At 38.1% G+C, this 509,813-nt stretch overlaps 7 protein-coding genes and 1 long non-coding RNA gene across 12 annotated transcripts; 4 read left to right on the forward strand and 4 right to left on the reverse strand.

The window, feature by feature from the left end:
* Positions 1-835: 835 nt before the first annotated feature.
* fosl2 (FOS like 2, AP-1 transcription factor subunit) lies at positions 836-14,986 on the reverse strand. 2 transcript variants are annotated; one of them, XM_007248447.4, is made up of 5 exons: positions 14,794-14,985; positions 14,157-14,243; positions 8,759-9,013; positions 7,612-7,719; positions 836-4,675 (listed from the first exon to the last, which is right to left on the reverse strand). In XM_007248447.4, the coding sequence occupies exons 3-5, from the start codon at positions 8,996-8,998 to the stop codon at positions 4,142-4,144; spliced, it is 882 nt and encodes a 293-aa protein (XP_007248509.2). In that variant the 5' UTR covers positions 8,999-9,013; positions 14,157-14,243; positions 14,794-14,985; the 3' UTR covers positions 836-4,141. The 2 variants fall into 2 exon arrangements, with proteins under 2 accessions (XP_007248509.2, XP_007248508.2); XM_007248446.4 differs by having other exon boundaries at positions 14,157-14,986.
* Positions 14,987-41,508: 26,522 nt separating this feature from the next.
* Positions 41,509-226,698, reverse strand: babam2 (BRISC and BRCA1 A complex member 2). 2 transcript variants are annotated; one of them, XM_022673194.2, is made up of 12 exons: positions 226,594-226,698; positions 224,351-224,490; positions 223,040-223,116; positions 213,129-213,223; positions 169,656-169,850; positions 163,347-163,421; positions 87,009-87,118; positions 60,502-60,601; positions 49,746-49,816; positions 46,296-46,378; positions 45,870-46,023; positions 41,509-41,992 (listed from the first exon to the last, which is right to left on the reverse strand). In XM_022673194.2, exons 2-12 carry the CDS (start codon positions 224,485-224,487, stop codon positions 41,929-41,931), a joined length of 1,161 nt encoding a protein of 386 aa, XP_022528915.1. In that variant the 5' UTR covers positions 224,488-224,490; positions 226,594-226,698; the 3' UTR covers positions 41,509-41,928. The 2 variants fall into 2 exon arrangements, with proteins under 2 accessions (XP_022528915.1, XP_022528914.1); XM_022673193.2 differs by having other exon boundaries at positions 224,351-224,493; positions 226,594-226,694.
* A 199-nt stretch (positions 226,699-226,897) lies between these two features.
* On the forward strand, positions 226,898-280,984 carry rbks (ribokinase). Of its 3 annotated transcripts, XM_049463502.1 has the most exons (10): positions 226,898-227,055; positions 229,593-229,657; positions 234,069-234,127; positions 244,872-245,004; positions 249,225-249,288; positions 250,672-250,734; positions 252,550-252,714; positions 258,607-258,698; positions 261,406-261,594; positions 280,703-280,984. In XM_049463502.1, the coding sequence occupies exons 3-10, from the start codon at positions 234,072-234,074 to the stop codon at positions 280,874-280,876; spliced, it is 936 nt and encodes a 311-aa protein (XP_049319459.1). In that variant the 5' UTR covers positions 226,898-227,055; positions 229,593-229,657; positions 234,069-234,071; the 3' UTR covers positions 280,877-280,984. The 3 variants fall into 3 exon arrangements, with proteins under 3 accessions (XP_049319459.1, XP_022528916.2, XP_022528917.2); XM_022673195.2 differs by lacking the exon at positions 229,593-229,657; XM_022673196.2 differs by lacking the exons at positions 226,898-227,055; positions 229,593-229,657 and adding an exon at positions 228,305-228,327.
* Positions 280,985-282,797: 1,813 nt separating this feature from the next.
* mrpl33 (mitochondrial ribosomal protein L33) lies at positions 282,798-290,795 on the reverse strand. Its single transcript, XM_049463504.1, has 4 exons — positions 290,664-290,795; positions 288,748-288,766; positions 288,548-288,654; positions 282,798-283,255 (listed from the first exon to the last, which is right to left on the reverse strand). The coding sequence occupies exons 1-4, from the start codon at positions 290,683-290,685 to the stop codon at positions 283,206-283,208; spliced, it is 198 nt and encodes a 65-aa protein (XP_049319461.1). The 5' UTR covers positions 290,686-290,795; the 3' UTR covers positions 282,798-283,205.
* LOC125780981 (uncharacterized) lies at positions 283,556-283,858 on the forward strand. The gene is made up of 2 exons (XR_007424023.1): positions 283,556-283,742; positions 283,804-283,858. It is a non-coding gene; the product is annotated as an uncharacterized LOC125780981 (long non-coding RNA).
* A 22,372-nt stretch (positions 290,796-313,167) lies between the features above and the next one.
* Positions 313,168-364,114, forward strand: si:dkey-16j16.4 (uncharacterized). The gene is made up of 6 exons (XM_049463503.1): positions 313,168-313,959; positions 341,886-341,967; positions 343,332-343,565; positions 343,832-344,070; positions 349,603-349,656; positions 361,668-364,114. The coding sequence occupies exons 1-6, from the start codon at positions 313,891-313,893 to the stop codon at positions 361,791-361,793; spliced, it is 804 nt and encodes a 267-aa protein (XP_049319460.1). The 5' UTR covers positions 313,168-313,890; the 3' UTR covers positions 361,794-364,114.
* Positions 364,115-370,270: 6,156 nt separating this feature from the next.
* LOC103040940 (solute carrier family 4 member 1 adaptor protein) lies at positions 370,271-390,562 on the reverse strand. Its single transcript, XM_007247681.4, has 14 exons — positions 389,657-390,562; positions 387,533-387,758; positions 386,515-386,643; positions 386,374-386,434; positions 385,208-385,347; positions 384,415-384,575; positions 382,330-382,399; positions 382,014-382,203; positions 380,342-380,441; positions 379,969-380,245; positions 379,116-379,214; positions 378,950-379,005; positions 378,107-378,176; positions 370,271-372,706 (listed from the first exon to the last, which is right to left on the reverse strand). Exons 1-14 carry the CDS (start codon positions 390,524-390,526, stop codon positions 372,657-372,659), a joined length of 2,499 nt encoding a protein of 832 aa, XP_007247743.3. The 5' UTR covers positions 390,527-390,562; the 3' UTR covers positions 370,271-372,656.
* Positions 390,563-392,078: 1,516 nt separating this feature from the next.
* On the forward strand, positions 392,079-402,568 carry supt7l (SPT7 like, STAGA complex subunit gamma). The gene is made up of 5 exons (XM_022673191.2): positions 392,079-392,169; positions 393,907-394,363; positions 395,683-396,007; positions 398,654-398,891; positions 400,199-402,568. Exons 2-5 carry the CDS (start codon positions 393,933-393,935, stop codon positions 400,459-400,461), a joined length of 1,257 nt encoding a protein of 418 aa, XP_022528912.2. The 5' UTR covers positions 392,079-392,169; positions 393,907-393,932; the 3' UTR covers positions 400,462-402,568.
* The last annotated feature ends 107,245 nt before the right edge of the window (positions 402,569-509,813 follow it).

The raw sequence follows: 509,813 nt of genomic DNA on the forward strand, positions 1-509,813 counted from the left end.
GCCTGCACTTTTGGGCTGCGTCCAAATTCTGAGAGCTCATTTCTCAGTAACTCTTGCGACAGCGTGAGTTGCAAAATCAATATTCGTCCTATTCGGAGGAAAAATGCAGCAATACCCAGTACGAATTCCCAGCATAGGCCGGAATGCTTAAGTACAGATTTGCACAATAGGTCCAAATGTTTATAGACACCCCTTCTTAAGAATACATTCAGCTGATTAGAGTTTTAAACCCCACTGCTGCTGATACAGATGTGCAAATACTGAAACATACAAACAGCTGGTCTAATCCTAATAAAGAAAAATATAGTCAATAGAATAGGACTTTCTGGAGCAGATAAACAAGAATGAACCTATTGACACCTATTGTCTAAAGCCATCAGTAAAACTTTCATTTCATTTGTAAATTAAGGGAGCAGAGTCTGGAGGAAGAGCGGAGAGACACACAGTTCAAGCTGCTTGAGGTCTAGTGTGAAGTTTCCACCAATCAGTGATGGTTTGGAGAGACATGTTATCTGCTGGTGTTGGTCAACTGTGTTATATTTTAAGTCAAAAGTCAGTTAAATGTTTTCTTGAGATGCGGATTTCCCACACTGCCAAAAGTACCATTTGGTCTTATATAATATTCTAATTTAGAATATAAGCCATAATCATCAACAATAAAAGAAATAAACACTTAAAATTGATCACTCTTTGTGTAATATATCTATATAATATATGAGTTTCACATTTTTCGACTGAGGTCCTGAAATAAAGTAACTTTTCAATGATATTCCAATTTTTTGAGAGCACTAGTATATCAGGACTGAGAAAGTAAAAAGCACAACTGAGTCCAAACTCTTTTTTCTTTTATATTTATTTGAAAGTAAGACATTTGATCACAACAGACACACACACAGCTCCAAACACAACTGTAAAAGCTTTTGAATGATTCTGAAATATATCATTTCACTCCTAACACCAAGAGATGTCAACGAAAAGTAAAGAATCATGGTTTATTATCATTTGATCATGTGAAATACTGCGTTATCCAGTCATGTTCAGAAAAGAGACATGATATCGGGTACCAAATGCACCGTGCCCACCGCCTAGTTCTGCTTCAGGAAACTTTTTTAAATCTCTACGTATTGAGAATGAGCCAGAAGTTTAGAACCATGTGCTTTAAGTCTGTGTGTTCGTGCATCATTTTATCAAATTGATTTTTTCTTAAATTAAATGAATGTTTAAATATATCCACAATGCTTTTGGTCATTGATGGCTCTTATTGTGTCTTTGGCCAAAACCATATGGCTAAATCATGTAGATAGTTTGATATAATAAGCCCTGTAGACTGTTTATGGCTGTGAATAAAGCATTTCTGGACAAAAAATGGCAATGTTGCTTATTACCAGTGACACACTATCTATTGCCAATTTCTCTGGAGAGTAAGTAGTGCAGGTTTGCATACAACTATATGTCAAAATCACTGACAATAGAGGCACTATGGATGATGGCGCAGTGTTATTGCCTACAGGAAACTGCGAGTAGCGAGTAGTCGAGTGGCTCACCGATGGATGAGAGAGGTGCATTCAGCCAAGTATAGACTGACTTAAGAAAAACAAAGAAGTAAGTAGCGAACTCTAACAATCATGAGATACCCACCAACATAATCAAACTCAGTGGACAAGCAAAAGTACAACTATCAAGAATACCATTGCATTTTTTTATTATTATTAGAATAATCCATTTAAATAACCAAAGGAACAAACACTGACATACATATTGCTGTTTTTGTTGTGGTTTTCTGTCTTTAAAACAGTTAAAGCAGTTAAAAAAGAGGAAAAAAGATTGCTCGGAAAGCAGGACATGTACAGAGGGTTTACAGATGGCTTGTAGCTCATAGAGATCTATAGGGTCCCAAAGACTGACTGACTGATTGACTGACAGACAGACTGGTTGGTTAAAACTCAAAACAACTCAGAAAGTTGTCAAACACTTTCTTTTTTGGTATTAAATTGAATTGATTGATTGATTTTTCTCCACAACTTAATTCACTCTTCCATTGATTAAAGTAAAAGAAATCCTTAGTGGCCTTTCCCAAAAAAAATCCCAACATAAATAAAAATGAGAAAAAATTCAAATAATATTTCTTCAAATCTATGCCAGAAGACACAGCTGGTTAACTGATCAGCTGATCCCTTCAGCTTGGCAGAGATGACGAGATGACGAAATGACAGAATGACAAAATGAAAAATGAGTCCTCCACACCGTCCCGTCTGCTTCCCAAAGGAATGTTTTTGAAGTAAACATTTTTTTTTTCTGAAATATTGCAAGTATTATATATATATATATATATATATATATATATATATATATATATATATATATATTCGTCACAACTTCACACCCGGTGTCGGGATAAGAAATTAGCAGTGTCTCAGTGTTGGTGCTTGACTGTATGCTCAACTGTATGCTCGACTTTTAAACCAGATATCAAAAAATATCACTCTGACCACCACATTCTGAGAATCTGACCAAATGCTCAGCTCACATCCGGCCTGGCTGATGTGCCGACACTCCGGCTGCTGAGTGTAATACGCCAATCGGCCCAACCCACATATGCCAATGCTCTGGCTGTCAAGTATAAGCTCGAGTTAAATGTGCCATCACCCGACTGGCAAGTATAATATAAGAATCAATGGGAGCTGCATCTGGTCGATGTTGAGTCTCAGCCTACGCTGCCATACATCAGTTGAGCTCAGGTCAATTCTTTATGCTTTCTGGAAAGTGATTGTTTTTTAAGGATTTCAGTAACAAAGTGCATCTGGTCCCATGGTCTGGGCTGGTCTGGCATTCAAGACTCGTCCTGCGTCGTTTGAGGGAGACGTGCCCATTGATTTGGCTTAGTCCTAATAACTCGCTTTCATGTACGTTTTCACTTTCAAACTCTATTTCAAAAACATGGCAGCTATTGAGCTATCAAACGGAGCCGTAAGTTAGAAAAGTATAAGAAAAGTAACACATAGTCATTGATTTTTTTTCCTCATTATTTGAATACCACAGTGTCTGCCCAATAAAAAGCAGTATTGCCTTGTAAAGGGTTGGAGGCCTGGACCTAATATGGCTAGGTATGGCTAGTTCGTCCTCAGGTAGATACCCCTGTGTTCTGACATGTTTTGTACGCTGTGTGCAATTGCTTTGTGTTTTTTTTTTTCTTTAGTAATGCTTGTGTGGCTCACTCACACAGACACAAAAATCCCTGACAAAAAAATTCAGTGAAGTGTTATTTTTTTCTTCTTTGTTTTTTTCTTTTTAATATACAATAGCAAAAATAATGTAAAAGTCTGCAACATTACCATGGATCTTCTGCCAGGTATAGTCAGGTAAGAGGTCAGCCATTAATAATACATGTTCATTTCTTTCTCTCTCCGTCTTTGAGACGCTGAGGAATTTCAGGCTCATCCAGTGAACCCTTGATTGACACGCACGGTTTCGTAAAACAGCAGGACACAATATACAACTGGACAATATTCACACAGGTCATAAATACAAAGGGCAGTCAATGTAATGTACTTAAATGTACGTCAAGCTGGTTTCGAGGAGGACGTCCGACTAACTCTGTAGTGTCCGATCCCACACTGTACCGAACTGGGACGCATGCCCCGCCTTCTATCACGGGATGCATCCCTTGCCAATCCCTTTTAAAGTCCTGATCTTCTCTCAAGCAATGAAAAAATGAAAAAACACTTTCCCAACCACCGTCAAATGGTCAGATGGTTTCATAGAGCGCTTGTGACAGATCAGCAGCAAGCATGAGTGAAAATCAGACGATTCTCAGAGGAAAATCAAAAGTTTCCCCTTTCGTTCTTCTGTTAAGTCTCAATTGTGTTTTTCTTAGTCCAGCCAAGATGCCGTTGTTCTTTGTCGTTGAAATGACGAGTGGGTGAAAACTTCTGATTTTCACAAACACATAAAAACAAAACAAGAACATAAGAACATCAAAAAAGACTCCCTTCTGAGACGTTTTAAATAAAAACGAGCAAATTAGCCCTTGAGGGTTCTCGGCTTTGTAGAGATGAGGTCCTGGGATGGTCCTAGGAGGGTCCTGGGACTTCCCGGCTGGAGATTGAACGAGAGTGCTTGGTGCTGAGGAGCTCCGAGGGTCTCAGAGAGCCAGGAGAGTGGGCGAGTTGAGCGAGTCTGACGATTGGTCTCCGCTGCTGCTGCTGCGCCGGTGGGCTTTGGAGCACGACTCCGACGAGGGCGACGGGCTCTCAGGCTCCAGTATGCTGGGGTAGGTGAAGATGAGGCTGGGGTTGCCGGGGGTGGATACTGGGGTGGATGCTCCCACTACTGGGGTGTTGAGGCTGTCGCCGTCGGAGCAGTAAATGCCACCGCCCAGGCAGATGGGCTTGATTACGGAGTGCTGGCTCTTGCCCTCGTCTTCATCGTCGTCGTCCTCCATGGGCTCCAGCTTTACCACCACCGGGTTGAGGGAGCGGTGGGTGAGGCCAGAGCGCATGGTCAGCGGGAGAGGGGCGCATTGCTGGGGAAGCGAGCTGTGGTGGCGTTCGTCCGGAGGCAGCTTGCACACCGGGTTGTGGGCCACCAGCATGAACTCCAGCTTGTCCTTCTCCTTCTGCAGCGTCTCGATCTCTTTCTGCAAATCAGCCTTTTCCTCCTCCAGCTTCTCAGTTTCCTTCATTATAAAGATACACAAAATAAAACATATGAAAAATGGGCACAAAGTACACAAAATAGTGATACAGTATATATGTGTTTATTATATGATAGAACTGAACTTTGAAATATTATGGTTGATAAATGTTTTTTTTTTGGATTAGATGCAAAGTTTATGTGCATCTATTATGTGGAAGGAGATTCATTTGCAAAGATGGTGTGCTTTAAGCTTTAGAACTGTTTTAAAATATAGTTAGGGTTTACAGGGCTGAAGAACCATCATTTAGAAGGTTCATTACAAAACAAAATAAAAACAAAATATCCAAATATAGAACATGGAAAAAATGCTTTTCACATAAAAATTCTGTTTCTGAGTTAATTTGAAGTATTGATTTTAAATTTACATGTTATGAGTTATGCTTTACAGGGGTGAAGAACCTTATATTTTCTATTTTAATATAAAAATATATGTATTAAAAAAATAAAAATAGAAAAAAAGGCTTTTAGACAAATCTTGACAGTGATTGACAGGGCTTAAGAACAATCCATTAAAAGGTTTATTTGAAACATATTTTTTTATTAATGCTTTTTAGGTAAAATTTCAAAAGACACTTTGTTTATTTTTTTATTTATTTTAAACACTTAAAATAATTTTTAAAAAGATAGAATTTTTTAAAAAATATATAGAGTATATTTTTTAAATTACAGTTACATGTATTAGACTTCACTGGGCTAAAGAACCATTAATTAGAACTGTCTTTACTGTCTGTCACTGTACAACAGCTTAGATACACGGCACAGCGCCTGCTCAGAGTGCAAATCCCTGTTTGAACTCGATGACCTTTCTGAACCGTAAACGCCACACCCTCACACCAAATAACCTCGCAGTGCCGATCCCTGGCCGGCCACACCTGCGGCTGCTCGCACGCAACCCTATTGAAGGAGCTGATTGATTGTTAACACTATCATTATCGGCTCGTTATTGCTCATTAGTCAGTTGCTGATCTTATTAGATGTATTATTCAGACTTCTATAAGCCAGCATGTTAGTTAAGCAGTTGTGAGGAGCTTGAGGAGTGGATCTGTGGTCTCACATCTGTTTCAAGGCTCATACTGGTGTTGTGCTGTGCTGTGCTGGGTTTACTGCATAACTATTTTGCCACACCCTCCGGCATTTGGCGAGGGAGGGGGTCAGGCAGACCCAGACAGCATGACTAGACGACCAGAGATAATTTGCTGGCCGTCGTGAGGGAGCTGCTGGTATGAGGAAGAAGGAAACTAAAAGCTGTGCCTCCACCATTACTCAGAGAGAAAGAGAAAGAAGAGGATGATGGTGCAGAGATGGTGAAGACGCTTTACGATAGCTCCTTATTTGGTGAAGACTGAAGTGGAAAAGGGGGCGGGAAGGCAGATAGCAGTTTGTGGGGTTTTAATGGCTTGTGTGGTTTCTTCCTCTCACAATATCAGACATTCGGTCTGGTCCACCCCCTGCAGCACATTCCTCCCTCATGGTTTGGGACTGACAGCTTGAGAGATGGCATTGTGGAGCTAATTAGTTCAATTACAGCTCGTATCGTCTGGACGAGGGGGCATTCCCACGTGCTGCCAGACAACATTGGGCTTTTATAGCTGTCCGTACAGCCGAACAAGCTTTACTGCCGTCTCCAGCTTCTGACTGCAGGCCAGAGAGACAATAGTGCAGGCCTGGCCTGCTGACATAACTCAAGCCACTTCTCTTAATTTTGTATATGTATAATTACGTATATGCATAATAAAACTCTGGGAAAAAATAAGAGACCACTTAAAAATGATACGATTCTTTGGTTTTATCAAATTGAAAACTTTTGGAATATAATCAAGCCATCAAAGCAAGCTGAACTGCTTGAATTTTTGCACCAGGAGCAGCATAAAGTTATCCAAAAGCAGTGTATAAGACTGGTGGAGGAGAACATGCCAAGACACATGAAAACTGTGATTAAAACCAGGGTTATTCCACCAAATATTGATGAACTCTTAATACTTTCTGAATATAAACTTGTTTTCTTTGCATAATTTCTCATTTTCTGCAAATAAATGCTCTAAATGACAATATTTTTATTTGCAGTTTGGCAGAAATGTTGTTAGTAGTTTATAGAATAAAACAACAATGTTAATTTTACTCAAACATATACCTATATAATTGCAAAATCCGAGAAACTGATTTAGAAACTGAAGTGGTCTCTTAATTTTGTCCATAGCTGTATCTACATACCATATGGACAAAAGTGTTGGGACACCTGCTCATTCATAGTTTCTTCTGAAAACTACTGTCTCTACTACAGGGAAGGCTTTCTACTAGATTTTTGGAGCATTGCTATAAGGATCTGATTGCATTCTGCAACAAGAGCTCAGGATGTTGAAAGATCATCAGTGCAACTCAACCCCAAATTAAAAAAATCCCAAAAGTATCAACTTTTTTAGAGAGCAAAGTCCAACCGCCCCACAGCTCAATATAGGGGGGCTTTAAAACTCTTATAGATTCTTATTGTATTGGCAATATGATTCTACAGGGACTAGACAAGTGTTAGTAGCAATGGGTGGATAATTAGAACATATGTAAATCTGAGCATAAGCATTTCTGCGTATGCTGGCAATTCAAAATGAAAAATGATTTATTTATTTTTTTTTACAGGTTTTAATAAATTTTACCATTTTTAACCATTGTTCCACAATCTAAATAGCAGACGTGTCTTTTTGCCTTGATTTCTAAAGAAATGTCATTGTTTCGTACACATTTTTTGTCCTTGTTTTCGTTCCCTGAACACTTCAAGTGCTACTTCCTTCAGTCTAACCTCTTCTATAGAGAGCATTTATACAATATGCCCTGATCCCACTACTGTAGAGATGCCACACGTTTCCTGATGTGTGATGTTGTGTGTGCTGGACATGTCCAGGTCTCTCATGTGTGTAAACTCACCCCCTGCAGCATCTCGGTCAGCTCTCTCCTGCGATTTCGGCACTTAGCAGCTGCCAGCTTGTTCCTCTCTCGTCTCACCCTCCTCTTCTCCTCTTCCTCTGGCGTCAGCTGCAACACACAGCACAGCAGGAGCCATGAGCTCTCGTACACACACACACACACACTAAATGATCTGTCGCCTCCCCACACCGCAGATACCTCTAACTATTTTATATCACACGCAGGGATGTTTAAAGTTTAAAAGTGTGGGATGTATTGTTGCTGTTACACAAATAGAAAATAATAAAAATGCTTTGAATTTAGCTGAAATAAAGTCTATTTTTCATAAAGTGGGTTTACATGTATATACTAGCAATTTGTTCTAAAAAGACTTTACAAAAAGTTAAGTAATGTAGTAATAATACACATGTTTAATCTTTAAAAATACAAGAAAAATATATTTAATCATTTTTAGAGCACAAAATCTTAATCTTAGATTAGATTTCATTAATGTATTGAACATCTAAATGAAAAAGAAGAGTAATTCATTGCCTATAATATGCATGTTCATAATAGAAGGGTTAACTTATTTAACTATTGTGAACATGCATATTATAGACATCAAGATATCAAGTCATTCTCCATTTAGATGTTCAGTTCAGATGTTAAGATTTGAAGATTTTATACTCCAAAAATGATTAAATATATATATTTTTTATATATATATATTCCAAACTTTTATTTCCAGTGTATGAGGAGCTACTGTTCTGTGAGTGTCCACAGTTATTACTAAATAATAAATAAAGTTTTTAGATGTTAGATTTTTCAGATTTTTTTAATCCACAAATAAAAACATATGAAAATGCTTTTTTCTATTACTATTTCTATTACTATATTTCTTTACTTTTTTTACTTTTTTTTTTTTTTACTGATTTTTAACTTAAAAAAAAAACTAAAATATATATTTTTTTATATAAATAAGAGACATTTTTTTTAATATATAGATTTTTAATCATTGTTACAGTTATTGTGTTAAAATAAGAAATCTACATTATAATACTGCAATATTCACATTATTCCAAACTGTTTTTTTCCAGTGTATGAGGAACTACTGTTCTGTGAGTGTCCACAGTTATTACAGCATAATAAATAAAGCCGAATCACACACCTGCTCATCTCTCTTGCGTCGTCCCCGCGCGTCCCCGATAGACCGGATGACCCCGGGTCTGGCGAGAGCCGAGTGGCTGAGCAGGCCGGGGCCGCTGGACACGGGCAGGCCGTACGGGTGTGAGCGTGTGTACGGGTTGGACATGGAGGTGATGACTGTGGGCTGGACCATCCACTGCAGGTCCTGGCTGGTGGTTATGGCGTTGATGGTGGGAATAAAGGCACTGCTTGAGCCAGGCATGTCGACTCTGTACTTCTGCATTGGGAAGAGAAGAAAAGAACAGAAGAACAGTGAGTTAGAGGAGTGAGGGGAGTGGAGATGTGAGATATGAGATAGACAGCAGTTCAGTGAAACTAAAGGTGTGCTTGGAATTAAAAGAGTGAGTCTGGCTCGGTTCTTTGACTCGCGCTGCTCTGTCCAGCATTTATCTGCTTTACGCTCCGCCGTCATCACAGAGCCATGAATCACTTCATGCAGCGGCTCTGACTGCAGTCCCTCGTCTGCATGACCCTCATAGCGACACGGTGACACACTCAGTGAATCATGGGAAAGCCCGTAGTCCTCCCTGACAGCAGCCCATTAGGGTTAAGATAATAGCCTCTGTGATGCAATGGGAAACAGAGTCACCAGTGTGTGGAAACTGAGCAGAAAGGATGGTTTCTTTCCTCACTTACGAGCTGTGACCCTCACACTCAGCGGAATCACAAGAAAGCCTGGGTGTGAAGGAAATTTGAGCACTCTGTAGGGGAGAGTGGGGTAACATGACCCATATCTTACATATACAGTCGAATTACAGACAATAGAATGCATAAGACTAAATCTGTGAAATAAGTATACAGCACAGGTTCAGGAAGTGTGACTTCAGTGGAATGACACCTTCACATCAGGCCTACGGTAACTCAAACAGGTCTCTAAAAAAATAGTGGCCTTGTGGCTTAACCTATATATTAACCATACAATATATAATAAATTGATATATTTACCAAATATATGTTATTTTTGACATTCTAAGCACTAACTTGCACTTATTTAGGTAAAAACACTGTGATTAGGAGACATCCTTATTCTAACTTTTTTTTTTTTTTACGAACATTTACATTTCCAGCCATGACTTATTCAGTGAAAAAGAACATGTAGTCTACTTTTGATTTAATAGAATACATAAAACATAAATTACACTAATGGATGTTCTTGCATAGTAAAAACAATAGACAAAAAATTACAAAAAAACTAATGGTAAGTGAACGATTTTATCCCTATATTGGACAATAAGCTAATAATATAATTACACACTAAGAAAAGTAAGTACAGATTTGTACTTAAAAGTATAAAGCTTGTCGCTGGGGCTGTACCTTATATTGAGGTACAAAAAAAAGTACCTTTCAGTGAAAGTCCTTTTTTGTACCCATGGTTTTTGTGCCAGTAAAGATTATAAAGATTATTATCAACTAAATATGGCTCAAAAACTTGATAATCCAAAATTGTCTGGCTTTCAAATAAATAATGTGCAATTAAAATATATATATTGTTTATTAGTACAGTGGTACAGAATACTGAATGTACCTTTTGGCTGGTTAAATGGTACAATTTGTACTTGTTGCTGTTAGAAATGACTTTGTACTTCAGAGGGAACAAATCTGACCCTGTAAAGACCAATATTGTACCTTTGAGTGTACAATTATGAAGAGTGTACCTCTGAGTACAAAAAAGTACTCATATCGTACCTCTGTTTTTCAGAGTGTATTATGATATATGACAGACCTATTTTTAAGTATTTTAAGCTCCATTCCCGTATGAATGAAAATGTAGTCTACCTTTACTTTACTTTATTGGAACAGTATAGTGTGAAGCACCTCTTTTGTCTAGAAAATACTTAAAAGTTATGTATATCTGACTGAACATTCTCTGTCTAAAATTTTAAGTTTGCTTCAAGAAGTGGAAAATATAAAATAAAGTAAAGAATAAAAACTTTTTAAATATTTTTAAAAGATCTGTGTTTTAAATTGCGTATTTTTGCCAATTAATACTTTTTACCTTTGCTCACTACATTCATAAGAAAAAAAAATACTAAGTAAAATAAGGAAATCTGCTTAAAAAAGTCAGAAATAAAATATTTTGTGTTAATGACGTCTTCAGACTATGAGACCATTTTACCATCTGTGAACTAACAATAAAAAGAGCAGTTAATTCACACATCTAGTTTTATTATTACACTAAACCACACCTATGTGGTCATATACTTCTTGACATTTACTTGAATAAACAAGTGTAAATTATGTTTTAACTTTTGCCAGTGTATTTTTTAACCAGAGTACTTGTACTTTTCATTAAGTACAGGACTGTACTGAGCTTGTTTCGAGGCTGGTTGTGTTTTCTACAGATACAGGCTACTCATTAACCAGGCCAGTTATCAAAAGCATGATTAATATGTAACACTGCAGAGTAAAGTTGGTGGGGCTGCTTATCTGAGTCATGCTGGAGCATTAAATCACACGGGTCGTTCCAGTAAGCCAGGAAGTGTGTTATATTTAGGTGGGATGGCAGGAGTGAGAATTCCTGCACATTCCCACATCCCAGATGGAATTCTGATGGGAAGGTGGCTCCATTTAGAGCAAGTCAGCTGCGTTCTGCTGGATCACGTCATTTCTGGAAACAGAAATGCCAGGAGTCTATGCCAAGTCCGGTGTCTGGGTTTAGAAGGAGCTGTTCTGCTCATAAACAGCATTCACATGAGACTCGTTTTCTCTCTCTCTGAGGAATTCAACATGTCTGGACATGCCTGGGTCATTGGTTTATTGATTGATTTAGAATTATTTATAATTTAGCTTAATTATTGTTGTTCTTTTTTTTTTAATCTATATTTTCAGTGCATTCAAACACACATGAAAACCTTATTGTATTACAATATACTTAGACATTATATACATATTATATATCCTCTTAAGGATTGGTTGTTAATTACTAAAATTAATTAAGTGTGACTGAAACAATAGGTGTGGACTGATTTTGCTTAATTCGAGTTCCACTCTGCTCCCACGGTTGCTATGTGACTCTCTCAGCTGTCCAATCAGTGCACTTCTTAACAGAACGAACCAATAGCCAATCCGAGCGCAGGAAGCAGGACGCTGTTACAAATCCCAGAGCAGTAGGTGGACCGCGGTTAGCCAATGAGAGCATAGTGGGCGTGACTTGTCTAAAATTAGGTGTGAAACGAAACGGGTGCGTTTTTAACTCTCGTGTTTGGAGCGTTTCTAAACTTTTTAATAGATTTTCAGTAGTTTTGACTTGGAGCATTTGTTTTAGGACATTTTTAATGAGCCTTTTTTTCTATCGCTGCACAGCCTTTTAATATGAAATATTAATATTTATTTAATGTAATTTTATAATTAGTCTTTTGTTGTGACGTTAATATATGAACACAGTTTTAGCAGGTTTTTGGGTTGCCTATATGGCCAAATCAAGAGTGTCAGTGGAAGCTTTTGAATTAATGGTATTGGAAAACAGATTGATATTGCAATATTTTGTTGGACTGTGATATACAAATGTTTAATTTATTAAAAATGCAGTTTATGTATGGAAGATTGGAGTAAATATCTATTAGGACAGTAAATATACCTTATAATCTCTAGGACTGGAGTATCTTTTGTATGTAAGCACCAAAACAAAGGTGTTTGAGTGTGATACTGAAGCAATAAAGTGTGTAGCACTTTATATATCTATAAATATCTATATATCGACATGTATACCCTTATTTATACAATAAGGACATTCTTGTGAGTTAATTTCTCAACATATTCCCACACAACTGTTTTTATTTTACACTGGAAAACAAGTGTAACATCTTCCCAGAAATAATGACGCAATACAACCAAGCCTGTGGTGTTGTAATCTTCATAATACTCATACCGCACAAATAAAAAAACTAATTCTGACTTTTTACATGGGTAATTAATGTAAGTATACACTATTCCAGCTATACATTTAAATACACAAACTCACAAACCTAAGAATCTTCTATTTTACACTATTACACTATTCTAAATCACTTTAACACTTAAATTTTAACGCTAAACTCTGGTTCATCATTCAGCAGATGTCACCTCAGTGCTGCAAATCATCTGGTATGAGCTGAAAGCAGAATTGAGTGTATTGTGTCAGTGGAAGTGGAGAGCATCCTGCGGTCAGTGTGTGCGCAGTCTCGGTGGGCTGCTCGCACATTTACGCCCACCACCCACACACACACACACACAGAATTATCAGCTCGCAAATTCATTTAACACCATGCTCAATTGCTCAATTCCTGTCTGTGTGCATATATATATATATATATATATATATATATATATATATATATATATATATATATATATTACATATGTAGGCTTATTATATCTATTAAAAGACCACTATGTTGTACACAGCAGAGCCCCCACTGTTAACACCTACAGTGGCGAATTAACACCCAACAGTGTTAATCTGAGTCCATATGGAGACCAATAAACACTGTAATAATGAGATAAACACGGGGGATTGTTTATTAATGAATAAAATGAAAAATCATAATGAACAAAAGTCATTATAACGTCATCTGAAACTTTGGTGTTGAGATTTATTTATTATCATTGGGATTTCACTTTTATTTGCAGAGCTGATCCCTGTTGATTATACATGTTATATATATATTATGTATAATATTTCTTCATATCCATCTATAAATATATATATATATATATATATATATATATATATATATATATATATATATATATATATATATAAATGAGTCAGCTGAGTCAATCATAAGTCAATAAATAATACACATTATAATCTATGTTCAGCACACTCGTAGACTATTAAAGAGACTGTGAGCATCCATATCTATATGGCTTATAAAGTCTTATAAAATTGCAAAATAATAAGATAAGAGATTTTATTACTTTTATTGAATCAAAACTTTTACTTATAACTTTTTTTTGCAAAGCCAGCTTACTGGAAATTGACTGGAAATGTGTGTTTTTCGAGGTTCTACAGTACAGTTACTATTTTTATAGAGTCACTTTTCACCATAATTAGTGAATATTAGTGGATATAAATTAATATGTGCTAGATCTTACAATATGTTTTTTTATTATTTTGGTTTATACAATATAATTTGATTTAAAATGCACAGAAAACTAAACTAGCCAAAAATGTGATGATAATAATGATTTATTGTGTATATTGGTATCTTGTGTATAATGGTATATCTATATACTGTATATCTTTAAAGTGACTGCGAGAAGCAGCCCAATGGGCTATAGGACTATATAGCAGCAGCCCGGTGTCTACAGGTGTGCTGAGGCCCGGTGATTATACCGGTGAATATGGTGGTGAAGGAGCTGAAGGTGGGGGACCGTACCTGGTAGCTGGAGGCTGAGAGGGGGCTCCCGTTGGGGTAGGAGTCCTGCTGGCCCGGGGAGGCGCTGCTGCTGCTCCCGGAGTACTCCTGGTACATGATCCAGCAAAAGAAAAAATACAGAAAGAAAAAAATTCACAGGTTTGTAGAGTTCTCCCACACGTTTTCAGTCAGAAGAGTGTCTTCTTTGCACTTCCAAAGCCGAAAAGGAGAAAAAAAATGTTGTTTTTTTTGGTTCTTAAAGACAACCCACAGCTGGGGTTTCCTTGGAGTGAGCTAATATACTATATAATTATATATTTCTCTCTCTATATATATATATGTGTGTGTTGTGAGAAATAATAGCCTAATATGAACAAAATCAGAAGAAAAATCAGGCTTAGAGAGGGTTAAATGTCCGGATGTACAGTTTTCTTTCTGTATTATTATTATTTTTTGTTATACTGTTATAATAGAGAGAAAAATAAAATAAAAATAAAAGAGAGCAGCAGGCGTGCAAGAAAGAGTTCATATAGTCCAGTAAACAGGTTTTTGTAGAAAAAATAAAAATGAAATAAAAAAAAAGTAAAGATGTTTCCAGCGCTGTAAGCCAAGCTAGAGTGACTAACACAAGTTGTAAGAAGTCTCTTATTTCACCTACTTTCAGTAAATGAAACTCAGCGCAGTTCTCCTCCTGTTTTTCTCCAGTTTTTTTTGTAGATGTGACTCACAGGAGCGGCAGTGCTGCCTCCTTCCACTCAGTAGATGCGCGCTCCCTCGCTCCGGTCCTCCTGCTCGCTCCCGCGACCACCCTTTCCGCGCGATGACTCACTCCAATGGCACTACCGCGCGCTCGCATCTGCTTATCAACGCCAACCTGCGCACACCGGCCGCACCACAGAGCGCAGGGGGAGGAGCCACAGAGGAACAACTCAGGGTTAGTCTGTGGGAAGTTTTCTGTGTAAAACAATGCGGTAGAAGGTGTAATTCAAGCCTCTGGGCGGTCCTAAAGTGAGATGCGGGTGGTCCCGGTGAGTTTTAGGCTAGTTTAGCTGACCCCGCTCCCCCCCAGCCCTAAGCCTCAGTTGGTATCGCCCGCCACTGACGTTCGTTTCCTAAAATGGGCAGTTGCGTCAGCGCGCGCACGCGCGTGGGTTTCCTACAGGTCCCGGTGGAGGGAATCCCTCACACATACACACACACACACACACACACACACTCACAAGCACGCACACACACAGACCGAGAGCAAGAACACACGGAACACACACTCTCAGACACTTTCTCTCACTATCCTCCTATCTCTCATTCATTAGCTCTATCTTTTTCCGCGCGCGCCCTCTCTTTCTCTCACAAACTCACACGCATTCACTATTATGCTCCGTCTCTCGCTCATGCATCCACTCCGTATCTCTCTCTCTCTCTCTCTCTCTCTCTCTCTCTATCTCTTTCTCTCTCATACACACAGATACATTCATTACACCTTTCTGTCTTTAATATATCTCTCACTCTCACATGCATTCACTATTATGCTCCGTCTCTCGCTCATGCATTCACTCACTATCTCTCTATCGCTCTTCCTCTCTCAATCACACACTCATTGAATACACCTCCATATCTCTCACTCTCACATGCATTCACTATATTGCTATTTCTCTCGTTCATGCATTCACGCACTATCTCTCTATCGCTCTTCCCCTATCTCTCATACACACACACACATTCACTACACCTATTTCTTTACTACATGCATTCACACACTCACTATCTCACTCTTTCCCCTCACCGAATCCCCCTTCTCACATGCGGTATTTTTCTGCTTCTCTCTCTCTCTCTCTCTCTCTCTCTCTCTCTCTCTCTCTCTCTCTCACATGCATACACTTTTACTCGGACTCTTCTCTCTTTACATCTCTATCAAACACACTCATTCTCACGTGCATTCACTATATTGCTCCGTCTCTTGCACATGCATTCGCTAGATAGATAGATCTATCTCATTCTGCCTCTTCTCTCAATCTTTATATCTTTATCACACCCACACACTCTCACATGCATTCACTCTATCGATCTAACCCTCTCTCTGTCTCTCATACACACATTCACTATCTTGTCTTTCCCCTATCGCTTTTTAGTATTCACTATCTTGCTCTGCATCTCTCTCTCTCTCTTACACATATACACGTGCATTCACTATCTCGCTCTGCCCCTCTTTCTCTATTTCTCTCTCACCCTTTCACCTGAATTCACTATTTTTCTCTGCTTCTTCCTCTTTCTCTCTCTCTCTCACACACACATTCACTGTATTGCTGTTGCTCTTCCTTTCTTTCTCTCTCATGCATTCACTCTCTCACTCTGCCTCTTCTATCCCTATTTATATCTCTATCAAACACACACACACACACACTCTCACATACATTTGCTATCTCGATTTACCTTTCCTTCAGTCTCATACACACTTATGCACACAAATTCACTATCTTGCACTATATTGTCATGTATTCATTATCTTTATCTCACTCTTTGTCACGTAAACATGCATTTACTATCTCGCTCTACCCCCCTTTCTCTACCTCTTTCTTAGTCCCCTCACCTGCATTCGATGTCTTTCGCGGCTATTTTTTACTTACTCACTCTCTCTTTCTCTCTCTTGCACGCATTTACAGTATTGCTGTTGCTCTTCCTGTCTTTCTCTCTCTCATGCATCCACTCTCACTCTGCCTCTTCTATCTATCAAACACACACACTCTCATATACATTCACTATCTCAATCTACCTCTCTCTCAGCCTCTTATACACACACAAATTCACTATCATGCACTATCTTGTCTCTCTCCCTCTCACTTTCTCTCTCTGTCTCATGCATTAACTTTCACTCTCACGGTTAGTTGCTCTGCCTCTTCCTCTCTCTTAAACATGCATTCACTATCTCAATCTGCCTCCTCTCTCTAGCAATATCACCTTCTCAAAAACACACTCAACCTCACATGCATTTACTGTCTTGCTGTGCTTCTCTATTTCCCATGCATTCACTATCTTTCTCTCACATTTCACTTGAATTCAGTGTTTTGCTCTGTTCCTCTTTGTCACACATTTATGATCTCAGAATCATTCACGATCTCACTCTCTCTTTCTATCTCACTATCTCTCACTCATGCATGAGTTTACTGGCATGTATGTGTGTGGTTATGTGAGAGAAAATGTATGACATTCAGAAGTTTATTTTTTTGCAAGCCGTTCTTCGGCTGGATGTAATGTGCTGTAATCACACTTCAGCTTCTCAGTGCAGTGAGATTGGAAACAGGAGGCTCTGGACAGTGGGAAGCAGAAACACACTCACCACAGGACCGCTCACTCGGCAGATAGATGTCGCCGGTGGAACAAGCAAATTGTATTAGAGGGAGGAGGGTCTGTGGTGTTTGGCATGGAGAGCCCAGATTGGCCAAAACAGTCAGGTTGGCCAAAACAGTCGCTTAATCCTGTTTAAGCTATATAAATAGTATATATGCACGTGAGATAAGAGGGAAATTATGATGCTTATAATGATTGTGATGGCAATATATAGTAAAACTGTACATTATTAGGGCTGCACCATGTTGTAATAAAACAAAAAGTACATATTAAAAAACAGCATTTTTCTAATTTCAGTAAATTTCACCATTTATGACATACAGGGGTAGGACAATGAAACTGAAACACCTGTCATTTTAGTGTAGGAGTGTTCATGGCTAAATTGAAGCAGCCTGGTGGAAAATCTTCATTAATTGCACATTGCACCAGTAAGAGCAGAGTGTAAAGGGTCAATTAGCAGAGTAAGAGCACAGTTCTGCTCTAAATATTGTAATGCACACAACATTATGGGTGACATACCAGAGTTCAAAAGAGGACAAATTGTTGGTGCACGTCTTGCTGAGGCATCTGTGACCAAGACAGCAAGTCTTTGTGATGTTTCAAGAGCCACGGTATCCAGGGTAATGTCAGCACACCACCAAGAAGGATGAACCACATCCAACAGGATTAACTGTGGACCCTGTAAGAGGAAGCTGTCTGAAAGGGGTGCTAACCTGGATTGTATCCAAAAAGCATAAAACCACGGCTGAACAAAACACAGCAGAATTTAATGTGCACCTCAACTCTCCTGTTTCCACCAGAACTGTTCGTCAGGATAATAAATGATTGTGGTCTAAAACCAGGTGTTTCAGTTTCATTGTCCAACCCCTGTATATTGACATGCCAAATGTCGTGGGACAGAGCTAGTGTTATGTTCCATCACTTTTGCCATGCCCCATTAAAGCTAAAGAGCTCGCACTGACCTGAGGGGTATATGTATGGGGTCTACTACATTGAATCTGGATGGAATTTCTGCTTGCACAGACAATTCTAGCGAGATTACACCGGTCACGATCATTACCACACACTGTGCTGTCCACTGTGGATGGTAATGGCTTCTGTGATGTGTTCCAAACTGGTTTATCAACATGGCCAGCAAGACCAAGCATGATCAAAATCAAGCGCAAAAAACTTTACACTGGAAAAGAGCTGGTTAAGCAGCTAGTTTACCAACATAAGGCATGTTTTTAGCTGGATGATCTACATTTCCACCAGTTTATAATACCAGAAACCAGCTATTATCTTTTCTATGGAACCCTCTGTAATACATTATTTTTTAGGACTGTAAAAATACCATTTTTCCTCCCAAAGTTAAATTCTGACAGCTATTATTTAGTATATAGAAACTCATAGTAAACAATACATGACAGTGAAAAGCTGTCAGACAGACTGAGCCTGACAGAGCTCTCAAATTAATAATCCATTAATTCCTCTGTCATTAGTGCCTTCGATTACAAAAGCATGAGCTTGCAGGTGGCGTCACACCCTCCCGAACATCGGTCATCAGCCACTGCACCGTCGTCACGCTGACCGTAACCCTTCTAAATCTCAGAGCGTGCTGGTGCATCAGGGTCAGCTGGATCAGCCTGCAATCCACAGCGCTCACCCACTAGCACACTTCATTCAGCTCAGCACTCTCACTTCAGTGCAACCTGCTCACTTCATGCAACCTGAGAATCTGGATTATATCTGGATAAGAGCAAGTCACAAGTGTAAACACACCCAAAATGCATTTAAACACATTCAAATCCACTTTATGGGTGATTTGAGATGTAGTTGAGACACATTACAGCAGTGTAAACACTTCCGTCATTACAAGATGAATTTAACAATTTAAAAACCCCACTACAACTAAAGCACCAGGACATTTACTGCACCCCACATAGTTTTAAGTGGAGATGCATGTGATTATTAGATATTAGCTCCATGAATTGAGCAGGTATAAAAGGGGTCAAAAAGCTTTAACAAGCTGTAATTATTATCAAAATCCAAGCCAAAATCAGATCCACATTCAATGCAGGAGACCCAACACATATATCTCATACCCCACAGGTCAGTGCAGTGTTCTTAGGTTCTATAGGACAAGATAACAGTTTTATGTCCCGTGACATTTGGCATGTCATTGCACTCCTCATTAGTACTTAGGCGCAGTGTTGGGCACATTACTTTGAAAAAGTAATTAGTTATAGTTACTTGTTACTTCTCCAAAAAAGTAACTGAGTTACTAACGGAGTTACTCCACTATAAAAGTAACTAGTTACCAGTAAAAGTAACTATTGCGTTACTTTTATTATTCGCCCTCAAAAAAGGAAATCAATTATGTATTTACTATTATTACTAGAAAAATAACAAACGAAAATAAACCCAAAATGTTGACAAAAATATAATCTAACGAATTTAAAAAAAAAAAAACGAAATTCTCCACACAACCAAAGAAAATTACTAAAACTTGTAATACTGAAAAAAAAAAGTTTTCGCTATTTCGTTCGCTTTAGTGAACAATAATAATTGGTTACTTAGTAACATTGTGATTATCACACCAGAGCTTTATATAAAATAAAAATAGGAGCCCGATTTCGGGTCGGTCCTCGGGTCAGGTCGGGTTTTGGCAGAGAATTTAAACTCTAAAAGAGAAAGCAGCAGCACCACAAAAACCGGAGCAGCTAAAAAGAGCTTAACGTCCTTAATTCGGGATTTGGGCTGTCCACGGCAATCACTGAATTGATTAGAGCAGCAAATCGTCACAATTGTGCCTCGCTTCACCACGCAAACCCACAAGCACAGCGGCCAGAAGCTCAAGTTCACCGGAAAAAGGAGGGGTTAACCAGGGCAAAGCGAAGTTAAAACAAAAAAAAGCAGCTAAAGTAATGTGCAGTAACGGGGTGTCGGAAATGGTAACGGCGTTATAGTTACAGTCAGAGTAATTAGTTAGATTACTCGTTACTGAAAAAAAGTCCAACACTGCTTAGGCGTGATTAAGTGTTATTGTGGATAATACCACTACCTGCCAGTAAGCACATTGTGTGGTAGACTGCGGTTCAATTCCCGGCCTGGGTGACTGAATGCTGCGCTACACCAATAAGAGTCTTTGGACAAGACTCCTAACACTTAATTGGCCCACCACTGTAATACGAATAGCAGCAAATATTGCTGATACTCCAAAAAACTATAACCTTGTAAGTCGCTCTGGAAAATAGCACCAGTTAAATGCCATAAATGTGGTAATGATCAAGACCTAGTTAGTACAGGTTATCAGGTTGTGAATTAGACACTGTTGTATATACAGCTCTGGAAAAAATAAGAGACTATTTCAAAATGATGAGTTTCTTTGATTTTACCTAATTGAAAACCTCTGGAATATAATCAAGAGGAAGATGGATGATCACAAGCCATCCAACCAAACCGAACTGAACTGCTTGAATTTGTGCACCAGGAGTAAAGGCATAAAGTTATCCAAAAGCAGTGTGTAAGACTGGTGGAGGAGGAGAACATGCCAAGATGCATAAAACTGTGATTAAAAACTAGGGTTATTTAATTAATATTGATTTCTGAACTCTTAAAGCTTTATAAATATGAACTTGTTTTCTTTGCATTATATGAGGTCTGAAATCTCTGCATCTTTTTTTGTTATTCCAGACATTTTTCATATTATGCAAATAAATGCTGTAAATGACAATAGTTTTATTTGGAATTTGGGAGAAATGTTGTTTGTAGTTTATAGAACAAATATACAAAATAACAATGTTCATTTTCTTAAACATATACCTATAAATAGCAAAATCAGATAAACTGATTCAGGAACTAAAGTGGTCTCTGATTTATTTTTTTCCAGAGCTTTATAGTGCGTATGTTCGTATACATGATTGCATGTATATTGCAAATCTTGCATTATTAGAAATAATGTACCATGCTAAAGTGCTTGCTTTAGTCCCATTCTTTAAACTATGGATTAAAAATAGCATTCGAATATTGAATTTTGCATTGGTTCACATAATGCAGGTGCATTTTCTAACCAGCCCAGATTAGAATGCATGTACTAATTGTTAAAAATTCTAAATCATGTACAGTAGCAATAGTGTTTTTTACACTTCTCTTTGGATTATGATTACCAGTACTGTGAGGAATATCACAATATACCTTGGCCTTGGTCTGATCCTGTTGATAAGTTGAGGAGGTTGTTAAGGCAGCAGTTCAGCAGTGACTCGTGTGCCAGCCCCTGCTGGACGTCACGCTCTGTCCGGTACAGTTGTGATCTATCTCTCTGTACGCAGGGAAAGAGGGCTTAGTGACAAATCCCTATATAGATCAGACAGGTGGACATGTTCACAGTAATCATGCGCATGTTAATACGGGCGGACTGTGCTGCGGCTGCTGCAGGTGGCTGCTCAGGTGCATGGAGGAGGTGGGAGTGCTCAGGACTGAAGTGCACTAATGCAAAACTGGAGCTTACAACCTTCCTATTTCACCGTGATCTGCCCATTAAAACTGCAACTGCATGCATCTGCAATAAAAAAATAAATATTAAAAGGTTAATAGAGAATACAGAAAGAGGTAAAGCTCATAATAGACACATCATGTGAGGATTTGAAAGACGTATTGATAAACATTTATTTCGTCAGCTGGCTGATTTAAAGCTCAACCCCTCACTAAGGCAGGAGGACAATGTTATGATTAAAGGATTAACACGCTAACCCAGATTATATGATCAGACATATTCCTGGAACTTAGTCTGATAATACCTGGTGCCTCTGCGCACACGTGGCAGCGTGCTGACATTGATAGCATTATGTACAGTAGGTGCAAAAAAGAAAAAGAAAAAAAAAGGTAAACACGATTATAGCACACGCACAAAGATCATAATGAGACACATATTATCATCATTATGTTATACGTGAATAATAGCATTTGTGTCACGTTGGACTGTTTACATTGCCACGTGCATGTACAGTACAGTATGTTTTTACATGTTAGAAAACACAGGACTAGTAGTAGATAAGCAGGTAACATTTTACAATAAGGGTAAATTAATTAACAGTATTTATTAAAGACATTATTAAACATTACAATAATTTGCATGTCTCAATTCATTATTATTTACAACATTTTCAAGAACTATTATTGAGTAATGTTTAATAATGTATTTACTAGGGTCAATTAATAATTAGTATAGATATTACTTTTACTACCATTTAGCATATCATAAGTAATGTTAATTATGACACTTATTGTAAAGTGTTACTGATAAGCAGTTGGTTGTTAACCCACATTCACCAAGCTGCCACTGGTACCCCTAAGTAAGGCCATATAAACCTCTATGATCTGTGGGCGCTGTAGCATGGCTAACCCTGTGCTCTGACCCTTTCACTGTAATGTTTAAGCTTATTCTAATAAATATACTTTTATCATATAAAATCTAATTACTTCAGGCTCACTGTCACATCACAATAGCACAGGTGTACATGTGAGTGAATCATTAAGGTCTTACACTCTCTTAGTAGTAAAAACATATAAAAAAACACAATATACACAAAATAAAATGAGAATATATACCCTTAACTTACATTATAAAAACACATTACTGCACTCTTTACTTGTACAGGGTATAAATGTATAAACTATGAAATTAAGTGGATACATAAAAAGATATAAGATATATAGTAAATTTATGGCATTTCTATTAGTTTATGTATTATGGAATTTTGACACAATATAATGAACAAAAAATCACATTAGGAGTTAAAAAAAGTGGAAAAATTAAAGAATAACACATTACAATTATATAGGATATCTATAAATTTTTGTACACTAGTTGAAAAAAATTACAAAGATTCGAGATACAAGATTTTTTAGGTGACATTAACTATATGTAGATTTTTTTCAGTTTCTGTAATAATTGTCAGATAATTGACAGATCATAACAGAAAAGGAACAAGGGTCTAATTGATGTATTAAACCTTTAATTGATAGTTTTAATGAATCAATTGGATGTTTGTTTCATAACAGTCATAACAGAATAACCTATTTTTCCCATGTATGTAAGCTCATATATTTTAGAGCTTGAAGAGCCCCATTACACAAACTGTAAAATCCCATTTGTGGCTGGTGGGAGTCAGAAAAATTTAATATGATTACAAGTGTCATGTGATTAGTCACTTGGGGCCCTATTTTAGTGATCTGTAGAGCACTGGTCAGTTGTGTATCACGCAGCAGCTGGATTTAGGTGTATCCTTGGTATCACGAGAGCGCAAAAAATGTGTGTAGTAATTTTCGCACAGCGCTCCTGCATGGCTAAGATAGAACTGGGCAGCTAGCTGTTGACTGTTGTCAGGGTTTTAAACGGTTTCTATCTTGGCGGCGGAAAACCGCCAAGATAGAAACCGTTTGAAACACGTCAGAAATTTACCTCACTATCGTTGATCATTGTCATGCAGTCAAAGACATCTCTCAGGCAAATCACTGGACTAAGAAAAGCAGGTGGTTGTTTTGATGAATTCCTAGCCATCTGTGAGCCAGACACTGCTGCCTCCGTTTGCAGTGGAGCCCAGTCGCAAATGTGCTGCATGATTCCATACAGAACCTTAATTCATAGCAGTCACTGAAAAACAGCTGATTTCTTAAGAGTAACCAGTTTAATTCAGTTTTCCCAGCAACTGTATGTGTATCTGTATGTGCAATTTTACACCTCAAACACACAACAGTTTGCAAAGTGTAAAGGTCTTGGAGAAGTGAAAAACACTTTTGTGGCATGACGGGGAAACTCCTGGGTCAACATTTGCATCAGTTGGATCAATAAGACCCAATTACATGAGAAGTTCACTGACATGCCAAAGGTCATGGGATATGGGACTAGTATTATTTCCCATGACTTTTTGCCATGTTCCATGAAAGTTTGAGAACACATATTTTTGGTACACATGAGAACTCTGAATGGCCAAAGAGTTAGCGCTTAGTGTGGTTAGTGGCTAATACTAATGCTGCTCCAGCATTGTTAGCCGGGGTTAGCAGCAGGCTACAGGCTATTAATACTCACCTTTGATTGGCCAAAGCGTTGGCGCTTAGCATGGTTAACAGCTAATGCTAATGCTGCTCCAGTATTGTTAGCCGGGGTTTGCAGCAGGCTACAGGCTAATAATACTCACCTTTGATTGGCCAAAGCATTACGCGCTTAGCGTGGTTAGCAGCTAATGCTAATGCTGCTCCATCAATGCTAGCCTGGGTTAGCAGCAGGCTAAAGGTCAATTATACTCACCATCGATTGGTCAAAGAGCTAGGGCTTGGTGTGGTTAGGGGCTAATGCTAATGCTGCTCCAGCAGTGCTTGCTGGGGTTAGCAGCAGGCTACAGGTCAATAATACTCACCTTTAAACAGTCGTCAAGCTACGCTTAGTCGGTTAGTATTGTTAGTGGCTAATGCTAATATTAATGAAACTGCTGTATAACCTTGTACTTCAGTGGAATGGCTTTACTTCTCTTTAATACCTGTAAAAGTCATACATAAGGCGCACTGTCAATTTTATTTTTGGGAAAATTTAAGGATTTTAAGTGCACCTTATAGTGCGAAAAATACAGTATTTACATCAACTTGCTTTGAGGATGCTGGCCAGCATTTAACCTCACTCAACATTAAACAGAAGCACACAAACGTTCCACATAAATTATAAACTATATATTCTGTCCAAAAATATAGCATCGATTAACCCCCAGTGCCCACAGTCCACTGCACCACACCTTTTCCTTCAGTTTCCCAACCCCTGGCTCTAACCCAGCAGATGCTGCTATGCTAATAGCCAGCTGATTTCAGTTCTCAGCACTTAAGCTCAGCACAGCCACCTGAGACTCGCTGTGCTCCGGTGGGATCCGGCAGCTCCGGAGCGAATGAGCCGAGTGTCTGTGACTGAGGCCACTAAGCAGATGCCTGCTGGATTACAGAGTGGTGCGGACAGCTGATACAGATTAGCGACGAGACTATCTCTTCAAATTTTATTTGCAGGTTTCCCTGGCAACTAATGCTGAGCGGTGCAAAACAGCAGACAACCACAATGCGAACATTCCAGGCCCGGGGGGAATATGAGACTCCAGGGGGAGTAAATGAATTCATGCTGGAACATTTCCACTGATTAGGCCAATCGCATTACTGGAACGACAGAGACACAGCACTGGTTTGTCTATTGTCTGCCATTTACCTATCCATCCATCAATCGATCCATTTATCGCTTAGGTAATGCGTAATGCAGTCAATATGAGAGATGATTAAAATTAAGGTACTATTTGTATACCAGTCTATGAAAGGGACAGCATAATATGCATTTTTACACAATAAAACCAGTAGCATTGCTGTATGGCCCAGACAATCTGCTTTTTTTATTTTGTCATCTTAGCAATGACTAAAACTGAGACTCAGTCTAACGTTAGGCTGAGCTAGAGATGTTGTTGCCATGTGGGTCAGCTATACTTAAAGCCGTCATCCTGTACCAGTTTTCTCCAGTTTCTAAGAGTCTTTTGAAGATAGGAAACAGGACTCACTGCTCTCTCGCTTTATTTGAAATTTCAGTAAATGAAGGAGTTCTACTTTTAATAAATAAAAAGTGATCTGTGTTTCTGTGTCTTTTTCAGGTATTTCTGATGGAAATCTGAATGTGCTGTGTTGAGCCTAACACACTTGGCAGTGTGCCAAGTCCTGCTGGAAAATGAAATCCGCATCTCCATAAAAGTCGTCAGCAGAGGGAAGCATGAAGTGCTGTAAGATCTTCCCGGGAAAACACTGGACTGACTTTAGACTAGATAAAACACAGTGGATCAACACCAGCAGATGACATGTCTCTCCAAACCATCACTGAAAACTTGTGGAAACTTCACACTAGACCTCAAGCAGCTTGGACTGTGTGTCTCTCCACTCTTTCTCCAGACTCTGCTCCCTTGATTTACAAATGAAATGTAAAATTTGCTGATGATCAGTGATGGTTTGGAGAGCCATGTCATCTGCTGGTGTTGATCCACTGTGTTTTATTATCAAGTCTAAAGTCAGTGCAGTTTTGTTTTCCAGCATAATCTTACAGCACTTCATGCTTCCCTCTGCTGACAACTTTTATGGATAGGCAGATTTCATTTTCCAGCAGGATTTGGCACACTGCCCACACTGCCAAAAGTATCAATTGGTCTTATATAATATTCGAACATTGAGTCTTATTGAATAAGATTTTAGTTTTTGAACTGAATTACAGAAATAAAGTAACTTTCAATGAAATTCTATTTTATAAGGTTGGGTTTCAAAGCTGCTCTACCTGATTGATTCCTCTGTATCTTGGAAAGAGCTTTTTTTTGCATATGCTGACATAAGTAATAAGTAAACAGCGCATCTACACTTAAAACTCCACTGAAAACCCCCAAGACCACAAGCTTGGCTACAGGATAAGTGTGTTTGTTTATTTGTTTGTGAATGAAGGGGAAACCTGGTGACCTCTCTCCTCTCTCTTTCTCTCTCCAGTGACTCAGTGTTGTCATGGAAGCTGGCATTCAACATTTCGTCTCTTCTCTTAATGTGTCCACCAAATGCTCTTTCTATCCATCTATCTATCTCTCTCTCTTTCTGTCTTTCGCTGATCCGAAAGAGTGCATTATTGTTTCCTTCATGACATCATTCCTTCCTGTCCCTAAAACAGCCACGGTGCTGTCTCTTCACCATCGGCAGCCTCAAATCACTGAGAGGAAACGCTGATTTTTTAACCCAGAAAAATGCTGTCGGTACTAATGCGTGGCCTGTATACGCAGAACACTGCTGCGGTTTTTAGAGAGTACAGTTACTACAAAGGCTGCGAGTTCCTGCTAGAGTGGAAGGAAGTGCGTCACAGTCGCATGGCTGACTTGAAACAAAGAGCGACGGAACGGTGCGGTGGCTACTTTAAAAAACAAGCAGGGGGGAAAAGAGGAGTGTGATGGAAGAACTGATCGAATAGGGGAGAAAGAGGAGAGGTGGGGGGACTTACAAAGCAGGCAGGGGAGAAGGTGTCAACCCCACTCTGGAGGGGTCTTCCCGTAATCGAGCATGCATAGAGCCTGTTTGGTCAAGGGAACTATGACCCATCATGAGCATGAGAACGAGAACCCTGTTCTGAGAGCGTAGCGAAGGAAAGAAACGGGGTACGACTCTCCTCAAGTGTTTATTTTCCCATTCACGCCAATAAATGTCTTTCATCGTTCGGAACCAGAAGGGGAAGTTTCATTCTGCTTTTGTGACTTTGTTCCAGAAGATTTACAAGAAGTAGGCTAAGAATGGGATGGGGGGTAAAGCAAGGGGGGTGGTAGGTATGAGTGTGTGTGTGTGTACATATGTGTATGTATCGGGGGAAGCGTGCTGGTTACGGTGTGGAGTGGAATGCTAATGGAAGTGCTCAAAGCACAAGTGCACCTCTGTTGTTTGACTTTCTGATCTGATAAGGTTCCTGTAACGCCGTCTGCATCCCGCCTCAGTGCGAAGGGTACATGCCTGGAATTCACAAGCTCAATGAATAGGAAAGAGACAAAAAAAAAAAAATGTTGGCAAAATCAGCGTCAGCAAAGCAGGTGCAGCTCACCACCACCACTACTACAACAACAACAACAAGAACATGTGCTGGTGAGAAAGAGAGTAAAGCGTGGAGGGAGAGGATGTGGTGAAATGAGGGATTTTTCTTCTTTTCTTTCTTTTAAGAGAAATTCCCAATTTGCTAGACAGTAGAAGTGTTAGACGGGGAAACTTAAGTGGCGTTTTATGAAAATGAATACATTTCAAGAGGAGAAACATGTCTAAAATCCTGCTGCTAAATCAATAAAACATCCTATAAATACTTATATAAATCCCTACCTTGCTTATGCTCATGATAAGTCTTCGCAACACTCCTCCCTTTAAGTCTGTTGTCTCCCCTCTGTTCAGTCTCCTCCTGATAATAGTTATAAGTGAATGTTAGAAACTGGCAAAATCAATGCATTAAAAGGTGTCAAAAAGTATTCACATTCATTACTCTGTTTATACGTCTCATCCAATCAGAAACAGATTTACTCTATCTGGATGGAGAGATTTATCTGGATGTTTTTTTTTTATTGAACAATGAGAATCCAGAATAAAATCAAGCTGAAATGAAATAGAAGTAATGAGGCTATTTTTTTTAATGTAAGGAGTAGAAAGTTCAGATAATTGGGTGAAAATGTAAGAAGTAGAAGTAAAAAGTCATTTGATAATAAAACAATTTCAACAGTAATTTATAAATGAAGGCAAAGCCAATCAGTTTATATTGTAGATTTTTACACAGTGATTTTTTTTTTATCAAACCAATATGTCACATGTTTTCAAGTGAACAGCAGTTACATGGACTACTTAAGGTGCCTTAAAAATATATAAGGACATATTGAAACAAAAAATCTCAAGTGTAGATCTAATAAAGAAATGTGTTTTCTTAAACCATCACTGATCATCAGTAAATTTTGCATTTCATTTAAAAAATTAAGGAACCAGAGTCTGGAGGAAGAGTGGAGAGACACACAGTCCAAACTGCTTGAGGTCTAGTGTGAAGTTTCCACCAATCAGTGATGGTTTGTAAAGAGATGTCATCTGCTGGTGTTGATCCACTGTGTTATATCAATTCCAACATCAGTGCAGTGTTTTGTGGATTTCATTTTCCAGCAGGACTTGGCACACTGTCCACACTGCCAAAAGTACCAATTGGCCTTACATAACAAAACATAGATCACTCTGTGTGTAATACATCTATATGAGTTTCATTGAAAAGTCTTCAAACTTTTCAATGATATTCTAATTGTATGAGATGCACTAGTATGTGTGCCATATTTAGGACTGACTGTATCTATTTTTGACCCTGTAATGTAAACGACTGTAAAACTATGACACTATGACAAAGCTGACCCTGAGTAGCACTTTGTCAAAATGCACTAAATTCACTGCCTGTCACAGCGGGAGCGCCAATATCTGACACACAATCTGCGTCTCCAGCATCCACTCTTCACAGTGTCTCCACTGCCTTATCAGATTTCATCTGTTTCTTAGATCTTAATCCTCGATGCAGATTTGCAATAAAAAGGCTTTGTTTCCTAGAGTACACAACCTCCTTTGTTCCGCAATGTGTCTGACTTGCTCTTACAGGTATAAAACATCACTTATCTCCACCTGCATACATAAAAAAACACCTGATCTCTACAGGAGAGAGGAGGGTGGAGGAGAAATTAAAGCACTGTACTATTCTAATTTAAGAAACATACAAATTGACATATACTGAAACCTTAGCCTAAAATAAAACCAGTGATACAAAAAGACAGAGTCGAAACTCTGTCTTTATCAATCAGTCAATTAATTAATCAACCTTTATTTCCACTCTGTAATATATTGAAGGTATTGTGGTCTAAAACTAGGTGTTTCAGTTTCATTGTCCAACCCCTGTATGATGACCTGAATATCCACCAAGTTTAATTTGTGGTGTTTTTGATTCCTTCTGGATGCAAGTATTTTTTGATGATAAGTGTACATTACAGATATCTGTATTTCTATTTTTTTAATAGGTAAAAAAAACCCCATTTCTATAACTAGAGAATTTTTGTGCATTCAATTTGCAGATTTACAGAACTAGTCAAAGCACTGGAGATTGAGAAAGCCAGCTAGCTTTTAGCCTAGCCCCAACTGACTCCCCCAGGTTTGGCTTTCTTTAGTCTTACCCGATAAGTCAGTGCTATTGCTTTTGATATGTGATTTATTTTAATATTATACAACAGTCCTCTTTATTTTCAAGGAAACTAAAGAACAGATGATAAAGAGATGTTAACAGTTGAACTTAAACTTTAAGTGGGTTATAAGAATAGTTATCATCACATTTTTTGGAAGTCACTGCAGTGCATAAATTGAGTAGCCACTCCCATCCCAGTCATTTATGAAGAGATTTTTTTATCCCATGCAAATCTGTCATAGATTTTACAGAGGAAAAAAAAAAGATCTATAATTCTAGTTTTTACTAAGGAAAAAAAAACATTTCTATACCTAGAGAATTTTTGTGCATTCAATTTGCACATTTACAGAACTAGTCAAAGCACTGGAGAATGAGAAAGCCAGTTAGCTTTTAGCCTAGCCCCAACTGACTCCCCCAGGTTTGGCTTTCTTTAGTCTTACCAGTAAAAGATAAGTCAGTGCTATTGCTTTTGTTACGTGATTTATTCAATATTATACAACAGTCCTCTTTATTTTCAAGAAAACAGATGATAAACTTAAACTTTAACTTTAAGTGAGTTATATATATAGTTATCATCACGTTTTTTGGAAGTCACTGCAGTGCTTAAATTGAGTAGCCACTCCCATTCCAGTCATTTATGCAGAGATTTTTTTTTATCCCATGCAAATCAGTTATAGATTTCACAGATGAAAAGAAAAAAAAAACACTAATGCCATCCAAAAAGACTAAGGAAAAAAAACATTTTTATGACAGGAGAATTTTTGTGCATTCAGTTTACAAATTTACAGAACTAGTCAAAGCACTGGAGAGTCTGCGGGCCCCTCGCTGGAGTCTACTCCTCTGGCGCGTCCATTTCTTCTGGTTGAACTGAGGCTTAATGTGAGTGTGAAATGTGGAAAATTTAATTAGACTGCCAAAGGGGGTTTGTGTCACTTGGCATGAGTGGAGCAAGACCACCTCCCACCCACCCATCCACTTCTTTAGCTCAGCTGCTTTCTTTCTTTCTCTTTTTTCTCTTTCTCTGCTGGTCCACCCTTCCACAGCGACCTCATGGGCATGACCTCCAGGCCAGGGGGGGCGAGGAGAGGGCAGCAGCTTACAGCTGTGCTCTGGCCACGTGGGCAAAGCAATCCAAACCATTTAACAAACGCCCCTGGATATCTCACTACTGATTACGAGTGCTGGTTCCTACCACATCCTACCCCGAGTGCAGGGTCAGAAACACTGTAAATTAATGTGATTTTTTATGTTAAATATGCCACACATATTTATTAGGTTGTTTGATATATAAATAGTATGGAACTTTAAATGCAGTGAAAAATGCCAAGACCCAAAATACAAGCACATTTACAACCCTGTTATTTTGCCTCAGAATGAAACACTCATGTCATTTATCTTTATGGGAGGATTGGCTGGTTTACAGTATGTCAACAGCAATATATATATTGAAAAGATGGATGATCACAAACCATCAAAGCAAGCTGAACTACTTGAATTTTTGCATTAGGAGTGCAGGCATAATGTTAACCAAAAGCAGTGTGTAAGACTGGTGGAGGAGAACATGCCAAGATGCTTGAAAACTGTGATTAAAAGCCAACCAGGGTTATTCCACCAAATATTGATTTCTGAACTCTTAAAACTTCATGAATATGAACTCGTTTTCTTTGCATTACTTGAGGACTGAAAGCTCTGCATCTTTTTTGTTATTTCAGCAATTTTTGATTTTCTGCAAATAAATGCTAAAAATGACAATATTTTTGTTTGGAATTTGGGAGAAATGTTGTCTGTAGTTTAAGAATGAAACAACAATGTTGATTTTACTCAAACATAAACCTATAAATAGCAAAATCAGAGAAACTGATTAAAAAACTGAAGTGGTCTCTTAATTTTTTCCAGAGCTGTAAGAGTATAGTTTTAACATTGTAACAAAAATACACAAAGTCTTAACAGACAGCGTTGCTTTTTATTTATTGTCTCATCTGTGCTGTTAGCAAGGTAAAGAGATTGTAGACAGTTAGCTTTTAGCCTAGCTCCAACTGGCTCCCCCAGGTTTGGCTTTCTTTATTCTTAGCAGTAAAAGATAAGTAAGTGCTATCGCTTTTTATACGTGATCTAACATTATACAAAAGTCCAGTTTATTTTCAAGGCAACAGATGAGAAATGGATGTTAAAAGCTGATCTCATACTTTAAATGGGTTATAAGAATGGTTATCGCATAAATGCAAAACAGGTTAAACTAAAGTCATCTTAAAAGACCTTTGGGCACGTTTAAATACAAGATACTTGGAGCCATGTATACCATTTTGGTAAGATTTCCTAAGGAACTGCAACTTTCTATTGCTCTTTCTATTAAACTGGCTGTAGTTTAAAGTTAATTTACTAATACAAATTACTACAAATGGTTCTATTGCATTCTTAGAACTGTTCAGCACTATTTCCATAACTATACAGAGTTACAGAGTCCATCTGCTGGTGGCTTTTTTTTTTGTTTTTTTGTACTTAAATATAACGTACAATCTTGCAAAACACTAATGGTGTACCTCAGGGCTCAATGCTCGGTCCCATTTAATTCATTTATAGTATATATTATATTACTACTATCGGTTAAATGTAGACTCCACCAGATAACATAACACCAGATATTTTTGCCTCCATCGTGCACCAGACAATGCAGCCACACAATCTTCACAATCACTAAACTGGTTTTTGTAGCTGTAGATCTTAACTAAACTAAGCTGACTTGTCCTTATATGGCCTCTCAGACATGTCTGGAACTCTGGAGTTGATCTGTTCTTCACCCTCCACCCCAACAGACAAAGGGAATTTTCTTCATGTTTAAATTATGAGTCAGTTTCCTAGACAAGGATTAGGCCTAGACTAGAACTTAATTTTTTTCCCAGCTTATATTGTTGAGAGGTGATTCACTATTGGTTTAAGCCTCTTGGTCCAGGCTTGAGCTTCATTTGCGTCTGGGAAACCAGCTTAATATTATTAGATCTTGTTTTAATCAGTTCAAGATATTGAAACAATTGAGTGCAGCTGGACTTCACTGAAAGATTTCAGTGTTTTCCGCAGTTGTAAACATTTTTGGATGGGTAAACAGGGGGCCCCCGGCCTCCTGATCCACTCCATGTAGCTGTCTGAGAGACTCTGACTGTGTGTCACTCCACCTGACAGGTCTATCAGCGAGACAGGCCATCAGAACATGTCCCTCACCTTGACAGCTCCACCGTGGCCAGCACTCAATCTGCCCTGACAGCCGGCAAGGTAGCGCTGCGAGCAGACCACCGGAACGCTCACAAACTGAGGAACAGGGGGCTGAGATTGGGGGAGACGGTAAGTAGAACAGAAAAGTGGAGGAGAGGAGGGATTAAAAAAGACAGGGAATGAACTAACAGAGCTAAGTAAGAGAGAGAAAAAGAACTACAGATCTAAATGTACATCAGGGGCCGGCAACAGGAGGCCTTAAACAGCATTAAACATCTGGCATGTGAGTTTGTTTGAACTATAATGAACGATAATGAAAAAGTAAATAAATAAAAAGCTTCTCTGGCGAGATTTTGTTTACATTCCTCCCCTGTCTCTCTCTTAAGTTTTCGCCCGTTCTCGTTTTTACGCCTGTTCTTGGGCTTCCTATCTCTTTATAAGGGTGTTTTATCCCGGCCGTGTCCCAACTCACTAGCCGGGGCAGCGATAGTGTATTAGACCGTGACCCTGGTGACACCGTTTTTTCTTGGGTTTACCTGCTTTGAGATCAACTGTTCAACTGCAACTGGAATTGGGTTCAACAACCCTCTGGGCTGGAGAGCTACTAGTCTGTACCACTCCATCCCATTACACTTCATTTTCCAAAACAGAACTGTTTTTTTTTTGTGGCCCGCCACATAATGGCTTGGAAAATATCTGGCTCCCGGCCAAACTTAATTGCCGACCACTGGTGTCTAGTATAGTTAGTCTGTTTAAAACACAGAATTATTAATCAGCATAGTGGTCAACAACATCCAGATCATTAATCTTATCTTCAGTGACTGAAGATTGAGAACATTGGCTTTACAGTGCAAATTGAAGACGGTCTATCTGAAATAGAATGTCAATCTGGCTTAATTCTTGCTAAATATTGGGGAAACCAAATGATTGAAGCACCTGCTTGTGCAAATCCATACACGCTTCTGCTAAATTAAACCCTTCTGATCACAGCCCAGAAGACGACCCAGGTTTGACTCTGCCTTTTTATAGATATGCTGTGTTTGAATGAGCATTATCCTGCTGAAATATATCAATGAGAAGCAGCGCTTATATACAGGATGTCTTGCACATATTGCTTAGCTGTTAACTATACATAGGAATATCTTAGACCTTATCTTTAGTGACTGAAGCTGGGAACATTGGCTTTACAGTGCAATTGGAGATGGTCCATCTGAAATAGAGTGTCAATCTGGCTTAATTCCCCGTTAAAAAGCAGGGAAGCCAAAAGCCATCGTGCCAGGCCTGAAGCACCTGAGGGGTTGTGCTGGTGTAAATCCGTGCACGCTTCTGCTAAACCGAACGCTCCTGATCGCAGCCCAGAGGAAGAAAGAGGCAAATCTGAATTCATCTTGTCCACCCCCCATCAAAAACGAACTACGCAAAAACAACCACACGCCCAAGCAAAATGAGGGGGAGACAAAAACAGAAACCTGGTAGTGCCAGAGCCAGGCTGCTGTTTGATCCGCTTAGCATGGCTTTCTCCTGCCTTTTGATGCATGGCTAGGAGGAGAGTAATTAGCAATTAACAATCAGGGGGTTTAGAGAGTGGAAGTTATTATCGACCAGGAGGGAAAAAATATTCCGAAACGTTGAGTGGTAGAACATCCGTGTGTCGTTAAATAAGGCGGAGGGGGGGAGAGGGGCAATACGGCAATAATTCTCTCATTTCCACGACATCTCGGAGGCCATTTTTTCCCTGCTCACAGATCAAACGAGCTGCAACAAAAGGCCCCAAATCCCCCCACACTCTCTCTCTCTACCGCTCTCTCTCTCTCCCTCCCAAATTAGCTAAGCCTCTCAGCTCCATCATCCCAAACACGGTTCACGTCAACAAGCCCAGCCATGTAGCCGAGTGCTGCTGCTGCCGCCGCCGCTGTTGCTGCCGCCCGCCGCCTGCCGCCACCACCACCACTACTGAAATCCCTCATCCCCAATCCCTCCGATCCCTGCCTTCCTTCTCCTGCCCCCCCACACAAACCCACTTCAGCAAGCTGATGATAAAGAGCAAGGCAAGAAGAAAAAGACAGACTTTTTCTCTCTCTCTTCCTCTCGTTCTTTTTCTTTTTCTCTCTCTCTCTCTAATGTCACTTTGAATTTACAGGACACAAAGTACTCCAACAGTTCCCAGAACAGGAAAGTTTTGTCAGGCTTTCTTCTCTCTAAGCGACCTTCCCTCCCCCAACCCGACCCCCCCCCCGCTGCACTGTTTGTCTTCAGTAACTTTTGTCCTTGTGCACGTCTTTATTTTCAGCTGGAGATGACAAATAAAAGAGGTTTGTGAGGGAAGAAAATTGCCGGGCCTGACAGCTCGGGGAAGTCTTCGGCGGTAAACAAGCGAAGGCAGGCAAGGCGGCGGCGGCTCCCCCAGCCCTCGCAGCCTCGCTGACATATTCAGGCCTGCGCAATGTTCCCCATTTCGCTCCGATTAGCTCCCGCACGCAGCGCTGCCCTGTCTGCTTAGCGTCTCCAGGGACGAGCGGCTGATTCAAGACGGCACTGAGGATTCTCAATCATTTTGCTTTTCTTCTCGCTCTGCTTTCTCTCCACATCAAGACCCCGCTTCTTTCTCGTTTTAAAGGGCTGGAGTTCAAACCCGGGTTTGAACTCTACAGCTCACTGATGAAGGCGGCGAAGCTCTCGGTTGGGGGTAAGGAAGTTGTCTGCCTTTTTTTTTTAAGGCTCTTGCGCTCCCCTAGGAAGTTCCTGTGGGTTTCTGAGGTAAGGAGAGGCTGGGAGCAAGAGCGACTGTGGCTTGGAACAAGCCTGGTCTCCAGGTGAAGGCCCCAGGAACCAGCCTGTGGCTCTGAAGGAACTCACAGATGTTTGGATTCCATTTGGTACACAGTTACAGAGATACAGAGCTGAGCAAATATGGTCCAAAAAAAGACTAAGAGGGGATACTTCCTTTATTAAGCTCTCCAGGAGGCCAAGATAAAAAAGCCTGCAATATCCTTACTATACTCTTGTTTTTTCCTGCGGTTTCCTTTTGAGAATTGAGACCTGATATCATCCTGAAGCAACTGTGTTGCAATGCTAAAAACATAAAACCAAGAAACAAAAAAGGTTTCTTGTCTTTATGAAGTTTACAACCTCTATTTTTAATGGGCATACCTTCTATGACCTTTGAGAAAAATCCTCTGGGATAAATTGTTGATCTTGTTGCTAAATGCAATCAAACGATATTGAATGTTTATCACATATTGTAATGTTAAAAAAATGTTTAAAAAAATTTTCTACCAACCAAAAATTGCTAGTTGGGAAGGACTGATTCTGCAGTTAGACAGCTGCGCCACCCTAGAGACCACAATGGACTGTTTTTGGGTGTGTATAGACTTAGGAAGTCAGTTTTCATAATATGTGCCTATTACAATGTAAGTCTTTATACAACCCTTGCCAAAAGTCATAGGATAGGACCTGGTATTGTGGCACATGACTTTTGCCATGTCCCATGGTAGTTAAAGAACGCTGCACTGACCTGAGGGATGTGTGTGTGTGTGTGTGGGGTCTTCTAAACTGAATGTGGATGTGATTTCTGTTAAAGCCATGTATTTGTTCACATGGACAGTTTGTGCCAGATGCTGCTGGCCACAATCATTACCACCCACTGTGCTGTGCAACCACTATGGGGCCTTCTACGATGTATTTCTCACCGCTTTGAAAATGGGCCAGTTTCATTCTTTACTCAGAAGATAAGACCTCAACACAATACAGGTCAAGCCATTTTCTGAGGTAACACTTCCTGTTCAGTTTACATACTGCTGTCCTATGATGTCCTATGTCAGTGTCACATAAAAATGAGTGTATCATAATCATAATTCCGCCACCGCTTCAGTGTTCGACTTGTTGCAGGTTCTTCCACAAACTAGTTTAAAATAAGTTGCACCTTTGCTGAAAACTTCAAGCAGCTCAATTACTCCACCGTGATCCTCCATAGGCTAAATCACTGGCTCCAAATGATAATGCCACGGCAATTAATGAATCTAAGCATCGTTTAAATTGCCAAGCTCCTTATTTTCTTCGGCCTGCTGCCATCGAGATGGTTTAAATAAGGCAGGATTAGTGGATTTAGCGTATTAACAGCCAAGTTGGCAGGCAAGACCTCTGTACTAAAAGTAGAGAGCATGAGGGGAAAAAAAAAAGACATGAAGAAATGCATCCTCCTAAAACAAGCTTGAACTACACCTCATTTCAGGGCCCGTAGGCTGTTCCCCCAGCGGCTCAGGTAGATTACAGACTGTGGTATATTCACTGGTAAAAAAGCTGCACTCAGAAGGAATCAACCAACAGGAATGAAACTTGGTGGGTAGTAATGTGCTATTCCAACAGGACAAGCTTCCTAGAAGTTCCAGGTAACTATTTTATTTATTTTGAATAGCATTGCAATCAGACGCTTCCATCTGTGTGCAAATATTTATGACAATGACTGTATAAATGAGTGTATAAAAGTATTTAAAGCAAATCATCAGCATGTAATCATGCTATTTTGCCTCTTTTTAAATGAAGGCTGATGTTTCTAAAGCTGCAAAAGCCAGTTGAGAAGAGAGTCAAAAAGGGCTACAGTCCAAAAGCCAGGATGGCATCGAAAAAACAACATTCCATTGATGAGGTTCTCCAAACACTGGCCCATTTTTTTCTAAAGGCACTCTCCAGTGCCTTGTCCTTGACTGTTCTCACCGTTCTTCTTCTCTGCCTTTCTGATATTTTTCTTGGCCTGACAGTGCTCATCCACATACTGTTGCTGCCTCAAGAGCCTGCCTTAAAAAAATAAAGATACTATGCTACAATCTAAAAGAATGAATGGAAGTGAAAATCGACTACAAAATTTATTTTAGTTAAATTTAACAATGCTAGATGACTTTTGGTCTTAATTACAGGCACTTTAGCAACCAAAAGTTACATTACTGAGCCCTACCTTTTCTGAAGGTTCATTCCAGTGCGCTATTCCAGCAGGACAATGCTCATCCACATACTGCTGCTGCCATCTCCAGAGCCTGCCTTGAAAATACAGATGCTATGCTATGCTGTGTCCAGCTGCATTGCCAAACCTATTCCTGATTTGGAAGTGGGTCGAAAAAGCACTACAATCCAAAAGCCTGGATGGAAGCAAAAACAGACTAAAAGAATATTTATTTAAATTAAATTTAACAACGCTAGATGACTTTTGGTCTTCATTACAGTCACTTTGACAAATAAATGTTACATTATTGAGCCCTACCTTTTCTGAAGGCCCACTCCTGTGCACTATTCCAGCAGGACAATGCTCGTCCACATACTGCTGCTGCCATCTCAAGAGCCTGCCTTAAAATACAGATGCTATGCTATGCTGTGTCCAGCTGAATCGCCAAACCTATTCTTGTTTTGGAAGTGGGTCAAAAAAAGGCTACAATCCAAAAGTCTGGATGGAAGCAAAAACAGACTAAAAGAAAATTGCTTATAATCAAATTTGACAATGCTAGATCACCTTTGGTCTTTATTACAGGCATTTTAGCAAATAAAGCAAGCATATGCAAAAGCACACCTCAGGCGACTCTGTTTGTGGCGTGCTTGCAGAAATGGCTTCTTTCGCATCACTCTCCCATACAGCTTCTCCTTTAGCAAAGTGCGCTGTATTGTTGACCGATGCACAGTGACTCCATCTGCAGCAAGATGATGCTGCAGCTCTTTGGAGGTGGTTTGTGGATTGTCCTTGACTGTTCTCACCGTTCTTCTTCTCTGCCTTTCTGATATTTTTCTTGGCCTGCCACTTCTGGGCTTAACAAGAACTGTCCCTGTGCTCTTCCATTTCCTTACTATGTTCCTCACAGGAACTCTGAGACAACTTTTTGTCTCCTTCCCCTGAACAACTATGTTGAACAATCTTTGTTTTTAGATCATTTGAGAGTTGTTTTGATGAGCCCATGATGCCACTCTTCAGAGGAGATTCAAATAGGAGAACAACCTGCAATTGGCCACCTTAAATACCTTTTCTCATGATTGGATACACCTGGCTATGAAGTTCAAAGCTCAATGAGGTTACCAAACCAATTTTGTGCTTCAGTAAGTCAGTAAAAAGTAGTTAGGAGTATTCAAATCAATAAAATGATAAGGGTGCCCATACTTTTGCACAATTTTCTGTTCAATAAACCTCATTTCAATCCTGAAATATTACTGTGTCCATCAGTTATTAGATATATCAAACTGAAATGGCTGTTGCAAACACCCAAATATTTAGAACTAAAAATGATTAAGATTAATAGGGGTGCCCAAACTTTTTCATATGACTGTATGTCCAGCTGCAACGCCAAACCTATTCCTGATGTAGAAGTGGGTCAAAAAAGGCTACGATCCAAAAGCCTGGATGGAAGTGAAAACAGACTAAAAGAATCTTGCTTTTAATTCTTTTATTAAGAGACTTGATTCTATTAAATGCCCCAGATACATTCATGCCACAGTTCTCAATTAGACATGACAGTTGCTACATTACCAACAATAAATATAGCAGTAGGCCGGCCCCCGGGCCAGCAAAGACCCTTGACAATGACCCCCGTGCTTAATGATGAAAAACAAGCAAGCACACGCTGCTTCTCTCTCTCCCTCTCTCTCTATCTTTCTCTCTCTCTCTTTTCACTCGCTTTCTCACACACTCACTTGCTCTCGCCGTCTGCCTGGGTGTGCTTTTCGCTCACACGGTCCCTCAGCACAAGAGTTTTCATCTCTTCTGCTGTTCACACATCTTCACACCTCATAACAGCATGATCAGCACTGAGACTTGCAAAAAAAAGAGAAGAAAAAAAAAAGCACTCAGATTTAACCACATTTCCAATTAAAGGCAGAACACACACTCACACACACACACTTTCAAATGGGCTCAAAATCTGATAAGAAAAAACACAAACACCCACCCACTTTTACATGCACACACACAGATGCACAGAGCTTCATGACATGATCAAAAAGCTGTGCCTCTCTGAGCACCACCAGTCTTTCTCTTTCACTGCAAAGAAAATAATATTCCCCTTTAATTTTCTAAACATCTGTTTTCTGCTGCAGTGCCCACATACCCGGCCCGCCCCCGAATACCAGGATTACTAAAGCTACTCTAATGAAAAAGCACTGTTTTAACTAGGGCTGTCATTCTAACATGTTCATTTTGATTGATTAATCACAGAAAAAAATTATGTGTTACAAATTTACACTTAGCAATCGCCTTTCTTGGTGCCCTTTGGCTCATATATTATAATCTGGTCATTATACCATATAACATAATACTATGAAGATCAGAGTAACATATACTAGTAACATCTCTAACATATACTAGTGCATCTCAAAAAAATTTAATATCATTAAAAAAAGTTAATTTATTTCAGTAATTCAGTTCAAAAAGGAAACTCATATATTATATAAATGTATTACACACAGAGTGATCATTCAGATTGATGATTATGTCTTACAAAAATCATTGTCTCAGAAAATTAGAATATTATATAAGACCAACTGGTACTTTTGGCAGAGTGGGCAGTGTGCCAAATCCTGCTGGAAAATTAAATCTGCATCTCCACAAAAAGTTGACAGCAGAGGGAAGCATAAAGTGCTGTAAGATTTTCTGGGAAAACACTGCACTGACTTTGTACTTAACATGAGACTATTTCCTGTCCCATGACTTTTGACATGTCATTCAAGTACTTACCGGAGCCCAAGAGAGCACTATTGGCCCTGCTTGGATAATTTATGCAGTTGCAACGTTTAAACATAATTGTACCACACATAACTGGCTTCATCTTGCTAATCAACTATAATAATTTTGGCAGCTATTCATAATTTTGTTCCCTTAAAAACATGCTACTATTTATGTAGTCATGTGACCCAACACTGTCCAGTGTCTGACATGGAAACATCATGGAGAATAACTCGAACACAGAGCCATTTGAGCAACTCAAGCAGCTGTAAGAAAGAAAAATGACGTAGCCCATTGATCATTAACCACGATACTGATTTGAAGTCATATCGTCCAACACTACAATAAACCATTACCTAAAAAAAAAGTAATGAGAAACGAGGTAAGAGAGGGAAATGTATTTATTCTATCTCTCTCAAACGAGGAGAACAGACATGGTGCAAAAACATTGAGAGATGCTAATAAAAAAAAAATTACATTTAAACACTTTTTTTTTTTACACACACTTGAACATAAAAGAAAAACAGAAGCTTCTACCACCGAGTTGTTGGAGTAATAAGGAACAGTACATTAGTGACACCGCAGTTTCCCAATAGTTCACCTGAGTCTGTTTAGTAAACAGAGCTCCGTTTAGACTCTGCAGTGCTGAACAGTAAATAGAGCGGCCGTGGTGGTAACTCGAACATGAAGGACAGTAAATTACATTCTCTTCATTGTGTGTCCTCGTTCACGGTCATCTCTTCAGCACTGGTTTGAGCAGCTATTTGTTTTCGTTGCAGTCATTTCCGCTGTTTTGTTCAATTTCATAGTTTTCCATTGGCAAAGGCTCCCTCCTGAAACTGAGGGATAAAACTCTTGAAGTAGGCTCTAAGAATAGAGAGAGAAACAGAGAGAGGGAAAGAGAGGTTAGAGAGAGAGGTGAGCATTGTGCACATTTCTAAAGGACACATTGGTATTTGATGTGTGTAAGTGTAAGAGCATGTTAACCATTCCCAAATTTCTTATTGCAAGCATTTCCTTTCACTTCATAATCTGAACACTGCAGAACGTCTGTCAGTTTGACTCAACAAACTCAACATAATTTGACTAAACACAGAATACAACATGACATAACATCATGTAAAAGAAATAAGCTCTGGAAAAACAGCTCTGGAAAAGAAATAAGAGACCACCTAAAAATGATGAGTTTCTTTGATTTTACCAAATTGAAAACCTCTGGAATATAATCAAGAGGAAGATGGATGATCACAAGCCATCAAACCAAAATGAACTGCTTGAATTTTTGCACCAGGAGTGGCTTAAAGTTATCCAAAAGCAGTGTGTAAGACTGGTGGAGGAGAACATGCCAAGATGCATGAAAACTGTGATTAAAAAACAGGGTTATTGCACCAAATATTGATTTCTGAAGTCCAAGAAGTTGAAGATTATTTAAATCCTTTAGTTTCAGCTATATATCACGGGTGTTGTGCTCACTTACTTCCGCTACCACGGCCTGTTTTCACATGTTCACACTGAGAAATCTGACAGTGTTCCAGTTAGGAGTTTATATGCACTGCAAAAAAATACTCTTACTGAGTTGAAATCCAGCTCTCTATTTTAGATTTGTTAATCAGATTTTTAGATTCTTACTCCAATCTAAAAAAATATAGTATGCTGTTTAAATGACCATGTGAATAATAAGTGTAAAACACTATGTATCTTAATCTACAGTGGCTTGTGTAAAGAAGGGTTATCTACAGGGGTTGAACAATAAAATTAAAACACCTGACTTTAGACCGCTATCATTTATTGTGGTTCTGGTGGAAACAGGAGAGTTGAGGTGCACATTAAATTCTGCCGTGATTTGGGTTCAGCCGTGGTTTTATGTTTTTTGGATACAATCCGGGTTAGCACACGAACATCCCTTTCAGACAGCTTCCTCTTACAGTGTCCACAGTTAATCCTGTTGGATGTGGTTGGTCCTTCTTGGTGGTATGCTGACATTACCCTGGATACCGCAGCTCTTGATACATCACAAAGACTTGCTGTCTTGGTCACAGATGCTCCAGCAAGGCGTGCACCAACAATATGTCCTCTTTTGAACTCTAGTGTGTCACCCATAATGTTGTGTGCATTGCAATAGTTTGAGCAGAACTGTGCTCTTACCCTGCTAATTAAACCTTCACACTCTGCTCTTACTGGTGCAATGTGCAATTAATGAAGATTGGCCACAAGGCTGCTCCAATTTAGCCCTGAAACCTCCCACACTAAAATGACAGGCGTTTCAGTTTCATTGTCCAACCCCTGTACATATTAGGCAGTGAGTGAACAGTCAGTTTTTGAAGGTGATGTGGTAAAACCAGGAAAAAAAAAATAATAATAAAGGTCAGAGTTCAGAGGTATTGTGGAATCTATGCCTGGATTGGTCAGATCTGTTATGTCAGAACAAGAGATCCTACTCAATATTTAGCAGGTGGTCCTAATGTTATGGCTGATGAGTGTAATCAGTCCTAGTAAATCACTCTCACACACACACACACACACACACTCACACACACACAGACCAATGCTGGCCTATACGTCTGAAAGCAATTAAGTGCATAGGTCATCCGGACTCTACAAAATCTATTTTGGTAAAGTATGATAAGATATGGACCCGCTATTATGGAAACCACAGTCCAAACATTGGGAATTCATTATCTGCAGTATTTATCACCCTCTCCAGCAGCGAGGTGTGGCTGCTCGTACAGGCCAAAGGTAAGAGAAAACATTTCACTGTACATGGTGGGTGAACTCCAGCTTTACACACACACAGCAGGCCAGGATGACGACAGGAAGAACTGGAACATGTGAAGGTAAGGTGAGGACTGAGGCCATCAAACAAGAGTACACGGAACAAGGTGTGCATGTGGCAAAAAAAATAAAATAAATAAAGTTCAGGAAATTATGGGGTGAGGAATTGTCTGTACCACTGTCTGAAATATCCACACATCCAGGAGAATAATGGAGATCTAATCCTAAATAAGGGGAGGTATCTGTACCAATATTAAATAAATTTAGCAGGATCGTGTATCAGACCGTTCTATGGTCAATCTATTGAATTATAAGCCATTCACATAACTCAATGCCCGCACTGTGGGCAGCTATATGCAAGTATTCTAGTTTTTATAACTCAGGATCAGAGAAACAGAGAAAGACAATACCTACACACGTTATACCAAACAGTAAACATTTGTGCAAAACTGTAATATCGACCTGTTATCAACTATCAGTGAGTAATCCAGCTCAGAAAATCTGTAAGCATTGCAGCTCCAAGCCAGCAAAGCCTGGCTGTTAGCATTGCAGTTAAACCTCTTGAAACCCACTGAGGTCAGGCCATAATGCTGTGTCTGTTAACACTGTGGATTATCTGGGCTGAGGCCAGCTGTTAGCATTGTTGCCAACCCACTTCTTGCCCTGGTCAATTGCGGATCACTCTGCTTAATTTAGAGCGTGTCGGTGTGTCTTTGTTATCATGACGGCGCAAAAACAACACCCTGCACAGCTTGAAACTCATAAAAAGCATGTACTAATTCTCTTAATTAATCATGGGTATGTTTTGGGCGTAACATGAAATAAACCAATCAGTGTGTCACTTGGCATTTTCTTTAACAGCGAAATGAACATTGATGTTTTTGAGTAAAATAAATATTGATGTTCTATTCTATAAACTACTGACAGCACTTTTAAAAAAGTGAAAAAGATGCAGTGCTTTCAGACTTCAAAAAATGCAAAGAAAACAAGTTCATATTCATTTAGAAACAAAAATACTAATGTTTTAACTCAAGAAGAGTTCAGAAATCAATATATGGTGGAATGACCCGGATTGCATCTTGGCATGCTCTCCACCAGTCTTACACACTGCTTTTGGGGGACATTCTGTTGTCCCTCCTGGTGTAAAAAAGTCAAGCTTGAGTGCTGCCTCTAGGAACCTCTTTCCAACTGTTCAGTGCATGCATTTTACTCCTGCTGACATTTGCCATTCTTTTTGTAGGTCACTTGATGTCATCCTGTGGTTGCTGACTTACATTTCGAATAAGTTAACAGACCTGAATCCCACTATAAAAAACAGGAGGAAAATGAATGATCACAAGTCAGAAGTGGTCACAAGTGCTTGATTTGTTTTGCACAGAAGTGGCATAAGGTCAAAAGCAGTGTGAAGTGGTGGAGGTTTTCAGTTTTATGTTTACTTTTTATTTGGAATTTAGGAGAAATGTTGTCAGTTATTTATAGAATAAAACAACCATGATAACTAATAATTTAATAAACTAAAAAGTGGTCTCTTTTTTCTTCCAGAGCTGTATGTTTTAATGTGTGTGTATTTTGTTTCACAGACTCATAGTAACATAATGTTTAATTCAATTCTAATGACTCCATAAAATGTATTAATTCAACAATGGTATTGGATCAGTATAGGGTATTGACCACTATTTGCAGTTTATGTATCAGTATTGGTGCCAGTATTGGTAGTCTGCGCTGAGAAAAGATTGCTGTGGAACCCAGAGAGCAGTGAGGGTTAAGAGCCTTGCTCAAGGACCCAACAGTGGAGGTCTGTCCACCAAACCGAGGATTTCAAACTCCCACAACCTTGATGTTGAGGGGCTGGTGCTCTAACCGCTGTGCCACCACTTCCCACCAATGGATTTGTAAGTGGGTCAACAATGATCTCTTTAAGTACAGTTTTAGTGAAACTTTAGCAGCACTAGAGGGTTAACGTCATGCTTACTTGGCTCTCTTGGCCATCTCATTGCCGTCCCAGCGTGGGCTGTAGGGGTAGGACTTCTGAACCTGGGAGTAAAGCTGTCCACTGCTGGTAAAATGGTAGATGGACTGGAAGGTCAGTGTGGGCTGGTCTCGGGGAAAGTACAGAGGCAGGTCCACTGCAGGAGTGACAGAGAAAGAAACAGAAAGAATCACATTCCCTGCTCCCACACGGATGATGTATAGATATAACTGAACCAGAACTGCCGCAGCAGAAAGTGAAAGCAGCACTTGGAATTAAGCCTGGAAAATGATACAGGAGAGAAGCACTGACTGGGAGTAGTAGTGAGAATGATGCATCATGACCAGTACTGTGTTTAGAGATGAGGCCACATTCTGGTTGTGTGTGTGTGTGTATGTGTTTGTGTGTGTTTGGTCATCAAACACTCACCATGAACCAGGAAACAGAAGTCTTTCCACATGAGCAGAAGAGTGAGCTTAGTAAAGCCTACAGCATCATATTCAACAACCCCCCTGGAGGAAAAAAAAACCCCAGAAAAATACAAATATTAAATATTTTAGGTTTAGAAAGGTGAGAAAATCTACAGAACAAACAGCAACATTATATGAGAACACACACACACACACATATATATATATATATATATATATATATATATATATATATATATATATATATATATATATATATATATATAAAACAATATTTATTTTTTTTATTATTAATTTTTTCCCATTTTCTTACCAATTTATACAGCCAATTACGCAACCCACTTATTAGGACTCCACCTATCACTAGTGATGCTCCAACACCAGGAGGGTGAAGACTAGCACATGCCTCCTCCGATACATGTGAAGTCAGCCACCACCTCTTTTCAAACTGCTGCTAAAGCAGCATTGCAGAGTAGCATCACAGCGCACTTGGAGAAAAGCACAGCGACACAGTTCCGATACATCAGCTCACAGACGCAGCCTTGTGCTGATCAACATCACCCTTTGGAGTAATGTGGGGAGAAAGAGGACCATCTACTGTACCCATCCAGAGAGAGCAAGGCCAATTGTGCTCTCTCAGGGCTCTGGCAGCTGATGGCAAGCTACATAAACGGGATTCGAACCCATATTTCCTGATCATATGGGAGCGTTAGCCCGCTGGACCACTTGGAGCCCCGGTAGCTTGTATGTTTGCATGGACAATTCCAGCCAGACACTGCCGGTCACAATCAATTCAATCCACTGCCCTGTCCACTTTGGGTGGTAATGCCTTCTATGATGCATTCCCAGTATTTATGTGACACTGTGTATCTGGGAATGCTAAATAAAACCTAATTTGGAAAACTTTTGAAATTTCTATATTCATTTGACACCCACTGTTAGATCTTGCTCAAACTCTTAACTTGATTAATCACAATGACTTGCAGTTAGCATCACTAACAAGATAACACCTCACAACATACATTTGGCATTCCACATCATGATCAATTTACAAAGCACTATCCCTTGCCTTTTTAAAAATGCTCAGATGTTTGAGGAATCTGGTTTAAAATCACAACAAATTATTTGCCAACTAGTTTTTAATGTATTGTGTTGTACTGTTGTACTGTTAAAATGCCACATCATTCAATACGTAGCTGAGGGAGTGGGTTGAGAACACTAAGGAAGTTCAAGAGATGTTTTGGCAACACAATCACCCGATTTAAACACCATCGAGAACTTGTGGGAGTGTGGGCAGAAGCAGTGTGTGGACAGCAGTGAAGAATGTGTGGGAAGCACTTCATTTAGATCACCGTTTGATTTCCCATTGAACTTTTTGGTTTTTGGTATATATTCAGATATCATTGCAAAAAAAAAAAAAAAACATCAAATGAGCTAGGGTTGGGCAGTATCCACTTTTTCCATACACGTCATACAGTCTCAAAATATTACTGCAGTGCACAGAATTAACAGGGGCAGGGAGTATTGTGAGCTCTAGGAGTAGAGCAGATAATCCATAGTCGTTTATGTGTTTATGTTTTCTTTAAAATATTATCCTGCATTATTATAAACATAAAAAGCATCACATACCTCAAGTACAAAATCCAGTTGTCTTACATAATCACAGACTAATTGAACATTGTACATAATTGGTTAATAATTCAATACACATTAAAGTTTTTGGATATAATACATGTTTAGGTCCTGCAAATCAGTAGGGAATATCTTGCTAGCATTAGGTTTGTTAGCAGGACAACATTCTGCTTACCAAAGAACATACTCAGATCCCCTCAGTTACAGTATAAGCATTTAGGTGAGTTTGATTAAGATGTTATACAGAGAGAAAGCTGTATTTGTTCTGCAGCCCTGCTGGTAAGCTAGCATTTGCTCAGCTAGCTTAGCTACAGCTAGCTTAGTATCAAACATCCCAGTGCTGCTACTACTGACTAACTGACTCAAGAACTGATGATAAAAACTTGTGTTTGAAAGAGTGAGGTCAAGTGACTGATAGATGGAAGGTGATAGAGTAACAGAAAGGCTAATTGTGACAGGATGTGTTGTGTTTGGTCTCATTAGCCTGACAGCTAGGCTTAAATAAGTTAGCTAACAGGCTACACACCACAGCACAGACATTGTTGCAGCTGACTGAGGCTCAAATCACACATATTTAGAAAATAAAAAAACTCATTTGTGAGAGCAGACAACTGGGTTAATGTTCTTAGAAGTGTTTTCAACTGTTTTCTGACGTTTAGTAGATAGTCATTCAGGATATGCATGTTTTCCTTTTAATTTATCACTAAACTCACTGAACTGTGGTGGGACTGCTATCTGGCTCTGTGTTGAACAGACTCAGAACAGAATCTTACACATCAGACATCATTCATTTTTAAATATTGTTCTCATTTGGAGATTGAAGATTATTTTAAATACTTTAATATTTAAATGTTTTACAATATTTACGTTTTACTGCCCAACTCTGATAACAGCAATTATTTTTGACTGCCAGGGCACGCATGTTTCATGATTGTATCTTTTCTTCTTTGTATATACTTATATACTTACATACAGCTCTGGAAAATATAAGAGTTTTTCTAATTTTGCTATTTATAATTACATGTTTGAGTAAAATGAACATTGTTGTTTTAATCTATAAACTACGGACAACATTTCTCCCAAATTCTAAATAAAAATACTGTAATTTAGAGCATTTTTTTTATCAGAAAATGAAAAATGGCTGAAATAACAAAAAAGATGCCGAGCTTTCTGACCTCAAATAATGCAAAGAAAGCAAGAAAATAAGTTCATATTCATAAAGGTTTAAGTTCAGAAATCAATATTTAGTGGTATCAATACCCCTGGTTTTAATCACAATTTTCATGCATATTGGCATGCTCTTCTCCACCAGTCTTACACACTGATTTTGGATAACTTTATGCCTTTACTCCTGGTGCAAAAATTCGGTTCAGCTCGGTTTGATGGCTTGTTATCATCCATCTTCCTCTTGATTATATTCCAGAGGTTTTCAATTTGGTAAACTTAAAGGAACTCATCATTTTTAGTAGTCTCTTTTTTTTCAAAGCTGTATATACTTATATTTTATTTTTCACTTACGGCACTCTACAGTCTGTCAGTCAAGACACGTCTGAAGTTTTCTTCCATAGGTTTGCCTTTACATTACACGGCTTAAGTTGCAACTAATGACAGCTTACGCTTCATCAATTAGCATTGTGCAAACTGCAGCCCTAAATCATCACCAGTCCATGTTGAGCTTTTAAGTGTTTCAGACTTGTTTATGTGGTTCTTCTCACTGTGTGACACATTATTATCTACACAAGTGGACAGAAGAACTTGTGTAGCACAGCTAAAAACAGTAGCATAGAAACTGAAGCCTCAGGGAAGATCAACTTACATTCCAAAATGGCTGAGAAAGGCAGCAATGTATTCTCTCCTCTTGTGGTAGCCTTGAATAACATACTGCACCTGGATCAGAGACAGAAAAAGCAGGGAATTATATGAATGTTTAAATGAATAAAGAAGCTTATTCATCTATATTTAGTGCTTGAAAAACCTGAATGAACTGAAACTGGATCCTCGCAGCTTCTGCAAGGCAGCAAAACTGAATCACAACAAGGATAAACCAGTGAATCGCCTCACTGAATCACCTTCACACCCTGTGCCAATGTGTGAAGGTCCAAATAGCAAATGAAGCAGGGATGGATGACAAATACACACTCAGCGTGTGCTGTGTTTGTGTTTAGGGTTCAACAGGAGAGTTCAACAGTCCTGCTAATGAACACACTCATGGCTCATGCTGGTGACAAACAGGTGACGCAATGCCAGTGTTTTGCTGAGGGAGCCGGAATCCTAATGAGGCAGGGACGGGAACCTGCACATTATGATCAATAAAAAACATTTCCTCTCCTTTATAAAATGTTCTGGCAGAATGATATGGATGAAGTTTGAGTTGTTTTCTTCAGACTTTTTCCTTTTTTAGCACCAGAGGAAAACAAATTAAAAATATAATTTTGATGGATTTAGCCCAACATCCTTCCCTGAACAATATGAATTGAAAAGTATCATCATTAATACCAATTAATATCAATATTAATTAGTTTAGATTAGGGATGATGCACAATACGTGTTCAAAAGTATTGAGATACCAACACCAAGTGGAGATTTTTATTTATTTTTTGCCATGTTCCACAGAAGCTAAAGATCGTTGCACTGCCCTGGTTGATATTTGTGTGTGTGCAGGGATATGATTATTTATAGTCACATTTATAGCAAGACACTGGCCTGGCCACAATCATTACCACCCACTGCTGCACTGTCTACTGTGGTGGTAATGCCTTCTATGATATATTTCCTATTTTAAATGCCCGTATTACATACAAAACTATATGTCCCATCCATCTGGCACCAACAATCAGGCCTTGCTTAAACTCTAACCCTAATCCATACCCATACCCATTTATGTTCTGCCAATGTTCAGCCTCATTCACCAGATAACACCTCACAACTTATACTGGTGTGGGCATTACGAAGCCGTCCCCTGAGTTAACAGGGTAATGAAGGTTGTAATGGTCAGGACCAGCGGCTTGTGGGTAGTATTGTAGTATGGGCCATTCCACTGAATCAATGCCTTTTGCTTGTTGAAACTCTTTCAAATTTAACTTACTTTTTTATATATTTTTAACTCTGAATCTAAATACACATATATTTAACTATTCAAAACTTTAAGGACATTTAAAAAGCATGTTCATGAGCAAGTCCACTAATTAATTAAAATTTCCCTCAAGGGAGTCTTTATTTTAAAGAAATGGCTGACTGCATGTTCGAATAATTGATATTTACGACAAGAAAAAAAATTCACTCCTCTGACAGGAATGAGTGTTGAGATTGACCTCCTCAGTCATTGTTACAATAAGATCAAATATAGTATACAGAAAAACAAATGAGGGAACTTAATTTTGTTGGAAGAATCAACTGATGTCACTTCCTGCTGTAGATGTGACTTGTTGTAGAATGTTCCAGATGGGGTAATGTGTTATGGCAACAGGACTGAGTGAAAACTCAGGGACAGAACTAAAATGTCTATTTTAACTTAAATAATATAGATTTATTATGAATAAAATATTTTTAAAGCATAGATGGAATTTGGAGTCACATAACAATGCATTTCTAAACAAAAATGACATCTCTGAAGGATTTTAATAATTATATTTCATGGTAAAGTTTATAGTTAGAGAGTGGGGACAGGTAAAGAATGCTATTTTTTGTGTTCTAAGTAGTTTTTATATACTTTTAAAAAATACATATCATACTTTTGCAGTTAGGTCAATGAACAAGACACTACGTTTAATAATAAAATTACTAATACATATTTTGTGTGCACATTGATACATATTGTTGCTGTCCAATGAAAAACACTTATCTCCAGGAGAGATAAGATATCTTACAGGAGAGAGAAAAAACCTTGTAAACTTTCAATGGAAGTCAATGTAAAAAATAATTTATTTCAGGTCATTTTGAAGAGTTTCTATTGGTCCGTTCATCAAGAAATTTTGGCACAGTTTAAGGGACACTTTGTCTGTTCAAATTATGTAGTAAACTAAAAACTTACAAAAGTGGAGATAAGTGTTTTTCATTGGACTGTGACGATATTCAATTTCCTGGGGACAGAAATGGCACCCATTCGGTGGAATGACCCATAAATATGATCTTTGCAGAACTCTTCCCTAGCCAATCGATATATCAGTCCAGTCCTAATACATATCTATATTCCTGTACACCTAAAGCTGCCTGATTGCAGTTTGTGTGGCAGAGCAGGGGTGGTGCTGGCATAATGGTTCCCAATGAACACCTTGAAACCCTGCACTGGCAGCAGACAAGCACAGGCAAGCATAACAGCCCAACACACTGTCTTTCTGCACTCCCACCAGTACACACCTGAACAGCAGCCCCTCCCTCTGTGGCTCCGACTGCAACGACTAAAGTACTACTTTGTACCTGGGAGGTTGTAAACAGGGGCTAATCTAATTTAACCCTTAAATTCATGTCTGTTTGCAGTTCATTCAAATATATCTAACAGAAATGTATATATGACCAGCTAGGATAACCCAGTATGAAGCTAAAATTTAAAAATTCCAAAAATCATGGGACAGAAGCTAGTATCCTACCACTTGAATTTTGCCGTACCCTATAAAAGCTAAGAAACCCTATACTGGCCTTCAGATCTCCTGCAATAAATGAGATTTTGTGATTACTGTCAGAGTTGCTTGTCTGTTAGCATGGACAATTCTAACCAGACACCGCTGATAACACTGGTCATTACCACCCACAGTGGACAGTGCAGTGGAGTGGTGGTAATGCCTTCTATGATGTCTTCCCAAAACACACGCAACACTGCTTGACAGTTTTCAAACTCATTCAACTTAAGACAACACCCTGCAATTTGTACTTGTGAAAATGAGGATATACAACTGTAAGGCTGCTACCAACTTGAAGTACCGTATTTTTCTGGCTATAAGGCGCACTTAAAATACTTATTTTTTCCCAAAAATCGTCATTGCGCCTTATAATGCAGTGCGCCTTGTGTATGGATTTTGCTTGTGTTTACTGACCTCGATTTTTATGTGGTACACGGCGCTCTGTTGTGCAGAATCCCTCACCCACGCCAGAAAAAGATCCCCCTCTTGGGCTAGCGCGCGGTTACCTTTGACTGCCGTACTGCCTCTCGGCTGTGGCTCAAGGTAGCTAGTTTCCACTGTAGCTCCGTGGCCAGAACAAGGTGCCGGTAAACTTTCCTTTCCACCCGTTCTGGGGTAATAGCACAAACTGTTTCTTTTTAGCGCCCACTTCTAAGTAAAGTTAACCTCTTAACACGCGCTGGCCCACCGGCGGGCCAGAAATATTTAATATTTCATAACTGGCTGTGTTTCTGAATAGTTATGAACAGTTACAGGTTCAATATAGACATCAATATACCATTTTAAAGCTTAGAATCTCTGCTTTTGAGCTATTTAGCCTATTTAGCGGAATATCCTTTCAGAAAATAAACATTTAGGGCGAAATATGCCTTGGTTATGATTTTTATAATTCATAACTCTCATATTTGCGTTTATCGTTCGTCCATATTTCATCGAATGCGGTCATGTCATACACCATTCGAACCGTCTGGCTCTCCGGATTCCAGAACTGTGCTTTTACTGTAGGATGTATGTTTCATGAATTAGAGCTGCGTCAGAGCGCATGTTTCCAGTAATAAAAGGCTCTCCTTTTGTCCTGGGGTAACCTCCGGTCACTGCCGCCACCCCCCGAACACACACCCGCGCTCAGCCACAGGTCCTACCTTCAAAACGCGTCCAGACTAAAGAGAATCCATCAATCCAGTCTCCTGTAATCCACAGTTATATCCAAACAGCGCTGGAAATCACTTCATCCAGAAATGAAACTTATCCAATCTTTATCTCTGTTTTAAAAACGTTTTATTCACCGAATTCGGCACAACACGCTATTATAGTCAGAAGCCTCGCGGAGTAATGCGGTACTTGCTGTGCTTCAACATAATATTATGGTCTGTCGGAGCGTTGCGGCTACCGTTGTCAGGAGCGTCGCGGAGTAATACGTATTTGCTGTGCTTCAACATAATATTATGGTCTGTCGGAGCGTTGCGGCTACCGTTGTCAGGAGCCTCGCGGAGTAATACGTACTTGCTGTGCTTCAACATAATATTATGGTCTGTCGGAGCGTTGCGGCTACCGTTGTCAGGAGCGTCGCGGAGTAATACGTACTTGCTGTGCTTGTTGATTTCTTGCTCAGAGATGTTGTTATTTTTCACAGATATTGTGAAGGATTTATTGCTCAGAGTTATTGTTACTGATATAAATAAAGTTTCATTTAGTGCGCCTTATAATCCAGTGCGCCTTGTGTATGGACTAACACTAAAAATAGACTGTTCACTCATCGTGCGCCTTATAATACGGTGCGCCTTATAGTCCGAAAAATACGGTATGTATTTAACAAATACTGAATAACAAATAACTAAATAATACGAATTGACGCCTGTAGCAAACAGTGCTTTCTAGCAGAGGGAGGTGTGCAGTTAAAATCAATTAGCAGGAACATGAGAAGGGTGCAAGGCTTTCTAATGCACTGTGAAGGTAACTAAAGTAGAACCAGACAGAGGCTGAGCTGTACCTGCTATAAGAAAAAAAAAGTATTAATATGTGTTTAACTTTCCCAATATTTTGGACTGAAATTCATGTGAATGAAAACTTTGGCTAATATGTTCTAGTTTTTAAAAATCAGAGTTAAACAGTAAAACATTGCGTTTGTGTGTATAGCATTAATTTCAGAGCAATAGCATGGAAGACAGGAGAACTTATGCACCTACCTGGAACATGTTTTCTCTCACAAACATACACAAACACACACACGCACACACTGCTGACAAACATGAGCACACACAGCTTGTCTAGTCTCTGTAGAGAAGCATTGCAAATAGTATAGGACTATTTACAGTAAGGCTGCACAATCTTTTTTCGATGATGTATATCGCAAATTAAACAATGCAGGTCCCACAACGTCACCAGCCCCGCCCCCACTCGCGTGCTGTCTTGCGTCTGGACCGATCAAGAGCTGAGTCAGCTCTGTGTACTCAAAACCCGAGGAAAACAGCAAGAAGACAACAGTAATCGGCCCTTTAATCAGGCATTTAAATGAAGTTTTTTAAAAGTTAAATAAAAGCGTTTTTTTCTGGAATTTAAAGCGGGAATTCAGCTGTAACTGGAAATATCTGCGCTGCAAAACTGTGCTGGACTGAGGTGCACAGCTTTCCATACGTGCGTTTACAAGCACGTGCCCAACCATGTGGATGGAGGCCATGCGGTTACCTCGTGTTTACTCCTGATCATTCAGCACGCTGAACTCATTATTATTGATGTTACAAAATCTGAATTCAATCAACTCTAAAACCCTTTTTTTGTAAAGAAAAAGTAAAACAATGATAAATATACAGTATACACTCACACACCTTTAAAAATCATAAATGCTTTGTACACAGTAAGGACAATATCATTTAAATGCTGCTAATTTAATGGATTTTAGTGTTGAAGTGAAGCTGATATTAAGTACTAAGCCCTGTAATATTACATCACCAGCTCACGTATCTAACACACCTCACTCAACTTATCAAGTGCTTCTGAACTCAGCAATTAGATGTATTAGGTGGGGTTCATGAAGGGTGTGGCTGAAGTCCTGATGTGTATGGTGGCAGATCTCCAAGAACAGGGCTGGTGACATAATCCAAAACTTCACCAGCAATAAATCAAAAAGTGCACCTTTAATTTTTTATTGTAAATTTAATGTTCAATAAAACAGTTTGAACAGATTGTCCTGGAAATGTACATCGTAAACACACCTACACACTGTACATATATCTCACACACACACATACACATGGCCCAGCCCTTTCCCCAGGCTGTATTTGTTTAGTTCCTGAGGAAAGCAGAGCAGGAACCTTGCATCTCTGCACTCCACGCCCTTACTTGGGGCAAAGCGCCATGACACACAGCCCGGACCAAGCCCTCCTACTGGCAGGTGAGCGGGGATGGGCGTGGGTGACATGCAGGTGAGTCACTGCAAAGACATGCAGTCGACCGACATGCTCCACTGCAATACTTCAGGACCTGACTTCCTGTGTGTGCCCGTGTGTGTTTGTGTATGGGGGCGTGTGTGCCAATGTACATAATACTCTAATATGTGTGGGGGTGGGTGTGGGGGTGTAGGTGGGATTGGCTGGGAATGTGGGTAGGAATGTCTTTCACTTTCAACCTTACGCTGATAGAATTCTCATATGATGCAATCTGTAATTCTTCCTTACAGATGAGACGTCACAAACATTGTAAAACTATGAATCATCTATTGTAAATCATGCAAATTTGATTGCAGGTGATCCAACTAAAGACAAAACTGAAACGGTTCCTTTTACATCACTTTTATATCAACTCAACCATCCATATTTTTAATCAAAAACACTTTATTAGAGTTCGAATTGTATGACATTTTCAGGGTATGATAACTAAAAAGCATCAGGAGAACAATAATACATTATATTATAATTTTCAAAATATGACTAATCACCCACTAGTACACATGTACAGGATGGCCGCTATGGGATAAACATATAAATAAGTATATAAATCAGTATAAGTATATTTGAACAAGTTTGAACTACTCACTAAAATTTAATGACAGGCTGAGAGCACCATGCTGGTTAGATAGAATAAGTATCGCTGTTTGCTATGATATGTATTTCGTGTCTGAAGGTTTTTTTTTTATTTCTAAACCTGCAATATAAAGCCAAGAATAGCAGTTCAGACACAACCCTAGCATCTATGTTTAAAGCTGCAATGCTAACAAACACAGCAGCTGGCCTCGACAGCATTAGAATTAGTTAGCAGCAATGCTAAAAGCATTGGAGCAGGTTATCCTTGATGATAACTGTTTTTCTGAGCTGGATTACTCACTGATAGTTAATGACAGGCCAAAATTAATAGAGTAACTCTTGCTGCTTGCTATGATTTGTATATGGGGTCTGTAGGATATTCTTTTAAGTCTGTGTTATGAAGCAGTTTTGCCAGAATGCTAGCACAGTGAGGTTTAAAACTGCAATGCTAACAAACACAGCAGCTGGCCTCGACAGCATTAGAATTAGTTAGCAGCAATGCTTAAAGCATTGGAGCAGGTTATCCTTGATGATAACTGTTTTTCTGAGCTGGATTACTCACTGATAGTTAACGACAGGTCAAAATTAATAGAGTAACTCTTGCTGCTTGCTATGATTTGTATATGGGGTCTATAGGTTATTCTGTTAAGTCTGTGTTATGAAGCAGTTTTGCAACAATGCTAGCACAGTGATGTTTAAAGCTGAAATGCTAACAAACACAGCAGCTGACTTCAGCAGTGTTGAAGCTGTTTCACCATAGTTCTAAAGGCCAGCCTTAACAGGCTTGGAGCATGTTAGCCACACTGCTAACTGTTTTCTAAGCTGAATTTCTCTCTGATAGTTAAAGAGCCACTAAACCCTAAACCATATTTTTCCATCAATAGCTGAAACGCGTTCTTCTGAATTCAAGAAACATAGCAGTCCTGCTTAAAAAAAAAAAAAAACGTTTTTATTGTGATAATTTCCGCCTATGTGGCACCCACTTAGATTCATATGGGTGCTAAAGGCATGGATGATGTTTCTGTGTACTTTGGTAGACCAGTCAATCAATAATACTGCCCCACTGCTGACGTCCACAGCTCAGCTAATCAGCTCTCCCTCCTGCCCTGTCTCTAAACCCATACATCACCCAGTGACCCTCCACCACTACCCCTTCCTATTTATTTGTTTATTTATTTTTTACTTTTTCAAAGTTAAGCTGAGGGTGGATTCAGCAAAAATAAAAAATGGATTTAATGAAAGTTATTTTAAACCTGTGTTATGAGGCCTAGAACATCAGTTTAGCCACAATGCTAACAGTCAGGCCCAGCTGGGTTAGAGCTGCAGTGCCAATAGACACATCCACCAGCCTTGACAGGGTTGGCATGGGTTAGCCACAATGCTAAAAGCTGGCCACAAAGCTGGTTAGCAGCAATGCTAACTGTTTTTCTGATTGTGTTTCACCAGTACCAGTAATAAGCAGACATTTATGATAAGATAAACATATATTTTCATACTATATTATTATCCACCCCAAAGTGAACTAGCCTACCACACACACACGCACACTTCCCTGCTCCATGACCCAGGTTAAGGTGAGCATGGCCAAGGGCCCTAACCGTCACCCGCTCTGGAACATGGGCAGGGCCTGATTATGCATGCTGTCTCCCTGCGAGTGTGTGCTGCTCTTCAGGTGAGGATAGGAGTCCAGGAAGATGAGAGCAGGGTGGGCTGACAGGGATTGGGGGGGTGAGGTGGTGGCGGGGGCAGAGGCCATCCCTACGGCCACTGACAGAACACAGCTTCTCCAGTCCGTCTCCACCTGTCAGCCCTCCTGCCCTTCCAGGCCTGAAACGAGCCATGGAGTCTGGCCAATACACACACTCACACTCACGCACATGCCACATGCGTGCAGCCAGGCATTCACCTTTGCTTACATGCACTCATGCAAAGAGAATTTAAATTACATCTGATTTAATAACTGTTTTCATATTTCACTGTGGTGTGTAGGTTGCAAGTGTACAAACATTACAAACTGGGGTGGGTTAGTGAACATAATTGTACTACATTGCATGGCAGTTATTGTTTTAAACAATGTACCTAGTCTTAAAGGAGAACTGCGGCGTAAAATTGACTTTTGATGTAGTAAAATATGATAAAGAGTACTAACCTTTGTTAAATAGTCCACAACCGCTCTCACACAGCTTTCTGAGATCCAGTAATTTTGTGCCTTTTACTCAGCACTCTTTACAACTCGCTATAATCGCTTTTAACACCGTTATCCAGACTCAAAGTAGCATTAATAACTTTAAAAGTCCGAGTTACTGACTGCCCACCTGTCTGACCCGATACCGATGTTGGACCCTCAGGCTCTCGCGTCTCCTGTCCGGCCAGACTGATGGAAGTTTCTGAAGTCAGCTCTTCTCCACCACCACCACAGATCAGCTGCTCATCGACCATCTTACTCTCCACTACAGATTACATCCAAGCCATTAGTGGCGCTATTACACTCCTGAGTACATAAAACCTATATGGATGTATAAAAGACTTTTTAAATTTTAATTTAAAAGCCGTTTGACCAGTGGTAGGATGGTCCCCCCTTTAATGTGAGTCTTGGTCCTCCCAAGGTTTCTTCCTCCTCCTGCAGCTCTGAGGGAGTTTTTCCTTGCCTCCGCGCTCACTGGGGGTTCTGTATTATGTATATTCTATGTTTAATGTTTTGCCTGATTCTTTGTCCTGTAATCATGTTTCTGTAAAGCTGCTTTGTGCCAACACCTGTTGTAAAAAGCGCTATACAAATAAATTTGATTTGATTTGATTTGACAAGAAGCTTATTAAAAAACACTGTTTACAACCCGCAGCGTTAGCGACATCTCAGGGCGCCGCCATCACTGTACTGATCATGAGCATAGACATATATACATAGACGCTGCATAAACACTGAAAATATATTATACACCTTCCTCAGTACAAATAAATGCACTGGGGGCGCATGATTGACTCCCTTCAATATAAAGGGCCAGCTGCTACGCCAGGAGGTAGGCTATGTGGCGTCAATGTATATATGTCTATGGTCATGATCAGAACAGTGATGGCGGTGACCTGAGATGACAACAGTGTTTTTTTAATAAGCTTCTTGTGCACTTCTAAAGTTATTAATGCCTCGTTTTAAATGTCAGGGCTCCCCAGATTCTAACAATGAGGTTTGGAGCTACTTTGAGCCTGGATAACGGTGTAAAACACAATTTATCTGGGGCAAAATATGCCTCGAAGCGGCTGTTGTAAAGAGTGCTGGGCAAAAAGCACAAAATGACTGGATCTCAGAAAGCTGTGTGAGAGCAGAGGTGGGCTATTCAATAAAGGTTAGTACCCTTCATCATGTTTTACTACAGTAAAAGTCCATTATACACAGGGGTTCTCCTTTAGCTCAGCTTTTTGGTTCATTTTAACAATGTTGAACCAGTTGTAGTCAACTTTAAGGTCTTTAGCTAACAGATTTTTAAGAAAATGCATATCAACTAAGGAGTTTACAACCTGTCACAGAGAGCAAAATCAGCTCAATGGGTCACTCTGCTCTATTAATGAGGTGCTTTTACATCAGCTAGCTAAATATTGGTACCTGTCAGGTCATTAGTCACTACTTTCCTGCAAATACATTCAGCTGACCTATGCATCTCACAAAAAAGGTGAGTTGATTGGCTACAGGTCATAGACTTATTAAAGCACACCTTATTCCTCACCCTATCCAGCTGAAGGTGTAAAATAAGGCAGACGTAGACACTGATTGAGGACTGGAACCCAACATTGGAAGAGCATTGGGTAAAAATAAAAAGCACCACACACACACCGTCACACTTCAGTGCACTAATGCAGGGTACGCCACGCCATTATATAATCCCCGTAATGAATGTGTGGGCACACAGACACATGCGAGCAGAAAAAGACGGCTGCTTTTTACCTTATTTGTGAGTAACTGGCACACTTGCGGCACGTAGTCAATGAGGCAGCCTCCACTCGGAAAGGCTGGAATATGCAAGGCTGAGGGCCCTCCAAGGGCGCTGTGTGAGAGAGCAAGAGACACAGAGAGGCACTTATTTGAAAGGCTCAGAAATAAAGAAGAGGAAAAAGGCAAAACAGTTAGTTTTTTAGTAAATACAACCTCAAGTCTGAATATGTTTAAACAAATTCAAAAAACAGTGTGGAGATTTTGAGTTTTTATTTTGCATTTTGTTGCATTTTCCACTGTGTTCATTCTAGAGGCCTCTGATCACAGAAAAGTGGAAGCCACTTCTGGACATTGTTAACATATGGCTTTAGGTCTGCACTGTACAGTAAAGTTTTATGGTATTTGTGAATTTTAATATGTATTACAGTGCTTGACAGGGGCTTGCCAAATAATCTCTTGCTAAAATGGTTCTATCAGCTATTGATGAAAGTCGGTTATTGATGCAGTGCTGTCTGAGGGATTTTAGGTCGCGGATGTTCTTTACACCAGTGTTAATTTTGTGTAAAATGACAATAAATCTTCATTGACAACCTATTTTTATGACGAAAACGAGACCCGAACTAAATAAAAATTAAAGCTTGAAAACTAAAAACTATAACAAATTTAATTACACTTTCCATCAACTAAAAACAAGTAAATGAATACATCAAAGACTGATGAATAGAGAAATTATTTGTAATGCAATTATATTATCTGATTACTGATCAACCAGTCAGCACACAGAGAAGCAGCACTTTCCGTCTTCTTCCTGTTTCTGTTAGAAAACCCTGAAGGCAGAATTCTCCTCTGTCTCTGTTTATACAGCAATTATTTTGTGTTTACAGGTTTGTTGTGCTGGATATTTTACTATTTTAATGTTAGCATATTTTAAATGCAACAAAACCTAACGTCTATTTTAATAAACAAATAATCTTAAAATAACACAAATCTAAAATATTAAAACAATAAAAATATTTAATACATACTTTTTATTCGACTAAAATTCTTTACACTAAACCTACACTAAAATGTTTGTTTTTGTTATAATATAATATTAATATTAATATATTTATAATATTATATAATATAATATTAACCAAAAGACAAAAACGTGACTAAAACTATTACACATTTTACTCAAAAGACAGAAACTAAAATTAAATCAAAAATAACACTGCTTTACAAACCAAAATTTCTCTCACTTCCTTGAAACATTTAAAGGTATTAAGCACTGTAGAGGGAGTCAATCCCGTCAAATATTTCTTCAATGAACACGGTTTTGGAAAATGTATACAGGTGTTGGTCAACGAATTAGAATAATTTGAAATAGTGCAATCAAGAAATTCTTTGAATGCATTTTTTGTGCAGAAAGCAAATCAGGTGTTCACCGCACCTGTCCTACTCGTTAGACTAATCACAGAACTCGTTACCTGGAAAAAATTTGCTCAGCTGAGCTTTCCAAAAGGCCCATTTAGGCCATTTAACTGTGACACTGTTGTTTTATTGAATTAGAATAATGGAGAAACCGTTTCATTGAATTAGAATAATTTTTATTATAATTACAATCATCACTTTCTCAGTATTTTGTGGCTGCCCCCTTGGCTTGTATGACTGCCTGAAGTCTCCGCGGCATCGATTTGACCAGCTTGTCGCAAGTTTCCGCACTCACAGCTTCCCAGGCAGTGGCGATGTTCTGCTTCAGTTGGTCCAGCGTAGTAGGCTTTCTGTCGCGAATTTTCCGCTTGACGATGGCCCAAAGGTTTTCAATGACATTGAGGTCAGGCGAGTTGGCCGGCCATGCCAAAACTTCAAGCTGTTTTTTAGTGAACCAATCTTTGGTCGACTTTGCCGCATGAGCCGGTGCAAGATCCTGTTGAAATATGAAGTCTTCTTCGCCGAACTGTTCCTCAACAGTCGGAATCAGGAACGTTTCCAGAACATCTTGATATACGGCAGCATTGACAGTCTTCTTGAGGAAGCAGAGTTTCCCTACACCTCGAGCGGACATGCATCCCCAGACCATAACGCTCTGGGGAAACTTGACGGATCTTTTCACGCACTCGTGGTTGTAGGTTTCGCCACCACGACGCCAGACACGAGGACCTTGGTCACCGAAGGAGATGCAGAAGCGTGATTCGTCACTGAAGACCACTTTCTGCCAGTCTTCAGCAGTCCACTCGCCGTGTTCTTTGAACCACTTCAGCCGTTTCTCCATTTGTTTCTTGTTCAGCATCGGTTTTACTGCTGGAACGCGAGATTTTAAGCCGAGTTCGCGCAGACGACGGTAAGTGGTTGATCTGGAGACGTCAGCGCCGGTCTGCTTGTTCCACAAGTCGGTGAGCTCGGAAGTGGACTTGAACCGGTTGCTGACTGCGATCTTTCTCAGCTGCTTGTTGTCGCGAGCAGAAGTTTTTCGGATGCCGGAACAGTTGGTGCGCTTGCTGCAGTTTTTCTTGAGAGCTTTGCAGACGGAAGACTGGCTGATGCCGAGCTGCTCAGCAATTTTAGTTTGGGTCAAGCCTTGTTGGCGAAGGGCTTGAATTTGAGCCACTATTCCGGTTGAGAGGTCGCGCCGCTTACCCATGATTGATTTTACAACTTAGAAATTCTACTCAACCCTGACTTTATACTGCACAGTGAACACTCTTCACAGAAAACAAAAATTCGAGCATTTATTCTAATTCAATAAAACAACAGTGTCACAGTTAAATGGCCTAAATGGGCCTTTTGGAAAGCTCAGCTGAGCAAATTTTTTTCCAGGTAACGAGTTCTGTGATTAGTCTAACGAGTAGGACAGGTGCGGTGAACACCTGATTTGCTTTCTGCACAAAAAATGCATTCAAAGAATTTCTTGATTGCACTATTTCAAATTATTCTAATTCGTTGACCAGCACCTGTATATTGTTTTTGTGTCTGTTCTCTTTATGTGAGTATTGGCATTTTTTATTGTCTAATGCCTTCAGACGAGAACTTCTCTATTATTACTCTACTGCAGTAAATACAAATTATGCATGGTAACAGCTGTACACATGCATTTTTGGATAAGATGAGAAATACAGAACTGTATCTGAATTAAAAGAAATATCTGGACTGCTAATATTACAAGGTTTTACACAAATCCAACCCTTTTGCAGCTCCACCAAAGTTCTATAGTGCAGTAGCAGCATTCTGGTCTGGTGTGGTGTTAATGTAATGAAGGAGAATCTATACTTTGTATAACAGTAATTTTGGCATCAATAGGTTTGTGAAGCTTCAGTTTTATGGTAAAAATGATGCGTAATGTAGCTTTAGTGTCACTTTAATGTATTGTTAATTCAATAAAGCATTATAAATCCAATATTTGTTATTATTGTTATTATTATTATTATTATTATTATTATTATTATTATTATTATTATTTATTAGTTGTTATCATTGACTGCTGCTGGCCTGATACTCAGTGCTGGATGAGCAGCCTGGAGAGGTAAAGATAGACATATAAAAGAGAAAGAGAAGGAGAGAGAGAGAAAGAGAGAGGAAAATCTGCACTGAGAAAAGGTCAGCGACCCACAGAAGTCGTCTGCTCCCCCAGCAGAACGCCACAAACCATGCAGCGCGGCCAGTCTTCTAGAAAGCCGTACAAAAGGGTGATTCATCCTCCCTATCCCTCGTTCCCTCCGTCCGCTCCTCTGCTCGCTCCAGCGCTCGGACGCAGCAGTCCGCTGATTAGCGAGGAGCCGCTGAGCGAGAGGCGGCCGGCTCGGCCCGTGTGCTGGGATGACTAAAGCTGCCGGACCGTCCCTGTAGGCCTGCAGGCCCGCTCGCACAAAGTTCACCCGCGTGGCAGATGCTTTAACGTGATATGTCAGAAGACACTTGCTGTCGCTTTGTCTCCCTCATGCCTAAGCAAGGCTGGACATGACTAACGACCATATAAGGTGCTATTGCTCCGTCCGGACTCAAGGACGATGTATGTTTAGAATTAGTTCAAGCACTGCTGATTTGCCCTGAGTTATATTAAACAGAGTTTCATAGATCATAGTTTACTTTTTAAGAGGCATCTACAGTACAGGTCAAAAGTTTGGACACACCTTCTCATTCAATGCGTTTTCTTTATATTCATGACTATTTACATTGTAGATTCTCACTGAAGGCATCAAAACTATGAATGAACACATGTGGAGTTTTATGTTCTTAACAAAAAATGAGCTGAACCTCCACAGTCACCGGACCTGAACCCAATCCAGATGGTTTGGGGTGAGCTGGAGCACAGAGTGAAGAAGGCAAAGAGGCAACAAGTGCTAATAAACACCTCTGGGAACTCCTTCCTTCAAGACTGTTTGAAAAACCACCATTTCAGGTGACCACCTCTTGAAGCTCATTGAGAGAATGATGTCAAGAGTGTGCAAAGCAGCAATCAGAGCAAAGGGTGGCTGTTTTTAAGAAACTTGAATCTAGAAGATCTTCAAGACTCTCTTAATAATTGAAATATATTATTTTTATTAGATGCCATGTGCATTAGATTAGGTTTATAACAGGGTATATATATACATACATACACATATATATATATATTGTGGCGATCGCCACGTAGTGTTAGGTTCGTCAGCCTATAGTGCGCCTGTAGGGGTGGGGTTATGCAAATTCAGGGCCAGCAGGGCATTGTGGGGGTATGTTTTTGGGGGTCGAGGGGAATCTACCTTCTCTGTGTATGTTAGCCAGTTTAGCCACTTTGGGAGTTTTTGGCTGTGTTTTTCAAGCTGGGTTTTACTCTCCAAGCACTTGTCAGAGCTGTAAGTGAGGTACCCTGTTAATAAAGAGCATTTTTCGCTGACATAATGTTGCCGGCTTCTTCATCATCTTCGCGCCCGTTACAATGGTGTCAGAAGTGGGATGTGAGGGCGGAGATCAGCAAGCTAGAGCAGCAGATCCAGAGGCTGAGCAGTGAGGAGGCTCAGCCGAGGAGCAGCTCGCAGGAGGAGGGTACCGAGCGTTCTGCCTACCCTACCCTACCTGACGGGGCTAGCCAGCCACGAGCTCGGCTGGTTAGCGAGGGCAGGCGGCCCGCAGCAGAGCAAGACGGCCGCGGGAGCACCGACAGCCGGCGACCCGCCGCGGAGCGAGGCGGCCGCGGGAGCGCCGACAGCCGGCGGCCCGCCGCGGAGCGAGACGGCCGCGGGAGCGCCGACAGCCGGCGGCCCGCCGCAGAGCGGAGCGGGCACCAACATCCTGCCTGCCCCGCGGTCGAGTTGACAGCGCCAGTAGCAAGTATTAGCCTTCCGCGCTACAGTGGTGAGGGACCCTGGGAGCCGTATGAAGCACAGCTGGGTGTTGTCGCAAGGTACTATGGATGGACGCCGGCGATGATAGCAACGCGGCTGTGCCTTGCCCTTGAAGGCAGAGCACTTCAAGCGCTGGTAGACTTGCCGGCGGAAGAACACGGAGACTTAGACGCATTAAAGTCCATCTTGCGACAGCGCTTTGGCAGGGTCCCCGACGTGCAGTTGGTGCGCCAGCAGCTACGGGACCGAAGGCGGGGCAAGAGCGAGCGGCTAAGCGTGCTCGCTGTGGAGCTGAAGACGCTGGTGAGGCAGGCGTATCCAGGGTTTCCAGCCGGGGTGAGGGACGAGCTCGCGCTTGACGCGTTTTTAAACGCGCTGGCGCCAGGGAGCCTACAACGTCATGTGAGGCTCTCTGGAGCTACGTCCCTCAGTGCAGCCGTGGAAGAGGCAGAGAAAGCGGAGCTCATCTTGAAAGACCAAAGATCAGCCACTTGCCTCCAAGTCGAAGCAGAAGAGGAGTCAGAAGCACGAGTGTGCCAGACACGGCCGGCGGAAACAACACCAGGCGCCGGTCGGAGCCCTGTACGATGCTGGCGGTGCAGAAGATGGGGGCACAAGGCTAACCAGTGCCGTGCACCAGCGCCGGCGGAAAACGAGTTCGGGACTTCCCAGTGAGGGGTGGGAGGATCCCGGCAGCAAGCACCCTCATACACGAACCAGTTGTGGGCCGGCTGGGCACGGCGAACGGACTGTGGCTACGGTGCAGCATCGAGGGACAGCCGGTCAGTGCGCTGGTGGATACTGGCGCTACAGTGTCCATTGTGCGGTCGGAGCTGCTAGCAATGCTCGAGTCCGGAGCACTGGAGGAGTGGGACGCCCCCGACATCGTGCTGAGGTCAGTCACGGGAGACAAAGTGCGGCTGGAAGGGAGAAGGAGTGTGCGGGTGGCCCTGGCCACACGATCCATCCGACACAAGTTTTATCTTGCGCCCATCCGCGATGCCTGTATACTGGGGCTGGACTTCCTGCACGCACTGGGGGCGGTCCTAGATATCCCAGCTGCAACGCTCATACTGGGGAAAACCCATATTCCCCTGTCAAGACAGCGAGCGACGACACAAGAGCAAGCGGCAGCCAGTACTAGTGGGCCAGAAGAGGGCACAGCTGCGCCTGAACCGGCGGCCGCTGGTAGCACACGCGAGGCGGTGAAGGAGCTGTGGCAGCGGAGCAGCGAGGGCCTCACTGCGGAACAAGGTCAGAGACTGTGGGCGTTACTCGAGGTGAACCTGGATGCGTTTGCAGCCCGGGAAGAGGACTGCACTCGCACTAACCTCGTCCAGCACCAGATTGACACCGGCGCCACTCCACCTATCCGGCTCCGAGCACACCGACTCCCCGTCATGAAACAACAAGCGGCGGAGCGGAAACTAAAAGAGATGGTAGCGAGCGGAGTCATCGAGCCGTCCAGCAGCCCATGGGCAGCACCCGTGGTGCTGGTGAAAAAGAAAGACAACAGCTGGCGATTCTGCGTTGACTACCGGCGTTTGAATGCAGTCACCAAGGCAGACTCGTACCCGCTGCCACGTATCGATGACGCTCTGGATAAAGTGGCCGGGTCGTCATGGTTTAGTTCCCTGGACCTACGGAGCGGATATTGGCAGGTGGAGCTGGCGCCGGAGGCAAAAGAAAGGACGGCGTTCACTCTGGGGTCTGGCCTTTGGCAGTTCCGGGTTATGCCGTTCGGGTTGCGGAACGCTCCAGCCACATTCGAACGGTTAATGGAGAGGGTGCTGGTGGGTATCCCCCGCGAACGTTGCATCCTATACTTGGATGATCTCCTCGCGCACGCACCAACCTTTGACGAGGCCCTCGTCTGCTTGGAGAAGGTGATCGCGGCTATCAAGGGGGCAAACCTCCGGTTGCACCCGAAGAAGTGTCTCCTCCTCCAAAAGAAGGTGCAGTTCCTGGGGCATGTGGTCAGCGCGGACGGGGTGGCCACCGACCCGGGAAAAGTGCAGTCGGTGCAACATTGGCCGACACCGAAAGACGTGAGTGAGCTTCGGAGCTTCCTGGGACTCGCCTCCTATTATAGGAGGTTCGTGCAGGGGTTCGCTGACATCGCAGCCCCCCTGCACCGGCTGACAGAAAAGGGAGCGGCATTCGAGTGGACAGACGGGGCGGACAAGGCCTTTCGGCGGCTGCGCCGAGCATTATGTGCGGCTCCTATCTTAGCACTTCCACAAGCGGAGGGACAGTTTGTGGTGGATACAGACGCTAGCAACTTTGGGCTCGGGGCAGTGCTGTCTCAGATCCAGGAGGGGCAAGAAAGGGTCATCGCGTACTTTAGTCGCGCCCTCAGCAAACCCGAGCGCAACTATTGTGTAACGCGGCGCGAACTGCTAGCAGTGGTGTCGGGACTTAAACACTTTCGACACTATCTGTACGGCCACCCCTTTGTCCTGAGGACTGATCATGCTTCGCTGACCTGGCTCATGCAATTCCGGGAACCAGAGGGTCAAGTAGCGCGGTGGATTGCTGCGTTGCAGGAGTTCCAGTTCTCCATTCAGCACAGAGCCGGTCGACTCCACAACAACGCGGATGCCTTGTCCCGCCGCCCCTGTCTGGAAGCTGAATGCCGCTACTGTGCACGGCTAGAACAGCGGGAGGAGGAGGCAGAAGGGAGGATCACGGCAGTGGACGAGGACGGTAGCGAACCACTGGAACCCTGCGGGACAGTGGAGTTTCAACGGGCCCAAGCTGAGGACGTCGTTCTCAAGCAGGTGTTCCAGTGGAAGCGGGCAAGCTACCGGCCCGAATGGAAGGACGTGACGCCCCATGGACCGGACTGCAAGGCATACCGCTCCTCCTGGGACAACATCTGTGAGCGCGGAGGGCTGTTATATCGGCGCTGGGAAGACGTTGCGCCCGGGAAGTACGTGTGGCAGTTGCTGGTCCCACACCAGCTCCGACACCGCGTCTTGCAGTCAGTGCACGGTCCGGCAGGGGTAGGACACTTTGGGGTAAACAAGACCCTGAAACAGCTTCGACAGCGGTTCTACTGGCCGGGGTGTAGGACCGATGTTGAGCTGTTCGTACACTGTTGCGATGCCTGTACAGCCAAGAAAGGGCCCGTGGGGAGGTCGCGCGCCCCATTACAGTCACTCCGCTCAGGGATGCCCATGGAGCGGGTAGCGGTGGATGTACTGGGACCGTTCCCGTGCACGGAGCTGGGGAACCGTTATGTGCTTGTGGCAATGGACTTTTTCACAAAGTGGCCAGAGGCATACGCGGTCCCCGACCAGGGCGCGGTTACCACAGCAGGACGACTCGTCGACGAGTTCTTCTGCCGGTTTGGGCTGCCCGAGGAACTCCACAGCGACCAGGGGCGGAACTTTGAATCGCAGGTCATGGCTGAAGTTTGTCAACGCTTAGGAGTACGGAAGACCCGCACCACGCCCCTGCATCCGCAGAGTGACGGGCTGGTCGAGCGTTTTAATCGGACACTCGCAACACAGCTAGCTATCGTCACCAGCAGCCGTCAGCGAGATTGGGACCGCCACTTGCCTCTGGTCCTGCTGTCCTGCCGCGCAGCACTCCAGGAGTCTACTGGCTTCACCCCAGCACAACTCATGCTGGGCCGGGAACTACGCACGCCCACCGACCTGGCTTTCGGGCTGCCAGCGGGTTTGGACGAACCTGCGAGCGTGACTGAGTATGCCCGTGATTTAAAAGAGCGCCTGGCGGCTGTACACCTCGCCGCCCGAAAAAACCAGGGAGGGGCGGGGGGAAGAGCCTCTACTAGGGCTCGGCGGACCCCCCCGCGCCTCAGAGACTTTGTTCTGGACTAGAAAAAAAAAAAAAAAAAAAAAAAAAAGATTGTTATCATTGTTGGTATTGGCTAGTGTAGTGCCACCGGGACGGTTGGCAGTAAGGGGGGGGGCTATGTGGCGATCGCCACGTAGTGTTAGGTTCGTCAGCCTATAGTGCGCCTGTAGGGGTGGGGTTATGCAAATTCAGGGCCAGCAGGGCATTGTGGGGGTATGTTTTTGGGGGTCGAGGGGAATCTACCTTCTCTGTGTATGTTAGCCAGTTTAGCCACTTTGGGAGTTTTTGGCTGTGTTTTTCAAGCTGGGTTTTACTCTCCAAGCACTTGTCAGAGCTGTAAGTGAGGTACCCTGTTAATAAAGAGCATTTTTCGCTGACATAATGTTGCCGGCTTCTTCATCATCTTCGCGCCCGTTACAATATATATATATATATATATATATATATATATATATATATATATATGTATATATATATATACATATACATAACACATATATATGTATTATATATTAGGTTAATAGCAGGGTAGGGACATATACTTGAGCATGTAACTATTCTTCATTCAGAAGTGCAAGAACACAAATTTTGAAATCTAATGGTGATCAGACAATTGCTCTGAGATGCACCAAATAAACATTTTTTATTTATTTTTTTGTGAAAAGACTCATTTACACCCATTTCGTTTAAAAATGAAAAAAGAGCAGAAGATCATAGTTTACTATTTAAGGGGTATCTAAGTACTTAAAGTATCTTAAATATTAATGCATTCAAAAATATAGTATAAAGTATTTAAAAACTTCATGGAATAATTGAAAAATATTTGCTACAAGACCTTGAGGCTAAAATGTTGCTATTGTGATCATTTGCCACAACCTGACCTCTCTAAAGCAAAGTTCTGTTAGTTATTGTGATGAAAACTTAGTTATTAATAGCTATTTATAACCAGAAACAACATGATTTTTTCATTTTTCCCACAATTTACACGGCCAATTACTAAACCCACTCATTATGACTCCCTCTACCACTAGTGATGCCACAACACCAGAAGAGTGAAGACTAGCACATGCCTCCTCCGACACATTTGAAGTCAGACTCTGCCTCTTTTCAAACTGCTGATGATGAGTATCCAGCACGCTCGGAAAAAAGCGCAGCAACTTGGTTGTGATACATCAGCTCACAGACACTGTTTAAAGTAAGGAGAGATTGCCATCTACTCACCCAGAGAAAGCAAGGCCAACTGTCCAACTGTGCTCTCTCAGGGCTTCGGCAGCTGATGGCAAGCTGCATGACCGGGATTTAAACCAACAATCTCCTGATCATAGTGGCAGCGCTTAGCCCACTGGACCACTCAGAGACCCTGAATAATGAGCAAATTCTGTTGTGTCTATACTGCTGTGTGACTCATGCATGCACACAAAAAGAAGCCAGATTTTGGCAAGGAGTCTAAATTTGGCACAGCACTGGTGCTGACTGATGTCGACAACTCTACAGGTGTGCAAACAGGTGAAAAGACTCATCTGATCTGACCATTCACATTAATTGGTATAATGTGAAAACAGCTTAAATAGCTTTAAACATCTCTTAATCCAGCCCAACCCAGCTCTTTAGTTCCCACCCTAATCGAACACACCCATTCTAGCAGATCAAAGTCTTTAGGAGTATTTGTGCATTCATGCCAGGCGCATTAGATGCCATGTGCATTAGATGCCAGGTGATTAGACGCCAGGCGCATTAGATTAGGTTCAGAACTTGACTTAATAGCAGAGTAGGAACATATACTGTATTTAAGCATGAATATTCTTTATTCAGCAGTGCAATTTCTCTCAGATTTATCAAACATTACACAAACAAAATTATTTAATATTTTATTTTTTGGTAAAAAAAAATCATTTACACTCATTTGTGAAATTTGAGAATCTTTTACACATAAAAGAAGCAGTCTGTTTTAATCAAATTTGCTTATTTTCTCAGTAACAACTTTTGGATTAACTCTTACCACTAATTAACTAAACCAGAACTGGTCAATTCTTAATTTAATGTTATAATGTCCCTCATTCAAAGGGTCTATACTTACAAATAGGGCTACACGATATATCGTTTAAGCCTCGTCATCGCGATGTGTGCATGCGCAATAGTCACATCGCAGGACGTGCGGTGTCACTTAAGGCAATTAAATCAAACACGTTACGTTGAAATGTTTAGATTTTTGACACAAGAAATAGATACACAGCACTGTCTCTGTGTCTGTGTAAGTGACAGGCTCCTGCTGCCTAAGAAGCGTGAGGGGAGGGGGGCAGGAGTAAACACGAGATAACCACATGGCCTTCATCCACATGGTTGGGCACGTGCTTGTAACCGTGAGCACGTGTGGAAAGCTGTGCACCTCAGTCCAGCACAGTTTTGCAGCGCAGATATTTCCAGTTACAGCTGATTTGATGCTTTTAATCGCAGAAAAAACGCTCTTATAAACAGCAATTTAAATGCCTGATTAAAGGGCCGATTACTGTTGCTTTGCTGTTTTCCTCGGGTTTTGAGTGCTCAACGCTGACTCAGCTCTTGATAGGTCCTGACGTGAGACAGTGTGCAGGTGGGGGCGGGGCTGGTGACGTCATGGGTCCTGCATTGTTTTTTTTTTTTTATTTCTAATTTTTCCCATTTTCTCCCCAATTTACACGGCCAATTACCCAACCCATTCATTAGGACTCCCCCTATTACTAGTGATATCTCAACACACCAGGAGGGTGAAGACTAACACATGCTTCCTCCGATACATGTGAAGTCAGCCACCGCTTCTTTTCGAGCTGCTGCCGATGCAGCATTGCCGAGCAGCCAGCGCGCTTGGAGGAAAGCACAGCGGCTCGGCTCTGGTACATCAGCTCACAGACGCCCTGTGCTGCAGACATCACCATAGGAGACATTGCCATCTACCCACCCAGAGGGAGCAGGGCCAATTTTGCTCCCTCTAACGCCGGCAGCTTGATGGCAAAGCTGCATGAGCTGGGGTTCGAACCCCTGCATTGTTTAATACTGTGATGCATATAATCGAAAAAAGAACAGTTGCAATGTAATTTTTTTCTAATATCGTGTAGCCCTATTTACAAAATAATTTTTAAAAAGCTGAGTTTTGGAGGAATTGTCGATGTAAGCAACACAGTCAGTTAATATTGTGTCACAGAACAATCTGGTATGCTGTTGATAAGTTAATTTGCATAAAGTTCATCCAGAGAGCACAGAGTGAGCATTGCGTTTATCAGTAGTTTGATCAGTGTTAGTGACACATATGTACAGTCATCTCATCATTACAGCACCGTATGAGACATTTTACTGGATGTACAGTCCTTATTATAATTATTTAAAAGGAAAAAAGGACATATGATGAATGATGTCACAGTGCATGTTTGTTCCAAACATACAGCATTTCGGTTCCACTGCTGACATACACTGTATGAATAAAAGCATGTGGAAACCCATTGCTGACACAGATGTACAAATGCACACAATCAGCAGCTTGTCTATTTCCAGTAATGTTTCTGAAGTGTTGCCAGTAGAACAGGCCTTTTTAAATTAAAAACAAATCTATTGGCACCAAGCTTAAAGCAAGACGTTGTCTAGAAAGGTGGAGAAGTTGGAGATGAGGTGGGGTAGGGTGGTGATCATCCAACTCCCTGAATTCACCAATGCTCTCAAATCAAATCCTCACATGTCTTCCAAAATCTGGTGGAAAGCTTCTTTGGACAGTAGAGACAGTTACTCTAACAAAAGCAAGAAAAAAGTCATTTGAAAAGAACCAATAATGAGCTTTAAGGGAAGGAAAACCTTTGCCCGAAGGTCACATACTGAACACAGCTTTTCACAGGATTTTATTCATTTTTATGTCACTTTTGTCACTATTAGAAAGTAAAAATCTATTTTTGTCTTGTTTTTTTTTATATATATATGTTTTGATTCTTGACACAAGAAGTAGATACACAGCGCTGTCTCTGTGTGAGTGACAGGCTGCTACTGCACTGCAAAAAATCCATTGGCAAAAACTAGACAAAATATATGCAAATTAAGACAAATATATGTATATTAAGCAAACAAATCTGCCAATGGGGTAAGCAAAATTTTCTTAGTAAGATTTCTTACAAAAAGCAATGGCAAAGTCTCAAAATGAGTGAAGCAACACCTAAATCAAGCAAAAAAGTCACTGTTTTTGGACACAATAATTAAAATAACTTTGTTGCTGATTGATTGTGCTTATTTTGAGAATAAATTACTTATTACTTATTCCCAAAATAAGCAAAATAATTAAACACTTACAATGCTTAGTAAGACAAAGTCTTATCAGAGAAGAAAATAAGATTTATTGCCTTAAATTTAGAAAAATTCACTTGCTAAGATTTAGTTTTTTGCAGTGTGCCTGAGAAGCACGAGGAGGAGGGAGAGAGTGAGGAGGGGGGGCAGGAGTAAACACGAGGTAAACGCATGCCCTCCATTCACATGGTTGGGCACTTGCTTGTAAACGCACATGCTGAAAGCTGTGCACCTCAGTCCAGCACAGTTTTGTGCAGATATTTCCAGTTACAGCTGAATTCACGCTTTTAATCCCATTTAAATGCCTCATTAAAGGGCCGTTTACCATTGTTTTGCTGTTTTCCTTGGGATTTGAGCGTGAGTGGAGGCGAGGCTGGTGACGTCATGGATCATGCATTGTTTAATATCGCTATATATATCGTCGCACAAAGAACATTTGCTAGGTAAAAAATTTCCAACATCGTGCAGCCCTATTACGTACATAGTATCGGTTTGAAACATTGGCCAAACTGGCGGAAACCATTGGAGTGTACAGTGTGTAGGTGAACTACATGACTGGACATGAGAAAGAGTGATAAAACTGAGCTTGTGAATAAGCCTAAGATTCTGTTGAGCCCCAGAGCGGATGAGGCAGACAGAAAGAATCTGGGATCAGACGTGATCTGAGCAACTCCCCCTGCTCCCACACCTACAGTGAATGATGACACAAGGGGTCATTCAAAGTGTCTGTGGGTGTGACTAATTAGGAAGGTCAAGAGGAAGTAGGAAATGTTTCCATTAACAGCTAATACATAGAGCAACTGTTAAAACCCTCTTTGGATGGAACGCAGTCTTTTGTTAACATACGTCAAACCAAGGGAGTCTAAATGTAGAGGAAAAAACGCACAAGGCAAGATTAACACACGCAAAATGAAAATGCATCATCCTCCCATACGAAAAAAAAGAACGCACTTCACCTTCCAGATATGGAGAGGAGCCACTAATAACTCTGCATAACTTAGAAAGCGCCGTCATTAGAGCTTAGATCAAGAATGCATTTCACTGATAAAACGGCCAGCCATCAGTGAAACAATCTAAAGCAAATGTAGAGCAATTACAGACATGGAAATGTCACTCATGTCTATCAACCTTATAAAGTATAAAGTGCTTACTGCACAGACATGTTATTCATACAATAAAAGCGGAAATGGGAAATTATCAGGAACGTCAGTCAGCCGAGAACGTTATTCAGCTGTCAGTGTCCCAGCTTTCTGAATGCTTGTCTATCATAACTTCTGTGCCCTCAATAATCATGTCAGAAGGAGCTGAATTAAAGAGCTGGGAGAAGAGATTGTACCGGACGAAGATGCCCCAATAGATCCTGCATATCCATGGAGACGTATTACGATGCTGTACTGATTTCTAACGTCCTCATAATGAGTGCATAACTGCTCAAACCAACCTCATCCACCGGTTCTTAGAGAGCGATCTTTCTGATCTCTGATGCAGCTCAATATATCATTTCAATATCCACATGATCCATAAATCCAATTTATCTTATGCACTCTGTGAAAGAAGAAATTACCTTGTAAGAAGTGACGGACACTGTAAACAAAAGGAATATTGAAATATAGATATTTTTCTAATAAATGAAATGTAATAATGAAACAAAAAAATTATTCTGCAATATATGTACATATGTATATGATTTTGGATAACTTTATGCCACTCCTCTGAAAAAGAAAAATAATAAAGACCACTTAAAAATGATAAGTTTCTTTGATTTTACAAATTGCCATAAATATTTAGATGACTTTGATTTTTAATTTATGATGAGTTTCTTGGATTTGACCAAATTGAAAACCTCTGGAATATAATCAAGAGGAAGACGGATGATCACAAGCCATCAAACCAAACTGAACTGCTTGAATTTTTGCACCAGGAGTAAAGCAGCATAAAGTTATCCAAAAGCAGTGTGTAATTACACCAAATATTGATTTCTGACCTTTTTAAACTTTATTAATATGAACTTATTTTCTTTGCAGTATTTGAGGTCTGAAAGTTCTGCATCTTTTTTTTATTTCAGCCATTTCTCATTTTCTGCAAATAAATTATTTAAATGACAATATTTTTATTTGGAATTTGAAAGAAATGTTGTCTGCAGTTTATAGAATAAAACAACAACGTTAATTTTACTCAAACATATACCTATAAATAGTAAAATCAGAGAAACTGATTCAGAAACTCTACATTTTTTTCCAGAGCTGTAAATTGTTTATCTGTAGCTGAATATGGATATGGACAAAGTCTTCATTCTGTATTTTATTAGTGTATTTTGTCAGTATTTTTGCAGACACATACTGAGCCTTCCCTCCATATTCTCTTTCGATTAGTTCATACTTGTGCATGGCACATTTTCTGACGATTTAAAGACACAGATGAAGCCTTCTGTCCACACTCTGCCTTCACTATGTCTGTATATATGCACATTTTCTGGAAGCTTTCAGATACAGATGGAGCCTTCTGTCCATATACTGTGTTCATTTTGTACATATTTGAGCACTGCATGTTCTCTGAAAGCTTAAGGATATACTCAGAGTGTCCTGTTCCTATACTGTATTCATTTTTGGCACACAAATTTTGGGGTATTTGGGCACACTCTCTAAAAACGAACAGATTCTAACAGAGACTAGTGTTTATTTTATCTATATTTATGCACAGCACATTCTTTTTTATTTTAATCAAGAGTGTTAATCATTTTTATTTAGATCAAGGGTTTTAATCAAGGGTTGTCCGTCTTTTTTTTTCCTCTTTTCTAATTTTATCCCATTTTCTCCCCAATTTAGAAGATGAATTTCCCAACTCAATCACTACAACTCCATGTATTACTACTAAAGCCCTCAAAACTAAAAGGGTGAACTCTAATAAATGTCTCCTCTGATACAAGTCAGTCGCTGCCAGTTTTCAAATTGCTACTGATTACTGGGTAGCCAGCACACTCAGAGGAAAGCTCTGATACATCTGATAGCCGGCTCTGATACATCAGCTCACAGATGCCTTCTGCTGACTGACATCACCTTGTGTGTGATGTGAGAAGAGAGAGACATCTCTCCACCCAGAAGGAGCAAAGCCAATTGTGCTCTCTCGGACTCCGGCTGCTGAAGGCAAGCTGCATGACCCAGGATTCTGTCAATTCACTGCATTCATTTCATCTACATTTGTGGACATACGTTGAATACTCACAAGTACGAATGCCAGCGATCACTCTTAAGTTCACTTAATGTCTAAATAAAAAAAAAATAAAAAAAACATTGAATGCAAATTTAATATAAACTTAAACAGACTCATAAACAACTAAACATAATTTTGGATATTTCAGTGTACAGTGCATCCACTTTTATTCTAACAGAACCTAGTGTTATTTTATCCATATTTATGCACAGCATATTATTATTATTTTTTTTAATCAAGAGTATTAATCATTTTTATTTTAATCAACTGTATTAATCAAGGGTTGTCTTTTTTTTCCTATATTCTAATTTTATCCCATTTTCTCCCCATTTTGGAAGGTGAATACTCCCTATCCCACTCACTAGAACTCCCCATATCATTAGTAATGCCCTCAACACTAGGAGGGCGAGGACTAACAATGCCTCCTTTGATACATGTGAAGCCAATTCACTGCATTCATTTAATTCATATTTATGGACAATTTTTAAAATCTCACAAGTACGAAAGCCAGAAACCACTTTTAAGTTCACTTTATTTCTAGAAAAAAAGACATTAAATTCATATTTAATATTAACTTAAATAGATGCACACAAATAGATGTTCACAATAGAACAACTAAACCTAATATCGGATATGTCAGTGTTCAGTGCATCCACCTTTATCTTTATTGCTGTTTGTAATTCCTACAGAGATTTTTCCACACGTCCAATGTTCAGTCACAGAAGTCTGAGCCCTCCCAAACACATTCACTATAATGTAGGTAGGTAGGTAGCTCTGAGAACGTCAGCCTAATATAATTCAATAAACTGTTTTTCTTATGTTTGTTTGTCTGCTTTTTTCTTAGTCACATATTTTCTTTATTCTCCATTGTGTGGTAGGTGTGGTGTAGTGGATAACACCACTGCCAGTGAGCTACCATGTGGGAGACTGGGGTTCAATTCCAGGTCTGGGTGACTGGATGCTGGCCTACACCAATAAGAGTCCTAACACTACATTGGCCCACATCTGTATTAGGAAGATCCCGTCACTTTTTTGGATAAGAGCATCAGCTAAATGCTGTAAATGTAAATGTTTATTAGCACCACATTTTTTTTTTAGCCCCGTCATAGTAAATCTTCTTTAAACACAAACATGTCTGGGTCTTTAAGATCTGAAGTGAGAATAGAGCTCAATTTTTCTGATCTACCAGGTCTTGATTCTTCACTTATTTGCCTTTTTCTTGACAGTATTCTGCTTAGAATTACACACTGGGTTAATTTTCCAGACAGGGATTAAGCCCAATCCTAGATCACATTTTTCTAGAATTTTAATTTAGAATCCCTATTCAGAATGACGTATAGTCCAGAACTGGAATTAATATGTGTTCCTTTAAGGTTATTTATCAATTCATAGGTTATCCACATACAAACGTCTCTATTATAAACATGAAGTTGTTTTTCTATCGCATCACTTTTAAAGAACCATTTGAAGCACATCTTTATTGATAAGATTCAAGATCAATTTAGATGTAGCTGCTTTATAAATATTCTCTATCAGGGGGAACTGACCACTATAGGCAACTTAATTTACGCATACAATGACGTACACACACACACACACACACACCTTAGAGGAAGCACAGGCTGAATATTTTAGTTCTCTTTCCAGCTCTTTCTAGGCTGGAGGCAGAAGCAGTGCCCACACTCTTCTTTTATATAATCCAGTAGGTCTGGTGCCCCTGTGAGGAGCCAGGCTGGTACACACCACAACATGTGCACACACACACACACACACACACACACACGCACACACACACACACACACACACACACACCAGGCACAATGACAAAAAAAAGAGAAAGATGCTCAGAGATAATAACCTCAAAACACAATGCATCAGACTGACGATCTTCTGAATAAAGACAAAGAGAGAAAAACAGACAGAACCGAAAATATCTGCAGCTCTGCATCAACCCAGAGACGTGTGTAGGAGTCAATCTCTCAATCTCTCAGCAGAGCGGTATGAGCAGGGGGATGCAGTGAAGTCCACTACGGAACGCAGCGAACGCTTCACTCTAATAATAACGGAGCCGAGTGTGTGGGCGAGCATAACGGCCAACGCTGCCGCACTGGATATGTTTAAAGTGTGAGGGGTTCGGTGGGTAAACATGGATGTGTGTGTGTGTGTGTGTGTGTGTGTCTGGAGATGGAAGGGGTCTAAGATATAGTGAGATATATAAGATGGGGAAAGTAATGGGAAAAGAGAGAAAGAAAGTGTGAGAGTTAAAAGAAGGTGAGGAGAGGTCATAATAGGGTGAGATTGAGAAGGAAATAGAAGGGGAGAAAGACAAGAAGATTTAATTGAAGCGAGAGCACAAAATATGGGGAAACAGAGACATGGAGAGAATGGGGATGGAGAGAGATGGAGACAGAAAGAGATGTGGAGAGTGAGACGGAGAAAGAGGTAAGGAGGCTGAGATGAAAAAAGGGAGATGGATAAATATATATATACAGTTGTGGTCAAAAGTTTACATACACTTGTAAAAAAACATAATGTTATGGCTGTCTTGAGTTTTCAATAAGTTCTACAACTCTTATTTTTCTGTGATAGAGTGATCGGAACACATACATGTTTGTCACAAAAAACAGTCATAAAATTTGGTTCTTTCATAAATTTATTATGGGTCTGCTGAAAATGTCACCAAATCTGCTGGGTCAAAAATATACATACAGCAACATTAGTATTTGGTTACATGTCCCTTGGCCATTTTCACGGCAACTAGGCGCTTTTGGTAGCCATCCACAAGCTCCTGGCAAGCTTCAGGTCGAATGTTTGACCACTCTTCTTGACAGAATTGGTGCAGTTCAGCTAAATGTGATGGTTTTCTTGCATGAACCCGTTTCTTTAGCACTGTCCACATGTTCTCAATGGGGTTTAAGTCAGGACTTTGGGAAGGCCATTCTAAAACCTTAATTCTAGCCTGGTTTAGCCATTCCTTTACCACTTTTGATGTGTGTTTTGGGTCATTGTCTTGTTGGAACACCCAACTGCGCCCAAGACCCAACCTTCGGGCTGATGGTTTTAAGTTTTCCTGCAGAATTTGGAGGTAATCCTCCTTCTTCATTATCCCATTTACTTTCTGCAAAGAACCAGTTCCACTGGCAGCAAAACATCCCCAGAGCATAATACTACCACCACCATGCTTGACAGTAGGCATGGTGTTCCTGGGATTAAAGGCCTCACCTTTTCTCCTCCAAACATATTGCTGGGTGTTGTGGCCAAACAGCTCAATTTTTGTTTCGTCTGACCAGAGAACTTTCCTCCAGAAGGTTTTATCTTTGTCCATGTGATCAGCAGCAAACTTCAGCCGAGTCTTAAGGTGCCTTTTCTGGAGCAAGGGCTTCTTTCTTGCACGGCAGCCTCTCAGTCCATGGCGATGTAAAACACGCTTGACTGTGGAGACTGACACCTGTGTTCCATCAGCTTCCAAATCCTTGCAGACCTGCTTCTTGGTGATTCTTGGTTGACTCTTGACCATCCTGACCAATCTCCTCTCGGCAGCATGTGATAGCTTGCGTTTTCTTCCTGATCGTGGCAGTGACACAACTGTTCCATGCACTTTATACTTGCGTATAATTGTCTGCACAGTTGCTCTTGGGACCTGTAGCTGCTTTGAAATGGCTCCAAGTGACTTCCCTGACTTGTTCAAGTCAATAATTCGCTTTTTCAGATCCACACTGAGTTCCTTTGACTTTCCCATTGTAGCTTTTGTAGCTGAGTCTAATCACTGGGTCAAATGAGCCCTATTTAAATGGGCTCATGAGAAGTCAACAGCTGTAGTCAATCAGAATCACTTACAAGAAGTGAAGAGGCCATGACATGAAGCTAATTTGATTGACACAACTCGCTACATCACCAAAATTGACAAATTTTGTTGCTGTATGTATATTTTTGACCCAGCAGATTTGGTGACATTTTCAGCAGACCCATAATAAATTTATGAAAGAACCAAATTTTATGACTGTTTTTTTGTGACAAACATGTATGTGTTCCGATCACTCTATCACAGAAAAATAAGAGTTGTAGAACTTATTGAAAACTCAAGACAGCCATAACATTATGTTTTTTTACAAGTGTATGTAAACTTTTGACCACAACTGTACGTATATAAAGGGAATAAATAGGGATAGAGCGATATATATAGAGAGGAAGATATATAAAGAGAGAGCCAGGGAGAGAAAGATTGAATGATGGATGGGAAAAGAGATATAAAAAAAATATATAAGCAAGGATATGGAGAGAGAGAAAATTATGAATTTTAAAGATTTTTAAAAAATTTTTAAATTTTAAATTTTAAAGATTGGGAAAGTAGTACAGAAAATCATGGGAAGAGAAAAATGGAGAACGGGGAGATGGGGAGAGAAAGATGGAGAACAAAAATTGGGTAAGAGAGAAACAATGTGATGTAGGCAGGGGGAGAGAGATGGAGAACAAGACAAATTCGTGAAAATAAGAGGAGAAGAAATGAAGAGATGGGAAAGAGATGAAGAAAGGGGAAGTATGGGAGAGTACCATATAAGAGAATGGAAATAAAGGGAGGGAGAACAAAAATTTGGCAGCAAGGGAAATAAAGAGATGTGGGCTGAAGAAAAGATTGGGAGAGAGATGGAGAATAAGGAAAGACTTGGAGAGAGAAAGCAGAGAGATAAAACAAAGATTAGGAGGTAATGGGGAAAATAATGGGGGAGAATAAGATGGATAAAAAACAAAATATTGGGTGCAATGGAAATAAAGAGATGTGGGCAGAGGGAGAGATGAGGAGAGAGATGGAGAAAGAGTGAGTGAGAGAGGTAGTTAGAGTGAGAGAATGAGATTTAGAGAGAGAGAGAGCGATAGAGAGCGAAAGAGAGAGAGAGAGAGAGAGAGAGAGAGAGAGAGGGGGATTCCTCTGTGGTTTTGTATTGCGCTCTGTTGGAGGTGACTGAGAGAGACCTTTCTCTGGCTTTTCTCTTTCAAGTCCCACTCACCCACTCTCTCTCCGCTTTGTGCCGGAGCCAGAGGGTTCGGCTGGCTCTTTCTGCGGGCGCTGTGTTGGATGCCAGCCTTCAGGAGAGCTGAGAGACGGAGCATGGTGGAGCTCTTCAGATGTTCTGTTTTTTTTAAGCTTAAATACAAGGACAGCTCGCTTAGGCTGGAGCTACAGAACCTGCACGTCAACTAGAGACACAATAGAGCAGAGCCAGCGGCAATCCCTCCATCCCCCAGCCCTCTCTCTCTCTATCTCTCTCAATCTCTCTCTTTCTCTTGCATGCACAACAGGCCCTATACAATTGCTAAGTCAAAACAATGGGCGCGATAAACATATCCCAGCAGAAAAGATGGAAAAAACACTATTTACATGCTCATGTATACGGCAAAACGTGTAGGTGTTTGTGTCAGAATAATAAAAAAAATCAGAAAACCAAAAAGAACAAAGTTGAAGGAAAGAAACCTAGTTTAAATGTTTTTCTTAAAGTCTTGCTCAGGCTCAGACTCTGATTCGTCCTTGAAGATCCATTTCCAGTATTTCACAAGTATTACAAGCAAGGTTTGTATGTTGCTCCTGATAGTATTATGCTGCTTTATAATGGTATTCTAGGTTTACAACCAGTACAATGTTTTTTGGCCATCATCAACAATCAGTAAATAATCAAGCTCAGAAAAACAGTTAGCATCATGACTAACATGCTCAAATCTTGCTAAGGCCAGCTACACTGTCTGTTAGCATTGCAGCTCTAACCCTGTCGAGCCTGGCTGTTAGCATCACAACTAACCCAGTACTCTTGGTTTAATAACTCAATAAATAAATAAAACAGCATTAAAAACACACAAAGATTATTAGTCTCAGTCAGTGGTTCATTGAGTGATAATAGCATTTGCAAATTTACTACATTTCTTTATACAGTAAATGTGTGTTAATTTGTTATATTTTGTTTTACAAACTCAGTAAAGTTGTAAAAAGGTTGCTAATCATAATGCTTTCAGTCACATGGTGAGATTTATTAACAGTTTATTAATTTAACATTGCAAGAGATAAAAAGAGAAGAAAAGAACAGAGCTCAGTGAGAGATAGGGAGCAACATTTGAATAGATAGAGAGAGATATGGAAAGAGCAATGAAGAGAAATAAACTGAGAAAAAGTCAAGAACAGATTAAAGAGATTTATAGAATGAAAGAGTGAGAGAAAAAGATTAGAGAGAGAAATACACAGTGAAAAAGAAAAATTTAAGTAAAGAGGGAGAATAAAGAGATTGCCTCAAAGATAGCCTCAGCTCTCACTCAGAGAGAGAACAGACCCTTAAAAGACTGAAAGTCACGTGTCAAGTTAAGTGACTAGAGCTCCACTGGGCCAAAGAGTTATGTTTTGTGTTGTTTTTGGGTGTTGGCGGAGGGCATTTTAACCTAAATAAAGGTAGGTTTTGAGTTCACACAGTCCCTGTGTGTATCTGTGTGCCTCCTGACTGCTGGGTCACGGTTGCCACGCCCATATCCCCAGGGGTGTCGTCACAATACAGACATTTTATCTTTTTTAAACTAAAATATCCGAAAACGCTACTCATTTCTGAAGTGTTTATCCATCTTACCTTGGTTACCGGCGCCTCCCACAGACCATGATTAATGGTCCGTGATTAATTGCGGAAAACAATAATAATCTGTCCTTCAAAGTGTCTTCTGTGACTCGTTTAGGGCGTTATTTCTCTATTTTCCGTCACAAACTTGCGTTCTGAGGTATAATCCAGTGTCCTTCAGTGTGTGACACGAGGTCAGCGAGTGATATGAACGCATGGGCTTTAAAACAATGCTTTGAATCATTGAATCCTGAATTGACTTAACCTAGAGCGTCTAAACACCAAATAGATCTCTTTTTTTTAACAGGTAAACCTAGTTTTGAACCAATTCTTTGTCATTTGTAGTTTGATTTTTAGTAGGGTGGGAAAAAAATCGATTAAAATCAAAAATCTGATTTTTTGTGAAAAAAAAAAACTAAAAATGTAAGGCCATAATCGCCCAGCACTAATGGATGGGCATGATGGGATGGGAAAGACACTGAGAGAGAAAATGGAAAAAGAGTCTCTCGAACTCTCGAAACCAACAATGGTTTGGGATTGATATCGGGTATCGGCTGATATGCAAAATTCATGTATCCAGTATTGGAACTGAAAAAGATCAGTGTATCCATTATAACCCTCTTATAAGCCTAACATATTCACTACAGTTCCTGCACATCTACAATCAAACAAACAAACAAACAATTCTCCACTCCTGCCTGTCCTTTCCCCCTAACTCAGCCCAGTCTGGGCCGCTAATGTGGAAGCACAAGGGCAAGGTCAGGCCTAAGCATGGAAGCGCATTATTAAACCCCCCACAATGCACCAGGAGAGAGAGAGAGTAGAGTCGCCCTTGACGAATTGAAGCTGACATGGCCGTAGAGCGAGCAAACGGGCGCCTTTCCCCCTCTCACTCTCTCACTCTGCACGATTGAGTGGATTGAGGGTGGCGTGGAGGGGAAGGAAGAAAGGGGGTGGGGAACTCGCTCGCCCACAGGCGGGCATTACCAGACCTTGCCCATCCAGATCTGTTGTTAAGACATGATGAAGTTCTGATGCTCCTTCTGAAGGGTGACCTTGCTGTGTGTTCCCTCAGCAGATAACAGAACCCGTTATAGATTTACACCAAGCATGAAGACATCTGAATCTTCTTCACAGAAGACAGATTTATTACACATACACTACTGTCTAATCATATTTCAAAATATTTATATTTATAGCAGAAGCTCTTATCTAGATTTAGGTTTAAATGCTTAGAAAACATCCAAAATGTTCAAAGATGCCTTTTAACCAACTTCTAACCAACAAATAAGTCGTACAGCTACATTATATCATATTTCCTACATATGCACTGCCAACTCAGCTATAACCTGCTGAGTTGTGAACTCAACTAGACCTCTAATGGTGCCCTGGTGTATACAGCATCAAAAGGTCAGCAGCAGATTATAGCAGCAATTTCTCTAAATTGTGAGAAGAATGTGGGTTTTACCATATTTTTGACTTTCTCTCTCTCTCTCTCTAGTAATTCTGATCAGCAACATTTAACAATATACATAAAGATCCAATGCCTAAATTTATAGAACTCTCATACAACATCTATAACACCTGCCAGGAGATTCTTCTCTTCTCTACAATCTACCATGTCACCCACTGCCCCCGTTTCTCTTGCAAGGTTGCAGTTGCACATCATATCCCCTCTTCCTGCTCTCAAATAAAATTAATAACCATTTAATAAAAACAGATTTTGTCTTGAATCAGATTGAATCAGATCAAAGAGAGACTTTTTGTGAAATCCATTTTTTGGGAATAATGTAAAGATATGATTTTTTTCTGAATCTGAGATGTTTTTTTTTTTTCAGGGCTGTGTGGGTGTGTTTTATTTTCTCTCTGTGGCCCTAGAACAGATATGTATCCAATTTAAAAAATGCAATAAATTATATTTTTACAATTTTACATTCTAATTATTTTAGCTTTATCTGTAAGTTCAGTATCATTATTCTGTATCATTATGTCTGTGTATTTTTTGTTCATTTTTATGGTGTCATGCTTTTCTAGTATTATTTTATTTCTTTGGACTTTATTTTAATGTCTTTTAGGCTTTCGGAAGCATTGTAAATGGGGGTGCGCCCTCAGTGTAAACCCGAAGATGTTGAAGGTTTTTCTTGGCTTGCCATAGAAACGTCTTTACATTTTCTTTACATGTCTTTCTAACAAGAAGTACATATGTAAATGCATTTATTTTTCCAAACCAACTGTCATTAATTATGTAATTACTATTCAATAATTGCAGGACACAAATCAAAAGTATGGGAACACTCAGGCATTTCAAATGTTAATACCCTAATTAGTTCTGAATCCTAATGTAACTACAGGCTGATGCACAGCGCTCTGTTTATTTACTGATCTTCTGCCTAACAGGTGCGGCATAACCAGATGATCTTAGATCTCGGAGGAAAAAAGAAAAACCTACAGTAGCTTTAAACAGTCACGGCTGACTGACTGTAAATGATCACACAGGAAGAATAATTCCCAGCACATCTCTTATAGGCTAACACAACAAACCGCTGAGATTTAACAGATGGAAAGAACACTCTCCGTTTGTTTTATCATAATCATGCTTAATTCCACTTCATAATCTCTCGCATGCACACAGGCATAACGACTTAATACAAGCACCACTACTCGTATGTGCGCACACACACACACACACACTCACTCAGCTAGTTCCCAATTCCCCATTATTTAGAGAAGTAAATAGCAGAAGAAGTTGTTCTCCTGTCGTTCGGTGTTTTCTGAATTTGGCAGTTGGATAAGGTGTGTCATGGGCTGTGTGAGTGTGTGTGTGTGTGCGCCCCTCTTGAACAACACTGCCGCTAGACAGTCTTGTGGAAGCTTCTATTGTATGATTAACCCTCAAGGAAAAACAGCACATTTTCAGAAATGCTTTTAATCACCTAGGTATTTGAATGCAAATGGAAAAAGCCAGAACAGACACTGGAAACAGGACCTTATAGTAAAGCACATGAAACCACAGAGAGCTGGAACTCTGAGTTCAGGAGGACAATTATAGAGCAATGCCAGAAGTCATGGGATAGCAGTATATAAACTGATCATCACTGGCTTGGCTTGGTTTGAGAATGCCCACACCTGTATAATATCTGTGAGTGAGGCTGAACACTGGTCGGCAGGTTAATGGCTAAAAAACGTGAATTATCTGAGTTTAAGCAAGGTTTGATAGTGGTTGACTGATGGGTGGATGCAAAAATCTGTTGCAAAATTTAGTTGTAAAAGAATAGAGTGTTTTAGGGGGGTACTCACTGTTCTATACTTGGCGATAAGAAGAGTTTGGGGAAGACCTGAGTTGCTTCAGCATCCTCAAAGCTAACGGACAGCAGAGCCACATCTTCTCCAGGGTCCAGAGCTGTATCCTGAGAGAGAAGCACAGGAAAAAAATAACAAAAATATGTTGAATTCCACGTTTGTACACTACCTCAAACTACTACAATCAAGATTTTATTTACATGTATGCATGCTGTGTTTACAAAGGGTGTCCCATTTTACAGGCACAAAGTAGTCAGGAAATTAACTGTTTATATAAGCTTTTTAATAGCCAGGTCTAATCTATATCCTATTATAGGTCTAAACTATTATTTCTTGATGTCTTGAGCTCATTTTGAGTGCTGAACTTTTTTTTTCGTAGATGTTTATGGCAATTCTCAATATGTAGTCCAAATAGGTATTATTTAAAGTGAAGAACATCTGACTAAAGAAAAAAACAAACAAAATATTGAAAACATTTAGAAAAAAAGGAATGAACTAGGACGCTAAGCAAAAGCACATCTCCATAAAAGTTCCATCATTGACCATTGAAAATTTAGCATTTTTTGGAGGAAAAGTGGAGAGACACACAGTCCAAGCTGCTTGAGGTCTAGTGTGAAGTTTCCACCAATCAGTGATGGTTTGGAGAGACATGTCATCTGCTGGTGTTGATCCACCGTGTTTTAGCAAGTTCCATCAAGGCAAATCTTACAGCACTTCATGCTTCCCTCCACTGAAAACTTTTATAGAGATGCGGATTTCATTTTCCAGCAGTCATTACACTTTGTGTGTAATAATAAATACATCTATATAATATATGAGCTTCACATTTTAAACTGAATTACTGAAAAGAAGTTTAAATAAACTTTTCAATGATTTTCAATTGTTTTTAGATGCACTACTATACAGTGTATACATTGGCGTAAGTGATGGAGCACAAGCGCTTGTGTTGAGCAGGCTGTTGGCCGCTTGGAGTTGGTGTGTATTGGGATTCAGGCTGGAAAAGACCACCTCCGTTCACACTGCATTAACTTACACCACAGCCTCGGCCATGTCTGCCAGTCTCCATCTAATCGCATGAGAAGCTTCCAAAGAGCTGCAGGACGATCCCGGGCCGTGCTGCGGTTCTGCGTGCTGCGCTCCTTCCTAGTTTTCCTAGAGCTAGGCCCGGCTGGAACATGATTAGCACCGAGACGGAGACGCAGGGCTCTAATCAAATGTCTTTCAGTCGGTTTGAACCTATCCATTTGTGATAATTGCTGCCCGCCGTGCAATTTCTGCCCCCATTAAGCCGGGCTGTGTGTGGTGGATGTGTGACGTTACCAGTTAACGGGGACACACACAAGATGACTGCTAACACATAACCCAAAGAGGCATATTGGGGTCTTGCAGGGAAGAATCAGAGCGGCTCTAGAGACGCAGGCTTGACACAGGCTCAACAGGCACCCTGCTGTACAATACATATCGAAATAGTGGCATGGTTTATTATTATTACACAGAAATGCTTGTATTTAGCTGCTGCTAATCAGATTATCACCGCTGGAGAATCTCATTTAAGACCTTTGCTCTAGAACATAACGATATGAAGATGATCCAGTTAGCAAGAGACCGCCTACAGGCATTTTTAGGCTGCATCAAAAACAAAATGCTAATAATAATGATCTGCTAATATGGGCAGTTTCACCCCTGCACCCAGGAATAGAACGAAGAGAAGAATTTTAAAATAGTTAAAAATGATCTGAAAGGGCTGAAAAGTCTATATTCGTTAGCTGTGATTTTTGTACACATATACACTGTACACAGTGTGGGGACTTATACCAAAATTGATCATACATTTATTCATACAAACTCTCTTTATTACTTGGAGTTAAAGCATAAAAATGTTATATGGGAATTGGTATTGGTAAAAAAAAGTGCACCGGTGATCCAGTATAACACTGCTTTAGTCCGGTGGAGGAGTGGGCGGAGAGAAACGATAGGATTTCAGCTTTTACAGTAAAAAAAACAGTACGAATCATTTAAAAATAAAGACATTTTTACACTAATAACAGTGTGTGCAATGCCATATGTTACTTTATAATATTTGTAATGCCCTGCTAAGTGCAGTTCAGCCACTATCCTATTCTTAGAGTCTCTGTTAAATCCACCGGAGATCCTATGCTAACCAAGTTTAGAACCTTTAAACATTCTAACATTCTTTCATTTGCTTTTTTTATGATTGAGTACTTTTTTTTTTTTTTAACCAAAAAAGCTTCTTCAATGGCATTCAAAAACAATTTAAAGCACCTTTATTTTTAAGAGCAGAACAGAAGAGTAGAAGCACACGGCTAGGACATGCTATATACTCTCACAGCACAAAAAACGATTCTACAAATGCCACTTATATCAAGCAGAAAAGCGTCAAACTGAGAAGAATTAGGTCATAGCAGGACCCTTTTGTGCACCCCCAGCTGAAGAAGACCAAGATCTGCCACTTTGGATAAAGGGTGCTTACACTGTGTCTAAATGGTCAGGGGTAAACTTAACAGTTACTCCAGGTTTGGAGAGCAGATAAAAATAAAAAAGGTTACTTATGAGAAACTCACAGAGACAATGGTGACTGTAAACCGTCTATTTCTGTGCACCTTTGTAAATATAATGTAGTGAGTGAAAGGAAAACAGTAGTGGAATTGAGTGAGTGCACGTTGTGAACGGCAGGTAACGAAATGAGTCAGACTTTCAGGAGAAATGAATTCACATTTCCTAGAAAATTCACACAATAAAAGAACATTTCCAAAAAAAATGTTCTGTTTGACATTTAACATAGTATTGCAGAGGCAAGTGCATCATAAAACACAGTGAATCCATGTTTTAACCCTTTTAAACACAGTTAGTTTAAAGCTTCTGAAACTCACTATTGGTTAAACAGGAGCTTGCTGACTAAGCTTCTGACTGCTTTCCATAGCTGCTCTCAACATAACTGAACATTATATATGGCTTCATAGTGGGTGGGTTGATCGTTTACTTCCTTTGTGGTAGGACTTCCTTTCCACGCACTTTGCTTTTCATGTATTCAAATGTGCAACATTTAGATTTGTGCGAAATGAACAGAAATTAAACATCTGATACAAACTTAAAATTTAAAAATTTCAAAGCAAATTGATAAACGGAGACACCCCACACATACAGGTCCCTATCTAACACACTGTGCAAGGCTCATTGCTATCTTATACCACTCCAACAGCCTATTTTCACACCTTGTGTCTGCCTCGTTTAGTTTGCAACAGGGCTTGTGAATATGTATGGCCTATTGCTATCTTGGCAACAGAAAACACAGGTGCGCCGCTGACTGAAAACAACTTAGACAGATATAAACAGTCAGACGTTTATTGCTATCTTGGCAGTGAATTGCATGTGTAACAAGTGTACACCCCTGCTTGTTGCACACACATGAACATGCAGCAATGCACAGACCCATACCGTGTAACAGAATACAAAATAAAATAAAATAATTATTATTCTACATCAATTTACTTTTGTAAGTGTTAAATGATCTGCTCGCACACCTTTACCGTGTCAGTTACCTCTGCCTAGAAGTGCTGGACAAACCAAGATAACTGTGCCGTTAAAATAGCAATCTGCCAAAGTTAAAGCACACCTGGTTCTCAAAAGTAAATGGCAAGTGAAACAGTGATTGGTTTATTTCATGTTACGCCCAAAACACACTCATCATTAATCAAGAGAATTAGAAACAAACCTTTTGCACATTTCAAGCTGTGCAAGGTGTACTTTTCCTGATGTTACGATAGCAAAGACACACTGACACATCCTAAATCAAGCTAGGCAGTGCATGGTTGACGGCTCGACCATAGATTGCTAAAATAGGACATTTTCACAGATTTTGCTGTCTTTAATTGTTGTTAGTTATAACCCACCCCACACTACACTACCGAATAAAACAGCACAGATTGTTTATAAGATTATACACACCTAGTTTATGCCCCATCCTCTAAGTTGATCAATGAATGACAGTGAAACTATTGATACGCTAGTTGTGAGATTTCTGGTCAAAAGAAGCCAAGAAAAAAAAGAGAGGTCTGGATAAAAGCATGGCTGAAAATAACAAATCAAAAGGGGATAAACTTACTGTTTTGTGAGCTAGAGGTGAATACACACATAGTACACAGATATACACACTGTACATATGCCATATGTTTAAGATATAGCTATAGGTAGCTACATGTGTATATAGTGGTCACTTAAAAAAACACTGTTTTTTAATAACATGTTTGAAGTTAAAACAAATTAAATTCACCCAATATACACCATATATAGCAGTTCAACTCTGCTCAGCTTTCATTGGCTGAGAGTCTTTCAGTCATGAGGTGAAAGAGACGTTTCCCATCAGAGAATCGGCTCCACTCCACACTACAGGATACTGTATGGTAAATGTTGAACCCTCATTTCATTTACGATTCATGTTTCACGATTCTGAGAGAAGATAGACGCTGGATTATAAACTCCTTAAATGGGTCTACATAAACTGTGTATGTGTGCATCAGCAATGGGTTCCACTTAAAGCAATTCGACGCCTCTATAGCGCAGGATCAATTTGACGATGACGAGGGTCGGAGGCTGAAAGTGTAAACACGTATGAAAGTAACATGAACGAAATGTCAAAGCACAAGCCTGATCATCTGTCTCATCCTGCTCCTCATCCTTGAGTCCAAAAGGCAGACGGCTGCGCTAGGAGAGGGGGCGTCTGCGGCCCAAGGTGTTGCTTGATTGAATTAGTTCGCCTCAGTGCAGCAGTGTGCCGCGTCTCCAGTTTAAGAGCTGAAACATCCGCGGAATGAGGAAAACGAGTTTGGCCTACAAAACCTTTGCTTGTCACTGTTCAGCAGTGGGAGTTAACATCTGGGAGGCATCTGTAAATTACAAGACAACCCACAGAAGTCTTGTTTTTGTTGCAGATAGCAAATAAAGCAAGTAATTTTTAAGACAATTTTTTATTTTTATTTATTGAAGAAGATGAATGTTGTCTTATAGAAATAAAACCAAAAATGCATGCCAATTAGGGCTGCACGATATATCGTTCAAGCATCGTCATAAAGATGTGTGCATATGCAATAGTCGCATCGCAGGATGTGTGATGTCACTTAGGGCAATTAAATCAAACATGTCATGTTGCAATAGTTTGATTTTTGACACAAGAAGTAGATACACAGCGCTGTCTCTGCGACTGTGTGAGGGACAGGCTGCTGCTGCCTGAGAAGCATGAGGGGGAGGGGGAGAGTAAGGGGGGGAAGAAGTGGTAAACATGTGAACATCGAAAGCTGTGCACCTCAGTCCAGCACAGTTTTGCGCAGATATTTCCAGTTACAGCTGAATTCATGCTTTTAATCACAGAAAAACGCTCTTATTTACCTATTAAAAAGCCATTTAAATGCCTGATTAAAGGGCAGATTACTGTTGTTTTGCTGTTTTCCTCAGGTTTTGACTCAGCTCTTGATGGGTCCGGATGCGAGACAGCGCACGGGTGGGGGCGGGGCTGGTGCCATCAAGGCCCTGCATTGCTTAATATCGCAAAATATATATTGCCAAAAAAGAACATTTGCAATGTAATTTTTTCCAATATTGTGCAGCCCTAACGCTCATCAATCGTACAACCATTCAAATAATTTAGTAGCACACCACTTCTACAACACCAAGCATCTCAGACTGCCTTCATTAAGTTTATCATGCAGCCTAAAAGAACAGAACTGAAGCAGGTATTTCAATGTTTCTACAGTAAAATTGCAGTTCATGCAGTTTATTACCAATCAATCTCCTTTCCATCAAATTACCATGACAGCACAGTGCTCAGATCTGTTTACTCCATTTCCTACTGAGATGAACCACATCTACTGCCATCAAGGTTAACTCACAAGCTGCTGCTCTGAGAGTCAACACACACCGGTGACAATTCAAAATGGAAAAAATATGTTTTTAAACATTTCTTGGACTCGAGCAAAAAAAAATATATATAAATAGAGTCCGTATACTACTAAGTTCAGCACATCTAACTACACTATTATTAGCTGGCTGGCCAACGAATAATCAGATCACAATGCCCATTTTATCCTTAACTTTAAACTTTCCTCAAAAACGGAAAAAAGAGAAATGGCTGAAATAACAAAAAAGATGCAGAGCTTTCAGACCTCAAATAATGCAAAGAAAACAAGCTCATATTTATAACAATTTAAGAGTTCAGAAATCAATATTTGGTGGAATAACCCTGGTTTTTAATTCCTGTTTTCATGCATTTGGGCAGGTTCTCCTCCACTAGTCTTACACAATGCTTTTGGATAACTTTAAAATTGCAAAAATTCAAGAAGTTCAGCTTGGTTTGATGGCTTGTGATCATCCATCTTCCTCTTGATTATATTCCAGAGGTTTTCAATCTGGTAAAATATTTTTTTTTTCCAGAGCTGCATGTTTCATTCTGTTCAGTTCCTGCCAAAAATGTTTATTTTAATATGTTGGTGCATCTCTAATATTAAAAGTGTATATCACACTGCTTTGGCAAGTCGTGCTTTAACTGGGTTGGTACAGCAGGAACTGCATGTGCCCTCAAAACACTAATCCCCCTTCAGGAGTCGGCAGTGTGGCAGTATGTGAAAGGGAGAGGTGGATTAAGGCAGTTTGGCCTGGAGACTGCTGCACAGTGGAAGTTAAGGTCAAAGCATAAGAGCATAAAGAGCCTTTTATTTGGTGAAATATGTCATCAGTCATTCTAAATGGTTTAAAAGACAGGACTTTTTGGAAAGAAATAAACAGAACATTTTTAACTTCCTCTCCCACACACACACACACACACACACATCAGCTCACTCCACTCAAATTCATCAAAAACAGAGCATAGCCTGAACATAAACGTATTAAACGATAAAAACACATATGCCTTCTTTGGACACACTTCAGGCTAAACGCTTCGTTTTAAGTAAGCATGGAAAGCGGAACATCATTAAAATGCACCTCTCCCAGGTCCACAGGCATTGTGAGGAACTGTGGAAGGGACTAATGAAGTGGCCAGTGGTGAGTAATGAGTGTTTGAATGACCCTTGCTCCAGGACTTTAAGGGGAAGGGGGGCTCGTAGAGGGAAGTGCACACTACACTACCTCTTCTTTCAAGCCAATGAGTCAGTGTCAGGGCGCTGAGATGGGGAAGAGGACTCTGGATGCCCCAAGTCAATCCCTCACGTGGGCAGAAACCGCCCTGACTTCCGTGCCCCTATTAGGGGCAGGCGACGTGACATCGTGGAGATGTGACAGCTGTCTCCAAGCCAAGAGTTGTCTGGTCAAAGTCACACGAGCACGCAACTGAGGACACCAGCGTACACAACAGCCAGCCAGCGTTAAGCCAGACTGCTGGATTTTATACGCACAGTAAATTGATATTGACTTTTGACATATATAGAGGGTGTATAAACAAAAAAAAAAAAACATTTATTATGCATTTTTGCCTTCTGTTTGTCTGCATGCTTTATTATTACTATCTTCCTTTCACACTGTTCTTTAATAGTCATTAGCCCAAAGGATAGATCATCATATTGCAGGGATTATTATTTGGGTGGTGGGTAAACCTGTTCATCTGGTATACTGGAAGGGAAATTAAAACCGGTATGCTTTTTTCACATATTGCCATACCGCTAGAGGAGCACTGTACAGAACAGCACCACTGAAGAAGCACACTGACACAAGTCGCTAGTCATCGCTAGCCAGTTAGTATAAGAAGCTTACACACTCGAGTTACAGTCCATAGAGTAGCTCAACTCTGTGGACTCAACTCTCCATCTCGCTCTGTCCTGCCTGGGGAGAAATGAGATAAGCCCTTTATCTCAGGAGCTCCTGTTGCTGTTTCTTGCAATACTGAGAAAAGTGTTTTTATACGAATAAAGCAGAAGGGTGATTATTTTTTCGATTAGTCGATTAGTCAACGATTATTTCTGCCATGTCCTCCATCGCTATGACAGAATGATAAAACGATAAAAACAGCTGAACATGAGATTTAAAAGGCATATATATGTATAGATGTTGTTTAAAAGTGGAAAGTACTGATATTTAAAGATTACAAATGTAATCTGTTGAGTCTGGGCACTATTGGAGTGAGCCATTTACCCATCTCCCATTGCACTTCTGTGCCCATTACTTTATGTAATGTGGTACTGTTACAAATTAACGATTAGTCGACAATGAAATTTGTAGTCGACAAATTTAAATAATCGACATTGTCCATTATATCGACTAGTCATTGCAGCCCTACCACCAAGTGTAGTACATTAAAGTACCCAGATGTGGGCCAGCAGCTTCAGGTAATATGCACTTAATATTATGCCACAAAATGTAATTGCTATTTAACTGGTTTCAAGAGCATTGCAGTAAGCTCAGTGTAGTATTTCCAGATCTACATAGATCCAATAGAACATGTTTGTAACATGGTTAAAAGGGAGTGTCACAAAAAGAAGATCCTCCTGAATAATCTTCAATATATTGTATAATCCCATGGCATAAAGAACTGAGACTATTCTGAGACCAAAAAGAGACCATAGCGTGCTCTTCTTTCTTTTACGCTGTCATTATTAGTAATTAGTATTAACTATATAAAAATAGCAGACAAAAAGGCAGCCGATACCAATGTGTTTCAACAATATGACTCAGGATTCAGTGTGAACTTGCCTTTAGCTGGTCTTTGAAAAGGACAAACATGATACAAAGCAGCAAAACCAAAAGGTGTCCATGAGCTCTTCCTGTTTCTATTACACCAGCTGAAAACATTGTAATGGACAGTCACAGGAGCCACGAAAGTTAATAATTAACCCAGAATCAGCATGCCGTCAGAGCGTGGGCAGCACAAATGGGCTTTTGTTGTTAGGCCACACAAAGGGGTATAATAAAGAGCACATTTAGGCCAGGGTAGGCCAATTAGCGAAGGCAGAGAGCACCCAGGGACAAAGCTGCTGGAGCACGAGGCTCATATCCAAGGTGAATATATATATACATATATATATATATATATATATATATATATATATATATATATATATATATATATATATATATATATATATGTATATATATATATATATATATATATATATATATATATATATATATATATGTGTGTATGAGGGTGAAAGAGTGAGTGAGAGAGAGAGCTGACAGAGTTTAGGAATGTGTGGGTGTGAAGTACAAAGTAAGTTGCTTTGCTGTCCAGATGGAGCACAAAGGTCTTCCACTGGGGTGTAAAAGACGACATGCTAAAAAATGGACGCCAACATTTGAGTAGTTTTCTTGTTTTGGTTTGGAGAAACATGGCCTCTGATGGAACAGCTCGGACTGAAAGAAATGAACTGTGCATGTTTCAGCTCAACAATACTCTGTTTGATAATCATTAAAGGAAAAAGAGCTATTATTTGCAAAGGTACTGGTAGGCCAAGGAAGTCCTCCAGACGAATTCTCGCTATGGTAAAAAAATAAATAAATAAATAAATAAATAATAATAATAAAGTATTTTTTTTGTACGACTGATCAGACATAGCCTTCTGTAGGTGGGCTTGAATTTGTCAGCGACTACAACTTAAAAGAGCCTGCTGAATTCTGGAAAAAAACGTCCTATGGGACAGATAAGATTAAACATTTCAACTTATCTGTGAAACATGGTGGTGGGTGTGTCATGGCTTGGGACACCTTGGCACAACGAAACTTCGGAAATTGAATGCCTGATTTATCTTGGCTCATACAGTACATTCACTATAAAGTAAGGTGACCAAACGTCAGTATTTCCCGGGACATGTCCATATTTGAATTATGCTGCCTGAGCACACTCACCAGTATTCAAACTAACCTGTTTGTAGAAACAACTCAGATTGAAAGAAATTACTTGAGCATGTTTGAGCCCAATCAAACTCTGTTTAAGACTCATTCAAAGAAAAAGAGCTGTGTGAGTCTTATTGTTCGCAAAGGTACTGGTAGTCCAAGAAAGTCCTCCATTGCTTATGGCAGACGAATTCTCGCGATGGTAAAAAAATAAATAAATAAATCGTTACATTTTCTGTACGACTGATCAGACACAGCCGTCTGTAGGTGGGATTTATCAGCAACTACTACTTTAAAGAGCCTGCATAATTCTGGAAAATGTATATGAGACAAATAAGATCAAGATTAACTCTTCCACCTTATCTGTGAAACATGGTGGTGGGGGTGTCATGGCTTGTGAGTTTCTTTTTGATATTGTGCTGGGGGCAGTAGCATAATAAAACATATGAAAATTGAATGTCTGATTCATCTTGACTTATCCAGTACATCCATGCAGTACAGCCTTGCCATGAGCACCCTGACCTGTGTTCAATCTAATATATGCTCTGACTAAAAAACTAGGGCTGAAATAAATGTCTCAGCTCAACTATACTAAAGAAAAAAAGCTGTGGTGGGTCCATTATTCACAAAGGTACTGGTAGGCCAAGGAAGTCCTCTATTGCTGATGGTAATGGTAAAAAAAAAAAAAAAAGAAAAAGTAAACAATAAAATAAAAATTGTTTAATTTTCTGTATGACTGATCAGACACAGTCTTCAGTAGGTGAGTTTGGATTTGTCTGCAACTACTACTGAAAAGAGCCTGCTGAATTCTGGAAAAAATCTTGTGGGACAGCTCATCAAGCTCATCAATATCAAGCTTAACCATTCTACCTTATCTGAAAAACATGGTGGTGGGGGTGTCATGGCTCGGGACTTTTTCTTTTTGATATTGTGCTAACGGCAATAAAGAGAGAGAGAGAGAGAGAGAGAGAGAGAGAGAGATTAAATTGTTTCAGTATATATTTTTTTACTTTAATCCTGAATATATAGAGATATATGGACCGCATTATTAGTTTCACGACATTCTGGACCATTGACTTCTGTTACAAATCGGATAAAAATCTAGTATTTTCTAGTATCTCAGTTAGGGGTGTGCCATATAATTTCATATGCAGTAATAAAATTAAATTTTCATTTTGTTGCAGTAGTCTATTCTCGTCATCGCAAAAATATAATTTATCGTGATGATATTTAAGGATCTTATCGCCGAACCCTAGTGGAGCCATTGTCAAGCCATCTCCCAACTAGTCTATGTCACAAGCAGATAAAAGCAGGGTTCAGCTTAGTAAATGAATGGGTCAAAATCTTCATAAAGCATCTTTCTCAGTATTTTTGTTCCAAGAATTGAACTATTTTTGATTCTGAAGTGAAGAAAAGGAATAAATATGCAGTGGCAGCAACCTCTTGTTGCACCCATCATGCTTAATTATTCTCACACTGCATAAATGAACATACACACTGGGTTTAAGCACTTTTAGATTGAATATATTAGATTGGAAAAATCATTAGTGCCCATTAACTGCTTACGTAAGCTCCCCAATTATAATTTTTTATCTTACGTTTGAACAAAGAGCTTTTTTGTGGGCAATGTAAGAACAAATGAATCACTGCAGATGAGAAATATGTGAGGAGAAAGAGAATAAAAGGATGGTAATAAAATCAGAGAAATCGTACACTGGAATGTCCTCTGTGACATGAGTCACACAATAACACAGCGAGCTGAATGAAGGACACACATCAGCTACACACTTCCACACAGACAGCTAACTGTACTATACACACATTTTTGGGTGAACATAAAACTGGGTCATAAACCACAACACAAGCAGACGCACGCACAAACACCAGCATCACTGCCTGGAAATGGCTGATGAAACACCTGTTAGTGTTGTGAGTCACTGAGGACAATCGACAGTGCTTGGATAGTCAATGGTGAGTCGCAAAGAAAATAAGTGAACACACACACACACACACATTTAGTACACAGACTGCCCCAGGAATTACTGGGAATCTTAAAACACTCGCAGCCAGATCTGGGACCAGGCTCTGAAACTACAACTGAAAGTATGATTCAGTGAAAGGACTGCATTGGGTACAATAACATGGATGGAGAGAGAAGATAAACAAGGCCATCTACGTCACTCAAAAATCAGTTTGTAGGAAATACTCAGCACACACAGAGCCACCAGACCATATTGAGCAATTCTAAAAACTCCACTGATGACAAACAAAAGTTAAAATGTACCCAATTCCAAAACTTAGCTTCTAAACTAATAGGGCTTCAATATGTCCTGCATTTTAATCATTGTTATTCTAGGTATGTAAAAAGAAATTAGAACATGCCATTAAACAAAAAATAACAAAAGACTCATTCAGGCAATATTTATTGATCTACACATACAGAAGTATTGTGTAAAAGGGGTGTAATTCATGCATGTGGCAATTAATGCAACATGGCAGATGTCTCGGCATGTCTTGGTGTAGTTGTAGAGGTTCTTAATGGTGTCCGGCAATAATCCAGCCCATGCAGCTCAAATATTACTGCAGGTTTTGCAGCAGCCAAGCTCTGGTGAGCATTGTCTTGTTGAAACAGCACAACAGAGTGTGCATTCAGAAAAGGTAGGGCTAAGCCTGTCACGATAATCACAAAATTCACTTATCGTACAATAATGGACTTGACAAATAATATTTGGGTTTATTTGTATGTTATGCAATGATTAATACTTCAATAACGGTGACTCCATAACACACAGTGTGTGAGACTGCAGTAGGTGAAGAAAAAACAATAGATTTCACAATATTTGATTAATTTAATATTTGTTTAACTTTAAAAGGGTATATTTGCTTTGTTATTCTATTCTATTATAATTTTGTCAGTGATATTTAATGGTCAAACCACTAAATATCCAAAATATTAAACCACTGCACAAAAATATCAAACCACTCCAATGTAGCTCTGTTCTGCAGATCATAAAAGCATGCAAAACTGTCCTCTTAGTTTTGGAATAGAAAAACTGTGCTCACTACACTTCTACTTTATCAGGAATTTCTCTAGAGGATATACCCCCCTTTTGAGAGTTGCTTCAAGCCTTATCTGTGTGTTCTTGGTCAAGTGGCTTTTTCTAATCATTCACACAGCAGGTAAAAGTGGCCAAATCTGATTTTCTCACCAAATCCAATGTTTATTTTAGGCTGTTCACGCTACATTTTTAATGAGACCATAATTTGGCATTTTTTGTGCACACCTAAAAGGAAGTAAAAGCTGCAAAACAGCAATGCTGCACATGAAGTTTCAGTTTCATCTTCTCCAGCACTATGGGAGCTTGCAAGGAGTTTCAGTGGGTGCATCACTGGGTTTCTTTCAGCTTTTTTTTTCATGCTTATGCTTTAATTTCTTTTGATATGACGGACACATCCCTCTGTGGCAATGTTTGGCCATTACATTGGGAACACTGAGTGGTTGCAATACAAGCCTTTTCAGTTTGTTGAAAGGGACATGACCACAAATATTTATAAGATGTGATACCTAACTATCCAGTCACTGAAAACTTTGTTCATTTACCTTTGTCCTCACTGTCTTTGTTCCCCTTATCCTTGATGCTAAATGACAAGAATCAAATATGCATTTCATTTCAATACCGCGTCATATTCAATGTGTTTTTTGCTGTTTAAACATCTGTCCCACAAGATAAAAAAATAAAAGATTGGATTTGGCCCACTACATCTGCTGTGAGACCATAACCTATATCAATTGTGATGTGTACATTGTATCGTGCCATAACCCTAATAACCCCTAATTATCACACCGGGTACTACTTTTTTGCTGTTTGTAGCAAATGAAAAATTCACACTGTTCTCATTTCTCGTTATATATCTACTAGAGACAGATTGTATCTGTCCAATATCATTTATTTTACTTTAATCCTGAATAAACAGAGATATACAGAGTGCATTATTAGTATCATGACAGTCTGAATCAATGACTTCTGTTACAAATCTGGTAAAATTCTTTTTTTTTTTTAGATCTCAGTGGGAAGGGAAGGGCCATATCATATTGTATGCAATAACAACATTTAATTTTTGCATCATTTTGTTGCAGTAGTGTATTCTTAAAATATATATAATTTTAAATTCAGTGTTGTCATATCGCCAAGAGTACTGTTATTGTGAAAATACCTTGAAATATTGTATTATTATTTTAGGGCCTTATCGCCCACCCCTAGTGGTAATCAATAAAGTGTAGTTAAGTGTACCACTTGTACCACTTTAGGTTATTTACTTGATATGAACTGTTTAAATGTCGATAAAAAATATGGAAAAAAATATTAAGAAGTGAATACAAACAAAATTAAACGATTACAAATCAACTAAAATCCCATTTAGACTGCCTGTGCAATATATACCTGCTCTAAGACACTTTATCATGTTACTGCTCTTTATTCACACTTATCCACGCTGCTATAGCAAATTTACTCTCTGGACTTTGCTATTTTCCTTTATTTATATTTTTGTGTCTTGATATCTATTTTATTTTATCTTTATATTCATCTTATTTTAACTAAATAAATTGCTCTTTTAGGTCTATCTGGACCGTGAGAATACAACTTTATTCCACCTCATGTACCACCATCTCATTTTATGACAATTAAGTCTCCTTGAATCCTTGAATTTAAGCTTAACTGAATCATAAAATCAGTAAATAAAATCATATTTCCCCACACCTAAAAACACCGTAACACTTCACCACTACAGTCTGGCTTTTCAACACCAGATCACATCCTTAACACTCTCTCTTTCTCTCACACACACGCACACACCCACAAAAACCATGAAGAGCTGGAGGAGATCCAAACTCAACAGACAAGCAAGAAACATTTGATAGTTCATAGATTTTGATCTGAGCTCAGTCTGCTCTCCCTGATCACTGGCTCTTCACTGCAGGCTGCAGGATCTTAGTCACCAGTGCAGACTTCTACGTGATGTTAAGAAGATAGTAGTTTGGACATAAAGGTCATAAATACTGTTTTAATTAAAGTCAGTCTAGAGCAACGTGCTTACTTCTTGCACAATTATCTCAACATAAGTGATATTTAATATATTTTGCTAAGCATTTCACAGCAAAACATTTGGATTGTTTCACAGTGCAGAACTCGTAATGTCAGTAATTGCCTGTTATTTTTTCTTTCTGTATGTATGTATCACAGTATAATAATGTATACTGACTCATAATTTACATTTTCTCTTTATATAGGACCACAGTGCAAATAAGCCTTAGTGCAGGGGTCGGCAAATAAGTTTGGTCGTGGTCCAGATATTTTCCAAGCCATTACTTGGCAGGCCACAAAAAAAAAAAGGAAAATGAAGTGTAAAGGGATGAAGTGCTACAGACTAGTAGCTCTCCAGCCCAGAGGGTTGTTGAACCCAATTGCAGAACAGTTGATCTCAAAGCAGGTAAACCCAAGAAAAAAGGAAAAAATAAATAAACACACCGCTCTTTACATGGGATCGAACCTGTGCCACCAGGTTCACGGTCCAATACACTATTGCTGCCCCGGCTAGTGAATTAGGACACAGCCAGACACAGCCAGGAAAAAACGTCCTTATAAGAAGATAGAGAGCCCAAAAACAGGCGGGAAAACAAGAACAGGTGGAAACTAAAGTCATGCCAAGCAACAGAGAGACAGAGGAGGTATGTAAACTAAAGCTCTCCGGAAAAGCATTTTAGCAGAAGCCTTAGTGCTTAATTGTGTTTTAATCATGAACTATTTTAAGTGCATAATGCCTGTTTAGTATATGTTATTTTAAATCCTTAAACAAATGACATTCATTTCAATATATACATATATTATGTCTAAACATATTGAGTAAAATTAATAATTTGGCACAAACTCAATTAACAATTAACAATTACCAATACCTAATAGTTATTAGTTCGCCAGTAGAAGCTGAGGCTTTTTTTTTATTTTTTTTTTAAGAATAAAGAAAATATGAAAGTAATGAACACTGCTACACAATTATTACAATTATTACAATTATCTCCCTCCTAAAATACAGGGAAGTACCAGCATTAACATTGTGATTAATGACAGAATATTTATGTGATTAGTACATTATATTTATACAATACAAGTGACCAATTGATATTGACATTAATGTACAATAAATATATTTCCACTTTGCAAATCTAACACTGTTTATTTTATTTATATTTAAATAGCCACTATTAAAAGTTTATTAAAAATCTTAATAAAAGATGAAAAATGTGTGATTAATCATGATTATTCACAGAATATTCTTGAGATTAACAATAACACCACTATATATACAGTATCACTATATAGTCTATAAAGTGTTAGTGTGTTGTACACAATTGCAACCACAATGCACCCTCAGATTTTTTTTAACAAAGGATCTCATTCACCTGCTCTTAAGAAATGTATGCATATGTATTGTTCTGTTTATAAACACAAAGGGGATCCAACATTATAAGAGCTTTAAAAAAACATCATTAATATGATGCAGACTTTTTTTGGTGTTCATGGACTGTCCTAATGTTTTCACATGACTGGATCTGAAGAAAGCAATATATATATTTCAGCTATTCTGACAGCCCTAAAAATCATCACTATATATGAAATTCCATGTTCAATCCAAATATTATGGCCTTAGAATCAGATTAATATCACACATCTGCTCTAATAAAGGACACTTTGAGGGAAAAGTGAAATGCAATGTGAACAAAACGCAGAACTCCAGCTGTATGAGGAAACAGAGATGAGGGAAATGGAGTGTGGGGAAAGAGCAGAGATTCTGCAGCTTCTCTGGAAGAGACAGTGAACAGGGAGGGGTTGTGGTGTTATACACAAAAGCAAACATAGCTGTGTGGGGGAGGGATGAGTTGTGACATTTCCTAGAGGTTACACACGGGTCATTACTACACTGGAGAACATCACGCATGAGAAGGTGCATGTACGCTGTGTGGGTACATCTAAAAGATACATATTTCTGTTTTCAAATCACTGGAATTGTGCCTATTCTAATCAAAATGTTCAGCAGTAGTGGCATTCCAAAAACACAGGCTCGGCTCATATATAGGGGTCTAAATAAAACACACAATGATGCTGCTAAGCGGCAGTGACCCTGAAACATGTTCCTGTTCTTAGAAAAGTAGAACTGGCTTAAAGGTGTGAATACACAGAATACGTGTGTACAAATTGTTTATGCAATTCTTGGAGCGGGTATCAATACAGCACAATGACACAAACACAAAACATATATACCCACACTTTCCTGGAGCAGTAGTAGCTAACCTTGTTTGTTTGGTCACTGTGGACGGTTACAACAATCTTGTAGGACTAGATCTTCCTAGATCAGGGGTGTCCAAACTTTTTTTGTTGGGGGCCAGAAGGAGAAATATATTTGAAGTCACGGGCCACAGACTCTGTAATAAAACAAATAATGAAATACACCACTTTAAATAATACATTTACCTGATTACTTTCATTTACACACCATTTTACTTGACTTACTATCTTTATCTTTGACAGTGTTGTGTAAACTAAGATTTTTCAAATTGATGTTTCATTTCATGATGTCTCTTAATATTAAACTCCTTAATTACGGCAACTTTTAGACTCTTTTGCCCGTTTTTCTGCGCTACAACTGAACACTCTCGCCGCTTTTAGACTCTTTGGCCCGTTTTCTGCGCTATAAATGCACACCCTCTCCGCTTTAAGACTCGTTGGCCCGTTTTCTGCGCTATAAATGCACACCCTCTCCGCTTTTAGACTCTTTGGCCCGTTTTTCTGCACTAGAAATGTGCACTCTCTCTGCTTTTAGACTCTTTGGCCCCGTTTTTATGCACTAGAAATGCACACTCTCTCCGCTTTTAGACTCTTTGGCCCTTTTCTGCGCTAGAAATGCACACTCTCTCTGCTTTTAGACTCTTTGGCCCCGTTTTTCTGCGCTAGAAATGTGCACTCTCTCCGCTTTTAGACTCTTTGGCCAGTTTTTCTGCGCTAGAAATGCACACTCTCTCCGCTTTTAGACTCTTTGGCCAGTTTTTCTGCGCTAGAAATGTGCACTCTCTCCGCTTTTAGACTCTTTGGCCGTTCTTTTGTGCTAGAAATGCGCACTCTCTCCGCAATTAGCAATGGAGAGCAATGGAGAGAATGGTGGTGGTGAATGAGGTGTTAGTGTGTGTTGTGCTGGTACAGTGAGTGGATCAGACACTGCGGCATTGCTGCTGGAGTTTTTAAACACTGTGTTTAATAATGGCTCACTTTCCTCCACTCTATTACACACACATTCTCCAGGGTGTAGATAAAGTAAAATCAGAGACAGAAGCTCTGAATCTGTTGAGGCACAGTTTACAGTGTTGGTCATCATCTAGTTTCTTTTTTTAATTAGGGGTCGCAGGATGCTGCTCACAGTACGCTGTGACACTGGGGTGTTCAAAAACTCCAGCAGCACTGCTGTGTCCGATCATCTCGTACCAACACTGCATTGGTCATGAAAATTACCATATGACAATAAAATAAATACAAATAAACTAAAATCTGTACATTTGGTCAGGAGTCAAAATGTAATATTGGCCAAAAAGATTGGTCAATAGAGAACAATAGGTTTAATCGCTGATTAATTTGTAAACTTCCACCAGCAAGTCAACTGATTTACTTTAATTAGAGAGTGATTCAATTAAATTAAACTGTTTAAACTGGGAATACTGATTTTTCCCGTGAAGAACATCTATCTATCTATCTATCTATCTATCTATCTATCTATCTATCTATCTATCTATCTATCTATCTATCTATCTATCTATCTATCTATCTATCTATCTATCTATCTATCTATCTATCTATCTATCTATCTATCTATCTATCTATGCTAACACATATCATATACCATATCATATATCACTCAAATTAATTCATCAGCTTATACTTTACTGTTCCTGTTTTCATACTCTCAGATGACTATCAAAAACAGGTAGTCAGAATATTATATATCTGAATATCACATATATTCAATGCCTTACCCCATTGAGAAGTACTGGCAAAACAATAGTTGCATAGAACAGAATTAGGCTGTGGATCAGTGGAGCTGAGTTTGAATGAGTTTGGGAAGTTGGAGATAAAGGTGAGGTGGTGAGCGTCACACAGTCTGAACTCACTAATTTAATTCAAGTTGTATTTTTGAATGCAATCAAATCCACACAGCAATGCTTTAAAATCTACCAAAAGCCCTTTTTCTGTACAGCAGTGACAGTTACTCAAAACCAAAAGCAGTGTGTAAGACTAGTGGAGAAAACTGTGATTAAAAACAGGGTTATTTCACCAAATATTGATTTCTGAACTCTTCTAAAATTTTAATTTAAACTTGTTTATAAACTTATGAACTTTTGTTTCTGTAGTTTATAGAATAAAACAACAATGTTCATTTTACTGAAACATGTAACTATAAATAGCAAAATCAGAGAAACTGATTCAGAAATTGAAGTGGTCTCTTAATTTTTTCCCAGAGCTGTATATGGTATGTGCACATACTCTATATACTGTTTCATCCTGATTTTATTGTAAATTTTTTGTCAAAATGTAAATCTGATTTTTTTTTATTGCTCTTTATGCTGTGTCTAAATGTCATGATGAACAGACCAATAGAAATGTTCCAAAATGAGTGGGAATCAAAGATTTGTACACTGACTTCCATTGAAATTTCAGAAGATTTTTATTCTTCCTCCTGTGAAGGTGCCATTTTGTAGAAGCTTTGTAAAAGCTTACTGTATACAGTGTGTCTTGTTGCTGTAATGCATAAAGTATGTACATTGTGTTTATATATATATATATATATATATATATATATATATATATATATATATATATATATATATATATATATATATATATATATGTGTGTGTGTGTGTGTAGAAACAGAGGGGCGGTCAGGGTGATAATCAGCCATCATACGCTCTCGCTGGTGACACTCGTCATGTGTCACAACACAGCGGCATCGGGCCGGACGCTCGCAGGCCTGACCTTTCTGACAGCACGTCCATCACTGTCACGGCTCCGCTCTTCAGACTCCGCCTGGCACCGTGCCAGCACCCTGTGGCAAAGGTGAGGAGACCCCTGCTCCCACCCGCCCGTCCGTGGCAGAGTATCAGTCAAAACCCGTCGCCGTGATTCGCCGGCGAGAGAGAAGTGAAGCAGAAAGCACAGAGGAGAGCACTGAGGAGGTGGATTAAATTAGATTACATTAAATCAAACCACCAACAAAGAAGGCAAATGGCAGAGGAAAAACAATGGAAAGTGGAGGAGAAGAGAGAGGGCTTTCTACTGCGTCCAACTTTAATTTTCATTCCTAACTCCAATTAAAATCAAAGAGGGTAAAGTCAGCCACTTAAAGACCAAAAACAGACAAAGAGCAGATGGAGAAAGAGCATGGCAGACCTGGTATATTAACCCTTTAACGTCTGCTCAAGTCTCAGCTTGTTTGATGGAGCATATTTGAGTCACTATATCTTATTTAAGAAGGTTTTGACTAAATTCAACCAGATTGTGCCATCTCTACCAATCGGCAGATGGTAGAATTTCCTATACGTCATTGTATCTTTCAGTAATATGGCTTTTAAGACAAGACAAGACAAGACACGACAAGACAAGACAAGCATACAGTATATATACAACACTTGTGCTGGAAATTGCAATGTCCCCCTGCTCTAATGCCTTAGCTACCACTGCCCCTATTGTCAGCATATTACAGGCTGCGTCTCAAATGCATGAAATACTGATTAATGTCTTGCTGCCAACAGCTGGAAACTCAGAAGGAGGTCTAATCATAAAAATCTCTATATTCAAAACAAAAAGAATAAAAATCAAATCATAATCTTGCAAAGACATCAATATTTCACTGATAGAAATATACATGTAGCTATATTGCCATTAGCCATTAGCATTTGCGCCTAAAAAAAAACCAGAAGGCTAGATCACTAAAGCTCGATTCAGATATGATTGGGTGCCTTACTGCCTCAAAATTCTTGTGGTAGAGTTGTATTTCTAAAGTTTTAGATGTAGTGAAAGTTGTAGAGGTTTTGGTAAATGAAACTGTAAAACTTTGTACAACATACAGTTTATTAATATCATCTTAAGAATTGATTTAAAAATCCACTTTATAGTGTAAGGTCACTAAGGTCCTCCAAACAAGGGTTACGGACTATTCCACAAACTAAATTAAAGTTAAAGGGTGATTGGGCTTTTGCTGGTTACGCTCCCAGACTGTGGAATGATCTCTCTATTGACATCAGACTCTCAACATTGTTTAATACGTTTAAAAGCGTATTTTTACTCTCTTGCTTGTAAAGTATGAAAATTGTGATATTGCTGACAGTTTGTTACATTGATTTGTCAGTGTTTTGATCATTTTATCTGTTTTTTTATATTTATATATGTATTTTGTTTCGGTCTGTAAATCACTTTGTGAGCTGCTCTGAAAAAGTGATACATACGTACATAAAAATGACTTAGAAAACTTTATTTTTTTATTATTTTTTTTATTATTATTATTAGTTTGTATTTGTGCTCTGATTTAATCTTTTTTTTTTTTTCAAAGACGTGTAGATTTTAAAATCTATGGGTCTTTAGTAGAAAAGTAAATAAATAAATAAATAAAAAAATGCTCTATTATTATTATTGCCCTAAATGAAAAAATAAAAATATTCCATTGCTTTACTTCTTGGTGAGGACGCTAAAGGGTTAACAAAAGATCATGCTGCTGCCAAGTGAACTCTCAAACTAAGACCCTAAGACTGGTCGATTCACCGTAATCTCTCTGAGGGTGAGACCGTCCAACATCAATAATCCTCAGCTTTCTAAAATGCCATCTTTGCCATGGAAGACAATAAGCATATTGTCCCAGGCTAAAGCTCACCTTAGCATTAAGCGCTGACATCATAGCCACTAGGTGCGGCTCCCAACTGCCAAGATACAAACTCATATTTACAGAAGGTAATTCATGGGCTTTAGACGGCTAGATACTATTTATGAGGCCATCTATTGCACAAGAGGTATAAATCAGTAAAGCGCAGGCCGGCCTGCTTACGTTTTACTATTCAGGACATTCACCTCAGCAGTTTGTTAGTCTGTCTGTTTCTACTGAATCTGCTGTTATCCCAAACCATAACTAATGACATGTAGATTTTAAACCCACACACTGTTCCTAAGCTTTGGCCAATTCGTTCCCCACAGCGACGTCACTGGTTTCAAGTCTTCACTGGAAGTCAGGCTTGACTTCCACACAAAAGATAAATATCGGTAAGTGCAGCAGTGATATCCTTCCTTGGTAACACGAACTACAGTATGATGCAATAGCCTTTGCTGGGCAATGCAAAACAGAGGTTGGGCCTGCTTCCTGATTATTAGGCTAGTAGCAGTTATAGTAATAGCAGTAATAGCAGCATATTTACACCAGTATAATTATTAGTGTAGGTAAAATTGTATACATTGGGAAAAAAACTGTAAGAATGTATAATTATAATAGCATTCAACTGGTGCTATGAGCCAAAATATTAAGACTTAGGTTTTATTATTTATAGGATTTTGGATAACTTTTATTTGATTAAGACAATGTGCACCCAAAACATATGGACCAGACATAGGGGCACCGATCAATTGCGTATCACACAGCTGGATTTAGGGCGAGCCAGTGTGTCTTTGGCATCGTGAGGGTGCAAAAAATACTCCTTGTGCCAATCGAAATGCACAAAAGGCATGAACTAAACCTCTTAATTAATCATGGGTTTGGTTAATTTTGGGTGTAACGTAAAATAAACCAATCAGTTGTGTCAGTTGTCATTTCCTTTAAGAGCCAGGTGAGCTCTGACTTTGGCACATTTGTATCTTAACAGCATGGCGCTTTTGTGCGTCTCAGCAGAGGAGATGATCTGTGCATTTATGCTGTAAAGAGACACCAGCATCCCATTTTTAGAGAACAATAATGTTATTTTATTCTTTATTTTGTTTATTGTTAATTTAAAAGCTGGGTTTGTGCTCTGCAGCGCGTCCGTGTGTGTTTAACAAGTTGAGATGTACAGTTTTTGGGATTTTTGAGTTGTGGAGTTGGAGATGAGGTGGAGGGGTGATCTAGAATCTAGAGTTCCTGTGTTTTTGTTCCCGCCAATACCGATACAATAGCTACTGAAAATTAAGCAATCAGGAGCATTATGTTATAGTGAAACAATTGTATTTTACTTTTCCAAACAAGCATATTTAAAAAAGATAATACATAGAGATTTCCCAGCATCACCATGTGACGTAAGAGCCACATCAGCCAATCGGATGAGACTTTCAGGAAAGAAAGAAGAAGTAAACGTAAGGAGAGGCATGGGGGGGTTGAGGGAGCAGCATGTTGAAGTAAGTTTCACTTGGGATACTTTTTTTGTTCATTGTACTCCTGTATCACTGTTCACAACCCTATGGTTAAGAACATAAATTATATTGGTCTGCGTCAAACTAGCTCTTTTTACCAATCGTAAAGTGTAAATTGCGCTGCTTTGCACCCAAAAACAAAAATTAGCACAAATAATTAAAAAAATACAAACCTAGTTTTACAGGAAAATAATCAATGCATAGAATTGTCAATGGCATTTCAAACAATGGGGAGGGTGGTATTAAAATGTATGATGTTTATATTTAAAATGTGCAGCAACATAACTATGATGTTTGTAAAATGTGTCTTTTTATGCAACCCTACTTTTTTTTCTTTGAACTAAGCAATCTGGACCCGATAATGCTATAGTAGCAATGCTGGACAAGCCTAACAAGTTTGCACTGTCGCTAAATGCAATCAAATTCTCACAGCAGTAGTCAAATAACAAGTCTGGACAGTAGAGAGAGGCAGTTACTCCAACACAAGCAGGTTAAATTTGTGTTTAGTACCCTTGATTCCCTCCAATACTTATGTCAATATAGTGTACATCCAAATGGTTGATATGAGTATTTTTTTCTCAAGACAATTGGTCATATTTGCTTCTTCTATGATCAATTTAAATGTTTTAGCAAAGTCTTAGACACCTAAGGAAGCTGTCGCAGTAATGAGAGTGTATTTTCTTGCATAATGACACAGTTATAAACAAACATATACACTGTATACAGTAAAATATAGAACAAATCATTTGATTACAGTTACTACACTACTACACTGCCTATAGTAAGCACTTTTTATCCACTACACTGCTCTGTTGTTGAGAAGTTTATAATGTGATGGTTCTTATAAAAAGCCCATTTCCACAATGGAGAGAGATTTTGATATTACGATACACACTCTCACAATCTCTATAGCCTGAATGAGCTTTTTGTCTCCTTACTCATCCAAGGTAAAGTAGACGTTGTGCTTTTGTGGATCCGCAGTTTACCACATTAAACTGAGGTCAGAGAGAGAGAGAGAGAGAACTGCTCACTTTGGAATAGCTGCCTTTAATAAAACAGTGAAGAAAAATACAATATATAGATGTGTGGGTGTGTGAGGGATATTGCACACTCAATATTTCATTAAATTACAACAACCACTCCAACAACCAATCCCTGCATGCTTGCCTCCAGCATTACAACAAGGGTGTGAACTCTTGATTTAGACAAGAGTGAAGACCGCACTGTCATGTTCTCCCCTGGATTCATGTGGCAAAGAGAAATTCTGTGGTGTTCATGAGCTCCACTTTTATTCCCCACCCTGTGTTTACTGTAAATGTCTGTGCACGCACACACACACAAACACACACACACGCAAAAACACACACACACACCCACACCCCCACCCACAGAGTCCTGCTTTTCCAGTGTAACCTCACTCACTGCTGCTCCAGGTTTAGTACCCTCTTCTATTGTACAGTTTATTTCCTGCTTGGTTTGTAAAAGTACCTCTGTACTTTTTCATTTGTAACTTCCTTGCTTTTTACTAAAGAACCATAATACCAAAAGCATGGCAAGTTTAAAAAGTGGCCATAAAAAGCCATGTTTGTTTTTTATTTGCAATACCTTGTACTGCCAGAAAATGCACAGCAAATTTTTTATGGAGTGTAAATTGTGCTGCTTAGCACCCAAAAATAAAAATGAGCACAAACAATCAAAAAAATAAATAAATCATACAAGTTTTGCCAGAAAATAGTCAATGGATTGTGTAGAATTGTCAATAGCATTTTAACCAATAGGGAGGTTGGTTTCAAAATTTATACTTTTTATACAGAAAATAAGAGGCGACATAAAATATGATGTTTGTAATGTTTCATGTGTCTCTTCATGCAACCCTACTTTTTTCTTTCCACTAAGCAAGCTGGGCCTGCTAATGCTACAGTAGCAATGCTGGACAGGTCTGACAAGTTTGCACTGGAACAGTACAGTATGGCATAAGAAATCATTTGGTCCTGCAGCGGCCTTTCACAAGCACAATTACTACTTGTGTTGCATTGTAGCTTAATACAAAACTCACCCAAACTATGAGAAAATACATATGAAATGCTGAACTTCTTAAGAGTTAATTCTTAAGAGTTTGGGAGCATCAATTTTTAATTTGTGAAGAGATAGAACTGGTTTACAGTGAATAGTTCTATTTAAGCAATGTTCTAATTCAAGAACTACTCAACTAAGTAAAGAAAAAATGATTTTAAGAAATAAAGGTCAGCCAATCCAAAAAAAAAAAATCAAGAACCTTGACAGTATCCTCAAGTGCAGTCACAAAGACCATCAAAAACGTTATGATGGAACTGGCTCTCATCAGGACTGCTCCAGAAAAGAAAGACCAAGAGTTTCCTCTGTTGCACAGGATAACATCATCAGTGTTACCAGCCTCAGAAACCGCAAGTTAACAGCTTAGCACCTAAATGCTTTACAGAGTATTTTGGTTTGTTTAACACTTTTAAGTTAAAACATAATTCATAATGTGTTTCTTCATAGTCTGGATGACTTCAGTATTCATTTACATTGTATGGGAAAAAAAAGAAAATCACTGAATGTGAAGATGTGTCCAAACCTATTGATTGGTACTGTATATGAACCATGGGCCATGTCAGCATCATATCAGTCTGGTGAGCAACTCACAGCTCCTTTACAACACCGTTACAACCCCATTTTGTACATAATTCAGCACAACTTTTAAAGTAAAAGCTTCTAGGCTCTTCCTACAGATGCACAGTGTTACTCACTTTTACACCACCGCTGTAATGCAGCATATGGTAATGCAGCACCTTGGCTTCTACCTAAGGAACCAGCTTTACACGTGCATTTGTTGACAAGTTGAGCAACACATAAGCAGCATCTGAAGTGAAAAATGAAGTGAAGCATGTAGCTGAGGCAGTAAATTTATATTATAAGATTATGTAGAGAGGTCTTGGGCAGCAGCTTCACCAAAGGTCTGTAGTGAAGGTCTTGGTAAGAAAGAGACAGTATTCTACATACTACAGTCAGTGGAGCATCTAAAGCTGATATTTTATAGTACAATTTACATAGAAAATTATTTAATGTTTAATGATTTACCATGCTTTCATGCTTTTTATACCACTCTGCTCTGTGAATATACAAGATGAAGTGTACCAAAAGTGTGTGTGTGTATGTGCACAGATACACACACACACACACACACACACACACACACACACACACACACACACGAAGCAGCAGCAGCAGCACAGCGCTGCAAGGCTCTGCCCCTCCGTTGCGTTCCCTGCTCAGTCAATCGTTGCCGCAGAGATTAATTAACCTTGATGAATTAATCTAATTAGTTAACACATTGCTCAAACGAGACTCGAGTGTGTTCGTACACACAAGGCCTTTGATTTTTGACCACAAGAGCAACAAGAGCTGCAGAAGGAGGCGAGGAGGAGGACGAGGAGCACAGAGCATAAAACTAGACAATTTCCTGTAACTGCTTATGATAATGACAGATCTGAAGGTCACGTTTGCCTCGCCTCTAAATAAATGTCAGATAGGCAGTAAATGGCTTTCAGGGGCAGTGCCAGGGCACAGCTAAGGGCACGACCCGGGCAATCCAGGGGCGACCTAACACACTGCAGAGCCGCGGTGGCATTTTCAAAACGCTTATGCTGAAGCGGCACTGGTTTCATTTTCGAGACGAGGTGTGTTTTATGTGCTTAGCACCACTAAAGGCTTAAGTTCAAGAAAATCAAAGTGTTGTGTTTTCTCACAGTAAGCAAAGATAACGCACAAGAGGGGGGCAGGGAGGAGTTTCATGTTGAAGAAAGAGAAAGAGAGAGAGAGAGAGAGAGAGAGCACAACACACTCAAATCGGTTGGTAACCCTGACCTTTAGAAAAGTTACCTTCCAAACCTCAAACCAAAAACATTCATGTAAACAAAACTACATTTTCCATTTGCCTTTTACTTTTTTCAAAAAAAAAAGAAAAAAAAAGAAAAAAAGTAAAAAAGGAAGAAAAAAAACTTCTTAAAAATTCTTCTTAAAATTTTACTTTTAATATTTATTTTATTTTTTGTTATTATTCTACCATTTCTAGGAGCCACTATTCTTCACTATTCTGTAGTTTTTACTACAGTTTCTGCGCTACTGCTCTAACTCATGTCTCATGACATGTCTGTGCTGATCTGGAATAGTGTATTTGTATATAGCTTTCGGATAAGTGCAATGGAACTCATATAGTAAGAATATGAACACAGATTGTGCCTATAGGGAAGTACTAAAATATGTTTTTATAAACTTTTAAACCATCCTAATTTTTTTTATTTGCCAAAATCATGAACTGTTGCTGTAGTTTCTGACCAGATCCAACTTACAGTACAACTTAACATTTTTAAATAGCCAAATGTTACTGAAGTACAACATTCATACAAAGGTTTTAACATAAAACATAGCAACATTTAGAAAACACTCAATAAATCTATAGCAAGACCTTACAAATTACTTAGCAGCACCACATCAATCAAACACTAATGTAAACTTTAGGAAAGGCTTTAGCAAGCACCCCTATTATACCCATTGTCATAGTAAACCCCAATCAACCTAGCAACACCTTAGCAACCAACACTTAAAACACAGAACTACCTAAACAACCACCTAGTAACACCTTAACAACCAACAATACTACAGCAACCCTGCTTGACTTGCAATCACAAACCGAACGGCACTGAACCAGGGTTTAACCAGAGGCATTAATGAGGAGATCAGCCACTGCTTGAATTATTGAATTATGACTGGCAGTTTTCGTTAGGTTCAACCCAACATCCATTTAAGGATACATCCCCACCATACAACAGAAAGAGCCAAACAGTAGTTTGTTGCTTACACTGTGAGTAAAGGGGGATCAGTGCTAGTGCTAGTGCAGAAGTCTTCCATTAATGAGAAGATCTGTGCAAGTGCAGCAGATACAACAAGCAGAAAAATGCAGTTTTATGTGCATTATGGAGCCAAACACTACAAACTTTTCAGGAGGATTTTGTCAGATTTTATCAGTGATTTAAAATACATGGTTGAAATCATATTTAGACCTTCGTTTTATTTTAGAGTATTTTTATCTCTCTCCATTCAAACAGATAGGAGGCAAAGATGGCCAGATGAACTGACCTGCCTATAAAGACTTTGACTGAACCCAAATGTTAAAGCATAGTTTTAACAAGTTAAGTAAAAACACTATAATATTTTTTTTTATATTACTTATTTATAATATTATAATAATTCCCAAGTCTACCTGGACAGTGCTGCAATGCAGCGGCTTAGCTTTTAGCCTTTCCAGCAAAAAAAAAAATACAAAAACTAATTGATGTTTTCCCTTCTGATGTGTTTCAAATCAAATCATCAAATCAAATGTATTTGTCTAGTGCTTTTTACAACTGAAGTTGTCACAAAGCAGCTTTACAGAAATGTAATAACAGGACAGAGAATCAAGCAAAACATTAAACATTAAAAAATATATAAAATACACAACCCCACTGAGCGCTGAGGCAAGGAAAAACTCTGAATGTGTCTTTAGCTTATTTTGGATTAACTTTTTTTGGTGTGTACTGCAAGAGCAGGAGTACAGTGGATGGGAGCATGTAAAAGAAATATGTGGATCTAACAAGGGAAAATGAATAAAAAGACAGTAAAGGAGTAAACGAGTGTGCATATTCAAAACCTGTACAAAAGGTCACATCACGCAATCTGACAGAAAAATCTAGAGCTGAAATGGTGTTAATATCTTGAAAAATGTCCAATAGACAGCCGTAAAAATAATATAATATAATATATATAATATATATAATATAAATCACATAATTTGGTAAGTTTTTCACTCAGAATGCCTAAAATAAGTAATTTAAACCAAAAGCTAACGTCAAAAGTAAATCTTACAGCATCCATAAACCTGTGGATGACCTGAACGGGTAAAACATTGCATGAGATGCACAGCTGCGAGGTTTTACGACCCTATGGACCACAAAACATGGCTACCTCTCTGCGGTGGGCTTCCACTTACTGTAACATGGGTCAAACAACACCCATCCAGACCAGAGCCAGAGCACTTCAAACACCGTGCCACCCACAGTCAGTGCAGGTGCTCTGGGCAGAGGCTGGAGCGAGAGAGCTAACTACAGGCAGCGGGGGAGGAGGACGGGATGGAGGAGGGGAGGGGAGTAGAACAGGGTGGAAGGGCCTTTATTTGCTGATGCAGCTCTTTGTGGAGATAATACCGTGTTTACACGCCATGGTCTAAATCTATGCTGTATCTGCAGGCTATCCTGAGGGGGAGAGGCTGTAAACACGTGTGTGAGTGCGTGCAGGCGTGCAGAAACACATGGTAAGGAGGTCACGACATGGCCAGGTTGCTGTTTGATGTAACGTGCAGCAGTTGTGTCGATATTCCTTTTCCTCGTACCTGTGGAGCAGCCAGATGTTCAGACAGTGCTTCCAAATGACAGAGTCTACAGAAAGCCCATATTACTCTAATGAGCTTCATATGGGAACAGCCGGGCCAATAAAAATCATCCTCTTGATAATGAACTTCAAGTGATTAGGCATGATCAAGCAACAGCATGGCAAACACTAGAATTAATGATAGAAACAGTGTTCATATATAAACTGTAAATATATAAACATCTATACATCTGTTAGGGATGCAATGGCAAACAATTTGGCATGGCAAGTCACAGTTTTCACACAATGGTCTGGACCACTGTGCGTTCAGAAAGAGTTCCGAGCTAACTAGCATTTTTAGTTAAGAGAATGTTTTCTGAAAGTTACAATTCATTTTTAAACATTCTGATAAGATGCAGGGCCCTGTTTTGTCAATCTATAGTGCACCGTTCAATTGTTGATCACACAGCTGGATATAGGGCATGTCAGTGTGTCTTTGGTATCATGAGAGCGCAAAAAATATGCGGCTTGAAATGCACATAAGGCATGAACTAATTCTCTAAATTAATCATGGATGTGTTTTGGATGTAACATGAAATAAACCAGTAAATCAGTGGGCCAGTTGTCATTTCCTTTAAGAGGCAGGTAACTCTGACTTTGGCGCGTTGGTCTCTTAACAGTGCGCCGCTTTGTGTGTCTCAGAAGAGGATACGGATCTGTGTGTTGAAGCTACGAAGGTGCGCCAACAGCTCATTTAAGGGAACACTAATGTTATTTTATTCTTTATTCTGTTTATTGTTGATTTAAAAGTCAGATTTGTGCTCTGCAGCATGTCCGTGTGTGTGTTTATCGTGAAAATAGACTGTTGACGGGGTGTGAGATAGCAAAGAGCATCACAGCATGACGTGGACAGGGTGTACAATAGCCCTAAATGTCACTTGTGTCAGTGTATTAATCTTTTGTTTTGGGAATGTTACATTTCCATAAGGTTAGTATTTTTCTAACTGGGAAACAGTTCTAATAATGTTATTATGTGCCACGTTTTCAGAACGTTCCTGAAAGATGATTTCTGTAAAATTACAGACTAACCTTCCAGGAAACTTTTCACAACACTGGTAAACGTTTGTATAATGTTCTCTACAAGCAGGGTTACAACAGGAAAAATTAGGAGCTGCACAATATATCACATTAGCATTGTCATCCCAATGTGTGCACATGCAATAGTAACATAGCAGGATATGCAATGTCAATTAAATTAAAATATACAAATTATTTTACAACTTACTGGATACAAACAGATTTAATTTGTCCAATATTTTTTACATTTACAAAACCGATGCTGTTATTATTATCTGGATATGCTAGACCATTGACTTCTGCAGAAATCTGGTGAACTTTACCTGCATTTTTTTATATTGTAAAACAAAAAAAAGTGTGATCTCAGCTTTTTCCAATACAGTGCAGCCCTAGTAATACCCTCAAATAGAAAAGAATTCTATTTATTTATTAAGTCTATTAATTTCAGACACTATCCAGCTTGAGCTAAGTTTTGCATGGCATGTTTCTAATTTGTGAACAGCTGAGCTGGGGTCAGTGAGCTGCACTGAATCACTCTTACTTTTGGCATTTGTTTCAATGGTGTGTTACTCGAAATATAACCAGTCCCTGCAGACAAAAGGGCTTCATTTTTAAGTTTTTAGCATTAGGGAGATTAGGGAGTGGAACACAGCTAAGTGGACCCTAGGTAAATATATTTGTATGGACACAAACATGGGCATTGTAGTTCTATTCTCTATTCTCTACGTTTTCTTCATTTTTATGACTATTTATATTGTAGATTCTCACTGAAGGCATAAAAACTATCACCCGACCTGAACCCAATCCAGATGGTTTGGGGTGAGCTGGAGCACAGAGTGAAGAAGGCAAAGGAGCAACAAGTGCTAATTAACACCTCTGGGAACTCCTTCCTTCAAGACTGTTGGAAAACCATCATTTCAGGTGGCCACCTCTTGAAGCTCATTGAGAGATTGATGCCAAGAGTGTACAAAGCGGTAATCAGAACAAAGGGTGGCTATTTTGAAGAAACTAGAATATATATATATATATATATATATATATATATATATATATATATATATATATATATATATATATATATATATATATTTATATATATATATATATATATATACGTATAAAACTCCACGTGTTCATTCATAGTTTTGATGCCTTCGGTGAGAATCTACAACGTAAATAGTCATGAAAATAATAATAAAAAAATAATAATAATTATATATATATATATATATATATATATATATATATATATATATATATATATATATATATATATATATAAAATCCTATATATAATAAATTAATTAAGCAGAATTAGAGCAGTGCACAGTAGAGACCAGGGCAGAGCCAGACCGGCCTGCCTACTCACTCAGTAGCCCCGCCCCCTTCTACAAGACCAAGCATCTCAGACCGCCTTCATTGAGTTTACAGTAGAGTCTAAAGAACGGAAAGCAAAGTCGATACCTAGATTGTTCAGTAAGTGTAATTAATGTTTTAACAGTAAAAAGCACATACTTACTACACTAAAACTGCTTGTTTGCTAGCAATCAATCTGATATTTGAAGGCCAACATCAAATTTACTGACAATTAAAAAACGACAAATAAATTTGTACAGCATGTCTGTACAGCACAATAGCACAATAACACCATATGATCAATAATAGTATGATTAACTATATGTATTGTACCATGGTGCACAGCCACTATACAAAACACATATCTTTGTATGCTTAAACCACAGTACATACTTCTGTGGTGTTTTCACTCACTTACTACACAAAACATAAAACACTCATCTGTTCACTAAAGCATCATATAGGTGCTTCACTCTGCTGTATGTAATCTAGGCGTCACCATATTTCCCAGAAATCAATCGGCTTCTGTTAACATGAGACCTCTATGTCATCGGGAATGATGTTACAGTAGGTCTGGAGGAGGTAATTGCTGAGTCAGTTGTAAATCTAAACTTGGTTAACCACTTCCTGTTTGTAATTACTGGTACGATTACAGTTATACGCTCAGGTAAAGTATGTGAAAGGGATTAAACTATATCATGAACTGTACGTATGCTAAGAAACCCATGCAGGCTGTATCTGGATGGACGACCAGAAGCCATCAAACCAAGCTGAACTGCTTAAAATTTTGCACCAGGAGTAAAGGCATAAAGTTATCCAAAAGCAGTGTGTAAAACTGGTGGAGGAGAACATGATGCCAAGATGCATGAAAACTGTGATTAAAAACCAGGGTTATTCCACCAAATATTGATTTGTGAACTCTTAAAACTTAAAAAATATGAATTTGCTTTATTTGCATTATTTGAGGTCTGAAAGCTCTGCATCTTTTTTGTTATTTCTCATTTTCTGCAAATAAATGCTCTAAATGACAATATTTTTATTTGGAATTTGGGAGAAATATGTATATATTAAATGTATATATTCAATGGAGCAAAGTTAACAAAACAAGCATGTAACCTAATGCTTGTAAATCCATGCCAGACTAAATCAAACTCACCACTGCCAGCCATTCCATTAAGCACTATTAGTAACTCACTCCAATTTCAGATTTAACATAAAGTATGAAGCCTTTTTCAGATATAAAGTACAAGTCAAAAGTTTGGACACACCTCTTCTCATTTAATGTGTATTCTTTTTTTATGATTTTTTTTTTTTACATTGTAAAGTAAGTACCCTCGTGTATCTTTGAGGACAGATCTGCACACTTGGTATACTTGGTATTTTAATCTCAGTGTCTTCATGAGGGAGAATCACCTGGAATAGTTTTCTCAGCGTCTTGAAGGAAGGAGTTCCTGGAGGTGCTGAACAATAGTTGCGGGTTTTCCTTTATGTTGTGAAGCTCCAGCTCATCCCAATTAAACCACCTCAAATCTCAAATCTCAGTTCATCAGGTTTAGCTCAGGAAATTATTGTGGAGGATAAACATTTTTTACTGTTTTCTACATACTCGCAGAAAATAAATTAAATAAAGAAATAAAGAAAAAAAAAAACACTGAATGAGAAGGTGTGTCCAAAGTTTTGACTGGTACTGTATCCTCATGAATCATAGAACTGAATCGTATTATCTCATTTCATTAAATAGATCACTCAGTATAAATTTGCCACCTTCATCAGTTCAATAGACATTTTCGTAATGCGTGTGATTGGTGTACTCTCACTATTGCACAACAACAGAAGCATTGTTGCAACACACTCACACACACACTCTCACACTCACACCGGATGCCCTGCAGTGGACTCAGCAATATCTTCTGTGTACTACACTCCTCTCTGTGTATTATGAGTATTATGAGCATACCGGCACATTCTAGAGGAACTGGTTCATTTTGCCCTGACTCGGCTTCTTCAGAATGCAGTGAGACAGCCAGCAAAACTTCCAAACACTGACACAAGATCATTACAGGAAATCCTTCCGTCTACCTGTCGGATCTTCAGGTTCAGCAAGTTCAAAGATAATACTTTAACCCCTTAAAGGCCTCATTGACATATTTTCTGGAGTATTTTTTTTTAACATGTTTTAATTCTTTGTTTAGGGCAAAAATATGAACCAGGGGACCTTTACAATTTTATTTATTTATTTATTTTTCCTGTACGACATCTTTTTACAGTTAAAATGAGTGTATGAATCAGGGTTCATACAATTTTTAACCAATACATTTCCATGATTTTTCATGACTTTTCCATGCCTTCAAGGTACATTTTCATGACCAGTGCAGGCATGGACAATAAAAACAAAAATCAACTAAAAGTATAATCAAAATTGATTATAGTAGGCCTAAAATAAATCTGACACACAATCAAAAAAAAAAAAAATGTGTGTCAGATCCTGAAAGCTTCATTGTGTAACTCTAAGCTGATGTACTTTTTTTTTTCTTTTTTTTTTTTTAGCTCAACATAGATTTTCTCCATCGATAAACGGAAACACAAAGATTTGTAGACCAAATTTTCATGACTTTTTCAAAACTTTCTGGGTATTTTTATTTTTTCAAAATTTATCCAGGCTTGGAAATTGCTATTTTGAATTTGCATGACTTTTCCAGGTTTTTCATGACCGTGTGAACACTAATAAGTGAATTTGAATCAAACTGTGTCAGAGAGTCGCATAGAATGGTGAAAACGCCACTCTGGATAACGTACAGACCTGATTAATTAGCCCTTAATTAACATCAATCTCGCAAGCCCCCATAGGCCAGGTCAGGACCCCCTTGAGGGCTCGACCCCCAGGGTTAAGAACCCCTGATTTATAAATATATAACAAATATGGTCAGCCCTTGAAAGTGATTAAGCATAGTCATGGGTTAGATTTTCCTTCTTCATTCAAAACAATGTGTAGTGCAAGACTAGATTAAACCTCTGTCTGAAAACTGACCCTTAATATTTATTTTTCTCTAAAGAAAGGAGTTTCTGAAATGTAAAAACAAATCACAAACAATAAGAATATTACATGATCGTAATATACATCATAAACCCTATCTGAACGAGATTAATTTCTCAGGGGGACGTCTGTGATTTTTTTTTTCACACTTCTACTCATCCGAACTGCAATTGAAAAAACAGGAGGACCAGTGAGTGTTTTTGCTTTCTCGGTCACATGACATCATCGCGTTCAGTAGCTCCTCCATTTCCACTCGCTGTTGTGTTTACATGGATCTCTGTGGCAGTGGACAAATAGCTATTTTCTTAAATGCGAGGTGACAAAACTCAGAGATTTGACCTCAAACAGGAATAAATGTACTGGAGGACCACAGAGTTCAGCGAAAAACAGCAGGTAATTCAGCCTGTAATTTTCTCAAAGGACGTCTGAGAAAAACACATACATGGTCGTTCTGGACAGAAATAAAATCACAGAGGACCCTCCCTATTAAAGAGAAAATTACCCCAGGACCACCTGATAAACTAATTCCATCCCTTTAGGGCTATATCCTCAAAAACTAAAATTTACTATGGATAAAATAATATAAAATAATATACTTTCCTGCCAAAAACAATCCATATGTTTGGCCTGATTTATAATAATATAAAAAAAAACTTCTGCCAATTGCTAGAGATAGCACAATCAGGTTGAGCTGATTCAAAAGCACCTTTTTCAACAAAATATAGGATCAGTTTCCCAGACATGGATTAAAACTAACCTTATACTATATTATATTTTCATTTTTAATTTACTATTGTAAAAATGTAGCAGCAGCAGGTGTAAAGCATATATAGTGATCCGTCATCCACTAAGCAATTCCATTTATTTATCTTCTCCAGCACTGATTCATTTACATGTGATTTAAAGCCATACAAAAATAGTGATGACCTTTTTCAGGTGACTGCAACTCCTTGACTGTACAGCTGAACCACTGAATCACATCCGCCCTCCCTATCAGAGGAAAAGAATTATTCAATATTTGAATCACTTCGACGCAAGTGACATCCTTTAGAAATGACTACACATTCTCTATCATCGTAATCTTCTTCACTATGGAGGTAATAATACAAATGTGATGGATAATCTGAGCCACAACTCTCCATTCAATATCTATAAGATCTTTAGGGGTGTGTCATATTTTATCGTTCACAATAAGAGCATAAAAATGCATAAATAAATAAAAAATGTATTTATTATCATATACAAAGTGTGTTTTTACCACTATTTACATGCATTAACTCAATATTACATGTTTTTTGTGGTATGTGAGCTCTTGATACATTATGTCTTATTTATTTTGTCACATTCAAGCCTTGAAACATTACTGCTAAATGTTAAATATTTTAACTATTGCAACGGTGTTCTTAAAATAAATACAGGTATTTTAGGTCATGTTTTGTCATGTTGCCAAGAACACTTTTAAAGAAATTCCCTGAAACATTTTGAAATTGTTGAAATTGAGTCATATCACCCACCCCTAATGATGACTAATAAGACATTATATAAAGCACAGATGTTGTTTAGTAAAATCTCAGAATAATGGCTATGTATTTAATTAAATGAATCAAGAGCACTGATTAGCACAATGAAGCAATAAATAAACAATGGAAAAAGCTAAACACACAGGATCAGTGTGGAATCAAGTGTAGCATTAACTTTCAAAAACAAAGACACAAAAAAAGGAAAACAATAGAGTAAAAGCATATGGAGGCAGTTTTAGTGCTCGACACATGATTATGCATGTTTATGACTTTATTTCTTGTTCAATAATGAAAGGTCCAGGATTATCTCCTCTCAAAAAAAAAAAAAAAAAAAAAAAAAAAAATATATATATATATATATATATATATATATATATATATATATATGTGTATATATATATATATATATATATATAATTTGTAAAACAGTAATCTATCTACTATCTATCTACAATAAAACGATTCACTTATTACTGTTGTAATAACGTGCTCATAATTCAATATCTCAATTTACCAAGTGTAGCACAATCTGTCAACCATCACTATGTGCAAAATCACCACTTCCTGTTAATTTGCGCAAGATTACTAGTCACTAGCGGTGAGACAATATATTGATATATTGCATCTTTTCAATCGTATTATATGTATATGATATTATCACATCATACTGAAAATCAATATTTGAACACTTATTTTATTAAATCTTAAACTCCCTAAGACTCTTCCCCAATTAAGTTACAGCTTCATTACTCCACATGGTGGCACTAATCAAATAAATAGCATAAACCTGTGGGGAAGAATATTGGCTGTTAAATTCTGTGAAACTGACACCAATAAATCCAAAATTCCTGGTATTTGCTTATTTAGGAGTATTTTATCCTCTTTAGTAACACATATGCTTTAAAGAATCATATAGATTTTCTATTATGATACATTAATTATCACAGTATCGTGATATCGTTATTGTGGGCAATGTATCGTGATATCGTTATTGTGGGCAATGTATCGTGACAGTAGCGCATCGTGAGATGCCCTGTGATTCTCACCTCTACTAGTCACTGCCTTTCATAACTTTTGACAACTTTTGACAATTTGACATGGTAAGCTTAAAATTAATTGCCCATTTTTTGGGGGATAAATAAAGTAGTCTAAATCTGAATCTAAATTTCTACAGATTGAGAAAAAGAATCTTTAAAAAAGCTCTATAAACTTATTCTAAGCCTCTATCAGCGGAGTGGGAGTAAGATTATTTACACTTTCCTTTGTGCTGAAATATGTTTGAAAACTTCCACTGAATTTATTTTGGCTTCTTCCGAGAACATGCACCTTCAGGCTCCTCTACGTTGAATATTTGGGTGACAGCGTGGTTTATGAATCAGTAATAACACATGCAAATAAGGGAAAATAGAGGAAGTGTCATGTTCGTGTGAAGCTATTTCCTTGAGTGGGTTTTTAAGAAACTGACACATTAGAATTAGAATTAGAATGAATTACAGTATAACTGTTTTTATAGTACGCCAGCATGGACCAAACAGGTGTATACCACCCCCTTATTGACGTCAGTAATGTTTATGTTTTTCATATATCTGAATGCCAGTTTGGAGGATGATTACTTAAACCTGTAACTTGCTGATGATGTTGCTATGGGGGAGGTTACACACCCGACCAGTCTATATACTGCAGAGATGGCTGATGTATCTAAAAGGATTTTTGTTTAAGTGCTAATTAATGTACCAAGTATCTGAAGAATTGCTATAAAAAATTGAATATATATTTTTAAATATCATTAAAAAATACAAAAAACTAAAAGCCAGATGCAATTTGCACTAAATGTAAATGTGTTATAAACTGCATTATAAATAACTGTTTACACTATGTGTATATAGTAATATCATAGTGTTTACACCAAACGTAAATAACATGGTGTAGGTCTAGGTAGAATTAATGTAAATAGCATATGCAAGTGCTATTTAATAGCTAGCTAATTAGCCAATAAAAGTATTTACTCACCTAAGTGTTTACTCACCTGTACTTATAAAATGTGACAAAATGAACCAGATTTGATTTAACTTTAGGTAACTTACAGAAATGGGCCTTTTTTCCAACTGTAGCTGATGAACACACTCAGTAACATTAGCTCAGTTTCCATTTGTATAACAAACTGAACATTACATTCAGCTAGCTAGCTAACCTGAGGTTGCAGCTAACACCGCCGCCAGCTCTGCTCCACACTCCGCCTGAGGGTGCAGCTAACACCGCCGCCAGCTCTACTCCACACTCCGCCTGAGGGTGCAGCTAACACCGCCGCCAGCGCTGCTCCACACTCCGCCTGAGGTTGCAGCTAACACCGCCGCCAGCTCTGCTCCACACTCTGCCTGAGGTTGCAGCTAACACCGCCGCCAGCGCTGCTCCACACTCTGCCTGAGGGTGCAGCTAACACCGCCGCCAGCTCTGCTCCACACTCTGCCTGAGGTTGCAGCTAACACCGCCGCCAGCGCTGCTCCACACTCTGCCTGAGGGTGCAGCTAACACCGCCGCCAGCGCTGCTCCACACTCTGCCTGAGGTTGCAGCTAACACCGCCGCCAGCTCTGCTCCACACTCTGCCTGAGGTTGCAGCTAACACCGCCGCCAGCGCTGCTCCACACTCTGCCTGAGGGTGCAGCTAACACCGCCGCCAGCGCTGCTCCACACTCTGCCTGAGGGTGCAGCTAACACCGCCGCCAGCGCTGCTCCACACTCTGCCTGAGGGTGCAGCTAACACCGCCGCCAGCTCTACTCCACACTCCGCCTGAGGGTGCAGCTAACACCGCCGCCAGCGCTGCTCCACACTCCGCCTGAGGGTGCAGCTAACACCGCCGCCAACGCTGCTCCACACTCCGCCTGAGGGTGCAGCTAACACCGCCGCCAGCTCTACTCCACACTCCGCCTGAGGGTGCAGCTAACACCGCCGCCAGCGCTGCTCCACACTCCGCCTGAGGGTGCAGCTAACACCGCCGCCAACGCTGCTCCACACTCCGCCTGAGGGTGCAGCTAACACCGCCGCCAGCTCTACTCCACACTCAGCCTGAGGGTGCAGCTAACACCGCCGCCAACGCTGCTCCACACTCCGCCTGAGGGTGCAGCTAACACCGCCGCCAGCTCTACTCCACACCGCCGATTTGTGTCCGGGGTAAGCCGATACCACTGCTGTCAATCCAGTATTGGATGTAGTTTGACATTGTAGGTACTTTTTCTGCCTAGGTAAGTCGCCAGCATGGCTATCAACAGGCTATTTTGTTTCCTTTTATTGTGCTACTTGGCATCTTCTACACAACCATTTTTGTGTCATTCTTGCAAGCCTTACAATATTCCCAATGGTGAAACAAATGCTGGTTCCTTTGATCAAAACAGAGATATCGATTCTATGTTTGTTACTAAGATTATTGGTTTATGCTCCAAACCACTTCTTTCTGTATCAGTCCTATTACCATGCCACATTATGAGGTTACTTTGTAAGTTGATAGTGTTGCCCTCAAAGGCCTTCAAATCCTCTGCAAAAAAACGCCCGTATAATGCCTCTTCAGTACTCTGTCGTGCACTGATTGTTCTTTTGTTAGTCATTTCTGGAAATGTGCATGTACACCCAGGCCCTAGTACAAATGTGGAGAACACAAATGATCTCTGTTTTGGTGATTTCTGTAATCGAGGAAATTTGGGATTTTTACATGTTAATGTAAGAAGTCTTTTACCCAAAATGGATCAGTTGAAAGTTTGGGTTCACAGCTCCTCCCCCGATATACTGGTTATAACGGAGACTTGGCTGAGAAAGTCTGTTGATTATCCTGACTTAATGTTACCAGGTTACAACCTCTTTAGGCAAGACAGATCTTCTAAGGGTGGGGGTGTAGCAATTTTTACAAAAGAAAATCTGCAGTGCTCTGTTGCTTTAGCAAAATCTATCCCAAAACAGTTTGACTTGTTGGTTCTTAATTTGAAACTGTCAAATAGCTTCTCACTGACTGTGGCTGGTTGTTATCGTCCTCCATCTGCCCCAGCCTGTTCTCTCGAGGCTCTAAGTATTGCCCTAGCACCTTTTACTAGGTCAGAGTTCGTCCTTCTAGGTGATCTTAATTGGGACATGTTTAAGCCACCCGATAAAGTTTTGTCGCAATTTGATTCTCTAAACCTTCATCAAATAATAGCTCTTCCCACAAGATATGCCATGAATTCTGAAAGGGCCACACTGATTGATATTATCCTTACTAACTCTCCTCATAAGTATCGATCTGGGGTTTTTTGCAGCGATCTTAGTGACCACTGTTTTATTGGCTGTGTTCGCGCAAACTGCTCTGTTAAAAAGTCTGTTAGGGTCAGTTATAAGCGAACTTTTAAAAATTTTGATACTCAAGCCTTTTTAAATGATCTGAATAGGGAAAATTGGTCTAGAGTCAGTCTGATTCCCTCAGTAAATGATGGTTGGAGTCTTTTTTTTAATATGTTTAGTACTGTTGCTAACAAACATGCCCCTTTCAAGAAAACAAGAGTAAAAACTCGAAATAGTCCCTGGTTTGGTCGTGAGCTTGCCGTGCTCCTACAGCAAAAAAATGCTGCTTGGCGCAATTCTCGGAAATCTAAAGCACCCGGTGATTATCTAGTTTTTAGGCAAATCAGGAATAAGGCTACACAAGCCATTCGAAAGGCCAAAGCCGAATATTTTAAAGAACAGCTCTCTTTCTGTAGCTCTGACCCAAAAAGATTCTGGAAAACAGTGAAAGGTCTTGGAAATAAAACCCCTGCTCAGCTTCCACCTTTACTTAATGTGGATGGCCATATTGTCTCTGATAAGGCAGCTATGGTGGACACTTTTAATAAGCATTTCATAAAATCTGGGTGTATCTCTGAGTTTGTAAATCCTACCTGTATACCGACTAGTGCATCATTAAACATGACCCATTCTTCAGAAATTTCAAACCTAACTCTTCGCAGCAAGTCTCTGAGCCCAAATCAAGGTTTTAACTTGCAGGTTATATCTGAGGGTGAAGTTTTGGAAGAGCTCCTAAAGCTAGATATGAAGAAACCAGCAGGGTCTGATGAGCTAGATCCTCAGTTTTTTAGATTGGCAGCCCCTATAGTCGCAGGTCCGATTACGGATCTTTTTAATCTGTCCCTTCATACAGCCGAATTCCCACAGGCATGGAAAGCAGCACTAATACAACCACTTTTTAAGGGAGGAGATCGAACTGACCCGAACTGTTACAGACCAATATCTCTTTTGCCTTGTCTGTCAAAGGTGTTTGAAAAAATTGTAAACAAACATCTTACAAAATACATGGATACTTTTAATATTCTGTCTTATGCCCAGTCCGGTTTTAGACAAGGTCATGGCTGTGTTACTGCCTCCCTTAAAGTTCTTAATGACATTATTTCTGCTTTGGATAAAAAACAATCTTGCGCAGCTATTTTTATAGATTTAGCTAAAGCTTTTGATACTGTAGACCACTCGATTCTTCTTGATAGGTTGTGCAGTATTGGAGTTTCAGAACAGTCTTTGGCATGGTTTGCTAGTTACCTTATAGGTAGAGTCCAGCGAGTTAGGTCAGAACATTTCCTCTCAGAGTCACATTTGGTTACTAAGGGTGTCCCTCAGGGCTCAATCCTAGGCCCTACATTATTCTCCATATACATAAATAATCTTGCGCTCTGCGTTAAAGGTTCATCTATTCACCTTTATGCTGATGACACAGTCCTTTATGCAACTGGTCCGTCTCCAGAGGTAGTCAGTAACTTACTTCAAAATAACTTCGTCAGGCTCCAACAAGCTTTTTGTACATTAAAACTTCAAATAAACACTACTAAGACTAAGGTGCTATGGTTTGACAGAAAGGGATTTGTACCCCATCCCCACCAGGATATTGTTACTCTAGAAGGTGATAAAATAGGTCAAGTTAATGAATATAAGTACCTAGGTATCTGGTTGGATAACACCTTGTCTTTCTCAACACACATTAACAAGCTGCAGTCCAATGTTAAGTCTAAAATCGGCTATTTGTATAGAACCCGCTCCTCTCTAAGTCGCAATACGAAACTGACCCTAGTTCAAATGACTATTCTGCCTATGTTTGATTACGGCGATGTCGTATACAGATCTGCTTGCAAAAGCCTTCTCCACAAACTTGATGTGCTTTATCATTCAGCCATCCGGTTTGCCATAAATGCTCCTTTTAAAACACATCATTGCTCCCTGTACTCTGCTGTAAGTTGGCCATCACTGCATATTCGTCGTTTGAGTCACTGGTACATGCTTATTTATAAAACTCTTCTTGGTCTGTCTCCTCAGTACCTCAGTAGTTTGTTACAATATTCCTCTTCTTCTTACAACACCCGTTCTGCCCATCTTATCATGCTACAAGTCCCCAAGATGAAAACTTCACTTGGTTTGTCGGCATTCCAAGCTGCTGCTGCCAATGATTGGAACTTGCTACAGAAAACATTAAAATTAGATCTTTTTATTTCAATGTCAGATTTTAAGAAAACTATTGCAGAATTGTTGAATGAGAAATGTTGTTGTCACATTGCTTGATGTTTTTGTCCATGTCTCTGTTTTTCATCATTTTTTTTTTTTTTTTTTTTTTTTTTTTTTACATATTTTGTGTATGTGAGTTTATGTTCAAGAGACTTTTTGCCTCTTGCCAGGCTGCCATTGTAAATAAGAAACTGTTCTTAATGACTTGCCTGGTTAAATAAAGAATAAAAAAAAAAAAAAAAAAAAAAAAAAAAAAAAAAAAAAAATTACATTTTTTTCTTTTTTGAGGTAACTGTTTTGGGTGCATGTGTTTCAAGTGTTAGCTGAAAGCTAGTGTTAGCACAATAATAAAACCACCAATAATACTATATAAAGGTAGTTAAAGCACTCAAACACTTAGATACATAACTTAAATATTTGCAAACAAGTTTATATGTTTGACCTACTCAGCTAGCTTACTAGCTAAGTGGTAGCCTCTAGTTACATCAGTCTGAAATGGGAAAATTGTGAGTTTTTCTTTGGTGTGCTTTAGTCAGATGATTTACTAGGTGGAGTTAGGGTGAATACCCAGGTTGTTGAGGATGTGCTATTTTCACTAAGTGCAAATAGACACTCTAAAATTAAAAATTATATATATATATATATATATATATATATATATATATATATATATATATATATATATATATATATATATATGTATGTATATACATATATGTATATATATATATATATATATATATATGTATGTATATACATATATGTATATACATATATATATATATATATGTATGTATATACATATATATGTATATATATATGTATATATATATATACACATATATATATATATATATATATATACATACACATACATATATATACACATATACATACATATATATACATACATATAAACACACACATATATATATATATATATATTTATTTATTTATTTATTTTTTTTTACAATGTTGATATGTTGGTTTATTCATGTTACTGGGCTCTCCTTGCTAAGATACATAATGAGAAATATTGAGATTATTTTTAAAAAAATTATTTAGGTCATGTCCATATATTGTCTGGTAAGTTGATAATGTGATCATCAAGACCTTCATTAGAAAAATAGAAAAAAAAATTGTAAGTCACAATCACACAATTGTCATTTCACATTACCACATTTAACAATATGCACTCATTTAGTGTTAGACCCCCACAGGAAACAGCTCTCAGAACTGATGGACCAGAATCTTCACCCATTTAATCAGCTTCCATCCCAACAACCTGATGCTGTCCCCCAGCTATAGTCTTTCCAACCAATTTGACTCGTTTGTGAACTTCCACTCTGACATTTTATTTTGATCCTCAGGCCCAGCCCAACCTATAATTTGGCGGCCTAAACAGAAGCATAATTGTTTATCGGAGCGACAGGCTTAGCTGGTCTTTTCAGCGCTTCATCGACTGTTGCATTAGAGATCCCCAAACCTCCAATTATCTGTTTTTTCTTTCTCCCTCGTTTCTTTCTTTGCTCCTTGCACTCAAAATAAATGTGATGCTAAAGTCAAGGGCCATCTTTACTTGACTTCGGGTTCTGTCATTCTTGAAGATGTATGAGGTTTTTATAATGAAGACTTAATTGCAATTTCATAACAAACATATTACAAGCTGTGGGAGCGAAAAAAAGGAATATGGGTCACACTACTCTGAAATAAACCTTCCAAAAAATGTTTAGGATAGTCTAATAACTTCCAGGTTGAAACTATCACAATTATCGCAATTTTCACACTATAATGTGCACTTAAAATCCTGTAATTTTTCCAAAAATCGTCAGTGCGCCTTAAAATCTGGTGCACTTTATGTATAAATTTTACCAGTCAGGTTGTAAGAAGCAGTAAAGCCACTACAGGAGTTTCAGTTTAGTTCTCCAGCAGTATTAGCATTAGTAGCTAACCGTGCTAAGCTTTAGCTCTTTGGCCGTTCAGAGGTGAGTATTATTGGCAATGTAGCCTGCTGCTAACCCTGGTTAGCACTGCTGGAGCAGCATTAGCATTGCCGTTAGCAAATAGCCGCTAATGCTAAAGCTCAATCTTTAATTACTGTAAATAATGGAAGCACTTTACTTACTCAAATAAACAGTTTTCAGGAGAGAAATCTGTGTAGTGCTCATTTGACTTGTCTGACATGTCTGATTTTTTTTTTGTGAAGAATTACAGGTTAGTTTACTTAGAGCTTAGCAGTGAGACCTGCTACATTAGAAAAATGTATGTATAAAAATAGACCAGAAAATAGATGTTTATTGATGGTGCGCCTTATAATCCGGTGCGCCTTAAAGTGTGAAAAATATGGTAATGTTTCTCCTTATATGGTTCATGCACGTGGGGAACTGTGGTGAACTGAGATGCTGGTGCTGTCGCACTAAGGTCTAGTCACATTAATCTGGTTAGTTTTGGTTTCACACTGCAGTGTAGCGAGTAGACCAGAGCATTTTCTTACACCCTGTTGTCAACATATACAGGTGGGCTGCATCTCCCTATATTTTAGATTATTTGGTTCATAACATGCTAGTTCTGTGAGTTGCTTTTCCAGGTGATGTGCTGTATTGTACACCTCTGCCAGGATTTGACTCCCTTTTGCAGGCATGTGTGCCACCTTTGGATTCCTTTTACTTCTGTTTGTGAATAAGGGTTAATCTACAGTTACAGTAGATACAGAAACTTCCATATAGCTGAGCTCCTGCACATCTAAGAAAGTTAGATTTCATCACTGGTTCTTTTATCTTCTGGTTTGTTTTAAGGTTAAGTACAGCCTGATTCAACTTTCTGTTCTAAAAGTCCTAACCATCTAAATAAAAATGCATTTCATTTACTCTTTTGGTTTCACACTGCAGACAAACTGGACCATAGTTCAGTAGAGCAGGACTGAGACCAGCTCTTTTGGTCGTAAAAAAAAAATTCCAGTCTTTTTCACATCTGCTCTTTTGCTTCGGACCCAAACTAAAAAAAAAAAAAAAAGCCTGAAAGTCTGAAGCATACAACACACTCATATTTAACCATGATAAAACAGCAACTGAAGTGGACAAAGGCTGTAAAACTGACCAAGCAACAAACCTGCAGTGGTAACAGGCCTCTTTCTCTTCAGGCCTTTTAAAGAGGAGTAGGTGGAGTTTGGCAAAGACAAAGCCTGCTTTTGGGGGCGAGAGTGCAGCAAGGTGAAACACACCAATCTCTGCTGAAGGAACCTGCAATTACTTTATAGCTCTTAAGATTCCTGAGCTCTTAGTAAGTGTTTACAGTTGCAGGGCACGATCAGCGTGCAAATTACCACTACTGGCCCCAGCATCAAACACTGCACAGTCACGCACAGGGCAGGGGAGAGTCTGTGGCCCCCGCTCTCAACTCGGCTGGGCACAACACGCTACCTTACATGACTCGGCCACGGTTCGATTAGAGAGTCTGAGGGCGTGGTCACACTGGGCAGCATTGGGACAAAGATAAAGACAGGTTTTTGATGGAAAACCTTTAAGTTTTAAAGTGTGGTTATATCACATCTAGTGCTGGGCAATATGGGAAAAATCATATATCACGATATGGATTTTTTTTTATATCACGATAACGATATATATCATGATATATAACATTTAAGTATGTTTTCAATTATTCTTCGAAAAATATGACAAATGAGAATTACTACCTTTTAGTGCAGCAATATACATTATATCATTATATATATGTATATATATATATATATATATATATATATATATGTATATTGCTGCAATAACGTAAAGCAGCATCATGTCACAAAACCACATTATGAAGCTTTTTTTGCGAAGAATACTTTAATATCACTTATATAAACCGAGTTTATGCAAAGTGACCACGCCAATACATTTCATCGTAGCCTACTTTATATATTTGCATGAATAATTGATGAAATTACTGTAGAAACAATATTTACTGTCATAACGCACAGCACTAATCACATCTGACACAATTTTACCTGTAAAGGCCTCAAACCCTTTTTGAATTATGAGTATGGTAATTATACCGTTCATTAATGTATTTTATATTGTAATGAAGGTGTCATGCAAGGTGTTCTGTACATATTTTTGAAGGTAATGTGCCAAAATAACATATATATCACAACAACCATTTCATGTTTGAACGTTCTATATGAATTTTAATTTGATAAAGAATGCAACAAACTGTTAAACTGGTTTGAATAGACTTTTAGAACAAAAAAATACACCTTTAAAAGTAGCTGGTCTTGTGTTAAGCACTCGTCAAGCTCATCATCATTCTGTAAATGAGTCACATGATCACACATGATTTCCAAACTCAGTTTATGCCACTTAGAGACTTAACAAGTGTAGAACAAAGTGCTGTACTGACCTTTCCACATACATGAACATACAGTACATAGTACTCTATGAACAGTTTTAAAGTTTTATAAGTTGTGTGGGCATTTAACACTCCTTGATACACAGTGTCATGTGTACAAAGTGAATACATAATAAAAGGTGTTACGCCCACAGTTGACAGCATAATGGTTGGTAATGATCAAGACCGATGGTGACAGGCTAGAAATGTTGAAGCGAACAGACAAATGACTATAGCAGAAATCACATCCCCACACAATGCAGGACTCAAACAAGAATATCCCCCACAGGTGAGTGAAGCACTCTTTAGCTTCCACATGGGACATGGAAAAGTAAAAATGTTACAGGGCTCAACAATAGTGGTTTATGTCTACAGTATACTGCAATAAAATGTTCAATGTTCAAATGTTCAATTTTTATATCATTTATTTCTAATTTTATTCAATTTCCTTCTCAATTACACCAAGCCATTCATTAGGACTCCCCTATATCTAGTAATACCCCCCAACACTAGGAGAGGGAAGGCTAGCTCATGCCATCAGATACGTCAGGTCACCGCCTCTTTTCCAACTGAGTAGTAAGAACACTCGGAGGAAAGCAGAAAAGAAAGATACTCTATCAGCTCTGATACATTAGCTAACAGATGCCTGTGCTTAATTATATCACCTCGGGTGAGATGTGGGGAGAGAGCGCCATCTACCCACCCACAGAGAGCAAGGTTCTCTCTCAGACTCCGGCTGCTGATGGCAAGCAGCTTGATCCGGGAACTGGCGAGTCTCAGAGGGCAGCACAGAAAAGTACATTTTGTATCCTGACAAATTATATAGAAATAAATTATATACAGTGCTCGTGCACTTAGTGTAAGGACCTCTTAAAGGGACAGTGTACACATTAATGAATTATTGGCCGTTACATATTTCCCCCAGACCATTACAATGGTCATCCCCCTATTGTGAGCATATGAGCAATACCAAACACCTCCTGAAATTTTATACTCAGCAAATTTAGTTTTAACACAGAAGTCCTTAAAACCAATCTGAGATGCTTACAATAAAAGTAAAAGAATGGATTCTTTATTCCAGCGCCTCACACTGGCTTTATCTGTGCTCAAACATACAAGTATATACTAGTATTTTTTTTTGTTGACACTACTAACATAAATATAATTGCATTTTACATTTATTTTTTATTTTGAATATCCACTATAGGGGCGCCGAGTGGTCCAGCGGTCTAATGCGCTGCCACTATGAGCGGGAGGTCGCAGGTTCGCAGGCTCATGCAGCTTTGCCATCAAGCTGCCGGTGCTTAGAGGGAGCAAAATTGGCTCTGCTCCCTCTGGGGTGGGTAGATGGCGCTCTCTCCCCATCACACTTAAGGTGGCGCTGGGCGGCACGAGGCGTCTGTGAGCTGATGTATCGGAACCTAGCCGCTGTGCTTTCCTCCGAGTGCGCTGTGATGCTACTCAGGCAACGATTCATCTGCAGCAGCTCGAAAAAAGGGGTGATTGACTTCACACGTGTCGGAGGAGGCGTGTGCTCGTCCGCAAGGTCACGGGCGTCACCGGTGATGGGGATGCACAAAGGGGTGGGACAATTGGATATCCAAATTGGGAGAAAATGGGGAAAAATAAGAAATAAAATTATAAAAAAAAAAAAAAAGAATATCCACTATAAAATATGCGTCATAAGAAGAACAAGTGTGATTTAAAAAAAAAAAAATATATATATATATATATATATATATATATATATATATATATATATATATATATATATAATATTATATAGACCATTGAAATTCTCAACCTCAAACAAACTGCAACAATTGAACAACAAAAACAAAACAATACTCCCTGGCATTAGTGGTGATGACACAGCCCTGGCAGCATGTATTACTGGCACTGATTATTATCACATTCATAATCTTATGATTCATGACATCATCTAAAGCATGGCAAAGTTCAACAAACAACAGTAAAAAACACTGCATAATTCAGAATGTAGCTGGATATTTACTAAAAACAGGAAGCCGTTAAAACCCAAATATGTCATCATGCACCAGAAAGTCGAGAGTCCTCTTTAAGGGCAAAGTGAACACAAACACGCTGGTGCTAATTCAGCTAAAGACGAGGCTTTACTCCTGACATGCATGCTCATGGGATGAGTGCAGATAGGGCAGAGAGCAGCACCAGTTGCAGTGGCTGACTCTTGGCCATCTAATTATATCCTTAATGGTGACCTAATGAAGGGGGGTTGGAGTCACAGCCAATGATGTCATGATCATAGTCCTCTAAACAACACTCCTGTCAGATCGGGTTGTCCATGTTTGCACAGCTTTGGAGGAGGGTGTGCGCACATGCATGACTGTTTGTTTGAATGTGTGCACTTCGAGGGCCGATGAGATTACGAGTGTTCCTGAAGAACGCCATGGCAGAGCATGGCTAATCTGTCATCAGATGACTCAGCAAACAGTGTTGTGCCAACAGTCCTCCAAAAACGTCACAGGGATGCTTCAGGAGTCTTTTTGCTCTCAATCAGAGAAAGAAAATGTGCTTATGGTTTCATATACAGGGGATGGACAATGAAACTGAAACACCTGGTTTTAGACCACAATAATTTATTGTGGTGACGGACAGTTCTGGTGGAAACAGGAGAGTTGAGGTGAACATTGTATTCTGCCGTGATTTGGGCAGCCAAATCTGCCAAATATGTTTTTTGGATACAATCCGGGTTAGCACCGGAACATCCCTTTCCGACAGCTTCCTCTTACAGTGTCCACAGTTAATCCTGCTAGATGTGGTAGGTCCTTCTTGGTGGTATGCTGACATTACTCTGGATACCGTGGCTCTCGATACATCACAAAGACTTGTTGTCTTGGTCACAGATGCGCCAGCACCAATAATTTGTCCTCTTTTGAACTCATGTCACCCATTTTGAGTAAAACTGTGCTCTTACCCTGCTAATTAAACCTTCACACTCTGCTCTTACTGGTGCAATGTGCAATCAATGAAGATTGGCCACCAGGCTGCTCCAATTTAGCCATGAAACCTCCCACACTAAAATGACATGTTTCAGTTTCATTGGTCAACCCCTGTACTTTCTGATTATTCCCAATACTGGAAAATTAGCATTAGTGCTACAAGACCTGTTGCGTTAATGTCACGTCTGGTGCTGTTAGCTCCTCTGTCCCTTCCACACCAAGCTCTAACGGAGGTTCTCAGGTCAACAACTACACTACCAAGAATGCACCACCCGCTGACATCACGCACTCACCTGATCACATGACACCTCACCTGCTTCCTCCAGGAAGTCCCGAATACTGATTACTGGCACTATAAAGGTGCACGCCAAACAGACTACCACGCCGCGTATTGTAGGTTCTCCTCTTTACAAAGCGTTACTTTATCTCTTGTCTCAGTTTACTTTGTGTATGACCTTGCTTTTGTTTTCTCGACGCCGATTATTGCCTTTGCCTCTGATACTGGATTGTTTGTGTATGACTTGGACTGTGTTTTCACTACTGCCTCTTGGATTACCTCTGATACTGGATTGCTCGTGTATGAACTCTGGACTGGTTATCGTTTCTGGTATGGTTTTGCCTTCATTACTCTGTTTACTGGTGATCACCCATTTCTCTGTATCGACTCTGATTACATCTGTTTATTCTTATAATAAACACATTTTGATTTTATCAGTATCTGCACATGTCTGCCATTCTGTACATACCATGACAGTTAATTACCATATTATTCTCGAAAGTGCGCCTTATAATCCGGTGTGCCATATGTAGGAAGTCTGGTTGTGTGGTACATGGCACCGCCTATTGGAGACATAGCATTTCTGCACTGTGCTGACGAGATCCAGTAGCTCCTAGTGGTGTAAAATGACCTTGCATTTGTCCTGTGTGGGCATCCATACACTAATTATATCAGGAAAAGATGGTGACACCAATGTTCACGTCGATTTAGGCATTATTAGTAGTGTACAACATTAAAATGAAAAAAAATATATCCGTCATGCTACGAAAATGCAGTGGATGCTCCACACAGTTTTTACGCACAGATTTAAAACACTGTTAGCGATACTAAACTAATGTTGTATGACAGGATTTTTTGTGAGAATAAAATTTGGGTGTTCGGGGTGGCAAGTGGCCCAGATGAGCGTGATGTTTGAATCCCTGCTTGCAGCTTTGCCATCAAGCTTCCGGCGTTTAGAGGTGGGTAGATGTGCTCTTTCCCCACATCACTCCAAAGGGTGATGTCGATCAGCACAAGGCGTCTGTGAGCTGATGTATCGGAACAGATTTGCTGTGCTTTCCTCCAAGTGAGCTGTGATGCTACTCGGTAATGCTGCATCAGCAGCGGCTCGAAGAGAAGCAGTGGCTGACTTCACATGTGTCGGAGGAGTCATGTGCTATTCTTCACCCTCTTGGTGTGTTGGGGCATTACTAGTAATAGGGGGAGTCCTAATGAGTGGGTTGGGTATTTGGTTGTATGCTTTCACACTGTTTAATCTAGAGATACACAGGCATCTGTAAGTTCTGTTCTAATGCAAGTCAAAGCACTTTTCCTGTGTGTGCTATGCAGCTCTGGGGGAAAGTTCAGGACCTTCACGTGCGCCGCGTGTGCACTGCAGCGCACTCAAATTGAAAATACACAGACGGTCAGTCAGCTATTTACCCTATCTGCCTCAAACTCAACCAGAGCTGCAGCTGAACGTGTGAAGGAGCCTCGTGGGAAATCAGGCTCATCTCCCACATCCATCACTTCAGCAAACGGCTCTATCAGCACAACAGGCGACTGCTTCATATCTTCATATAGATCCTTGACTATAGAACCAGGATCCTTTCTGGTGTGTCGAAAAAAGCATTTAATATGTATGTGTACTGTATATGTACACACACATGCACATACATACACATACAGCTCTGAAAAAAAATTAAGGGATCACTTCACTTTTTGAATCAGTTTCTCTGATTTTGCTATTCATAGGCATATGTTTCAGTAAAATGAACACTTTTTGTGTTGTTTCATTGTATATGTTTAATGTTGTAACTGCGGGCAACATTTCGCCCAAATTCCAAATAAAAAAGGGCATTTATTTGCAGAAAATGAGAAATGGCTAAAATAACAAAAAAGATGCAGAGCTTTCAGACCTCAAATAATGCAAAGAAAACAAGTATATATTTATAAAGTCTTAAGAGTTCAGACATCAATATTTGGTGCAATAACCCTGTTTTTTATGCATATTGGCATGTTCTTCTCCACAAGTCTTACACACTGCTTTTGGATAAATTTATGTCACTCCTGGAGCAAACATTTAAGCAGTTCAGTTTGGTTTGATGGCTTGTGATCATCCATCTTCCTCTTGATTATATTCCAGAGGTTTTCAATTTGGTCAAATTAAAGAAACTCATCATTTTCAAGCGGTCTCATATATATATATATATATATATATTTTGATTTTGAATTTGAATTTAAAAACATATATATATATATATATATATATATATATATATATATATATATATATATATATATATATATATATATATATATATATATATATATATATATATGTTTTTAAATTCAAATTCAAAATCAAAATTGTTAAAATATTTATGGCAGTACTTCCTGCAAACAGTATCAATTGGACTTGAAGTTCCTAGACGTAAAGATGCAAAGCACTGATATGGCAACATACTGGTTTGTGGCCGCTTTGCTGACTGGTTCTAAAATGGACTGTCATAACGAATATATCTGTGAATTCTGGACTTTACCAGCTAATTCTTTAAAAATATGTCAGGGCATCTGTTCTTAAAGTGAAGCTTTTATAAAGTGAGCTAAACCAGCAAGGCAAGTAGTTTGAGAATTTGAGTTATTCTGGATAAAGCTAAAGAAATGTAACATTTTAGAAAGGACATGTAAAAGACCAGGCTTTAATCAAGCAAAAAGCTCTTCAAAATAATGGGCTACAATTCACAAATAAGAGAACATTTTACTGCACTGTTCATAGATAAAAATAGATGTATAAGATAATACACTTGCTGTAAGAAACTCGTTCATTAGTCTGTTTGCAGAAAGAAGCTTATTACCTCTTTACAAAAGCTTCATCCCAGAGACGATGAATGAGAGAGAGTCACAGAGGTCAGGTTTTGACTTGAAATGCCACAGAGCATTACAGCTCCTCTCCACCCATTCAGATCCACTGCCTGAACATTACTGCATGCACTCGTTCACCTCCATGTATACGTTCAGACATTAGCACAACATGCAACATGAGGGACTCCCAAAATAGCTCATTATTAAGTTAACAGGATTTTATTAGGGCTGCACAACGCGTTACTGTATAACGTGTTGTACAATACCAGTCAAAAGTTTGGACAGAGCTTTTCATTCAATGTTTTTTCTCTTTATTTAATTTATTTTCTACATTGTAGACAGGTTTATGGAACTACATAGCGAACATTAAAAAAGTGTATGCTCTCCACAATCCCCTGACATACATCAAATCAACTGAGATGAGGGATGAGCTGGAAACTATTGTTGCTGGTGGCGTCATGCGCCCTGCATTAATTAATACCGTAATATATATAATAAAGTCTAATCTGCCAGACTTAACCACACTACACTATTACTGTCTTGTCACATTAATAGTTCATTTTTAAGTGATTGACACTATATATATATATATATATATATATATATATATATATAATTACATTTTGCCAATCAAATGCTTATATTCCTTAAAACGAACTCTTAAAATAATGAAATGCAACAAGTAACAAGCTTCGGGAAAAAACATTTTGTAGTTTAAGCCGTTAATGCATAGCAGTAATGCTTTTGATTTTGTTCTTAATAAAGTGCCACAATCATGCTCCTTGTTTCTTTCACCTTTCTTGTTTCCGTCACCTCTCATGGTGACAGTATGAGGATGAGATTGCTCATGTCGGCTGTTAAATAAGTCTGTTGTGTGAGAACAATTATCTGCTTTTGTATATTTTGTTTGAAATTTTAAAAAAGGTATTCAAAAAATTACCATTTAGATTTCGTACTATATGGTACTGTGTGTCTGTCTGTGCCTGTCTGTCCTGCGATGGATTGGCGGCCTGTCCAAGGTGTATCCTGCTTTCCGTCCGATGACGGATGGGATAGTCTCTAGCTGCCCCCGCGACCTTTAACGGACCCTTAGCGGTTGACGACGACGACCATATGGTACTTTGAATTCAAAGTACCATAACGGTACTTGTTTTGAACATTTTAAAACAATACTCAGCACTAAGAGTGAAAAGTGTAAAGGTACAGCCACTGATTGAAGGATCTCTTTAACATAATGCTAGGTTGTCAATGTACATGTAATGACTAACAACTGTGATCTGGCATTGCATGAAATTAAACCCACCCCCCGTCACTTTTTCCCCCCAATATCTAGAACTTGAGCAAATGGTAAGACAAGTAAGACAGGTAGAGCTGGGCGATATGGCCCAAAAAAAAAAAAAAAGATTTTTTTTTTAAAATCCGATTTTCGATTTAAATCGTTTTTTTTCCCCTACTAAAATCTCCTAAAAGTCTAGAAGTCGCTAAATGACGTCTTCCGCCTAATTTGCATAATACATGTTTTTGAAGCTGTAAAGGATTAACATTGTGAGAGAGAAAAAAGTGAGTAAATATGTTGGAAATGATACAAATGAACTCCAACAAATGAACAACTTCTGTTGATTTTTAAATAGGCAGTCACTTCTCAAAATAACTTTATTTTTACGTAAATTACATAAATCAGATTTTTGTCGTGTTGTTAAATGTAAATGTTTTTAGCTTTCTTAAGTTTTCTTTATTTTCAAACCTATTATAGACAAATTGTTGCATAGCTTTTTATAAAAAGGGAGACACTGTGGACGAGGTGAGTGACAGGCTACGTGGTGAATGAGGTGAGGGGGGCGCGGGAGGGAGGGAGAGAGGGGTGGGGCTTCGTGTGGGAGAGAGGGGCGGGGCTAAGCTCAGGGGAGCGTAGGTGGTGAAAATTAAAACTCAGAGAAAATCGTTTTTTCATAAAAAAAACACATCGTCCTTAACTGTAAATTCGAATTAATCAATAAAATCGATTAATCGCCCAGCTCTAAAGACAGGTAGATAAAAAAATTAAGGAATTCAGTCAGAAAGAAGCTTCTGGAAACCTGGAAGCATGTCACTGTGGGAAACCTGCAGCTTTCTCAGACTCTGTACAGTATAAGTAGGCCTAATTTGGTGCACACGCATGGTGAGAAACATTAAAAAACGAGAGCGCACTTGTCTCGCTATAAAACCACATAAAAGTGTAAAAGTTAATAAGCTTGAGATACGACCACTTCTGGATGAAGCGAGGCAGGAAGTTAAAGCTGCTTCACGCCAGTAATAAGGTGAGAGCGGATCGAGATCCACCACACAGGAGGTAAAAAAGAAAAGAAGAAAAAAAAAAAAAAAAAAAAACAACCCAACAAATAAACAAGCACCGCAAACCCTGGCACGACTGCAGGCGGGAAGCCGAACTGCGTCTGGGCGCGCTGCCGTTTAAGTGGCTTTGTGTCACTCTCCTTTTTCCTAATCTGAGCTTTGCTGGATTGGGAGAGCCAGGGTGAGGTGGTGGTGGTGTGTGTTTTTTTTTTTGTTTTTTTTTCGTCCTTTTTTTCCCACCCAGAGGAGATGTCAAGTGCTGAGATTGATAAGGCTCTGAAGCCAAGTGAAGAATCTCTCCTCAGCCTATCACTGACAGCATGTGAGCTCTGCCTGTTTAACATGATCTTCAGGGAGGGAGAGCGAGCGTGAGAGAGAGAGAAAGTGTGTGTTCAAAGGCTGGAGAACGAGAGAGAGAGGAGATGAGAAATGTGTTGGAATACGCGTCTAAGCCGTCCGGGTTTGTTTACTTTAACGCCATGTCACTCAGATCCATCATCGGCGCTCCCAAGACATTATCGTTCAACTTAATACGCTGTCATCTGAAAGCACCAAGCCTGTAGTGTATCACACTAATGCCACTCAACAGGTCCCCCTCACTCAGCCCCCCATCTCAAACATGTCTCAGAAATACAAACAAACAAACAAACAAATATATAACCATAAAAAACATGGTTTTATCCAAAAAAACTGGATGGAATACATGAACAGATTACACAAAAACCTTTTGAAAAGATTTGGGTTTAAGCCGACATAAGGCACAGCTTATATAAATATAGATCAGATCCATGTGTGAAGAAGTGATGACTTCTTTACACTGCCTTAAAGTCAAGCCCATTTAATATAAGCTCTTAATTTTAGTTGATATAGTTTTGAGTAGATTAGATAAACTATAAGGCAAAACAAATTGGGACATCTACTCATTACATCAGAAGAAAAAAGTTTAATATTCATTTGTTGGCATTGCTGTCTCTACTGTCCAGGGGCGACTTTTTTCAGTGAGGTCAGGATGTTGGGTGATCACCACCCACACCATCCTATACTCAAATGTCCCAAAAGTAGTGTGGTAGTTAGCTCACTGGCCAGTGTGTTCAAGGCAAGGCGACACAAATTCGAACCAGTAGTGATCATGACAGGCGGTGTCTTGCTAGAATTTTCTGTGTGAACACATTCTGAGAGAATCTGCCAAAAAAAATGCATATCCTACAGGTCACTGCAGCGTTAACTAGCTTCTGCTCTTATGGGAAATGGCACATGATACTAGTTCCTATCCAATGACTTCTGGCAGTTGCAAAAGACAGACAATCAAAACTACCATATTTTACAAATTATATGGTGCACTATCAAGGAACGATTATTTTCTGGCCTATTTTCATACATCAGACCATATAATAAGGAGCAAATTAAGCTACAACAGTAAGTAACATGGGTGTCGCCATGCTTCCCTTCTAATTCAGCAAGTAAACACTTTGTAATTCTTAAAAAATATATATATATATATATTTCAAAGTCAAACAAGTGCTGGATGTTAATCTACACAGATTCCTCTCATGAAAACTGTTTATTTGGGTGAGTAAATAGCTTCTGTTTATTTACATTAAACTTACATTAGACTTACAATATTTTCAACAGTGCGGCTTGCAGCACTTAGCGCTACATTGAGGTTAGTGTTGCGCTAAGCCATGGCGATATCAGCTTGCAGTTCGTTCCATGTGGCTTGTTTTAACACTGCAAACGTACAGGCTACAGTCTGATTTACTTGCCTGGGAACGGCAAAAGAGCTAGCACTGTGGTAAGCAGCTAATGCTAATACTGCTCCAGCCTTGGTGCGGGAGAAACTTCAATAAAACTTCTTTATAATGCTGTACTTCAGTGTAATGGCTTTACCGCTCCTTACAACCTGACTGGTAGAATTCATACATATAAAGTGCACAAGATTATAAGGCGCACTGTCGTCTTTTGGGAAACTTAAAGGATTTTAAGTGCGCCTATATAAAAACATATAAATAAAATAAACATGTTGCAGGTACTATTTAGATTCAAAACTGATGTATAAATAGATGTATACATTGATGGATAAATAAAGTATGTTGTATTTGTAAAATAAAGATGTCATAAAGTCACAATCAATATTCAGCAGTCATATGTAATATCAAACAGCTGTAAACAGAATTATCTAATCAATGAGAAGCTCTCAGAACGTAATTCTAAGAATTGCTACAGCAAAAAAAAAAAAAAAAAAATTGCCTCATCAAAATTACACACAAACATATTGGAAGAACGTCTCAGGAAAGTCAGCTGGTCTGTGCAGAACCTTGATTTTAACTGAACTACTGGCACAAAGCTATAACACAACATATTCACACAATAAAAACACACGCTGCTGAATAAATTGAAGGAGCTGTCAAAGGTGGATTCAATCAAAGCACTAAGGCTTTTAGTCGGCTTCACTCGCAAAACATGAGGGTCAAGCACAGGAGCAAGAAAAATGCATGCAGCAGAGTGCCTGGGAGCAAAGCACCTCTCCAGCCGGGGTTTCGCGCAGGGAGGAGGAAAACAAAAAAGCTGCGAGAGCTGCTGGAAGGGCTGCTGTTTTTACTCTTCACCCACAAACATTAGCATAAAGAATGAATACATAATAATCAGTGGAGAATTAAGATTTAAGAATATCAGCACTAAAAATAGACTTGTGTTTCCCCTAAATGCTCTTTCTGTCCAATGATGTTGGATAAAGATGTTCAGATGCTCCGTGTGCACAGACATCTTAGTGATTTGAACCTGGTAAAAAAGGTCAGCTAGAGGAAGTGAGGAAGAGTGAATTATGTTTCATATACAATAAATAGAGACGATTCAGCCTTGTTTAAACCACCCTGTGATGTAATTTTACCCAGTATAATAGTTTATGTTGATTGATATTTTAGGCCAAATTCACAAATATGGACGACAACCTGCTTTGTAAGCTTTATAAATGAGTAAATAAGGGAAAATAATCCTGTGTGTAAAACCTGTGGTATGTACATTCACACTGGCAATAATACACATTATGAAGAAGAGTATGTGTTAGTGTGATGTTATTAGATTTTTTTTATCACAGGTTTTTACAACTTAGTCAGACAATCAACAGTTTCAGTGTTGTGTTACTTATTAGAAATAGTAGGTCTCTTAGTTTTTACACTGGTGATCTCTTAACCAGTTACTGAGACAAACAAGCTCACTCTACATTCTCAAAGTTTAATACTGCTCAATTATTTTGGACCGTGTTTCGCACAAGCAAGAACACGCAGCATTAAAGAGGCTGAGTAGAGCTGTTGTTTCGTTTGCCTCCATCATGTGTAGTAACCAGAAATGTGGTGGGACAAAGGGCATCAAGGGAGGTGATTAATCAGAGTAAATTTATTTTAATGAAAAGTTCGAAAGCCCTTGTCAATATTTATACGTAGAAAATTAGCAGGAAAAGTGAATTTTCCTTTTGTATGAAAAAATTGATGTATATTGACTGTCTAGCCCCTACGGAGATGTCCTATATTTTTTCGCACTATAAAGCTTATCTAAAATCCTTTAATTTTCCCCAAAAAATTGGCGATGCGCCTTATTTATAAATTTTTAGTCAGGTTGTAAGGAGCAGTAAAGCCACTCCGCTGAAGTACAGCATTATACAGGAGTTTCAGTTTAGTTCTCCAGAACTGATACTGGAGCAGCATTGCCAATAGTCACTAACCACGCTAAACGCTAGCGCTTTCACCATTCAGAGGGGGGCTTTATCGACCTGTAGCCTGCTCCTAACCCTGGCTAGCACTGCCGGAGAAGCCTTAGAATTACCCAATAACCATGCTAAGCCCTAGCTTTTTCGCCATTCAGAGGTAAGCATTTTTGGCCTGTAGCCTGCTGCTAACCCTGGCTAGCACTGCTGGACTTATAGTGCGAAAAATACGGTCAATTTCATGATTGAATATCACATCAAAATTCTACATTTTTATACTGTTATCAGCTATTATATTCATACAATATTCATTTTACTGCATTTGTAACTTTAACAAACTTATACAGCCTGAGCCAAATGTCTGACATTTAGCCATGTAGCTAGCAAAATGCTAATTTCATACTACAATTATATTGATCAGCTTTCTTAGCCATTAACTGCTACATTAGAAAACCCTACATTAGTGATAACTAAAAACTGTGCATGATTGATTAACTTTTTCCTAACAAGATGAAATAAAGTTGACACTTGTCCTGAGAAAAAATCCTATAACCTATATATAACCTGTGCAGATCCTGCATTAAAGAGGAGAACAGTCTTGTTAAGCTGCAGCAAGGACACACTTATTAACGTCATCCGGTGCCCATACCTAGAAATATTTATGGACTAATTCCATATTAGGGCTAATTCTTAACGCTGCAGGGAGACTCTGCGAATCTCCAGCACTGGCATTAAACCATTCCTTAAACCTCAACCCCTCAATCCCTCTTTTAATAGCCCTCTTTCCCTCCCTCTCTCTCTCGTCCTGCATTTCTCTCTCTCTCTCTCTCTCTCTCTAGTGGGCATGTCAATGCTTATTCTAGTTTAAAATCAAATCGTCCCCTTGGCTGCCTGAATAGATGCCAACGACACTGTTTATTAACTCCTACCCTACGGACCTGGAGAATTTTAATCTTCTACACTGCTCATTTGTCATGCTTTTATAGAAAACACAGAAACACACACACACACAGGCAGTTCTCTCTGCCTTTCCCAGATTTACTGAATTCAAAATTGTAATCAAGATTTTAATTGACACAGACAAGCTTGAAATTAACTGTAGCATAAAAGCTGCTTAATGATGGGGTATCTGCAACTTGTGTAACCAATCTCTGGGCTCCTGACAGAGGAAAAAAAGTGGGATTAAAAGCACTTCTAACGTTCTGTTAAACCTCCTTCAAACATGCCTTAAATCTAGTTCTGGAGTGAAGATAAAACAATGAAAGTGGGAGACGTAAATAGCTGAGAACAGACCTCTGCATAAATCAGGCTGTGGACGAGAAGCTAGGGCACAGCCCTGAGGGGGCACTTCACCCCGGACCCTCTCTGCCGACTCCCGCCCGTGGAGTTTGGATGCATTTAAATCAGGGGGAAAAATTATTTGGAAAATAATTAGAGTAATACTAATTAGGCATTTGTGTTGCAGCCCATTATGTAAGTTGAAAGAGCAGGAGGAAGGGGGGAAGGCCGGGGGTTGCCAGGGGCTAGATGGCTGCCCCCAGGGCAGGACATTACTGCCGGCTGAGTTCGGGCTGGCCACTGCTAAATCTGATTATTTACTTTACCTCCCTTAAGAGGAGAAAAATATATATATTTTTAAATAAAAATAATAATAAAATGAAGCATTTGAGGACAATTTTAATAAAATTTTATTTTATTTTATGAATGCATTTAGCATGTTTATATGTTACTATGTCATTTCAGTGTTTTTTGATCCTATTTATTTTATATGACCCTTACTCATTTTTTTTTTTTAATCCTTTACAGGGCCTGATGCCAACATTGCTGGTATACTTGCTCCCATGGGGTCCATCAATGAGTCATACTTTTTTTTTGTCAATTTAACATGATTAATTTGCAACCTCATTGTATTCAGTAAAATTAAACAAGCTGTTTTTGTTGCTGTACCTTTTATTGAATTGCTTTCAGATTGGCTGTCCTGTATTAAATCTCAATTAAAATGAAAAACTCTTTGTCTGAAACACTCTAATAAACTAAAATAAACTAATCAGCTAATTGTATGACAATGGTGTAATGCATTAAATCAAGCAGATACAGGCCAAAACTTCCGGTAATATTCATATTAGCCATAAAAAGGTGGTAAAATGTAATATCAATGTTGTTGTCTGGTTTAAGTACTTCAAGAACTGCCGATCTTCTAGAGTGTCCAAAGAATGGTGTAGTAAAGAAAACAATCAGTGAGTGGCTTGTTGATTAGAAAGGTCAGAAGAGAATAGAAAGACTTGTTAGAACTGACAGAAAGGCTACAGTAACTCTTAGAAGAGGTGAGCAGAAAAGCATCTCAGTATGTACAGCACAATAAACACTGAGGTGGCTACACAACAGCAAAAAGAAGCTATGTAGGGATCTACTTTTGTCAGCTTAGAACAGAAAGCTGAGGCTGCAGTGAGTTCACCAACAGGCTCACTAACACTAAACAGCTGAAGATTGGAAAAGAGCAGTATCTTAATTTCTGTGCATAAATGTTACTGGTCAGAATTTAGCACCAATAACATATACAGCTCTGAAAAAAATGAGAGACCAAATAAAAATTATGAGTTTCTTTGATTTCACCAAACTGAAAACCTCTGGAACATAATGAAGAAGAAGATGGATGATTAGAAGCCATCAAACCAAGATAAACTGCTTGAATTTTTGCACCAGGAGTGGCATAAAGTTAAATCAGTGTGTAAGACTGGTGGAGGAAAACATGCCAAGACGCATGGAAACTGTGATTAGAAACAAGGGTTATTGCACCAAATATTGATTTCTGGACTCTTAAACTTATATATAAATAAAACTTATATATATATAAATAAGAACTTGTTTTATTTGCATTATTTGATGTTTTGAAAGCTCTGCATCTTTTTTTTCAGCCATTTTTTCATTTTTTGTAAATAAATGCTCTAAATGACAATATTTTTATTTGGAATTTGGGAGAAATGTTGTCCGTAGTTTATAGAATAAAACCACAATGTTCAAACAATACTCAAACATATACCTATAAATTGCAAAACCAAAGAAAGTGCAGTGGTTTCTTACATTTTTCTAGAGCTGTATATATGGTGCATAAATCCAAACCATATATTAATGTATTTCTCGGGCAATATGACTTAACTACCAGCACATAGCCTCCGCGTTATGACTACAAAGGACTAGAACCTCCATGCTTTCAGTCCCTCAGAGTCGCAGGGGTTAAGCTAGTTTGCAGTTCTGAAGGTTCTGTACATTCACCTGCCGTACAGCAGGCTTGACCTGTCTGAAGCGATCAGTAGCAGTCCTGGTCTCCCTGGGGGCAGGCGGTACGATCGTCCTGCCTGCCCTTTGAGCCAGGACACAGGGCCGTGCTAGCGGCTCATGATGCTCCACTGGAGTGAGAGCGATTAAGCTGGTCATGAGCACCGAGACTCTGCTCAGCTCTCAGATCTCCACACAGCCACGAGAGATGACATTTAGAAGCAAGTGGGAGCTCCACATTACACTCAACCATCAGAGCAAAGAACGGCCTTTCAGAGAAGACTACCGCCTGGGTCTGCATTAATGCATGCGCAGTTATCCGTGTGTGCTCAGGATGGGTTACATATGCTTGAGAAGTGAAGATCAGAGATATTTGCACAATGAGAGCAAAATAAATCAATGTACCCTTTTGGACAAATTCACCATTATCATTTATTTATGCTCTAAACATTAAGCGAGGCCTGAGGAAGAGTGCCATGTAGGTATGGCCTGGAAAATGTTCCACCTCACTCACAAGATTACAACCTTACAACGTATATACAATAGATTTAGGTGTCTCCAAGCATTCACCCTAGGTAACACTTCATAATATATTTATGTTCTGATGTCCCATGACATGATGTACCATTCTGGTATGTCTGGTATGTCAGTGTAGGGCTGGACAATACGGCGGAAATTTATGTTACATTTTTTTCTCAATTTTGACCAATGCAATATAATTCTGATATCAAAATGAACTGTATAAATATATTTTTTCCATTATGAAAAATATGTTAAATGTGGTAAAATATTATACTAAGATATGTAAAGACATTATCATGATACACCGTATTTATCTTAATATTTAAACATGCATTAGCAGTGGCAGATTCTTAAAAACTGCTATTTAATCACTCTTTTATGAACAGTTCAGTGATTTGTATTAAATTTTTGAAGAATATCATCCGATAAAGAGGATTTGTACACTCTGTAAAGAAATGAACCAGTTGGGTCAGAGTTCTTTAAGCACATATGATAGTCTCGATATATCACAATGTAATCAAATATAACCATATTGCCCAGCTCTATGTCAGTGCATTAGGAGAGTGTTTATAATTGGTTTCTAATGATTTGTAATTGAACTTATTGAATTGAAATTAAGACCGATTTAGATAAGATCAGCTGAAAGAAGCAGTGTATAATACATATTTAACGCAGGATGTCAGCATGGACTCAAGTATAGGTTCCAAATGGTGTTCTGTTAGTATCTGTTACACTACCAGCAGCTCCTCGTTATCTTTCTGTACTGTTGGTTTGTTCTGTGGGTCCATGTTCCTTCCAAGGTTTCTACCTCTTAATGTGAGTTTTTCCTTGCCACTGTTGTCACCACAATCATTGGCATCTCTGTGGTGCTGCTCATAAGCTGTTTTGTGACATTTTTTGTTGTAAAAAGCGCTATAGAAATACAATTGAATTGAACTGATTTGAATTCTGTGATAATCCATCCCATGCAGCTCAAAAATTCACATAGTTCCTGGGGATTATGCAGTAGGGGAGGGTGAAGTTTTGACAGCATGTCCAATAACATCCTATCTGTTTTTAATCAGGGATAGATCTAGCAAAGCAGCTGGGCCATGACATAGTATCTTCAAGGCAGGCTCTTGAGATGCAGCGGTATGTGGACAAGCAATGTCCTGCTGAAATAGCACATCAGAATATGTGTTTTTAAAATGTAGGGCGACAAGTTGCAAAACCTCTGTGACGTAAAGTTGGGTTGTCTGAGGTGCCTGTAATAACGAACAGTGGCTCCATATGGATTCACTGGACATCTTCACCAAGACAATAGTGGGACTTATCACTGCCATTCTGAGTCACAAGAAGACAGTCCTTTCTGAGTGCAGCTTTTGTTTTTGACGGTGAGTACATCAAATCAAATCAAACTTAATTCAATAGCGCTTTTTACAACTGTCACAAAGCAGCTTTACAAAAATGTGATCGCAGGACAGAGAACCAGGCAAAACATTAAAAATACAACAGAGAACCTCCCGTGAGAACAGAGGCAATGAAAAACTCCCTCAAAACTAGAGGAGGAAAAAACCTTTGGAGGAACTAAAGCCTCACATATAAGGGGGGACCATCCTTCCACTGACAACTTTTAAATGAAAAATGCTAAAAAGTCATTATATTATTAGTATATAAGAAGAACTGATGAATCAGAAAAAGAAAATAAGCACCACCATCAGGAAAATTAAGAATATGGCAAAAGACAAGAAATTCTGGAGAAGCACCATCTATAATGTGACTAGGAGTCTATATGAGAGTTTAAGAGATAGAGTATTTCACATTCCAGCAAACAATAAATAAGCTATAATTAGATAAAGTAGCAGGAATTATTAACATGACAGATATTCTAAATGTCTGAACAGTAGTGTGCATAAGAGTTAAAAAGCCTGAGTGTGTGTGAGAGGTGTAAACAGCACAGTGCACAAGGGGCACCGTCCACAATAAAGCAAAAGAAGTGGTAGGAGGACATCCTGCCTGGAGGTTCCTTCGTCCTCCCAGAAAAAGAAAGTGCTGATGCCGGATATCATCACTATTATAGCACACACACCATTGTCATCCTCTCCTCCCCTCTGCTCCCTCGCTCTGCCTCTTGACTAGTGCAGGCTGGTCTCTTCTGACAGGCAGGCCGCACCCCGGGGACCAGGAGTGGATTTGGGAAGGTAAACATGTCCAGCCCAGTGAGCTAAAACCAGTGAGACGGCGCACTGCGGGCAACGATCGCAGTGCACCACACCATTCCCTCCCAGGCTGAGCTCGACCTCGCTCTGCTACCACACAGGCCAAGGACACAAGCACGCACACACGCTCACACACAATAGACAAACCTTGAAACACCATTCAGAACCAAAGAAGAAAATAATAATAATAAAGTGGGACAAACTGCACACTCATCATAAGAGCAGTCAATAGTCAGGAAGCTTTCAGTTTCAGCTGTACAGGTCTGAAAGTGGAAGGGACCTCCACCGTGATTCACGCAGGCCCCAGGCAGCGCAGAGGTCTAATATTTAACCTTACGACTTCCATCACCTGTTCAGGGGAAGGCCCAGAAAAATGTGTCACACTCCACGCTACTATGGCTGACTCATTTTGGCAAGTAGAGTAGAGCAGAGTAGAGTAGCGCATTTCCTCTTTCTGCGCGTGTGTAATTAGATGGTATGATCTTGGTATCTTCTTTATCTTTACTAGAGTAAATGTGTGACGTCTGTATTTATATCCGTTTCCTTTATACTACCTAGAAAGATAAAGGTGTCATGTTATAGTTTTTTTATTTTTTTTTATTAATTTTTGTGACAAAGTGTTCCGGTGCTTCTGCTTGATTTTAGCTTTTACTCTGCAGAGCCATGGAGAAACCATCACAGTGCTTTTAGCCAATCAGTGGTGAGATGTAAGCATTTCATTTATATAAATGAGTAAGAGACAAAATCCTTACCCACTTCTCCACCGAACTAAAATAAACTGAGACAGAAGCATTGGAGCACTTTCCCACAAAAATAAAACATTTCACAGGGCTTTCATTCATACTAGAGACCCAAAAAAAAAAAAAAAAAACTATATATTTAAGCCTTGCCTGCCTGTAAAATATTTGGCCTCGTGTCACAAAGATAAATTGAAAATAATTTCTGATGCCTGTCCCGTCAAGGTCTCTAATCTCTAATTTCTTAACTCTAATCAAGGTCCGAAGTAGCTAATCAGAGAATGTGCTGTACAATTCAAAACGAAGGGACAGACATCAGAAATTATTTTTAATTTATCTCTTTGACATGAGGCCAAATATTTTACAGGCAAGGCATACATATATAGTTTTTTTATATTAATTTTGGTCTCTAGTATGAATGAAGGCCCTGTGAGTTGTGTTTTTTTTTTTTTTTTTTTTTGAGAAATTGCTCCAGTAGAGTACTCCTGTAGAGTAGAGCAAAGTAGTGCATTTTCTCTTTCTGCGTGTGTGTGTGATTAGATGGTATGATCTTGGTATCTTTGTTATCGTTACAAGAGCAAATGTATGACGTCTGTATTTATATCCGTTTCCTTTAAACTACTTAGAAAGTTCAAGGTGTCAAGTAATAGTTTTTTTTTATATATATAATTTTGGTCTCTAGTATGAATGAAGGCCCTGTGAGATATATATATATATATATATATATATATATATATATATATATATATATATATATATATATATATATATATATATTTTTTTTTTTTTTTTTTTTTTTTTTTTTTTTGTGAGAAAGTGATCCGGTGTTTCTCTCTCATGCTATTTTAGTTTGGTGGAGAAGTAGGCTGGAAAGAACGACAGGATTTTGGCTCTTACTCAAAAATATTCATGAAATGCTAAGATCTTGCCTCTGTGATGGTCTCTCCATGCCTCTGCATTTGGCGGTCACAAGCCAAGGTGGGTGAAGTCAGGAATCCTAATTTACCTTTTCCTGATTCACTCATTTTTTCGGCCTGTTTTCTTGGGGATAGAAGAACATGAATATGCAACTCAAAATTACCTATTGTAATAAAAAAAAAAGAGCAAGTACTAAATGCTTTCTAAATGTGAATTTTAAGAAATGATAGTATAAGTGGGTTAATTCAGTTGCTGATTAGACCATAAACAGGGGGTTAAAAGGGTTAGATAACAGATAATGACCTAGTTGAGTGAAATACTTGAGTAGGGATGGACATTACAGGGCATCTCACAATACCCAATACACAATAGTGATGTGCTGGGTGATAAGCAAATGGGTGAGGGAATAGAAGCTTTTAATTGTTTGGCTTCCTTAATTGTAAGGTGCTGTGGTTTTTTTATCTTCCTGTACTATTTAATTTAACTTTCCCATTGGTTGTGTAGCAGCACTGCAATATGTTCATAGTTATTATGGGGTAAATTCAGACTGAATGATTGGAAAACTCTAATCAAGGTCAGCAATGTTCCAACGTAGCTAATTAGAGAATGTGATGTACAATTAAAAACCAAGGGTCAAACATCAAAAACTGATTTTCCAATTCATCATGAGGCCAAATATTTTACAGTGAAGGCTTACATATAAACTGCCCACCACACATAGTCTTGCACTAAAGAGCTTCTGGAGCTCACTTGCTGGGGTTTCTTAACTTTCTAAAAAAAAAAAAAAAAAAAAAAAGTCTAAAAGTCATAGTTGTTTCCGTGCAAAATAAGGTTAAACAAGCTTTGATTTTATAATAGTTTCAAACTTTCTGTGCAATTTAAGCTAGTTTTAGGTTTTTGTTAAATGTAATTGTTCCACCCAGACATTCACACAAAACCATCCTTTAAAACTTAGGACTGGCTTGAGAAATGCCACAGAGATTCCAAGAATCATTTTAAAAGATCTGCCGAGATCAGTTATTAAGACTGAAGTGAAATCAAGAGCTCTATATTAAAATCCTCTATGGATGAATTTAATATATATATGATATGATATTTTTTGGAAATTGAAATTGGAAATTGAATTATTTTTAGAGAGCCTAAAACACTAACTGAAACTATCTCTATGGGTCGGTTTAGTTTCAAAATGTTTAAGAACTTTTGCAAAGCACTGATTACTATTTTTTTTGAACTGTTGTTCAGTTTTTAATTGAAACCAGCCTTTTTATCCAGCATTTTCCTAGTCTTTGAAATATTCTGTTTTTAATAGTTTCTTAAGTTCTTTACATTAGGTATTTTAAATATATTAACCTCCAGGCAATACCGACAACGATCAAAAGAGTTTGTACAGAAGACCGATTAAGCCATTGGAACACTACAAAGCAAACTGGCACATTTTAATTTACAGCAATGATTCAAAACACAATCCAAAAGATGAAACACGACGAGGACCACAGGCACTCCAGTCAGAAAGGATAAATCTTTGGCAATAGAAATAAGCAGGCTGAGACTGAAGCGCTCACAAAGCTGCATCCTCTGGGAGACGTAGGCGGGAAAACAGTATTTCTCACACATCTTAATCTGTTATGACTCTTGTGTGGTCTGGCCGTGCCACACGGCCCGTTTTAGCATGGTGAGCTACATAGACATGAATGTGTGACAGGGAGATGATGGAAGGTATTATAACAAAAAACAGAAAAAAAGTGACTGGAAGGAGACTAAAGAGCTGCTTAAGTGCAGCAGTTTAAGCGCTTGAGAGCAACAGCGTTCCACAGAAGAGTGAGATTTCTTTACTGTGGCAGTTCATTACAATCACAAGACAGCACTGCAGTCTTATACAGATCTGAAAATAAAAATATGAGACCACTTCAGTTTATATTTATAGGTAGATGTTTGAGTAAATTGAACATTGCTGTTTTATTCTATAAACTAGAGACAACATTTCTCCCAAATTCCAAACAAAAATGTTGTCATTTAGAGCATTTACTTGCAAAAAATGTGAAATGGCTGAAATAACAAAAAAAATATGCAGAGCTTTCAGACCTCAAATAATGCAAAGAGAACAAGTTCATATTCATAAAGTTTTAAAAGTAAAAAAAAAGGTATTTGGTGGAATAACCCTGGTTTTTAATCACAGTTTTCATGCATCTTGGCATGCTCTCCTCCACCAGTCTTATACAATGCTTTTGGATAACTTTGTGCCACTCCTGGTGCAAAAATTCAAGCAGTTCAGCTTGGTTTGATGGCTTGTGATCATCCATCTTCCTCTTGATTATATTCCAGAGGTTTCCAATTTGGTCAAATCAAAGAAACTCAGCATTTTTAAGTTGCTTTCAATTTTTTTTTTTTTGTAATTTAATCTAAAACCTGACATTCTCTGTTGTTGAGTGATCAGCATTGACCAAGTGACAGACGAAGCGGAAACGCCTTTGACTCATGACCGATGAGAAAAGATCTATGAAAGAAAGACAACCTGTATCATCTAGTACGGTGGAGACACTACATAGTCTATATACAATAATTAATACATGTTTTTACTGTAAAAACTAAAAAAAAAAAAAAACATTAGAGCAGATACAGGTAAACATGAATACAAAGGAACAAGAATTTCTCATTCTAAAGAATGTAAGTGAGCTGGAGTCTGGAGAACAAAGCTTGATACCAAATTTCTCCTGGACACCCCCAGCCAGCACCTCAGTAGATGTCTTCAATTCTATCAGCAGCTCATTTATTTATATGATTAATCTCTGATTTGCCAAACCAGACATTGGTATAATAACTATAGATGATACTATACTCCATAATAAGGTTTATAGAGATCTTTAAATGACCACAGTGACATAAATCACTACTTTCTGTATGAAATGTTACTTAAATTTATTCAAATATTATTATTTTCCTGAGCTATTAAACACTAACTGCCCAGATAAGTAACTGTTTAATTTTATTATACAAAAAAAAATTAAACAAAAAAAGATTGTGACATCCTACTCACATCTGGAGTTATAAGTCTATAAAGAAGTGTTCAGACCTTCATCAAGCCCCTGGTTTTGCCTTGCAGAAGAATGTAGTTTAACTGGAGGCAGACATTCCTTATTTTCTTGAGTGTTTCTTGGATACATAAAGCCACTAATCAAACACAGCAAATTAGGCAAATGATAAACTGTGTTACATGATTACACATATATTAAAAGAATAATCGAGAAACAATCAATTTGATGCACCAGGATGTTTGTTGGTTAGTTCTCAAGCTTTGGGGGTATTAAAGGGTATTTGGAACCAAATGTCATGACGAGAGCAAAGGTCTTCTATAGCTTCTATTAAAGAATTTTTTTAATTTTAATATTAAAAATTTTAACCCTTATGTAAGAGATTAAGACTGTCCACATACAGTCTGTGGTAACTGAACATAATGCTACAGCTGCAGCAGACATACTGGTAGAGATTATTCTACTGAAGCACACGCTTTACATTACAGAACCTAAACATCCTACTCCACTACTGACCTCCCTGCCACTGCCACGCAGCTGGACTGACTTACTCCTCTATCTGTGTGTGTGTGTGTGTGTGTTGCGCTAAGGGACAGAATGTTAAGATAGTGATGTTAATGATGGCTGCTGTTTTCCGTATGTTTACCATCATTTCAGCTCTCTTGGGGAGGACAAATACAGCCAAGACTGGAAAAGGCCATAGAGCAAGGGCCTCCTGAGGCCGAACAAGCTCTCTCTCTCTTTCTTTCTCTCTCTCTCTCTCTCTCTCTCTCTCTCTCTCTCTCTCTCTCTCTCTCTCACACACTCACACACACACACACACGCACGCACAGTGCAGGAGAAAGAGTGATAGAGGGAGAGAGAGAAAGGGCAGGAGAGAGAGAGTGAGCCACAGGGCTAACTGTGTGGAAGGAAGAGACGAAAGCGAGCGAGAAAGAGAAAGATAGAGAGATAGAGAGAGCAAAAAAGAGAGAGAGACAGTGTGAGAGAGAGAGGGGGAGATAGAGAGAGAGAGAGAGAGAGAGAGAGAGAGCCTGCAGACACAGTGCAGCTCAGAGTTGATAGGGAGTGACGGGCTGCTGATTAGTCAACTCACAGCCCCAATGACCACCGTCTGCATGCATGCATGCGCACACACACACTACACACACACACACACACACACACACACACACACACTGATGCGCGCACACACCTAACCTACATTACAAACCCACTATAACCTACACTTGAAAGACACACACACACACACACACTGCATTCTTTTAGCATAACACTGCTTTTATATGACACCCATCCTATACGTCTGTGTTGTGTGTATATTATTTTATACAGTCCCCTTCAAAAAGACACACATTAATATTACAATTTATTTAATACATTATTTTAAATGTTCTGCATTGTAGATTAATACTAAAGTCATCCAAACTATGAAGAAATAAAAACATAAAGAATTATTTGATAAACAAAAAAGTTTTAAACAAACCAGAATATGTTCAAAATTGTAGGTACTTCAAAGTAGCTCCTCTTGTTTAAATGACAGCTTTGTGCATCTTGGCTGCTTTTTCTCAGTCAGCTTTATACAGGGTTCATACACCTTTTAACCAATAAATGTATATATTTTATGACGTCTTCATGCCTTTAAGGCAAAATTTCATGACCATATGATTTTAAAAACATCAATGCTGACATGTACAACCAAAAATCAACAAAAAATATAATCAAAATTGATTATAGTAGGTCTAAAATGAATCTGACACACAATCTTTAATAATAAAATGTGTGTCATATCCTGAGAGCTCCATTGTGTAGAGCTAAATTACTGAATTAACTCTGAGCTGACGTTGTTAGCTCCAAATATATTTTCTCCATCAACAAATTAAAACACAAAGATTTGAAGACCAAATATCCTTTTTACCGAATTTTTCTGGGTATTTTCATTTTTTCAAAACATATTCAGGCCTGGAAATAGCTATTTTCAAATTTCATGATTTTCCAGGTTTATTAATGACCGTGCCAACCCTGTTTATAAGTATTGTCACTTAAAATGGCTTTCAGTTCAAAGAGTTATCTACTTGAATTTCTTGTCTTTTAATGTGGTTGAGAGCATCAGTTGTAAAGTTATAAAGAGGTAGAGTTGGTATACAGTGAATGGCTCTATTTAAATAATGCTCTAATCCATATTATGTCAAGAACCACATAAAAACCCAATAAAAAAAAAATCAAGAACTTTGAAAGTCGTGCGGTTGCAACTTTCAAAACCGTTAAGATGAAACTGGCACTCATCAGGACTGACACAGGAAAGGAAGATAAAGAGTTACCTCTGTTACACAGTATAAGTTCATTAGAGTTGCCAGCCTCAGAAACCACAGATAGGAGCAAAATAAAATTCTTAACGAGTATTTTGGTCTGTTTAACATTTTTAAGTTACTACATGATCAAGCATGATGCCAATAGGCTTACACTGCACTAAATGGATTAAAATGTGTTGTTAATGTGTCTAAAAAAATAAAAAATAAATAGTGCTGTATTAGCACAAAGCAAAAAAGCGTAGCACATGACATACCTCTAGAATCCCACAGAAAGGTGCATTACTGTGGAATTTTTCCCAAACCAAGGTTTGACATTTGTGGCTGATTAGAAGGCTTAAGTGGTGGTAAACTATCTAAGTCATAGTTCAAGGCCAACATGTTTATGACTGTTTATAGAAAATGATTTTTACAGTATATTTAGGTAATGTGTGTGTGGGCAGGAAGTGCATCACAACAATACCAGAAACAAAAGGCCTTGCAGGGGTGGGGAATAAACACAATGCCACATTACTTCCAGAACTTTCCACAATACACAGTATTTCACATTGCTTCATACCAGTAGGGCTGGGCAGTACAAACTAAAATCAGTACTACAGAACTTAACATTTTACCCCAATTACAATTAATGAACAATTATTAATTAAAGCAGCAGTCCTGAAGATTTTTTCTTTACAATTGAAAACAGTAGTGTTCCTGAGTTCAGAAGGGACAACATTAGGGGTGGGAATCGTTTACTATCTCACGATTCGATTCGATTCCGATTTTGGGGGCCACGATTCGATTCAAAATCGATTTTTGATTCAAAACGATTTGAATTATAAAAATTTCTGCTTCTGGCTTATGAATCTTATTGAAAAAAAACCCTCCATAATATACACTGGTCCTGGAGCAGGTAATGTGTTACAAAAACAATAAAATGTGCAGGAATGTGGGTCCTCAGTGACAGAGGAATCACTGGGATATCACAATGACGTTAATGAACAATAAATAAATAATAAATAACACTGCTTTATTACCAGGCTACTAGCGGTGGTGTGTAGGTGACGCTGCTGGGCTGATGTGATGATAGCAGTGGAGCGCTAAAGTTCAGGAGCAGCTGCTGATTAACTAGTTAATTTAAGGTCGTTGTATTTCTTCAGAAAGGGGGCAGGAGGTGGAGAAATTAATTCATATGGTCCATTCCTTAATTCCTCTGTGATGAGGAGCTGAAATTAGCTCTGATTAGCTTATTGTATTTTTCCGTTCCGCCTTAAATGCTGCAGCCCGCTGCCACCTGTAGCGTTATTTAAGGTGGAACTGGAAAGTTAGCTAGTTAGCTAGCTAACAGTTACTGAAACTAACTACTAGCGATCTTTTTTATGCTTGTTATGAAGCATTCTGCCATAAAACATTGAAACTACACGTTAATCTAATGTAATATAGTGCTTGTTCTGCCATCTTACCGGTGATTCTCAAACACCTACGCTCTGTGTGTGTCTGGAAGATCTCCGTTTGAAAGGACAAGCGCTATCCCCAGGGTTGCCAGGTCCAACAAAAATACCCAGCCCAAAATCAGTCTAAAACCCGCCCCTCAGAATCGATTTTGGGACATTTTAAATCGATTCTGAATCGTAGTAAATGAGAATCAAGATTCTTATGTGAATTGATTTTTTGGCACACCTCTAGACAACATATTCAAATTAATTGAATTAGTGTGCTTCTGCCATCATCCTTGCAAATATAAAATGTATTAATTCCTAAAATTAGTAGTAGGGGTGGGCAATATTATATCGTATACAATATATCGTGACACAGAAATATTATGATATTAAAAATCCATATCGTGATAATAGGGCTGTTCTGTCTTAAAAGTAGTCTATTATTTACTGTGAAGCTTTAAGTGTATTTATTGTATAATTGTTTTAGTTTGTAGTTTATATGCATGCACTAAATATTCTGCAATATTATTTGCTGCATTATATTATTTTATGCTATATTATTTATTTTGATAAATACACATTATGATTATACTATTATACTATTATACTATATTCCTGAAATGAATGAAATTAGTTTTCCTATATCGCCAAGTATATCGTTATCGCAAAAGTACCCTGAAATATCGTGATATTATTTTAGAGCCATATCGCCCACCCCTAATTAGTAGGTCTGGTCTGGTAGGTTTTTCTAGGAGTATTTCTGCCCATGACATCTTTTGGTGCTTAACTAACCAACTACAGCACTGCTAATGGTGCTGATACAAGAGTTACTGCGTACATGGGGATATTGGAAAAGCAAACCAAGTCATTCACACATTGTTAAACCAAAGGAACACAAAATTAGAACAGCAGAGATCTAGATCTGGCTCAAACCATCAGATTAATTCGCTTTGGTGTGGAGAGGAGTTAGTTATGATGGTTTAATCAATATTTTAAAGTGTCAGTCTGTATTATTTTGTTTCTAAACGGAAGTGGAGAAGGGCCAAAATATTGTGTTTAATGGTACCATTGTGCTGAAACAACCATCTGCTAAGCCTAATAGGCTCATTTTAAAAACTGACGTGTCGGTTCGCTTTTCGCAGTTTTTGTGGACACGTCACACGTCTATATGTGCTTACGTCACACGTACAGTCTCAAAAAGAGAACCCGGCTCAGTTTTACTGAACATGAGAGGCTGGTGGAGCATCGGAGATTTCATAAGGGGAAACTCAGAGCTCGGTAGCTCATTCACTCATAATAAAAACAAAGAAAAGAAGGAGTGAAGCTATTGACTAAGCATAACCTCTTTCTGACTGAACATTACCTGGAATTGGATTCATCCGCTCTGAAAGGAGACCGCATCACACCCGCCCAGTTTAAAAAGATTCTTCCGCATGCTCAGTGTAATAAAATAATACTCTAAATCCCAAAACTTATGGACATCAGCTTTAAAATAAATAAAAAGTAATCTGCCTTTGAAACTTTTGAGCTGTAGTGAAGCTGTGATAACATTGATAAAAATATAACATTAAATAATTAACATGGCTATGATTACGTCAGTTATATTATGTCTGAATATAGTTTGATTCATTGTCTATCAATTTCTCAGCTCTTACTCCCAAGAGTAAGGATTCAGAATGGACAAATTAAGCACCAATTGAGGCACATTTATAAAATACAAATACAATATCAAAAACATACTTGATCCAATTAATCCACAATAGTTCTACTCTCAATTTTGTTGACATCAGATCATAGCCAACATTCACAATACTATTGAAACATATACTGTGATGATGATGTGATGTAAAATTATTGTAAATTATCAAAATAAAAATAATAATCAATAATCTCGCTTTTTAAAAAAAGCTGTTAATATATATAATAGCTAGAGCAACACAGATGATCTTCTCACCTTCTCTGGGCCCTATGGTGCCCTATTACATGAACTGACTAAAGGTGAGAAAGTAGATGGGTTTGGTAGACCTAAGCAGTAATACAAATTCAGTCTTTTTGTATTTATATTATTCTTTCTGAGCAAATAAACACTTACAGCCAGATACCCAGCTTTCCACCAGTCAGTTTTCTCAGGTGTCTGAACCCTTTGCACAGTTCTGTATATGTTTGTGTGTATATATATCTGTGACGTCTCGTGGCTGCCATACCTTGAGCAGATAGATGGGAATGTTGCTGAAGTCCACAGGGAGTTTGAGCAGGAAGCGAGCCGAGAACTCCCCTGTCTGCAAAACAAAGGCATGAAGTTCACCAACAGACAGAAACATACACACACACACATACAAACACACACACATAAAGCATATGGTGAAGGCTGTAATCAGACAGCAATAGCTGTTGAGAGGAAATAAACTCTGGCAGTCCTAAAGTAAATATTTTGAAGGCCTTTAACACATCACCTTTCTGACCATGATGCATTTAGAAAGAAATCATGCAATCATTTCTTTCATTCCTACAACATGCAAAAAAATGCACTGTTTCTTACATTTACTTTTACTTTGACTTTATTGCAGACCTTAAATCAAATAAATGTACTGTATATATACATTAGTTTTTTTAATTTTACCAAATTGAAAACCTCTGGAATATAATCAAGAGGAAGATAGATGATCACAAACCATCAAACCAAACTGAACCGCTTGAAATTTTGCACCAGGAGTAAAGGCATAAGGTTATCCAAAAGCAGTGTGCAAGACTGGTGGAGGAGGAAAACATGCCAAGATGCATGAAAACTGTGATTAAAAAACAGGGTTATTGCACCTAATATTGATTTCTAGACTCTTAAAACTTTATGAATATGAACTTGTTTTCTTTGCATTATTTGAGGTCTGAAAGCTCTGCATCTTTTATGTTATTTCAGCCATTTCTCATTTTCATAAAATAAATGACGACTCTAAAGGACAATATTTTTATTTGGATTTTTAGTCACTTGAGACAGTAAAGCATTTGTCTATTGATAATGTTTCTATTCTCTTTCACAATCCTTAAAACACTTTTTGATATTGAGGATATCATTTAATAAGTGTTTCAGGTTATTTTATTTTATGTATAATGTATAGAAGTCTTTGGAAAATATATTTTGTATTAGCAGAATTAGTTTGGTATCATGTATACTTTTAAGATATGACTATTTGCGTGGGACAAAAATAGGCTTTTTTTTAAATTACCAAACTATACAAAAAATGAGGTTATTTAATTAACCAAATAGTGAAACATATATATATATATATATATATATATATATATATATATATATATATATATATATATATATATATATATATATATCACATATATATGATCACAGATCACAGGTGTTAGGCTTAGGCTTGCTCTCTTGCCCTTTAAAAACTGAAATACCTCCTGATTTCTTGAAATGTTTAATGATATTATGCAATGTAGAGGGATAGATATGCATATTAAACATTTTGATAATTTCTCATGCATTTTTTTTTAAACTGTAGATCCTCTGCCCACATTTGGTTCTTAAAAGACTCAATTTTTATGTACTAAATCATGATAACAAACACATGTTGGAATCACCTGTTTGAAAACCTATAATTACCACCCCTAAATTACCTCCATTCCATTTTTTTGGAACGTGTCGCAGGTCTAAAACACAGGAATGGATGTACAGTATATTAACAAAAAAAAAAAACAAAGCTGATCAGACTAGACATTAACAATCCTGGCTTCATCCTGGATCTGCAATAAAATAATATCATAGTAAATGTAAGAAACACTGTGTTTTTTTTATGAAATCTTCCCCGTTTGTTGTTGACAGTCATGTTCATGCATTCCTGCAGTTGCATCATCATGATTTAAGCACTTCTTCAGCATTTCCTAATCGCTGTCTGTTATCCCACAAACCACAGCTATATTTCCCACATCCCTTTCGAGGTAGAGACCCGTGAAGCAACGCATACACCCACACACACGCCCACGCACACACACTGCACTGTTCCCAAAATTACTTGTGTTGAGAAATGACTTCACAAAAAACACTGCGCTCCTGTGGGGTGGGTGGGTGAGCCGGGTAAGCTGGGTGTATTTGGAGCAGTTGAGCAATTTTCTTGTTTCTACAAGTGAGCTGATAGGATTTTGCTCCAAATATAAAAGAATTGTCCTAGGGATGGATGATCTTGTTTGAAAAAAAAAAATTCCGATTACATTTTTATTAAAATAACATAAAAAGACAGTTTTATTCAGATTTAAAGATGCAGCAAACTATAGTTTATTTAACACTTGTACATGTATATCCATGAATTACTTTTCTATAGATACCTATCTATAATAGAGATTTAAAATTTAGCTATTTTTTGAATGACAAACAGCAGCTTCCTTTAACCTTAGAAGCAGCTTTTATATTAAACAAGGAGCAAAATAAACCTCAGTACAATACCGTGAAAAAGTATTTGCCTCCTTATAGATTTCTACTTAAATTGAAAACGATTTTATTAATTTTATCTTGCACTAATTCTCTCCTGCAACTTTGCACCACCAATCTTGTATCGCTGCTATTACTTTTATTATACTAAACTGCTGCTATATATTTGTGTTTTATATTATATTATAGTATATTATATTATATTATATTATATTATTATTATATTATTTTTACTTGCTGAATGATTTATGGATATATGTTTTTTATGAATATATGTTTTCTTGTCTTTAAGAGATACCACTCAGAATGTTGTTGTATCATGTACAATGATAATAAAGCTCTATTCTATATTTTGCAAAGAAGAGTGGGCCAAAATTCCTCCACAGTGGAACTTGGCACAACCAAGTTAATTAGGCTTAGGGGGCGAATACTTTTCAACACAATTGTTCTGGAATTATTATTATTTTTTGCCTTAATAAATGAAATTAACATTTAAAACTGCTTTTTATATTTACTCAGGTTATCTTTGTCTGATATTAAAGTGTGTATGTTAATCTGAAAAAAAAAACAAAAAAACAAATTAAGTATGATGAATGACTCATTCTGTGCCTCCAAAAGCGCCCAAAACACAACAGATTACACATTTACACACTAAATATCAGTATTTTCCACAGTTGTACATTATCTGGACATTTACAGGGCATTTAAATCCATTTTTTTAAGCGATGGAGGGTGTGGGTGATCATTGATTAATCGATTAATCAAAAAAAGTATCAGCATAATCATTAGTTGCAGTCTTAATAACTTGTAGAAAATGGTTTTCAATAAAACGATATTGACGATATATTGCCCAGCCCTAGTAGCTACATAGAACAACTGTAACTGCACGGATGTTTGTTTAGATATATGAAAAGAAAGAGATTAATTTTATTAATTTTATTCATTTTTGTTCAAAACCACAATGTGAACCCAAATGCTGGTGCATTCTTTAATGACTTAACTGCAAAACAACTGGAAGGACAAACTTAAAATCTAAAACACCACAGTCAGACTATGTTGTGACGCAAATTCGTTGCCTATATTCAAATCTTCGTGTTTCGTTTTTACTTTTTTGATAAAGTTTATCAGATAAAGGTCGAGGGGCAGGACAGGTGATTTTAAGCCAGCTTTCACTTTCTTTTTCTTTCTTTTGTTCATTCTCTCTTTCATTTTTCCTTTACCAGACTCAACACTAGTACAGACACAACACTGGGGAAGTTTTTTTTTTTTTTTTTTTTGCAGGCTAAACTTCACAGAATGGCATTACCTAATTACTGCTGGGAAAACTCATCATAATCATTTATTACAAAAATTATATAATTTGTGTTATGGGCAATGACAAACAGTTGGCTCTAAAAGTGTCTTCAATCTCCACAGACCACACACTAGTATTTGTCTAGTATTTCATTTTAAGTTTTAAATTTAGTATTTAAATCAAAGTATATATGCACTAGAGGTGGGCGATAAGGTCCTAAAATAATATCAAGATATTTCATGGTATTTTTGCGATAACGACACTGAATTAAAAAGAAAATTCTAGAATACACTACTGCAAAAAAATAAAATGTAAAATACAAGAATTTTATCAGATTTGTAACAGAAGTCAATGATCCAGAATGTCATTATACTAATAATAATTCAAATATCTCTATGTATTCAGGATTAAAGTAAAATTAATGATACTGGACAGATATAATCAGTCTCTAGTAGATATATTTTTTGGGAAATGAGAACAGTGTGAATTTATTTATTTTTTGCTAAAAACAGCCAAAAAAAAGTAGTACCCTGATGTGATAAATAGGGGTGGGAGTTATGGCACAATATTTCTGGGTATAATATTGTTCACGATATTCAAAAAATATTATTGCATACTAAATGATATGGCACACTCCTAACATGCATTTTACAATATGCACACAACATATAATCTTACACAGAATGAGATATGTTTTATTACATAATAATGCCCTAAAGTGCCCCTTTAAATCCAGTTCTTCCCTTTTTCCTCTTCTTCCTCTTGTTTTCTCTTCCTCTTATTTTGTAACCAGGAGCTTCTTTGCAATAATCTCCTCATAACAGCTGAGCTGATGTTGAAACATGCACTTCTAGTAGCTTGTTTTCAACTTAAATTAAGAGCAACAATGTTTTTCAGCACTCAGGAGAAAGAGGTTCTGCAAAGTGGATGGAAAACTTGGCCAAAAAATAATCTAGACTCTAGATTAAATCTAATCTAACTCTTTTAGATCAGCAGGAACTTCTGAACGTAGTGATTTAATAGATAATGCAGGAGTGATAAGGGTTGGAGGTAAAATCTTCAGAAGCAAGACTAAAGACCATTGCTTTATAGTACAGCAGAGCTTCCAAATCCATGATCCAAATCACAGTGTTTTACTGACCTAAAACTCCCACTACAACTCAGAAAGACGATGTTAATTAATCCACTAGACCCTGGATGGCAGCCAACACTCTCAAAACTACAGTTCTGGTATAATTAACATCAGTTTCATAAGCCCTGAAATAGAAACTGGTGAGTCTCCACATGATATACAAATCCAAACAGTTACCAAACACTTCACAGTAGTTTCTACATTAGGATTAATATATAAGTAACTCAGTAACTCAACACATTGCAACATTTTCATTTAAAACACAAACTACTACTCTCAGATATTATAATACAACAAATAAGTTCAGTAAATATTCTCCATATATTGTACGATTTGTCATTATAATGTAATTATTGTGACAGGCAGGCCTAAATCTAATATAAATGAAATAAAATAGAATAAATATAGCATTTTGAAACAAAGTTAACATACAAACTCACACTAATAGACTCGATAAGTTAAATTATTGAGGGTGTTTCCATTTACAGTCATATGAATAAGTTTGGTCACCCCTATTAATCTTAATCATTTTTAAGATTAAAAAAAGAGTCGCCTGAGGTGTGCTTTTGCACACCTCAGGCGACTCTGTTTGTGGCGTGCTTGCAGAAATGGCTTCTTTCGCATCACTCTCCCATACAGCTTCTCCTTGTGCAAAGTGCACTGTATTGTTGACCGATGCACAGTGACTCCATCTGCAGCAAGATGATGCTGCAGCTCTTTGGAGGTGGTCTGTGGATTGTCCTTGACTGTTCTCACCATTCTTCTTTTCTGCCTTTCTGATATTTTTCTTGGCCTGCCACTTCTGGGCTTAACAAGAACTGTCCCTGTATGTTCCTCACAGTGGAAACTGACAGGTTAAATCTCTGAGACAACTTTTTGTATCCTTCCCCTGAACAACTATGTTGAACAATCTTAGTTTTTAGATCATTTGAGAGTTGTTTTGATGAGCCCATGATGCCACTCTTCAGAGGAGATTCGAATAGGAGAACAACTTGCAATTGGCCACCTTAAATACCTTTTCTCATGATTGGATACACCTGGCTATGAAGTTCAAAGCTCAATGAGGTTACCAAACCAATTTTGTGCTTCAGTAAGTCAGTAAAAAGTAGTTAGGAGTATTCAAATCAATAAAATGATAAGGGTGCCCATACTTTTGCACCGGTCAAACTTTGGTTTAATGCATATTGCACATTTTCTGTTAGTAAAATAAACCTCATTTCAATCCTGAAACATTACTGTGTCCATCAGTTATTAGATATATCAAACTGAAATGGCTGTTGCAAACACCCAAATATTTAGAACTAAAAATGATTAAGATTAATAGGGGTGCCCAAACTTTTTCATATGACTGTATTGTATGAAAAGTCGATAATGTAATTATTGTGACAGGCCTATTTAAAACAATGCATATTGTTGAAATATACTGAATAGTATTTGTAATTTGTTTGGTCTTTCAGTTGATGCTGAAAAATGCAAAGACTATTTAATGACTAGGAACCTGTACATTATAGTAAAGAAATATCTGAAGCAGATGATGTTTAATCAAATTCCTATAAGAACATCAAGTCTACACTTTTACTGCTACATATCAAGGTGCACCACACTCAGTAAATGTTCAGTATGATGTGTATATGTAGTCTACATACCCAGCTGTTCTTGCGTCCGGCGTAGATTTCCATGCTGCGGCCGTAGTTGGGGTCCTCCAGCAGGCTGTCATACTCAAACAGCAGGCGTGAGCTGTCCCTCAGCCTCTGGCACTGGTACTGGTGGTACTGCTGCAGGAGCTCCTTCACCAGCTGCAGGAGGCAGTCAGGGTCTCCAGCATCCCAGGCCACCAGGTGCTACAGACACAGATGAACAAACAGATGAACATACGTTTATATATAAGTTTAATAAACTATTATGACTAGCAGGCATATCAATCATCCCTTGTAAAATACTGAGTATGATATTTGCTTGACAACATATGTTAAATCTTATCACTAAATTACCAGTAATTTAGTTGTCAGTAATTTTGTTCAAACAGTGAAATGCATGTATTATATAGATGTATTACACATAGAGTGATCTATTTTAAGTATTTATTTATTTTATTGTAAATAAAATAAATGGCAGTGTGGACAGTGTGGACAATGTGCCAAATCCTGCTGGAAAATGAAATCTGCATATGAAGCATGAAGTACTGTAAGATTTTCTGGGAAAACAGGGCACTGATTTTGGACTTGATAATAAAACACTGTGGATTAACACCAGCAGATGACATGTCTCTTCAAACCATCACTGATTATCAGTTAATTTTACTTTTTATTTCATTTGGAAATCAAGGGATCAGAGTCTGGAGGAAGAGTGGAGAGACACACAGTCCAAGCTGCTCAAGGTCTAGTGTGAAGTTTCCACAATTAGTGATGTTTTTTTCTTTTTCCGATACTGTCCTTTTAAATAAGCTTTTAAATGATTTGGGGTTATACCAAAAAACATTCCAGACAGTTTTTCATTCTGTACATAAACGCCTTAAAAAATTCAGGAAGACTGGACCAATATAAATGCTACAAAATGACTTGGAATTACATAATTTTACATTAAAATCCATTGAACTGTTTTTTCTCTCTTCTGAAAAGTTGACACTTACAAGTTGACAATGTTATTGAGCGTCAGTGACTATATGCATTCAAGACATATAAGAGAGATAATAAAACAACAAAATAAAAATAGTTGAACTGAAACCATGTAGTCAGTGATAAGAGTGCAGAACTGAACTGTGAACCCCCAAACAAGACCCTGTACATCAAGCGATAAAAATGCATCAATTACACGGCATTGGCCTGAAAAAAGCTTGACTTGCTTGAAATGTCTGCATGTCTGCATCAGTGTAGACAAGCACATCAACACTGACAAAATTTGAACAGAGCTCAGTGAGCCAGAACTCCAACAGCCCAGACTCGGTAAACCAGTCAGGCCTGATCTTGCTCCTCTGGGGAGAATGGCAGCCCCACAGGATATCCTGATGCAGAGGGGTCGCTTTCATCCTCTGACCCTTTGTGCCTCGCTCCAGACGCCAGGACTGCGGAATTCGGCCGCTCTCTGCCAAAGCATTTCAACAATGTGCCGCAAAAGGACGGGAACTATAGGCTGCTGGAGATTAATGCGTGAAGAGGAAAGGACTGGTCACTTACTGGAGGAGATAAGGAAGCTTGCAGCCTTGTGCCGATGCCATGTGGTCCACAAAGCGTACAATGGGTTGATATTTGAGGATTTCTGAAGCAATTAAGCACAGGATGTTTCTGCAAGATGTAGTAAACACAGGACTATTAATCCGAGTGCTGGCATTAAGATTAAGGGGGGATATGTGTAGCATTGAGCCGAGCTGAGTGGGTGTTTGCCCGCAATGTTGGTTGCTGTTTCAGAGGCTGCGTGAGAGAGGGGGATCCTTGCATGCCAGCACTGTCTACTTCTTGTTTTTCCTGCAGACTTTACCTCCTTCAAGCCATTAATCAATGATGGGGGTTTAGAACCCTTTACCTCATGCATGGATTTTTTGGGGGATCTTAATCTGCACTGTTTATCTACTGTTTAGATCAGGGGTGTCCAAACTACGGCTCGTAGTTTGGAGTGGCTCCTTTTTTGGAGTGGCCCGCGAGGTATTTTAGAAATAGAATGAAAGTTGGCCCGCTGTTAAGCAGGTTTTTATAATGTGAGATTCAAAGTTTGAATGCTAGGTGTCAGAAACAGGGTAAATGAGTCTAAAAGCGGAGAGGGTGCGCATTTCTAGCTCAGAAAAACGGGGCAAAAGAGTCTAAAAGCGGAGAGTGCGCGCATTTCTAGTGCAAAAAAAAAACGAGGAAAAGAGTCTAAAAGCGGAGAGAGTGTGCATTTCTAGCGCAGAAAAACGGGCCAAAGAGTCTAAAAGTTGCTATAATTAAGGAGTTTAATATTAAGAGACATCATGAAATTAAACATCAATTTGAAAAATCTTAGTTTACACAACACTGTCAAAGATAAAGATAGTAAGTCAAGTAAAATGGTGTGTAAATGAAATAATCAGGAAAAAAGTATTATTTAAAGTGGTATATTTCATTATTTGTTTTATTACGGAGTGTGGCCCATGAATTCAAATATATTTCTCCTTCTGGCCCCCAACAAAAAAAGTTTGGACACCCCTGGTTTAGATGATGGACGTCCAATTGGGTGCATGCTATATATCATTTGACTGTATTATATGAGCATTTTCACACTATCTTTTTTTGTTTTTAGAACCTGAAAGCACTTGATCCTTGAGTTCAGGTACATTTGGTCAAGTGTTAAAGCTTTAAACATTTCAATATTAGAAGTGGTCCAGAATATCGATCTCAGGTCCTCTCAGGTGCAATGTGCAGCATTTCAATATTGGTTAATTTTGCATATGTTTTTTGACTGTTAATCATGTTACCTTTTTCTTCCACCAGTAAATCCTAATAAAGAGTGTGCCAGGATTTAAGTTAGAGTACCGTAATAAGCTCAGCTTTGTGGAGTGAGTGTGGGTAGAGACAGTGAACTGGTGAGAAGTGGTTGAGCTACCATGTGCCATGTGGGAGACTGGGGTTCAATTCCAGGTCTGGGTAACTACGTATGTAAAGCTGCATCAATAAGAGTCCTTAGTCAATACTGGGAATTGGCCCTCCTCTGTTATGGGAATAACCCAGTAAGTCACTTTGCATAAGAGCATCAGTTAACTGTAAAAGTGCTTGTCTCATGCTGGCCTGCATCGATTGAGAATCATCTAATATGAGAATGGCTCTTTATTTAGGAGGAGCTCCTGCATGATAAAAAAATGCTAAACATCCCAAAAGCTGTATTTGTCGCTTGAGTATTTTTATCCAGGTAAAATATTAAAAAGCAGCAAAAGGTAGAAGTTTTTGCAAACCATCACAAAGAAAATTGACGCATAGAAAAAAAGAGTTATTTTGTGTGAAAACAAATCAGTAATAATAAGCCCCACCCCTCAAACCTAAAAGAGAAAGTGAAATTGCCCCAAAAGCATTAGTGTGACTTAAGATGTTGGATCCCATCCCAATAGTACAGTATTTATACAAAAAACAAACAAACAAAAACAAAACGGTAGCACAATGTAATAAGGATTGGGTAAGAAGTATTGGGGTACCCATTTATGCATTCTTTTAAGGGTCTTAAAATATTATAAGTTTATCCTATAGTTGTATTTACTGTCCAGATCCTCCACATTGCTGTGAGGATCTGATTGCATTCAGCAAACGTAGAGCATTAGTGTGATTACAGGATGTTGGATCCCATCTTAAATGTAGGGGTGTGCCATATCTCATCATCCGCAATAAAATCGCAAACAATGTTGAATATCGTGAACGATGATATACCCTGAAGTATCGTGCCATATTACCCACCGCTAATTATAATAGCAGGGTACTACTTTTTTTTCTGTTGTTAGCAAAATAAAAATTCCACTAGATCTACTAGGGAAAGATTATATCTGTTCAGTATTATTTATTTTACCTTAATCCTGGATATATGGAGATATTTGGAGTGCATTATTATTAGTATCATGGCATGGTGGATCTGTTACAAATCTGCTAAAATTCTTATATTTTTTTTATATAGTTAGGGATGTGCCCTATCATATGCAATAAGTGTTTTCTTTAATTCAGTGTTTTGTAATATCGCCAAGAGTTTTGTTATCGTGTAAATACCATGGAATATAGTGATATATTTGCAGGGACATATCGTCCAGCCCTACTTAGTATTAAAGTATTGAATTGAGCACCATCACTCCACAGAACACACTGTGTTCCACTGATCCACAGTTCAGTACTTAGTATTCAGTTCAGTATTATGAAGTTTGTAGCCTTGTGCCGATGCCATGTGGTCCTCAAAGCGTACAATGGGTTGGTATTTTAGGATTTTTAAAGCAATTAAAAACAGGAAGTTTCTGCAAAATGCAGTAAACACAGGACTATTAATCCGAGTGCTGGCATTAAGATTAAGGGGGGGATATATGTGAAGCATTGAGCCGAGCTGAGTGGGTGTTTGCCCGCAACAACGCTCGCTGTTCCAGAGGCTGCGTGAGCGTGTGGGAACCTTACATGCCAACGCGGTCTACTTCTTGCTTTTCCTGCAGACCTCGCCTCCTACAAGCCCACCTCATTTGCATGGGTGATCCCAATTTGCATGAGCTTTCCTGACGAGGCCAGCGAACAGGTATGCAAATAACGTAGCGGAGGGGCAAAAGAAAAAAACCAAATGGCCACCTTTCCGCAAATCGCCCCACCATCCGCCTCGCTTGGCCTAATTCTACCAAACAGCGAGCGCTCTGCCTCTCCAAAGGGACATTGCTCCCTGATGCATGAGGCGTACAGGAAGTCAAATTAAATTCTAGTGACAACGATGTGGGGGAAAGAAAAAAAAAAACAAAAAAAAAACAAAAAAAAAAACAAGCAAGCAACGTAACACTAATCTACTCCAACGAGCAAATAAACAAACATTTGGATGATCAGTGAAGTACGAGCCTCGCCACGCAACGATTTAGAATAAAAAAAAAGCCAAGCTCAGTCTTTTTCTGCTGTTGTCAGTCTAAAAAAAGCAAAAAAAAAAAAAAACACAAAATGCACACGCCGTGTCTTAACGAGTTCGTCACGCGCCATTCTGGACTTTCAAATAACACACCAACCCAAATAACACAATTCCACGCTGATTTTCACCGCTTCCATGACTCACTCCGTCTATCGGCCTCACTGAGTCAGTCATACGCGGGCAGGACAGATCCGGGGACAGCGTACGCTGGACAATTCCATTCGGGGGAACATTATGTAACATAATAAGAACAAAATCTGAAGCACACCATCGTGCTTTATGAATAAAATCAAAATGTCTCCAGCTGAAGAACAAAATAAGTATCTGAACACCTGCTTATTCATTGCTTCCCCAGAAATCCAAAGTGTTAAAAATAGCCTATCATGCTTTGTCTTTACTGTGCAGAAAAGGCTTTCTATCTTACAACATTTCTGTGAGGATCTGATTGCATCCAGTAGATTAAGACTAAGCAGATTAGTGTTAGGTGTGATCAGAGGATGCGGGAGGATTATGACTCCACCTTTTTCCCAACTCCCCAACTCATACCATGCCAGAATGGGTATTGGATGGAGCAAGGTTATAATATATATATATATATATATATATATATATATATATATATATATATATATATATATGTATATATATATATATTTATCATTATTATCATTATTATTAAATAATAATTATATTAAATCATTAAAAATATTAAAAATATTAGTTAAATATTAATTCGGTTTGAACTAGCTTCCTCCAATTCAGTTAGTTTTTATTAGTTTTTATTTTTTATTAATGCTTAGTTTTAACTTAGTTTTCATTAGTTTTATTTTTATTTTTTGTAATACTTTGGGTTATTTCTGAGGTGCAGGATTCAAAATGGTATTATGTAATAAAAACTCAACTAAAGAAACTATTAAACCACCAACTGTCCACAACAATGCATGTAATACTGCTGCTTTAAATAAGCAATCGACTATAACTAACATTAACATGAAAATTACATGAAAAAAATCTAGCCATTACACATACATCACACCTGGAAGAAAAATATAAACAAACTCAGAAACCCAATAAACTCTACAGGTTTTACTCATTTTTACCAGAATTATCAAACAAAAACATTTATAAATTAATTAAAGACGAAAACGGAGCATACAGTTCCAGTTAGTTACCTTATATTTCTTTTAATTACCGTATTTGTTCGTTTGAGTTAATAAAAACATTTTTTTCAATTTCAGTTTTTATTATTTCGTTCGTTTTTGTTACTGATAATAACCTTGGGATGGAGCACCATCATTCCAGAGAACACAGTTCTACTGCTCTCAGAGCTCACACCTGGTTTCAAGCATGGTAACAGTAGGTTGATGTTTACCTGCTGCTCCAGTATCCCTTTAAACATAGTACTCACAACTACTGGGCGATATTACAGGTCAGAATAGTATATTTGTAGTGCTCTACAGAATTATAACATATTCAATTTTCACATGACTTTCAAACTAGCAATCAATGAACAGGACATGAGCCAAGACGCCTTATATAACCAACTTACTCCTGTTTCATAAGGAATCAAGTCAAGTAGTTTTATTGTCAATACTGCATATGTACAGGACATACAGAGAATTGAAATTACGTTACTCTCCTTCCCAATTTTACAGCAAGTACAGATAATAGATATAATAAAAGAGAATGGGAGACACTATGAGTACAATACAGCAGGGACACAATAGACATACATGAGACAAAAACAAGGTGCATTAGTGTGGGGAGAAATAGATATATAAATATAAGTAAAAAAAATATATAATAAAAAATAGATATATAATATAAAAGAGTGGGAGACACTATATGTACAAAACAACAAGACACAATAAACATACGTAAGACAATAGAGCAATATTGATGGTGATTGAGATGGAATGACAGTATAAATAGTATATATCAGTAGTGCAAATATGGTATATGGTATATAGCTTAAGGCAGGTAAAGTGAATGGGTGCGTAAAGGTCTTAAAGTTCACAGTTTATGGGGAATTAAAGTGCGAATTGACAGTGCAAGTATATCAGTAGTGCAGATATTGGGTGTGTAGTGCAAGTCCGTTTGGAAGGGACCAGTACATTGTGCATTGTAGTGCAGAGTTTCAGTACTGTAGTGGAGGGTCAGGATGCTGAGTGAGTGTGTGCTGGGGGCAGGAATGTTATTAACATTAAAACAGGGTCAATATAAAAAAACTGCCCTTTCTATTGAATATATTTTTTTTCATTTCAGGAACCAGACAAACTTGTGTTAGCAATGGGTGCAACCTAAATTACCTAAATGAATGCATTCTTTAGATGGGGTTTCCTCATACATTTGGACTTACAAAGCAGAACAAATTGTGAGTAGACAACAATGGGCCATTCACAAAACATCCAAATTTATCTCAAATACAAATTTATTTCCTCTAGAACTTTTCTTTAAAAAGGGTTCTTGTATTTGGAAGTGCTCTCCAGGCCAAATTGTATACAACTCAAATATGCTTTAAATCAGCTGCCCTGAGCAGGCCTTGTTACAGAAATAGTCTTTCAGAGGAAATGTAGAGCCTCATGATAATAGAGTAAATTGAGCAGACAGTATGAGAGCATTTTTCTGTCCGGATTCCAGTTAACCTCAATCCTACATTCTGGGAATTTCCCCTCTACACACGTCTGCCTGGAGTTCTGAGATATACTAGACTGACACTCCTATTTGCTCCACACACACGTCTGTCAGAACACAATAACCTCATGATTCACGGCTCTCTAAACAATATTATCTTTACTCATTTCATCCACTCTGACCTGGGAGAAGCAGCATTATGATCCATTCCAATGAAACGCTCCACATTCCATGTGGGAGGAGCAGTCATGGGAAAGTTCACATTTCCATACGAGAGGAGTCGTTTCCTGGACAGTGTTTTACTTCACTGATAGCCTCTTTCAGCCAACATTAAACTGGCTCTGTTCCCAATCGCACACCTAATTTTAAATAATAAAAAAAAGTTTCTGGAACCAGAATAGTTCATTCCCGGCTGGAACCAAAGAATAGTAGGTTCTTCAGCGCAAACTGAGAGCCATTATGCATCAACGTCTGTTGATGACGTATTCTGTGACTTATCCTCGGTTCCGCTAAGGGTTCTTTTAAGCCGAAACAAAACCAGTTCCAGAACTAGAGTTCTTTTAAACTCTGAATAGGGCTAGTACTGTTCAACACTTTGTGTATTCAAGTTTTATTCTTTCACACTTTGTACAATCCATCCATCCATCCATCCATCCATCCATCCAACCCCATTCATCCATCCATCCATCCATCCATCCAACCCTATCCATCCAACCCCATTCATCCATCCATCCATCCATCCATCCATCCATCCATCCATCCATCCAACCCCATCCATCCAACCCCATCCATCCATCCATCCTTCCATGTAGGAGTGCGACACCTGTCAAATCTTAAAGCCCCTTTCAGACTATTAAAATTATGATACTCAAAAAAAAAAAACCAACACAAATAATCAAAGCTGAATTCCAACAATCCATGATTTATTTATTCGTTTTATTTTTTTTAACAGTCATTAAAATTGCTTACTGTTACTATTGGACATGTCACAATAATTGCGCTATTGACTAATTGCACAATTTATGAACATGATAACAATAGGAATGTACTTATTTATGCCTGGTTAGCTGTTGTTGAGGTTTTCACCTTGTTGATTTTTTTTTTTATCCTACATGACTGATCAGCTAAACAGGGTCATAATTTGCATGTTTTTTCACTGTAGGAAATCTGCTAACGATGGCATGCACAAGATATGATTGGTCGATAAGGTTGGTTCTCTATACACTATCCCACTGGCTGTAGGTAGCTGCTGCTCTTGACTCTTGACTGGTCTAGATATTAAACCTGCTAGATTTTGACTGGGCATCTGTGACTAGTTGGCAATCATCTATCAGCAGTTCACTATATACCACTGAGCAAGTGCAGAGTGATTGCTGATTTGTCTCAGAAAATAAGTTTTCGTCTGCTTCAAGTGTTGTTTTGTTTTATTATTGTTTAATTTATGTTAAATTTATGATATTTAAAATATTTTTTGTTCCAGTTCCAATGTCTGTATATTAAAAATAAAGTACTTGTTCTAAAAGAATATGCAAGTGTTTTAGTATGCTACTGTCCTATCGCTATATCAATTATCATATATCATATCTATCAATCAGTATTATCTATTTTTTCTGGTACAATATTCTCCCAAAAAGGTTATTGTAACAGGAGTACTTACATTCTCTTTTTTACCAGGACCTATGGGCCTCTACATTTCTCTAGAACTGAGAAACTCAATAAAATCTCTAAACAACATCTTCATCAAGTGATTTCTATAATTGCAAGAAGCAAAATATGGAAATCTGCATTCAATAAACAGCCCCTTGCCAAAAATATCTATTCAAGACTCAGGATACCTTTTGTACAATCCGAAAACAACTTATCAATATACATGCTCTTTCATCTGAGATTCAATATGTTAATATCATGATGTTATTTCAATAAGGAATATTCTAAACACTTTGTTCATACTTCTTAATATTAGTATTTTTTTCACTACTTAAACACACCTATTAGGTCCTTTCATAACCACTGGGAACAATTCTGATCTTTACAATTTCTATAGAATTGGGCATTTTAAGCCAAACCACACTAATGATAATGTTGAAAACATTGTGGAATTCCTATTTTTAAACATACTGTACGGTACAATATTATTATGATATTTGTATTTTTACAGTGTCATCGAAAAGTAAAGCTAATTTTTATAATTGTGTATGAGGAAAAAGTCACATTTGGCACTAAATTTGGCATTAAAAGGATTCAATCAAAAAGACAGAAATAGACCGTATAGAATCCAACAGTATAGATATTTTCTGGGACAATATTTTGTCCAGAAAAATTGTTATCATGACAGACGTACTTACTGGTCATTTTCATCAGGATACAGGGGTCTCTATGTCTACAGGACAAAAGAGGCCATTTTATTCACTACTCACAACAACCACTACCCTCATTTTGAATATGTAAAACACACTACAAAAATAATAATAATAAAAAAAACATTTTTACAATTCCTACCACAACCCCTGGGAAAATTCTGACCTACCTAGTTTCTCAAGAATTGAGCATTTTTATTCCAAACCACTCTAAATGACTCTTAAATGTTACGTCCTGACCATTTAATTCTATAGAAACTTTGAAGAATTTGTGGATTTCCCCTTTAAACATACTGTACAATATTACGTGTCATTGAGAGTTGGACGTGTTGTAGTGCTATTATGTATACACACACACACACACACACATACACACACACACACACACACACACTTTATTACAATCTGAACAATCTGCAGTGTGCCAAGTGTAAAGTTTGGTGGAGGGGGGATTAGGGGATTATGGTTTCGGGTTGAGCTTGGCCTCTTAGTTCCAGTAAAAGTAATTTTGAACAATTTCCTGTTGCCAACTTTACACAAACTTAATAAATACGCTTGTAAAAAAAATTGTGAATATTTATTTATTATTTTCATAAACACAAAACTAAACCTTGTGAAAAGCTTTCCCAGAAGAGTTGAAGCTGTTATAACTGAGGGGTGGGCCGACATAATACTAAACCCTCTGGACTAACAATAGGATTTTTACTCAGACGAGTCAGACGAGCGAATACTTTTTGCAACACAGTGTATTTATTGCATTTTCATTCTAAGCCACACTGTATGACTGTATATAAACTGTACATTTACATATTAATAATTTCATTCTGCCCATTTAACTCCCCATCAATCATACTGCAATGTACAACATCACGTTGTACAACAAGTCGTTGAGATTTGTACTATTGCAGTGTTATAAAAAGTAGAGTTTATGTTTATAATTGTGAATGAGTCACATGACTCCTGGCGAGAAGCAACGTTTGGCTTCAAATTGGCATAAAAAGAAACGAAAGACCCTTGCCAGAAATAGCTCGTCAGCCTTTTAAGTGCCTTTACAAAAAATGGAGTGAGTGAAGTACGCTGAGCACAACTGAGCTATTTCTGATGTTTTTTTCACCGAGGGCCCGAAATAGCAGCGCCATATCAAGCATCTCGAGCATTCAGCATTCTGAGCACAAAGCCAGAACACACTGAACCACCAGCACTAGGCCACTGATGATGACACAACCACAGCCCTAACCGACCTCCAGAGCTGCCTGGTGTTCACGACAGACTTCATGTTCACTACTAACAATCAGTCACCACTTTATCCACAGCAACGAGGTCAGAGGTCAAACCCATTAGCATGAGTTAAATGGGGGGGCAGAGTGTTGTAGCATGACTGTGCAGCTGGTCAGCAGTGGAGATGAAAATATGCATTCCTGATCAGGGGGCACAATGGTGGGCCATGTCTACTGACCTCTTCCTCAGTCTGTCTGTATGTCTGTCTGGAAGTCTCTCTGTCTGTCTGGTCCCTCTGTGGATCGATATCAAATAAGAGAAAGGGCCCATTGTGTTTGGAAGGGCCGGGTCCTGTTCTCTCTGCTGGTGCAGGAAGTCGGGGTGAGGACAGGACACTTATGCCGGTGATGACATCATCACCCCTGCCTGTCAGCATTTAACAGCAGGAACGGGATTCCCGCAAAAGTGTGTGGGCAAGGCAAAACGGGGAAAAAAAAAAAAAAAAAAAAAAAGACAAACAAAGACACTTATTGAAGACTGGTAGAGGGAAAGGGAGAGGGAGAGTACAGAGCGACAGGAAAAGAGGATTTTAGAGTATACTAAAATATACCAGAGCTGTCATGATTGCGCAATTAAAATTAACTGTTCAATTAAAAAAAGAAGCTGATTCATATTTATACAGCATGAATCAGCTGTGAATAGTTGATCCTTTTCTTATTTCCTTTTCTTATTTCTTTTCTTATTTCTTTTTTGTTTACCAAAATAATCCATGTGTTTTTCTTCATAGTTTGGATGACTTTAGTCATTTTTGATCTACAATGCAGAACATTTTAAAATAATAAAAAGCACCACATATAAGGGAGAGATTGGAAAGTTGTGAGATGTTTTCCTGTGAATAAGTCTAAATCAGAGACTGTAAAAAAGATGGACGACGTGTCGCCGTTCCCATTCACTCAATGAAAATGAAGCCAAAATCTTCCGCCATGTTGGCGATCCTGAAACCTGATTCTGCGCAGTAGAGACCAGAGGAGGGAGAAAGACTGTGGAGAGCAGCCTACTCACTTAAATAACTCCGCCCCTGAGGGCTGCCTCGCGGTCAAAGACTGCAGAGCGGGGCGGAGCGGAGCTGACTGTCTGTTATTGGTCCCGTCCATAAGCAGCCCTTTTACCATAACCACACCTTTTTTGAATAGAGCTGAATAACGTTTTAAAAAACTAATTCTGTGGGGATATAAAAATATGACAATATAAGCAGAGGTTACACTAGCTGCTGCATTTAAATAATGGAGGTAGAATTACAGTATATTAGAAAAAAACGTGATTGAAAGTTGTCTGTTTTGCCATTGAAACCTATGGGGATGGGTGGGGTTAGACAGCTTTCTGAAACCGAACAGCAGGGGGCGCCCGACCTGTGGTGGCTTCACTTTTGAGAGACGATGCTCTGTCCAGCTATACACAGTCTATGGTCTAAATAATGGTCAACAAATCATGCTCATAGCAAGGCAAAGTAAATTATTGGATTTGTATTAAATCCTGGATAGTGGCTGCCAGTTGGATGGGAGATTCCATTTTCAAAGTTGTGAAGAATGTATTTAACATTTCTTGATTCACTGTGTCACTTGTGTACTGGGAATACATCACAGAAGGCTAATATTACCATCCACAGTGATGAGCGAAGCAGTGGATGGTAACGACCATGACTGGCAGCATCTGGATAGATTATTCCGTGCAAACAATCACAAGGGTCCCAATTCAATGGAGGAGACCCCACATGCATATCCTGCAGGTCAGTGCAGTGGTCTTTAGCTTTCACAGGACATGGCAAAAGTCATGGGACACTAGCATGCGTTGGGTATATGATGATTATGTCATACAGTGAATCATGTGGCAAAGAGCAGTTTCGCATATGTTGGGGAGTCCCACAGGGTTCTATGTTACGGTCTAAGAAATTGACGTTAATAATGAGAGTAACGCAGGGGGAATGAGTTACGAGGGTGAAGAAAATTATGTGTGGGTCTATGTAAAAGGTTTAAGTATTTTTTTTTATTAAAAATAAATATTTAGTATTTTTTTAAGTATTTTTTTTTTAGATCTTTTTTGACATATCATTTCTCAATCACTAACAATCAATAGTAACTGGCCTATAAATATCACGTCAGGACCGTAATCCAGACATTAACATAATGTCATGACCTTACAGCCTACAGTGGACTGAAAGTGACCTTTTAGCCCACAGTGGCAGCGACAGTGTCACAGTTGTGCTGAGGTTACAAGAGGACAATCAAACAAAAGGCCTACACAGGTACAGTGATGCAATATTTACAGTCTTCTCTGACTCACCCGCAAAAAGTCCTGTCTGCCTGGAAACTAATTCTGATTCTGGGGAGGACAAAGCCATCGTTCACCACTAAAATAAGTGTACGTGTACACAAGCACACACACATACACACACACACGCCCGGGTACCTGACTCTCTCTCTCTCTCTCTCTCTCCTATTCCACTATTCATAGTCAAAATAAGGCTTTCTGAATTCTGTACTGGTTGAACAGTGAACATGTACAGAACCAGAGAGCTTCTGTTTCACTGGAACACCGCTGTGGTTAAATGAGCTGCATGTCAGTTTACAGAAGTAATGGCCCTTTCACTTGCAGAGCCTGCTGCTGCTACTGTTGGCACGATTAAAGGTTTGAAACTGAAACTGGACGTGCCGGGCTGACGGCTTAAGGTTATTGAAGTTCAGTCATGCTTGCAAATAAAAAAAAATATATTATTTGTATTATATTGTATTTATTTCAAAACATCCACAATACTAGTCATCAGGGGTTTGCAAATGCATCTAACATTTAATATGGTAATGCAAAAGCATTACAATGTGCATTATTATGCCATTATTAAGCCACAATTTTCAGTACCACTTTAAAATAAGACAGCCTTTTTAGGGGTTCATAAAATAATTATTAGCACATATTAATGCTTAATAATGCTTTTTAATTGATTTTAAAGACATAAATAAAGTGGGCAATAGTGACGTGTGCCAAAAATTCATATAAATTGTACATACTTTATATATAGGCTTATAAATGGTTTGTAAAGCATTTATAACCCAATTAATTTTTAACATTAATATACTTATTTAAGTCATGTTTAAACCCTTAAGGTAGTCTTTATAGTGGTACCAAATTTTCAATCATTTCTAATTATAATGTTGTTTAAAATGTGGTGACAATATTAAATTGTAAATACAGTATCATCAATCATAATGTGACCTGAGTGCATGTATATATGTATGTATATATTATAGACTGAAATGCTAGAATGGGTTTTTAATGGGGCGTATTTTGCAGATAAATTGCTTTTTACATATTAAGGTTTAAAATAACTCCAAACATAATTGGTAAAATCCAGAGGGCCCTCTTAAAAAGAGGCATTAAGAACTTTAAACGTGCACCAAAAGTTTATTTAAAAACACTGTTTACCACCCGTAGCGTCATCTTAAAGTAAAGTCTTCTTCATGTATGCAGCATGTACTTTCGTCAACATTACATGCTTGTCACTCTGAACATGAACATGACTTTCCTTTAAGATGGCGGCGCCTGGAGATGTAGGTTACGCTATGGGTTGTAAACAGTTGTTTTTTAATAAACTTCTTGTGCACTTAAGCCTCGTTTTAAATGTCAGGGCTCTCTGGATTCTACCAATGAGGTGTGGAGCCATTTTGAGTCTGGTTAACAGTGTAAAAAGTGATTGATCTTCAGGGGAAAAATATGCCCTGATAAAACCCATTCTAGCCTATTTGGACAAACTGCACAAAACTGCTGTATCTCGGAAAGCTGCAGGAGAACGGAGGTGGGCTCTTTAACCAAGGTTAGTACTCTTTAGCATGTTTTACTACAGTGAAAGTCAATTTCACACCGTAGTTCTCCTTTAAGTGAAAAATTGGTTTACAACAGTGCCTATACTTACACATACTTTTTGTTAATGTACGTATATCCCTGCTGTGATAAGAAATGAAAGTGATCATAATGTTTTTATAATCTGTTTATACTCTGTTTTTACTATTGCTGCCCTCTAACCAGATGTTCATTAGTAAACTACAGTACAGAGCAATTTAGAAACCCATGTCTTTAAAAGCTGGAGGATGTAGATTGTATGTGTGGTTGAATGCTAAGCTGTGCGATGGACAGATGTGCCGTGGGCCCGACGCCTACACATGGTCGTTACTTTGCGCTGTACGGAGGAAACACCCAGTTTTTCGAACCCTGGCGCTGTACTACTCCCACACAGAGCGGCGTGGCCGGCTGGAGGAGCAGCGTGTCTCTGCGTTTCGAGAGATGCTGTGAAGTTTGTCTGGTGTGAACAGCTGGTAGAGCATCCAATCGACCGGCATGAGTCAGGAAAAAGTGCTGGTACTGGTGGCAGATCGTGGAGGGGGGTCCCTACAGCCTACAGCGGTCGGAAACTGACCTTTAGTCCGTGATGACGGCAGTGGTGTGATAGTTGTGCCGAGCTTACAACTGAAATGGATAAAAAAAAAAAAAGAAAAGGAAAAAGAAAAGACCTTTACAGGTACAGTGATTCAATATTTACAGTCTGTCTGACTCATTCACTACAGTAAGTGATGGGACAAGAATAATACCAGTACTTAGATCAAAAGAAGAGGTCAAATCGAGCTTCGCATCCGTGGCTCATATATGCCTTAATGAAACAGAAAGTCTAATAAAAAAAATACCACCGAGTACATTTTCAATATTAGTCATAAATTCCTGTCAGCTTTTTATGCTTTCATTTTCATTAAAACATTAATTCAATATAAAATCATAATTTGAGATGATCCAATATAAAAAAAATCTACCACAAAAACATACATACTATATACAGCTCTGGAATATAAAAAAAGAGACCACTTAAAAATGATGAGTTTCTTTGATTTTACCAAATTGAAAACCTGGATGATCACAAGCCATCAAACCAAGTGTAAAGTTGTCCAAAAGCAGTGTGTAAGACTGGTGGAGGAGAACATGCCAAGATGCATGAACAATGTGATTAAAAACCAGGGTTATTCCACCAAATATTGATTTCTGAACTCTTAAACTTTATGAATATGAACTTGTTTTCTTTGCATTATTTGAGGTCTGACAGCTCTGCATCAGTTTTTGTTAGTTCAGTCATTTCTCATTTTCTGCAAATAAATGCTCTAAATGACAATATTTTTATTTGCAATTCAGAAGAAATGTTGTCTGTAGTTTATAGAATAAAACAACAATGTTCATTTTACTCAAACATAAACCTATAAACTGCAAAATCAGAGAAACTGATTCAGAAACTGAAAGGTCTCTTAATTTTTCAGAGCTGTATTTTTAAAGGGTAACACTTTATTTGAAGGTTGCCTACACTGGGGCTTCATAACACATTCATAAGTACTGAATAATGTTTGGTACCAAACGTTTTGATACACCTCTTTTCATTCAATGTGTTTTCTTTCATTTTATGATTGTTTTACATTGTAAGTCAGGTCAGGGGATTGTGGAGGATAAACACTTTTTTTACTGTTTGCTATGTAGTTCCATATGTGCCCCTTAATTGTTTTCAAGTCTTTCATTTTAATCTATAATGTAGAAAATAAATTCACATTAAGAAAAACATTGAATGAGATGGTGTGTCCAAATGTTTGACTGGTACTGCATTAAAAACAGCACTTTACACTACATTAATAAATATCTTATGCCAATAGTTAAATATTTAATTTTCAGGCCTATAGATCTAAACTATAGATTTTTTTTTTAAATAAATGCATAAAACTGCCCTAAAACCTGATTTCCATAGAAATGTATGTATAGGAATGTATTAGGAAGGCTTTTTCTGACTCTCTATGAAGTTTTATCTATTATATTTAACACATGTGCATGTAATATTAATACAATTTCATTTACGATAAGAGGTCTTATGTTATTTTGCAAATACTGAAGTGAGTTATTTGGAAATAGTCAAGTATTTCTTTAAAAAAATGTTATTTAAAGCTTATGAATGTGTTCTCAAGTCCCTATGTTGGTATCCTACAAATAAAGTGTTACCAAAAGGTATTTCTTCAACTATTTTTTTATATACAAAATTCTACGTATATTTCTTTTTTTATTTGAGGATCTAGAGTTTTGCTAGATCCTCGAAACTGGAAGGTAATCAGCGGCTGCTTATGAAGTGTCTAATTTATACTGAATCCAATTTGCAGTGATGAAACTATGTGGACAGCTGCAGCCTGAAATTCAGCGATAATTATGTAAGCTTTATATATTTGTTTAAGCATTTCAGCCATTTCAGAGTCACTGGCAACCAGTTCCAATAAATCAAGGCAATCTTAAAAAGCACATTAAAGAAAAAAAAAAGAGAAGAGTATTAAATTAATCTCCTTATCCCAATGTGGGCAAGTGTTCTAGTTTTCCTCCTGAAAGTGCCAAATTTGAGATCACACTAAATTGAACATGTCATGTGTTTAGAAGGACTTGGCTTAAAGGCGATATATCTCATGAAAAACTCACTTTCTCAGGGCTTGTGCGCACAGATTTGGGCATCTAAAGTGCCTAACAACCTACAAAACGTAAAATAAGACATCCCTGACAATTTTGTGGGCTGCCTACCAGCATGTACAACACTGTGTTCAGATGTGCCTCGGCTTCCCAGAATATCACAAGCTATATAATTAGAATTGTACTGTCCCTTATCTGAGTATTTACACCTAGATATGTCAAAAAACAACTGCAGTAAACAATATTATTGGTAATATTACTATTTTTTAAATTGTTTTATGCCAATTATATGATGAAAATAAAGTATATTAGCATAATAGCATTTTAGAATGACATTTGAACATAGCTGTTGGACAAAGACATTGGAAAGTTTAAATCCTAATTAACTAAAACAAATATAATCAAACTACACATAATACAGGCTCTGAGGCTTCTTTGAATAAAAGAAGAAATCACTCACGTATTGTGTATATTAATGTGAATGTAAACAAACATTAAGGTTTACATAATGGGCAATATTGGTGTATCATATACTAATGGTGGGCGATATGGCTCTAAAATAATACCACGATATTTCAGGGTATTTTTGCGATAACGTTATACTTGTCGATATAAGAAAACAGAAAAAAATAATTAATTCATTTCAGGAATATAGTATAAGAGTATAACAGCATAATCATAATGTGGCAAAATAAATAATATAGCAAAAAATAATATAATGCAGCAAAAAAAATATTGCAGAATATGTAGTGCATGCATTTAAACTGCAAACTAAAACAATTATACAATAAACACACTTAAAGCTTCACAGTAAATAATAGACTACTTTTAAGACAGAACAGCCCTATTATCACGATATGGATATTTCTGTGTCACGATATATTGTATATGATATAATATTGCCCACCCCATCATATACTGTAGTATCATATGCAAAAAAATGACATTAAAAATCTCCATATTAAAATAATAATGATATTCTTGAAAGCAGTCTATTTAGTATTTGTTCGGCTACTTTCCTCTATTTATATTTAATTGTTGCTAGCAGTTTATACTAAGTGTAAAGACAACAGCTAGAAAGCAATACGTTAAGCAGCTCCAATAACAATTAATTAAGGCTTTCACTGCAGGCTGTATAAATACGTGGTGAAGACACCACAGCTATCACTGTAGAGGATTAAAGGCCAGGTAAACTGACCTGTGGCCAGTGCCAAGTGCTCTGGCAGAATTCATGCTCTTCCTTTTGTGAGAAGAGAACACCCCGTACCCTGTTAACGGCCACAACAATAGAGCCCTGAGTGACCGTAAAGAGAGTCAGGCCAACCTGGGCACACTCGGCTGCACCATTTCCTCTTCCTTCCTGTTCTCCACGGTTACTAGTCTCTGCGATCCCTGCAGCTATTATCTGCAAAGCCCAGTAAAAGACATGGGAATGTGTTCTTTGTTTCATCAGGTCCGCTGCTGTAACTGCTGACGGCCACTCTGGGAAAGAGGGTGAGAATTACTGTGGAGCGGATGGGTGCGGACACCTTTTTCTTACATTTATTTTTACTTTCCCAAAATGTAAAAAAAAAGTGTTGCGATAATGTTAGCTGGCTGGGTAATTGAGATGTTCTCTTTCTGGGCCATTTTTGGTAAGTTCAAGGCTTCTAGTCATCATTTGGACACCATAGTTACCGTATTTTTTTTTCACTATAAAGCGCACTAAACAAACGTCAATAAACGTCTATTTTCTGGTCTATCTGGTCTATGGCGCTTTATGCAACACTAGTAAGGAACAGGGGTGTCGCCATGTTTTTTTTCTGGTAGCTCAGTAGGTCTCGCTGCTGGGTGGCAAGATCTCGAAAGCTAAGCAACGTAAACAAAACTGTAATTCCTAAAAAAAAAAGGCTTGAAAAAAAAGGATTGGAAAAACTGTAATTCCTAAAAAGAAAGGCAAAGTAGCACTAGATGTTAAACTACACAGATTCCTCCCCTGAAAACTGTTTATTTGGGTGAGTACTACTCTTTTTTTATTTACAGTAACCTTAGATTCACACATTTCCACTAAGGCAGCATTAGCATCTAACCGCTAGCGCTATCGGTTAGCAGTTAATACCCCCGATAGCATTAAACTTATTAACTGTTAAACTGTTAGACTGTTCTTATAAGCCAGAGCGATTTTAGATGATATTAGCGGTTCGGCCCACATAACTTGTTTTAACACGGTAAACGCGCAGACTATACTCACCTCAGAATGGCGAAAGATGTAGTGGTTAGCAGCTAATGCTAATAATGCTTCAGCAGTGCTAGTAGAAGTTTGCAGTGGGTTACAGGCTGATAATACTCACCTCTGAACGTTGAAAGAGCTACCGCTCAGCATGATTCGCAGGTAATGCTAATACTGCTCTAGCACTGATAGCCAGACTTAGCAACAGGTTATAGGCCGATAATACTCACCTCTAAACAGTTAAAGAGCTAGCACTTAGCAGTCTCGGTGCTGGAGAACTAAACTGAAACTCCTGTATAACGCTGTACTTCAGCAGAGTGGCTTTACTGCTTCTTAATAACTGACTGGTAAAATTCATACATAAGGTGCACTGGATTAGAAGGCGTACTGATAATTTGTGGGAAAATAAAGGATTTTAAGTCCTTATAGTATGAAAAATACAGTAACTTTATAGTAGGTAAGGATTAATTTATTAAAAAATCGTAAGCATGAAAGGGCTTAATGTAGTAGTTACACTACCTCCAATTCCCTGTAACTTTTCGGTACTGTTCTCATCACAGGAATTAGTATCTTGTCCCATGACTTTTTCCAAGCTCCACGTACACTAAGCGTCACTCATCTGCCATGTGTGATGTGTGTGGTTTGGTGCATTTAATTTGGATATGATTTCTACCAGAGTTGCTTATTCAAAAAAAAAACATGACCAAAGGAACTGTGTTAACTTGTGGAAAGTAGAATATTATATGTAACATTTGTAGGTTTAACCTAAATCTGTAAAATAAAAATTGTCACAGTCCTACCCAGATATGGCAGAATCACTTGGGGCAGCAGGTTCTTTAGTAAATTGCTTAGTGAACACATGCAGTGAAAATTAGACTGAAGAAAATGCAACATAACACAACATAACAAAACTGAGTAAAACCAGTAAATTGACACTGGGAAGGATATTAAGTCTTGCTTGACAAGGTTACCATGACCCAGCCAATGCCTGTCATGTAAATCTGACAACTCCCAGTATTCCACTAAAACTACTTCGTTTCAACTCAGTTACATACATTTCAAAGTGATATAATTTAGTAATAGAAAACTGTCTGAAAACAAGAGATACATTATGGGTTGGTTTCACAGACAGGAATTAAGCCTAGTCATTGACCATATTTTACTTTTAAGGAAAAAGATCTATTCAAAATGTTGATTAACCCAAGACCAGGCTTCTCTGAAACTGCTTAATAATGTCCAAATATCATTTTAATTAATGCAATTCAGGCACAAATATGCACAGAATGCTTGGTTAATCCGTGCAGAGAAGTATTACCAATAGAGCAAGACTGATTGGTAGATAAACAAGATCTACTGGCACAATGACTAATGCCCAAATTGGGCAAGAGGGGTGCAAAGCATACCAGCATTTAGCTGTGGATGATGGTGACCCACCAAATACTTTAGGTACTTTTGAGTTGGTTATTATCCAGCATCCTGACCTCAGTAAAGCTCTTACCACTGAATGCAATCAAAATCACAGAAATGCCTCAAAAATCTAGTAGAAAGTCTTCCATGGACAGTAGAAACAGTTACTCCAATAAACTGATAAGCTATTTTTTTACTCTTTATTTTAAAAGAAACAACAATTGAATGATTGATTTGTGGAAGTGCTACAATACTTTTGGGCAAAAAAAAAAAACAGTTAATTTGTGTGTACAGTGATACTGCTGAAGTTTGTGATATTAAAACAAGCCTGTATCCAATTACAGAATGTTTTATTGTGTGGTCTGAGAATCCAGGCCATGACTTTTTGGCTATACAGCAAATTCCAAATTGTTCAAGGAGAATGTTGGTAAAAATTCAAAACATTCCATTCAGTCAGTTTCGTGAGACTCCAAACATCTGTTAATATGTTCCCAGCTAGCAGACAGGATCTTTTTACGTGTATCAAACTTTTCTGGCCATTAATTATGCCGGTAAGAGCTAGTTCAAGGGTTCACATCTGGAAGGTCAGAGTTGAGCACAGTGTGGTGATTTTCCCTGCACAACAATATTAGAATCAACTCTTGTGACAATTGCCAGGTTTGATTAACTAGTGAGGAACTGATGAATTGTGCTATGGGTGAATTTACACCTACCTACCTTGTTTGGTCCAAACCAAAGCCGCTGGTGTAAAAAAGGCCACGAAAAATAGTCTAGTCTTGAGCTAATTACAGGAAGTTGAGGCAGGCTATCATCACCACTAAAACTATAGAAGAAGGAAAATAACTGGTTCCATACTGATATCTGACTCCCTGTGACAATAGCCAGGTTTGATTTACTAGTGAGGAACTGGTGAACTGTGCTATGATTGAATTTACACCTACCTACCTTAATTAGCTGGTGTAAAGGATGCCACAAACCATGGTCTGCACCAATAGACCAAAATTTGGTCCAACCAAAAGAAGTGGTTTTGGTGTGGTTTAGCTAATCCCGGTATAGTTTGGTAACAGTGTGAAAATACTTCACAAAAATGGCTCAGACTTTAGAGCCAATTACAGGAAGTTGAGGCAGGCTATCATCATAAATTCAACTATAGAAGAAGAAAAAGAACTGATATCTGACTGCCTTCTGTTTTTAAACTTGTCCTGCATTAATATGTGTTCAACAGATTACTCTGGTGATTGTAAGAGCTAGTTCAAGGGTTCACGTCTGGAAGGTCAGTTTCGAGCACAGTGTGGTGAATTTTGTGCAACACCCAAAAAGGCAATTTGCTAAACTGGCACAAAACAAGTATACGATGATGCAAATGCAGTCTACATTGGTTATGATGACAGCATGAAGCTAATTCCTTTAGTCCGCTCAATAGACTGCAGTGTAAAACCAAAAATAACTAGACTAATTGCATATAATTGTATGATAAAGACGAACATTGGTTTAGACTCTGATCCAGACCTAAAAACTAGAAAAAAAATAGCCTGACTCTCCTGGGCTGGAGCTGATGGCTTTAGCACACGAGAAGTCACAGATGCCTGCTCACATCTGCCCACTCCAGGAAGTTAAGTGAAAATTGAACCGAGTCTTCTCACATCTATTAGCAGTGTGTTCTTGCTCCAAGACAGTCTGCCAAGAGCTCTGGAGAAAAATCTACTCTTCAGGCAGACATCAGGCAAGCCACTGCTGATTTGCTATGCTGACTGCATTTCAAAACGGTTTGCCTGTGACAGTTACGCATGATTACTATAGCCCTGAAGACAGAAAATGACCTGTAAGCCTTCTGCACTCCTTCAGGTTCATGTCTAGTTTCATGCACAAGCCTACTGTGGGTATTTCCCAGTGCACAGTCAGAATTTAGGTGCTCTTAGACTGGAATGGAAGGTGGGAGTTATTTATGATCGCTGGACCAACCACTAATCGATTCCTGAAAATGTGAATGAAGCAGACAAGACAAGACGGTTCTAAACAGAAACCAGGACACTGGAACATACTGGGAAAATCCCAAGGAACTGATTTCAGGTTTAGATTAGGACAGGATCAAGAGCAGGCAAGAAAAGCGCATTCCTTGTAAGCATATAGTTGCTTGGGGCTAACATGATGGCTTCTGGCTAGTATTTTCAGACACAAGGTAATGCACCAATAAGTAGTTGTAGTTGTATGTAACCCTGCAAACCACCTCTAGCCTAAATACATGATGAGATACAGCTGGGCATGAAGGCATATAGGTTCAGAATGTGATCCTGCAGAAAAACTCATAGTTTGCTGAAGCTGGCATCCTAGCTGGTCCCATAAATGCTCAATTGTCACTTAATTTGGCAACATGACAAACCAGGAAAGAGCAGCATTCTGATGGAGACATAAATGAAAAGCCGTTGCTGTATGTGGGTGAGCATTATCCTGCTGAAAGATTTCAGTTGTAGGTCCTGCCATGAAAGGAAGCACATGTGTCTGCACGCATCACTGAATGGGATTGTCCCTCATATCACTACTAGGTGTGACTGATTGATCGTATGCATTGACTCCCTAGTTCTTCACACCAGCAGTAAGGGCAGAGAGTCTCTTTACAGCAAAGGAACACCTGAAGCCTTGAGGCCTTTATATTTAGACTTGACAATTATCATCTCAAAATTTCAGGTTTTTAAAGATGGATGACCAGCTGATCTGCAGCTGGCTATTATAGCAGGATTCACAGAGCAATAAAAAAAAAAAAAACAATGTCGCATTCGAACAAAGCAGTAAACTACAACTCTGCACATTCTTGCTGGTGGCACATTAACATGCTTGCTCTTTCATGCGAGAGGCCCAAAGTGGCGAGCGAATGGTGGAGAAAGCAATTGGCTGCGATGTCGCATCACTGAAGTGTGAACATAGGGTAAGTCCAATGATGAGTCACCTCCCAAAGTCTTTCAATTGGTCAAAGTATTCTCAATTGACTCATAAATGCATGTCTAGCTGTTAACAATCTTTCACCAAGAGGTGCACTACCTATAGTAGAGGGGAAAACACTTTCATTCACTCTTGTGGAAAAACCCAGTTTCTAATCAAACCATCCCTGTAATAATTTACATATCTGCCTGAGCACACTGCAGCACACAGCAGCAATCTGTGTGCTTTTTTTTTGGTCAACGAGTTTAGCCTTAATTTGTACGAATGTTCTAATAAAATGACTCACAAACTAACAAAGCATCATTTCTCCATCAGTTCCCCTTGTGCTGCTTAACCAATTTCCAGTCAAAGCCAGCGCAAGTGTGTATGCCGTCCATCCTGAGCAGCAAAACATAACACGGCCCCGTTAATCCTGTCTACTGCCAGACTGAGAAATAAACGGCTTATCACTGGCTTGTCAAAGGATCAGCAGTCCTTTACTTTCCTGCAGTTGTTCCCAAAATCTTTCCAGCACATTCCCAGTGGGCCTTACTGGCAGTTCCCCTGTTGACATGAAGGGTATGAGCGGCCCATGCCAGAACACAAGCCCCTCTGGCTCTCTATTGTCAGGCCTCGATCCCTCCGTCAAGTGCCAAGAGACTCGTAAAACCAAACGAGCGGTGCAGACTGCCAGAAGCGTGCCCTGTGGAGCTCTTATCCCATTCCCGTACACTAATGAGAGGCCCCACAGTGGGGACTGATGGGAAATCATGGGCTCCCGGGGGAAAAAAGAAAGGAGGTGGGAGTGGGAGGGTTAGAGACCAAGAACAACATACATATCCTCTTATTGTAAGCCTGAACAGGGCACCACCATTGTTTCGCGTATTACTACTTTTTATATTGGAGAAATATTCACTTTATGAAATAACCAGGAAAAAATATGACACAGAACAGGCAGTGAGGGCTAATGGGATGTGGGGAAGTATGGGATCACGGAGGTCAAATATTGAATAGCAGATCAGTGACATGACGCCCAAATCTTCTTTTCACTGGGATTATTTTAGTTAGTTAGTTAGTAGCAGTCCTTAAGAATTATTTTATTTTACATCAAAAGCAGTATTGTTGCTGATGTGGGGAAAGGACAATGCAAAAAAAATAATAATAATTCAATGTGTTTATGCTTTAATTGCAACAAAAACAATTATATTAATGTTAAAATCAGGGTGTCTGGTAGGTTCAAGGACATTTTTTTTCTGGCTAAAAAAAGGTTTTGCTGGTTACCTGAGCAACTATAGTTCTGCTAATGGTGCTGATACTGCAAAAAAACGAAGATATCAGAACAGCAAACTCGGCCTTCACTTTCTCATATACACATCTTTAAGGGAGCACAACTGAATCTGAAACGCATTTATTTTTTAAAAACTTAAAAAAGGTTTAAATGAATAAAACAGTAAAAAAAATATAGAGTAATACTTCTCCCATATATTTACTCTGAAAAAAAAAAAAAAAAAATATATATATATATATATATATATATAAGTTCTGTGGCTGAAATACTGCTGAAACAGTCTGATAGAGCACCGCCCCTTTTGGAGGACTATTACTACTTATATTCTTATATATACTTATACTACTATATATATATTCTTATATATACTTATACTACTATATATATATATATATATATATATATATATATATATATATATATATATATATATATATATATATATATATTTCTCGGCAGATACAGGTGTGGGGTTCAGGGTTCGAGGGACTGGGGGGTGAGATGCAGGAGGGGGTGCAAGCGAAAAAATAAAATAAAATAAATAATTCCTATGATTTTTATATGATTTACAGGAAAAATAAGACTGTTAGGTAGAGTTAAGAAGGTGACTGTGACATATAATAAAAATATGAGATCAGACTATTTAGAAAAACGTAATGCAAACACTTAAAATACTATAAACCAAACATCTGCTCATCTGTATACAGATATAATAAAACTGTACTTTGATTCAATGTGATTAATTCAATGTGTTTATGCTTTAATTGCAACAAAAACAATTATATTAATGTTAAAATCAGGGTGTCTGGTAGGTTCAAGGAAATTTTTTTTCTGGCTAAAAAAAGGTTTTGCTGGTTACCTGAGCAACTATAGTTCTGCTAATGGTGCTGATACTGCAAAAAAACGAAGATATCAGAACATCTGTCCAGCATGGACAGCATGGGTCATTAATGTAAGCCTAAACAAGATATCACCACTGATTTACTGTCTAGACTGCAAAACCGAATCAGTAAAAAAAATCCCAGCACTTACGACCCGCCACCAGTTCTTTGATGTCTCCTCTTATTTTCCCATGGCCATAAAGTCACATATTCCAAGCAGAGCTCTAACCACCACCTTAGCTGACTTCCCACAATAAGCTGATCTCAGTTTAGCAGCTATAAAAACCACCAATTAAACCCAAAATGAAGTTCTTGAACTGCACCACCACAACAATGTGCCTGCATTACAGCCTGGGCTAATTAAACAGAAATTACTCATTGGAGGCCATGTGTGTGAGACGGAAGCTCTAACCTGAATTTAACACCAAGGGTAGGAAGGAACATATTTCATATTTTTATATATTATACTTCTAAAAACTTGATAATTGGTTTTACACTCGTTTGAGGTAGTCAATGCTTTCCAGATATACTTAATGCAATAATAGAAACACATAAACCAAATAAACACTGCCAATAAAGGGACAACATCTCATTATAAACTCATTTATCATTGGTTGATAATATGCTACGGATGAATGATTACTAATGTATTTGTTTGTTGTTCCTTATGTGGTATACAGTTTTTAATTGCTGCTTGAAGGAGGAAAGAATCAATTTACTCAGTATTAAGTTTTTTTATATATATATGTATATATATACACATTACATAAATATCTTTGCTAGAGTAAAATGCCCATCTGTGAGCTTACAAGACTACTTACAACTCTGTGACTTTGAAACATGCTGATTTCCCATACATGATGGAATTATGGAAAATAATGAGCTTTTATTAGCTGATTTATCCTTAACTTCTAACTTAGCCTTGCCTTGCCATGTTTCTAAACTTGTTAATACAAATCGTAATTACTTTTTTTTAGATACTACTTTATGATCATTATGTCATGTTTAGATGTCCTTAAAAAAGGATTTAAGGTTTATTCATGTTACCAATTCAATTATACAGTCAAACCTCAGATGTTTCTAGATACTGATCTTACTTTGTCTTTCTCCATTAGTCAGCATTAAACCAAACATATTAATTAGTGTTCTTTTAAATTCAAGAATATTACCACATACTTTGAAGTGTAAAGTGCATTACAAATAAAATGTATTATTATTATCATTATTATTATTATTATTATTATTATTATTATTATTATTATTATTATTATTATTATTATTACTAGGGATGCGTCATATCGTATTGTACGTAATAATATCTCACACAATATCACACAATATTAAACCCTAAAATCTTGTGCCATATCACCCACCCCTAATTATCACATAAGGAAACTACTTTTGTTGCTGTTTTAAGCAAAAGAAAAATTCACACTGTTCTTATTTCACATTGCATGTCTAGTAGAGATTATATCTGTCCAGTATCATTTATTTTACTTTAATCCTGGATATATGGAGATATTTGAAGTGCATTATTATTAGTATCATGACATTCTGGATCATGGACTTGTGTTAAAAATCTGATAAAATTCTTGTTTTGTTTATTATATCTCAGTTAAGGGTATGCCATATCATTCCGTATGCAAAAATACAATTTAATTTTCATATTTCTGCAGTAGTGTATTCTTGAAATATTTTTTTTTTCAATTCAGTGTTTTGTCATATCGCCAACAGTATCATTATCGTGAAAATGCCATGGAATATTGTGATATTATTTTAAGGCTATATCGTCCACCCCTATTGTATACTGCTGTTTTTTTTTTTTTTTTTTATCTTAATCCAAACAGAGTGCAATGGGCACTGTAACCAGCTAGCTAAAGACATTGTAGTAGGGTGTATCAGGGTACATTTTAGTGATTTACCTGCTTTAAAACACCACCTTTAAATCAATAATGGCTGTTAATTAGCTGATAAGTTGGATCAGATGTGTTGGGAGCATGAAAAGTGCTAAACAGTGCAGAAAAATCCAGGTTCTTCCAGGACCAAGACAGAAGAATACTGATGTAAAGATGGATAAAATGCTGTGTTTAACAGTCTGCTGTGATGTAAGCCAGGACGTTGGGTCTAATGTAAAATAGCCATGAATTAAACTGATTTGTCGACTTGCTTCACATTTCTGAGAAATGTTTTTATAGATGTGACATAGAAAGTTTTATTATTTTATGCAGAAATGATGGAAATGGCATCAAAGTTAAGACATCTGGATTTAATGGTACAGCTGGATGGAAACCTGGCCTTTGTCTATCAGCCTATTTTCCCACGAACATACAGTACAGTACAGAATTCTGAAAAGAAAGAAGCTAACCTCAGGAGCTACAGCTAACCTGAGAAACAAAAGCAAGGCCAACCAGATCAGATCGTTCTTTTGGTCCTCTTCATCAGCAGGAAGAAAAACATTTGTATTGCTCAGGAGATCACACCGATTATGACCCTTCAATAAAAAATAACAAACCGTGATCTAATGAAACGGCAGCTGCTGAGGTCAGCGGTGCGTCAGCAATGACGTCGTCCTGAACTGAACCTCGGGCGCTAATTGGCACTTGACAACTAGCTTCCTGATCCCAAACGGTGATAATGGAGCACGACACCACTTAATCAGAAACTAACTCCTACCTTTAATATCCACAAGTGGGGTAAGTGGGGACACAAAACAAGCAGTGGAAAAATAAAACAGAGATAATCATTGTTTGGAGAACAGTAGCAAATACATCAGATAAAGACATGCTAGAACTGAAACAACTCAGCATTAAGATAAATTACAAAAAATAATATTATAGAATGCAATACGATGAGAAAATGTAATTTATAAAATTGGTTACAGCGATAATAGAGATGTTCAATTAGTTAGTCTAAACAGTTTTACGCACCTGTCAGATCTCAGAATACAGAGTTTAAATGCAGAAAGTGTGATAAAGCAGTGTGCAGTTACCAGCAGCAGAATTTCTCTACATACAGTATAAAACCCAGGACCAGTGGTACATAGGCCTGTCACAATAATTGCAATATCGATTTATCGTACAATAAATGAACTTGACCTCAATAATTTTTGATAATCGTGATATCATCTATTGTTTTTATCTGTATGTTTGTTCACGTATAGAACAGTGAACAGTATTTTAGCCAGTCATGCTTCAATAACTGTGACTTCATACAAACAGTGTGAACTAAACTAGGTGAAGAAATAAGTATATAATTCCCAAACTAATTATATTGAATGATTTATTAACATTGTGTTGTCTTTAAAAAGTGTAAAATTGTTTTTTTTAATGCTATTCTGTTATCATTGTCAGTGGCTTTTAATAGTCTAAAAATGACAATTATCGTGCATCGCAATAATTTCTGGGACAATATATCGTCCACAAAAAAATCTTATCGTGACAGGCCTAGTGGTACAAAACACTAACTATCACTAACACTATCTATTCTTATTAGATCTGTTGTGATATATCCTTTTATTTGAATGATATATTGTCCCTGTCCCACAGCTTCTTTTACTTTTAGATGCCACTTCTGTATCCTTCAGCTTGTCCAAAAATGCAAGTGTAAAGTGTGCCCTGTAGAGGTGGCACAAAGCATGATTTACACTTCCATACTGTAGGGACAGCCCTAGAAACAGAAAACTATACTACTTGACTACTTTCACATTACAAACCACATTGTTCAAATCCGATTTTTTCCTTAAACTCGGTCACACTGACCTGTATCTTTGTGTAATGCGAACAAATCTGTCCCTAAAACGCCTCACATGTGCACATTGATACGTGTATAAACGTCGCCTTCTTCACCAATAACAAAAAAAAAATCATATTTAAGAGACGACTCGTAGTTTTATAAAGGGAAATGGATGAGTTAGCAGCTCATTTGTGGAGCATCTTTTGCTGGAGTGGAGAGCAAATAGTTCATCGGAAGTTCATGCTCAGGTCGAGGAGGAGAAAAAAGGCCAGGTGGCTTGCTTTTGCTGTTTTTGCAGCTATAGCTCTCGTGTGGATATGAGAGAGAAGCATGTAGCTCATTCACAAAAGCAAAAAGACGTATAAATTCCAATTTGACCATTCACATTCATTTCGCACGTCCACGGATTGGATACCCTTCTGATTTATAACCACATATAAAAAGTGACTTAAATCATATTTGAAAAAATCGGATTTGGAAAGTTCACCGATTTGAGTAACTTCAGCCTGGTAATGTGAACGTAACCTTTGTGACAATTTGACTAATTTATTTCGATTGAAAGCTATTTTATTTAAAAACTAAGCATTTTATAATGTGTCCATATATTACTGCAAATAGTGCCTAGATATATAAACTTTAAACTATTTTTTTTTACCTCAGAATTATCATTACTAGCAACATATTATGTAAGTCATATGGTTGTCCCATTTATAAAAACACAAATGTTGAATTGGATCAGTATTTGCTGATACAGAGCAGAGTTTTAAGGTGCTCCTTTCAGAACATTCCTTGCAAACAAATAAAAAATTATCTTGCAAAAAAAAAAAATCTGCCCATTTGTGAGACTAAATAAAAGGATTTAAAAAGACTGAAGCACTGAATGAACAGGTCATTTGTATTTATTGCTTGCTCATCAGTTTGTGCTAAATTAAACAAAGCAGCACTTTTAGCCTGGCGTTGTAAGTTAAAGCCTGCGGTCAGCACACAGTGTATGTATGAGAGCGTGCGCTGCAAATGGAAGATGATGGCGCTTGTGTGGTCGACCACAACACACACAGTTTATTGCTGACCATACGCATCATTTCTATTTTGCCTCTAATTTTTATTTGGGTGGCTGGCGAACATAATGATGGGTGCTTTTCACTTCTGAGCGGCCACATGAGGCCACATGAAGAGTATTGCTTTGTTTAGAAAAAAGCAAGCCTTTTGTTTCTAACTAACTCACAATGAGATGAACTGCATTTGCTGCAAGCTCTTATCCAGAGCAGACTTACAATAGCTGTGCTTTGTTGCCCACTCAGAAAAAAGTATTGTTTGCTGGTGTAAATAGACTGGAGCCTAAAGATAATTGGGGTGTAGAGTAGTGGGTAACATTGCTGTCCTCCATGCTGCAGACAGAGCTATGATTTTCCACTCAGGCAAGCATTTGACTAGGGATGCAACAAATGTTTAGCAACCAAAACTAGTTAGCAATTAGTTAGGTGTTTGGAATATGTATAAAAAGACCAAATCGTCTATTTCAAACAATGACCGTAGTTTATTTAAGTCATACTGCATTTTTTGCTCTAATGACGGGATTTTTATGAGCAACAGAGGCAGACCCTCCTCCCATAGCACCAGGGAGTGCTATGGCACGGAGTGTGGGAGAGAGTCAGCAAGAGAGGCTGTGCTTCTCCACCTTGTTTTGGCTAACATTCACACAAAGCAACCCAGCTAGAGTCCCAGATCAGGAGAATCTCTCGCTATCTTAAAGAAACTCCTGAAGACAGAGCTCTTCAAAGAACATTTACTCTCCTAACACCTCTAACTAACTACATTCTACTACCAGATCAGGAGAATCTCTCACTATCTTTAATAAACTCCTGAAGACAGAGCTCTTCAAAGAGCACTTACTCCCCTAACACCTCTAACTAACTACCTTCTACTACCAGATCAGGAGAATCTCTCGCTATCTTTAATAAACTCCTGAAGACAGAGCTCTTCAAAGAGCACTTACTCTCCTAACACCTCTAACTAACTACTTTCTACTACCAGATCAGGAGAATCTCTCGCTATCTTTAATAAACTCCTGAAGACAGAGCTCTTCAAAGAGCACTTACTCTCCTAACACCTCTAACTAACTACCTTCTACTACCAGATCAGGAGAACCTCTCACTATCTTTAAGAAACTCCTGAAGACCGAGCTCTTCAAAGAGTACTTACTCTCCTAACACCTCTAACTAACTACCTTTAACTACCAGATCAGGAGAATCTCTCACTATCTTTAATAAACTCCTGAAGACAGAGCTCTTCAAAGAGCACTTACTCTCCTAACACCTCTAACTAACTACCTTCCACTACCAGATCTGGAGAATCTCTCACTATCTTTAATAAACTCCTGAAGACAGAGCTCTTCAAAGAGCACTTACTCTCCTAACACCTCTAACTAACTATCTTCTACTACCAGATCTGGAGAATCTCTCACTATCTTTAATAAACTCCTGAAGACAGAGCTCTTCAAAGAGTACTTACTCTCCTAACACCTCTAACTAACTACCTTCTACTACCAGATCAGGAGAATCTCTCACTATCTTTAATAAACTCCTGAAGACAGAGCTCTTCAAAGAGCACCTACTCTCCTAACACCTCTAACTAACTATCTTCTACTACCAGATCAGGAGAATCTCTCACTACTCTGGCCAGGTTGGGCAGAGATTTACCACCACTTTCTACAGGTCAGGTTGGATCGGGCTCAAGAAAATAATCTGTAAAAAAATTAATGCTAATTTTATTTTATATAAAGCAATGGCGTGATAATCACAAAATTGCAAAGTAATAAATCAAGCTGAGTTTTAAAAAAAAAGTTGCGCAGTGCATCAAATTTTGTGTTTTGTGCTTTTTGCACATAAACTATAAGCTCCAATGTAAAAAAAAATGTTTGTTTAAAAATGATTTTCTATTCTTAAACCATGTTTAATGATAGTAGATTAGAGAAAAGTCATTTAGACATCATTCTTGTAGCTTAATTTACAGATTTTTGGGCTATGAATCATTGTTCACATTGTTCATGTTTTAATATTTCAGAGATCTGTTCTTAATAATGTTTTATTTTTTAATAATTCTTAAGTGTTGCAGTGTTAATTATCATCATTCTGAACAGATTTCACTCATTTAAACAGCCTGACAATGTTTTTATAAGCTCAATTTTAACATTTAATTTGGGCTCGGGCTCAAAATGACAGTGTATGGCAGTGTATTTGTGATTAGAATTGCTCCTATAGCGTGATACACATTGAATCACCAGGATCTGGCCACACACAACTCTCATCTGCTCATTGATGGTTTTTGGTGTGTGAAGGGTTTGAGCCATTAATGAGTGAATTAAGAGTGAGTTATTTCTCTGTTTAAGAAAGCACAAAGACATCACTGCTACATTTTTCTTGGCTTGTCCCCCAAAATGGCTCTGATGACCTATGAAGAACACACAATATGTTCTGCCACAATAAAGACCCTTTTGACACCATAAAATATTCAAAAAACTGTTCCTCTTTAAAGCCAGGTTGGCAAGTATCACAGTTTAAAATCTATTGTGGTCCACTACAGGAAGCTGAAGAAGAGTAGAACACAGCAAATGAATGACACAGACAAGAAACATTTGAATGTAAGCAGCGTAATTTAAATGTTATTACAGAAGTTATTCAACGTAATTAGATGTTATTGGAATATTCGCCTCAGGTGATTCAAACTCTTGAGTTACAGAGCAATCTGGAGGCAGGTCTTTCTGAAACATTCCTCAGCAAACTCCCTCCCTCTCCAAGCGCTGAGGGAACGTTGCCAGCCTTCAGAAAGCGATCTCATCTTGGAAACAGGCCTCATTAAGGCCAGACTGTTTTCACCCATGAATGCTGCGGTGTCAGCTCCATTTTTATTCCACAGCTCGGGCCAAGGAAACAACACGGAGGTTAGCAGCTATTAATATCCACGGCAGACCGTAAGCAGGACAAACATTTTACTGAGACGTCAGGAATTCCGCAAAGTGATGTGAGAACAGCCCCATGTTTACTGGCTCAGGTGAAAAACAAGCCTTGGGCTGCCGAAAGAGCCTGGACGTTCAGGACACTGTGTGAATCTGGGTGTTAGCACTGCTTTTAACATAATATCCAAAACAAAGTTAGTGCTGTTTGTGTCCTATCTCCAGCTGTAGATAAAGTGACGAGAAGTTCATATAATGATATAATGAGGTTGCCAAGCAGCAGAGCTGGGGCTTTACAAACAGAACAGGATATTCCCACAGAAAGAACGGGATGCCTCCCTTGTCTGCAGAAGAAAGGAATTAAGAATCTGTATGGCTCAGAGCCAGGAATATGACATGGTGCTGACCAGCACGACCATCCCACACCAACCATCCATCTCTGAGAGGAACATCAGGCACGAAATAACATAAACCAGGTGAAGAATGAACATAACCTTGGCTTCGTTTCCAAGCTCCAAATCATAACATAATGATGAGATCAGTGCTTTTATAAGAATAACATCTGGCAATATTAAAATGGTTGTGTGGTTGGAGGGGGGGGGGGGGTAAATGTGTCTTAGAAGGAAAGGTTTCTTGATGCAAAGAAATCTGAGAAAAAAATCTTACCTGCACTTTTCTAATCCTATGAACAATTCTAGCCAGACACTGCCAATCACGATCATTACCAACCACTGTGCTGCTAACTGTAATGCTTTATATGACATAATCCCAGCATACACACAGAACACTGTGGTTGGAGAAATGTAGGTGCCAGATAGATGGGAAAATCCATTCTGAGGACAATTTTGAATCGTGATCTGTTTAGAATGGTCTGTCCACCCGCATATCCCACAGGTCAGTATAGCACTGTCTGTTTGTTGCCTTTCTATATATGATCATATGCTCATTGTCCTTTACTGCTTTACTTCATAAACCCCCCTCTAAGGAGTGTCCTTCCAGTTCTCTCCCCCCTTACCATGAGCTGCCCCCCATGCTGTCTGTTCAAATGAGCAGCAAATGCATTCGTGGTTGGGTGCTGGTGCCTGACTTCCCTTGATCAGGCCCTTCCAGCTATGTAAATTCACCAGTGTTTGACAAAGTAAAAAAAAAAAAAAAACAACTTACAGTAACTTATTTTAGTCTGTTTGGCCTTCGATAAAACCTGTTTACATCCTAGGTGTGTTACCCAGACATTATCCGAAGGCAAACGTAAGTAAACTTACAGATTATATTATATTATGATTACCTAACTAGCATATATATGTTGTAGGCTTTAAGAGCAAGCATCATTTTCTGAGCTGTGAATTCAGTGTCAACAGTAAGCTCTACTGTTTATGCTACAGTATTCTTTCCATCCAATTTTCCATGAATATTTAGAATCTATATAGAATCTATAAAAAAAAACTTATTTTATGCACATTATCATTGCATAGTATAATTATTGTGTAAAGCAATTAATTACCTCAAAGTATTGTTTTTTTTTATTTATTATCTTACAGTGTTTTGAAATGAACAGTATGTTAAAACTGAATAAAGAACACTGCCAACAAGAAAACAGCACAAAGCTGACCATAAGTGGGAACTGACTGAAGTAGAGAACAGAAATCCAGCCCCCCAAACAGGAACGTGTAGGTGTGCACACGCCATAGCAAAGACCAAGGTAAACACAGGGCAGCTGCCAAGCTCTGGCAGAACGGAGGTGCTTCCCCCTCTTGTTTCCAGCTGGAGTTAGGAGACAGTGAGCAATACTCCTCGTCTTCCAAGACTCTGACACAAGCAGGGGATTTTTAAACCACCACCGCAAAAATAGTCCGGCAGACATCTGAACTCACCTAAGCAGCGTCTCAGCTGGACAGCAGAGCTCGCAGCTGTGAGCCCCTCAGCCCCCGTGTGTCAAAACAGCTGGAGAACTATTTTCCAGCCATGACTTGTTGTGTTCTCCTTTATGCCAGTTTCAATTTACAAATGTAAACACAGAAATGATGCAAACAGTGCAGAGCCCACTTTCAGTTTCTAAAAATAACTGCTGGCATGCTTTGTTTAGTCTAAAATGTGTTGTGCAATACCCAACACAGAATATATGATGCATAGGGCAATTTAAACTTACTAAACACTATTTAGGGAACATTTACGTACCTCCTCATAGAGATACTGGTACATAAATGACAGGTTCTAAGTATGTATCTTGTATTACTGAGTATACTCAACTTCAGTTCAAATCAACTTTATCTATACTACATACTTCAAACTTAAAAACTAGTTAGAAGTAGTAATTGTGTCACATTTGGGACGCAATTAAAGTATATATCGTTGCTGTCCAATGAAAACACTTATCTCCAAAACAGCAACTTTACAGGAGAGAGAAAAAATCTTCTAAACTTTCAATGTAAGTCAATGTAAAAAGAGTTTATTTCAGGTGATTTTGAAGAGTTTCTATTGGTCTGTTCTTTAAGAAATTTTGGCACAATGTAAGAGACAGTTTGTCTCTTCGAATCATGTAGTAAACTAAAAATTGACAAAAACGGAGATTAGTGTTTTTCATAGGACTGCAACGATATAGAGTTTTGTTGCTGACCATGTGCATCCCTTCATATATTAATATACAGTATATTTAATATATTATATAACATATACAGCATTTGATTTTACTATTTATAGGTTTATGTTTGAGCAAAATTAACATTGTTGTTTTATTCTATAAACTACAGACAACATTTCTCCCAAATTCCAAATAAAAATATTGTCATTTAGAGCATTTATTTGCAGAAAATGAGAAATGGCTGAAATAACAAAAAAGATGCAGATTATTTCAGACCTCAAATAATGCAAAGAAAACTAAAACAAGTTCATATTCCTAAAGTTTTAAGAGTTCAGAAATCAATATTTTGGTGGAATAACCCTGGTTTTAAATCACAGCTTTGGAGCATCTTGGCATGTTCTCCTCCACCAGTCTTACACACTGCTTTTGGATAACTTTATGCCTTTACTCCTGGTGCAAACATTTAAGCAGTTCAGTTTGGTTTGATGGCTTGTGATCATCCATCTTCCTCTTGATTATATTCCAGAAGTTTTTGACAAAAATTGATAAAATCAAAGATTATTATTGTTTTTAAGTGGTCTCTTATTTTTTCCAGAGCTGTATATTAAAACAGTGTTTTGAGAATCAATAAATTATAGCATAGAAAACTGTGAAACTTTGATATATCAGTATTTTCCTAGGCCCCTATTGTTTACCGTATCTGAATCCAATAAAATATTTAGGAGATGGAGAGTCACATCATAAAATCTGCAGGATCGATCCATATCATGTCAATATGGACCAAAATCTAAAAAAATGCTTGCATCTGGCAAAAAAAAAAATGCTTGCCTTACAAACACATAAACTCAACAACAAAATCCTAATCATAAATCTGATATCATATTCATTTTGTCTGTATTTTTAAGGCTTTGTAGACATTTAGTTCAGATTCAAGCATTATATATATTACCACACTGGTCTCAAAATAAAATTCAAAATTCAATCACACTTTGATGATCCTAATTCTTCACAATGAATTTATAATATAAAGAGTAAAAACACTTGAAAAACACACTTCCAGGCCAGAGCAACCCACATGTGGCAAAGCTTCAAACGAGACACAGTCATTGCCTGAATCATCAAGATAATTTCTTTTAGATGTGTTTTTATATGATTTTACTTTACATTTACTATGAACATTAATCAGCTCTTACTATAGTTGGCATAGTAACCAACACAGGGCCTCATTCACCATTATACCACAGTTTGCTCCAACCCTGCAATGTAATTGGCTGAGAGGTGTTCTATGAGTGCCATTATCAGCCAGTAACGTACTGTAACCGAAGCTCTTCATGTAGTATAACTCCACCACAAACAGGTAACCTAGCAACGATGCAACGCTTACCAGCCAAACAGCTCAGTTACACATGGAGCAGCAATTGAGCTATTTTAACTCGTGGAGTATTTATAACAAAACAGATCTTATTTTCTTGTCCTCTTTAACTCAAAATCTTTCAATAAACAGTGATAATGGAACTGTGGTATAATCGCAATAATACACTTGAGGTTCGTGCTATAACGTGTATTATTGGCACTGCTGTGCTGCGCTTGTAAACACAAGCCCACAGGAGATAAGTTAAAATAGTTAAAATAGTTCAGTTACTGCCATGTTTGTAGCTGCGCTGTTTGGCTGATAAGCACTGCATTGTTGCTAGGTTACCTGTATGTATGTGTATGAGTAATACACGGAGAGATTTGGTTACAGTGCATTACCGGCTGATAATGGCACTCATAAAACGCCTCTCAGCCAATCACAGTGCAGGGTCGGAACTAACTGTGGTAATATACACGTTATAGCACTCCCTCCATGTATTAATGCTTAAATATATTCTTCTAATTAATTCTCTTTAATTTTTTTGTTTTTGAGGAAAGTTCTAACAAAAAGTTTATGTCAGATGTATGAATTAAATGTAAAGGAAACAACAACTTGCACATCACTTTAAATGGTGCTGTTTAAATACAGATAAAAAAAACTGAAGCCGTCATGTAACTAATTATTAAAAACATAATTGAGAATCACTAATATTCATAATTGAAAATAGCATTTATTTAACTTATGTTATCAGGCGAGGGATGGGCACCTCTGACGCTGCTGAAAGAAAAACCTAGAGCAAACACTGACTCTAAATCTTACCTTTTTTATACTATTTAAATTGAGACATGCTAGAATTAGCACATAATTGACTATAACTATTTTGCGTGAACAATGACATAAAATTTTGTGATTTTATCCAATGTAAGAACAATGGCTTACATTGTTTCATTTGCCCAGAGCACAAGCTGTACTTTATTTTTATGGCCGACGGACTGCGATATTGGAATAGTATTAGGCTGTGAAATTCCCCAGGTTCACCTGGGCTTCAGCAGCAGCTCCTCCAGTCTGTATAACTACCTGTTTGTCAGTCCACTCATAAATCAGTGCCAGACGACTGCAGAACATGCAGCTTGTGAACACAGGGTAAATACTGTGAGGCAGTTCAGTGAATCTGTTGACATTCATACAAATCTGACTAAGCGTACAAACAAATAAAGAGACGTCACTTTCAACAATAGAGAGAAAGGAAGCCAGCCCGCGTTATTTCGACAAGAGAATGCTAATTAAACGTGAGCACTGATTACTGCACACCATGTGCTCGTTATGGAGGCCTGCAGTCTCCCCCAGAAGGTGGATATTTACATCACTGCAGGGGCAGATGCAGCTCTTATGTAATTCACCAACGCTTGCTTGCTCTGAACAGAAAAAAACAGCAGGCCTAAGGGTCAAATATGGCTGCTGAGTCAGCCACGCATATCAATACCAGCCATCTGACTTAACGAACCGCTTAAAAGGAAGTCAAAACAACTTAAGCCTGTGTTGCCTTGCTGCTTCAAAGCCACTGAATCATGGCAGCTCCATTGTTCTGCTGCCTCATACATCGTTCTGGTTTTATGTTCCGTTTATCTGAATAGCAGTCTTTGGCGAACACGCTTTCCCAGACAACTTAAGATCCCACTGATTTTTATTTATTTTTTTCTTTTAACTTTTAGTCCCATGAGTATGGAGTGAATTTTGTGCCAAAAGTTTTACACAAAAAAATTAAATCCGCAATCAAAATGTTAGGAATCAAAAGCAAAAATTATATGTTACAAATTCAAAAGAGAAAAAATATATAGCAAATATATATTTTTAAATATACTTGGTTATTTTATTATCCTTTGCAGTTATTTGAAAATTATTTCAGTTTGGTCTTTGCTTTTATTTTTGTGTTTTTGTGAATTTTCTGTGGATTTTTTGGATTTTTCTGTTAAATACTTTTGCTTCTGGAATCCCTCTTTTGCTTCTGCTTCAGTTTTTTGCTTCTGAGTTTTGGCACAGTTTTCACGGGTGGGCGGGGCTTAGAAGAAGGGGTTCCCCTTGAATCTCCATTGGTCAGCTGGTTCTGGACTGGCGGGTTCCCTGAACCCTCGTCTGAGACTGACCACGCCCCCAAACACCCCGCCAGCTTCAAGCGTCCTTCCAAACACGGAGTGAACAGCAGCTTCCAGCAAACAGCAACAGCAGCAGATACTTTTACAATTAAATATTATACAAACGTTATGTTCACAAGTCACATTAGCGAGAGTGCTAAATATTCATGCTGAAAGTAGGTAACTACCTAACTCACTAGCTCAATGACTAGGTAACTCACTAGCTCACTGAGTAGGTAACTCACTAGTTCACTGACTAGCTAACTCACTAGTTCTCTGACTAGGTAACTCACTAGTTCACTGAATAGCTAACCCACTAGTTCACTGACTAGCTAACTCACTAGTTCTCTGACTATGTAACTCACTAGTTCACTGACTAGGTAGCATTCTAATTCATTAGCTCATTGAGTAGGTAAGTAGCTAACTCAGTAGCACACTTACTATGTAACTCACTGGTTCACTGACTAGGTAACTCACTTGCTCACTGAGTAAGTAACCTGCTAACTCATTAGCTCACTGAGTAGGTAACTCACTAGTTCACTGACTAAGTAATTCACTAGCTCACTGAGTAGGTAACTAACTCACTAGTTCACTGGCTAGATAACTCACTAGTTTGCTGGCTAGGTTGCTCACTAGCTCACTGAGTAGGTAACTAGCTAACTCACTAGCTCATTGACTAAGATAACTGACTAGTTCACTGATTAGGTAACTAGCTAACTCACTTGCTCATTGACTAAGATAACTGACTAGTTCACTGATTAGGTAACTAGCTAACTCACTAGCTCATTGACTAGGTAACTATCATAATTTGCGCGTGAATATTTAGCACATCTTGCTAATGTGAGCTTTTAAATGGAGTGAAACAGAGAATAATATAACATAATATAACATTAAACATAACGTTTGTATAATATTTAATTGTAAAAGTATCTGCTGCTGTTGCTGTTTGCTGGAAGCTGCTGTTCACTCCGTGTTTGGAAGGACGCTTGAAGCTGGCGGGGTGTTTGGGGGCGTGGTCAGTCTCAGACGAGGGTTCAGGGAACCCGCCAGTCCAGAACCAGCTGACCAATGGAGATTCAAGGGGAACCCCTTCTTCTAAGCCCCGCCCACCCGTGAAAACTGTGCCAAAACTCAGAAGCAAAAAACTGAAGCAGAAGCAAAAGAGGGATTCCAGAAGCAAAAGTCTTTAACAGAAAAATCCAAAAAATCCACAGAAAATTCACAAAAACACAAAAATAAAAGCAAAGACCAAACTGAAATAATTTTCAAATAACTGCAAAGGATAATAAAATAACCAAGTATATTTAAAAATATATATTTGCTATATATTTTTTCTCTTTTGAATTTGTAACATACAATTTTTGCTTTTGATTCCTAACATTTTGATTGCGGATTTATTTTTTTTGTGTAAAACTTTTGGCACAAAATTCACTCCATACATGAGCCCTATCCGGATGGGATTCTTTTCTAAGGGAACGTCTGTGAAAAACATTTCACACTTCTACTCTTCTAGTGATAAAACTCTGGCTACTGGACTGCAATTGAAAAAACAGGAGGACCAGTGAGTTTTTTTGGCTTTCTTTGTCATATAACATCGCATTGTCACGTATTGTCAGGTTTTGTACATAGAGAACAATAGCGGCGTCTAAGCGCTCTAAAAGACACTGGAGCAGAGAAAAGACACTGGCTCTTATTTCAGTTTGGGGCAGAGCAAAATTTCAGCAACAATTTCAAAAGAACAGTTCACAACCACAAAGTGTGGGAGTCCGTATGGAAACGTTTGTGTTTTTAACATGGATCTCCGGGGAAACGCGTGCCCAAAGTGTAATTATGGTGTCTGGCAGTGGACAAATAGCTATTTTATTAAACTCGAGGTGAAGAAACTCAAAGATGTCCGTCCGGACGAGACTAAAAATACCGGAGGACCACGGAGTACAGCGAAAAACAATTGGTAATTCAGCCTGAAATTTTCTCTGAGAAACGTCTGAGAAAAACACAGACATGGTCGTTCCGGGCAGGAATAAAATCACAGAGGACCCACCATAAAAGAGAAAATTACCCCACGACCCCCTGAGAAACTAATCCTATCCAGATAGGGCTTTACTCCGTGTATAGAACAGTCAATGCAATACACACTGATAACAGAGTGAGGTGCATAAAGCTTTAAAAATCCAAGACCAGTGCACCATTTTTTGTTGGTTTTCTTAAAAAAAAAAAATGAAGAGTAGGCGTTTCTAATATACTGTCAACTCTCACAAAACACTTACAAATCGATAAAACTTTAATGGAAGTCTATATTAAGACTGCTGTACAAAGAAATGCTTAAGTGAGAATGTTAAAATCTACAACTTGTGTTTAAAAAAATAAAAAATAAAATAAAAAAAAAACTTAAAAAAGTAAAGCAAACTGTTTAGACCAGTTCAGATCAGTTTCACATCATACATCACCCATGAATGTTTTTTTTTTTTTTTTTTAAGCAAAACGTACAGAGACAGCCTACCTGAAGTAAAGCAATAGCTTTATAATACAGGAATGGTTGCATTTTAAGTCACAATTCAAATACAGTGTAGCATTTTTTGAGTTTTGGTTTAATTTAATGTAATAATGAAAAAATTATACATGAACAGCACTTCCTGAGTGCTGTTGTTGTGTATAACTCCTAAAAATTATGTTTTTTGGTCATTACTTGTTGTGTGACAGGATTTAAAAGGAGTTTTGGAGCATTTCTATTGGTCCACTCATAATGAAACTCTCATGCAATAAAAAGAACAGCTAAACAGCTAGATTTACGTTAGGCCAAAAATGAATAAAAAATAAAAACTGAAACAGAACAAAAAATGATTGCATGACTGCAATACTTTTAGCATCAATTATTGTACTGCTTACACTTACACAGCTTTGCTACCAGTTTTGATAATGCAAAACGTTTACACTTTAAATCAAATGTGTATTTATTAGCCAGAAAGAATACAGTATATGTCCATGCTCCAAAATAGTTTTAATTCTTAAGGTCACTATTGTATGTACACTGGTCATCCAGTAGAAATTCAAGTTTACAAAATCTCAACTACCTTTTCCAGAATGGGAAATCCTTAATACTTTATTACTCATTAACTCATCAACAGATAATTAATAATCCACTTTTTAGCTGGGAACTATTCCTATTTTAGAATATACAGCAATTGATTATGGTAAAGTTGGGCTGATTCTACTGAAACATCCCCAAAACAAACACTTTGTGCTACAAGAAATGTGTCCAGCATGTCCACACCACTATAACATGCAGATTTAGATTTAAATTAATGTTTTTTCATAGCCTTTCATAGCCAAAATTGTAAGAGCTTTTACTTGCAACAGACTTACCGGCAGCTCAGACGGCTCTGGCAGGAACTCCGCATCCTCCCCGAAAATGAAGTCAGGAGGCAGCTCTGGGTCTCTGGCATTAAAGATGATGTCCCCTGGTGGAATAATCAATCCAAAAAATAAAGAATCAGTTATACTGAGATTTATTTAAACGTGGTTATAAATCGATGCTGCTTCCAACCCGGAACTATGCAAAACTAAGACAACTATTATTTCTGTACATTTTACTGTCTATTTGACTAGTTACATTACATGTACAACATTATTGATTTTGTCTAAATCAAGTGTATTAAAATGTTTAGGCTGTTTTTGTTGGAGTGACTGTCTCTACTGTCTAAATTTTGGGTCACTGCTTTGATGATTTCACTGCACCCAGCAACAAGAATGTTACATCACCACCACACAGTACTGAACGTATTGGATGAAGCACAATTATTCCAGAGAACACAGTTCCAAAGAGACTGCCAAAATGTCACATTTATCTGCTCCAGACAGTCTTATTCTATTGGTAATACTTCTCTACAGGAAGTAGACAAGCTGTGCATGTGCATTTGCACATCTTTGTCATTTATTTACACCACCAAGAGAGAGAATGGCCAACTGTGCTCTCTCGGACTCTGGCTGCTGATGGGGAAGCAGCATGATCTGTGAGTCGCACTTGCATGCCTCGTGCCATAGTATCAGAATAACAGTCTTCTGAGACGTGGTTAATTATAACTTATTTTTTATCTGAGACTGGCCCTTCAGTCATCTTTTTTCTTGTCAACAAGCTGTCTGGAAAACTGGGTCAATAATACTAAGGCTTTTACAGCGTCTTTAATAAATCTATATATTTTTTTGTGGGCGAGGGTATAATCTTTTTTTTTAACTCTATTTTCTCTCCTGCAAACAGAAAGCATTGGTAAAGCAAACCAAAGGCCACAGATGGAGAAGAAAAGAGAACCTGTCTTTTCCAGCTACCCCAGCCAACTATGATGATGAGTATTGCTTTGTCATGGGAGAGCTAGTCCTAAAGATTTATAAAGCTCCCCTTAAGGTAGGGCTTCAGGCAATGATTTAAAATGGCACTAAACCCTAAACCATATATTGTTTTCATTAATAGCTGAAATGTAAAAGATGCTTTTATTGTAGTAATTTTTGCATCAGCAGCACCCTTGCAGGTTCAACTGTGCTTACAAAAATATGCAAATCAGTCTATCAATAATACCACCCCCTGTGACATCCAACCATATGAGATTCACCTCTATCCGAGGCACACTGCCCAGCCCAATCAACTCTGCTATTTTCCCCGCCCCTAAACCCATACATCATTCTGTGCCCCTTCCAAGCTACTCATTTTTCAAATTTGAGCTGAGGGAGGGGTCAGTTAAAATCAGGGGGTTTAGTTACCCTGTAAAAGTCCAACCCCATTTCTCCTCTGTACTCATACCACTTGTTTTCATACCACTTGTCATTTCAACTGTCATTAAAACATTTACAAAGAAACTGAGCAGCAATCGTATGGTGCTTACATACGCAATAAGTAAACATAAGTCATGTAAATATGTAACATGTGCAAAAACAGTTAATTAAAAAGAAACATTAATACAGGTATAATCAAAAAGCAAATAATAGGTGCATAGTATGGGACATCATATCTCTTTATAAAGGGGAAGGTGGTGGCGTGGGGATATGACAATAATGTATCATTGCCCACCTCAACTGCCTTGTAATAGGAAGCTAAGGTTAACTATTTGTTAGCACCTTGTTTGATTCTTTCTGTTCCACCAAAAATCATGCAGCAGCTTTAATAACTGCATTTAAGGTGGATCAAGAAATTTAGATAAAGAGATAAACTTTGTATGCTTGTTATAAAAAAAGGGCCGTAATACACTGAAACTACATTACATTTCTGATAACCGTCCATTTGGAGAGCATAAAAAAAAATCGAAATTGAAAAATCAGTTTGGATGTAGCCCTAACTCTTCACCCAACTACTCTATCAAAACAAAAATTGGGATACACCACCCCTAGAAGTGAACATGCAAAACAGGGGAAGTGCAAAGTGTTAGGTGAATGAGGTCAAAAAGTAAAAAGGGCACTTTAGAGAAATTCTCTGTGATCAGAGACATTACTAATGAGAAGACCAACCACTGTTTGAAATAGTATTGGGATTTCTCATAATCCTCACCTCAACATCCATTCAAGGATAAAGTCCTGTCCAAACAAAAAGAGCCGATCAGTTTATTGCTTATGCTGCAAGTAGAGGAGGAACACCTTGCTAGTGTGGAAACCCGTGCTTTTTTATATGGAGATCTGTGCAAGTTAAGTAGCCACACCAAGCCAAAAAATATATTTTTTAGTGCATTATAAAAGCAAATACTGAAAACTAATAGTGCTTCTTTTGTGATTTTATCAGTAATTTAAAATATGTTGAAATGGTATTTAGACCCTTGGTTTAGAGCATTTTGGTCTTGCCCTTATTTATTATCTCAACATGGTCACCGAATGAACTGAGTTACTATAAAGACTTTGGTGCTATTCAGAGCACTATGCTTGTGCATGCAAGCCGCTAACACGGTGCTAACGCTGCCAGGGCATTCATCGCCTCCAAAAAAATACAAACAAACAGATTTCCTTCCACAGGAAGCGGCAACAGAAAGGCCTACTTCAAATTCATCAACCATCAGCAAAAAAACTTTGACTAATGCATACTCCATCTCCTCCACCTTCCAATTAGAGACGGCCACAGTAGAGGTGCTACACAATAGAGGTGCTGCCATTACGAGCATTAAAGAGACCTCACAAAGCTAATGTCTTACAATAAGAGCTGATAGTTCAATATTTCCTGTTGACTACAGCAGCCGTATTAAATATAAATCAGAGAGAACACCCACATAATTGTTCTGGGGATGGATTCTGATGATGAATGTGTCAACAAACCAATAAACAAGCAAACAAATGTGCAATTCGATTGTTACAGAAGGTTCTTTTTGAAGGCATAACTGTGATAATGGGAAACAACAGAGTGAATGATGTCCAAGCAAGTCATCACCCTCAGAAAGCCTGGGAGTTATGAAACAGGCTTGAGTCATCTAGGAGTTGTCAGCCACTGGCTGTTGTGAAATTAAAACCAGGAATCTGTTCCTAAATTGACTTTAGTTGTTTATTGGTGAGCCGGAAAGGCAGCTAAGACATTTCCGATAATAAAACACCAATAATGAAGGGAATTATCGTAAAAAAAAAAAGAAACATGTTTACAAGGCCCATATCTCTGACTACTGCTTTTTAAAACATTGTATTTTGTTCTGATGGGAAACCACACAGGAACCCCTGCAGACTAATGGTCTTTAAATGTTGACTTTTATTCCAGTTTCCAATCCTGAACTTTGTAATACTTTGTAACTACCAGTAGATTGTGGACACTATGTGGATAGACAGTTGCTCTAAACTGTACCTAAATTGTTCAGCCAGAACTAAAAAAAACTGACACAGGGGTTCATTTGCAACCACAAGGCCTGAATAGGTAAAAGAGAAGAACATTAATAAGAACAATAGAATAGAGCATCCACACTGGAGTGTATACAGCCCCCCAGCACTGAGCTGTGGAGCAGCGGATCTGTATTCTCTGAACCGATGGTGCTCCATCCACTACTTTGGGGACAAGAATAAGTGGCAGAACTAATCATCCAACATCAGTACTTGGGGTAAAAAAAAGTTATTGACAACTGTTTGTACTGTATTACCAGTCATTGATATTGTGCTGGAAATAAAACTTTAAATTCATATGCTGCATTATTAATGCTGATATGTACTGTACAGCAGAGGCCAGATGTTTTTATTTGTCCTGTTCATAAAATAAACATTTTAAATAAATAAATAAAAAAGTTATTGACATATCTAAGTATTTTGATAATTATTTTTATTTTTTAATAATGTATCGATTCTCAATCTCTTACACACCAATTACAGAAACAATTACACTTTGACAGTAGTTTTTAAAGTACAGTAACAATTACACTATGACAGAAGTTTTCATATACAGTACAAGTCAAAAGTTTGGACACAATTCTTTTCATTCAGTGTGTTTTCATTCTTTTATGATTTTTCACATTGTAAATTTAATATTGAAGACTATATTAAAGTTCTAAAGCAAAATATGGAATTGGAAGTGTCAAACAAACCAGAATATGTTTTATACATTAATCTTTGAGGACAGATCTGCGCACTCTTTAATGAGGAAAGTCACTTGGAATAGTTTCCTCAGCGTCTTAAACAAGTTCCTGGAGGTGCTGAACAATAGTTGCTGTTCTTCCTTCACGCTGTGAAGCTCCAGCTCATCTCACACCATCATCTCAGTTCATTAGGTTTAGATCAGGGGATTGTGGAGGACAATCACAGTTTTTTTTACTGTTTAATACATCATTTTTATATGTGTCCCTTATCTGTTTTAATGTTTTAATATTAATCTACAATGTATAAAATAGATAAAATAAAGTAATAAAGAAAAAAGGTACTAATATCATGTCCCATGACTTTTGCCACCTACAATGCTAAAGAACAAAGCATTGAACTGTGGAATGTGTGTGTGGGGGTGTACTGCATTGAATGGGGATGTGTTTTCTATCAGAGGTTAGTCAGAGTTGTTTGTTCACATTGTGAATGGCGGTGTCTGACTAGAATTTTTAATCATGCCACATTATCACATTTTGCTTTCTACTGTGGAAGGTAATGCCTTCTGCGAAATATACTGTTACACATGTGACACTATAGATCGAGGAATGAACTTTGGAAATGGAAAAGAAATGTCCCATTCATCTGGAACTCACTATCAGGCCTCACTCCAACCCCGATAATACACGTCACCTTGCCATGAGCATGCTGGCCAGGGTTCAGCCTTGATAACAAGATGACACCTCACAACATATACAGTTGTGGGGTTTCTCTAAGCTAAACCTTCCCCTGATGTTAAAGCTTTATGATCAATTTGCGTGGTCTACTGCTGTCCCATGACTTTTGGCATGTGTAGTCTACCTATAGGCTCCTGTTCTTCCTCCTTATGCTTTGTAAGCGAGTCAGTCTGTTAAGAGCACATGTTCGCCAGAAGGAACGCTACTTGAGAGCCTCATGACTCACACCTATTACCGGAACACTCAATTAAGATCTCTGCTGAGTTATAATTACTATCAAGCCCCATTTGGTAACATTAAACAGCTTCTCGCTGATTCGTGGTACTTGGAAGCATCACAAATAAAGCCGTTCACACATCCTCAGGGGCGTATTTGTAAATCAAAGCGAGATTTGTTTGTTGCATTGCCATCAGAGAGATGAGTAAAATCAGCTTAAGTAACTTAAGTAACACCATGGAGTTGTCACACCCGGCATTGCTCTACTGGATGACTGGAAGTGATGACCACACCACGGCCAGGCTGGACGGATTGAAAGATTCTTCTTACTTTCTGTGGTCGGGTGCCACACAGTCAACAGCACAATTATAGAAAAATGACTAACAAGCCACCACAGTAACTCATCCGTATAATAGAAATGCTGTCTGATGGCTCATCATCAACGTAATAGTGGTTGCAGTAGACAGTCAGTCAAAGATGAGGGACTTTAAATAAAAAGGGGAATTAACAAAATAAATCATAATTAATTAAGCATAAGGTTTTAGAACAGATAGGGCAGTCTAACAATGGCTAAGATTTTTATGATTTAAAACATTTTTGATGCAAAAAAAAAAATCTGAAAAAAGAGAATTCACTTTTTTCATATTTTAAAAAATACTGATTGTGAGGTGCAGACAAAAAAATCTAAAAAATGAATGAAAATCTATTTCTTCCTTACTATGTTAAACGGAAAAAAATAAGTATTGACGTGTTTTACCCAATTTTCAATGTAACAGAAAATGTAACTTCTGACTGACCGTTTTTGGCCAATACACAGCCTTAATAAAACATATAAAAAGTATAATAAAAGTAATAATAAAAAAAAAACTTCAATAAAAAGTATAATTCAGTGTGAAACATTTAATTCCCTTAAACTTCAATTGTTTCCCAAAGTTATTATTAAAATATTTCAAAATATTCTTATGATTTTTAAACACCGTCATAAATACATTTATGGTGTAAAGCTACATGCAGGACAATCCAATAAACATTTCTACCCAGACTTTCATATTTTACTACTGTTATATATTATATTTTACTATGCTCTATACTGTGGCTGCTGGTTTCTATCCCCAACAATTTCATAATTTTCTCTATAATAAACCATTTCACACCAAGCCCACTCTAAATGACTTGTTTACAACTCAACCACTGAACTGTTTGGAAAGCCAATGGAATTCCCCACTAAAGCTCTAGTCTATACCATACTGAGCCCACACTTATTTTACTTGGTGATTCACTGCAATTTAGGCCAAGCCTAGGTTTGGTCAGTGTCCAGGAAACTGTCTCTTGATATTCAGCCAAATAAGACTTTTTTCCTTATAATTCCTGGTCATTGCGTTGTTTGTAATTGAGAAATATGACGCAATTCTTTGTATCGGTAAGAAAAGAAAACTTCTGGTATTGCAAAACCCCTGCTTAAATCTAGTTCAAAAGGACAAACAAAAAAATAAATTAATTAATAAATCCATGCGTGCAAATAAATTGACATACCAAAAGTCATGGGATAGCAGTATTTAAATTGATCCTGTTGAAGTGTTACCTCATGGGATGGCTTGGGAGCGCCCACGTCTGTATAAGTTGTGAGGTGATATCTTGTGAGGAGTGAGGCTGAACACAGGTCAGCGTGCTCATACGGGACTGAGGCCTGATAGTGGGTGTCAGATGGATGGGCTATTACATTTACGTTACATTAAGTTGTGTGGCCATTTAACATTACTCAATCTACAGTGTCACATGTGTACTGGGATCATCTACCATAGAAAGCATTACCATCCACCGTGGACAGTGAGGGCATTGAGAAGTAATGATTGTGACCTGCGACATCTGGCTACAACTGTCTGTGTGAACAGACAAAACAGAAAATCACACATATATTCATAACAGGTCAGTACAATGTTTACTAGCTTTCATGGGAAGTTGCAAAAGTCACGGGAGACCACACAAGTCCTACTGGTATTGTTTATTGGCTGATTGCATAATCTACTGAATTGTTCCACCAGTTTTGTACTCTTTGTACTCTAGCTATACTTCCTGTGTTCTTTCATTGTATTCATCTCATTTTGTTGCTTTATTTTATGTTGTCAAAATACTGAATGTCTACACATCCTTTGAGATCAATAAATGTTCTCTCTTTCTGTCTGTCTCTCTCGCTCTCTCTCTCTCTCTCTAATTCTCTCCCTCTCTCTCTGCCCCTTTATCTATTTCTCCCTGTCTCTCTCTCTTTAATTCTCTATCTCTCTTTCTATCTCTCACTCCCCCTCTATCTCTCTGTCTCTTTCTTTGTCTCTCTCTCCCACTTTATCTCTCTTTGTCTCTTTCTCGCACTCCCACTCTATCTCTCTCCCCTGTCTCTTTCTCTCCCCCTCTACCTTTTTATGTCTCTTTGTCTGTCTCTCTCTCCCCCTCTGTCTCTCTCTCTCTCTCTCTCTGCCGCTTTATCTCTCTTTCTGTCTCTTACCCCCTCTATCTCTCTTTCTGTGTCTTTCTCTCCCTCCTCTGTCTCTCTCTCTCACCCCCTCTATCTCTTTCTCCCTCTCTCTCTCTCTCTCTCTCTCTCTGCCCCTATATCTCTTTTTCTGTCTCTCACCCCCTCTATCACTCTTTCTGTCTCTTTCTCTCTCCCCTTCTGTCTCTCTTTTCCACTTTATCTCTCTTTGTCTCTTTCTCGCTCTCTCCCTCTATCTCTCTCTCTCCTGTCTCTTTCTCTCCCCCTCTACCTTTTTATGTCTCTTTGTCTGTCTCTCTCTCCCCCTCTGTCTCTCTCTCTCTCTGCCGCTTTATCTCTCTTTCTGTCTCTCACCCCCTCTATCTCTCTTTCTGTGTCTTTCTCTCCCTCCTCTGTCTCTCTTTCTCTCTCACCCCCTCTATCTCTTTCTCCCTCTCTGTCTCTCTCTCTGCCCCTATATCTCCTTTTCTGTCTCTCACCCCCTCTATCTCTCTTTATGTCTCTTTCTCTCTCCCCTTCTGTCTCTCTTTCTCTCTCACCCCCTCTCTCTTTTTCTGTCTCACCCCCTCTATCTCTCTTTCTGTCTCTCACTCCCAGTCTATCTCTCTTTTTGTATCTCTCTTCCTGTCTCTCTCTCTGTCTCTTTTTGCCTCACTTTCTCTCTCCCCCTCTGTCTCTCTTTCTGTCTCTCTCACTCCCCCTCCATTTCTCTTTTTGTCTCTGTCTCTTTTCTGTCTCTCTATCTCTCCTTCTGTCTCTTATTCTGTCTCTCTTTCTGATTCTCTCTGTATCTTTCTCCCCTCTCTGTGTCTTTATCTATCTATAAATATATAACTTTAAAAAAAAGTCCAAGTAACAGTTTCTTTTACTAGTAACTATTACTACTATTACCGCCCTAAACAACGTAATAAAACTCGTAAGCTTATTACTGAGCCCTTATTGGGCTCATGAGCTCGATCAGTATGTCAGAGAGTTGTACAAACTGTGCAGGGTAGTGTGAACCCAGGACAAAAGATCTTTGGGAAGTACTCCAACAGGCCTTTTTATTACACACTGATGATATGACACTCTTGGCATAATATGCACTTGGCTTTATACACAGCTGATATTTGAAGGCATCAAGAACATCAAAGTAACTACAGAACTGTTTCTGATTAAGAGACAAAGCCAAGCTTTTTTCCTACATCCCCTATCCTATAAAACTAAGGTTTATGAGAAGAACAGTTGCCTGATGTACTTTCCCATAGACTGGCATCACTTCCAACCAAACAAGAAATACTGCTGGATGGCTGCAATTCTTTCTTGCCATTGGCTGTGTTAAAAGTCAGCCTGCGTTCAGTACAGTAGAACAAGAGCTACAATGTTGCCAAAGTCAAATTTTACATATAATTACAAGGATGGTTTAAACCTTTAATAACTCTGAGTAAGAAATAAAAAGGCGGGCATGAGAACCTAAAAGTCATGTAAGTATTTAAATCAGATTGTTGTTTTACTGCTCTTTTAATGTTCTACCAAATGCATGTGTGAATAATAGCAACATAAGAATCAACCTAAATACAATTGAAGTACATTTTCAGCCAGGTTTGATAAAAGTATACCAATAAGAGTGACCATATTGTTCTATTTTGTGAATTAATAAACTGCAGGGTTCATACACCTTTTACAAGGTAAAATCCAAGCTCTTTCAAGGCTCATTTTCAAGTTTTTTCAGCACAAAATATTGAAAATGTAAAAAAACAAATAAAAAGAAAATAAAAAAGTACCCTTGAGGTAACGCTTTTTATCAGTGCTGTGCAAATAAAAAATAATAATAATAAATAAAAAATAAAACTAAGTAAATTAAACTAAGTAAACTAAAAATTAACAAAGTAAAATAGTGCAAAAAACAGTGTAGTACATCAATGCTTGAGCAAACCTTTTTTTTTTTACGCTCTGCAATTTTTTCTTTAAGCTAACTTATTTAGTCAGATAGTTATTTGTTGTAAAGTAAATGTAGTAAATGCAAGCATTTTCAAGCACTTTCTACAACATTCCAGCATTTTCCAGTCCTGGAAAACAGAACGTTAAAATTCAAGCATTTTCCAGGATTTCAAGCACCCGTACGAACCCTGAAACTGTTAATGATACATTATACAAAGTCATCTGAAATAGCAAAATGCCAATGTTGTGCATCAAGGGTACATCTCTGAGCTCCTGAAACTATATTTGGTAAACTCTACACCAGTCCACCAGCTCTGGGAATGCACAAATATTTTTATACACTTTGGCCTGTTGCTCCCCTGCTAATGAAGAACTGCTGCAGAATGTCTACAACTTACATTTGAGAGTTTCTCCAGCGTACGGGATGTGCAGTTTAAATCGGTCACAGCAGGGTCCTGGCGTCAGTGATGTGCAACTACAAGTAAAAGAGTGACAGTGAGATGTTTAAAAAAATAAATATACTAATGAAAAAATATTACACCTTATTATATATAATTATATTACATCTTTATAACATATTAACAACGAAAGTAAAGTTGATTAAAACATGAGTGATTAGATAACTGGACAGTTCTCTTACTTTTGACTGATTCATTTGGCATGGATTAAGACTAGTCTGAGTAAACTGCAGTGCTAATGGACTTAAAACATTGAAAATAGAGCTGGAAAATAATTTAATATTAATATATACTGGGATACAAAATGTGTCTCCAAAAGTGACCTGATATTTTTACACACCTCAATATTGAAAGACATTCCATTATGGGGCACATTATATGTAAATTACTTTTTAATAATAATAATAATAATATTTTATGCGTTTGTAGGTATAGACATTCATTTTTTTTTTTTTTTTTTTTTTTGTGATACTGTATCAGCTGAAATTAAGAAAATATTGTAAAGAAAATGGTGGTCATATTGCACAGACTACTCATAAATATATGGTAAAGTAAGCTTAGGCCCAGTCAGGGTCTGGGAAACCAACACTTTATACCTAAAAGCACATAGAAACCCTTTTTATTCCTAAATTTAGCAAAGAAATAATCAGTCAAAATATTTATAGTTAATTTATAGTATTTATGTTTTTGCTTTTGCGCTAGATAATGAAGTTGACAGAAATGCAAGTTTTCCGAAGAAATGCTGTTGTTTTACTGACTGTTAAATATGTTAAATATTAAAAATATTTTTTAAATACATTTTCCAGCAAACTTTTCATGTGCAAACCAAAACATCAGTATCTAATGTTGCTCATGGTTTAAATTACAATCAACCCTAAATCCCAGGCTTAGGCACCCCCTGCCCTCAAATGTTTCAACTATAACCATCCCCACCACACCTGATCAAATACATCAGATAATTATCAAGGCTTTGAGACTTAAAGAGCGAATACATATGTAATTGTACTTTAGTTTCTGTCCGGATTAGTTAAAACTACCACAAAAGGACCTTGCAACATAACAGAATAAACAATGACAGGTTGTATCAAATGATTATTTAACACCTTCACTTCACCACGTTTCCCTGTTTTGTTTTGTTTTTCTCAAGCTTTTAACATCAAATCTTAAGGCTTCCAAGAAGAGTAGAGTTCACAACACAACCATCCTCTATAAAAGACATGAAACATTCTATAAAAGACATTAAACACTGACCCAGTCTTAAGATCAGTTATCCTCAGGCAGTTGGTGGAGTCCAACCCAACACGGCCATTGCGAACAACACTGCAGAGTAAAGGCCGCAGCTCAGGAGAGATCCGGCTCAGTGCCACTTCTGGAGAAAGACTGTTCATCTTCTGCTGAGGGATAACACAATAATACAGAATGAACTGTTAGAGTCTCATATTAGCTTCAGTAAAATGAACAGTGAATAGTGAGTGTAGTGTAGTTAGCAAGAACACTGCATTTCTTTTGGAAGATGGGGGCTGTGGGTGGTTATATATATACAACTACACTCTTAATAAACCATATATTAGTTAGAAATGCTGTAAATGTACTGCTGGCTTTAATCATTTCACTGTAAAGTCATCTAAATGTAAAGTATCTCAGCTACACTAAACACTGTACTGCTAGGCAGATTTACGAATGCCTTGTTAATAGGGATGCACAATGATATCGGAATTATATCAGCCTATTTGGCCAATGTATAAAACTGATAATTGGTGATTTTTTTTTTTTTGTACAGTGGAAAAGGACCAAGCAATAATAACCAGGCTACTACAATTGGCTGACACTGTCTGTGCTACTTTAAAATATATTAATTTAAGCATTTTTTTATTCATTTGTATTCGTTTCAATAGAACTGTTGTTTTATTGAAACTTTAAATTTAATAAAAGAGGGTTTAACGCACACCTATATTAGGGACAATACAAAAGACAATATCGAGATTATCAAATATTATTGAGGTCATGTCCATTTATTATATGATAAGTTGATAACTTAGTTATCATGATAGGCCAAGACACTACTAACTTTAGAACTTTAAAACTAATAAAAATAAACAAATATAGTAGAGCATTTTTTGGCTGATAAAATCAGTAACCAGACTGCCAGCAATAAGGACAATATTTATGAATGTTACAAAAATGTACAGATACGTACAGACACATTATACATATACACACAATTCATGTAGACTTCATATATACTTCAACCAAAAAATTAACACTGTCAAATAAAGAACCACACTGCCAGCAATAATGAATAGAACTACTAGCTAATTTTATTAACAATAATACATATATATGCACACACCATGTACACTTTATATACTTAAACCAAAAGAATACTTTTATGAAGTAGCTAGAACTACAAAATTAGTACTAACTACTTAAACAACTAACCACTATTAGTATTAATAACAATAACCTCAGATTATATAATAGGCTAGCTAGGTTAGTAAGGTTAACTAACTTGCTAACCTAACTGAGCTAGCTAGCTCCCTAGCTACAGAGGTAAACATTAATAGCAAAACCCTTTAAATAAACCCTTTAAGTTTAATAAACAGAGTATTTTGTGCTTTTTTAATGAATATTGTTATTTTAAAGCTCTGGTTGAGCTCAGTAGCAAAGGCTAGCTGTCAGGTATCCAGCTAGGCTAACATGTGGCTAACAGAGGTCTGTCTAACTCTTAAAGGCGGTTAAAGTCAACCAACAAAATACTTTTATACAGTTGCTAATGCTACAAAACTAATACAATAATTAAAAAACGAACACATTCAAACACATTACATACACAAATTCCATGAACACCTCATATACTTAAACCAACAAGAGACTTTTATAAAGTATATTTATAAAGTTTTAAGAGTTCAGAAATTAATATTTGGTGGTTTCCCTGGTTTCCATGCATCTTGGCATGTTCTCCTCCACCAGTTTTACACACTGCTTTTGGATAACCTTATGCCACTCCTGGTGCAACAATTCATTCATCTTGAGTATAATCTAGAGGTTTTCAATTTGGTAAAATTAAAGAAACTCATAATTTGTATGTGGTCTCATTTGTTCCAGAGCTGTGATTAGGTTAGCTAGTTAGCTAACTTAATTAGGTTAGTTAACTAAGTAGCTAACCTAACTAAGCTAGCTAGCTAACTAGCTTCAGAGATAAACATTAGAAGAGAAACATGAGAGAACCCTTTACATTTACTGAACACACTCTCTCAGTGGTTTTGTGTTTTTTAATAAATATTGTTGTTTTAAAGCTCTGGCTGTAAACATTAGCAGAGGCTAGCTGTCAGGCTATGCAGCTAGGCTATGCAGCTAGGCTAACAGGCTGCTAACAGATCTGTTTCTCCCTGTTAAAGCCGGTTAAAGCTGCTCTCTTTATTTTTACAGGTCTTGTTCGGGTATTTCGGTGCTGCTGTTGTAATAATCCGCGCTGTGTGCATTATTTTCTGTACCTTTATCAGGAAAACTCGCTGCTGTTTCTCAGCTGATGCTCTTCTCTTCCTGCACTGCTGTTTGTTTGGGGTCCTTCTGCGAACGGGCTGTCTACAATAATGCCTGCACCACAATGTTCAGGTTCAGGTTTAGGCTAAGGCTGCCTGTACTGAAGGAGCTGGACTCAGGCTCAGCTAAATATAGGCATATCTGCTGTATAAAATAGTGTAACCGTGCTGCAGTGCGTTTTATAAGTAATTTCTATCATATGTTTAATAAAACAGGAGAGAATAAGGACTCCTCTCAGAGCCACGTGGGTTTGTGTATGTGTGTGTGTGTGTGTGTGTGTGTGTGTTTGAGGTTCAGTAAGTGAACTTTGCTTGGGGTTCAGGTTCACACACACTGACAGCTCTTTTAGAGAGCAGCAGGTGATTTAACCCCCATACCTGATCATTCCCAGTCCTCCAGACTCCCCTGCACAGGTTAGTGTATTTCCTTCTCTAGCACTGAATCTCAATCATTAACTATACAGCTGTGCTGATACACTGACTACCCTTAGTAATGCATGTAAGTATATTAAAAGCAGAGGTGGAAAAAGTACAGAAAAAAGTACCTTTACTTTGCTAAAATTCTACTCAAGTAAAAGTACCCATCTAAAAATCTACTAGAGTAAAAGTATAAAAGTACTAATTTTAAAATTAAATTCTTTCATGTAAAAAAGTAAAAAAAAAAAAAAAATAATTAAACTGTTTTAATGAACTATTATTCCACATAATAATTTGGACCTTTCAGGCAGTATTTGTTCAGACCACCCCATAAAACATTTTCAAGAACAAGTGGCATAGGTTTCTATGATCCATTTATTTTCTTTACTATTAAAAAGTTATGGTAATATAGGTGACTATAAACTGTAATTTTATAGATTACAGTTCATTATTATTTTTTAACTTGCCATTGCTATGCTTTGACTGCTATTTACATGTTTATTTTAACATTTAAGCCGATTGTTTAATGATAAAAGTACTTACACCACATGCTTTTGCAGGTTTGATGTGTAAGTTTTGAAAGCTGAACAGCTCTGTCCGGCGGGGCACATTTTGTATTGCATGAGGACGTTATTGCCTCGTTATTCCACGCGCGAGCATCCGTGACAATTTTTTTTTTTTATTTCATACAATTAGTTTTTTTCCCCCAGCATTTTATTTTTTACTCAGTAACGGGGAGTTTCCAATGTAGCAAAGTAAATTACTTGTGTCAAAATGTAGTTGAGTAAAAGTAAAATTACCTATTTTAAAAACTACTTTAAAAATTACAAATTACTCATAAAATCTACTCAATTACAATAACTTGAGTAAATGTAATTCATTCCACCTCTGATTAAAAGCATACTTAACATGGAAAAGTACATACTTGTAGCATTAATTATTAAATGAATACGTACTTAAATACATACTAAATGTACTATTTTAAAGCAACTTATGGCAACTTAAGTATATTTTAATTGCAATTAAACTATATTTAAAGATAGTTCTGCATCTTTTCAGTCATTTTCTGCAAATAAATGCTTCAGGGTTCCCACAGGTCCTTAAAAATTCTTACAATGTCTTAAATTAAAATCTTGATAATTAATGTCTTAAATTGATTTAAATTTACTGTAAATTTACTGTAGTTATTACATTTTTAGATGGTTTGTTTAATGCCAGTGGGAAAGCACATTCTAACATCAGCCACGAGTTACTGGAGAAAGAACTGAGGTTAGCATAGAACTAGCTAACATTTAGCTGAATTTATTAGCGGAGAGCTAGCTAACGTTAACGGGGTTAGAACTAAGGTTAGCGTAGAGCTAACTAACATTAGCGGAGATCTAGCTAACGTTAACAGGGAGAGAACTAAGGTTAGTGACGAGCTAGCTAACATTAGCGGAGAGCTAGCTAAAGTTAACGGGGAGAGAAGTAAGGTTAGTGTGGAGCTAGCTAACATTAGCGTAGAGCTAGCTAACATTATCAGAGAGCTAGCTAACATTAGCGGGGAGAGAAGTAAGGTTACTGTGGAGCTAACTAACATTATTAGGGAGCTAGCTAACGTTAACGGGGAGAGAACTAAGGTTAGTGTGGAGCTAGCTAACATTAGCGGAGAGCTAGCTAACGTTAACGGGGAGATAACTAAGGTTAGCGTAGAGCTAACTAACATTAGCAGAGAGCTACCTAACGTTAACGGGGAGATAACTAAGGTTTGCGGAGTTAAAAAGGTCTTAAAAAACATTACATTTTCCTTTTAAAATGAAGCAAGAACCCTGTGCTCTAAATGGCAATATTTTTATGTAAAATTTGGCAGAAATGTTGTTTGTGGTTTATAGAATAAAACAACAATGTTCATTTTACTCAAACATATACCTACATATATATAAATGGCAATACAACATAAATCATTAGATTGTGCTTTTGCGTGCTTTTAAAGTAGATTTAAGTATGTCTTTTTTTAAACATAATTTTTAATTTTTAATATACTTGCATACTGTAGCACATATTGTGTACACTTTAATGACACTGGGAGAAAAAAATATTTGAAAAAGCCAACACGCCCTAAACCAAGCTGCGCAATGAAAAATTGACCAGTGTGCTGATAATTGCTAAAATAGGGTCCATAGTGTTAAACAAACTGGTAAAATTACAGCTTTGCACATCAGCTTTATGCGGTAGTCTCCTGGAATGGCTTTCAGTAAACAGCGGTGCTGAACTTGTCAAGAGTCAATTACTTGAATTTATTGCCTCTTATGTGTTTAGGAGCATCCGTTGTAAAGTTGTAAAGAGGTAGAGTTGATATACAGTAAATAGCTCTATTTGAGTAATGTTCTAATCCATATTATGGTAAAAACAACTCAACTAAGTAAAGAAAAAATGACTTTAAGGAATGAAGGTCAGTCAATCTGAACTATTTCAAGAGCTTTGAAATTATCCTCAAGTCCACCAAAATTGTTATGATGAAACTCTCATCAGGTCTCATCTCATCTCTGCCCCAGGAAAGAAAGACCAAGAGCTACCTCTGTTGCACAGCCTCAGAAACGACAAGTTAACAGCAGCCCAGGTAAGAACGCAGTGCAGTCACAAAAACTAAACATCAAATTGTTATACTTTGATCAGAACCGGAATGTTACTTTTAACTTTTTTAATGTGTTTTATTCTTTCTGTAATTAAAGAATTGTAAGGAAGGTCTTATATGACGTTAGAAAACAAGCCAGTTGCATTGCAAAGACTGAACTGTGAAATGATTTGCCTAATTGGACTATGGTACTGTGCAGCTGGGCGGTGTGAATAATAATAATGTCTGGGAAAGGTACTCTTCCCGTCTAAGGATATAAAAATGATCAGTTAGCTAAGTTTAGTCGGTCCCTCCCTAGACAGTTGATTGGCATGTTCGTTGTTACTGTGGCAACTAAAGTGGATGTGTGAGCACCTACAATCTGGCCTTACAAAGCCAGGGTTGCCAACTCTCACAGATTTGTCACTCATGCAGTTTTAACAACCGCTAGTTCCTCTCACAAACTACAGATCCATCTGAATACTGATGAAGTTTCTACATCTGCAGCTCCAGCTTTCACTGGTCTAAAAACACTCTGAACCAACAGTAGTGGGCTTCTGAAGCAGTGAAAGAAAGATTGTCATACATTAATTATTTAGATGATCATGTGCTGGGATTAATATTTATATACACTTATAGGTCTGTTTATCAGACAGGCATTAAGCCTAGTTGTAGATTATATTATCATTACAATGTTAAATCTCCAGACTAGGCCCAATCCCTGTCTGGGAAACTACTACTGTATGTCCAAATGTTTGTGAAAAGCCCTTCTAAAAAAATAATTCACAATTCATGGTTAATAGCATGCCATACTCGAACATTGACTTCCCTGTATTTTGTAATACTGCAATATATTTCACAGAACACAAAAATATTGCACTGTCATTTGTTTCCAATAGTGTGCAACCCTATTAGATTAGATAATTAGATTACTCATAACCAACAATGCTAATGTGCAAACTTCAAAGTACAATCATCATAAAAACAATAGTTGTGCCCGTATGGAAGGGTCGGATTGCAATGCTATTTGGAGGGAAGATAAAGGTTACCAGGAACAATACGTTATTAATAAATTATTATTATAAAAACAATACATTATTATTAACAAGGCTGATATGGTCAATATTAATTGAGCTACTTATACAGAAGAACTGTGTGATGCATGTGTAATGCAACATGCCAGATGTTTCAGCATGGAGTTGCAGAGGTTCCTAATGGTGTCCTGCGATAAACCATTCAATGCAGCTACAATATTCGCACAGTTCCTGCAGATTTTGCAGTAGGGGTTGAGTGTTGATAGTACATTCAATAGCATTTGAAGCTCATACATTTCCAAACAGGGATAGATCTGTCGATACAGCTAGGTGGCCATGGCATAGCATCTGTGTCTTCAAGGACGAGCATTGTCCTGTTGGAATAGTGCTTAGGAGTGTGCATAAAAAAATAGGGCCACTGGTTGCAGGACATTTACATTTATTGTTACGTTGAGCTGTTAAAGCACCTGTACTGAAGACCAAAGATGATATGGCATTGCATGAAATTGCACATTAGGGCTGCACGATCGTCATCGCAATGTGCGCATGTGCAATAGTCACATCACAGGACATGCGAGTAAGGGGAGCGCAAGGGGGGGGGAGCGTGGGGGGGAAGGGAGTACACATGAGGTAACAGCATTGACTTCATCGAAAGCTGTGCACCTCAGTTCAGCACAGTTTTGTGCAGATATTTCCAGTTATAGCTGAATTCACTCTTTTAATCCCAGAAATTAAAACTCTCTTATTTAACTTTTAAAAATCCATTTAAATGCCTAAATAAAGGCCGATTACCATTGTTTTTTTATTTTCCTTGGGTTTTAAGTGCTCGTAAAAGACAGCATGTGGGTGGGGCCAGGGCTGGTGATGTCATGGACCCTGCATTGTTTAATATTGCAAAATATATTGTTTAAAAAAGGAGATTTGCAATGTAAATTTTTTCCAATATTGTGCAGCCCTAGTTCACATCATGACCCCAGACCTTCTGGACATGTGACTCTTGGCAAGAAACTGTTTATGTGGGCAGTCTAATCACAGAGTCCCAATACACATGGATTTGTTGGTTGTCTATACCTAGAAAAAAGTGAGACTCGTCACTTTGGTCGTATTGGGGGAGACAACTAAAAAATGGGTGCCACATTTTTTTATGATGATGATGATGAGTGTATAACATTTCTGTCCTACAGTAGCAAAATTAAAAAAATTTAACTTTAATTAGAAGTCATTTTAAAATATATTAATTTCAATTGTCAAAGTCATTTTGTAGCATTTACATTGGTCCCTTTCATCATATAATTTTTAGACTATGTTAAAAACTTTAGATCTTTCAGGTTCACAATATATCATAACATAAAAAATGCAAAAATGGAGAGAGAAGATTTTTATCTACAAGCGATCATAAGTTCTTTTGGACTAATCGCAGTATATTCACTCTAATTGTGCCTGACACTTGGAATAAGCCCTGCTAAGCTGTAAACAAGCTGTGAGCTCGTTGTACAGATCAGTTGTGGTGGTTTCTGTGGTTCTACAGTATCTCACAGCTGTGAGAGAACGGTAGCATTCCTGTAGCAATGCAAGCAGTAATGCCTCCCTATTGTGATGAATTGGCTTTTGTGGTTAAGCATAGATGTTAGATAAGCGTAGGCATATCATTGAATTATTCTCCCCTGTTTTTGTTTCTGCCTTTTTTAAACCCACGTAATCAACATGACATCTTTATTCGCACTAGCTGATTGACCGTGCACGGCTGTCTGCTCTGAAAGGCCGTCATGCACCTTTTTAAAGCATTTCACAGCCTCTCCTGTGCAAGAAACAGAGGGATTTGCATGGCATGTTAAATTCTCAGCCGTGGATAAGGATTGGCTTCTTCAATTTGCAATGCGTGCTATTCTTCTTACTCTTCATTTAGGCCTGTTTTAAATAAACACAATAGGCATTATGTATGCATATATGTGTATGCATGTATTACACATGATTGTAATTGCTAAGTACAAATGTCAAGCCTTTTCAGAGCGAACTGGTTCACGCCAGCCGGTGAACGCCAATTGATCCAAATGTTTTCATTTTTTATTTTTTTAATATACTGCAGACTGTGCACAGAATACTGTATAAGTGATGATTAGAAAATCAAGGCTGTCCCATAGCTGACGGCCAGGCTTTCACAGTGTCTTAGGACGGCTGGGAGATTTGAGCAGATTAGCACACTACCATTCACATGCATAGCCTACATGCAAGGGATTGAATTAATGAAGGATTTTCTTGGCTGTTGTCAGTCACATGCTGCAGTCTTGAAATAATCACCTCTGGTGCAATAGGCACATGTCCAAACTGGAGCACAATTAATGCTATTTCTAACCTATTGAAAACATTTCCTACATCGGGATGGTTGGAGTGTGCGCTCTATTTGAAAAGTGCAATTCAGGCCTACTTCCTCCACTGCGGCTCCAAATCACAGCACTGCATGTTTCGTCTTCTCTCTTCCCTCCAAATGGTTTTTATGCTGGCTGTGCAGAACAGCATCTCAGATCACAGTTACGTCCCACTTTTCAAGTGTGGAGAGCCGTGTCTTATGGTCTTATGTGAGAGAAGGCATCTGTACAGACTTCAGGTTTTTAGATTTAGCATAAAATTGTTACGGTATACTACAAACATTACATTTGTTATGAAGAATTCATATTAAATATGTTTGCAAATCCCATCAAATTATCAGCTCAAAAAAAAATTACCATTAATTTAATTTTAATTAATGTTTTTATATTGTCTACCAATCAAAAACAAGAAGTTGTGATCTAAAATTCAATAATCTAAATTCTTTTAATATTTACATTTCCAATAATAGATGATTCAGCCATATTTGAGGAGTGTAGCGTCTTTTAAACATTTGGTGTGAACATCCATTGTGTGATGGTCTCCATTTAAACATTTTGGGCAAATAAATGCAATGAAAACACTGGTTAGTGCAGGGCCCCCTGAAATATGTTTTAAGACTCAATTCCATAAATCTGAGATCTTAGTTTTCAGAAAAAAATAAACAAAAATCCAAATAGGGTGAAGGGTGTTGGGTTATTGAAAAAAAGAGGAATAAAATACCTTTATAGGATGTTCTTATAAGGGTCAAACTTTTGTGAACAAGACACATTTTTCTAGAGATGTGTTTCTAGAGTGTTAAGAACCTTTAAATTGATAAATAATCTTTACATCAAGTGAGGGTTCATAAAACCTTTTAAAAGTTTTTAAAGGTTCCTTACGTGCTTCTTTAAGAAAGCAATTGTAGTTCTTTTATGGCATTGCTCAAAGAACCCTTATAGAACCTTAATTTTTGGTTGATGTGGTAAATTGTTGACTTCTAAGCAGATTTTCACTGTACATCATTGTTTCTCTATTAGGAGATGACTGAAGAGGTGAGCGTTGTGGTCGTGGGCTCCTGTATGACCGATCTGGTCAGGTGAGTTCATCCAGTTAGGCTTTTATTTCACCAGAACTTTCCTTTATTGATTTTACAACTCTTGATGAATGAAGCCAAAGCCAATTTGCAAAGCATTGTATGCATTAGCATTGACCAAAGCCAACATAAACTGGCATGCCAAAAGTCATGAGACAGCAGGATGTAACTTCACTATGAGGTTTTACCTCAGGGATGGTTTGGGAACGCTCGCACCTGGGTAAGTTGTGAGGTGCTATCCTGTAAGTGAGGCAGAACACTGGCCAGTGTGCTCATGGCAAGGTGATGTGAATTATCGAAGCTCGAGCAAGGACAGATAGAAAGTGGGTGCCAGTTTCTGAATTTGTATGGGAAATTTTTCGATCCACAGTGGACAGGTCTGTAGCTTCCATAGGACATGGCAAAAGTCATGAGACACAATAACAGTGTAAATGGGCATTATTAGTGTACACAACATGTGACACATTCACGCACACAGAGAAGCTCATACTCATAGCCATGCTTATGGAACATGTTTATTTAGGACACAGACACTGAAGTTTTGAAATAACTCTGCAACTGGAGGGTCTTTCCACTGGAAGCTAAATGCAGCCCACCATAAGAGAATAGGGGAACTGCTTTATGCCTGTTTAAGTTATTATTGTTGCTTCAGAGGTGTGAATCACCATGCCCTGGCCGAGTCGTCTGCTTTTTTTTCCTTTGTCCTACAGTCATATTAGCCACAGGCTAGCTGCATTGTGTAATTGCAGCAAAGCTTTATTGATTTCTCAGTGCTCCCATATACAGAAAATAAAAATTACATATACGAGTGCTTGTCAAAAAATTTGAAAAAAAAAAAAAACTATTGAAAATGTACTTTTTTTCAGTAATTTAGTTCAAAATGTGAAGTTCATATATAAAATGGATGTATTGCACATTATAGCTTACAGACAATGAAATTATGAAAAAATCAGTATCTCAGAAAATTTGGATATTATATAAGACTAATTGGTACTTTTGGCAGTGTGCCAAGTCCTGCTGGAAAATGAAATCCGCATCTCAATAAAAATTGTCAGCGAGGGAAGCACGAAGTGCTGTAAGATTTTGCGAGAAAATGCTGCACTGACTTTAGACTTGATAAAACACAGTGGACCAACACCAGCAGATGACATGTCTCTCCAAACCATCACTGATCATCAGTTAATTTTGGTTCACAGTCTAATGTCAGTGCTGTGTTTTCCCTCAAAATCTTATAGCACTTCAGACTAAGAAGGAACACATAAGGAATAATGTAGTAACTTAAATTAGTTAAACAAACCAAAAATGATGCATTTAGCTGCTGTTATCTGGGGTTAAGCTGTTAACTTGCAGTTTCGGAGGCTGGTAATTCTGATGAACTTATCTTGTGAAACAGAGGTAACTTTTGCTCTTCCTTTCCTGGGGTGGTCCTGATGAGCGACACTTTCATCATAACTTTTCTTTTTTGATGGTCTGATGGAAAGAAATTATCTCCTGACAAGTTTCAGCACAGCACAACTTAGTTGAGTAATTCTTGCTGTGATATGTATTAGAACATCACTCAAATAGCTATTCACTGTATACCAACTCTACCTCTTCACAACTTTACAACTGATGCTCTCAAACACATTAAGAGGCAAGAAATTCAAGTAATTAACTCTTAACGAGTTCAGCACAGCTGTTAACTGAAAGCCTGAATTCCAGGTGACTCTACCATCCAGCCAAGATTTGCAAAGCTGTCCTCTTTGGTTTGTACTGATAACAGATTTGGTACTCCTCACTAAATCATATGTACTGAACTAATTTGTATCATGTCATTTCGGATGCATGTCAGTACAGGTAAGGAGAAAAACTGTGGAAATGCTCAGTGTTAAATGTCTTGTTCCTGACATTGTGCAGTGTTCCTTGTATGCAGATTAGTGTAGGTGAAGCACATTAAATCAGAGTCTAGTACCTCTCAGCCGGCGCTCTGAGAGATCTTAAGTGCTTGCCCACACAGGAGCGAAATAGCTGGGCATTCGATCCTTTAAGAACTGCGCTGTTTCACCTTGCACTGTTAATCTTTCTGCTGAGGAATAAATCTCTCTTTTTCTCTGTCTGTCTGTCTGTTTGTCTGTGTCTTATAGTGAGATTCACAGCAGCAATTCTAAAAGTGTGCGTTATTAAACACATATGGCCTCGTTTGTGTTCTACTTTCTCTACTTCCTCTCCTTCATCTCCCCCCTGTTTTCAGTCATTAAAAATTCAGCCATCAACTTTGCCCTTTGAAAAACAGAGACTGCATCAATTAGGCATCAGCACTAACGGGAAAGTCTGTGTTTGTATGTGTGTTTTTCTTTCTTTTTTTCCTCTTTTTTTTTTTTGAAGGGTGCTTGAAACACACTCCTAGCCCATCAAAGTGCTATGCATGACTTTGAAGTATGAAATCCAGTTTTCTCTCTGGCTGCTGTGCGTGCGTGTGTGTGAGTGTGTGTGTGTGTTTTGTCGGTCTGTGTGTGGTGTGCGTCTGCGTCTGGGTGACAGCGAGACGGAGAAACATCCACTCGCGGCTCCTGTTGAATATCCACGTGGCCGTGCTGAAGCCAGAGAGTGCCACCTGCTGATCGACTGAGCTTTTGATTGCAGCTCGGCCACACAGAGCCACTCATAAGGATCGGTGTACCTATAATAAAGTCAGTTTATGCTGCTGTTGAGTAGGGATGAGCTGATTTTATAAAATGAGTGGAATTATAAACTATTTGTCATGTGCTTGGAAGCTGATACTAGTGTCAGTATGTAAATATTGGAAGAAATTGTAGAAAAAAGCAGAAAAAAACTAAACAAATTGAAACATACACATATATAAACCCACTATTTGTCTGAACTCAAATAAATTAAGTCTGTTTTAGGTAAAAATAGGATATTTCCAAACATTACTTAACTAACGTTTGTGGCCACATATACTGTACATTCAAACAGAGATCTTTGAGTTGAATCACCGTAATTTATAAATAATGAGTTTAGTCTGTTTCCAGTGGCAGCTTCTTTTCTATTGGCTTCTGGCACAATCTGTTTGCATACTGGTTGCATTCCCCATTTTCTGACACTGTATATACTGTACATTATACATGCTGCATATTATGATAAACTGCTTGGCCTCTATGTTGTTGTAGGCTATAAGAACAAGCCTCATTTTCTGAGCTGCTGTTCAGTCTATATAATTTTCTTTCTTCATCTACTTTTCTTGGAGTATTTAAAAAAAAAATAATGCAATCAAAAAAGAAGACTAAATACAATTATACAAATTTTATTAACCTTACCATCACATTCAAAGTAGAATTATTATGCATAGCAATTGAGATAAAAAAATAAACTACTATTGTATATTTTGTGTTCTGGTTAAGTTGGCGGAAATTATATAAATTATGTAATTATTGCTAAAAAAACAATGTAAAATATAGTAATTGAAAAAATAGTTTGTTAAATAAAATATGTTTATATATTTTTTATATATTCACTATGCCGAAAAAAAGTAATATTACATGAACTAAACATTTCTTAGGTAATCAGTTACCGCCCATGTTTTGAGTTTAGTGTACGTAATGATTATAGTTTTTTCAGGGCACCTAAATGTATTTTTGTCTTACTTTTCAAAGAAAAAACTATTACAAATGTTATATTTTTAACAACCAAGATTCTTCTTCACAGATTTACCCTATTTATTTGATAAGTGCACCACATGGAGTAATAAAGCAGTACATTTAGTAAGTCAGATTTGGCAGGCGATTCTTAGGGAGAGTTTAGAGCACCTATGTTTCTATAAAAATAGCAATATTTGATGCCATATATTAGGGGTGGGCGATATGGCCCCAAAATAATATCACGATATTTCATGGTATTTTTGCGATAACGATACTTATGGCGATATGACAAAACACTGAATAAAAAAAAAAATCATGAATACACTACTGCAACAAAAAGAAAATTAAATTTCATTATTGCATACGATAATATGATATGACACACCCCTAACTGAGAAAAAAAACAATCATTTTATCAGATTTGTAACAGATGTCAATGATCCAGAATATCATGATACTACTACTAATAATAATAATAATAATGCACTCCAAATATCTCCATATATCCAGGATTAAAATAAAATAAATATATATAATCAGTCTCTAGTAGATATATAATAGGAATGAGAACAATGTGAAGTTTTCTTTTGCTAAAAACAGTAAAAAAAAGTAGTACCCTGATGTGATGATTAGGGGTGGGTGATATAGCACGATATTTTAGGGTATAATATCGTTCACGTTATTCAAAATTGATAATGTATTATATTGTAAAATCGATCCGGTATATTGCAATATCGATATGTTGTCCCACCTCTAAACATTACATTATGAATCTTGCTTGAGTGGAAAACATCATTATGTGGGTATGCAATTTCATTTTGGAAATAGAAAAGGGGCTGTTCTGTTTTAACTAATTAAAGCAATATACTGCTGATATACCACTATAGTTCTGTCATCACTGTGCCTCCCTATTATTAGAGCTTTCCAGAATAATATGATCACGAATAACCATTACAGTTACAGCTGGAAAGGTGTGTAATGGAGATCTTACCCCAGCCTTTAAAAAGCACTTGTGAACATCAAATCAATACTAGTGTAGGAGAGAGAGCATGTACATATATGCTCCAACACAGCTACGGACGGCAAGCATGCGCCAATATCTTCCGTTCGCATTCTGCGCGACATTTGTTTGGAAACAGATCGTTCAGCTACGAGACGTGAGTCAGCCCCTCAAACCCACCGCAGCTCTTCTTTGAAAGCATGGCTGCTTTGTTGTGTGTCGGCCCGTGGGTTCAAGCGCTCTCCAGCCCTCTCGCTCGCACTGCGTCAGTGGTTTTCTCCCTCAGAGTTTGTGGAAAGGAAAAAAGTAAGAAAAGAAAAAAGCTAGAAGGATGTAAACAGCGGCGCAGTGCTCGGCTCACGTCACTCTAACACCTGTTGTGGTTCCTGAAGGCTGGGAAAGTCGAGCAGCTAAGAATTCAATGTCAGAGTTTGCGATGAGTGTGACGGATTGATTGACAGTCAGACAATAGAGACAATAGAGTGATTATATCTGTGTGTGTGTGTGTGTGTGTGTGTGTGTGTGTGTGTGTGTGTGTGCGCGTGTGTGTGTGTGTGTGTGTGTTAGTTTGTGTATAAGATGATGCAGGTGTGGTTAGTCTGGCTTTTGCCCGACTCCAGACGCTGACTCAATCACACCTCATTAGATTTAAAGCTCTATCAAGTGATAGAAGTCAAGGAATCGCTGGCGCTCTTGTACAGTCACACACACACACGACACACACACACACACACGCTGTTTACGCAACAGCGGCGGAGGCTCTGACTGTGCGGGTCTGATTACAGTCTTATCAGTAGAACTAAAGTACAGTCAGGTTGTTTAGGGATGAAGATTAATTGCATTGCCTTTCTGCTGTGAAAAAAAAGTTTTACATTCATAGTTTTATAATCAGTGTTTTTACTTATTTTGTTTTTATGACGTATAACAGACATACAGACATATACTACAGTTCTGGAAAAAAATAAGAGACCACCTCAGTTTCTGAATCAATTTCTCTGATTTTGCTATTTATAGGTTTATGTTTGAGTAAAATGAACATTGTTGTTTTATTCTATAAAAACTACGGACAACATTTCTCCCAAATTCCAAATAGAAATATTGACATTTAGAGCCTTTATTTGCAGAAAATTAGAAATGGCTGAAATAACAAAAAAAAGATGCAGAGCTTTCAGACCTCAAATAATGCAAAGAAAACAAGTTCATATTCATAAAGTTTTAAGAGTTCAGAAATCAATATTTGGTGGAATAACCCTGGTTTTTAATCACAGTTTTCATGCATCTTGGCATCATGTTCTCCTCCACCAGTTTTACACACTGCTTTTAGATAACTTTATGCCTTTACTCCTGGTGCAAAACTTCAAACAATTCAGTTTGGTTTGATGGTTTGTGATCATCCATCTTCCTCTTTACTATATTCCAGAGGGTTTCAATTTGGTAAAAATGAAAGAAACTCATCATTTTAAGTGGTCTTTTTTTCCAGAGCTGTATATGCGATACTTTCCATTTTACAAACTGTAGAATTGTTTATATACTTAATAACATTGTTATTTTTTTGTTATTTGTGATTTAAAAGCACTTGTATTAGGCCAATACATGTGACCTAAAAGAAAAATCGGTCCCACTTTATAAAAAGTGTTTGTAAAAGTTGAACAGGTTATGTAATTACACATCAATTTTGTGTTTAATAGGGCATGGTGTGTGTGTAGAATATGTTGTGTATAGTTCTATATTTCTGCAACAGCTTCAGTGTGGTGTGTAATTATGTCTGTTTCTGGTTTATTATGGGAAAATGTATAAAATATTCTGCTTCTGTATGTTTAACTGACTTTATACACATGTGTAAATATATAACTGTTCAACTGTAATTAATCTGTAACAATGCAATACTTCACCAATGGCTACACTGTTATTATATGGATTAATAATTTATAATTATACAGTTAGAGACACTTATTATAAAATATTATTTTCCATTTTAAAAACAGTATTTTTGTGATTTTAAAGGAGTAGGGTACTTATATCTTGTAAGTAAAATTTATTTATATAGCACTTATCCCAGACAGTTGTCACAAAGTGCTTTACAACAACAACAAAAAAAAAACATTTTGGATGATATGTTTCAGGAATAATTGCCATGAACTAAATTATTGTCATTATTTTAGGGCCATTTTATTCTACAGATATTAATATAATAGCACCGTACACCATACTGAAATGTTAAAACAAATATTTAGAGTATTCAGTCAATAAAACTTGAGTGAAGTGTGTAAATATGCCAAATCACTAATGTATTGATATTTAATGTATTAATTTCAGTGTTTTTAAACTAAGTTGATATCCTGGCTTGCTCGTGTTAATGGTCTCTCTTTATTAAGGAAACACAACACACAGCTTCTAGTAATAGCAAATTATAACACATGGGCATGTGGCTATATATATATATATATATATATATATATATATATATATATATATATATATATATATATATATATATATATATGAGTGTTCATTTTTAGTCTTTGTCTTAGTGTGTGTGTGTGTGTGTGTGTTTGGGAGAGAGGGAGAGAGAGAGAGCAAAAGAAAGAGAGTGTGTGTGTGTGTGTGTATGTATTATATGTTTTTTTGTTCTGTTTGGTCAAAATATAATAATGAATTAAATTAACTTCGGAATTATTATTCTAAATAGACTGATAATAACATAAACTGGACTATGCGCCATAAAATTAAACAAAATGCAATAATAATGCACAGTGTCTTTCTTGCTGGACTTTTAATTTTTTTGTATATTGCATTTTTTAAAATTATATTCATTCCATCTGTTCCTTGAGTGTGATCTATCTGTCTGTCTGTCTATAATATAAGCCCTGAATAAAAGTTGCAGCTATCTGTGTAAATAAATAAAATCCCATCTGACTAATATTAGAGAAACTACAACAAATCACAAAAAATAATTCAAAAAATAAAAAAAAAAATTACATTTTTAAACTGGCTTCAGTTAAAATTTTGTTGTTTCTTGAGAAATTTTATTATATTATATTTATACATTTGTATATATATTAATATAGAGAGTAGTAATAGATAACCATATGTTTAAAGGAAAGCACCTGCAAAGCATCTGTTGCTTGCAAATGAACTCTTCAAATATAAATAATAAGCTTGTTAACTCTGAGCCATTTTTCTAACTTTATTCTCAGTTGCTCGGTTGGTACTGTTTGTTCTCATTTTTGTTTCTCTAACATCTCAGCTTATTTGAAATCACGTGGTTGAACATACCAGCTCATCAGCAGAGCGGCTCATAATCAAAACTCATCCAGATTACTGGAAACTCAGCAAATAGTATCTTTATTCATCTTAATTGACTTACTGTAAAAGCCCCTCTTTGAACCTCACAAACAACACGTGCTCAGATTCACAAAAACAGCTTCAGCAACTCGTTCTGCCATCAACAAAAACACTTGTGGACTTGGCCTTCAGCCAGGCCGTAACTTTCTGAGCCGGGGAGGGTTTTTTCTGAGTCTTCAGTAGAATGAGTAATAGCTGGTGGTTCTGGTTGGGTGAGAATCACATGGACCCCGCTCTGTAATGTGGCGCTCCGCCGCAGTACAGCAATTACCTTTCTCTGGAGCTCAGAGCCTTAAATTTAGAAGAGTTAGGAATGGCAGGACTTACTGTTTTCACTCATAAACAGCTCTTTCAAACATTGTATTCCAGTAAATGCCCCCCACCACACCACCGTCCCACCCCCCACCCACCTTCAGCTCGTTTCAGAGCGCAGCGGCTGAACGGTAACTGTGTGCAGTGGAAGTCGACTCGGCGTAGTGGATGAATCAAATGCTGTACTGAGTCAGTTTACAGTGAATCATCAGATCAGTCCAAAAAACAAATTCATACATTATAACGTGTCCAGGTTGGTTGATGTGGTTTTCAGATGAATGTCAGTCACATGTTTACTGTGGCCCTGAACAGCCGTTTCCTGTTGATTTTGTGAACAAACTAATTGTACCTTCTCATTATACAGAATTTCACTGAATCATTTTAGGAATATTTAATATCTTTCACATAAACTTGTAGAAAAGCCCAAAGATATCTTCTTAGATCATTTAAACTCAGAGCAACACTAGAGCAAGATAGCTTTAATTATAAAAGCTAAACTTTGTCCTAACAGTAAAAACAGCAAAGCATAAATGTGCAATACTGTACAAAGATTTAATATTAGAGTAAATAACATTAATACCATTAAAACATCTTCAGAGCTTTTCATCATACCAACCCTTGGTTTCATAAATCAATGCCTAATGATGTTATTAAATCAGCATTAGTATTTTTTATATGTACAATATATATATATATATATATATATATATATATATATATATATATATATATATACATATATATATATATATATATATATATATATATATATATTGTACATATAAAAAATACTAATGCTAAAAATACTAATATATATATAATTATTTTTCGGAACTTTCTCAAGTACCATATACTACATTGGTTTTAGTAACAATTACATAATTAATATAATTTTCATAAACTTAACCAGATCACACATTGCTTTGCATAAAAATTCTATTTTGAATGTGATTATCAGTTGAATAAAATTTGCAGATTTCTATTTTGACGTGAAATGGCTTCAGTAAAATGAGTTCAGACATATAGTGGTTTTACAGTGTGTTAAATGTAACATTAATTTCTTTAAAAGTTTAAAAGTCGTAGTAAAGCGGTTAGAAGAGGCAATTAATAACAATAAATCTTTTCTAAATCTAAAGCTTTTCTGTTCTGTATAATTCTCTTTAATATTGGTATTATATAATTATATAATATGACTTTTTTTGGAAATTATTCACATGACCAAGTTTTAGCGGCGTATTGAGCAGCATCACTCGACAGCACACTGCTGAGTTTATAAGGAAGCTATCACTTTTTAATTTATGCTGAAATGGACTCTCACTACCTCTCTCTTTGCACACACACAAACACACATTCTCTTCATCAAAAGCTGTCTTTACTTTAGCATCCATAGCATGAAATATTATAATAAAGTAAAAAAAAGTCTCTATTTTTTTCTCCAACCCAAAAATACACAGGTGAGTACAGGTGCGCATTTTATTTTTTAATCCTTCTTTTATTTATAATTATATGTAGTCTGCTTTAATTATGTGTGCTTTCAAGCCTAATAAGTTTGTCATACAGTTTTTGTCATACATACATTTTTCAAATTATCATCTGGTCAAAATGGTATGCATGGGAGAGTTCCAACTTTCATAAAAGTGGAACTTTTTGTCCTGTTTTATCTGGTGTGTAACTAACACATTATTTCAGAAAAAGAACATCATACTGAACGTAAAACATGGTGGTGGTAGTGTGATGGCATGGGCGTGTTTTGCTGCTTCAGGACCTGGACAACTTACTATGAGCTCAGGTGTACTTGGGTTCTGCAGCAGGACAATGACCCACAAACAAGTTCACCTCTGAATGGAATAAAAACAAACAAAATTAAGGTTTTGGAGTGGCCTAGCCAAAGTCAGATTGAGATGTGGCAGGATTTTAAACAGGACCTTTATGCTGGAAAACCCTCCAATATGGCTAAATTAAAACAATTCTTTAAAAAAAGAAGAGTGGAACAAAACTCCTCCACAGAGATGTGAAAGACTTAATACCAGTTATCGGTAAGGCGTGATTGCAGTTGTTGCCACCGAGGGTGACACAACCAAGTTATTAGATTTGGGGGGCAAACACTTGTTCACACATTGTAAGATTTGTTTGTTTTTTGGTATTTTTTCCCTTTAATTAATGCAATTATCATTTATAATGTACTTTTTATATTTACTCAGGTTATCTTTGTCTGATATTAAAGTTGTTTTATGATTTTGAAAAATATTATCATTACAAAAAAGCAAAAACAAAAAAAACTGTAGGGGGCAAATACTTTTTCATGTCACTGTATATGTTTTTTCACTTCCGCATTTACTTGATTCATTAACCGCCCACTCCTCTGCACAACACTGAATTTTTTAGTGAGTCCCCTGGTAATGCAGGAATTTAAAGCTGTTCTTTCTTTCTTTTTCTGCCCTAAAATCTGTTCTTCTCTCTTCCTTCACATTAGCCAGGCGCCCCGACTGCCCAAAGCTGGAGAGACGATACACGGCCACAAGTTCTTCATCGGATTCGGCGGGAAAGGAGCGAACCAGTGTGTTCAAGCCGCTCGACTGGGAGCCAAGACCGCCATGGTTGGCAAGGTGCTCAACCCCCCGTTTCATTCCCAGTAGTCAGGTCATACCTGAGCCCGGGCCTTTCTGTGGGGCATATGCAGTGTTCTGTTCACTTCATTCTGTTTCAGAGCAGCAGCAGAAAGCCTAAACACGAAATAAAAGCCCAGGTTTGTCAGAACAAAGAGCCCAATCGATACTGAAGCATATGCACCGCACAGAAATAGGCTCCCATGCTTTCAGGAAGCCTGAAAGAGGGGTTGCACTTCAAAAGACAGAGGGCCAGGTAGAGAAGGGCCCCAGCCTTGGCAAGTCTTTAACAGCGTGGGATAAAAGTAGCCCCAGTGGGCAGAGAGGGACCCCTCCGCCCCTTACCTCAGCTCTGAACATCTCCGAGAGAGAGAGAGCTGCGGAGAGAGGGGTGCGGTGGTTTAGAAGACTGCTGGTAGTGTGGAGGCGTGTTGGGTGGGGTGGCTATATCTGGGAGGCTTGGCTGGATTTAGCAATGCAGAACTTTGCCCTGCCAGTGAGGAAGGAGAACGTATTGTTTCAACTTCCAGTTTAAAGGTGGTTCCTTGTATTCATCAAACACAGGCAGTTAAATCAACTTTAGGCGCAAAGAATGAAGAATAGGCTTCAAATGCAGGTCTGAAGTGTGTTTATAGACTACTAGAATAGTACTAGAATTAAAAATATTTAATTTCACACTTTTCCCCTTCAGCTTAAATCTAGTCGATCAGTCAAGAGTTGTTTGGTATGTTTGGAGTTTGCTTCCTGAAGCCCTATCTGGATGGGATTAGTTTTAGGGATCAGATTAGGTAATTTTTTTTTTATGGGGGGTCCGCTGTGATTTTATTCCTGTCTGGAACGACCATGTATGTGTTTTTCTCGGACGTTCTCTGAGAAAATTACAAGCTGAATTATCTACTGTTTTTCACTGAACTCCGTGGTCCACCTGTAATTTTAGTTCTGTCCAGACTCATATCTCTGAGTTTTGTCAACTCACGTTTAATAAAATAGCTATTTTTCCACTGCTACGCATCGTAATTACACTTTGGGCAGCGAGTGGAAATGGAGGAGCTACTGAACGCGATGTCATGACCGAGAAAGCCTAAAAACTCACTGGTGCTCCTGTTTTTTCAATTGCAGTCCGGATGCAAGAGTTTTATCACTGAGTAGAAGTGTAAAAGAATACTGTCTGGATAGGGCTTAAGAAACGATGTTTGATTGGCTTTAATGACCAATATTTTGTAATTGCGGAGAAAACAATCTCCTGCAGATGTTGTGCAAGGGCTTTGCTCACCATGACATGCACAGGGAAGCTGGGCAAACTTCATAGGCGAACACCTGTGATTGGTTGTTTAAAAAAAGAAGCTTGCAGTTGTGAAGCATACCCAAAAGGCACAAGCATAATTTTGCAGGAAGTATATGGGGGCCTTTAGTTTTATAGATGTAGATATCAAATAACAGACAAATGGTGCACAAACATCTCAGTTCACACTGCAGTTTAGTATAAGTTTAGTACAATAGAGAAACAAGAAAAACAAGAAAAAAATATAGCCGCAAGCGGCAATCATCGGGTTCAAGCACCAACTTGCACAATGGTGCCTACTGGAGCATTGAATGGTGATGTGTAAGAAGGTCTAATATGATTGGAGATGCCCTGTCACATTTAGAAATTATCAAGTTTTTCACCTGTTATTAATGTTGAGCAGAGGCCTTTCAACCTGATCCGTGCTTAAATTCACATGTAAATCTAGTGAACTTTGTAGGATATTCATTAAGTGAGTTAGAACTAGTCAAAAGGTGTCTACATGTTATTGGTATTGATCAGGTGGCTTCAACCAGAATGTTCACAAAGTGGTATTCAGATTGACCTTTGAACCTTTGCAGAACAAGCTGAAATGTTTGACCAAACAAGTTTAAATTAACACAAAGGAGTGAATGTTCTGATATGACATGTAATTACGAAGTTATTATAAATCTAGTTCTGAATTAAATGGCGCTTCATCAAGCACCAACTAGCACAATGGTGCCTACTAGAGCATAGGATGGTGATGTGTAAGAAGGTCTAACACAATTGGAGACATTCTGTCACATTTAAAATGATCAAAAGTCTTTCACCTGTTATTAATGTTGAGAAGAGGCACAAAGGAGTGAATGTTCTGATATGACATGTAATGTCAAGTTATTCTTAATCTAGTTCTGTATTAAATGGCGCTTCATCAGAGTGATATTGTACAGAGGTCTTTAACATTGTGAGATTACAGCAAATACTGCAGAGTTACAGCAATTTAGGTTAGAAATTCCAAGGACGCACAGATTGCTTGATGCCTGGAGAGTATTGTATGTGAAATTTTCACAAATGTTTTTAATGAACATTTACCTAGAGACTCTACAGTGTGCAGCAAGACTGAAATGGAGGTGATAGGCCAAATATCCAGAGAGTAGTTTCAATATAGCTATTTTCAAACAATTAGCAATTATGAATGAACAAAGCACTTTTTAAACATAGTTGTATTGAAAAATTTGTCAGAGCCACTGTACCAAATATGGCAAAAACAATTAGATGTCAAAATAGTACAGCATGATTGACATATACTCGTTTTTTTGGAACAGCGCCCCCCAGTGGGCGGATTGTTTCAGCACTTTGCAGGTCACTACAGTGTCTCCACCTGAACATAACTGCCAAATATCATCCAGATTGGGCAACATTCAGCCTGCCAAAATGTCTGCTGAATGCTGATTGGCTGATGGTGTTCAGTCATGTTGATTGATTAAGTTGCCCTTTGAACATCCTTTAGAGGCTGTATGATAGATTCTGCATGCAAAGTTTCAACTTGCTAGGTTGCACGGTTGCTGAGAAACAGTGCTCCAAATTTACCTCTTGAAGTGAATGGGGCATATATCCGGAAGGACTAATTTGCATATGGCGGCCATATTGTTTACATATTTCAACTTTTTCTTAATGAATATTGAAGCGCATGCTCTCACGAGTGTTTTGATACCAAACATGCCAGGATTGGTCAAAATTCCTAGGACTAGTTTGCAAAAGTAGGTTTTGCATATTATGCAAATTAGCACAAAATCTATATAGACGGAAGTGCATGGTCCAAATTGGAAAGTTGTTGGTATTGACCCAAGGAATCCATCTAAAAAAGAATTTTGAATGTAGGTCTTATGGTTTTTGAGTTATTGAGAAAATTGTGAAAAATGAATTTCCTTGTTTATAGCGCCACCACTTGACCAATCGGTGCCATTTTTGTTGTCCACCGAGATGCACTGATCCTACATCTACCTACCAAGTTTCATTTCTCTATGACTTACGGTTTAGGCTGCACAACTGTTTTTACAGGAGAAAAAGAATAATAATAATAATAAGAAGAAGAAGAAGAAGAAAAATCTTAGCAAAAACAATAGGGTTCTACGCACCTTCGGTGCTTGAACCCTAAAAAGACTCAACCGGGTTTCTTTTAACTTTATTTAAACAGGCATTTGTGCAAATGACTGTTTGTTCCATGTAGTGTTGAATCATGCCCACCAATTGAGGTAGTCAATTAAGCAGCGAAGTCTAAGCGTTGGCAGTTTTAACATGTTTCCAAACACACATACAACCAAAAATTGCCACACATTGTCCTCATCCAATTAACGTTAATTTCCTGAGTTGAAATAAGATGTTAAAGACAGAATGTCGGGGAAATACTTGTTTATTATTTTAGTCATTTTAAATCCAAAGGATGAGAACAGTGGAAGATAAAGAATAAAAAATAAAAAATAAGCAAATGGGTCACTCTCTCTACACGCAGCAGCGAGAGGGAGAGAGACAATAGGAGTCGCAAAAACAGGAGGTTCAAACAAGCCTACCACTACAGATTCCCCTAAAACCATGCAAAATCATTGTTTTACAGCTATTATAGGCAAGTCTGTTAATGTTATGTAGTGTCAACATGCTGCATGGCACATTGTAGCTCACTGAGGAATTGAACAGAGCACCATTTACATCCAAAAGGTTTTTAGTGTTTGAAAGTGATGGGTTTTACGTTACATTGTGGATTATCTAGTTTAATCTACCTTTCTCTTTTCTCTTCTATAAAATGCAATTGTATAATGTTAGAGATGATTTCTGAAAAACATACAAAGTAGTGTAAATATATATATATATATTTTTTTTATTATTATTATTTTTTTTATTGTGCTATTTTACAGTTATTGTAAAAACCCAATTTGAAGCTGATTTTTTTTCTTTACAGGTTGGAAAAGATTTTTTTGGGAACAACTATATTCAGAATTTCAAAGACAATGGAGTATACACAGGTAATTACTTTTTAATTTTTTGTTTTATTTCTCACAGTTCTTTCACACCCACCTTTTCTTTAGTTTGATTTGCTTTGATAGGTGGTAACACTTTGTAGAAAAGACATGGAATGTATCCCCTGCTTAAAAAAAATGCTAACCTGCTTAGCTCTTGTTCAGCATATGGTATGTTTAATTTTTTTCATGGTTCAGCTAGTCTACAGGCATGATCAACCTGACCAAGATACTGCAATTTCTTTAATTATGTACAAAACTTTTAAATGTAATATGTAATTGAAAACAAAATCTGTAATTCTGCATGCAGCTATTTCATATTCATATTTAAAAAGTTTTTTTTTTTTTTATGTAAATTGTATTAACTATACATAATTTGTGTCCTTTTGCATTTTCTGTAATTGTGACTGTAAATTCTTTTATGTAGGTTTTCGGGTGCTTTTACATTTTTTTAGTGTTTTTACATATTTTCTAAAACCGCTTTTGTCAGAATTTTATTTTACACATACCTATTAATGTTATTTATTATGGTTAAATAATTTATTATGGTTGAATAATAATCATGACTAATAAGACCCAGTTTGTTGACCAGCCTTACCAATCATGATAATATGGTGATAATTAAATGCAGTGTACACCATGCTGGCTGGTCAAGACCTGATTAGCTAGCTATAGCTGAGCAGTATAGGGTTCCATGTTTTTTTACCCAAATTACCATTTTTTTAACCAGCCTTGGCCATCAGAAACAAGCTTAAGCCCTATCTGGACGGGATTAGTTTCTCAGGGGGACATCTGTGAAAAATATTCCACATTTCTACTCAGTGATAAAACTCCTGCATCCGGACTGCAAATGAATAAACAGGAGGACCAGTGAGTTCTTTGGCTTCCTCGGTCACGTGACATAAAGTTAGTAGCCCCCCCCATTTCCACTCACTGTTGTGTTTATGTGGATCTCCGTGGAAATGCGCATTACAAGTGTAATTACGGTGTGTGGCAGTAGACAAATAGTTAATTTATTAAGCTCGAGGTGAGATGTCTATTCGGATGGGACTAAAATTACTGGAGGACCACGGAGTTCAGCGAAAAACAGTAGGTAATTCAGCCTGTAATTTTCTCAGAGGACATCAGTAAAAAACACATATATGGTCGTTCTGGATTACCCCAGAACCTCCTGAGAAACTAATCCCATCCGAATAGACAACTAAAATTAGCCAAACCTGATCTTGAGCTGGATTTTCCAGTAGGATATAGAGCAAATACTCATTTGCTCATCCATTGTAAGGAAATACTCTACATCCTGCACTGTCTAAAAGTGTGACTCTATGCTAAAATGAATCACGTATTGTTCCAGTAATATCATTTTATTTATGTTTCACTGTTCCTCTGCAGCTTTTGTGGAGCAGACATCTGAAGCCGCGACCGGAGCTGCTTCCATCATCGTAAACGACGCAGGTAGCGTGAAGGTGGTCCGTGTGTGGAGCCCTGTCGCACTCGCCGGCTTTAAAAGCCTCTGAAATAACACGGCACTAAGTGCACTCCTGAATGAACCCGCAGCTGAGTGGGCAGCTCTCTCTCTCTCTACCTGTGTCATTCAGCCAGTCACCCACACAGCGCCGGAGAGTTTATAGCAGCCGGGTTTAATATAGCACTGCTCCAAGATAGGGGCTGCTGACATAACCAGCCTGTTGCTAAATGCACGGCCCTAGCGCGCTGTAAATGTCACCAATCACAGCTTTTTAGCGCAGCCGTCGCCGTGCCCGGCGCAGAGATCCGCGAGCGCACTGCCAGCGCCGCGGGGAGAAGTAACGTCACAATCGCCATAACAACCTGGCGACGGCACAGCGTCCCAGCATCCTGTGTAAAAGTCACAGTGACTGGAGATGCAGCGATTATCTCAGTCGCAGACAGAGGCTGAGGAAGTCGGATGGAAGAAAAGGCCATCTCCATTTAAAAAGGCCTTACTCTGCACTGTGATTTCCCGACTGCTGATGTCAGCGTTATATTAGTGCCACTCTCGGTTACGCAAGGCAGCGCTGGCTCTGTACGTACGTCTTTCTGAGAGACTGTGTGTGGACATACATGAGGACATCCTGAGGTGACCTTTCCCCACATTTTGCTGCCAAAAAACATTATAGACACCATTTTTTTTATCTCTTTCCAACTTTTCTTCATATCACATTCATTTAATTTGTAATAAGATATGATGGATTGATCTATCTTTGCCTTCATTTTGCTGATCACAGTACCTGCCACAGCTTTACAGATACTTCTTAATGCTGGAGGGCTTTATACCCCTTTAGCCCATTTCTGGCAGTAGTTTTACTTTACAGTAGTGAAAATCATCCAGACTATGAAGGAACACTGTATAAGGAATTTTTTAGTAACTTAAAAGTGTTAAACAAACCAAAATAGTCTGTGAAGAAGCATTTAGGTGCTCTTATCTGGGGAGCTGTTAACTTGCATTGTTTTTTTCTGATACTGGTAACTCTTGTGAACTTATCCTGTTCAACAGAGAGTTATCTCTTGCTCTTCTTTTCCTAGGAGCGATCCTGATGAGAGCCAGTTTCATCATAACGTTTTTTGTTGGTCTTTGCGACTGCACTTAGAGATACTTTTACAGTTCTTGAAATGTGTTGGACTAACTGATCTATATTTCTTAAAGTTATTTTTTTTCCTAACTTAGCTGAGTAGTCCTTGCTTCGCAAAATATGAATTAGAACATTACTCAAATAAAACTTTAAGTAATGAACTCTTGATAAGTTCAGCACAGCTGTTAACTGAAAGCCATTCCAGGTGACTCTACCTAATAAAGCTGACTGAGAAAATGCAGAGATGTGCAAATCTGTCATCTAAGCAAGAGGTACGACGTAATTCCATGTTTTTCTTCACAGTTTGAATGACTTTAGTATTAATCTACAAATGTGAAACATTTGACTGATAATGATATTGGAAAAATATGCAGCTTCTTTGGGTAATATTTTGCTTTACATTGCCCTGCCTGTACCTATCCAATATCTATCTCAATTAACTTTAAAATAATTAATGTTAAGACAAAACCTTTATTTCGCATACTTTTGCCACATTTGAAGGACTGTATAGCTATAGTGTGTAGTTTAGATGTCAGTATGTTTACCAGTTTGACACCTGTGTGAAGAGGCTACTTGAGAAGCTGCTGTGAAAATCAAACATTGTAAGAGAGAGAGAGAGATTGCATATAAAACAGGAACTAAATAGCTTCCATGACTCAGTCCATGATCGTGATTGCAGGTGAGAATGCCATAGTCATCGTAGCGGGAGCCAACCTGCTGCTGGGAGATGAGGAGCTGCAGCGGGCGCAGGCTACCCTGGAGACGGCTAAGGTGCTGGTCTGCCAGCTGGAGATCAGCCCACATGCCTCCCTACAGGCCCTGTGGATGGCCCAGAAGAGCAACGGTCAGTCCCAGTTCTTCTTCATACTGTCTCTGTGTATCTTGTCCTTCCCAATAAGCCTGCCTGCATTTATGTGCACACTGTTTCTGATTTTCTGATTTTAAATATTTTAAAAGGATTTAAAAAAATATTTAAAAAAAGTTTAAAGTTTAAAGTTTTAAGTTCTAAAAGGATCTTTCAGTAAATTTGATTCTTAAATGGTAAAGCAAGCATCACACTGAACTCTCTCACTCTCTCTCTCTCTCTCTCAGTCAGATACTGTTTAGATAATGCTTTGGGGAATCTTGGCTTTGTTGTCCTGGTATCAAAAAAGGTCACTTAGGGGCACCGAGTGGTCCAGCAGTCTAAAGTGCTGCCACTATGATCGGGAGATCGCTGTGATTCGAATCCCAGTCATGCAGCTTGCCATCAGCTGCCGAAGCCCAGAGAGAGCACAATTGGCCTTGCTTTCTCTCTGGTAGGGTAGATGGTGCTCTTTCCCCTCATCACGCCTAGGGTGATGTCGATCAGCACAAGGCTGCGTCTGTGAGCTGATGTATCGGAACCGCATCAGTAGCAGTTGGAAAAGAGGTGGTGGCTGACTTCACATGTGTCGGAGGAGGCATGTGCTAGTCATCACCCTCCTTGTGTTGTGGAATATACAGCTAAGTAGCTACTAAATGGAAGGGACATTTGGCCTAGCTAAATTGGGAGAAAATGGGGAAAATTTTGAAATAAATGTATAAAAAATGTCTTTATATTGCCTTCATCTTTCAAGATTGGTCAAATGAGAACCAAATATATGTCCGTATGTTTAAATATGGTAAAAAAAGACAAAGGCTTTTATGCAGTATTCTTAATGTTTCGCATGGCAGTAGACTGTCTCTTAATCATAACACCAGATTAACATTTTAAACCATGTTTTTTTTAGTAATGTTAATAGAAACTACTAAGTGCTTAACTTTAAGTAACTGCTTAATTTAGTACGTCTTATGGAGTCCCACAGGGTTCTATGTTACGGTCTTTGAAATGTGTTGATTGAGGTGTGGGTGTGTTTACAGGGTTTAAAGAGTTTGTCCCTGTTTTCTTCTGACAGACAGATGTGGATAGACAGATGCTACGCTGAGTTATTTTGAGAAGAACAGATACCATCTCTTTTCATGTGTCTCATTTCTAAACACAGCTAGTCTTGACTCTACTCTTTTTTTTTGTGACTCATTTTTGTGAAGTCCCTTCTTTCTGAACTTGTGTTATTTGTTGATTTTGTGTCTTTTTGTTTACTTCCCCTCTGAAAATCTATAAATCTGTATCCAGTGATATAAATCCCTCGTGGAAAATCCCACCGCTCTGGTACAGGCGCAATTAACGTCATTATCTAACCAGGTCCCCTCTGATCGGAAAACGCCCTCCTCTCTTAATTTGGAAACGCACCACAGTGTGGCATGACTCGTCCACAGATGGGCGCCACAGATGGTCACCCACATTCCCTCTACCCCTCCCCGCCAGCGCCGTCCCCCTGCCATCACACCCCGGCGCTCATCACCTCGGCACTGTCCAGGAACACGCCGGTGGCCGCATTAGCAGACCATATCAACTAGTGCGAATTGGGCCATTAGCCCAGATTATGTGAATATCACTTGGGATGGATTCGTCAGGCAGTGACGTGTGTGAATAGCACTTAGGCACACGCCTCAAGGCTCGGATTACGCACATGCCTCCTCCACAGGCTTACCGGGGAGAAAATTGGGCTTGGACTGTTCTGTCTGCACATTTCCCATTAATTCACAATAAGCCACTGTGGTGTAGTTACTCTATTCGCTCCCTTTAGAAAACGCTGTTATGGGGGGAAGGGTTGGGGGGGGTTACATGTAATTGTACAGGTCTTTTTAAGTAGCAGGATGCAGCATCCAGCATCCAGCCCTCACTCTAGCAAACGATTTAGCATTGTTTTTTTCTTTCCTCTTCTCATACATCTCAGATGTAATTAGAGCCACTTGAAGCCTAACTCATCCATATACAAGTACATGTGCATCTAAGTAGCTTTTCTCTTACTTTCCTCGACATGCAGATGCGCCACATATTGACCTTTTCCTTTACCAGTCTCTGTTCATCTCGGTGGCATTTTAATGTTAATGTCTCTATTTCCAGAGACTAAATCAATGCGAGTGTGAGAGATAAGGAGTGGGAGGAGGAGGGGCTAGGAGATAGAGCCTCCGCTGTTAAATGCATTATGAATAGAGATGCGCTGAAAAACTGAAAACATTTTTTTTAGCTTAAAACCCAAAACTGAACACAGTGAAAAATTGGGTTAAAACTACTATAATGTTGCCACTTATCAAACTTTTTCAGCGTTTAATAATAATTAATGTTTCTAATACTTGAACAGCTTAAATGTATTTTTCTTGCTTTAAAAAAATATTACAAAACTACAATATAAAAAAGAAATATGCACAGTTAACTTTTTTAATATCGCATCAGACAAACCAATAAAATACAACACATTTACCTCAGTAGTGGTATTCTATTCATACATTTACTTCAGCAGTGCTATTCTAGTCGAACATTAAGCTCATTAAATCTCGAAAGAGCAGTTTTAGTAATAACTTGTCCTTAGAACGTCTTTTCTTATCACAAATGTACCTAAGTACTACTCAGTACTACTCTTGAAAATCACAGGTGAGTGAAATTTACTCAGAGAAAGGCAGCCAGACTGTTGGTGAGCAAACAAATGCTAAGGCTAAGTTAGCTAATGTAAATATTCTAGTCCTGTACAGCTGGTGTATTTTTAGTTGAAAACAAATTTGTGTCAGTTTGTGAAGAGGAATGCTTTATTTCATTAAATTAATGCAAGAAGAGTTTATAAATGAATGGGGGGAGCTCAGTTGGCTCTCGCCCACACTCCCTGCACTCGGACATGCAGCACTTCACAGGGTATAGGGGGTGGAGGGGTAGGAAGGTGTCAAGTATGAGCTTGCTGCAGCTGCTTAAAAAATCCTAGTGTTAGAGAACACACTGCAATACGACTTACAATCAATGAGGTATTGTTCGGCATTAATGAGTTAGTATATTCTCTTTGTTGTTGTAAGCTGAATCATTTTGGTTGCCAAATATTCATTGCATAGCTAATTATAAACATGCATAACAAACATAGGGGCAGTAGGTAGCTGTCTGGGGGATGTTTTAGGAGGACTTCTGTTATTGATCAAGGGACTCACTGGAAGGCACAATGTGGAGCATGACCAACTGTGAGCATTTTACGTCTCAGACATTACTCACTCTCCTCCGCTGTTACCCCTCAGTCATCCCACTTTCCCTAACGCACGTCAGAAACCAGATGTGTGTAATAACACCTGCAGTGTCTGGGGAGAGATAGCACAGATAATTTCTGTTATGTGTATAAAAGAGAGAGAGAGAGAGAAATGGCTCTGTGATGAATGTTTTAATCACCAGCTCCTCAGTACTGGTCTTTTTGACTGTAGGACAGTGCGTTAAGCAGTGATAAAGCATTACAGCCACGTCTGACATCAGTGAGTGAGTGAGTGATATGGTGGGAATGTGTTTCAGAGATAATGAGAATTCATAAAAAGGATGAACAGTAAAATGACGCATTCAGTTTCAGATCCAAACAAAAAGATTTCAAGAGGGCTGATAATAGTAGTAATGATTAGACAGTATCATCAGTATGATTAAAAAGCCTCCAAAATAGTGACCATTTAGGAGAATCAGTATATAATTCAGAAGTTACTTTACAACTGTATAATAAAGTAATGTGAAAGTTAACTAGTTAACAAAAAAGTATACAGATAAACATATACAGGTCCACAGCCTGTAATTATAGAACTGCTCCTATAACACTGTAAACCCGAATATGTTCAATGAACCCAAAACATTTGCGGTAACACATTGCCTCAAAAAAACTGATTTCTTAACCATTGAATAAACATAAAAGTTAAAGTTGATTGTACCATAATTTTAAAGTACACTGCATTGTTTGATTCAGTACAATAAACTAGACTCTCATGATATACTAATCTAAAAATTTTAGTTATGTTGAAATTGATTGTACCATCATTTTAAGGTACACTGCATTGTTTTATTCAGTACAATAAACTATTCTCTCATAATATATAACTTTTGTTGTTACCGATTACCTAATAAATTTTAAGTTCATGTAATATAATTTTTAAGTACAGTGAACTTAACAAATACATATACATATATATTTTAAAATGAATATTTTCCTGAACTTGTATTTAGTCTTCTTTCTGGTTTCATTCAACTATTTTTTAAAATACTCATAGAAAAGCCAACAACACAGAGACCAAGTATTTAAGTATAATAGGTGATCTACAAGTTTACCTAACCTAGCCTGGGAGGAATCACTACACACTGATGGTGAGTGTCTGTCAGAAACTGTTGGACACACCCAGTATGCAAATCGATTGTGACAGAAACCAATGGAAAAGAGGCGGCCAATGGCAACATACTAAACTCAGTAATTATAAGTTGGTTTAACTCAAAGATCTCAGTTTGAATGTATATGTGCCCACGAATGTTCAACTAACTCAAAATAGTTGAGTAATGTTTAGAAATATCCAATTTTATGTAAAACAGACTAAATTTATTTGAGTTCAAACAACTTCTGGGTTTACAGTCTATATACTGTATAGTTAGGCTCTAACTTTCACCCCTTGGAACAGAGTTACAAGGGGAAGGGGTGAAATTCGCCCTCTAAGTATTGAGAAACCCTTCAAGCACCCAATACGTCATTAGGAGTGCTAAAGTTCAGTAACCTAGCTGCTGCTGCTGCTTCGTTAACTAGTTAACTTTAGGGCGTATTTTATTGTATGTCTTCAGAAAGTAAGGAGAGATGGTGCAGAAATGATTAATTATTGTTGTCCATTCCTTAATTCCTCTGTGAACCGTAGCTGAAATTAGCTTTGATTAGCTTTTATATTATTTTATTTAATTTTTCTGTTCCACCTTAAATGATTCAGCCCCTGCCACGTCTGTTGCACCATTTAAGGTGGAACGGCAAAGTTAGATAAGCTAGCTAGCCACTGAGACAAACTACTAGCGATCTTTTTTATGCTTGTTATGAAGAATTCGTCCATAAAACATTGGAATTACACTTTGAACTATGGTAAAATAGTGAATATTGTCACTTTTAACATGCAAATTATTTATATTTGAGGGTTTCTTTGGTCACTTGTGCTGCATCATCTTAACTTTGATTCTCATACCCCTCGGTTTGAAGTGTGCATCTGAAAAAGAAAATTCTGTGTGAAGGGCTAACAAGCCCTAGCCCTTCCCCTTAAGTTATTCCTCCAGCCTAACAAGAATCGGGGTAGGGGGTAAGGGGTAGGGCCAAGGGGTGAAATGGGATTGGGCCTAAGCTGAGCTGAAAAATGGATAATGGTCATTGAAACAAAAAGGATTTTTGCATATTTTTGCATATGACTGTAGTAGACAGGGAAATTAAGATGCTGATATCTCGATGCATAGACAAGCATATTTTATCATCATTCAGAAATGAGAAGTCCTGTGGCAGAGGGGAAGGTGACGACACTTTGGTTGCTGCAGTGTCTGATGTGGTTGACCGAGCTTGAAGAAGGACAAGGAAGTGATTACTTGTCGCTTACTTCATAGTGAAACAACCGTTCTCTGGTGAATGGAGAAAGAACGAGATCTAGTGAAATTTGTACAGGAGGCCCTGACCAAGTTTCGCACTGACTGCTGTGTGACGTGCATGAGATTCGTCACCATTTCCTAAACTGCCCTTTCCCCCATTTACATATCTCTGTGCAGAATGCACAGAAAATGCTATTGTTTTATAATTAATAGACAGCTTAAGGGTTTCTATTAAACCCACTTCTTCACACTTTTACACTCTCCTTATGTTTTGTTTGTCTGCAGTGAAAACCATATTTAACCCTGCCCCTGCCATTCCTGACCTCCATGCTGACTTCTACAAAGCATCGGACATCTTCTGCTGCAACGAATCAGAGGTGAAAGCACAGTACATTCAGAAATGCACTAAATAAAAAACTAAATTAAAAAAAAAACATGAATATAGAGGGAAGATATAAAAATTAGTTGGCTTTGATTAAAGCACAGTTATCTTAGAATTTATGTTGTTTTTTTTGCTTGTGGGATCCCCTTACAAGTGTGGACTGTGAATCACTTTTACTCACTCCACTGAAGTAAATTCTTCAGGAATTTTAAGGGAACATATACTACCTCTTTTTACACAAGTTATATTAGTTCTGTTGGCTATACAAAACATTTTCATGTTTTTTTTTTTTTGCACAAAATCACTCTCACATGAATTAGAGATCTTACCAGCTCTAATCTTGCCAGTTTTAGTCCCTTTCAGAATGAGCCATTTAAAGGCTCTGTCACTTTTATTATGTAAATACACTGTTGCTGTTTACGACAAGTTAGTTTTAGCTTGTGCTAAGTAGTGAAACACGAACAAGCTAGTTCATGCTTAACTGTAACAAAAGCAACAGAGAGTTGGTATAGATTGGCAAAAAAGGAGTTTTGCATAATATGTCCCTTTTTAAAATTCAGCCAAAATTAAAAAATCTATTTTTAAAACATTTTACCAAAACTCGATGAATCTGCTGCAGCTTTACTGGTGCTTGGTTAAAAAAATCAAGTGAATTATGCGTTGTGAACAGCTGTAATAAAAAAAAAAATTCTTTGTTACATAAAATGCACAAATTTCCACGAACTACAAATGTAGTAGTAGTTGCTAGTATGAGGCCTGATTTGTATCCTTTTTTGTGTAGATCTATACACAGTGTTTATTAGAGGGCTATTAGAGGTCATATTGCCTTTTTTTCTGCACAGAAACAGTGGAGACTCTACACTTCATTTGTAACTCTCCACCTGGGTGGAGGTACAGTAGGTGTATGATGATGTAGCCGTGTTGTTTGCACAATGCTAATTGGGATATGGGGTAAATTGTGGAACTTAAGCTTCTGGAAAACTTTGTAAACTTAAGTATTGTGAATTGTGCAAATAAGGCTGATGCAAGAACAAGAACAGGCTGAATGATGGTTTGGTGTTGTTCAGCCTGAGGCCTTTAAATCAATAGAGGTCATTGTGTTGCAACAGACACACTGTGCATAAGTGTATAACCACCCGGTTGTTTTTTTAGAGGTCATGACCAGGTGGCACAAGAGGCTGAGGATTTGCTCTTCTTGTCGGCTGAGTGGGAAATACTTGGTGGGGGGAGGAGGTTGACTTCTCCCACTTACGGTAACTGGTGTGCTGGCCCCGCCCTCTCTCGCACCTTTGGCTGCACGAGATGACAGATGAGGGCTTGGATTGATGGGAAACAGTTAAAGAAAAAGGGGGAAAAAAAGCAGCTCCACTATGGAAGGCAGATGCGTGACTGGTGAGTCACTGTGGCCCGGGGCTGGAGGGCTGCTATGACTGGGAGCAGAAGCGGAGTGCTGCGTTAGGCCCACTTTGATGTGGCAGACGGGCTGGAGAGGGGAAAATGTACAGGTGGGACTTGAAAGTGAGAGCTCCAGTGTACACATCACCCTGAGCCCTCCACACACTCGCTGACAAACCTCCCTTTCATCCTCGTCGGACTGTAGTCGCAGCTCTGAAAGATGAATAATCGGGAGTAATGCGCTGAGGCAGATAGATCACCCTGCACAGATGAGTAATCTGAGCGACATTCGGTTCTGGCTTAAAGCCAGTAAGAGAGAAAGAGAGAGAGAGAGAGAAAGAAGGGTAAGGGAGATACTGTAGATATCTAAAATACACAAATATGAAGGGGTTACTCTGTGCCTCTCCCGGCTTCAGGATCTCTGATGCGTATCTCCTCAGGTTTAAGTGATGCCACGTCTTCTGCAGGTGTGTGTCTGTGTGGTCTCTGACCGCATCAGGGCAGAAAGCCGGGCTCTGTTTAATGTCGCTCTCTGATCAGGGTCATCCAGCGTGAAATGCTGCACAGCTCATCCGTCTTTTTATCATGATGTTCAGTTTGTACATCAGTCGTCAGTCGGGTACAGTACATAAGTATTTGGGCATTGATGCAGTGATGTTATTGTAGTTTTGCTCTGTAGACCACCCAGTGATTTGGAATGATGCAATCAAGCTTTATTTGTAAGTGAATTGTGGACAGCTCTGTAAAAAAATAAGAGACCACTAAAAATGATGAGTTTCTTTGATTTTACCAAATTGAAAACCTCTAAAATATAATCAAGAGTAAGATAGATGATCACAAGCCATCAAACCAGGCTAAACTGCTTGAATTGCTTTTGCACCAGAAGTGGCATAAGGTTATCCAAAAGCAGTGTGTAAGACTGGTGGAGGAGAACATGCCAAGATGCATGAAAACTGTGATTTGATGTCTGAAAGCTCTGCATCTTGTTTGTTATCTGCAAATAAATGCTTTAAATGACAATATTTTTATTTTGAATTTGGGAGAAATGTTGTCTGTAATTTATAGAATAAAACCACAATGTTAATTTTAATCAAACATATACCTATAAATAGCAAAATAAGAGAAACTGATTCAGAAACTGGTTCAGAAACTAAAGTGGTCTCTTAATTTTTTAAATGTGTTATGTATGAAAATTCATACATTTTAAGTGTAGATAATAATATCTGAGTTCCCATGTATTCTGTAAAATCTGGAAAACCTATCAGTGTGCTCTGTGGCTAACCAATGGATATATTTGTGCTCTGTAGGCTGAGCTGCTGACTGGGTGTCCTGTAGCTACAGTGGAGGATGCAGGACGTGTAGGCCTGGAGCTGCTGAACAGAGGCTGTGTTTCAGTCATCGTTACCCTGGGCCCTCAGGGATGCGTGGTGCTTCAGTCCACTGACCCAACGCCCAAACACATCCCCACAACCAAGGTCACCAGCGTGGACACTACGGTAAGACTCAGAACTCCAGGCTACTCGGGCTCTCCCACTCAATAGAACACCTACAACACAATAACCACACAATAGAGATTAGGTACAGCTGTAGAATTCTGCTATGCTTGCAGAAATATTTGTATATTATATAGTTTTATTGTGATTTGGGGCAAAAATACTAGTACCCAACTAAAATGACTTTAAAAGTCTTCAAAAGCTTATTAACTTTTGAATTTTTTGACCAGGGGTCAGAAATCCATATCCATAAAGGGTTGGTGTGGCTGCAGGTTTTCATTCTTGCTATTTGAACAAGTGTGCTTCTGCTTTATTGTAATGAAAATCTTCACCCACACTCACATAGTGGATTGGGTGGAAGATTGGTGACCCATTTTTGACAGTTTAAATTTGACTGGAAACCATATTTCAGCTATTGTTGTTTTGCTGTGTATGTTCATATTTTTTGGATATATTATCTACTATAGTATCCTCTGCACCAGGGGTGTCCAAACTTTTTTGTTGGGGGCCAGAAGGAGAAATATATTTGAGGTCACACTCTGTAATAAAACAAATAATGAAATATACCACTTTAAATAATACATTTTTCCTGATTATTTCATTTACACACCATTTTACTCTACTTACTACCTTTATCTTTGACAGTGTTGTGTAAACTAAGATTTTTCAAATTGATGTTTAATTTCATGATGTCCTTATTACGGCAACTTTTAGACTGTTTGCCCCGTTTTTCTGCGCTAGAAATGCGCACCCTCTCCGCTTTTAGACTCTTTAGCCCGTTTTTCTGTGCTAGAAATGCGCACCCTCTCCGCTTTTAGACTCTTTGGCCCGTTTTTCTGTGCTAGAAATGCGCACCCTCTCCACTTTTAGACTCTTTGCCCCGTTTTTCTGCGCTAGAAATACACACCCTCTCCGCTTTTAGACTCTTTGGCCCGTTCCTAGCGTTCAAACTTTGAATCTCACATTATAAAATCCTGCTTAACAGCGGGCCAACTTTCATTCTATTTGTAGAATACCTCGCGGGTCGCTCCAAAAAAGAAAACGGGCCGCAAATGGCCCGCGGGCCGTAGTTTGGACACCCCTGCTCTGCACAAAGCGCCGCACTGTTAAGATATGAACGTGCCAAAGTCAGAGCGCACCTGCCTCTTAAAGTGAATGATAACTGGCACACTGATTGGTTTATTTCACGTTACACCCAAAACACATCCATGATTAATTTGGAGAATTAGTACATATCTTTTGCACATTTTGAGCTGCACAAGGCATTTTTATTTTTTATATTTTGAGCCAAAAACGCACCCACACGCCCTTAATTCAGCTGCACAATCCACAATTGACTGGTGCGCTATAGATTGCCAAAATAGGGCCCCATGACTACTTGTTTGTGGTCTCTAGACCAGTTTTAAGGCCAAGACCAATACTAGTCCTAGTACATCAGAAGATTCATCAAGAAAAACACACATTGATGTGACACCCTTATCTCACATTTATGATTTGATTCGTAATAGTGTGTTCAAGATTCAACAAGATGTACATGATATTTTTTAGAGTAAATATAAATTAACACTGCATCCATGCTGTTTTTTTCTATCTACTAATTAAGCAAGAGCTGTGAGGCTGGAGGAGAATGGCTCATGACATGACTGTGCTTGAGTGAGTTGGTTGATTGTTTGGTTCTGGTTGTACCAGAACATGTTAATTATAGGTAAATATATATATAAATATATATATATAATCAAGTGACGAGTGATAAGTGTTTACTACACTGAGTAATTCTTATCAGTCTTGATGCTTCAAGCAGCTGAATAACTCATAGGCCTGCATATCTCTCTCTTTCTCTCAGTTACTGACTGACGTTCAATATCACTGACGAGTCATTCAGAATAAATTGAATTTATTATACATTAGTGATGACGCAGTCCAGAAACACGCAGCACTTCACTTCTGTACATTTTTAATGCAGATATTTTCTGAAGCTTTGTCTTTGAAGCAGTCTGGGTTTAGAGAGTGTATTAGGTAGCTTCGCAATTCCCCTTACAAACAAACACAGGCTTAATTTCGGTTGCGGTTCCTCTGGTTTCCCCTCTGATAGCGATCTATAAAAGGGATGACTCATTTCATGATGTGTTTTGGTGGCTTTGGCGTCATAACACTTCATTTCCTGTTCGTCTGTTCTGCTGAGGATTCTAAACAGGTAGCATTAGACGGAACAAGGAGAGTCATTTCGTTTCTCAATTACTGTTGTTTGTGTTGCAGCTCAGGTGGGTTTGTTACTAAAAAAAGGGGTTTTTCTTCAGTTTTGTGGGAGAAAAGGAAGGGATGTGTGGAGGTTTGCTGGTTTTGACTGGTTGCAATACATTGACATATACAGTAGTTCCAGTCAAAGGTTTGGACACGCCCCTTCCTATTTAGTGTTTTTTATTCATTTTTTTAATATATAATATATATATATATATAATATATTTAATATATAATAATAAATATAGCAGACATTCAAAATAATATATAAAGGAACATATATTGAATCATGTCATAAACAAAGAGATGGTAAACTAACTAGAATAGTATATACCCCAAATGTCCCCCAAGATGCTGTGTATAATGTACATAAATTAAAAAATAAACAGAATTCATTGATTTTCAAATTTTATAGACCCATATTTTATCCACAAAAAAAAAAACATAAAAAAATGCATATCACATATTGGAAGTGAGACTATGTTGATACAGTTGGGATGTAGCAACAAAAGGCTACAACCAACTTGATGGCATATTAAAAGAGCATTTTAGAGAGGCAAAGTCTCTCAGAAACTAAGATATAAAGAGGTTCACTAATTTGCAAAAAAACTGAATCTAAAAATCTAAAAATTGTCAAGCAATTTCAGAAATATTCTTTAGATATTTAAAATATTTGTCTAACTATAATGATGATATAACACAATACTGTGATTCTGTGATACTTGATACTTGACAGTTCTCTACGATACTTCCTGTCTGTGTTTCTGAAGAGATAAAATACATTTTGAAGCAGTAAATTAAGTAAATTAAATTGGGCTGTGAGTCTTAGGGAGTTTAGAGTCCCTGTGTTTTAAAAAGAAAAAATATTGATATTTGATGCCACATGGCGATAATATATTGCAAACGAAAACTACTGTATTTTTCGCACTATAATGTGCACCAGATTATAAGGTGCACTATTAATAAATGTCTATTTTCTGGTCTATTTTCATACAAAAGGCACACTGGATTGTAAGGCGCATTATGTGACACTAGTAAGGCACGGGGGTGACACCATGTTTTCCTTCTAACCAAGCACCTGTAAAGCTAAGCTAAGTTGAGTAAACACAACTGTAATTCTTCTTTTAAAGTCATAGAGTACTAAATGTTAATCTACACAGATTTCTTACCTGAAAACTTGTTTGTTTGGGTGAGTTAAGTGCTTCAATTTATTTACAGTAAGCTTCGATTTGCAGATTTTCACTAAGGCTAACCCAATTTAGCGGCTAATGCTACCCGACAACCTTAAACTGAGGAACCCTGAGTGTTCCGGTAAGCCAGGGTGATATTGTCTAGCGGTTTATCCCACATAACTCTGACATACTCACCACTGAACTGCGAAAGAGCTATTGCTCAGCACGGTTACCAGTTAATAGTGCTCCAGCAGTGCTAGCCAGGGTTAGCAGCAGGCTACAGGCCAATAATACTCACCTTTGAATGGCAAAAGAGCTTGAGTCTCTGTGCTGGAGAAACTGCTTTACTGCTTCTTACAACCTGACTGGTAAAATTCATACATAAGGCGCACTGGATTATAAGGTGCACTGACCATTTTTGGAAAAATTAAAGGATTTTAAGTGCATCTTATAGTGCGCAATATATGGTATACGATATACCAGGATATCATCATTTTGTCCGCCCCTAATTCACAATATAAAAACTAATAGAAACATATGCACCCAGAATCCTGTGCAAATGGAGCTAAATGCTACAGTTGGCCTGGACCACCTTCTATTGTAGTATACACTATATGGTCTCTACTAACCAGGTTAATTACCACTATGGCAATCCACTTCTCATACAGAAAAGTTCTACATTACAAAGAATGCAGTTCCACTGCTCCACAGCTCAGTACTAAAGTACTAAATCTTTCATACTCCAACCAAAGACTGTAATCCAACAATAACACAAGTCTGTAATTAAAACCATCTAAAAAAAATAACAAACATGTTCACCTCTACCATCTTGTTTTTGGCTTAAAACACCAGTTAAATGACTTAAAATTAGTTAAAATAATTAAAAGAAAAGAAATCGAAATCAGTCGCATTGCTATTTTTATGAGCAGCACCATATGAACTGTTCAGTTATCTGGCATCACATCTCACAGAAGGAGAAGCAGCAGATTCACAACTTTTTATTTATCAACCACTGGTGAGTGTGAAACCCTGAATCTTTTATAGATCAACGTCAGAGAAGTTACTATCCATTAGATTACACAGAAAAGCCATTAAAAACCAGACATACAAGAGTTATTAATACCATTCTGCTTCTGAATAAAAGCTAAATGGTTTACAATGTTTGCCTTTGTCAAGATTTCAGCAACTACATCCCACATGCACTTGGCTCAGTCAAGTGTAAAGACACTAATGCATTCAGTAAATAAAGGAAAATACTATCCAAGAGTATTCTTTTTGCTCAGGATTAAAGATCTGATAATATATACTGATAATATTCAGTAATGCAACAAGCATCAGATGTGCTTGTGCATTTGCATTATGAGAATTTTCTAAAATGCAAGAAGATTATAATGATGCATGTTTTAATAATACATGAGAGAAATAGCATGGCTGTGTGAAGCAATGCACAACTATACAGCTCTGACCACTCAAAGATGATGAGTTTTGTATTGTTTTACTGAATTGAAAACCTCTAGAATATAATCAAGAGAAAGATGGATGGTCACAAGCCAACAAACCAAGCTGAACTGCTTGAATTTTTGCACCAGGAGTAAAGGCATAAAGTTATCCAAAAGCAGTGTGTAAGACTGGTGGAGGAAAACATGCCAAATATTGATTTTTAAACGTTTTTCTGAAAACTTTGTGAATATGAACTTGTTTTCTTTGCATTATTTGAGGTCTGGAAGCTCTGCATGTTTTTAGTTATTTCAGTAATTTCTCATTTTCTGCAAATAAATGCTATAAATGACAATATTTTCATATGAAATTTCTGAGACATGTTGGCCGTAGCTTATAGAATAAAAAAACAATGTTAATTTTACTCAAACATCTACCTATAAATAGCAAAATCACAGAAAATGATTCAGAAACTGAAGTGGTCTCTTGTTTTTTTTCCAGAGCTGTATATCTAAATATCAAACTATATAAATTCAATTACCAATTAGCAATCGCATACAACACCACAGTAACCCCCTAGCAACTCCACAGCAGCCACCTGGGAAGCCATAGCAACAGAAGCACCATAGGAACCTCCTAGCAACCAATTAGCAGCACCAAAGCAAGCATCTAGCAGCAACATAGGAGCCATATAACAACCACTGTGCAACACTGTAGCAAACTGCTAAACAAACATCCTGTCAAACACCTGGAATACCACAGCAACCAAGTGCTGCTTTAATAGCAAAGCTAATGTATGTGGCATTGGGGGGCTGGCCTAGACTGAATTGTCTAGTCATACTGGTCAGATGGGACTCTGGTGCTGAAGTGTGTGTTGTTATTATGCTGCTCTGTATCCATAACACACCATAACACTTTAAAACAGCGGCGCTGAATGAGGCGTAAATGTATGTCATTATCCTTTGATTGTTGACCGCAATTCTTTCCCCCTTAACAGCAGTGATCTGCAGAGTCTCCCTTAAATTTCTCCTACAAACACACACACACTCTCTCTCTTACACACACAATATGTGTGTGTGTGCACATGCATATAAATAAACACACTTCTGTAATTACGCTTTAATAGTCTTCTATCTCTCTTTCATCTGGATAAACATTGAAACACGCAATCTCAATCCTCCAAAACACCCAGACGGTGTGTGTGCACTGCTGCCTTCCCACTGTGGGGGTAAAACTACCCCCCCCAAACCCCCCCTCTGAGGGTGACTCACCGCTTAGCCCTGCTGCAGTCAGCGGCCGGCTGCCTGGCTGTGGTTTCCACAGCGCTGTTGGCCTGCTCCCGCACACTTTCATGACCCATAAATCCTGAGTTGTTTAACTCTTTTGGATGCCCTGATCCCTCTTCCAGTAAACCCTGTTTTCCCCCAGCTGTTAAAAAAAAAAAAAAGCATGAGTGGGCAAACGGCAGATTGTATCTTAACGGCTAGACTGGGCCGAGGCATGTTTCTGTCTGTCGGTGTTTAAGACCTAAAGTGATTTATTTGTAAGGAAAACCCAGAGAGGGTCTCTTTTTCCAATTCCACTCTGTCGATCCATTGAATGTTGAATAGAGAAAGGTGATTTGGGCCATTAAGAGCAGGGTCACCATTCAGCAGCTTGAGGGGGATAGCTATGCGCTCAGCCTCCGTGTGGAACAGTGTTACAATGCAGAAATGCAGTACGTTAAAGTTTAGCCAAGGCTACTGTGCTTACAGAGTATCCTGAGTCACACATTCATTCACTGTTCATCCAGCACTTTTCTTTTCTGCTGTGTCACAGAAAGAATGCGCTCAAATCGCAGTGCCATTCTTCATCGCTGAGCAGTTTTCAGCAGTGATCTCATCCGTGTCGTTACTATCACACAGAATGATTGTGATTTTTAAGAGGCCTGACTCAAAGGTTTACTGCAGTACAAGAAGTATTTCGCTTTGCAACAATTGCTGGATTACTAAAACTTAGCAAACTTTGCAACTACTTAAGAACACCACAGCATCCACCTGGGATATCATAGACACCTTGCAACCACTTAGCAGCACCATATAGCAAACATCTGGGATACCATGTCAACCACATAGCAGGCAAGGCAAGACAAGTTTATTTATGTAGCACCGTTTATATACAACAGTCATTCAAAGTGCTTTACAAATTAGAAAATACACAGAGAAGTCAAATTAAAAAACATGTAGAAGATATCAGTAAAAATGAAAAAAAAGTAAAATAAGAATAAAGCATGATAGATTCAAACATGATTAAAACAAAGAGAAGTACAATTAAAAACATGTAAAAGAACAACAAATAATTGGAAATAAAATAAGAACAAAGCATGAATAAAACATGATACAAAAGTGCCGTTACAGAATAAAAGTTTGCGGAGCTGCAGAGTTTTAAGCTGAGCTGAAGGCCTGATCAAACATGTAGGTTTTCAGTCTGGATTTAAAAGTGTCTAGTGTTGGTGCTCTTCTAATGCTCTCTGTTAACTGGTTCCATTTAAAGGCAGTATAGTAGCTAAATGCTCCCTCTCCATGTTTGGTTTTAACCTTTGGCGGCACTAACTGACCAGTTCCTGATGACCTGAGAGTTCTGCTCGGCTCATATTGCTGGAGCACCATATAGCAATAATCTAGCAAACACTAAGGAACACCATAGAAAACACCATGTAATCCACTTAGAAAAACACAACCACCATGTACAGCAGGGGTCGACAGTTAAGTTTGGCCGCGGGCCAGATATTTTCCAAGCTTTTTTGGAAAATGAAGAGTAATGGGATGGAGTGCTACAGACTAGTAGCTCTCCAGCCCAAAGGGTTGTTGAACCCAATTGCAGAACAGTTGATCTCAAAGTAGGTAAACTCAAGAAAAAAGGAAGAAAATATATAAATAAACACACCGCCAATACACTACCGCTGACCGACTAGTGAATTGGAACACGGCTGGGAAAAAACACACTAATAAGGAGATAGGGAGCCAAAGAACGGGCGGAAAAACAAAAAGGGGTGGAAACTAAAGTCACGCCGAGAGCGACAGAGAGACATGAGGGAATGTAAATAAAAGCTCGCCAGAGAAGCATTTTCTTTTTTCTTTTTTTATAATTATCGTTCATTATAGTTCGAACAACCTCAAAGTTTAAATCAGATGTTTCATGCTTGAGGGCCACATTTGGCCCGCGGGCCGCTTATTGCCGACCCCTGATGTACAATATCATCAGCCCAGCAACTGCCTGGAGGTGAAATCCTCTTCACTCACTCATTCTGTTTCCCCTCCTTGATGCAATGTTAGAAATCCTGTGATCTGTCTTTCTTTAAGAACTTAAGTGATTTCTTTTCAAGAAAACCCCAGCAGTGCGTACTTTCCAATTCCACTCAGATGATCCATTGAATGGAGAAAGGTGACAGGTGCCATTGATCACCATCATTTAACAGCATGGGGGGATAGTGGTGATGGGTTTCCGTGTGGGATGCTATTACAATGCAGTAAATTCGAGTTTAGCCAAGGCTACTGTGCTTATAGAGTAGCCTGAGTCACACATTTATTCACTGTTCATCCAGCACTTCTCTTTTCTGCTGTGTCACAGAAAGAATGCACTCAAATCAGAGGGTCATTCTTCAGCGCTGAGCAGTTTTCAGCAGTGATCTCATCTGTGTCGTTACTATCATGCAGAATGATCTGTGATTATCGAATGCCTGACTCGAAGGTTAACTGCAGTACAAGAACTGTTTCGCTTTACAACAATTGCCGGTGATGTGCCGAATTCAGCACCCCTGCCAGGAAAAGCACCCGCTCTCGGGAGAACGTATGCACGTTTTCTTCGCTTTAACTTTACTTAGAAAATGGAAATACCCAAGATACTAAGATATTCTAAGCTTTGCTGGGAAAAAGCAACATCAGTTGCAGTCTCTCCCGAGAGGGGGGTTTTCCTGGAGGGGGTGCTGAATTTAGCACCATAGTAGTGCCTAAATTAGAAATCCACTTCCAAAAGGGGGGGGCTTTTTCTGGCGGGGTTGCTGAATTCGGCACAACACCGGATCAGAAAACTCATGCTTAGCAATCACTTAGCAACCACTTAATAACACCGCAGCTTCCATCTACTATACCCTGCCACCACTTAGCAACACCATAACAATGATGGTGGTTGATGGCCTCGTCACCTTTCTTTGGATCTTTGGATCATCTGAGTGAAAATGGACATCAGCAGGCAAAAAGGTTCTTCTACTAACAAACAGTGGATAGGCTGAGGTATTCTGGGTGGTTTACCTGGTGTTTGTAACTGCTTGATATGGCATTCCTTGTTTCTAGTTTCTAGATTATTGCTATTGCTATGTGTTGGGTGCAAGGCCTTTGTGTAGGGTTGCATTTCAGTGCTTTAAGTTACAGTTTAGCCAATGCTACTGTGCTGGACACTGCAGCCTGAGTCACACATTCGTTCACTGTGTAACAGGAAGAATGCACTCAAATCGGAGTGCCATTCTTCAGCGCTGAGCAGTTTTCAGCAGTGATCTCATCCGTGTCGTTACTATCACGCAGAATGACCTGTGATTTTCGAAAGCCTGAGTCAGGTTCACTGCAGTACAAGAACTGTTTTGCTTCGCAACAATCGCCGGATCAATAAAACTCAGGCTCACTGAAAGGGTCTTGGAAAGGGTTTTCATATGCGAGACCCTTTCTGAAATTCAAACCGTCCGCAGCACATCAGATTAATCACTACATCGCTGCTCTTCATAAAAGAATCTGTGCGCCGAACAGCGAGCAGTCTCAAGTTTAAAGCATCAGCTGCTTCTCACTTGCACGTAAGCCAATCTCCCACAGTGTGATCAAAAGCCTTGTGGTATGGCACTACATGAGGAAAAAAAATCTAATGTGTAAAGGCCCACTCATCCATTTTACAAACAGTGAAAGGTTCAGACGCCTGCAGAGAACAGAGAAATACATGTTCTCCACGCTCTTCACATCACTCATCACAGATAGAGCTAGAAGAACATACAGAAGATTAGGGACCGGGTTCACAGGCCTAGATTGATTCTAAGCCCAGACTAATAAGGATTTTCTGTGGTGCATCACCGCAGGTATTGTTAAGGTACAGAATTCTAGCTGAAGTCTTTGAAGTTGGGGCTTTAGCTGCATGCTGTTTAAACATTACGACGTAATTATAAATGACAGGTCCAAATGTTTGTGGATAGCTCTTCTAATGGGGTAAAAAAGGATATAAAAACCACCAGGATTGAGCCGTGGAGCAGTGGAGCTTTGTGGTGGATGAGTTGAGTAGTAGGGGTCAATATTATGTTCATAAGTTCAATATTTTGATCATTTGAGGATTATATATTTTTCCATTAAAAAAGAGGTGTAGAATGAATAATATTTTGTAAATTGTCCCAATGGTTAAACTATTTATTTGCGCCTTTTGCAAACAGAATTTCAGGAAAAAATTCTTTTACTTTCTAAATGGGAATTTTTAATTGTAAAAAAGCAAAGAATGCTTTTACTTTCCACAAAACATCGCTTATCATCATCTTTTACTACTAATACTGCTATTACAGTTAGTACTCTTTTGTTCTGAGACCTCCCTCTGACTGTATATGGTCTTATTCATCAACCTGTTCTTCTGAGACCACGTCTCCTGTACTAATCACTGTCTTAATGGTTCTGGTAATGGTTAAGTAAAGTAGAACTTTACAACAACTTATTATTTATTGACACTAGTTAAAGCATTATTAAACATTGCTGAACATTTTGTGCTTACAAATGTTGTAAATAATAATGAATTGAGACATTAATTAAAATTAATTACTATTATTGTCTTAACTAGTGTCAATTAAAATTAGGAACTGTTATTTAAGGCAAGGCAAGGTTATTTGTATAGCTAAGAGGCAATTTAAGACTCAATGTAGAACAAGTTTAAAAGAAAATTATAAGAAATTATAAATTAAAGGGCAGGAAATAAACTTACATTCATAACAATGAAAATTATTAAATACATATTACAGAAGGAAATGGAAATTATAAACCATTGTAATTACAAGAATGTACAAGTTATGAAAACTAAGAACTAAAAAGTACTAACAATGTGCTAAGAAGAGCAAGTTAATCAGTGTGGAAAGCAGCACAGGTTAACAGATGTGTTTTTTTTTAGCTTTTTCTTAAAAGTGGTTACAGGTTAAGCAAGCTTGTTCCAACTGACTGTACAAAATCTGAAAGCTGCCTCTCCCTAATGTACCCTTATTGTTAAGTGTTACAGATAATATATTGCATATTATTCTAAATTGGAGTGAGCTTAATGCAGTGCATTGATGATACAGACAATCTGCATCCTGAGCATCACTAAAATACAACAGTCTGCAGTCCCTGAGGGCCCAGTCTGCACATCCGTCATATAGGCCAGTGTTTTTAGTTTAATCATTAGTTCCCTGTAATTCAGTAGAATATACAGTACATACTGTAGAGCTGCTTAGTGTGGATAACAGAGTGTGTTTGGGTCGTGTCCAGACTACAAGCCGCCAGTCCAGCAGCCTGTCCTCAGGCTCTTCTGTTCAGACTTAAATTGAGCACAGGCCTGCGTTTACCATTCGTCCAGCCTCTGGGTGTGAGAGAAAGTCATTCTGTGTGTATAAAAATGTTCAGCATCTGCAGACTAAACAGGCCTCTGCTTTCCACACACACATACACATACATAATACACACACACTCGCCCAGCTGGGCCGTGGGTGGCCTGAGCTCCTGCCCCGTCAGACAACACACATCTCCGAGTGGGTCCAGACAATCAAAATCAGAAGAGGCTGAGTGCAATGAAGGGGGACAGTAGAGGACCCACCACAAAGACCATCACAGGGTGAGGGCTTTACCGGAAAACACCGCTCACCTCCCACTGAGGCGGGGAGAGTGATGTCATCACACGGGCAGACTGGAAATGAGACACACCGAGGGGAAGCCAGCCGACTTGGCTTACATAGGAAAATAGACATCACCCGGCAACGTGTCATGGTGATGCAAGCCGTACACTCGAACTATTCTCTCTATGGGGAGCGTTTTTCCCATCGCTGTAAAGAGCTGAGGGAAATGGGAACCAGTAAACCCAGCAGAGGTTGGGGTATTCTTTTACAAATACTCACTCCTACTAATTTCCCATCTGGCGCCAATTGTTTTATGGGCCACAAGCTTTCCACAGTGCAGGACTTTCCATAAAGCCTGATTAGTTTAGCCAAACATGAGAATTTACAAACAGAAATGACCCTTAGTTTAGATCTTTTCCTATGGGACAAACTTGAGTTTAGGATTAGAGCTGATTCAGAAGCTTCAAAGCTTTATAGACAATGCTACTGTATTGCATTTCTCTCTGATTTCTCTCTAATTCTTCATTTTAAGGCAGAATTTTTTCATTAAATATTTATATCCGATCTTAATCAGAGGATCGAAAGTCAGAATCCCGGGTCATGCTGCTTCACCATCAGGAGCCAGAGTCTGAAAGATAATGTTGGTCAGCCTGTTAGCTGATGTATCGAAGCTGAGGATCCGTCTCTTTCCTCTGAGCGCACTGTATGACGAGAAAAGCAGATGCGGCCGGTCACAATTATAATCACAGACTGTGCTGTCCTATATTTTGTCTTCCATTCCAAATTACTATTGATTTTATTGCTACAGAGTATATTGATATTATATATTGTATATTGATCACTAGAAATGTGCAAAAAAAACTTAAAGCTCCACTAGGTTGGATTGAGATTTTGTGCTCGTGGGCTCCCCCTACAGTTGTAGAGTGTAATAAATGTTTCAGGTGGATTAGTTTCTCTTTCTCGTTTTCTGGCTTTCACAGACATATTCAGTCTCTTTCCAGCTTCTGCCAGAGTGTCTGTACGTTAGTTTGTAAATAATGAACCAGTAGTCCTTGTAGAACTGTTAAAACTAAAGGTCGGAAAGCAGGTCGCAGTTCTTGCGAGCGTTAGTCGCGGCCGCCTCGGAAAACTTACAGAGTCTGGTTTGAGCTCAGAGGAGCTCTGGCACAATGCAGCGCTGCAGTGAGTTTCAAAGTTGTAATTTTACTTCTTTAAAATGATCAAAAATCAAAAAAATCCTACCTAGTTCTGATTTAAGGTAAAAAGTGAGTTTCAAGCATTTTTATTGGCCCATTTGTCATAAAATTTCAAAAGAATGTAAAGATTAAGTGCTAGATTCTTATATGTACGTATCATGTTAATACATGAAAAATAGTAAAAAAAAATAAAATAATAATAATGATATAGGAATACAAGGTTTTGCAGAACAGTAGCTATATATTATATTATCAAATAGAAGTATGTTTAGTGATAGAATATGTTAAAAAATTCTAAAACAACTTTTGCTTTAAAGGCAGGATGGAAGAGATAACACTAAAAAGGCATTTCCACAATAGCACAAAACTGCTAACTTTAAAAAGCTGAAAAAATTAACTTAATTAACTTTATTTGTGCTTTCTTAATATCCACTAATTACCAAATGATAACATTAGTCTGCACATTATTCATGTCCATGTTGAAGCTTAGATTTTTTTTAAATCATAGAAACAAAATGAAACAAATAGAAATAAGTATAAATTAGAGAACAAGTAGAGCTTAGAAATATTGTAAATGTTCTATTAATCATATTTATATTGTTATTCATTTTGAGACACTCACAATTCTTCTGACTGTAAAACTTGTAGCAAAATGTTTCATACAATACATGTGTGTGTGTCTGTAATGATGTTCCAGCATAAGAGTACAGTGTGTCTCATAGGAGCCTTATTACATCAAAGAGTTTCCTCATACAGTATACACACACACACACACAGTTTACACACATACAGAAACACACTGATGTCCTGCAGCTTAGCCGAAGTTTCTGTGAGTTGCTGTGAGGACCGGGCAGTGAAGCAGGTCATGCTCTGTGATTGGTCACCGCTAATACTTTTGTCAGTTGATAGACAGGCTGCTCAATCTAACCTTCACTGGGGTTTGTGTAGGACGGCTGGAGGAGGACTGGGAGGGGTAGTGGCTGTCAGCACCGCTGAGCATCAGACATACGGCCAGTCTTACTGTTACTGAAGACCACCAGCACTGTATATTTACCACAGGCACAAATACATTACCAGCCTCAACTACTTTCTTCTGTACTTTTAGAAGTCAAGAGTTATTACAGTCACTTCCCTGCACTGTATAACTGGAGTTATATTATATACTATATAATGTATTGTATATAAGCACGTAGAAACACTTAGAACAAAGAATTAAGTTTGCATTTTAAGTACAATCTACAGTCAAATCTTCAGACAAATGATATACAATAACTAACAAATCACAGCAATAAACATCCTCTTTTACATATTTGAATACAAATGTAGTGTAAATTAATATTTTTTTTTATTATTATTGTTGAGTAGTTCTATTGGTCATTCATCCTTCACTTTTGACACAGCAACATATCAACTTTTTTTTCACATTATGTGAAAAAAGTGAAAAAGAAAAACTAAAAAAGAACAAAAAAAATGATAATTTATATTATATTATTGTATCATTAAATTATATTATAATATCAAGTTGCATTTGTGACAAGAGACTGCGCACACAGCAACTTATATAAATCACATTTATATACATCCTATTCTATTTATGAAGACAAATGCGGTGTTAATTGAAATACAATATTTGTTCTGAATTTAATAATTTATTTTATATTTTTTGCCAGTTTTTCTTTATTTTAGTAATTTGTCCAAACTAACATGGGCTGAAACACTCCTTATAACGCCATATAAATTTAAACCATACATTTAGAGATATTACCATTGCAATTTTATTTTTCTTTGCCTAAGTATGTTAATAATAACAAGAATGTGTATATTTTTTTTTCTTTTTTTGGGGGGGGAATTTGGGAGAAATGTTGTCCATGGTTTATAGACTAAAACAACAATGGTTATTTTTACTCAAACATATACCTTTAAAGAGCAAAATCAGAGAAACATATTTTTAAATAATAATAAATAAATTAATAAATAAGAAAGGAAAAAAAATGTTTAAGTAAATTGAACATACATATGCAAATGTGTGTGTGTTCATTGGCTGTAGGTGTGCTATGTGTAGTCTGTTAATGGATTTTTCAGTGATTAGTGTTAATATTAAGTTTTATGTTTTACAGTTCATAAGGATGTGTATCATATATTGGAGCATCTCTATTGAGCCATTCATCATGAAATTTTAATACAAATTATTGCAGCAAAAATTAAAAACAAATGGTAATTGCTTAAGAGTTTAGATGAAACAGATACAATTTTTTTAATTTTCTAAACCATTCTAAACAATCAAAAATAAGATAAAATGTCCTGGCAGTAATTTCCTTTGTGTAAATCTAAGGCTTGGTGTGTTTATGATTATGTGTGTCTTCTTGGTGACATCTTCTGTTATTATTCCAGCGTAAGTTACCAGAATGAACAAAATGGGTGGAGGAGGCAGACTTCGGTCAGGCAGGGTGGAGTCGGTACCAGACAAGTGTAACATTTTCCACAACCAGTCCATCACCAGACTGCACCTCTCCACCGCTCCTCCAGCACAGAGACTGCCGGTAAACTGGAGCTGAGCGTGGACTGGGTTATTTGCTGAGGAGAGCTGATTGAGTCATTAATTATGGGGGGGATTTAAACAGCAGGGACTGCTGGAGTTCTGCAGTGAGGAGTGGAGGGTGGAGGAGTAGGAGAGAGGGAGGGAGGGAGGGATGTGCATGAAGCAATAGCTGAAGGTGTGCAGTGAAGTTGAGGGACAGGGGAAGAGCCGGAGCCATGAGTAATCAGGAAAGCTCGTGAGAACCGGTGGCGGAGTCATCTGTGGTCAGATCTCAGTAAATTACCACATTCCTCAACGCTTTCCCATCTCGACCCCCCCTCTCCCGACCCCCCCGGCTATACGCCTGCACACACAATGGAATATTCCTCAATCCTTATTGATTTCAGTCTGTGTGTGTGTGTGTGTGTGTGTGTGTGTGTGTGTGTGATGTCTGGAGCAGTTTGCTTGCAGTGAGAATGTGATCTGGTCTCAATCTGACCCATCTATCAAATTTACTTATTTTTTAACTGAGCTAAACTGCTGAAAAGGCATTTTAATCTGATATATTAGCCAGATAATATACTGCTATGAACGAATGCTCCATTCTCTGCTGCTCCATGCTGTTTACACACTAAGAGTACAGTATGTGCAGCGTTCACTGCACAGCCCATTGAAAAAAAAAAAAAAACACTGTGTTTAAAAGCTCAGCTGCAAATTTTCGGCGTTCTTTGTTAAAGCAGCTTCACAATGCAAAGATACAGATATACGTACGTGCTGGAACACAGAATCTACTCACTATATTTACTTTCTTGCTCCTGCAACAGACAGCTCTGACCAATCATAGGACACAATATGCTCATGTGGTATATTGGTGCACACTTTGGTGCATTTAGGTTTAAGCCTGTGTGAAGTAAACAGACTAAATCACAAATCCGGACCATAGAAACGAACTACAGGTGTGAAAACGCCCTTTTATACTCAGCAATTTTTTAAAAAGTTCTAATTCAGAAATCCTTACAATCAAGCTGAGATGTTTACAATAAAGTAAAAAAAAATGTTTTTTTTTTTATCCAATTTATCATCATCATGCATACTTTATTCCAGTGCCCCATGTTGGCTTTATTTCCACTCAAACATATAAGTATATATAAATATAATTTAATATAATCTTACATTTCTTGTATTCATTCTTTTGTTTGCATTTAGAGAGTTCCCCAATGGTGGAACAAACTTCCTTCTACTACCAGATCAGGAGAATCTCTTACTATCTTCAAAGAGCACTTACTCTCCTAACACCTCTAACTAACTACCTTCTACTACCAGATCAGGAGAATCTCTCACTATCTTTAATAAACTCCTGAAGACAGAGCTATTCAAAGAGCACTTACTCTCCTAACACCTCTAACTAACTACCTTCTACTACCAGATCAGGAGAATCTCTCACTGTCTTTAATAAACTCCTGAAGACAGAGCTCTTCAAAGAGCACCTACTCTCCTAACACCTCTAACACACTATAACTACTTCTAACCTCATTTCCTTCTTTCCCTCCTTCACTCCTCTATCCCATTATTTCCCTTTGACCTCCTTTAGGCCCTATATAAAGTTGTTTTTACCTTTAACTTCTATTACTTTTGTACTTCAATATTGTAAGTCGCTTTGGACAAAAGCATCTGCCAAATGTAATGTAATGTAATTTAAATATCCACTATAAAAAACTGGCATCTTAAAAAGAACAAGTGTGAATAATCACAGTTAATCACAGTACATTGTCATGATTAATATGATTACTTATTTATTTTTTTATATTGAAATACTAACAAAAACTTAATTTAGACAGTAAAATAACAGTAAAGACTGTAGAAGTGTAGATCTTTGCAGAAACAAGACGGTGACCTGCAGAAAGTTCCAGCAGAAAGACTGGAAGTTCTGGGAGAGGTTTGGAGCCGAGGGCAGCGCCTCTACAATGATGTTGAGGTTAAGGGATCCCTGAAGCCCCTCTTGTTAAACCCTGACCCGTGTGACCTGTCCCCCAGTCAGCACTGCTGAGCACTTACTCACACTGCAGCACTGAGCCAGCCCAGCGTATATGACTCAACACCGTCATATACACGCCCGTCACCATCAGATATAACCTCCACAGCTGCCTGATAGCGCTAATGCTGCGTGACACGCGCTGTGGTTAGAACTCACTTCAGACAGAGTAGAACTTTTAGATCTGCGTGGCTCATGCATCCTTCTTCTGCTGCTATCGCTGCAGCTGTAGTTCCGCTTAAAAGAGTTTTAAATAATTCAGATACTTAATATTTCATAAATCACTTCTTCATTAGTCGCAGGGATTGGTTCACAAATCATTCCATAATTGAGATATACAGGTGCATCTTTAAAAAATTTTTAAATATGATTGAAAAGTTACTTTATTTTAGTAATTTAGTTGAAAATATGAAACCAATATATTATATAGATGTATTACACACAGAGTGATCTATTTTAAGTGTTTTTCTTTCTTATATTCTTGATGATTATGGCTTACAGCCAATGAAAACTCCAAAAATCAGTGTCTCAAAAAAAAAAAAATTATATTGGTATAAGACCAATTGGTACATTTGGCAGTGTGGGCAGTGTGCTAAGTCCTGCTGGAAAATGAAATCCGCATCTCTATTAAAGTTGTCAGCAGAGGGAAGCATGAAGTACTGTAAGTTTGGACTGTGTGTCTCTCCACTCTTCCTCCAGAATCTGCTCCCTTAATTTACAAATTAAATGTAAAATTTACTGATGATCAGTGATGGTTTGGACACTGACTTACTGCCAGTGAAAACCCAAATCATCGAAAGAAATAAACGCTTAAAATAGATCACTCTGTGTGTAACAGTTAATGTATACATTTCTGTATACAATATTTTTTTTATTTATGGATATGTATCTACACTCCTAAAATAAAGAAAACAATGTATGATAGAGAACTTAATGAAAAACAATATTTTCCTATTTTAGAATTCTTCACCTGCTTATTTTTCCTTTGAAAGGTCTGAAGAATGTTTAACTAGTAAAAGTTGGTAAGAGCCTTCACTTGATCCAAAAGTTTGTTACCAATTTAAAGGTTTTTCACACTTTTTATATTGTATTGATACATGGAGTTAATTAAAAAATACTTTTATTGAAACACACTTACTCTAAATTTGCTAAGAATTATAGCTGGAAATTAAAGGGAAATCTAACGTTTAAAAGTGTTTTTGTTGTAGCTTTAGAATTTGCCATTAATACATTTTACAGAATAAAAGAAAAATGCTGAATCATCATTAAGATACTATAGATGTGCTTAGATCAAGTATAGACTTAATTAATAGACTTAATTATAGACCTAATTTAAATGTTCTTCATCAAATGTTCTTCAACATTGTAAAGAACCTTTATTTGATACAAACTTATTTTACCTTTTTTAATTCATTTTAAAGGACTGTTGAATCTTCACTTAATGCATGGTGTCTTTACTAATTTAAAGTTTTTTAAACCTTATTTAATCTTTGAAAGATTAAAATGGAAAGCTATTTATCATGTAATGATAAATGTATATGATGTAATTAACATGTCCAAAAAACCTTATATGAGTGTAGTCTTACCAGACTGATCTGTTAACTCTCAGTCTGTAACTGGAATTCACTCCACTCTATTTGGTATTTCTCTTTGTTACAGGGGGCTGGCGACAGCTTCATTGGTGCGCTGGCTTTCTACATCTCACACTATCCCACAATGCCCCTGGAGGAGATGGCCAGGAGAGCGAACCTCATCGCCGCAGTATCTGTGCAGACAACTGGCACTCAAACGTCTTATCCATTCAAGAAGGACCTGCCAGCAGAACTGTTTTAGGATAATGTATTGTTTTACTACTCTACTAACACACCTCTATCTCTAGCTCTGTTTAATGAGTCATGCCAGTCACTCTTTTCTTTTGAACAATAAAAAAACCTCATTGTTTTTTTGCCCACATTTTTCTGCAAAATACACTTTGTTTTTTTTTTTTTCTTAACTAAACCAAAAAAATATCAATTCTCACTGTTATGGTTATTGCAACAAGATGTTGTTTATATTAAATGTGCTGATGGTTAAACTCTAAAATGTATTAGCGTGCACATGCATAGCATTTTAAAGACAGATTCATTCACACTGCAGAAAGACATATAATCAAGAGGAAGATACCCTCTCAGGTTCAGCTGTGCTATAGGCGAGAATGATGTTTCTGTGTACTTTCTTATGCAGACAAATCACAATATGCAAATCAATCAATCAATATTACCACCCCCTGCTGACGTCCAACCATCTGCGTCTGTCAGAGGCACACTGTTGCTGCTGCAGCTCAGCCAATCAGCTCTTCCTCCTGCCCTGCTTCTAAATCCATACATCACCCAGTGCTCCTCTTAGACTACCCCTCCCATTTTTTTTTTTTTTTTTTGCCTTTTCAAAATTTAAACTGAGGGTGGAGTTAGCAAAAATCAAGGGGTTTATTGCTTCTTTAAGCCGATTTTATCTTTTTAGTCTGCAAAAGTTGAATCTATTCAGAAGTACCCTTCTTCGTCTCCTTTCCTACGTCCTCGTCTCCTTGTCTTGAGTGTCAGGCTCCCTGAAGAGCAACATCCCAATTTGCATAGTGTTGTCATTATCATGGAGCGCTGTATTGACGGTTTCATGGTTTGGAAACAATGTGGGACTTCAGTTTGGGGCTTCGAACATGCAATTCTCTGTCTTTTGTTGAGTTGCTGTAATTATAGCCAGGCTGTCCTTTATACTCTGCATGGGAGGAATAATGCAGCTTCCCCAGCTTTAATGACTGAGGCAGATGAACCCACGTGGACACCATGTGGAGTTATGTCTACATTGTGTTCTTAAACGCTGCTATTTAGGAGATTTAAGAAGTGGGTGTGGATGTGATTCGTATCGGCTAGCTTACCTCCACAACAACTTCATGAACTCTTAAAAAAATATAGGTGCTTCAAATGACTCTTTGAGGGAAGTGTGATGCAATTGTCAGTGATAATAAGAACCTGCTTTAATGTAAGTCTTGAGAGGAAAAAACATGGTAAAAATGATTAAATATGCAGACTGAGTCACTTGGAATTGAGTGGATTGAGTAGATTGAGTGCTGGAAAACTACTGTACAAAATCGATCACTGTGTTGTAGCTCAGTTTTAGCAGTCTTAATATAGCTTAGGGCATCTTTGTGGAGAGAAACAATTCTTTTCAACTGTTTTTTTTTTTTTCACATCCTCAGAGAGCTCTTTGCAATGAGGTGCCATGCTGCATAGCCAGTTGCCAGTATGAGAGAATTATACCTAAAACACCAAATTTAACACACTTGTTCCCCATTCACATCCAAAACCTTGTAACTCGCACTATTTGGACATGTTCACTGTGAGGTGTACTTACATTTGTTTTAAGCTGTTTAAACATTAATAACTGTGAGCTGAGTTATTTTCACATAAAAGTAAATCTGCACTGCTATACAAGCTGTATACTGACTACTGACTACTATAATTAAATACTAATTCTACTTGTATGCAAATTTTATTTCTATAGTGTTGTCTAATACAAAGACATAAAATTTGCAGAAATTAGAAGCTCTTGGATGCAAACTTTTGTTGCACATTGTAACTTATTATTATATTACCATAATTAGCATTATTATGCGTTTATGTGCCCTAAAATAGAAACCTGTGAGAAACATAGTGCTCAACAGTTACCCAGTACTTCATAGTAATTTGTACATTAGAATTAATAATGAAGAATTAAAAAGTTAGGTTTGAATAAGTTTAATCAACTGACATTACATACATCCAACTTCTATTTTAACAAACATCACATTTTTATTTTACTGAATAGTTTAACATCTGCAACATCCTGGCAAGACGCACTGCTGGTTCATAGCTTCCCACAGTAATGACCACTGCAGTATTCTTTCTGTTAGTAGTAATTATGTTGTGGATGGATACGCATCCTCTGGTTCCAGTGGGACTTCTTGTCATTCTCGATGGTATTGTGACCCTTTTGATGCGTCTGACGTTGGTCAGCTTCCTCGAGCTCTTACTCATAGATCCGGTCCTTGGCAACAATTTGGAACAATGCAAATGAGCTCCAGGTTTAAGCACAAAGAGACTGTGTTTCTTTCCAGTGTCCATTTCACCGGTCCACGTGCCGACCGCGCTCAGATGGAGCGGATCTTCTTCTTCTCAAAGAAAAGAACGTGCTTGTTCACTGTGGGTGGCAAAACAAAATAAAACAGGAGAAGATTAAACATTTGCCTGAGGCAGCAATTATATGAAAATGACAAGCTCAGAGTTTAAAGCCTTACAAAGCCTTATTTCATGCACATGAAATATACACTTTTTGTTTCTTCTACAAAAGGTCCACTTGTGCTGATTGTGTGCTTTTATAAAGGGAACACAGTGATATTTTTCCATGCCTGTTTTCATACCTATTCATACCAGAAGAAAACAGAAAAGGCAAAACAGACTGTTTTGTTGTTTTTAAGACAAAAACGACAAATAAGGATACCTCATAAAAGCCTTCATCATTTTAAATGTATTTAAACATATGAATATTTGAACAATACTGAGACATGGAGATACTACAACAATAGATGCACCAAAATTAACATTTTGGCCAAAACAAGTTTTAATATTCTTACCATTGCTTAAATTAAACCACATAAATGTATTTTTTCTCGGTTTTCAAAGAAAAGGTAATTACAGAAGTACAAACTTATAATATTTACTGAACAGTGAATATTTTTAACATCCCAGCAAACCAACAAAGCACAATTTGACTTAGTAATCTAGCCATAATGTATTCTAATTCGCCTGAACTCATAACAAAAAACAAGAAATTTTGTAAAATATAATGAATTGAAATGCAATGTAAATTGGAGGAGCCTGTCTTTAGACATGTAAATATCTGCAATGTAAAAACTGCCAGAGCTGAAGGACAGTCCTCAGTGCTCATTCTGCTGGACCTCTAAGCTCTCAACCATGACTTCCTCCTAACTATACTCTCGAACATGGGGATCTCAAACAATGCGCTGTCATGGTTCAAATCATACCTCACTGGGCACTCATTCAAGGTGTCATGGCTGTACTTAGCCCACTCATTATCCACTGGGGTTCCCCAGGGTTCGGTATTGGGACCCCTTCTCTTCTCAATATACACCACCTCTCTTGGTCAGGTCATCTGCTCCATGTCTTTTCCTACCATTGCTTTGATGATGACACCCAGCTATACCTGTCATTCTCACCTGAAGATCTACTCGACTACTGCAAAGCCCTACTAACTGGCCTCCCGGCCTGTGTATTAAAACCACTACAGAGGATTCAGAATGCAGCAGCACGTCTGGTCTTCAACCAGCCAAAACCTACGGGCACATGTCACCCCACTGCTCATTGAGCTCCATTGGCTACTAGTGGCTGCTTGTATTAAATGTAAAGCCCTTACAATTGCCTACAAGGTAAAGAGAGAACAGGCTCCTTCCAGACTGTTCTCATACAGAGTTCCCCAATGGTGGAACAAACTACCTTCCACTACCAGATCAGGAGAATCTCTCAATATCTTTAATAAACTCCTGAAGACAGAGCTCTTTAAAGAGCACTTACTCTCCTAACACCTCTAACTAACTACCTTCTACTACCAGATCAGGAGAATCTCTCACTATCTTTAAGAAACTCCTGAAGACAGAGCTCCTCAAAGCACTTACTCTCCTAACACCTCTAACTAACTACCTTCTACTACCAGATCAGGAGAATCTCTCACTATCTTTAAGAAACTCCTGAAGACAGAGCTCCTCAAAGCACTTACTCTCCTAACACCTCTAACTAACTACCTTCTACTACCAGATCAGGAGAATCTCTCGCAATCTTTAATAAACTCCCGAATACAGAGCTCTTCAAAGAGCACCTACTCTCCTAACACCTCTAACAAACTAACTACTTCTAACCTCATTTCCTTCTTCCCCTCCTTCACTCCTCTATCCCACAATTTCCCTTTGACCTCCTTTAGGCCCTGTCCAAAATTACTCTATTACTCTATGTACAGCACTCCTGTAAGTCGCTTTGGACAAAAGCGTCTGCCAAATGTAATGTAATAAAATGTAATGTAATGAAAAATATGTTGACTGTGGCAAATGGAAGTTCCATGAATAGGGAATTATTATGAGTTATCAGGTATGTGGACAGTAAGGACAAGTTAAAGAACTGTGCATTCTGACAGCACATTACTGTGCTCTAATTAACCAAAAATGGGAAAACTTCAACTAAACCTCCTCACTTGTGTCTCACATGGATGGTGCACACCACTTCACATTCCCAAGAGAAAAGAAAAAAGAGAGCACACAACCAACCATCAGGTGGGAGTATTTTCTCTTCATGTCAAACAGACACTGAGATTCACAAAGTTAAAGAGTGTGAAACAAAACATCTCTCAGCACTGTCATGGCTGTCAGACGAAACAAATGGTGGGGGAATAATGTACTCCATGCTGCGGACGTATTCAGGTCTGAGGCGTTTATGACACAGAGAAACAAACAAGCTGAAAAAATGACAAGAACCAGGCCAAGGGAGGAACCTCTCTGAAGAGCTTTAAACCAAGACATGAGCAGCGGTGATAAACGCCGGTCACTGCATGTACAGAATGTGTAAGACTGGTGGAGGAGAACATGCCAAGATGCATGAAAACTGGGTTATTCCACCAAATATTGATTTCTGAACTTTATAATTATGAACTTGTTTTCTTTGCATTATTTAAGGAGAAATAGAAAAGCTCTGCATCTTTTTTTGTTATTTCAGTCATTTCTAATTTTGCAAATAAATGCTCTAAATGACTAGTTTTATTTGGAATTTAGGAGAAATGCTGTCCGTAGTTTATAGAATTAAACAACAATGTATATTTTACTCTGGTTACAGAGCTGTATATATTTATATCATTCTTAAAATGTATTTGTCAGTATATGTTCATAGATTTCTAGGATTTACTGAAGATCAGAACAGATTAGCACTAAGTGAAAGCTGTTATAGTGGCCTTTAATGGAAAACGTACAAATCTAGTTTCCAAAGTGTTTAATGTCAATGAAAAGCTTTCTACTAGATTTCAGAGAACTGCAGTGAGGATTTGATTGTATTCAGCAACAAAAGCATTAAGGAAATCAGGATGTTAAGATGATTACCATCCGAATCATCCCAAACCACCATCATTCCAGAGAACACAGTTCCACTTATCCACAGTTCACTGCTTGGTGGTCTTACACCCCTCTACATAGCTCATGCTGGTATTAGGCCTGGTCCCAAAAGATTGAGGATGTTAACCTGCTCCAGAAAGACCTATTCTAATGGCAGTAATAATATTTTACAGTGAAGCAACAAGCTGTATTTGTGTGCATTTGCACATCTGTGTGGGACCAAAAGCTGATCTCAGTCTTAAATATAATTACTCTTGTGTGACACCAGCACACCCAGCTGGTATAATCTCCACAGAAAAGTACTGCCAATAAAATAGAACACTCTGAAGCTAAGCTCTGGCTGAAAGCATTCATATACTAAAGCTTTGAAAGACAACTAGAGAAAATGGGTAAAAACTCTGTATTAATTAACTATATTGAAGAACAGACATTACATAATTTAACACATTCTAAGACCTTTTTAAGACCTCAATAAATATAATTTAAGACCCAAAAATCATAATTTCTTTGGTAAACTTAGCTCTTTCCCCATTAATTTTAGCTAGCTGATGTTAGTTCTCTCCACGGTAACATTAGCTAGCTCGCTGCTAATGTTAGCTAGCTCTCCAGTAACGTTAGCTATCTCACTGCTAACGTTAGTTGTCTCCCCGGTAATGTTAGCTAGCTCACCCCTAATATAAGCTAGCTCTCTGGTAACATTAGCTAGCTCACTGCTAACGTTAGTTCTCTCCACTGAAGCAATAGTTAACTTGCCGCTAATGTTAGCTAGCTCTCCGCTAACCTTAGTTCTTTCTCTAAAGTTAGCTAGGGCTTTGCTAATCTTAGTTCTCTCTCTGGTAGCGTTAGCTAGGGCTTTGCCAACCTTAGTTCTCTCTCTGGTAACGTTAGCTAGCTCTCCACTAATGCTAGCTAGAGCTTTGCCAACCTTAGTTCTCTCTCTGGTAACGTTAGCTAGCTCTCCACTAATGCTAGCTAGAGCTTTGCCAACCTTAGTTCTCTCTCTGGTAACGTTAGCTAGCTCTCCACTAATGCTAGCTAGAGCTTTGCTAACCTTAGTTCTCTCTCTGGTAGCGTTAGCTAGGGCTTTGCTAACCTTAGTTCTCGCTCTCTGGTAACGTTGGCTAGCTCACCGCTAACCTTAGTTCTCTCTCTGGTAACGTTAGCTAGCTCTCCACTAATGCTAGCTAGAGCTTTGCTAACCTTAGTTCTCTCTCTGGTAGCGTTAGCTAGGGCTTCGCTAACCTTAGTTCTCGCTCTCTGGTAACGTTGGCTAGCTCACCGCAAACCTTAGTTCTCTCTCTGGTAACGTTAGCTAGCTCTCCGCTAATGTTAGCTAGGGCTAACCTTAGTTCTTTCTCTGGTAGCGTTAGCTATGGCTTCGCTAACCTTAGTTCTTTCTCTGGTAATGTTAGCTAGCTCTCCGCTAACCTTAGTTCTCTCTCTGGTAATGTTAGCTAGCTCTCCGCTAATGTTAGCTAGGGCTAACCTTAGTTCTTTCTCTGGTAGCGTTAGCTATGGCTTCGCTAACCTTAGTTCTTTCTCTGGTAGCGTTAGCTATGGCTTCGCTAACCTTAGTTCTTTCTCTGGTAATGTTAGCTAGCTCTCCGCTAACCTTAGTTCTCTCTCTGGTAATGTTAGCTAGCTCTCCGCTAATGTTAGCTAGGGCTAACCTTAGTTCTTTCTCTGGTAGCGTTAGCTATGGCTTCGCTAACCTTAGTTCTTTCTCTGGTAGCGTTAGCTATGGCTTCGCTAACCTTAGTTCTTTCTCTGGTAATGTTAGCTAGCTCTCCGCTAACCTTAGTTCTCTCTCTGGTAATGTTAGCTAGCTCTCCGCTAATGTTAGCTAGGGCTAACCTTAGTTCTTTCTCTGGTAGCGTTAGCTAGGGCTTCGCTAACCTTAGTTCTCTCTCTGGTTAGGTTAGCTAGCTGGCCGGTAATGTTAATATGTGCTTTTCCAGTAAATTTAAGACAATTTAAAACCTTAAAAACCCAGATTTTAATTTAAGACATTTTAAGACTTTTTAAAGACCCGCAAGGACCCTGTAATTGTCATGTTCCTGTCAGCATCCATCGCACTGCATTCTTTATATTAAACTTCATGGACTATATCCACCATGTCCTTAAAAGTAAGAAAGACAGTTTACCTAAAGAAAACCCAGTTTTTCAAAGAAACTGGATAACATCTAAATCATTATTTTGTTTTGGACCTTGCTGTATAAATTACTAAACACCTGAGTAACTGTGTGGTAACTAATTACTAGAAATTGTGACAGTAGAATTCCCCCAGCAGTGACCTTCAAAACCACAGTGATTGTGCACTTTACCAAAGGGGTCATGCTTCCTCAGGACCAGCTTTTCTCTCAGTCGTCCTCTCTTTGTGTTGAAGCAGTAGCCTGTTCCAGCTGCACTCACCATCTGAACCAGGAGGGTCCTAAAAGAGATGGCACACAAGCACAATCATCAATAAGCCAAAAACCTGTGGCAACGTGAAAAATGTGAAAAAAAAATGTGAAGAATAACTTACTTAGACTTAGCCTTGGCAACTGGATATCCCCAATAAAGAAAGAGAGAAAAAATGTTATTTAACACTGGCATGTCTGTGTACAACACAGTTAATGAATAAACACATTTAAGTAAGGTAAGTTTTGCTAAACTGCATGTTGTAGTTCTTTTACACAAAATATTCAACATACATTTCAGACCAAACCTCTTAAATAGACACATATAAGTGATGCAAATCCACAAATGTAATTTAAAATGGAAAAACAAATGTAATAGTGTTTGTGTGTGTGTGTTTATAATGCCTAAATATATGGCAATATTAATATCTTTCCAATATTATTTAAGAATACTTTAAAATTTTTATAGATGAAGTAAAATGTAACATAAAACGAATTAAAATGGATAATACCCCTTACGAATCCAAAAATCCCAAAAATCTAAAAAGGAATTTTTAACAAGCAAAATGTTTTTGTTGTTCATAATGACTATAACTAATGATGTGTTACAATACATACATCACTTACAATATATAACACAGTTCAATAAATAAAATGATGTTGCAAATGACTATCTAGCTATAATATATAGCTAATCTATCTAGCTATAATATATAGCTAATTTATCGAGCTATAATATATAGCTAACCCTAATATATCTAGCTAATATATGTTGCAAATGACTATCTAGCTATAATATATAGCTAATATATCTAGCTATAATATATAGCTAATATATCTAGCTATAATATATAGCTAGCCCTAATATATCAAGCTAAAATATATAGCAAATCTAACTAGCTATCAGTGATAGCTAATATATCTAGCTATAATATACAGCTAACACTAATATATCTAGCTAAAATATATAGCAAATCTATCTAGCTATAATTAATAGCTAATATACCTAGCTATAATATATAGCTAATATACCTAGCTATAATATATAGCTAATATATCTCGCTATAATATATAGCTAATCTATCTAGCTATAATATATAGCTAATATATCTAGCTATAATATATAGCTAATCTATCTAGCTATATTATATAGCTAATCTATTTAGCTATAATATATATAGCTAATCTATCTAGCTATAATTAATAGCTAATATATCTAGCTATAATATATAGCTAATCTATCTAGCTATAATATATAGCTAACACTAATATAACTAGCTAAAATATATAGCAAATCTATCTAGCTATAATTAATAGCTAATATATCTAGCTATAATATATAGCTAGCCCTAATACATCTACATACAATATATAGCTAACCCTAGTGTATCTAGATACAATATAAAGCTAACTCTAATATATCTAGCTATGATATATAGCTAACCCTAATATATCTAGATACAATATAAAGCTAACTCTAATATATCTAGATACAATATAAAGCTAACTCTAATATATCTAGCTATAATATAAACTAATATATCTAGCAATAATATATAATATATACAGCTACAATATATAACTAAAACATAAAGCTAATATATCTACCTATAATATGTAACGTTACCTAATCTGTCTTTCTATCTAGCTAACTATAATATATAGGTTAACTAAATAATATATCTAGTTTGCAGTTTCAGCACTGCTTAATTTCCTAATGTTCTGTATTTCTGAGACTCATCACGGCTCAGAGAACACATACAGAGACTTCGCTTTGGAGAAAATGTATTTATTAGCTATTTAAAATATTTACCAATTTATAATTAAGATAAATTATTTGCTAACCTAAATAAATCTCCACTCAGGCTGCTAGTTATCTTAGCTAAGCTACATTGACTGAATGCGGGTATGTGCTGTTGACAGCAGAGCCCATGCTGTTAGCAAACATCACATTTACCACTTAAATCAGTACAAAACCTCCAGATATCAGGTTATAAAACAGATCATTCCAACAGAGGCCGTTTAACCCCCCTTTACTCACGATTAGCGGCGGTGAGAAACATTTTAATCGCAGGATTTAGAGACAGAAGCAGAAAAGTCACATTGAGCTTCAGCAGCTAATAAGCTAGCCTAGCTAACACACTTCAGCGTAAAAGTCCTGCAGCATCCGGGTCACTTTAGCGCAGATATACACAGCATGCCCACAGACCGCTTCCCCACTGCAGAGCATTTACAGATCTGCGAATCTGTTCAAAGCGCTGTTCATACAGTAGCTACAGTTCTGTAAAAAAAAACAAAAAAACATTGAGATCACTTTAATTTCTAAATCAGTTTTTTCTGATTTTGCTATTTATAGTTATATGTTTGAGTAAAATAAACATTGTTGTTTTAATCTATAAACTATGGACAACATTGCTCACAAATTCAAATTGGCAGAAAATGAGAAATGGCTGAAATAGCACAAGAATGCAGTGCTTTTAGATCTCAAATAATGCAAAGAAAACAAGTTCATATTCATAAAGTTTTAAGAGTTCAGAAATCAATATTTGGTGGAATAACCCTGGCGTTTAATTGTAGTTTTGATGTATCTTGGCATGTTCTCCTCCACCAGTCTTACACACTGCTTTTGATAACTTTGGATAACTTTATGCCACTCCTGGTACAAAAAAATCAGCAGTTCAGCTTGGTTTGATGGCTTGTGATCATACATCTTCCGTTTGATTGTTTTCAACTTGGTAAAATCGAAACTCACCATTTTAAGTGGTCTCTTTTTTTTCCAGAGCTGTATATCCCTCAATCACTAAACGTTCATTTAACTTTGGATGCATTACATCTATTAAGGTTGATGATGGAAAAACAACCTTAAAATAATCTTTATTCAACATTTTTATTTACAAACTAATAGGCATCAGAATGCTGAAAATGCTAAACAACGTTCATTTAAACAGTTTAAATTGTTAAAATAAAAAATATATATTGTTTAAATGTATCTTCCTACATTGCAACAGCACATGAAAGGCTGTAAGAATAGAATAAAAACAATATATGCATGTTAAATGTAAGAAAACTTAATATAATATATAATATAAAACTTATTATAATACAAGCCTACAAGCCATACACATAAAAACATTCAATCAATGTTGAATCAAGATAAAATCGACAGATACAAATGAATCAATTCTGATGTCATAGATTAATTTTGTTTTAATGCATTAGTCATGGGAAAATGAATTCAAACCTTATACAAATTCGAAGAAACAACATATTTTGAAGCAAGTATACAGTATTTTAGTACTTAAGTACAGTTGTGTAGTAAAAATAATACTCCAGTAGATGCAGAGACAGTATTTTAGTACCTAAGTACAGTAGAGAAGTAAAAATAATGGTCCAGTAGATACAGATACAGCATTTTAATACTTAAGTACAGTAGTGAAGTAAAATCAATAATACACCAGTAGATACAGATACAGCATTTTAGTACTTAAGTACAGTAGTGAAGTAAAAATAATACTCCAGTAGATACAGATACAGCATTTTAGTACATAAGTACAGTAGTGAAGTAAAAATAATACTCCAGTAGATACAGATACAACATTTTAGTACTTAAGTACAGTAGTGAAGTAAAAATAATACTCCAGTAGATACAGATACAACTTTTTTAGTACTTAAGTACAGTACTGAAGTAAAAATAATACTCCAGTAGATACAGATACAGTATTTTAGTAACTAAGCACACTAGTGTAGTACAAATAATAGTCTAGTAGATACAGATACAGTATTTTAGTACCTTAACTACAGTAGTAAAGTAAAAAAAAATACTCCAGTAGATACAGATACAGTATTTTAGTACCTTAACTACAGAAGTGAAGTAAAAATAATACTCCAGTAGACATAGATACAGCATTTTTAGTAATTAAATACAATAGAGAAGAAACAATAGTACTCCAGTAGATACAGATACAGCATTTTAGTACCTTAAGTAGAGTAGTGAAATAAAATAATACTCCAGTAGACATACTGTAGATACAGCCTTTTTTGTAATTAAGTACAGTAGAGAAGTAGTTCTACTTTGCTACTATACACCTCTGCTTGTACCATTGCATTCTTAGAAGTTTTCCTAATTTACAGTCAAACATTAAAAAACAACAATAATTCTGCACAATTCCTGCACATTTAAGCAGCATTAAAATAAATGAAGTAATAACCTTGTTATAAAGTGTAATCAATAGAAAAATATGCATTAAAAACACTGCAAATTGGGCAAGTATTGGGAGCTCGAGGCAGAGAGAGGAAGCGATACTGCAGAAACACACTCAGTGTGTTCAGGAAATGAATTGTTGGACGTGCTACATTGCCACCAGCTGGCAGGAAGTGTGTGAAATCGCCTGCGTCACTAAAGGCAGTTCTGAGGCCTAACACAGGCAGCCACAACACCCACGGACTGCACTCTCCCATTCAGATTGCTAAATTAGTCCATGTTCTCCCTGTCTCTGAGGCTGGGCCGCCTTTCTTACTGCCACTGACATAAGCAGCACGTCATCAGGACCTGTGGTGATGGAAAAAAGAAGAAAAAAAAAAACGTGCTGGAAAAAGGGTGAAAATGCTGATATAGGGCCAAGCTGTATCTGCTGGTGGAGCAAAATTCTGTCAAACTCAATATTCCATAGGGTAAAAATAAAAAAGAGAAACGGAAAACGGATTTAGTCTTTTTAATTTAGTCTCTACAGTGTCCACAACAGCAGAGTCTTGTCTAGACATGACCGGTTTTAGATAAAATTGGAAGAAAGAAGGAAATGAATAGTACATTCGCATACATCCGTTATGCAATCCATGACTTATTTGTAGACTTGGGTTCATTTATTTCCATCAAAGCTATGAGTGATAACTGACCACTGTGCCCAGAGTATGAGCTATTTACCACAGAATGAATGTAGTGATAAAAATAATAATTTACTGTATAATATCCTATATCACTTTTTTATATGCAGCAAAAGTGCTGGACAAACACCACCAGTTCAAAAGACAATAAAATTAGTCAAATACCGATAAAAATATAAACAACAGTTTATTGAAAGGATAAAAAATATATAAACATTAATAAAATACAGTAATCAATATCAATATCAATTATATTTCATACAAACACTGTCTAACAATACATTTTTCAATATATACTCTAAATAAAGACATTAATACACAGAGAAATACAGCATTTAGGTGCTCTTATCTGAGGTTAAGCTGTTAACTTGTGGTTTCTGAGGCTGGTAACTCTTATGAACTTATCCTGTGCAACAGAGGAAACTCTTGCTCTTCCTTTCCTCAGGTAGTACTGATGAGGGCCAGTTTCATCCTAACATTTTTGATGAACATCTTTGAGACTGCACTTGAAGATACTGGAAGATCAAATTTCTTGATTTTTTTTTTTTTGATTGACTGATCTTCATTACTTAAAGTATTTATTTTCTTTACTTAAATAAGTAATTCAAGTAATTTACTCTTGATGAGTTCATCACAGCTGTTAACTGAAAGTCTGAATTCCAGGTGACTCTACCTCAGAAAGCTGACTGAGAAAATGCAGCCAACATGTGAAAAACTGTCATCTAATCAAAAGGTGCAACTTTGAAGAATCTAAACTTCATTGAATTAAATTAAATTTAAAATAATAAAAATATACTACATTTAAAGAGTTATTGTATTTTTTGAAACAGAACAAGATCATCATGAATGATTCAACATATCTGCAACTCGAGGTCAGCCATGCTTTCATTAAATGCCAATTTCTATAACTTGCCATAGCAGGGGTGGATGCAAGCATGATAGAAAATAAAAAAGGAAAATAAAAATTGATTAAGCTGTGAAAATTAGATTTCTGTGTAGTCTGAAGTCGCATAAATATGATAAATAGTTTAAAAAATAATAATCCTTATTTATTTATTTATTTTTTGTATCAGAAGAATTAGTAAGAATTAGAATATGAAAAGTATAAAGTGAAAAGTGACCCACATACTGCTATGAGATAACCAGGGAAGTAAAAGTAATGAAAAAAGAGAAGTATAATAATAGGAGCTAATTAAACGCTGAGAAATATAAGTATATATTTTAGTTTTTAACAATGGAAACCTAATGAACATGTAATGGTAGTCTGAAGGCTTGATTTAGAAGGCAGTCAGTCAGTAATAGAGAAGTGTATGAAGGTCTGTATGAGCTACAGAAGCTCTGTTGGATCTCCCGGGAGCCTGAAGCCTGCGTGTGGAGATTTAGCTGTGAATGAGAATAAGTGTGTGAGTGTATGAGAAGGCAGCCTTGGAGACTGGAGCTGCTCTGAAATCCCATTCGGCCTCTCTGCCTGTCGGACTGAGTGGGCCGTGATGTCATGCGGATGTGCATCACGTTGCCTGGCGACGGCAATTCAGTGAGCCAGATGATGCTGCAGCCCCTCGCTGAGCAACAGGTCTCTAAATTAGAGCTGTGGCATGTCGGGGGATTATTTTCAGGATATTACATGCACTTCTAAGCACAGAGCGTGCATTATTACACAGGGGGAACTAACAGTACTCTGATAAAAATAAAGCTGCTACAAATGGCTCTCTGAGTGATGCTAAAAAAGGACCACTTTTTTGTTCAATAAATAGACTTTGTTTGTAATATATGAGTGATTGAGTAATAGAGCCTGAGGAACATTTTTTTTTAAAGGGTTAAGGAACCATCACACTCCACCAACAACGTCTAATTTCATTCATTGCGCCTGGATCGTTTAACCCTTTCAAAACCCTGCATCCATTACAATGGACATCATGTATTTTCTTTATTTTTAAATGTTTTGTAGCACATACAGTAACACTATTTTAGAGCTGTTGTCCATCAGAACCATACACCAGCAAATGAACAAGTTTATAAACCAGTCAGACAGTAGAGCTTGGCCCCGCCCACTGCATTGGAAAAACAGTAGTTTTTCCTAGAGCCATCAAGGCAAAGTAACAGCTTTAATGAAACTTTTACTCATTTAATGTGATTTCGAACACTGTTTAATCATGATTTGTACTGTTTAGGAATAGTTTATGAAATTAAAAAAGGTCAATATGAAATGTCAAATATTACAAACAGTCTTGGGAAAAAAAACGCTTAAAAAATTCACTTAATTGGATTTATTGAGATATAGATTTTATAGTACTATTAGATTTTATAGTAATATTAGAGTTTTCTATTCCGTGCATTACAGACAGAAAAACGGCATTCTTACAAATTTTTTCCATCACTGAATATAATTTAGGTCTAAAATTGTTAAATAGCAAAGGCCCCACAGATAGATTTAAACCCTGACAGCAGTCATCAGTCAAACGTTCATTGCTATCTTGACAACGCTTTCTACACATACACACACACACAAGGACGTGCACCTAGAAGCACTGCACTGTTAAAATATAAATCCGCCAAAGTCAGAGAACACCTCTTAAAGGGAATGGGGCAAGTGACACACTGATTGGTTTATTTCCCTTTATGCCCAAAACACCACCATGATTAATTAAGAGAATGAGTACATGCCTTTTGTGCATTTCGAACCATGCAAGGCATACTTTTGCCGTCTATATGATAGCAGAGACGTACTGACACACACTCATATCAAGCTGCACAGTGTGTGGTTGATGGCTCGCCTATAGATCACTAAAATAGTTCCCTCTTAAAAAAAAAATTGGGCGAGTTTAGTAAATGCTAAAATTACTGCTGAAAAAATGCAGGATTTTTACTTTTATTTGCTTGCAGACCATATAAATCCAAGATATTTCATATTTTGTCTGAACATCTTCGTTTTTATTTATTAACATCCATCCATTCTTACATTTCAGACCGTTCCAAAAATTAGAACAGGGGCATTTTAGGGCTATAGTAATGAGGTTATGCCATAAAATAACCACCTTTAGTTCTATTTTTTGGAATTTGTTTATTTTTCAAACGTTGGTGGACAATGTTTTTTCTATGGCATTGCTTCTGAAGCACCTTCTTTTCTTTTCTTTTCTTCTTTTTCAATGCGAGACAGAAGCACTATATTAACCATGTCCAAAAGAGGCGTTGACTTTTCTGGGCTCAAAAGCATCTGGAATGGAGCATCACACAGTGGAAATGTGTATTGTTGTTAGACTAATACCAGTATTCTAGATCAGGTGCAATGTGCTGTGGACCAAAGACAAAAAGGACCATCCATATTGTTATCAGCAACAAGTTTCAGGGTTTGTCTTATGAAGTATGAAGGTGTGTCACTACACTAATGTGTTATCTACTTTAATGCAGAAAAATACATTAAGATCCTAGAGCAACATATGCTGGATGACTGCTGAGGTACGTGCGCTGCTGAGGACCTGCGACTCCGCCTTCAGAGTGGGTGACAAGGTGGCCCTGAGGAAAGCGAGAGCCGACCTGTCAAGAGCTATCAGAGTGGCAAAGCGCACACACGCCCAGAGAATCCACAGCCACTTCAAGGACACGGGTGACGCGCGGCGCATGTGGCAGGGCATCCAGGCAATCACCAACTACAGGACAATGCCACCGTCCTGTGAACGTGATGCCTCCCTCCCTGATGCCCTAAACAACTTTTATGCACGGTTTGAGGCACAAAACAACAAGATGGCGAGAAAGACCATGCCCAAGCCGGACGAGCAGGTGTTGTGCCTGACTGCAGTGGATGTGACTGCAGAGTGCTCAGGGAGTGCGCAGACCAGCTGACAGATGTTCTCACGGACATCTTCAACATCTCCCTGTGCAGCGCCACTGTCCCAACGTGCCTCAAGTCCACCACCATCGTCCCCATGCCGAAGAAGTCCACAGTGTCCTGCCTCAATGACTACTGTCCCGTTGCACTTACACCCATCATCATGAAGTGCTTCGAGAGGCTAGTCATGAGGAACATCAAGACACAACTGCCCTCTTCACTAGACCCCCTTTTTTGTTTGCGTATCGTCCCAATCGCTCCACGGACGATGCCATCACCACCACCCTTCATCTCTCCCTCACCCACCTGGAGAAGAAGGACACTTACGTCAGAATGCTGTTTATAGACTTCAGTTCGGCATTCAACACCATCATCCCACAGAACCTCACCAGGAAGCTAAGCTCGCTCGGCCTCAACACCCCCCTCTGCAACTGGATCCTGGACTTTCTGACGGGGAGACCCCAGTCAGTCCGGTTCGGCGGCAGCACCTCCAGCACCATCACACTGAACACTGGGGCCCCCCAGGGCAGTGTCCTGAGTCCTCTGCTGTTCACCCTGCTGACTCATGACTGTGCTGCAAAACACAGTTCTAACAGCTTTATCAAGTTCGCCGATGATACAACCGTGCTGGGTCTCATCACCAAAGCCGACGAGTCAGCATACAGAGAGGAGGTGCAGCGGCTGACAGACTGGTGTACAGTCAACAACCTTCACCTGAATGTGGACAAGACAAAGGAAATGGTTGTTGACTTCAGGAGAGCACAACACACCCACTCTCCACTCAACATCGACGGGTCCTCTGTGAGGATTGTTAAGAGCACCAAGTTCCTTGGTGTCCACTTAGCAGATAACCTCACCTGGACCCTGAACACCAGCTCTACAGCCAAGAAAGCCCAGCAGCGTCTCTACTTCCTCCGGAAGCTGAGAAAGGCCCGTCTCCCTCCACCCATCCTCACACTCTTCTATAGAGGGACCATTGAGAGCATCCTAAGCAGCTGCATCACTGCCTGGTTTGGGACCTGCACCGTCTCTGACCGCAAGACCCTCCAGCGTATTGTGAGGACAGCTGAGAGGATCATCGGCATCTCTCTCCCCTCCATCACGGGCATTTACACCACCCGCAGCATCCGCAAAGCAACCAGCATTGTGAATGACCCCACTCATCCCTCACACGAACTGTTCTCCCTCCTGCCTTCGGGAAGAAGGTACCGCAGCATCCGGTCCAGCACGACCAGATTCTGCAACAGCTTATACCCCCAAGCCATCAGACTCCTTAACTGCAGAGACTGAACTGATGGTTTTTCTGTACATGCACACACACTCTTACCCCACTTACCCCAGAAAATGGAAAGCACTAAATACCCTACTACCTCACTGGACTCTATTGCACACTGTGTAATAGAGGTAATTACTACCTCACTGGTCTTTTTTGCACACTTTTTGCACACTGCATAATTTGCACACTGTCTTGTTATTTATTATTCTTTGTCTGTATTGTGTTGTATTGTCTGTCTGCACTTTTGTACTGTTGCACTATTGTTCTGTCTACACTGTGTTTATGTGCACCATGGTCCTTGGAGGAACGTTGTTTCGTTTCACTGTGTACTCTGTATATAGCTGAAATGACAATAAAAACCACTTTGACTTTGACTTTGACTTTGGATGGTGGGAAGGCCATGCTTTTTTTTCAGCGAGACAATGCAAAACCACATGCTTCACATATTACAAAGGCATATCTGTGTGTGAAGGAAATACAATGAAATAACAATGCATTGATTCTATATTATTGCACACCTTAAGACATGTTTACAGGAATTATAGAACAAATTAACACCCTAAACACTTCATTACTTGGTATGCTCAATGCAAAAATGTCTTTTAAGTGTTGTCAGTGTAAGAAACACTGTACTTTTTATTTGCATTTATATACTGTCCAATTTATTTCTGATTTGGGATTGTATATTAGTCATTTTATCATGCCTACTATTGATGTTTTATAGTGTTTTATAGTAGGTAACATGTTATTATAGATAAGTACACTTCTCACCAGGAATCTGGCATGATGCAACACTAAAACCAATGCTGCTTTACTATTATTAGAACATGTTTTCCATTGAGATGTAAATAATCTTCTCCAATAAGTCTCCAAACACCTCCTGCCATGCTCAGTTCTGCCCTTCTCTCCAATTACCATTCATCGATGCATTCTTCCACGGAAGCACTGAGATGCCCCCCGAATTACAGCCTGTGCAAATTTGAGCTCGTCAGTGGCAAATAAAGGAGTGACGCTGCCGGTCGCCCATCTGTCCTCCACTTTCGGAAGCCTTTCTGTTCCGTGACGCAAAAAGGAGTGGGAGCGGAGTGCCTCCTGCTTCCAGAGAGAGAGAGAGAGAGAGCGAGAGAGAGAGAGGAGGGAGAGAGAGAGAGCAGGACCAGAGATAAAGAACAAAAGAGATTGAATGAAAGAAGAGGAAGAGTCAACAGCCATGGAGAGCTTCATAAAATACTGGAGATTTGAGCAAACAAAAGAACAAAGGAAGAGAAATGCTATAAAGGAGAAGAGGATGAACAGTGCTTATAAGATATCAGACAAATCATTAAAGCTAGAAATCAAACCACACTATTATATACTATAATTCCAGCCAGTATTTTATACAAATACAATATAAATCAATGTGCTTCTAAAATAAATTCAATATAGCTATTTATTATATCAGCAGATCTGAGTAAGTGCATTTTAATCTATCATCAATCAATCTTTCAACTTTAACAGGATGCTCAGCATACACTGTGGAAACACATCTCCACACTTTGATGCTGCCACCCCCATGCTTTACTGCTGGGGTGGTGTTTGATGGGAAATGGTTAATACTAGGTGGTTGCACCACACATAGTTTTGAATGTTGGCCCTATTTTAGCTGGGTTATTTTATTTTGTTGCTTTTTGGTAAACTGCAGACAAGCTTAGTGAAATTTTAGCAATTTAATCGAGGCCACACTATACGTCAATAGAGTTCACGTTAGAGCAATACATTTCACTAGTGTAAATTGGCACTATCCACCGATCAGGAGCTAAATGCCTATAAAAAAAAAGGATTTTTTTCTTGTGTAAACCCAATATACTGTATCTTTGTCTGATGTATTCTGTCTGATGAGCTTGAAAACTTTCGCAAGGCATTGCTGAATAAATAGATGGATGGATGGATGGATGGATGGATGGATAGATATATAGATGGATGGATGGATTAATGAATGGATAGATGGATGGAAGAATATATAGACGAATGGATGATGAATGGACAGATAAATGAATGACAAATAGCTGTATAGACAAATAAATAAGTTAATAGATAATGATGGATCAATAGATAGATATATAGTATACTAAAGATAAATAGATAGATGGATGATGGATTGACAGATTGATAAATAGATGAAGAGATGGAAAGAAAGATGGATGAATAGATAGATGGGTCAATACAGATAGATAGATAGATAGATAGATAGATAGATAGATAGATAGATAGATAGATAGATAGATAGATAGATAGATAGATAGATAAGTGAATGAATGATGTAGATGGATCTACAGAAGGATGGATGAATGGATAAGTGAATGAATGACAATGTTAGAATCATGGATGATGAATAGATGGATGGATGAAAAGATAGATGATGGATGGATAAATGAATGAATGAATGGATTGACAGATTGATAATAGATAGATGGGTCAATACAGATAGATAGATAGATAGATAGATAGATAGATAGATAGATAGATAGATAGATAGATAGATAGATAGATAGATAGATAGATAGATAGATAGATAGATCACTTTACTGTTTGTTAAATCCAGTTCTGAGGTAACAGGTGACACCATCTTGTTCCACGTTGTTGGTCACCTAGCAAACAAAGGTGGGTTACGCCGGAAATCACGCCCTCAGCCTTTATTAACCCCTGTGTGCATTAGTCACTGAAGCCAAAATAACCACACCCCTCCTTCCCTCTCTCTCTCTCTCTCTCCCTCTCTCTCTCTCTCTCTCTCTCTCTCACACACACACACACACTCTCACATTAAACACCTCACAGTAACACCATGGGCCATTAGTTTTTAATGAAGCTCACAGGGCTCCTGGACGAGACGTTTTAGTGCGCTGTGTTGTTCTGGTGCTGCTGAAGTGTTCTTGTGATTTCTTGCTCTGTGTGTTTATTTCAGGTGGTCCTGCTCTGAGGGTCCTAATTACATGAAAGCTGTGCATGATCATGCATGACTGTGCGTGATTACAGCTGATGTAATTGTGTAGGCACACTGTCATTGGCACATTGTCAGAGGTGTCAAGTGATTAAGTACAAATACTTAATAATTTTGGTTATCGGTACTTTTAATTATTTTAGTAATTCAATGACGTTTTATTTCTACTTGTTACATTTTGACACAATTATCTGAACTTTATAAAACTCTTCATCCAGATTATGGTTGGATGAGAAGTATAAACATATACCATTCCGACACCCTATTGGTTTATAAGATCCATCACACCTGCACCCCCCCCCCCCCCCCCCCACACACACACACTCCAGCAAGAACATAGCAGATGTATGTAGCCTAGTATGAAGATGATCATGCTCAAGAGACTCAAGAGAACTCCAGTTTTACAAACTCCAGTCCAACTAAGCTTTAACTTTAATACATTTACATTCTACTAAAATACACTCATTTACAATGAGCATATATGCAGCTAAAACAGGAAACAGTCTAGTGCATCCCAAATTTATCAACATTGCAATTTAATATATGGAACATAATGTTCCATCCAATAAACACCCATTATAAGGTATCCAGCACGTTTCTTCTGTTCCAGGAATGTTCTGAAAATGTGTGACATAATAATAGTTTCCATCACAGTGTTAACATAATGTTTCTTATCTATTCTTTTCTGATATCACACACCTAAATCTTGAAGATTTTTGCAGCAATGTTACTAGAGCATTTGATCATGTTAAATAAATGTGACAGGTTGAGCACTGTAAGAACGTTATTTGTAACATTCAGAAATGTCACAACCTCGCTCTGTTCCCCTATGTTTCAGCGTTTCCTAGTGTGTTTCCCCAGTATTTTTCCGTTATGTGTCTTTAATTTCTTAATCTCTTTGTCTTTCATTGTTTCATGTTAGTATAAATAGTACCTGTTAGTCTATGTTTGCTGTCGGTCTTTGCACCTTCCTCTGTCGTTTGTCTCGCCACGTATCTATAGTTTATTCACGGTTTTCGTCACGCTTAGTTTATCTCCTGTTTACTTCTAGTTCATCGTTTATCACGTTTATACCCTTGTTTATTCCTTGTTTTGTACTTATTTACGTATTTATCCTTGTATATATTCCCTAGCCCTGTTTAGTCATTTTCTGTTTCGTGTAGCTCTTGTTTGTTTCCCTGTTTGTTTATGTTTTCTTATTTCCTCGTTTATTCCTTATTTGTTTGTTTATTTATTTGTTACATATTAAAGTCTGTCTTACCCGCTTTTACGTCCGCCTCCCGTCAGCTCCCCTACGTTACAAGAAAATGTTCAACTAAAAAAAAAATGTCATGGGATACTACTGTCCCATGACTTTTGGCATGCCAGTGTACACACATTGTATACGTTTGTCTAAACATGCCAATTTATTCTATTTGGCCTCTGAGCTTCATAACTTAACCCTGTGTGTTAGAATAGTGCTGAAGTGTGTATTATCTATATAGGCCAAGGAGCTATTATTAACTACTGCCTCTTTAATGTGGCTCTTCTACGAATGCTACGTGACCGTGAAACAAAACCACTGACATTAAACAAGCAAACAAGACACATTTTCCAGTATGACACTCTGTCTCTCACACACACACACACACACACACTTTCCAACCTAAAATCAGATGAATTACATGACTGTCACGTGTGAACTGTGTAACAGAGTGGTGTAATTGCTGCATGACAGTAGTCGTAATGATTGGAACGGAGGCTAATACTGCTTACAGGAAATGACTTCAGCTTGAAGGTCATGAGAGGGTGTAAGGCTCACGATGGACGGCTTGTTTGCTTCAAACAAAAACAGTAAAACAGCCTACACAGAAAAATACGGCTGTGAGCTTTGAGTGGTCGGCCGTGTGTTTGTGGAATGAGAGGGAGGGCAGCGTGATCTGACCACTCCGGAAAACATGATTGCACACAGGAATTCTGTTTCACGTGTTCACACAGGAATATTTCAGATTAATAAGTGGAATGATGTGGGTTGGAAATGGGTTTAACAACAGATAAAGTTATTACTAACAGGACAGTTCTTGAGAATTATCCATTGGCCTGCAGTCCAGTGGATTCCAAGCTCTGCATTATATTCATCCCAGACTCTGGTAGTGAAACACACATTGGAGTTAGGGCAGAGACCTATGTAAAGAGCCCACAGTACACAAAACCATTTGACAAAACCACATGACAAAATGTATATAAACTGAGGCATACATGCTTATGATGAGCAACAACAAACAGCCAATAAGGAATGCTAATTGTTCTTAGTAAGATTTTTAAAGGAAAACAAATTTAATGTCTCAATATCCATAAATTAAGATTAAGATTTATATTAAGTAAAAATGCCACTATTTTATATCTTAAAATTGGACACAAGTATTATAATAATTTGACTGGTTTGACTTGATTTAGGGTTTAACTTACTTAAAATAGGGTGAAAATTGTGAGTAAGACAAGTATTATTAGTTATTATTCCTAAGCTAAACAAAATAATGTACACTTACAAAGCTTAGTTAGACAAAAATTATATTCAGAAAAATTAAATAAGATGTATTGCCTTGACATTAGATAATTACTCTTACTTAGATTTAGTGTTTTGCCTCCAGGCATCCCTCTCTGCAAAACTGCAAAAAAAAAAAAAAAAAATCGAAGCAATTGTAATTGCCTAATGTTAAGGCAAGAGTCAGAATAAATAGACTGGTTTCACTAATTTTAAGTTCAAATTACTTAAAATAAGGTAGAAATCTAATTTAATACTCAACATTATTCCCAAAATAAGTAAAAAAAAAAGTACACTTATAATGCTGAGTTAGACAAACAATCTATTCTGAGAAATTATATAAGATGTATTGCCTTGAAATGAGATAATTACTCTTACTAAGATTAGTTTTTTTGCCTTCAGACATCCCACTTTGCAAAACTGCCAAAAACTAAATTTGTGTAGTGTAAAAGTGTAATTATCTCATTTTAAGGCAATAAACCTTTTTTCTGAGAAGAATGACTGTCTTTCCAAGCACTTCAATTTAGGAGCAACAGCCCTAATCAGATTTTTCACTTTTTTTTATAATTTGAACTCGAAATAAGCACCAAAGTCACCAGTCAGTGACTTCTTGTGATTCTTGTGTCCAAATTTAAGATATAAAACCTGTTCCTGCTCTATTTCTGTGCTATGCTGCTTACAGTAAACAGTTGATGATTCACCACTGTAATGGTTAACTTGTGGCATGTATTCATTAGCTTTTATACTCTGAACTTCATCAATCAAGTTGTTTCTAAACCGAAAATTAGAATGTTAGAACCCATTTTAGACTAATTTTGCTATTTATAGGTATATATTTGAGTAAAACGAACATTGTTTTTTATTCTAGAAACATTTCTCACAAATTCCAAATAAAAATATTGTCATTTAGAGCATTTATTTGCAGAAAATGAAGAAATCAAATAATGCAAAGAAAACAATTTCATATTTCAGTTTTAAGAGTTCAGAAATTAATATTTAATGGAATAACCCTGGTTTTTAAACACAGTTTTCATGCATCTTGGCATGTTCTCCTGCACTGTACTGCTTTTGGGTAATTTTACACCTGTTGCAAAAGTTCAAGCAGTTCAGATTGGTGGTTTGATGGCTTGTGATCATCCATCTTTTTATTTATTATATTCCAGAGGTTTTCAATTTGGTAAAATCAAAGAAAATCATCATTTTAAGTGGTCTCTTATTTTTTTTCTCCTGAGCTGTATATGTATGTGGGCTTTTGTAATAAATCTTAAGTGTGCTTTCAATTATATATGATTTTTCAGCTTGTGAATGGCGTGAATATGAATATGAATCTCCACAATGTGATTATGACTTCTAACATCTTCAGATTTTGACACGTGAATCAAATCTTCCTCTGATACTGAAATTAGACTTCTCTGGTTTCCTGTTCACCTACCCGGCCTGCGTATCCTGTACAAAGCTCATTTTATGTAAGTCCTCTTTTTAGAGTGTTTGGGGAAAAAATAGCCATCTGGCGCTCTAAAAGCGGTCTCTCTAACGCACGGTGCCCACGCTTTCCGCCAGTGGGTCAGTGGGTGAGAGAGGGAGGGAGCCCGGGGGGGGTGTATGAGTGTGTGTGAGGGTGTGTGTTTGTGTGTGTGTGTGTGTGTGTTGAGCTGCTGGGCAGCATTGGAGTGGGCGGTGTGGGCCGAAAGCACCTGGAAAGCCAGAGGCTGGCAGGACAAGTAGGCCGAGGGAAGTTTTACACTGACACAGAGAGCGCAGAGGTCACCCCTGTATTATGTCATTGTGTTATTTTTGCTCACTTTGACATCAAGGTCGCCTGAAGCAGAAATATCAACACCAACTCCACAGATCCACTGGATATTTTTATCTCTCAATCTACTGTACATGAATGGGTGATCGGAGGATGGATGATTCTGGAGGGAGGGGGTAAAGTGGAGGTGGGGCACATGGACACATAGAATTTCTCTTAGAATCATTTTTGGATCATTTTTACTGACGGGTTTATTATCATAATGTTCTTTATTACTTAAAGTGACAGTCATGTTATTTTGTTTCTTAACTGAAAGCATAAACATTTCTGAGGGAAAGAAGGGATAAAATATTGTGTTTAATTAATGGTAGCAGTGCACACGTACAAGTGTTGGGACACCAGCTCATTCATATTTTCCTCCAAGATAAAGGGTATTATATAAAAGGTTCTTCTGCTTTTGTTGGAGTAACTGTCTCTACTGTCCAAGGAAGTCATTCTACCAGATTCCAGAGCATTTCAGCAACAGGAGTGTTTAGTGAGGTCAGGATGTGGGATTCATTCTAGAAAAGAGTTCCACTGCTCCACAGCCTGGCATTAGACATGGTGCCAAAAGGCACATATACTGGTGTGTATAAATGTGTATGTGCACATATATAAACATATATAAACAAACACACAAATGCATTCATAAATATATACATATATACATACATACATGCATACATACATACAAACATATACATATACAGTACCAGTCAAACATTTGAACACATATAAATCTTTAAATCTATACACCTGACATAAAAACCCAACCAGGCGGTTTGGGACGAGTTGGGGTCTTCACGATTAATCTACACTTTAGAAAGTAATAAAAAAAAAAAAGAAAGAAAAAATGATTTTCCAAACTTTTGACTGGTACCTTAAATAAAGTGATTCTCACACCGGCTTTAGCAGGTACTTTAAATAAGTATTAAACAAATGTACAAATGTACACATGTACGAAATGTGAAACACGCGTAAAATGTATTTTTTTCAGTGGCAAAAAGTCACCCAAAAGCAGTGTGTAAGACTGGTGGAGGAGAACATGCTAAGGTGCATGAAAACTGTGATTAGAAACCAGGCTTATTCCACCAAATATTGATTTCTGAGCTCTTTAAACTTTATGAATATGAATATGATATTACAATGTGTTTTAAACCCTTTCTGTGTCATGAGAGATTTTCAATGGAACAAAAAATGTGCATACATAGAGATTGTGTGTGAAACCATGAGTGGGTATAGAGCGCCATCTAGTGAGAGCTTAGATTGGAAGCAGCATGTAAAATATATAGAATTTCATTTGTATTTAGCACATACAATTATTATTTTTATTTATTTATTTATTTATTTATTTATATATTTATTTATTTATTGTGCTGGTACCCCTCACAATAATACCATTTAGTGCACTTCTTCACGATAGGAGTAACTGTAAAAAATAACAATAATACAACATATAATAATAATAATAATAATAATAATAATAATAATAATAATAATAATAATAATAATAATAATAATATTCAACACCCTTGCAGCCATTTAAATCACTTTAAATTTCACGCATTCACTTCCCATGTAGGCACTGGATTAGAGCACTAGGTTGTTGATCAGATACAGCTCTCTGCTCCAGCTGTGATGCAGCTTGGCTGACCCTGTGCTCTGACTTTGTGCTTCAGAACTGAGAGATGTGAAATGATAATTGTTGTTCTGTATAAGTGTACAGTAAATGTATAACAACAATAAAACATATTCTACTTGAGTATCTAGCATTACAGTACCTTGCTACCATCTAAAGTGCAATATTTAGCAACAAGCTATTAACTACTAAGTACCCCATAGCAACACCTCAGTAACCATTAAATTACCAGTAGCAATTAACAACTAACAATATTGTAAGTGACCAGTCTTGCAATTTTATCTGCTTGTGTTGTAATTGATACGGTATTCTAGCTGTTAGTTTAGTTAGTAATATTTAACAGTGCTGAATCAACACTTCTAGTGTTAATTTACTGGCATCACTTTTAGTGCTGATGTAAAACTGGAAATGTACTGTGTAGAGCTTTATGATGTGGCTGGTAGATGTTTCTAGATGGTTACAATTGTGTTTAGGTTGTTATGATGTTGCTAGGGTGTTGCTGTGTTGTTCCAGGTCATTGTTAAACAGTTGCTTTGTGGTTACCATTATATATCTTGTGGTTGCTAGGTGTGTGTGTGTGTGTGTGTTTATTTGGGGAGATGACAGTAAGTGCGGGTTTGTGTAGGTTTAATAGTGCTTATATAAGAGCAATACATATATGATGTAGTTTTGGCAATAATTAATTAGTAAATCTAAATATTAGGAGTTCATTAGCACTTATTTACTTATTCACGTACTGTATTATCTCTTCATATAGTGTTTTAAATCTCAAGAAACTATATAAATTATCATAGTTCCTAATAATTAAGCTGTGTATGTTTTGAATATAAAATACAGTATTCTCAAGGAATACTGGCTCAGGTTTGTAGTTTTTTTAAATGGGCAATATCAGGACCAGGCCCATATATTGTAAAATAAGTCAATAACATAATTGTTATAGGTCTGTGTTACAATAAAAATGCTTGTTTTTTTGTATTGGATAACCATAAAAAAATAGTATTTTTATTGTAACACAGACTACTTAGTAACGCTACCTGATTTTTTTTTTATCCCATTTTCTCCCCAATTAACAAGACCAATTACCCAATTGCCCCTTTCGCTAGTGATGCCCCAACACCAAGAGGGTAAAGACTAGCACACGCCTCCTCCGACACATGTGAAGTCAGACTCCACCTCTTTTAGAGCTGCTGCTGATGTAGCATTACTAAGCATCATCACAGCGCACTCGGAGAAAAACGCAGCGGCTCGGTTCTGATACATCAGCTCACAGATGCAGCCTTGTGCTGATCAACATTACCTTTTGGAGTGATGAGGGAAGAGAGCGCCATCTACTGTACCCACCCAGAGAGAGCAAGGCCAGTTTTGCTCTCTCAGGGCTCTGGCAAGCTGATGGCAAGCTACATGAACGGGATTCAAACCAGCAATCTCCCAATCATAGTAGCAGGGGCTTAGTCCACTGGAGTCAGTCATTTTTTATTTACTATATAACTTGAACACTCTAACTGTCTCTTACACTGTGTCACAACATATTGAAGAATGGACCAAAAGAAATTCTCCAGAATTTACCTGAAATAAACTCTTTTTACATTGACTTCCATTGGAAGTTAAGAAGGTCTTATCTCTCTGCTGTAAAGTGTCTGATTTGGAGATACATGTTTTTTACGGGACAGTGGCAATATGCCTTTTTTATGGCAACAGAAGGAATGTGAACCTCTTTAAAGTATGTATGCGCTCCAGTCATGTTTTCCAAAATCAATGAATATTTCTGCACTGAAAGAAATGTGGAGTAGGATTTACTTAAAAAATGTAGGAAAGTCTTTCCATGTAAAAACTTGTAAAGTATGCTACTTCAAATCTGTGTGTTTTTTGGGGGTAAATTATATGCCATGTATTAACACCTACAGAAATTAATACTACAATAAATACAATATTTGGCAGGTAAACATTACTAAAGGGTTTAAAAATTACAACAACTACTATTAAGTAAATAATACAAGCCATGGGAGAATGTAAGTCAAATCTAATTGAACACATGTGTTACAAAGTAACATTTACTGAAAAATGTGTAGGTAAATGAGAATTATGAATAAATATTACTTGAATATATGCTGTGTTAAATTTACTTATTTTTTAAATAAATCCTACTCCACATTTTTCAGTGTAGATTATTATTGTATATAGTACCTAAATACACTTAATTTTAGTTACAAAGTCTATAAAAAAAATAATATTTTTTTTACAGTGTGTGCTCAACCAAAGCCTAAAATTAATATGCACCAAAACTTGGTGAATAGACTTAATGGTGAATGATGGCAGTTTAAATCCAGTTTGATAGTGCTTGGGATATTTGATTGATGTGGTGTAAAGGATAACACCATTATCTGCCTATAAGCTACTGCACTTTGTAGGAGAATGGGGTTCAATTCCTGGTCTGGGTGACTATGCTGTGCTGTACCAAAAAGAGTCCTTAGGCAAGACTCCTTAAACTACATTGGCCAAATCTCTTGACTCGGACTCGACTAGTAAAATGTCTTGGTCTTGATTTGGACTCGGTTCTAGTGGTCTTGACTACAACACTATTGGACAGTTTATGACTGGTGGCTGGTAAACACTGTATGTACAGTAAATGAGTTGGTATTGATTTATACAATGAAAATTATACTTGGAAATAATATAATATTTGAATTTCTAATCTATCATCACTAAAGTTTACTCTGCTGTCTCTCTGAGACAACTAAAGACAACTGTAGTGTCTACAACATTAAAGTTCAGAGTAAAAGCAATAAGATATTCTCTGAATAAATGAGAATTTGTTTACACATTGTTGCAGTACAGTATATTTCATTCTTTTTTTTAAAGCAGAAAAGCAGAAAACTATAAATTAATTTAATGTAGACTCACACTGCCCTCCAGTGGTCAGGAAATATCTGTACAGTTAATTTTTCTCTTTACAGTGTTTTAATCCAGGCTTTTCAACTTCTCAACAAACCCAAGAGACCTTCAGCTGAACTGTCAAATTAACTCAGCCTGATAATTCACTGGAAGACTGACTTAGTGAAAACACTAAACAGTGGTAAAGGCCGCAGGACTTTAAAGTCTGGAAAGCTTTAATCAGATAGAGGGAATGATTAAAAACACTTGTGTAAGAGATTTGGGGCGTCTAACAGTCTGCTGTTGTATGAATGGGACATAGTCAGTATAAAAGAAGAACAATAAGTGCCACAGAACTGGAAAAGGATCAAAATCAACTATTATACAAGACATAACTAGTTTATTTATTCTAATATTTAATAAAACACAAATTTTCACAAATAGTCACTAAAAAACTTTAATAAATGAGCAGAAAATTAAGCAATAATACACTCGAGGTTCGTGCTATAACATGTAATATTGGCACTGCCACGTTATAGCATGAACCTCGAGTGTATTATTGTGACTATACCACAGTTCTATTATCACTGTTTTTTAAAAGAGTTAAAGAGGATGAGATTCCTATTTTCTTCCACCTTACATTCAGCTTAAAATACCCGATATTAACTAGAAAATACATATCTAAGCTTTAATTTTAATAATAACAACTCTTAACCTGATACTGGTGGCTGATAATGTGTGTAAAATTATGTATTTTGAATCGCTGGGCTTTTTTTTTGCGGGCCGCGTCTTTTTCTGCGCCGCCTATTGGAGACATGGTTTTTCTGCCCTCTGCCTATGGGATCCAGCGGCTCCCAGTGGTGTACAATGGCATCGCATTTCCTTTGTATTTGGTTTGTAAGTGCTGCATCGTTGCTAGGTTACCTGTATGTAGCGGAGTGATACATGGAGAGCTTCAGTTACAGTGCATTGCCAGCTGATAACGGCACTCATAAAACTCCTCTCAGCCAATCACATTGCAGGGTCGGAACTAACTGTTAACCAAATGTTAAACAACAAACTTGAGCCTGATTGTTTGATTCCCAAGATCAATCCTGTTCCATCCTAAATGCTGCAGCACTTATATTCAGCTACTGCACCATTTAAGGATTTTAAATTATTACAGATATACAAATTAACTGTAATATAATTGGTATACACTCGACCTGAGTGTGCCATTCAAAATGTTTTACCACCACTCCCAGCTAACACATTTTTATTTTAACTGTCTGACTGTAATATTTAGTCAGAAACTGCACTCTGCTAAATTAGGCCTGGTGTTATGTGGGTGTTCATATGTAGTGATTTAAATTAATGATGCACATAACAAGCCTAACCGCTTTGTTTTTAATATCACTGTAATAAAGGGTCTGTAACAAACAGTGTGGCTTAAAGAAACCACACACTAAAAACTATGCTATTATTTATTCACTGTATTCTGGCAGCCATTACAAACACTTTTCACAAAGCACAAAGTGCTTTTTTAAAATAATTTTATTTCTATTTTTTTCCAATTTTCATGGCCAATTAACCAACTCACTCATTAGGACTCCCCTACCACTAGTGATGCCCCAACACCAGCAGGAAGTCAGACTCCGCCTCTTTTTAAACTGCTGCTGATGCAGCATTACCGAGTAGCATCACAGCACTTGGAGGAAAGCACAGCGACTCGCAGCTCACAGACGCCTTGTGCTGATCGACATCACCCTTTTAAGTGATGTGGAAAAAGAGCGTCATCTACCCACCCAGAGAGAGCAATTGGGCTCCAGTAGCCATTGGCAAGCTGCATAACTGGGATTCGAATTAGTGTTCTCCTGATCATAGTGAGCCTGCTGAACCACTCAGAGCCTAATAAGTGATTTTTATATTTGCTTAGGCTGTATTTGTCTGATATTAAAATTTGTGACAGAAATACAAAAACAAAAGAAAGCTTTAAGGGGGGGAATACTTTTTCACTCCACTGTATGAGGCATTTTGAGTTTTTTTCAAGTTTTTTTAAAAAGCAAACACACTTGCTATCTCAAAATAATGACTTAGTATCACTAAGTATCTCAAAATAAAGACTAAGTATCTCAAAACAATGAATTGCTATCTCAAAATAATGACTAAGTATCTGCAAATAATGACTTAGTTTCCCAAAATAATGACTTAGTATCTCAAAATAATGACTTAGTATCTCAAATTAATGACTTGTTATCTCGAAATAATGACTTGCTATATCAAAATAATGACTAAGTATCTCAAATAATGACTTTGTATCTAAAAACAATAGCTTGATATCTCAAAATAATAGACAGATATATACTTTATTTATCCCGGAGGAAACTTAGTAAAGTCTTAGAATCTGACTTAGTTTCTCAAAATAATGATTAGTATCTCACAAAATGACTAAGTATCTCAAAGTAATTACTTAGTATCTCACAATAATGACTTAGTACTTCAAAATAATAAAATAGCAGTTATTTAATAATAATAAAAGAAATGGTGTATTATTTTTTTTTTTCTTAATTTTAAATGGCGGGAATGTATGGGAATGGGCTTCCATAAAACTGTGTTTTTGGAAAAAATGTACAGCAGTGTTTATGACTGGAGCTCCACCTGCTCTCCTCCCATGTGTTCCCTTTAAGAAGCCCTAGCCCCGCCCCTTTCCAGAGCAGCATGACATCACCGAGCGGAGTAGCCAATGGGAAGGCAGCATACTCAGCGCTGGAGAAAAACAGCCAGGAGCGTGTGTGTTTCTCCTGTAAGCAGCATGCAGTGTGTGTGTGTGTGAGTGTGAGTACAGAGTGAGTGTGTGAGTGCGTGCGTGAGTGAGTGAGTGTGTGATGTGTGTGAGTGTGTGTGAGTGTGTGTGTGAGTGAGAGAGGGAGGGAGCAGCAGAAAGAAGAAAATTAGTGTTTTATAGGAGCTTTAGGAGCTTTTGGAGGAGAGGAGTTCAGCTGGGTTAGGCTTTGTTAGGTTGGTACACACACACACACATTAGGATACTACACACACTAAGATACACACACACACCCACCCACCCACACACACACACACACACACACACACACACACACACACACACACACACACACACACACAGTGTCCAGGTCATGTTGTGTTCTTTAGGAAAGTTTTCCCTTTGCTAGTTTTGCTCCAGCACTGTGTTGTTGAGTATAGAGCTGGGCAGAGCTGCTGTGTTTGGAGCAGTTTTGAAGTTTTCTGATGGAGCTTGTGGTTTTGGTTGCTGGTGAAAGCAGGCTAGATCTGCTGCTGCTGCTTCTGCTGAGCTCTGACTGCCTTTCCTGGACCCCTCCAGAGCACACACTGTAAGTGGGAGCTGATTGACTTTATAGATTAGCCAGATGTCTGGTGAGCTAAGCCAGATATGAATGTGTAGATAGAGTTTTGGAGGAATCAGACTAAAGAAGCCTCACTGAAGAAGACTCATCCTGGTCAGGATGCTGAAGACCCTCACTAAAAAGCTCAGAAGACATTCCCTCAATGAAATCCATCCTTTTCAACTGAAGGTGAGTGCATTTTAAGTGAATTCATTAATAAATGTCTGTATTTTTGTTTGTTTAATAGGTTAATGCATTGTTGTGATATATATAGAGTTATATAGAATAGAGTCTGAGTGCTATTTTGAGGTTTGAGATACTTTGTAATGGATAAAAGTTGTTTTAAAGTTGAGATATAAGTTATATCATAACTTTATCCCACTTTATAATAACTGTGTACTTACAAGTTAAAAATCCATATAATAACATGTAGTTATGTATTAACAATTCATATAATAACATGTAACATGTAGTTATGTATTAACAATCCATATAATAACATGTAACATGTAGTTATGTATTAACAATCCATATAATAACATGTAACATGCAGTTATATATTAATAATCAATATAATAAGAGTGTCCGAGTGTCTCGTTTTACAATAAGTGTTGTTAATACATGTTAACAATTCATATAATAACATGTAACATGCAGTTATGTATTACTAATCCATATAATAACATGTAACATCTAGTTATTTAATAACAATCCATATAATAACATGTAACATGTAGTTACACATTAACAATCCATATAATAACATGCAGTTACTTGTTAACAATTCATATAACAACAGTTTCAGAGTACATTTTGGCCTCGCTTCATAATAAGTGTAACTAATACATGTTAACAATCCATATGATAACATTGAACATGTAGTTATGTATTAACAATACACATAATAACATTTAACATGTAATTATGGATTAACAATACACATAATAACATGCAACATGTAGTTACACGTTAACAATCCATATAATAACAGTGTCTGAATAAATTTCATTATCACTTTATAATAAGTGTCACTAATAACTGTTTAGTTATTAACAATCCATATTTGCAATCCATATTATAACGTGTAACACGTCATTAAATGTTAACAATACGTACAATAACATGTACTATGTGGTTATATATTAACAATCCACATAATAACATGTACCATGTAGTTACATGTTAACAATCCATATAATAACAGTGTCAGAATAAATTCCAGACTTACTTTAAAATAAGTGTCTCTAATAACTGTGTAGTGAAGTGTACTTTACCAGTAGTTACATTGTACTGTGTAATTACACAATTATTAGAGACATTTATTTCTATAATATATGACCTATATATTTCTAAGTCTCTACATAAAAATTAGGTAGTGATAGTCGCTGTAAATAATATATATTGACAAACAAGCAGTGTTATACAGTCTTTTATAGTATTTTTTATTTATTTTAGTCTTTAGAAATCACTGTTCTGATCAGATGTAAGGTGGACTTTTATTTTATTCAGTGTTCATAAATATGATTGTGTTTTAGATGGTAAATGTTTTACTGTTATTTAAATGTAAATTGCGACATATTATATATTGCTATTTGATTGCCAGTGTCTACCGAAACTCTGCAAGTTTAAGCTAAATCTGGGGTTTAACTGGTATTTTGGTCAGATCATTACTACAGCTACTAAATACCATCTATACCATCTAGTCCAAAACGAAGGACCTTCTTTTTGTATTTACTTTCAGCAAAGAGAATGTTCTCATGTGGTTTGTTGTGACGCATTCTTGTGAATTTTGATTCCCTAAACCCATGAAAAATGCTGCAAGTTATCTTAGCTGATTCAGTCCATAGCAATCCAACTAAAGGTGTGAAAACGCCATTATTAATTGTAGTTATTACACCAATCTACCATGATATTAAAACCACTTAAGGGTCAAGTGGCTATCTTGGCACCTGCAAAGAGTTGAGATATACATCTCAGACAGCAGTTGCACAGGCCGGGTTAGGCAAGCTGTCACTGTTGGAAGGCCCTCAACCCTCACTGCTCTTCAGGACCCCCATTGCCCGGTGTGTGTGTGTGTGTTACTGCACATATAGGTTAAATTTCATGATGAATATGGTTGTTTTGTCTTGAAGTTGATGTGTTAGAAAATATAGACGATAAACCAAGTACAGGGTTATGGTAGTCCAAGGCTCATTGATGTGATCCATTGAGGCCTAGCTTGCAACTTAGAGCAGTGGTTCTCAAACTGGGAGCTGTAATGCAATCCAATGGCGTGTCTAAAAACAGTAGAGGTTGTATCTCTTCTATATATGATGTTCAGCTATGTCTGTTGACTTGATAAAAAACACAGAAAAACGTAAAACGCAAAACGCAAAGCCTTCAGTTTTCTGAGTGTACCCTGGTTATGGTGGAGGGTTGGTGGACTACATTGGCACTTACCATCCACCAAGGGGGCCTACAACTAAAAATGTTTAAGAACTGCTGATTTAGAGTACAAAAAAATATCTGCTGCTAATTGCAGCAAGTCTTGTGGTGTCAGCATGAATATTAGGCAGGCAGTTTTAATGCTATGGCTAATTGGTACATATGGTAAATAATTATTGAATTGATTTATCTGTTAAATCCATCCATTGGTCCAACATATGTGCTGCTTCTGAATTTATTGTTCTTCTTTCCCTATGAAGTGTTAAAGCTTCATATCTGCTTAATTACGATTAGTATTAATAGGTTTACCAAGGGAAACACATGTCATGTCATATGTCGTTCATTTAATTCTTTTAATTAAAGTGTCTATTTGAACCATACGAAAATTAACCCAAATAATAGTCATGATTCTATTGTTTTTACATGATCATCACTGTAGGTTTTAGTTGACTATCAGAATATCTGCTGCATCATTGCATTAGCTTGAACAACTCAGTGTTTGCTCATCTCTGGTACTTTCCACTCTTAGCACACTTTCATTTTCTTGGCTGACCAAACACTGGTGTGGCTTCCAGTTTCCTTTTTCAACCAGAAGTCTTGCATTCTTGGGTCATTAATGACGTTCGTCAAGGTTAGGCCTTTTGCGGCACCAATTGATATAGTGGTAGTTGCCAGTAGAAAGACTATGATTTTTCATGTCGTTTTTGTATTTATCAAATGACAGGTAATAAATAATGGTAATATCCAAATGCAGACAATTCTGGTTCTAATTCAGCCCAGTTTAGGCCTTTATGGCTCAGTTACGGCAATGTTATGGCTGTAACACATTTATACTTCACCCAGCCTATGCATGAAAGCACTTACTTCATAGGTGATGGAACAGAGCCAGAGTTTACAGCAGCTGGGCCAGTTTTGGGCCAAAATAGGACTATTATAAAAGCATTTCACATGGTGACATGTGGGCCAAAACATTTCACGTAGTTACATGTGAGCCAAAGACGTGTGTTTGGCCAACATTTATACTTTCATCCAGCTGTAAAGTCAATAATGGCATTGACTTTAACTCAGTCTGGCAACCAAATACAGACAAAGTTGACTGCAGTCGGGACAGTTCTGGGCCAAAACAGAAACTAACTTACAAACATTTCACATTGGTATAAGTGGGTCATAAGTGGGAGTTCAAATGCCACAGAGGACGTAAGTCTCTAAATCATGAAAAAGTTATAGCAGTGCCAAATGTATAATGGGCCAAAACTGACTAGGCATCAGAATAGAGGCACTGTTGACTGCAGTTAGGCCAAGTTTGGTCCAAATCAGAACTAAATGCTATAAAGCATTGTAACCCTTTCAGAAATATATAAAAATGCTACGAAGACTTTTGTGTCTTCTTTCCTCTAATATTCTAAAGAGAAATCTGTTTAACTATTAGATCCAATGAACTAAAACATTTAATTGCTTTTTTAATGTCCATTGCATTGGATGCCAGTGTATAACATTTTACTTTTAGATTTAATTTAGACTATTTTGCTTCACAAATCATCCATATACAGTAACATTTACATGATAAAGTGTTCTAAACCACATAAAAATAGTCAAAAGTAGCTCTTACTTAGAGCCTCGTTGGCTCTACACTCTAAAAAACAGAGGTACGATATGAGTACTTTTTTGTACTCAAAGGTACACTCTTTATAATTGTACCCTCAAAGGAACAATATTGGTCTTTACAGGGTCAGATTTGTTCCCTCTGAAGTACAAAGTCATTTCTAACAGCAATAAGTACAAATTTGTACCATTTAACCAGCCAAAAGGTACATTCAGTATCCTGTATCACTGTACTTATAAACAATATATATTTTAATTGCACATTTTTTATTTAAAAGCCAGACAATTTTGGATCATCAAGTTTTTGAGCCATGTTTAGTTGATGATGATGTTTATAATTTTTATAATCTTTACTGCCACAAAAACCATGGGTACAAAAAAGGACTTTCACTGAAAGGTACTTTTTTGTACCTCAATATAAGGTACAGCCCCAGCGACAAGCTTTGTACTCTTTTAAGTACAAATCTGTACTTACATTTCTTAGTGTGTAGTGCTGCCATGCACTAATGTCTGAATTGCTGTCTTTTTCTGATGCAGTAGGCAAAAAAAATAAGCGGATGTAACTTTTTCATTGGCTGGTTAATGTTCTATTCCGATGGACAATAGGCTTTTTTTAATTAGCGTTATGTGCAACAAAACATTAAAAAGAAAACACATGCTGTCCATTGTAATTGACTCAGGGACTGAAAGGGTTCAATTATTACATGTGGACCAAATTCAGATACTGAAGTTTAACCTTAAATATCTTTGAATATGGCTCAGTTAAAGAGGAAGGCCGTATTATTTTGTTTCTAAACTGAAAGCAGAAACATTTCTGAGTGAAAAATAAAATATTGTGTTTAATGGTACCAGTTTCCTGGAATGACCATCCCTGCTAAGCCTAATACATATTCATTCTAAAAACTGGGGTGTCGGGTCACTTTTCGCGGGAGTTCTTCTTCTGCCCATGTCACGCGTCTTTACGTACTTACATCACACGTACAGCCTCTAAAGGAGGATCAGGATCAGTTTTACTGAACGCGAGCGACTGGTGGAGCAATGGAGACTTCAGAAGGGGAAACTCAGACCTCAGTAGCTCATTCACTCATAGTAAAAGCAAAGAAACGAAGAAGTGAGTTTTCTGACTGAGCGCGCTCTCTCTCTCCCTCTCTCTCTCTGACTGAACGTAACCTGGAATCGGATTCATCCGCTCTGAAAGGAGACCGCATCACACCCACCCAGTTTAATATGATTCTTCTGATACTTACAAACAGAAGCTTTAATGAATTTTGGACCAAACTGGCCTAGCAAATTGGCCTTAAAGTGGGTGTCAGATGGATTGGAGAAACTGTTTCTGAACTTTTGCATGCATTTAACATTCCTTAATCCACAGGGTCATGTGTTTACCCAGAATATGTCATAGATTCATTAAAGCAGCACTAGGTAGGATTTCCTTGATTTTTGATCTTTTTAAAGGAGTAAAATTACAGCTTGAAACTCACTGCAGCGCTCCATTGAGGTGTAATAGGAGGAATAGCGTTGCTCTCGCGTCTGTGCCGGAGCTCCTCTGAGCTCAAACCAGACTCAGTAAGTTTTCCAAGACGGCCGCGACCAACGCTCGCGAGAACTGCGACCTGCTTTCCGACCTTTAGTTCTAACAGTTCTACAAGGACAACAAGTTTATTCTTTACAAGCTAACATACAGACACTCTGGCAGAAGCTGGAAAGAGACCGAATATGTCTGCGAAAGCCAGAAAACAAGAAAGAGAAACTAATCCACCTGAAACATTTATTACACTCTACAACTGTAGGGGGAGCCCACGAGCACAAAATCTCAATCCTACCTAGTGGAGCTTTAACTACCACCCACAAATTTACTTCACATTCAATGCTGGAGGCCTCGCATGCATACTGTATCTTGAAAGTCTGTGTAGCTTTCTTTAGCTTTCATTGGTTATGGTAAACGTTATAGGATACGGTACTAATTACTGTCCCATGACTTTTTTAAATCTAAGAACAGTATACTGAGACTGACATGGAATTCCCACGCATGTTGTTGTATGCAACATAAAATATGTACCTGCATGGTTGCAGAGGGCTGATCGAAGCATGATAAGGGAGTAATTCTTATCGTCTTTATTAGGTCTGTGGTAATTTGCCAGAAAATGAGTTTGTTGACTTGAAAGGTTACTTGATGAATATCTTCGTCTGAATATATGGCATTAATGTGGAAAAAAAAAATTCCCTACAGTAGATTCCTGCTCTGATGTTTACTCCCCAGCACAGATGTGTATATAATCCACAAACATTCAGTGATCAAGCTCTCAGACCAGATGCTGCTTTCTTTTAATTCCCAATGAAAACGTAAAATGAATCCAATTAGGCAGCTTAATGAAAGCCCAAGAAAAAAGCTCAAACTGTGGTTTTCTTCACTGCTTTTGCTTATAAAACCCATGCATGGTCATATTTGCCAATCAAGAGTTTAGAGCTAATTACAAATGTGTGTACGAGCAGTTGGTCAGACCACAGCTCTGAGCTGGGCTTCCTGTAGCCTAATCAGGCTAGCTTTAGATTTGTCGTCAGCCGTGAACGTGTGAAGGAAGCGTTGGATTGTGATTGTGTTTGAGTGTTGGATCTATTAATGCTGCAGTATTAGATTCAGAAAGAGGCTCATTAACCTTTATTTTTTTGCTAATTACAGAAAAGTATGGCTCTTTATAAGCTTTATTACTTACAGTATTTATTGCTTTAGTCTATGCTTAGTGTCTCTGGACTGATCAGATGATTTGTCTTTTGTAGAGTTAAGGTATTGGTGTAGGCTAATGGCTACGGCTAATAACAAACAAAGGACATGTACTGTATACGCTAAGCTACAGCTAAGCTAAGATTAGTTACTAGGCAAAAGCTGAATGTAAAGAAGAAGTAAAACAATTAGTTAGAAAATGACCCCAGATAGGTCAGAACTCTACTAGAACAGTTCCTCAGCAGATTCTACAGTATTTTTACAGGCTATTAATGGAGAATAATTTGAGTTTTAAGCTCTGTACACTTCAACATGGTTTAAATGGGTTTATAGAGGCTAAGATACTTGCCCTCTCCATGGTGAAGACCATGCATTGGCCTTCAGATGCTAATTTCTCATGCTGTGCTTATTATCCTGAACTTCTGAACAATGTGTTTTGTAATTCTTGGAGAGAATTCTTGAGAGAATTATATCCTGATGATAACGATTTAAATACAACTTATCGTTCAGCCCTCAGTGCAGGCTACCCCTTCCTGAAGGCTGTTATTGCTGTTCCAGTGGACACATGCCCTGCTTCAAGCTTGACCTCTTAGCTTACACTGATAAATACAATTATGTTAATTGGAGTCCAGGCTCATGCCAGGAATGGCCTTGGTGTTTGTAGAGGAGGACTGCTGACTGAGGCCATGCATCATTGTGTGTGTGTAAGTGCTTATGTTTGTGTGTGTATGTGTGTGTGTGTGGAGGACATGGTCCAGTGGACATGAATGAAATCCCTGGCCCTGAGTAGTTCTGTAATCATAATCTCCAGGAGCACTGGGTGCATGGATATTACACATGCGCCGCCATGATCACATACGTGTGCCAACGTTAACCACGGCGTCAAATAGGAAAATGCTGAATCGGCTGAAACGTGGATGAATGGAATTAAAAACACGTTCCATTACAGACTTCCCATAAACACTTGCTCGCTCACTGTCTTTCCCGGCCATGTGCTTCAGCATGAAGCCTGTTCTTGCTTTTGCTTTCCACCATTCCCCCTTCAAAGCAAGCGGCCCTGAGGCCTGTTGTGTTTGTGTGGGCTCTGACCATTGTTTATGTGTAACTTCCTGTGTTTGAGCAGGACAGTGTACTGCAATCTTTACCAAGAAAGCCGGTTTTAATGGGTTTATGCCTCTGTGCAGGCAGGAGGGCTGAGTCTGGAACTGCCCTTGCAACTTACTGACTTGTTAAAGGTTAAACCTTACCAAAGGCAATGTTTTTTTTGTTATTCCTGGAAAGAGGAAAGAGAGCCCTTATTGGTAATTTAGGGAGTTTTCACACTTTCATTGGGACAGCTGGTACGTTTCGTTTGGTCAGGTGTGAAAGCTATTTTTGAGTCTGAGTATTGTCTAAAGAAACCTACCTCTGTGGTCCAGGGTTCACCCTGAGTACTCTGGTGCAGTCCACTGCGTGAAAGAGTGGAAGCTATCTGCTCCCTGTGCTGCATATAGGGTTGCGTGATTGGTTCATTTTGTCACAAGAGTTCCTGCCTGTGCAATGAAATGTTGTGACTCTATAAATCATTGCTGTTTGCCGTTTGAGAGTTTGTGTTCAAGTTAAATAATGGAAAGCAATAAACAAAATAACCTAGCCCCTACTATTTTGCAAAAATGCAATGGAATTCCAAATTTGGGTTTTTCCTATAGGTTTTTGCATAGAACTAAACCATCGTTAACTAGTTGCTCCCTAAAACAGACACAGAATTGGTACTGAGTGTGTATAATACTTATGTATTATGGAAAAATAAGAATGTTTTATATATTGTCACGGTATACAGTATGTTGGGAAGGGACACATAGCCAAATATATGGATATGCTCAAAATGCCCTACTCCAAATATATTCAAAATGTATCGTCATGTCACAGAGTACAGGTGTAAAAAAATATGAGTAAAAAAAAAACTTGGGTGCAGGTTCCCACTAGTATGCAGAGAACAATATTTACAACAAAGTAGAATAATAAAATAAAATAGAAATATACACAATACACACAATAACAATACTCACATTAACTTAACACTAAAGACATATAGACATGGTATTGCACATATATACATTAAATATGACTGAATAAATATAAATATATTGATGTAACTGAGAAAAAAGTCTCTGAAAAGACTCTAAAAATTCAATATATTCTTTTGCACTAGAATAGTTATTGTGGAAATACATACAGTATTTTACTAAAAGGAAAAGGTTAAAGTAACTAAAAGGTAAAAACAAGACATTTCTGAGTAAATTAATCAACCATCTTGGCCAAATTTGGTCTTGTCCATGTGCAGCTGCTGTCTTTATATTTTGTTTTAATTGGTTTGAAATCCAACAAGAATTCTAGGTAGTGTTATCTATACAACTACATTTACATTCCCCCAAAATGTTCAACTTCAACTTGATCGCCCGATATTCAACTCCAGGTCAGCCTTGTCTTAGAGAGAATGAAAAAATGCATTTAAACAGCTAAGAATGTTTTTACCTCAAACAGGTTCATGATAATGTAGAAGCTGCTGTACGGGCTTCGGTTAAAGTGTCATGAAACATGAATAACTGGCAGCGCTTCACGCTCAAAATGAGTGTGTTCATTGTGCAGTGAATCATAGGCCTAAATCCTACTGGCACGCAACAAGCAATTTATGAAATGTTTGCTTTTACACGCGCCAAGAGGAAAAGGACAGGAAATTCTAGCCAAGCATCATTTGCATGGTGTCCAAGGACTTAATCTAAAAGTTAGCTCAGAGTATTTGCAGAGAGCAGTCAAAGGAGCTGTGTGCAATTGCAGAGACAGGCTTGTTGAAGGGCTGTGACTACAGTGACTTAATGTAGAGACGTCTTAATTAAGCCAATAATCTACTCAAATGTTTAAATATGATTTAGGCTTTTAGAGTCTAGACAGAGTAGTGACGAAGCAGCCATTTTTTTCCAGGTGCCACAGAATGTTTTTATTCAGTATTTTCTTTAATGGATAAATAAAAGGTATGTAACATCACTTATCATTTCCACAAGCCAGTTTATCGCTCTGTTATTTTTACGTCAGAATTAAATAAAAAGTGATAATTTTCCCTTTGTAGAAGCTTTATAGAAAAAATAAATAAAAGACATGCTCCATTTTGACTGGCAGGTTCATGACACTTGTCCTTGTGTCTTTGTGTCCTTGATGCCTGCAAATTATAAACAATATTCTAGAAATTATGCGATCCTTGGAAATACCCAAACAATTGGGTTGGATGTCTTGGGGGTGTTTCCTCCTCTCAGTCCTTCTGCCTTCTCTAGTTGGCCTAGCTTTTTAGCCATTTCTCATTTTTTCTGCAGAATACTGGCAGCACTGCTTCCTCCGATCAGCTCTTATCCCTTTTCTAGTTGACTTAGCATTAGCTTTTAGCCTTTTTCAGCCATTTCTCTGATTTCCTGCAGAACACTGTCTGCACTGGTTCCTCCGATCAGCTCTTATTCCTTCTCTAGTTGGCTTAGAATTAGCTTTTAGCTTTTTAGCCATTTCTCTTTTTTTCTGCAGAATACTGGCTGCACTGGTTCCTCCGATCAGCTCTTATCCATTTTCTAGTTGGCTTAGCATTATTTTTTAGCCTTTTTAGCCATTTCTCTGTTTTCTGCAGAATAATTGCAGAATTGCTTCCTCCGATCAGCTCTTATCCTTTTTCTAGTTGACTTAGCATTAGCTTTTAGTCTTTTTGGCCATTTATCTAGCTTCCTGCTAAATACTGGCAGCACTGCTTCCTCCAATCAGCTCTTATCCTTTCTCTAGTTGGCCTAGCATTAGCTTTTAACCTTTTTAGCCATTTCTCTGGTTTTCTGCAGAATACTGGCTGCATTGGTTCCTCTGTTCCTTTCTCTGGTTGGCTTAGCATTAGTTTTTAGCCTTTTTAGCCATTTATCTAGCTTCCTGCAAAATACTGGCAGCACTGCTTCCTCTGATCAGCTCCTATCCCTTCTCTAGTTGGCCTAGCATTAGCTTTTAGTCTTTTTAGCGATTTCTTTGGTTTCCTGCAGAATACTGACAGCAGGGCTTCCCCTGATCAGCTCCTATCCTTTTCTAGTTGGCCTAGCATTAGCTTTTAGCCTTTTTAGTAATTTCTCTGGTTTCCTGCAAAAGATTGTCAGCAGTGCTAACATTGTCAGTGCTAACTACGATTAGCTCTTATCCCTTCCCTGTTAGCCTAGCAGTAGCTTTTAGCCTTTTTAGACATTTCTCTGGCTTCCTGCAAAAAACTGGCAGCACTGCTTCCTCCAATCAGCTCCTATCCTTTTCTAGTTGGCTTAGCATTAGTTTTTAGCCTTTTAAGCAATTTCTTTTGTTTTCTGCAAAATACTGGCAGCACTGCTTCCTCCTTATTATCATGTTAATCTTTCTATCTCCTCTGGTCAACCTAGCAGTAGCTTTTAGCCTGGTTTAACCATTTCCTCTAGTGTCCTGCAGCATACAAGTAGCAACATTCCCTCCTGTCAGCTGTTGTTCCTTCTCTGATAAGTCTAATGTTGGCATTTAACCTTTTTAGCAACTTTTCTAGCTTCTTACAGAATGATAGTAGCAGCTGTGTTTTCTTCTATCAGCCCTTCTCTAGCTCTAGCTAACATTATCTTTTAGCCTTTTTAGCCAATTCTCTGGCTTTCTGCAGAATGCTAGCAGCAGCTGAGTCTCCTGTGAAACCTTCTTCCTCTCTGGTTGGCCTAACATTAGCTTTTAGCATAATTTTTCTTTAGGCATGCTAGCAGCAGTGTTAGCTACACTAGCAGCCTTTTTTATTCTTTGACAAGTTTAGCATTAGCTTTTAGCCTTTTTAGCTATTTCTTCAGCTTTCTGCAGCGTAATAGCAATGCTTTTACACTTTAAATACACTCACTTCCATACTCCCCCCAAAGCAGTTGTTATGTACATTATAAGGTTTACGGTTTACTATATCCCAATGTACCAAGCTTTTATTTTTCAACTAAGCCAAGGTAATTATGTTTATTTCAATTAAAGGGTCTCTTAAAACTGTTGAGCTCTAATTAGGAGTTACAGTAAAATATAAGGAGACTGCCATAAACTGGAAAACATGGTGAACTGGTCTTTATTTATCTGATGGAGATTGAGAAGAAGGCATTGTCATCTTTGGAAAACAGATTTTTGAAAAGAAACTGAAACAAATCCAGGATTTCCAGACGTTTTGAGACTCCAGCTGTGGGAATATTGTGTGCGTGTTCCTGTGTTGTTCCTTAAAACTTTAAAGCCTCGCTCTGTTTACATCTAACTATATTTTTGCCATTTCCAGCCCCGAGCCACCACACATCATTACTCATGTCTGTTTTCACTGTGTTGTCGAACCAGAGCCTAGCGGTTTTCCACCATCAGGCAAACTGTCATTAGCATTCAGCCCTGCAGAGGCATGTCTAGCAGAGGCTGATGTTCAGAAAGAACTTTTGTTTAGCTGCAACATGCAGAAGAATAGCAGAAGGAAAAGAAAAACATGATTTGATATCAGATTGGTATGGACGGGTATTGATTCCAGGCCAAAATCAGCAGATAATTCTGTACTGGTCTGAAAAGAGCAGTGGAAAAATGATGATTCTGATCCAGCCTTTTGATAAATCTGTCCTGAAATTTGAGCATGAAAATGAGTGTACCGGTATATAAATAAGTGTGTATGGGCATGCATGCCTGTTTTCTTGTAAAAGTATTGGAGATACAGAAGCTTGTGGCTGTGATCACACTTAGTCATACACTCTCCCAACACACACACATGCTCACACACACACATACACTGATAATGATAGCAGCTCCACCTTCCATTCCAAACTGTTTAGCAGATGGCTCAGACCTCAGTAGAACTCATGTTTCTGACACACGTGTTCCAACCTAGTATGCAGCTCTCCCTCATCTATAACTTCGCTGTAGTATTCACCAGGGTTATCGGTTACATTTGTTAAAAATGTAAAGATACAGAGCTTTCAGGACTCAATCAATATTTGGTCGAATAAACCTGGTTTTTAATCAAAGTTTTCATTCATCTTAGCATGTTCTCCTCCACGAGTCTTACACACTGCTTTTGGATAACTTTATGCCTGCACTTCTGGTGTAAAACTTCAAGCAGTTCAGCTTGGTTTGATGGCTTGTGATCATCCATCTTCCTCTTCATTATATTCCAGAGGTTTTCAATTTGGTAAAATCAAAGATATTATAAATCAATTAATGTTACATCCTCATTTCATGTATCAACTGTTCCTTTGCAATATATCAAGTGTGTGGAATCTGCCATTTATCCCAACCAAATCTGACAAAGACAAGGGGGAATTTTGCTATGTTTATGAAAAATGTGGAAAATTTGAAAAATCCAATATGGCTGCCTTTTTGTTGGGAGGAGCTACTACAAGCAACGTGTTAAAACATGTTTAGACATGTTGAGACATGTTCCCACCAAAAGTGATGATGAGATGTTATGATATGATATTTGATATGAATGATAATTAAACACAAAGAATCTGATCTAAATGGTCAAAACTAAGTTTAATATCCAGAAATCTGATTTGAATCCACATACAAATAAGGCTTTAATGTGACTGGAGAAGTAAGTTAAAATAAAAAAAAGATAGAAAAAAATAAAAATACAAATAACATTCATTTGTTCTTTGAAACATCTCCAAATCTCTCCTCATAGAGTATTATTCAAAGTTTTTTTTTATTATATCAGCAGCAGCTGTTATGTTAAGTCAGACCTTAAGGATGTTAAATGAGGTGATCTGCTGATGGAATCGAACCAATCCACTTGGGTTCTGGCTAGGAGGGGCAACCAGGAGAAATATGAAATCTTGAAGCGTTCATCTTCAAACTGTAGCTCATAAGATCTCAACTTGAAAATTCTTGTTTATTTTAACTATTTATGTTTACTTGCATCTGTGGTAATGTGATCTGGATTTCATTGATATCGTATATAGTGTAAGAGTGCTTTTATATGTAGCTTGTTTGGTGAAATTGATAAAAAAATTTGATCTGACCGAAAAAGATAGTCTTGTTTTGATACAGCTAAAGCATGGCCTGATCAATTGCAGCATAAAAAAACACTTTTCAAAATAATTTGTAATTTTGGACCAATTACAGGTTGAGTTGAGGCAGGCTATTGTCAACCATTCAACAATTAAAGAAAAATAAGAAGAGGTGTTGTGCCGAAATCTGCTCGACACACAGCAGTGTGCATGTGTACCACAGATTACACTGGTGATGTCTGTATCTACTGTAACTGTAGATTATTAAGCCTTATTGTATCAATTCTATATGGGTTAAAGTATAAACAGAAATGAAAGGAATCTAATAAAGCTAATCTGTTAAGCTCATTCTAGTGCTGGATGTTCCTGCACTAGAAGAAATTCGGACTCTGGTAGTGAAGCAGAATTTGGCACAGTACTTGGAAAGGCAACTTGCCAAACTGACAATATGCTCACGTCAATGCCAAGAATGGGGAGATGCATGTAGGTGATGATGACAGAACACACTTTAGTGCTTTAGTGTGCTTTAGTTGCTAAATTGCAATGTGTGTCCAAAACCAATTGAACTTCTGTAAATGTACACAGAACTGGATAATCTCCTTGAAAAACCTTGATTTATTCATGAAAAACACCACTCCCGATTCCCATTACATCCAGCCAGTCTTAATTTTCACACAAACACACACATAAAACGGTTGACAGTCGAATTTCAGCAGTTTAAACTTATTATGTACCCTAAAATTAGCTATTTTTAGTTTATTTCAGAGTTTATTTCAGGCTAAATGGGATTTTTAAGTATACTATAAACCCTACTCAGCCTAGCTACGGTTGCTATGATCTAATGTGTGTTGTGAGCGTAACGTGGGGAGATCAGTGGTGTGTTTGGATGTGAGTGGTTGACGCGTGTTTGAGTATGAATGTCAGTAAAGCCGTGAACTTCCAAGCAGAGACTGACCCTTGACCATTGTCACATCAATAACTTGTTCTGTCCTCTGAACTGTTATCCCCTACACACACACACACACACACACACACACACACACACACTCACACACTCACACACACTTACACTCCTATCCCTGTAGCCTTTAATCCATGCCCGTCATCACTGGCCCTAATCTCCCTCCTTCTTAGATGAGAACAGCTACTCTGGCCACTCTGAAAACCCACTGGGCCATCAGGCCATTCATGGCAGCAGTGCAGCTGCCCTGCTTTTCCCAGCACACAGCTGCACTGGACGCATAATGCTGTAGAGCTTTGAGACAGATGGTTACCTTTAAAGACAATGTGAGAGCTCTGCAGTTCTGTTTACAGGCTGGTACACTGTAGTACACTGTAAAAAACAAAACTGTGCAGCAGCAGCATTAGCAGCATTAGCATTAGCTGCTATCATACCTGTCAAGTTTTAGATTTACAAATAAGGGATATTTTCATCCGTCCGCTTAAAGCAGTCCCACCAGCCCAACGAAGGTTCAGTATCCCTTTTCTTTAAAAAAAAAAAAAAATACATGTCTTTTTTGGCATAAATGTACTCTTTTATATGATTTTTTTTTTATTTAATACATTTTTAATTTAACAAAGGGTGCACAAATTCTGCAAAATGACTAAAAATTTGTCCTAAGGGGACTACACAATTAATATTTTTTAATTAATACTTCTTTCTTTTGATCACTCCACCCCTGATCAGTTCAGTTAATTTCAGTTAACCTCTCGACATTTCTAGTTAAGCTGAGTCACAAGCTGTAGTTTTTTTATTTTTAAAAGATTTAATCTGTGGGTTTTGATTCGGAGACGAGTATTTTTAACCAGCTATCAGAAAAATCTCATCACAGTTTCCATGATTAGCCTACCATTACCTTTCTTTAAGAAAAATCTCCGTATATCCATCAGCTGCTCCGACTAGCCGCCTGAACTCACAGCGGGGGGCGGGGGGTCTTCCCCACACTGACCCTCCTTTGCGCTCCGCAAAACCAGCAAGCTCAAGCTGATTGGCTGTTTCTCCTGAAAGGCGGGACTTTCTCCTTGAACCGGCACCACGATTGGTTAAGAGACACAGAGCGGTCAGTGCCATGTCTCCTCAATAATAAAGTTTTTAAAATTTTAATATAATACGGGAAATTTACGGGAAAATACTAATACGGGAGGAAGGCGGGAAAGTAGAGTAAAATACGGTAGTTTCCCGGCCAAAACGGGAGACTTGACAGGTATGGCTGCTATACCACAGCGTTAGCCAGGCTTAAATGTTGCCTGATAGTGCTAGACTGAGCATTAGCATTAGCTGCTAACCACAGCGCTAGCCAGGCTTAAATGCTGCCTGATAGACTGATGCTGGTGCTAGACTGAGTAATCCTGAGTGTTCTGGTAACCCAGCTAGCGATTTATCTCATGTAGCTTGTTTTAACATGGCAAATATGCAGAATACACTCCAATATACTCACCTCTGAATGGCGAAAGAGCTAGATCTGTGGTTAGCGGCTAATGCTAATGCTGCTGCACCCAGCCTTAGTGCTGGAGAAACTTCAGTAAAAAAACTCACCTCTATTGTGCAGTACTTTAGCAGTACTTTTTGAGTACTTTTGCTTCTTAATACCTGACAGGTAGAATTTAAACATAAGGTGCACTGGATTATAAGGCCATTTGTGGTACAATTAAAGGATTTAAAGTGCTCCTTATAGTCAGAAAAATATGGTATATATTTTTTTTACTATTGCAAGTTATTTCATTAATTAAGAAATATGAGCCTAAAAAGTGCATTTTATTTTTTTATATGTAAAAAAAAGAATGGTTGATATGTGTTTATTCACTGAAAGCACTCATTTGTTAATTTATTGTTGATGTAAATTAAATATATTTGAATTCTTGGAATGCATTACTCAGGTTAGTCAGTATCACAGCACATACTTGTACTGTAGATGTGTTATCTGTAACCTGGCAGGCCACATAGCAAAGACGTGTTTCCACTAAATGTGGAGAAAGCAGGCGATCCCAGGCAGGTGCTGCAGTAGAATAGTGTGAGCTGTGTGGGAGACTAAGCAAAGTAGTCAGGCTTTACTGCACAGAGTATGCAAATACAGCACGCATGGATGATACACACTGCCAACCAGGGTGTTTGCATCCTTATAGATGTACCTCGCCCACAATGCAATACAAACACTCTCAAAGAGCGCTTTCATTCTTCTTCACTTTCTTTCTATCTGTTTATACAAGAAGTTCTTAGAACAGGAAAACGTTTCTTCTTCCTCTTCTGCAAATACAATATAAAAAGAAAGAAAGAAAGAAAGAAAGAAAGACTGTTCTTAGTAGTCAGTGCAGGTGTGCAGACATTTCTGATCTGTTTGTGATAAAGTGTAAAGTGTAATATACTGTATTCACGATTATAAGCGGTAAAAAGCTTTTTTCTTTCTTTACTTAGCGCTATTTGGACAGGATTAGTTTCTCAGGAGGTCCTTTGGTAATTTTCCCTTTTATGGGGGGTTCTCTGTGATTTTATTCCCGTCCAGAACGACCATATATGTGTTTTTCTCAGACGTCCGTTTTTCGCTGAACTCTGTGGTCCTCCGGTAATTTTATTCCTGTCCGGGCGCACATCTCTGAGTTTCATCACCTCACGTTTAATAAAATAAAATAAATAAAAATACACTTTGGGTGCGCACTTCTACAGAGATAGACAGCAAGTGGTAATGGAGGAGCTACTGAACGCGATGTCATGTGATCAAAAAAGCCAAAAAACTCATTGGAGTATGGATGCAGGAGTAGAAGTGTAAAATATATTTTTTCACAAACGTCCCCCTGAGAAACTAATCACATCCAGATAGGGCTTTTGTCATAACATGAACTCATCTACTGATTGATGGTGTGGGAATTTAAACAAAAACTAAAACCAGTTTGTAATGTAATGTATGTAAAAAATGAATTGTTTAAGCGTCTAGACATCTTTAAGATTAACTGATATGAATATTTGACTGCAACGTGAATACCTATAGAGATAAGATTTAGCAGCCCAGACTGTATAGTGCACTGTGGTGCACTGTTCTACTGTGCAGCAACACCTTTATAATTGTGACCTTCAGTAGTCAAACTTTCCTGTATCATTACAACAAAATTCAGTGTTAGGGTTTTAAAGGAGTATCTAAAGGCCCTGTCCCACTGCGATTGCGTCTAAATATCCACTAAAGTACGTCCAAAGTTATCAGAAAACACTGCGTCCACTGAGTGAACGCGCTGCGTCCAAAATATAGACGCACTGCGTCCAAATGGACGCAGTGCATCCAAATTACGTCCATATTCCGTCTAAATTGAAGTTGGACTCTGATTTCCACTCTTTGGACTTCCAACTATATATGGTGGTTTTTTCTAGTGAATCATCATTTCTTCTTGAGCTACAAGAGAGAGCACATCTATTCTCTTCTACACAACCATGGACCACAGATTCCTTGCAGTGATGGTGCAGCAGCAGAACATACTCCTCCATGTGCTGCCAGACCGGGAGGAGGAGGAGGCGGAAGCAGGAGAGGACTGTATGAGTCAGGCCTTGGAAAGTGTGGAAAAGCGATGGACGCCAGAAAAATATTTTTATGGACGTCGACGTCCACCTGTACGTGCCGTCCAAATATCCACTAAAATACGTCCGTACTGCGTCTAAATATCCACTAAATTACGTCCATATTAGTCGCCGTCTATTCCGAAAATTTTGGGAGGTACCAAAACCACTTTTGCGTCTAAAGTGGACGGCAACGTCTAAACTACGTCCACTTGGACGGTGCCGTCCAAATATCCACTAAACTACATCCAGATTGCGTCTAAATATCCACTAAATATCCACTAAACTGCGTCCACTGAAATTTGGACGTACTTTAGTGGATATTTAGACGCAATCGCAGTGGGACAGGGCCTAAAGCAGGAATGAGACATTTTGAAAAAAATGGGCTGATAAAGTTATAAAAATATATTACAAAAGGCCACAATAAGCATAGATATTAGGGGTGGAATCAAATATCGATATCACAATATTGGGGTTGGGAGGTGTTACGATAATGCTGTATACAGTGGTATTGAAATATTTTAAAACAGTATCTCTATTTAAAACAACAAGAAACACATTTTCACACTTGCACTTTTAGGAAAGCTTTTAAGCTTTTAAGCGTTTTTAAGCTTAAAAAAAGGGCTAGCTATGCCCCTGCTCCTGTATACGTTATGAGGTGTTACCATGGCCACCATGCGCAAACCAAGCTCAGGAAGGAATTATGGGAGTTGTAGTGAGGTCTGATTTCCATGCATAATGAACAGAAGCAAAACAACTAACCAATCTGTACAGTAATAATAATAACAAAAATAATAATACTGCCTATATTCATTAATTAATAAAAAAAAAAAATATATATATATATACATATATATATATATATATATATATATATATATATATATATATATATATATATATATATATGTATATATATATATATATATATATATATATATATATTTTTTTTTTATTCCTGAATCAATCCCTTTATCCACTATACTGGCCTAAATCCACTTCTCCTACAAGATACAATGCAAGCAACAAAAAATCCTCAATATATTACTAATAAATATAAATATAATATATATATATATATATATATATATATATATATAAATCAAAGTAGACAGTGGACCGACAGACACACACACAATTGATGGGTCAATTTCAGGATCTCTAAATCACCTGACGGCATGTGATTGGACTGTGGTAAGAAATGGGACAGCACTATCAAGCACTATATTGCTGTTTTAATAAATATATGAGGAAATTTCAACCACTAAATTTAATTAACTCAATTAAAACAAGCAGGAGCGGGTTTAAAAAAAAAAGCAGTCCTGCGCAAGACCTCTAACCAGGAATATGTCATATATGGCATTACCCCCCACAGTGGACAGCATTAAGCATAAAAAAGTCCCCAGCACTGTGGAACAGTGGATTGATGTTGCTTTCAAATGCCCTTAAAATCATAACAGTATGTTTTAGTTTTTGCTCCATCATGGTGGTACAGAGATTTGGAGTTGTTTTAAAGCTCTGAAATGTGGGGCAGCAGATGTTTTAACAGGTTTCAATCACAACACTTACATGCCAGTACATCAGATTATGCCCGGGCACTATACTGGACTAATCTGCCTCGGTTATTTAAGGTTTGCTGGTACTTATGCATGTGTGTCAACATCTACTCAGTTGCCACCACAGAAAAGCTGCCCTGAGTGCAGCTTTTAAATGCACTAGAGCAAATAAACACTCACACAGAGAGAGAGACAGAGAGAGAGAGCGAGAGAGAGAACATGGGCAGAATGTTCTTCACTATGGGAAACCTTACACCCCTCTGTATCCTCTGCCAGCATCCCTCACAAACCTGCAGTCTTTCTCCAGTGTCTGGAGAAGGACGGAGGACTGTAGACCCACGGAAATTCTGAGAATCTCCAGCCTCAGCCTTATTCTGAGGATTTACTGGGAGTCCAGAAGTTAGAACTTACAATCTGGTACTGAGGAACTCCTTTTCTGATCCAGTGACTAAGGATTGAGGTCGATCCAGGCATATTTTAATGTACAAGGTATCACCTGTTTTAATCCCAGTCCAGTTCTGAGTCTTTGTTTCAACAACAGTGTTCAGATTAGGGGTGGGCGATCTGGCCCTAAAATAATATCACGATATATCAAAGCATTTTTGCAATAGCGATATTTTTGATGATAGAAAGTAAAAAAATTGTTTTCATGTTTATTGTGAACACAGATTCCAAAGGGATTGGTGTACACACTACAGCAAGTAAACAATAGGGCAGCAATAAATAGCAACATACCAGAACGTAGAGCCAAAACCATAGTAGGGTCTGTAAAAGGCTTCTCTTTAGCTCTACTGGCTGCTTTGCTTAATTTACATTAAGTTTAATGTTAAAGGGGACATACTGTGCAAAACTCAATTTCCGTGTGCTTTTGTATTTCCGCTTGCGTTTCAACTACATAAAAAAATCCATCCATCCGTTTTCTGTGAATCAGTTGAAAGAGTTTGTTGTCACATGGAATCAAATGCTTCTGTGAGCCATTTGAATGGCTCCCTTATTGTCATGTCGCAATAAGGAAACCTGCATAGAACCACCTTGAAACCACCCCTCACCCGTCAACTCTCAACAGAGCCCCACCCACTAGATCAGTTGAAGATCCGCCATTACAGTCAGCTGGTTTTACAAGCATAATGCTTTGTCTGAAGGAGGAATCTGTAACTGCTGTTCGTGGCAAGCCAGCAAATGTTGGCTCCTTTGTTCTTCTATCGCAGTTAAGCTTGAATTAGCTTTTTGGTGTTTTGTCATTTAGCACAAGCTAACACTAACATGTGGTAAACGCTCAGCATAAACATGGCATAGGCAGCAACAGCTTATTTACATAAAAGTGACAGAGCCTTTAAATGGCTCATTCTGAAAGTGGCTGAAACTGCCAAGAATAGAGCTTGTGAGATTTTTCTTTCTTTATGTGAGAATGATTTTTTGCAAAGAACTTCATGAACATGTTTTGTATAGCCCATAGACCTATTGTAACTTGTGTAAAAAAGAGGTATAATTTGTCCCCTTTAACAGAAATTACTGCATTATAAAATAGATCAGTTAAAGTCTGCTGGTTTTACAAGTGTAATGCTTCGTCTGAGGGAGGGATCTGTAACTACTGTCTGTGACAAGTCAGCAGATGAGGGAGATGTGAATACTGTGCTTCTACCACGGTTAAGCATGAACTAGCTTGTTAATGTTTTTCCATTTTCCACAAGCAAACATTAACATGTGGTAAACTCTCAGCATAAACATGGCTTAGGCAGCAACAGCTTATTTACATAAAAGTGACAGAGCCTTTAAATGGCTCATTCTGAAACGGACTGAAACTGGCAAGAATGAGAGAATGATTTTATGCAAAGAACTTCATGAACATGTTTTGTAGAGCCCATAGACCTGATTTAACTTGTGTAAAAATAGTTATACTATGTCCCCCTTAACAGAAATGACTGCATTATAAAATATCTTGATCCTAACAAAGGTGAAACTGCAGCAACTTAAATGCTTTAACAGTGAAATTACAGAGTTCCACCCACTAGATCAGTTAAAATCTGCTGGTTTTATAAAGTATAATGCTTCGTCTGAGAGAGGGATCTGTAACTACTGTCCGTGACAAGTCAGCAGATGACAGTCAGGGAGATGTACATACTTTCAAATAATGAGTTTTGTGCTTCTACCACAGTTAAGCATGAACTAGCTGGTTTTTCACAAGCAAACATTAACATGTGGTAAACGGTCAGTATAAACTGGCATGGCCAGCAACAGCTTATTTACATAAAAGTGACAGAGCCTTTAAATGGCTCATTCTGAAATGGATTGAAATGGAAACTGCCAAGAATAATTTCAAATAACTTCAGGAACATGTCTTGTAGAGCCCATAGACCTGTTCTAACTTGTGTAAAAAGAGGTATAATATGTCCCCTTTAACAGAAATGACTGCATTGTAAAATATCTTGGTCCTAACAGTGGTGAAGTTGCAGCAACTCAAATGCTTTAACAGTGAGATTACAGCCAGTTATGGAGCAGCACCGTATTTGTTGCCAAAGAGAACTTTTACACTAAGGGAAGTTGCAGCTGATAAGCCAAGAGTGAGAACATCACACAACCCTTCAAGCTGAAAATAGCCAGACTGACTGACTGCCTCAGAGTCTAGCGCAGAGTCTTTAAGTAATATTTCTCACAGAAAACGATGTGGACGATGATAGCTATGCCTGACATGCTTGTGGAATTCAGATGTTGAATAGTAGTAGATGATATCTCCATAGACTGGCACATGTATGCTGGTCTGTAGGGAGAGTATGGGGTGTGTTATCATACACCTGATGCACGTACACACATGCACTCGTTCTGCAGTCCTGGTAGATGGTGCGCTTATCCTCCCATTTGGGGGCTGTTCCCTGGGAAACAGGCCCTGGTGGTGGTAGAGTAACCTATTTGGTTATTACTGTGTTTGTGTATGTGTGTGTGTGTGTGCTGTTTTTTCATTCTTATCCTGAATTGTGGGGCATGGCTCCTTAGTGCTGAATGGAATTCTGGAGGTTTTGTTTTTTGGGTCTAAGTGAGCAGGTTTGTCAAAATAAACGCAAAGTATAGACCAAAAGGCTCCATTCGTATCTGTATTTAATTGGGATGCACAAATACCGATACTGGTATCTGAAGTAGGCGTCTGTTTTTTAATAATATTTTTATTTTATATAAAGCTATGGCTTGATAATCACAACATAGCAAATTAACGCATCATTTGTCCGTATTACACACTTGACTTGCAGTGTTGTGCTGTGCTGTGCATAGACCTTATTCCGTGTGTGAATTAATCAGTAATAATTGGAGGGGTCAAGTATTTCTTCAAGGTGTAAATGGAAATCAGTACAGCGCAGGCGCATGCTTCACTAAACTAAAGTCTTACAATCCCAGGGCCTGTTTCACAGCAAGACCCCTAACCCTTGACTCCCTGTGCCAATGGCTGCCCACTGCTCCGGGAACATGTGCTCACTAAAGCACTGTGCGTGTGCATGTTTCTTCACTGCAAAGATTGTAGATTGAAGTTTATTGTTGTTGTCACAAAAATGCAAGCTTTGCAGGAACGTTTTTAAGGAAAAAACATTTTAACTCTCAATAGAAGCCCTTCTAACCATTCAGAGAAGGGGTAATAATAAGTGCACTTAAATAATTACATAATTATATATATTTATATTATATATATAAAATGGCATCTGCAACCCTTGTGTATGCTTGTGGACCCTTCTCCTGATTTTGAGAAGGGTGTATTAATGAGTCTGTTAGCAAAGTCATAGGACAATCTAACCAATCAGATTCATGATTTTCACTCCGGGGGCGGGGCTATGACTGTCTAACCCCTTCTGAGCGCTCTGCTGAAGGGGTGCACATTGATTAGTCGTAAAACAGCACGCATAGCTAACTATAGCTATAGACAGATATTGTGTCACATCATATTAAAAAGCCCTTTTAAAGGCTGTTCTTCAATGTGAAACTAATTCACAATAATAGGCTGCCTGACTGGTGAGTTTTTGTGTGTACTTAATGTTTTGGCTGCCCTGGCGGACTGTCGTCATACAAATGAGTGATCTTTGTTGAACGGCTGTACTTGTAGGAAAATTAAGCATTTATTGTTGGGTCTATTGTATACGTTTGTGGTTTGTAGCTGTATTTGTGGGCTGTTTATGTGTATTAAGTTCATATAATTCAGTCAAGACAGAGAATATGTAGTTATTGGGTGGGGGGGGGGGGGGGGGTTGCAGAAGGGGTACCCACTATATTCACTGCATGCCACTGTTCACATGATATCAAAAAATCTAATATTATCCAAGATGTGAAAGAAAGATGTGTTTGCAAGTCTATAAGACTATGCTAGAGTGCTAGTGCTATATCTAATAGAGCTCTAATCATCCACCCAGTGCAGGAGGTAAGTAATGGTGTTTGTGGTGTATGGTAAGTGCTATGCTGGGTGTGAAAGTGACAGTTTCACACAGGCCTGGGTGGAGCAGACTCTCTTTAGGGCCCTGAACTGCACTGTATTCTTACACCACTTCTCCACACGTGAGCCAGAAGGACCTATTTATCTCATTCACTCTCTCTCTTTCTCATTCTCTTTCTCTCTTTCTCACTCTCTTTCTCTTCTGCTTTCTGTTCTCCTATATCTCTTTCTCTGTGTCTTTCCCACATTCAGCCTGGTTGTTTGCTTAGTAAGAGGTTGGAGAGAGGTGTGTGTGTGTGTGTGTGTGTGTGTGTGTGTGTGTATATATGTGTGTGTACTCGAGAGCAGATGGCAGCTGCTTGGCCTAGCCCAGACAAGGTAATTACTGTGCACTGGGCTACTTAACTCTTTAGAGTAGTCTATTGTGTTTTTCCCTCTCTATTTCTCTCACTCTCTCTCTCCCAGTGGCACTCTCTCTCTCTCTCTTAAGGAGTGAGTTGTGTTTAAAGGAGTGTTTTTAGTCTGTGGAAAGTGAGCAGAGCATGGCTTTCTACAGGTTGAGTGTTAATGGTGTTTCATGCTACTGCTAGACTTTAGAGTTTAATAGTCTTTAATTGTCTAATTTTAACCCAAAAGCGTCCATGATGACATACGGGCGCATCTATTTTAAGCGTTTATTTCTTTTATTGTTGATGATAATGGCTTATAGCCAATGAAAAACCAAGAATATTATATAAAGACAATTGGTACTTTTGGCAGTGTGGGCAGTGTGCCAAGTCCTGCTGGAAAATGAAATCCGCATCTCTATAAAAGTTGTCAGCAGAAGGAAGAATGAAGTGCTGTAAGATTTTCCCAGGAAAACAAAACTGCACTGACTTTAGACTTGATAAAACACAGTGGACCAACACCAGCAGATGACATGTCTCTCCAAACCATCACTGATTGGTGGAAACTTCACACAAGACCTCAAGCAGTTTGGACTGTGTGTCTCTCCACTCTTCCTCCAGACTCTGGTCCCTTGATTTACAAATAAAATGTAAAATTTACTGATGATCAGTGATGGTTTGGAGAGTCATGTCTGTCATCTGCTGGTGTTGATCCACTGTGTTCTATTATCCAGTCTAAAGTCAGTGCAGTGTTTCCCCTGGACCTGTTCAGTGTTAGCACTACTAGTGATAACTCTTGATAACGATGCATTATTCTGTATTTTGTGCATCCAAACACCATTAAAACATGTCCACACTAATTAATAGAAGATAATTAGTAATAAAAAACGAAAAACAAAAAACTGCTGCTTTTACTACTGTTGATGTGCAGGGCAGCCATCTTGGATTCTGAGCTTGGGCTTGGCGAGGTTCTCTGACTTTCCTGGTAGGGAATCCAAACTGTAGGAGTGTTCCAGTTAATATTTAATACTTGGAACTAGGAAAATTTAACATCTGAATTCAAATTAAATATTGCAAGCAGCAAATCTGATAAAAAGAGCAGCTATAATCTCTCAGTCTGCACATGCATGAAAACAGATTGGTACTCCAAATAAAAGAACAGAACTGAACCACTGATTTTGAATACCAAAGTTCTTTTGAGTGCTGTCAAACTCGAAGTTCTGTAATAGTCAGAATATGAAGTGCATTGAAACGCACCGTGGACCTCTACCTCACTCCACCTCCAGCCTCGGTACGTTTAATAAGCACAATCCGTAACGTGAAGAGCCTTTTTGAAGTGTCATTTGAATATCTCATAATGACAAGGTTTTTGCAGCTTTTACAATGTGTTTATTGTGGAAACTCTAATCATGATAATGATAAAATATATATTTTTAAAATCTAATAGATTTCCTCATTTCTTGAGTCTCACTATAAACAGACAAATTAGCCTGGAACCATAACTTCTGAGTTGAGTTTCATGTCCCTACAACTCAGCGATGTGTTGTGGTTAAATGAAAAAAACATCTGATGGATCACTTGGATCATTTCCCGATGAGTTCCTGAAATGTTAGTCATTTGTCATGTTGGGATATAGTGGCTCTGCTGGGTTTCCATGCGGCTGAGTTTGGAAAACAGATGTAAGGCTGCTCCTAGGAGGATTCCTCTGGCCTGTGTTGTCAGTGTGCTGCTGGAGGCATGACCTTTTATCCACCTGACCGTCTGTGCTGTGCTGTGTGTGTGGGGGGCGAGAGAGGCTGTGTTATCGTAACTAGGCCTTTCACAGTTATTACGTTATCGATTTATCGTTCAATATATGGACATGACCTCAATCATTTTTGCTGACCTAGATATTGCAGCAGTGTTTTTCTGTAAGATTTCTTTCAGCGGCATTGTCAGCAGAGACACTTTTGGAACAAGTTTTGGTTGGAAACCACTGTAGCAATCTGAGAACTCTGGTATCAGAGTGCTGCTGTATACATTGCTGGCATGAAGCCAGAAAACGGCATGTTTAAGTTCATTTTTACTGGCATAAATTAATAATTTTATAGCTTAATAAAATGTTCAACAGAAACCTCTCCAGGAACTGTCTGGTTTCCAGCTTATATATTCCATCTGTGGATTTAATTAAATGTTATACTCTCAAAATGCTGCCTGGCATGTTTGTGGCACTGAGGAATTTAAAGAAGAGTTGACACCTGGCACTGAAGTGTTACAGGCTTTTTACATTACATTGTAATTTTATACATTACATTTTATACTCTAAAACCTAGCTGTCTAATTTAATATTAGCTAGTTTAATGTACCTGTTTTGTCTCTCATCTCATGTTTTTCCTATTTAAATGTCTTCTACATAGTTTTGTATTTGTGATTTCATGACAATTCATAAAATTCAGCAGCGGCGGTGGCTTATTTTTAGTGGAAACTCTGTATTGTCAATTGTTTTATTTAGCAAGGTGGGCCATTATGAGACATTATGTTGAGTGTTTGAAAATGTATGCCTGATTTATTTAGGACAGGGGTGTCCAAAACTACTATTTTAGAAATAGAATGAAAGTTTGCCCGCTGTCAAGCAGGTTTTTATAATGTGAGATTCAAAGTTTGAACGCTAGGTGTCAGAAACGGGCCAAAGAGTCTAAAAGCGGAGAGAGTGCGCATTTCTAGCGCAGAAAAACGGGCCAAAGAGTCTAAAAGCAGAGAGAGTGCTCAGTTGTAGTGCAGAAAAACGGGGCAAAAGAGTCTAAAAGTTGCCGTAATTAAGGAGTTTAATATTAAGAGACATCATGAAATGAAACATCAATTTGAAAAATCTTAGTTTACACAACACTGTCAAAGATAAAGATAGTAAGTCAAGTAAAATGGTGTGTAAATGAAAGTAATCAGGAAAAAGTATTATTTAAAGTGGTATATTTCATTATTTGTTTTATTACAGAGTCTGTGGCCCGTGACTTCAAATATATTTCTCCTTCTGGCCCCCAACAAAAAGAGTTTGGACACCCCGGATTTAGGATATATAAAAATCGTCATATTCCAATATCAATGACTGAACATTCTTTTTCTAAAATTTTAAAGAAAAGTGAAATTCTCTTTAAAAGTGTGCTGATTTATTTTTATTATACTTAGGACAGTAAAAACATTGTTAAATGTTAAGTAATGTCTCAACTAATAATGAATTGACAGTAGTTAAGACTTTTGAGATTAAGAGTTTTGTAAATAATTAATTAATTATTAATGAGACATAAGTTAAAACATTTTGTAATGATAATAATGTCTGAACTAGTGCCAATTAATAATTAGTTGAGACATTCTGTCTAATGTATTTACCTGGTAAAGTGTAACCAAAGGTGTTGGCAGGGCTAATCATGACTAATGTAGTAGAATATGTATCATATAACTGATAATAATGTATTGCTTTTTAAACACAGATTTCCTACCATGGCAGCGAGGAGGGTGGAGAGAGTGAGGATTCTGAAGGGGAGAATCAGGAGCTGGCACAGATTGATAGAGGTGTGTATGTGTGTGTTTGCGTTTCATCATTTCATAATCTATTTTTTGTCCACACTTTCTTTTCCTCATAATCCTGGCTCAGCACTGAGCTCCAGCTTATGTGTGTATAATGATTCACTAAACTGTGTGGCCTCTAAACTTATTTAGAATTAACCTTACTCTGACCTGAGCTGTAATGCTAGACCTCGTGTTGACTCAGTCATTAAAGCATTACATCATTCCGGGGCTTGCTGTGGTGGACAGAAAACTTAATACTGTAAATTTCTCTATATTGTTAATTATTTATAGAATAAAACTCCTTAAAGTGAGTATTTTGGTTATATGAGATGACATGGTGATTTAAAATTCTCTGTGTTAAAAAAATGCCATGTTACAAAAAAAAGTTTGTCCGTTTTAAAAAGATATAAAGTCTGTTTAAATTAGCATAAAATCTAAATTCTCCTTTTTATATTGCTTTACATTCCATATCTGCCTGGTTTTAAAGAATGTGATTTCTCACACAGTCGCTTGTCTGATAGCATGGAAAACCTAAGTTACACTGCAAAAAAACTAAATTTTAGCAAGTGAAATTAGCTTAAATTTCAAGGCAGTAAATCCTTTTTTTTCTCTAATAAGAATTGTTAAGAGTTGTCTTATTAAGCATTGTAGGTTTAAGATTGTTTCACTTTACTTAGAAATAATGATCCTATTCAGTCTTACACATTTTTATCTTGTTTTAATTCAACTAATTTAATTTAATTCAACTAATTTAAACTCAAAATAAGCACAAAATGTCACAAGTTATTCTGATTCTTGTTTAAGCCAGAAAACAAGGCATTTTTGCTTGATTTAAGTCTTATTTCTCTAATTTAGAGACTTTGTAATTCTTATTTTAAGAAATCTCAAAAAGAAAAATTTGCTCACCCCATTGGCAGTTTTTTTTTGCATAATTTAATTAATTGCATTTACGTCTCAATTTACGGTACATACATTTGATCTAGTTTTTGCCAATGGATTTTTTGCAGTGTAGACGCAGCCATTCACAATCCTTATTGCCCACTGCGCTCTTTGTATTACCCTGTATGTAAATGTATTACATATTCCTGGTACACATGTGACACTGTGGAAAAAAACCTGCACAACAGCTTCATAGACTGGTTATAACAGAATTTAAAAAAAAAAACTTTTATTACTACTATCTGTACTCCTTATAATTTACTTTACTTATAAAGTGTTAGTGGGTGGAGCGAAAAGCAATATTACTATTTCATGTTCAAAGTAGAAGCTCATCAATGATCATCGCTTATGATTTTTATCGTTTGATTCACACGTCCAAAGAATGTATTTTTTATATTTTTTTAACTGACCATGTCTCCGTCCATTAGAACGCAGGAGGAACTGTGTTCTGACCCCTCTGGCCACAAGTCAGCAGCACAACCAGGGTCTGCTCTCTCCGGCCCACCTGCGGAGATTAAGGCTGCTGCTGGAGCCCGCGATGGACCGGCACAGTTCAGAGGAGGAGCTGGAGCGTATTGCAGGGGCCACCGGCACAGAGGGCGGCCGCAAATGGCCCCGACACAGCGAACTCAGCAGCGCCTCCAGTGACGAGGAGGTGAAAGGTAGTGTATCGGTTGTGTTTTATGGAAGTTTTGGGTGTATACAAAACTATAGAGTAGATAATAATAATGACATAATTGTATTCAATCATTTAAAAAAAATTGTAAACCTAAAGGACAATAAAGTGTTTGTCGTGTGATTTTTTATGTTTAATGTTTTGTCTGATTGTTTGTCCTGTGATCATGTTTCTGTAAAGCTGCTTTGTACCAACACCAGTTGTAAAAAGTGCTATAAAAATAAATTTGATTTGATTTGATGATTTTGATAGATCTGTGTGAGCCAAGTGCTGGAGCCCGTCTGAGTGCCACCTCACCGAGCCCTGTTCTCTTCAGCTCCTCTCCGCCCAGAGGCCTCAAACCCCCACCCACCATGGCCACCACCCGCCTCTCCGCCAGGCCCATCATCCTTAGTCATTTTGAGCAGCCCTCCATGCCCTATTGGAGGCACCGGCCCTCTTACACAGGAGAGCCTGGCCGACCCAGCTTAGACCTGGAGAAGATGCAGCAGGTAAGCTGGTTTCATATTTCATTTATAACAGTTCTTTGTATAATTACATATCTTATGAAATTCACTTATAAAAACTATTGCGTTTACAGTTTATTCTATACCCAATTCCTCCCACTAAAAACTTTACAATAATTTTCAAAATGTTATTCAATTATTGGTAGATCCAAACTTATATGTCAAAAGTCATGAGACATGAATTACCGTATTTTTCACATTATAAGGCACACCTAAAATTCTTTCATTTTCCCTAAAAACAACAGTGTGCCTTATGTATGAATTCTACCAGTCAGGTATAAGAAGCAGTAAAGCCACTCCACTGAAGTGTAGGGATATACAGGAGTTTCAGTTTAGTTCTCCAGCAGTATTAGCATTAGCGCCAGCCCTTTTGTCATTCAGAGGTGAGTATTATTGGCCTGTAGCCTGCTGCTAACCCAGCAGCGAGACCTGCTGAATTAGAAGGAAAACATGGTGACACCCCTGTTCCTCCTAGTGTCGCATAATGCACCTTATAAGCTAGTGCGCCTTATGTATGAAAGTAGACCAGAAAATAGAAATATATTGATAGTGGGCCTCATAATATTGTGCTAAACCCTATAGAATCTCAATATGGCATCAAATCTACAATTCACAGAAAATGCCATTGGGCTCAAGTTGTACAGAATTAGTTCAAGGGGTATTCTCAAGACCATAAAAGGTGTATTCTCAATACTTGCACAACATGAGCCCAGTCAAGGCTTTAGGGGATGTGGTGGAGAGGTCCATTTACACCTGAGATTCTACACTTACAAATAACACATAGATGTATATAGTAGATTTACAGTACTAGTCAAAAGCTAATACACACCTTCTCATTCCGTGTTTTTTTTTACCTACATTGTAAATTAATACTGAAGTAATCTATGAAGAAACACTTAAGGAATAATAAAGTGCTGGGATGCAGTTAACTTTTGGTTTCTATGGCTATTAATGAACTTGGCAACTCTTGGTCTTCCTTTCCTGGGGTGGTCCTGGAGAGCCAGTTTCATCATAATGCTTTTGATGGTCTTTGCAACAGCACTTGAAGGTACTTGCAAAGTTTTTTATTTTTTTTAATTGACTGATCTATATTTCTTAAACTTTTTTTTTTTATTTAGTTGAGTAGTTCTTGTCATAATATGGATTAGAACATTACTCAAATAAAACTATTCATTGTATACCTGTAACTCTGCCTCTTCACAACTTTACAACTGATGCTCTTAAACACATTAAGAGGACAAGAAATTCAAGTGGTTAATTAACACTTGACAAGTTCAGCACAGCTGTTAACTGAAAGCCTGAATTCCAGGTGACTCTACCTCATAAAGCTGACTGAGAAAATCCAGACAAGATGTGCAAAGCTGTCATCTAAGCAAGAGGTGCTATTTTGAAGAATCTAAAATATAAAGGATATTCTGGGTTGTTTAACACTGTTTAACACTTTTGATACCTAGAGTTAGTGGCACAATGCTAATAGACACAGCTGCTGATAGTTAGTGACTGACTGTAACATGTCTGTAGGTTGCTCTGAGTGATGAAGCCTAGAAAACCAGCATGCGGCTGCCCACACTGTGAGCATTGGGTTGAGTAAATGGATCGATCTCATGGATCAGCCTAATTATCCAAGACTTTTCAGCTAATTTTGTTAATATCTGAACTGATATTCAATCCTAAATACATGCCCTGTCCATGTTCAGCTTCATGTGCTATATTTTCCTTTCCTAAACCACTATTTAACATAGGCTGACTCCTGGACAGACCTCAAAAGGCATTGTTGAAACTGGCTGCTGTTAAGATGAATAGGACAGACCATTTACTCTATGTAGTCAGATTATTAGTTTTCGCATCAGTTATGGGTGTGCATGTTGGATTTATGTTCTCCCTGCAGCTCGTGAACATCCTTCACCCCTCCTCCTGTCTTCATTAGACTGCGGCCTATTCAGAGAAAACACTTATGATGGTTCCGAGCACCACGCTTTGTTTCCTGGGTGGCCAGACTTGAAAGGCTGTCAAACACACACATATACACACACATTAGGCTCTTGTGCCAACCACAAGGAAGAACGAGAGAGAGAGAGAGAGAGAGAGAGAGAGAGAGAAAGAAAGAGAGAGAGAGAGGAACGGATGACAGATGTCACTTCAACCCCCCAGCCCCCTTTCTCTCCCCATGAAGCCAAGCTAGACTGTGTATGCGTCTATTCATGTGTGTGTGTGTATGCAAAGGAGTGAAAAATGACAGAGACAGGAGGAGACTGACCAGGCAGCCAAAATCCATGTTTAATATTAGTTTGGACGGAGCAGAGCTGTTGTCCCGGGATGGAGGGAAGGCTGTATGGAGAATGTTAAGAGAGAAAGAAGGAGGGGAAGAGAGAGAGAGCACGAGAGGGCAGGAGGGGGGAATAGAAAGTGGCATCGTACTGTGGGCCTCCATATGTCTCTAGGATTCTGTGGCAAGGGCAGATTATGAGATGCAGCGGGGCAGAGTGTGTGTGTTGTAAGTGTGTGTGTGTGTGTGGCTGTGTGTGTGTGTGTGTGTGCATGCTCACTCAAGTGGAAGGGGAGGTGTGGGAGGGATAACAATATGGGCCCTGCTGAAGTGCCTGCCAAAAGCTCTTCATGTTTTAACCCTTTAAGTGAAAAAACGTTCCCTTGGGTTTTCTGTTTATGTCCACCTTGTTTTTGGACGTCCAGGTTAGGTGGGGTTAAGCTGCTTTAGGCTGAATTGGCAGATATTTGTGATTATTGTTAATAGTTTTCCTGTATACACTGAAAATTGTATATTTTACATGTGTGTAATTATGTTATAAGTAAACAGATTGACTTCTCCAGCAATGGCAATATTAAGAAAAAATATTAGTAAGTTTTCCATCCATCAAGTTTTAAAGTTTAATAAAAAAAACATATCTGTCCCAATATACTGTCCTATACTACCATATGCTTGCCTATACTACCCAATACTACCATTTAATACACTATACGTCCTGTACTACCCTATATTTCCTTTACCACCCTATACTCCCTGTTCTTCACTATATCTGGTATACTACCCTTCATTCAATATACTACCCAACACCGACTATACATCATGTACCCTATAGTACATTATACACCTTTTATGACCCCGTACTACCATATATTGTCCTATACTACCCAATACTGTCTTACACTACTCTATACTACTCCATATATTCCCCTGTATTTTCTATATTACCATATACTCTATTCTCCTCTATACTCCCTATACTTCCCTAGACTCACTATACTCCCTATACTTCGCTATACTATCTATACTTTTATATACAGCTCTGGAAAAAAAATAAATAAGAGACCACTTAAAATGATGAGTTTCTTTGATTTTACCAAATTAAAAACCTCTAAAATAAAATCAAGGGGAAGATGGATGATCACAAGCCGTCAAACCACCAAGCTGAACTGCTTGAATTTCTGCACCAGGAGTGGTATAAAGTTATCCAGAAGCAGTGTGTAAGACTGGCGGAGGAGAACATGCCAAGATGCATGAAAACTGTGATTAAAAACAAGGGTTATTCCACTTAATATTGATTTCTGAACTCTTAAAACTTTATGAATATGAACTAAATGACAATATTTCTATTTGGAATTTGGGAGAAGTGTTGTCTGTAGTTTATAGAATAAAACAACAATGTTCATTTTACTCAAACATAAACCTATAAATAGCAAAATCAGAGAAACTGATTCAGAAACTGAAGTGGTCTCTTATTTTTTTTCAGAGCTGTACTTCCTATACTACTCTATATTCCTACAATGTACTTCCTACACTGTCTTAAACACCTATACTACTCAATACTATGCCCAAGTGTCCAGCTTGTAAAATACAATGGTTATCAGCTGGTATGGGTACATTGTTCAAATATCAAATATCAGTCCTTAACATTCAGTTGTTAATCAGTACATCCTAACATTACTAATATAGTAAAATTCATTTTCTTTGCTGATATTTGCTGAATAGGTGCTGAAAAAAGTTATTGAGGGAATGTGAGCTGCTGATTTGCATCTGTTTTGAGTGTGTTTTTACTTTCAACGAAGTAATTGTTTCACAACAGTGATAATAGCCTTATTTATGAACATGTGTATAGACTACTCTATGCCCTTCTTTACAGAGTCTGCCCTCAGGCTATATCTCTGCTGCTGAATAGTACAGTTTTGCTTCTTCAGTTTTTTATAGAGAAGCATGAATAGATGGTGCAGCTCTTTGACTATAGGACTGGACAGCTGTTCAGTATTAGGATAATGACCTGCATTTGGACAACGGTCATATGAATCCTTCCAATTTCCCTTTATTACAGTAATCCATACAGACTAATCCACAGCCATATGCAGTTGCTCATACGCAGTGCACGGGGGTCTGCTCTTTGTTTTGCTTTCATGAATGGCTCGGACGACAGATGTCGAAACCAGTTTTGGATGGTTGGGTGGGCTTGTAGTCTGTCTCTCAACAAAGTTTGCAGTGAAGAGCATTTCGGGGCTGCTTTGCCTTGAGCTCTTTTCTCTGGACTGTATTATTGTGTCCAAGGCTCAACATTTGAAATCTTGTTTCTTGGCTGGTTTACTGGATCTGCTGTAGCATAATATGTTCTATAAGCTTATTAGCTGTGATATCATAACACTGCAGAGATTAGAAAGGTCCCGAAAACTGTAATAAACAGATGAAAAAGGCATTAGTGTACGTTTAATTCTGTAGGGTTTTAAATGCAGTAAAAATAATAAAATGAAGATCATTATTAAAAAAAAACATATCACAGCTTATCAAATATGTTAAAACATCTTTAAATAAAATTATAGTCATGATGAATGAACCAAGTTGCCATTTACAGCTCTGAAAAAAAATAAGAAACCACTTAAAAATGATGAATATCTTTGATTTTACCGAACTATTTGAATTTTTGAACCAGGAGTGGCGTAACATTATCCAAAAGCAGTGTGTAAGACTGGTGGAGGAGAACATGATAAGATGCATGAAAACTGTGATTTAAAACCAGGGTTATTCCAACAAATATTGATTTCTGAACTCTTAAAACTTTATGAATATGAACTTGTTTTCTTTGCATTATTTGAGGTCTGAAAGCTCTGCATCTTTTTGTCATTTCAGCCATTTCTAATTTTCTGCAAATAAATGCTCTAAAGTTCGATATTTTTATTTAAAATTTGGGAGAAATGTTGTCTGTAGTTTTTAGAATAAAACAACAATATTCATTTTACTCAAACATAAACCTATAAATAGCAAAATCAGAGAAACTGATTCAGAAACTTAAATGGTCTCTTAATGTTTCCCAGAGCTGTATATACAGACGACCTGTTTGAATATATTAAATGTATTCTGGTGAAACGTAGCTGTAGCTGATATTGTAGTGGTCATAAAAGTGCGATGCTGGTCAAGCTCTGAAGTGCACTGAAGGAAAACTGAAAACACTGCAGGAATATAGGGGAGGATGTTGGCTTTATCAGTGTCAATATTTCTGCTTTGATTTTGTCTTCCAGAAAATGCTCCTGAAAAAGAACTGTGGAGGCAAAACAAGAACTATAAAGATCCGGGTGAGTGTGACGACAATACACAGACACACAAACACACGCATACGTCAGTTAGAATAATATTACTTTTTAGGAATGGCTTTCCAGGAAGACTCCGTGCTTTTAACATCATGACACCATTCTCATGTTTAGAGTGTTGGGTCTCCCTATCACGGCGGGCCACAGATAATTACTGTTGAAGTGTTTAAATTGTATTTTATGAGGCATTTAAAGGAAATTGTAAAATAACAAAATATAGTAATAGATAGTATAGAATGCAGTTTATTAATAAATGTACATTTTATTTGCACTGTAATGGTTATTTGTAAAACTTCACTGAGGCCGTCGGGGTAACTGCAGTCAGAATACCCTCGCTGACCCTGAGAACCGTGCGAGAGGAAGTGGTGTTTTTCTAGCAGGGTCTGTGCCAGTCCAGAAGGAGCGAGCTGGGTGTTGACAGTGTGTGACGTCACCAGCAGGCTGGCACAAACTCCTGCTGCCCACCAAGCATGGCACAGGAATAGGTGCACACATGGGCGAACGGGAGGCTGCAGATCAGGTTGCTGGAGGCAGTGGCATGAGTCACACACATACACACACACACACACACACACACACACTCACATACACATACAGAGAAACACACACAAACACATGCTATATTGCAGTAGTTTACGTTTGGAAAGTATAGGTTTTTAACAGTTTCCTTTGTAAAAAAAATCTATCTATCTATCTATCTATCTATCTATCTATCTATCTATCTATCTATCTATCTATCTATCTATCTATCTATCTATCTATCTATCTATCTATCTATCTATCTTCCATCCATCCATACCTCCATTCATCTATCCATCCATCCATCAATCCTTTCATACCTCCCTCCATTCATCCATACCCCCCCTCCATCATCCATCCATCCATCCATCCATCCATCTATCCACCCAGCCTTTCATACCTCCCTCCATTCATCCATACCCCCCTCTATTCATCCATCCATTCATCCATCCATCCATCTATCCATCCATCCTTTCATACCTGCCTCCATTCATCCATATCTCCATGCATTAATACCTCCCTCCATTCAGCCATCCACACCTCACTTCATCCATCCATCAATCCTTCCATACCTCCCTCCATTCATCCATACCCCCTCCATCATCCATCCATCCATCTATCCATCCATCCTTTATACCTACCTCCATTCATCCATACCCCCTCCATTTATCCATCCATTCATCCATCCATCTATCCATCCATCCTTTCATACCTTCCTCCATTCATTCATATCTCCATGCATCCATACCTCCCCCAATTCATCCCTCCCTCCACCTATCTATCCTTTCATACATCCATCCATTCATACCTCCATCCATCATTTATCTATCCATCAATAATTCCCTCCATTCATCCATACCTTCATCTATTGATCCATACCTTCCTCTTTATCCATCTACACAGCAAAGAGTGCTGATGTACAAGAATGTGTTTCTGCAGGCTATTGTTTTTTCAATACAAATATAAAGTATTCAACCATCTTTACAGTGATTGAATTATACTCAAATAATAAATAAAATAGAATTATTGCACAAAATGTGCATAGATATTTCCACAGTTTCACAGTAACCGAGTAATAACTGTGTTTAGACAGCATGTCTGTGTATAGCACACCTGATAATCCACTGTGTTGTATATTGTTAGAACAGGTTATGTAGATTGATGGTCTGTGCTGAAGGACAAGTTCTTGAGAATGTTTGCTTAGATAGTGTGTGTGTGTGTGTGTGTGTGTGTGTGTGTGTTTGTTATCAAAAGATTAACAGTCCTGATAGGTGAGAGTGTTGTGTAAAGTATAAGTGGGTTTAGAGTAAGAGTTTAGTAGACTGATGGCCTGTGGTAAGAAGCTCTTGTTAAATCAGATTTTAGAAGCCTTAGTTCAAACCTATTCCTAAAATCAGATAAATTACATAAAATTAGGAGATGTTTGTTTATCTGATGAAAAAACATACAGTATTTATGTCAGCATGCACCATATAAACAACTTGGCCCTTCCTCTGAATGTCTGGGTTTTCATTCAGAGTTCCTCTGAACTCTGAACAGCCGCTGTTCTTTCTTTCTGCTCCTAATCAGCTTTAAACATAATTGTTGTGTAATAGCCTTTCTGCTCGCCACATCCAAGAACCTCCATTTCATCTAGCAGGGATCGTTTATTTGTCCTGTTTATTTGATTAAGGTGAAGAGGAGAAGAGGAGCAAGTGATGGGGAAAGCACTGGTGTGTGTGTGTGTGTGTGTGTGTTGGGATGAAGTCATTTTCCATTTATAGAGTGCCTGCTGTTGCAGGTTGTGTGATCTACAGTCATGGAGAGAATCATAGAGATACTGAGAGATAGATGTTCATTATTTTCCTCCCACGGCCTGTTCGTTTTCAGTCAGCTTTTCCACATATCTTCTCTTTTATCCCTCCGTCCTCTGTTCTAAAACGTTTTTGGTCTAGTTTCTCTAAATTTGGTCCAATTCGTCTCTAACCATCTGTCTTCAGACAACTGATGGACTGGTTTGGCTCAAAAATCTTAAAAATCCTTTAATTTTTTATCACCTTCACAAAAAAGGCTTATGTTGTGAGTGTGGTTGTGTGCACAGTGTAATTAGGCCACTCCCCCTCCCGCCCACTTAAGTCTGATAGGCTGCACTAAAATGCCTAGTATTGATAATTGACAGTGGTGTTGGCAATCAAGGTGAAACATAAAACATGTATAAAAAATTAATGCTAACTGCTAATAGAGAGTGCTTTGTTGTTGGAAACCTTTAAAGGCAGTGCATGCTAGCCAGGTGCTATGCTAAAAGCTAACCCTGCCAGGCCCTACTAAAATCTCCTCAGCTTGCTAACGACTAACTGTGCAGTTGACTTGGTTGACTTGGTAATGTGAATCAGTCTATAATAACATACTTTATATCAAATCGTCTACATTTTTGCCTTAAAAGGTCACGATAACCAAATCAGTGCATTAGTGGTCTTTGTAGTGTTTAGGCAGCAGCAGAAAAAGTTGTAACTTGCTCTCACAGCCTTCCCTTACAGCAGGGAAAAGACTACACAGTGATGGTAAGTCACTGGCCAATGAAATGAACCCTTAGTTGCCGAGGGAATTAGCTGTAGGTCATGTCAGATCATAGCTTGTTTGCTTAAGTTTGAACATAAACAACTTCTCATATTTTTCAGATTATGAGGTGCACTTTAAATACTTCAAACAATCGACAGTGTACCTTATAATCCTTATAATGCGGCTTATCTTTGAATTCTACCTGTCAGGTATTAAAAAATACTAAAGCCACTCCGCTGAAGTACAGCATTATAAGGCTGGGTTTTTAGTGAAGTTTCTCCAGCACTAAGGCTGCGCGCAGCAGCATTAGCATTAGCCGCTAACCACAATACTAGCTCTTTCGCCGTTCAGAGGTGAGTGTATTGGACTATAGTCTGCGTGTTTACAATGTAAATACAAGCTACATAGGATGAACCGCTAGCTTATAGCGCCCTGGGTTACCGGAACACTCAGGGTTTCCCAGTCTAGCGCTATCGGGGGCATTTACATGGTCTCATTGGTTCTGCGGTTAGCGGCTAATGCTAATGATGCTGCACCCAGCCTTTGTGCTGGAGAAACTTTACTGAAAACTTACTCTTAGGCAAAATATTGGAAATCTAAGCTTACTGTAAATAAATCGAAGTGCTTTGCTCACCCAAATAAATGTTTTTTAGGAGAGAAATCTATGTATAGATTAAAATCCAGCACTCATTTGACTTACAGCTTTGTTTACTAGGCGCTTTCCCCAGCTTTCCCATTCAGGGTTCGTATGGTCATGAAAAACCTGGAAAAGTCATGGAATTTGAACATTGCACGTTCCAGTCCTGGATACGTTTTGGAAAAGTTGTGGAAATTTGAATTATTATTTTGTTTATTGACTGAGAAAAGCTGTTTTGGTTCTAAAAAATAATTTACTTTAAATTAGCTAGTTGGCTGCATGGGTCTCTGACTGGAGTTTTAGCTGCACTGTAACTGTAAATTTACACAGATAAAAATGATAATTTAATGCTGTCGATCTTAATTCATTTAAATATAAGTCATAGATGTGCAGAAATGTTATTCACCTAGTAAAATGTGTGATATTTCAAAATTTTGTCATCTATTTTAGGTAAGATAAAGGCTAACTATAGTCAGTTTTATTGTCCATGTCTATAGTGATGTTTTAAAAGAAGCCATGGAAAAGTCATGTAAAAGTCAAGACTATTTATTGGTTAAAAAGTGTATGAACCCTGCCACTAGGAATCCTTACTAGTGTCGTTTAATGCACTTTAAAATACAATTTATTGATAATGCGCCTTATAATCCGGTGCTCCTTATTGTGCGAAAAATACATAGACTATGTCAACAAGAAATAATAAAGTAATGTGAAAAGCTCATGTATTTGGTTTGTGTAAAATCACCAAATTTTCTTGTATGTAAAAACAGCTGTCACTCAAAAACTTTTCTTATTTTGGTCCCTCTGTCCGTCACCATCTGTCTGCTGATGACTGACTCCCCCTCCCTCCCTGTTAACCGTCTCTCCTCCTATCGTGTCCTCCTTCCTCTCCACATGCTAAAGGGATGGGCCCCTCGCTTCTGCTCTCTCCTCTATCATTCCCTATCTCTCTCTCTCTCTCTCTGTCTCTCTCTCTCTGTCTCTCTCTCTCGCGCTTCGTTTTCTTTTCTGGCTGTGCTCCAGGTGAAAGAGGGGGTTGTAGCTACCAGGGGGCCCGTTAGGGTGGAGGAGCAATTGTCATGGGGGCTAGAGAGAGAGTGCAGTGGGAGTTGTGAGGTTAAGGACTGAGGAACAAGAGGGAGATGGGGAAAGGGAAAGAAAGGGGGAGGGAGGGAGGGAGGAAAAGAGGAGTCATCGGTAGTTGAAACCAGAGCAGAAAACAATCTCCACGTCGACGCTCAGACTGCAGCCGAGCTTGTTGACGAGGCATATGTGAAGGTGGAGGGGTTAGCATGTTCCCATAGACCATGAGGATCTGTGAAGGTGTCTTCTGTGCTGTGACCTACAGTACATATGAGATAACTACAGGAAGAAGAATTATTCATTTATTTATTCATTTATTTAGATAGACAAAGTGATTAGAGGGCATATTTTGTTTCATATTCTTATAAACACCAGCAGATCAGATTCAGTGATTCACATTTAAGAGTCATGCATTGTAAACATTCAGTGCATAGTAATCGAGACATGTGCTGAATGATTTGACTAGAAAAGTGCATTTCCTGAAGAAGAAAAAGCAGGATGTTTGCGTTTGCTATAATGGTTGCTATGGTGTTACTAGGCAGTTGCTAAGGTGTTGCTATGGTGTCCGTTGTGGTTGCTAGGTGGTTCCTAAGGAGTTGCTAAGCAGTTGCTAAGGTGTTTCTATGGTATCCGCTGTGGTTGCTAAGGTGTTGCTTTGATATCCATGGTGGTTGCTATTGGGTTGCTAAGCAGTTGCTAGGTGGTTATTAAGGGTGTTGCCATGGTATCCATGGCAGTTGCTATGGTGTTGCTAAGTGGTTGCTAGGTGGTTGTTAAGGGGTTGCTATGGTGTTGCTTAGCAGTTGCTAGGTGGTTGCAAAGGTGTTGCCAGGGTGATGCTATGGTGTTACTATGGTATCCGTGGTGGTTAATAAGATGTTGCTACGTGGTTGCTATGTGGTTGCTATGGTATCCATGGTGGTTGCTATAGTGTTGCTAAGCAGTTGCTAAGTGGTTGATAAGGTGTTGCTAGGTGGTTGCTAAGGTGTTGCTATGTGGTAGCATGTGGAATTAAACTGAAATAAAGCAACTTTTTGTTGATATTCTAATTTTTTGAGATACATCAAACAACTTATACTAAACAGTCACGTATCACATCACATGATCAAACTTTTTAAAGTGAGCATCAGACACTCAGTTCTGGCAATAGATGAAGTGTTTAAATGTCTCTGTAGCTACAGCTGAACCCAATCACCTGTACTGAGCTTAAATACTGTAGGATCCATTGAAAGCTGTTACAGCACCAGTGCTGTCAGGGCCATAATGAGGGGATTACCTTAAAATGTTTTATTTCTCACTTTGGTACATTTGCACCTTTAGCCTGCAGCTAAAGGGGAATGGATTTCTATAGCACAGCAATAAAAAATTATACCTCTTCATAGATTTTATGATGAAGTGTTGATCTGGTCCCACAGAGAGGGAACCCAGCAGTTATATGGCTGCATAAAGAGTCTGGCTCAGTGTAGCACCAGCTCACCTCATCGCTCTGAACGCCTGCACTTTCAGCTCATGCCAGGCTCAAGCGCTCATATGTAAAACCAGTTAACTTTTGCTTTCATTCCTTTGGAGAGAAACCTGATCCTCCCCCGCCTCTTCTTCTTTTCCTCGCTTCTCTGTAGCCCTGTAATCATTTTTAAGACAAGGTTCAATGATTTAATACACTAAATCCAGCTCGCACATGTAATGTATTAGCTTGTCACACTTTCCAGGTTTTCCACGGACCGTTTTCAGTGAAGGGAAATGGAGAAAGCAGATATTTCATCTTGGATGTAGAAGCATTTTGCATGATTCTTTTAAGCATTTGGATTTAGTGGACTAATAAAAGTGTCCTCTGGCTGGGGACTCGAACTTATATGTCATCTCTAATTCTCTGATAATTTTTTTTTTTCTATCATTGCAACCACACTGCAAAACCACTCTTGTAATGAAAAAGTGTATTTAAGTAAATTTATATATTTTCCAAGTATTCTTAACATGAAACAGTACATACTTTAAAAAAAATAAATAAATATGCACTTAAATACATACTAAATGTGCTATTCTGAATAAACTTATGGCAACTTAAGTATATTTCAATTGTGATTAAGCTATATTTAAATATAACATAAAAGCATTAGGTACAACTTCTGCAAACTTAAGTAGATTTAAGTATGTTTTTTTTAAAACATCTTTTTTATTACACTTGAAGTATGTTGAAATTTGCTACTTTGCATATTGATGCACATATTGTGTACACCTTAATACTACTGGAAAAAAAAACTACTCTAAAATGCATATTAAGCAGTATTTAATGCCACTATGTATATTTTCTATCAACACATGTTTAATTTAAAGCATATTGCTTCATAATACAATTTATGGAAATACAGAGAAGGTATATTTAATGTGTATTTTCATAAAGTATATAAAATTGAAAATGCACTTTTAATATTCTTTACCTAATTTGAACATACATTTAGTGCTCGTAAGTACATTTCCTTTTTAAAAAGCGCAGAGCAACCTGTGAAATATCACAGAAACCACAGAACAACACCCTGGTAACACCCTGGCAACTACATAAAACCTCTGTATGACATCCTAACCCCAGAGGGTACCCTATTAGCCATCTAACAAATCTCCAGAAACCTCTAGAGATATCATGGAAACAATTGGATACCCCTGCAACCATCTAAAGTACTGTAGTACTGTACTTCAGTATGTAAGTGTAAGTGATTAAGCATCACATCATTTTAGTATCTACCTAGTATAACAATCACTTAGCAACACTCTAGCACCTACCTTGGTAACGCTTGGTATACCATAACAACCCCAAAGCACCTGAAACACTATATCAACTGGTTAGTTGCAGCATAGCAACCACTATATATGCCACAGCATCTGCAACACCTTATCAACCACTTAGCAGCTGTCTGGGATACAATAGTAAAGTTCCATTGACTCCAAGTGTATTGTAGATTATAGAAGCCACCTCACATGTTAAAGCAATTAGAAATTATAAACGCCATATTACCTACCTCAATATGAATTTCTTTGTGACATCTTTTTAAAAACCTTATGAGATATCATAGCAACCAAGCAACCACCTGAGATACCTCAACAACTGCTTAGCAATTTAAGAAGCTTACAATCTACAGCTTTTCAGTTATCAACACAATTACACAATTTTTCAAAATTCAGATCATTACTATTATCGTGAAATTCTTAAAACTCTACTCATATATTTACTTGACATACCTGATGTATAGTGGCTTGCAAAAGTATTCATACCCCTTGAACTTTTCCATATTTAGTCACATTACAACCACAAATACAATTATAGTTATCATGCAACTTCTGAATACTTTTGCACACCGCAGCTTTTTCAGTTTTTTATTTTTAAAAATGTTTTGACTCATGCACAATTTTCTTTCCACTTCACAATTGTATACCACTTTATGTTGGCCTTTAACATTTAATTCCAATTAAATAAATATTTATGTTTGTGGTTGTAATGTGACAAAATATGGCTGAATACTTTTGCAAGCCACTGTACACCTCATGCATCTCCTTAAAGAACCCTTCACTGAAAGATGCTTTGGCAAAAGCAATGATTTCATTATGTTGGTACTCAAAGTAGATCCTGTTTTTAAAGTAGAAATGTGAAGTAATTGTGGGCTTTTTGCCGTTAGATGGATTACTCAGCCATCAGCCAGCAATTCACCACATCTGCACAGTGAAGACCCCGGCCCATTCCCCATCTCTCTGCGGTTAAAGCCGTACCCACAGGGGGGCCACTCCTGGTCGTGGAGAATCAGCACACATAACCTCCAATCTCCCACACTGAACAGAGCTGGAGAAAGTGCTGCATCACTGCCAAATCACACAAAACCATTTCCTGTTAGGGAGGGAAATGGCTTAGAGCTGCTAATTTTAGAAGCAGGCCCTCAGCCATGGAAAGAAGGAGCAGGGGTTTGGTATTAGAGTGCCACGCTCAGACGAAAAGCTTTTTTATTTAGAATATACAGAAAGTGTAGCCTATTGAGCATGGTTATTATTGGCATGGTTGGTAAAGCATTTCTCAAGTACACTTTGTTTGCATGCAGTCAACTCTTTTCAGTTGGGTATGACCGTTTGATATTATCTTCAGTACATTTTTTTCTGGGACTCCATTATTTATGATTTTCTGCATATTTTTATTTTAAAATGAGAAGAAAAACAAGCATTGAATTAATAAAAAACATTAAAATTGTAATTAACCCCCTAACAGTGGCGTATATGGGCCACAGGTGTAGGTGATACAAAACGCCATTTCTCTGCAGTAAAATAAGTTCTTTACATTCTTATTTACATATTAAAAACTTTGAGAGGTTCCGATCAGTAACAGGAATCAACCCAAATCCCTAAATTTGAAAATAGACATAAAATCTAGACAACCATTATGAAAATAAGACATCTACATAAGGCTTTACACCAGGGGTCGGCAATTAAGTTTGGCTGCGGGTCAGATATTTTCCAAGCCATTATTTTGCGGGCCACAAAGAAAATAATTCTGTTTTAGAAAATGAAGTGTAATGGGATGGAGTGCTGCAGACTAGTAGCTCTCCAGCCCGGAGGGTTGTTGAACCCAATTGCAGAACAGTTGATCTCAAAGCAGGTAAACTCAAGAAGAAAGGAAAAATATATACATAAACACAAGGCTCCTCACATCGGATCGAACCCGTGTCGTCAGGGTCGCGGTCCAATACACTATCACTGCCCTGGCTAGTGAATTGGGACACGGCCAGGAAAAAAATGCCCTTATAAGGAGATAGGGCGCCCAAGAAGGGACGGAAATACAAGAATGGGCGAAATTATTCATTATAGTTCAGACAGCCTTACAGGCCAGATGTCTCATACTTGCCTATTGCCGACCCCTGCTTTATACCAATCCAAGAACACCTTAACCAGACCAAGAACCATATATTCCAATGACCGTTTCTTCAACTCTTCTTTGTGGACCCATGCATTACACAATACTTGTGTAGGTGTTCCACATTAGTCTAGATTTTCAGCATTTATTGTTTATGGTAATCTTTACCTCCCTTCTAAACAGCCCTGCAATCTGACACTTTCTTCTGAATTCAACTATTTTGCAACCATTTCTGATGATGAGTATACAGTATACAAAATATAACCATTGTCTTAGATAAAGAAGCATTGAAGAACCCTTTTTTGAAGAGTGTAGACTTCCCTACTTCCCTAAATCTACCAAGAAGCAGCACCCAGAGATCATGATTTTTTAAGGTAGTATTCTCAGGGTTGCAGGGGTGTGTAGGCAACTTTATGTGGAATGTGTTTCTCAGTCTAGTTAGGCCAGTTGTTTATGCAGGTGCTGCGGAAGAGAAATTCAGGGAAATATGAAGCCGTGCCCTTCATGCCAGGCTTACTGAAGTCTGGGCATGGCTTTAAGGTAACTTCAGTCCATAAAGGAAATCCATAAAGCCTGCAAGAACCAAGCGCATACCATGTTACTGATGTTTTCCACATGCAGAGCCAGAAGTGTACAAATTAGGTATGTAGCTAATATTTGGCAATGCCTAAATCCTGGACATTTATGAGGGCAGTATATTAAAATGGTATAAGAGCTTTTCTGTTATTTATTCTCTACTTTTGTGTGGCAATAAAAAAGGGTTTGCACACAGCATTCGTCATCCAGGAACTGTGGGTAGGGAACACTGAACACTTTGTTGAAACCAACAATTTTCTGCAGTGTTTCAGACTAATCTCCCTGGTACCTTTTTTAAAACATTGCTAAATTTTCATACAACATTATCTGATACTAATAGTTTGCAAGAACTAATTACAGGTTTTGAGCCGAATTCTGCCTTCCTGAGCTGTTGGGGACCCTAATGCGTTGCCTCCCGTGACAAATTCATGGGCAGGGCTTCCAGTTGCCATTTTTTCAGCAAGATAATGCTCAACCACACACAGAACGCAAGCATTTCCAAAAAATGTATATATCAGATTTACGTATTTATTGACAATTGACCAGCAGGTGTTGTCCCTTTAGCAGCTTCTAAGTGTTCAGGATCTACAGGCCCAGCTGCAACATCTGTAGGCAAATGTGCCACATGATGCTCTCTCAGAATCTGTAGGCTCCCATGCCCAAACGTATTGCATATTGTATTCAGGGCTAAAGGAGGCTCAACAGGATACAAGACACAAAAACAAATTTATGTAACGTATTTTTTGCACTATATGGCTAATTTAAAATCCCAAAAATCACCAGTGTGCCTTATGTATGAATTTTACCACTCCGCTGAAGTACAGCATTATACAGGAGTTTCAGTTAAGCGCTAGCTCTGAGTACTATTGAGAATTATTGGCATACAGCCTGCTGCTAACTCCGGCTAGCACTGCTGGAGCAGTATTAGCATTAGCCGCTATCCACACTAAATGCTAGCTCTTTTGCCATTCAGAGGTGAATATTATTGGCCTGTAGCCTGCTGCCAACCCTGTCTAGCACTGATGGAGCAGCATTAGCATTAGCCGCTAACCACGCTAAGCGCTAGCTCGCTCTCTATTCAGAGGTGTGTATATCGGACTATAGGCTGCGAGTTTACCTTGTTCACCCAAATAAACAGTTTTCAGGAGAGAAATCTGTGTAGATTAACATCCAGTCCTCATTTCCCTTTAAAAGAAAATGCTTTTTTTTTAAGAATTACAGTTTTGATTACTTAGCTTAGCTTTAGCTGAATTAGAAGGAAAGCATGGCGATGCCCCTGTTCCTTACTAGTGTCGCATAATGTGCCTTGTGTATGAAAATAGACCAGAAAATAGACGTCTATTGATAGTGCACCTTATTAATCCAGTCTGCCTTATAGTACAAAAAATATGGTATTTAGATTTATAGTTTTGTGACTTACACATTTGCCATTAATCTTGTGTTTTGCCAATAATCCAAATAGGGCCAGCAGTTTTCATCTCTGTGTGGAAGGTTCAAAAACATCCTCTAAACATTCTGATATGTGTGAACAGGGCATTAAACAAGCCTATTGATGAATGAGAGTCACAGCTATGGCCATGTCGGTGTTGTTATCTAATGCTAATGCTAAATCTGAAGGCTTTTAAAGTAGGATAGGACCCCTGTTTTGACCACCTGTGATGATAATTTGGTTGCATTTCATTAAAAAATGTTTTTAGGTCCTTTTTAGTGCTGTTATTTTTATCTTTACAACATTCTTCCTTTCTCTTTTCTCCACAGAACCTGAGCAGCAGCCGTCACCCTCCCAGATACTCCTATGACCCGTCCATCTATGCCTTCCGGTCTCTGAGCACAGCACCGCCCTGCAGCCCCCTGCTCTCCAGCGAGGAACCTCCGTGTGCTTGAGGAAAACGACGAAAAACGCTTCAGAGACTAAACAGCAGAGTTTGTTGGACCAAGATTTCCCATATTAGGACAAGAGACAATGTAGTTGTCCTGTTATTCGTCAGGATTCTAGCCTGAACAAAGCCCCGCTTGTTGAGAGTTGTTGATAAAACAGGAAGTCTAGAGGGAATGGCTGAATGAACAGGTGGAACAGGATGATCAGGGAGTTGGGCAATGTTGTCTGAAGCTGTTTCACCCGCTTTTGGCTTTTTGACCCTATTGATCCTATTCTCAGGAAAGCCCTTCGAAACCTGCTACAATGACAAGGCCATAGCCACTGTAGTGAACTGAAAACAGCAGGGCCACATCCAACAGGAGATAAACCAGCATAAATTGGTCAGTGGTAAATTCCACCACAAGGAAAATGCCTCAAAACTGGCCACTTTTTAATGTTTCAGGTATACATTTGTTCCATTGCATTGAGTCGTGCACATCTTCACATATTGAAGATCTGTAGAAGGTCTGAACCAGGAGAATGTGTTGATTAAAGTTGATTAAAGTTCTGAAAGGAGCAAGTCGGTAACAGTTGCTGATTGGACGTTTGGAGTGTTTTTGTTATATTGAAAGGTATTACCACCAGAAAGATCAGGACACCAGGAGGTTTATAAGCATAGAAGAATTCGCTAGTAGCCACAAATAAGACTTTTTGGTGAACAGGTTTGTCTAATCGTTCAATAAATACTGATTAATATGATAACTGATTGTGTGATCTAAAGATCAGGACTATCTGGTGAATGCTTTAGTGCTTGTCTAATGTGTACTGTTCTTTGACAATACGTACAGTATATAGACAATAATAAACGAGAATCATGGTACTAGTCCAGCTTAGTCCAGAGCATTTAAGCATGCAAATCTGTTGAACAGATACACAGTGTGATGTGCCTAAACCAGTGACTGTAGAAAACATGATGCTGTTGCCCATTATATTGGTTCTGTTCTATAAAATTGAAGACAAAAATATCTAATGTTTATTTAATGTTGTCACATTAAAAAAAAACGAGATTGTAGAGACTAGGGAGTCAGCAATAGGCGGCACAAGGGCCAGATGTGGCCCGCAAGCATTAAAAATCTGGCTTGTGAGGTTGTTTGAGCTATAATGAACGATGATGAAAAAAAACTTCTCTGGCGAGCTTTTTTTTTACATTCCGTCTGTTCTCGTTTTCTGCCCGTTCTTGGCCTCCCTATCTCCTTATAAGGCCGTTTTTTTTTCCGGCCATGTCCCAATTCACTAGCCGGGGCAGCGGTATTGTATTGGACCGCAACCCTGATGACACGGGTTTGATCCCGCGTAAGGAGCAGTGTGTTTATTTATTTATTTATTTCCTTTTTCTTCTTGGGTTTACCTGCTTTGAGATCAACTGTTCTGCAATTGGGTTCAACAACCCTCTGGGCTGGAGAGCTACTAGTCTGTAGTACTCCATCCCATTACACTTTTTTTTATTTTCCAAAACAGAATTTTTTCAATGTAATGGCTTGGAAAATATCTGGCTGATGGCCAAACTTAATTGCCGACCCCTGGTCTAGAATGTGTCTTAAACCACTTTCATTGAGCTTTGAACACAGAAGGAAAGTGGATTTATACTCTTAACTCCAAGATTGTCCAGTAAGTGATTGCTGGACAAATGTTTTGACTAATGTTTTAGCCCACTATGCATCTATGTTTTCTACAGTCATCTGCCTAAACTGACTGTCACTGGAGTCACATATTACATAGTATATATGCTCCTTTGCCATGTTTGATTGTGTTCTGGATCATGTGCAGTAAAGTACCAAAGTCGACCATTTCTTCTCATTCTCATGTTTCATCCTGAACTCCTTCTGGTTTTCTCCATCACGACTGCACCCTTTCAAGCTCAGACTTGTTGTTTTGGTTAAAAAACAAACAAGAAAAATCATTAAGAACATGGACGACATGTTAAAGTGTGCAGTATATCGCGTAAATAATCATATTGTGTAATATTTTGATTAACTTTGTAGGTTTTGGTTAACTATGTACTGTATTCAACAGCAAACCCTAACCTTTCGCTGAATGTAGCCTACACTTGTAGGGGGTCGATATGTTTCGCAAAGCATAGGATTACTACAAGGAACTATATATTTTTTTGGAGTTGTATTTTGTGGCTCGACCAGAGTCGAGTCCCGGTCGAATGTATCCATGTGAAAGAAATTCACGATTATGCACCTTCAGCTCGGACGGAACGTACATGTTTGTAACATGTGAAAAGCCACTTGTCCTCTTCCCATGTTCCAGTGAGAGAAATAAAGATCTCTTGGCTCCAGCAGTGTGGATGGACTCTGTGTGTTTTTCCCTGTAACACCGTTTCTCGACCGGGTTTCTCATGCTAACACTACCCTGATGACTCTTTACCCTCATTTTGTAACTGGAGTTGAATGCCTCTTCAGCCTGGCATGCACGTCATTAGAGATACAGTTGTCTGATTTGGTCTCAGTGTGAGAGGCTTCTGTTCCAGCTGAGGGAGTTGAGGCAGCGGTCAGCGTGTCCTTCAGTGTTTAGGTCAGGATCTACAGCCAATGAACCCACAGAACAAGGCCCAAAGGGGAGAAATGACCTAGGATTTGGACCAAAAGTAAGCTTAACCTGGGTCAAATGCACCACACCCTTGTTGATCTCACTGGGTTTTGACCATGTTTATACAATGCAGAGCTAACAAAAAAAATCTATATTTGAAAATGTCTTTTCACTTGTTTTTGTCATTTTTTGCCAAACAAGTGACAAAAAAACAAATAATGGCAGGTTTAAGTTCATTTTTACTTTCTTCTCGCATCAGTTAAATGAAATAAAGCTTGGTATCAGTTTACTACCTGTGTTCCAGCTGAAAGATAGAAGCTGTGCCGGGATAGGATAATAATATTAGCTGAACTTACTCGTTTACCAATAGACTGGCTGCATTTCTCTAAGAAAACTTCACTCATATTGTGCTTGAGCAGCTATGATTAATGATTAACACGTTACTGGTAAAACGATTGTGCTTTGTTGTTATGTCTGCAGGCATACTAAAAAGTTCTGTAAATGTTTTGAAATAACTGTAGTTTTGTAATTGCTTTTGGAAAATGCAAGATCTAGCAATTTTTTGCAGTTTCTCCAGACATGCTTTAGAAAGAATGATATGGGGCATATTTTTTCCCTGCTGATAAATCACTTTTTACACCGTTATCCAGTTAAAAGTAGCTCCAAACCTCATTGGTAGAATCTGGAGAGCCCTAACATTTAAAATGAGACATTAATAACTTTCAAAGTGCACAAGAGGCTTAATAAAAAACACTGTTAACAACCTGTAGCATAACCTAAAGATTACGTTACGCTACGGGGTGGGCTATTCAGCAAAGGTTAGTACTCTTTATCATGTTTTACTACACTAAAAGTCAAATACAGGGAAAAATTAATGAACGAGGGATGCACTCAAATTTTTAAAAATGTACACAGATTATGTATTCTTTTCACTTGTTTTTGACATTTTTTGCCAAAGAGGTGACAAAAAAACTGTATAATTTGTACCAAACAGGGTACAGCCTGGGTAAAGAAACCCACAGGAGCTCTGGAAAAAATAAAAAAGAGACCACTTAAAAATAATTAGTTTCGTTGATTTTAATTGAAAATCTCTAAAATTTAATAAAGAGGAAGATGGATGATCATAAGACATCAAACCAAACTGAACTGCTCGAACTGCTGCATAAAGTTATCCAAAAGCAGTGTGTAAGACTGGTGGAGGAGAACATGATGCCAAGATGCATGAAAACTGTGATTCAAAACCAGGGTTATTCCACCAATTATTGATTTCTGAACTCTGAACTTTTCTCTTTGCATTATTTGAGGTCTGAAAGATCTGCATTTTTTTATTTCAGTCATTTCTCATTTTTTCTGCAAATAAATGCTTTAAATGACAATATTCTATTTGGAATTTGTGAGAAATGTTGTCTGTAGTTTATAGAATAAAACAACAATGTAAATTTTCATCAAACATTTACCTATAAATAGCTAAATCAGAGGAACTAAATTAGAAACTAAAGTGGTCTCTTAATTTTTTTTCCAGAGCTGTAATTATCATCATATAATGGCTCTCCTGTTATTTTTGACTGCATCTGAATACACTGTACAGTTTGTCTGAGCACTTGCTGAGGGCTTGCCTTCACTCTAAGAAATATAAGTACAGATTTGTACTTAAAAGAGTACAAAGCTTGTCGCTGGGGCTGTACCTTATATTGAGGTACAAAAAAGTACCTTTCAGTGAAAGTCCTTTTTTGTACCCATGGTTTTTGTGCCAGTATAGATTATAAAGATTATAAACATTGTCATCAACTAAAAATGGCTCAAAAACTTGATGATACAAAATTGTCTGGCTTTCAAATAAAAAATGTGCTATTTAAATATATATTGTTCATTAGTACAGTGATGCAGAATACAGTATGTACCTTTTGGCTGGTTAAATGGTACAAATTTGTACTTATTGCTGTTAGAAATGACTTTGTACTTCAGAGGGAACAAATCTGACCCTGTAAAGACCAATATTGTACCTTTGAGGGTACAATTATAAAGAATGTACCTTCGAGTACAAAAAAGTACTCATATCGTACCTCTGTTTTTTAGAGTGTTCTTTGCCCATATAACTAAATGACTGTGAGGGTGTACAATATGCAAATGACAGTGAGTGAGTGTGTGTTTGTTTTTCATCCTGTGTGTGTGTGTGAAGATGGTAATAAGCCTGAGCCTGCTAGCAGTGTAAGTTCCATACCCTCCCCAGAGCCTCACACTGGTTTTAGCGTGGGCCGGTTCCTCGGGCCTGCCCATGCCAGATCCCAAACAGGCCGATAAGCTGTGTGTGTGTGTGTGTGTGTGTTTGTGCGAGAGTGAGAGAAAGAGAGAGAGCTGAGGATGACGTCAATGCTCCACAGCAGCGAGGGGCCCGGGAGAAAAATAGCCGGGACTGGCGCTATTAAGGTGGGTGGGTGATTCTTGATTAAAAGATACTCCTGATGAATACGCTTACACAAGCCATTGTTTGATGGTACGAGCAGGATGTCTTCAAAAGACTACAGTTTGGACTGTTTTTAAGGAAGAGGCTCAAACTGACATTTAACCACCTACTTTGAACCCATTTAGTCCTGTCTAAATACTGCCAGCATGAAAATAGCTACAGAGGCCTGTGTGTTGTGGATTGCATCCAGTATTGTTTTCTCTGGAAATTGAGCAGATTCAGACATAACAAGTATTTCTACATACTGTAGAACACCGCGGTATAAACCCCTCATTTCGGTATGTTTTTTGGTACGTTTTTGGTACGACTGGTGGAAAAAATAAAGAGGCTGGGCATTCTGTATAACCTCACATTTATTAATTCCATAATAACAATGAATCTTCATTATAATCATCATGATATGAAATGTTATAACGAGGCTCGAGCACTTTTATTTAATGCTTAAAACCATGGTTCTCTTCTACTGCCAACAACAGCATTACTTTAACAGTACCACTTTAAAATAAGACTACCTTTATAGGTAGGGTTTATAAATGGTTTACAATTTATTTATTAATAGCTACTAATTAGGTTGTAAATGCCTTAAAAATCATTATTAATCAGTTATAACACATACATAGAAAGGGCAACAATGATCTGTTGTTTATAGCTGATTATTAATGATTTTTAAGGCATTTACAAACTAATTAGTAACCATTAATAAACTAATTGTAAACCATTTATAAACCCTTTATAAAGGTAGTCTCTTTTAAAGTGGTACCATTTTAACTGCTTAAACTACACATTTATTTTTTCCTAAGCATCTTACTGCATATCAAGTCAGCATATCAGCATTAAACTGTTAAAATTAAATTAGATTAGTAGTGTCTTTCACTTAAAAATGAATTAAAATCATGATACATTTTTTAATGCTGGAATTTGCCAGTATTATTATTGTGAGGGGACAGTAATAATAGTGTAGTGTGGTTTAGGTTTAAGCAGACTAGATCATTTTTACTGTATTATAATATCTCAAAGAGAGAGAGAGAGAGAGAGAGAGAGAGACAGAATATGAGAGTACAAGCGCCTAACCCTGCGTTCACGCTAGAAAGCGACAGCAGACCATTAGTTTTATATGGCAGCGCAGTGACTTCTAAGCGCAGGCTAAGTCAGTAGTGAGTTGCTAATAGCAGCAGTGCTACAGCTACACTTTCCGAGTTATGTTGATTGGTTCCACAAGTCTCCTATAGACTGCCTGTGTACCGTGGCCCCTGTACCATGACCCCATGTACAACATACTGTTGCTGAACCTAGACCTGACCAACTGCAGCTTCAACCCCACATCATTTACTTACTTAAATCCGAGTGACGACTTTATTTTTGGATTTTTGTATCATGACATGCTGCTGGTTAAAGTTATAAGTTATGACATCACATGTATCTCCACCCAACTGCAGACTACCGCAAATACAATAAACCCTCTGTGGAACATCATCTCATGGACTTCAGCCACTGCAGTGTGGAATCATCTGAACCAGATGGAGAAAAAGTGCAATGTCACAAACTGTGGTCCAGAGTTCAGCATATAAACAAGGTGTGATTTTGGGAAACCGGGCCCAGTATTGATTATGTTGATATTGATATATCCTGTAATATTTGGGTAACACTTTGCAATAAAACTACAATCAAATAACAGTACTTACAACAGTAATAAACATTGTTAAATTATTAATTATTAATTAACACAAGTCAAAATGTTATTAAACATTACTAAATTGTAATGTTTATGTTTCAGAATTTTGTAAATAATGATTGAGCCATTAGTTTAAAAAAAAAAAGAATAACATAGTGTCTTAACTAGTGTCAATTATTAGTTAGTTGAGACATTCTGTTGTAAGTACAGTTATTTTATGTACTCTAATCGCAAAGTGTTATCGATATTTGGTTATAACCTCAATCGTTTTAATTTTTGCTGACTAATATTGCCTATTATATTGAGAAGAGTCTATTAAAAACCATATTTACTTAATTTATTTGTTTTATTTATTAATGATTTTTAATCCTTTTATATTTAAAATGAAATGTTGAATAGCCTTAACCCTTGTATGGTGTTCGGGTCTGTGGGACCCGTTTTCATTTTTCATCAAATGATACTAAAAAAATATTTTTTCTAACTCAAACTCATTGGCATTGACTCATTTTTGTGAAAAACATATATGAAAACACATTTTCCATAAACACACACTGCCCCCCCCCCCAACCCCCCCCCCCCTACACTTTTATATTACATACAGTATGTTTGGCCAAGGGCTAATAAACATTGCTTCATTTGTAAATTTGAAACTAAACAAATTTTCTACTCATATCTTGAGTTTAATTAATTTTCTTTTACATTTTATTAAAAAACTAATAAAAAAAAGAGTAGCACTTTTTAAAAGAAATGTAACATAAGAAAGGTAAAGGGCAAATATTAAGCATGTAAGCTGTTTATATTGCTTGCAATTTAGGAGAAACAAGCATGTGTAAAGCATTTTAATGTAAAATTGCTTAATTTTGCTGAATTAAATACAAGTAACAAAGTAAACGAGTAACAAAAAATATGAACACCACACAAGGGTTAACAATGTTATGTTCAACAAAACAAATGGTCATTGCTCTTAAGAGTTTAACTAAATTTATATTTTTCTTTTTATTACCGTCGGTAATGCAGAAACTATTGTTCAGCACCTCCAGGAACTCGAACTGACGAACGCTGAGAAAACTATTCCAGGCGACTCTCCCTCATTAAAGACACTAAGATTAAAATACCAAGAGTGTGCAGATCTGTCCTTAAAAGATAAATGTGATACTTAGAAGCATCTAATTTATAAAACATATACACAAAAAATATTATTTAATACTTTTTTCAGATTTTTTCAGTTACTGTATATCTTCAATATAGTCTTTAATACTAAATTTACAATTCATAAAAAGAAAGACAACTTTATTCCCTCTCTTTATTTTCTCTCTATTTATCTCCAAATACAAAGCAAATTTATTTATTTTTCTACTGTTTTTTTGGAGCTGTTCTGCTTTCTTTGTTGTTGTTCATTAATATTTGTATTTTTTGTTTTTGCTATTTTTTGTATTTTTCCTCCCACCTTTTTTGTGTTTTCTCTGTTTTCTTCTTCTTTTGTTAAGGGTTTGTTTTTTTCCCTCCCCCCTTTTTTGCCTGTTATCTTACTTATATTATTATCTCTCCAATGTATACACAATGACCATATAAAACTATATATCTGTATTAACACTAATAAAGCTTAATTGGTCCTTTGAAGAGAGGTGGATGATGGCGGCCCAAAAAACAGTAAAAAAATATATATAAAAAACTTTCACATAAGTATTTCATGCATAAAATAGATTAATTCAAGGGCACTAGGTCTATATAAAAAAATAAAAAAGACCCCATTAACAAACATTGACAAAAACTGTGCTTCACAACTAAATTTACATTTATTTTACAAAAGAACAGAAATATAAAATACATCTCACTTAATAATCTGCCCGAAACAAAAGAACATCAGAGGTCTAAAAACAGGAGAGAAGGAGAGAACCAAAGGTGAAAGAGTTGAGGAGTTTGCATGAGGCCCTAATCTTTCCCCAGACAAAACACCACACACACACACACACAGCTCTCTCACACACACACACACACACACACCTCACTAACACACCTCCTCAATGCTGAGTCACTCTTCATTAATATCGCGTAAAGGGAACACAAGTACACATAAGGTACACTGCCCCCAACACACACACAAAAACACACACACACACACACACGCCTGTGCCACTTGATTCATTAACAGCTTGCTCTCAATCCCAGAATGCCGACCAAGTGTCCAGATGGCTGCTGAATACACCCCCGCCCCCCCGTTCACTGCCCTTTCTCCAGAAAGGTAACACAAGCCATACGCAGAGCCAGATCCAGCAGGAGCACTCTCTGCTCCGATCACTGCGGCTTAGTGAACTCACCGACGAGGCTAGTGTTACACACACACACACACACACACACACACACACACACACACACACACACACACAGTGACCCGGGACAGTGCACTGAGTCAACAATGTACCTGCACTAAGCCTGTTAAACTGACCCAGGAGCAGCTGCTGCGAATATGCTAATGTACTAATGAAAGAAGCCAGTTATAAATTTGTTCATTTAAGCATTTAAATCAAGACTTATATCCAAAAACCTCAATGTTTTTCAGTGTTCAAACAAAACAGGGTTTCTTATGCCATAAAAACACCTGGCGTTAACTTGCACCTGGGGTGATCTAATCATTAAAGAGGTTGCCTGTGATGCTTATTCCATATTAATCGAATAAGTCAATCATCATCATAAATGATGAATAAACATTCTCGAAAAAGTAGGTGGATATATACAGCTCTGGAAAAAATTAAGAGACCACTGTAATTTCTATAATTTTGCTATTTATAGGTTTATGAGTAAAACGAACATTGCTGTTTTATTCTATAAACTACAGACATCATTTCTCCCAAATTCCATATAAAAATATCTTCAGCTAGAGCATTTATTTGCAGAAAATAAAATAATACAGAGCTTTCAGACCACAAATAATGCAAAGAAAACAAGTTCATATTCATAAAGTTTTAAGAGTTCAGAAATTAATATTTGGTGGAATAACCCTGGTTTTTAATCACAGTTTTCATGCATCTTGGCATGTTCTCCTCCACCAGTCTTACACACTGCTTTTGGATAACTTTATGCTACTCACTCCTGGTGCAACTATTCAAGCATTTCAGTTTGGTTTGATGGCTTGTGATCATTCATCTTCCTCTTGATTATATTCCAGAGGTTTTTTAATTTGGTAAAATCAAAGAAACATTTTTTTTTTCCCGAGCTGTACACACACACAAAACTTGTTTCTCATTTTATCTAATTGTATCCCATTTGTCTCCCAATTTGGAAGAAAAAATGACACAATCCTCATTTATATGAACTCCCTCTATCACTAGTTATGCCCAAACACTAAAAAAAAAAAAATGAAGCCAACACATGCTAGTACTCGTCTGATACATGTAAAGCCAGACACTGCATCACTGGGTAGTATCACAGAGCACTCTGAGGAAAGTGCAGCAACCCAGCTCTGATACATCAGCTAACAGAAGCCTGTGCTGCCCAATAGGACACTCTCTCTGGCTGTTAACAAGTTAGCATTAGCCTGAAATTAAGCGAGGGTGGCAGATCTTGGACGGGAAATTCCACTTCAGAGGTTTTGCAGGGACACCTTGCAGTGGGTGGTAGTGATCGTGACCGGCGGTATCTGGCTAAAATTGTCCAAGCAAACAGACTCTAGTAGACATCACATCAATATTATTAAATGCAAAAGGCTAAATAAGCATATCCCACAGTTTAGTGCAGCAGTCTACTCAACACAATACAATACTCCTGTTCCATGACTTTTGGCATGTCTATGTTTAAAGCTGAGCTGATCTGAGCTGAGCTCCAAATGTATTTCCTTTTTAACCTTAATCATTGCTTACATGTTCAAAATCTAACTATCCTCTACTTTCCCCAGTCCTTAAACTCCAGTCCAGCTCTCCTCTGGAAGTGCACTAAGTGCACTAAGGTGGAAAAGCGCAATACAAGTGCAAAACAGTTGGCCGAGGCTGTGAATGCCGGAAAAGGTCTCGCTCACAATGCCCTTCTCATCCGTAAATGGCTGAAGTCTTCTTGACCCGTCCGAGCGAGCGAGTTCTTTACTAAAAGGAAATGTAGCCATGTGGTGCTCAGTTGTTCAGATGAAGTGGACCCTGCTTGAAAAGAAACTGGTCCATCCCCCTGTCAGTAGCCGTACTTGTCGTTGAGATGAGTCCGACCGTCACCACTCTGACCTGTTCAAACGAAACAAGAACAATGAGAGGTCACTTCACACACTGCACACTTTAACAGAGTACTTCAGAGGGTTCTTTCAGTAATGCATTACTCAAATACATTACATTACATTAAGTGAGCGCTTTTATTCAAAGCGACTTAGAGGACATAGAAGTTCTAGGCATTTTTAGACAGGGCCTAAAAGAGGCCAAGGGGAAATAGTAAGTGCTCTTTGAAGAGCTCTGTCTTCAGGAGTTTATTAAAGATAGAGAGAGGTTCTCCTGATCTGGTAGTAGAAGGTAGTTAGTTAGAGGTGTTAGGAGAGTAAGTGCTCTTTGAAGAGCTCTGTCTTCAGGAGTTTATTAAAGATAGAGAGAGATTCTCCTGATCTGGTAGTAGAAGGTAGTTAGTTAGAGGTGTTAGGAGAGTAAGTGCTCTTTGAAGAGCTCTGTCTTCAGGAGTTTATTAAAGATAGCGAGAGATTCTCCTGATCTGGTGGAAGGTAGTTAGTTAGAGGTGTTAGGAGAGTAAGTACTCTTTGAAGAGCTCTGTCTTCAGGACTTTATTATAGATAACGAGAGATTCTCCTGATCTGGTAGTAGAAGGTAGTTAGTTAGAGGTGTTAGGAGAGTAAGTGCTCTTTGAAGAGCTCTGTCTTCAGGAGTTTATTAAAGATGATAATAAATGTGCAAGTGTGAGGAACCTTCAACTACTTTTGAAAGGTCTATGTACAAGTGTACATGAAGTGTTCACTATCAAACATCAACTAGAAGCATGGTTCTTTTGTGGCAATGCTTAAAGAATCCTTTGAAGGAACGGGCGCTGAGTGGTCCAGCGGTCTAGAGCGCTGCCACTATGAGCTCATGCAGCTTTGTCATCAAGCTGTCAGCGCTCAGAGGGAGCAAAATTGGCCCTGCTCCCTCCGGGTGGGTAGATGGCGCTCTCTCGCCACATCACTCCTAGGGTGATGTCTGCAGCACAGGGCGTCTGTGAGCTGACGTATCAGACCCGAGTCGCTGTGCTTTCCTCCGGGCAAGCTGGCTGCTTGGCAATGCTGCATCAGCAGCAGCTCGAAAAGAAGCAGTGGCTGACTTCACATGTATCGGAGGAGGCATGTGTTAGTCTTCACCCTCCTGGTGTGTTGGGGCATTACTAGTGATAGGGGGACTCCTAGTGAGTGGGTTGGGTAATTGGTCGTGTAAATTGGGGAGAAAAATGGGAACAATTAGAGAAAAAAAATAAAATAATGTTTTTCAACGAACACCGGGCACAACTTGCACTGCTCAAAACAAGCAAAAGGCATGTATTAAATCTCCTAATTAATCGTGGGTGCGTTTTGGTAACGGGAAATCAACCAATCAGCATGTCACTTGCCATTCCCTTTAAGAGCCAGGTGCACTCTGACTTTGGCGCATTGTAATCTTAACAGTACAGCGTTTTGGGAGTTTCAGCAGAGGAAACTGACCTGCGCGTTCATGATGTAAAGATGTGGCAGGTAATTTACAGAACCAGCAATGTGAGCAGCTAAGATATGCATGGACGGGCGACTATTGATTGTTGTCAGGGTTTAAATCAGTGAGTGGTGCACCTGTATTTTCCGCCACCAAGGTAGAAACACACCAGAAATGTTCCTGAACACACCTCACTTCCAGACCACCATGTCCATCAGTATAGATTTATTTCTAAACTCTTACTCGGGTTTGAAAATACTGTTGTCGGGGTACAAGACGACAGGGTCCTAAGACTCTATTGAGCAGAAAAACAAATCTCTTGGGGTCTAACGTAATTTTTGTGCTATAGGGGTATAATGCCCCCCAGGGCTGAGCTCTGAAATGACAGTGCTCCAGTACTGAACATCCTGATGTCACTAACACTCTTATTACTGAATCCAATCATATCCTCACAGCAATCCTCCAAAATCTATCAGAAAGCCAACAGCAGAGACAGTTACTAAGACAAAGACGGGAGTTACTTCTTTAATACCCTTGTTTTAAGGTGTCTCAATACTTTTGCCCACATGTGTGATCATGTTTCACACTCTGTGCTCCAGCTGGAAGCAGGTATAAAATGCGTAAAATGGAAATTTAAAAAGGATAATGATATGAAAGGCTGTTCCTTGTTAGCTGATTGCTCAACAACCCTCATCATAGCTGTTTGAGGTTTTATTGCACATGCCTCCAAATGTTAAAGCTTATCATACTGTGGCGTGATGAAAGAGCATATGGCTAGTGCAACAGTGTAATGAAGGTCATTAGTTTTCATACGAGGTCAGCTCTAATGTCAGCGTGATCATTCACAATACGTGTTCTAAATTCACAGACCGAGCAAAAAAAAAAAAAAAAAAAAAAAGCTTCTGGCTCCTTTAATCTCGATTGACTAAGGAAGTAAGACTTTATCTTGCAGCTCTTTGATGGCTTTGATGTGCATTCTTTGGACCTGAACAAAAATGCTGCCTTTCCTCAGCTGCGTTTTTCTCCTGACTTTTTTTTTTTTTTTTTTACTTTTCCAGACTGGCATACTGGTTTAGAGATTACCGTGGGTGAAGGAATGTTTGGGCTGGGCATGAGACATGTCAAAACAGCATTTAATAATAAGCCTTCAATATCATAAACCATTTAACCCCTTAAACACTGAAAAGAGCTGAATTCAAAGTTAATCGATTTGACAACATAACAGTTTCTCAGTTTCTTATTAACTCTAGAATGGTAACGTCGGGTGATTTTCACCCACACTATTTTTTTTTCATGTGATTTTCATTGAGTTGCTGCTGTCTGAGTTGGACTCATTGATGCCATTAATGTTATGATTGATTTTCTCCTCCCATTGATGTTTTTTTCAAACGGCATGCGTTCGTGTGATTTTCATCCGACGTTAGTGATGGAAAGTAAGATATTTTATGGGTGTAATTTACCTGATCTTAGTGTTTATGTGGTTAAATTAGGCGCTCACATGTCCCAGGAATGGGTGGACCAAAGACCAAGTTCCCAGCAGCATTATTTTTTTTTGTTAAGACATCATCTATAAAGGATTACCAGATTTTCCAATATTTTTTCTGCTTTTTTTATAGGTTCATCCATGGTAACTTTTTTAAATTTATTTTATGTGATGTTTTAAGTTGTAAAATTAAAGAAGAGTTCCAAAACTTGTCATACAGTGTACACCCTACGTTAGTGATGTTGTTACCAATTATTACGTTAGTGCTCTAGGGTTTAGGGACGTTTAGCTTGTGATTTACGTTGTTAGTACTGGATAAAAAAAAAAAAACATCTCTGCTTCCCGTTTGCCAGTCTATTCCACCCATTGCATCGAAACTTTTACCCAGCACAGTGTATTTGCAGTGCACTGCCAGCACTTTGTAACACTTCATAATACAGAAATTGTGAACTTGCTCCTATAGCCTACAACACAGTGGCCAGACAATCAACCATTATATCGTCGCTGTCCTATCGAACACTTATCTTAATTTTTGTTGATTTTTTGTTTACTACATAATTTGAACAGACAAAATGTCCCTTACACTGTGCCAAAATTTCTTGATGAACGGACAAATAGAAACTCTTCAAAATGAGCTGAAATAAACTCTTTTTACATTGACTTACAATGAAAGTTTACAAGGTTTTTCTCTCTCCTGTAAAGTTGCTGTTTTGGAGAAGAGTGTTTTTCATTGGACAGCAACGATATACAATATTACTGAATATCCAAGGGAAAGTAGTTGAGTTATTTGTCTATTATAAAAACGAATGATGGCAGGAGCCAATGAGAAAACTACATTTAGTTAAATTTACTATTTTTAAGAGTCTCTGATGTTAAATTTAAGTAATATTTACTGACAATATGGGGTGCTACTGTTCCAGACTCTGTATTCTCTGGATCCTACAATCTTAGCTCAAATGTCATAAGCTTACAGATCATTGGATCCATAATAGTAATATCATAAGAAAACAAATTGTGCTTAGAGGATGGAAGTCTTTATCTGCTCCTACTGTTCAATGGGTGCAAAAGTTGCAGTATATGAAAAGAAGTCCTTTAGAATAGGGGTATACAGAGAATTAAAGGTGAAAAACGTATTAAGTCCTATATCCTTTATTATTTTTACTGTTTTACTATTTATTGTTGCTTTTATGTTGGAGTACTTTAAAATCGTTAATACAAGATATGTTAAGATACAATTGTAGCCTATATGTAGCTTTATATCGATTTTTAGCTTAAATGTCACATTATTGCACATTGGAAGTAAGTTAAAATTGTTGCTTCAGATTGTATTAGGCAGATTCTATACTGTTTTTTTAAGTCTGTAACTGGGTTACAGGATGGTGCCAACATCTCGTTGTATCCAAGCAAAAACGTAAAATAAAAGTGGGATAGCTGTGAAATTTAAACTCTCCAGTTTTTGCTGTGTCTGCAATTCCAGTCTTGACCTCATTTGGAATCTGACTCAGATCAGCCGAGTCCTGCGCTTCTGAGGTAATGTTACTTTGAAACTGACATTTTGTTTTATATAGCAGTTAATGTTATAATTTAGAAAGAGATATAATTACATACATTTATCAATAAATATCATTAATAATGAATATTAATAATGAATGTACACAGTGTTAGAAACCAATACATTCCTGTTTTTCCAGATGTTCTAATTTTTATTTTTTATATTCTTATCAGTCTTTTTAAATCTTAATCTACACTCTAAAAAAACAGAGCTACGATATAAGTACTTAGTACACTCTTCATAGGTATAATATTGGTCTATACAGGGTCAGATTTGTTCCCTCTGAAGTACAAAAGTAATTTCTAACAGCAATAAGTACAAATTTGTACCATTTAATCAGCCAAAAGGTACATTCAGTATTCTGTATCACTGTACTAATAAACAATAGATATTTAAATTGCACATTTTTTTATTTGAAAGCCAGACAATTTTGGATCATCAAGTTTTTGATCCATATTTAGTTGATAATAATGTTTATAATCTTTATAATCTTTACTGGCACAAAAACCATGGGTACAAAAAAGGACTTTCACTGAAAGGTACTTTTTTGTACCTCAATATAAGGTACAGCCCCAGCAACAAGCTTTACTCTGTACTTATATTTCTTAGAGTGTAGTCTTGGTCTTGGCCTAGACTCAACATCTCGTAGGCAGAGTCTTGATTAAGACTTAACTCAAATGGCCTTGACCGCTACAATACCCCAGCTGTGCACTACTACACTACAAGAGTGAATGTGAGTGAATGAAATTATACTAATCAAACACCAAGGATGCGAAAGAACTGACATTTCATTCCTTTGCCACAATGCTATTCTATGCATTTCAGTTTCAAAATATGTAAAAAAACAAACAAACAATAATAATAATAAAATAAATAAATAAATCGAATAATATCACACTTTATTAAAGAGTCAGTGGTAAGACTGGTACTTTACCTGCTGGAGGAACCCACACACAGTAGTCAGGATCATCCTCTGGGTATTGCTTGGATACAGTGCTTGGAGGCTGTGAGGAGAAAATGTTTTAGTAAATAAACATAACATATATATGTATGTATGTATGTATCTGTATTTGTGGCTCTGACATCAATGATATATAATATTTTAAATTACTGCTCTCAGGAATGATGGTGCTCTATCTAATCATTTGGGATTTGGGGTAAATTGGTGATGAGGTATGGTGGTGATCATCCAACATCCTGACCTCACTAATGCAATCAAATCTTCACAGCAATACTAAAATCTATTAGAGAGCCTTCCTTGGACAGCAGAAAGAGTTGCTTTAATAAAAACAGGATTACTGTATTTTTCGCTCTATAAGACACACTTAAAATCCTTTAATTTTCCCAAAAGTCGTCAGTGCAATTTATAATCCAGTGCATTTTATGTATGAATTCTACTAGTATGCTGCTGCACCCAGCCTTAGTGGAAATCTGGAAATATATGCTTACTGTATATAAACGGGAACAGTTTTCAGGAGAGAATTACAGTTTTGTCTACATAGCTTAGCTTTACCTTCTGAATTAGAAGGAAAACATGGCAACACCCCTGTTCCTTACAAGTGCCACATAATGCGCCTTATAATCCGGTGTGCCTTATAGTGCAAAAAATACAGTAACTTTTATATTGCCCATAAAATGAACAATAGGTGCAGCTATGTAAACAGGACCTGGTAGATATGAACTATATGGACTGGAGAGTTAGTTTTCCATGATAAAGACTAGAGAAAGATCAATGTGTGTATGTGTGCTGACGTTTAGTACAAACTACACTACACACCCTGCTGGGGCCAATCATCTTCTTGCCACTCTTCTTCTGGGGCTGCGGTTGTTCACCTAAAGAGCATAAAAAAATGAGCTGTTATTATCTGAAACTCTGGATTTCAGGATACACCTTTTCTTCACAGTATTCTATGCATTCAAACATACTGATCTGTGATTCTTACCTTTTGCAGACGAGTCTGAGTGATGACCTGATTTAACCTTTTCTTTATTATCATGTGATGAAGCCTTCTTCTGTGTTTGTCTGTGAGATTCTCCCATCTCTAAATACATAAAAAAATACACAATTAACATGGCATCAATATGTGGTCACAAAATCATTGTTTATTTTGGAATTTATTTTATTAAAGAATTAATGAAGTCGTCAAAGGAGTCTCATTTGACAAGGTTAAATACTGCCGCCATGTGGTCAAAATGGAGCTGTGCATACTAAACACTAAAGTTATTTCATGGGGGAGGGGCGAGAAATATTTTATATTTTAACTTGAATAATGAATAGTAATGAAATACATAAAAAATACTGTGGACAGTAGTATAGTATTAGCATATTGGGATTATGCTCCTTCATAAAAACACAATAGATCAAGTTTAAGCTGATTTTACTGTGTTTTAGTGGTAAATATTTTTCTATTATACAACACTATGCAAAAAAGACAAGTAGTGTTATATTATATTTTTGGCATATTTCACACATATGAATGGGAGTTTTTAAATTCACTGTCCTTTTATTCTCAAAATATCCTATGAAAAGGTAAAAAAAAAATCCCTTTTTATTAATATGCACTCTTTTACTTTCGATATTTCCATAACTTGTTTTTTAATAAGTAGATCTTTTTTTGTTTATCACAGATTATTATTCTCCTTTTATATTTGTACATATTTGTACAATTAACATAGTTTATTTATAGAGCTTCCTGTATATTTCTGTTTTATAGTTATTATTTCTCTCATTTATTTAGTATAAAGTATAGAAGAATATTAATATTATCAGTATTTGAAATTTGGCTAAGCACTAACCTTTACGGCTCTGAGACGAGGTGTCGTCTGACTGCCGTCCAGCGTTTGATTCCTCTTTACTGAGCATCTTATCAGACTGATCAGCCTCCATATCACCCTCTGACTGTGCTGTGCTTTCTTTATCCTGATCTTTGCTCTCCTCCTCCTCCATTTCCTCTGGTTTCTCTGTCTCTTCCTCCTCCTCCTCCTCTTCTTCTTCTTCCTCCTCTCCACCAGGGGGCAGTTCTTTCATGTTGAAGAGCTCAGGGGGTAAGTTGGGTCTCTTTGGAGGCAGAGTCTGTTTGTGTGCATAAAAGAAAGAGAGAGAGAGTATTGTGAGAGTATTCTGTGTATTGTGAAAATAGTGAAGAAAACATGGAAATGATGTTCTCACCCCAATAGTTCCTGTCTTCAGTTTGAATTTTTTGCCACCTTTCATCGCTCCAAACTGAGGCAGGACTAATTTCTTGGGCTTCTCCGACTCAGAAGACTGACTGAAAGAGAAGAAACAGAAATAAAAACACAATTATTCATCAATATCTACACTTCACACTTAAGGTTGAACCATGTTTAGCAAAGAGGAAAATCATGGGTGCTACACAAGTTTTGTCTCTCCAGGTTTTGACTCTTGTCGGCTGGAAGAAACGACAGATTCTCCCCCCAGCCATAGATTTACAACAATGGAACAACAGATTTACAATAATGTAGTGGAGTGAAAAGTAAAAATATTTTAATTTTTAAAATGCAGCCAAATTAATGTAAAAAGTCCAAAAACTGAAATTCTATAGTAAAGATACACAAAAACCTATATAAGCCCTTAACAGGCCAGTATTTTAGTCAATAGTCTGCCTGACATTACACCATTAAATCTTGAGGATTTCTATTTAAGCATTACATAAAAAAGCTTTCATGTTTCATAAGGAACATTAATGAAAACCATAAGTGTAATTGCAATAGAAAATATAAAAATATTTAAGTAAATCTGCTAATGTCAAAATATAATGAATAAAATCATAAAATTTGGTCTTTCCTGTACTTCTTTTTACAATCAATATTTAATACAAATCAAACATTTCATGTGCTCTAAACCTGTAATTTCATTGTGTTTGTCTAGTTTTAATGTCTATTTTAAACCTGCAGAATTTGAGTTGAGTCCTGTTACTGATCTGGAATTATTTAGTGGAGTAGAGAGAAAACAGCCAGCTTCTCCAAGTGTCCTGTAGGAGTCTTCAAAGCCCTCAAATATTATTTTATTTTACAGCAGAGAATAAGGATTTTGTATCACCTACACCTGTAGCCCATATACGGGTCAAGGCATTTTACAGGGTTAAATACAGTAATGAATTATATTAAATGATAATTTTACTCTAGATCGCCTACATACAAAAGTGATTAACTGAGAAATAAAACAACATAATAGCGCTAGATCAGTACAGGGAGCATTTATACAAGGTGCATTTATCATTGTTTATATCATTAAGAAATAATAAAAAAAAAAGAAGAAAGTTTCCTTATTTTTTTGTCATTCAAAATTTGTTCCAAAAATTGCGAGAAAATCAAATTGAGAATCCAGAATCTTGAATCGAATTATGAGCATCATTCCTCCCTTAGTTACCTCATGAGTTGCAAAGGTGTTATCTTGTGTGTGGAGCTGGACACTAGCCAGTGTGCTCATGGCAAGGCTGCATCAATGATTATATAAAGCCTGAAACTTTTGACATCTCAGTGTCATGTGTGTACTGGAAACGTGTCATAGGTAATGCTAACAGGTAAGGCTAACAGGTAATGCTAACAGGTAACGACTAGGTGATGATCGTGAACACTAACATTTGTTCAACACTTTCTGTGTAAAAAGAAATGCAATTGTGGCAGAAATGCAATCCACATCCAATGCAGGAGACTCCACACACATATCCCACAGGTCAGAACAGCATTCTTGAACTTCATTCATATATAGCAAAAGTCATGGGACACGATGCTAGTTCCTGTCCTATGTCCTCTTTTAGCATGTAAGTGTACACTAGGACACTTGCATCATTATTAAAATACATCTGGAATTCTCGTACGTGCTCTGCAGGGAGGGCAGCTGCGTAGGTCTGGTCAGTTCAATAAGTTTACGCAGCCGCTGACTTTCCTTCTTCAGCTCGGCCACGTGCAGGTGTAGCTTCTTCCGCTCCACGCCGTCCAGAGCTGCCTGACTGCGTACGGCACTCATAAACGCATCCAGAGGATCCTCTGTGGATGAGCTGGAGCCTCCTGTAGTGCAGAGTGTTAAATTCACATACATGTTAGTTATATAATATTGGGTTTCAGACCTGCAGAGAGTCTTCAATAGACTTAAAAAGCTTTAAATTAAACTGAAATGAGTCTTTCAGTTCTCACCTTTTCCAGAAGAATTTAGTTTCTTCTCTGTTTCGGACACTTCTTTCTCCACTTCAGCAAGTTTTGAAACCTTAAAAGGGACAAAGAGTCATCTTAGACATCTGATAAACATGTTTATTGCCCTTCTCACATCATGAGGGGAAGAAAATAAATAATATAATAATAATTAATAATATAAAAAAATAATGACAATAATAAATGACAATAAAAACAAAACAAAACAAAAAAAAAAACGTTAACTCTTAATCCCAGTGTTGCCTATTTGCTAATTTGTCACAACAGTGCTCTACACACAGTGCTGGGAACAGAAATGCAGTGGGGGAGATGTGATAAACAATGACTAGACTAGACTACTGCAACTTAATGTTCAGGCCAGGAACGAGGCTGCTTTAAATTGAGATTTGCACATTATCTTCATTTGAAGATTATTTCCACAATAATTTGTATTATTTAAATAATTTATTTATTTTACATGTATTAACCCTAAAACATGGAGAGCAGGTAAATTGGATACTCTACATTGCCCAGAAAAAAAAATAATATTCTAAATAGATATGCATAGTGCTGTATTGCATGATGCAGTCCTCCAGGTGGACTGTTGTTTCCGGTTGAGAGTACGCTGTGTGCTATTGGCTGCTGCTTCTCACCAGTGTATGAATTTTTAAATGCTGAGTATGAATGGTTGTGTTTAAATCTTGCAAATTGTAAAATCATCCTTGGGTTTCCAGAAATGCGCTATGTAACTGTAACTTCATTTATTTAAAAGAGCCCATGGTGACGCGTCACAGAGCCTTTAAAATGTGTGTGAAAATCTTTAAACTCTGTCCTTAAGTGACATATACTGAACATCCTGGGAGCATCACAGGACAGTGTGTGAATGTGTGTTTGTTCCTCTCATTTTTCGCATATGTACAGAATATAAAATAAAACTACTTCCTTTTAACAATGTATCTTAAGCTTATATTATACAGTTATAGGTCTGTTCCAAATATTTAACAATACTTGAAATTTTTATGAAACACTTATATAAAAAAATATTTAATTCCCATATAACTAGTTCTGACCTGATTTCTAGAATAAAATGTTAAAATACAAGTTAAGAAATTTGTTGTTGTTCAATTTATGTAACATTAGGATTTTAGCCTTAAAATATTAACAGTCGGGTGCTTTTTTCATCACAATAAGACAAAAAAAAAAAAAAAAAAAAACATGAGTAAGCTGCTCAATTAATATAACTGATTGCATTTTTCAATTTCGGATCAATATTCACAACTGGGTCCAGGCTCTAATAGATTAATGTTACAAATACATTTGATTTTTAAGGGTAAGTTTTAGAGACTGGACAACAGGGTAATATTTACAGACCTAAACAGGAGCTGGGTATTGCAGAAATAATCAATGACTAATTGACTTATAAAAATAATCATAAATAAATAAAATTAAATAAAATAGGATAAAACTTTAATAAAAATAAGTGACCCAAGCATTTATAAAACTACACACAGAAAAAAATATGTATAGGATTAAGCAATTGATTCATGGGATAATGAGCCCTTCCCCCAAATTAGCCTAGACTTCTTTCTCTGCTAAAATAATATTAATACTTTACCCCTACTTACAGCAGAGCTTCTAATTAGGGGTGGGCGATATGGCTCTAAAATAATATCACGATATTTCAGGGTATTTTTGTGATAACGATATACTTGGCGATATAGGAAAACTAAAATAATTCATTCATTTCAAGAATATAGTATAATAGTATAACAGTATAATCATAATGTGGCAAAATAAATAATATAGCATAAAATAATATAATGCAGCAAATAATATTGCAGAATATTTAGTGCATGCATATAAACGGCAAACTAAAATAATTATACAATAAATACACCTAAAGCTTCACAGTAAATAATAGACTAATTTTAAGACAGAATATCTCTATTATCACGATATTGATTTTTAATATCATGATATTTCTGTGTCACGATATATTGTATACGATATAATATTCCCCACCCCTACTTCTAATAGACACTCTGTTCATGTTATGCCGTGTGGACAGATCACACAACACAGGATCTTTACCAGGGAGTCGTAGGTATCAGGCCGATCCTCAGTCTTGCCGGCCCTCTTCATGCGCTCCTTCCTCTTCCTCTCCACTGTACCTGTTCTGTCCAGGAACGAGTCGTCATCGCTGTCGTAATAGTCATCGTCCTCCCAGTTTTTCTTTTTACGCTTGCGGGAGACTAGAGAGAAGATCAGAAGATAAAGATACAGAGCAATAATAGCAGATCTAGAGCAAGATCTTAAAATCAGTAGAGATTTTAGCAGAGATCATTGAGATTTTATATCACTTTATCATATGTGCGACAGTGTGGAGGTGGATATTTATTTTGTTTTTATTGGAGAAGCCCATCCAAGAAAAACAGAGACTATAAAAACTTTCATTATGCTCACAATTTCCATACTCTGAGAGCTGTCTCAATAATGTTATATAAAATAAAAAACAATGGTAATACGATTATTGTTTCAAGTTGAATACAAGATTGGGAGAATATATTCCCTTTATAATTTAACAGTTTAATTTCTGACTTCTCCTGCGTATAAATCACTTTTTTTTTTCAATAAAAAAAGAGGAGAAAAGGAAAGATCCATGTCAGATGGCATATTGTCTACAAGACGTCTGGTCTTTGGGGTTTTATATAAGCTAGCCATTTAGACCAGATCTGAGGAAGGAAATTTTCAAAAACTCTCGCCACATTCAGCCCAAACAAAACTGATTCTGCACTAAAGCTTCATCTGGATTTTAAAAGCACTTTTGCTGCCTCAAGGCTTCAAAAGCACAGGAGACACCTGCAGATATTAATAAGCCACCAACCTGCTTCCTGTCTCAGTAGTCCTCGAGCCTCCAGCATGCGGCAGGCCTCCAAACAGCACTGCACAGCGGCATCCTTCTTCTTCCCCGAGTGAGTGACCTCAGCGGCCAGCTGCCTGCCCACTGCATCATCCACTGGCAACCTGGAGTTAAAAGAAATGAGTCATTCAGTCACTCAGACTTACAGTGCCCTCAATAATGTTTGAGACAAATACATATTTTCAAATTAGATATGATTAAAGTCCAGGTAGTTACATACATTTTGCTTTTAGCATGTTAAAAAGACAATATATTTACGTAGATTCTCTTTCTTCAGGCAACCATAACAATTGGGTCTTGAACGAGTTTGGGCCTGATAGGGGTTTATGATTACTCAGATGTGTTCCCTCCATTTACTAGGGTGCTTTCCCACTTTTTTCTGGACCCAAGTGTGCTTTCTTTGTGGGTTAGGTTCCGTTTGGGAACCCATGTATTGTGATGTTTAATTTTTGATGCTTCCACTCATCACATCATTTTCCTGTCCCTTTAAATGTTAACATGTCCTTCTCTGCTCCTTCTCCAGCTCCTTCTCTGTGTGTTGAGGAGTCTGACTGCCTGGTGGAAGAAGCTGTTCCAAACCAGGGATAATGAGCTCCTCCCCCAAATCAGACTAGAATTGTGGGGACTCATTTATTTGGGACAAGTATATATATATATATATATATATATATATATATATATATATATATATATATATATATATATATATATATATATATATATATATATAAAGACATCAGTCAAACCTTTGAATGAACAAAATGAACAAACAATGCACTGGTGAGTTTATAAAGTGCAGTACTTTAAATGACGTTACTAAACTACGTTACTAAACCTTTTTTCTAACTGGTGATGGGGATATGTGGGCATATGTGGCTTCCACAAATACTGATGATTTTTTTAAGTTCATATCAAAGTTCATTTCAACATGGTGACACTAAAATATGAGAACCTTCAAGTACAATTAAAATAAAGTCTACAACTTCATGCAATGTAGACTGAGTTTCTGATATATACAGGGTTTGTACAGCAAGAAGCAGAGTATGTTTCGGCCCAAACAGCGGTTTCAGCATGTTCCACAAAGCAGTAGCATTCTTGTCAATATATACTGTAAGATATTTTTTGTTTACTTGATTCTGCAGAGCCACGTGCCATGACCTTTGTCTTCATATTCAAACTCCAGTTCTTCTCCTGAAATGACAGAAAAAAAGACATTTAATAATGATTAACTTTATCTGATAAGAATCTGCAAAACCATTACTACACACTACCTTCACGATCATAGAAGCCCTGCAGAGCTTTTTTAGGATCTTTCAAGTAGGCTGCCTCCTGGTCTTCATGAAACTCTGTGGCGAATGGATTTTCCTCGTTCTCATCCTCCTCTGGGGCGGCCTCATCTCCTGCGATCATTAATAAAAAAGTAAAAGAAATTATTTTTACACTAAATGGACAAAAGTATTAGGACACCTGCTGATTCACTGTTTTTTTTCCATTTTAAAAAATGATTTATTCTGCTTTTGTTGGAGCAGCTGTCTCTACTGTCCAGGGAAGACGTTTTACTAGATTCTGGGGCATTGCTGTGAGAATTTGCTTGCATTAGGCATTAGTGAAGTCAGGATGGTGGATGATCACCACCCCACCTTATCTCAAAAGTATTGGATGAAGCTCCATCATTCCAGAGAACACATTTCCATTGCTCTACAGCTTTATACCACTGTAGCTCATGCCGTGGCAACAGGTTCATGTTTATCTGCTCTAGAGAGCCCTATTTTATTGGCATTACTTGTGTGTGTATTTGCACATGTATCAGCAGCAATAGGAGAAATTTAGTAGGGAGAAAAAGTAGCTAAGGGATTTCCACACATTTTTACACATAAAAGCTGTGCGCTAATCAATATTCCCTTCATAAAATCTAGACCACTATATAGAGCACCATTAAAAGGAACAGAATGGTGGACAGAAAGGTCAGAGAAAATATCTGTGAATCTTCAAACCAAACCAAACCAAATCCAAATGCAATGGATCATAGGGATTACACTTTATATTATGATGCATTGTGGGATTTCCGGACTGCAGCACAAAACAACAGAACCCCAAAGATGTGCACTATGTAGTAAATAGGGCACATTGAGTACTATTCATCTTTTGTTTCTAGATTTAAATACTGATTTTGTATTTGGCAGTATATAAACATAGAGGTATAGTTAACTTATTGAAGCTCCTTCCTGTTGTTCACGAATTGTTCACCAGTTAAATCATACACAAAGTTAAAGTTCACTCCATGCTCACCCATTCCCCAAGAACAGCCGGTATCTTCTGGGGAGCTCTTTTTAGAAGACTCCTGCTCTCCATTCTTTGCAGCTTTATCACTGTTGTCGTCGTCGTCGTCGTCATCATCATCAGAACCTCCATCTCCCATCATTCTCTTCTCCAGCTCTTCTCGCTGTTTCCTGGCCCGCTCTCTCAGCTCTGTTACCGTCAGCTCAGACTCTGCTTCCTCATCAGACTCGGGACCCTAAAGGTGGGCAAACAGAAGTAATAAAATGTAATAATACATGAAAAATAAGCTGTTTCAAGGTGTTTCAAGTGTTGATCTCCATAGAGAGGTCATGACAGTATTTTATTGCTTATGTAGTACATTTACTTATAGTGACAATAAGGGGTGGGCGATATGACTCTAAAATAATATCACAATATTTCAGGGTATTTTTGCGATAACGATATAGGAAAACTAAAATAATTCATTCATTTCAGGAATATAGTATAATAGTATAACAGAATAATCATAATGTGGCAAAAGAAGAAATATAGCATAAAATAATATAATGCAGCAAATAATATTGCAGAACATTTAGTGCATGCATATAAACTGCAAACTAAAACAGTTATACAATAAATACACCTAAAGCTTCACAGTAAATAATAGACTACTTTTAAGACAGAACAGCCCTATTATCACAATATGGATTTTTAATATCATGATATTTCTGTGTCACGATATATTGTATACGATATAATATTGCCCACCCCTAGTGACAATGTGCTTTTCTAAGCATATTGGGGTTATCAACAACTATTAGAAAATCTGGTTTAACTAGATTTACACACTCCTAGATTTACACACTCATTGAACCTGTCCAAGTCTAGTACAGGTTCAATGAGATGCACTTCATACAGTTATCCAGTGTTTTTTTTTTTTTAACAGTAGCATCAAGGTGTGCACAATATGTGCGTCAATATGCAAATTAGCACATTTACAATATACTTCAAGTGTATAAAAAAGTGTTTAAAAAAACACAAACAAATCTACTTCAGTTCGCAGAAGTTGTACGAATAAAGAACTCAAAAGCACCATTTAATGCTTTTAAATATGCTTTGAAATATACTTAAGTTGTCATAAGCTGTTCCAAAACAGTATTTTTAGTATGTATTTAAGTAAATATTTAAATGTTAAAAAGTATGTACTTTTTTCCATGTTAAGTATCCTTTAAAAAATATACTTAAATACACTTTTTTCTTTTACAAGGTTCATGACAGGCCTACTAACTAAAACTCTTTTTAAAGTGACAGCCTTTATGTTTTTGGTGGAAATTAGTTATTTAAAAAAAAATGGATGAATCTGGTCCTTTTAGCCAGGATTAGCAGGACCATACTGGCTAAGCTAACCATCAAATGCTGTCAAAGCCAGGAAAAGGTCATGGAATCTACCAGACAACCTGTTTTTTTTTTGGTAGCAAAAGCAAACCAGAAAAATTACTTATTTTCTTTGTATTTAAAATAAATACTTTAGCAAAACATGCAGTTTTTCAGTGGTCCATAAGCACTGATGTTTTCCACAATAAATCCTGAAATGTATTACTATAACTAAGTTGATTGCAATGCGATGTAATATTGTATATTTCTTAATCCTAACATAAACAAAAAACACACTTTACAATAATTTTAATTTCAGATAAACCTCTAAACTAGGGGTGTGCCCTAGTTTTTATCGTATCGTACGCAATAATATCGCTAAAGATTTTGAATATCGTGAACGATATTATACCCTGAAATATCGCGACATATCACCCACCCCTAATTATCACATCAAAGTACTACTTTTTTGCCGTTTTTAGCAAAAGAAAAATTCACACTGTTGTCATTTCCCATTATATATCTACTAGAGACTAGAGATATATCTACTGGAGTGCATTACTGACAAAAAATCTGATAAAATTATTATTTTTTACTATCTCTGTTAGCCATATCATATTGCATGCAATAATACAATTCTAAATAATTTTTCGAATTCAGTGTTTTGTCATATCGCCAAAAGTATCGTTATCGTGAAAATACCATGAAATATCGTGATATTATTTTAGAGCCATATCGCCCACCCCTACTCTAAACACAAATCATCACCACTAATCCAACCTGAAGAATGAAGAGCCTGGTGCTTCCTCCAAACTTCAGGACGTGCCCAACCCTCAGTCTGATGTAGGTCTTAGGTGGGATCTTGTTCTTATTTAGGAAGGTGCCATGAGTGCTGCCCAGGTCGTAGACGTAGAACCCGGCCTCCTCTCCCACAGAACCCTCTTCCCCCACAAGACCCCGGTACTGGACCACAGCATGGTAGCGGGATATGGAGGGGTGCTCCAGGGACACATCACACACAGGTAACCTGCCCACCACGAAGTAGCTCTGCTGGGTCAGAGGGATGGAGTCCAGGATGGCTCCATTCTTCAGAAGCTCAAAGGAGTAGGGTACAGTGGCCACCCCAGCCCAGGGGGGCTCAGAGTAGGGCAGAGGGGGGAATTTACCAGAGGGGGGCACTTTGATGGGGGCTTTTTTGGGGCCTTTGACCTCATGCTTGGGTTTGGGGTGGGTGGGCTTTTCTTCTACAGCACGGGGCTTCTTCTCTATCACTGGAGGCCTCTGGTCTGGACCTGACCCTTCAGGAAGTGGTGGATGAACGGGTGGTTTGGAGGTGGGCACCTGATCTTCTGGAGCATCTGGGTCTTTTGGAGCTTCTGAAGCCTCTGGATCTTCTGGAGCAGGTCTGCGGTCTCCAGACCCTCCTGCCTGCCCGGGAGAGGAGCTCTCAGCCCGGCTAACCTTCTCAATCTCCGCCGCTCCTCCGCTCCGTCTCCCCACCACGGACGGCGCCGCAAAGATATCGGGCTTCTTGAACGGATCTGCGGGCTTCTCTGGAGCGGGCTTCTCCTCGCTGTTCCCCGGCTCCTCTGGAACCTCAGGATCCTCCAACATCTCCGGCTCCGAGCTTGAAGGCATGGTCTCCTCCATGACTGTTTAGTGTAGCAGCTAAACCGCTCCGATCTGCTGTTTCTTCCCTCCCCCAGGCTGTGTTCCAAATCACACACTCACTCACTCACTTACTCACTCTCCCTCACTCACTTTTCAGGCTACATTGTAAATGAGAACTGAAGCTATCAATACTACTAAGGTACACATAAGGAAGTAACTTATAAGTGTTGAACAACCCAAAATACTCTGTAAAGCATCTAGCTGAGCATTGAGACTGGTAACTCTTTGTCTTCCTTTTCTGAGGTGGTCTTCATTTTTCCATTTCTTAAAGTATTTTTTTCTTTACTTTCTTGAGTAGTTCTTGCCATAATATGGACTAAAACATTACTCAAATAGAGCTATTCACTGTATACCAACTCTACCTCTTCACAACTTTACAATTGATGCTCTCAAACACATTAGAAGGCAATATATATATGACGAGTTCAGCACAGTGGTTTGCTAAACAGATGTGCAAAGCTGTAATCTAAGCAAGTGGAGTTTTAAAAATCTAAAATATAAAACATATTCTGTTTTTTAACACTTTTTGTTTAATAAGTAATTTCATATATGTACCTTTACAGTAAGTACGACAGAATGTCTTAACTAATTAATAATTGACACTAATTAAGACTTAATCATTAGTATTTACAACATTATTAAGCATTACATTTAGTCATGTTAAGTAATGTCTTACCTAGTGTCAATTAATAATTAGTTGAAACCATATGACCTATAGTTTCATTATGTGTAAATATAGCATATAATACAGCTTATATTACAAGAAATAAGTACTTTGTGCATGTTTTTTTCTTTGATATATATTGGGTACAAAATATATACATACAATACGATAAGGAAATAACACATGCTTGACTCTAAAACACATAATTAGTTATTATGAACAAATAAAAAATATTTTAATATTTTCTTTACATTTGTTTGTTAAAAAAAATACATCATACCTTCTAGAAATGTAGTATTGTTGGTAGGAATAACAATGCTAAAGATTTGTTGGTTTGGGATACATCATACGTATTGTGAATTATATACATAATATTATATTTAATATTGCTTTTTTAATAATCATATTTGAGATATTGTTTTATTTATTTTTAGTTTCAGTAGATTTATTGTTGTATTTAAATTGTTAATAAAAAAAGAGTTTGGTTGTTTTAAGCGGTGACCAGTCTATTTATTTAGTTAGCTAAATAAATGTGAAACCAAAACAATGTAAAAACTAAACTAAAATGTAGTGTTACATTTGTTTATTTGCACTAATACGTGTTGAAGGCTTTTTAAATACTGTTTAGCCAGTGTCCTATTTTGCGATTTGGGACACAGCCACACATTCACCATACACATAATTTCTCTACACAGCTCCTTGTTTATGATACTTTAAATAAAGTTTATATCTATAACGCTAGATATGTATTTTTTTCTATATAAAACAACAGTATAAATACTATACTATACACACGAATCGGGATAATTTCGTTTAGGCTTCATAGGAACTAATCAGCTTTAATATTGTAGCTGGTCGGACACATTTATTTGTGTACCCATAGGACGCTGAGAGATGTATTATTTTTGAGTGTAAATGTTTTTTAAACCTCCTGGTTTTTGAGTCTTTCTGCTGTAAGGTATGTAACACACAACGCGTACCCGGTTCCTCTCAGGCTGTAACGTTATATTATTTCTGAGTGTGTGTTTTTAGACAGAGATCAGACTGAGCTGCGTTATAAACGCTTTTATTGAGGCTGTGTTTGTGAATTTCGCTGATCTGAACGAGCTCTGTCCTGTTTATACAGATTTAACTGCGTTATATTTAGCATTAAGTTACCTGCATAGTTAGTTCTTAAAACTGCACACATTTCTTTGTTTTACGACTTATATCAACCCACAGAACTGTTTAAATCCTTGAAGGCCTCTTTGTTTATAGTGGCAAACTTTTTATTGTTTTTATTATACTATATGTGTTACATAAATTGTGGGGCGGGGGCGTGACGTGTGCAGGTGTGATGGATCACAGTATAAACCAATAGGGTTTCGGAATGGTATAGGTTTTTACTTCTCTACACACAACTACAATCAGATTTACTCTATATGGATGGAGAAATGTATCTGGAAATCTGTTTGTTTGGAACGATAAAAAGCCAGAATGAAAACAAGCCGACCAGACCTGAGCATTGTATACATTTAGCTTTTTAGCTTTTGATAATTTGAGACCAAGGCATACTAAATTTCTCTCTGAATTTCTCATACAAAATTTTAAACAGAAAAAAATCCTGAAAAACAACAAATAATTAGAGGTAATTAAACTGCAAACCAAATAGCAGTACTACTTTTTATTAAGGCAAATTAATGCTGTTATTTTTACTATGCGAGGGTTAAGTAAATTATGATTTGATATTAGAAATTTCATTATGCCTACTTCATACTTTCTTTAATTGTAAAGTATACTCCTACCAGTAGCATCTTATCAAATGATTACCAAATGATTGCTGCTCTTTTTCATAAGCCGGGTTTCCATCATAATGAGAGAGAGAGCATGAGAACTGGTGGAAAAACGAGAACGGGCAGAAACTAAAGACACGTCGAACGCGAGAGAGACAGGGAAGGAATGTACACAAAATCTGGCTAGGGAGGCATGTTATTATTATTATTATTATTATTATTATTATTATATATTTTTTCATCACAGTTCAAACATATATAATATGTTTAAATATATATAAAATGTGTATAATACAGGATACAGCACTGAATCATAACACAAGTTAAAATGTTAGCGGTCCGGACCTTGGACTGACGAAATTGTCTCCAACTTGGTCTAACTTTTCCACCTCCTCCTAGCGTAAACATCTTTTGCGAAATTTAGAGCTTTTTTTTTCAAATTTGTGCTTTTTCCATTAAGCAAAACTCGGTGGATGGAAAACCCTCTAAAGAGATAAAACTAACAAAATTGCCCACAAAAAAATAATAAATTGCCCACTCCTGATTTAGGTTGTAGGCTTAATACATATTAATCAGCAACTACAAGATATTTAGTAACTGCTAAAAACCTATATGTAACGTATGATATTTGATGGCATATACTTAAATGATGTGCCCAAATACAGCTTCTAGGGTTTATAGTGTTAAGAAAAGGGGTGGTCAACTGGGGCCAGACTCCAGCCCAGCTTGCTTATTTCCCTACTACAGCTGGCAATTAACTATACAGAGTGTCTGGACCTCCATAACCAGAATGCCTACCCCTGGTTAAGAAGGTTATAGGATATCATCGTGTGCTTGTGTAGAAAAATAATCATTTGTCCTAGAAGATTACACTTGGGAGACTGATCTTTTTGATATTCACATGCTTCACATTTTGCCTCCAGCAAGGGTAAGAATACATCCAGAAAGGATGATGCGCTACTGGGGTGAACTCCCAGTTGCATCCGCCCCTCCAGGCCGGAGCTCCTTTGACCTTTTACAAAGAGAATTTCGCCAAGTAGAGATGCAAGACCCTCCGCTGCACCAGCCATCAGCACAGCGGCCGCGGCCCACCACCATGCTGGACATCCCCTCAGAGCCCTGCAGCCTCACCATCCACACAGTGCAGCTCAGCCAGCACGCCCGGCGCCTCCGCAGCCTCCTCACCGCAGCACAGCTCGGCCAGCAGCCTCTGGCAGCTTTATCAGACGCGCAGGGCCTGCTGAGACCAGAGGACGGGGATTCACTGCCCCCACGGCCGGTTACTCCAGCAGTACCTGACGATCTCTTGCCTCTGGACAGTAAAGCTCCCTGTGAACCCTTCCAGCTCCGGCACAGCGACCCAGAGAGCCACTTCTACAAGTGAGAGCATCCTGCATTCATTCTGTTGCTACAGTTAAATGTACTTTAGTGCTCTCACTCTGTTCTACAATGTTCGTAGTATACAGCAGGGGTGTCCAAACTACGCGAGGTATTTTAGAAATAGAATGAAAGTTGGCCCGCTGTTAAGCAGGTTTTTATAATGTGAGATTCAAAGTTTAAATGCTAGGTGTCAGAAACGGGCCAAAGAGTCTAAAAGCGGAGAGGGTGCGCATTTCTAGCTCAGAAAAACGGGCCAAAGAGTCTAAAAGCGGAGAGGGTGCGCATTTCTAGCTCAGAAAAACGGGCAAAAGAGTCTAAAAGCGGAGAGGGTGCGCATTTCTAGCGCAGAAAAACGGGCAAAAGAGTCTAAAAGCGGAGAGGGTGCGCATTTCTAGCGCAGAAAATCGGGCCAAAGAGTCTAAAAGCAGAGAGAGTGCGCATTTCTAGCGCAGAAAAACGGGGGTAGATATATAATGGAAAATGGGATGGGTGATATGGCACAATATTTTAGGGCATAATATCATTCACGATATTTATTTTTTTTAATGATATTATCATGTATGATTCGATAGTGCACACCCTTAATACAGTATATCAATCATGTGGAACCATTTGGATGCCCTGAAGATATTCTAATCATCTGCAGCTGATGTGCTGTCTTAAATTAAAGTACTAATAATAGTTGTAACTTGAACGTTTAATATCTGTTTGTTGCATTTTAAATTAAGGATAATTTTTTCTTTAGTTACTGATAACATGATCATGATGTATCATCAGATATTAAAGAAACATGCTGAGTTTAAGCACTGAGAGCTTATTAATACACACACCTGCCAAAAATCATGGGATTAGCCGTATGTAAATTGATTACAAAGTGTTATCTCAGAGGATGGCTTGGGAATGCCCAAACCTGTATAAGCTGAGAGGTGTTATCATGTAAGGAATGTTAATTAATTAAGTTCTGATAAGTAAGGTCTAATTGTGATCTAATGTAGCCAGATCGATTGGAACATTTGAAAGTACTTTTTACATTCCTAGAGCCACAGTGGACAGTGCAGTGGTTGGTAATGATTGTGACTGGCGGCATTCAATGCAGGAGGCCCCACACACATATCCCAGAGATCAGTGATCAGTCATGGGATATGAGACAAAATCCTGTCCCATGACTTTTGGCATTTCAGTGTATTTTTGAATATCTCAGATCAACATAAGCACAAAAAGTGCACTATTGTTATGACACTGAATTAAATTCACCAATTTAATTCCACTTTAAATGAGATTTATGTCTAAAATCTCTGCACGCCGTTTTTTCTTCACAGAGGTGAAGGGGAGCCGGTGACGGAGTTGAGCTGGCCCTCCTGCCGTCAGCTCCTCTACCAGTCGGTTGCTACAGTCTTGGCTCACGCTGGCTTTGAGTCTGCGAACGAGAGCGTGCTGGAGACCCTGACTGACCTGGTTCATGAGCACTACCTGCGGCTGACCCGGCTCCTCCGGGTGGCGGTGGACCGCGAGGCTCGTCTCGGCTCGACCGCCTTCCCCGACGTGGTGGAGCAGGTCTTTCATGAGGTGGGCATTGGAAGCGTGCTTGCCCTGCAGCGCTTCTGGCAAGTCCGCATCAAAGACTACCACAGCTACATGCTGCAGGTGAGCTATATTTTATACTGTATAGATTAAAACCAAATCAATTTAATATATATATGCTGTCTGTTGGACGCCTGAGGGGAGAAGTTGGGTTTTGGAATAGAGTTTTCTGACTTTTACATTTCACTTCAGTAAGAAATATATGAGTATGAATGTGATGTGTTTGAAAATAATTAGGGCTTGTTTTGCTAAACTCTTGTATGTTTATTAAAGTTTGTTTTTTGAAAACTGTCAGATTGTAATACAGTGCAGCTTGTAGTGCGAAAAATACGACAATTATTTTATGTTCCCACAATTTTATTGTTGTGTTTTTTTTTCTTCTTCCAAGTATCGTTTTGGTATCGAGAACGTGATACTACAGTTGGTATTGGTATTGAAGTCCAAATTCTGGTATTGTGACAACCCTAGTCAGATATTTGCTTTGTTCAAATCCTGTGGGCAGTGTGCCAAGTCCTGCTGGAAAATGAGATCTAGTCAGATATTTGCTTGGTTCAAATCCTGCAAAATTGTTTACAAAGCAAATATTGAAAATCTGAAAGGATTAAAGGGGGTAGGTAGGGATAAGTAGGGATACTTCACAGCATCTATTTTACAGAAGAGGATTAAATACTCCTAAATAAGCAAATACCAGAAATGATGTATTTATTGGTCTCAGTTTCACAGAGTTTACACCCCATAGGAACCCATATGAACAAAACCCAATTTACAACAAAGTTCATAGCTTAGCTAAACTGCAACTCTTCAAAGTGTGGCATTATTACAATTGTAAAATAGCCACAAAAATAGCCATGAATTCGAACAATTCTACACTAAAAGCTTTTTAAAACTTCTTTAAAAAATCTTTTTCAAACCTTACAGAAAAAATAAATAAATTAAAACCAAATAAATAATAATAATAAAAAAAATCAAATATCAATATTTGATTCCACATAGTGCTATATATTCCTTCATTTCGGTCGATACGTTAAAATTTCAATATCGATATAAACACTGAAAGCCTCAGAAAAACTGCTCTGAATCTGTACAATGGAATTCTGTACCTACTACTGTCTGAAAATTGAAGTCTTTGGAACCTCCTCTCCCAAAAAACTATATAATACTTTAAAAATAAAAATGGCCAAAATAAATCCTCACTTTTATTTGCATATAGCCTTTAAAAACATGACATCCCTGTCAAACATAAACCTATAACCTATATACATATTACCAATATAAATAGCTTTAAATTACAACAGAGGCAGAGCTTCTTATTCTTTTGTAAACAAACTTATCAGATTAAAATGTAAAATTAATAATGAAAAAAGTGCTTTAAACAGGGGAAAAAATGTATTAATATAATAAGCCTTCATATACAAAAAGGAACATGACATCCCCATCAAATAAACGAACCTCTTTATCATATCAAATTATTGTACAGGCCTAATTCCACGTATTGATAACATCACAAATGAAAGCAATATGATATATCGCTGTTCCGAAATTTTGTACCACTCGTACTGATGAATACAGACCTCAAAAATATAATGCATGGGAATTAGTATTAATCAATTAATCCATACATGTGACAATGCTAATTTAGGACTCAAAATATGTTTAGTCATTAAAATTGGAAATGCACACACCTGTATAAGTTGTGAGGTGCTGTCTTGTTACCTTGTGAGTGAGGTTGAACAATGGTCAGTGTGCTAAGGTTCTGAAGTTGTGTAGACATTTAACATTCCTTGTTCCATGTGTCACAGGTAAACAACTTGGAATACTTTTTTTGTTTTTAAAGCAGGCATTACCACCCACAGTCAAAAGTCATGGGAATGATTCATGGTAATTCCCTTCTTCTGGCATGTCAGAATATACAGGTACACCTGATGTTCTAAGAAATTAGAACATAATTGAAAAGTTACTTTATTTCAGTAATTCAGTTCAAAATGTGAAACTCATATATTATATAGATGTATTAAACACAGAGTGATCTATTTTAAACGTTTATATATTTTATTGTTGATGATTATGGTTTACAGCCAATGAAAAGCCAAAAATCAGTATCTCAGAAAATTAGAAACGCTTAAAATAGATCACTCTGTGTAATACATCTATATTATATATGAGTTTCACATTTTGAACTTAATTACTTACATAAACTACAGGGGTTGGACTATGAAACTGAAACACCTGTTATTTTTGTGTGGGAGGTTTCATGGCTAAATTGGAGCAGCCTGGTGGCCAATCTTCATTAATTGCACATTGTACCAGTAAGAGCAGAGTGTGAATGTGAGTGTTCAATTAGCAGGGTAACAGCACAGTTTTGCTCAAAATATTGCGGTGGGTGACATACCAGAGTTCAAAAGAGGACAAATTGTTGGTGCACGTCTTGCTGTCGTATCTGTGCCCGAGACAGCAAGTCTTTGTGATGTATCAAGAGCCACGGTATCCAGGGTAATGTCAGCATACCACCAAGAAGGACCAACCACATCCAACAGGATTAACTGTGGACACAAGAGGAAGCTGTCTGAACCCGGATTGTATCCAAAAACATAAAACCACGGCTGCCCAAATCACGGCAGAATTCAATATGCACCTCAACTCTTGAGATGCACCTGTATATAATATAATAAAATGTGATGCATCATTAATCATTAAATCTTTGCTCTTTAGGTCAGTAAGGAACTTTCAGAGGAGTATGAGAGGTTGGTAAACCCTGAGAAGGCTCTGGAAGACTCCAAACCACTGAAGGTTAAAGAAGAACCTGTGAGTGACATAGCCTTCCCTCAGAGTGAAGAGCCGGAGGCAGACCTGGCCTCGGGTGACCAGGCCCTGCCCATCGGAGTGCTGGGTACATCCAATGAAAGACTTACTGGAGGTCTGGAGGAGGGACACTCCCCTCACACCTCAGGTACTTAATCAAATCTGTTATTTGTGATGGAGTTAAGAATAGCGTACCCTTGAGAAGTCTCTGTGAAAGGCATCCCTGGTGTGACGAGATGAGATCTAATTTGGCTTTCCCATATAAAAAACCTGAACATGTAATTAATTTCCATTCTGCTTCCTGTAAACAATGGTTTTTCATCAAAACTGTTCTGCTGTGGGAGCCTGTGAACAGTTTAGCGTAACAGTGGGGGTTCTACAACACGATGGTTCTCACATTACCGTAATAGCTCAGAAAATGCAAAGGACTGTTTAAACCATAAAGAAATTCAGACTGTAAGCATCTGTAAACATCTAGCAGGGAAAACGCACAAGTGTGAATACACACACACACACACACACACACACATATATGTGTATATATATATATATATATATATATATATATATATATATATATATATATATATATATATATATACATACAGAGTGAGGGAGAAGCAGAAAAGCCAGAAGCCACAGTAATAAATATTTCAACTAATTAGGTCGGACATAATAACCTATTTTCAAACAATAAATTGTCACAGAAAAAATGTGACAAACAGTACTCCGCGGATATACTAAAATGGAATTGAATGTAAGGTAAGCATCCACAACGCGTCAAAAATGCACCATCCATATAAAGTAATATATATAAAAGCATGTGATCATTGAGGTCAGCAACCTGTAAGGGTTGTAAGAGGCTTGATTTAACTGGAAGCAACAATATAGGAATTACAGGCTAACACTTTTATAAATGAATATACAATATTTATGGTTATAAATGCAATAAAATACAACACAGAAATGTTATTGCAGTTTTTCAGCATAAAATTTGGTTCCGTTCCAGAACGGTATGAAATATCAGTAAGATCTTTGATTTTTTTCAATACTGCGATAATGATGATTTACAGTTTCTATATACAGCTCTGGAAAATGTTTGCAGAAAATGAAAAATGGCTAAAAAAAAAAAAAAAAAAGATGCAGAGCTTTCAGACCTCAAATAATGCAAAGAAAACAAGTGCATATTCATAAAAGTTAAAAAAAAAATCAATATTTGTTGGAAAAACCCTGGTTTTTATTCACAGTTTTTTTTATGCATCTTAGTATGTTCTCCTCCACCAGTCTTACACACTGCTTTTGGATAACTTTATGCCTGCACTCTTGTTGCACAAATTCAAGCAGTTCAGCTTGGTTTGATGGCTTGTGATCATCTATCTTCCTTTTGATTAAAATTAAGTGTTTTTTTTAGAGCTTTGTTTTACCGCTCACTGCGTTCTATGTTTCTATAAACAGCTCCAGCAGGAAACAACTCCCCCTTGTGGCAGCTGTCACAGGTAAAGATGGAGCCTCAGGACAATGAGGAGGGCCAGGTGTCGGGTCACGGCGTTCTCAGTGGGGATGTGTTTGAGGAAGGTCCCATGTCCACCATGAGTGAAGCGGGCATGGCTCCGTCCCCCGGCGGCTCGGACGGCAGCTACGGCTCGCACTCGCCGGACTCGCTGATGGGCACCTCGCCTTTCAACCAGAGGCCCAAGAAACGAATGAGGAAAGTGTGAGCGTTTGTGGAGGGACTAATGGAGTGTCTGGTCTGTTTGTGATGAGCATTTCCTTTTGTGATGTTTTGCGTTTGGTCCAGCAGACAATGGATTATGTGTGTGGATGTGTGTGTGTGTGCATGAGATTGTGGTTAAATGAGAGTAATCTCTAGCGAGCGGCTGCTGGTCACTGTTTTACCCACTTACTGTGTTGGCCAATTACTTGTTTGTCATGGTAAAATTTGCATCTGTTAATTGTAATGGAACGATCCAGGAATCACAACATTGGGAGTAATTATAGCCTGACGTCTGCTTCAAAACACACAGGGACATCAATCAGGGGATAATGGCAAATTAATTACAGCTTGCATAATTCTGCATATTAAGGCAGCAAGGCTTTTTGGTACCTGTTAGCATATTTCCAGTTTGTCACAGTGGATGCAGACTATTGTTTCCAAGCCACCTGCCTAAAAAAAATTAAACACCACGGAGACTGAATGAGAATGTCAATACCTCTTTCCAGCCTTCCCAATTATACCAGCAACATGTGGTACCATGCAATTTTCCAATTAATCTGATATTAACTTTTGACTGCGACTCATAAAGAACTCATAAAACTTGTAAAACTTGTGTAAACATTTCTGCTATCTTATTTTATCAGCTTGGCATGTTGTATATATTGGGGATGCACTGAATACTTGCTAAATTAAATTATTTGGCTGAAAATAGACAATATAAAAGAGAATAAATTAAAATTGCATCCATCTGGCATTGTAAAAATGTCCTATGTTCAATAAATATTTCTAAATTGTAGTTTTGTAATTGCTTTTCTATGAAAGACAAGACTAAATGAATTTACTCTATTTGATTTATGCAATGGTGAAAAAAAAAAAGCTTTGTTAGGTCTTTATCCAAATGTTTCATTTTGTTTGATTTTGGCCAAACATGTTTATTTTGTGCATCCCCAATATGTAAGCTGAGCTAATGCTCCTGTCAATAAAAGAGCCAGAGAGCTTATTTACGTCAGAACAGTCTCTGTTTGTATGATATCAGGCTAAAGTCTAAAGTCCATCATCAAGAACCAAAACCAAAAAGAGAATGAAAATTCAATAGCAAGAAAGTAATGTTTGCTAGTTTGTTTATATAGCGATGCTTTATGTATCTAGACTTATTTTGTATAAGTACATATTGTTTGTTACATTTATGTGTAATGGGTCTATTTGTGAAGTTAATTTTTGTATGTAAATTTTATTTTCTAGAGTAAAAAAGACTTTCACAAACTTCTGTTTTTTGCACTGATAATTATTTATTTATTTATTGCTCACAAAACTTATGCTCTTATGCAAATAACACACAGGATTTGTCCGGTAGATCCGAGACTAGAAGACTGTTGTCTTTCTGTAGACAATCCGCTGCTGTCAGACGCAGGCAAATTTCTCTCCTGGAAACTGTTTATTTGTGTGAGTAAATAGCTTCGGTTTATTTACAGTAAGCTTAGATTTCCAATATTTTCAACAGCTTTGTTAGCAGCAGCGTTTAGTGCTAGTAAATGCCGCCTGGTAGCACTAGACTGAGGACCCCTGAGTGTTCCTTTAAGCCAGTGTTCGTTTTAACATGGTATACACATGGACTACAGTCTGTTTTGTTTGCCTCTGAACTGCAAATAAGCTAACGCTGCGGTTAGCGGCTAATGCTAATGCTGCTCCAGCTTCAGTGCTGGAGAAACGTCATTAACTCCCTTTATAATAATGTACTTTAGCGGAGTGGCTTTACTGATCCTTACAACCTGACTGGTAAAATTCACACACACAAAAATAATACTGTACCTAATTGCTGTTTTCTTATTATTTTCTACTACTACTACTACTACTTTTAATAATGTAGTTTATTTTTCCCCACAAACACCCTGCCCTAATCAGAGGATCATTAGTCAATTACAGTATTAAGTCAGACCCATAAAATACAGTGAGTAAACATACTACAACTAAATAGCACTAAAAAACAGGGGTGTTTAGTCTTATATAGTACATTTACCAGTATTAACACTGAATGGTAAACATTTGAACACTCACAGTGTTAAATAAAACAAATGGCTGCATCCTAGTTGTGTACTACATATTAATACTATAAGGTACAGTGTATATACTATATACTAATCATAATTTAGGGGGTTTGGGAGGTTGTACACAAAATATTAACATTCTAACCTGTTTTTAACTTTACTTTTTTTATATTAAATTATGTTCCTCTTTTTTTCCTGTACAAATTAAGGAGAATATGTTTTAGGTTTTGTATATGTTGCTAATACTGTATTAATAATGCCCCTTTTTTCACTGTTCAACTCTTAATCAACTGAGACAGTAGGGCTGAGGCCAAATTAGATTCTTGATACCAAAAAAGGCAAACAGTTTCTTTCTCACTCTTTAAAAGTTCTAATTTCCAGGTGTTCTTTTATCACCTCTTTAAATAATACACAGAGGTAACACCTGTAAATCACTGCCTTTGGCTGTGTCTGTCAAGGTTTCAAACAAGGATTTTCAAACTCTTTTGTTTCCCAGCAAAAGCAAACTTAGAAGAAGCCCAGAGGGGTTTATAATAACGGTGTCATACTGCGTCAGAAACACCAACCAACATGATATAACACTGACACCGAGAAGTGAAAACAGTGGCTGATTATCTGGCAACAAACGCCACATTGTGACGCATCTCCAAAAACGTCAGTCGTGTCTGTACTTACCGAAAGCGTTCCAGTGAAGAACAGTCAGTGAGTTGACCACAAGCAACTGCTCATAGATGCTCAAAGCTTGGGGTAGCCTTTCTGTCTTCTCTGGTCCTTTTCTTTAGAAGATCTACTGTAATACAGTACATTTCCGGACAGATGTAATGCTGGCTTCAGCCTTGTTTTACTGTTCCAAATGTGTAACAAAAAGACTACTAAATGTCTCAGAATGTTTCTTGCAGAGACGCCGTTCGCTTGGCTTCCCAAACATTGTGGCGTAACTGTGTTGTGCACATAGAAGCTCTATGGCTGGACACACTATGCAGCAACGCCTGTGATTGGCTGAGAATGTAGTTGTAAAAAAATGAAACCACAAAAAGAACTCAAGCAATTGGCCTTAATACCATGTTCAGACTGCTGGCCAATCGGATCTGTTGAGATGACTGTTTGCACTGTTATTTGCAATTTATTAAATCAGATTTGCATGTCTGAACATCACAAATGTGCTATATTTGCATGAGTTTCTGTGGTACTGTGCTTGAACCTCAACACTTCCATCACTGTGGATTTGTTGATGCATCTGTACATATTCGACTGTAATCGGATTTTGTGATTTTTTCATTTTGCATAATGTGGTTTCTGGCTGTCCAGACTATCCAAATCAATCTGGAAGCACTCTGCATCTCCATAAACGTTGTTCTCAGCAGAGAGAAGCATAAAGTGCTATACGATTTTGTGGTAAACCAAAACTGCACTGACTTTAGACTTGATAATATAACACAGTGGATCAACACCAGCAGATGACAGACATGTCTCTCCAAACCATCACTGATCATCAGTAAATTTTATTTTTCATTAGGAAATTAATGGATCTGGAGTCTGGAGGAAGAGTGGAGAGACACACAGTCCAAACTGCTTGAGGTCTAGTGTGAAGTTTCTACAATCAGTGATGGTTTGGAGAGACATGTCTGTCATCTGCTGGTGTTGATCCACTGTGTTATATCAAGTCTAAAAAAGTCAGTGCCGTGTTTTCCCACAAAATCTTACAGCACTTCATGCTTCCCTCTGCTGACTTTTTAACTTTTATAGAGATGTGGATTTCATTTTCAAGCAGGACTTGGCACACTGCCAAAAGTACCAATTGGTCTTATATAATAGTCTAATTTTCTATCAATTGTCTAATTTTCTAATAATCATCAACAATAAAAGTAATAAACACTTAAAATAGATCACTGTGTGTGTAATACATCTGTATAATAAATGAGTTTCACATTTTGAACTGAATTACGGAATTTTTTGAGATGCACCTGCATGTAATCTTTTGAACAGGTACAAAAAAAAACTGAAATGTGGACAAAAAAAAATAATTATTCACCTTGCAGATTTAGTTTTTTTAATGTTTTACAAAGAACGATTCATTTAATATGCCCATGAATTTTATTTTGCTTTTACTTTCATTTTTCGTCCCACATACTCTTTCTAAGAAGAAATCAATCCCTCCAGCTCTGCATGGCTCCTCACACTCCACGCTGCCCGTCCGAGTTCAAAACACTCCTGCCAGTGAACAGGGTTACGGAGAGTTTAGGCGAGTGCACGGGGGCTTTCTGTATTCAGGGTAGTAATAAAACTCAAGCCGTGCGTATCTAGCGTCCCTCCGAGTTCAAAGTGTCCAGGATGAGCTTTCAGCCGTGGCCTAAATGCCCTCTCTGTTAACAGGTTTCATTCAAGAGTTCATTTCTATTCATTGCTCTGAATACAATCTGTATGAAATCCTTTTTTTCTTTCTCTTCAGATTAATAGGAACAGCAGGGGGCAGTGTTGTGTCGTAGTGTGGCAGCATCGTGTCACTGCATCTCTCCAGGTGTTCAATATTTTTCTTGGCTCTGCCGGCCCGTATTGAACCTTCTGCCATGTGAACAAGCAGCAATTCTGTTTGAACGGGTGGAGCAATCCATTCTGCATGTCTCCAATGGCATCTGTGAGTTCTTCACAGTTCCTCCTATAAAATGAAAACATGTTCAGAGCTCAGCGAGATAATTATCCCCGAGAGGCTGCATACCTGCTCCTTTCAGCGGGGGAAAAAAAGACACAAAATAACTCCTGTTTCAAAGGGAACAAGACCAATTTTCAGTTTTGTGGAAGGAACCACCTGCAGACAAACTTTCCCCTGTTTCTGCTGAACGGAAATCCTTTCTTCAGGTTGGATAAATACGATGTTTCTTTCTCATGTCAATTTTTATGGGCTCGCACAAACTCTCACAGAGGCTACCTGGATCCTGTGATCCTACATGATTTGCTCTGTGTTTAACAATAAATTTGAGTCACTCTGGCTGTGGTGGATCTGGTAGTGATTTTGGGATGTTTTTCTGAAGCTAAACTGATTTATTCAAGTATTATCAAGTAAAGTCTTTACATAACTTGCATTTCAACAGTTTAACGGGCATTTTAATTCTCTGCCTGAGCTGAGATTTCCCACCACTTTCCTCAGGCTCTGTTGGGTCGGGCTCAAGAGAATGGTCTGTGAATAAATAAAGCTATGGTATGATAATCACATAATATAGCAAGTGACACAGTGATTGTAAAAAAGATGCACAAACAAAAGCTGCTCACAGCGATGGTGAGAGAGGTGAAGGACATGCCCAGTATGCGAATAGATGGTGCCAGAAATCAATGAGAAAAATGTGAGATTTACCCATTAAGGCTCGTTCATCATCAAACCCCAGAATGGCACTCTAAAGCCCCACACCATCAGTGGCCAATCAAATTAGTTGTGGGCGTGGCCATTCCAGACTATTCTTTGTGTGCAGAAATTTGATGAAACTGCACTGAGACACTTTATCTTGTACTGCTCTTAATTCACATTATCATGCTGCTATAGCAAAACTTGCACTCTGGACTTCATGTTGCTGCTACCTGCCCACTCTCCCTAATTATTTTGTTGTGTATTTATCTTTATCTATTTAGTTATATTCTCCTTTTATTGTATTCTTTTATTTTGTTGTCTTACTTTATCTATATATCTATTTTAACAACTGCTCTTGGGTGTAAACTGGATAGTGAGATCACAATTTCGTTCCACCTCATGTACCACATGTGATGCGAATGACAATAAAAATCTTCTTGAATCCTTGAATTGTGAATTTAATTAGTTTTGGTAAACAAGAAATAATAAAAGGGGTGGCGCAGTGGCTTAGTGGTCAGCATGTTTGCCTCCTAGCACTGGGGTCTTGGGTTCAAGTCCCTATCTGGATGGAGTTTCCAAGTTCTGTGTGGGTTTCCTTCCTTCTCCCACAGTCCAAAAAATATGGAGATGGTAAAAAAACATAAGGGAAAATTGGATATTTTTATTGCCCAGATACCCTAAAAATTGCCCTGGTGTGTGTTTGCAATTGTAAGTAAATTAATTTTGGCTCATTTATTTGTGTTGGAAAACACTCTGAATTCATGTTTACATAAAAACATTAATGATCTGTCATACCAGCATATTTACTGTATGAAAAAACCGACAGCAATTTTTTTTCTGTGTAAAGGCAGTATTAAAGTATCAACATTTCAATGTTGTGTCAATAGTTAATTTTTGCATTAGTGGAAGACCTTAACTGTACAGATATTTGCAACCCCCCCAAAAAAACGATTTAAGGAATCAGGGGACAATTTCAGTCTAAGCTGATATCAGATGGGGGATCTCAGATCCCTCAGATGGCACAGCTAAGAAAACAAGAGCTGTAAGTTAACAGAAGCTAATATAACTACATGGACAAGGGCTTAATTTACAAACCTTTATCAACAACAAGCTCTAAAATACACTAATACCACTTCAAAAATTGACTATGCAGAAAAACAAAAGCCTGGGATGGACCATTACAGTGTGAACATGTACTGTGGCCATATAAAGCAGTATATCATCAGTATATCAGATCATTTTTAGAAGTAATAGATTTTTGCTTGTTGTAAAGGACTATCCAGTGCATTGAAATTACTGTAATTACCCTAATAGCGTGTACTCTGTATTGACTGCATGCAATGGACTGTAACTCCCATGAAATGAAGACTTAATATGAATCCATGTACCTGTACAGACCTATTTTCAACACAATCAAATCCTCATAGCAATGTTTTTTTTTTTTTTTTTTTTTACAGTTTATTAGAAAGATGTCCCTTAACAGTAGATAAAGTTACTGCAACTCTTTTAATATCCTTAATTTACCAAGAAACAATGAAAGTGTAAGTGTACCAATATGTTTGTCCATATAGTGAATTCTTATTTAAGAAATATATATATATTTTTTCAGAACCAAAAATCTTTTATATGTGGCCCTGCCCAAAACTTCCTTTTGTCAGCTTTGTTTTTAAGGATGTACTCAGGTGTGTGATGATTTTATATGGCATGGGTGATTCAGGTTGAAGTTTGCTGTAGAAAGTCTCTGTTCTGCAGTTTGTCTCTATCATTTTCAGCCTTCAGAAGGCTTTCTGTAGACTCTGAGGAGGTACACATGTCATTCTTGTTTCCAGACTCCGAAACAACACTCAATTTAGCAAAGCGCATATTGCTGCAGCACACTGCTGAAGTACACTCACTGTGCTTGTCAAGAGAAGTTCTTCTCTAAGTGCTTTGCTTTTGTTTCTACGAAGAGGGAAAGCTGATTTTTCTCTTTACACCCTCCTGGTGTTGTTCAGGTCTGGGAATGAATACAACAGCATTATACACTTTGAAGTTTAGTGATAATTAGATATATGATAATGGAAAAATGCATGTGTTATTTAAGACTCCAGAATAATGTCCAGCTTTATATAATGCCTGGTCGACACTACAGGATTTTTTTGAAGATAGCAAAAATGACTCAACCCAATTGCAGGGTGAATACTACATGTCGAGCCTGAGTTGCATTGACCCGAGTCTGAATTCAGGTTTGAATGTAGACCTGATGATTGGCTCACATCCAGGCCAAATGCTGCATGCACCAACACATTGGTTTCAGATTATAGTACACCAATCATCCCGAGCTACATGTGCCTCCACCAGTTGTAGAATATAATATAGGAATTGACCCAAACCACAGGTGCCAACACTCCGGTTGCAGAGTATAATATGGGAATCAACCCAAGTCCCATGTCCCAACACTCTGGTTGTAGAGTATAATATGGGAATCGACCCAAGACCCACGTCCCAACGCTCTGGTTGCAGAGTATAATATGGGAATCGACCCAAGCCCCATGTCCCAACGCTCTGGTTGCAGAGTATAATATGCCAGTTGGCCCAAACCCCATGCACCAACACTTCGGTTGCAGAGTATAATACACCAATTGGCCCAAACCCCATGTGGCATTACTCCGGGTGCAGAGTACGATATGGGATTTGTCCCAAGCTGCATGTGCCAACATTCTGTTTGCAGAGTATAATACGTTATTTGGCCCAAACCACATGTGCCAACACTCCAGTTGCAGAGTATAATAAGCTATTTGGCCCAAACCACATGTGCTAACACTCCAGTTGCAGAGTATAATACACTATTTGGCCCAAACCACATGTGCCAACACTCGAGTTGCAGAGTATAATATGCTATTTGGCCCAAACCACATGTGCCAACACTCCAGTTGCAGAGTATAATACGCTATTTGGCCCAAACCACATGTGCCAACACTCGAGTTGCAGAGTATAATATGCTATTTGGCCCAAACCACATGTGCCAACACTCCAGTTGCAGAGTATAATACGCTATTTGGCCCAAACCACATGTGCCAACACTACAGTTGCAGAGTATAATAAGCTATTTGGCCCAAACCACATGTGCCAACACTCGAGTTGCAGAGTATAATATGCTATTTGGCCCAAACCACATGTGCCAACACTCCAGTTGCAGAGTATAATACGCTATTTGGCCCAAACCACATGTGCCAACACTACAGTTGCAGAGTATAATACGATATTTGGCCCAAACTACATGTGCCAACACTCGGGTTGCAGAGTATAATATGCTAACTGGCCTAAATCACATGTGCCAACACTCGGGTTGCCGAGTATAATGCTCCAATTGGCCCAAACCACATGCTCCACCACTCTGGTTGCAGAGTATAATATGGGAATCGGCCAAATACACATTTGCCAAAACTCTGCAACAGGTAGCAGGGTACAGTGTGGGATTTTTCCTGAGATGCATATGCCAACACTCTGGTTGCAGAGTATAAAATGGAAATTTTCACAAGCCACATGTACCTACACCAGTTGCAGAGCATAATATGAGAATCGACCCAAGCCCTATGTGCCAACGCTTTGGTTGCAGAGAATAATACGCCAATTGGCCAAAACCACATGCACCATCACTCCGGATGCAGAGTATAACACGCTGATTAGCCCAAACCACATGTGCCACCACTTAGGATGCAGAGTGTAATACGCTAATGAGTTGTCCTGAGCTGCATGAGCCGAACACATTCTGATGCTTCCCCACACAAAAACACATTTTTCACAGATTTTTTGTCTTTGTGTTTTTTACACCACGTGGTACCACTTTAAAATAAGACTACCTTTATAAATGGTTAATAAATGGTTTACATTTAGTTTATTAATTATTACTAATTAGGTTGTAAATGCCTTAAAAATCATTAATAATCAGTTATAACACATACGTAGAAAGGGCAACAATGACCTGTTGTTTGCCAAATAGTGAACCCACAGCCATCTATAATGTTGCCCTTTCTACGTATGCGTTATAACTGATTATTAATAATTTTTAAGGCATTTACAACCTAATTAGTAACCATTAATAAACTAATTGTAAACCATTTACAAACCCTTTATAAAGGTAGTCTTATTTTAAAGTGGTACCCACCATGTTTAACCTGAAAAAAGATCCTGACACAACTGGGAAAAAACAGAGGAGTAAAGATTGGATTGTAGACGACTACAGGATAATCTGGGAAGGTCATCATTTACGATCATGCTAGAAGAGCAAAACGGCCTCAAAATCAGCCTGATTATGCTGTAGAGTGGGACAGGCATAACTGAAGAAAACACTTCACATGTGGAGAACCAAAACCTCATAAACATGAGTGTTTCTCTCCCTGCCTCAACTGCCACTTGTGGGTTACAGGATGAGGGTTTAGTCTACAGTTTTTCACTGTGAAAAACATTCACACTGCTGTTCTGTTGAGCTGAAGAGCTGGACCCTTGTGTTGTGCCCGAAGGCCAACATCATGAACCTTCAACTTTTTTTTTTTGTCTTCAGCTGAAATGGCTGTCTTACTTTTGATGTTGTGGGAAATCTGTGGATCTGGAGTTGTTTACAGGCTTCGCTGTGCGTTTAATGCTTTCTCTTTGTGTCAGACTCAACTGGACACTTCACCAAGTTGCAAACATGAGGCGTTCTGGATGCCGGGGAAAGGACACAGTCAGGCAGTTGGCAGCGCTCACTGCTTTTTAGACATGATTAGTCATAAGCTCGAATCTTGTGTTTGCATTTAGGCTACTGGTCTCAGTTGTACTTCAGTCTGAGTTTCTACTGTTCTAGTATTACAGTGTATTTAGACGATGAACTGTTGAACTTGGAGAGGGAGTAGCACACTAGATCACAATGGAAAATTAGGTTATCTTGAAAGTGAACTGGTGTGAATCTTGTTTCTTAGGGTGTTTTTAAATTTGAAGGTCTGGCTCCAAGTCTAAACCAAGGCTTGTGTGTTTGCTTCATTGTATATGGTACATTTGGTCCAGTTAGTTTTGGTTTGATACTGCAGTTTAGCAACTAAGTGCAGTGAAGAACTTTGCTATGCCCTGACATCATTACCTACATACAATACTGATATTGAGTCAATTCAGCGAGATGCCTTTCTCCCACCTATAACATCACACAGCAGAAAAAACATAAGAAATTAGACTCAGTTTCCTTTTATTTGTGTTTTTTTATAAATAATGATTCATCTACAGTTACAGTAGATACAGAAATCACCAACATGATCTGTTGTACCCATACTGCTTAATGACGACAAAACTACACTACATGGACATTTATTCATCCGCACAAATGGATGGATATGCATCTACTCTATGTGTACATACCCATATAGTTACATGTTTATAAACACCATCTATCTGTTTCTCTTTCTGTCTCTCAGTCTTTTGATCTGTCTGTTTAGTCTGTCTGTCTGTTTATCTCTCAGTCTGTTTCTCAATCTCTCTGTCCTGGTCTGTCTGTCTGTCTCTCGTGCTCTTGATCTGTCTGTCTATCTGTCTCACGATCTTTCTCTCTCAGTTTCTCTGTCTGTCTGTCTCTCAGCTTTTCTGTCTCTCGGTCTCTCTGTCATTCTATAACTGTAGTACTTATCTGGGATATATACCAGATTAAACTACAGCAACAGAAAACAGTTTACATTACATTAAACCTACAGAGTACACAGGGCCGCTGCTAAGGTTTTGGAGGCCCTAAGCATAACTGGTCAGGGAGCCCCAACCCCCCCCCTCCCCCCCAAAAAAAAAAAAAAAAAACCACACACACACACACACAAACACAAAAGGAATTTTACTATTTATTAAAATTACACATGTAAGTGTGAATATTTACAACGTTATAAGTAAGGCCAATAACAGTGAAGAACAGCACAAGAGTACTATTTATAATGTATAAATAATAAATGAAACGATGCATGTCTATTTTAAGCAGTGGACACGTCATTTACACAATCCAGCCTTAAAGGTTATGAAATTATCGTTTATATTCGTGGTGTATTTATATCAGCCTGTCAAAATCTATAGAGCTGTCTGATCCTGCTGTCATACAGACCATTTGGATAGTGCACTGATGGCATTAGTCAATAGGTAGGCTACTCTGTTTATTAATTTTTTATTAAAGTCACTAAAAATCTTCAAACTACACTACTACTATTTGCAAACCTGCCACGTGCCTTGCAATACCCAGATTAGTAGTTTCTAGTTAAGCGTTTAAAGCTACCAAATCAGCAAAGCCAACGTAACTAGCTCAGGCAACACCACTGAACATGAAGTAATCAAAACTATTTAAACCTTTATCATCGAAGTTACTCACCAGAAAGGGATGCATGGGCCTCATCTTTCTGCTTCTTTTTCTTCTTCTCAGCTCCAGACTCAAACCGTCACTTCATAGTTGAATTACCATTTAGTAGCAACTTCGCGCGGTGAACTTGTCACCTGCCAAACTCAACTAGCGTTGCTACTTTAGTTAGGACTAAGGTTGCCAGATAAGTTACGATTTTTCATCCTATTTGTTTATTTTATTTTAAGTTTTTAACTTACACAAATATTGCACTGGACAAGTTTTTGTATAGAATGGCCACATACACTTTAAAAATGGTTAAACATGCGCAAGATTTAGCGCCTCCATGCATTTTTTGATTATTTATTTGACTGGAAAATGTCACATCTGGCAACAACCAACAGAGCAAACCGAGCCGTGCCATTTCAGGCAATAGGGGTGGGGGCATTATATTATGCACAAAAATAATAACGTGCCGCTTTTAAGTAGTAGAGTAGGTGCCCCATGCAATGTTTAAAGACAAAAAAGATGAGCGTATCATAAATAATTCACATTGGGTTTTAAATTTAATAATGTCATAATTTCAACACATTTCATTCTCAGTCAATTTGGCTCCCTGCAACTGCAAAATGGTTGAGGCCTAACGCTGGCTGCGTTGTCTGCGTATGCAGAGCGGCAGCCCTGAGAGTACACCTGATAGTTGAATTGGATTGTAAAGTTGGATTTTCAGATTACCTTCACTTCATAAACAAAACTCTCCTTTTCTCTTGGAACCTGATCCCTTCAAGGGTCTTGGTGTGGTTGTCTTGGTCCACATCCAAGTGCAATTACAGTATTCACACCTGCCCAAACAAATTACACCAAAGGTGAAAACAATTCAGTTTGATTTAACTGGACAAAAAAAATGCAGGTGTAAAATGCCCTAAGATAACATTGTCCCTAATAGCCATTGCACACAAGTATAATTAAATTAAGCCCCCTCATTTGAGCCCACTGGTGACTATAGGCGGTTAGGACACATTAACACACAGTGCTGTGGGTGTCCACCTCAGTGCCCCGGGGGACAAGGACACCTCAGCCATGAATGTTGATTGAGGAGAAAGCACGGTTCAAATAAGGGAAGGGGCAACTTAGGTAGGGCTATTTATCAGTTAAAATACTATATAATGATGTCAACAGGTGATTGTAATCATGGTTTGGTACAAAAGCAGCATCCACAAAAGGCTGAGATTTTGAGGAGCACAGATGGGCAGAGAATCTCCAGTTTGTAACAAATACAAAAAATAAAAAAACAATGTTCCTCAAAAATATTAGAACATATTTTATATTTCTTTCTCCACATTGCATAATATACAGAGGCTGGACAATGAAACTGAAACACCTGTCATTTTAGTGTGGGAGGTTTCATGGATAAATTGGAGCAGCGTGGTGTCCAATCTTCATTAATTGCACATCGCACCAGTAAGAGCAGAGTGTGAAGGTTTAATTAGCAGGGTAAGAGCACAGTTTTGCTCAAAATATTGCAATGCACACAACATTATGGGTGACATACCAGAGTTCAAAAGAGGACAAATTGTTGGTGCACGTCTTGCTGGTGCATCTGTGACCAAGACAGCAAGTCTTTTTGATGCATCAAGAGCCACGGTATCCAGGGTAATGTCAGCATACCACCAAGAAGGACCAACCACATCCAACAGGATTAACTGTGGACGCAAGAGGAAGCTGTCTGAAAGGGATGTTCGGGTGCTAACCCGGATTGTATCCAGAAAACATAAAACCACAGCTGATCAAATCACGGCAGAATTCAATGTGCACCTCAACTGTCCTGTTTCCACCAGAACTGTCCGTCGGGACATTAAATTATTGTGATTGTCCAACCCCTGTACATAAACAATTAAAGGAATTGGGAGGAAACTCCAATGCTATTTTAACAGCTTGGGTGCAAGGCGTGAAAATAGACTGTTGACGGGGTGTAAGATAGCAAAGAGCATCACAACATGCCTTGCACAAGGTGTACGATAGGGCCCCTACTCTTTGACATCTTCAATTCCCAGAATTAATACATGAATACCAATAATTATGTCTGTAATTCATGAGATATAGGGCAGAGGAGTTGAAGCATGGATGAAAACTCATCTTCTAGTTATTTAAGGTGTTATTTCTTTTATCTAACATTCAAGAGCAGTCTCATTTCTATCACTGACTCAGAATGAAGGAAAATAACAATGATTGACAGTCAGGTACAATACATAATAGTTTCCTGCTGAGAATGAGGTTGATACGGGTTTGAACTGCCCTTGAATAAGATCGTTCTTGAGATTGTAATTGGATTGAAATCTGGCAGTGTGAAAAAGATGGGATTAAAGTTTCTCAAGCTGTTAATATAATGGGACTAGAGAGAGAGAGATGAATTACAAGAATGCACGCCTGATAATTCTACCTTGAACACAAGACTTAATGAATTATGGTCCTCGGAAATGAGTTGGAGCTGTCAGGGTGAAAAAAATGAATATATTCAGAGAATATGCGAATGTTATTCGGTTTAATGAGAGGCAAGAAACATGACGCATGAACAGTTAGTTATTTTCCTCTCACGGTCATCACTCATACTAGAAGAGTGAGTCACTGCAGAAATAACAGCATAATTTAGGTACGAAGACCGGCTTCATGCTCCAATAGAAAACAAGCTGAGCTGTGCTGTGGTGATCAAAAGTGCATTTGCTAAAGTGAGTATCCACCATTTGGACCTATACATCACAGCGTTGCCAATACGTGCGAAAGGCGAGAGGCATAGGAGTAACTGAAGTGAATGAAAATAGGCTGCGGTCAGTAAGAAAAGCCTGACGCAGTGCCTTCATCTCAGTACGTCAGAGGATAATGACAAAACTTATAAACCTGTAATGTGGTGGGAGACGCACAAAAGCGTGGCTCATGCAATATTTTCCTTCCCTTTTGTCCTCACAATGACATCTTTTCAGAAGGATGTTATGCACAGCTGGAAGAGGGCCAATTCCGCCTTTGGCCTTGTTGCAGAATAAGCCGTGATTGAAGGTACGGTTTAAGTTCCAGAGTATGCAGTATTGAATAGTTTTGAATGTTCCTATATCACTGCTTTTTTTATGGAGTGCTGCATGTCTACCTATTTACTGAAGTGCACTGTGAAAGTATAAAATCTTTATTTTTTTCTGTTTTATGATTCACTATAAACAACCATAAATCAGAAAAAGGTTTTAAAGTTAAGAAAATGCAAGAGTGAAAAGAGAAAACCTTCCTCAACATAACTGTAAAGACTGGTAAAGAATATTTTACAATCCACAACAAAAGATCCTTGTGCACAGGGACAAGGCTGATGGTAATTTTTTTATTTACGCTAAAATATGGATTAAATCTCATAACGAACTCTTGCTCTTTTATGCTTTTAATTATGATTAATCACAGAATTATATATATATATATATATATATATATATATATATATATATATTTTTTTTTTTATATTATATATATATATATATATATATATATATAAATTTATATATTTATTTATACATTCATTATATTATATATTTTTTTCTTTCATTCATCGTTTTATTTATATTTAAATAGCCATCATTGGTCCATCAAAGCTTAAGTCTTAAGAAGAAGAAACTATGTGATTAATTGCACAATTAATTTTTCATTGATTACCACCACTAATATTAACAAATGTGATAAAGCTGACCAGACAGAACATCACAACATGAAATATCTTGGGCTCATTCTGTCTTTGTTTTTGTATTTTTACACTGTCACAATTTTTTTCTGATTTGGAGTTACATATACTTTGCAATGCATCATCACTCACTTATATCAATACAAAAGTAATTAAAATTTACAATTTACATGTTATATTATCTCAAAGCACATCTGGATTTAACAGATTTGTGTGTGTGTGTGTTTGTGTGTGTGTGTGTGTGTGTGTGTGTGTGTGTGTGTGGTGTTAGAACGCATAAACATAACATAACATGAGCTGAGCTCAGATGGACCCGCCGGTGTGCAGGTGAGATGAAATCTGATTTGAGCATCCAGACTGAGCTGCTTCTGTACAAATGTAATTGTATTCAAATTTTAAGTCACCTCCAAATGTATTTTAGATTCAGTTAGCTTTGTGTTTAATGTATCCAGATTCTGTACCTTCAGAATTCCTCCAGTGGCGGGGTGACCATTGAACTGAATCAGCCAATTGACAGTGTGGTAAAACGAATGATAAAAAGTATATGTTTTCTGTTTTACATCATTCTGGAACTTGAAACAAGATTACGTTTATAGATTGGATTTGAAAAACCTGAAGGATACCCCTTCAGCTGTGAACAGGAATTTATAGTTTATGTATTATGATATGCTTTGTAATGTTATACATGTAATTATGTTATGTATGTTATATTTTGTAATTTTAAGTAATATATGATGTGTGGACATGTTATATCATGTGATTACGTCAACTTGTTAAGTTATGTGGGATGGAGTGAATATGTTGAGTACGTTGGACTGGATATGCAGTGTGTGATACACTGAAAAATTATGAGTAAAATGTACTTTAAGAGGACATGAAACACTTCAAGTATTTAGTACAATTCACAAGATGTATTTTCACTCTAACAAATTTGATAAGTTTAACAGTTGTCAGTGAAGCGGAATTAAAATAATGAGCAATCTAAATGTCATTTTTTTAAGTAAGGGCAGCGCCATCTTGTCCCAGCACTGAAAGTGACCTCACGAGGTTGGTTCCCGAACGCCTCACTACTATAATCTATGAGAATACCGTAAATTAATTCCTCAATAGATAATAAAATGCAAACCAAAACTCAATGCAGAGCGGGGGAGCACTTTTGTATTGCCCCTGTGTGTAGTAATACTAGGAGTAGTGAAATTTCATAGGGTGAGAAGGAGAAATATTTACTTTCACTTTCATACCTCGCCTCTTAAGCGGACAGCTGTTCTTCAGCGGTGGCTAGCGGCACTGAAGCGCGAGAATCCTCCGGTTAGCTGCAATGCTAGGGGTTAGTGGCGAGCACTTTCTAGACCACTACTATATGAAGGAGAAGGGTTTGAGTCAGGAGCATTAGCGCTGGATAAATAAGCTGCAGTCCGAGGCTTTTTTCCTCCGTTTTTTATTTTTCCTCTGATCAGCTGGGATGTACAGACCGTCAGACTGAGGGTAACGTTACATGAGAGCAGCAGCTGTAAGCCGCACCAGCCAAACAACACGCTCACCCAGCAGAGCAGCGAGAGGTACCGTTACCGAAAGTCTAGATAAGCTGACAATTTAAAGATAACATAGCTAGCGTTAGCTACTTTTCTAGCTATCTCACCATAGCTAGCCAACGCTAGCTAACTAACTAACGCTAACTAGATGAAGCTAAGTACCCAGTAAGCTTTCTAACTTCTAAACTGAACGGTTTATCAACCAAACAGCGCCTGGGTGTTTCAATATCCACTTAAATCATGTTCGTTTCATTCAGTCTTAATGGACTTTACATGTTAAATAGCTAAATGTATATAAACTAGCTGGTTAACGGGACGGCAGTACCTGCTGTTGACGGGCTGCAGGGTTCCTGCACGGCTCCACTTAGAGAGAGAATAAACACTCCCAAAACGCTCTCTCTCAGAAAAGCATCTGAAAAGTTCTGCTCAGGTTTCTGCAGGAAAGATCTCTGAGTAAATGCTCCATGTTTGCCCAGTTCAGCTTCGTCTTCATCCATAATCTCCACAAACAACAAGCTCTTTTACGCTAGCTATATGCCTGGGATCTTAAACCAACCTACCTCGTGACGTCACCAGTGCTGCACGGGCAACATGGTGGCGCCCTAGCTCAAACGTAACAAACATAAATGTATTTTAATTTAGTGTGTAAAAATTTTATATAAAAAATTCCCCCCCAAATAAATTCCATTATATTTAATCCCTTAGAAAACTTGTACAAACTGAAATGTTTCATGTCCCCTTTAACCCGTGTGTGGTGTTCGGGTCTGTGGGACCCGTTTTCATTTTTCATCAAATGCTACAAAAAAAATATTTTTTCTAACTCAAACTCTTTGGTATTGGCTCATTTTTTGTGAAAAACATATATCAAAACACATTTTCGATAAACACACAATGTACACCCCCCCCCCCCCCCCACACACACATTTATATTACATACAGTATGTTTGGCCAAGGGATAATAAACATTGCTTAATTTGTAAATTTTAAACTAAACAAATTTTCTTTTACATTTTATTAAAAAACTAATAAAAAAAGAGTAGCACTTTTTGAAAGAAATGTAACATAAGAAAGGTAAAGGGCAAATATTAAGCATGTAAGCTGTTTATATTGCTTGCAATTTAGGTGAAGCAAGCATGTGTAAAGCATTTTAATGTAAAATTGCTTAATTTTGCTGAATTAAATACAAGTAACAAAGTAAACGAGTAACAAAAATATGAACACCACACAAGGGTTAAAAAAACATTTCGCAAACTTTTCAAGGTTTCAAGACATAAATGTTACATAAGTAAATAAGTGAACTGAACTCCAGTCAATCCTTTCTTTTATTAAACTTTACTTAATTTATTTTTGCTGAATCAATCCTTTCTTTTAGTAAACATTACTTCATTTATTTTTACTGAATCAATTATTTCTTTTAGTAACTTTTATTTAATTTCTGCATACAATATTACCTAATTACAATTACTTAATTTATACAATATTACTCAAATAATGTATGATACATCATATATTATTATTCCTGAAATTGTAATATTTTTAGGTAAAACACACTTTCAAATATCTCAAAGATTTATTTTGTAAAACGACCAAGACTCACTGTCTCAACAAATGAATGGCATGTAATATGTGTGTTTTAACTAAAAATGTTTACATTTCAGAAATTATAATATATTATGTATATTATGTAACATATTCTGAGTGAATCTGCCAGAAATTACACTCATATTGATTTCAGGAGGTCCCACATTTAAATACTGTTGGTCATTGTAGTGTTCTTTAGCATTTATGAAACATGGCGAAAGTCATGGGACGCCAAAGCATTGTTTATTGTCTAGTTTTCTCAAATGTATTGTTTAATTAATTGGGAAACGCATGCCTTAATTAAGGAACTTCCTATTGGAGAACTTTACAGAACTGGCTCTTTAGGTATGATTGGTCTTGCTTTGACAAAAACTGTCTGGGTGGTCTGCGAAATCCAGCTCATTAAGGTATGGCACAGTTTTTGCCAGATGCTTTAATAGCGTTCACTGGTAATTAAGTAAAAAGCAGCAGTAGGAGATTGAGGAAAGTCATTATCTGCTCCAGCCTCTCAGGAGCCACCTAGAAAAACCCTGAATTCAATACCCCGCCCATTATGCATGGCTAATTAAGAATTAACTTGGCTCTGATGAGAATTGGGACTCTTTTTCTTTCCTTTATGACCGGAGATCCAGCCGGCCCCAAGCTGTGCGCCCTGGCGGCGGAGCAGCGAGGGCGTTGTGATCCAGCTGTTTACAGGGACCGGGGCTGGATAAGCAGCCTCTCAGCAACAGCCGGGCAACTTAAAGAAAGCCTGCGCTCGGCGGTCACCATGGTTACTGCTCGGCTGTGTTCAGATGTACAGAGCTGCGCTGAGACCAAAGTCATCGAGACACACAGTCTGATTGAGAGGAATAAGGTAATGTAACGCATGAGTAGCTAATGTCACAGCTCTGTCGAAAGGACACCAGGAGAGATCATTTTAACACATTTTAATATTCATTCACTGTCAAAAAGTCAGTTTCACCCTGAAGGAATCAACTGACAGGAATGAAACCTGGTAGGTTGTCATGCTAGACTGACATGGACTGATTAGGAATGGCTGCTAGTTATTTGTTAGGTTATTCTCTTAATCTTACTTTAAAAGTCTCATTCCATCATTTTTTAGTTCATTTTAAAATGTCTAGTTGTGTTCTCTAGTACGAATGAATGAATGCCATGTCTTTTGTGAAAAAAGGTGCTCCGGTGATTCAGTATGACCCTGCTTTAGTCCCGCAGAGGAGTATGTGTTGGGGGTTGCGGTGGCAGACGATAGGATTTCGGCTCTTGCTTATGAATATTCATACATGCAAATATATCGCCTCTAATTGGCTAAAAGCACTGCGACACAGCAAGATGGACACAGATAGAAACATTTAAAAAAATAAAGACATTTTACACTAATAAAAGTCTTTACAATGTTATCTGTTACTTTACAACATGTGTAATGCTCTGCTAAGTGCAGTTCAGCCACTGACCTAGAGTCTTAGAGTCTCTGTAAAATGCCAAATCCACCGGAGATCCTATGTAAACCTAGTTACTTTAAACAGAGGTGGGTAGTCCAGAAAGCAAAAACCCACCCCAGGTTTTTGTTGGCTGAGCCTCAGCAGAGCAGGGTGGATTTTTACTTTTAACAAGTGTAAACAGAATTGTTTTAAACATACACCTACCAATGTCAACTCTACTTTGCTGGTGGTGTTCCATAGACAAATTCTAACCATTTTTCTTTAGCTCTATTTCACTAGATAAAGCATATAACACTGATGTGTATATGCACAAATAGCACGGAAAAAACTGCCAAACTGTTCCTAGCGCTGTTAGCTCCTATCTGAGGAGATGTGTTGGCTTCAGCTCTGTCTGTGGGCGGTCGCGAGCCAAGGTGGGCAAAGCCATAAATACTAATTCACAGGTTGACATAGACACAATGGTTTTCCTGATCGACTCGTTTTTCTGAACATTTTCTTTTACTAGCTACTGCAGATAATGGAGGTTGAGGAAGAGTTTCATGTGCAGCATACATATACAACTCAGAGAGAAATTTTGTATTTTACAAAAAACAAGAAAAAGTGAATTTAAGCAGAAGGACACCTTTAACGCAATAGAGAATTTTGTATACAGCCTTTACAACAGCAAAAAAAAAAAAAAAAAAACATCCTTAAACCTTGGTTTGAGGGTTGGTATTAGGCTTCTCCTAATAGTTTATTTTTAGCACTTTAATAACCAAAATGTATACTGTACCTAGTAACAGCTTAGCAACAGCTTAGCAACAACCAAGCAACAACTTATCAACCCATTTCTTTCCCTAGCCTGAGACAGGGTCCATTTTCACCACCACATTATACAACAGTTATACCTTATTAACACCTAGCAACAGCTTAGCAACAGCCTAGCAACAACTTAACCCATCTATTTTCTAGCCTTAGTCAGGGTCTATTTGCACCACCCTATTAACCAACAGTTATACAATATTAACACATAGCAACAGCTTAGCAACAGCCAAGCAACAACTTAACCAATCTCTTTTTCTAGCCTTAGACAGGGTCCATTTTCACCACATTATTAACCAACAGCTATACCTTATTAATACCTAGCAACAGCTTAGCAACAGCCAAGCAACAACCTATCAACCCATCTCTTTCCCTAGCCTTAGAGATAGACCATATTCAGCACCTTATTAACCAACAACTATACCATATCAACACTTAGCAACACCTTAACAGCACCTTACAAACTGCTTAGGGTTATGTGAAAGGGTGCCTCCCTGAAACAGGTATTGATAGGGTGGGATGTCTGCATTTTAATTTCTATGGTAATTATTGGTAGAACTGCTCTCATTACTCTCTTAGCATTTTTACTAAACGAGTGTAAAATGGAGATAAAACAGCTCAAGAGATTCCTATTTTCTTTGTGGCATAAAATGAGTCACTTCAGTTATTATACAGTTGTTTTTTTATACTTTTACTCAGACTGCAGTGGGCTGACTGAGGAGTTCTCAGAATAAAAAACATGCAGTGATTTGCCTGGCACAGTATGGCATTCACAGTATGGACCTGCTGGAGGTAATTGCCTAAACTCTGGTGTTCACTCTGAACGCCTTTGTTAGACCAGCTATCTCAGACTCAAAGCCCTTCCGAGATGCAGAATTTATTAGATAAATGTTATCAAAAGGATTTCTGTGAAGAAAGCTCTTCTTGTTAATATGACCTTTTCCAGACTCGTCTCCGAGTGAAGCCGTCTCAGCGTGTGCGCTTTCTCACTCAAGATTCCTCTCTAAATAAAGAGGTTCTTAATGCTGAGATCATTCATTAAAGAAGAAAATATCACATTTCAGCTTTCAGCAGAGCACAAAAGCTCAACTCAAGGTTAAATGCCTCGCCTCAGCAGAGACAGTTCTTTCCCTCCTTTTTTAAAATGTTATTAAATTGGAAAATAAAATGATCCTCTGTCTGTTTCACAACCACTGTTACAGTATATCTCAACATGCACATGACCGGAGGAAAATTCATTTATTAAATTTAAAATGAATAAGTTAAGATTCAACATCATGTTTTTCTCCACAGTACAACAGTAAAAAAAAAAAAAAAAAAAACTGTGAGTTTATTTTAAGTTGCTTTCACACTGAATCCGGGAAATTCTTTTTAGAAGTTGAAACCGAGACTTTGAGTGTCTAAGAGGAGATTAAGTTTTTTTTTTTCATAATAAAAAAAGAATAAAAATGTTTTGTAATTACATTTGTAATTCACTCTACATTCATTAGATACATGTTGATGAATATTCATTAGTAATAGATATTAAGTTTTGTCATATGTTTGTAGGTTGAAAAGTTTGAATATATATATATATATATATATATATATATATATATATATATATATATATATAAATATATATATATATACATTTAGAGATGTGTCCTGGCCCTGTTCCGTATCTGTCTTGTCCTTTCTCCGTGTTTTATCTGCCTTCTTGTTTTCTTTATTTATCTGTCCCTGCACATGGCCTGTGTTCCACCCTGTCTCCGCCTTAAGTGTTTTCACCTGTATTTATTTGTTGCTCCGCCTCCCTCGTTACCTTTGTTTAGGGGTTTCCTATTTCCTGTCCCCTTCCTTATATATATATATATATATATATATATATATATATATATATATATATATATATATATATATATACCGTATTTTTCGGACTATAAGGCGCACTTAAAAACTTTTAATTTTCACAAAAATTGACAGTGCGTCTTATAATACGGTGCGCCTTTTGTATGGATTTTACTCGTCAGGTTGTAAGGAGCAGTAAACACACACTCGGTGCAGCGTTATAGAGAGTTTCAGTGCTATACAGAGTCCAGAGCCGTGCAGCTCCGAGGCTGAGCAGCAATAGCATTAGCTAGATGCTAACCGCTAAGCTAGCTAGCTTATTCACTGAGATCAGTATTATCTAAATTTTACTCGTCAGGTTGTAAGGAGCAGTAAACACACACTCCGTGCAGCGTTATACAGAGTTTCAGTGCTATACAGAGTCCAGAGCCGTGCAGCTCCGAGGCTGGAGCAGCAAATAGCATTAGCTAGCTTATTCACTGTTCAGAGATCAGTATTATCTAAATTTTACCCGTCAGGTGTAAGGAGCAGTAAGCACACACTCCGTGCAGGGCCGTGCCGCTCCGAGGCTGGAGCAGCAATAGCATTAGCTAGATGCTAACCGCTTAGCTAGCTAGCTTTTTCACTGTTCAGAGATCAGTATTTTCTAAATTTAGCACTTTTAATACTGCTGGAGCAGTATTATTAGAGTTAGATGCTAATCGCTAAACGTTCACCGTTCAGAGGTGAGTTATCGGCCTGTAAGTCTGTGCTGCTTTGCCTGGCTAGCATTAGCTAGATGCTAAGCGCTAACTCTCTCAGAGGTGAGTTTTATCAGCCTGTAATCTGCTTGTTTACCGTGTTAAAACAAGCTACGGGGGACGAATCGCTAGCTAATATCTCACTGTCTTACCAGAACACGCAGGATTACTCAGTGTAACGCTGTCGTTTAAGTTTGGGTTAACTTTACTAGTTTAGGTGACTAGCTAGCGTGCTAGCGGATAGCTATGCTAACGCTGGTGCAGCAAGCCTTAGTGGACATCTGGAAATCTAAGCTTACTGTAAATAAACTGAAGCACGTTACTCACCCAAATAAACAGTTTTCAGGAGAGGAATCTGTGTAGATTAATATCCAGCACTCGTTTGACTTTGAAAGAGCTAGATTTGTTTACTGAGACGCTCCACCGGCAAGCGACCACCCCCGGTGGGGGAAGGGAAACATGGCGCCACCCCTGTTCACTTTGATATAGGCACCCTTTCTAGTGTCACTTAACGCGCCTTATAATGCGATGCGCCCTATGTATGGAAAAATAGCAGAAAATAGGCGTTCTTTGATAGTGCGTCTTATAATACGGTGCGCCTTATAGTCCGAAAAATACGGTATATATATATATATATATATATATATATATATATATATATATATATATATATATATATATATATATATATATAGCCATTTGTTTTCAGTGTTAGTTTATCGGTTCTTGGTTTTCTTATTTTCTACACCTTGTTTCTATGTTTTGGTTTATTTCTCTTTATTTCTCATTCTTTGTTTGTTTTCTTGTTTATATTTTCAGTATATTACTTTCATTTGCGTCAATCACCTTTAAAGTTCCATTTGCCATTCCAACTTACACCCTGCACAAAGTGCGTTGCAGTGCTCATTGCTAACTTACACTCCGCCAACAGTCTATTTTCTATTTTAAATAGCAACATATAGCTTAATTAGCATTATATCTACACCAGTGGGTGTGGTGGTCTCGAAATGAAAAAGGTACATTTCTGGTGTATTTCTATACAAAAAATAATACAACCTAGCAGGAGTCAACAGTCAGATATTTATCGATATCTTGGCAACACATGCTTACCACACATGTCCAACATGTATAAACCTGCTTGTTACGCACACAAGGACAAACAGCGGTGCACGAACCCAATTATTGCATCAACAACAAACAGAATACAAAACATTGCTGTTACTGTAAAAGACAAGAATGAATATGCAGGTCTGTTTCTTGTGCTGAAATGTGCAGAAGCACTGTGCTGTTAAAATAGCAATCCGCCAAAGTCACTGTGCACCTGGATTTTAAAAGGAAATGGCAGATCACATGCTGATTGGTTTATTTCACGTTATGCCCAAATGATTACTTAAAAAAAATAGTACATGGCTTTTGCACATTTCAAGCTTCACAAGGTGTACTTTTCCAGTTGTTATGATAGCAAAGCCATGCAGGTCAGTGTGAGATGACCTCACCCCACAAAAGCTGAGCTCAATACAGTACATTTCTTCACTCTAGTCCTACCACACTGTGACTCTATTAGAACATACTGACAAAAATGAAGGTAGTGTGATTCGTTAAAGCAATCACGTTATAAAATGATCCAATCATACTGGTTTACTACACATGTGGCCATGGAAGTGATACACCTGAATTCAATCATTTGGATGAGTGAGTGAATACTTCAGTATAAGTATAATTTCTCTCCCCATTTCAGCGATTCTACACCATCAGGCCTTATGTTGAAACAAGTTTTTCATCCCAGCTTCGGGATGAACTTTCAATGAAATTTAATCAGCTAATCTGAACACACCAACTGCTAATTACACACCTATCAGATTACCTTAATCAGCCTGCCAGCTTTTATGGAACACAAGACCACCCTCTCCCTCGTCTTCAAGCCTTTCCCCAATTACATTGCTTTTATGCTTTGTTACTATTCAACAGATGTATAAATGTGAAGGCATAGACAATTAATTCAGTTTTAAATTGTATGATCTTCCTCTAATTGCTTCAGGCCTTTTGCTTGCTAATAGACTGTTTAGGGACATTATCTTAATGACTTCAGCCTGACATTTTCTGAGCAACTCCTGATTCATATTCATGAAACCACAAAATTGCTCAGTCGAGACTTGGGGCCTTAAGTCTGCTCTTTCTCTCTCCTTTTTTCTCTCTCTCTTTTTCCCTGCTCTGCTTTCCACCGGATCATGTTAGGTACTAGTTCAAAGCGTTGGAGGTGAGGATGGGAAACTTTGAGGTTACAAAACCAGATTATCTTTGTTATGACCTTTTTAGCAGCGATGCTTGCAAAGGAGAGAAAAGCACCAGCTGTGGCCCTCCGACACCAGGTGAGACAGAATCTTTTATATAACATATATAATATATGTTTTTTGGAAAATAATATTAGTTGCATTGATTGTGCATTATTATTAATGTTTTAAGCACAACAGTATATTAATTATTGGTCAAATATTTGAATCTCATAAACTAATAACTATACCTTACCAAGTGTTTAGTCTCATTTACAAGATAACACCTCACAATGTATACAAGTGTGGGCATTCCCAAGCCAAGCCGTTCCCTGAAGCAATACTGCTGTCCCATGACTTTTGTCTTGCTCCTTAAAACATAAGGAATTAATTAGTAAACAAAAACAAAACCAGAATATATGTTATATTTTAGATTCTTCAGTTTTGCACATCTTGGCTGGATTTTCTTGGATCAGCTTTATGAGGTAGAGTCACCTGGAATTCAGGCTTTCAGTTAAAAGCTGTGCTGAACTCATCAAGAGTTAATTACTCAAATTTCTTACCTCTTAATGTGTTTGAGAGCATCAGTTAAAGGTAAAGTTGTGAAGAGGTAGAGTTGGTATACAATGAATAGCTCTATTTGAGTAATGTTCTAATCCATATTATGAGAAGCAAGAACTACTCAACTATGTGAAGAAAAAATGAAGGTCAGTCAATTAAAAAAAAGTATCCTTAAATGTAGTCACAAAGATCATCAAAAACATTGTGATGAAACTGGCTCTCATCAACACCGCCCCAGGAAAGGAAGAGCAAAAGTTACCTCTGTTGCACAGGATAAGTTTATTAGAATTATCAGCTTCAGAAACTGCAAGTTAACACAACCTTAGATAAGAAGCCACCTATTTTTTATAAGAGTATTTTGGTTGTGTTGCATCATCGTCTTGATAACTGTAAATGCAATGGTTATAAAAAAGGAACAATGATCTGGTTAGTGAATGGGACTATATAAATTATATATATTTCAAGTTTATTTTTTTAACAACATGTGTAGAATTTCTTTAATTGATGTCTATTATAAAAGTAAACACTTCTCTAAGCATGGAAATCCATCTGCTTTGGTCAAAGTTTTGTGTGCCGTGCTCATTTGCCACATGGCAGGGGTCCATAACCCGGTGACATGGCGGCCACCTGCTCCACTCCACTCCAGCCACTCCTGTTTTCTCTTTTAATTACCTGTGTAATTGGATGGCTTTGATACCGCTTGGAAGAATTTACAGTGCTCTGTGCTTTCTTGAGCAACAGCTCATTTCATGAAAAAAGGGCATGAAAAAAGGGCATGAAAAAAGGGCAATTTTCCATGAAAAAAACGAGGTGGGAGCGGAAACGCTATGGAGCCCCTAAAGGGGCGTGGGGTATTTTTTCATGTAAAAAGCCCCACATACTAAGTAGTAAGCATATAAATGGTGTGATGAGCACCAGATAATGGTAACTAGCAAGCTATAGTTTAAACTGGCATGCCTTCCACAGTAAAATAATGTTGTTAGCTAGCCAGGTTAGCTAATGTTAACTACTTTATTTCAGTGTGGAATGTTTTAGCTAATGTTAGCTAGGTTAGCTAATGTTAACTACTTTATTTTAGTGGGGAATGTTTTAGCTAACGTTAGTTAGGTTAGCTAATGTTAAATACTTTATTTTAGTGGGGAATGTTTTAGCTAACGTTAGCTAGGTTAGCTAATGTTAACTACTTTATTTTAGTGGGGAATGTTTTAGCTAATATTAGTTAGGTTAGCTAATGTTAACTAGTGGGGAATGTTTTAGCTAACGTTAGCTAGGTTAGCTAATGTTAACTACTTTATTTTAGTGGGGAATGTTTTAGCTAACATTAGCTAGGTTAGCTAATGTTAACTACTTTATTTCAGTGGGGAATATTTTAGCTAACGTTAGTTAGCTAATGTTAACTACTTTATTTTAGTGGGGAATGTTTTAAATTAGATCAGAAATGGCAGCTAAATAAATATGATTTTGATAAATGGATGACTGCAGACACTGCAGAGCATGTACAGCACAACATAGCAGTCTGTGAAGTCAATATACAAAGTAAATATACTAACCACATACTAACCACATACTAAGTGGTGCTCACCACTTTTTACATGAAAAAAAAATCACGTTCCTTCAGGGACTCTTTAGAAACACTGCTCCTACACATTTAATTGAGATGTGCTGGAAATACCCAACATGTCCATGTTTGCGCTCTGTATGTGTGTGTACACTGCAAAACAAATGTCTTTCTCCTCAGAGAATAGCAATAGCGATGGATGAGACGCTGTCTTATGACTCATGGGCCACTTTTGACTTGCTGCGGTTCGCACTATACGCCATCCCTTCCCTTCAGTTTACAGAGTGATTGATAATTTAATCTGTGGTGAAACAGTTTTCACTTTTGCTGCCCAACCAATTCTCCCTCGCATATTTTACCCGAAACGAGAGCGCACCAAAAAGCGTTGTCAGTCCGATCTGACACAGTTAGCTTCTGTTTCACCGACAGTCCAAAAGTGATTAACAAGCCATTCACACAGACAAGACAAATTTGCCCGTAGCTGTCACTGGGCCTGAAATAAACCTTTAGGGTTTTTTTTTTAATGATACAGCCAATGAACATGTAAGACATTGGATTTTCATGTGGGCTTTATGAAAGCTTTTGCAGATTAGCTGCATTAAAGAGGCCATAATTGAATTTGCAGCATGAGTGACACTGGAGGATGTATGTGTGGAGTTTGATTAGAAGCTGCTTTATTTTTCTCACGTTTCTCACGTTTTGCCTTTTTTCTGTAGGTTCTAATGATGTAGAGGGAAGAGTATGCAAGCTAAACATCCTCCAGTTGTGTCCTGTGTTTTTATCATTAATGAACACAGCTACTAAAATGTCTTTGTTAACTGTGATAAAAAAAAATTATGACTGACATAAAAAAAAACACATTGAGTGATTTAGGAACACTATTTCTACCTCAAAATTAGCTGCATTAAATCAAAGGCTTATGTAAGAAATTGTATTTATTTTTTGCTCAAGAGTTGTTGAGTGCAATCCACATTTACTCCACTCCAGTAAATACAAATTGCACTTTAAGAACTCCTTCGCCCTCTTGTGTAGAGCTGTACACGTGCATTTGTTGACAAGTTGCATGCAGGACAATGGTGTCAAAGCAATAGTGTTTACACTTGGACGTGTGGCTGCAGGTTTTTTTCGTTTAAAACAAACAATTACCAGCTTACCCGATTCCACTTGTTTAAACAGTTGGTAAGTCTTTAGACAAATAATGACATGAGCTTCTGGTTGGCTGTAATGTGAACTGGTCTGAATAGTAGGACTTTTCACAAATATGACATGGGATATGCAATAATATGTTCTGGTGAATGATTTCATGCAGCTCCACCAAAGATACAGCGTTCTGGCCTCAAGTAAAAAAGATAAATATCAGAAAATATAAACCTATTCCCCACACGTGGTCTAAAGGGACACAAAGCCCCCCAGCATTGAGCTTTGGATCGTTGGATCTGTGTTCTCAGGAATGATGGATCCAGTATATTTTGGTATGTTTGGGGAGTTTTGTATGAGGTAACATCCTGACCCCACTAACTGTGCAGTGGTGAGAAGCGAGAACAAGCTGAAAAAAATCATGGGTTCTACATTATTGAGACAAATGCTATGAAATGTTTATGAGTTTTTCATGCGTTTTTATTGTTAATTTAAAATATGGCTTGAAACAGTAGTTTGGTCTCCTCACATTTATACTGATGGAAAGATGGTCTTGTTTGACTGAGGATAACCACCTGACATTGTTTGACATTGCAAAGATGGACAGACAGACAGAAAGATAGATACTTTATTGATAACAGAGGGAAATTCTAAGAGTGCAAAGATGCCCACAAAATTATCAGACTTACCTATAAGGACTTTGTTCAACATCTATTTGCATTACCCATTTTTGTGTTTCTCCTATAAACCATATACCATATTTTTTGGACCATAAAATGCACCAGATTATAAGGCGCATTGTCGATTTTTGAGAAATTTAAAGGATTTATAGAAAAATACAGTAAACCAACTTTTCTACCTCATCCAAGTGCTAAACCTCATTGGAGTTAAACCTGTCTAACCCATAGACTGTGTATAGCTGGACAGAGCATCGTCTCTCAAAATTGAAGTCACCACAGGTCGGGCGCCCCCTGCTGTTCGGTTGCAGAAAGCTGTGCAACCCCACCCATCCCCATAGGTTTCAATGGCAAAACAGACAACTTTCAATCACGTTTTTTTTCAATATACTGTAATTCTACCTCCTTTATTTAAATGTAGCAGCTAGTCTATCCTCTGCTTAAATTGTCAAATTTTAATATCCCCACAGAATTCGTTTTTTAAAACGTTATTCAGCTCTATTCAAAAATGTGTGGTTATTGTAAAAGGGCTGGTTATGGGTGGGACCAGTAACAGACCGTCAGCTCCCCTCGGCTCGGCTCTGCAGCCTGTGACCTCGAGGCAGCCCTCAGGGGCGGGGTTATTTAAATTAATAGGCTGTCTCTCCACAGTCTTTCTCCCTCCTCTGGTCTCTACAGCGCAGACTCGGGTTTCAGGATCGCCAACATGGTGGAAGATTTTGGCTTCATTTTCATTAAATGATTAGGAACGGCGACACGGCGTCCATCTTTTTTACAGTCTCTGCTCTAATCCTAGAATGCTAAAGATGGGTGATTTTCACCCACACAGTTTTTTCCATGTGATTTTCATTGTATTGCTGCTGTCTGAGTTGCATGGAACTAGCATGGAAGTTCTAGGGCTAAACTACCAATATATTTCATTATAGAATACTGTATATTGGAAGAGAATTACACTGTGATATGCACACACACACACACACACACACACACAAATACACCCACACACATTTACACAAACACTTCTCATTGTGTGTATTTGGGGAAAGGGGGCATACTGCTGCTTGTGAGGTGCCTGTAAATGGAGCTTTCCCCCGAGGCCATCTGCAACTGGCTGGGGAAGAAGGTGAACATGTAGCAGAGATGGGGCTAATTGCACCCGCCTCCAGGCTGTGTCAGGCACAGATCACACCAGCTGGAGTAAAGACCCCTCCGGCTAATGTAGTTTTCCTTATTAAACCATTTATTCCAAGATGTGAATTCCCCTGAAGATACAATGAAGCAAAACATCTCGCCCTATCATATACAATTAATTTAACATCATCTCTCAGGAACATCATTGGGTAAAGTGCACAGCATTTATGATTAATAATCTGTTTGTTTTTAAGTAAACAACTGCAAATAAAATGTGTTGTAGTGTTAGCATGTGTGTGAAAGCCCCCTAGGAAAAGAAAGCATATCAATCCCGGTTTTAGCGTTACTTCTTTGGCTACCGATTCATTACAGGGTCTAGTTAAGAGTTTTGTTTGTTTTTAAGGTCCTCCTAGGTTCCCCCTACACTTTGGACCACTCCTAAAGGATGCGCTGTACACATGCATTTCTGGGCAAGCTGAGCAGTTCAAAACCTGCGTTAGACGTGAGTTAAGCATGTGCAATGAGGCAGTAGAATAATACTTATGTCTAAAAAAATAGCTTGGGTCTTCCTGTCTGCTTCACCAAAGTTATAAAATGCAGTTGACAGCATGTTAAGTCCAACAAAGCTATGTTAGAGGAGCTTTTCTCCCTATTACATGTCAGTGATCAATTTACTGCCTGTAACTATTAAAACCTCATTCTTCTTCCAGGTCCCAGAAGACTTTAGATCATTTTTTTTTTAACTGTTCCACAGCCTTGGCTAAATCTCACAGTTCACAGTCCAATCTTTCACAGTTGCAGTACAACACTCTAGAGCAGCCTACCATTAGGAAATACATTAGGTCTGTCCCCTCTGTTTCAATTTTAGCCTATTAATTTAAGACAACGGCATGAATACACACTGTAGTCTATGAGAAAATACCAGTACACATCTACACAATGATTTAATGACAGTGTTGGAGTTGTGAACTGTAGTCACTGTTTAATGAGCAGCACGATGAACCCGGGAGGAGGAAGGGCTGCTTTCAGTGAGCCAACAATTAAGACCTGCTCCCTTCATTAGCAAAAGAAACCATAACTTTCCCAAACTACTGAGCCACGTCCACCTTTTGCCCTTTACCTTCTCCCTGTGGCTTTCGTTCTCTCCTTATTTTACAAACAGGCTGGAATTAAATATAAACAGTGTGGTCTACAGCGTGGTTGTACAAATCTGTGTATAAATGTAGGTGGTTCTTTGAGTGATGCCATAGAAAAGCCAGCAAGTTTTGGAACCATAACTTCATGTAAATGTGCTTTACTAATTTGCAGATTTTGTGTATCATATATTTGTGGAACATCATAAATAATAAGCAAACTAAGATAAAAGATATTTGCATTGGCCTCATAAATCATATATCATAAAATCCATACATATATGTATGTACATACATACATGTATTTGTACAACTAAAAATGTACACCAACAAATGTATAACACTCTACAGCTCCTGTCCACTGGTGGTGCTGTTTAGCCAAATATATACAACCCAAATACCACAACTGAAGAAGAATAAAAAAACAGCATTGCCACATGCCTTCAGAAATGGTAGGAATTTCACATTCTGCTATGTTTATATTTAGAGTTATGGTAGGGAAGGTGTAGGTTAAGATACATTTTAGATTAAGATGCTGCTTAAGTTCATTTATAGTTTGAGGTGTAGTTTAGGTCTATGTTAAAATGTACGTTAAGATTTAAGATGAGCTGTAGGATAAGATTAGGTTAAGGTTGATATTTTGGTTATGTTTAGTTTTAGTTTATTATGTAGTTTAAGATTAGGCTTAGGTTAAGGTTTAGTAGGTTACATTTAGGTTTAGGTTGAGGTGAGGAAGTCTTAATCTCGATTGAGGTGCTGGTTAGGTTTAGGTTGAGAAGCAGCTTAGGTTCAGGTTTATGTTGAAGTCTAGGTTAAGTATAGTTTGAGGTTGAGACGCAAGTTAAGATCAGGTTTAGGTACAGGTTTAGGTGTAGGTTAAGTATAATTTTAGGTTGAGACGTAAATTAAGATCAGGTTTAGGTTGAGGTTTAGGATGAGATATAAGTTAAGATCAGGTTTAGTTTGAGGTTTAGGTTCATGTTTAGGTTGAGGTGCAGGTTAAGCATAGTTTTAGGTTGAGACGTAAATTAAGATTAGGTTTTGGTTTAGGATCAGATTTAGGTTTAGGTGTAGGTTAAGTATAGTTTTAGGTTAAGATGTAAGTTAAGATCAGGTTTAAGTTGATGTTTAGGTTAAGGTGTAGGTTACGTTTAGGTTTAGGCTAAAATGTGGGTGAAATTTAGATTTTGGCTGAAATATAATAGGTTAAAGTATAAACCTAAATAGTTTGAGATGCAGTTTAAGTCCAGGTTTAGATTAAGATAAAGGTCAAGTTTATGATTTGATTGAAGTATACTAGTTTAAGTTGAGTTTGAGATGCAGCTTAAGTGCAGATGTAGGTTAAGATTAGGTTTAGGTTAAGATATAGATTAAGTTTAGATTTTTTGGTTGAAGTATACTAAGTTACGTTGAGTTTGAGATGCAGTTCAGGTTCAGATTTAGGTTAAGGTGTAGGCTACGTTAAGGTTTTTGATATTCTTTGCTATTGTTTGTTTTATAGCCTCTTTTAGTTTACTTTAATACCACTTATGGCTGATGTTCACACTGTATTATGACTTTATTATTAAGACCAACAGACCAGCTACTGTATATCTTACAGTAGATCATCTAGCTAGATCAGTTTCCTGATCATTAAAGGGCTGCTAATTGGCTGCAGTTAATTTCCTGTAGGTTTAAATGAACCTGCACCTCTCTTCCATCTGTCTGTCTGTCCGTCCGGGTTTCTTGTGATATTCTTGAGCTGCAGGAATTCATTCGTTCACTGTGTGAAGTGAATGCTGTGGGAAAACGTGTGGGAAAGTCAAGGAGAGATAAGGCATCATTAGAGATGAGAGTGAATTGTGTCAGCAGGAGCTAGTTCCTGAGCTCAGTTCACCAGTGGAGGATGGGATAGTGAAAAAAAAAAAGAGCAGAGCTTGACTGACTTCAGTGTGGCTTCAACGAGACAGACGCTGGAGGACGCAGGGCTCGGCCCAAGTCTCAGGTTTCATTACGGATTCATTATTTCAGCTTTGAGGCGCAAGAGTTTAAAAAGAGCGTATTTTTGGTGCCAAGGATTCGGTGACTTATGATGCTCTGGCTATTGCCTCCCTCCGGTGTCAGATTTGTTCAGTTATTGTAAATGACATGTTCAGCTGGCAGTGCCAGGCAGGGCACCTGTGGAAGTGTGGATGTGTGTGTGTGTGTTTTTTAGAGGGATGGAGGTGTGTAAAAAAAAGAGAAAAAAGAGTCACAGTCAGTTCTAATTCCAGGTGGATTTGGCAGAAGGATCTGAGTAATTTCACACCCAGCTGCTTTTAATGTTCCGCCCTTAGTCACTGTCCGTGGTGCTGAAACCACACTATCATTGCCTGTTTGGGTGAAAGGTTTCTATGTTCTCTATCAAAATGTCATGTAGGGCATCAATGAACGTGGCATTTTATATTTTCAAGTGAAGATAATAGGTGCTTTAGATCAATTCAGAAATGCACTGTAACCCCCGTTCCCACCCACACACCCACATAAACACACATACACTGTCAAAAATCTTCTTTCATCTTTTCTTTCATTTTCTCATTTGTATGAATTTGCATTGGTACAGTAGTGTGCAATAAGGCCCTTCTAACTAAAGGGGTGACAACAGGTGCACATAAATCATTACATAATATTTAATCACATAATATACAGCTCTGAAAAAAAAAAACACTTCAGTTTCTGAATCAGTTTCTTTAATTTTGCTATTTATAGGTATATGTTTAAGTAAAATGATCACTGCTGTTTTATTCTACAAACTACAGACAACATTTCTCCCAAATTCCAAATAAAAACATTGTCATTTATAGCATTTATTTGCAGAAAATGAGAAATGGCTGAAATAACAAAAAATATGCACAGAAAACAAATTTATATTCATAAAGTTTTCATAAGTTCAGAAATCAGTATTTGGTGGAATAACCCTGGTTTTTAATCACAGTTTTCATGCATCTTGGCATGTTCTCCTCCACCAGTCTTACACACTGCTTTTGGATAACTTTTTGAACGTGCTAAAAATGCATGGTATATCTGCATGTAACTTGAAGATCATGAAGTGTTACTTCAGGGGATGGAAGAGGAAGGGGCAATTGTAGCCCTTAATGGTTAAAAAATGTGGGCGTGGGACTAGAGCATCAATAGTTAGGTGGGGGAGGGGAAGAAGAACAGTGCTTTCTCTTCTACTCATAGTGGCCTTGACCATGACCCCTAATCCCTGATTACTTCCTGGGCGCTAATAGTGCTTTTTCCTCTAGGTATGTGTGTGTGTTCTCACTGCTATTATTAAGTAGTGTAAGTGTGTGTGTGGGGGGGGGGGGGGGGGAGGATGGGTTGAATGCAGTTGTGTTGCTGTGCAATGGCTGTAAATTACGCTTTCTTATATTTTAAGCAGCTTTCCATCCTTACTCAACATTTGAATCAACATGGTTAAAGTGCAGTGATGGCTACGGCAGAGTTTGTTATTAAAATTGACCCTATGGCCGCCTAATATAAGGAAGCTAATCCAGGAAAAGGAAATTCATTAAAAGTGTGTGTGTGATTGAGCTTGTTTCTAGGTAAAGCAGAGGAATGGGGGGAATTATATATTAAAGGCCACCACAGAGACTGGGATATTGAAGTCATCATATTGTACTAACATTGTCACACCTGCATGCACTGCACCTTTAAGATCAGCCTCTCCGGAGTACTAATAAGCTGACTCTGCTCTCTCACACACCTGTGAGACATTATATATGGGCTATGTATACTGGGATTCTTGCTTAGTCTTGTTGCGAGATATTGCCACTGCCATATTCTGCTATATTCTGGTTTTTGATCCCTGCTTGCCCTTGACTACGATTTTTGCCTTGCTTTGTGTTCTATATCTAGTTTTCTGATCTCTGTCCGTTTTTGACTAAAATTTTTCATGGTGTTTTTGGACAATAAGCCTGCTTTCATTTGCATCCAAACTATCCTGGCTGGTTCTTACAAACAAAGGTAAGACAATAGAGTATCCAGATCTAAAAAGAGAAATTTAAACAAAAAAGAAATACAACAGATATACAATGCATTTTAGGAGTTTTTTGAACAGTCATACGGTTTGTGTTTTGGCTCCTGTTCTTCAGCACAATGGATTTGAAATGAAACAATGGCTTTGAGGTTAAAGTACAGAATGTCAGCTTTAATTTGAGGAGATGTACGTCTATATCGAGGCAGAAATTGCTGTCCTTTTCATTCATTATCTTTCTATTTTAGAGGGGCTAGAATAAATTGAACAGTTGAAGTTCAGTTATTTCTTGGCCTTCTGCATTATTAGTCCAGAACAGGAGAGACGTAGGTCTAGAGGAGTCTGTAAATGTGGAGTCTGTTTCTTTTGTTTCTCATTAAAGAGATGTCAACGTGAGGCTGAATACTGTAACAAGTCAATCAGAGACAGAGAAAAAATCAAAGCAATTTTACCTTTTGTCTAATATCAATATTATAATCATTTTATCCATAGCTGTTTGACTCTTTTATATTTTTTCATATTTGAGTCAGATTTTTTATATATTATTCTGCTGCCTCAATCCACAAACAAATGCATGTTTAAAGCTGTCCATAAGGGGAAACTGAAAGAGTAATTTGTATATACTGCAGTGGAGTAAAAGTGAATTACAGTCACCATCTGTAGGGGGAGCCCAGGAGCAAACCCCACCAATTTCTAGATGATTCTTCTTTAAACCATAAAAAACATCATATTTAAAACCTGAATACATATGTAACAATGAAACAATGATTGGTTTTGAGCTAGCCAAGTTTACAATAATCATGCAGCAGTATATGAATAACAGATCATGTAATATTTATGTTATAATAACCTTCTGTGTAATTATACTTTTATTAAATAGTTATGAGAAAATGCATGTAAATAAGTGGTTCAGTTTTTGACTGGTGGTGTGCTTCCAGTGCAGATGCAGATTGCATCCAGACTGCAATTGAAAAAAAGGAGGACCAGTGAGTTTTTAGGCTTTCTCGGTCACATGACACATAACTTGACGATCAGTAGCTCCTCCACTTCCACTCGCTGTTGTGTTAAAGTGGAAACGTGCACCCAAAGTGTAATTATGGTGCGTGACAGTGCACAAATAGCTATTTTATTAAACGTGAGAAGACAAAACTCAGAGATGTGGATCCGGACGGGACTAAAATTACCGGAGGACCACAGAGTTCAGAGAAAAACAGTTGGTAATTCAGCCTGTAATTTTCTTAGAGGATGTCTGAGAAAAACATATACATGGTCGTTCCGGACAGGAATAAAATCACAGAGGACCCTCCATAAATGAGAAAATTACCCCAGAACACTCTGAGAAAATAATCCCGTATGGATAGGGCTAAATAAACCTTTTGGAAAACAGACTTAACATTAAGTTACGTTGTCCTTAAAGTCATTTGTAAAACACTAAGATCATTCTTTATTGGGAAATGCACCCCTAATCTAAGATCACATATGAAAGTGATTTAAATCTGATTTAAAAATATCAGTTTTGACAAAATCCTGATATACTGATGTTAGATTTTGAAAACTGTAGTTTTTCTTCTTCTAATGTATTACTATATTTATTAATAATATATTAAAAGTATTATTATTAGTAGTAGTATTATTAGTAGTAGTTGTAAATTAGTAAGTGAAATAAATCTTTTAATCAAGAAAATACAAACCGTTTTTTTCATTCTGTTGTATGAGAAAAGATTTCTCCTTGTGCTCCTGTGCTGGTCTCGTGTTTGTGTGTGTGTTCGTGTGTGTGTGTGTGTATGTTCTGTGTCCTTGCTCAGGTCCTGGTCAAAGTGACACAGCCCACCCCTCATCTGCTGTCACAGGCTGTCGCTTTCTAGGATGAAGTCTTACGGACAGATGAGATGAAGATGATCCAGTGCCGGCGTGATGGAGAGGGTGTGGAGAGATGAAGGTGAGATGAACTGCCCTCGTGATCCACAGCAAAACATGGAGGCACAGACGTGTACAGATGGACACGTACAGCTTTTCTTTACTACTGATGTGACTGAAAACGAGATACATCAGCAGGATGAATCTCAAAGTGAACAGAATGATCTTCGGATCATTTTCTCTCCTGAAAATCTAGACCAGAATGGACCAGGGTTCATGTGTTTGTTACATTACATACATTTGCTCTGGTTAGTTTTGATTTCACACTGCAGTTTAGAGAATAAATCTCTCTGGAATATTTAATTCAATCGTTTATTTTCCATCCGGAAGGCAGAAGTGTAAGCAAAAACAGGAAAAAGAAGCTAGACAGAAAAGAAAGTAGAAATGGCAGCATTAGCATCTGAAAATGTCTACAGGTCAGAGAGTCCAGGCAGAATCTGACTGCAAGAGATTTAGAGTTTGGTACAAACATGGCATTTTCATATTTTCCACTTGATATGAAAGGAAAAGTTGAGAAAAACTCCTCAAACTAAAGCAGATATTCTGGGCTCCCAAGTGATGTGCTGTCTGTATCACTGGGGGATCAAATTTTGTGTTCAATCCCTCATGATGTCACAGAGTAGTCTTGTTATCTCTGGGTGGGTAGTCAACAAGAGCTTATACAGTTTATATGTATATGAATACAAGTGTACACCAGAAAATTTGTAACATTTGCCCAAAGATAATTTGTACATTTTGTATGATGTACAGTACAGTTTTTGACACAGGTGACGCTGTTTTGCCAAATACACATAAACTGTATGTTTTCTCAATTCTTCTTCGTGTACATGGCAGTGTCGTCACAGCAGTATTTATGCAGTTTTCTCTGGTCTGTAGCTTCTTTAAAGTCATTAATGGATAGAAATCTACTATGATTGAATTTAGGGATAAGGTTAGTGTTAGATTTTGGATTTGTTTAGGTTAGGTTACAGTATAAATTAGGTGTAGGTATACTAGGTTAATGTATGTTTAAGCTGAAGCTGTAGTGCCACACATGGGCTATATAGAGGAGTCTTATACCTCTTTTCTACTAACAAATTGCTGGTGCCAGAGCCAAAGCCAGTACCAGTTCCTGTGAACCTGCAAACCTTTTAAAATCCAGCATGTGTTTCCACTGCTTTAAGGAGTCACTCACTATGACAATGGCAGTAAGGTTTGTAAACATCTTTGCGACGGTTACGCTTCAATGGCCCGACCTTTGGTTTGCTGTTTTCAAACCTGAAAGATTGTGGGGCCACAACAGCACCAAGTTTTCTGGCCGAGAACCTGTGATTTTGCGGTGGAAAAGCACAGACACATTCGGGAACTTGGCACCAGCACCGGCACCACGCCAGTGGAAAAGCGCCCTTAGAGAACTGTGTTCTCTCGAATGATGGTGCTCCAATTATTACTTTTGGGATATTTTTTTTTTATGGATAAGTTGAGATGGTGCATTTATTGACAGCTCCTGTCAATAAATGCAAATTAGATCCTTATAGCAATGCTAGTAGAAAGCCTTCATTGAACAGTAGGGGGAGTTAAAACCTAATAAAACCAGTATAATCTATTTTTAATTCTCTTCATTTCAGTAGGTGTCCCAATACTTTTGATCATACCTAAGCCGAAATGTATTGATTGGGGCATCTTACAATAACCCCAGTATACCCACTTTTCCAGACACAATTACAGCACAGATGTAGCATGTTCCCACATTTGATTTTTCTTTTAATATGAGTGTGTGCTCTGAATAAATGTGGTTTTGCCACGTTTTAATCAAACCTCTGAAGCTCAGCTTACTTATAGCGCAGAATCTCATTTCCTGAGTATTGACTAGATACTACAAGTAGGGAAACTATCAGGACAAGAGGGGGTTAAAAGCTCCATTTAAATTTTTCTGCACCTGACTCCCTTTTTTATTGCCATTTACGGTGTGAATACTTCCATTAAATTGGATTTCGGGCCTCGGGGGATTGACAGCCAGTGAGGTATCTATTGCAGGAAGTGCTGGGGAATGTGAATTTCAGCAGAGTAGAAAGAGCTTCAGCTGTAAGAACTGGGCCTCACAGGCTGTTTAAGCTCCGCCGCCTCCACATAGCCACTGATCTGATTTTAGTCCCAGTCAATGGACTGGTGACCCCACATCATACACTAAAGCATTTAATTTAGATAAGGTCACATAAAAGAATAAGCGCTGTAAATCCAGACGTCAGCACTACACTGAGAAGACTGAGCAGCAGTGATTTAATAGTTGAGACTTACGACGGTCCCCTAAATTAGATTAACAGAGAGCGCTTTATCTTTCCACAGGCGTTTAAATCCACATAAAAAAGGAGAAAATATTCTTCCAGTGATTTTTTTCTAATGTAATCTTTTTAAATATTATCAACCGTATGCAATCATCCAATTATGCTAATCGCTTGCTTTGAGACTATTTGCCTGTTATTAGTCAAGGGTGAATTGATAAAGCTAGAGATGCTCTATGTGTAGCATTAATTCAAAGATGTCTTGTATTATTTTCTTGTTGTTTCAAAATCCCCTGACTTTAACAGTATTGCTGTAAACTACAGAGACATGGTTAATTATAAAAGAACATAGCAACGCTGTCCAATGAAAAACACATATCTCCAAAACAGCAACTTTACAGGAGAGAGAAAAAAACTAGTGAACTTTCATCAGAAGTCAATGTCAAAAGAGTTTATTTCATGTCATTTTGAAGAGTTTTTATTGTTCCGTTCATCAAGAAATTTTGGCACAGTGTAAGGGTCAGTTGTCTGTTCAAATTATGTAGTAAACTAAAAATCAACAAAAATGGAGATAAGTGTTTTTCATAGGACAGCAACGATAGATAAAAGGATGAATGAGTGAAACAAATAATATTTGCATGTTTGATATGATTTTGTTTCTAATTTCAGCATTCTGTTCAATTAAAAGGCATTCATTCATGTCTTTTACATGTTAATCTCTTTATTTTACTACATTTTTCTCCAAACAACAATAAAATTTTCTCTTACTGTCCTTTTAGACGTCTTTAACTAAAAATGTAAAGCAGCAATATGTGAAGAGGTTGTTCAAAAGTGTGAGCAGTTTATGATACACTAAAATGCCAGATGTCATGGGACAAACACTAGTATTGTTCCATGACTTTTTCCACATTCCATAGAAGGCGCACTGCACTGTTCACTGTAGGTGGCATTGCATTTTACGACGTATTCCCAGGACACGTGCATTGTTTACTTTAAAATATCCATAGATAGTTTGGAGAGACTAGAATCAAGAGATACACAAGAATTAATAATGTTTAGAACCCTATGAGATTTTTTTTTTTAAAGATTAAGTTAGAAACTCTTTGAAAAGATGAGTCTTCAGTCGGCAGTGTTTGAAAACTGAGACAAAAAGTAGATTAGGAGGAGGAGGAGAGGAGGAGTAGAAAAAAATGAGGAGGAGGAGACAAGGAGTAGAATAGGAGGAGGAGGGGGAGACGAGTAGTAGATTAGGAGGAGGAGTAGAAAAGGATGAGGAGATTAGGAGTAGAATAGGAGGAGGAGAATATGAGGAGGAGGAGACAAGGATTAGAAAAAGAAGAGGAGGAGGAGACGAGGAGTAGAAAAGGAGAAGGAGAAGACGAGGAGATGAGGTGTAGATTAGGAAGAGGAGGAGATGAGGTGTAGAATAGGAGGAGGAGACGAGGAGTAGAATAGGAGGAGGAGGAGAGGAGGAGTAAAAATTAGGAAGAGGAGACAAGGAGTAGAATAGGAGGAGGAGGAGGAGTCGAGGAGTAGAAAAGGAGAAGGAGGAGATGAAGAGATGAGGAGTAGATTAGGAGAAGGAGGAGACAAAGAGAAGAGGAGTAGATTAGGAGAAGGAGGAAAGGAGGACTAAAAAAAATGTAGGAAGAGGAGACAAGGAGTAGAATAGGAGGAGGAGGACAAGACAAGGAGAAGAATAGGAGGAGGAAACGAGGAGTAGAAAAGGAAGAGGCCATTATTGCCATTAATTATGGAGCTGGTCCATTCTTGGCTTTGTAGGCCAGCATCAGGGTTTTGAATTGATGCTGGTTGCAACAGGAAGCCAATGGAGGGAATGCAGCAAAGGAGTCACATGACTAAACTTTGGAAGATTGTAGACGAGTCGTGCTGCCGCTGATTCTAAACTAGCTGCAGGGTTTTGGTGTCTCGTGGTGAAAGACCAGCCTGTAGAGAGTTGCAGTAGTCAAGTCTTGAGATGACAAATAGAGAGACTGCACAATAACCTGAGTGGCTTCCTGAGAGAGATCAGAGTGGAAACACATTTTTCTTGTCGCATACAGATTCCTCACAATGTCAGAAATATTTCAAATAGTTCTTTTAACCTCTTAGAGCTGGGTTTAAGTGTCGAAGGCAAAGGGAATAAAAATTACAGAATAAAATCTAATGCGACCTTTTGTTGCTGACACAGTTTTACACAGTCTGGTCCAAGTTGAACCGGCGGCGCATTAAATGAGAAACAGGAGCATCCAGAGGAGATCCAGAGTCAAAAGAAGACCTTCTTAAATAAAATAACGAACATTCCTAAACATTCTCCTCATGTTTCAGTGCATTTTTCTTTATTACATATGTGGAATATTTTCTATATATCTATAAGTAAATATGTATGTACGGGTGTACAGTGATGCATGGATACATTTTTCTTTCCTCCACTGGGTGAAACTCAGGTGTAATGGAAATAAATGGATACCATTTCTGAAGCGGAATTATGACAAATCACATATTTATAACAAAACACAATGAATTAATCTAATTTTGTTGACCTGTGTTTCACGTGTGCGTCGTCACTTTGGGTTGTGTTTTTTACACAGTGGTATTTACAATTTACAATTACGGATTGATCCCATAACCTTATATATCATTACAATATCAATAATAATGAGAGAGGGAAGAGGGAAAATGGGTTTTTGCTGCATGTTCAGCTTAAAAACATGTGATACTGTAATTTCCAGGCTACAGTCTGCCTTTTTTCTGCTTTTTTCACATGCTTTCAACACTGTGGTATAGTAGGGAAGGAAGAGTAGAAAAAGAGGAGGAGATGAAGAATAGGAGGAGGAGGAGAAGAAAAGGAGGACCAGGAGAGGAGGAGTAGAATAGGAGAAGGAGGAGATGAAGAGAAGAAAAGGACGAGGAGGAGGAAATGAGATTTAGAAAAGGAGGAGACAAGGAGTAGGAAAGGAGGAGGAGAGGAGGAGTAGAATAGGAGGAGGAGGAGGAGATGAGAAGTAGAAGAGGAGGAGATGAGATGTAGAATAGGAGGAGGAGGAGACAAGGAGTAGAAAAGGAGGAGGAGGAGAGGAGGAGACATGGAGGAAGAGAAGAAAAGGAGAAGGAGGAGAGAAGAACTAGAATAAGAGGAGGAGGACATGAGGAGTAGAATAGGAAGAGGAGGGGACGAGGAGTAGAAAAGGAAAAGGAGGAGGAGGAAATGAGGAGTAGAATAGAAGTAGATAAGGAGTGAAAAGGGAGGAAGAGGAGAAAAGGAATAGTTTAGGAGGAGGAGGAGGAGATGAGGAGTAGAAGGAGTAGAAAATGAAGAGGAGGAGACAAGGAGTAGAAAAGAAGGAGGAGACAAGGAGTAGAATAGGAGGAGGAGGAGACGAGGAATAGAAAGGGAGGGGGAGGAGAAGAGGAATAGTATAGGAGGGAGAGGAGGAGACAAGGAGCAGAATAGAAGGAGGAGAAGGAGATGAGGAGTAGAATAGGAGGAGGGGACCAGGAGTACAAAAGGAAGAGGAGGAGGAGGAGAAGATGAGGAGTAGAAAAGGACGGAGGAGGAAATGAGATTTAGAAAAGGAGGAGGAGACAAGGAGTAGGAAAGGAGAGGAGGAGTAGAATAGGAGGAGGAGGAGATGAGAAGTAGAAGAGGAGGACATAACATGTAGAATAGGAGGAGGAGGAGACAAAAAGTAGAAAAGGAGGAGGAGGAGAGGAGTAGAAAACGAGGAAGATAAGAAACGGAGAAGGAGGAGAGAAGAACTAGAATAGGAGGAGGAGACGAGGATTAGAAAAGAAAGAGAGAAGAGACGAGGAGTAGAATAGGAGGAGGAGACAAGGAGTAGAATAGGAGGAGGAGGAGGAGAAGGGAAGTAGAAAAGGAAGAGAGAAGAGACGAGAAGTAGAATAGGAGGAGTAGGAGACGAGGTGTAGAAAAGGAAGAGGAAGAGGAGTAGAAAAGGAGGAGGAGACAAGGAGTAGAAAAGGAAGAGGAAGAAGAGTAGAAAAGGAGGAGGAGGAGACGAGGATTAGAATAGGAGGAGGAAATGAGAAGTAGAATAGGAGGAAGAGAAGATGAGTAGAAAGGCAGGAGGAGAGTAAGAGGAATAGGATAGGAGGAGGAGACGAGGACTTGAATAGGAGGAGGAGATGAGGATTAAAAAAGAAAAAGGAGGAGACAAGGAGTAGCAAAAGTTTCTGTCTCTTGCTGCAACTGTCGCAGCCTCAGTAACCTTAAACTACAACATTACAGAAATAGAAACACTAACATTATAAAAATGTCCGTAAATTAAACATACAGTAAGTAAAATATGATACAATAACAACATTAAGAAAAACTGTTGCATAATCAAAAAATAACACACTGATGCATACTATTTAATGTGTGCCATAAAACATTTATAGAGTTAAAAATTTAGTTTTTTTTAACATATATTTTTTATGTACGCTGATAATAGCAAAGGAAGAAGACGTGAAGAGTGGACGCACTTGCTAGTACTTATTGAAAAAAACACAAAGTAAACAAAGAACCAAAGAACTGAAACAAAAGGAAAGACGGAGTGCATAAAAACACAGGGCCACGAAACCTGACTGACATTAACAACATGCAACTACGGACGAATAACGGACGAGGAACAAGGAGGACTATTTATACACACAGAAGGGGACAGGAAAAAAAACAAACACCTGGGACCAGGTAACAAGGGGGCGGAGCTACAAATGAACAGGTGAGCAACAGGGGCAGAGACACGGGATAAACACAGGGACAGACCAAAGAGAAGCAAAACCGTGACGAGAACGTGACAAAATCCCAAATACAATGGTGAGAATAATCAAATTAATGTAGTAAATTGTACTATTCACAATGTTTCCCATTACATTCCTTTAACAGAACAATTCTCTCTGGAATCAGACAGCCTCTTTAATTGTAATAATTTCAGTATTCTGATAACGCTTTGCTGTGGGGGAGAATTGTCACTACTGTGGGCTATTTTTATTCAGTTCTACTTTTCTGAGCAGAGCATGATTAAGTTCCTAGAATCCTTTAGCTTCTAGTCATGTCACTCTGATTCCTAAACGCTGCTTTATTAACCCATTTCCAGCATGAGCGCACTCATCCACTTTTAATGAAGATTAGACAGGACAAGCTGCCCCAGACTGAGACATTTCCCTCCTTCCCCTGATAACGGTTTAATGTCTTCAAATCAGCAGCTCAAACACTTTTGTTTCTGTTCTAATTCTTATAACCTCTCCCAGAGGAAAGCATCAGTGCTCAGGTGTTGATCTGTGGTGTTCAGGAGCTTTATTTTTATTTAAAGAACAACTTTGTTGGAGATGTTTCTTCTAAAATTGCTGAGAATGAATAAAAAATGAGACAGGATAAGTGTTTCAGTAATATTTAATATCTGTTAAGATGTTCTCCCAATTTTATTTTTAGAATGAATAGAAATTATTATGGCTCAGATGACCCAAAAACATTGACATGCCAAGATTTATGAGATAGCAGTATGTGACATGCGCTACTTTTTACCTGAAGTATTACTTCAGGGATCAGCTTTGGGAGCACACACACACTTGTATAATTTGTGAGGTGTTATCTTGTGAGTAAGGATGAACACTGGCCACAGTGTTCATGGCAAGGCGACCTGAATGATCAGAGTTGGAGCGACGCCTGTTAGAGTCCGGGATGGTTCCGACAGGGTTGTTGGGCCCTTAATCAAGGCTTAATTTGGGCACACCTGCATTCAGAAACCCCAAAAGTACCGCCATCTCGCCATCTGTTCCGAATACCGGAGGAAATGAAAGAAGCAGATTAAAATCTTGTTTTAAAAAATGTTGGACTGCAATCACTGTGGTCATGTCTGAGCATACCTTTTTTAATCAAATTAATTACTTTTTAATTCATTTATTTAATTTATTTAATTGTGCATGCAGTACAAATTCATAAAAACACAATTATTTTTTTATAAAATGTATGTTTAATTTAATATTATTTTATTTTTTATTAAATAAATAAATAAATAAATATTTTTTTTTATAAAAAAAAAAATTAATTGTGCATGTAGTACAACTTTATAAAAACACTTATGTAACTGTGGAACATATATATTATCACTTTTTATAAACAAATAAAAAAGATAAATAAAATAAAATATTATAAATATTAAAATATATAACAGAAGGCTTTCACTTTTATTAGATTTTATTAGATTTATATATATATATATATATATATATATATATATATATATATATATATATATATATATATATATATACATATATGTGTGTGTGTGTTGTGATTGGCTCAGTTTATCAGTAGACAACATCCTATTAAAAGGGATCAGCTGTTCCATTTCCCCAATTACTGCTCCTACTCCTCTCCTTAATTCCTCCACCCTTTTCCAGGGTAGGAGAAGAGGAGGAGGAGGAGTGGAGGAGTGGCAAACGTTTCTGGATGCAGCCTATGTAACTGTGTGTATGTGTTCACTAGTGTGTTTAACACAAGTATTGTGAATATGGTTGTCTTGTCTTATACAGTGTACAGTATATAGTGGGTGCCAGATAGATGGGATATCCCATTTTTGATTTAAAAAAATTGAGGGTATTTACCATCGTTTAATCCACAGTGTCATGTTTGTAACAGAATCTCTGGCTAGAATTGTCTGTGTGAAGAAGCGGAAGACTCTCCACATTCAACACACTTTTGTCTATCTCTCCCTCCATAGAAAGTGCTGCTGACTCCACCACCTGCCAACCAATGAGAGGCCTGGTCTGAGTATTGGAGGAGGAGCCAACCTTTTAAATGCAGGGATCCAAGATGGCGGCTGTTTGTGAGAGAGGACTGTTCTCACTGTTTGCTGATTTTAACTCTCTTATTTTAGAGCTATTCCTTTTGGGTGTTTTACCAGCATGTTCCATATGTTTGTTTTAATTAGTTTTACTCTTTGTTTCAGAGAGTTTTTTTTACCTGTAGTTTCTAACTGTGTTTTATAAGAGATTTTGTGCCACTGGGGGTTTCAGGCAGGTAAGAAATGAGCACCTGTTTGTTTTATACCACAGATTTCTGCTCTGTTTAGTCTCTCTTTGCCAGAGTGCAGCCCCGCTCAATGTAATTTGGTTATTGGTCGGGGGAGTTTATTATAGTTAGTACCTTTTTTAATTAGATTTTTGTTCTAGCTAGCTTTTTTGTAACTTAAAGAAATTAAGTGGGTTTTTTGGTAGTTTTTTTTTTGTTCTTTTCTTTGTTTCTGTCCAGTTTGATTCTCCCAGTGTGGTGTTTGATAAAACATAAATTTTAGAGCATGCGATTTGTTATTTCATAGTTCTGTTGTAAATAAAGTTATTTCATGTTTCTCATGCCTTTTACTTGATTTTACTGGTTTTATGGTAAAAAAGCCACTTTATTGATCCCTCAACCACTCAGAGGTGACAGGTAATGAAGTACAAATACTTTATCTAAAGTAGAAATATTAATTTATACATTGTGCTTTCCACTGCTTACATTTAAAAAAAATAGCCTCATTACTGCACATTACTTATTTATTTCTGCTTGATTTAATTCTGGTTTCATGGATTTGGGTTCCATTCAGACACCCAATTGGTTTATCTGATTTATCACACCTGCACACCCACACTCCAGCAAGAACATAGACGTATGTAGTCTAGTATGAAGACGATCCATGCAGAGACTCAAGAGAACTCCAGTCCAACTAAGCTTCTTTAATATATTTGTTCTACTAAATACATCCTTTTTAATGGTGAACATGTGCAGCTAATACAGAGGGAAGCCTAGTACATTCCAAATTTATCAACATTAACATATTAATATAAGTCATGGCTTTTAAAAAAAAAATTGAAGTGGGAGGGTAGTGCACTATAGGATCATGTGTCGCTGTCTGAGCTTTTGTCCTTAATTGAATTTTTCCCCCTTGTACATTACTTTTATACTTTAAGTAGTTAAACTAGAGTAAAAAACTTGGGTTGGTACCTCAACTTCTACAGAAGTATTTGGATACTAACCCTAGTATCCATACTTTTACATTAGTAATAATACTTTTGAAACCTTTGCCCTCAACGCAGCATTTTTAGCTTCCATGGAACATGATCTTAGGTGCTGAAATGGTAAGATATTAAAAGTAATTGTGAGCAAGTGCGTGTGTGTGTGTGTGTGTGTGAGAGAGAAATGGCTACAGTTGTCCAATTTCCAAATGCTGCCTATTTTCTGCCCAGCTACAAAGCTCGCTTGGGTTGCCAGATTGCGAGACATTGTCTCTTACTCTGTTGTCGATCAGTGAATATGTACAATTCTGTATCAAAAATTATTCTACCATTTCTACTACATTAGTGGTTATAAATCACCCACTTATGGTTAGCAACCTTACTGAAGCTCAATGCTTACCTGTTCTGCAGAAGAAAACCCAGCTCACCAGTTTAATCAATGGCTTCAGCACAGTGGTTGTTGTCTTGTCTATACTTGGCAACCCTGAATGTGGAAATGGGAAAAGCGGTGGGCAGATTCAAAAGCTGCAACCCACACAGTTCAAATAAGAGCAGAGTGACTTAAGCTTTGCTGGCAAGAGCTGCTGGAGCTTAAACTCAGCATGTCGCTTTAATACTTGATGATGCATCCTAATCATGTTATGAGCTCCAACAGAAAATCTAATCTTTAATTAGATTATATTATAGTCTATGAGAAATAAGAGCTGTAGTTAAAAGTTAGATTTCTTTTTTTCTTTTTTTTTTTTTTTAGTGTACAATAGCAGTCAGTTTGACAGTGTTGTTGGAGCACAGTGGTTCTAAGGAGTTCATTCCCTGCCCCCACGTTGATTCGAACACGCTACTCCGTCTTGTTTATCTGACAGGCTGACAAAGTGCCAGTAACTCCACATGCAGTGATCTGTCACACTTGCCCCTAATAAATGGCACCCAGCGGGTTCCATAGTGGCTCTGAAAGGAACGCCATCCATGGAATGTTTGCGTCGCTTCTATAGAGAATCTGCTGCAGAGTTCGGGGTCAAGTAGCATAATTTGTTTACATGCATTCATTTTATTCAGAATCATATGGCAGATTGGATCGTAATGCATGGCAATTGAAAAAGTATCAGCTGAAACTGGGACTTGTGTAACTCTAGTCATCTTAAACTGGATTAACCACAGATCAGCATGAGTTTGAGTCCCAGAGAAACAAAAGAAAATTTCAAGTTTTTCATTATTCATTTAAGTGGGCACATTTGAGAAAGGTAAAATAGATAAATTAATATATAACATTTTGATAGTAAATAAAATATTTCTTGGTTCCATGGTGTTAACTCTCCTGTTATGTTACAGGTTAAATTGACCCGTTTAAAACTTTAAAGACAAATAATAGATAGAAGATAATAGGAAAAATAGTGAAGTAATTTTTTTGTACAAAAGTTCTGATTGCCGTAATTAGTGTAATCAACATATAATATGAAAATGGCTCATCTCACATATTTTAAATCACCCCCTGCATAAACAAAAACTAAAAGAAAAAAAAAAATGCAAGGTTATGTTTCAATGTTATGTAAAACTATTGTTTTATATGTTGGCCTTTCAAAAGTAATAAAAGTAGTGAAACATTAAAATATATATATATATTTTTTTTTTCTTTAAGAAAAACAAGTGAATTCTCCTAATTGAAGCATTACCTGTTAGAGGTAACGAACACCATTGCACTAAATATTGGTAGAATAAGTAGCAATGAAGTTAATAATTAAATATTCACACTGCTTGTTATAACTTTATTGGTTTTAGACATCTTTTGGATAATTAAACATGCATTAAATGTGACATCATTGCTGTTCCTGATAACTAAACATGACAGAAGGGTTAAATGAACAGTATGACTGGATTTGTTCATTGTGGGTGACCTGATCTATTCTCTACCACTACATACAGACATATAGACATTTAAGATACACAGACACATGTTTAAAAATAATCTTTATTAATTATTTTATTAATCAACTGTTTCATGTTTTTTGGGAGAGTTAACCACAACCAGGAAAGGAGTAAAACCTGTAGGAAAACAAAACTGTAATTAGAATTGACATAATGTTTAATGTTTGAATATTTAATATTGTTAATGGATACAGCTTTGTTCAAATATACTTTAGCAAATTCTATTTTAAGTAAATAAATATAAAATTTATTTAAAACATGAAGGAACCCATACTTATCTGTGGTTGTTTGCTGTGCCATGCTGTGAACCATCCATGTTTTCTATTTTGTGAGGAAACTATTGTGGGTGTTTGGGGGGACTTTTATTGTCTGGTTTCCCTCCAAAATGGTAGGAGGTGACATCATGACACTTCCTGTTTGGTGCTATTTAAGTCTGTGCCAGGCTGTTGGCTAGGTTTTGTTTGAGAGTGGTTTGAGTCTCTTTGAGTTGTTATTGTGTAATTTTATTTTGTATTTATTTTAAGCACTGCTTATAATAGTAAATTAATTTAAATCTGTTTGATAGTGGGAAAATAGCCTACATTTTTTTCCTTCCTTTTTTTATTTCAGAGCTGGAGTTTAATGCACCTTATTTACTCTGCACCTATGTTAAAATGTAAGTAAGGCTGGGGGGTATGCTCCTAAACCAGACATTCCAAAGTAGTGAGAGAGCTGGCAAAATATACACCAGTTTAAATAATAGTGCCTGTGTGGACAACTAACCTCACACACTTTCCTGAATTAACAGTGAAAGCATTAAATAAAAAATAAATAATAAATAATAGGCAGAAAATAAGTGCAAGATTCCCCAGTCTGTTTTATTAAAAGCCTACAGCAGCTGGATTGAGAGTTATGTGGAAGGTAGCTATTAGTGATGGGTAGATGAGACGCCATGAAGCGTTTCGACCTATAGGGAAACTGTATTGATACTGTGTCGATACTGTGTCACTGAATACTGACACCTAATGGACCTTAAAAAATATCTCTACAGGCAACCTAGTTGACGGACTGATTTTATGACCTAGTCTTTACAAAATATGTTGTTATTTTATTTTATTGTATATAATATTTTATATATTCAGTTACATTTAATATATTTGATATTCTTATATACAGTCAAAAAATAATGTGAACATGTAAAATAATGTGAAAATCTAAGTGGATGTGTTTGGAATGAGGATGCTTGTGGACTGTTTTTTTTTATTTTTGTGGTTGTAAACCTGAGTTCATTCTGAATATATCTGGGACTTCATTCTCATGTTTGGCCCTATAATGCCTCAGCATTGAGGAGGTGGATTTGTTTTAAATATGACAGTTCTGTCAAACAAATGCGACATTTAACCTGCAGAACATACTACGAATAGTAAGCTGAGAGTCAATTTGAGATGAATTTGGACTCAGATAGAGCAAGTGAAAGCTCTGAAAGGAACCAGATTAAACAACAACGCAATTAAAACAAATACCTTATTTCAAAATGGTCCCACACAGCAGAAAACTTCCTTTTTTCTTTAAGGCTGTTCCATAGTTTTGGATGAAAAATTCAGTGATTTTTTTTTTATTTTTTTTTTGTGGCCGATGCATCCCGTTAGATGCGCTTCCTTATAAACACAGTTTGGCGGGTTAGTGTCCATTCGAAACCGTTCCTGTATCGGTCATGTGACTTGCTGAAACCAATACGCGCACCGATGCGGGGTTTGCTCTAGGAGCTCGGCGCATATGCCGACGCATCAGTGTTTCTGAACCCATTACTAGTAGCTATATAATTGCCTTTATTTGCTCTGTTGATGTGTATGCTTGCTAGCTAGTTAATCTAGTTACTAACTAACTTAGTGACTGTAGGAAAAATACCTTGTAACCTTGTAAATTCCAACTACAGTCCTCATTATAGGATTCACTGAACTATCTGCCCAGAAAATAATGTGGGCACAGCATCCTTCTTTAACTTTATTATGCCAACCAGTGTCTTAAAGAAACACACTTTTTTTCAAGTTTTCTTGACTTACTTTTGTGCCCACATTAATCTGTAATATCAAACTAGACATAAAAATTGAAGTAAACGTGGCAGTTAAATGCTAAATACAGTCCAGCTAAGCATGTAAATGTACACTCTTGTAAGACCCCGGCTCCAGCAAATAAGCATATTAACTAGCTAACTAATCAGGCTAGTCTAAAGAGCTATGGCTAGACTAATGTTACCCCCTCCCCTCACTCATTTTGATGTTAAACTGAGAAAATGACCAGTTCAGTAAATCAAGTCGTAGCCAGAGAACCAGGTTTAGCTATAGTTTGCTGTCTCTCTGCTAATGTTCATCTGGCTAGGTTGGCTGGCTAGCTAATAATAATATGGCTAGCCTTAACTAGCATAGCACAGTAACATGCATCTTAAATGGAAATAGAGATCTCTGCTGGTTTTGTGAATTAATTCACAGTTAAATACAAGATCTTTGGGGAAACTATGGAAAGTTTGACCTCTATAAGACTTTTTTTGCAGAAGTGTTTTTGGGAACACAGCAGTGAGGCAGCATTGCTAGTACCCAGTGGTCCACCGTTACTTAGTTTTGGTAGACGATGGTGACTTAGGTGTGTAAAGTGAATAAAATCCATCCAATTACATCTGAAAAAAGAGAAAAAAAATAATGTAAATAAAGATTATTTTAACAAACATGTCTCTGGGTATCTAAAATGTCCATATTTAGACATAAAGATGAGGGGGAAACTATACTCATTAAATGGAGCTAATACTTGTTGGTTACATATAGCCTGGATACAAGATGAGCTATGTTTGGGTGTAGAGGGATGCAGGTTCTGTATTTATGGTAGGATGGGAGGTAGATTCAGCCAAAAATAAAACTGAATTAATATAGCTAAGATGAAAATTATACCTTTTTAGACATTTATTTTTCCCTGCATGTGGAAAATATCGTGACAAAATTAAACAAATTGTAATAAATTTAAAATTAAATTATTCACTCAGGCACAGGTAATCTGTAAAAAAAATAACTCTTATCATGTCATTTTCATCCACATACTGCTATTTCACGGTCAAATCTAAAATTAAAAGTGTAATGGAAAAACTCAAACTCAAACTTCACTTTGGTTCTGCTTTTTTCTCATTAACTGCATAATGAGTGTCAAAGTTAAAATGTGCTTTTTCTTTTGAACTGTGATAAGCTTCAAATGTGATGAAATGCAAATGAAAAAAAAAGCCAGAGTTTCAGTTTAAGATTTAATTTTTAGTCTCCAACGTGCTTTCAGTACCAAACTAAAAACTGGGGTGTCTGGTCGCTTTTCGTGGGAGTTCTTCTGCCCGCATTGCGCACCTTAACATACTTTTTACATACTTGCGTCACATGTACAGCCTGTAAAAGAGAATCCTGCTCAGTTTTCCTGAAGGCGAGCGGCTGGTGGAGCATTGGAGACTTCAGAAGGGAAACTCAGAGCTCAGTAGCTCATTCACTCATAGTAAAAACAAAGAAACGAAGGAGTGAAGTTTCTGAGTGAGCGCACTCTCTCTCTCTCTGTCACTGAACATAACCTGGATTCGGATTCATTCGCTCTGAAAGGAGACCGCATCACACCCACCCAGTTATAAATGATTCTTCTGCATGCTCGGTGCAATTACCCATTCTCTCCAGAGAGGGAGCTAAATACTAAGCTTATGGACATCAGCTTTAAAAAATATTATTAAAAACACCTTAAGACCTCAATTTATACCGATTTTGCTGCACATTTGGTAAATCTAATTTGGCTTCGTTGTGTTTTGGAAATGTGTTTGCAGGAACAGGATCTAACTCTGTTAGGACGTGATGTGCTAGGCCGAGCTCGCTGTAATACGGCAACATTATGATGATATATGAAACGGGATTCTGGGGCTGGAAATACAATAACGGAGAGAGAAACATGACACGGGCAGCTGGTCACAGTGTCACTTTCTTTCTGTCTTCAGGGTTCCTTGAACCTCCATGCTCAGCTTCAGCGTGGCCCCAATTAATGTCAGCAGGCAGCTCGCTGTGGCGTATTCTCCGGTTGGAATAATCACCACCAGTGAACTCCAGCTAGTGTTTGACAGCTCAGGAAAACCAGAAAAGCTCCCTGACATGAGGCGCAGAATTATTCAAACCACGGACAAGAGGTCCGCGCCGCCAAAGGAATTGCGACAGCTAGGCAATTAATTAGTCGTCTGCCTCTCAAACAAATGAAGCTAATATCAATAGCTGGAGTTCCAGACACATGTTCATTACTCATCCCGTCCTAATGTTCACTTCAGCACATTTATTTCAGTCAGATTTCTCCTCTTTCTCTTTTCCTCTGTCTTTTTTTTAATTATTATTTTTTTTGTTTGGGAACAACGTTTGTTTATTGAAAGGATGAGCAGTGGGACAGGCCAATACAGTGGATAATGTGAAACACAAATATAGACCATATACACAGTAGTATAAACAACAGATAAAAAAAAAAAAACATAATTATGCTGAACTGAGATTCAATGGAGATTCAATATACAGGGGTATAATGAATACAATTAATTGTCCCGACGGACAGTTCTGGTGGAAACAGAGACAGGAGAGTTGAGGTGCACATTGAATTCTGCCGTGATTTGAGCAGCCGTGGTTTAATGTTTTTTGGATACAATCCGGGTTAGCACCCGAACATCCCTTTCAGACAGCTTCCTCTTACAGCTTCCACAGTTAATCCTGTTGGATGTGGTTGGTCCTTCTTGTTGGTATGCTGATGTTACCCTGGATACCGTGGCTCTTGATACATCACAAAGACTTGCTGTCTTGGTCACAGATGCGCCAGCAAGACGTGCACCAACAATTTGTCCTCTTTTGAACTCTGGTATGTCACCCTTAATGTTGTGTGCATTGCAATATTTTGAGCAGAACTGTGCTCTTACCCTGCTAATTGAACCTTCACACTCTGCTCTTACTGGTGCAATGTGCAATTAATGAAGATTGGCCACCAGGCTGCTCCAATTTAGCCATGAAACCTTCCACACTAAAATGACAGGTGTTTCTGTTTTATTGTCCAACCCCTGTATATGGAAAATATATATAATACATAAATATAATTGTATATATATTTTTAAGAAGAAGCCTGTTTAAAAAAAAATCTAAAAAGCTCCCTGAAGTCTAGTGTATGATCATTCAAGAATAGCAATTGACAGGGTATTGGAAATTCAAGTAGGAAGTAAGAGAAGAGTGGGGTTAAACTAGAACTGTAGATTTTTTTTTTTGTAGCTGTTAGAGTAGCAAGGAAGAGTCAGAGTGACGAATCATCATTAAGGAGCAACAAAGAGGGTGAGATTCTGATATCAGCACCTAGTACATCTGATATTTGTAATTATTTATTAAAGTCAAGTCATCCTATTGTGTACTAAACTGCAAATTACTCATTTAACTGAGAATATTCGCATCAGATTTCCGTAAAACTAGATGTGCTGTAGTTACTTCCATACCATTATTGTTATATCAATACTGCAGTTATATGTCCTTTATGACAGAAACACACTGAACACAGAGAAGAAATGCCTAATAATTTAACATTTAGCATTTAAAGATAATAATGTTTTTCTATTCCACCCACATCTCAGATTTCACAGATATGATCTTTTGCTATCACAGTGACTTTATACAAGTCTGGCTGTCATACACATCTCAGCTTATTGCAATGCAGTCAAAGCTGTCTGAAAATAATGCAAGTTCACCGAAATGCCCCTCAGCAATTTCAGGCTTGTTTGTCTAAAATCTGCCTCCAGGGCACAGTTCTGTCAGCTCTCGCTCTGCTTACATGCCAAAAGTTTGGACTGTTATGGAGGACAATTACAGGGAGGACAAATACTAAAATAATTGTACTTTATCACTATAAGTACCCTTGTGAAAAGGAAGTATTCTTAAGAGCATTAAAAGTATGTTTAAACTGGGTAAAGAATACAAAAAAATGACATTTTCAATGTGATATACTTTCTCTGTATTTCCATAAAATACATTTTAAGCAATAGTTTTAAATTATATAAATAAATAAATTAGATGTTGTAGTCCCCCCAGTAGTATTAAGGATGTACTCAATATGTGCATCAATACACAAAGTAGTACATTTACAATATACAATATATAATATAATATAATATGCAAGTGTATTAAAAAATTATGTTTAAAAAAACCCACATATTTAAATCTACTTAAGTTCACAGAAATCATACGAAAAACACACTCAAAAGCACAATTTAATGCTTTCATGTTGTATTTAAATATAGCTTAATTACAACTAAAATGTACTTAGGATGCCATGAGTTGTTCCACAAAAATACATTTAGTATGTATTTAAGCACATTTTCATTTGAGAATTTAGTTAAGCATACTTTTATTTATTGTGTATTTACACTTTTCTTTTAAAGGGTAAGTACTGAAATATGCATTTTTGTACACAAATTTGGGGTGGGCGATATGGCCCTAAAAACCGTACCACAATATTTGACTGTAATTTTGCAATTTTTAAATGCAATAAAATATTTTTTGTTTTTTGTTGACATTATTTTATTAATTTTAAGAATATACTACTGCAACAAAATAAACTTTAAACATTTATTTATGATGAATATAACTGTTTCATAAATCCAATAGAAACAAACAAAACATCTATAAACGTCTGTAAACATTTTCTTATTTCAAAAACAGTAGCTTCCCAATAGCCTAATTTTGTATAAAATAGGAAAAGTAATAATGTAACAAAATACAAAATGTAACAAAAAGCAATGTAACAACTGCAAACAAACAATAAAAAATAAATACAATAAACAGTTGAACAAATTCAAAATAGAATATTGCTATTGCTTCAAAAATGTCCCATATTATTGTGTACCGATGACGTTTCAGCTCTGCAGATCCATGTTCATATTGCCTGAGCTAGAATGTGGGTTGGGGTTTGCAAAATTTGGGTAAATAGATCTCTGAAAAAATAATAATAATAGGAGACCACTTAAAAATTAAGATTTCTTTAATTTCACCAAATTGAAAACCTCTGGAATATAATAAAGAGAAAGATGGATGATCACAAGCCATCAAACCTTTAAGCTGAACTGCTTGAATTTTTGCACCAGGAGTAAAGGCATAAAGTTATCCAAAAGCAGTGTGTAAGACTGGTGGAGGAGAACATGATGCCAAGATGCATGAAAACTGATTAAAACTAGGGTTATTCCACCAAATATTGATTTTTGAACTCTTAACCTTTATGAATATGAACTTGTTTTTTTTTTTGCATTATTTGAGGTCTAAAAGCTCTGTATTTTTTTTTTGTTATTTCAGCCATTTCTCATTTTCTGCAAATAAATGCTCTAAATGACAATATTTTTATTTGGAATTTGGGAGAAATGTTGTCTGTAGTTTATAGAATAAAACAACAATGTTCATTTTACTCAAACATAAACCTCTAAATAGCAAAATCAGAGAAACTGATTCAGAAACTGAAGTGGTCTCTGTAAATATGAATTTAAGTCACGACTGTCACAAAACTGCTTTTTATCAGCACTGTTTTGGTTACGCCAGATTTTCTTTTGAAGGAGAAGACAGTCCTTTGTTTGAAGTTCATCGTTTGTCACTTTAATGTTCAGAAATCTTATTTTTTTTAGCTTTGCCAAGGTCAGTACAGTTCTCCTTTTTATGGCTCCTTTAACATATTTGCTTTTTACCGTTTTGACTCTCCATGCTTTTTTGACTCTGCACACTTTTATTCTGTAACGGCACTTTTATTCTAATTTTTAACATTTTGTTAATTTTCCTTCTTTTAAATATATGAATTATGTTTCAATCATGTTTTACTCATGCTTTATTCTTATTTTATTTTTAAATTTCCATTTTTATTGTTATTCTCTTACATGTTTTTCTCTTTGTATTTTCAGATTTGTAAAGCACTTTGAATGAATATTGTGTACAAAAGGTGCTGTATAAATAAACATGCCTTGCCTTCTCTTGCCTCACCTTAATATGTAAGATTCTGAGAAAGAAGTTTACTTTCACTAAACTGCAGTTTCTCTCCACTTCTTACACCTCTGGAAATTACAGATACACTGCTTTCAATGTTAAATGTACCAACAAAATGCACCTCGAGTGTCAGTAGCTGAGGTATAATTCTAGACTCCAGGATAAGACCCTCCAGTGACTGACAGGAGTGCTTTCCGGCATTCAGAGCAGCCACCATGCATGAACAATTCACAAGCAGGGCAGCGCACCATGAAAATTGAAGTCTTTGTGGGATCTGAATGAATGGAACATCTTGCTTTTGTTCACTTAAAGTGTTATTTTTCATCAAAGAAATGATTTCGAATGAAATTGGTTAAACTGCTTTTTTTACTGCATAAAGTGTTGGCTGAACACACTAACTGGCTACGATCGCACAACACACGGAAAGAACAATACAACAAGACAACATCAGCAGCACTCTGTGGTAAGACTGTATAATAATTACAGTGTTTTTGTTGTTATTATGGTAAAACTTTGCTGTAAAGTAGCCAATGTTTTGTTTTTACCTACAAACAAAGTGAAATAACAGGGCTGTACACAGGACTGTAACACCAAACGTATAAAGCAAAACATCTATTAACAAAAACTGAACAAAATACATGTAAATTCAGAAGTGTAGGCTTAAATTAAGGAACACAAATCTGCCACTGATGTAAACTAATTTTATTTAATAAGATTTCTTAAAATAAACATTCTCAAAGTCTCAAAAAAAGAGAAGTAAGACTTAAATAAAGCAAAAATCCCTAATGATTTGGCTTAAATTTGGCCACCAGATTCAACTTAACTGGTTTAAATTACTAGTGAGCATTTTTTAGAAAATTCTAAGTAAGACTGATTAAGATCACCATTCCAATAATATGTTAAATAATCGTACACTTGCCATGTTTAGTTAGATAGAAAAAAAACATAAAAGAATTAGATAATTTCACAAAGATGTACTTTTTTGCTGTGTAATTATTTTCTTCCCAACCAAAGACACATACTGTTTACAATACAAAACCAAATTCCTTTGGTTATTATAGGAATACTGATCTTAAAGGAGAACTCTAGTGTAAAATTGACTTCGGGTGTAGTAAAACCAGAGGTGGAAAAAATACTGAAAAATTGTAATTAAGTAAAAGTACTTTTACTTTGCTAAAATTTTACTCAAGTAAAAGTAAAAGTACCCATCTAAAAATCTACTCGAGTAAAAGTAAAAAATTACTTCAGTAAAAGTTACATAGATACTTTAATTATATGATGAAAAAAGTAAAAACAAATCATAAATTAAATCGTTTTTAATGAACTATTATTCCACATAATAATTTGGACCAGTCAGGCAGTATTTGTTCAGACCACCCCATAAAACATGGTATATATGGTAATATAACTTTGTTGAATAGCCCACCTCCGCTCTCTTACAGCTTTATTTTTGCCCAGATAAATCGCTTTTTCCACCATTATTCAGGCTCAAAGTAGCTCCACACCTTCTCGGTAGAATCCTGAGAGCCCTGATATTTAAAACGAGGCATTAATAACCAAAAAGTGCAGATATTGTTTATACATGCACTGCAGTAATTTGCATATTGGCACACCAGGTTTAGATGAGGGGCCCATATAGGGCTGCAACTAATGATTATTTTGATAATCAATTAATCTGATGATTATTTTTTATCAATTATAAATCTGACAAAAAGAGGGATAGAAGCTAAAATTGATTTCCAGCATTTTAATTAATTAACTCTTAAGTCTTTTTAGTAATGTTGTAAATATAAGAAACATACAACCTCCCATTATTAAAGAATAACAGTTTTTACATGAAGAATTAACCTGACAGTTGCATTAATGTTATTATTATATTTATTTGATAATTGTATTTATTTATTTAATACAACAACAGTGTATGTAGTGTAAAAATACACATGGATGTACACATGGAACACTCCCACACAACATCGGTCAGAAAATAACTTGAGAAAGCAACTGCACTTATGAACTAACGTAGACCCAAGTAATCAATTATTAAATTAGTTGCCAACTATTTTAATAAAATGATTTTAAATCAATTTAAATCATGTATTCGCTTAGTTGTTGCAGTCCTAGGCCTAAGTGAGCCTCAGGAGGAGATTTACATCTGGGTAAAGATGGGCAATATATCAATATTGTCTTGTATCACAATAAATGTTCTTATTGTATCAACAATAAGCTTCAATATACATATCAAAGAACTTGTCAGTGCTTAAAGTGACCTAAACTCTGACCTAACTGTACTTTTCATTACTGAGAGTGCAAAAGATTCTGTTTAATTGAATGAAAATCACTGTATGATGCATGAACGAGTATTTGAATAGCAGTTTGAATAGAGTGTGCCACTGCTGATGCATTTTGTTATATAATATTTTCATTATTTTCATCATTTTGCCCAGATCTGTCAGTGTCTGACTGACATACACAGGATGTGACCTTTATACTGGCCATATCAATATCAGAATTATATTGTATTAACCCAAATATAAAAAATATATATATGTATTGTCATTGTAAATTTTGGCCATATTATCCGGCAGTACTTCTGGGTTAGAGCTGAAGCAGCTGAGGCTGAAACTTACCTTGCTAGTGAGACTGACCTTGAGTGGTGGACCCTGCCTTCATTCATTTTTCTTTTTTTTTCTTTTTTTTTTTACAGATCATTTATAAAATGTTCATTAGTCTATACAACTACATACAGTATATGAGCTTGCCACTGAGATAATGGATTAGTGACCTTCGGGGCAATAGTACTAATAATAAGACCTCTCGCTTAGTGTCTCCCTGGGTCACAGAAATGCTCACGGGCAGGAAAAGCTGTCCGAGACTGCTGCAGTAAATATAAAGCGGCCCAACAAGAGCCTGTAAACAGCGGTCGTAAAAGCATGCCATTTAATGAAACAGCCATTTCTGTCAGTTGAGCCACTATTCAATGGGGAGATTTTTTTTTTCTTTTTTTTTTTTCGGGCCTGAAATGTTGTTTCACAAAACACTACGATGTAATTCAGGATTATAGCTAGCAAGTACAACGTCTGAATTAGTGTGTTGCTGTTGTAAGGATTACTCTGTCAGCTAGAACAACAGCAGCGGGGTGAACTGGAAAGTCGGGAGAAGGGAGATTTTGATGTGCACGCTTTTCGGAATTTGCAGCGTGGTGCCTAATTAAACACCTCCTGCTTATCATGTCTGTGTGAGTGAATCTCTGAGGACGGAGGTGTGAGCCTCCCATTAATCCATCATTCAATAAATAATTCTCAAATGCACTTCATCCGCGGTGAAGACTTCTGCTCACAGCAAATCTGGACCATCTGCCATAATTCCTAAAGTAATTAAAAAACAACTCTGTCCAAATGGGAAGAGAAGAAGACATCGTCCTATCAGTGCTGAACACAGGGGAGGTGGAGGGGGGTTGTGAGGTTTGGGGGGTTGAGGGTTGGAAGAGTGGAGGGGGGGTCATATGCCATCAGTTAGTGAAGCTGTTAGAGATGTTAGCTCCAGCTGAAAGCTCCTATAGATATTATTATGGGATCATCTTCATCTCGACCCAACTTTTATCTTTTCGAGTTCTCCCAGTTTGCTTTTTTTCCCCCAGTGAGTAAATGTGCGTGCCGGTGGGGGGTCTTGGCATGCTTTAGCCAGCGGGAGGTCTCTCCCGGCTGGCCTTTTTTCATTAAAGCTCTCCAATCTCTCTCCAGCAGCGATGTATAAAGGTTTAGCTTCTCGTTTCTCCTCATTTGCATTCCTGTGTTCATCTTCAGCGGGAGCCTGTTACTAAACGAAAAGTCTCAAAATATCAACAGTTTGCTTGTTAAGGATTAGAAGTCTAGAGTTTAGAGTTTGTTGCTGGTTTGCTGTAGCCTAGATTTCGATATACACAGATCAAGCATAACATTATGACTATATTCTTCTTTCTGCACCCATTATACAACACTGCTGTGTCTTATCCACTATTCTATTCAGTGATTTTAGACAGTATCAGATCCATACCTATACTGAGGTATGGATTGAAACATTAAAATTGTAACAGAATATCTCCTCTTGGTACTTACACAAACATGGCACTTTTGAGTGTCTCCAGACATTTTAGTGAACTAGGAAGGAGAAATTATTAAGCATGTGACTATCTGTGTTTCAAGGTAATATAAGGGTCATAGGTCAGTTAATTACAGTTAAAAAAAGGGACAACATATGCCATTTTGACACAAACAACACTACAATTATTATCTAATTTATATTCCCACTGTTTTCTGTTCCCAGCAATTCTCATTCCCACTGATTCTCATTGGCACTGACAAGACGTCTAACATTTAAATCTATTATCCATTCATTTTACATTATTGCATACCCATTAGTTATGTCTTCATGTAATGCTTTTGTTGTATTGTCATAAATTATTGCATTATTTTTGCAAAGCAATGCACAACTGTATTGCATATGATTTACACTGAAAAAATTGTGAATATGTGAAACTACTTAACCCCCGATCCTGCTGACTCCACCTTCAGCTCAAATTTGAAAAAATGGGAGGGGTAGTTTAGGAGGGGCACTGGGTGATGTATGGGTTTAGAGGCAGGGCAGGAGGGAGAGCTGATTGGCTGGACTGTTTGGTACTGTTTGGACTGTTGGTTTTATTACTTCAAAAGAACACAATTCAGCTTTTAATGGAAAAAAAATATGGTTTAGTGTTTAGTGGCTCTTAAATGAGAATCAATCTCTAATTTGGTCTTGTGGGGTGTTTCTGGTATGTAATTATCAGTATCTACTAAAAGTAGTTCAAGAAGGAACCACCAGTGAACCAAAAACAGGGCCATGGGCACCTAAGTCTATTCGATACGATCCATAGGGGGCATAAAGGATCTGCTGCTAACGTTAGTCAGGTTGCCAGATACCACAGAATACCTTCAGAAGTCTTGTAAAATCCAAAAACCACTGGATCAAAGCTGTTTGGGTGACATGAGGAAGGTCTTCAAGACCTTAGACACATGTGCATTGTTGAGCCGTATTGAATCACAATGACATAAATACAGTAGTAACATCAACCAACCACAAGCAACAGCTTAAAAAAACAGACTCCCTACCACTGTAGGGAGCAACTACCTAGAAAACGTATAGCAACAACCTAGCATCAACTAAGCATCTCCATAGCAACCACATAGCAACAGCATAACAACTATAATACCTCGCAAGATTATAGCACTCATCTAGCAACCAACTTTATCAAGCAACACCATCAAACAACTACCTGGGGTACCCTAGCAACCACCAAACACAAAAACCCTTTTAAATCTTACTCTCCAGGTTTATTCTATGAGTTTTTTCCTGCCTTTTTCACCTCTGTCTGTTTCATACTGATCTATCTACTAAATGTGCTACATCATGGGTTGGCAATAGTCGGCCCGTGGGCCAGTTGTGGCCCGCAAGCACGAAACCTGAACTATAATGAACGATAATGAAAATATTAAATAAAATAAAATGCCTCTCTGGCAAGCTTTTGTTTACATTTCTTCCCTGTCTCTTTATTGTGCTCGGCAGGACTTTAGTTTCCGCCCGTTCTTGTTTTTCCGCCCATTCTTGGGCTCCCTATCTCCTTATAAGGGCGTTTTTTTTCCTGGCTGTGTCCCAATTCACTAGCCAGGGAAGCGATAGTGTATTGTACCGCAACCCTGACAACACGGGTTCGATTCTCTCGTGAGGAGCAGTGTGTTTATTTATTTATTTTTTTCCTTTCTTCTTGGGTTTACCTGCTTTGAGATCCACTGTTCTGCAATTGGGTTCAACAACCCTCTGGGCTGGAGAGCTACTAGTCTGCAGCACTCCATGCCATTACACTATTTTGGCTCGCTACATAATGGCTTGGAAAACTTATTTGCCGACCCCTGTGCTATGAATATAAATAAACTTGACTTGACCAGTCAATAATTTTCAATTCTCAAAGCTGTCGCATAAAATAGGGAAGACCAGAGGATTGAGGCCTTTTCCTGCACTAAGTCACAGGGCCCTGTAGAAGCTGACCAAAGGCTAGACAGTGATGGGATCTCAAGGCTCAGCACCTCTGATGAATCTCAGCGTGTACATCTCCATTGCCAGGATGTGCTAATTGCTTTATTGATTGGGAGTTTTGCGAAGCATCCACTGATAAACACATCAGGCCGAGACGTATTGGCCTGTCGCCCTTTTTTTCCCCCCTCTCCAGAGCGGTTGCTGTTGTTCCACAGGCTGGTAAACAGTGCTTTCGGGGACACCTCTGGGTTCGGCTTTCTACAAGACTGCAATCATAAATCTTCACAAGGAGGAAGTTTGGGGAAAGCGTCTGTTGCGACAGCTGTCAGCGCATTTATCAAGCCGCTGGTAGCAGATAGGTGGGATAAGATGAAAGCCTGGGAGATACTGAAGGCCTGTTTGTCATCCAGTCAGTGGTGGTTCTTGTAAAATTGCAACGAGGACACATCCGTGCATGTGACACCTCTGCAGTGGGGTTTGACCTGCTGCCATAATTCAGCTCGGTTTGTTTCTCTATTACATTGTGTAAGACACAGGGCTGATCAAAGATTAAATAACTGGAAATACAGTATCATTTGTAATGTAACCCTTATTAGAATACTTAAAGCAGCATTAGATTGTAATATTTTTACTTTAAAACAACAGCTTTAATATCATGTTGATGCTCCACTGACTTGTAAAATTGGAAATACTGTCTCTGTCATTTCCTTTGTCTGTCCAGAATGCTGCTACTGCATTGTGTAACTGTGGTGAACCAGGCAGGGATCAAAGCTCTGGAGAACAGCATAATGCTACGTCATGCTATGTAGTCATGTTTGTGTGAAATTGTGTGTAATATTATTCTCGTACGATAGTCCACATGATTGTTCACTTTCATGTTTTGTATGTTTTAGCTTGTCCAGAAAAGCATGTGTACAGCATTTCCTATAAGGGTGGCCCAAAGTACAATTTATACTTCCAGACTATAGGGGGAGCCCAGGAGCAAGAAATACCAAAACTTGTATAATTCTGCCTTTATATCCTCCCATGTTTATTTACTAATTGTGTATTGAAACAGCACAAAAAAACAGAGAAAAGAAAAAAAAAAGCAAAGTTTATATAAAAATGTACTGAAACAGTTTCTTTGATTTTACCATATTGAAAACCTCTGGACTATAATCAAGAGGAAGATGGATGATCGTCAAGCCATCAAACCAAACTGAACTGCTTGAATTGTTGCACCAGGAGTAAAGGCATAAAGTTATCCAAAAGCAGTGTGTAAGACTGGTGGAGGAGAACACGCCAAGATGCATGAAAACTGTGATTAAAAACAGGGTTATTACACCAAATATTGATTTCTGAACTCTTAAAACTTTATGAATATGAACTTGGTTTCTTTTTATTATTTGAGGTCTGTTTTTTGTTAATTCAGACATATATCATTTTTTGCAAATAAATGCTCTAAATTACAATATTTTCATTTGGAATTTGGGAGAAATGTTGTCCGTAACACCAAAAACAGGGTCCTTATCTGACCGGGTGTTAAAAATCATCCATATTAATAATACTACCTGCTGTTTTTTTAACATTTTGAGAGTATTATCACTTGTTACACATTTAGCTGATATGTACTGTGGAATGAAATGGAAGTTCAGCCCATTATTCGTCATTCTATTCAGTTCAGACCAATCTAAAGTAATCTAAAACTTACCAGAATAGTTCAATTTACTGTGTAAACGAGGATTACCAGAAAATACAGTTATGAATCCATATTATACATTGTAATATTTGCATATTACACAGTCGAAGCTCAGTACAATGAGCAAATGTTCCAGAAGAATCCAGTGCAAGCTGTATTAATTTGTCTCAGTGATGATTACATATTTGAAGATCTTATCGTATGAAAAGGAAACGGAATCAAAAGAGGTATTTGAATGAAAAAGGCAGGGACAACATTTTCTTTTCAGAGATTTCCTCTCAGCCGTCCAGACGTCTTTGATCACAGCACTTCTTAGCGAGAGTGTCGGTGTGCGAGTGTGTGTGTGGATAAGGAGGATTAGTGGATATGACTATCGGCTTCTTACACTCGCGATGAAAACGACCCTCGTATAGAAACATCATTATCCGCAGGTCACAAACACCTAATTATTGCAGGTTTACACATGCTTTTAGTATCCCCGCGCCAGCTTTTAGAGCCTGTTTGTGAAATGCTCATATTGTCTGACCTTCAGAAGCACCATGCTTTTGGTCAAGGCCTCAGGAAGGAGGGTTTTAACCTGGGCGAAGATTATTTATTTCATCCTGGCTTGAGGATTTTCCCGTCTCTAATGAGCTCCCATTCGTTTTACTCTCCAATTAAACAGGACGATAATGAATTTCTGTAGAATTTCTTTCAGCTCAGTTTGAATATTGTTGAATATTTGAATATTTGCTAACCAGCTATGAAGATTATTAAAGCTGATTGTAGATAAAAAAAAAAAACTTTTTTAAACTTCAAAACAACCAACCCTAGATTCTTGTGGCTATCATTACTAGAGGTGTGCGATACCGGGAATTTTGGTATCGATCCGATACCAAGTAAACCCAGGGCCAGTATTGCCGATATCGATACTGATACCGATACTTTTTAATATTTAAGCTTTATAGATCCAAATGATCCAAAAACCTAGGATATAATTTCACCAAACATTGTAAGTGATAACAAAATACTTTAGTATCACAATCAACATTTTTTGTTTAGAAACAATGGAACAGTAACAAAACAAAGTTTAAAAATAAAATAAAAAAATATTAAAAAATTAAATAAAAATTCTCCCCTCACTAGACATCTTTTCTAGTTCTTTGTTTCTTTTTTTAATAGAATTGTCATTTGGAAAAACAATAAAAAATAAGGAATTGTCTTCCTTTCAGTGCAATTCAAATGCAAGTTTTTCTTAAATAAACAGAGTGTAAAAAAATATCACTCAACACAAATCTCCTGAGGTAGAGGCGTGTGGACTCGAGGAGAGCGCTGAGTGGGCGGGGTCAGGCTGAGCCTACCTGCGTGGCGGTTTGGCTGGCTTTGCTGAGCCATGTGACGCATGTGCAGCAACAAGAGCCCAGAGAGTAGACTGTGGTGAATCTCGTGCGAAGCAGTCAGTGCATGCGGCAGAGAAAAAAGCTTGAATATCGATATTTTTACACGAGTATTGCTCAATACCAATACCAGCGTTGGTATCGATATTATCGATATTTGGATCGATCCGCCACCTCTAATCATTAGACTCCAGATGATTTTACCTAATGGTTTCTAATGCATCCTAATTTTTACCAGCTTCAAATTGTACAGTAGTTCTTTATTTAAGCCCAATTCACTGAATTAGAGACAAAAAAAGCTTGCTTAGAATCCATGTTTCCCTTTTATTTGCTACATAAAGTCATTAAGAAGATATAGTAGATAAAGTTATTAAGTAGATTAACCAGTTATTCATACTATTTCAGATCATGTGGTGTTATTGCATTGTGTAATTGTGCTAATAAATTGTGTAATTATACATGATCTGGTATTATAATTAAATGATAATGTAAATTGAACTGCAGATTTTGCTGGTGAAACACGACACTTACTGGACAAACGTTTGTCCATTGGAGAAATCATCTTTGCTTCAGGTCAGTTTTAGGCTGCACTGTAAACTCAATGAAGGTGGTCTGAGACACACGTCTTATGGAAGAAGGTGGCAAGCAATCAGTTCTATAGAACATAAGGGATTTGAACCACAGTGTCCATGTTTTTCTACATTTATTAGTCTGAATCAGAGACTGTAAAAAAAGATGGACGCTGTGTCGCCGTTCCCATTCATTTAATGAAAATGAAGCCAAAATCTTCCTCCATGTTGGCGATCCTGAAACCCGAGTCTGTGCAGTAGAGACCAGAGGAGGGAGAAAGACTGTGGAGAGACAGCCTACTCATTTAAATAACCCCGCCCCTAAGGACTGCCTCCACAGAGTTCCCACCCATACAGTCATTGGTCCCACCCCGGCTAGGTGTAACCCAGCCCTTTTACAATAACCACACCTTTTTTGAATAGAGCTGAATAACCTTTAAAAAAACTAATTCCGTGGGGATATGATTTTTTTTTCAATATAAGCAGAGCTTACACTAGCTGTTGCATTTAAATAATGGAGGTAGAATTACAGTATATTGGAAAAAAAACGTGATTGAAAGTTGTCTGTTTTGCCATTGAAACCTATGGGGATGGGTGGGATTACACAGCTTTCTGCAACCGAACAGCAGGGGGCGCCCGACCTGTGGTGGCTTCCCTTTTGAGAGACAATGCTCTGTCCAGCTATACACATACTATATACATATACTTTTAAGCCCAGATTATTGAAACAGGTATAAAAGACTTACAAAAGATCACTGCACCTTGTTATACAACCATAAACATGTAGTTATATAACCAGACGAAAGATTCCAAATGATCCGAAAACCATACAGATTATGGCGAATCATGTTCTGCCTTGTTCCACAGCTCGGTGACACTAATCCACAAGCCAGTGTTCCTATAATCTGACATCTGTTAACACAGGCCCATATGACTGCGGGCCTTCACTGCGTTAATTAACACGTCTCTTTACCCCGGCCCCATCCGCGTCTCCTGGAATTTGTTTGAAGTACTTGCAACACACTTGAGTTTAATTGCCTGTTAATGTGGAGGAAACATCACGAAGCTATAACATCTTGATTTTGGACCGAGGATTCCCACTTCACAACGCCTCATCTTCAGAGGAGAGCGTGCAGGCATGCCGCACTTCAGCCGACGTGGAGCGGCGTGTAAGTCCCGGTGGTGTCGCAAAGTGACCACTTAAACACTGCTTTCATTTCACCTCGTTCTAATGCTGTATGCTAGTCATGTTGTATTTTTGAGTTGAACCTTGATAACTTGAAACTGTTGTTAGAATTCGTAAAGTCCCTACGGTTGCATGTAGCGCTCTTGGTCCTTATCTTGGTCACTGTCTGTGAAAAGTTAAGGTTCTTCTCTCGTTCACGTTGACCTTGTCTGGGTAGTCTGCTTTTTTCTGCATTTTTAAGCATTTCTGTTTGTCTACTTATCCAGAAATTCAGACACAATGAAAAAACTACTGATATTTGTATAAATTTTCACCCTGAAGCTCTGCATCTTTTTTGTTATTTCAGCCATTTCTCATTTTCTGCAAATAAATCCTCTAAATGACTATATTTTTATTTGGAATTTGGGAGAAATGTTGTCCGTAGTTTATAGAATAAAACAATGATGTTCATTTTACTCAAACGTAAATAGCAAAATAAACTGATTCAGAAACTGAAGTGGTTAGTTAAAGAATCTCAGATGGGCTTATTGTAGAGGAATGCCTGGCAGTCAACAGTCTCTCACCTAGAGGAACACTACCCAAAAATAGCCCCTGAAAGCCTTGGTATTGTGCAGCAGGGAAAGATGTTTTTACACTCTCTTGTGGCAAGACCCAGTGTCTAACTAAACTACTGAAATGCCTTAATATATTCTACTGGTCAAAAGTCTTGTAACATCCCGTTTTTACCATTTAAGCTCCAGTCAATAACTTTTGAGCAATGAAAATAAACTGAGCTTTAAATAGATTTAAAAATGTAAATCTTTAGTAGAGCAGTACTGGATCAGATGGTGTTACTGCTGTTACTCTCTACTGAAGCATTTACACACTTACTCACAGCACATTCACACTTTCATCATAATAACTAGATAAAGACACAGAACCACAGAAATCTTTTCTTCAAAGAAATTACAGATGAAGCCAAAGAGCGGTGAGTACTGTTTCCTACACCTTCAAAAGACTCTTAGAAACTGGAGAAAAATAGTACAGGAAGAGTCACGTCTGGCTGACCGACATGGCAACGGCACCTTTAGCTCAGTTTCAAAAGTGAAGTAAATAATTAGAGGTCTGACAGGTGAAGTGCAGTAATAAAGTCATTGCTAAATGATAAAATGATAGAATAAAAAAACAGCTTTTTTATTTGGACAACAAAAAAATATGGGTGTTCTAAAACTTTGAACAGTAGTGTAACTTATATATATATTTTTGTGTGTGTGTGTTATTCCAGTTTACTCCAACTGAAAGCCCAGCATTTGTAGTTATTCTCCAATACCTTGCTGATCCAATACGTCCTTCATTAAATAAATCCTGCCAAGCCTCTGGTAAAACTGAACAAATCCATATAGCGTCTGGAGTTCACAGACCACCCAGCAAACCAAACCAACACATCAATAACTTCCCTGCCATGGTACCCTCAGCTCCCTCAGCTCCCACAGGCACAGAAAACCTGAAACCAGAGACAGCAAGGCCACCAATAGTTCCAATCTTTCTGTATAACACCTTGTATTGCACTATGTGTTAAAATCTGCGCTTCAGTTTTTCTGTGCTTTAATTCTTCCAGCTGCCTCATTCGTTCTATTTGTGGATAAAAAAGGTTGTGAGGAAATCTGCACGTTTAAACGAACCTGCCAGCCTTTTAAATCCCAACATCTCACCCCCACACTTTCAACATCACATCACACACATACACACAAAATCCAGCTAAATTAATTAGACGGAAAATAGAGGGTATTTAAAAGCACAATAAACCAGATCCTTTCACATAAACCTCAGTGTAGATGTTCCCAGACTGACTGAAAAAGAGCTGACAGTGACATATAAAAAAGAGCAATGTCAGCACTCTCACCTTTATGAGGAGTCGAAGCCTCAGTTTCATGAAGAGCAGTTGCTCCACAAACTTTTTCGGCTGTCATTCGGAGGTGAATTGTTCCATCAGTCTGATCCTCCTTGGAACTCTGACGGCTCTGAACTCTGAAGCCCAGACGGCTCACAAACTTGGGGATGTCTTTCAATCGTTTTAGTCTAGTTTAAGTTCAGAGTAGAAACAGATAGATTTGTGGCTGTCTTGGTGCTTTATATCTTTAAAATCAAGATACTCTGACACCCCGAAAGTCATGAGACAGCAGTATGTAAGCTGATCATGAAGTGGTGCTACCTCAGGGGATCGCTAGGCTTGGGTGTTATCTTTTGAGTGAGGTTGAGCGCTAGCCAGCATGCTAATGGGAATGCAATGTGAATTTTCGAGAGATTTGGAGCGAGGCCTGATTGGGAATGGGAGATCTCTGAGTTGTTTATGATGCTTCATATCAAACTCTTTCTCAGCCTCCACTGTCTGCAGTAGCTAGTAATAAAAAAAACCCCTCAGAAATACGAGTTGATCCGAGAGATGTAAAATGTCGACATCAACCAGTGACTCACTGGCCTCACCCCTCTCAGCTCTGGAACGCCCACAGGTGGAGTTACAGCTTTTGCTTACAGAACTAGTTCTTGTAGGTACAGTATCTTGTAGGTAGCTGTAGGTTTAAATCGGATCTCTGGTGGATTCTACATTTACCGAGACCTTATACAAATATACACTATGGGAGAACAGTTTGACAAGGTAGCAAAACTTGACAGAGCACCGGTCAAAGCGAGTGCTGTTCGCATCAGATTTTATGATATAAAGCGAACTCTATGGGGCTTCTATGTGGTGAAAATGCTGAAAAAGTACAGAATCATCAAGTCTGAGGGAGGAGTTTAGTAGCGTTAGGCTGTTAGCCATGGCATGAATATTAATGAGCAAGAGCCAAAACCTGTTTTTCTTCAGAGACCTCTAATTTAGTGGTCTAAAGCATGGCTAATTAGAAACACCAGAGCACTTTTTTCCACAAAAAAAAACAAAAAACTTTTTTTCAATCATACTAAAGACCACAACTAGACATTTTAAAATTAATTTAAAAATGATGGAATGAGACCTTTAACATTCCTTCATTTACAGTGCTATGTGTGTACCAGTAATGTATCATAAAATACATTAATATACATTAACCACAGGAAAGTGGAGTTGGTGTTTAATGATTGTGCCCAGTGGCATCTGGCTAGAGTTGTCCATGCAAACAGACTCTGACTAAATATGCAAAAAAAAATCACATTTATAATCAATACAAGACGAAACACAGACTGTGCTTATACTGCTTCATATTGATTTTTGAGAGTATCCAGTTAACCATAATGTTTTTGAAAGTGTTAAAGTGCTTTATAAATAAAGTTGGATTGGGATTAGATTGGATTGGATTATGATAGCTACTACCCTCAGTGGATAGGGATGTGGGAGGTAATGATCATGATCAGAAGCATTTGGCTGTAGTTTTCCATGCTAACAGTCTCTCTGAAATCACATCCACATTCAGTGCCGGAGACCCAATAGGCATATACAGGGGTTGGACAATGAAACTGAAACACCTGGTTTTAGACCACAATACTTTATTGACCCGACGAACAGTTCTGGTGGAAACAGGAGAGTTGAGGTGCACATTGAATTCTGCCGTGATTTGTTCAGCCGTGGTTTTATGTTTCTTGGATACAATCCTGGTTAGCACCCGAACATCCCTTTCAGACAGCTTCCTCTTACAGTGTCCACAGTTAATCCTGTTGGATGTGGTTGGTCCTTCTTGGTGGTATGCTGACATTACCCTGGATACCGTGGCTCTTGATACATCACAAAGACTTGCTATCTTGGTCACAGATGCGCCAACAAGACGTGCACCAACAATTTCTCCTCTTTTGAACTCTGGTATGTCTCCCATAATGTTGTGTGCATTGCAATATTTTGAGCAGAACTGTGCTCTTACTCTGCTAATTGAACCTTCACACTCTGCTCTTACTGGTGCAATGTGCAATTAATGAAGATTGGCCACCAGGCTGCTCCAATTTAGCAATGAAACCTAAAATGATAGGTGTTTCAGTTTCGTTGTCCAACTCCTGTATATCACAGGTCAATGTAGCATTCTTTAGCTACTATTGGACATGGCAAAAGTCATGACACATAATACACACTGGCATGTCAGTCTACATCAATTTCGTTTGATGTCCTAAAGAACAAGGCATTAAAGGCTGCATTAGAATAGCACCTAATACCTAAATCACGTCTCCACCTCAGCAGCCACATCCCCAAGTCATTATCTTCGGTTTCTTACTATCCATTCCAGTGTGAGAGAGCTATTTTTGATATTTAGAGACTAAGGGCACTAACAAGTGCAGAAGTTCTCTAGATGAGAGCCTGTTTCAAACGCGAGCACAAAGCTTTCTGGGGAGGAACATTAGAAAGACTGAGACAAAAGGTAACAACAGACACCCAGGGGAGGAAACCTTAGAGCCAAAACTGGATCCGGGACCAAACGAGCAGCGAAGAGTTTGCAGGTGTGTTGGAGGCTAAATTGTTGCTGAAGTTTTTCCTCACTTAGTGCTTAGGGGAACTCTACTACTTTTTTTTCTAACAAGCTGGGCTATTTATCAGCTTTGAGGGAAGGCCTGCGGAGCTCCATGTAAGTGTCTCTCACTGTGGCTCCCGCCCTCTCTCTGAGGAATGTACTTAGAGAAATCTCTTGGCTGCAAAGTGCTGGGTGCAGCATATCAAAGATGGACCAGGCTCAGGGGATTCGACTGGAGAGTTTCTCCTGGTGCAGGCCCAAAATACGCTCAGACATTCTGGAGCAAATGGAAGGTGAAGGAATGCGTTACTGGGAGGCAGAGCTGAAGCCGAAGCAGAAGAAGAAGTAAACGAGGGAAGAATTTTGATTAACGCGCTTGGAAAGCTGGCCTTGCTTTTGTTCCAGGATGGTGCGCTCATGGCTGTGTACTTGTTTACTTGAAGTTTTCTTCTTTAAACGTCTTTCAGCACTATGCGCGATCAGAAAAAACAACTTTAATTAAAAGAATTTGCTTGGCAGGCCTGATTTATGTTATATAAAGGACTTGACAAAGTGGATTTGACAAAGTTTGAGAGACTGATTCTACATTAGGGGTGGGAATCACAGCACACCTCACGATACAATATCACGTTATGTTCCTTATGATTACGATAATATCATGATATTGTGATTCTGTGATGCTTGATAAATCATGAGACACAAATCTTCTAAGATTGATTGATTAATGCCACTATGTGCAGTATTGTCAATGCAGAAACAGAGACGAAATAAACTTTTAAATACAAAATTATTTGGATGCATTATTAAGTGGTTACGATTTTGTTATTGACAGACTGTGGCTTAGTGATTAGCACATTTAGGGTTTTCTTCAGGGACTCAGTTTCCTCCTACAGTCCATAAACAGGGAGATCAGGTAAATTGTATAAACTGCCCTGGTGTGTGTGGGGTATAAGTGTGAAAGTGTGTGTTTGACTGTATGCACATATATGGATGGACAAGCTCTCTCCTGGATTAATGAATTAGTGCCCAGTGCAGTACCCCAGATGGAGAGTTGTTTCTGGTTGAGAGTATGCTGTGCGGGATTGGCTAAAGCTAATAGATAGATAAATGTCTGTGTGTAGAAAATGATTGTAAAAGTATCCTTGGGCATCTGGAAATATGCTATAGAAGTGTAACTTTATCAACATCAAAGGGCTGCGAGGTCAAATTACTGTTTTAATGTGAATAGAATCAAAAAAGGGATAATCAAGATTGTACATCTTTAAATATAGAAGCTGCCAGAGGGAATCTCAGTAGATGGTAGAACTTGACTTCATTATATGTGTTTTTTCTTAACTGAAATACAATAAGGATATATATGAGACTGCATGTAAGGTTGAAAGGGGGCTGTTTACTTTATTTTTATTTTTTTGTAAAAAAATAATGAAATTAATTGTAAAGGGAACCATAGAGTTTGCATCAATTTAAATGGTGCTTTCTGTTTTTTGTTATGTTCTTATGTAAAAACAGAAAATCGAAATCGTAATTGAAAATAACTCATATATTTGATGAATATTATTTTGTTATTTTACAGTATTGACCAGCCCTTCATCATCATCATCATCATCATCATCGTCATCGTCATCATCATTTTTGTGTTTGTCTTATAAATGATGGGGCATCATGTTTGACTCTAGGTTATAGTTTTTCAGAAACTGTGACCAATTTCATGTTTTTTAAATTATCTATTAAATTCAGGCAGAAAAGAAATTCTCCAGAAACTTCAATTAACAGTTAAACGGACAGGATGGGAGGTGGGAGTGAGGGGGGAGGCAGGGCGCATTTGCAGGTCTGCTCGTGAGAGCAGAAGGGAGAGGAGATCTATGTGCGGCGCTGGAGAGGCTGAGCTCCTCCTCTGTCAGCTGCTGAAAGTCAAACGTGCCTGGAATGGCAAGCTGGATCAAAATCCTCTGGCACAGCGTGCAGAAGAACCTGAATCCGAGAGGAGAGAACGAAGCGCCGCTCTCATCAGCATACAATCACGCCTTTGTTTCGGGCCACTCTTTAATTATCACGGAAGGCTGCGCTCAACAAGCAACACGACGGAGGAAATGAATAATGATATTAGGAAATGGAACATTCCCAGAGGTGGCTAATCAATAGCTGCCAAGTGTGAAGCATGCTAAAGAGCTATTTCAGAAATGCTGGATTTAGATTTGGATTTGGTTTAAGGGGGGTGATCCTGAGGCGTCACAGTGGCTTATGATGGCTTATGATGACAGCACGAGACTGATAAATTAATATATAAATGACAAAAAAAACAATCATCAACAATAAACAATAAAACAATAAAAATTGTTGAGGACAAAATTGTTGGTGCACGTCTTGCTGGCGCATCTGTGACCAAGACAGCAAGTCTTTGTGATGTATCAAGAGCCACAGTATCAAGGGTAATGTCAGCATACCACCAAGAAGAACCAACCACATCCAACAGGATTAACTGTGGATGCTGTAAGCGGAAGCTGTCTGAAAGGGATGTTTGGGTGCTAACCCAGATTGTATCCAAAAAAACATAAAAACACAGCTGCTCAAATCACGGCAGAATTCAATGTGCACCTCAACTCTCAACTGTCCGTCACCACAATAAATTATTGTGGTCTAAAACCAGGTGTTTTAGTTTAGTTTTGTCCAAACCCTGTAGATTTTAATTCAAACACTTTTTTTTAAAGACTGGAAAAATATCATATTTTCCTAAATAAAGGACACATAAAAGACAAAATCAAAGATGCCCCTGGCTGTCCACAGAAGTCTGTTAAAAAGCATAGCTAAGAGAGGATTGGGTGACTGACTGTTGACTGTTGACAGAATTTAATCAGTCAGTGGGGCATCTGTATTTCCCGGCGCCAAGATAAAAAAACACGCCAGATATTAACCTGAACACACCTTAATTCCAGTGTAGATATATTCCTAAACTCTGACGCTATTTTAATGGTGTCGGTTATTTTCACATTCACATACAGGGGTTGGACAATGAAACTGAAACACCTGGTTTTAGACCACAATAATTTATTGTCTCGAGGGACAGTTCTGGTGGAAACAGGAGAGTTGAGGTGCACATTGAATTCTGCTGTGATTTGGGCAGCCGTGGTTTTATGTTTTTTTGGATAACATCCCTTTCAGACGGCTTCCTCTTACAGCGTCCACAGTTAATCCTGTTGGATGTGGTTGGTCCTTCTTGGAGGTATGCTGACATTACCCTGGATACCGTGGATCTTGATACATCACAAAGACTTGTTGTCTTGGTCACAGATGCGCCAGCAAGACGTGCAACAATGATTTGTCCTCTTTTGAACTCTGGTGTGTTACCCATAATGTTGTGTGCATTGCAATATTTTGAGCAGAACTGTGCTCTTACACTGCTAATTGAACCTTCACACTCTGCTCTTACTGGTGCAATAATGTGCAATTAATGAAGATTGGCCACCAGGCTGCTCTAATTTAGCCATGAAACCTCCCACACTAAAATGACAGGTGTTTCAGTTTCATTGTCCAACCCCTGTATATCCTTTTTGCCATGTTTGGCAGTTCCAAACACCCTGCTTATCCGTCTCATTCATTAGGAATTCTGAAGGACCTTTCTTTGGGTGGTGTATTGTGTATTCAGTCCTCGGGATGCTGGATCCTCGGGATGATGGTCAGTGAGAGTGTATGGCACATGAGGCAGGTGGTGGCGGCTTCAAAAGGAAGCGGCAAGACATAACTAGTGTGGGCGAGGAGCCTCTCTGAGCTGCATACAGAAGCACTCAGCACCAGCTTGTCTTATAACAAGAGAGAGAGAGAGAGCGAGAGAGAGACTGCGAGAGAGAGAGAGAGAGAGAGAGAGCCCAGGGATATGGAGACTGTGGATGTCGCAAATTTTCTACCTCCACTTCACAGCAGATCTTAACAAATTAGCTACCGGGCTGTGTTTTAAAAAGAAATAAGGTGGGTTTTTAGGTGACTTAAAAATTGAATTTTAATATAATGAGTTTGATTTAACTGATTTAACTGAGATTTGCTCAGTTCTGCACAGTATAAGCACTCGTTCTTCAGCGAGAATGCACCTGAGGCCAGACTGGCTGATAGCTGCTGTGATAATCTGTATAAACTGTATAAACTGAGCAGCCTTTTTAACAGTGGCTTTACAGGACACACTGTTAAGCCTATGACTGGTGGAATGTCTTATTAATATTATTATTAATAGATTATATTTAGTAGTTGTCTAATGATGATTAATGAAACAAACAAACAAATAAAAAACAGTTAGCAGTGTGCATGTTATGGCATGTTATTTCCTTAAAGTCTAATTGTCTTTGTAAGTTCTTTATCTATAACGATTTTTTTAGATAAATAAGTATTGCAGCATTTTAATTAAAGCTGATGTCTGTAAATGTAGTGTTTGGGGGATTTAGGGCCCTCTCTGGTGAGAATGGGTAATTGCACCAAGCATGGGCAAAAATCATTTTAAACTGGGCGGGTGCGATGCGACCTCCTTTCAGAGCGGATGAATCCGATTCCAGGTTATGTTCAGTCAGAGAGAGAGAGAGAGAGCTCAGTCAGAAACTTCATTCGTTCGATTCTTTGATTTTACTATGAGTGAATGAGCTACTGAGCTCTGAGTTTCCCCTTCTGAAGTCTCCAATGCTCCACCAACTGCTCGTGTTCAGTAAAACTGAGCCTCTTTTAGATGCTGTACGTGTGACGTAACGCTTGATGTAGTCAGAAGAACTCCCGCAAAAAGCAACCCGATGCCCAGTTTTTAAAATGAATATATTAGGCTTAGCAGGGATGGTCATTCCAGCACACTGGTACCATAAATTAAATACAATAATCTGTCTCTTCTCCACTCAGAAATGCTCCTGCTATCAGTTTAGAACCAAAATAATACAGACTGATCCTTTAAACAATTGATTAGTCTAACAATAGTCATTTTGGTAATACTTTACAATATGGATACATTACTTAACTAGTGTCAACTATTAGTTGAGTCATTGCTTAACCAATTAACAATGTTGATTACTGTCACAAGTACTGTTATTTGTGACATCATATTTTAACTATTTCGTGTAGGGCACACTCACACTGTAGGGGAAAACAACCTTGCAGTTGCATTGAATTGTATTTTAGAATTTTCATTATTGGTTTTAAACTAAAATATAAAACAACTATGCAAAAAGGGGATGAGTAATAGATTGCAGGACCCCTCATTTAAAGATTTACAGGATTCACAAATACAAAATAGAGCCAAAAAGGCACAACCAACTATCAGGGCATTCCCAAGAGTGAAAAGTGCCTATTCTCTTAAGTAAATCTTTCAGGTTTCATCAGGAAAACAATGAAGTAATCCCACGTGGGATTACTTCGATCTCCTCTTGAGGTTTACTATAGATGTCAGTGGCAGTGGTGGATTAGCAGTTGGGGAAGTGGTGGCTCAGTGGTTAGAGCACCAGGCCATTGAGTACAGTTTTAAACCCTTCCTTACTAGTATTTCATGTCTGATGTTTGTCTAGTTCTATTTTTCCTAATGCAATTCTAAGAGAAATATCTGTGACAAAGTAGATTTCTAAATGAAACCTATATAAGAATCCCAAATACGTCTCCTAAAACATAAAAAATCAACAGTTGAGTAAAATGTCTTTCCTATGGGTTGTTGTTTGACTTGGTTTTGTCTTCTTTCTCATTTTGTATTTGTTATTCTGGTTTGTTTGTCCAACTTGGTTTTTGACCTTATCTTGTTTGTGGCTTCCCTGTGTTTTGGTTACTGTTCCTTATGGTTTCCATTGACCTTTATAATCTGATTACTGGTGTTATCTGATTATTGATGTAGTAATGCACAGCATACTTCGATTTCTTAGATCAGAGTAGGGTTTAAAAATCAAGAGAGAGAGAGAGAGAAGGAGAAGACCCAGGGATAGGAACAGTGTATGTTTCAGAATTTCTACCTCCATTCTTTTACACAACTTAAAAATTGAATTTTAATATAAGGAGTTTGATTTAGCTGAATCATCTTTAATTTTTTCATGTCTAAAAGTCAGATTAAGAAATCGTATTCATCAATTAATGTGTACTGTTAACTGAAGCATTCTCGGATTTCTTAGTCTGTGCATATGTCAAAACAGACAGTGCAGCCACTAATAGGATGGCCACAAAACAATTTTAAGATCAACGCTTAGGATTAAAATCTTCATCATCATGCTGTTTTCATCAAGTCTTATTCTGTGAGTTTATTGGCTGATTGCAAAACTAAAATCTGATTATTGTAAACTCACATAATAAATTTCACATGTTGTACTTGAATATTATTGTAAATCTGTGGTGTGATTTAAAGTGGGCTGTTAATGCTTGGAAATCATCAAACCTGACTGAACTGGAGATGTTTTGTAAAGAAGAATGATCCAAAATACCTTCAATCAGAAGCCAGACTCTCATTGGAAGCTATAGGAAGAGTTTAGAGGCTGTTATTTCTGAAAAACGAGGTTCTACTAAATAGTAGGGGTGTCATGGTCTCGAGCACTTAAGTCAAAAAGATGAATGAAAATCCCTCCCACAAGCACACGCGCGCGCTACGCAAATGACGCAGCACGCTATGCAAATGCCTAATGTGGTGTATTACAGATCACTTGTATCACTTTGCATCACTTAAATTAAGCCCACCTTTTGAAATAAGATATTGTAAATTTGATGAATCAAACCAATGACTGACCATAGACTAATCTAAAACTGGCATAGGCCTCTCTGCTGTAAAAAAAAAAAAAGAAAAAAGAAAATCGAGAATCGAATCGAATCGTGACCCTAAAATCGGAAATAAAATCGAATCGAGGATTTCGAATCGAGGTGACACCCCTACTAAATATTGATGTCAGTTTTCTGTTGGGGTGCCCAAATTTATGAATCTGCCTAATTTAGTTTAAATAATTATTGCACACTTATTAATGAGTTTAGTAATGGTTATTAATTGGGTTGCACATACTTTAAAACATTAATAAGCAGTTAATAAACATATAACATATATAACACATAAATAGAAATGTCAACAGTGAGCTGCAAATTTGACTTATTTATACTGTCAAACCTCAGATCTTCCTAAATACTGATCTTATTTGGTGTTTTTCATAAACCTGTAATATTAATATATTTGTAAGTATTTTTAACTATGTACTATAAATTAAATGACTAAGCTAAATGACCAATAATGGATCACTGTTGCCTTTTTTGATTGATGTGTTGTAACTGTTAATTAATCATTTTTAAGGCATTTACAACCTAATCAGTAATAATTAATAAAATCATTTATACACCATTTATAAACCCTTTATAAGGGTAGTCTTACTTTAAAGGGGTAACGATATATTTAACTGAAATAGCTAATTCGAACAACCAATGATTTATAAAGGAAAATCAAGCATTACAGTTTCATACTGCTGTAATTAACAAAGTTTATGTAAAGTTTATTTAATGTTGATTGGATAAATGACGAACTCTGCATTACTTCTGTAGTAATCTGATTATTAAGTACATATAAGTTACCAAACTGAGTGGCTGTATGTGGTTGTAGCTAATCAAAACTTGCACATTTGGAACAACAATGACTAAATTTCACCTTCGCTAATGTCCGCGCTGTTATTCACCAAAAACACTACCTAATGTGTCCTGTGACACTGTGACTGGGTAAATGGGATTGTTGCCAGCCTACTAAAGACCTTGCAACAGCTGCTACAAAAGAGCACATTAGTGGGCAGAGCAGGGATAGGTCAGCTGCTTCCGTAGTCATTTTCTCTTCAGTGATTCAGACTCGGACTCGGGTCCAGCTAAGTGCTGGACCCACACATGAACCAATCCCTCTACCCTTAGCTAATAGACTCAGACCATCAAATAAAGCAACCGGGGGAAAATAATACGTAAAATAATATGACACGTCTTCTCCCGCATGACTCGCTTACTTTACTTCACACAGTCAATCTACTCAGCTTTACTGACTTAACTTAGCATCCTGATAGACAGCTTAGCAGAGACAGCTGAAGCTCTGAGCTCCACGCAGATCCAAGAGCTGTCAGAGCTGTCTGTGAATTCTTCTCATTTCTTATGAATACAGTGCTGTCTTATAGTCTGATCATTGTTTACCGCTCTGTGATTTCTGTGTGCTGTGAAAAGCATTACAGCAATGTTGACATTCGTCTTGTTAGCATCTATTGTTTTTATCATAATGTTTGAATCACGGCTGCAGAGAAGATATCTAGTCTCTGGATTGGGAGAAATCTCATTTGTCATCCATTAGGAGCTTGCAGACAAGTAGCAGAAGTAAAAATGAAGATAATAAACTGGGGAATACTGTACGTTTTATGCCAGGTTCATCAGATCAGGATACACAACTTTTAATCTATTTTAATGGAAAAAATAGTGAGTGTGGTTTGTACCCTAAACAACTAATCAGTGACATGTGGTCATGAATTGCATGCGGACCCTTAACAAGTGTATTTGCTCCACAAAAATCACAATTTTAATCAATAAACCTTTATTTTTACCTAAGCATACATGTTTTAAGTAGCTGAGCATTAACAATAAACAGGGATTAAATAAGAACATAAATCTAAATATTAAATCATATTTAATTTTATTTTAAACAAAATGGTAAAATGATCAAGTAAAAAAAAAACTTTACAAAGAAAAGTAAAGGTTAAATTAAACATAAATTTAAGTTAGGATAAGAAGGTCAAATAAAAATAAAGATGAGTTTAAAAAGGTTTCACAAAAAGAAAGCAAATATTAGCATCAATACATTTAAAACAAAAAAATAAGATCAGTTAAGAAAGATAAAAAGTCAAGATGGACTATTAAAAAAAATAAAAAGCTTCTAACCCAGCTAGCACTGCTGGAGCAGCATTAGCATTACCCGCTAAGCGCTAGCCATTCAGCTGTTCAGAGGTGAGTATATCGGACTGTAGTCTGCACATTTACCATGTTAAAACAAGCAACGGGGGACAAACTGCTAGCTAATATTGCCCTGGCACTTCGTTTAGGTAGCAGTTAGGTGGCATTAGCGGTAACCCTTTAATGCTAACGCTCCAGCCTTAGTAAAACATTTTTTACTGCAAATACTTAAAAAATCACCCGAATAAACAGTTTTCAGGAGAGAAATCTGTGTAGATTAACATCCAGCACTGATTTGACATGTCTGACTTGTAACAAAATGGTTTTTAAGAATCGCAGTTTATTTTACTTAGCTTAGCTAAACTAAGGGGGGCTAGCTGGGGGGCCAAACCTGCTGAATTAGAGAGGAAACATGCCGACATCCGCTTAAAATGAGCCTTATAATCCGGTGTGCCTTATGTATGAAAATAGACCAGAAAATAGACCAGAAAATAGACCAGAAAATAGACGTTCATTGATAGTGCACCTTATAATCTGTTGCGACGTATAATGCGGAAAAAACAGTAGCTATTATAAGGGGCTTGCAAGACATACAGTAGTAACTGTTCCAGTGCGGAGCGAACAGGGTTTTTGTCTGGAAGAAAATCAAACCTGAGATCTTGTCTCATCAACCTGATATTAAATGGTTCATAAAGCCACTCAACAGAAAATGACTGGTGTAGTAACCTAAGAATCAGATATTCCACAAGCTTCTGGATTTTTTGAGAAGCTTTATATGTTCACATTAATCCACATGAACCGACACGGCCCACCTGAACTCAGAGAACTGCTACCATTTACTCTTGTTAAGAGATAAACATGAGAGCTTTGAGTTGAAACGAAGTTCAGCAGCACTTTGGAAATATGGAATTCAATTTAATAGGGTTCCACTTATCATTCAGATAACAACTCGAGCCCTCTTGTTCCTTTCGAGTCGAGGCTCTTCTTTGATCCCTAAAATGTAGAGGCCATTTTTCCCCCTTCTTCACCCTGTTCTAGTTGCCCTTGTGGCAGAGCTGATAGCAAGTAATTACAGGTTGCTCTCAGCTGCCAGAAAACCGCACTGTGCTGACTTGTGTAGTGAAATCATAAGAGAAAACCTTTGGTGGAATTAAGGACGCTGAGATTAGAGAAAATTGAAATGGAATGACTTTGCTGAACACCTGGCAACCTTTGGTGATTAACATGGCCTGTCAAATATGGCATGATTTATTTTACCCTCTTAAAATGTTTAAAAAAGTAAAAAAAAAAATGTCATATAGCTCATAAATAAGAACGAACTCATTGGAGTTTTGCCATTTGTTTTTGTTAAAAAAAGTGAACCCACTCAGTTCTATTAGAATATTATGACCATCTCCTTGCTTCTTAGTAGTATCTGTTTCTCTGCATACTTTATTATCCTCCATTCACCTTGTTCCTTAAAGGTGTCCTTCAGCTAAAATCCACTTTTTCTTGTCTTTGTGAAATACTGTAGGTCTCTACTATAGGAGTTGTATATGGATACTGCATATGAAGCTGTTCCAAACAAGTTGATCAGAAAAATCAGCATCATGTCTACATCAAGCAGCGAGTTCATGGCCTCGCCCACCTTGGCTTGGGACCACCAACAGGCAGTGCTGAAGCCGGGCTGCAGCAGAGCTGACACTGTCTCATTAGCTAAAGAGCTTGCAGGTCTGTTTACAGCAGCTAGTGAATGTTAGCTATCTTGTGTAATTAACTGTAGGTTTAAATCGGATCTCCGGTTGATTCTGCATTTTACCGAGACCTTAAATAAACACTAGGGAATCACGGTTTGACAAGGCAGCACAAGTTGACAGAACATCGGTCAAAGTGGTGAAATTGGCAATTTTAGTAGTGTTAGTTTAGCTGAAAGAAATGTTATCAATGCTGCGGCGAGGGCAGCGCTGCTCATGAATATTCATGAACAAAAGCCAAAATCCTGTCTTTCTTCAAAGACCACTAATTCAGTGATCTAAAGCAGGGCTGAATAGAAACGCCAAAAATGGCTTTTTTGCAAAAAACGGCTCACATGGCATTTATTCAGACTAGAGACCACAACTAGACATTTTAAAATGAATAAAAATAAAAAATGCTGAAATAAGACATTTAATGGCCAAGACCCCATAGGACCACCATAGATTAGGGCTTATTTGGGTAGATGGATCATTCTCAGCACTGCACTGTGTTGTGTGACTGTGCTGTGTTATGTTGTGCTGATTATTATGAGTGGATCAGGCACAGCAGTGCTGCTAGAGTTTTTAAACACCTGCCTGTCACTGTTGGACTGTAGGTAATCCAGCAAGGAGAAATATTCAGCCAACAGTGTCCGGCAGTGTTCTCAAGTCTCGCGCTTTGAGTGTGTGACACACGCACCTCAGCGCACGCACACGCTTACACGCCACACATGGTATTTCTCACGATTGCCAATTCATTGGCTGCATATTATAATTTACTCTCGTTGAGCCAATCAGAATATAGATCGCTCAGTTGTTAGGCAGACCTAGTAAGAGGGTGGAGTTTCAGCCAGAGTGTCAGGTGCGAAATTCAGGCGTCAAATTCGAAAGTTCTGAATGCAACTGAGGAATAACTGCACAGTGTTTGAAAACTCCAGCAGCACAGCTGCAGTATCTGATCCACTTGTGCACACAGCACAACACACACTACTAAAACACCATTAAAACTACTAAAACATTACCGCAGAGCTGAGAAAATGACCCACTACCTAAATGATAATAATAATAGCTGCTCTGTGGTGGTCCTTTGGGGGTTCTGAGCATTTGAAGAATAAGGTAAAAGGAGACCAGAAAAACACAGCAGAACTTTTTTTTTTTTTAATGAAGAAACGCTTTTGTAAAAGAGATGTGAGTCTGAAGAGCATTTATGTTGAAAAAATGAATGCATGAAATAAAGACATAAACAGAGCCATTCATCTTTTGGGCTTCAAAAAGCCACTCACAGAGACAATTGAGATGGAGCAACTGTGCTAAACACCTGGCAACCTTGCATGATTAACATGGCCTGTCAAATGAGGCTTGATATATGTTGCATTCTCAAAATATGTAGTTATACTTGAAGTTCCTCATAAATAGACATAAACTCATCGTTGTGTTGCCCCTTGTTTATACACTGGCATGGCAAAAATCATGGGATAGTAGTATGTTACAAAAGCAAGGAGTGTTATCTCCGGGGATGCACCACCACTGTATAAGCTGTGAGGTGTTATCTTATGAGTGAGGCGGGACACTGGCTAGCATGCTCATGGAAAAGTGGCGTTAATTATGGGAGAATTATGGGAGTTGAAGTGATTTAACTTGATCCATCATAGAAGTCTATATTATGGCAAAAGTCATGGGACTCGTTACTAATTTCTATCCCCTTTCATGGTAAAATAGGGCCAATTTCTTTCAGTTGAGGCTCATTAAATGAATCAAATTCAGTTTGGTTTGGTTTATTGAACCAAAAATTAGGATTCTTCTATGACATCCCTTTATTTCTTTATTTAATTAATTTTCCACATTGTAGATTAATATTAAAGGCAGGAAAACATTTTTTTTAATTAAAAAAATAATTAATTTTTTTTTAATTACATAGTAAAGAGTAAAAACCTTCAGAGCATGAAGGAAAAGCAGCAACTTTTATTGAGCACCTCCAGAAACTCTTTCAAGATGCTGAGAAAATTATTCCAGGTGACTCTTCCTCATGAAGACACTGAGATTAAAATAGCAAGAGTGTGCATATCTGTCCCCAAAGAGAAATGTGCTACTTCTATAGATTAATCTAAAGTATAAAACATATTCTGTATTTTTTAGCACTTTTTGTTTATAGATTAGTTCTGCATGCGTTCCTGTATAGCTTTGATATATGTCTTCAATGTTAAATTTACACTGTAAATAAATCATAAAAATACATTTGAGAAATGAGACACGTTGAATGAGACCTCTTCAAATAGACATAGTGTGTAGTAGGCATAGTTTTCTGCTTGGCTGCTAGATGGCAGTGGTTGCCTGATCTGCCAGTTTTCACTCATGCAGACAGGGTGTTGCACAACACTGGCCAGTGCACAAGGTTTTAAGAGGATAATCCTGCATTTACCGTCACATTATCTTGTATTGAAACGCATCTCTCCTGTCAGATTCATAGACCGTACATCCTGCCGCACAAGCGTTCCCAACCAAATAAAGCAATTTCTGGTGGCCTTTATGCGGCATTAGCTCTAATACGGAATAAAACTGCTAGGTTTGGGTTTGGGTTAATCAAATGATAATTTGCCCGTTTGTTTTCTAGGATTCTTATGGATTTCTACAGATATTTAACCCACACATGCTTCACTTCAGTCAGACTTTATTCATTAGCTCAGCTGAAAGGTGCGATTGCTCACCAGACCACCACGTTTCAGACGTTTCACCACTTATAAGCCAGCAGTGACACTAATGTGTGCTGAATCCCCCTGAGCACAGCTTTCCCTGAAACACTCATATCAGTGTTACATGGACCATCATGCCTCTTCCATATCAACAAGTCTAACGGCCGCCTTGTGGTCGGAAACTGACCGAAGATAAATGCGATAGATAATTGCTGACAAAACGTGCATTAACAGATGGGCTGCAGTCTGTAATTGTACACCTAATTGCCCTATGAGTAAGATAAGGAAGCTCGTAAAGTGGCCAGTGAGTGGAAGCACAAATGGAGAAATAACATTGTTTTAACCCTTTTTTTCTAAGGAAATAAAATCTGATGTGACTGTATTACAGCCAATAAAATCCAGACATAATCCTCCTCATTACTCAGTGTCATGTAGGCTTCAACCTTATGTTACCTTCAAGTTACACACTATGACATAAAAAAATAAATCATGATTTTCCGTTATAAATCATTGGTTGTTGGGATCAGCAATAAGATTTATTTCCATCCAGTGTTGCTGGATTAATTTTTTACCAAGATCTTGCAGCAGCATTGATGAAGGTAGATTCTGACCACTGCACAAAGCCTCTCTTGTCCATCCAGCACATCCCAAAGATTCTCAAAGAGGTTAAGATCTGGACTCTGTGGTGAACTCTCTCTCAGTCCATGTGTGAAAAAATGATGATCTCATGATCCCTGAATCACTCTATATATTATGTATGCTCATTGGCAGTTGTTTTTGGGCTCACTTTAAGTTTAAATAGTGCAAAGTGATTTGCACTTTGGACCCCCTTAGAGGACACACTTTACACATGCATTTGCTGACAAGCTGAAAGATACAGAAGCAACGTTTAAAGTGAAAGAAGTGTGTGAACCAAGGTGTTAGAGTAACATTGCATGATTTTACACTAATATAACTTAGAGGCGTGCAGACATAGACATCAGACATCAACTCTGCCCTTTATCAACCAAAGTGTCCTTTTGAAACTTCGTTTAAAAAAAAAAAAAAAAAAAAAAATATATATATATATATATATATATATATTAAAAAAAAAATATATATATATATATATATATATATATATATATAATATAACTTAGAGGCGTGCAGACATAGACATCAGACATCAACTCTGCCCTTTATCAACCAAAGTGTCCTTTTGAAACTTCGTTTAAAAAAAAAATATATATATATATATATAGCACAGCACGCACGGCAAGATAAGGAGCAGCTTAAGACAGAACTAAAGGTCTTCCACTCCAGCTTTACTTCAAAGAACCTACGAGAAATATTTTCAATTCTGAAGGAAAACAATGACCAGTTAATTTTTCCTGCCTCTGTCAAAATGATCAAAATATATGCAACATTACCAGTAACGACCAAGCTGAAAATCATCAAAAGTAAACTAAGAAGCCTGTGTGGTGAACAAAGGCTCTCTGACCTTCTCTTGCTTGCCATTGAAAAAGACATAATAATGGAATAAATCACAGCGAGGCCATCAACATCTTTAAAGACATGTTGCACCAAGGAAGATGCTGCTTTAAAGACAGTGGAAGGTAAACAGAAGGTAACTGAAGGACTTAACAATGACTGTATAAAGTTAATATTGTATATGTATTTTATCAGTTGGTGGTGTGACATTTTTCCATTGAAAACTCACGTTTAGAGAATGTTACAAATAAAAGTCAAATTTCGCTAAAAAGTGCCCTTTTTCCCCCCTGAGCTCTTGCCCCCCAAAATGTCTGTGTACGCCACTGTTCAGATTACACAGTGTTATGTTGCATAGTGCAGTTAGCATTAAAATGTAGACTACTCTACCTTTTATATCTAGAAGTGCATTACTGAAAAGTTAGTGGTCCCAACAGGGAAGAGTCATGCTTGTTGTAGCAGGAACATCCCTATAGTGAAGTTTGTTACAGTGTTGGAAAGATTTATGTTATTTAACACAGCTGTTCACTTAAACTGGGTCTTGCTGTTGTTTTCTGTCTCCACTGGGAGAGACATAACTGTTGGGTTTGGTAGGATAGTGTGACCTTGCAAGACATATGTGCCCATTTTTCACCAACCCATCCGGAAACACGTTCCCGCCTGTGACCCTGAAAGAACATGTTTGTCTCATAAAGTACAATTTTGACCAAGAAGATGCATAAATAGGAAAACACACTATGTGGACAAAAGTATTAGGAAACTTTTTTTTTATTTAATGTTTCTACTGAAATCAGGATTTTTTTATATTCTATACAGCTCTGTAAAAAATAAGAGACCACTTAAAAAGGATGATGTTCTCTGATTTTACCAAATTGAAAACCTCTGAAATATAATCAAGAGGAAGATGGATGATCACAGTCGATAAAATCAAGCTGAACTGCTTGAATTTTTGCACCAGGAGCAAAGGCATAAAGTTATCCAAAAGCAGTGTGTAAGACTGGTGGAGGAGAATATGCCTAGATGCATGAAAACTGTGATTAGAAACCAAGATTATTCCTAATCTTAAAACTATGAATATGAACTTGTTTTCTTTGCATTATTTGAGGTCTGAAAGCTCTGATCTTTTTTGTTATTTCAGCCATTTCTCATTTTCTGCTCTAAATGACAATATTTCTATTTCTATATTTCTATTTAAAATTTAGTTTATATAAAAAAAAACTACAATGTTCATTTTACTGAAACATATACCTATAAATAGCAAAATCAGAGAAACTAATTCAGAAACTAAAGTGGTCTCAATTTTTTCCAGAGCTGTATTTGTTGGAGTAACTGTCTCTACTGTCCAGAGAAGACTTCCTACTAGATTTGGAGCATTACTGTAGGGATTTGATTGCAGTCAGCTTCAAGAGTGTTAGTGAGTTCAGGATGTTTGATGGTCAACCACCCCACCTCATCCCCAACTGCCCGGCTCATGTGTGGAGCATCAATCTTTCCAGATAACACAGTTCCACTGCTCCACAGTTCAGTGCTGGGGGCTTTAAACCCCTCTAGCCCACACTTGGTATTAGGCATGGGGCCAACAGGTTCATGTTTGTCTAGCAGGAATCCTATCATTCATGTTTTTTACAGGGACTAGTCAATCTGTGTGTGAATTAAAGTAGCTGAATGCATTCATTATAAAGAGTGAGGTGTCCACAAACATTTGAACAAATAGTGTAAGTCACACACTAGTAGCATGTTATGGTTACCCTGTGCTTAGTGAGCCATGGTGCACTCTGAATAAGCTTGCACGCTTGCTCAAAAAAAAAAAAAAAAAAAAAATCCAGCGCATCCAACAATAATGGAAGCCTCATGGATATTTAATACAATGATGAAAAGGTTGAATTGCTCATGTTGATCTGTTCCACTGGGTGGAATGTGGGTTGGATCATGCTGATGATTTGAGAGCCATTGCTATGGATTTGAGGGCCATTCGGGCAACGTTTCTCCTGATTTCATTCGAGATGCATAGTGTAAAAGTTTTAAAGAGGAGTTTAATTAACCATCCTGGATTTCGGTAAAACTAAGGATGTACACTGCAAACAATTCATAGCAAAACCTAGAAAAAACATATACACAGTGAGACATATATGCTTATATTAAGCAAACAAATCTGTCATTGGGGGGTAAGCCATTTTTAAGTAAGATTTTTAAGTACATTTCTAAGTTTCTATGATTCCTTAAAATAACTTCAAAATATCTAAAAATCCTAAAATCTTTTAAGTAAGCCTTGAACCAAATGAAAATCCCTGATTTTATATCTTAAATTTGGACGCTTGAATCAGAAAAGTGTGTTTTGTGTCTATTTTGAGTTCAAATTCATTTTAAAAAGATGAAAATTCTAAGTGAGATTCTAAGTGAGAATTTCTGTTGCTTAAGTCGCTTTGGATAAAAGCATCGGCTAAATGCATTGTAATGTACTGTAATGATTCATTTCATTGTTAAAATAAGCTAAATACGGTCTAAAGCGCTGCCACTATGAGCAGGAGGTCGCCGGTTCGAACCCCAGCTCATGCAGCTTTGCCATCAAGCTGCCGGCGTTAGAGGGAGCAAAATTGGCCCTGCTCCCTCTGGGTGGGTAGATGGCGCTCTTTCCCCACATCACTCCTATGGTGATGTCTGCAGCACAGGGCGTCTGTGAGCTGATGTACCAGAGCCGAGCCGCTGTGCTTTCCTCCAAGCGCGCTGGCTGATCGGTAATGCTGCATCAGCAGCAGCTCGAAAAGAAGCGGTGGCTGACTTCACATGTATCGCAGGAAGCATGTGTTAGTCTTCACCCTCCTGGTGTGTTGAGGTATCACTAGTGATAGGGGGAGTCCTAATGAATGGGTTGGGTAATTGGCCGTGTAAATTGGGGAGAAAATGGGAAAAATTAGAAATAAAATTATAAAAAAAAAATAAGCTAAATAATAAAAAATTTACAATGCTTATAATGCAAATTAGAAAATTAATCACACAAAGATTCCAGCTAGATGAATATTAACATTATGAAAATGACACAAATAATTTTGCAGTAACTTTACCAAAATGTTCAAAAAAATCCAGTGAACTTTCTTTAAAATGGTGAAAATTCTAAGTGAGAGTCTAAGTGAGATTTTCTATTTCTAATGTACCTCATTATTGTAAGTCACTTTGGATAAAAGCATCTGCTAAATTAATTGTAATGTAGTGTAATGATTAAGTTCATTGTTAAAATAAACTAAAAAATCTGATAAAAAGTCTTTTTGGATCACCATGAAATTAGATAATTTGGGTCTTGACACAAGAAGGCATAAAAAATGCTTCCCTTCTTCCTGGTAAAATGGCTTTCAGAAGCTACTTTTGGGTAGTGTACCTCTTGGTGAGAGATTGTTCATTTAGGCATACCTCTAAAAATGCTGTTGAAGACATTTTGCCCAGACTTTGAGAACTTTGAGGGTAACTGTTTCACTGTTCACTGTTTCAATGAATTTCAATGAATTGTGTATCATCGAGGCCATCCATTGGTCGGCTTCCGTTGCGTTTGATAGCAGTGATGTTTCTCATGATGGAGAAACCTGGACTGCTATGAACTTGGACTGTAATGTCTTTAGTGACGAATCCAAGTTCACTAGGGTTTGGGATGCTACAGTTTTACTCAATATCCTCATTATTTTTGCTCTGATATCTTACGTAATCTCTTACATACGTACATACTGTTTATCATCATTATATTCTCACACACACATACATTTTTATCTGATTCTACAGTCTCCTCCTTGGTGCATTATTGTTTGGTTGAACCCTACATCATGTTGCGAAAATTGTATCACTGTATATTATGTACAGATCTCTTTTTTTATTAGATCCGGGTCGTTTCTCAAGTTCACCCCCCTGTTCATGTGCTCTAACAGTCATTTGTGGCTGCTAACCCACTTTCCCCGCTAGCAGACACCACTCTTCTCTGGGTTTATTGGCTGGCGTGCTCATATTTCAGGGTCAGGCTACACAAACCACATGGCCAGTTGCAGAACACAGCTTCATCCATCTCCTCCGCTATGAAGCCCCTCCAGTGACCTGGAGATAAATCGCGTGTTGGGCCTTGCGCGACTCTCCAAGGACGGAATTAGATCGGTAGGCAAAAGTCAGCGCTCATGAAATATGGAACAGGCCTCTCTCTGCTGGTGGGGCTCAGGGAGGATTTACCTGTGAGGATGCACATGCCAGTACGCAAATGAGCTCGCATGCATGTGCCACGGCCGTGCGGGTGTGTGCGGACGGCTCGGATGGCGGAAAGAAAGAGTCGGCTGAGATACAGCCAGTGGGCAGAGTGCGCATAGCCACGGGCAATCCCACACTGCACTGCAGAGGGGCTTCTGCGCTTGTTTACTTTTCTTCTTTCTCTCTCCCGCTGAGCTGCGCCGTGATCTGCTATGCTTTACAGGGCTTCTGATCAGCACACAATGAAACGCTCATCTTTGGAAATGGCAGCCCTTACATTCGAGCAAAGGCTTTTCCTGTGAGCTGAGTGAGAGCTGGGAACAGAGGATGGTTCTCTTTACTGTAAAAAATAAAGCTGCTGTAAAGGTTCTTTGGGGCGAGGCCGTAGTAGAGCAATCTGAACAATCTTTTCATGGATTGTTGAGTGTGACAAGTGTAAAGAATCTTTTAAAATAACGATACCACTCAAAAATAAGACTACATTTTATAAAGGGTTTACAAACGGTTTCTAAAGGATTTTATTATTGGTTATGAATTAAGTTGGAAACACTTTAAAACCTAATAAAAAGCAGTTAAAAAGTATAGATAGATAGATAGACAGACAGACAGACAGACAGACAGACAGACAGATAGATAGATAGATAGATAGATAGATAGATACTTCATTTATCCCGAAAGATATTTAGGAAATATTTAGTATATGACAACGCATAAATAGAAATGGCAACCCTAAACTGAAAATTCTACGCTTATTTATACTGCAAAACCTCAGATCTTTTTAGATACTGATCTTACTTTGTGTTTTCCATCAGTCAGTATTAAACCTGTCATAGTAATATAAACTGTATGTAAGTATGTTTAACTATTTACTATAAATATATATAAATGACTGTAAGCATATAAGCATCAAACCACAGATTTGTAACCTGTAACCTTGTAACCTGCTGCTAACCCCGGCTAGCACTGCTGGAGCAGCATTAGCATTATCCGCTAACCACTCTATCTCTGTCGTCGTTTAGAGTTGAGTATTATAGGCCTGTTAGCAGCATATTTACCATATTAAAACAAGCTACGTGGGACAAACTGCTAGCTAATAAACACTCAGGGTTCCTCAGTGTAGTGCTGTCGTGGGCAGCATTAGCTGCTAATGCTCCACCCTTAGTGCTGGAGAAATTTGGGAATCTAAGCTTACTGTAAATAAACTGAATAATTTATACACGTTACTCACCCAAGTAAACATTTTATGGAGAGAAATCTGTGTAGATTTACATCCACTGTTACCGACGTTACCAGAACATTTAAAAACATCCAGTGAACTTGACAGATTGAACATTCTAAAAACATTAATGTTCATAAAACGTTGTACTAACCAAAAATTGTTAGCTGGAAACAAAATGCAGCATAAAATGATCCCTAAAGTCAATTTTGTTTGATTTTCTTTAACTTTAAATCTGTCTCTAATCCTTGTATCTAATTTTTGAAGTGGGCCAGAACACAAGTCGTTATAGACAAGATTTACAGTCACATGACACAAGTAAGACTCTAATTTTCAATGGTCAAACTACTATTTCCAAACAATATATCAAATCACTGGTCATTTATGACAGCATCTTATATTTTTTGTATTTTTGGCTTAATAATAAACAGTAATGTATTTTTTCACTTTTTTCTTGTGGAGGTTTATGTAGGGGCTATTGGGTTCGGTTGAACTATGGACCACCAGTGAGTCACAAGACTATGGCACGGCCATATAATTTCACTCCCTGGCAATTGTACAGTACATTGTTGAAGCACTAATTTCAGGTTAGAGTATTTTGATCCAATCTTTCCATTCATAGAGATGCCTGGTCTTCTGTAACTAACAATAACTGACTGGTAGTGTTTCAAAAATGGCAGCCAAGTGGACTGACTTGCCAGTAAGGACTTATAAAGGCTTCCTTTACAAGAATCATGATGTTATTTAGCTTATAAATTTTGCTCACAGCATAAATTTCAGGCTAATTGGCTTTTATGTTAAAAAAAGCCATGTTGAGCATAATGGGAACTACTGTTCATTGGCCTCAACCCAAAATCTAAATTTGACCCCTTATCCTGTTCCTAACCCTACTTCTGATTCAGTTGTGAATCAACACAATTGACATATAATATAATCTACTGACATTGGATATAATCTACTTACAGTATATTGACCCCAAAAACCCACAGAAAACAGTGGCTCTTCCAAAAGATCAGCCAAACAATGGGAAGATAGGACCACCAGTCATCGGGATCTTCAGGGAACCGGGAAATAGAGGGTTCCTCAAGTAAGGCCATAACATTCTGGCCTTGCCAAGATAAGGGTTGGGGAAAGTGAGTTGTGAACTGCTCTCCTGGTCTTGGAAAACCACAGTGGGATCATTACATGTGAAGGGCAGGCTTATTAGAGCGGGCAGCTTGGGCCTCAGCGCTGGCCCATGCTCTCCCATGAGGCCGAGTATGGAGGAGGGAGTCATCATCAGCCTGAGGCTTAATCAAGCTCAGCACGAACATGGCGAGCATGAGGCATGGTGAGGAGTCATGTGAGGGCGCAAAGGTTTATTTCTCAGTTAACTCCTAAATGCATATCTTTAATCAAAGCTCCAAGCTTGGAGTGACCTTCTTGGTGACCTTGAGGATGAACCGATACAGCAATGCTGCAGACAAAGCCAGGAATATGAGATCAAATTCCAGCAAGACTCAACAGTGTTCGTCTAATGTAAACATAATATATTAAGTATAAAGCCTTTGGTACAGTAGATTATAAACAGACTAGACACACTTCCTCACAGTTTTCCTCTGTTTTTCATGGAAAATGAGATGGTGAACAATAAACCACAGCAGGTGAAAGTAGACAAAATCGAATTGTTTTAACCAAATCCATTAGACTGTTCACTAGAGAACAATGTTTTGGGGCGGATCAACGATTGACTTTTAACTCAATCAGCCGGTCACCAATTTTCTTTCAAGCCAATTGGCCAATCACCGGTTGTCTTTCAACTCGATCGGCCAATCACCGATTGTCTTTCAACTTGATCAGCTAATTGCTGATTGTCTTTTAACTCGATAGGCCAATTGGTAATTGTTTTTAACTCGATTAGCCAATAGATGATTTAAAAATTTTTTTTTAGCCAATAGCCCATTTTCTTTTAACTCTATTAGCCAATTGACAATTGTCTTTCAGCTCGATCGGCCAATCGCCCATTGTCTTTTACCTGTTTTGGCCAATTAACGATTGTCTTTCAACTTGATTAGCCAATTGCCAATTTTCTTTCATCTTGATCGGCCAATCGGCGATTGTCGTTCAACTCGATCAGCCAATTGCTCATTGTCACTTAACCTGATTGGACAAATACCTATTTTCTTTTAACTTGATTAGCCGATCGGCCAATCGCCAATTGTTTTCAACTCGATCAGCCAATTAATGATTGTCTTTTAACTTGATCAGCCAAACATCTATTTTCTTTTAACTTATTTTTCTTTGTGTGTTTCAGTATTGCTATCTTTTAAGTTCTCATCCAAAAATCATGTCACACTATGTTTTCATAGGGGTATGCTCATTGCGATCTTTCACCCCACCAACAGTATATTTTCACACCCTGCTCCTAATCCAGTGGCCGTGGTGGTCTCAAAATGAGGTGTGTTTAAGGGAATTTCTGGCATATTGCTATCTTGGCAACAGAAAACCCAGATGTGCCACTGACTGAATACATCCTAGACATACATCAATAAGAAATTCATCTCGGCAGTAAATTGTCAACGGGTGCATGCCCAAAACATGTAGAACCTACACTAAAATTAGAGTGCACCTGGCTCTTAAAGGGAATGGCAAGTGATACACTAAATGTTTATTGTATTTTATGGCCAAAACACACCCATGATTAATTAAGAGAATTAGTACATGTCTTTTGGGCATTTTGAGCTGCGCAAGGCGTACTTTCCCTGTCGTTATGATAGCAAAGACACACTGATACACCATAAATCACACTGCATGGTGCGTGGTTGATGGCTCACCTATACATCACTAAAATAAGTGTGAAATAAATGTTTTTATTATTGCCCTAAACAAACAAACATACAGGCAAAAAGTACATTTATTTACATATTTAAATATATATTTTTTCTTTGATAAAAATGGATAAAGCTTAAATGGTTAAATAAATCTTTGCCCAGTCCTCATTTCAATATCCATTCATGTTTGAATCAACGTCAAGGTAATGAAATAATTGAAAATTGTCATATTTATGTAAGTATTCAAAGTATTTGGTTAAACTTTTCACCACCATTTAACATTAAATCCTTTTTTCAGCTGATATTATTACAACACCACCTTGATTTATTATTTTTTTGTCAACAACTCAACTATGGGCTGTCGCCGCCCAGCCCTCATTAAATATTGAAACGTGTTAAAAATGCATGGCTCGTATGAAATATTAATGATGACGTCTCCTTTACCATGATGCATTACTGTCATGTTCCACTTTATCTCCATAGCGCTCACTATATGTTCACGCCGACGTCTGTCTGTGTTTGATCAAATTCATCAGCGGCGAGTGCGAGTAACGAGATGCGATGAGATCCAGATTGATTATGGAGATTAAAGCGAAGTGCTTCCATATTTGAATATCAATATGCAAAAAAAAAATAATAATAATAAATTGATGCCCGTGGCGCTCCCAGACAGAGCTGAAAATATATAAATAAATCTGCGATACATTTAATCATCTTCATATAACCATAAACCATAAACATGCTTTACGTGAATAATGTACCCTACCCACGTGAGGCCAATCATTGGTTCGTTTCAGTCAGAGAGAGAGAGAAAAAAAATAAACATCTTTAGCAGTGAGGGACGTGATGTATCGACGCAGTCAGGAATGGCGTGCTTTCAAAAAGCCCTGATAAATAATGAGGACCCTTTATGGTTTGCAGAGCAAATGAATGGAGATCTTTATAACAGCGGCACTGAGAAACCTCAATGGAGCCAATTTATCTGGACCGCTGTCTCTTAGCTGATAGATTGCCTTCTGAGCACTATAAGTGGTCAGCGCTGTAGGTATGAGTCAAACACTCCTGTCTGCTATTTTCCATTTGGATAAAGCAGAAGCACAGCAGTTTATAGACGTGGTAGGCTGTGCACTGCCTGTATACTGATTTTTAATGTGTAAAGTTGCTTGTTTTATTTAATATTGGTCTGTTTTTCTTTTTTTAATCTGCTGAATTGGTTGGGTAATTATTTTGAAGTGTAAATTGATGTCAGTAGCACATTTATTTAATTATCTTGTTATATTGACATCTGTTAAGGTGTGTGAAAGGGCTGGAATCTATATATTAGACAGCAAGCAAACAGATAGTTCTTGAAGTCACGTGGTTCTTGGGCCATGGTATTGGTTCGGTTTCGATATATTAATATTATCTACAGGGGTGAGACAATGAAACTGAAACACCTGTCATTTTAGTGTGGGAGGTTCCATGGCTAAATTTGAGCAGCCTGGTGGTCAATCTTCATTAATTGCACATTGCACCAGTAAGAGCAGAGTGTGAAGATTCAATTAGCAGGGTAAGAGCACAGTTTTGCTCAAAATATTGCAATGCACACAACATTATGGGTGACATACCAGAGTCAAAAAGAGGACAAATTGTTGGTGCACGTCTTGCTGGAGCATCTGTGACCAAGACAGCAAGTCTTTGTGATGTATCAAGAGCCACGGTATCCAGGGTAATGTCAGCATACCAGCAAGAAGGACCAACCACATCCAACAGGATTAACTGTGGACGCTGTAAGAGGAAGCTGTCTGAAAGGGATGTCCAGGAGCTAACCCATATGGTGGCCCTGAAGTGCAAAACAAATTAACATGTCAGAAAACAAAATTACAAAAACTAAAGCACATTTACAAAACTTAAAACAAATTTACAAGACGCAAAACACTTTTCCCAGCACTGAAACACATTTACAAATGCTGAAACACTTTTACCAGCACTAAAACACTTTTACAAACGCTGAAACACTTTTACAAATGCTAAAACACTTTTACAAACGCTGAAACACTTTTACAAACGCTAAAACACTTTTACAAACGCTGAAACACTTTTACAAACGCTGAAACACTTTTACAAACTGCGATTTCTGACGGAAAGGGAGGGTCTAACACACAGGAAGTGCTTGATGCGGACCCTCCTTGTCAGTCAAGCTGCGTTACGATGAGAGAGTGGAGTTATGAACACCAAACTATGTTTTGTGGCACGTATTTTAGCAGCAGCAGTAAATACTTAAACTATCCCTGTCCTGTTGCTACCCCCGCCGCGGGGTTCACCTAATGCCCGGCGGCCATCAGCCACTGCCCCCGCCGCGGGGTTCAGCTAATACCCCAGGGGTTCAGCCACTGCCCCCGCCGCGGGGTTCACCTAATACCCCGGGGGTTCAGCCACTGCCCCTCGGTTATCAGTCACTGCCCCTGCCGCGGGGTTCAGCTAATGCCCGGCGGCCATCAGCCACTGCCCCGCGGTTATCAGCCACTGCCCCCGCCGCGGGGTTCTCCTAATACCCCGGGGGTTCAGCCACTGCCCCGCGGTTATCAGCCACTGCCCCTGCCGCGGGGTTCACCTAATACCCCGGGGGTTCAGCCACTGCCCCGCGGTTATCAGCCACTGCCCCCGCCGCGGGGTTCAGCTAATGCCCGGCGGGCATCAGCCACTGCCCCCGCCGCGGGGTTCAGCTAATGCCCGGCGGGCATCAGCCACTGCCCCGCGGTTATCAGTCACTAGCCCACCCCCCCCATCCCCCCCACCCCCATCCCCCCCCCCGCCACGGGGTTCAGCTAATGCCCGGCGGCCATCAGCCACTGCCCCGCGGGGTTCTGGTAATACAGTACAGGAGTGGCTGAACCCCGCGGGGCAGTGGCTGAACTCCGTGGGGCATTAGCTGAACCCCGCGGGGTATTAGGTGAACCCCACGGCGGGGGTAGCAACAGGACAGGGATAGTTTAAGTATTTACTGCTGCTGCTAAAATACGTGCCACAAAACATAGTTTAGTGTCCATAACTCCACTCTCTCATCGTAACGCAGCTTGACTGACAAGGAGGGTCCGCATCAAGCACTTCCTGTGTGTTAGACCCTCCCTTTCCGTCAGAAATCGCAGTTTGTAAAAGTGTTTCAGCGTTTGTAAAAGTGTTTCAGCGTTTGTAAAAGTGTTTTAGCGTTTGTAAAAGTGTTTCAGCATTTGTAAAAGTGTTTCAGTGCTGGGAAAAGTGTTTTGCATCTTGTAAATTTGTTTTAAGTTTTGTAAATGTGTTTTAGTTTTTGTAATTTTGTTTTCTGACATGTTAATTTGTTTTGCACTTCAGGGCCACCGTAAACCCAGATTGTATCCAAAAAACATAAAACCACGGCTGATCAAATCACGGCAGAATTCAATGTGCACCTCAACTCTCCTGTTTCCACTCCTGTTTAATCTGTCGGAGCTGTTTTGGGGGCATGTTGGACACAAACACAGTATGAAGCAGGGGTTTTAATGTTGTGGCTGATTTGTGAACTGAAAAGTTAGTTAGAATAAACTTCTCATAATAAAGTTGGAACACTGCACCAATCCACAGACTGCAGGGACAAGTGATGTGAAGCACTTTTTAAATCTGCATGGGATGTGTTACTGTCAGGCTGCCTTCAGAAACTCCAGTCTGTGCTCTGTTTCCTCCACCTTCTGCTCATCTGCTTGTACTGAATATAAGCTCCACCCATCATACTGCTCACTGGGATGTTTGATAATCTTCTGGTCTTGTGTTTTTTTATTGCTAACTTTCATTTATTGTACAGAACTATGGACAGAATATAAGATTTTTCAGTTGCCCATATATTACAATAGGTCAGTGTACCATGACTTTTGCCATGTCTCATTGAAGTTAAGAACACCACACTGACCTGTCGGATATGCGAATGGAGGCTTCTGCATTGAATATAGGTGTGATTTTTGCCAAAGTTGCTTGTTTGTTCGCTTGTATGGACAATTCCAGCCAGACACTGCCAATCACAATCATTACCACCCACTGCACTGTCCACTGTGGGTGGGACTATAAGTCTCCCATAATGGTTTCCCAGTACTCATGTAACTTTGTTAACTGAGGAATATTAAATACCTCCACAACTTCGGAAATGGAATGTCCCATCCATTATTCAATCAGGCCTCAATCAAACTCATGCTTTTTGCTGGCCAGTATTCAGTATTCAGTATTCAATCACAAGATAGCACCTCACAGTGTATACAGGTATGGGTGTTCCCAAGCCAAGACATCCCCTGAGATAACAGTTTCAACCCCAGGATGATATTTTCCAAGCCATTGGTGGGTCACAAAAAAAAAATCTGTTTTGGAAAATGAAGTGTAATGGGATGGAGGGCTACAGACTAGTAATGAGAAAATGAGAAGTAAAGTCACGCCGAGCGCGAAAGAGAGACAGGGGAGGCATGTAAACAAAAGCTCTCCAGAGAAGCATTTTATGTTTTAATTTTTTCCTTATCATTTATTGTAGTTCAAACAACCTCACGGGCCAGATGTTTCATGCCTGCATTTGGCATGTCTTTGCATCCTGTCCAAGTTAATTTGTTTTCACCAACATCTTTTATTATTTTTATATATTATTTTATTTATACATCTCTTCCACAAGACATCCCCAATTCTCACAATCATCAGCTGACCTAATTCAGTGGCTACTACACTGTCCAGTCTATCTAAAATGACCACAGAAATGACTTTTACACTTTTAGACCAGTTCCAAACTCATTCTACTGAGGTAAGAGAAGTTTATTGTGCCACTCAAATGGTTTCCACCAGACTAAAGCTTTTCCGAATGCAAAGCCTAAACCCGCTTAGCTTAAGTATAATTCTGCTGGAGAATTAAGGTTGGCAAAGCTGCTGGCAAAGAAAGTATAATTTCCTTGAAAGGAGGGGAAAAAAAACTTTGTAATGTGAACTGACGTGGCAGAAGTCTTCCTCGTTTAGAAATATCACAATGCGAAAATACCAAACGGCCTTAATTCGCTTCAGTTGCACTTTCGAGAAATATCTGAAAGTCAAAACAGACTGTTAATTCATTATTAATGGATGCAGAGCTAAAATTGCAAATTGGAATTTTATTGGGTGTTTGAGTTCTTTGACATCACACTCATGTGGCATGTTTCTTGTTTTGCCAGCTCTGCCTGAGGTGCAATTTTGATGGGTTTGTTGAAGTTGAAAGCTGTGAAAGTAACACTGTCTCAGAAAGCTGTCAGATTGACATTAGCATCGCCCCAGTGGATGCGACGTTTCCATGTCTATGGGCTTGTAGCGCCTAGAATTCGTGATCTAACCAAGCACATATTTTCACACTGTGGTGTAAATACAAATAACTAGCAGTATTATTATTATTTGTTGATGTTTTTTGCATGACTGTTCATGCTGTTGTCAAAGAAAATACATTTTCTCTTAAACTGCAAAGTTAGACTTTTTATGCCACATAGATTTGAATTGATTGCCTGTTGAGATGTGATTTTCATGTCATGTAATTTTCTAGGGGGTCTATAAACCTCTTGCTCCCTGTGTCCTCATATGAGGACTTTACATTCCAGCTTTTCTGCACTACAATACTTAATATTTTTAAATATTGACCTTTTGACCTCATTTGGAGACACTGTCCATACCATTAGTCATCACATGACAGTATTACACTCAGTTAATTGAAAAGAAGATGGTAAGAATCCCACCCAAAAGTTTCTACAGCCAGTTCAGATAAAAAACATGGGCCAGGTAAAAGTTAATCAATTTTTATGTTAACAAATTATCTTATTTACTTACTGTAGAAAGCTAAAATTAATAAAAAAAACATTTGTATTAGCATGTCAGTGTATTAATGAGGGTCATTCTGATCCTCATTAATACACTGACATGCTAATACAAATGTCATGGGATAGCAGCATTTAAATTCATCATGATGTGTTACTTCATGGGATGGCTTGAACTAAGAAAGCCCACACCTGTATAAGCTGTGAGGTGTTAACTTGTGAATGAGGTAGAACACTGGACAACATTCTCATGGTATTCTCTTGATAAGCAGCCTGATCGTGGGTGCCAGATGGATGGAAAATTCAATTTCCAAATGCTGACGATTAACATTCTTTGAGTCATTTCCATTCATTGTGACATTGATGTTCCAGGAATATATCTGTCACCGGGCAAAGGACGCACACCAAATGACAAAATAACTTTTTCGGGTATTTTATTCTGATTTTTATGAAATATAAAATGTATATGAAATAAAACAAATATGAAATAAAAGCAAAATAAAAACAATCAGCACTTGCTGAGCAGAAATATTAGTCTCAATGCACAACAACACTGCACCACCTATCTCTGACTTACTGCAACTGCAGTGCACGTATTTATAGACTTTTATCAGAGCTTGTACTCAATTGTACTCAAAATAACAAAAATAAAAAATGAATACACTGTAAAACCCTAGCTTAGAACACAGTACAGTATTTGGTAGTGGCACTAATTACAGAAAATAGATAAATAACATTAATACCACCTTAATACCATTAACAGAGCTCTTTTTATATTTGTTTTTAAGCTCACCTCGATTTACTCAGCTTTACTCAACAAGACTTGAGCATTTCTTTAAGAGAACTTGGATAAACAGCTTCTGTAACCCAGAAAAATACAAGGCTTGAACACGAGGAGCACACTACCCCACTGAAACAATGCCATCTGCCCGCATCTGGTTGTGATTCATTCAAAATACATGTTTAGAAAGGCAAAATAGGCATCTACTACTGTTATAGGCCAACTAAACCTTATATTGTTCAGTATTTCCTGATTTTTACCTCTTATTTCATTAGGATGGCTCTGGATGGATCCTAAAATGGAGCACCACCATTCACTGCAGCTTGAGCCTCCTTCTCTACCATGCTCTTAGCTCCTCCCTTTCCTCTCTCAGGGTGACAACACTTCTGATTGTGTTTCTTAAAGTTACAGACACACATTTTAAAGGTGTATTCTCAATTCACCACCTGGCTACATATCATAGAATGCATTTTTACCTACAGTTGGAAAGTGAAATGTCTCCAGCACTAAAGCTGGGTGCAGCAGCATTAGCAATAGCCATTAACTGCAGCGCTAGCTCTCACCGTTCAGAGGAGAGTATATTGGACTGTAGTCTGGGTGTTTGTTGTGTTAAAACAAACTATGTGGGACAAACTGCTAGCTGATAGCACCGTGGATTACTAGAACACCCGGGCGCTTTGGTTAGCAGCTAATGCTAATGCTGCTGCACCTAGCCTTAGTGCTGGAGAAACTGAAATCTCACCCTCAAACCTTACACTCTAAAAAACAGACGTATGATATGAGTACTTTTTTGTACTCAAAGGTACACTCTTCATAATTGTACCCTCAAAGGTATAATATTGGTATTTACAGGGGCAGATTTGTTCCCTCTGAAGTACAAAATAATTTCTAACAGCAATAAATACAAATTTGTACCATTTAACCAGCCAAAAGGTACATTCAGTATTCTGTATCACTGTGCTAATAGTTTTTGAGCCATATTTAGTTGATGATATTGTGTATAATTTTTAGAATATTTACTAGCAAAAAAACATGGGTACAAAAAAGGACTTTCACTGAAAGGTACTTTTTTGTACCTCAATATAAGGTACAGCCCCAGCAACAAGCTTTGTACTCTTTTAAGTACAAATCTGTACTTACTGTGAGGACTCACCCGCACCGCGGCCCTCCGACCACTAGGGGGAGGCCGCGCTCCACCTCTGGCAGTAATCAGGGTTGATTGATGACAGCTGGGTGCAAGCTTTAAAAGCTGTGCTCATTTGCAGCCCAGCGCGTAGTCTTAACACTCGTATTGAGAGCGAGATTACGCCAGTTTGTGAAAAGAAAAGAAAAGAAAAGAAAAGAAAAAAACTATCCAGAAATTCTCACAGTGAAGGCTAGTTCTGTTCTTCCAGAGCAGTCCACTGTGTCTGTTTATCTCTTCCCAGAGCAGCTTGTTGCTCTCTGTGCCTTTCCCCTTTTTCTCAGTGGTCTGTAGCCACTCTATATATTTCTTTCCTCTCCACTCCCATCTCCGAGTGAGAGAAAATAAATAATAAATAAATAATCAAATAAATAAACAAATAAATAAATAAATAAATAAATAAAAACGAGGCAAGAGACTCTCCACCCTCACCACTCTTTACTATTTCCCAGTAGGCTATTTTCTTATTTCGTTTGTTTGTTTGGACTTTCTTTGTTCTCATTTCCCGCCTACTTGTCCTGGTCTGTTCTAAGGGCTGTTTTTCAAGCGTCTGCCACGCACGCCGTGGTGGCGCAGTGAGATTAGTCCAGCGCTTTCAGCCCTTTCTCCTGGCTCGCGGGGGTTCGAATCTCAGAGCATTGCGTGTTATTATTATTGTTGTTTTTATTTTTATTTCTTTTTTACGTTTGTTTTTTCCCGTGGAGAGTTGTTCTCCGTCTCTTCTACGTTTACATTCTCTTTTCGAAATTGACACTGCACTAGACATCTACCCTACCTTCTCTTACATTCTCTTAAGCTCCCCTTTTGGAGTTTCCACACAGCCTCTGCTTTAGAGTAGTGGTTAAAGCTCTGCTCTTTCAAACAGACAGTCCCCAGTTCAAACCCAGCTCAGTGCAGTGCACTTAATCTGCTTTTGAGTTCACCACATCCCTTGTGGGATCGTAACAGTAAGACTCCGCCAGCATGGACTCAGCAGAGAAGAGTGCACTACAGCAAGCCATAACAGCCCAAGGGTCACGCCTTGGCAAGCATGAGGAGGTTCTCACCCAGTTGTCCCAACGCTTGCAGGAGTTGACGTTGTCTGTGCAACAGCTAGTAGAGTCCCCCAAGGCTGAGGCCAGTCCTTCCTCTGTCCCTGCTCAGCCACCCCCATCAGCTGGCTTGGAGGTTATGCTTCCAGCCCCAGTCAGGTTCGGTGGTGAACCAGGGGGATGCAGGGGTTTCCCGCTTCAGTGTTCTTTGGTGTTCCAGCAGGCACCCTCCAGGTTCCCTACTGAAGCTGCTAAGGTGGCTTAAATTATGTCTCTCCTCTCAGATCGTGCGCTGGCCTGGGCTACAGCCCTATGGGAGAGTGGGTCCCCAGATTGTGGAAAGGTTTCAGACTTTACTGCAGCCATGAAGAGGACTTTTGATAGCCCTGTTCGTGGAGCAGAGGCTGCCTCGGCTCTCCTGAACATGCGCCAGGGTTCCCTCTCTGTTGCTGACTACACCATCTCATTTCGTACATGGGCAGCAGAGAGTGGGTGGAACGCTGAGGCCTTGATGGCGGTTTACCAGCAAGGTCTTAATGATGATCTGAAGGATCTCCTAGCTACCCGTGACCCACCCGAATCATTGTAAGACCTGTACCAGACCACCATCAAATTGGACAACCGTCTCTGTGAATGACGTCGACTTAGTCGTAGGTCCCAACGGGCCTTGACCCCCGGAGAAACCACACCACGCCCTCGTTCAACAGCCATGTCAGACACCAGTGAACCTATGCAGATTGGCCATGCTAGGTTGAGTCCCCAAGAGGCAAGGCAGCGTCAAAAGGAGGGTCGCTGCATGTATTGTGGAGAATTGGGCCATGTCTTGGCTCAATGTCCCACCAGACCTGTAAAAGGCCAGGCCTACCCCCAGTGAGGGGCTCCAGGGTAGGCCCACTTCTGAGCCCCAAATCAAGTGGTTTATTTTTGCCAGTCACCCTGGAATTGGGCGACTCAGGCAGGGAGAAACGACTGCAGGCTTCTATAGACTCAGGGGCGGCCGGCAATTTCATGGACGTCTCATTAGCCAGTGAACTGGGTCTGCCCCTGGAACCCCTTGTGCCTCCTGTACCGGTCTCAGCCATTGATGGGTTTCCCCTTCGATCGGGGGCTATAATGAACCAAACCAAGCCCATTTTATTGAGAGCAGGACAACATTCGGAAACACTGTCTTTCTTTCTTACTCAAGCACCAGAATTACCCATCATTCTTGGCTTCCCATGGCTAGTCAGGCACAACCCTCAGATCGATTGGCTTTCAAAATCGATCCGGCAGTGGGGTCCTCACTGTCATGGTTCCTGTTTGGCACCCAGGCAGCTAGGATGCAACAGTTCTATGGTACAGGACACTGTGAACATGACTAACGTTCCCTCAGTCTATCACGACTTGAGAGAGGTCTTCAGTAAGACAAAGACTGAGGTCCTACCCCCTCATAGGTCTTTTGACTGTGCCATAGATCTTCTGCCTGGTACCTCTCCACCTAGGGGACGTCTCTTCTCTCTGTCTGGCCCAGAGAGAACCGCCATGGAGAAATACATCCAGGAGGCTTTAGCTCAGGGCTTTATCCGTCCTTCCACCTCCCCAGCTGGTGCGGGTTTTTTTTTTGTAGGAAAGAAGGACGGAGGGTTACGCCCCTGCATTGATTACCGGGGTCTAAACAAGGTTACAGTAAAGGACCACTATCCATTGCCTCTCATGAATTCGGCATTTGAGACATTACAGCAGGCTTCTGTGTTCACCAAGTTAGATCTCCGGAGTGCCTACAACCTGGTGCGGATCGGGCCCAGGGACGAGTGGAAGACTGCCTTTATTACCCCCACTGGCCATTATGAGTACTTAGTTATGCCGTTTGGGTTAGCAAATGCCCCTGCAGTCTTCCAATGCCTTATTCATGAGGTGCTCCGTGAGGCACCTGGTCTCTACGCCTTTGTTTACCTGGATGATATTTTGATATTCAGCAGAAACATCAAGGAACACATCAATCATGTTCGACTGGTCCTACAACTGCTTCTGGAGCACCACCTTTTTGTTAAATTGGAGAAGTCTCAATTTCATGTTCCCACCGTCCAGTTCCTGGGGTTTGTGGTCTCCAAGGGACAGTTGGCCATGGATCCGTCGAAACTCAAGGCAGTGGCTGAGTGGCCTTGTCCTACCTCAGTTCGTCTTGTCCAACGCTTTCTGGGATTCGCAAATTTCTATCGAGAGTTTGTTAGAGGGTTCAGCTCTGTCGCTGCCCCTCTGACAGCCCTCACTCGCAAACAACAAGGGCCTTTTCGATGGAATGGGGAGGCCCAGAAAGCATTGGACGAGCTCAAAGGTCGACTGACCTCAGCTCCTATCCTTCATCTCCCAGACCCAGACTTTCCGTTCTTAGTAGAGGTTGATGCCTCGGAGATTGGAATCGGGGCAGTTCTGTCCCAACGTGCAGGCACAGACAAGAAGCTACACCCATGTGCCTATTTTTCCCACCGTCTTACTCCCACCGAACGGAATTACAGTGTGGGAGACCGGGAGCTTCTTGCAGTGAAGATGGCACTAGAGGAGTGAAGGCACTGGTTGGAGGGAGCCAAACACCCGTTCTTGGTGTGGACGGACCACAAGAATCTAGCCTACATTCGTGAAGCCAAGCGGTTAAACCCATGACAAGCTCGATGGTCCTTATTCTTTAGCCGTTTTGACTTCACTCTGTCATATCGTCCCGGCACCAAGAACCTCAAACCAGATGCCCTCTCCAGACAGTGGGAAGATCCACCACCTTTGCCTGCCGCCTCTATCCTGCCCCCAGAACGCATAGTTGCACCCCTCCGTTGGGATGTGGAGGGGGAGGTCAGAAGAGCCCTCCCATCCGAACCAGACCCTGGAGGGGGACCACCTCACTGCCTTTATGTCCCAACAGCTGTACGGCCACAGGTAATGCAATGGGGGCACACTAACCGCCTAACTGGGCATCCTGGGGTGACACGCACCCTAGAATTCATCCAGAGGCAATTTTGGTGGCCCAACATGGGCAGAGAGGTTGGCCAGTTTGTTTCTTCCTGTGAGGTCTGTGCACGAAACAAGGATCCAAGGAGCAAACCTGCAGGTCTGCTACATCCTTTGCCTATTCCCCATCGTCCATGGTCCCATCTAGCTCTGGACTTTATCACAGGCCTGCCCAAATCCAAAGGTCTGTCTGTGATTTTAGTGGTAGTGGACAGATTCTCCAAAGCTGCCAGGTTCATAGGCCTGCCAAAGCTCTCGTCAGCCAAGGAAACGGCCCAACTGATCCTGCACCAGATTGTGCGGTACCATGGGCTTCCTAGCGACCTGGTGTCCGACAATTTTGGACCCTGACCTGATTCGCTCCTTCGTTCGTGATCGGGCTGCGGCTTCTGGGTCGTCAGGTGCCGCCCCTCGGAGGGGGGGTACTGTGAGGACTCACCCGCACCGCGGCCCTCCGACCACTAGGGGGAGGCCGCACTCCACATCTGGCAGTAATCAGGGTTGATTGATGACAGCTGGGTGCAAGCTTTAAAAGCTGGGCTCATTTGCAGCCCAGCGCGGAGTCTTAACACTCATATTGAGAGCGAGATCAAGCCAGTTTGTGAAAAGAAAAGAAAAGAAAAAAACTATCCAGAAATTCTCACAGTGAAGGCTAGTTCTGTTCCTGCAGAGCAGTCCACTGTGTCTGTTTATCTCTTCCCAGAGAAGCCTGTTGCTCTCTGTGCCTTTCCCCTTTTTCTCAGTGGTCTGTAGCCACTCTATATATTTCTTTCCTCTCCACTCCCATCTCCGAGTGAGAGAAAATAAATAATAAATAAATAATCAAATAAATAAACAAATAAATAAATAAATAAATAAATACGAGGCAAGAGACTCTCTCCCTCGTATAAACCCTCACCACTCTTTACTATTTCCCAGTAGGCTGTTTTCTTATTTCGTTTGTTTGTTTGGACTTTCTTTGTTCCATTTCCCGCCTACTTGTCCTGGTCTGTTCTAAGGGCTGTTTTTCCATCACCTACTATGCACGCCGTGGTGGCGCAGTGAGATTATCCAGCACTTTCAGCCCTTTCTCCTGGTTGTGGGGGTTCGATTCCCAGAGCATTGTGTGTTATTATTATTGTTGTTTTTATTTTTATTTCTTTTTTACGTTTGTTTTTTCCCGTGGAGAGTTGTTCTGCGTCTCTTCTACGTTTACATTCTCTTTTCGAAATTGACACTGCACTAGACATCTACCCTACCTTCTCTTACATTCTCTTAAGCTCCCCTTTTGGAGTTTCCACACAGCCTCTGCTTTAGAGTAGTGGTTAAAGCTCTGCTCTTTAAACAGACAGTCCCCGGTTCAAACCCAGCTCAGTGCAGTGCA

This window comes from Astyanax mexicanus, chromosome 14 (assembly GCF_023375975.1).
Source record: "Astyanax mexicanus isolate ESR-SI-001 chromosome 14, AstMex3_surface, whole genome shotgun sequence".
Taxonomy (NCBI): Eukaryota; Metazoa; Chordata; class Actinopteri; order Characiformes; family Acestrorhamphidae; genus Astyanax; species Astyanax mexicanus.

Excerpts from the sequence above, each read along its gene's own strand:
- supt7l (XM_022673191.2), top strand. The coding sequence starts at position 393,933 with ATGATGCGCTACTGGGGTGAACTCCCAGTTGCATCCGCCCCTCCAGGC. Across the intron at positions 396,008-398,653 it reads ACCACAGCTACATGCTGCAG|GTCAGTAAGGAACTTTCAGA; the intron begins GTGAGCTATATT and ends TTTGCTCTTTAG. Across the intron at positions 398,892-400,198 it reads ACACTCCCCTCACACCTCAG|CTCCAGCAGGAAACAACTCC; the intron begins GTACTTAATCAA and ends TTCTATAAACAG.
- fosl2 (XM_007248446.4), bottom strand. The coding sequence starts at position 14,252 with ATGTACCAGGAGTACTCCGGGAGCAGCAGCAGCGCCTCCCCGGGCCAG. Across the intron at positions 9,014-14,156 it reads TCTCAGCCTCCAGCTACCAG|AAGTACAGAGTCGACATGCC; the intron begins GTACGGTCCCCC and ends TTCCCAATGCAG. Across the intron at positions 7,720-8,758 it reads GACGCAAGAGAGATGAGCAG|CTGACGCCAGAGGAAGAGGA; the intron begins GTGTGTGATTCG and ends TGTGTGTTGCAG.
- si:dkey-16j16.4 (XM_049463503.1), top strand. The coding sequence starts at position 313,891 with ATGCTGAAGACCCTCACTAAAAAGCTCAGAAGACATTCCCTCAATGAA. Across the intron at positions 343,566-343,831 it reads CAGTGACGAGGAGGTGAAAG|ATCTGTGTGAGCCAAGTGCT; the intron begins GTAGTGTATCGG and ends TGATTTTGATAG. Across the intron at positions 349,657-361,667 it reads CAAGAACTATAAAGATCCGG|AACCTGAGCAGCAGCCGTCA; the intron begins GTGAGTGTGACG and ends TTTTCTCCACAG.
- babam2 (XM_022673194.2), bottom strand. The coding sequence starts at position 224,487 with ATGAACAGTCTTTCTCCAGAAGTGGCACTGAGCCGGATCTCTCCTGAG. Across the intron at positions 213,224-223,039 it reads CGCTGGAGAAACTCTCAAAT|GGGACATCATCTTTAATGCC; the intron begins GTAAGTTGTAGA and ends TTATTCCACCAG. Across the intron at positions 49,817-60,501 it reads GCCAGTTACTCACAAATAAG|GTGCAGTATGTTATTCAAGG; the intron begins GTAAAAAGCAGC and ends TCTCTGATCCAG.
- rbks (XM_049463502.1), top strand. The coding sequence starts at position 234,072 with ATGACTGAAGAGGTGAGCGTTGTGGTCGTGGGCTCCTGTATGACCGAT. Across the intron at positions 234,128-244,871 it reads TGTATGACCGATCTGGTCAG|CCAGGCGCCCCGACTGCCCA; the intron begins GTGAGTTCATCC and ends CCTTCACATTAG. Across the intron at positions 245,005-249,224 it reads AGACCGCCATGGTTGGCAAG|GTTGGAAAAGATTTTTTTGG; the intron begins GTGCTCAACCCC and ends TTTTCTTTACAG.
- mrpl33 (XM_049463504.1), bottom strand. The coding sequence starts at position 290,685 with ATGTTTCTCACCGCCGCTAATC. Across the intron at positions 283,256-288,547 it reads GAGGAAGCATGACCCCTTTG|TGAACAAGCACGTTCTTTTC; the intron begins GTAAAGTGCACA and ends TGCCACCCACAG.
- LOC103040940 (XM_007247681.4), bottom strand. The coding sequence starts at position 390,526 with ATGGAGGAGACCATGCCTTCAAGCTCGGAGCCGGAGATGTTGGAGGAT. Across the intron at positions 385,348-386,373 it reads ACGTGGCTCTGCAGAATCAA|GTTGCCAGTGGATGATGCAG; the intron begins GTAAACAAAAAA and ends TTTTAACTCCAG. Across the intron at positions 384,576-385,207 it reads ACTACTGAGACAGGAAGCAG|TCTCCCGCAAGCGTAAAAAG; the intron begins GTTGGTGGCTTA and ends TCTTCTCTCTAG.